Here is a 426,859-nt window from a genome sequence, read left to right as displayed (position 1 = left end):
GTACAACGTGGACGGCCACTCGGGGCCGCCTAAGTTCGCATCTGCACCCTCTGGGGCCTGGAACCCGGAGTTCATAATCTCGGCCAGCGCTTCTCCATCCAGAGCTCTCAGGTCTAGCTGCCTGTCCTATTTCTGACACCTCCTTCCAGGGCGTGGTGAAGACTCTGTAAGTGTTTTATAATTCAATTTACATTAGCGTCACCTTTTTTCTTCACGTTTTGAATACACACAGAATTTAACAAAATCAACAAGTCTAAAAAAGAGAGAGGATCACCATGCCTTTACAACCTTCCTGATTCCCTCTCAGTCCTTCACCGTTTATCTGTTATTTCAGTAGTTGTAATAATAGCTTAGATATGGTTTAGTAATTTGCCTCTTTTCACTTATTGTCACTCCAAAAGCGTTGCTATTGATACGGTGTTAAAATGCAGCATTGAGTCCTCACTCCAACCCCATACCGGGGTCCCTGGGGAACCCCAAGGGGCTGCTGTAGAAGCCCCTCCCCTGCCGGGCTTCTGGGAAGGGGTGAAGAGGAGGGAGTTCCCTGGCTGTAGCCGCACAACCATGGCCCTGAGAGATGTTTCTCTCTGCAGGATATATTCAAACAAAACGATGCTTCACTACTCTGGAGGGTCCCTCCTCCCCATCTCAGCAAAATCGACCCGGGCCCCGGGCCCCCGCAGAGCCCACCGAAGTGAGGTCGCCTTAGGCCACTTGCTCAGTACTCCTCTGCGGTGGGCTCAGGGCCTGGAGCAGGCCAGGCTGGCATTTGGGCCTCACTTCTGGATTACCACCATAGAATCTCCACTTCTCCTGGGAGGAAGGTTTACTTCTTTGCCCCCTCTCACATCCTAAGCTTATGCAGGGAGCCCCCAAATGAGCCTAGGGACTACCTCAAAGCATCCCCAACCCAGAGGAGCATGGGCTTTTGCCTGTGAAAACCAGGGGGGCGTGGCTTCTCCTTCCCCCACTGCTCCAGCTTGGGGCACTGCCGTAAGGATTCCCCCAGGCTGGCCAACTTCTGCGCTGACCCAGGGATTTAGGTAAAATGGGTTGAGCTGGAGGGAGGTGGAATGGAGCCCAGAGGCGGCTCACCGCAGCTGGGTCTGCTGGAAAGTTCCAGGCCGCACATTTTGCCTAAAGGGAGAGGAAGCCCTCTAGTGGCAGTAAGCTTTTTCTGCAGCATTTAGTGAACTTCATGTTTGGATTCCTGCTTCCTTGCTTTACTGGGCCTACCTCCCTTGGTCAGAAAAGAAATGCCTGGAGGTTATTTTCAGGCTTGGGACATTGCTGAAAGTCGCACCCAGACCTGAGGTTGTAAATAGCCCCGGTAGTTGATTTTAGTTGTATTTATTTATTTTTAATTTAGGCTCTCTTTTGGGAAGTAGAAGGAACGCAGGGCTTGAGGGGTCACACATCCCCAGGTTGGAATCCTTGCTCTTCTTTCTGGGCATTTGACCTTGGGAAAGTTACTTAGTCCATCTGAACCTTAGCTCTCCACAGAGCGTGGGGACCATAATATATTCTTTTAACCTTGCTGAGATAATTACATGAGGAAATACGTATAAAAAGGCATAGCACTCTACCTGACATATAGCATGTACTCAACAAATGTAGCTATTATTGTTCATTTATTCAGCAATAGTTGTTGAGCAGTGTGAGGGATATAAGAATATGACACTCCCATTATAACAGCCGCAAAAGGCAGTATGCTGTCACTTTTATTGTAAAGCTCCTATGACCAACTGAGGTGAAGTGGAATGTCAATTCAGACAAAAGAAAAATCAGTTCTGAACAGCTCATCAGAGAATGGAGGCACTGAATTTGGATTTCACCTGGATATTGATTTCCTGAAGGGTTCTAAGCAGAGGTCTGAGATTCCAGGATGAAGGAGTGAAAGTTTGTGGACAGAGAAGCTGAGGGGTGTTTGGAAGACAGCTGAAGATCCCACCATGGCTTGAAAGTCCAGACCATGAATGGGAGTGGTGGGAAGAGAAGGAGGACGGCAAGGTAGACTGGAGTCGGGGCCAGGCTTCACACAGCTCAGGGCTACTGGTTTTTATGAGAAAATGTGTTTGAGGTTCCAAATTGCCTTAACAGCAAGCTTCTGAATAATGGGCAAGTGAAGGGCTACCATAAAAGGGGTAGGAGAAAAGAGTAGTAGGTGTTTTTAGAACACATTTGACCCTTTCCCCTGCACATGGCAGGTAGCACTGCTCATCTCTTGCAGATGAGGAGATCCAGGTCCGGAGAGTCACGCCCTCTAAGTAGCGGAACTATGGTTCCCAGCCCCATCTGCCCGATGCAAAGCTGAACCCTTCCTGCTCCAGCACGCCCTCCCCTACAACCCACCAGAAGGTGACAGGCTGTGGTGACCATGAATGACCAGCTCTCAAGGGGAGGCAAGCCAAGTCATCGGCACCCAGATATTCCTCCTGCAGTTTCAACCTGTTCCTCCTCGAGGTGCTCTCTGAGAAGGGGTGTTCTCCAACATTCCTGAGGACCTTTGTGTTAAATTTCTTCCTTGGCCTTCTCTTTTCACCTCTTTTCCCCCTCACCTCTATGTTCAGGTCAGGGCCACGGGGCAGGGGCCAAAAAGGAGTCAGGAAGATAGACAAGTGGACACTGAGAGGGAGAGAGAGAGAGCGAACAGAGGAAGCATGAAGATGATTAGATACACAAACAGGAGCAAAGGGGAATGAGACTGGGAGAGTTTCAGACCCCAGAGCTGTGGCCACCCAGCCTGACACGGAGACACAGGAGAGGAGAACTGGGGAGGCTGGGGGTGGCGGTGCTTGAGCTGAAAACAGCAAAGTAAATTCCAGTGGCTTATCACTACCCTTGAAATGCTGATGAGCTCTTCAAAACTTTAAATCTTTCCTTCTGGCCTTGGAAACCTTTTATTTTCCTCTTTTATTTTTCAGTTTAGTTTTGAAATCAAAGTTTATCTTCTCTTGGAACCAGAAGGAATCACTGGATGATTCCAGCTGCCCTGGCCCCATTGTGGAAACCTACAATTTTAAACTTGCATTTTTTTCACACACATGTAGAGATTCTTCAAGCCTAAAGGAACCTAGAAATTGCATAGTCTCACAATGTCAACATTATACAGATAAGGATAAGGAGACTTTGTTTTAAGCCACTTTCTCCCTTAACAAATAAAATTCATCTGGGTATTAGCAAGAATAATAGGACAAGAAACACAACTCAGATATACACAATCACCTTCAGAGAACAAAAGAGTTACTCTAAGAGCCAGATCTTTAATCATCTTTTTGTTTCCTACCCATCACCCTCTACAACACAATGCTTGAACCCTTGACCAGGGCTGAGAAGCTGAGACTATTGGAAAGAATCCCCTCACTCAGGCCACCAAGTTGGGTTTTCATTTATAAAACGAGTCCAAAGAAATACAACAATAAAAAATTATACCCATTACTGCCTTTATCTGATTTTTTTCTGCGACTCTTTTATGAAGCCAGCCCTTCTGTTGAGCTGTTTTTTCCTCTGTAGTTGCATTAATCAGAACCTATCTCAATAGGAATTAAAGCAAATATTTATCTAGCATTTCCTGCATATTTTATGTATGTTATTCCCTTAATCCCCACAGCAGACCTGTGAGAAAGGTATCATATGACACCCACTTTACGAAAGAGGGAAACAGGATCTCAAAGACAAGTAACTAGCCCAAGGTCAAACAACTCAAAAGGGTAGAGCCGAGATCAAGAGCCAGGTCTGACTGCAGAATCCCTATTTGTCCCTTTAGACCCCACTGCCTGTTATTGAACATTATTCTGTTCACATTTGCCCTTTTATCAAACCTATAATGGTCATTTGGAATTCACATTGTAATTTTCAGGGTGGCAGCCATCCCATCCAGCTTGGAGGTTTTATTGAATTCGATTCGTTTCTTCTCCCCACTTTCAGGATAAGACTCCCCGGATAGGAGGATTAGAACGACAGCCATCAGCCCACCAGTGGGTTCTTTACCCCCTGGGTACCAGAACCAGAAGGTAGACAAACACATGATCCCCTTTAACGCACGCCAACCTTTTTCTCTTAGGTAGGAGCCTGTGCTCAGGCTGGCTACAGTTTAGGTATTCTTTGAGACATGTTAGCAAACCTTTGTTTGTGCTGGGAATGGGGCTCATCTGAATCCAGGTAAAGTGCCTGAGGATCAGACAATATGTTAGGACACTGATCGAGTGTATCTTTGTATAATTATTTCATTAAGGAAAACCTCATGGCTACACTGTTGGTTACTCATAAGTTAAAGAGTTTTAAAAGAAAATACTTGATTTTGTAGGGGAGGAAAAACTCTCCTCTATCTTGTTTGGGTCTTTGGTTGGGCCTGAGAATCAAACTGACATAAGACAGGTTAATAGGAGAGAAGCATACAAATTTGATTAAATCCTTACATGTCCATGCGACCCTTCACGAGAGATGGAAGACCTGAAGAAATGACCAGAGAAGGAGGTTTTTATACTTTTTAGACGAAGAAACAATACACTTGTGAAGAATTGACAAGACAAAAGAGTCTGGGCTATGGGTAGTAAACAGGGAAGAAGTAAGTAGGAGGATATGGGTTACTTTAACCAGTTTTTTTGTTACAGGCTTCTCAGCCCTAAATTCCCTGTCCCTGGTGATAAGGATGTCTTCTATCCTCCTGGTACAGGGAGGGTCCCTTCCTCATGGGAGATTGATCTCTTGCTTTCAGGAGGACAAAGGAGGGTCAGAGTGTCCTTCTTGTACCGTTTCTTAAAAGTACCTTTAATTCAAAACAATCAGTATGCCAAAGTGGCATATTTGGGGGTGACATATTCTGAACCCTTTCAATTCCATTCCCATCTGCAGTCTGCAAATGTGCCTGTCTCCCTACAGCATCTTTATTAGCCCAGACTGTGTCTTAATAAGGCTTATTTCTCTGTGTGTGTGTGTGTAGCTGGATGCCACCTCCAAGCCATCGTTCCTAGACCTGCAAATCAACTGTTGTTGAAGTAGAGTATTCTTCATTGTGTATTTTTGAGCTACTCCTGACTCAGATCCACTAAATCAACATAATTAAAGTGGAGCATGAAATGAACAAAATGAACAAAAATGAATAAAACCTCTGTAGGTCCCTGACCCAGAGGTGAGTCCTGTCCTGCTCTCAAGTCCAGGGAAGAGCTTTATTGATTGACCACAGTTACCAATAATGAATTCAGGTAAGCCCCCACTTCATTTTTATGTGACTTCAATTTCTGTGTGACTCCTGAATCCCTGGGAGTGTAGAAAAGAAAAAAAAACTTCAGGAAGCCTGATTCTCCATGAGTTAGGGCGGAGGGTTGGAGCCCCGGGAGCAGCATTGGGCTTGAGGAGGGGACTGATGCTGCTGTGGCTGGAGCTTGGACCTGGCACCAGGGCTGGAAGGTGGGGAGGGAAGGGAGCCGCAGGCCTGGCCAGTCCCTGAAAGCACCAGGGTGGAAAAGCATCAAGTTCCTCCTGTGGGAGGGGCTGCAGGGCTCATCCTGTGTATAAAGGGAGACGAAAGCCTGGGTTTGGCCCACTGTCATGTCCCTAGGGAGGAAGCAGCCCTTCTCTGCTGCTAGGATGAAGGCTTTGCTCCTTGTGCTGGTCCTGGCTGTCACCTGGGGGTGATACAGCTGCTCAGGCGAGTAATTCTCCATCTCCCCTTGGCAGTCAATGTGCTTTCACTGTTGTCAAATGTTCTCCCCTCACAGATGACTCCTGAGGGGGCATGTCCTTCCTGCGGCAGAGAGGTTTCCAAGGTGGTGTGGGGTGTGAGGAGGTGGGCGGATGTGGGTCTGGGGTGTATTTTGGTCTCCAGTAAAGAAATCAGTCACCACTTGTCGAGTAAGGTGCCAGGGGTATGCTGAGTGCTTTACAGACAGAACCCCATTTAGTCTTTCCAACAACTTGATTAAATTTCAGATGAGAGAATTGAAGCTCAGAGAGGTTAAGTTACCAACCTAACGGGCACAGCGCAAGTGAGTGGGAGAGCTAGGTTTCAGGCTGAGGTCTGTCTGACTTTGAACCCTGTGCCTCCTCTGCAGAGGGATTCAGTGGGGCATCACTGGGTGTGGTGTCCAGGTTGTGGAAGGGGAGTTATTTCAGGAGGTCAGGACTGAGGAGTGGAGTCCTTAACGACCCTCCACCCCAAGGAAGGCCCATCCCAGGGCACGTGCAGGAGACTTGAGGGGTTCAGGGCTGGGGTCTTACAGCGACAGGAAAGGCCAGCGGGAAGGTGGCAGTAGATCAGCCGTAAGGAGATGAGGTGAGGAAGGAGGCAATGAGTTTGAGAGGACCAGGGAGAAAGAATTGTGTGTTGGTGACTGGCTGGGAGGTGGAAAGGCCCGGCTTACAGAAAAGCCCAGGGTGACTGAGAATTGGAGCATGGTGGGCAGAAGCCCAGCCCCTGCAAGATGGAGGTTGCTTTGTGGAGTCTGGCTTTAGAAACTTCTGTTGCAAGCCCCCAGGATGTTGGGCAGCCAAGGGGATTTGGAGATATAGAACCCAAATCCGGAGAAGGCTGCAGCCAGAGGGTGGATCTGGGGGCCATCTGGAGAGAAGTCCCAGCTGAAGCCTGGGGAGAGTGCAGGAATGCCATGCAGAGGGACAGAGGAAGGACCTTGGGAAACTCATGGCCAGGAGGGCAGAAGAAGGGGAGCTGCTGGGGGGTTGGGTGGGTGATGAGGGCCTGCCCTGCACCAGGTACGTAAAGCAGCACAGCAAGAGGGATTGTGGAGAAGCAGGAGAGGCACTGGCTTTAGCATCAGGCTGCTATAAACTTGAACCAGATGCTGTGAGCCTCTGTTACCGCGTCTGTAACCTGAGCTAACAGTACCCATCTCTCGAGGTCATTTAAGGATGGATGGCGCAGCACCTGCAGCAGTAGACCCTCAATGTATGGTGGTTATTATTATTCAGGATATTGAGAACAGTGCCTGGTGAGCAGTTGCAATGTAAGGGGTGAAGGTGAAAGGCCGCCTGTGGGCTCAGGAGTATGTGGTAAAAAACAGAAGCAACCACGGTTGTTGGTCAGGGGAAACTTGCCAGGGAGAGGAAGGGCCAGAGCTGGGATGGCTAAGAGGAGGGGCAGCAGGGTACGGGGGAAGGTTTTTCCAGCTGCAGGTACGTAGCCATATGAAGCTCTGCACGGGAGATAGAGGTGTAGAAGGGTCGAAGAAGGTGAGTCCTGGGACAAAGAGAGAGGGGAAGGGATTGAGAACATAGGAGGAATTTGGGGGAGCCCTGGGAAGGAGAAAATAGCAAACATGACAATGCATGGAGGTACCAATGTGCAGCAGTGCATGATGGGAAAGTCCTCCGTTGGGAAAGGGACTCAGGCTCCCAGGGCTCCCATTTACCCATCTGTAAAATGGGGTCAACCCCACCTGTCAGTCTACTTCCCAGAGTGCCACTGAGGATAGGTGCAAAAACCTTTTGCTAGAACATACAGAATTATAAAGTCTCAGAGACTGACTGATGTCAAGCAGAGCTCATAGGTGAGATGTGCTTCTCCCCCACTGGCTTCTTGCTCGGAAAAGTTTAGAGGAAATTATTTTCAAGTGCTTTGATCTCCTTGGCAGAAAGACACCAAATAAATTCAAGATGTTATGGTACATTTCGTCCCTCTGCTTGGGAACTGAGGGTGACCAATTTTATTCAATAGCTAATGACAACCTTTCAGAATTGCTTAAAGCGCTTAAGCCCCCCACCAAGTCCTAGCGCCTGAGACCGCTGCCCTCTGAGCCCTCGTCATGCAACAGTCCTGAAATAGGGCTCCTGTGAAGGCGATTTGAGGGCCGACAGCCGGTTTATGTGGCCGTACTCCTTGCTGGGTACCAGGCTGTCCAAGCCTGTGAATTTGGCCCGAAGACTGTGTTCAAGCTTCTGCCACATGGATGCTCAGTCCCTGAAGCCACTGCTATGGAACCGTGATAACAGCTGCTTCCGCTTATGGGGAGGCAGGCGCTGCCAGAGCCCGCAACGGGGCTGATGGGGGATGAGCAGCTTGCCCGGGTTACAGAGCCACAGTCAGAGTCGGGCTTCAGACATGACGCTGCCCGTACCAGGCCCAGATTCCTTGCGACTCTCTGCTTGTTTCACTACCTCGTGTGGAAGGTGAGGTCCCAACAGTCCCCTCAGAGTTGTCAGGAAGGACAGGTGAGTCTCAGCCACGTGAAAGCCTCTGGAACAGGAAGGTTCTTTACCAATGTGTTCCATCTCTCTTTTTACAGTTATTTTCTAATTTAAATACCTGCACAGATGTTATGATCTAATCGGGTTTCTTTTCCTTCAGGTTTCTCCCTGGGCCTGTGGCCTGTGGTTCTTGCCCCATTGGAGGTTAGAGGTGAGCCTGGGGCCTGCAGAGCTCTCTTTCCACCGTGAGTTCCACAGTTCTCCTTCTGACTCAACATCCTCTGCCTCGGGGTGCCGGTGGAAAAGGCCCAGTGAGTCTGGGACTCCCTCCCAAGCACATAGGGACCGGCCTCTTCTGCTGGGCATGTTCACTTGCACAGACCCGAGCCCTGCTGCCCTGAACAGCCCACGCCCTGTGTCTACCAGGGTGACGTTTCACCTCCTCTTTCACCACCACACCCCGCTCTCTGTGATGGGCCCAGTGTCCACTTCCACCGTCACACAGCCTGTCGTCTTGTGGATGCCGCAGTAACAGTGAGATCTGGGTGATAGACAGCGGCTGTATTCATTTGCAGAAATAGAAAGTACCACGTGGGGCGGGGGAGGGGCTTAAACAACAGACACTTATTTTCTCATAGTTCTGGAGGCTGGAAGTCCAAGTTCAAGGTGCCAGTGGGGTTGTTTCTTCTGAGGTCTCTCTCCGTGGCTGATAGACGGCCATCTTCTCCCTGTTTCTCCACACGGTCTGCCCTCAATACACATCTGTGTCCAAATTTCCTCTTCTTATAAGGAGACCAGTCACACTGGATTGGGACCCACCCTAATGACCTTGTTCTACCCTAATTACTTCTCCAAAGACTCTCTTTCCAAGTACAGGCACATTCTGAGGTACTGGGCGTTAGGACTTCAACAAAGGAATTTGCAGGGGACACAATTCAGCCCATAACAAGGGCCAAGGGGATATTTTAGAGGGGTCTCCAAAGTCAGAATCCTGTACCAGTGAGGGCAGTGGCAGCAGGGAGGGAGGGGGACAGGAAGTGTCCCTGATGTCCTGCCACGTCTGTCGTACCTGGCCCTGGTGGTCACTAGGGCTCCCACCTTTTCTCTCCTGATGGAAAGGTGAGGGCTGGGGAGTTCCCTGGGGCCCCAGAGGAGCTGGACTCTGCTTTTTGTAGGAATGGGTCTGGGGAGAACAGAGATCCTGGGGCCCCTTGGGATCCTGGGGGGGACTCAGCTGACTGCTGTCACAGTCTAGTGCTGTGTCTCTTTTCTTTGTCCCTTCTCTCCCCATGGTGGTCTCCCTGGCTGATCGTCCGTCCCCATTTCTGCAGCAGGACTAAGAACCACCCTCCACTTCATGCCTGCAAAGTCCCCTCGACCTCAGTCAGGGGAGCTTCTTTGCTCAAGAATTCACTCAACCTCTCTGGGTTTCCATTTCCTTGGCTGTGGAAGGGGGAGGCTGGGAGGGACCCCAGGGAGAGAGCCCCGTGGGGCCCCAGGCCTATGCGAGCCCCTGGAAATATATATATATTTTTGCGGTACGTGGGCCTCTCGCTGTTGTGGCCTCTCCCGTTGCGGAGCACAGGCTCCGGACGCGCAGGCTCAGCGGCCATGGCTCACGGGCCCAGCCGCTCTGCGGCATGTGGGATCTTCCCGGACCGGGGCACGAACCCGTGTCCCCTGCATCGGCAGGCGGACTCTCAACCACTGCACCACCAGGGAAGCCCTGGAAATCTTTTGAGTGGTATTGCAGGACTGTCCTATCCTGATCTCTCTAGGCTCCAGGAGAGGACGAGAGGCGCCTGGTTACTGCTAATCCCTCGGGCTGAGTGTGCAGACCTGTCATCATAGCTGCTCCACTTCCCCCCAACACAGCTTCAGGGGTGGTGACCTTGGATTTGGTGTGCCATGATCTTGGTCCCAGTGACTATCGGTTAGCACGTACGGCCTTCTAATCACCACACCTAACTACCAGGCCATCTCCTTGCTGTCGTTCATATAGTAACGTGCCTGGTAAGTTTTAGTTGAATTGTTTTTCTATACTCAGTCTACCGAGTTTGTAGTTTACAGAGTACATTTATCTACTCAACTTTTTAAATTTTTGTAAAAAATACTGCTTCAGTTGCAGGAGAGAAAGGAGGACATCAGGCAGGGGGAGAGAGCCTGGTGCCCAGCACGGGAGGGTCAGAGACAAGATGAAGACACAGCAGTGCAGGAAATGAAGACACCGCCTCTCGGCTGGCCCATGCCTCTTCCTTGAGACCGTAAGCAGCCTGGCTTTAGACATAGATTGTGAACAGATGGGTGCACGTAACACTCCTTAGAGAATCAGGAAGCCCAGGGTGGTACTGGGAAGCCAGCCCCCTCCACCCCTACGATGCCCCTGTCCTACCTTCTCCCCCAGGAGACCTGAGAGTGAGCAACAAAGGCCTGGGGGCAAGAGGCTCCCCTAGGGGAGGGGGAGGTGCTCTGAGAGGGCCTTTGTCTGGGCCTGGAACCTTCCCTTTCCTCCTTGATTTGAATGGCAAAACCAAATTTTAATAACCTCCAAGCCAAGGAGCTGGAGTCTCTGATCTAATAGTCACGACAGTCAGCCCAGTGGTGACTTTGGAGCTGTCACTGGACTGGCTTATTGCAGGAAAGCCTGTCATGTTGGGGAGGAGTGAGGTATGACCTATATGGGCCCCAAGAAGGGGAACTGGAAATAGTAGGAGGAAATTACTGATTCTTCTGGAGTCAGAGTATCAGGGTATGGAATAGGCTGCCTAGGGAAGTAGTGAGCTCCCCGTCAGTAGAGGAGTCCAAGGAGAGAACAGCCAGCTGCTTTGCAGGGAGGTGTGGGGAGGACGTTGTTAGAGAGGAGATTCAGGCCTAAGTGTGTGTATACACTGGCTGGTTATTACCGTTATTCCCAAACCTACGAGTCTGATTCCACGAAAGTGCTTGAAAGAAACTAACTTTTTCTCATGTAGTAACTACGCTGTCTCTTGCGCCTTGTGGCGGAATCTGGGTCTAATCTGACGTTGGCTGCCTCCTGTTCTTTGCTGCTGTTTCTGTGGAAAAGCTGCAGGTGAGTCATGATTATTAACAGCAGAGTCAGGGTCTCAGCTCTCTGGGTGTCTGAGTGTGATCTGATAAAAGTGAGTAGAGCGAGCTTTGACCCTGTGTGCGCACTGGTAAGCCAAGGAAACCTAACACTGAAGAGGCTTGGAGAGACACTTGTTAGGCAAAGGGATGGTTTCATATTTTTTGGACAGAATGACAGTTCTCTTTCTCTCCACAGCCTTCGCTGGCATCTGGTATCTGGCCTTCTGCCATCTACTCTGAAGACCCTGTTCCGTGCAAGTTGATGGTCAGAGCAGAGAGGGCGTCCACACCGACTCGGTTGGCTGGGGTGGAGTGGGGACCATCCAGAACTTAGCAAGCGCCCAGAGAGACGCACCTTGCCAGTTCTCTTCAGCTCACTTAGAGACTCTGAAACGCAAGTCTCCTTTCTCTCCTGGACCAAGCTGCATTTGATACTCTCTGGGTGCCATTTCTTGGAATCCTCTACAAGCTGGGGATTTGGAACTAACTGTACATTCTCATCAGACAGTTTAGCCAATAATGAATATAGCTATTATCAACTGGGATTTAAACATAAACATTCAGGAATGAGTCTCATTTTCTTTTTCCCATTGGGAAGATACAATATTACAAAATTTGAAAAAAATGTTGTTGAATGTTTAGAGTTACAAAACTAACATTCTTGTTGCAACATATTCCTCTATTCAAGTCCTTTGCTCATTTTTTTAAAATAGATTTATTTATTTATTTTTGGCTGCGTTGGGTCTTTGCAGCTGCCCGCGGGCTTTCTCTAGTTGCAGAGAGCGGGGGCTGCTCTTCGTTGCGATGCGCGGGCTTCTCATTGCGGTGGCCTCTCTTGTTGCGGAAAACGGGCTCTAGGCGCACGGGCTTCAATAGTTGTGGTGTGTGGGCTCAGTAGTTGTGGCTTGTGGGCTCTAGAGAGCAGGTTAAGTAGTTGTGGCACACGGGCTTAGTTGCTCCGCGGCATGTGGGATCTTCCCGGACCAGGGCTCGAACCGATGTCCCCTGCATTGGCAGGCGGATTCTTAACCACTGTGCCACCAGGGAAGCCCCCTTTGCTCATTTTTGAATCAAGTTTTTGTTGTTTTTAGTTCTCTATATATTCTGATATTAACCCCTTAACAGATAGGATATGCAAATTTTTCTCATTCTGTGATATTTGTCTCATTATCTCATTATACATCATTATATGTTATGTATACATTATCATATATCATATATACCTCATTATATATGTCACAAATATTTGTCTCATTCTGCCTTTTCACTCTGTGGATAGTGTCCTTTGATGCACAGAAATTCTTAATTTTCATGAACTCAGACTTGTCTGTTTTTTTTTATTGCCTGTGCTTTTGGTGTCACATCCAAGAAATCGTTGCCAAATCCAATGTTGTGAAGTATTTGCCTTATGTTTTCTTCTAAGAGTTTTATAATTGTCATTCTTACATTTAGGCTTTTGGTCCATTTTGAGTTGATTTTTCTATACTGTATTAGGTAAGGTTCCAACTTCATTCTTTTGCATGGGGATATCTGGTTTTCCCAGAAACATTTGTTGGAAAGACTGTCTTTTCCCCATTGAATGGCCTTGGCACCCTTGTCAAAAATCATTTGACCATATATGCGAGGGTTTATTTCTAGGCTCCTTATTTGTTCTCTTCTGTTCTATTCCATTGGTCTATCTGTCTTTATGCCAGTAGTCATTTGAACCATTCTCCTACTGAAGACAACTAAAAAAAGTTGGACAACTATATTTTTTCTTCCTTAAAAGTGTTAAACTGCTAACAAGATAGTGACTACTTATTAGTAATTACTGATCCAAGATCAAAGAGAGGACAGAAATCTAGAGATGGGTTTAACAGATTAGGCCTAACACTTTCTTATGGGGATGTTTGCCAGTCCTAAAAAAGTAGCTGAGGGATGAGGTATGCTTTTGGTAACATTGTGGGGTTAGGGAGACAAAGGTTGAAGTGCAGGCCTGCCAAGGTAAGCATGATAAGCTGACCTTGGAGGGCAGGTTATACCTTAGGAATAAAGTGAATGAGAGACAATTCCAACCTGACACTGTACCTTGGCTTTGAAACATCTGGGTGGCTCAGAAAATCTCAAGCTCTAAAACTGAATTAAGGTGGTTCTGAATGTTTAGTGCCTCCAAGTACATGGCAGAGAAAATGCCAGTCCTCTCTAGAGGAAGGTACCATTCTAGGCCTCAAATTATTTCCTCATATAGATGTGTCGGGCATACTATCAAATGTAATCAACACCAAAGAGAAAAAAACATGAGTGAGAATCAACAGAAACCACAAATAGAAACAGATCCAGAGGGAGTCTAAATATGAGTTATCACACATAGTCTGTAAAGCAACTATGCTTGCTTACTACGTTAAAGGATATAAAAGCCAAGCTTGACATCTTAAGCAGGGAACTAGAAACTATAAAAAGTGACAGGACAGGGCTTCCCTGGTGGCGCAGTAGTTGGGAGTCCGCCTGCTGATGCAGGGGACACGGGTTCATGCCCTGGTCCGGGAGGATCCCACATGCCGCGGAGCGGCTGGGCCCGTGAGCCATGGCCGCTGAGCCTGCGTGTCCGGAGCCTGTGCTCCACAACGGGAGAGGCCACAACAGTGAGAGGCGTGTGTACTGCAAAAAAAAAAAAAAGTGACAGGACAATTTTGAAAAGAATCAAAAATTCTAGAACTAAAAATACAATAACTGAAATGAAGAAAATGGTCTGGTTTAAAACTAGATTAGACATAGATGAAAGAAAATCAATTAATTACAGGGTAGAACAGAAGAAAGAAGATACACAGCACCAATAGAGAAAAGATGGAAAATAGAAGAGGGGAAGAAACATTAAGGATACTGTGAGAAGAAGGCCCAGCAAACAGATAATTGGCGTCCCAGAACGAGGGGAGAGAGAATGCAAAGGGGCAGTGTCTGAGGAGAGAATTTTCCAAAATTGATAAAAAGACATCAATCCATATCCAAGAAGCCCTATGAATGCCAAGCAAGACAAATAAAAAGAAATGCACACTTAGACACATCAGAATGACATTGCAGAACACCAAAAACAAAGAAAAATCTTCTAAGAAGAGAAAGTCAGAGGTAACATTAGCTTCCAAGGAGCATCTGTTGGACTGAGAGCTGACTTCTCAACAGCAAGAACAGAACCCAGAAAATAGTGGAACAGCTTTCTCATGTAAAGAGAGAAAATAACTGCCAATCTACAATCCTATAGAGGATAGGAAGCTCAACATAAATTCATAAGGATGGGGAAGACAGGACAGGAAAAAACAGTAACAAAAATCCTGAAACTTAGAAAGCAGATGGATGAGTAGAAACTGACTTCACAGACCCGAGAGTGGAATCCTAAACTAGCAGTGGGGGAAGCTAAGAACCATCACAAGCTACAAGGCAAAATCCTTATAAGGCTCAGGAACAAAAGAGCATCAATTACTTCTGCAACTGGGTGTGAGTGAGGGTTGGCTAAAATAGAGGATTGGTTAGATGCTGCTTAGGAAACAAGTCCCTAAATGTTCCTCTCCTACCACTCAGTCACTGGTGACTCTCTTTCCCCCATCCCAGGAGAAGCTTGGAGGCTTATTCTCAAGAGAAGAGAAACTCGAGTCTCTGGACTTCAGGAGGCCAAAGCCAGGGAGATTAAGGAAGCTTATGCACGGTGAACTTTGCATAGGGATATCCTCAGCACTCTGCCACTCAGCTCCTAGAACCAGCTGGGCCTTTGCTGTCCAAGTGGTAAGGGTTGGATGACCCTCCCCTGGGGATCTGGCTGGCCTAAGAGAGCAGGGTGTCCCCAAGAAAATACCCACCTGACCATTCTACAGTAAAGCTCCAAGTCAACAAGCCCCACCAACATGCTCAGAACTACCTATTAGCTTTTCTGTCTCCCGCTTTTTTTATTTTTATTTTTATTTTTTTGCGGTACGCGGGCCTCTCACTGCTGTGGCCTCTCCCGTTGCGGAGCACAGGCTCTGGATGCGCAGGCTCAGCGGCCATGGCTCACGGGCCCAGCCGCTGCGCAGCATGTGGGATCTTCCCGGACCGGGGCACGAACCCGTGTCCCCTGCATCAGCAGGCGGCCTCTCAACCACTGCGCCACCAGGGAAGCCCCTGTCTCCCGCTTTTAAACGTAAAGACTGTTAAAACATTAAAGGAAAACCTTATAAGTGAAAGGGAAACTAGAACTAACAGGAAAAACAAAAACAACTTAGAGGAAACAGGATGATGCAGCAGAAAGAATTCAAAAACCAGTAGCAAAGTTATGATAAATATCCTTAAAATGGTACTGCATCCATGAAACAAGATTGGGATTGCGTGCTGAGAGCACACATCCTGCAGATCGTGTCTGTTGGCCCTCAAAGCTCCATTCTCACCCTTTCAAGGTCTCGTCCCTAACACAAGGGGGTTAGAAGGCAACAGTTGGGTTCTCAGTCTCCCTTGCAGCTGCTCTGGCTAGGTTCTGCCAATGGAAAATGCTGGTGGGGCCTGGCAGGTGGGAGTTGAGACATTTCTCTGTTGTTTGGTAGTGCCTTTGGCAGCAGAAGCAGCAGCGGATGACAGGAGCTTCCTCGGTGTCAGTGGTGGCTGCAGCAGCATTGGCTGGAGCGGGGGCTCCTTATTCCTGCTCAGTAGCATTGGTGTGGTTCTAACGCAGTAACGGCAGGGGCCATGCTTCCAGCCGAGCAGCAGTGAGTGTGGGCTTTGAGCATTGGAAGCTTCCTGATCCTGGAGTAGCGTCCTCTCTTCCCTTTAGCTCTTCCGGCCCTCTTGATATCATTTAACCAATCCCTTCCATTAAATTCCGCTTGGCTTGAAATATCTAGATTGGTTTTTTTTGTTTTTTTTTTTTGAGTAAATACTGATTGGGATGCTATAAAAAAGAAACATTCAAAAAATAAGAGAGTTCTTGGATATTAAAAAATGTGAAAGCAGAAATAAAAACTTAATGGAAAGGTTAGAACATAATGTTGGTGAAATCACCCAGAAAGTAGAGAAAAACAAAAACAAAACTCCAACAACATCAGCAGTGTAAGTGCTCAAAGTTTACAGTAAATTGTAATGATATCATATAACATTATCATGGTGTAAGTTACTTATTCTCACGTTACTGTACAAATACTCCGTGGTGCTGAGCACACATCCTGCCTGGCATCTGCATGTGACGTGTGACCATGTGTTACAGTGGGGTCCTGGTTAGTACAATTTTAAGAGAGCAGAGAAGTGTCAATTTAAAGAAAACTAGAGGAAGAGTATAATCTTCTGATTAGTAACATACTGACAAGAATTTTAAATATAGTCATAGGTAAGCTTTATTCCAATGTCTACATAAAAATGAGTTGATGTCGAACAGGAAACGGTTTTTCCAAAGGGTTAAAATCTATCACACAACAGAACTTTGTCCTTTTCCCTTTAGTTTGTCTCTCAGTTCAGTTGGCTGACACATCGTTATTAGTGTCCGCCCTCACTAATCATTTTCACCACACACAATATCTAAAAGTCTTCGGGTGGCACTTCCCATTTCTTTGGAAATCTCTTAAGCTGCTTTCAGTTACAAGAGATGGGCAAGGTTTTTATCTGCTCACGCTCTACTCCACTGGAGACAAAAACACATCCCTGAATTCTCTTGTTTAAATTGTGGCTGTTGGCCAAGTGTCCAAATGAAGAACTTAACGCTAACACACAAAGGACACAGTATAATCTCTGTACAATAGTGACTTCGCTTCAACTTTTTCTCATTAAAGAATTATTTTTATTATCTCTCCACAAGGGAGTTATAAAAAATACCTGTAAAAACATTGAAAAGGCTCTTAAAAGTCCTGGAATGAAAAATTCTGCAGTATAAATTACGATACATCGTCTATGACTTGCAAATAAGAATAAAATAAATTCTACAAGCTAGAATTTCTGAATGATTTTGATAGGAATTTACCAGAAGGAGCCAGGAGCCATCAAACCTTAACGATTTCCTGTTTTCATCCCAACTGAGTTTTTGAAAAGCTATATAATCTGTTGACAGGCACAGTCCACACAGGAACTTGCTGTAACCACTGATGATGAAATCAATCTGAAGGACAGAGATTTGTACGCTGGACGCGTCAGCCTCTTCCATGCAACTGGCTGAAGTGGTCTTCTCTTATTTTTTTCCCTTATGCTTTAAATAAAAGTAAATATACATATGGTAAAAAATTTAAATGGTACAGAAAGATCTAAAATAATCAGTAAATATCCTTTTCTCTCACAACCTAGAAAATCTGATGTCTTCCAAATCATCAGGTGTGTGAATAATTTGCAAAGTGAAGTCAAACTTGGAGTCTCTTCATCTGAAAATTATTGTCAGGACTTTTGGAATGTGTTGATTCTGTCATGTATTACCTCTGTTACAGAGGAAAGCCATGCAGTCTTCTCCTTCTTAAAAAAACCTAATTACAAAAGCAACACACACGCTCTGCTCAGAGACAGCAAGTCCAGGTACCACCTTGTACTCCGTGATCTGGTCCTAGTTACGGGCAGAGTCCCTGGTATCATCCCTGAAATACAGGAATCACAATTACTAACAAGGCATTTTCAAAAATAAGAACTTTGTTTTAATCAAAATGAGGTCATCTGGTCCTTGTAAACTGGAGAGGATTCACTCAGTCAGAGATTCAGGTTGTCTGGTCATTACTTAAAGGGCATGAGCCACAGAATCCCAAACATTCAAGTCAAAACTAGGTCAAACCTTTCCTAGAGAATAAAGGGAAGGCGAGGCAGCAAAGGACTTAAGGATGGAGAAGGAACATTCCTTCGCAGAAACTCCCACCACAGTGATGAGAAGCTAGGTGTTTTTCCCCCAAAGTGCACTCACTCTCTGGTGAGCAGGAAAAGCTTACAGAGTCACGGGCGGCAGGAGCTCAGCCGAGCCCTTCCTGAATGCCTCGGATCCTCCTGGCCAGCTGCACATCCTTCGGGAAGAGAGTGACACGGCCGGCATGTAAGGAGAGGAGATAGGCATCCTCGAAGAGATGAACTAGAAACGCTTCTGCTGCCTGCGGACAGAAAGAAAAGCAGAAAGACTGACACAGATGAGGGGGCATGAGCTGCTTTCTGCTGAGAGACCTGCTAACCTCAGTCTCTAAGGGCTCAAAGGACTGCGGGGAAGGATTATTCACAGAATGAGACTGAACTTTGCCTGGGAATTCCACTACCACCAAATGAGAACCTAGCCTCCAAACCCTGGATGTTCCTTGTTCTTTTCAAGGAGGTGAGATGTAGCCTTGCCTTTCTCCCATACTCACCCCTCACCCAACTGGACCTTGGTCCCCATCTTACCTCTTGTAGGGCCAACAGGGCCTGGGCTTGCCAATTGAAGTCCACACCACGAGTGAATACAGCACATATTTCTCTTGCCTGCGAAGGAGTGGGGATGGGGAGCAAGGGAGAAGGGGAGTGGGGAGGAGTAGAGAGTAAAAGGAGGTTCAAGAGAAGACAGACTCTCTCCTTGAGTCTCCATGAATCTTCATTTCCGTTATTCCTTCCTGGCCCTTAATCATAGAACCTAACTAGTAGCTGGTGTCAACTCCAGGGAGCTTAGAGATTGGCCCGTCTCTCCTCATTGGTGGTGGGGAGAGGAGGAGACAATCTCTCAGGGCAAGACAAGGGAGAGAAAGGGTGGTTGGATGACAGAGTTCCTTGTACGTAATCAAAGAACACAGTTCGAAGGTGGTAGGGGTTAGAAATTAATTCCATAAAGAATTAGAAGGTGCCCTTTGTGGGCCCATGTTTTCAGAAGATGAAGAGTCCCCGACCAGGCTAGGGAAGAGGTCCCTTGCCATTTGGGCAAGAGGCGATAGGGGCCCAATACCTGGGAAATTTAAAGAAAGGAGGCGGCATGGGGGTTGGCGGGAAGCTCCCTGGAGCTCACCAGGCGGCAGAAGGGGGTCTTCCTTAACAACAGGTTTGTGCTCTTCTGAAGAGTTCGGATCTCCTTCAGAACCCGGTATCTCCGGCGAGCAAGTGGACGGGAGGGAGCGCCTGAGCAAAAGAGTTGGGTCATGGAGCAAAATGCAGTGGAAAACGGGTGGTGCATTGCAACCTGGCTGTCAAACTACCAAATCGTAGACTGTATATAACAGGCTCCCCAAAAGCAGGGCTTTTTGTCTATTGTAGTCATTGTGGTTATCTTCAGCAACTGGAGAACAGTGGTTGGTGCTAAATAAATTTTTGTTAAATGAATGAATAAGTGATCCTTTGAGGGTCCTATTGACCCTCAGTGATGATCCTCTGAGGGTCTTATTTTAAATGCCGACTCTTCCATGCAGCCTTTCCTGACTCCCAATCCCTTCCAAACCAATGGGTCACTTCCCTCCTCTGGGCCCACAGTACTCTGTGCATCTCCTCTGTCTTTCCCACCTGGATTGGAAACCCAGTTTCCAATTTTGTTTTTAGGGTTTTTTTGGCCCCGCCGCGCAGCACGTGGGATCTTAGTTCCCCAACCAGGGATCGAACAGGCGCCCCCTGCATTGGAAGCACGGAGTCTTAACCACTGGACCACCAGGGAAGTCCAATTTTTAGGTATTTTTTAAGAGCTGGAAGGAATCTGAGAGATTATCTAGTACAATTCCCTTGTCTCTGTTATCCTGAGGCCCAGAGAGGTTAAGACAATTGGCCAGAGCACGTTAGCAGCCAAGGTGGGAGCTCAGAAGTGGCATAACTCAGTGCCAGTGTCGGGCCTTTCGGCTACGAAGTCAGAGCCTTTGGCTCAAAGCCTAGTTTCAACAACAACAAAAAAAGACAAAAAAATCTTAAAATCATTCCTAAAAGTAGAAATCAAAAAAGTCAAACTCTGATCAGAAATTAAAAACACAAGAATATAAAAAATAAAAATTCTTCTAACTCTCTTGTTAAAGAGGACAATTCACTGAAATTAGACTATTTAGAAGTGAATAAAAAGAAAAAGTCTACACCTTAAAACTTAAGCAATATAGCCAAATAGTCCTAAAGGAAAATGTACAGCCTCAAGATCTATCTACGAGAAAACAAGAACATTAAAAGATAATTCCGCTAAGTGTTCAACTCACGCATTAGGAAGAGAATTATTAAAGTAAATCAAAAGAAGGTAGAGTAAAAGAAATATTAAAGATAATAAACTAACTTAATGAAAAAGAGTGTAAAACAAAAACAGTACAGCTGGCTCCATAAATTAAACCAAGGACCAATAAAAACAAATGAACCTCTGAGAAGTTGAACAAATAAAAAACAGAAAAAAAAACCCCCACGAAAACTAACATTTTGAAGAAATGTTATTCATGGTCTAGCCAAGAAGAGACAATCCACACCAAGTAGTTGCATAGAAGGGATTTAATATGGTGAACTATTTGCCAGGTGTTAGACAAGCTGCCGAGAGCAAATGGGGACAGAGGGGCAATGCAGAGATGTGCTGGCAGTGGAGACTTTATCCCAGGGGCCAAAGAAACAGGGGACTTTTTAGAAAGAGGGAGGCCCTACACCCAGGAGATGAGCTACTGGCACCTGCCTCCCTCCTCACCACCAGTCCCCAATCCAGTTGCCGGAAGCAGCCTTTAATAATCAGACATGGCAGTCACAGAATGGAAAGATGAACACAACTAAAGATCACCAAGCAATGTAAAAAGGCCAACACCATGAAAAGAAGGGACCAAACTCAGCAAACAAAATAACCAATACCAGAGGGACTTGAGTTATTACAGAAAAGAGAGGAAGAAAAATACACATAATAACCTCCGAGGGGTAAGAGAAGATGTGAAGTCTATGACTCAGGAACAAGTGCTTGTGAAAAGTAACCAATTAGAGAGATCATGGGAAAGAACTGGGATTAAACATTCAATAGTTGGGTCTTAAAATCCGACGTAAGGAGTCGGGATTTAATCCTAAGGTAATGGGAAGCCACGGAAGAGCTTTAAGCAGGACGGAGAGATGATCCACTTACATTTAAAGATCATTCCAGTTGCTGTGTAAGGAAAGAACCGAAAAGGGACAAGAGTGGAAGGGAAGTCGTAGCCAGGTTAGGGTGCTGGGGGCTTGGACTAGGCTGGTGGGAGTGGAGAAGGCAACGACTGGCATGATTAGGATGCGACGTGGAGGTGGAAGTGCCTGAGCTTACATTTGGATTGGATGGACATGGGGGCAAGATGAAAAATCTCTCCCGGGTTTCTGGCTTAAACAATCCTGCGAGTGGCTATGCCATCTCCTGAAATGGGGGAAACCGGGGATGAAGCGGCAGGAGGGGAGTAACCAAAAGTGTGCTTTTAGATGTGTTTAGTGTGACATACCCCAGAGTCTTCGAGTAGAAAGGCCGTTGGATGTAGGTGTGCGGGGTCAGAGGAGAGATGTGGGCTGGAGCTATAAATGTGAGAGCTGTCAGTGTATGAATGGTACTGGAGCCACGGGGAGGGATGAGCCCACCTGGGGAAAGGGAAAGAAAGGAAAAGTAGACCATGGAAGTCCAACATCAACATGCTGAAGAGAGGTGGCACAGGCAGTAAAAACCACTGAGCAGAAACTGCAGAGCGTGTGTATCACGGAGCCAGGGGGGTGGAGTGTTTCGAAGAAGAAATGACCCACTGTGTTGAATGCTTCTGAGAGGATAAGAGAAGGACACAGGCATGTCTAATAAAGTTGGCAACATGAAAGTAGCTGGTGACCTTCACAACAGCAGTTCAAGGGTACTGGAAGTAAGGGTAGCGGTTGTGGGGAGTCAGATTGGAGTGGGTTGAAGGGTGTCTGGGTAGAGGGGAAACAGACACGTGGGTAGACTTAAGTCCGGCTGTTTTAAAAAGGGTAGCTGTGGGGCTTCCCTGGTGGTGCAGTGGTTGGGAGTCCGCCTGCCAATGCAGGGGACAGGGGTTCGGGCCCTGGTCTGGGAGGTTCCTACACGCCGCGGAGCAACGGAGCCCATGCGCCACAGCTACTGAGCCTGCGCTCTAGAGTCCGCGAACCACAACTACCGAGGCCCGCGTGCCTGGAGCCCAAGCTCCGCAACGGCAGAGGCCGCTGTGATGAGCAGCCCGCGCACCGCAACGAGGAGTAGCCCCCGCTCTCCGCGACTAGAGAGAGCACGCAGGCAGCGGGGAAGACCCAACACAGCCAAAAATAAATAAATAAAATAAATAAATTAATTAAATAAATAAATTAAAAAATAATAATAAAATAAAAAGGGTAGCTGTGAAGGGCAGAAGTGAGAAACAGGGAGTATGAGGGAGCCGGGGATGTGGGGTGCCCTTTTCTTTAGAACAGAAATAGCAGAGCACGTTTGCCAAATGCCAATGTAAGGAGCATGAATTTACTTCCAAGTGCAGGTGGTAAGGATAACAGAAAGCCCCTGGGATGGTGACAGAAGAATATGACCAAGAGCTCATGTAGGGGGAGGAGTGGCTTTTGATGGAAAGGGGTCACCTAGGTTCTCCGTTGTGAGAAGATAAAGGGGAATCCAGTCTGGAGGCTTCTATTTCCTCAGTGAAGCATGAGGCAAGGTCATCCTGAGCTGAGTGAATCGGGGGACTGGAGTTGTAAGGATGCTTCTACACCCGGAAGCAATAGCGAACCTCATACGTAACAATATTCCTGTTAAAATTACAAATGAGACAAAGATGACCAAAACATTGCTCTTATTTCAACACTAGTCTCAGGGCCTCACTAACAATAAAATAAGAAATAAAATGTATAAAAACGAAAAGAAGACTCAAAAGTCATTATTTGCAAACAGTATAATGGTCCACTTAAAAATTTCAATTAAAGCAGCTGAAAGGCTATTAGGATTAACAAGAGAATTCAGCAAGTTAGCTAGATGCAAAGGTTATTTATGTTAAGGAAAGAAAAATAAAAAACAACCCATTCACAACAGCAACATCTATAAATAACCAATAATACTTTCTTCACCCTGCTCTTAGCTATGGAGCAGAAGACAAGCAAAGCAGTTGCTGCCACAGTTCTTGTTTGTGGGTATCCCATCCACCAGACCACAGCACAGAAACTAAGGACCACAGACCAGCCTTCTTTCCGGGCATGCTACCTCTGGAAGGGAACAAGGTGAGAGCACCGGCTAAGTTAGGGCACTTTGGTTAAGGACAGCCACTCACTGAAGGGAAAAAACGAAACAAAACAAAAAAACCCCAAAAAACCTGGAACGGCACCTTCTAAAATTAGAACTGTTGTTTGAAATTGTCACAAAAAGCAGCCAATACTTTTGCATTTGAAAAAAGCACAAACACCGATTTTTTAGAATCCCGTGTCTGCGGGAACAAGCTGGGTGATCTTGTTCAAATTATCAGGTTTGTCTGCGCTTCAGTTGTCCCATCTGTAAAATGGGCACAATATAAAATTGAGTTAATTCATATAAAGAGTTTAACATGATGCCTAGTTAGTGGTAAGCACTCAATACACGTTAGTAGAATTAGGAATACTGTCTGGGCCAGTCCTTTCTCCTCCTCAGAACTGCCTTCCCCAGTCCCTCCCCGGTCTTGGACTTTGGGCCGTCCCGGAACGGATACTGGACGGCAGAACCGCTTTGCCCCCCTGCAGAGGAAGGCCAGCGGACCAGGGGTCGGGAGACTGGGCTGGACCCCAGGCTCGGCAAGCGAGCATAGATTTTTTCGTCTGTGAAATGGGCACGCGGACCCGGCCGTACCCACCTCACAGACAGGCTGCAGGGAGGCCGGCTCGGAGGAAAAGGGATCACGGCGGGTTACCTAAGGGTGGGCCCGGCCGTGGGGGGGCGGGAGCCGGGCTCGCGGGGCGCCTCCTTGGGGCTTCGGGCTTGCGGATCCGGCGGCGCGGGCCCATGGTTGGCGCTCAGGGTTGCGGACCGCGGCTCCTTCTCGGCCTTCCGGGTCCGGAGGCAGAGGCTGGGGTTCAGGGGAGGGCCAGCAGCGCCCCGGCCTCGTGCCCCGGCTGGGTGGCGTTCAAATTGCCCGCTCCGCCGCGGATTCACCGCCGGCGTTTTTTAAAAACCGAATCCAGCGACTCCCAGTGGCTGCCTCTGGAACGCTCCTGGCGCAGAGCGATTGCGGGGAGGACCAATGAGAGCACAGGATGAGAGGCTAACGGCGGCGGTGATAGGAGAAGACAGCGGGGACAAGGCGGATCGATGGTGGGAATCAGCCAATGGGGACTTGGAAAAGTGAAATGAGGCGGGAACTGCTCCAGTCCTCCGCTCCCTGGGGCATGACCGCATCTTTGATGGATCAGACCCAGGTCCTCCGATGCTCTCTGGTCGACAAATGAAAGCTCGATTATGAAGATGTAGCTGGTGCGTGTGTAGAACGCGTTTCTCCAGACGAATCACCTTGCGCATTTTATGTTTTGCTCTATCAATCTTGAAGTGGATTTTAAAGATGAGGAGACGGGCCCACGGAGAATGTGACCATCCCATGTCTCGCCTGAGACCAGGAGCAGCCCATGAACATGACTCAGAAGTCAGCTTCACTGCATGAACCGTATTGATGATTAGGGTCCTGGGACAGCCAGGATGGGGCCTCTCACCATGAGGTCAAGCAGGGCAGGCCTCAGCTCTATTTTTGGATCATGCTCTCCAGCATTTTCGTAACAGGGAAATGACCCCTTCCCTTCCTGTTGGGGATAATATGTATTGAGGTCAAATGTAGAACTAGGTAGTTAGAATAAAGGGGATTTTATATTCTACACTTTTGTTTTTTTACACTATCTAGATGTTCTACAGTTAACATGCACTGTAATCAGGAAATATGTTACAAAATCAGTGATTTTATGGAACCCTTGTTCGCTGCTGGTGGGAACGCAAAATGGTGCGGCTACAGTGGAAAACAGTATGGCAACTGGTCAAAAAATTAAACACAGAATTACCATATGATCCAGCAAGTCCACTTCTGGGTGTATATTTAATTAAAAGCAGGGGCTTGAACAGGTATTTGTACCCTAAGGCTCATAGCAGTGTTATTCACAATAGTCAAAAATGTCCAAGTGAATGAATAGATAAATAAAATGTAATATATACATACAATGGAATATTATTCAGCCTTATGAAGAAAGTAAATTTTGATACATATTACAACATGGATGAGTCTTGAAGATATTATGTTAAGCAAAATAAATGAGATACAAAAGGACCAATATTGTATGATTCCACTTACATGAGGTACCTAGAGTAGTCAAATTCATAGAGACAGAAAGGTAGGATGGTGGTTGCTAGGGGCTGGGGGAAGGGAGGAAAGGGGAATTATTGTTTAATGGGTACAGAGTTTCAGTTTGGGAAGATGAAAAAGTTCTGGAGATGGGTGATGATTGCACAACAAATGTGAACGTTCTTAATGCCACTGAATTGTGCACTTAATAATGGTCAATACGGTGAGTGTTATGCTGTGTATATTTCACCACAATAAGAAAGAAAGAGAAAGAAAGAAAGGGAGAAAGAAAGAGTAGAGGAGGGGGGAAGGGAAGGGGGGGGAAGGAAGGGAAAGGAATGTTTGGTTGAACCCATTGAGATGCAGTCAAATCACAGAAGGATAGTTGTTTTTCAGTGACACAGAGGCAAGAAGTCCTACTACACCAGTCCTCAGGACCCATTAATCAGACACAGCAAATCTTCACTCATTAATTCTGCTTTAGACCTAGAGTGCCTTCTTTGCTCCATTAGAAATAAGTAGAAAACAAGGGTAGAAAATAGAGGGGTGGTTTTTTGTTTTTTTTTTTTAAGATTCCACATGTAAGTGAGATCATACAGTATTGTCTTTCTCTGACTGACTTATTTCACTTAGCATAATGCCCTTGAGGTTCATCCATGTTGTTGCAGATGGCAACATTTCTTTCTTTTTATGCCCAAATAATATTCCATTGTGAATACATATATATATATATATATATATATATATATATATATATATATATACATACATATACATACCACAATTTCTTTATCCGTTCATCCATTGCTGAACACTTAGGTGTTTCCAAATCTTGGTTATTGTAAATAATGCTGCAATGAACACAAAGGTGCATATATCTTTTCAGCTTAGTGTTTTTGTTTCCTTTGAATACCCAGAAGTAGAATTGCTGAATCACATGGTCATTTTATTTTTAATTTTTCCGGGAACCTCCATACAATTTTCCACAGTGGCTGCACTAATTTACTCGCACCAATAGCGCACAAGTCGTCCCTTTTCTCCACATCCTCCCCAAAACTTATTTCTTGTCTTTTTGATAATAGCCATTCTAACAGATGTGAGGTGATATCTCACTGTGGTTTTGATTTGCACTTTCCTGATTAATGATGTTGAGCATCTTTTCATGTCCCTGTTGGGCATCTGTATGTCTTCTTCGGAACAATGCCTATTCAGATCATTTGACCATTTTTATTTTATTTTTGGCTGCACCGCAGGACATGTGGGATCTTAGTTTCCTGACCAGGGATCGAACCCGTGCCCTCTGAATGGAAGTGCGGAGTCTTAACCACTGGACCGCCAGGGAAGTCCCCATTTGCCCATTTATAAATCGAATTCTTTGTTCTCACCATTGAGTTGTATGCATTCTTTATATATTTTGGATATTAATCCATGATCAGATATATAATTTGCAAATATTTTCTCCCATTCAGTAGGTTGCCTTTTTATTTTGTTGATGGCTCCCTTTGCTGTGCTGAAGCTTTTTAGTTTGAAGTGGTCCTACTTATTTATTTTTGCTTTTGTTGCCTTTGCTTTTGCTGTCAGATTAAAAAAAACATTGTCAAGACCTATGTCAAGGAACTTGTTGTTTTCCTCTAGCAGTTAGATGCTTTCAGGCCTTATGTTCAAGTCTTTAGTCCATTTTGAGTTAATTTTTGTGTATAGTGTAAGACAGTGGTCCAGTTTTCCCAACACCATTTACTAAAGAGACGGTTCTTTTCCCCATTGTATAGTCTTGGCTCCTTTGTCATAAATTAATTGACCATGTATGTGCAGGTTTATTTCTGGGCTCTCTATTCCGTTCCATTAATCTATGTGTCTGTTTTTAGGCCAATACCATACTGTTTTAATTATTATAGCTTTGTAGTCTAGTTTGAAATCAGGGAATGTGATGCCTTCAGTGTTGTTCTTCTCTCTCAAGATTGCATTGGCTATTTGGGGTCTTTTGTGGTTCCTTACAAATTTTGGATTTTTTGTTCTATTTCTGTGAAGAATGCCATTGGAGTTTTGTAGAATTGAATCTGATAGGCATTGAATCTGTAGATTGCTTTGGATGGTATGAACATTTTAACAATATTAATTCTTCCAATCCATGAATGTGGAATATCTTTCATTTGTGTCTTCAATTTCTTTCATTAATGTCTTGTAGTTTTCAGTATACAGGTCTTTCGCCTCCTTGGTTAAATTCATTCCTGGGTATTTTATCTTTTTGATGCAATTGTAAATGGGATTGTTTTCTTAATTTCTCTTTCTGATAGTTTGTTAGTGTATATAAATGCAACGGGTTTTTGTGTATTGATTTTGTATCCTGCAACTTTACTGAATTTGTTTTTTAGTTCTAACAGTTTTTTGATGGTGTCTTTAAGGTTTTCTATATATAATATGTCATTTGCAAATCGTGACAGTTTTTCTTCCTCCTTTCCAACTTGGATCCTTTCCTTTCTTTCTCTTGCCTAATTGCTTTATCTAGGGCTTCCAATACTATGTTGAATAAAAGTGGCAAGAGTGGGAAAAACTGTCTCATTCCCAATCTTAAAGCTCTCAGCTTTTTTTCATCATTCAGTGTGATGTTAGCTGTGGGCTTGTAATATATGGCCTTTATTATGTTGAGATACATTCCCTCTATACCCACTTTGTTGAGAGTTCTTTAACATAAATGGATGTTGAATTTTGTCAAATGCTTTTTCTGCATCTATGAGATGATCATATGATTTTTATCCTTTATTTTGTAAATGTGGTGTATCATACTGACTGATTTGCAGATGTGGAAACATCCTTGCATCTCTGGAATAAATCCCACTTGATCATGGTGAGAGGTAACATCACTTGTCCAAAGCCACCCAGTGAAGGGAGAGATGGAGCTGAGGACACATATCTCTGCCTCCCCCTAAACCACATGGCTGTTTGCTCCAATCCTCCTACCGTCCTCTGATCTCCTTGAGTGCTGTTTGCTTGTTAAAGTACAGAGACCTTTGGACAGAACAAAGGCAAATGGAACCACCTGGCATGGCCCTAAACCTCTTGTGGCCAGCAAGCTTTGTGGCCAGCAAGCCTGGATGGCAGTCCTGGAGGACACCCCAGCCCCAGGGTCCCCCAGGACCACTATGAATGGGGCAGGAACTGGTCAGTTCACTACACTGCAGATGGTCTGAATTACACTGTATTTGAACTGATGTTTACAGAAGTCTGTTATCAGTCAATTCTAATTTGGGGTCCAGGGCCCCATTATTGCACTCAGGGCAGCAGGCCACAGCTAGACATTCCTCACAACCCTCTAGACTCAGCAGGAGTGGAGATTCTTTCTCCCTCCACCCCCATTACCAGCATGACACAGCATTGCCTCTCAAACTCATCCTCCGAAGCACCCCAGACACTAGGATAGAGAGGACACAACTCCAGGGTCTGGAAGGGTACTTAGGGTCAACATAAAAATTTTATGAGGCATCCTGTTTTATCTTATAATCGATGCGAAGTTTACACTCTACTCCACAATGGTATGTTCTAACAAAACATTTCCCCCCCTCCGAGCAAAACCAATGCTGCACACCATGGCTCTGCTGGGACTTCAGTGCCTGACAGACCACCCTAGTGGGCAGTGCCGCCTTACAAGACACCCCACTGTACGTTGGCATTTACAGCCACCTTCCATTTATATCGTAGGTAATACTCACAGCCATCCTGTGAGATGCAGGCTTCCCCATTTTAGAGATGTGAAGACCCAAAGCTCCAGGAGATGAAGCAAGTTGCCTGAGTGGGTGGCAGGCCTGACCATAAGTGCCCTCCCCATCCTCTGCCACCTCTCACCACTGAAGTCCCATTATAATCCCCCCCAACCCTTCAATGCTAAAATCCACATGTGATTTCTATGCTTTGGTACTTTACAGCTTTTCCATCCAACGTTCTAGACGTTACCTCCAGGAATGTCCTAACCCTTGTGCTCCTTCCCTCTCATTAAAGAAAAAAGTCCACACTGCCAACTCCCCTCTTCTTTTTAAAAATAAAAAGCCTGAAACAACACTGTAAGGCCCCAGTTTTTTGGACCCACCACCCCCGATCTCCATTTCCTTCTTCCTGTGACACACACCGCGGCCCAGAGGAGGTCAGGGCCCCCCGAGATTCGGAGCTGGTGGGATGGAGAGGCCTTTCTCTCCCGACGGTAAGAAACTGCTGGATTCCCACAGCCCGAGGGCTTTGCTTGTCAGAGATCCCTTCTCCCAGGATCTATTTTAAGGAAGGCATTCGGTATTTGTTTCACGATTGAGCTGCCCAGGAAAGTGATCTGCCACAGAGTGAGGACCACTGGAATAAAGGGCCGCTCAGCAACCTGGGGTCCCTGCTGCCAGCCCCCTCTCTTCAGGGGTTACTGGGAGGATAACGCACAGGATGCCTCTCTCCCAGCCACAGGAAGTACCCCCAAAGATCTCAGAGACTCTTATGGTAAGTGGGCCCACAGGTTTGGAATCAGGCAAACCCAGCTTGAAATACCGGCTCCAAGAGGAAGTCACTTGACCTTCTCTGGGCCACACTTTTCTCACCTGCATCCACCTGTGCAGGCTGTTAGCAAGAGAATGAAAGCTAAGCACTTAACATAACGCCTGGGATACCAGCATCACTCTCAACGGTAGACTCCCGGTAAACCCATCACCTTGGAGGGTTCTCCATGGTGTCTGTCGGGTTGCTGGGGGTGAGGCAGAACCCCAGACGTGGTCTACAACCCAGCCGACTGCCTGGTCGTGTGGCTGCACGGCCAGAGCCCGCGGCAGGAGAGCCCTTTTGCCAAACAACTTATAACTCTGGGACTCAAGTTTGCTCATCTTTAAAATGGAAGGTGAAGAGTTCATAAAAGCTATTATCCAGGGCTGCCCTGAAATCCCCCTGTAACTTCTCCCAGGTGGGGAGGACTTCAAGGTGTGAGCAAGGACGCCAGAGCAGGCGTGGGGAGGAGCTCCGTGGGCAGGGGGCATCTTCAATAAACGGGCTGTCACTCCTTCCCCAGGTTGGTCAAAACCACAGGCCTGCAGAATGGGCCCAGTTGGGCCCGAAGGCACGGAAGCCACACCGTGGACACCTTCTGCAGAGCAGGACGCCAAGGCCCGGAGTGACCAGGTACAGGGCTGGGGAGCACACACTGAGTTTGCGGCAAGGCCCTGGCTGAAACCTCCATTCCCAGACAGGGTTAGGGAGTACCTTACAAGTTTTAGAAACTGTGGTGCTTAGTTCTACTAGAATTTGCTCAGTGACCTCTCTTCTTGGGAGAACCATATTTAGCCTATGATTTAGGAGGAAACCCTAGGGCTGTTGGTTCCTGCAATTCTACTCCGTGATTTAGCTCTAGTGTTGCAGGAGGGGCTGGGGAAGCCTGCTGGGGGTCGGGCACTGCACTCAGGCCTGAATGGGGTGGTGACAAAGGAGGACCTGGGTGTTGTGTCATCTTCTGTGGCAGCAGCTGCCCTGGGTGGGTGGGGGGGGGTCTGTGGGGAGGGGGCAGGGCACTTGAGGTTCACCAGCCCACGTGGCCTCAGCCTCGGGGAGAACGAGGAGCGTCCAGGTGGCAGCAGAGCAGGAGGCTCAGCTGGCATCGTTGATGGCAGTCCGAGGGCCCCCCAGCAGTCTCTCATGCTCGCCCTCCTCTGCTGGGGGCCGGCCCCTGGACAGGCGGCTCAGTAGCAGGCGGTGCAGCCCATTGTACAGGGCTGTGCCCGTCAGGAGGATGAGGAAGCCAAGGATCTGCAGCGGGTGGAAGGCCTCCCAGCCCAGCGTCAGGCTCAGTGCCCAGATGACAATGGTACGCAGGCTGTCCAGCACCATTCGGGTGGTGGCGCTCAGTTCCTTGGTGACACTGATGCCTGCAAAGTTGAAGAAGGCGATGCTGCTGATGTTGCCCAGCAGCGCCAGCGCGATGAGTGGCTGTCGGCCCACCTGGCAGAAGGCGTCCAGCGCGTCCTCCAGCGTCCCGCGAGGGTTTCCACTGAAGGAACCGGCGGGGATGTAGTACATGGGCACCAGCAGCAGGAAGAGGATCACGAAGCCAAAGAGGCCTGCGGGAGTGGAGGGAGCACGTCACGCTCTCCGCTGGGCCCCCAGCCCCGGCAGCGTGCCCCGGCCCACCCAGCCGGGCTCCGCTGACCTCCCAGCCACCCCTCCGAGTCGCCCTCGCACCAGCTCCTTCCTTCCAGCTCCTGGAGCTCATTAGGAGCTACAACGGCCTACTGAATGGGCTCTGACGGCCCCATTTCCACTTAAATCCGCGTCTCCTGACCGGACCAAGAATAGGAAATACATTTTATATTGTGACCAGTCACAGACATGTACACACTTTCACAAAACGACAGCTACCCTTACAACGTACGATGCTCTCTGACACTTTTTTTTTTTTTTTTTGCGGTACGCGGGCCTCTCACTGTTGTGGCCTCTCCCATCGCGGAGCACAGGCTCCGGACGCGCAGGCTCAGCGGCCATGGCTCACGGGCCCAGCCGCTCCGCGGCATGTGGGATCCTCCCGGACCGGGACACGAACCCGTGTCCCCTGCATCGGCAGGCGGACTCTCAACCACTGCGCCACCAGGGAAGCCCTCTCTGACACTTTTTAAACTCAATTCTACTCATTGACAAGAGGATTGCTGGCTGCGAGCACGACACTGCTCTCTCAAGTGTGGAAAAACAGCTCTCTAACTCAGCGCTGCTGGTGTGTGACAAGGAGCTGGGCCAGAATGTAAATCAAGGCACTGCTTCACTCAGAAAGTCCTTCTAGGAAAAAAAAGTGAGTGGAAGCAATCAGTACACTTGATGACATAGTTGATTTAGGTGGGTAACGTTCTGCCGTAAGCCCTCAGCTCACGGTGGAACAGGCGCCAACAGCTCCCCGACAAGCCCGTAGGTCACACTTCGGTAGCACTGCTCTAATCCGCCCTGCTAGTTCCATAATTTTAAAGCATCATTTTGACTTACTTCCCTGCTCAAAAACCTTTGGTGGCTCTTCCCTGCCTGTCATTTAAAGTCTAAATCCACTTGCCTGATGTTCCAAGGTTCTCCAAGATATGACCCTCACATATTCAATTCCTGATCATTTCCCCTACATCAAACCTGTACCTCCTCCAACTATTCCTCACTGGTTTCCAAACTCACATCCAGCTCCCCATGTATCCACTCTGCCTGGAGTTCCCTCCTGTCCATTCTTGCTTCCTGAAATCCGTAGCGCAAATGCCACCTTCCCTGGGCCACGACACTCAGATATGCTTGGCAAGTGAAGCGTCACTTGAGTAAAAGCGGGCCGAGCTAAAACGCACTGCCTGCTCCTTTCTTGCTGGTCGGTTCCTCTAGAGCGGGGCTTGCGTCTCATTCATCTTCGTCCCTGCCCTCCCTTAGCTCCTGGCCGAGTGCACGGCAGCTGTCAGGGTATTTATCAACACGAACATGGTGAGGGGAGCGAGGAAGGAGGGCGGGAGGCTCGCCCTTCCCAGAGGCCCCCAGCACCTCGCCAGGAGCCCTCACTGCATCCCCTCGATGTGCCGCCCCGCAGGGCGCACTCCACCCGGCGCCCTCCTGCCAGCCTGTGTTCACACGCACCCTCAGTGCCGACTGCCCGCAGTGGGTGCACGCTGTGCTTGTAGACAAACTTCTCCTCCAGCACCATCTGGATGGAGATGATGATCTGGGCCATGATGATCAGCAGGTCCCCTGTGGGAAAGGAGGGGCCCAGAGTGAGGCCAGGCTGAGGCAGACATCTCAGCCCACGGAAACCTAAGAGCCCCTGCAGCCCCTGACTCCGCAGGGCACTGTACAGTCCACGAGGTCCAGCCACGACAGGCCCCGCGCCTGACCTCCTGGCCCCTGAGGGGTGAGGCAGGCCACCAGGGAAGGCACTGTCAGCCCCTCTGGGCTAAGGCTCCGGAAAGTCCAGGGGTCCACCTGGGCCTGAGGGCTGCACAACTGGGGTAAGCAGGTCTTTCGAGAAGCAACAGGCCCCGAGATGGACATTTCTGGTTTAATCCTGCCGTGCGTGAGCAGGGTGGCCACTTCACTGTAAAATGGGCTGCAGTGTGTCCTCTCCGGGGCCGTGAGGATGAGTGATGACGAGCACAGTGCGAAGCGCCGGCTGCGCGCTCGGTAAGTGCTCAGTCAACATTCATTCCTTTCCTCTTCCGGATCCTGCAGTCTGTGTGGCTGTAGGTACGTCACAGAACTAGCCCTCTCCTTCCTCGGACCTCCCTCACGCTGCTTGTCCCCTGCTGGTCTTCCCTACACTCTTCCCATCACCTGGGAAGCAGGTGCATGTCCACATCAGCTGGTGGCCCACGTGCCCTCCCCCAGGGCTTGGCGGACAGCAGAGCTTGTAAAATGCTTTGTCGAGTGGCTCTGTGCTGGGCAGCCCCGGGATGCCCACCCCGGCCACACCTGTGATCACTTCGCTGAGCTTGTGCTGACTGTCGTGCTTGCTCAGGAGGTCAGCCAGGCCCACGACCACCAGCCCTGCGATGGTCGCGAGGATACCCAGCCACTGGCTCAGTGCCAGCCTCCGTCCCAGGAAGGTCACCGAGAACAGGCCTGTGAATATGATCACTGCTCCCCGCAGCATCTGGAAGCTGGAAGCACTGGTCATGTTCAGGGCTAGGAGAGGAGAGACACATGACGTTAGCTCCTAAGGGCCCAGCCTGTCTGTTCACTGAGGTGTCCTCAGGGCTGACAGGGCTGGCACGTGGTAAGTACTCAGTAAACCTTGGTTGGGGGCGTGTGTGTAAAGGTCGGTGGGAGAGGGGCGGGGGGAGCTGAAGATGAGTTGGGGGTGGCTCTTTCCCAGCAGCTCCCTTGGGCCACAGGCTTCGCTGAGCCCTCGGCAGCCTGGCTTGGCTACTCACCCACATACATGATGCTGGTCCCGGTCATGTCGCAGAGGGCTGGGGGCAGGAAAAGAAGGGGGTTGAAGGGCTGCTGGGGATCCATGCTGGTGTCTGGGTGCCCTGCAGCTCTGCACCGGAGTAGGTAGAAGGCAGCCAGGCAGAAGCACTCCCCCAGGAACATGCCCACTGCCTGTAGGGACAGAAACAGGACTTCAGAGCTGGAAGGAAGACCACCTATAACAAGGTTTTTTTTTTTTTTTTTATTTTGGCCATGCTGCACAGCTTGTGGGATCTTAGTTTCCCGACCAGGGATGAAACCTGTGCCCCCGGCAGTGAAAGCCTGGAGTTCTAACCACTGGACTGCCGGGGGATTCTCTGTAACAAAAGTTTTTAAACATAACCTTTCTTCACACAAGAGTTTACCTATAACCCAAACATGTAAAAGAGACAAAAGCAGAACTGCTCTGTGCGGGAGGCCAGAGCCTGCCTCCTAGGTCTACCCCTAAGCTCTTCAAACACCTCGACGGAAACTCTAAGGCCATGTAGAGCCTGATCTGAAAACCCACCAATCTAGACCGATCCCTGGTCATGTTCCAGATGGAGAAACTGAGGCCCCGAGAGGCTTGAGATCATATATAGGGTCACAAAGCAAGTTGCTGGCAGAGCTGGACTAAACTTTAAGTCTCCTGCTTCCCAGTCTAGCAATAAGGTACCTTCCATTGATGGTGTCTGCCCTGGCCCAGTGGGGTCTGGGCTCCCCGTGGTTGGGGAGCAGGTTTTACGACAGGGCTGGATTGTTCCAAATGTGTCCTGACTTGGCCATGGTGAGGGCTGGCCTCAAGGAGTCCGGGGCATGAGTGCTCACCAGGACTTGTGCAGGCTTCCTACAGGGGACTGTGCCTTCTGCCCGCTTCCAGGGGCACCTCACACCCTGGCCTCTGTTCTGGGAGGGAGAGAGAAGCAACTGGCTCTCCTGAGAGCAAGGGAGGACTCCCCCAACCCAGGTTAGCAAACAGCATGGCCGCGTGGGGGCCCCTGACCTGAGGCCTGGGAGACGGAGATGGGCGAGGACAGGCACAGATACCTGGAGGAAGGGATGCTGGAAGCTGTGCTCCTGGCTCCCTCCGCAGCCTGGGGCCACGAAGTTGTCCGCCCACCTGCAGCAGACAGAGAGAAGGTCAAACCCTGCAGTGTGGCAGCGCGCTCTCCCACCCGGTCCTGGGGCCTGCCGAGAGCTCACGCCTCCTGAAGCCAAGAGACCAGACTTAGCAGACTCGGCCCAGAGCGGGGCTCCCTCTCGAAGGGACCAGTCTCCAAGGCAAGGAGTCTTCCTCTGGGATGGCAGACAGAACGCGGGGGCCTGGAACCCTTTAGCTGAAGTTTCATGAACCTCTACCAGAAATTTAGCATTTCCTCCATTTATGAGTGCAGTACTGCAGTACCTGCGACTTTGCCACACACGGAAATCACAGCTCTTCTCATTATCACATTCGAGCCACTGCAGAGATTGTGAAGTATTATTTACACTCATCACTGCTCCAAAATTACAGTAATCAGACGCACTGCTTACTATTTCATGTGTTAAGAGGTGCATGCACACATGTACGTTACTATTTCACAAACTGGCTTGTTTAGTGTCTTGATAACTTTATTTCAATACAATTAGCTTTTTCTGTAATCCTTGGTCTTTTATTTGCACGTTTTAAAACACTACTCTAGGCTTCACCAGACTATCAAAGGGACCCATATCAAGAGTCCCTGGTCTACAAGGTCACGTGGGCCCTGGGAAATGGCCACCTGACACAGACCACCCGGTCACCTTCCCATAACCTGAAGGATCTGGAGGGTTTTCTCTAGCACTGGCTCGGAAGCCGGTGGCAGGTACATGGCGCTTGTGGAGTGGGTGCCAGCCGGCACCCCGGCAGATGGGCCTCACTGATTATGGCATGCTCCCCGCCGAGCCCAGAGTCCGTCACGGCACAGCGCTCTGGGCAGCTACCGCCAACCATTTTGCACTGACCAACATCTGTCGCTAAAACTTCCGCCTCTGAATTTCACTTTCGCTGGCCTTAGTTATGTCCCTGGGAATCTAATCTCTCTTTCATTGGAAAGCCCTTCATACATGTGGAGCCTTCCCCACCTTCGGAATCTTCTCCCGGTCAAGCAGCCCCGGCCCTCGCTAACCTTTCACCGCCCTGGCTGCTGACTTCAGGAAGCACTCTGGTGGGCCCAGGCCCAGAGCCAAGGGCACGTGATCTGGCCCAGACCGAGTCGGGCAACAGGGCGGCCCCGCCCACGTGCTGGACACCCTGGTTAGCTGACCTGGCTAGGACTGCATGCGCCACATCACGCTGCTGACGCAAGTCAACGCAGACCCAGGGCCGCTTGCAGTGGGCCACCGACCTGCCCCCGCTGCAGCAACCCCACTCGTAGGCGGTGGCGGTCCCTAAAGGGTAAGACTCGGGACTTCTTCTTAAATGTCCTTCCTTACAATGTTTGTCCAGAGCAGCTACATGGTGGTCCCCACCCCATCTGCTGGCTCCTCTGTGTACAAGCCTCAGCTCCCGGAGCGCAGGGAAGCCTTCCGCTTCCTGTGCCCCAAGCAGGGGCCACTGGTCATGCCACGCGGTGCAGGTCTGGGTTTGACAAAGATCCTGTGCAGGCGGGGCTTCTCTGTGCCTGAGTCTGAGGAGGGGAACAGGGAGCTCTTTCCCACAGCCCGGGGCAAGTGGGCAGGCGGTGGGAAGGGCGGGCTGAGCGCTGGTGGGAGAGATCACGTCTACAAAGAGATCTGAACACATCCCAGGGCAAGTGAACAAAACAGGACTATGGCAAACTTATCTCAAGGTAGGAGACCCCACCCACTCCCACAGTGAGGAGGGAAGGTAGGAGGGCGTCTGGTGCTTGGGAATGGTGGAGGTCAAATGAGAGCTGATGGGCAGCTAGAAGTTCTGATATGCCTGGTTGGGAAGGCAGAGGAAATCTGGGTCAGGGGATCAGGCTGGAACCAGACCCAGCAGCAAAGGGGCAAAGATAATCCCCATCATCGACAGAAACCACCTGTTCTCTGGGGTCTCATTTCTGCCCGATGTGCTGTAGATTGCGACTCTGGGATCCCCAGGCAGGGCGGGACAGGACAGGACGTGGGATGTGGGTGTGGGACACATACCACCTGTATGGCTCACCCAGCTTGGCCTACTCTCCAGCCAGACTCACTTTCACAGACAGAGCCCTCTGGGAGGGGCTGGGTGAGGCAGCCGAGCAAAAGAGAGAAGCGAAGGAGAGCAGAGAGGTCAAGCTTTACCAAGGGCGCAGAAACACCTGCCCTGGAGCGAGTGAGCAGGTCAAAGAGAGAGTTCCCAGGGCTCCTCCAGGAGGGACAAGGGAGGTCCTGCCAAGTTCATGGTCAACCAGAAGCCTAGGGCAAGGGCTGGTATGGAAGCCCCTTCCCCATCCTGGGGCCACATCCAGAGCACAGACTGGCAGGCTCAAGACCCCCGATGCAGCAGTGCGGCCACCTCCTGAACTCCCCCTGGGCTACTGCCTGTGCACCTTACAGTCACGACAACTCATATCTGCATCACTTTCTGGTTCCATAGTCCTTGTCACTTGAGAGGCTGTGAGCTCAGCATCCAGCAACTTGCACAGCTTTCAATCCTCTGCTCCTCGCACGTTATTATACAGAAGTGCAAACATTTTTTGTTGTTGTTGAATGAGAGGGACTTCCAGACACCGCTAGACAAATAGGCAGGTACTATATAGTCCAAAGGCAATTATCCATGACTGCTAATTTGCCATCCAGTCTGAGGTGTCCCCTGCTGGGGGCACCAGCTGGGCCTGCCCTTCCCCAGGGAGGGGCACTGCACGGGGAGCAGGCTGTAGGGCTGGTGCTAAGCTTCCTCCTCTCCCCCTGCGCTGTCTGCTTCCTCCAAGGGGTGGGTCTGCCTGAACAGGCAGGGCTGGCAGGTTCCCAGCAGGGGAAATGGAATCTTTTTGTATCTGAGTGCCTGGGGCAGGTTTACATCCCAAGGGTTTGGGTGTCAGGACAGGCTGCCTGCCCTGCCCAGACTCTTGGCCAGGCAGGAGTTCAGGCCTGCAGTCACCTTGGGATAGAGTCAGGTTTCTCATCTTGGCCCTGGGAAAGGTCTGCCTCACTGTGCAGTCACAGCAGGACCCCACGTAGCACAGGACAAGAGCCAAAAGCCAGACCTGGTTCATCTGGGGGTGAAAGCAATCACTCCCCAGTGGGATAGCACTTATCTCTTTGCAAGCACTTATCTCTTTGCAACGCTTCACTAACATGTGTTTATGAATGCACCACTCACTGTGTACCGACCTTGTACCAGGCCTGTGCTTCTCCCTGAGGAGCCTGAACACTTCATGTGGGCTGTGTGGTTTAGGCCTCACAACAAGGGTCCTCATTTTACAGACAGGGACTTCAGACCTTGGGGTGGAGAGAGCCGTGTTCAGGCTCACACAGTTAACAATGGGCGGCTCTAGGGCCGAACCCATCTGCTTGAACTTATTTTCAGAAAAGGCAGCAGGATACACGGAAAGCCCAGACTTCTGACTCTCACAGGTTGGATGAGTTATAGATTTCTCACCTGTAAGTCGGGGATAATAATGCCAACACTGATGAATTGGCAAAAGTAATAAGACATATAAGACCTGGCATATGGCAGGGGGTCACTAAAAGTCCTTTACTGCCCCTCTTCTCCCTCTCTCTCCTCTGCTCTCCTCTTCCCCTTGTGTCGGGTGGGTGTGGCCCCAGCTCTGCTCCAGCCTGAAAGCTTCCGGGGAGAGTATCCATCCTCTGGGACCCAGCCTGCAGGCTGACACAGAGGCAACTGGAGGGCCACAAAGTGCTGAAAGAGGAGAACCAACTCAGCCATCTCTCGGGAAGCTCCTTGTTTGAGAGATGAGGAAACCCAGGGACCAGACAGGGCTTGAGGGACACAGGGAAGCGCTAGTACCCGGGAGCACCACCCCCTGTTCTGTGCTCCTTCCTCAACACCGATCACCTTCTTACTCAGGATTCTTCCCACCCCCCTGGCTGAGGCGGGGAAAAGGTCAGCCCTGCAGATGGGCCCTCCATTCTCTCTGGACACTATATCCTGGGGAAAGCTGTGGTCTCTAGGGCAGGAGGCCTTGGGGACCCACACGAGGAAGTGCCCTCCACTGGCAGAGGCAGGCTCCCTTTAGAGTTCCCTGGGCCTTGGAGGGCTCCGGGTGGGCTACCCTTACTAGGGGCGAGTCACTCTGGCGTGGCCTTGCTCAGTAAGCTCAAAGCTCAGCGTCCCAAGGGGTGTGCGCGTCTGTGTGGGACCAGGGGTGGCGGTCAGAAGCTGAGGAAGTGGTTGATGCGGCCGGCCGCCTCGGGCCGATTAGCTGTGTATCCATATTCCCCACAGAATCTATGCCATTTCCGCTCTCCTCCTGGGCCTGTTAAGCCCAGTGAGTCAGCTTCTTTCTCTGGCTTGGGATCTTCAGAAGGGCCCCAGGGCTCCTCCACTCTCTGGGGTGTCATAGCAGGTGGCCCCGGCTCACGTGGTGATAAATGATGACAGCCCTCCCTCTCTTAAGTATTAGATAACTCTCCTCAGTAGATCTCACAAGGAGTCTGGGAAGAAGGTGGGGCAGGGATTATCAGGCCCACTTTATAGATGAAACTGAGGCTTGGAGAGGCCCAGTGACTTATCTAATCTCATAGCTTCCAAGCCTCACCATGCTCTTTTCACTGCTACACTGCCCTGCTAATTTAAGGCTTTCTCCACCTGGCCTGAACCCCTCTGAAGCAATTATCCCGTGCCCACTTTTGGAACCTATGGGTGGGGGAGGGGCAGCTGCCAAGGCAAAAGTTAGAGCTGGCGCAGGAAGGACAGTGAGAGTCCTCCCCTAAAAGAGGCCCAGTGATTGCAGGCCTCCTGCCACCTTCCTGCAGGCTCCCCGGACCCAGTGGGCCTGACTGTTGGAGAAATGACCCCCATGGCCCCTTCGTGGCTGGGTGGGCTTCACAGCCTGCAGAAGTTTAGGAGGGGATGTGAGCCTTCCTGAGTGAGCGTCTACTTGACCCTGGCTCTTTACATGCAGAACCCCAGCTGCATTCAGGAGGGTGGGGCTCCGAAACACGCACTGGTTCAGGCAGACAGCCCCATGCGGTGCCAGAGGAAGGCAAATGTTTGGTCCCAGGAAGTGCATCAGCAGAAGCCTGGTGAGGGGGAGAAAGCAGCCACAGAAAGGAGAAGGGAGGGACCTTCTGCCCACACCCAGGGATGAGGCTACAGGGCCAGCCTGATCGGCGACTTTCCCTCCGGGGGGGTAGGCAATCCCCTGCCCCAGCCCAGGCCAGCCTGGCCAGGCCGGCTCCCTGCAGCACACCCAGTCCTGCTGAGTGGGCAGTGACCTCCCGCCGCGGACAGCTGACCTGTGATCCCAGTACAGGAGCAGCACGTGCTCCGCCCACTTCCTCATCCACTGTCTTCAGTCCTCCCAAGCAGCCGGGGAGGGAAACACCACGCTCATTTTACAGGCCAAGAAACTGCAAGAGCTGCTAGAGACTCTAACCCTGAACCCTGAGTGATCTCTGGGATGGAGGCTTCAGACGCTTGTCACCCAGTCCCAGAGGGAAGGCACCCCGATGGCAGGGAGAGGAGATGCCACTTATAGGATTACAACTTCCATGGGCACACGCTTGTCTGTTCTTGCCTGCAGAGGTATAAGAGGAAACCCCCAAGGAAGAGGGAGTTTCGGGTACTGTAGCTGTAGAAGACCAGCACTGGACCAAAATCCTGAGACCTAGGCTCTAGACACCAACCAGCTGGGTCACACACACACGAAACTTTTCTTGGGACCTTGACTGTAAACTGTGGGGATGAGAATGGATAATTTCTATGTTTCTAACAACTTTAAATGCCCCTAAGGATGACTAGAGAAGTCCCCAGCCTCATCCATAGTGGAGGTTAAGAGCATGGATTCTAGAGCCAGACTACTTAGGCTCAAATATAAACTTTGCCACTTAATAGCTGAGTTGAACTTGGGTAAGCAAGCCCCTCTTTCCAGAACCTCAGTTTCCTTATCCAGGGACAAGGAATTTATCTACCTCGTAGGGTGGTTATGAGAATTCATTAACTTAACTCATGAAAGGCAGCCAGGGCAGGACGTGGCACGCGGAGCTCTCTGTGTATTAACTGGTTAGCACTTGCTGTGGTCGCATTCTCGTCTGTCTGTCCCTGCCAGAAACTTCAGGTCAGAGTGTGATTTCAAATCAGTAATCTCTATCAGGATGTACACGGCTGCTCTCCCACGTTCTTCCTCTGAGAGCGTCCTTCTCACAGTCTGGTCTTAGAACACTGTTTAGGGTCCAATACTGGGGCCCATCACAGGTAGGGAGGCTCCTAAGAGGCCCCACATCAGGCCACAGGGCAGGGGACAGGACCAAAGGTTGGGATCACACGTGGGAACCTCTTTCTGGCCTCTCAGGCAGCCTCCCAGGGCAAGGCGTCCTGGGGCTGAGAATTCCCTGGCTTCTTACCTGACCGGTCTGGAGCTTTTTCTGGAAGGAGCTGAGTCAGCACAGTTTACCTCAGTAGGTAACTCAGCTCTCCTTGTGGACAGCGGCCCTGGCAGGCCACAGCCACCCTATAAGCACCAGACTGAGGCCTTGGCTTGTGGGACGGATGGACAGATGACCTGCTCTGCTGCAGTCAGATCCTGAGATGGGAGCCCTCAGGTTGAGTTTCCTTTATAGCTAAGGGCTCAGCAAAAGGAGTACCCTTCAGGAGGCCTCAGGGCCCAGGTGCCCAGCACAAGACACAGACACAGCCGGCCAGAGCCCAACCAGAGAGACAGGTGGGCCTTACCCAGAGGTCACCTCCTGTGGAGAAGGGAGGACACTGTGATTGCCAAGCGTGTACACATCTGTCTCCTCTGCTGCAGTTTCTAAGCATCTCAAAGCCTGGGACCTTCTCTCGGTCACTTCTGTCTCCTTCCCTAGGCTTCACTCACACACTGTAAGGACCTTATATATGCCTGATGAATCGAACAGGGTACTTCTCTCTCAGACCTCCCTTCTGGGGCATATCTCACGTCACTGATGGAGTACGCTGGGAAGAAACACCCTCAAAAACGAATAAGAGGGCTTCCCTGGTGGCGCAGTGGTTGGGAGTCCGCCTGCCGATGCAGGGGACACGGGTTCGGACCTTGGACCGGGAAGATCCCACATGCCGCGGAGCGGCTGGGCCCGTGAGCCATGGCCGCTGAGTCTGTGCGTCCGGAGCCTGTGCTCCGCAACCGGAGAGGCCACAAACAGTGAGAGGCCCATGTATGCAAAAAAAAAAAGGAAATACCCCATTCCCACTACAAAGCTGTTTTGCAAGATGCTTTGTCATTTTCCCAGATCTTTGAGCCTTATCTCAAGTGCTTAACAAAGTCTCAGCAGGGGACCAGATTGGTTGCAATACAAAAAAAAAAAACAAAAAAAAAAACACGAATAAGATACAACTATCCCCACCACCCTCAGGGGGCCTGGAGTGCAGCCCAGAGGGTGACTGGGGTGACTCCCCTTTGCTCTGGAGCCTGGCAGGGCTCAGGTGGAAGGGAGGTCTGACTGGGAGAGGGTCACTGTCTACTGTCCTCCACGTGCACCACACCCTCTTACATCAGAGCTGAACTGCCCCCCTGCCCACCCTGCCTGGGTTAATGCCACTTCTGTTCCCCCAGGCAGAAGCCCAGGAGTGATTATTGGATCCTGTGGGTCAGGCCCTGTGGCTTCACTCTGCACCTGGTCTCTCCCACCTGACCCTTCCCTTCCCACCTCACTGCTACCTCCCAGTTCCCCTTATCTGCCACGCAGCAGCCTTGGCGTGGTCTTCCCTGCAGCCAACTACTTTGCACCTTGACCACCAGGTTCATCGTATCACTTTTAACATGTCACTCCCCATCTCAAAAGCCCCTCTTTGATTATGGGATAAAATCCAGCCTGGGCATTTGGTGCTAGTTACAATCCACCTGGATCTGGCCTTGCTGTTCCTGCCTCGATGTCCCCACCACATGTAGAAATCCTACCAAAGCTTCGAGGCCCAGCTGTAACCCTTCCTCCATGGTGCATCCCCTTCTCTGTCGTCGCAGCCCTCCACGCTCACTGGTCACTCGGTCCGCATGACGTTTATGGTAGCCCTCCCTGGCCCACAGCTCCTGGAGGGCGGGGCCCCCGATGCCAGCTTAGAAGGGGCAGGGGAGAGAAACTCCCTCCCGTTTAAAGATGAGGAAACTGAGGCGCTGAGTTAGAAAGTGACTCGCTGGGATCAAGCACACAGCGAATCAAAGCCGGGGCTCGGATCCTCCAGCCGGCGACACGGCCCTGCCCCGCATTTCCCTGGGCCTCGTCCCCCTTGGGTGGTCCATAAACCGCATGAACGGATCACAGCAACTGAGCTGGCTGGTGAAGTCAGGAAAGGAGAGCCGCAAAGGGAGGGCGCGGAGTCCCCTCCCCTCCCGGCCAGGCCCGGACTCACTTTGCCGAGAGCGTGTTGATGGAGCCGGTGACGAGCATGAGCCCGGTCAGGAACAGCTGGTACTTGGTCCAGGCCATGGCGGCGGATGCCGGGAGCGCGAAACAGGAGCGCGACCTCCGCGCTCGCTGGAGGTAGTAGCCCCCAATTTGGTCACCCTGGGGTCTGGGGGCGAGTGCTTCCGGGCCGGGAGTCACATGACCTGAAAGATCCCGCCCCGTGCCTGCTCACTCCGCCCCCAGGGAGGGCAAGGGAGGCGGGGGTGCCGCACGTCTGCGCTCTCCAGAGCCGGAGCTGGGGGCGCTGGTCCTCACAGAGTGACAGTGTCAAGTCACGGGCCCAGGTCTCCCCACCTGCAAAAGGGGCTGATGGGACGAGGAAGTGAGAATGCATCGTGGATATTAGAGCGTTCTGTAAACCCTTTAGAGAGATTGAGCTGAACAATGTCAGAGGCAAACCACGAAGTAGAAACGTCCAGCGTGGGAATCTCCTCTCTACTGGATACCCAGGGAACTCCCAGGAGGCCTGAGACGTGTCCCTAGAGATCCCAACCCGCGGTGTTGCTCACATCTTACAGAAAAGTGGCATAAGAATCTAGTTCCTGCTCCTTGGGAGATTGTTTTGTAGCAAAAGAAACTAAATTAAGAAAAGCCGGGCTTCCCTGGTGGCGCAGTGGTTAAGAATCCGCCCGCCAATGCAGGAGACACGGGTTCGAGCCCTGGTCCGGGAAGATCCCACATGCCACGGAGCAACTAAGCTTGTGCACCACAACTACTGAGCCTGCCCTCTAGAGCCTGCGAGCCACAACTACTGAGCCAGTGTGCCACAACTACTGAAGCCCACGTGGCTAGAGCCCGTGCTCTGCAACAAGAGAAGCCACTACAGTGAGAAGCCTGTGCACCACAACAAAGAGTAGCCACTGCTCGCCGCATCCAGAGGAAAGCCCGCGTGCAGCAATGAAGACACAACACAGCCAAAAAAAAAAAAAAAAAAAAAAAAGCCAAGTGATTTGCTTGTGATCAACGCTGGTGAGTGACGGAGTGGGGGTTTGCTTGCACATTCTTCAGTCTCCGCCAAATCCGTGCCTTCCGCTCAGCGCCTCCACCAATCTCACCCCGTTGCTCCTTTCTGCATTCCCCGGATGCTGCTCAGAGGAAGGCAGGAAGACCTCAGTTTATGCGCAGAGGCTTCCAGCTTTTAAAATCCTGCTCCTAGTTTTCAGCCCCCAGCTGCCCTCTGTCCTCATCTCCAGGCCTGTGTCTGCACGCTGTGCCATGCGCGGTCACACCACAGGCTGGAGCACAAGGCCTTCAAGGACCTGCTTCAGACCCAGTGAGCACATTTCCCCGTTATTGCAGATCTTGCTGCTGGAGGTGCAGGGGGTAGGGCCTGCCTGCCACCTCCTCCTGCTTGCCCTAAGACCGCCTTGACCTTATGAAAATGACCAGTGTTGAATCACAAAAACTCTCAAGGGGCTGGACCAGGAAGACCTGACAGAGAAGGTGTAGAAGGGAGGTTCTGGACAAAAGTAAGATAGAAGGGGAAGGGCTATCCCAGAAGAGGCAATGGCAGTGCGATGGCACCGAGGTATGAGTGGGTGTGGAGTGCGTCTGGGAGCCGCAGACCATCCGGGAACTTTCCTACACTGTAGTCTGTTCTTTTCAGTCAGTGGGGGAGTTGAGAGACGCAGAAAGGTTTCTTCTGAGCTTCTTGTCTTCAACACTACTAGTTTCATGTAAAGGAATTACTTCAGTTATCCAAAAATATTGACTTAGACGTTGAGGCCTGTAGAGATGAATGAAACACAGCTTCTGTCCCAAGGGGTAGACCAGCTCGGTCCGCAGCAGCTGCATAGCCCCATCCCTGTCGGAGCCAGTTCCTACAGCACAGTGACACACCCAGCGGGGCTCTGAACTGTTTTCCCCACGTGTCCAAGCCAAGGACACTGTCTTGAAATAAACATTACTAATGATTAGTGGTGTCACCTGCCTGACATGATGTCACAGTCTTTGTGTGTCTCCATAGCCACATCATAAAATGAATTTTAGTTTATCATGATGTTCTGACCATTCATGCAACTGCTATCTTTGGAGCCCAGGAGACAGAAGGATTTATTGGCAAATACACATGGAGTCCACTAAGTGCCAGGCCTGGAGCCAGGTATGGACCCCCAAAGCCAAGCAGGACAAGGTCTCTGCCCTCAAGGAGTTCGGGATTTTATGGAGGAGAGGAGTGAGCTCACCGGTAACCATGCGGCAGCGTGAGGGTGTGTAAGAGGCAGAGGGAGTTGGGAAAGGGACAGATTCCTCAAGAGGGGTGGGAGTAAGGGCATGACAGTGACAATCAGAGCTGTCCTGGATCAGCCACCCCGTCTGTGCCCGCCTGGGGAGAGGGCGGTTGCTCCAGACAGAGGCAACCCTGCTGGACGCACGGGAGGTGGTGGCAGCCCCCGCATTGGGGAGTGACCTACACCGAGGTTCCAGGTGTCTGCCAGCCTGGCTAGACTACACTTTCCAGGTGAAAAGTAAGGTTGACATTAGTGTCCCCAGGTAGCAGCAAGGCATGGGGCCTCAGGAGATTGGAATTCTGAGAAAAGTCGAGAGGAATCAGGGTGGATATTGTAGACAAAGAATGTCACTTGCCATTTCAGTAAACAAAGGATGATGGTCATAAAGCCCTCAGCCACTGCAGCCCCTCAAACGGTGCGCCCTGAGGGGATTCAGGATGGAGAAAGCAGGATAGGTAGTTAAGGTGCATATCAAAGGAATAATTTTAATAAGTCCAGATTCTTGCATTGCCCCATACAAAGTAAAGCGCTAAAATCATTACCTTGAGATGTCTGTGTGTGTGTGTGTGTGTGTGTGTGTGTGTGTGTGTGTGTGTGTGATTAGCAGTAATCTTTTGATGTTCAACCACAGGGTTTTTTTTCCAGCAAAAACTCCTCTATATCCTGGCCCCTCCCGTACCTCTTCGGAACAATTCCTCAGAGCTATCTGAGAAGCTGATTCCCGGGCTATAGTCCTCAGATCATCGAATAAAACATAACTCAGTTTTTAGGTTTTGTGTGTTTTTTTCTTCAGTCGACAGTATGTTCATACGCTGGCTTTGCTTTTATTTTTGAAATTGTTATTTGATGAAATTCAGGGGTAGAGCTTAAGGTGTATTTTGGATACAAATTTGCCTCATAATTTTGGAAGTGCTGATTTCCTGGGCTAAATAACATGTTCCCAAACATATGTTGTTAATACGTTGTACTTGGCCTGGATCTCTGCCCTTCTAAATTTCTGGGGAGATCTGGTGTCGTTGAGGATGCTGCCCAGGGAAGCCACTGAAGACTTTGGTGGCTGGGGACAGCAGAGACAATGGGTAAGGTGAAGTGGGGCAGGGAGACTTGGGGGCCTCCGGGGCCTCCTCTCTTCCTCTCCGAACCTTTATGAAGTCAAAGGTGGGCCAGCCTTCTTTGGGTGGTGATCTTGTCCATCAGAGGAGCAGTTGTCTTCTAACTGCTCAGTTTTTATTGTCCTGACTAAAGCCTATAGCTTGCCCAAAGATCACTTGGAGTTATATGAAAGGGAGCAAATTTTCAGCAAAGGGAGGAAATTTACTGACCCTTAGGGGTGCCAGAGCCACAGAATCCTCATGTGTGGAGGGGGCGGTAGGTGGAGATAGGAATTTTTTCATGTACCCCTAAGAGGGCAGAATGTCCAGAAGTGGAATGACATCTGTGCAAGTTGTCCCAGGCTAGGGAGGAGAGGGAGGCTGGGTCTGCCACTTAGAGCAAAGTGACCGGGTTCAGTCACTCAACCATTCAGAGCCCTACTTTCCTATCTATAAAATGGGAACAATACAGTCTCAGCTTTTTGTGCAGAGGGAAGGATGGCAGGTGTGAAGTGCAGCGGAGGTGTGGGGGAAGTTAGTACAGCTGCTCTGAGGTCAGGGCAGGTCTAGCTAAGCAGTGCCAAGAAGGATCTCAGGCTGTGTGTTAAAAAGCACTTCTCAGGATTTTCATAAAAGCATGATATGGGCTTTGGGTCTTTTCTCTCAAAGTCTGGGACACTTTGAACAAAATTGTGTGCTACCTTCAAAGAGCCTCTAATTTCCAGAATCAAATAAAATGCGTCCCTGCAAACTCCTGCATTTGTACTCAAAGATTACTGCCTGCCTGTGGCTTGTCTGAAAAATTCTCCTAATCAATTTAATCACCTTTTGGATCAGAAGAGTTATTCTACCCTGGGAAGGACAGTGATTCATTGAGAGACAGGCCAGGTCAGACATGTTTTGGTTTGAACAAGCTTTTTGCTATACGTCCTTGGGCCATTTCCCTCCTGTGTAGACTGCTCCCCTGTTAGAAGGTGCCCTCCTGATGGGCAGGTAACCAAACCTTAGTCAGGCTCCTGAACCTTCTCCTAGGCCCATCTGTGCACTTTCTTATAAAATCCAGTTTTATCAAGAACCCTGCTAAGTTAGTTTAACCAGAACCTGCCCCTCCCCCTGCCCCGCCCGGCCCCCCCCCCTCCATATCTGAACATCTTTGTTATCTGATAGAGTTCCTCACCCTCCACCATCCCCCAGGGGATGTCTGATTACCCTGGCCTGTCTTCAGCAAGAATCCTATTATGTCGGTTTAGCCAAATGCCCCTTTACCCTGATGTGTCCTCTTAGTAACTTTCCATCCTCTGACTGTCTCCCACCCCCACCCCCACCCCCGACCTGTTACTAGGCTGTAAATTCCCACTTGCCCATGCTGTATTTGGAATTGAGCCTTGTTCTAGGCTGAGGTGCCTTTCCCCCTATTGTAATTCTCCTGAATGAAATCTGTTTTTATCACTCTAACTAGTGTCCGGCTCTGTTTTTTCTTTGACACAGGACTGGGTATCTAGTTGCCCATCTCTCTCGACAGGGTGGGCATTGCAGGGCAGCCATCTGAGACTGTGGCTGGAAAGAGGAGGGAGGGGTTTGGGAGGAGGAGGGCAGGGTCAAGATCCGGCTCCCTCCTGGGGGACACCCTGGAGACGACAGAACCGGGCCTGACAGGACCTAACAGGGAAGGGAATGTGAATGGTCCATGCCGGTGCAGATGGGGTAGATGTTGTTCATGAGCTCTTTCCGGCTGACTTTATGGCTGGTTTCTATGGCGACCAGAGATGATTAGATTAGGCAGCACCTGCTCCTTCCAGCTTCAGGCCCTCATAAGGTCATTCTCAAATCTTTCCTCTTTGCCTTTATTTTATAACATCATCTTTGGCCTGAAGTATTTAAGCTCTTATTATATTGGGTTTGCTGGTGTATGAGACCAAAATGAATCACAGCTGATAATTCCAGCAATGCCACTTCCAGGAATTTATTCTAAAGGATTTTCCGTATGAGTTTGTTAAAGCAGTGGATTGGGAACCACCTAAATGTCTATCGAAAGTATAGTAGTTAAATGGTACCTCCATATACCCCCACAGGGAGTGTAGGGTGGTTTTACAAAGGGACAAGGATGCTCTTTATATGCTGATGTACAGTGATCTCCAAGATGCCTTTTGTTTGTTTGTTTTGTCTTTGTTTTTTTTAATATTTATTTATTTGGCTGTGCCGGGTTAGTTACGGCACACAGGATGTTCGTTGCTGCCTGTGGGATCTTTGTTGTGGTGTGCAGATCTTTAGTTGCGGCATGGGGAGTCTTTTAGTTGCTGCATGCAGGTTCTTAGTTGCGGCATGTGTGATCTAGTTCCCTGACCAGGGATTGAACCCCCGGCCCCCTGCATTGGGAGTACGGTGTCTTAACCGCTGGACCACCAGGGAAGTCCCCAAGATGCCTTGTTAAGTGTCCTGTGCAGGAAAAGTTATCATTTGTGTAAAAAAGTTAAAAAAAATCTTTGTAAATTACAAAGATTACTCTGGACAGACATGTAGAAACTGATAATCCCAGAATTTGGCAGTAGAGGGCTAAAAGACTCACTTTTCATCACATACCCTTTTGCTACCTTTTGGATTTCATACCATATGTACCTTTACCTATTCAAAAATGATAAACAGAATAAACGATGCATTGCCAGGAAGATGGTGCACCTATGAACGGGACACTTCATTTTCACAACTACCAGAATTGAGACCTTCTCCCAGACACACAGCTTCCCTGAAACTGTGTGGGAAGTTTGGGAAGCACCGTCTTGCTGCCCAAGAGCTGGGTCATGGTCCTGAGGACTGGATACTGACTTGCTGTGTGCTTGCAGGCTGGTCACTTCCCCTCTCTGAACTTCAGTTGGACCACCTGACAACCTAAGGGCCTCCCAGATCCTGGGCTCTGCCCCTGCAGGTTGGCCAATACGAGGTTCACCACACAGCCACTAGGTGGTGTGCTGCCCCTACTGCTAAAGGAGAGATGCTGAGGCTGGGGCCCACCCAGCTTTTTTAAATGTTTGTGAGTCAACGTGAGGAAACTTTAACATCAAAAAGCATCTGCCCCAGGAGTATCTTGGGCATTGTAAGGTAAGTGATTCAGAGAGATGCAGAATAACAAAAAGAGGGGCTGAGGACTCAGCTTCTCTTGGGGTCAAATGGTGGAGGGTGCAGTCAAGTGTCCTCAATCATGATGAGAGAGTGGACTGCTTAAGAGGTTGGCAGGACCCCAGGCCTGGCACAAGGTTTCAGACTCCCTGTCAGTTTAGGGATTCCTTGGCTGGGGCAGACAGCCTTGAAGGGCATGGGCTGTGGAATCAATGGTGGGCAGGTCTGTTGACCTCCCTGAGCCTCTGTTTCCCATTTGCAAAGCAAGTATAATAGTCATAGTTACCCTATAGGGTTGATCTGGCAAATAAACAATTATATGTAGTTCCCTTAGTAGTCTCTGACCTTGACACATCAGAAGAGCTCAGTAAATGTAGCTTTCGTGCATATAAAGAGTGGAGACTCAGCTGCGTCTATGGAGGACACCCCTGGGGACTGATATCCATGACCGAGCCCAGATGGAAGGCAGGAAGGCTTCTTGGAGAAGGAGGTTCCCCATGTGAGGCAGCAGTATTCTGAACTATTTTGCAGATGGAGCTAATCACTGCTGGGCTCAGAAGGCCTTCCCTAGCCGTCCAATGTAGACGTTTCCCAGATTTTACTTTTTATGTGGACATTCGAGGAAAGTATTGCCTATCTTTGCTTGAAAGCGGTTCTGTTTAAATGTTATAAAATGTAAACGCTATGGAATAAGAAGGGAGGGTGGCCTTTTGAAGAAGTTTTTGGCCAAAGCCAGCATTTGAAATGGCTGGAAATCAGTAGGACTGTTAATGTGTAATTTTTAGCGACTCCAGGCAAACGACATTTTCTCCACAGCAGAGATGGGTTTTAGCCTGAGGGGGTAGGCAGGGCAAGTGTGTCAGGGGAGGACATGTTCTCCTGAGGGAGACGTGACCGTGTGGGCGGGGGCATTAGCACCTCCTAGCTCTCTTTCCCGCTGAGCAGCTCCCTCAGCCATGGAGGTGCCTGGAGGAAGGAGCGTCCTTTTTCCCCACACGATGGGGGTGTTTTTCACCACATGAGGCTGTGCCTCCCAGAAGGGGCTCCTTTGATTCCACCAAGGGGAATCGAAACCAGCTTGCTTTAGGCCTGAGAGAGTCGAGTGGAAATAGGTTTTCCTTTCTCCAACATAGAGAGACCTGCGGGAGATCTTTACTGCAAGCAGCAGATCCCATCCTTTCTCACTTTCTTTCTCCAAAACAGTGCTTCCAAAAGGTTCCTGTAAAAATGCAGATTCCCAAGTTGATCGATTGGAGATTCTCAAAGGGTGGGTCTGGTGAGTTGGTCCTGGCTGGCCTGGGCTGTCTCCACACCATCTGATGAGGGGACTCCTGTGTGAGGGGCCCTGGGGCGGGGGCCGGGGGTCAGCACTGAATGATTCCAGAAGCATGGGCTGGAGAGAGGCAGCCGAAGGACCGCAGAGGCCCCATCTCAGGGCTGCTGGCTGAGCAGATGGGCTTGGGCAATTCCTTCCAGAAGCAAAGAGCAGCGTGGTGCAGGCGGAGTGCAGTGAGGTGCGGTGGGAAGGACGCTGCATTTTCAGTCCGGGCTTTGCTCCTTCCCACCTGTGTGACCTTGAGCAGATCATCCAACCTCCCTGAATCTTGGCTCATCTGTAAAGTGGGGAGAGTGATTCCTGCCTTGTACAGTACTGGCATCTGGTAGGTATTCAACAGTCGTGGCTGTTCTTTTCCCTGTAGTAGAGAATTTTCACTTGGCCATGGACCCCTGGGGGACAGGCTTCAGGGTATCTGCGTGTGCTGTGGGAACAGGGGATGGGGTGAGCCTATGCCCCTCGTAACTCTGCCCAAGCACAGCCTCTCCCTGCCAAGGACCCCCTGCGCCAGCCGGTCCGGGCGTCTCCCTGATTCTTATCCTCTCAGTTCAGAGCTCCTGAAAGTACAGATCCCTGTGACCGCCTCCTTGGTCCTTCTCAGGCCTCAGTTTCCTGATGGGTGAAATGAGGCAGGTTGAGCCTTTGGGGTTCCTTCTAACTCTGGTCAAATCTTGTGCAGTGATTAATTCTGCCCTAGGCAGACTGAGGCAGGGAAAGTCAAGCCCCATGTGATGCTTTACAGCTCTGCTGAAGACGGGACCTGGGCCTGCGCTGACTCCCCAGCAGCTCCCAGTGCATCCTCGGTGACACGGGACATTGTCCGCATGCGAGAGTCAGATTTTCCCCCATGAACTGACAGGAAGGAAGGGAGAAGTGCTCTCCACAATTGTTAAAACCAGAGAGGCCTTTCAGGCCGAGACTGGCTCTGCCACTTTCCTTGTATGACTATGGACACGTTATTTCAGCAGTGAGTCTCCTCATTTACAAAATTGAAGGGCAGGATAAGGTGGTCCCTTTGGGGCCTCTCCGTAATGGCAGACCCATGAGGCTGGGACAGTTTGGTCCTACCCTGGGCTGTCTGTAAATTTCCTCGTAAAGATCCATCCTGTCCTCATGCTTTCTGGGCCCTTCTTGAGGTTGGCTTGGAAGCTGAAGCTCCCTCCTCCTAGAGGTTTTGGCTGTGGGACTTTAGACAAGTCCACAGGCCTAGCTGAAGCATGCAACCCTTATTTGTGGAGTTTGACCGCTTCACAGGTTCAGGGAGGAGATGAAGGGGTCAACTGTATAGTGATGCGCTGGGTATGGTAGATTACGAGGTTCATCTTAACACCCCAGGCAGCTGCTATTCATTTTTGATGCTTGAATTGAAAACAGGATGACAGCAGTCTGGTCCAGGCAGACAGCTGGCCCAACATCCTGGAAGCCCATTCATTTGCCCACCCCTACTCCCAGCCCAGAGCTGGCCCTGGGGGGGTGGTCTCTTGGGGGAGGGACTTGGGTCTTCTGAGTTTCCTCAGCTGCTGGGTTGTGGAAGAGCCAAGTGGACATGTGGTACCTGCCTGCCCCTCCTGGCCTCATACACTCCTACAGACCTGTGTTCCTCCTTCCTGCCCTGGAGGCAGGGCTGCTGGGGCTACTGCTGCCACTGGAGGATCTGATCTGTGGGTTGGAAGCACCTGTGAAACATGAGGCCGGGGAAAGCCAGGGAGATTCCATCACAGGGTTTTGAAAATCTTCCCCCTTCCTAGCTGTGCCACAGGCCCTCCTTGGCCTCCCTGGCAGGCAAGGAGAGTAAATTGTTCTCAGCTCTGGAAGCAGCAGCTGGGGCATCCCAGGCCCTCCCAGCTCTTGGAGAAGTGCCTGCTATGTGGCCCCTGCCACTCCCCTGTCCAGGCTGGTATAGAGATGGAGCAGTCCTTCCAGAGAGCAGTTGCATCCATCAGGACAGAGTGGAGGTCCCTGTACTTTGCTGCCAGGCATATTTTCTGAAACTCTAAATTACATGCATTGTTCCTTTGCCCTGGCTCCCTGCTGCCTGTGGAATAATATACCCACACACCCCAGCTTGGTGGATGCATCCAGGGTCCCTCTTCCACTCTCCTCCTCTTTCCCCTCTTCCTTCTCCCTCCACAGGTCCACAACCATCTTTTGATGCCTGTTAAGTGTAGGTACCTGTGAGGCTCCAGAGATATAACCACGAAGGAGATGGACACAGAGCTCCCCTCCTCAGCCCCACGCCCTCCCCATCCCAAGCAGCCCTGGGCTCTTCCCACTGTTCTGGATCCTTCTGAGAGCATTGCCTTGTCTGAGCCTTCATTCAAGCTCCTGCCTCTGTGGTGCCTTTGCCATTTGCTACATCCCAGCCTTCCTTCCAGGCTCCGTCAGGGCCAGCTCTACTCCATGTCCATCCCCTCCCCGGCCCGCATCAGCCCCCTCCCCTCCCCAGCATGTGTGCATACGTGCAAAACCAACAGCACAATCAAGACCGTGAATATACCCCTCACCCCAAATCTTTCCTGTGCCCCTTTTTAAAGTGCCCCTCCTGGCGCTGTAAACCATCGATTTGCTGTCTGTCCCTCTAGACCAGTTTACACTTCCCAGAGTTTTAAATGGATGGACTTCTACAGTGTGTCCTCTCCGTCTGACGTCTGTGATCTTTTGTGACTCATCCATGTTGCACGTATCACTGGTTCATCCCTTCCTGTTGCTGAGTGGTAACTAGTTCTCGGCGTGGAAATGCCCAGTTGGTTTATGCATTTACCTGCTGGTGGACGTCTGGGTTGTTCCTGTGTTTTGCTGTTACAAATAAAGCTCGGCAGCTTGTGCTGATAGGGAAGGAGCACTACTCGGGAGCTGGCAGCCCCCCCGGCTCTGTCACCCACTCCCTGTGTGCAGGACCCTCTCCTCGCCGAGCCTCAGCGTTCGCTTCTAGAACGTAAAGAGGACTCATGGGTCCTAAGGTGCCTCCAGCCCTGATAGCTGCTGTCTTTACGTGTCTGCATTGTCCCGGCTCCCAGTGCCAGCTCCATCCCACTGTGCTCATGGTGATGGGAGGGCCCGCGCAGAGTCTGGGCCTGGTTAGGACCAGGGTGCTCTGGGCACAGCGCTGCCCAAGCCTTGCTCCAGAGCCCCGAGGAGGAAGCTCAGGTTCCTCATCCGTTCCAGTGGCCTCAGGTGAAGGACTTTGGAATTAGAAAGGACTGCCTGACTTGTGCATGAATCCCCTGCAGTGTTCGTCCAGGCTCTGCTCCAGGGACCGGAGTCTTTGCCTCGTGTGGCAACCCCACTCACCGTTGGCAGCAGACAGCAGACCCTCAGGGTCTACCTGCCTTGGAAGCTGGGGGACCTGGGCAGGGGAGGTGGAGCTAGGTCTGCCCCTGTCCTCCCTGCCCGGCTCACTGGCTCCCTCCCTGCCTCCCAGCAGCCCCAGCAGTGCCCTACTTAGACCCCAGGGAGGGGTCAGCCCCTCTGTTCTGCCAGCGATGGGCTGGAGGGGGCGGGGCAGCAGCAGATTCCTATTGCGTCTGTGGCGCCAGATCTGGAAGATTAATCCCAAATCATTCAGGTCTTGGGAACACTGGACTCGTTTCCCTGCAGCCTGATTTCACCCTCTCCCCCTCTTCCCCCCTCCTCCTCCCTCCTCTTGCCCTCAACGTGCTACTCCCTCCCGGGGGCTCAGGGAGGGCTGTGCTCAGGCTTACCCTGTCTTCCAGAGGCTGCCGAAGCAGCAGCCGGTCCCTAACTGCCCAGGAGGGAATCTGGGAAGGTGAGAAAACAGAGCAGCACAGCTACCCAGAGGGTATGGTGGCCAGTTTGGAAGGTGGAACCACAGCCTCGGGGTCAGAAACTGGTTCTGCCACTTACTGGTTGGTTGGGTGTCTTTAGGCAAATGGTGTGGCCTCCCTCACCTCCTCTCCTCACCCAGGGGGTGGAGACAATTGATGTGATGAGGGTTGTGATGAGGTTCTGGTAACACATCTAGCCCAGCTCCTGGCGCTTGCTTAATACATATTCTGTGCTCCACCCACCCCAGCCCCAGCTGACCTCAGGGTCCTGGACGTCAGCAGCTTCCCGTGGCAGAGCTCAACACTTAAGGTCATCTGAGTACTCCAGTGACTGCCCTCCCGCCACCCTCCCCCCCCCGCCCCACACACACACCTCAGGGACAGACCAGTTGCCTGAGAGAGGAGCTGAGTCTGAGCCGGGAAGGGGATGAATGGGCGGTGCTCAGCTCTGGGGCTGGGGCTGGGGTGTGGCTGGGCAGAGCTGAACTAAATGATGATGCCCAAATGAGGCGGTGGAGGGAGGGGGGAAGAGGGTGAACGCTGAGCTGGGCGGGGAAGCACCTGCTATTTTCAGCAAGTCCAAATCCCCAGCCCAGGTCACTGACATCCCGGGAGACTGGAGAGCTCTGGACTGGAGCCTCATCACCTGTGAGCGTTGATTAAACAGACAGTTTTAGAGCACAGATAAAAGGAAGTGGTAAGTGGCTGGAGCCAGTAACAGTTCACCAAGAACATGCTGGAATAAATGTCATCCTAAATTAAGGATCCTCTATTCGGTCTTGTTCTCTTTGATATTTTCATCAAAGGCTTGAATAATGGCACAGAAAGCTGGATTATCAAATCTGTGGGTGACACAGAGCTGGGAGAGAGCGGGAGTAGATTTAACAGTGGAACCAGGCTTCAACACCCAGAACATCATCAAAAGCCTGGAACCAACCAGATGAGATTCTAGTAACGCTAAGTCAGCAAGATCTTGCACTGACATGAGGAAAAGCAGGGCTTCCCTGGTGGCGCAGTGGTTGAGAGTCCGCCTGCCCATGCGGGAGACACGGGTTCGTGCCCCGGTCTGGAAGGATCCCACGTGCCGCGGAGCGGCTGGGCCCGTGAGCCATGGCCGCTGAGCCTGCGCGTCCAGAGCACACGGGAGAGGCCACAACAGTGAGAGGCGCGCGTACCACAAAAAAAAAAAAAAAAAAGAAAAGCAGCTGCTCAGCTACCTCGCAGGAAAGATCTGGCTTGAAAGGTACATAACAGGCATTGACTTTTTCTCTTACCCTGGCATTTGCACACTCAAAGGCAAAGAGATGTCCTCAGTCTTCCCCGGCCTGGATAAATAAGCAGGACATCAGAGAGAGGAAGGAGAATCACTTTAGCTCTGAGTTGTCCATCTGGGGGAAGAGTGCTGTGGTTCCCTCCTCTCCAGCCTAGCCAGGTTGGGGCAGCGGGCTCCCAGGAATCCCTCACTGAAACTACCAGAAGGGGAGACAGCATCTTCTTCCCAGGTCGGATGAAACTTGCTGTTCCATCTTCCGCTTATTTGAACAAGGGTGAAGAGCACTGGGGAGGGGTGGCAGGGGTTCCTGGGGGCCGTCTGTACTCCCGCTGACTGGCATGGTCAGGACGCTCCATCCAAGGCTGCAGGGCCAGAGGAGGCTGCAGGGGGACCCCCACGGGCTAGAGCCTGTGGGGACATTGGGTTGCCCCTCTGTGGGACAGGGTGACAAAGAGGCTCCTGTGTGGGTTCTGAAAACCCCACACCGAGCCCTGGAGAGCCAGCACTGGGAGCCAGGCCACATGGAGGGCTTCCGTTGTCTTTTTTTTTTTTTTAAGTCTTTATTGAATTTGTTACAATATTGCTTCTGTTTTATGTTTTGGTCTTCTGGCCGTGAGGCATGTGGGATCTTAGCTCCCTTATGAGGAATGGAACCTGCACCCCCTTCACTGGAAGGCAAAATCTTAACCACTGGACCACCAGGGAAGTCCCTCCATTGTCTTTTTTTTTGCGGTACGTGGGCCTCTCACTGCTGTGGCCTCTCCCGCCACGGAGCACAGGCTCCGGACGCGCAGGCTCAGCGGCCACGGCCCACGGGCCCAGCCGCTCTGCGGCACGTGGGATCCTCCCGGACCAGGGCATGAACCCGTGTCCCCTGCATCGGCAGGCGGACCCCCAACCACTGCGCCACCAGCGAAGTCCCTCCATTGTCTTTTTAATTCCTCTACCCAGCCTGAGACTGTGGAAGGGCCAGAAATAGAAGGAGGGGGCTGGGGAGAAGAGCATGCCTCCTCCCCTTTCTAAGTCCCTTCGGCTGAAGGATGATCTATTCTGGGAACAGGGAGAATATGAGCATTAAAATGGATCTGAGATTAAAGTTTTAAACTGGACTAGGCTGGACTGGACTTCCTTATACCCAAGAGTGACCACAAAGCTCTGGGATCAGCCCCAGCTGATATTTAAGAGAAGGAATGGGAGACTCAAGCTAGTGTTGCTAAAGGCCGCGAAGGGAGGAAGAACAAAGCCATTTCTCCCTTGGGGTCCACCAGGTTCAGACAGTACAATAATCCTGTTGCGGGAGCCTGAGGGCCATGGGGCTTTAAGCTGCCAGTAATGGAAAACCTGATACGGGTCTTACACTTTTTGTCTCCTGTGACGAGATGGCCTGAGGTCAGGGGTTCCAGGGGCCGCTCACTGTCACAGTGACAAATAAACTCTCCACCTTCTCCTTCTGCCATCCCCACTGTGCCCATGATGTCTTCTCTCATGGCTGTCACTATTCCAGGCATCACACATAGACCTGGCAAGGTCCAGTCAAGGTAGAGTGGCATTTCCTCCCTTGTGATTTCTTTTAGGAAAGCCTCTCCTAGTAGCCCCCAGCAGACGTCTCTGAAGAACCCATTAACCAGAATGGAACACACTCTAATTCAGTCTTTGGAAAGCTGCTTGAGGTCACCGTGATCGGCTTATTTCCTGGAACAGGCGTTGAGGGAGGGTCAGCACCTGAGGAACGTCTCCCTCTGCCATCAAGGCAGAAGGGCGCAAGGATGGCTCTTGATTAGGTAACCAGTAGTGTCTGTCACAGCGGTTCACACGACAAGCTCCGGGAAAGTTTTGCTGGGCTGCAAGCTCAGCGTGAGGCGGCTGCCCATATGTCAGATGTGCTCTTAGGCGGCGTTAATAGAAAGATCCAGAGCAAGAGAGGGGATGCTCATCACCTCTGTGCAGCTGGACCACACATGTGGGATCAAACTCCTGGGGAAGAAGTAACCTGAAGCTCTTCCAGAGAAGGGCTGGTGAGAGGTCTAGATGTACTGTTTATGGAGGTGTGGCTGAAAGAATAGGACATTTAACCTGGAGAAGACTTAGAGGTACCTGTCCATGTGGGGAGCCATCTTGAATCCTTTAGAGCAATGCCTGAAACAGAGGGAATTACTTCCTGTGGCTCCAGAAGGCACAGCCAGAACTGGAAGCAGTTCTTGTCTCAATAGAAAGGATATGGTCAATGTCTCCAGGTGGTCATTAGAGCTGCTTTTCAGTGAATGAAGGGGTGGCCTCAGAGAGCAAGGGTCCTGTAAACCGAGGCTGTATGTTCTGGTAGGGAAGATGTTGAGGCAATTCTTATTTTGTGGGGAGGCTGGACTAGATGTATTCCAGGCACGGATGTGCACTGGAAAGTGCCTGAGCATTAGAGCCAGAGGGTCCTGGGTGCGGCTTTGCCACTTACTATCTGTGTGACCTTGGGCAAGTCACTTAACCTCTCTGAGTCTTACCTTTCTCATCTACCAAAATGAGGGTAACAACACCTGCCTCACAGGGTGGTTGTGAGATTTGTAAAGTCTGTGGCACATAGTAGGTGCTCAATAAGGAACATACCCTTGATTCTCGGGCATGTCTTTTACCTTTGGAGAGAGGCTGGCACAGTACTTCTGGCAGCCAAAAGTTTCCTTAGAAGTTTTGGTGGCCTGAAATAAGGGCAGAATGAGAGTTTTTACGACAAAGATGAGGCCAAAGCACAACACAGCCCAGGCCAGGCTCCCTGCCCCAGCGGCACCCTCAGTCTCCCCAGCTGGACCTGTGCAATCTGGAAGGACGGTATCTCTCAAACCCTGATGCTGGGTCCAGAACAAGCCCAGGGCTGTGGGCTTTCTTCCTACCACTCTGATCCGGTAGTCAGACCAGAATACTCTGTAGTCAGGGAGGACCTGTGCATGTGTTCCCTCTTCAGGGAGGAAGAGTGTTGACTTAGGGACTTGGCCTGGGTCAAAGTCATGACCTTCTCCCAGGGATCCTGTGGCCCTTCCAGCTGAACCGCGGGGACTGTTGTTAAGGGCATTGTGCTGCCCTTAATCCAAAGTCCGTGGCTCTGGACAAAGTTTGCTCAGGGCTCATGGTGAAGTGAGTAAAATGTTCATGACTCCCTGTCTCCTTCTGCTAATAGGTTCTGTGAGTCACATCCACCTGGGCCTCCCCAACCCATGGGAATCAGCCTGGCACACTGTGGGGGACACTTGGGGCCCCGAGGTACTGGGGCACACAGGGAGCCGTGGCCCGGCACAACCATCAACAATATGGAATTGAATGTGGAACAGTGCCGGCTCTCAGGACCTTAAGTCTTTCTTTAGTTCTGTCATCTGTAAAATGGGAGCGTTAATTCTCACCTAAATCACAGAGTTGTCCAACGAACCGACGAGAGAATGAAGTGAGAGGGCTTTGTAAATGGAAAACGCCCTTAGCGTGGATTTTCCGGGAGTTCACGGCCAGAGATCATGGAGTCAATTCCATCACAGCCCCCGTCCTAAGGGTGGCACTACCCACAAGGCCCTCCCCTGCAGCTGGGTGAGTGAGGGGCGGGGTTGTGCGTCTCCTGGTGTATGTCCAGATGTAGATGTGGGAAATTTCCAGCATGAGTGAGAGTGACTCAACCTCAGAGATTAGCAATTAGCAGCTTTCATCTGAAATCAGAGTCAGAGAAGGCTGGGCCCCTGCTTTGTGTGGGTGTGTGGGGAGGGAGTGTGGAAAGTGAGGCTATCGGATGCCAATCCTGGCTACACCACTATCTTGCCTCTTGACCTTGAGCATCTCACTTCCTCTCTCTGAACCAAAATCCCTTCCTCTGAGAAAGAGGAGCTGGACCAGAAATCTAGAGGAGTGTGTGTGTGATGCTTTGCAAACTTTGACCAAGGCGATGGCAGTGCCTGAGGCTGTTGTTCCAGCATCACTGGGCAAGAGGAGGGGACCGTGTCCACTACAGACTGGGCTGTTCAAAGGGCCCTAGGGAAATGAAGTCTCGGCCTTCTAGGCTGAACCCAGCTTCAGGAGTGACAGGGGGGCTTAAGCTTCATGCTACTCAGTGCGGACGGCGAGGTGTGCCCTGAGGTGGGGCTGTTGCTTCTTTCCTCTGACAGTGTGTCTTCTGAAGTTCTTCCTTGGCCCTAGGCATCCCTTCCCTGACCTTGGCTTCCTGAGATACGTTGTAGTGAAGCTAAAAGAAAGAGCGAGCTGAATGGTCCTATCTATGGGAGTGCGAGGACTGAAGATGGAACAGAATTTCTTGGCTGCATCAGGTTCTGTCATCTTTGAAGGGAGACATTTTTAGGTTATAGGCTCCCCACTCACCAAAATTCTGAATAAGAAATGACACGTCCTAAACAGCTCTGCGACTTCCACCAAACTTTTGCTGAAGACGTGGACCACCTGGGGACAGGACGCAGCAAGGTGGCTGAGAGCTTACGCCTCGGAGCCAGCGGGCCCGGGCTCAAATCCCAACTCTGCCACCAGCCCACCGCCTGATCTTGGCAAGTGAGCTACTCCGAGCCTTGGTTTGAGCTGACGTGTAATAGGGAATAAAATATGTATTTCATAATGTCACGGCCTTCAGTTATAGAAGGACTTATAAGCTAAGCTCCTTTTGGAGTTTTTTGAGGGGGTAGGATCAAACTTCTCTCTTCATCAGACAGGCTTCACTAGATCAGCATTTCCCGAAGCGTGCTCTGTGGGACCCGGGGTGTGAGGAGACGTCGTGCAAACAGAAGGGCTGGTGCTGGGAGTGATTTGGGGCAATGCTGTGAGTTTAAGCACAGGTAAACAGCTGGGTCTGCCGTTGGGCTTTTCAGAACCTTCACTGGGCTAAGATGTCTCGGGAAGCTCCACACTTGAGTGATGTGTGCAGTGTTGCCCCAGATTCATCTGACCAAGGAACTCTTTTCGCCACAAGGTATACCATGGGACACATTTTGGGAAGAGTTCCATTGCAGACCTTTTTCTCTCTCAGCTCCCAGGAAGCTTCTGTTTCCATTTGAGGCTGGCACAGAGGAACCACTTCAGTCAGAGTCTTGGTATATTTATACCCCACCCCGCTCTGGGGTGCTGGTTTTCTATTTTTGTTTTGCTGTACATATATTTTTTTAGTGCAGGGTGCCTCAGAGGCTGTGTGGAAGTGAGGAGGGTGGGGATGGCATCACCTGGAGATAAAGAGCCCACGGTAGGACTGAGGGCAATTCTGAGCCATTAGGAGCTGTGGGCAGGGGCTGGGGTTCGGGTCACTGCAGCCACGATTCTGATCACCCTTCGGAAGACTGGGATGACTGCAGCCCCTTGGGGAATTCCTTCGAATTCTGATTATTTCACCCTAGGCAATGAAGAAAGGAGGGCAAGCGTCAGCAAGTTTATGTCCTGTAGGAACTGCTTAGGAAAGTCAAAGCGATATTGGACTGGCCACTGCTGACCTCAAAAATGGCATCGTTTAACTTAGCTCTTCTAAGAAAGACAGAGGCAGATAGGCCGTGGGCAGGAAGCCCTGGCTTTTGATGAGGTGGTCTTGGGTGCGGTGAGCCAAGGGGAGCTCAGGGCCGGTTGTGCCGTGGCCACCCCAAGGGCCGAAGGCCAATCAGTGTGTCCCAGGGGCCTGCCTGCAGCTGCAAGGAGCAGCCAGGAGCGCCGTCACACAAGGCTTGGCCGTGTCCTGCCTTCTGCAGGTGCCACCACTTCTTTCTTTGATCCCTGGATCCCCAGTAAATAGGTCTCTCTCTGTATTTTTCAACTGACCTATGTGGGTGGGTGGGAGGACTGGGATAAAGCAGCCTTACCCACACTGCCTTTATTTCTCTAGTGTATTTCGATCTGCAGGGAGCAAACCATTAGTGGGGAGAGAAATCAATTTAGTGGGTTGTGACCAGCATTTTATAACATGAACTAGAATAGAAAGTATTAGAATGCATTGGCTGTAGTAGGGGTTAAGTATTGTTTCATGAAAGAAAGACAGACGGTGAGATAGGCATGGGTTGTGGTGTCAAAGGCCACTGTGGATTGTGCTCAGTGACATCTGGAAGCCACTGGCTAGCTGATTCCAGGCGCTGGCTCCTCTTCAGGATGCATCTGCTTCCGGGTCTATCCTGGGCTCTGGGGCCCAGTTCCAGGCTGTGTTGTCCCTCCACACCCAGAGGAAAATGTACCTGGAAGAGAGGTGCCCGCAATGTATCTCACCCCTGAGCTGCGTCTGCTGGGTGTGTCCTCAGACCCCAGAGGGGGAGTGGCCACTCCCTGGCAGTGCCAAGGGTACACGATGACAGAGGCAGCTGAGCCTGACCCTGGTCTCCATGGACAGCATTTATTAGGCGCCATTCTCAGTGTGAAGACAGATAGGCAGGAGGGGCTGAAGGGAGGCCGTGGCAGCTGCGGCCTGTGGGGTCCAGGGGCTGCCCGGGGTGAGGGTGTGGGCGCAGGGGCATGTCACCCACACGTATTGCATATTCTGTGGCAGTGTGCCCAGGCATAAGGCATTGGGGAAGCAGAAAGGCTGCCTTCAGTGGGAGGGGGTGAGGGAGAAGCAACACCGGTCTTCCAGTTCCCTAGGAAAGACCTGGCCGGAGACCGAGCAGTCTGCCGTGCTCTGCGAGGGCCATTCGGCCTCCCTCCCCACCATCTCCCTACAACTTTGGTCATGGCTCCCTTGGGACTGACGGGACAGGACCCCCCGAGGGCAGAGTCGCACACCGGACAGAGGCACCCCAACATAAACACAGAGGGCAGCCCCGGGTCCTGGGCCCTGCTCTCTGTGGCACCTGGGCAGCCAGGACGCTCCACACTGAGATGGCATTCACACACAGGCCAGGCCAGACTTCCCTCCCAGTGGTGCCCAGAGGCTGGAGCGCAGGGTCAGGGTGGGGCTGAGGCTGATCACCCTGGGGGCCTCCACTACAGCTTCCCTGAATGCCAGGGCTGGCCTCGCTCAGCAGTGTTAAGGAGCTGACACGGGAACAGTAAGAGGGGGCAGCTGGAGGGGGAGAGGCCCCTCACCCATCCCTTGATGCTGTCTGAGTCATGGTCCCAGCTCTAGCTCTGGGCCCTGACAGTGGAGCCCAGGGTCTCACCTCCAACTGCTGCTCTGTACCTGGGCTTCTGGGTTGCAGGTGGGGTAGGCAGGGGGTACACCTGGGAGGAGCGTTCCTTGCTGCAGCTATGGCTTATCTCTAGCTACTTGGGACACAGGCACCAACACTGGTTGTGGGGTCAGGGTTCACGTCCCAGGAGGATATGCCTGCCACGTCTCCAGGCTGCTCTGCCCAATTCCCCAACTCCTAGAGCTCCAGTTCCTGGCCTTTCTGCTGTCAGCCCCAGCTCTGCTTATCTGGCCCTAAGGACTCCCCTGTCTGTAAGTAGGAAGTTCATTGACTGACTGGTCCTACCCTGCTTCAGCAGCCCACTGAGAGCCCTGCCTCGTGGCCAAGCAGAGGAGCGGCTGAGCCCAGCACTGGCTCAGTCCTGGGCTCTGGTTCTGGTCTAAGGCCCAGTTGCCCACACAACGCCAGGGTGTGCAGGCTGGGAACTTTGCTTTCAAAGAGCGGGAAGAGGAGTCGAAAGAAAGAGCACTTAGGCTCAGAGCAAACAGCCTGGGCTCTTGCTCCACTCTGCCTTTTGCTATCTGTGTCACCTTGGGCAAGTCATGTCACCTGTCTGGGTCTCAGTGTCATCTGTAAAATGGGGATGACAACTCCTGCCCTGGTGACCTAACTGGGGTGTGGTGAGAATCAAACGAATGGGTAGTCAGGACAGGGTTTTCAAACTCATTTCACGGATCTAAGAGTAGGTTATTAGCAGCAGCGGCCAGTGATGGCAAGAAGGAAGTCTTCTGTTTGATTTCAAGGGCAGCGTCTGGAAGGCTGGACTCCCTCTGGCCCCACATGAGGATGTGACTGGAGGCCAGTTAGCTCTCACCTACCAAGGGGACCACCCTGCAGACTGTTGGAGCCCTGCCTCCCCCTTCCCTTCTCCACCCCTTCTGCAGCCTGCCTGTCCTTGCTTCCATCTGCCTGCCCTCTGGGGACTAGCTTTAGGGACTGCTGGGTTTCCATTTCTTCCATAACTGCAAAGCCATGCAAAACAACACAAAAGGTAGTGGGAGACTGGGAGACACAGCTGGGGATGAGGAAGGGGAGTGGGACTGAGTGGGGTGACCTCGACAAAGACACCCTGACTTTTGGAGCCAAGGGAACGTGGGAGACCTGGCAGGACAGAGGTATAAATAGAGATGCAAACTTACACGGAACACGAAGTTCCCTCCGTAAGGGACAGGGGGAGGGGTGATGGTCTGGTTACCAGCAGGGCCTCTGCGAACTGGGGAGCTCCTTATTTTTCCAAAGGGATGGGAGGCTCCCAGCTTCTGCCTTCCCTCCCCGACCCCCCCCCAAAGTTTCACATTTCTCGGAATTTGCAGGGCGCAGATGCGGGCTCCAGGGGTCCTCAGAGCCCCGGCTCCTGCCGGCTGGTGCAAGCAGGCACAGTCGGAGATGGGGGGCGGGGGGGAGGGTGGTAAGGGGTGTAGGGGCGCCAAAGGCGGCTGGGGCGGTCTCTTCGCCGACCCCGCTGCTCCTCCGGGCAGGAGCCCCCCGCCCCGCCCGCGCTCCCAGGTGCTCCAGGCCCCGCAAGGCGTTCACACGGAGCTCCTGCGTTTCATGAGGCTGCGGAAGGTGGACAGGCTGTGCAGGCCCGTGGACACGGAGCTGATGGCGGAGCGCTGCGCCCCGCTGCAGAGGCAGCGGTGCGAGGGCGTGTCGCTGTAGCGGCCGCCCCCTCCCGGGGACGAGTGGCTCTGCTCGACGCACGTGTCGGACGTGGAGAGGTCCCGCGGGATGATCATGGGGATGGAGTACTGCAGCTTCTCGCGGCTCTTGTACCAGAGGCACGAGCACATGGACTGGAAGTGCAGCACCTCGGCGTAGACGTTGCGGAAGCCGCCGCCGCCGCCGCCTGCCGCAGCCGTGGACGAGGCGGTGTCCGTGGTGTGCGCACTGCCGCCCGCGCCGCCGGCGCCGCCGCCCGCCTGCCCGTTGCGCGTGAGCAGCGCGCGGTGCTCGGCGTCACGCTTCTCGTCCTCGGCGTTCATGGTCATGAAGCGCAGCACCACGAGGTTGAGGAAGGCGCCGATGACCGTGAGGCCCGTGAGGATGTAGACGAAGCTGAAGGCCACGTACTGCGGCTGCGTCTGCAGCGCCTGGTCCTTCTGCAGCGCCACGTAGTCGCCGAAGCCGATAGTGGTGAGCGTGATGAAGCAGTAGTAGTAGGCCTGGAAGAAGGTCCAGTGCTCGTAGTAGGAGAAGGCCGCGGCGCCGATGCACAGCGTGCTTATGCACGAGAAGAAGCCGATGAGCACCATGTTGGCCATGGACACGTCCGCGCGCCGCATGCCCAGCCCCCTCTTGGCGCGGTGCAGCAGGTACTTGACGAAGGTGTTGATGCGCTCGCCCAGGCTCTGGAACATGACCAGCGTGAGCGGGATGCCCAGCAGCGCGTAGAACATGCAGAACACCTTGCCGCCGTCGGTGCTGGGTGCTGCGTGGCCGTAGCCTGGGGGAAGAAGGGGAAGAGGAGATCAAACACGTGCTACGGGGCTGCCCTTCCAGAAACCTGCCTCCCTTCCCCCTTCTCTCCCCTCTCCTTCCCCAACCTCGCAGAGTCTGGCCTCTTTTTCCTTTGGCCGAAGAGAAGACGACTCACAGTTATGGGTGCATCCTTGTCCCTAGGCACTGTGCTAGTTCCTTGCTGATGATTTCTCATTTACTATCATGACCACTCCAGGGGGTAGGTAGGAAGGAAAGAGGAAGCAGGGAGGGTTAAGTGACTTTTCCGGGGTCACACTGTTTGGAGGCAGAGCAACGTGCGTTTGAATCAGAGTCTGTTTGGCTTCAAAGACCCGACCATCTTCTCCACCCAGAACAGGAGCTGACTTGTGCCGCTATTGGGCACTTAGTCTAGAGGCAGCGTGGATAGCGTGAAACAGTACTGGCAAGTCAGTTGGGATACCTGCATTCTAGTTTAGTGTCTGTGGGCTTTGGACTTGTTCCTTGTCCTCTCTGGGCCTCGGTTTCCTTGACTATAAGGGGTGGAGGTTGGACTGAATGAGTCCTGTATCCTGTGATTCAGTGTGAAGGGAGGGACCCTGGGGGTCCTTGATGATTTCCTTGCTTTCAGCCAAAGCTTATGGGGGTAGTTCGCCCCTGGGGCCCACCAGTCTCCCAGAGGCAGCTGGCCCACCCGTGTCAGAGGAGGAGAAAGGAGACAGTGCCCTCCCCCCATGAATCAGTGCTCCAGAGTCCTCATCAAACCCTCTGTGGGGCCCTGGGATCATCCTCTATGCCTGGCCCCAATGTAGGGTCTCTCCTCACGGGGATGCGGCATTGCCTTTGTCAAAGCAAGGGCCCTGGTTGTCCTTCCAGGTGTTACTATCACCAGTCAGACAGTCTCAACCCTATCACGCCCTACCACGCCCCTCAGCCTTCACCCAGCCAGGAGCATGTTTCCTCATTTGTAAAATTATGTCTGCTGGTCCTGGCCCTGCTTCCTTCGCTGAGCTATTAAGATATTTATTACTTTTATTAACAGGATTATTATAATAACGTAATGCTTTCCATTTTCCCCACGTTTTTAAGCCCTATCAAAACTTAACCGAGTGCTTCCCCGGTGGCACAGTGGTTAAGAATCTGCCTGCCAATGCAGGGGCCACGGGTTTGAGCCCTGTTCCAGGAAGATACCACATGCCGCGGAGCAGCTAAGACTGTGCGCCGCCACTGCTGAGCCTGCGCTCTAGAGCCCACGAGCCACACTACTGAGCCCGCGTGCCACAACTACTGAAGCCCGCGCGCCTAGAGCCCGTGCTCCACAACAAGAGAAGCCACTGCAATGAGAAGCCCGAGCACTGCAACGAAGAGTAGCCCCTGCTCGCCGCAACTAGAGAAAGCCTGCGCCCAGCAACAGAGACCCAAGGCAGCCAAAAATAAAATAAATTTTAAAAAATTAAAAAAAACAAAAAACTTAAGAATGCTGCTGCTTCTCTGCAGCCATCCTGGGTTGCTCACAGCTGGAAGTGATCCCTGCTTTGAGTGGCGCTGAGAATGTTCAGCTTTGAAGTCCAGGGCCAGTACTACCATCATCCCCTACTCTGTCACTCAGGTCCCCCAACTGTAAATACATATGTACGCTAAATACTAGCTTGGGGTGCGTGGGGGTGGGCACTGCTGGACTTTGTCATGTTCCTCCCTACCCCCCACCTCACTGCCAGCCATGACCATGGGCTATGCCCAAAATATGTTTGTTGAATTGATGGCAAGGCAGGATACCGTCTGCTTTGGTATGGGACCTGAATTCAAATCCTGACTCTGCCATGGACTGTGTGTTTTCTAAAAAAGAAAACCTCTCTGAGCCTTAGTTTCCATATCTGTAAAATGGGGCTCATAAGTAGCACCTGCATCACAGGACTTTTGGGGAGAAATAAGTGAGATAATGTGCATAACACTTAGCAAGGAGTCTGGTACATATCAAGCGCTCAGTAACAGCTCACAATGAAGTGCCAGGTTTCCCTCACATTTCCAAGAGATCACCTAGGCTGGCAGACAGCTCATCTCCAGTAAACTTGGCATCTCTGTCAGCCTAAAGCCATGTGGATCTTAAAGCTCAGGGAGGTCGGGGGACTGCTGCCGGGGTGTGTGAGGCTGTGGGCCGCCCTTAGAATGGGCTCCCCTGCTCCCTGACCGTGGCATCTAGCTGGTGACTGTGTCACCCTTTGCCAGGGGCCTGGGTAGCTGAGCTCTTGAGCTGCCATGCCTGGCCCGTCTGCACCCCAGCAGGGTCAGAACAGATTGTGCCCGCCAGCTCGGCCACAGCAGCCAGACCACAGCTCACCTTGACAGCTGGGCAGGCTCCGAGTCAGAGCAGCTCGTCATCCTGCCCTTCCCTGTCCCCCAGGCCGGCACAGCGTAGTATGCGGGGGAGGGCACAGCACTGTGGCCACGGCTGAACAGGGAGAGGGAGGCGTGGACCAGCCCCGGCTTGACCACAGGCTGGCTGTGCGACATTGGGCAAATCCGTTCCCCTCTTTGGACCTCTCTTGTCTGCTCTGCACTCTGGGGGGTTGAGCTACAGCTGTTAATCCCCACCTTGGCCACCACTGCCAGAGCTGCTGTCAGAAGTAAAGGAGAGGGAATCCCCTGGCGGTCCAGTGGCTAGGACTCCACACTTCCACTGCCAGGGCCCCAGGTTTGATACCTGGTCAGGGAACTAAGATCCTGCAAGCCGCATGGCGCAGCCAAAAAAAAAAAGGAGTAAAGGAGAGACTGGACGTAAAAGTACTTTGGAACCTGTGGAGTTCACGACAGGAGCGGTGAGGGGACTCACAGGGGAAAGTCAGCCTGAAAGTGCAGTCCTGAGTGGCAGGCAGTCCCTGATGGGGTCAGGCAACTACATCCCAGCGTCAGGGAAAAGGACCCCCTCTCACCACCATTGCACCTCACCTGTGTCTGTTCATAAGCCGTAACTGCCCCCCGGTCCACCATCCTTTAGGAAAACCCAGTGCCTGCCGGCCTGGCAGCCTCACTACCCGCTGTGGGCTGCCCACAGAGCCCCCCAGCCCCAAGTCTCATGCTCTGCCACGGCCACTGTCCTGTGCAGTGTTGCCCCACCTTTGGGGTCCGGTGCCCTCCAGGGCCCACCCTCACTTCCTACCACACGCTGAGGCTGCAGATCTTATCCTTCAGATACAGTTTTAACTTTAATTCTCAAAAACTTGCTGCAAGGTCGTTATTATGACTATCTCCACTTTATAGTTGGAATAATGAAAGCTGGAGGAGCCTCGTGAGTTGGCCAAGGCCACTAGACTTTCTGACTCATCGCTCATTCTGATGCCTCAGAGCCAATTTATCACCCAGGAAGGCAATCAGGATGGGAAACTGAGACCCGAGAGGAGAGCAGTCCATTTGGAGCCTCGTCCTCAGCCACTGCCCCGAGCTGGATGGGGCAGAAATGGCAACAGGGGTGCAATGCCAAGGCATTCAGATGCTTCTCCAAGCATCGGGCCTAGGGTCAGCATGCCCCCGCCCCTTCGCCTGTTCTATTGTCACTGGGTGAAAGGGCGAGGGAGCTGGGAGGACCTGCTGACGTGGGCACCCAGCTTGGAGGGGTGCCAGCTGGGGTGGAGCCACTCCCAGGGGGCCCTGGAACTTCTGGGAAGTAACTGGGAGTTTGGCAAGGCCTGTCTGCCTGCCAGCAGGCCTGCCGCCTGCCCAGTGCTCAGGCTTGGTTTTTACCAGGGAGAGGGGGCAAAGGGAGTCCCCGTTTTCTCTTTCCTGTCCAGCCCTGCGCATCTCAGGATGAGGCGCTCCATCTGTCCTTGTGTGTTGCTGACATACACAGAGGCTACGCTCCGGAGCTGATTCTCTGAGGATCCTCCCTGCTAATACGTGATGGACTGACCAGCCAGAACTCACGCCCTGACCCTGAGACTCTCGACCCTGCCTCTCAGAGAGCTGACTGGGGCTGTTCCTGTCCCCTCTTCTCCCAGCTACCCTTCCTGAATCCACCATATGCTCAGAGCCAGAAAGGTCCTTACTGACCATATGGCCCAGTCCTTATATTGTACAGATGAGGCGATAGAGGCCCAGAGAGGGAGAGTGACCTGCTCAAGATCACACAGCTAGTGAATGGAAGAGCCAGGACTATAACCTGGGATATTTCATTCCAAACTCAATGCTCTGTCCTCTGCCCTATGGCTCAGTATAACCAAGGTTGACCTGTTCATTCAACCGGAGCCCAGCAGCCCCTGCTTGGGAGCAACCCAGCTAGGAGATGGCCTAGAAACCTGGCTGGAGCATAGAATTTACCTGAGGAAGCCAAGTAGCTAGATTTAAAAATTATATGACTGGACATAAATATTAATTATGAATATTTTGAGCCAGCAGGAAAAATTAGGTGGGATGGGAGCCCCGGGGCCTTAGTTCTATTTTCCTCCCAATATCACCAAGGGCCTCAGAAACTGGCCAAAGCTCTGTCTTCCAGGGAGATGCAGAGGGTTGGGGGCCATCCCTCCCTCTTACTGAACTTTTTCTCTCTGTGGACTATTTCCTTCTAGTCGAAGCACAAATAATCAGTCTGAGCCCTTGGTCGGGGCCTTGGCTGGATTAGACTCAGCTGTCTGTTCCCATTGACCTCACATACCCGCCAGCTTGAGTGCCTGACCTCTTACCCCTGGCCTAGCTGGCCGCAAAGTTAGAAAGCTGACCACAGCCTTGGGTGGAAGAAAGAGCTTGGGACTAGGAAGCGGGAGATCTGGGGGTCTGACCTGGCCCTAACCATAACCAGCTTGTGCCTTGGGCAAGTCCCTTTTCCTCTCTGGGGCTCAATTTTCCTCATCTGTGACATGGAAAGACAGGACAAGAGAAAGGGTTCCCACCTTTTCCCCCTGCTATGGATGCCTTTTTTGTTTTTTTTGTTCACCCACACCCATTCATACAGGCTAAATTTTTAAATATTTTACATATGAAGCATAATATGCTGATCAGTACAATGTAGCTACTACCTAGAATAGGCACTGCATAGATAATTGTGAAAAAATGAATTATTTTCCCGTCAAAATTAATTAGGAACTCATTTCCTGGTCCGAACTTCTGATTAGCATGGGATAACTGATTCTGAGACTGAACTGTTATTATTATGCTTTTGAAATACTGAAAATGGATATTTCTACTTTCCACGGGGATCTCTGCAGTTTAGTGGTATAGGTGAGAGCAGACTCTGGAGTCAGACAGCTTTCAGCTTTGGCCGGGTTACTTCATCTTCTAAGCGCCTCAGTTTCCTCATCTGTAAAATGGGAATAATGATGCACTTACCTCGTAGAGTGGCTCTGGGGATTTGATGAGTTAGTTGACTTAAAATGCTTAGGACGTTGGGATCAATAAATATGAATCATTAGTATGAATATTTTGGGGAACATCAAAATTAGATGGTCTTTAAAGTTCCTTTCCGCACTGACATTCTGAGATCAGTGTTTCCCAAAGGTAATTTCCTGGAATACCAATTTCATGGACTATTAATAACTGTTGGATGAGAAAAGTGTTGCTTGGTTAAATGAAATTGCAGGAATGCTGAATTCAACTGCATTTGTTGTCATTTGATTTAAGTGGAGGCTTTATCAGAGCCACAGACGTGTTCAAGAGCAAGGTCAGTTGAAGTTGGGAGAATGTGCTTAAATTTTCCTGCTAGTATGACCTTGGAACACTTCTCTCACAGTGCATATTGCTGGACAAGTGTTCCTTGGAGCACAGTTTGGGAAACGCTCCTCTGTAGCAACAAGAACTCTAAGGTCCTTCTTCCGGGTCTCTGACTTTGAGATTCTCTGGTGTCCCGTCTCTGGTTGGCCCAGTCCTTCTGTAGATTAGAAACACACAGCCCTTGGCAATACCTAGCTGCAACCTGTTTCTTGGTTTCCCCCGCAGACCTAGTTATCTAATGTAAATATGGCCCTGGCTGGGCTAATGTTTGCCCTGAGAGAAGATGGATGAGGTGACCCGTGGCCAGAGGTACCCAAAGGCTGTGCACTCTGGGCCAAGCTGGGCTGATGCAAAGCTTCACCTGGGGAGGGGGTGTGACCTCAGCATGCTGTCTGGGTCTGGTGGGGCAGCCGGAGAGGACTGGGGGCTTGAGGGAGATAGGGCAGCTCCAGGGGACTGGCTGTGAGACATAGGCACCCCCAAAGGAGGCTGAGCTCTCCTGCTGGGCCTGCAGAGGGCACCTCAGAAAGGTCCACGGAGGACCCTGAGGCACAGACAGGGAGCCGCCCCCTTGATCTGGAGGTGGCAGCAGTGAGAAGCCAGGAAGTAGGACCGGAGGCTCCGCAGGGACCTAATTGGTGTGTTAAAGGAGATGAGGCGGAAGGAAGCTGGCCCAGGCCCTGGGAGGGAGGGAAGAAAGAGGCTGCCCAGCTTGGTGGAGATGGGGAGGGGAGCGCAGGCCCTCTCCTTCCATCCTGCAGGATCCAGCTCAGACCTTGCCTTTTCCAAGAACCTTGGAGCGCCTCCCCAAAGCTGGAGGGACCTCTCCCTCTGCCTTGCTCGCAGGCCTGGACTTGTGCAGAGGAGCTCTGCAGGGCTCTGAGCCCCCGGAGGGCCTGCAAGTCCCCTGTGTCCGGCACAAGGCCGGGTGGGTGTAGCTGCTCAGATAACGCTGTTCAGCCCAGACAGCCCAGAAGTATGAGATGTGGATGAGAGAAACCTCCCCTAGACACCCAGCAGTCGGCGGCAGCAGGGGTGGGGTGGGGGGGTGGGGAATAAGAAGAGGGCCCTTTGTGACTCATAGCTCCTGCCCTCCCTGTGGCCCCCAGGACTCTGCAAAATGAAATCAGCCTTAGGGCCCAGGAGGAATCCCTTGCTGTCCCTGGCCCTGGCCAAGGCCTGAGCTAGGCCTGGGAAACCACTGGGGCCTCAAGGACCTGGGTTGGCAGGAGGGACCAGTGTGCAGAACTGGGTCTGGAGTTTGTCCCCCTCCAGGCCAGAGCGCCTGGGAAGGACAGCTCAGAGGCACAGCACTGCCCCCCCGGCCCTGCCCCTCTCCAGATCCTCTCTTCCCATCCTCCTGGCTCCTCTTCCAGCTCTTGTCCCCACTCCCCACCATGGTCGTCCCCCTCCCCCTGCCTTCCTCCCCAGCTTCCCACGTGGCGGCCCACTGCCCTCTCCTCTGTCTCTCTTTTAGCTCTCTTCCATCCGCAGGTGCCCCATGACTCTGGTTCAGGGTTCTCTGATGTAGGACAGCCCCCCTCCTCTGCCCTCCCCAGGCCCACATGGGATTAAGGGGAGCTGAGGGGGGTGGTGCTGGTGTCATGGAAAATCCCCGCGGCAGCCAAGGTCAGTGTTTGCAGACACAGCCTGGCCTGGAGCCAGGCCTGCCTCCCTGGCCAGCTCCCTCTGGCCTATCCCAGAGGCTGGCTTTGCACAGGGGCCCTCGCAGGCACCCCAGGGCTGCTCTGGGTGCCTGGGGCCAGGGGCCGCGGGAGCCATCTATCCTGGAGTATGGGAGACTATGTAGTTCAACTCGTTCATTTTATAGATGGGTAAACTGAAGCCCAGAGAGGGGCAGGGACAGAGCCAGGACTGAAAACCAGGGCGTTCTGATCTAGCTCAGTCCTCGCTGCAGAGCGGAGCCCTCTGAAGTCTGTTCTGGTAGGACTAGGAATAGTGAAGGCTGTCGTAAACTTCCAGTAAATTAAGGGCTAGCTTGAGGTTGGGCTAGACTTGAGGTGGGTGATGGGGCCAGGGGAAGTAGACCCAGATGATCAAACCACAGTCCTTGACCACAAAACACTTTCCATGTGAAAGGGAATCAGATGAAACATCTCAGTGGAAGCACTTTGAAAACTTCAATGCCCTGCCCAAAGAAGAGGTTGCTATTACACAAATTATTAAGATGCTAGGCAAAGGTAGGACATGTTTTAGGAAGAATTTAAGACAGCACCTGAGGGAGGGCTAGTGGTGGAGAACTTCAGTTTGGATATGTGGAGGAGGTGGTATTTGCCCTGAGCTCTAAAGGATGGGTGGGAAATGCAGGGTTCTGACGGAGGGGAGCTGTTGAAACAAAGACACAATGCTAGGAAGACACGTGGCATGTTAGGGGCAGAGAAAATTAACCCGAGGCCAACGGGCATGCTCACAAATGAGGGGCGGAGGGGGACGGGCAGACTCTCTCAGGAAGGCAGCTACACGATATGCCTTAAGAGCCTTGAAAATGTGTCTGCCCGTGACCCTGCAGTGCCACTTCTAGGAATCTCTCCTGGGAAAATAACCAGAGATCGGAACAAAGATTTATGAACAAGGATGTTTATAGCAGCATTTTCATTGTGAAAAATTGCAAACAGTCCAAATGTTCGCCAATAGGGTTTGGTTAAACATATTAAGGTATATTTATGTGGGGGAATATTGTGTAGCCATTAAAGTGCTGTTCTTATGAGTCTCTTAATTGCATAGAAAACCACCATCGAAGGTTAAATACAAATGGTAGGATACAACCCTTTATGTATAATGGAATCCCACAGTAAATATACAGATATGAAAAATGCAGCTATACACACACACATACACACACATAGAAAGAGAAGCTGGAAGGAAATAAACTAAAAACCTCCTACGAGTTTATCTTTGAAAAATGGGCTCATGATTACTTTTAATTTTCTTTTATAGATTCTATATTTTCTACAAAAATCTATTACTAAGTATAAAGAAATGAATTATAAATATTATAAACCTATTTATGAATAGGTTTAAACCTATAGGAATAGGAATAAACCTAATATGAATATTATAAACCTAACGACAAAAGTTCCGGGTTATTTGGAGCAGAAGGTAGTGAAGGTTGGTATGGTGAGCAAGGGCTAAAATGGGAAGAGCTTGGAAGGGGAGGTGCAGGAATCCAAATCTTAACTTGAAGACAGTGAGGAACCACTGACAGCTTCTGAGCAGGGGAGGTACACGCCAAAGAGGTATGGAGATGGATTTTCCTGGCATCCCTATGTGTAGGGGTGGGGATGGCAGTGGGAGATGCCAGGCAGGAGGATGCATCGGGAGGCCTCTGCATGGTCTCATTGTCAAGTGCTCAGGCCTAAAGTAGGTTCAGGAGGGGAGAGGGGAGGGGAGGAAGGGAGGAAAGAGGAGGAAAGGAAAGGAGAGGGGAGAAGGGAAAGTGTAGATACAGTGTGTGAGGTGCTCTCGTGTTTGTGGATTTAAACTGTAAGGCCCACGAGGGCAGAGATTTTTGTCTCTTTTGTTACTACCAGATTCCTCACTCTTAGGAGTGCTCAGCACGTAACTGGCACGTAATAAATCTCCGCTGAATGAGTGAATCAAGGAAAGGAGTCATCAAGGATGAGCCTGAGGGTTGAATGGGATGGAGCCAGGGAGGATGGACAGAGCACGAGGCCCAGAACGGGCAGTGTCTCACACAACACAGGGCAGCTTCACTGGGTGAACCCGGGAGGGTACTGACCTGGGGGCTGTGAGGTCTGTTGTAGCCCAGCCACTGCAGCAGGTGGCCATGGCCCAGGCCTGTGGCCTGTCTGTATCCTATGACTAGCTGGATAGAACATGTGTGAGCTTAGAACTTGTAACAGATTGGATCTGGTGGGGTTTTAATTAAATGAATCCACCAGGGACAGTCTGGCATTGAGAAAGGAATTCTACAGCACAATTGAAAGTGGACTTGGCCACCTCAGCAGATGGCTGGGATGCCAGTCCCCCCACCCCCACCCTTGTGCTTCTTGAAAGGCTGTGTCTGTAGGTCTGGCATCTGGCTGGCCTGAGTCCTACACTTACACTCTCTGGCTCTTCCTGTTTCGCCCACGGAGGAGAAGCAGGCACATGTTGGCATCTCCTTGTCAGACTCCCCCCAAAAGGGACTGAACTGCTCCCAACAGGAAGCCTTGTTGGGTCATGGGGGCAACAGTGGCCAGCCTGGGTGTTCCCTGTTGGCTGCACCGTGTGTCCTGGAGCTGAGCCTGCCCAGAGCCTGGCTGCCTGAAATCGCATCCTGCAGGCAGTGTTACATGCGGCGAGGTGGACCCCAGAGGGTAGGGTACGTACGCACGGAGTTAAAGAACACCCAACCAGGAGTCGGGGGCCTGGCTCCCATCCTCCTTCTGCCACTACCTTGCTGTAGGACAGGACTTGTTGAACTTTTTCCTGTAAATGGCCAGATAGCAAATATTTTAGGCTTGACAGACCTTATGGTCTCCTGCAACCACTGGGCTCTGCCATTGTCTCAAGAAAGCGGCCATAGACAATATGTAAATGAATGGGCGTGGCTATGTTCCAAAAAAACTTTATTTACAAAAGCAGGCGGTGGGCCAGTTCCGCTCGCTCACAGGCTCTAGTTTGCTGAGCCTGCTGTAGGGTCTTTGTTAAGGCATGTCAGCTCCTGAGCCTCTGTTTTCTTACCTATCAAATGGGAAGTTAGATTAGAAGGTTCTTTCTTCTCGGACACGTTACATTTTAGGATTTAATAAATTGCTAGCTCCCCCTGTTCCCCATACCACGCACAGGCCCTGAGGATAGGGGTGAGTTCTGAGCAGGGTCTGGAGCCCAAACCTGCGTGTGGAATTGGTATCCACAGCTCTTTGGAGGCATGGCTGCATTTTCCCATTTCTGAGCACTGTTCATGCTCTTTTTTTGTCCCTGATGGGCTTCTACTCCTCCATCAAATTCCATTTCACAAGTCACTGGCTCTGCGAAGCCTTCCTTGATCCCACCCACCTAAACAAATCAGTGTTCCTGGAGCCCTTCGTTCATCACTCACCGGTCCACAAACATTCATCCATTCAACCAGCAGACGTTTTTTGAGTCCTTAATATACGCAGTGCTCTAAGTTCTGGAATAATAACTATTCCTGTGTTGCACTTAAGCAGCCCTTTGTCATTTACAAAGCAGCTTCTATACATTCTATTGCTTGAGCTTGCACAGCAATCTCTAGAGGAGGTGTTTACTATTATTATTTTCTATTTTACGGGTGTGGAAACTGAGGCTCAGTGAGGTAAAGTGTTTTATCTCAGGCCATAAATGCTAGAATCAAACTTGAAATTCAAAGGCTCTTCTCTTTCCATTGTACTTGGTCGCCTCAGGACCCTCCAGGGCCGGATGGAAGTCAGAAGACGGGGGGTCTGCTTCCAGCTGTGCCGCTGTATGGTCACAGGTAAGATCCTGCCCTTCTCTGGGCTTGGGGTTCCTCTTCTGGGAGGTGGAGGAGATGTTCTTGAGGTCCTGTGACATTCTAGGATTCTGGGCTTACAGAGGGGTCACGTTCCCTCCCCTACAAACAATGAAGAAAGCAGTCATCTCGGTGGGACAGTTGGGTCCCCAAAGCAATGGTCCTGAGCCTCCAGGTGTGTGTTAGGCCCACAGATGCTGGGGCCCTTTGCAGAGCTGTCCTAGTCAGCACTGAGCAGAGGCTGTGCATAGGGTGAGAACCCTTGGGCTGTCATGGGAAGGGGGAGGGTTGGAGATGGGCTGGTCCCGCTGAAGTAGAGGGGCAGCCAGAGCTGACTCTTCAGAGACAAAATTGTCCTCCCACCTCACCCCCCACACAGCCTCCCAGCACGGGAGGCCACAGAGAGTCAAGCAGGAGATGGCCGCACGCCCCTGCCTGAAGTCTTGTTGGTCCCCAGGTTCTCCCTTCTGACTGCTGAGCGCTAAAGGGGCCCCTAGCCCCGCCCCCATCTAGCCCTAGGGACCAGTCTCTGGAGCCTTTGAACTTTTACTCCTTTTTGCTTCTTTAGCTGCTTCCTTCTTCCTTCTTTCTTCCTCTTTCTTTCTTCCTTCTTTCCTTTTCCTTCCCTCCTCTGCCTGTTCCTCTTCCACCTCCTCCTCCTTTTCGTCTAATTTTGTCCTCTCAGTCTCCTTCTGGACTCTGAGGACAGGGATGGCGTCTTGTATTTCTCAGGAGCTCAGTGCCCGTCACCCAGTAGAGCTAATGGTAATGGTGATAGTGGTAATGTAGTAGCAGCAGTAGTAATAGTAGTAGATCATAAAGCTCACATTTGTGGAGCATCTGTGCACCAGGGACTGTACTCAGTGCTTTACATTATTTCATTTAATCTTCACAAAAACTTTATGGGGTAGATATTATCCCCACGTTGCCTATGAGAAAACCGAGGCACAGAAAGTTTCCCTAACTCATTCAAGACCCCACAGCCAGTGAGTGGCTGAGTCAGGGTACAGATTCAGACCTGCTGCCTCGTTCAGCCTAACCCGTATTAGTTGATTAGATGCTGCATCTGGAAGGCAGGTGCCTTGGTTTTGAGCCGAGCTGAGTGGCTGGGTGACAAGGCCACACAGGTGTGTGGCAGAGCCAGGGCGAGTCCTGCTCTCTTTCTTCCACATCCCAGTGGCTTCCGGGGTCTCTGGGCTGGGGTCAGGGATCTGGGTCCATGGCCCATCTAAGTGGGACCTTCATGAATTGCTCTTCTTAAGGTCGTTCTGGAAAAGTAATGGCAGCTTGTCCCCTGTCAAGCACGTGCTTTCCCCAGCTGTGATGCTTCCTCTTTCCAGCCCTTCTCCCAAGAGGCCAGACCCAAGAGTGTGCTGGGTCTCCCCAGAAGACGCCCTCCACCGGCTCCAGCCAGGCAGGAGGTGGTGGGAGAGCTCAGAGCCAGCCCTGGAAACAGCTAACGGGGGGCATCTGGGGAGGCTGAGTGGGCAGGAGGGGCCCCAGGGAGGCTGCAGCACTTGGCTGGTCTCGAAAAATCAGCTGGAAAATCACCAAAGCAAAAATGGCTTTATTCCCTCTTAGCTGCCCTTGATTGATTAACTGAACAGATATTTCTTAAGCAGCTACTACTTTGTGCCAGGCACCAAGCTGAGCGCTGGGAGAGGATGCGAAGACGGGGCTGGCTCAGTCTTGCCCTCTGGGAACAGAGACAAGCCAGCGGGCAGGTGAGAGAAGACTGTCCCTGAAGTGAAGAGTTATCGCGGGATGTGGGGAGTCTATGTCAAAGGGGCCCTTCTGCGATGGTGGGACTGCAGGCACCCGGAAGCCAGGAGTCAGAAGGCGTGGCAATGTTGCCAGTGCTCCTGTGGCCGGGAGCAGGGCCTCTGAAGGTGCCCCTGGATATGGGGAAGCATTGCTCAGGGTGGTGTGAACCCCTGGCTGCTGCACAGAGCTGCCTGGCCCTGCTTGTCACTAGAAATTGGATCAAGGTCAGTGTCTGAGGCTGTACTCTCTCTCTCTTCCTCCTTCCTCCTTCTCCTCCTCTTTCATCTTCTTCTCCTCCTTCTCCTTCCTCTTCCTTTTCCATCGCCTCTTCTTTTCTTCCTCCTCCTCCTCCTCCTCCTTCATCTTCTACCATTTACTTTTTTTTTTTGTGGTACGCGGGCCTCTCACTGTTGTGGCCCCTCCCGCTGTGAAGCACAGGCTCCGGACGTGCAGGCTCTGCGGCCATGGCTCACGGGCCCAGCCGCTCCGCGGCATGTGGGATCTTCCCGGACCGGGGCACAAACTCGCGTCCCCTGCATCGGCAGACGGACTCTCAACAACTGTGCCACCAGGGAAGCCCCCCCGCCTTCCTTTTTAAAACACTCACAGCCTCTGGTGATGCGTTGCTGGCTGCTGTGTTCCCACCCCAACCCCATTGCTTTCTCCCAGCCTTCTTCCTGTTCTGGGCCACAAGCATCCCCTTCTCTCAGCTCTGCACACAGCATCCATCTCTGCCACTCACTTGGCCTCTTGGCAGACGCTGCCTGGCATATTTACCCACCTCCTTATGCACAGTGATGCCTCTGTGAGCAAACCTCCTTTTAGTCAAGTCTGCCTATGCAGAGTGAAGGTTGGGGGCGGCTGGCCCGGGGTGGGGCTGGGCCCTGGACAAGGCTTTTGAGAGACGGTCAGGGTCCAGGTCTGGTCCCCTGAGTGGGGACTCGCCTCCTGGCCTCCCCTCTGTGTAGCTGGGTCTGGGGTGGCAGGTGGGGACCGGGAAGGGATGGAGTGTAAGAGGAAGGAAGGGGAGAGAAAGAGGGGACAGTCACAGGCCAGAACAGAGCCTGTGCCTTCGCTGTTCCTAGTGCACCTACTAATAACTGGAACGGGATCAGGAACTCAGCCACCCTTGCAGCAATCTTCTCCAACTCTCACCCTGATTTTCAAGGTGGGCATTATTAACTCCATTTTGATGAGGAAACTAAGGCTCAGGTTAAATACTACTTGTCCAAGGTCATGCAGATAAAAATTGGAAAAGCTGGGATTCAGCCTAGATCTTTTGGCCTTCAAAGTCCAGGCACTTTCAGGTGTCCCTGGGACCCTTCACTTTGAGACTAGAACATGGAAAATGTGTCCCGCTGGTCATCATCCTAAGACCACCAGAAGCCCCTCAGGGTAGGATCTGCGTCTTAGAGGCTTAGGGCTCTGCATCCATCCTGATGGCATCCTGCCAAAGACCCTCTCTTCTGAGCCCCTCCCCTGCTTTCCGCCAGCCTAATGAACCCGGAAGTTGAAAGGCCAGTCCTTTCTGTCCCAGGGAACAGCTCCCTGGAGGTTCTCTTTAGAGATTCCTGGATGCGTCAGTCAGGTCCGGAGCCAGACAGAGCAGGAGGTGAGGAGAGGAGAGCTGGAGGGCAGGGGCCCAGGGCCCCCAGGGAGGCTGTCTGCGGTGGACATGTCTGGTGTGGCTACCCCTTTCCTGCCTCTTCGGAGCTGTCCTGCAACAACCCTAGTTAAGGATGGGCCCAGGTAGCACCTTTGTACCATGTGGCCCTGCACTACGGATTGGACTAGGGATCCATACCTGATCTAAGAGGACCCGAGCTATCAGCTGGGTGGACCAGTCAGGTTGTCTCTCCCAGGGTTTGTGAAGGGGGCTGAGTGGCTGGGTAGTTTTGGGGAGCTGAGCTGCAGGGTTACAAAGATTTGGGTCCTAACTGAGACCAGGGTGAACCAAAGCCACATGCAAGTCGGGGTTATTGGGGAAGAGAAGCCAGAGTGAACAGGAACAGCAGAGACAGGGATGGTGTGGCCTGAAAGAGATGGAGAGAGAGGCCTGGGCTTCTGACTGCGGGTCTTTGACACCAGCTAAGTGGTGCTGTTTCCTTTCAGAAGTCCCCTTTTACTCACACAGGTCCAAGGGGGCACGGTACGCTGGCTAAGCTCCAGCCGCTCCAGAAGGAGAAGCCAGGCTCCCAAGCACTGTCCCAGGTGTGTCTGGCAGAGTGAGCAGCGCAGCAGGAGGGCCCTGGATGAGTCTGGGGAGACCCATAAGGGCACTGCACACTATAGTGTTTAGGGGCATTCCTGTTGAATCCACACAGCAGCCCTGTGTGGCCCCTGGGCAGGGATGGTCTCCATCCGATGGCTGGGGACACTGAAACCTGGAAAGGTTGGTGTCTCACCCGGAGTTGGACCTGGTACCCAGGCCTCCTGACCGCAGGCCTGCTGCTTCTCCCATAACCCACACTGCCTCTCTGATCCCCTCTCTTATTAGGTAGCTGGGTGGCTTTGGGGTTAGAAATACAGTGTGCAAAGTACCTAGTACAAGGCCTGGCGTGTGGAAGGTCTCAGGAGGTGGGAGCTGTTGTTAACATTATGTTTTAAAGCACAGCTCTGAGCTGCTGCCTACCACTCGGAAGCCTTCCTTAGTTCCCCAAATGCACACAATACATTCTAGGGGTTTCCTGGCCCAGCACGTAGGCTGTGTACAACCTAATGCACCCCCAACCTGGCCTGCCCTCTCCTGGCTCCCCCAACACTTCCAGTCCCCTCCGCGCCTCGCCTCTGAGCACTTCCTCATGTTGCTGGGCTGCCTGGGGTTCCCCTCCTCTCTTCCGTCTCCAGGGCTGCCTCTTTTGGGGCACCCTCCCCTGTCTCCCTGTTGGAAGAACGGTACCTTCTTCTGCCCCTGCCATTCTCTGCCAGGTATTAGGTTTTGCGTGGAGGTGGGCGCCTCTCCCACTGGCCCACCTTGCCCGGTGTCTGTGGTGGATTCCCAGAGGATGCATGAAGCTGGTCTGGATGCATGGGTTGGGTTTGGCAGGGAGGCCTTGGGCTTTGGCAGCGTGGCCCCCGTGGGCTCTGTCTCCATCACCTGCTTCCCACTCTCCTTGCTGGTCATGGCTGGGGGCCCAGACAGCTCTGGCTGGCAGGGACTTTGGGAGTAGATGCCAGGAGATGTGAAGGAGGTTTTTCTTAGGCTCAATACCCTGCCCAGGGCTCAGGAGCTCAGATGGTGTAGGTTGGCACAGTGCCCAGGAGGAGAGGGACTCCAGGCAACAGGGACTTCAGCCTGAAGCCAGCTGCCAGGACCTTCTCTCCCTCTGAGCCAGCCTGTAGACATGGTGTCCTCACCCCTACCACTCACACATGCATGCGTGCGCACACACGCACGCACACACACACACACACACACACACATCCTCACTCCAATACCCCGCATGTCCCCCACCGTGGCCTCTTGGCATGACCCTGTCCACCATCCAGGGCAGAGAGTACAAGAACCAGGGGGGCTATAGGGTGGACACACCCAGGAAACACGAAAATCTGCCCTTCGATAAAAGGAGAGGAGCCCCCTACAGGACTTGGCCTCTGGGCCCCCCGCTGTTCCTTCAAGGTCCAGGCCCTCAGGGATCTAAAGAAGCCACCAAACACAGCTCTTCTTCCACACAGGCCTGGACCCAACCGAGAGGCTAAGATTCTGCCCCTCTCCGTGGAAGCACACTTCACTCAACCCTGGGCCCTGTCGGAAATGCTCCTTAGGTGGAATGAAATGAGGCTCAGGCCACTGCTTCTCAGCTGTCTTCAGTGGAGACACAAGCAGCTGTCCCCATCCCTGGGACACTGCCCTTTACACAGAGACATGGAAGCAGACACTCATCCCCCAAGCCTGCCTCCCGCTGCCTGACTCACCCCGGGCTTGTCACTTCTCCTCTGACCTCCGATTCCCCAACCTTTTCAATTAGCTCTGCCACTCCACCAGCCTTGCAAGTTCTCCATCAACACTGTTGTTCACAGCCCAGAATCGCAGGAGAGCCCGGCCGGGCTGCGGTATAATTGGAGAATGACTTCCTGGCTCCTACGGCCTATAGAGCATGCCTACTCATGCAGGGGTGTCCCGAGCTTGCTTTCTGCGGTGCCTAGAGCCGCAAGCTGCGCAGAGTCCCCTGGACCCAGCCCTCCCCAGCAGCTACAGTGCTGCTGTGCCTTCTCCTCCGTCCACCCGCATGTGGAACCTGGGCGAGCGGGCTTTCTCTGCCCTTGACTTTATTCAAATGATTCAATGACTGTCACTGCTCCCTCCTCCCCAATTCAAAACAGTCTTAGCTGAGCTTTATATAGTGCTTACTATGTGCCACTGCTCTAAGCGAGCTAATATATGTTCCTCTTTTATTCCTCTAACATCCCTATTCTGTAGGTACTACTATTATTCCTATTTAAAGATGCAGGAACTGAGCCACAGAGAAGTTAAGTGACTTGCTCAAGGTCACACAGCAAACACTTGGCAGAGCGAGGCTCTCCCCATACTGCTTCTCCTGCTCTCTCTGAGAGCTTTGCTCTTTTCCTCCAACTCCCATTTCAGAGGTGGTGAGGCATCCCCTCCCAAGGCTGAACCCCTAACTACATGCTGCCCCGGCCTTGGGCTTTTCTTCCTAAACTTTCTCCTGGAGGCCCCCCATTTGAGGGTATTTTTAAATTGTCCTCTGCTAACTTCTCACTATTTGCCTCAAGTCTTCAAAAAAGGGAAGGGAGGGAGACAGGGAAGGAGGAAGGGAGGCAGGCCCACCATGCCCCTGTTGCTTCTCCCCTTACCCATCAGGATGCCCCTGCTTCACCCACTAAGACTACTCTCCCCGACAGCATCAGGAATTGCCTGAGTACCAGACCCGGTGCCCTGTGGGCAGGGCTGCCTTAACTACATGGCACTCTGGGACCAATTAGAAAAGAAACGGGCCCCGTCTGGGTGGATGCAGCCCCTGGCAGAGTGCATGGCTTGGTAAGTAGGCCGGACTTCAGCAACCCACACCCATCAGCTGGATTCTTTTGGACAGTCCATAACCTGGACAGTCATACATGGCGGTCTTGGCTGTTGGCATCCTCATTTTCCTTCATATTCTGGCCATGCTCAGCCCTGATGGCCGGTCCTCTTCCTCACTGGATACCCGACCCTCCTGCTTCCCACGGGTCCTTTGCAGTCTCCCCTGCTGACTCTGCTTCCTTCTCCAGCACCCTGATTTTAAGAGTGGACCACGATTCTGCCTGGGCGATCTGATTCTGGTTCTAGGGAGGCCACCAAGGCCTCGCCTCCAGCTCTACTACACACTGTCACCTGGCTGGAGCGTGTGCACGCAAGCCTGGCTGGGCCACCGGAACCCATCCCTCCCACCATGTGGCCTCTCTGTACTGCCTGATTCCTAGTAGTTCCTCAGTCAACCAGGCTGAACACCTTGCCTTCCCCTCTTCTTCTCCCCCCGGACCTAGTCCCAGCCATTCCTCTTTTCCTAGTCCTGCCCTTTCTTTCTGTTCCTATAGCCACCACCTAGGCTCTCATCCTTTCCAGTCTGGACCTGGGGAGCTGATCCTCGGTAACTTCCTAATCTTCCTCACGCCTACTTCCAGATCACACTCCACTCTGCACTTGTCACTGCTCTGCTCTAAAGAAGATGTGACACATATATACTATGGAATATTACTCAGCCATAAAAAGAAACGAAATTGAGTCATTTGTAGTGAGGTGGATGGACCTGAGACTGTCATACAGAGTGAAATAAGTCAGAAAGAGAACGACAAATACCGTATGCTAACACATATATATGGAATTTAAGAAAAAACTGTCATGAAGAACCTAGGGGTAAGACAGGAATAAAGACACAGACCTACTAGAGAATGGACTTGAGGATATGGGGAGGAGGAAGGGTGAGCTGGGACAAAGCGAGAGAGAGGCATGGACATATATACACTACCAAACGTAAGGTAGATAGCTAGTGGGAAGCAGCCGCATAGCACAGGGATATCAGCTCGGTGCTTTGTGACCGCCTGGAGGGGTGCGATAGGGAGGGTGGGAGGGAGGGAGGCGCAAGAGGGAAGAGATACGGGAACATATGTATATATATAACTGATTCATTTTGTTGTGAAGCAGAAACTAACACACCATTGTAAAGCAATTATACCCCAATAAAGATGTTAAAATAAATAAATAAAATAAAAACCACAAGCAGGGAGGAAAAAAAACCAAAAAACAACAAACAAACAAACTTCCAGGACTCCCCATTGCCTACAGGGAAAGAAGCTCACACTTTGAACCTGCCTTTCAGCATCCTCCACCATGCGCCCCTGACGCTCTCCAGCCTGAGCTGCTGCACCGCACCCTAGGAGAGGGCTCCGGAGCTAACTTTTGGCAGTGCTTTTCCATAGCTAAGCTCTCTGGAAGGCTGCTGGGGGTGGGTGGGTGGTGGGTGGGGAGGGGCTGGGGGAGGGGTGGTTCTGCCCTTGTCGCACTTCCCACCATCCCCTGCCCCAGGCCAAGCCTTTTAATGGTCACCAGCAGCCTGACAGCTGCCCTTCACCCTGGGCGGCCTGGATTAGAGTCCAGCCAGACTGAAAATGTGGAGGCAGGTCTTAGGGGGTGGTCAAGGGATGAAAGGAAGAGGAGCCTCTCCCAGCCTGCGAGTCACTCACCCTGGGAGACAGGCATGGCTTGGAAGCGGTTAGTGGGACAGCGGGGGCAGCATGCTTGCAGGGGGCGTTAATCCCAATACTCCCTTAGACCTGTGCAACATTTCAGTTTATCGCTCACTTTCTGCGTGAGACGCAAGAATCACTATCACTCACCCCACTGAGAAATGAGGAAGCTGAGGCTCGTGCTGGTGAGGTGACTCGGTCAAGGTCACAAGATGTGGAATGTGTGCATCAGAGGCAGGATGGAGTTTCAGGGTGGCGGGGGGTGTCTTTCGTGCCAGCCCACCTGCTCACCCCAGGCGGCACCCAGGCTTTCTGTGCAGCAGGAACCTCCCTTGCCGTCCAGGGAGGGGCTGGTTAACTCCGGCACTTGGTGGGGAGCCCTGGGGGAGGGGCTCATCTTGCCCTGCTCCATTCCTGGCTCGAATTGGCACCAGCACCTGGGAAGGGCAGCCGGCCAGCCACGTGCCAGTGTTACTTTAAAAATAAACCAGGGAAGAACGTGGCTTAAAAATAACCCTGGGGATGTGTGAGGAGCTAATTACTGCCGCAGCCCCCGGTCAGGGCTTCGAGGAGCGCGCCTGGACCCGTGGCTCCGTGTGCTGTGTTCCCTCTGCCGACCTCTTCCAGTTGGGGGCTGCGTACCAGGCCCTCCTAGAGCAGCCGGGGGCAGACAGGGCCTCAGAATCCTGAGGGTGGAAGCTGGAGGCGGCTCTGGGCATCCTGGGCGGCCTCCCTCACCTCGGCCAGGACACGGGGAGGCGGGGGAGGGAGGGGAGTACCCAGGCCGGGAGGGAGCTCCGACAAGAGTCTCTGGGCCTCACCCCTGCCTTCCCACTGGAACCAGCCAGGCTCCAAAAGGCACTCTGAAGTCCTGAGCATCCCCTTCTTCTCTGCATGTGGTGTTGGCAGCCAGGTGGCTGGTTTTGCCGATTACATCTCCCTATTTAGGACTCCTGAACCGCACAAATCATTGTAACTGTCTCCTGAGAAGAACTCGGAGGCCCATCTCGGCCCGTCGGGGTAAGAATGCACGGCCCTCCTGACTGCCCCCTCCTAGTTGCTTCCACAGACATCCCTGGCCTGTGAGCTCGCGTCTCTGGACCCTTATTGCTGAGAGGGCTTGGTCTGCTGCCAGCCAGGCCCGAGGAGCCCCCGGGCTCTTTCCCCAATGGCGGTCAGGGAAGCAGGAGCCCGCTCTCAGCCCGCAGGCCAGGTTCCCACAAGGCTCTCAGAAACTCTTGCAGATCCCCTACCTTCAGCACATCCTGAAGTGACAGGGAGGAGGGGACACAGGGCCCAGCAGAGGACACAGCCGAGGACAGACGTGCAGGATGAAAGAGAAAAAGCAGAGCTTTCCCGGAGGAGGGAGGCAGAGGCCAAGACTGCTGGAAGCCGACAGAAATGATCAAAGGACAAGGACGGATGGGAGGGGCGGGGGAAAGGAGCAGCCGGGAGACGCAGGCAGGGCGGCAGCTGGGGGCAGGGGCTTTGGGGTCAGACAGGCCCGGACTCAGGGACCTGGCTGGGTGTCCTGAGCCAGTAATCTTGCTGGGCCTTGGGCCTCATTTGCATAATGGACATAATGATGACTACCTCATGGGCCTCTGCAGGAGGAGGTTTGTAAAGCATTTATGAAAAGGCCTGAAAATGGGGAGCTGGGATATTGTTTGTTCCCTCTCCTGCCTCTACTGGGATCTGGCCCCTCTGTTCCATGTCAGGCTGGTCAAATACAAAGGATGCCCTGCCACTCTCTCCTCCCCATGCTCCTGGAACAAGCTGTTCAAATGTTAGTTACACCATGTTTTCATGGTCAATGTCTCCAGTGGTCACCGCATTGCCAAACGCACTGGTTGCTTCTCTGCGGTCATCTGACTTGATCTCCCAGCAGCAGCTGGCCTGGCTGACAGCTCCCTCTCTCTTAAAACAACGCCTCCTGGCCTTGGGACACTGCACTCCCCAGGTTTCCCTCCAGTGTCCTGGCAGGTCCCCTTCCTTGCCTGACCTCCCAGTGCTGGAGGAAAGGCCTGGGCGCTTCTCTCCCATTCTCCCCTCGCCCTGGCTGGTCTCATCAAGTTGCATGACTCTAAATATTATTGCCATCTGATAACTCTTAAATTTATATCTCAGCTTTGACCTCTCCCTTGAGCTACAGACTTGTCTGTCTAGCTGCCTGCATGGATTTGTAATAAGCATCTCAAAATTAACCTGTATGTCTAAAACAAGAAGTCTGGAATCTCATCTCTTTAACAAACCTTTTACTCTCTGAATTTTAGTTCCCATCTCAGTAAATGCTTACCTTCCACCCAGTTGCTCAGGTCAAAGATTACCACTGATTATTCCCTTCCCCCTACTCCCATAGCCCTATGGCTCCCTCCTTTCCCCCAGCACATACATCCTATCCATCAATAGGTCGGGCCAACTCTGTCTTGAAAACACACCCCCAATCCACACAGCCTGACGGGTCTCCCAGCTTCCCTCTTCTACTACAACCAGCTGACCTCTAGCAGCCAGAGGGAACTGGTAAAAATTTAAGTTATATCACACCACAACCCTGCTTAAAACTTTCCAGTGGCTTCCATCACATGTAGAGTAAAATCCAAATTCTTGACCATGGCCTCCATGGCCCTGCAGGATCCAGTCCTCCCACGCTTCCACCCCTTCACTCAGCGTGCTGCAGGCACACTGCCCTTTCTGCTCCTGTCCCTCAAACATGTCAGCTCTGGCCTACCTGGGACTCCACGTTTGCTGTTCCCATGCTCCGCCCCCACCCTGGAAGGCTCCTCCTTGATCTTTGCATTTCACAGGCCCCCTCCCTGGAAGGCTTTCCCAGATGGCCCATCCCTCCTCTCCATCACTCTCTACCCCATTCTCTTGTTTTACTGCCTCCTGGCACTTGTCACCATTGGGATGATTTTTTTTTTTTTTTTTTGTGATCACATAATGTAGTTTATCAACTTCCTCTGGAATGTAGGCATGATGAGGACCGGGGCTGAGTCCCTAGGGCCCAGAACGGTGCCCAACACATGGAAGACGCTCAGAAAAAGAAAGAAAATGGAGGCATGACTGTGTGGGTGCTGGGGGAGTGGAAAGAGTCAGGAGGCCTGAGTTTGAGGACTGGCTCTGATATCGCACTGCTGGTGGCTGGGGCAGGCCATGCCCCATCTCCCCCTGCACCCTGCCCTGGTCTCAGTCTCCTCATCTGGAAGAGAGAAGGGTTGGGCTGAATTGGTGATTCTCGAAGAATCTGAAGGACGCCAGGAATTGCAGTAATGCCATCCACTGCCAAGCTGAGCCCTTATACTGCAAGAGCACGCTGGCGTCAGCACCCTGAACTGACCCCATTCCAGCCAAAGGTGGAGCAATGTGATCGTATGCTCTGCAACACACACATATCGCGTAATGGCCCAAGGACATTTTGAGATATCAAACCATTGTGAGGACCCATGCGGCTAACTCCAGCCGCTCAGAGGTCTAGCAGGTCACTGGTCTAGGTGGGATGTTGAAGGTTGGTCCACGAGCAGGACCTTAGCTCCCAGGACCCTGGAAGCCTCTGAGCTAGCCGAGGGCCTGGATTGTAGGAACAGCCACCAGTGCACTCATCCCAGGCCAGCTCAGGTCCAGGGGCAACCTGGGAAGAAAGACTGTCTGCAGCCTCTCTCCTGGCTACCCTCCTGCCTGCAAGTGCTGGCTGGGGTCAGCAGGCTCTCAGCACCACTGCTCCTCCCACACCCCATCCACAGACTACTGTGGGAGCTGCCAGCTGTTAGGGGGCCCCCCTTTCTGGGCGGGAGTCTCTCGCATTCCAGCTGTCCCAGGGGTTGGGGCAGTGGACTCGCTCTGCTGATAAGCAAGGCTGCGGCCACAGTCAGAAATGCTCTTTCCAGAAAGGGGTGACTTGGAGGTCCTGGACAAGGCTCTGTTCTTGGGACTGGACACAGAAGAAGTCCCTCCAGGGCTCAGACATCATGCGGTGAAGTGGAGAGATTGTAACCCTGGGTAGCGAGCATCTCAGGAGGGGCTGGAAGCAGAGGCCAGGATTAGGTCCTGGCTGAGTTGGAGTAGAGATGGTCCGAGCTGTAAGGGGCTCAGACAACACCAGCCCAGTCCCTTGCAGACAAGGCCAGCGTGGGATGTGACTTGCTGTGGGTCTCACAGCCAGGCAGGAGCAGAGAAACAGCAGAAGGGTCTGTGTCCCCCACTTTCCTTAGCTCAGCTGTGCTACAACACCAGTCACAGCTCTGAGAAATGACACGTAGCCCACTGACGATCCTAAGGGGAAGACAGGGGACGTCAGGGCCTCTTTGGTGCCCAGGGAAGACAAGTGCTTAGGAGTCTGGGGCACTGAGCTGGGCACCCAAGGGAAGGAGGTCTGCCACTGAGTTTACGTCCAGGTTTCTCTTCCTCTGGCCCCACTTGGAGGTAGACCAAGGACCAAGAGTAGCCCCGGAGGGTCTTCCTCTGTCTAGCCCTCATGGTGGAAAATCCACGATGCAAGGTCATGCTGAAGAGGGGCCACACTGGCTCAGCCAGGCTAGAGCCCCCCAATTTGTTCCCAGGTGAGTGATACTCACACAGCTAAAGGGGCTGACCCCCTTCCCTGGGGTCACTTGAGAGCTAAGCCATGGAGGAGCCACCTCCTGTCCCATGACCCCCACTGAGACCCTCTCGGTCCCCTTCTCCTCTGGGAAGAGTAGGACCTGCCCTTCTCCTGGGGTCACCCGCTGTCTCCTGGGGCCTCTGCTACCTGGCTCACCCCAGGAGCTTTGGCTTGTGAACTCCAAAGATTCTTCCTCAGCTGCCCCTTGACTGTTTCTCAAGTCCCAAGGAAACCCAGAAAGAAAATGCTAGCTGCTGGCTGGCAAGTGGCCCAGCCTCCCAAGTACAGAACGCTGATTCGAATAAGCTCTCTTCTTTCCTGTGCTTCCTGAACCTGGCTGCAGATTCCCCTCATCAGGGGAGTTTTTAAAACTCACAGACTCCTGGGCTTAGCTCAGGCCCGGACACCCATTGCTCTGGCTCCAAATAACTACTGCTATGGGGACCAGCGTCCGACTCAGCATGCAGGGGCCATCTTCCCTGCCCTCCCCGCTGCACGCCGGGGAGGAGGTGAGTTGCCAAGTCACCCCCAACCAGGCCCTTCTCTCACTCACTGGCTGTTCTTAAGAACCATCACTCTATTCTCATTTCTAGTCTCAGGTTTCCCTCCTGTTCAAATGCATGGAACTAAGGCCACTCCATGACGACTGCCACCCCCTGCCCCCCAGCACCATCCTCTTCACCCTCCATAGGCCAACACCCACTTCTACGATGCCCCAACATCCGGACCATCCAACCCACTTTCAGCTACGGGGTGCCAGAGCACCCCTCGGGGGAGAGCTTGGTCTTGGGGTTGGAAGGTCTGGACTTGACTCTTGCCTCCACATTCACTGGCTCTGTGTCACGGGAAGTGATCTTATGTTCTCAAGTCCAGTTTCTTCGTTGACACCTACACCTCTGGGTTGTTATGAGGTTCAGGAGAGATACTGTGTGACCAAGAGTTTTTTTTTTTTTTTTTTTGGCGCTACGCGGGCCTCTCACTGTTGTGGCCTCTCCCGCTGCGGAGCACAGGCTCCGGACGCGCAGGCTCAGCGGCCATGGCTCACGGGCCCAGCTGCTCCGCGGCATGTGGGATCTTCCCGGACCGGGGCACGGACCCGTGTCCCCTGCATCGGCAGGCGGACTCTCAACCACTGCGCCACCAGGGAAGCCCCCAAGCGTTTTATAAAGCGAGTGCTGGGCCTGCTTTACACACCCCTGCTCGGCTGATTGCCAGCAGCGCACCTGTGCGGGCCTGCCCTGGCCCCTCGGAGCCTCAGGGTCCCCCTCTGTAAAATGGGAATAGTAATAGTGTCGCCTTCATAGGGTGGCTCTGAAGATTAAATGAGGTAATACATGTAACGGGCTCAGCCCAGAGAAACCTCCCAGTGAATGGCAGCCTTGGTTCATGACCGTGGAAACTGAGGCAGGCTCTGTGGGGTGTGGCGGCTTCATGTCAGGTCTAAGATCTGGACAGAATAGGTCCAAGGGAGAACGGATCTGTTGTGTCGATCTGAGACTTGCTCCTGCCTGGAACCACCCAGCCCTGCCTGCCCCCAGGGCCCTGGGGAACTCCCCTGCCCTGGTGGGAGGACGGCACCGTCCTGGGGGAGACGGCTGCCTCCTGTCTGAAGCCTGGCATCACCCTCTTGGGGCTGTTCAACCAGGGCCTGACAGTTCGGGTCTCTGGAGAGAGCCTCCCAGATGGTCCTGTGGCCAGCGGGCTGGAATGCGCCTCTCCGGATGTTTCTGCGATGGTTATTTCTGCATCGGAGCTGTGGTCAGGAGAGGCCCTGCACATTCCTGAAGAGGGACACTGAGTCCATGCCAAGCCGTGCAGCAGGGGCCTGGCGTTGTCTATGCAGAAAATGTCCACACAACAGTGGGGGACAGTATCATCTCCTTCAGCTCAGTGCTGTCCCAGGGCCTCCTGAACACCATCCATAAGCCTGGGTTTGGTCTAGGCTCCAGAGTGGATCTTTGGTCCAGAAAAGGAATCGTGGAGAGGGGAGGAAGTGAAAGCACTTCCTGGGGGCTGGCTGAGGTCTGCTGGGTGACCAGGGTGGGGCTGAAGCTAGATAATCAGGATTCAGGTTGCCATTACCCTCTGGTTCAACTGGGGTCATGAGGCACCCACTAGTTCAACTGGGGAGACCCACTGGTTCAACTGGCATGATGGAGGCAGCTGGTGGTTCAATTGGGGTCATAGGGGCATTCCATCCTGATCCCTGGTCGGGATCCAGGCAAGAGAACACAGGTTGGAGTCTATCACTTCCCTCCTCCAGTTCTTGTCAAATCAAGTCCACCTGCCAGAGTCTAGCACTCAGCCCCCTCCAAGGTTGGCTCCGCCCACCTTTCCTTGGGCAGACTTATGGCCCCAGCCTAATTCATGCCGCTCCCTTACCCCAGAAAGCTCTCACTGCCAATCCTCACTTACTGGAGTTCTCATTCTTCATTTAAGCCTTCCTCAGGTACTACCTGCTCCAGGAAGCCTTCTCAGATCCTTATTCTGAGTTACTCCACTAGGATTTAGCATATATACCATTCAACTTGTGGTTTCAGGATTCCACCAGACCGGGGGCTCCTTGGGGAAGGATCTGGATCTTAGTTTTCTATTCTCTTGGTGCCTGGTAGAGTGTCTGGCACTCAGAAGATCTCAATGATTTTTAGTAAACTGAAAATGAAGTCTGGTAAACCTGAAATGAAGGCTAAAGCCAGTACTATTTGGAAGGTGACCCAGAGTGTCTGGGGGTCCCCAGGACGCAGATGAGTCCCACTCTGGGTACTCTAAGTCTCTAGGCTGCCTCTTTGAAGATCAAGAATCTAAGTATCTTAGGGTTGGTAAGAACCTTAAAAGTCACTTATTGAGGTCCCCAGTGTGATATATGGGTAGCGTGATCTTTTTGATGTGTCAACTTGGCTAGGCTAAAGCTCTGAGTTATCCAATTGAGCGCTGATCCAGGGGTTGCTATGAAGGCATTTTGTAGATGTGATTAAAGTCCGTAATCAGTTGACTTTAAGTAAGGGAGATTATCCTAGATCACTGGGTGGACCTGAATCAATCAGTTGAAAGACCTTAAGAGGTGAGCCAAGGCTTCCCTGAAGAAGAAACTCTGCCTGTGAACAGCAGCTTCAGCCCAAGCTGGAGAGAGTTTCAGACTGTCCTTCCCGATGTCCTGCCATATAGATTTCACTCACCTAGCCAGCAACTATCATCACGTAAGTCAAGACACATAAGTCTATATATATATCCAGCTGGTTGTGTTTCTCTGATTGAACACAGGTTACCTCTGCATCTACTTCCTCTGGGGCAAACCAAAGCCCTGCCCCAGCCTCAGAGGAGGGTCCACCAGCTCTGAGGCCATTGGCTCTGACACTCCATGACCAGATTCCTAAGGACCTTTCCAGCTCTACACAATCTTGTTCTTAAAACCACAGTCCCCACCTCAGGTCTGTTCTCGGAAGTCAGGTCTCCAGGTTATTTAGATCCTTGCTACTCAAAGTGTAAACCACAGATCAACAGCATCAGTGTCCCTTGGGGGCCTTGTGAGAATTATAGACTCTCAGGCCCCATCCCAGACCTACTGGTTCAGAATCTGCATTTAAACAAGATCAACCAAATCGTCAGAGGTGACCAAGGGAGAAGTACTAATGTAGAGAATTCCGTACTGCTGAGCTAGCCTTCTCTAGTTCCCCCTGGGGAACACCTCCTTTGTACAAATGGGGAGACTGAAGCCCAGCAGGGTATGCCTATGCCTCTCATGAGTAGGGGGAAAGCAGAGAGAGAGAGAGAGAGAGAGAGAGAGAGAGAATGATTTGTCTAAGGGGAGAGAAAGAACCCAGTTTCTAGCTCCCAGCCCAGGCTCCTGCCTTATATTCCCTGCATCCATACACTCTCTTCACAAAGGTGACCCTGTGTGTCACTGGAAGAGGCGGGAGTGGGAAGCAGGGTGGTAAGGAGCTGGCTTTGGTGAAGGGGGAGCGTGGGAAGTCGGCCCCGGCGTGGTGGGGATCCCAGGGGCCACAGAACCAGGAGGACCAAAGCTGTCGGCTCCAGGTAGTAGCTGAAGCCAGCTCTGGAAATGGGAAAGTGAAGGCGTGACTGCAGCAGTAGGGGCTCGGGGTGGCTCCAGGTGAGGGGCAGGTCTCCGGGAGCCACCTGGGAGCTGCCTGAGCGTGGGCAGTTTCTGGACAACGGGGAAGTGTGGACAGACTGGGAGGTGGCCGCATCAGCTGGGCCGGTGACTGCTTCACAATACGCATTTGTCACGTGCTGAGGACCAGAGCCTAACAAAGGGGTGAGGAGGGGGCCCCAGGCAAGCAGGACAGGCCGGCTGGCAGTCTGCTTTCTTCTCTATGAGCCTGGGGGTGGGGTGGTGAACAACACAGAAGGAGGCATCAGTAAACAAGGTTCCCTTCTTCTCCAATCAGAATTTTAGTTTCCACACTGTAAAATGAGAGAGGTGGAGCTAACTAATTTCTCTTTGGGCTAAATGCTCTACCCATAGTCCTGAGGATGCGATATCCTGAAGCTGAGGTCACAGCTGAGTGCCCTGCATGACCCTGATACCCATCCTCCATTGTCTGTGACATTCATACGAGAGGGACAGCAGAGCCTCCGTGGGGAGCAGGGAGCTGTACGACTCCATGAAAGGTACTTCCTACAGCCCTGGGTGTAAAGCCCTGTTACTGTCATTTTATATTTGTAGGGTCCTGGGCCAATGTTTGAACCTCTCTGAGCTTTTTTTCCCTTGACCATACAGGATGATAATGCCTGCCCTCCCAGGGCAGTTGTGGGAATGCAGGAGGTGAGAAGTGCCTCGGACAGAGCCTGACGTGTTATAGACACGTCCGTTCCCTGCATCCAAGGCAGGGGTGGGGTGGGAGGGAGGGAGTGCCCATCCTGGGTCTCTGCTGAGGTTTGCCTAAACTCATCGTGATCTCAGTCAGAGCTGGGTCTCTTCCCTTGCTGCTGGCTGACGGCAGGGAAATCGTTTTTACATTTTTTTATTACAAAATCAACTCACAGATTTACCGTTTGTGCTGCCAGCTGAAAGCTGTTTCTAGTGGTGATTTGCACTACATTCATCTGTGCTTGTTTATGTTTTCTTTGAAAATACTTATTGTGTTTGTCCTGTCCCCACTGTGGCCAGGCATGTGCCTGCTATTTCCGTCCTATTCTGGCCCCCATTCCCTCCATGTCTCTAGCCCCGAATCACGACGTGTGGGAGCTGGACGTGCAGGCAGGAGGCATGGCAGCCAGAAGGACCTCTGGTCGAATACGTCCACTCTGTAGATGAAGAAACTGGTGGTCATAGAGGACCAGCAGCTAAGCTAAGCGGAACTGGAACTTTTGTCCTCTTGCTCCAAGCCAGGATGGGTTCTACCACTGCACCTCACTCTCCCTGACTGGTTTGCTGCAGGGCCTGCCTGCTCAGAGGAGGGAGCATTGCCCCTGAGCCTGGGTGTCAGGCAGACTCTAGGCACGAGTGAGGATCTGGGAAGCCTGGGATGGGGGAGTGAGATTAGGAGGATAAAGGGAAGGGTGTGGCAGCCTCTGGCCCCCAGTCCTACTGTCCCCACCTGTTAGGAAGGAGTAGAGGTGCTGTGGTCATAGTAATCCTTGGGAAACAGACCAGTTCCCTTCTGTAGGGAAAGTGATAATACATGAGAAATGGTAACACTTAAAATTGTAGATACTGTTTATTAAGTACATACTCTGTACCAGGCACTTCTTTCACGTTATCCCATTTAATCCTAGGAGGAAGATATTATTCTCCCATATAGTAAATGACAAAGCAAGTTCAGAGAGACTAAGTAACTTGTCCAAAGTGACACAACTAGTAGCAGGCGGTGGAGGTGGCGAGCGGAGAGGGGGATTGAGTGATGAAGCCAGGCACTCGGGCTTCTAAGCCAGCACCCGTGTTCATATGCCACCCTCAGGAAAGGCTGTACAGTTGAAGCAGAGGGGTGGTCTGTGGGCAGCGAGGAAGGAAATACTGACTGAGAGTGGACAGTGGGACTGTCTCAGGCTGGACTGCCCCTCCATCCCCCGGGAAGTCGAGAGAGTACTGGGGACAGCTGAGTGATAAGCGGACGGAGGCCCTGGTGCTAAGAGCAAAGTGGGGGTCGTGAGGAAAACAGGCTGGGGTGATGGAGAGATCTTTAGTCTAGGCACCCAAAGGGTTGTACCTGCGACTTGCTGTGTGAATTTGGGCAAGTCATTCACCTCTCTGGATGTCTGGATGACTGCTACTGTCTCCTTTCACTTTTTTATTTGAGGACTCTTGGATTTTGGCGGGTGGCAGGTCACTCCTATACTTTCCTCCTTCTTAGAAAGATGTAAGAAGTACAGGTTCCCTCATGAGCTACCTGCTTGAATTCACAATCTAAGGATTCCCAGGCCATGTGGTGGGCGATGCGAGCCTGTGCTCTGCTGGAAGCTGGGGAGAAAGCAGAACAGAAGGTTTTCTGTCCCAGCTCAATCAGCTTAATCAATCACCTGGCCTCTTGTTGCCTTAGAGCCACAAGGAATCCAGGGACCTGCGGTGGGAGAACGGGCACCTGTGAGCCCATGGCAGTCTCCGGGAGGGCCTGGTGCTGGGCACAGTTGTGGCACGTGGTCTGGGTTGGTCAGGGGCCAGTGTGCAGGGGAGCCAGAGGCCCTCTCTTTCTGGGGAGGATTTCGCCAGAGGAAGAGACAAGCCTTGGCTACTTGGCGTCCCCAAAGTACAAGGGTCTGGGCTGGGTTCTTGAAGTAGAGAAAGAAATGGTAAAAAAATACAGGGCATGGGACTCAGAGAGGCTCCACTGAATCTATACTTTCAAGTCACAAGGCCATGGTGAGTCATTTACACTCAGAGCCTTAGGTTCCACCACTGAAAAATGGGAATAGTAATGCCCATCTTGAAGGGGTGGGGAGAGAACTGAACGGGAATATAAATGAAGCGTCTTGTGTACAGGCTGCCGAAGCGTAGTTAACAAATGGTGGCTGCCATTGGTATTGTTGTCGTTGCTGTTAATAATAATAATAAATAGAGAAGCAGTCTGCACAAGTGGAAGGAGCGGGGGCCTGCGAGTCAGGTTTGACTACCCTACTCCCATCACCTCTTTGCTTCCTTCTCGGTAAGAGGAGGGGGTGGCACCAGCTGATCTCAAGGCCCTTTCCTGCTCTGACAGCCTCCAGGCTATGAATAGATGTGGCTGGGGCCCCGGAGGAGCCTAATGACTCAACAGCTAGAGAGGTTAAACTTGCCCAAAAAAGAGTTTTCCTTCGCTTGATGAACTTAGGGCCCGACAAAGGAAGGGTTTCCTGTCTGGGAGACTAGGGACGAGGGAGCTGGAGGAATCCTCGCAGTCCGTGGTGACTGTGAGTAACCAGGTGAATGACTAGCTCAGACCCTGCTGACCCTCAACCAATCAGGGCTGCCCATGAGCGCCCTGCAAGCCGGCATGATTGAGCACGTCATGGCCATGCCGATCCTGGCTGGCTTTGGGCTTCACAGCATATGGAGGCAGAGGAAGCGGCCAAGAAACCAGCAGGGGAAGGAACACTGGGCTTAGAGTCAGGAGTCCCTGCTTCTCGCTCTAAGTAACTCCGCTGCTCAGCAGCTGCGTGACTTTGAGGGAGTCCCTTCCTCTTCCTGAGCCTCCATGCCTTCCTCTGTGCAAGGGAGCTAACGGTACCTGCCCTGGCAACTCCCCTGAGCTATGAAGGCTGAGACTCAAGAAATGAGATGAAAGTGCATTGTGATCACTAAGGCACCGAAGGAATGGGAAATTTTGTCATTATTCTATCCCAAAGGGACTCCCAGTCTCTCAGGAGACCCATTTGTGTCCCCAAAGGGGTCAGGTGGACACAGACAGCTGCCTTTGGGTTTTGGGTCAAGATCAGTCTAATATAGGGCCCTTTCCAACCATCTGATCACAGCCCAGAGAGCTGTTTCTTAGATCTGAGCCCATATGGACAGCTCCCAGCCAGGTATCATAGCCAGAGTGAGAGGTGACAAAAAGCCAGTGATGGTTGGGTGGGGCAGAGTGGGCAGTGCCAGTCTAGGGCCCCCACAGAACTAGGGTGGTTCTTTGATGCTCTCTTTCCTCTTGCCAAGCTCCTTATAAATAAAGAAAATCAGGGTTTCCCTGGTGGCGCAGTGGTTGAGAGTCCGCCTGCCGATGCAGAGGACGCGGGTTCGTGCCCGGGTCCGGGAAGATCCCACATGCCGCGGAGCGGCTGGGCCCGTGAGCCATGGCTGCTGAGCCTGTGCGTCCGGAGCCTGTGCTCCACAACGGGAGAGGCCACAACAGTGAGAGGCTCGCACACCGCAAAAACAAACAAACAAACAAAAATCATCAGAACCACACTCTGTCTTCCTCTACCCCCAGCTTTTAGCATCTCTCTTGGTGAGGACTACAAACACTTTGGGAAACGGCAGGGATGGAGGGGAAGGATGATGCCGTCTCACTTCTGCACACCTTAAACCCATCAGTAGCATTCTCTGAATGCTCCTGTGTCTTGCTGGGTACTGTGCCGGCACTGCGAGCACGGAGATGGGAACCACAGGGCCCTGCCCCCATGGAGGTTAATTACACCCCCTGTGGTTAAAGAGACCAAATACACCCCCTGACATGTAAACAGCTGTGCAAAACAGCCTACACTGTGTCACTCAGCTGGTCTTGACAGTAAGTCCTGCAGTCATCCAGAGCCAGTGGCCTGGGATGGTCTGGAAGACTTCAAGGAGGAGATGGGATTTGAACCGGACCTGGAAGGTTAGCTTGGACAAGATAAATAGAAGACAGAGAAAAAGGCATGCCAGATAGGCGCACTTCAGGTGTTCTCGAGGGACAGTTGGGCTGCAGTGGAGAGATCATGTCAGTAAGAAGTGAGAAATTAAGTTGGACATAGAGATTGCAGCCAGGTATGAGGTCCTGAAAATTTGGGATGAGGAGTATGGATTACATGGGCAGCAGGGGGGCATTGAGGGCTTCTGAGAAGGGTGTTGGTATGGTCAGAGCTGTGCTTTGGGGAGATTCTTTCTGGCAGCATTATCCTCGGGAACTTGCCCTAACGGGGAATGAGGCTGGAGGCAAGGAGGTCAGTTGGGTGGTTACTGTGGAGCTGGGGACCAGGGTACTGAGAAAGATGGGGCACACACCAAGGGTGAGATGTGTGGGGAGAGAGAGAGGGAAGGTCTAAGGACCTGCAGTGCTCCTGAAACCCTGGCAGGTGGCAGGGAGGTGGGAGAGGGGAGGAGACGCCAGACAAAACCCAGCCTGGTCCTTCCCAGGAAAGCAGGCTCCTCTTTGGGCAGACCTGAGTCTGACCATCCTGCACTAAACTCACAGCATCAGCAGGACCCAGAGGTGCCCCCACTTGGGCCACATCCACTCCTGGGGTCCTTTTCATCATCTTCCAGAAACCACATAGCATAGCTCCCTGCGGTCTCCAGAGAGCAGCGGAATCTCGGGACAGTCCTGCAGTGGACAAACGGCAGGGACGGCGTCCAGTACTGCCTTTTACCCCTCTCGGCTCCTGTTGACTCCCAGGAAAACACTGCCATCTTGTCATGGGCTATGCCAAATGGCAATGAGCCCGTGGGAGCTCAGCCAAGGCTAGGAGGAGGACCAGGGAGAGGAGAAGGAATGGGAAAGATGGAGGAAACAGCTCCTGGACGCATCCTAGTGAGCTCTGGGGGAAGGTGGGCTGGGAGCACATCAGGACCCGGAGGAGCCCTGGAGATCATTTCGGCCAAACCCTCATGGTCTGGAGGTGAACTTGAGACTCGGGCAGGGGAAGGGACTTGCCCAAGGTCATACAATGGGACAAGTAATGGAGCTGGGCTGGAATTATAGTCTTGGGAGTGGGTAAGGTGTTTATCCCTGTTTGGACACCTGAATAGCACATCAAGGGCCTCACTGGAGATTCTTTCTTGGATACCCAATTGTGCGCCTTGTGTGTGTGCCCGTGTATGTCCTGTGTGAGCTTGCGTGTGTGCCTGTGTGTGCACCTGTGCCTATACTGTGAGAGAGTCCGGGTGTGTGTGGCCTCCTACACTGAGGTCTGCCCTGGCTGGAAGAAGAGAACTGGGGCCATTCCTGTGAGGTGACTGTTTTCCTGGGACAGCAGTAAAGAAGGCAGACAGGGCTGGGTCTGGCTTCCAGCACCAGCTCTGCTGCCCTAAGAAAATTAAAGGCACTGGCTGGCAGAGCCTAAACTCCTGGCGCTGGGCACACACGTGCACGCAGACACGCACACACACACACACACACACACACACCCCAAGAAGTACTCATAGCCACAGTTATGGAGTGTTCCAGGCACCCAGAGCGGCCCCGTGTGCCTCAGAGTGCCAAGTACCTGCATCCACACGTCTCCCTGAAGCCCCAGTCGGTGTAGACACGCTGGGGTCCGGGAGCCGATCTGCAAGGACACGGAGGAGTCGAGCGTTCCCCACCACTTACACTCGGCGCCCTGCTCCAGGGCCTGGCGCGGCCACACCCCTCCTCCCCAGCCGCCGCCCGTCGTTCCTGCCCCTCTCACACACTTCAGAGTCCCCTGGGGCCCTCTCGCAGCCTGGCAGGGACAAGTTAGGGCTGGCCCTGCTGGAGAGTCAAGTCCGGAGCCAGGATTCGACGCCTCCCCCGAGCCCTGTCCCTACGGAGCAGACACGTCAGGCTGAACTCGGGTTTCTGGGAGCGCGGGGTTCGGCGCCTAGACCCTCTCCGGGGGAACCCCCCAGCCCCAGCCGGCTCCGGACTACCCCAGAACCCGGCGCCCAGCCCCCGGGTCCCCGCCCCCAGCCCGGCGAGTAGTTACCGATGGTGGTGATGACGGTGATGGCGAAGTAGAAGGAGCCGGCGAAGCGCCACTGCACGCCGGCCTTGTGCGGCTTGAGGCGCAGCACGACGCGCTCGAGCTCCTCGTAGCCGCCCTGGCTGAGGTTGTAGCGCGCCCGCAGCTCCTGCTGCCGCAGCTCCAGCCGCTGCCGCTCGATCATCTCTGGCTCCGACTCGAGCGCGTCGAAGACCGCGGCGCCCACCAGCAGGTAGGTGAATGTGCACACGATGAGCGCCAGCGTGCGCACGTTCTGCCGCTTCATCGTCCCGCCCGGGCCGCCGCCGGCCCCCCGGCGCCCCCGGCCCGCGCCCCGGCCCCGGCCGCCGCTGCTGCTGCCCCGGAGGCGGCCTGGGGCATGGCTGCGCTCGCTGCTCCCCGCTCCGGGCACCCACTCCGCGCCCCGGGGCCGCAGCCGCCAACGCCGCCGCCGCCGCCGCCGCCGCCGCCGCCGCCGCCGCGGAGCTGTCCCTTCAGCACCACCCACCGCCCTCCTCCGCCCGGCCCCGCTCCCGCCCCCCGCCCCCCGCCCGCAGGCCGCCTCCTCCCGCCAGCCCTCCCGCCCAGCCAAATAAGGACTGGGGAGACGCGCCGAGGGAGGGAGGAGGGGGGGGCTGCCGGCGGGGGAGGGGAGGGGAGCGACGGGAGAGCAGCGGAGAGACCGGGCAGGACAGAGAGCGAGAGAGAGGGAGAGACCCAGAGAAAGATAAGTAGGCAGAGAAACACATATAACTACAGAGGAAGAGAGAGAGAAGAGTCAGAAGGGGGTGTGACAGACAAGGAGATAAAACCAGAGGTAGACTCATAGACACAGAAAAAAGAAGAGGCAGGCAGAAAAATACAGAGCGAGAGAGGCACAGAGCGAAAGATGGAAACAGAAAGAGCCGCAGGCGAGAGACAGAGAGACCTGGATAGCTGGAGATAAACCGACGACACAGAAAAAGAGAAGCAAGGAAGGGGAAAGGAACTGGGCCAGTCAGGCCTCTGGGCCACCCCACCTTCACCCCTCCACCAAAATCACAACAGGCTCTAGCTGGACGGGACCTCGGGCCTTGCTGTCTTGCCCTTTACTACGTAGATGAGGAACCTGAGGCACAGAGAGGTCCAGTGCCGTGCAAGGGCACACAGTGAGTTAGTGTCAGCACTCGGACTCAGCCAAGCTTTCCCTCCTCCCAGGCCCTAGTCCCTCCCCTGTGCCAGTCTGCTGGCTGTCTCAGAAATAGGAGGGCACAGCTGTGGACCGGGCACACATGGGCCAACACCCAAGGGAAAGCCCTGCTCTCGTGAAATGTGTCCCTTCCTAGGTCAGCACAGCTCCTGGAACTGGCTGAGGAAGCACAGGCTGGTAGCCTAGGCCACTAGCACCCAGTCCTAGGGTCTCCTGCTCTGCTCCCCAGGGGCCTTCGAGGACAGGCCTGACACCTATGGCCCCTGTCCTGCACCAGTGGCCAGGCTGGGCTTGCGCCAGGCTGCCAGGGATAGTACTGGACACCACCACGGGGCATCCCAATAGAACTGGGATCTAACTGAAATAGGGTGGGGGGAGGAGGGGCCCAGATCAGGAGCCTCGCTGACAAACTGGGGGAGCCAGCAGACCTCCTCCTACACCTCAGTTTCTTCATTTGTCAACATGGCGCAGTGGTGGCGAGGACGGCAGGCTGTGGGACTTCAGGCGAGGCGTCATCGCCCCCTCGGAGCCTTGCTTCCTTATCTCCTCGATGAGGTGCCACGGCAGATGATCCCACAGGCCCTGCTTAGCTCCAGACAACTCCAGACTTGGATGGGCTGAGTGAGCAGAATGACTGGAATGCAAACCCCACTGCCAAGGAGGGTCAGAAAGTCTTTCACAGGACCCTGGCGTGGGCCACGAGGAGAGACATGCGAGAGGCCCCAAGACCTCTGAGGGTGGGCTCAGGAGGCAGCCAGCCAGAAGCGGGAGTACCACTGTCCACATCCTGGGCTGACCTGTCACTGCCGGTCACTACGCTGCTTCTCCCAGGAGTGCCCCCAACTCATCCCTTTCTTCCACCATCCATGCAACAAGTATGTATCAAACATCTGCCTTGTATCAGGCGAGGCACGTTACATTCATTATCTCTAGTCTTTACCATGATCCTGAAAGGAAGGGATGGTTATGTCCATTTTATAGATGTAGAAACTGAGGCTAAAGGCAATGCAGAGAATCCCCCAAGGGCATTCTGCTGGGAAGAGACTTCCATCTGCTTTCCAAGCCCGTCCTCTTTTCCGTAATGACTCCTCGAACCTTCATTTATTTTCACTGTAAATGGAATAGCTAATCACACTAGCTCTTGAACAGATTGTTGTAAGGGATCAAAGGGGATGATCTCCATGTAAATCAGACAATATGAGGTTCTATAACAACTTCTCCCCTAAGACTCAGGTCTTTGACCAGAGCCTGCTGGGAAGGCCTTGACTGGTGGCTCTTTGTCCCCTCCCCCACCCCTCAAAGGTCTTTGGGTTGTGTCAGACGCTTTGATCCGCCACAAACTTTTGGTCCTGCCCCTTTGGCCATGAACTCATCCTGTTGCAGGCTTTCCCTCTTGGCATCTTGCAGCTCTTTGGAAGAAAAGCACTGCCTTTCCTGGCTTCCCAGGGGTGCAGGCTCAAGTTAGGTTCTGTGTTCCAGGCCACAATCACCCCAGAAGCCAGTTCCCCCGAAGCCAGTCTAGGGGAGCAAGTGTCTCACTAGCCTGGTTTTCAGTGTGAAAGCCTATGTATGTGTCCAAGGTCTGTTCACCTCTGGCTACCAGACCAGACTGCTGTGCAGATGAAAGGTGATATTATGAGTGAAAGAGCTTTGGAAAAGGGAAAAAGCTCTCTTTAGGGGCAGGGCATTTATTATTAATAATGATAATGCTTGTTGTTCTCACAGCACTCCAGAACTGAAAGGACATTTAGAGATCATCCAGCCCAACCTTCTCACATTACAGATGAGGAAACTGAGGCCCAAAGAGTAAGAAGGGTGTTGCCCAAGGTCACAAAGCGAGTGGGAAGTCCAGGACTCACGTGCCATGGCTGGGGTCTTTCCTATTATCTCTCATTATGTCTGAGGTCAGGACACCCACCAGCAGGAGAGCACAGTGCCCTTGGAGCCCAGGAGGGCAGCCTGGGTCTCCTCCTCCTGCCCCTCCTCCTTCCCTTCTTTTAAGGAGGGGGGACCAGTGGGTGTAATTGCACTGGTGCCACTCACGTTTTCTGAGTGACCCCCAGGACCTATAGGCAGGAATCGCATTGGCCAGCCCTCGACCTGGGTGGGATGGTGCCAAAGGCCTGGAAGCCTATTCTGCTCCCTTCTGTCCAGGACTTCCAGGACCTGCCTGTACCTCACCACCACCCCCGCCCCACCATGGGGATGCCCCACCCTCTGCCCAAGGCCAAGTGTCAGAAAGCACCTCTGTCAACCCTGTCCGTTATAAATGATAAAAACTGCTCAGCTGTGGCTTCTCCAAATCTTGTATTTTTTTTAATCCATTGGTGACTCCAGGGGAGGAAGCTTTGGGCCAGTAAGAGAGAGATTTTTTTACATCCTTCAAATCATTATACTGGTCAGCATTCTGTGCGAGGATTTTCTGAAATCCTGTCCGGTACAGAGAACACAGGGTGGAGAGTTTGGAGGCCTGGGCTGGGGTCCTGGCTCTGCCACCGCTCTGCCACCTGCTTGCTGTGGGCCAGTCACTCCTCCCGGGACCTCGGTTTGCACAGCCATAAATGGAGGGGTTTGGATCAGGGCATGTCTGTTCCCTTCATTTATAACATCCCGTGACCTTCCCGGCCTGCTTCTGCTTCCCTAGTTCTTCCAAGAATCAGGTGAAAAGAGAGTATAGTCACTGCTTTTAAGACTTTAGTTTGTGAGGAAAAGGACACAGTCTGAGTCAGGATAAATGGTACAGAATTTAATTCTCATTAGTTACTGCATATTATCATGTACGAAGCATCATACACATAAGATTTTACAGGTTTTTTAAAATTGGAGTAGAGTTGATTTACAATGTTGTATTAGTTTCAGGTGTACGGCAAAGTGAATCAGTTATACATATACATATATCCACTCTTTTTTACATTTTTTTCCCATATAGGCCATTACGGAGTATTGAGCAGAGTTCCCTGTGCTTATTTTCCAGTTTTATATTCCACTCCATTCCTCTCTAAGCTCTAGACACATCCAAGTACTTTTGTGCTTCACTCCTGGCTCATGTGGCTCCCATCAGCTGGGATGCTGATACCTCCTCAACCTCTCCATTTTCTATCTATCGAACTCCTATTCAGGCTTCAAGACCCAACTCAAAGGCCACACCCTCAATGAAGCATTCCCCAGTTGCCTCCAGTCAGAATCACTGGCTCCTTTGGGCTTCCACAGCACCCTGTCCAAGCTTCAACTCAGTAGACACTCCCCCTGCCTCGCTGACCCTTTAATATTTGTCTTCCTCCCCGGCTCATTATTTTCTCCGGGCAGAGACCCTTCTTACTCATGGTACACCTCCCGCAGTGGGAGCACCGTGCTTTGCACATCAGAGTCGCCCCACATGTTTCCTTGGGTACTCAGTACACAGTGAAGACCTTAAAGCATCCTCACCTGCTGGGATAGAGACCAGCAGCGTCAGTGAGGCCAGGGACCCAGACAGCAAAGCCTGTGGGCAGAAAAACCCAGACAATCTTTTTCTGTGACACTTTGCAGATACTTCAAAGGCTGGAGCAAGCCCTGCCTCGTTTAGAAGAAGAGAATAAAGATAAATTTGAGAGTTTGAAGGCCTGAGAAAGTCAGTGGGGAGAGCACTGAACTGGGAGTCCAGGTCCAGGAGCTTTGGTCCCGGTGCAGCTGCCAACTACCAGCTAGCTGGTGGACTCAAGGAGTCACTTTGTCTTTCTGTGCCTCGATTTCCTTTTCTATAGGATGAAAGGGTGGATTATCTTGAAGAGTCTCTTCTCACTCTGACATTCCGTGATGTTAATGACAGGCCTAGCCCTGTGATTAGCAATGCTCATTCTACAACAGCCAAGAATATGGTCTGACAGATGAGGGGCACAGAGGCCTCTCTGTCCCTCACTTTCTAGCCCCCCTTTATTGGCCAGTTTGGCTGGAAGATGGTGGCAGGAGGTGGTGAGGTAGGGGGAGAAAGGGCTGACCCCTAGTCAGACAAGCTGGGGTTCAAATCCTGATTCTATCAATTACTAGTTGGACCAGAGCCTGCCGTGAAATTCTGGTCCATCCTGGCTGGATGAGGCCATAAGCTCCTGGAGGGCAGGGATAGGGCCTTAGTCACCTCCACACTCCACAACGCTTGATACAGCACCGGGCACAGAAGGTGCTCTGGAAACACTCCTCCATTCATTCCAGTAGCCCTGGCTGGGCTAGGTGGGTTGGCAGGGCCTGGAGCCCCTGGTTTGCTGTAGGAAGGAGTGTCCAGGGCCATCTCGACATCAAGCCAGGGGCAGGCCTGAGAAGGGGGAGGGTCCTGTGGGCCCAGGAGCTGCAGCAGAGAGGGAAGTGTTGCCCCAGGGATCCTGGCCTCCGAGGGCAGGTTGATTGGATTCAGGGCACTTAGGGTGTGACCGTGGTGTTTCTTGGTGTGCCTCTGCAGGGAGAGACATGGAGGATTAGTCTGGATTTACAGAGCATAACCAGTCCAGTGCAGCCGGCTTGCGTTTGTCAAGAGACACTATTTGTTTAACATCTCAAACCCAAACCAAACACAAAAGGCAGCTGTTCACAAAGGAGAGGCTCTGCGAGCTGTTGGGGGAAGAGCGCTACCCCTGGAGGTGGACACCTGGCTCTGTTCTCAGTCCTGCCCCGATGGGCTGGGTGACAAGCTCAGAACACAGACTTGGGTGTCCCGCTAGTGAGAGTGAGAACCAACCGGTCTTCATAGAGTTGCCATAGGGAACGGGCTTGCTCCCTTCGTTAGCAGAAAGCCTTAGTCCAAAGTCTGCACCTAGCTACCACATTGGACGGATCCCTTCCCATAGAGACGATCTCCTTGGTGGCCTCCCTTTCTGACTCTGAATACTGCGTGGAGATGAGCATCCTCGTGTGTGTCCTTAAGGACCTGCAGGGAATCTCCACTGGGACGCACACCCAGAAGCGTCACAGTACTTATGCCCACTGCATGGCACTAAACACCGCGGGGCTGTCCTCAGCGTGGCTGTCTTGGTTTTCACTCTCCTTGGCAGTGCATGAGTTGGTCTGCTTGCTCCTCACTGACACTGGTATGATCCACTTTTCTATTTTTGCCACTTGTATGTTTCACTATTTTCTACTAATTTCCCCCTTTCTCTCCCTTTCCCCTCTCCTACATTACTGGGGTCTTAGGCAGGCCAGCAGGTGATGACAAAGCGAGATCTGGGAGAAAACCAGCCGCTGTTCTCCAGCCCGGTGTGTGTGTGTGTGTGTGTGTGTGTGTGTGTGTGTGTGTGTGTGTGTGTCTAAAGGAGGCTGTGAGCCTGAAACTTTCAGTTTCAGGTCTGATCTTTTTTTCCCCCTCTCTATCCGCCAACCCTTGTCAGTTTCCCTTCCACTCACATTCTCCTCTGTGTTTGGCCAAGCTCACAGAATAATTAAAACTAGAGGAAACCTTAGACCAGGCAGTGCCGATGAGGAAACTGAGGCTTGGCAAGGGGAGTCCGCATCTCCAGGCCTCATGGCTTGCTGGGCCAGAGCTGGGATTTGAGCCTAGCTTTCCTGACCTCTAGGGCAAGGTAAGTGCCCTAGACTTTCCCCCCTCACATCACTAGAACTAAGTCCCTTAAGCCTGTCCTCAGTAGAGAGTCTGGAGCCGCCATGACCTGTATTCTCTGACAAACGTGTTGCTGCTAAGGAAAAAAATGAGCCTGGAGATCTAGTCAACAGCCTCACAAATCTTGAAATCCTTCTTTGCAGGTTTATGGCTTCTGAGAAGCGAGCAGAGGCAGCCAGTTCTCAGCAACAAACACAATAATTATAATAGCACTTGCAATGATTAATCAGGCAGGGAGTATTGAGTGGTGCCTGTGAGCATGCATGGCAGCGTGTGTGTGTGTGTGTGTGTGTGTGTGTGTGTGTGTGTGTGTGTCCATCCGGGTGGGGGAGAGGGCAAGAGGGGTGACTTTATTCCCAGTGAGCAGGTTTTAGGTGTCCTTCCCTCAGTTGAGGGGCTGGGTCACAACCGTGGCACTCCTTGGGTAGAGTTGTGATCTGGCTAGAGCTGCAGCTGTTTCTGCCGGGAGAGGAGTCCTATCCTGTCGTCCTGGACGTTGGGGTCCTGACCATATACTAGGAGAGAGGAACTGATGAACAGAAGCCAGTTCTAGGCCTGTCAACCAGATTAACATGGGACTTCACCAACGTGATGTACATGGCAAAACCAAGGAACTTGGCATATTCAGCCTGGAAAAAAGATGCAGAGGACATGTGAGCTGTCACATGGAGGAGGGATTCGCTTCGTTCTGGGTGGCCTAGGAGGGGCCAGTGATCTGTGTGGAAATGCTCCAGTAAAAGAGCTTTCAGCTTAAAATAGATGGAGCATTCTCTCTGCCTCTGCAGAAGCAATGGGCCCAGATGTAATGAGCTCCTGGTCAATGAAGTTATGCAAGCACAGCCTGATTGATCGCTTGGGTTCAAGCTGTCTTGTTTTTTTTTTTTTTCATCTTTTTTTCCTTCCGGTTTTATTGAGATATAATTGACATACCACCCTATATAAGTTTAAGGTGTACACCGTAATGATTCGACTTACATATATCATGAAATGATTACCACATTGAGTTTGGTCAACATTCATCATCTCGTATAGATACAAAATTCAAGGAAAAAAGATCTTTTTCCTTGTGATGAGAACTCTTAGGATTTATTCTCTTAACAATTTTCCTAGGCAACGTACAGCAGTGTTCACCGTGTTCGTCATGTCTCACGCTGCATCCCTAGTACTTATTTATCTTAGACCCAACTGGGAGTTTGCACCTTTGACTGCTTTCATCCGATACCCTCCCCCCCACCTCTGGTAACCACAAATCTGATCTCTTTTTCTATGGATTCGTCTGTTTGTTTGTGAAGTATAATTGACCTACAACACTTTGTTAGTTCCTGGTGTACAACAAAGTGATTTGATATTTCTGTGTGTTACAACATGATCACCACGATAAGTCTAGTTACCATCTGTCACCATACAAAGGTACTACATTATTATTGACTATGTTCCACACACTGTACATTTCATACCCATGACTCACTTATTTTGTAACTGGAAGTTTGTACCTCTTAATCTCCCTCGCCTATTTGGGGTTGAGGCTATTTTAGAAGGATCCAAAGAGCTAGTACAGTGCCTGGCACATAGCATCTGCAAGAAATGCCTTCTGACATGATTGGTAAAAGTACTGAGTTTGGGGGCTGGACTAGATGCGCTCTGTGGTTCATTCATGGAGCATTTCCTCTGTGCCAGGCCCTTTGACCCTCCTGGAAATGCTATAATTCCCCGGCCCCAGGAAGGGCTGTACCTGGAGTCCTTGCCGAGCCCTCACAGCACTGCTTTCTCCCAGCTCCCCCATCCCCACCCACCCAAGGTCCCCACAGTATACCCTACACCTCACTGCTTGCAGAAGCCCAACACTCACAGGTTAGAGTAAGGGCCTAGAGGCCCTAGGGCTCCAGCAAGGGAAATGAGCCTCCAGCAGGCTAATTACTGGGAGCTGATTCTATTAAGTGGATAGCTTGCTCTAGGCAAAGCAATTACAGCTAATCAGCCCCTTGCAGCAGTCCAAAGGGGCAGCCGTTTGAGTGAGACACATGCGTGACTAGGAGCATCAAAGCAGTCTGAGGCTCAGGCCTGGGCAGATTTGTCTCAGGCCAAAGGCTGCTCAGAAAGTGGTACCCCGGCCCCTTCTCTGGGCTGCCCAGATCTCAGGCCGCTGGGTGCTGCAGCTCCATGGAAGCAGCACTGAATGGAAACTCAAAGACCTGTGTTGAGACTTGGCTCTGCCACCAAGGAGCTGAATTTCACTGGGGAGAGTGCCTCTCTGACCTGAGCCTCAGTTTCCCTGTCTGTCAAGTGAATAGGATGGACTAGGGCAGAATCTAGTCCAAGCTTGAAACTGGAGTCTATCTCGATATTGTACTGTATACTTAGAAATGTCTAAGAGGGAAGATCTAACATTGTGTTCTTATAAAAAATAACAACAACAGGGGACTTCCCTGGTGGTCAAGTGGTAAAGAATCCACCTTCCAATGCAGGGGACTCGGGTTTGATCCCTGGTCGGGGAACTAAGATCCCACATGTTGCAGGGCAACTAAGCCCGCACGCCACAACTACTGAGCTCGCGTGCCTCAACTAGAGAGCCTGCGTGCTTCAAACTACAGATCCCACGCCCTCTGGAGCCCGCCTGCCACAACTAGAGAGAGAAAAACCTGCACGCCACAATGAAGGATCCCACATGCCTCAACTAAGACCCGACACAGCCAAAAATAAAAATAAATAAATAAAATAAAAATTAAAAAAATCTGTTAAAAATAATAATAGCAATAATAAATAAAGAGGTAGGAAGAAACTTTTGGAGGCGATGGATATGCTTACAACATAAATTGTCTTGATGGTTTCATAGGTGTATGTATACTTATCTCCAAATGCAACAAGTTTTATACATTAAATATGTACAGCTTTTTGTATGTCAATCATGTCTCAATGAAATGGTTTTAATTAAAAAAACACAAAAACAGAGATGTTGGTCTATCTAGTCCATCTGGTTTGGATTCTAGTCCAGGCTAAAATGACCTGACGAGCTAGAGAAGAACTTTTTGAAATCCTCAAACATGGAAATATATGCTGCAGGATCTAGTTATTCAGGCTCTTAAAAAAAACTGAAATAATGTATTTTTAAAAATTACGAATGCCCTCCTGGAACTTTTTTCCTCTAGAAATTTAATGAAATGTGTGTTCCCTAAAAAACAGACAAGATTTTTTTGACCATGATTTAGTGACTTACAGATTCTTTGAGGAAGTTGGGTCATGTTAGCGGGGGAAGGAACGGGAGAGGAGGTCCCTGGAAGTGAGAGGGTAATGAGCCAGATGGAGACGGGAGAGTCACTGGGCCATGGCAGTGTCTGTTCTGCCTGTGCTGGTTCCTTTCCCAGAGGAAGAACTCCCTGAAAGATCCCCGGGTGCTGTCAGAACGCTGAGGAGGAATTTATTTCTTTATTCATTTATTAAACAATTTTTAAATTTTATATTGGAGTATAGTTGATCAACAATGTTGTGTTAGTTTCAGGTGTACAGCAGAGTGATTCAGTGATACATATACATGTATCTATTCTTTTTCAAATTATTTCCCCATTTAGGTTATTACAGAATATCTAACAGAGTTCCCTGTGCTATATGCTAGGTCCTTGTTGGTTTTCTATTTTAAATATAGTAGTGTGTACATGTCAATCCCAAACTCCCAGTTTATCCCTCCCCCACCACCTTTCCCCTTTGGTAACCATAAGCTTGTTTTCTAAATCTGTGAATCTGTTTCTGTTTTGTAAATAAGTTCATTTGTAGCAATTTTTTTAGATTCTGCATATAAGTGATATCATATGATATTTGTCTTTGTCTGACTTACTTCACTTAGTATGATAATCTCCAGGTCCATCCATGTTGCTGCAAATGGCCTTATTTCATTCTTTTTTTTTTTTTAATAAATTTATTTATTTTTTTATATTTATTTTTGGCTGTGTTGGGTCTTCGTTTCTGTGTGAGGGCTTTCTCCAGTTGCAGAGAGCAGGGGCCACTCTTCATCACAGTGCGCTGGCCTCTCACTGTCGCGGCCTCTCCCATTGCGGAGCACAGGCTCCAGACGTGCAGGCTCAGTAGTTGTGGCTCATGGGCCTAGCCACTCCACGGCACGCGGGATCTTCCCGGACTGGGGCACGAACCCTGGTCCCCTGCATTGGCAGGCAGATTCCTAACCACTGCACCACCAGGGAAGCCCTATTTCATTCTTTTTAATGGCTAAGTAATATTCCATTGTGTATACGACCACATCTTCTTTATCCATTCGTCTGTCAATGGACATTTAGGTTGCTTCCATGTCTTAGCTATTGTCAATAGTGCTGCTATAAACATTAGGGGTGCATGTATCTTTTCAAACCATGGTTTTCCCTGGATATATGCCCAGGAGTGGGATTACTGGATCATATACTAGCTCTATTTTTAGTTTATAAAGGAGCCTCCATACTGGCCGTACCAATTTACATTTCCACCAACAGTGTAGGAGGGTTCCCTTTTCTCCACACCCTCTCCAAGACCACTGAAGAGGAATTTAAACATCAGTCCCTCCCAGCACTGAAATTCTAAGATTCTGGGTTGGTACGAAGCAAGTGACGTGACCCAAACTCACCATGTGGGCAGCCTAGTGGAGGAGACCAGAAGCCAGCAGACCTCAGCAGCAACCAGCTGTGAGAGCTGGGCAAGCCACGGCCCCTCTGTGAGCCTCAGCTTCCTCCTGTACAGCACAGAAGGATGAGAGCCATCTCCACTGTAGCCTCCCTCACACAGTGGTTGAGGGATTCCAAGTGAGATGATGAATGTGAAACTAAGACTAATTAATTAATTCTATTAAAAGGTGAGAATGTAAACTATTAAAAAGCTTCTGTACAGCAAAGGAAACCATCAATAAAATGAAAAGGCAACCTACAAAACAAGAGAAGATATTTGCAAATCATATATCTGATAAGGGGTCAATGCTCAAAATAGTTAAAGAACTCATACAACTCAATAAAAAAGACCAAACCATTTAATTAAAATATAGGCAGAGGATCTGAATAGACATTATTCCAAAGAAGACCTACAAAGGGTCAACAGGTACATGAAAAGATGCTCAACATCACTAATCACCAGGGAAATGCAAATCAAACCCACAGTGACCTATCACCTCACACCTGTTAGAACGACTATTATCAAAAAGACAAGCGATAATGAGTGTTGGTGAGGATGTAGAGAAAAGGGAACTCTTGTGCACTGTTGGCAGGAATGTAAATTGGTGCAACCACTATGGAAAAACTGTATGGAGCCTCCTCAAAAACATTAAAATAGAACTGCCATATGATCCAGCAATTCCACTTCTGGGTACTAATCTGGGGGAAATAGAATCACTATCTCAAAAGAGTACCTGCAAACCCATGTTCACTGCAGCCTTATTTACAATAGCCAAGATTTGGAAACCGACTAAGCGTCCATCGATGGATAAAGGGATAGAGAAAATGTGGTGTATGTACAATGCAATATTATTCAGATATTAAAAAGAAGGAAACCCTGCCATTTGTGGCAACATGGACAGACCTTGAGAGCATTATGCCAAGTGAAATAAGCCAGACAGTGAAAGACAAATACCGTATGACCTCACTTACATGTAGAATCTTACAAAAACTGAACCCATAGATACAGAGAACAGATTGGTGGTTGTCCAAGGCAGGGGGTGGGAGGTGGGTGAAATGGGTGAAGTGGTCAGAGGGTATAAACTTCCCGTTATGAGTCCTGCGGGTCTAATGTACCTCATGGTGACTATAGTTAACACTCTACTGTATATTTGAAAGTTGTTAAGAGAGTAGATATTAAAAGTTCTCATAACGAGGAAAAAAATTATAACTATGTATGGTGATGGGTGTCAACAAAACGTATTTAATAATATGTACACATATAAAATCATTATATGTAATACGTTATTACATGTCAATTATATCTCAATTTTTAAAAAAAAGAAAAAAAGTGTGTTCTTATTAACAACAGCTGGGACCCAGGTCTCCCTCTCTAATCCAGCCCTTCTCTCTTTTGATTTTCATGACTGTAGCTTTCAGAGCAGGGTGGCCTTGCTGGAGCAGAGTGTGGGGGCCACCTGACTGCCAGCTTTCCCTGACCTTGGTGATCTCAGATGGCTGGAGCCCATGTAATCAGACCAAAGCCTTGGTCTGTCCTCAAAGAGGAGCCCTGGCGCTGATTGGCAACCAGTGGCCTTGCTGGGCCACGCATAGCCTTTGGGCATTCGTTGGGGGGAGGAGAAGCAACCTTGATTCAGATGCTGGGCTTGAGGAGAGCCGATTCCCCCTGGATCATACTGGCAGGAAAGAGGAGGGAGGTGGGATGCAGGGGGAGGGGGCACCAAGCAGGCCCGGATTGCCCTGCTCATCAGCACCCCACATTAGTCACTTGCCAGAAGAGAGGGTATGAGGAAGACCATTTTATCCCCCATACTATTCTGAGAGTGGTGGGAGGGAGGGCTGTACTGGGAGGTTATTGGAAAGCCTGGAGTGCCAGCAGAAGAAATCTGCACGGTTGGATGGAGGCAGTGGGAGAACATGAAAGGTGCTCGGGCAGGGTTATTCCAAAGAGACCACGGCCCTCAAAGCCAAGCCCGCGTCCCTCGGCCTGGGCTCCTGTCTTGTATGATCTGCCCAGTCTGCCTCTCTAGCCTCATCCCCCTTGCTCCGCTTAGGGCTCTTTGCACCAGCCATTCTGTAATCTTCGCAGTCTCTCCGCATGTTCCAGGCTCCTTCTTGCTTTTCTGCCAGAAACGCACATTGTGCCAGGTACAAATATAATTACACTTAGTGCTGCCTTTGGAATGGCAGCATTCCCACTTTACAGATGAGAAAACTGAGGCTCACAGCGAAGCAAATGGGTTAAGCTCTTACAGGTAAATAGATGACAGTTCCAATATTCAACCCAGATCAGTTTGACTCCAAAGTCTGTGCTTTCACTCTTCTGCCACACTCCCTCGCTAGAAAATGATTGAGGGCAGAGCCAAGCTGCAACACGGGAATAGAAGAAAAGGTGCTGTCCACACAGAACCTGGCACATAGCTAGAGCTTCAAAAATACTGGTTGTGTGAATGAATGAGCAGCTCAGAGAGGAAGGCTGTAGGAAGGGCTAGGACACAGCCCCTGGGCTTGTCCCAGAAGGGACAGATGCTTGACTTTGACTAGGAAACAGGGCAGAACTGTGGGTGAAGCCAAGTGACTCCAGCTTGCAAAGGGACTGGGAGACAGGACTGTCATGAACAAGCTGGACTCAGTGACTGATCCGAGGTGGAGAGGAAAGAGGAGGCCAAGTTGTCCATGGCCCACCCTAGCATGGTGCCCCAGCATCCAGCCCAGGCAGGGACTCAGAAGGGTCTCCACAGCCGTGCATAGATTGCAGGATACCTTTGAGTCTCTGAGCTAGGTGTCTGGGAGAACTAGCACACCGAGCAATCTGAAGGGGAATGGACCAAACAACCACGTGGACAGGGGCTGGTCCTGGTGCTGGGTCACCACGGGAAGGCACAGGTGGGTACCTGGGCTCTGTGCTGCATGGATGTCCGATGACCCAGAGATGGTACAGTCCAGTGATCCACGGAATCCACAGTACATCGGGGAGATGGAGATCAGCTGGAAGGCAGTGCTCAGGCAGAAGGGCACTGAGCCGTCAGGGAGATGGAAAAAGTGATGTCGTTAAGGAACAATGTGGCCAAAGGAATGAGCTGTAACTTGCTGGATCCAAAAGGACAAACGGGAAAACGGCTGCCAGAGGCCCAGGGGTGTCTGATGATGGCCTGACACGGCCCTGGGGGAGGGATTGAGCCCCAGTCCAGAGGCCAGAAGGGAGTCACCCCATAGGCTCCGTGGACCTTTTCTGCCCCCCCGCCCCAACACCTTGTCAAACAAACCCTCTGGTCTCTTAATAAGGATTGATGAATTGAGTCAGGACAGAACTCCTGGCCAGAGAACTCTACCCTGTTTCAATGGAGTGGATCTAAGGTTGCAGTCGTGAGGCAGAGGAAAGAGCACAGGTTCTGGGGTCAGCATCCCTGGGTGGGTCCTGCGCTGCCCAGCTGTGTGACCCACCTTCTTAAAATGTGTTGGCAGGATTAGGTGAGATAGGGGAAGTACCAGTCCTTAAGTCAGGACTGGCATGTCTCAGTGCTTCTTTCCCTTCCCTCTGTTCCCTTCTTCCCGGGTAAGAGCTGGGGAAAACCAACCCTGCACCATAGCTTAGGGAAGAAGCCAGCCCTGAGGCTTAGGTGATCTGGTCAGGAAAAGGGGCTTCCTGGTCTAGCATGGGTTGCGTGGGCTGTGGATGGACTGAGCTGGTTAGAGGCAGGCAAGACACTCAGCAGATATTCAGGGGAAATTTAGAATCTTGAGATGAGTGTCACAGGAAATGTGTGTGTGTGTGTGTGTGTGTGTGTGTGTGTGTGTGCGCGCGCGCGTTGTGTGGAGTTGTGGTGGAAGTCATCTGGTTGAAATTCCCACTCTACAAGCGAGGAAACAGAGGCCCAGGGAAGGGAAGGGTCAAGGGCCTGTAACATGATGATGGTACTTGGTTCTTGATTGAGTTCTAGTCCCATTGCTGAGTTTCCTAGTAAGAAAGATCTCTGACTAGCAAAGAAATAATGGGGTTCCAGGCAATGGCCAGGGTACCAGACTTGAGCAGAGGTATTTGTGTTGACCTTGGGAATCTGGAGGAACTGGAACTTGCTTTTTATTGTAGTCAAAATTGTTGAGAACACGATTAGCCCTGGGTAGGGCTCTGGCTCACCTGCTACCTTGCGAGGCCCAGCCGTCTGCAGAGGGGTGTTCTCTCCTGGAAGTTTGGGACCAGGGAGCTTCAGGGTCTGATGGACTAGGATTCCTGGAGGTGGCTGATCTCCAAGGGTTTGGCTGGGGCACACAGATGGCCACGCCAAGGCTTCTGTCCACCCACCAATGGTGAACCCAGAAATATGTTGTCCTCTCTGCCCCAAAAACTCAGCTTTAAGAGCACATCCAGTGCATGTGTGGTCCCACTGTCATCTCCATTTTTCCAAGGAGGAAGGATGGCTCTAAGGTCCACCCAGACGGTAAGTGGGTGGGGGGGGGGACCTCTGTGTTGTCAAACACACTACGGTCTCTGCATCTGCCTCTTCTCTCCGCGCACACCTCCCTCAGGGCCTGTGATTCTCCTCAGCTGCCAGGTCAGTTCCCCTGAACACCTTCAACTGTTAAGTCTTGTTTCTCACCTCCTGTGTCTGAGCCCTTTCACTCTCAGGCTGGACCAGCCTTCTCCACCAGGTCGGGGGAGGGATGCAGAAAGGGAAGCCTGATGCCCCAGTACAGAGAGGGAAATGAGGCACAGGGCTGGCCTGAGCCAATGTCAGGATCCAAGCTTCCCTGTCCACAGGTCCAGTAAGGGAGGCCCAGAGCTGCAGGGAAAGGCAGAGAAACACCACTCTGTTTTCTTAAGCTCCCTGCTGGGTCTGAGAACACCAAATCCTCTTTGAAAAAATAGAAAAGGGATTTAAAAAAAATCAAGATATTAACCTTCTGAAACTGGACACTCCCCTCCATGTAGAGATTAACTTCTTTTCTAAGCATTTTTTTTTCATTTCTATAAACATCTTAATTCAGGCCGACATCATGGCCAGCCTGGATTATGGATGGATGGAGAGACGGATGGCCTCGTCTCAGCCACACAGGCATATGTGTGTGACCTGCGTGTGCACACACACACACATACACACACCTGGAACAGCAGAGAGAGCATTGGTCGAGGAGCCGAAGATCTGGGCTTTATTTTCAGCTCTGCTGCTGAACCCTGGACCTCAGTTTTCTCATCTATAAAAGGGGTGGCTGGACCAGCCAGGTTTCTAAGACTCCTCCCCCACCCCCACCACTTTCTGGCACTGCCCAGCAGTGTAGGTTGACCGCCTTGCTTCTCAAGGACCCTGCCTGTTTCTCCCGGAACTTCTCTGATAGTCTTCAGGCCTGAACAGCATGCAGGGGGAAGGAGGGGGGAGGGAAAGCGTGCATTCCAGTTCTGTGTGGGACCAGGGCTGCTTTTATGGTTATCTCAGCTCTGCTGTAAATGTAAAGTCACGTGTAAAACACCCAGCACACGATCTGAGCACACCATAGGTGCTTCCCAAAGTCTGTTCTTTCCCCTTTCACCTCCTTTTCTTATTTCACCTGGAAGCTCATCCCTATCTGAGGCCCGGTTCCCTTCATCAACCCCAGCCGATGGAGAAGCCACGTCATTTTTGTTTTCTAGCTTCAGGTTCCCCTCAGCCTGTGTCACATGGCTCCAGTATGAGCTCTTGAATGTTTCCCATCACTTTTAGGATGAAGACCTGGCCCCTCGGTGTGGCCTGCTGGGGGCTCTTGCGGATCCGCACCCCCTACTTCTCCAGCCTGGCCTGGCAGTCCACTTACCCTGCCCCTCTGGGCTTCTGGATCCTTCTTTCAGGTCCCCAATTTGTCATGCTCCTTCCATCTTGGCCTCCTCACGAACCCTACCTCTGCCCGGGCTCGCCCCTGTGTCTACCTGGCGCACACCTGCTCTTCTGACAGTCCCTTCCCCAGGAAGTCCTCCTTGACCCCAGGGAGGTTAGGCCCCTCATGCCGTGGTCCTCTCCTTCCCAATGACAAAACACCATCATAATGAAAAGACCAGCTGTACCTCAAGTATTTGATGTCTGTCTCCCCCACTGGACCGTAAACTCCAGGAGGGCAGGGGCAGGTCGGTGTGTCTGTTTGGTTCAACACTGTCTCCCCAGCACCTGCTCAGTGTCTGAATTCCATAGTAAATGAATGAGTCTAAATGAGTCTAAAAGTGTTCTCTTTAAACACACCTGAAACCCTGCTCAGCACCTTCCATGAAGTCCAGGCAGAACATTCCCTAAAACAGCTTCACTCTTCACTCACTCTGACCTCCCCTAAAGGTCCCCTCTTTTCCTTCCTGCTGCCACATACTCTCAAAACCTCAAGTTTCTTTTTAAACATACCACCAGCCCAATCAAGCAACACTTTTCGTATCCATATTTCAGTTCCTTCCACCTTCTGACAAGCCCAATCATTTCCAAACCTTGATTATGTTCTGGTTCTTGAGGCTGCAGCCAGCTGTGGTTATTCTCAACTCTCGTTGTCACGGGGGAGGAGGGTAGATGTGCGTAGCCCTGACTCATCGAGGACCGGGAGAGAGGCGCTGAGCGTCCTAGCCTTGGGTAGGGGTGGGCCACAGCAGTGGTCTGGTTCCGGCTAGAGCAGAGGTTATGTGAATCCCCATTCGACTGTCATTTTGGCCAGTGTTCCTCAAAGGATGCTTACAGAACAATGGTGTCTTGAGATGTTTTGCAAAAGAAAAAGTCCTGCGCTCCAATGCGTTTGGGAAATTCTAAGCATCACTCGGCGTTAGTTCTTGTTTGCAAGCATCAGAAGCCAGCTCTGCTAATTTAAGCTTAAAAGGGATTTATTCTAAGGATCGTGGGCAGCTCAAAGAATCTCCTGCAGGGTCAGAAAACCAAGGGCAGAGCAGCCAGGGACAATGCCCAAAGTCATATTGTATGCCTGGCCCCGGGAAGCCCCACTGCTGCCGCCACTGAACTAGTGCTTTATATTTGTGCCACTGGCTCCACCAGCACTGGAAGCCACTTCTAGAACTGCCACCACTGAAGCCTCTGAAAACAGATGGTGGCTGCTGCCACCACTCTCATCAGAGTAGAACCTACATATTCTCAGCTTCCTTGCATCACGGTCTAGGGGTAGAGTGAGGTCATATGCCCGCGCCCTAGCTCAAGAGAGGCGGGGACAATGTGAATTTCACATTTCACTTTCAGCTTCTGTACTGGGAGGCAGCCTCTGCTTCAGCAGACAGGGGAACCCCTTAAACATAGGAAAGGGGGTCAGGTGCTGATTGGCCCCAAATGACAACCATTCTCTGCACTGTGGACCCTGGACACCTGCCCTGGGAGTGTGCCGTGCTCTAGCACAGGGTCTGCCAGTCTTAGTACTGTTGACGTTTGGACCAGGCACTTCTTTGTGGTGGGCTATCCTGGGCATTGTGGGATGTTTAGCATCCAGGCCTCCATCCACCACATACCAGTAGCACCCCTCCAGTTGTGAAAGCTAAAAATGTCTCAGTACATTGCCACATGTGCGCTGGGGGTGAATTTGCCCCTGGCTGAGAACAACTGCTCTAGGAGATGTGTAGGAAATGTGTAATATGTCTGAGGAAGTAAGATTGATTTAACCCGGTTCCCCAAGCTTATTTGACCGTGGAGACATTTTTTTTTCTCTAACTCTCTTTGGCTCTATTTCACAGAACTTCTTCGGGAAATGCTGAGTTTATAACTGGGGCCCTCTTTCTTCGTGTTTCATGGAGGTAGGAGGTTGCACAAGCCAAATGGCACTCCAGGTCTCCCTGTCACCTCCTTCCCATCTGTCAACCTCCCTGGACAAGGCTGAGGCTCCTTGAGGTCCAGCTTTGGAAGAACCCACTCTCTGGGGAGTTAGTTGTGACTTTAGGAAACATTCCCAGGGTCCCAGGGAGGGGTCTGCAGAATGCCATTCAACGTGGAGAGTCAGTCTTTTCCCCTTGGCTGTGAACCTGCCCTGCAGGCAAAGCTATTGCTCTAACCACCAGGCACACTGCCCTGGGCATACACCTCTGCCTGTGGCGGCCCACTGGAGCCCCTGCACTGTTTGACAAAGATCCCACAAGATTCAGGCTCGGGACTTCCCTGGTGGTCCAGTGGTTAAGACTCCGTGCTCCCAAAGCAGGGGGCCTAGGTTCCATCCCTGGTCAGGGAACTAGATCCTGCATGCCGCAGCTAAGACCTGGTACAGCCAAATAAACAAATAAATAGTAAAAAAAAAAAAAAAAAAAGATTCAGGCTCAAGAACGGCTAGTCTCCAATATGTGGGCCCAGCCTCCCAGTCTGTATTCCCCACATGTCCACCACGTCAAGGCCCTAGGAGTGCCCTGGACACAAGGCCAAGTCTGCCCCAACCCAGGAAATACCCTCATCACCACGATGCTGGATGGGGTCACAGGCCCTAGAAGGGTGGGGCCGCTGCCCACTGGCCTTACCTCTGGGAAGGAGCTTTTGGAGCTGCTGCAGGCTGGGAAAAGGAGCGTGGGGAAGCAGGTGTCCTTGGCAGCTCAGCTGCCCGTTCTGGAGGCTTCTGTGATCCAGCAGTTTTCCCATACGGATGGCTCTGCATGCAGCTTCATGTTTGGAGCTCACTCACGTGGCTTAGAGTGTCTCTCGCTGACCTTGGCTCTTAACCTTGGGAAACCGGGACTATGGAAATATAATAGTGTCAGGGTAAGACAAACCTGTGTTTGATCTCGGTTGCACCACTTAACGGTGGATTGATCTTGGCCAGGTCACCCTTATTTCGGAACGTTAATTTCATCATCCATGTAGATTTTTAAAAAGCACTTTTCCTGCTCCTACATTTGATAATTCTAGATTTTAGGCACTAACAGGTGGCCCCTGGGTGAGTCTCACTGAAGCCTTCCTGAGAGTTTAGGGACTCATGTTCTGGACCACAGGGTGCATCTTCATGGGGCAGGGGAGACAACGGGAATGAAAAAACAAAGGCTGAAAAATGCCTTGGATCCCAACCAGCCAGAGGATGCGCGAATGGAAAATTCCTGCTGTGTGTCAGAGGCCCACCTGGCCCGGGTGACAGCCAGCGAGCCAGACACACAGGCCCCACTGCGTGTTTAGACAGCACTTTTCCTGCCCTGGCCAGAGTTCACCCTGCCCCCCACCAATGCTCATCCTGGGGAGTGGGGGAGGGGCGGGGGTCCTCACCCAGGCCCAGGAAGGCTTCCTGTGTATTAATATCTGAGCAGGGGCTGGGGAGTGGTAGCGTGAGCTGTAATGCAACAGGAAGCCCGGGTTTGGCCCCAGTCTGCCCTGAACCCATCTCTGTGACCTAGTCCAGGACGCAGGGTTCTCATCTGTGTGGTGTGTGGGTTGGACAGGGAGGTCTGCAGCATCTTCATCAGCCCTGACATTCCACTGGCGGAGGCTTACATTCTCTCAGAGATTCCGCATCTGCCTTGGGAGAGGCCAAGCCCCTTTCAGGGGCAGGATCTGGGGGCGACTCTTGGAAGCTTCCCTCAGCCTTATGCTCACCATCTGAGCTTAAGGAAGTCAGCCAAGCCATTGTCGGGAGCTGTGGGATCGCCAACTTTGCCAGCACTCTCAGTGCCCACCGAGGCTTGCAGGTGATCCCTGGGGGGCAGGCTCTGGGTGAGTGTAACGAAATGGACTCACTCCACCCAAAGATGGGGGCCAAAGGGGTGGGGGTGATGGACCCGGTGGGGGGGCCAAGAGGAGCCCTGAGCCAAGGGGGCAGTGCTTGTCCAACACCATGTTGGGGAGAGGCCCTGAATCTGGAAACGCTCCGGGGACCAGGCCCCATGCTCTAGTGTGGCCCAGGAAGGTCATTGGGCTGCACCATGGCTAGGATGTAGTGGCCTTCAGACTTTGCACACATCCCACGCTCGTAGCCTCAGCTGTATAGGGGTCCAGGGCCAAGCTGGGACAGCCAAGTGCAGGTGGGGGCATTCAGAGCCCACATTACGGTTGAACACATTGGCCAAGGCTGACCTGCGTGTTCCTGACTCTTGGGATTTTGATTGGCAAGTTGGGTCTATGGGTTGGATTAGTTCTGAGAGCCTGACAAGGCCTGGTCTGGGATAATGGCTAATTCATCAGGGTCATGCCACCTGGGAGGTCCCTTGGTCAATGCAACTTGGTCTACTGGACACCCTCCCTTGAATTATCTCTTCTTAGCTCAGGTTCCCACAGAGAGAAGATCCCTCTCATTGCCTTTTACCTCTCCCCTGGATGCCAAGAAAATGTGACACATTTCCACCCAAGGACACCACTGCTTCTGAACTCTGCCCATCCCTAGCCTGTCTCTGCCCAGTCCCCCCTTCAGGCAAATACTTAAAGGAAAGTACTGGAATGACACCACAGACAAGCCAGAGCAAGGACAACCCTGGCCCAGACAACGAGTCACTCTGCCTAGCTGCTTGTACCAGCCCACTGGAGAGGGCTTCCAGGCCTCATCCTGGCCTACCATTCCCCTCCTTCCCTCCATCCTTCTGTCTAAGGCCAGAGCTGAGCTCCCCCAGTCACTCAGAAGGAATGGTCTCTTTCTCAGATCCTAAGTCAGCCCCTCAGCACCAGGGCACACCTGCCCTCTCTGAAGCCCCAGCTGCCGGCGCTGCCAGAGACTTACTCCAGGGAAGCTGCCTGCACCTTACCCCCGCCCTACCCCAGGTCAGTTTCACGACCCCTTCCACTCAGGAAATTCCTTCTCCTATGTTTTGTTCCCTCCAGCCTGTGTTTTTTCCCCCTCTGATTCCTTATACGTGCTCCCAGCGATTTGGGTCACCCAGAAATCTCTTTCTTGCCTCTCGTGGGACCAGAGTCCACATCACAACGTGCATCTCTGAAATTCAAGGATGCTTCAGGGTGGGAATAGATGGGAGTGTGTACACACATGTGCGTGTGTGTGCGCGTGCGTGTGCGCGTGTGTGCGCGTGTGCGTGTGTGTGCGTGTGCGTGCGTGTGCGTGTGTGTGTGAATGCACATGATTTGGGCATAAGTTTGGTCTGCACAGAGTACAATGTCTTCCTCTTACAAAGGTGATGATAGACTGCTCCCTCCTTCCACGTCAGCCGGGCCAGGTGAGCGCAGGTTCTGAGAGGTCAGCTGACCTCCCTTCTGGGTCATGCCACAGAGCAGGGCATGGTTTCCAGGAGTCTGAGCCCCGCCTCAGACCTCTTTCCACCCCGCGCTGCTTGGGTGCTAAGAGAGGGAGGTGTGAGCCCAAATATCGTTCGTGAGGGGTGGCGTTGGAAAGCAGCTTGACCCTGGGGAGGGGTCTGGGCTCAGTGGGGTGTGGGATGATGTGTGGAAATGATCACCAGGGGCGTCACTCACTTTTCCAGATTGTTCCTTTGGTCCCACAGCTCAGGATGCATCCTGATTTATGAGGCGCAGGATTCCAGCAGCTCTGGGAAGGGTTCTGGTTTCTGCCCAGTCTAAGCTCTGAGGAGAGGCAGAAGGGAGGGCCTGGCACTGGAATGTTAGGAGTTAGGAAGCTGAGGGAGCGGAGCCTAGTAGGACTCAAGCAGGAGCCCGCCGAGGATGGAGGATGCTTCCACCTGCCTTTGGCTACAGACCCTCAAGCCAAAGGTGGAGGAGGTGAGCCCCTAGTCTGGGGGAAGCAGTGTCCTCAGAGCAGATAGGCTCCCTGGATGAGCAGCAACTCCCTGTCGGCTCCCTCGCGGGGCTGGTTGCTTCTGCTCTGAGACCGAGCGGTTCTGTCGCAAAGCACAGCAGTGTTTGTCCGAGCCACAGAGAAAAGGTGTGCACTGTGCCTTTGCTTCCATTTAACAGATGAGGAGACTGAGGCCTTAGGTTCAGAGAAGCTAAGTGCTGCCGGGTCTCACAGCTAGAAGGTGGTTGACAAGCCAGGCTGCAAACTGACACCTTCTAATTCTACGTCCAGTCTCTTTCCGTGAGCACAGACATCCCATAGCTGCGCAGAGCACTGGTGTGGCACAGGGGAAGGGGCAGTGAGTATGCAGGCAATCAAGCCCAGCTTCCAATCCCAACCCCTGCTAGTATTGAGTGTGTGAATTGGGGCATGTTGCCAAAGCTCAGCTTCCTCACAAATAAAGCGGATGTAATCGGGGATGCATGGAGCTGGCTCCTTCTAGCTCCCAAAAGCCAATTGTGTGTATTTCTTTTCAATTCCTCATCCAGCCATGTGAAGCTGGTTAGCTTGAAAAGGGCCACAACAGAGTATTTACACCAAAGAAATGAACAAATCTGCAGGTCAGGTTTTTGCTCCCCAGAGGGCCACTTGTCATCCCTGGGGACAAGTCTCACCCTACAGGACTAAGGAGTGAATCAGATAGTCTGTCAAGTTCTTACCACCATATCTGGATTGGAGCAAATACTCACAAATGATCAGCAAAGGTAAAGGTTTTATCTTTTCTTCATCCTTACCATGTTTTACCCCCTTTGTTCACCAGGAGTGTAATCTGGGCAAGAGGGATTTTCTTCCGTCATATCAGTGAAGGCACTGAGGCCCCGAGGGACCAGGTGACTGAGCGCCGAGGGGGTAAGAGGTAAGCCTGGATTTGAACCCAGGTATTTATGCTCCTCATTCTGGGCCCTGGCCACGACTCTTGGCTGCCTTCCTGCACCAGACAATTTAAAGTCTCAGAAACATGGGGATCCTAGAGCCAGAAAGAATGTTGGAGATCATCTGTTGACAGTTCGGGTCCCTCATGTCACAGATGAGGAAACGGAGGCCTAGAGAAGGAAGGACCTACCCAAGGTCACTCCACCAGTTATGGCCCACTTGGAATTAGGATCCCAGATCTCTGGATTCCCCATCCAGATCTCTCTCCACTGGACCAAGCTGCCTTGAGACCCCTGAACTGGGGTGGGATTATCCTACCCAGACAGCATGGCTGATGCCCAGTATGAAGGGAACAGGATGGCTGTTAGGGAGACTGCCATATTTCCATTCCGGGGAGAGGGGATGTAAAAATAATGTTATTTGTTCTGCCTACACCACCAGGTTATGTGAAACTGTCCTGTACATGCTGAAGGACTTACAAATATAGGTTAGTGACATTATATCAATCAGCAAACATTTATGAACCAGAGGCTCCCACAGGCAGACTTTGGGCCTCTGGGGGCAATAGAACACTGGCACTGACGGGTCAGGGCTGGACCCAGCTCTGTAATCCCCATGGCCCTGCTCATGTCCTCCTTTCCTCTCTCCCTCTCTCTCTCCCTCCCTTCCTTCCTTCCTCCCTGCCTCTCTCCCTTCCTTCCTTCCTTTCTCCCTTCCTCTCTCTCTTCTTTCCTTCCTCCCTCCCTCTCTTCCTTCTTTTCATTTAATAAATATTCACAGATTGCTAGCCTTCTGCCAGGGCCCCACTTGGTGCTAGGGAAGCAAAGATGAATAAGGCAAAGTCTTACCCTAAAGCATTTCACAGAAGAGAAAAAGGAAACAAATATGAGACAGAGCCACCAGGAACCCGTCCAGGGGCCAGAGGTACTCAAGGCGCATTGTGTTGGTCAGTTGTGTGTGTGTATGGGGGAGGGGTTGCTGGGAGAAAGGACATTTCTTTGCAAAAGAAGCACTGAGGAGGTGTGAAATAGCCTGGAAGTTTCTGGAAATGGCAAACATGGGCTTGGGTTTACAGTATAAGCTTTGGTCTGGAGTCACACAGGCAGAGTTTGGAAGCCTGGCTGTGCTGTGTGCTGTGTCACCTAGGCAAGTTTCCTCATTTGTAAAATGGGATGATAATTTTTACCTCACCGGGTCATTGTGAGGATTCACTGAGATCATTTGTTCAGCAAGATATATTTTGGGTGCCTACCACGTGCCAGGCACCTTTCTAGGCATGAGCGGGCGTAGGGAATAAAATAGGTCAGGTCCCTGCCCTCATGGAGCCTATATTCTAGTGGAAGGGGACGAACAGCGAACAAATACAAACATAGCACGATGTCAAGTTCCTGTAAGTGCCTGAAACTAGTAAAGAAGGTGTTTGGGGGCGGTCCTTGGGGTGCAGCCCCCAAGGTGAGGATTTGTGAATGGTGTGGTCTCAGGGGGAACAGTGGGGGAAGGGAGGACACAGACAAAGTCCCACACGGGCAGCCTCAGCCTGGCCTCTCTGGGGCTCTGGAGTGTAAGCTGTGCTGGGAGGGGTCCCAGCCTAGACGAGGGGGAGATGCTGTGAGCTAGTATGTGCTTAGGGTAGTGTCTGGTGCACTCCTTAGCCATGGAATGAATGCCCCTGAAGCCTAGTCAGTCTCCGTCTCTGGGCCACCTCGCACACCCTTTGCCACCGTGTGATCTAGAACAACCTGCAGTTTTCCAGAAGCCTCTGCGTCCTCTCACTGCTGGGTACCTCTGCCCCTGCTGTTCCTTCCTGGAATACAACGTCTCCACTGTTGCCCCTGGACAATTCTTAGTCACTCTTCAAGTCTCAGCTCAAATGCTGCCTCTATGTCTGGGAAGACTCTGCCGGGCCTTCCTGGGGACTTTCTTCTGCATAACCTCTCGATTGGTCTGGACCACCAGCAAGGCAATAACATTGCTTTAAAATTACCTGCTCATGAGCCGGTCTGCCCACTAGGCTGGGAACTCCTTGATGACTTGGACAGGTTCTTTTCAGCGCTGGGTCTCCAGAGTTTTGGACACACAGTAAGGCCTCAGGAAACATTTGCTGAGTAAATGAATGACTCTGTCACTGAGTAGCTTTGTGCCTTTTGGTGAGTCAGATAATCTCTCTGAGCCTCAGTTTTCCCATCAGTAATGATAGCTACACCTAAATCATAGTGTTTTTAGGAGGCCAAGTGTGATAATGAATATAAACTCTGAAGTACTATCCAGACGTGTTTTTTTTTTTTTTTTTTTTAATAAAAAGGTAGAAGAGAAAAGATCCATTCTGGAGCTCAGCAGTGGCTAAAGGGACCCAAGTGGCTACAGAAGACCTTGGGTCAGTCCAGAAGACCTCTGGAGAACATTTCAGTAGGAGAGCTCTGACATCTGCCTTCTCTGACATTTTCTCTGCCACCAGCCAGGACTTGAAGCTCTGGTTCTAGGAAGGAGATTATAAACCCCACGGACCCTCACTCTCCACTTGCAATAACTCAGCAATAACAATACACATCCAAGCCATTGGTATCGAGAGGAAAGGAAACTTCTTCCTGCAGGTGAAGAACTGATGAAGGGAATCTTGCTAGTTGGACACAGGACTCATCTGTGGTCACCATTGCAGGTGAATCTTGTATAGGGATGCCTCAACTCTGTAAACTTTGTTCCAGCCCACATCCAGTCTCTTCCAAGGCTGTTCTTCTTTTCCTGACTCTCCGAGAAGACTGTCTTCCCTTACTAGTCTGTTCTGTTCTTACATATCATCTGCCAAGCTTTCCCTCCGTTACCCTGGTCTCCAAGGAACCAGAAACAGGATATTTTCCTCCATTCTCCCCTGGCTCCAAGTTCTCTGGAGTCCTCAGTGTTGTTTCCTCTTTGGTCCCATCTTGATTCCACCCAGGATTTGGGGGCCTTTTTAGTTACATCAGCACATGGAGATGGCCTCCTCATGGAAGAGCTTATGATTCGAGAGTCCCTCCCTCAGCCACAGTACATGGCCTAAAGTACCCCCCCTTACATATAAGATGGTTATTTATCCTTCAGTGTATCATCATCAAACCACTCCTTAACTCCAGGTGGCCTGGCTTGCTTTCCCACATTCTGCAAAACTTTACTTGCTCTCTCTAAGACACCTATGAGCTACTCTTGACCAAGTTAACTAGCAGGTACAGCCCTGTGCCTTCAAGCTTCAAGCCCACTCCCAAGCCATTTAGCCAGTCCCTAGTATAAATGAGTCCTGGTGAAGATCCAATATTGTAGAGAAGTAAATTTTCCCCTAATTAATCTCTAAATTAAGTGAAATCCCAATAAAAATTTTAGTAAAAGTTTTAAAAAATAGAATTTTAAAAGCAAATTCTAAAACTCATCTAGAAGAAAAAAATGAATAAGAAGAGCCAGGCGAATTCTGACACAGTAAGAACAACGTATAAACATTTACTGTAAAGTGGTCAATACAGAGTGATATTGATGTATGAACAGATAATCCAAACAATGGAACAGAGTAAAGAAATAGATCCATGGAAATCTAGTGTATGTGAGAAGGAAAAGACTGACGAGTCAAGAATGATTTTGAGACAATAGATTACCCACTTTGGAAGAAATTAAATTAGATACTACATTGGTGATGGTTTTAATTTCTGAAAAGAGAATTCATTCTACTATTTTAATCAGAAAGGAATTTGTGGAAGTTATGTATAGCTGCCAGAACTGTGAAGAAAGAGGAAAAGGATTTAGATTGAGCTTTTACCAGAATGACTTCCAAAGCCACAGTGCAGAATTCAACCACTGAAGGAGATGCTGTTGCTACAGTCTGGAAGCTTCCAGATAGTAGGAAGCTTTTGCCATGGGTGCTATTCCAAAACTACAGCGCCTCTGCCAGGATCTGCCCCAGTAGAATGGAAGCTGTGCTGCCTTTTTCTCCAGGTAACTCAAAGCTTCATGTGAGTTGTGTCTGCTTAGGTCTTTTAAAAAGTAGACACCAAGATGGAGTTAGAAGGACAGGAGATTTGTTGGGACACTGCATGTAAAAGATAAAGGGGGGACTTCCCTGGTGACACAGTGGTTGGGAATCCACCTGCCAACGCAGGGGACATGGGTTTGATCCCTGGACCAGGAAGATCCCACATGCCGCAGAGCAACTAAGCCCGTGCGCCACAACTACTGAGCCTGCGCTCTAGAGCCCACAAGCCACAACTACTGAGCCCGCGTGCCACAACTACTGAAGCCTGTGCGCCTAGAGCCTGTGCTCTGCAACAAGAGAAGCCACCGCAATGAGAAGCCCGTGCACCACAACAAAGGGTAGTCCCCGCTCTCCGCAACTAGAGAAAGCCCATGCGCAGCAGAGAAGACCCAAGGCAGCCAAAAATAAATAAATAAAAAATAAAATTTTTTAAAAAAGATAAAGGGAAGAAGGAGCAGGAGCAGCAGGGAAAGCCTTCAGACTGTAATTTAGGTGTGACATCTGTGAAAAGAAAGGGAACAAGAAAGAAGATTGGGTAGAAAAAGCTTCAGACTGTGATGCAGCTTGGAGAAAGTCTTGGCTACTACAAGATTGCCCATGGAAGAGTTATTCTATGTGGGGAGAAGTGGCCACACCCTAGTTTCCTCTTCATGCTCAGTCATTGGCTTGGAGCTGTGGCAGATTCTGAAGGCATCCAATTGGGGGAATCTCCCTTACATCTGGAATCCTATCTTCAAGATAGTCTGCAATATAGGAAGACATACCAGAAGGGCATTGATATGAATGTTGATCCAGCTAATCTATAGAATCTATCTATAACAGACCCTTACCTCACACTCTATGCAAACTAAATGTCAGATGGATTAAAGAGGTGCAGGTAAAAAACAAACCTATACAATTACTGGAAGAACATAAAGAAAATATAGGGACATATTTCTATAACCTTGGAATAGAGAAGTTCTTTTAAAGCAAAACACAAAATCTAGAAAACATAGAGACGTATTTTAAATTTTATTTCCATGTTTTAAAAAGTAATAAACATTAACATACTTAATGATGACAAACTATATGCTTTTCCTCTAAGATTGGGAACAAGACAAGGATGTCCCTCTCACCAGTCTTATTCAATATTGTGCTGAAAGACCTAACTAATGCAAGAGGACAAGAAAAGGAAATAAGACATACGGAATGCAAAGGAAGAAATAAAACTGTCTTTGTTTGCACATAACATGATTGTCTATGTAGAAGGTCACAAAGAATTAATGAAAACTGGAAATAATATTGTGATTATAGCAAGGTTCAGGATACATGGTTAATATACAAAAATTAGTTACTTTCCTATATACCAGCAATGAATAATTAGAATTTGATATTAAAAAGACAACACAATTTACATTAGCACAAGAAAGAAAGAAAGAAAGATAGAAAGAAGGAAGAAAGAGAAAGAAAAAAAGACTTAGGTAGAAATCTACCAAAATATATGTAAGGATATATATGAAGAAAATTACAAAACTTTAATGAAAAAATCAAAGAATATCTAAATAAATGAAGAAATATTTCATGTTCATAAATAGGAAAACTCAAAATTGTTAACATATTGGTTCTTCCCAATTCGATCTCTAGATTCAATGCAAACACAATCAAAATCCCAGCAAGTTATTTTGTGGATATCAACAAACTCATTCTGGGGCTTCCCTGGTGGCGCAGTGGTTGAGAGTCCGCCTGCCAATGCAGGGGACACAGGTTCGTGCCCTGGTCCGGGAAGATCCCGCATGCCATGGAGCGGCTGGGCCCATGAGCCATGGCCGCTGAGCCTGCGCGTCCAGAGCCTGTGCTCCACAACGGGAGAGGCCACAACAGTGAGAGGCCCGCGTATCGCAAAAAAAAAAAAACAAAAAAATAAAACCAAACTCATTCTAAAGTTTATATTAGAATGAGTGACTTCCTTGGTGGTCCAATGGTTGGGATTTCGCCTTCCAATGCGGAGACTGCAGGTTTGATCTGCAGGTTTGAGCTGGGATTCCACATGCCTCAGGGCCAAAGAGCTGAAACATAGAACTTAGAAGCAATGTTGTAACAATTCAATAAAGACTTTAAAAATGGTCCACATTAAAAAAAGCAAATCTTAAAAAAAAAAGTTTATATGGGAAGGTAAAAACCCAGAATAGCCAACATAATACTGCAGAAGGACAAAGTTGGAGGACTGCTACTATATGACTTCAAGACTTACTGTAAAGCTATAGTGATCCAGACAGTATGATGCTGATGAAAGAATAAATAGATCAATGGAACAGATTAAAGAGACCACAAATAGACCCATACAAATGTAGTCAAATAGACTTTGACAAAGGAGCAAAGGCAATGCAATGGAGTGGGCTTTTCAACAAATGGTACTGAAACAATTGGACATATTCATGCAAAAACAGTGCATCTAGAGACAGACCTTACACTCTTCACAAAATTAACCAAAAATGTATCATAGATCTAAATGTAAAACAAAAATTATAAATTTTCTGGAACATAACATAGGAGAAAATCTAGGTGACCCTGGGTTTGGCCATGATTTTTTAGATACAACACCAATCTCTGAAGGAAAAAATTGCTAAGTTAGACTTCATTAAAATTAAAATCTTCTGCTCTGTGAAGGATATTGTTAAGAGAATGAAAAGACAAGCCACAGACTAGGAGAAAATCTTTCCAAAAGACATATTTCATAAAGGACTTGTAGCCAAAATATACAAGAACCCTTAAAACTCAATAATAAGAAAACAACCAACCCAATTAAAAATTGGGCAAAAAATCTGAACAGATACCTCAACGGAGAAGACATACAGATGGCAAATAAGCTTATGAGAAGATGTTTAACATCATATGTCATCAGGGAATTTCAGATTAAAACAACAATGAGATACCAGTACACATCTATTAGAACGGCTAAAATCCAAAACACTGACAACATCAAATGCTAGTGAGAATGTGGAGACACAGAACACTCTCATTCACTGCTGGTGGGAATGCAATGTGGTGCAGCCATTTTGGAAGAGTTTGGTAGTCTCTTGCAAAGCTAAACATAGGTTACTGTACAATTCATCTTCCCCAATCCTAGATATTTACCCAAATGAGTTGAAGATTTTGTGCAACAACCTGCACACAAATATTTATAGCAGCTTTGTTCATAACTCAATAACTGGAAACAACCATGTTATCTTTCAATAGGTGAGTGGATAAACAAACTATGGTACATCCTTACAATAGAATATTATTCAGTGATAAAAAGAAAGAAGCTATCAAGCCATGAAAGGACATGGAGGAATCTTAAATGTATATTGTTCACTGAAAGAAGATACATACTATATGACTCCAGTTTTATGATATTCTGAAAAGGGCAAAATTACCGAGACAGTAAAAAATCTGATTGCCAGAAGTTCTGGGGGAGGAAAGGAAGGATTAATAGATGGGGCGCAGAGCATTTTTAGGGCAGTGAAATTCTTCTGTATGATACTGTAATGTTGGATACATGACATTATGTATTTGTCAAAACCCATAGAACTGTACAACATAGAGCATCAACCTTAATGTAAACTATGACCTTTAGTCATTAAATGTATCAATATTGATTCATAAATTGTCACAAATTACCACACTAATGCAAAATGTTAATAATAGGGGAACTTTCTGCTCAAATTTTCTGTAAACTTAAAACTGCTCTAAAATTAAGTCTATTAAAAATTTTAAAGTAATTAGTATAGTTGGAGAAAAATATTGGCAGCAAATATAACAGACGTTAGTATGGTGGCCATATACCCTAGTTGTCTCAGAACAGTTTTGGTTTATATCTGTTGTCCTGGTGTCCCATTTTCATTCTCAAAGATGTTTGGTTTGAATGATAAATTATGTTGTCACCCTAGACAAAAGGTTATTATGTATATAAGTATGTATATATATATAATTAAAATGTTATTATATATATCATAAACTCCTATAAAGCATTAAGAAAGATATATTGCCCAAGAGAATAATGGATGATGTATATGAATATGTGTATAGTCTGCTAGTACTGCCATAAGAAAATACTACATATTGGGTGGCTTAAACAGCAGAAATTTATTTTCTCGTAGGTCAAGAGGCTAGAAGTCCAAGATCAAGGTGTTGGCAGGTTTGATTTCTTCTGAGACCTCCTTCCTTTGCTTGCAGATGGCTGCCTTCTCACTGTGTCCTCACGCAGTCTTTCTTCTGTGCACACACATCTGTGTCTTAATTTCCTCTTCTTATAACGACACAAGTCACATTGGACTTACGGCCCACCACATGACCTTATTTTACCTTAATTATTGCTTTAAAGGCCTATCTCCAAATATAGTCACATCTGAGATGCTAGGGGTTTGGACTTCAACATATGAATTTGCAGGGGGTTGGGGGTGGGCAGGGGACACAACTCAACCCATAACAATAGATAATTCACACAAGAAGTACAAATGGTCAATAAATATATGTCAATATGTTTAATATTATAAAAAACCAGAGACATGAAAATTTAAAACAATAATAACTGACAACCTCCCCCAGTAGAATGACAAAAAATAATAAAAGAAAATTCTACCTAGGGTTGGCAAGGATGTAGGGAACTGCTGTTTGTTGGTAGAACAAATTGATACAGCTTTTTTGGAGGGAAACTTGGCAGAATCCATCAAAATGAAAAAGTACATATCCTTTGACTTAGAAATTTCACTTCTGAGACTTGATTCTACAGAAATACTCAAGGCACAAAGAGACATGCATAAAAATGTTAATTGCAGTATTTTTTGTAATATTTAAAAATTGAAAAAATATTTAAATTTCTATTAGTAGTTAAATAAGCTGTGGTACACCTATACTATGGAATGCTATATTGGGGTTAGAAAGAATGAGGCAGACCTATGATAAAATAAATATCATATAATATCCTATGAATAAAGTAGACCTATGATAAAATGGCATCATAAAACACATAAAGTAACTCAATAAAGAGGAAATCAAGAACAAAGAACAGATGGGACACATAGAATGCAAATAGCAAAATGGTAGATTTAAGCTCAACAATATCAACAATCACATTAAATGTAAATCGTCTAAATACCCCAGTTAAAAGCATAGATTATGAGGTTGGGTTTTTCTTAAAGTATGATCCCACTATATACTGTTTATAAGAAACCCACTTTAAATATAGCCATAAATAGGTTAAAAGTGAAAGGCTAGATAAAGATATACCATGCTAATACTAATCAAAAAAAAGCTGGAGTGGCTATATTAATATCTTACAAAGCAGATTTCAGAGCAAACACTATTTCCAAGGATAAAGAAGGTTATTTCATAGTGATAAAGGGATTAATTCACCTAGAGAACATAGTAATTCTAAGTGTATATGCACCTCATAAATCTTCAAAATGTATGAAATGAAATAGAGCTACAAAGAGAAATATACAACCCACAATTTTAGTCAAAGATTGCAAATCCTCTTGTCTTTCATAATTTTCTACTCTTGTTATATAGGCCCTTCTTTATCTCTTTAAACTCTTAAGGCCCTTGTCAAATCATTTGTTAGTCTGTAGTTCCTCTGGCATGAATTATTTCATTTGTTGGGCCAGTGGAATATCTATCTTGGCATTGGACCTCCCCATATAGTTTATAATTTTCGTCTGTGAGCTCATCTTCAATAGGAGTTATTTTCCACAAGTGTCCTGTAAGGGCTCTGCATTATTAAGGCTTCTTTTGGGGTGATTTCACTATTGCCTTCTCCTACTCTTTTTGGGGTTTGTCCTTTCTGACCCTCTATAGCTATAGGTTTCTGTTTCATTTCTGGTGTCTAGAAATTTTCTTTTTTTGCTTTTGAGCTTAGCTATGTTTTAAAATAAAATTTAAAACAAATATGCAATGTTTCAGTGTTTGGAACAGGTTTGGGAAATTCCCATATCTGATAATTTTTTTGTTTTGATTGGATGTCTCAGTAGGGCTCCCATGACAAAACTTTGAAATCAGCCTTCACCCAATCTCTCTCTTTGTTATCCTTTGTCCTGGAAATATAAAATTACTTTATAATGAGTTTATAATAAGTTGGGTTTTTTTAAACTGGAAAAAAATGACATTTCAGGATTACAAGCTGTCTGCCTTTTAGGATGGAGACTAAAATTTGCTTCATGGAAGATGTTCCTTTGTTTTTGAATGTCCCACTTGAGTTGGCCCTTTTAGCTATGCTAATATAAAGCAACGACCCATCATCCTTGGTGAGAATGGGAAAGCACTGATGGGGTCCTAAAGGAGATTTCTTAGTCTAAAATGTTAATACCCTTTAGTAATATACATTGAATGATTTGTAGAAGTCTGCCTCTGAACATTGTTTTATTCAGAGCACCACCATCTCCTAATTTGGAATCAGACTACCCTATGCCTGAAACTGGTGTGTTCTTGCAAAGTGGTGTGTGTTACTCTGGGATCAGTTGTTTGTACAAGATAAGAAGCTGAGATGGAGAAGAATGTGGGAGAGAAGTGCTCACTTCTTCAGCTTAGACTGGAGAAAACAACTGTGCAAATAAACCCGACTGGGCCTGGCACAGCCCAATCTAGACTTGGGAGTGGGTGTCCCTCCCAAAGTGCTGTTTTAACCTGACCATTCTAACTTTTAGAAAATGTCCTGGCAGGTATTTTGTTTTGATATTCCTATTGTCAGTAATGCATAGAAGAGGCAGATTCTGGGGCAGGACAAGAGGGCTTGGGAGGCAGATCTCAGGGGGAGTAAGAGGGAAGAACTACTTCCAGGAGCTGGGTTGGGCATGGGGTCATTGCTTAGACCTGAACGCCAAGGAAGAGGGATACTTGGAAGATGCCTGATGGTGGGAGGAGGTTTATTCCTGGCCACCTGGAGGTAGTTGTGCGTGAGGTGGGGAGTGGGCTTGAAAAGAACATTGAAGTTAGCTCGGGACTGTGGGCTCTCAGCAGAGCCACTTCTGAGAACAATGATAGGATACTTTCTGGAGTGTACTTCCCTTTTCCTCCCTAAGATTTCAGGCAATGTTGTTAACTTGTCTTTTGCCGTGGTGTAGAGAATTAGGAGAGAGCTTGGCCCATGCGTTGGGCAGAGGGACTGAGGTCTGCCTGGCTCTGGGTGTAAAGGTACCTTGGGGAGAGATCTGGGCAGAGTGGTAGGAGGGGCAGCTGAGCAGGGAGCCAGGGGCAGAGCTCCCTGGAGGACTTTGTAAGTCATTTGAAGGAACTGGACTTTATCTTGTAGGTCCTGGTGAGCCACTGAAGGATATTAAGCTATAGAAAGAAAACCCAAATGAATATCTCATAAATTTGTAGACAGCTGGAGTGGACATCTACTGTCTTTGTCTGGCCAATACCTCTTCTGCCTTCCTGTGGTAACAGATCCCTTCTTTCCTGTGGGGAACCTATTCCATCTGAGTTGGGTAGAGCTGATTGCAATCTTCTCGAAAACAGAGAGTGTGCCATTCCTGAAGCCTACACAATCCTTCGTTTTATTCAATACATGAGCCAATATATATTTTTCCTCACTTAACCTGATTTGTCACATTTCTCTTGCTCATAAGAGAGAATGCTCACTGACAGTTGTGTGTTCTCCCTAACTTTCTCTTCCCTAGACTCAATATCCTCAATTCATTTGACATCTGAGATGGTTTCTAGACCCCTCCCTGCAAAGTCATCCTCCTCTAGATGGAGATGTACACACCAGTGTCCCTGGGGGACCTTCTCTCTCAGGGTTGTATTTCAGTCAAGGACATGATGGGGTCTTCTCTGGAGAAATTGAGATCAAAGGTTGATATCTGTGGATCAAGTGCTGGGGAAGACTTTTGGATGAGCCTGGTCATAGCAATGTATGATTTGAGGTATCTACACTTCTCTAAAGAATGAAGCAACTTGGGTCTACCTCAGGGAGTTCTCAGAGGCCAGCACCTTGAATACTTCAGTTTCTAAGTGGAAGGGAAGGTAGAAAGGAGTGTGTCCTCATGATTGGCCAAAAGGATCCCAGGGTTTCCCTGAAATATAGATGGAACCACTCAGTCATCTTAATTGGCCATTAATGAGCTGATCCATAATTTAAAAGAGGCTTCAAGAAACATCAAGGGGAAGGGGGCAGGGAGACACTCGGGCCAAACCTGTCCTTATCATTATCTGAGGGGATGTGAGTGTGTGTGTGTGTGTGTATGTGTGTGTAGAAGGGAATAGTGAGCCCACTTCCTTCAAGATCCTACAAGGGTTTCCATAACCCCCTTGGTTACAGTGATCCAAGGACCTGCCTTCAACAGAACAGGCTTGGACTTAAACTCCTAGTTGATGGATCTCCTCAATGCCCTTTATTTATTTTTTTTGTTTTTTGCGGTACGCGGGCCTCTCACTGTTGTGGCCTCTCCCGTTGTGGAGCACAGGCTCCGGACGCGCAGGCTCAGCGGCCATGGCTCACGGGCCCAGCCACTCCGCGGCATGTGGGATCTTCCCTGACCGGGGCACGAACCTGCGCCCCCTGCATCGGCAGGTGGACTCTCAAACACTGTGCCACCAGGGAAGCCCCTCAATGCCCTTTAGAGGCTGCTCAAACCCTCACCAGGTCCTGCTCAGTTTCTTCTTCCTCATTACTAAGTTACACATAAAATCAAAACCCTATGTCTACCGTGTTGGGTGTTTCCAAGTCCTATGGCCTTATGAGGGCCACCTTGCCTTTGAATATCCAAGGGAAAATGGATCAAACCCTCAACCCACAGTAGAGGGAAATCCGGGGTTTCCTGCAAGACTTTTGGGGGATTTGTTCCCAATTCCCTCTTACCTGTTTCTACTGAATTAATTCCCTTCCTTCTTTCCTCCCTTGCTTCCTTCCTTCTCTCCCTCCCTCCCTTTCTTTCTTCCTTTCTCTCCCCCTCTTTCTTTCTTCCTTTTTATGCTTTTGTCCCCTGAAGCTGTTTTCTTCTCTCTGCCCTGTGTCAAGACACATATAAAATATAGATCCTTTCCCTTGATTCTCCCCAAAGTAGCCCTAGCATAGGGCGTGTGTGACACATTTTCCTACATATAATTGGGAGAGCCATGTTGCATCTTCGTACGGAGAACACCTTAAAGGTGCATATCAGCGGAGCTTCCCAGGTGGCGCAGTGGTTGAGAGTCTGCCTGCCGATGCAGGGGACATGGGTTCGTGCCCCCGTCCGGGAAGATCCCACATGTTGCGGAGCAGCTAGGCCCGTGAGCCATGGCCGCTGAGCCTGCGCGTCTGGAGCCTGTGCTCCACAACGGGAGAGGACACAGCAGTGAGAGGCCCACGTACTGGGAAAAAAAAAAAAAATTGGTGCATATCAGCTATTCCCTTGCTCTTCCCCACCCCCACAGCATCCAGTACGTTTCCAGCCTCACTCCCCCTCCCCCCTGCCCCCCAGCCCGGACCGGAGCCCGCCTCCCACAGCATCATTTCCCCTGTGGAGCAGCTCATCCCCACCCTCTGCCCAGATGGCGTCCGGGCCAATCTCTGCCTGCCCAGAAAATGTTAAGGACCAGTTTTAAAATTACTTTTGCCCTTAACACAATCAAATTATTGGTCTTAACTCCTTCTCCTACCCGTCTCTGTAAGCATGTTGAGGATTCATCATCCCTTTGATATGAATTAGGCCGCCCCCTTGGAAGGCAGAAGTGCTAGAGTAATTTCGTTGGTGGTTTAAATCACAGCTTTTTCCTTCCTGCTGCTCAAGTTTAACTATAGCCCAGAGATGTTTCCATTGACCTCACCCACCTAGTTTGATATATCCTTCCCCCTCTGGCTGCACCCCTGCCTTATCAGCACCTCCAGAACCCTATTCTATGACCCCAATACACAAGCCTTCTCAAAATAACCCAAGCCCTTACTTCCCAGTGCTTGTTGTCCCCAAGCTGGAGAACCAGCCACGGGGACCATAGGAAGTCCCTCTTCTCCCTCCTCCAGCAAGGTCCTAGGAGCCCTGCTGCTTGCCTGGGGTCACTCTGTTTCTATGAGGCTGAGGGTCTCACAGTGTGTGACATGGTCAAAGAATGGTGAGCCCTGGCAAGTCCCCAGCACCCACTGGGGCACCCCGCTGATGCAAAGCCTCAGGAAGTGTTCATCTGTGTCTAAATCAGAGCTCCAGTGCCTTCCGGGCCCTGAAGGGAAGCAGTCCAGATGGATCTTGTTCTCCCCACTGTTGCAGCCTCATCCTGAGAGACTCTCCCTCTATCACTGTGCCCCAGCCACACTGGCCTCCCTCCAGCCCCTCAGAACCCCAGCATCCTGGACCCCCAGGGCCAGGAGCCAGGACAGCCTCTGCCCCCACAGGTGGAGAAACGAGCATGGATTCACGGTATGTCTGGAGGCAGAAATGGTCAGTTGTTGCAGTAAGTATGGTGGTGGTGAGCACGCTGGACCGCCTGGGTCCCTCAGCACCTAGTCTAGGGCCATCCTTACCAGCACTCAGGTACTTCTTTTCTGGCCATGTTTATGTCAGCGAGGCTCAGCCAGCCTCCAGGGGAAGGATGGTCAGGGGGACTGAGGGCTCAACAAACTTTGCTGCCAGCTTAGAAAGCTCCCTCACAATGACACCAGGAAGGGTAAGAACTGGTGGGAACAGAAGGTGGGGGAGCCTGGCAAGGGAGCGGCACTGGGCTTCCCCACTGGATCAGAATGGGGGCAGGACAACCCAAATGGCAGTGGTCTTCAATCCCTGGACTTCAGTCTCTCTGTAGCAGTGAGGAAGAGCTTCCAGCTGGCCAGCTGATCTAATTTCAGGAACCCTCTCTTCTGAAAGACAGTTCACACTCAGCTTGGTCAGCTCCAACTTCCAGAGGCCTTCGGGCTGACTTCCTGCTTTAGAGCTCCACCGACCAGATCTGGCAGGTGGGCGACTCAGTCAATTGGGTTTGCCTGGTAGGGGACTGAGGGCACACTTTGGGAGTGGAGAAGGAGGCAGGGTCACTTGGGATGGCGGAAGAGAGAGAACAGCAAGTAGGGGCTTGATGTGAGAGGGGTGGGCTATTTGCTAAATAAAACGTAAGCCTTTGCCAGGTTTCCTGCCAAGAAGAGAAGTGGCTGATGAAAACCATATGTCTCTAAGTAAGTGGAAGGGAGGAGCCCTGCTTTGCTGTATGTGTCGAGGATATGGCCGTTGGTCTCCCAAGCAATGGAAAAATCTCTATTTTAAAGAATACAATGTTTAAGAGGCGCTCTGAGACAAACCACATTTCGCAATTAAGTAGTTTACAAGGTCAGCAAAGGAAGGACAAAATAAACTAGCCAAGAAAGGTCTTGCTAAATGCCAAAATTTGTTTAAAAGTTCAATGCTACTGTCCGAAACTGTAATATAGGCTTGTTATGGAGTGTTACAAAAATAGCCCAGAAGATGAAACTCTTCCTGGATGGAGAAACAATTAAAAATGCTTTAAGTACTGGTGCAAATATTGAATTTCTTAATGCTTGAAAAAAGTAATTAAAAAAGAATGCAAACTATGTCATTTCCTTTTTTAACTTTTTCTACATTGATCCTGAGGCAAAGTAAACCTAGAGACACAGACAAACAGAACTACTGTTCACTCTTTGCAGAACGGAACTCTAATTTCTTCATCCAACGTTCAAATTCGAGCATAATGCAGTGCCAGCTGGCCTTCCCTGAATTTCCTGCACGGAATGCTGCCGCTGGCTCTGCCAGCCAAACACCCTGCCCTCCACCCTGTTTGCAGGCTGCTACCTGTGGGGTTTCACAGGGTACTTACCTGCCCCTGGGGTGCCCTTTCTCCTGGCTCAATGGAAGGTTGTTAGCTGTTCTTCAAGGATATTAATTGCCAAATTCTATCCACGCCACTGTAATTCCCATTTGATTCTTTTGCATACATAGATTCTAGTTCTCTGGTGAAAGTCTTCATCTTGTCGTCGATTTTCTTGACCATTTTCATCACAGTGATTTAAAAATCTGTACTGCATCAGATAACGCCACTATTTGGATCACCTGTGGGTCTGTTTCTATTATGGAGATACATTTTCGGCTCTGACTGATGTGACATTTCATCAGAGATGATTTATTTGGTTTTCTGGAAGGCAGTTCAAGCGTCGGAACGCCATCTTAATCCAACCTGGGGTTGAGCTGGCTTGAAGCTGGAGGTCAGACTTTGAAGGCTGCTCTGTTTCTGGCTCACCCAGGCTCCTAGCACCTCACCCTTCTGGGGTTCTCCCTGGGACCCTGGGTTCTTTTCTAGGGTCCTTCCTCTTGGGTGGGCCTTTGATTCCCAGTTTGCTTCCCCAGCCCCATCTTCCCGCCAAAACTCCGCTCAGCTCTCTAGTCTCTCGTCCGTGCTTTGCGCGGAGCCCTTCACTACTTGGGGGGATGCTGCTCGTGAATCAGCAAATGCCTTTGGGGAAGAGGACCTGGGAATTGTGAACTAACCTACCGTGCTTCTCTTCTCCTCTCTTTTCCCAGACATCTTGGCCCTCAGGCCCTACCTGTCCGGCTATTTTGAACTCCAAATTTGTTTCCTTACTCTATGAGATCGCCAGAATCTCTAACTCAAGTTCTCAGATTCTTCTCCACTGCTTTCTCCTTGGTTCTTAGCCTCTTGGCCCCATACTGCTCACGAGCCAGGGATACCTTAAGGGGAAAAGTAGCACCAAACGTCACCTCCATATGCTCCCATCTCTCTGGGATCCTGACCTTTCAAACAAATGGCTGCAGAAAAAAGGCTTTTCGATTTTGTCCAGCTTATTTTTGGTGAGAGAACTGGTCTCAAAAGAGCCACTCTGATATTACAAGAAGTGGAATCCTCTACCTGCTCCATTAGAAGGTAAGCTCCCTGGGCTTCCCTGGTGGCGCAGTGGTTGGGAGTCCGCCTGCTGATGCAGGGGACGTGGGTTCGTGCCCCGGTCCGGGAGGATCCCGCGTGCCGTGGAGCGGCTGGGCCCGTGAGCCATGGCGGCTGGGCCTGCGCGTCCGGAGCCTGTGCTCCGCAGCGGGAGAGGCCACAGTAGTGAGAGGCCCGCGTACCGCAAAAAAAAAAAAAAAAAAAAAGAAGGTAAGCTCCCTGAGGTCAAGGAGCTTGTCTCCATCCCCACTGCGGTCCCAGGCAGATCTAATTCATGACATCTGACTATGACCTATGCCTGGACATTTCCAAATGTCTGTGTCCAGCACGGAGCTCTTAGCCCCACGTACCTGACTGCCACTTGTCATCTCCAGGAGGCTGTTACACAGAAACTCAACATGTCCAAAATCGTTCTCCTCCCCAGTCTGTCCCTCCCCCAGGCTCCCAGCTCAGGAAGGGGCATGTCCTCCATCTACCCTGCTGCTTATGTCAGAAATCCAAGGGTCCCCATTAGCAATCCCCACTCCCTCCCCTCCCACTTCCAATCCCCAGTGCTGCTGATTCCACCTTAAAACGTCACACGAACTCACCTAGTTCTGTCTTTCTCGCCACCGCAGCCCTGTTCTGGCGCTGCTTCCCTCCCTCCTTCTTCAGGAGTCTCCTCACATTCCTCCCCAAAGCCGGGCTGGCCTCCTTCCAGCATGTTCGCCAGCCACTCTATGAGCAGAATGACCCCTTGAAAACAAAAATATGACTATGTCATTTCTCAGCATAACACCCTTCAATGACGTCCATTGCTTTTAGGAAAGTTTTGAAGATACACCCTCAAGGAGCCACCGGGCCCACAAGTTCTACCCCAACCCAACTTCCAGCCTCGCTTTGCCTGACTCGTGCCCTTGACACACATTCCACCCTTAGGCCCTTCTTGGCTCTGCCAGCACCTTGAGCTCCTTTCTCCCTGGGGGCTCCTCTGCCAGGAGACACTCTTCTCTCCTGTCTGCTTCTCTCCTGTCCACCCTTCAGGTCTCTGCTAAATGTCCCTTCCTCCAAGGAGCCTCTCTGACCGCTAGAATTGGTGGTGTTGTCATTGTGTCCTGCACTCTGTTCACAGCACCAGCACAGAAACAATTGAATAGTTAACCAAGTGATTACTGCCTACGTTTCTCCCCTATTAGATGCCAATCTCCTTAAGGCCAGGGCTATGTTTGTCTGGTCACCACCATGTCCTCAGCACCAGCAAGGTCCCTGAGACATCTTAGAGGAGTTGTAAATAGTTTTTTGAATCAGAGGATAAAAGATAGAGGTCAGCTGGCACTCCCCACCCAGCCAGCCAAACACAGTGCAGGGAGTGCCCAGCAGAGAGAGGGAGGCTGGGATGGGGTTGCTAGTTAGCAAGTGTCTCTGAGAGCGTGACTCTAAAAATAAGGAATTCTAAATTGCTGTCTAATGCAATTTCTTATTGCTGGGCTTAATGCACTGGCCGGAGAGCCAGCAGATCTGGGTTCCAGTCCTAGGTCTGGCACGAATCATGACAAATAGCATTTTTATAATGCTTTGCAGTTTACGAGACATTTCCACAGATCGGATCTCATTCAACCAGCTCAGTGACCTCCAGCAAGCAGCTTTTAGAGGGCTGTTGGGAGGGAAGAGACCAGGGAATGAGCTGGGTTCCAGACCCTGCTCTTCCCTGCTCCCCACGGGATCTCAGGAGACTTTCCTCCAGGCCCTGAGTCTACTGTAAAATGAAGGGGTCCAGCTAGGGGATCTTTGAGGTTAGTCTATTGGAATTTAGAACTAAAAATTCAGGACTGCTCCAATCAGAATGCAAAGTCTTTGGAGTGTCCTTTTTCTCTCACGTAGCAGGGCAGCGCCCCCCAGAGGCTCCCAACAATGCCATGGGTGCCCAACGAAGGCGTCCCTGAAAGGAGGAATGAAACCAGGACTTTTGTGCAGGTGGGTTACTTGAGAACCCATCCCAGGGAGCAGGAGTGAGGGGCTAGGGAGAGAGGTGGAGAAAGAGGAAAAGCCCAGCTGGGGTGTGTGTGTCCTGATCACTCTGTCTCAAGGGCTATAACCTCATCAGGCCCTGCTGAAAAGCCACAGAGCACCTCCCAGAGCTGTCGCTCAGAAGCACAGGCGTGGGAGCCTTTCTCCACCAGTTCCCAGCCTGACTGGTGGACAGTCACCCCAGGGAGTGTCACCCTGAACTTCTGGGCTGTGCTTACCCGCAGGCTGAGGAAGCTTCTTGATAGAGCAATCCTGGGACAGAAAACGCAAGGAGAATCCTTCAGGCAACACTCTGGGATGGACCAAGCTCTCTTAGACCTGTCCCCGCAGCACCCCCAGAAGTCAGAGTGGGACCTGGGTCACCAAGGCATCTGATACAAGTCGCAAAGAGGCAGGTGCACCACTGTCCAGCCCCATGCAAGAACGGGAGCTGGGGCTCCCATCCCCCCACCAGTCCTCCACCCTCTGAGTGTCCAGGCCCCCCACCCTCTTTTCTGCAGAGCTCTGTGGTATCCTGGGACATTGAAAATGCAGGTGGGGCTTCTGTCCACCTGGGCAGTTCAGATGGGGTTCAGCAGAGCCTTGGGAAACAAAATGTTCTGCTGGATCCTCCTTGAGTGACAGCTGGCTGGACCCGTGATGGAGCTCCGGCCCCACAGTGAGGAAGTGGGTCGCTCGTGTGCCCCTTCTCTTTGGGCAGAGTGGTGCTCCCTCAACAGTTAAATGGTTTGTCTGCAGGCTCTGAGCTCCCCAGGCCTGGCAGTGGCAGTGGTCTCAGTTGGGAGACCCTTGCCCTGCCTCTCTGGTGGCATAATACTTCTTCTCTGTCCTTCTTTTATAAACTCTGGTCTCTTGCTTCCCTCAGCTTTCCTTCTGGATTTTCAGAAGTCTGATTTGTTCATAAAACAAGGAACATTGGCTGGTTCTAGCTCTTTTCCTATACTATAACAATTTTACTTTTTCCCCAGGCAATGTGAATGGGAGACTAAAAAAAAAAAAAAAGTCTCTTATGAGAAGGTAGAAAAGAACACGAAGATTTAAATTTCAAGATATTCTCTGTCCACAATTCTTCCTCTGGGGAAATCTGTTTAACTCCCAAATAAATTTCACTCTTCTTTGGGGAGGAAGGGGTCTCTTTCTCTTCAGAAGATTGGATCTAGTTCTCCATTCCTCTGACTGTACCCCAACCCCACTCCAGATTTCCTAGTGTTGTGTAATAAAGAATTCAGATAGCTTATGTCCCTGGCCCATGGGAGGTAACCATTATAGCCTCAGGATTTCCCAAGTGAAAGGAATGTGTGTCTTCACTCTTCCTGGTGGGCTATTCAGACCATGTCTGAGCTCATGCTAATGAGATGACTCATCATGGGGGCTGGCTGTGCCAGAAAGACCGAACATGCAATTAGAGGGTTGGGTTTTGAGCGCTGCGGAGGAGTGGAGGGCTGGAGATGAAGCTCAGTCACATGACTGATGACTCAGTCAACCATGCCTGCATGATGAAACCCCAATAAAAACTCTGACCTCAGGCTTGGGTGAGCACTTCCTGGTTCATGTTACATATCAGTGGTCCAGGAGGGTGATGCGTCCTGAGGACACAGAAGCTTCACATTTGAGACTCTCTGAGACTTCACACTACGTGTCTCTTTTTTTGGCTGGTCCCGATTTGTACCCTTTATAATAAAACTGTAGCCATCAGTATGGCACTTTCCTAAGTTCTGTGAATTGTTCTAGCGAATTATCAGACCCGAGGGAATAGTGGCCACTTAGCAGAAGTGCAGGTGGCCTGGGAACCCCAGAACTTGCAGCTGGTGTCTGAAGTGAGGGGAGTCCTGTGGAGGACTGTGTCGTTCACCGGTGAGGGCTGCACTAACAACAGATAGCTAGTGTCAGACTTGCACTGTGCCCAGGTGTACCCACCTGCTTCCTACCTCACCTGGGGATCCCTACTCATCTGTAAGGAGGCTCTGTCTTCTCCAAGCATAGGCCCACGCCCCACCCTCATCCCAGAAGCCAGACACAGAGGCAGGAGAACTGCCCTTGAGATGAGCATGACCGGGAAGGTGACATGTGGCGTGGTGAGAGGCCGTCTCACTTGAAGGCACTGGGCAGTGTGGGGTGTGACCGGCTGGAATTCCCTACCCTTCCCCTCCTTTCCCCACTGTCAGTGTCCAGGCTCCAGCCTAGCTTGTCTGGCTGGTGAAGGTCACCAGGGCCCGTGGACCAGCCCTTCCAGGCCCGAGCTCCCCCTGGCTTCCCAGGCCCCCTCCAGCTGCTCTTAATTCAGTGTTCTCCTCCTGGCCTGGCCATCGAGACTTTCCTTGGTGTGTGCAAGGAAAAGAGAGTTTATTATCTAAAACTGCCCGGATTTTCCTCTCAAGCTTCCACTCCCTAGACTTACCGTTAATAATATTTCAGTGTCTTCCAAGTTGAATGACTATTTCCCACATAAATATCCTGTCTATTTGAAGAGTTACTCTTTCAAACTCCCTGCTCCCCACTCGCATTGCTATAAGGATCCTACTCTCCCTCCCCACCCCCATTGCTATAACGATCCTACTCTCCCCCAGACAATATAAGTGGGAAACTAAAGAACTGGTTTAAACAATCTCTTTGGATGAACCAGTCTCCCTGTGTAAATATTCAGTGTTTCAGGTTATTGTCACCCCTTCTTTCCCCTAAGTCGGTATCTGGGTACATGAAGCAGGCTCACCCGGCCATGGGGAGGCCTCCTTGGATCCGTGCTTGTTCTGTGCATCTTTGCCTGGGTCCAATGAGGCATGACAGTCACACCTGGCCTTCAGGGTAATGTGCTGACCTGCACTGTGAGGGGTCCATGGTGTCCCATTTGCCTCTGGAAAAGTGCCTTACTGGGCTCTGCATCCTGGCCAGGTCTTTGCTTGAGCTCTCAGCCCCTCTGATGTTCTCCCTGTGCCCCAGGGTCCCCTGCATGGCCAGGGAGGCCAGGAGCCCCACCGCGGTCACACCTCCCCTGCCACTGGGGCACCTTCGCTCTGCACTGTGCTGGAAATGGCTGAGACCATCAGGCAGACCTCTAGAGGTGTGCAGCCCCCCGACCCCTCCCCCAACCCCCCCCGTGACCTCGTAGTAGGGTGATTCGAGCACCAAGATTTTCAGCACCCCGGCGTCCTCACTACCTTCCTCATCCCCTCTGCCCCCAAGACGAGAAGGGCAGGACTTCCACCATTTTTCTTCCTGCCTGCCAGGATGCCCCTACAGAGACCAGGATCTGCAACCCCCAGACCTGCCTCTTGCCACACCAAAGGAATTTAGAAAATCCTTTCTCCAGACAGAGGATGGCTTTCCAGTCTGCTCAGTTGCAGGGAATTCAAAAAACAAGCCTAGGGCTTCCCTGGTGGCACAGTGGTTGAGAGTCTGCCTGCCGATGCAGGGGACACGGGTTCGTGCCCCGGTCAGGGAGATCCCACATGCCGCGGAGCGGCTGGTCCCGTGAGCCATGGCTGTTGAGCCTGCGCGTCCAGAGCCTGTGCTCCGCAGTGGGAGAGGCCACAGCAGTGAGAGGCCCCCGTACCGCAAAAAAACAAAAAACAGCCTAGCTGATATTCAGAGCTGGGCAGTGACTTGCTTGAGCAAGATGTCCCCTTGCCTCCAGCACTGAATAACTATAGTGAGTGGAGCCCCCCTGGGCTACAAGACCCACAGGCTGAGGAAATAGATCAGAAACGATTTCAAAACCCAATATCTCATTTACACATTCCTTTAATAATATTTATGGTGGGCCTACTATGTGTCAGGCACTAAGTTAGGACATAAACACTCCTTGAAATTGTTTGTAGTAAAAACATTATTAAGATATAATTGACCTACTGTACAATTCACTCAAAGTGTACAACTCGGTGTTTTTCAGTATATTTACACAGTTGTACAATTATCACCACCATCTAATTTTAGAGTATTTTCATCACCCCAAAAAGAGATCCCATATTCATTAGCAGTAACCCCTCCCACCCACACTACCCTCCCGCTAGCTCCTGGCAACCACTAATCTAACTTTCTCTCTCTATGGATTTGTCTATTCTGGACATTTCATATAAACAAAATCATACAATCTGTGGCCTTTTGCGAATAGCTTCCTTCATTTAGTATAACATTTTCAAGCTTCATCCACATCATACCATGTATCAATACTTCAGTTATTTTTATTGTCGAATAATGATCCATTGTACGGATATGTCACATTTTATCTATATGTTCATCGGTTGATGGGCACTTGGGCTGTCTCCACCTTTTGGCTGTTATGAATAATACTGCTATGAACATTCATGTACGAGTTTTTGATGTGGACAAATGTTTTCATTTCTTTTGGATATATACCCAGGAGTGGAATTGTTGAGTCATATGTGTTAAAAAAAAACACCAAAATTCATCTGAGTAAATTTTAAAGTTCTTATTGGCTTTATTCAAGGATTCATGAATCAGGTGGCATCCAATCTAGCAGACAGAAAGGAGCTCGGATGAGCTGTATGAAAGGAAAGATTTTTATAGGCAGAAGGAAGGGGGAACAAGGAAGGTATAGTGGCAAAAAGTAGATTGGAGTCACAAGGTCACTTCCTTTAACAGATGGCAGGGGTCTATCAGACTTCACTAGTGACAGGTTTAAGATTCCATTTCTGGGAGAGCTGAAACTGTAATTAAGTTTCAGTTTGGTGATGTGGGGCTTAGCATGAGTGACTCCATTTGGGGCCTGTTGTCTTGTTTTTAACATATGGTAATTTTGCTTAATATTTTGAGGAACTGCCAAACTCTCTTCTAAAGCGTCTGCACCATTTAACATTCCCACTAGCAGTGTAGGAGGGCTCCAATTTCTCTACGTCCTCACCATCCTAGTGGGTGTGCAATGATATCTCAGTGTGGTTTTGATTTGCATCTCCGTCATGGCTAATGATGGTGCTTTTCACGTGCTCCTTCATATATATCTTCTTTGGAGAAGCGTCTATTCAAATCCTTTGCCCATTTTTTTAGTTGGGCTATTTGTCTCTATTGTTGAATTCTTAGCATTCTTTGTGTATTCTGGATACAAGTTCCTTCTCAGTCCTTTTTGAATCTGAAGAGACATCTAAATCAAGGTCAGAGCAGGGGTTACAATTTTAACAGTTGGTGGAGTTCCTTGGCAGGTGAGAGAAACCTTGCAAAGAATGCATTTTGTCCCACGCAGAGGATTCCTGCAGGGATGGACCCTGGAGGGGAAGTGTGTAGAACTGTCAGGGCATGCCTGGGCCTGCTCTCTGTTCAATTACACCCCTTTCAGAACCCCTGCCAAAAGGGGAGTTTGAGAGATTTGACAGGCTGGAGGAGGGTAGGAACGCTTGCTGGTTAGTGCATTGAAGGCGGAATTGTATGGGGAATTTTTCTTTCTTTTTCTTTTTCTTTTTTTAAAGGAGCATAGGCTTTTATTTCTTGAGCAGATGAGATGGCACATAGAAAAGCATTTCGGAATTACAAAGCGATGCAAATGTAAGGTGATATTCTTATTGTTACTATTGTTATTTGTAGGAACGGATGAAAACCCTCTCTAGGATGAGAGCCTGTGTGTAGGGGTGGAGTGGGCAGAGATTGGGGAGTGGGAGTTGTGAGGGGATAAAAGCTAAAGGAGTGAGGAGGGTAGCAGAGTTTGCAAACCTTGGTTACCTGTGTGTGAGATGAGAGAGAAACACCTCTGTGATTTCTGGCATATTCCTTTACCACCTGTCTAATTATTTACTTAATATTTTTCTCTAGATGGGCTCCTATTTCTTTTCATCAAACAGATATATTTAGAAAGGAAACATATCACAGGTAGAAATGGCAAACCTGCATCAGTTTCAAAAAGGAATGGACAGGGGCTTCCCTGGTGGCGCAGTGGTTGAGAGTCCACCTGCCGATGCAGGGGACAGGGGTTCGTGCCCCGGTCCGGGAAGATCCCACATGCCGCGGAGCGGCTGGGCCCGTGAGCCATGGCCGCTGAGCCTGCGCGTCCGGAGCCTGTGCTCCGCAATGGGAGAGGCCACAACAGTGAGAGGCCCGCATACTGCAAAAAAAAAAAAAAAAAAAAGGAATAGACAATATAAGCAAATATAAGGAAAACTAAACAGTGTCCTTAAGTTCTAGCTGGATGCTGTTGCTTTCTGGGTCTGGAAAACTCTCCAGACTTAGCCTGGCTCACTCTCCTTGTCGCTCAGGTCTCTACTCAAATGGCCACTCTTCAGGAAACCTCCCCAGCCCCACCCCCTCTCCATCCTTGCTTTATTTCTTTTATAGCCCTTACCACAATCGAAGGGATGTTGGTTTTCCTATGGGCATCTGGTGCCACGAGGGCAGCGCCTTGTTTGGCTTAATCACTCTGTCTTCACTGCCGGGCTCAAGAAAGAGTTGAGGGGCTTCCCTGGTGGCACAGTGGTTAAGAATCCGCCTGCCAATGCAAGGGACACGTGTTCGAGCCCTGGTCTGGGAAGATCCCACATGCCGCGGAGCAACTAAGCCCGTGTGCCACAACTACTGAGCCTGCGCTCTAGAGCCCACAAGCCACAACTTCTGAAGCCCGCGCGCCTAGAGCCCTTGTTCCGCAACAAGAGAAGCTACTGCAGTGAGAAGCCCGTGCACCGCAACACAGAGTAGCCCTGCTCACCGCAACTAGAGAAAGCCTGCGTGCAGCAACGAAGACCCAACACAGCCAAAAATTAATTAATTAATTAATAATAATAAAAAAAGAGTTGATTAAGTAAGCCGCGTGGCTTACGGGATCTTAGTTCCCTGACCATCAGGGATCGAACCCGTGCCCCCTGCTGTGGAAGCCAGGAGTCCTAACCACTGGACCGCCAGAGAATTCCCGCTAGTTTGTTTTTGTTCTCCTTTTAGCAAGTGTCAACGAGGTGTTAAAGGCACATGCCAGCAGCGCTGCCACTGGCACCTCATGGGACAGGAGGGCTGAGCGAAACTTCAGAAGGAAACAGCCGTCTGGGGTGCGGCCCTGCAGCTCCCCTGGCTCCCACCCCGCACTGTGGGGATGCCCAGGCTTGCAACGACAATCCAGGCTTCGGATCCTCCCTTGGCCCTGGCCAGCTGAGTGACCCCACAGCATTCCTGAACCTCACCAGCTTCGGCCTTCCCCAGGACTCTTTGAGCACAGGAGACAGCTCCTATGGACACACCTGATGAGAGAAGCCGCTCAATAAGTGAGAATAGAAGATCAGATGGTTTGCCAGAAGATGGGATGTAATTACTGACTTTGCCTGCTAACATCCTATGCTTTCTTCCAGGCCCAACTTTAAAAAGTAATAATATTGTTTACCCTTTACGGAGAACTCATCACGTGCCAGCTACCTTGCTATATAAGAGGTTTATATACCTATCATTTAATTTTAGCCTTGCAATAATCCTATAAAGTAGGGATTTATTATTCCCGTTTTAAAGCTGAGGGAACTGAGGGCCAGAGTAGTTTTATGACTTGTCCAAGGGGATGCAGCAAGAAGTGATGCAGGCAGCCCACATTCTTAACCATGACATTATAACAACCACTTAAATGCCACCTCCTACACGAAGACTTTCCGTCCAGCGGTCTCCTCTTCTAAATACTCATAACTCGTATTACCTCTCTGATGACATCTCTACTCCATCTCCCATGGTGTGTGTGTGTGTGTGTGTGTGTGTGTGTGTGTGTGTGTGGCAAGTATCCATCCCTCGAGGGCTGAGACCACATTCACCTATCTCTCCCCAGGGTCAAGCCAAGCACCTGACATACTGTGGATACTCTACCTGTGTCTGTCCAGTAAATAAGGACTAAGCGCTCCTGGGTTTCTTCTGCAAGTCTCCATCTCTGTGGAGGGCAGATGAAGAAAAATGAGCAGCTGCATTTCCAGAGATGTAAACTAGCTCTATCAGGAAGCCCCTGGGATGTTTACCTAGGACAGCATGTGGAAGGACATGGGTACACGAACCAGGAAACCGACACTGGCACTGAGACTAGGGGAGGGGGTGGCTTCGGGAGGACCCTCCTGGCGGGCAACACTGACGTCTGTGCTGGACTTCTCCGTCTTTCCAGATTCTCTCTCCACTCTGCTCTCAGTCCCCACAGGAGATCAGAGGAAGAGGAGGGGGTGGCGTGTGGATATTGATTCCATGGGCATTGGTCCAGGACTGGTAACAGCTCTGTGGTTTCTGACCCGGATGCCATACTATCCCGGGTGATTTCCACACTCCCTGACCTTGTCTTTGAAGAGTCCCTTTATTAGACCCTCTTCATATGATCCTGATTTGACTGTGCCCTCTGCTCCTTCAGGGACCTGACGGATGGGTAAAATGCCATTTTCTGTGCTCTTTGGGCCACGTCTTGATGTCAAAGTCTATGCTTACTCATCCCACACCTGGCATAGTGCTTGGGGCGTGGTTCTAATAGCTAACACTTGTCAAGCATTTATTACGTACAAGGCACCGTTACCTGTATTGACTCAAATAATCCTCACAACAATCCCGTGATCCTCATCCCCATTTTACAGATGAGGAAACTAAGACCCAGAGAGGTTGGTTAACTTGCCCCAGATCACATGCCTTGTCAGCATGTGGCACGTGCCGACAGTGTGACTCTCAAACCTGCTATTGGGCTGACTTTCTGTTTGCTGTTTGGGGAGTGATGTCTATTAGCCTCGGGAACCAAAAGAATCTGTTTCTTCGCCCACTCAGGTGCTCAGGTAGAATGGGCAGAAGGCGGAATGTAGGTCACCAAGGCAACCGATCACTTGGTGCACAGCTGGTGAGCCCTTGGGGCTGAGGTTCCACTGCTGGCAGAGAAAAGGGTAGGGTTGGCATGGGGCAATGTTTGAGGTACCAGATGAACTGGGAGGACTTGGAAGAATACCAGGTGGGTAGATCAGGCAGGAGATTCTGGGCAGAGGTGGAAGCTTCCCGAAGCAGGTGGGAAAACTCTTGCGGTGGCCCTCGCCTTCACTAAACCTACATCCATCTGACCCGGACCAGCCTTCCGAGGCTTGTCTCTTGCTCCAGAGCCCAGGATTTTAGCCTTGTCTCCGATCCTTTCTGCAGGTCTGTGCCAACATGCTCCCTCCCAAGACCATCAGAGATGGGGGAGGAGGGTGGGGTACCATTACCTCCTCTGCACCACCCCAGGTATCCACTGCCCAGGGCTGGGAGCCTCCATTCCCTGGCTGTGCAATGAGAGCACGAGCTTTTTCTCATCAACCCCTGAAGCTCCCCGCTCCCCGGGGGGCCAGGGCAGGGCTGGACAGAGCGGGCAGGTCACTTCTCTGTGGTTTGTTGCAGGCCTTGACCTTCTTGACCAGAGATGAAATCCTGTGGTGAGTAGAGGGGGCCCCCTTTCCCTCCCCTTGAGCCGAAGTCTTGCCCTGGTACAGCCTCACTCAAATCCTCGAGTACGGTCCCTGCTCAGAACAGCAGAGTCCTGGAGATGAGGCTGGCAGTGGCCAGGCAGAGACGGACCCCAACCCCGAGGGTCCAAGGTCATGATTCCCAGGGCCTGACTACAGTTGAGTGAAAAGTCAGGCCTTAGGTTGCTATGGGATCCAAGGCAAGGTTTCTTCATAGAATCACAGAGGTGGACAGGGCCTCCCTGGGATGATGAGCCAAAGGAGGAAAGGACTTAGGAAACAGGTCTGAAGCCCGTTTGGCTGCAGAACCCAGTAGCTGGGTAAAGCTGATGTGCTGTTGAATCTCTCGTAGCCCTCCCTTCCCTCCCAAGCTTTGCTTCAGTGCCTCTCAGCACTGGGAGTGTGGGTGAGCAGTCCACAGCCCCTGTTCTCATGCAGGTGATGGCCAGTGGGGAAGGCTCCAGGCCAAGACAACCATCACGAGGATCCCTCATGGGACTGCGGAGGGAGTAGACGGCATGGAGATGTGTGAGCGCTCGGCCCCGGGCCAAGAGCTCAAACTTGTTAGAGGAATAAAGGAGCTTCACTAAGGCATTGGGGTGGGTGGGGTGAGGTTGGAGTGAGGAGACCATCCTTAGACCCACAGGGCTCTCTCCCCTCATTGTCTCAGCTTGGACTCACCCTCCCCAACATCACGCCCAGCCTGGAAGCCACACTTCCCACTCAGGGTGCCAGGCGGGGCAATGATTCTGCCACAAGCATGAGACTCCCCAGGCACAGATGGGGGCTGAGAGATGGCGGGGGCACAGGGAGTGACAGAGACCAGGGACAGTCACGGGGTTACATCACTTTCACTTTAAAATGAATAGTTGCTCACTTTTTGAAATATAGAAAAATAGGACAAAACTCCAAATAACCAATATCCTACTACCCATACATCCTTTTTGATATTTTCTAAAAAGGAACACTTGAATAAAAATGAAATGAAAATTTAAAAGTAATATGTGAGCATGGCTAGAAAATTCAAGTAGCCTAGAAACTTCTAAGTGAAAAGTAAATGTCAGGGGCTTCCCTGGTGGCGCAGTGCTTGAGAGTCTGCCTGCCAATGCAGGGGACACGGGTTCGTGCCCTGGTCCGGGAAGATCCCACATGCTGCGGAGCGGCTGGGCCCGTGAGCCATGGCCGCTGAGCCTGCACGTCCGGAGCCTGTGCTCCGCAAAGGGAGAGGCCGCAACAGTGAGGGGCCCGCATACCGGAAAAAAAAAAAAAAAAAAAAAGGAAATGTCTCCCTCCCCTTCCCAGGCCTTCTCCCTGAAGATAGCCACTGTTCACAGTTACTTTCACATCGAGGCTTCCAGAAAAAAATTTCATAGATCTACATAAGCATCCTTCAAAAATTTTATCCCATTCATACTGTAGCACTTACCCATTTATAGCGAAGCATCATACTGTCCTTGACCTTTTTTTTTAAGTTTTTACGTTGGCTAGTTTCACATACAGCACATAGAGACCTGCCTCATTCTTTTTAATGGCTAAGGAGCATTCTTTCCTATAAAAGATATATCATTTATTTTACTACCCACCCCATAATGTACACTTAAGTTGTTTATGGGTTTTAGTTCTACCAAGAATGCTATAGTAAACAAATATTTATGTATGAAGAGCTTATCCAACAGGTCAGATTAAATCCATAAGAGAGATTTCTAGCTATAGAAATGCTGGGCAAAGGGTGGCTATGTTTAAAATGTTGACAGGGATGATGGGATTGTGCTGTGCCAATTTATCTTCTCAGCACTTGAGCATGGATATGCCTGCTCCCCTCTCCATCCAGAAAGTTCAAAGACTCTCACATCATCTTTGGGTCGCTAGGGCTCCTCACATGTGCCTCATGCACCTTGCCTCAGGGAGCTTCCGGAGCCTCCATTAAAATTAATAAGTAAACTAAGTTCTCCATTAAAACTAGTAAGTAAACTAAAAAAAAAAAAAAAGGAAGACAAGGGCACCAGGAAACAGAGGATGTCAAACAATGGAATTACAAAGATGACAGTGAAGAAAAGCCCATGATACTGGTGCATGCAGCAGGCCAGCAATGAGTCCAGATTAGAATTAAAGAGTTAGGAGTTCCAAGAGTGATGCCCCCAAGAAAACAAAATGAACCTATAGGTGGTGTGATGTATATAACCCTATTAAGAGCAACTTTAGAGTTCTGCAGAAAGTTTTGGGATGAAATAATGATAGAAACACTGAAACCTAAGCAAAAGGAAGACAAAGTGATTATTAACTCTGGGAAAAACAAAGAGTCTTGCAAGAAAGAAAAATGTAATCACGTTGCACTAGGGAACTCAGCTGTGAGCAATGTTTGAATAATACATACATAATATGTAATAATATATACAAATGTAAAAATAATATGTATATAATAATAACATAAACACTGAATTTTGATTCAGGCAACTCGTCTTATATTGGGAAGTTAGGGGAAGGAGAAGTAGTATACAGAGAGAGAGAAATTCTCTCTTTTTTTTTAATAGTAAGAGGGCACAAAATAAAGTCTATAATGAAAAAAATACCAATAAACGGCAGTATCAGCAGTGTCTTTAGAAATACTATGCAAATATTAAGGAAAAACCAAGAGAAATAGCATATTTTTCTTTTAAATGCCGCCTCTGGAGAGCAGGGGTAAAAAGGTGGTATAGGACACTGGGTATTAGTGATATTAATTGTGAGCCTTATAGCGCTATTGGCTTTTTTAACCGATTTATCTGTCTTACTTTGGTAAACTAGACTGGTATATATAGGACGCTACAGTTTTTGTAAAATAAAGTGTTATACATCCATGCATACGCACACACACAGAGAATACCTTAGGAACGGGACACGCGCACGCGCTGCTCTTAGGTCAGCTCCTCGGAGGGGACCTGGGCACTGACTACATTAGCGTTCGTGTGGACGCACTGTCTGTAACGTGAAGGGGCAGCTTCGATATGGGTGCCCAGCAGCACTTGCCGTGGCTCCGGGAGCAGATGGTACGTGATGCTCAGGGGAGAAAGCAGCCGTCATGGGCTGCCACGGCCAAGTTGAGCCTGACTAAGCTCCGATCGCTTTTGAACAATTTTCCGACGTCACCTCTGACAACGTGCTGTGATTTTCCTACAAACGTGACAAAGGAACGTGGCTTGGTTGACTACACTTGGATGGAGTTAGCCAGTTGAAAAACAGTGACCCAGAGACTGATAAACAGGTCATCTTTGCAGGAGAGTGCCTCTGCCCTCGTCTAAATGCTTTCCCACCTGTGGCTTGCATAGGGCATAAAGGCCTGGTCACTGGATCTGCAGACGACACATACTGGGAGAGGCAGACCACATGTCACAGCTTCTTCCCCGTCCAGGGCTGCCTTGGCTCAGCTCTCCAAGAAGGGGTCTGTCCACCCTAAATTTCTAGCCTGTGGGAATCTCCTTTCACATCCCGTTGCTCTCTGAAAAGAGCTGGGTCCCTTTCATCCTCAGCTTTCAGGTCAGCCTTCTATGACTTCTGGTTAAATGTGCTGCCCTAGAAACTCCTGCCTTCCGGATGTCTCTTTGGGCTCCGTGCACTGGCCCTCCAGGGCCCTCATCTTCAGCTGTGGCTCTAGACCCCGGGTCTGGGACCTGACTCAAAAAGGGCACGTGTGGCTTCCTTTAGACCTCTGTGGCTGGGCCTGGGTCCACCCAACTCAGTTTGAGCAATTTAGATTATGCTGTATCACTCAGGGATGGCTCCTGACACGATCTAGGGCTCGGGGTGGATCTGACGTGGGAGCCTGAAGCCTTGCCCCTAGCTCCTGCTCAGGCTGACCTGGCCATAAGGCCCCTCTATCCTCTTAGCAACCTTGAGGTCCCCCAAATTTTCAGTCTCCAGGCCCCGTCCTGGCCGTTAGCCCCTGGTCCTCCTGGAGCACCAGGAGGTCAGCAGGCAGAGTGGTTACACGCTCGCTTCCTGGAAGCCAAAGCCTGGAGTTCGAGGCTCAGCTTTGCCATTTACTTGCCGTGTGATCTTGAGCGAGTTTCTTACCCTCAGGGAGCCTCAGTTTCCACACTCACAAAAAGTGTCATATGTATCAACCTCACATGATTGTTACTAGGACAATAAGATGATCAAATCTGTGTCAGGAGTTAGAGCAGTGCCTGGCACAGGGATCGGCGCGGAGACTGTGGTAGCTGTTATTTTCATGGTATTATCACTTCCTTTTTGCAAATGAGGAAACTGGCGCAGAGAAATGAAGTGATTCGCCCAAAGTCACACAGCTTGGAAGAAGCAGATCATAGGACTAAAAGCCACATTTTTCAAGCTAAAGATAGGGCCATTTATTTATAAAATACCTGCAGGCCATTCCATGGGGCAAAGAAAAATTGACCCCATGGGATGGGAGTGAAGCCCAGGTCGTGGAGCCCAGGCTGGGGTGGAAGGTGTGGAATTGGAGGCTTTCACTGGAGCCGGGTTCTCAGTGCTACCTGTATAATACAAATACAGAAGCATGTAGAACCTATAGGGGCCTGGGCCCCATGCTAGCCTTGAATGAGAATCTCTAGAGCTGAGTACGGATACTTTCACAAGCTCCTCACATGATTGTAATGTGGGACCCAGTAGAAAAAGGCTAAATTGGAGGGCCTCAGAGGCAAGGATTTGGACAGGATGCCAGAGAGGGGCCCAGAGTGCCTGCACTGGAGGATGGAGGGGGGTGACTGAGACTCATCGGACAGAGGGCAAACGGAGGCCCAGAGTGGACACGGCAGGTCCAAGTCCCGCAGAGCCCGCGGACAGCCCCTCCCCTTGTCTGGCCAGGTGTGGCCGGAGATGCAGCTTGGGTTGCTTGTTTTCTGGCAGGCGGGATGTGTGAGTTTTTCAAATGGCTTTGACTTTTGAGTCTATTAGTGATTAATTCAGAGCTCCATTTAGAGCTAGCTGATCCATATTTGGAGGAGCAGAACATTTTGTGGCAGCCAAGGCGCAGCCACGATTCATCTGCGGGCAGCCCACCCACATGGCAGCCTGAGAAGGCACGAAGTCTGGGCAGGGCCCTCTCACAGCACCCCCTAACCCAGAAGGCTCTTCGGGGTGGGGGGTTGGGCCTGAGAGTCTTTCACCTGGGTGGGAGGTGGATCCTTTAGAGGTGGGCAGTACAGCCCAAAGAGCCTGGCTTAGGGTTCAGACCCCACTCTACCTCTTCCAAGCTGCATGACCTTGGGCAGACCCCTTCAACTCTCTGAGCCCCGGTTTACGCATCTACGGAAATGATCGCCCCTATACCTCTCACGCAGGGTTGCTGGGAAGATTCAATGAGCTGATATGCTTGGATGCACTCAGCACACAGAGCTTGGGACACAAGAAGGGGGGTGGTAACGGCAGTGGAGGTTCCTTCCTTTCCCCCTGCAGTCCTTCTGAGACCTCCCTCTCTGGGCTCCTGGGGAAGGAGCTTTGGCGTCTGCAGCTCTGGCTTCACGCTTACCCCTGTGTGACCTTAGACAAGGCCAGTTAGTTTACCTCCTTGAGCCTCAGTTTCCTCGTTTGTAAAAGTGAGATAATGGTCCCTACCTTTCAAGATTGTTCTGCAGGTTCCACGAAAAACGTCCATGCGAGCTGGCAGTGTGCAGCAGTCACTCCCAGTGGAGGAACAGGGTGGGGGACAGCGGGAGTAGCCCACCCTGGGCAACGGCCATACAGGTGCCTGGCCTCAGAGAAGTCTTAAAAATTAATATAATGTACTGAAAGTCAGTCTGCTTTTTATCTCCCCACAACAGCAATTCTGACAATGACAGTGATCAAATGCTCCTTTGGACTGGGGCAGACTACTGCCAGCGCCCCTTCCCCTTGTAGGCCACTGGACCCTCCAGGGGCGATGGCTTCCCTCTCCTCCTTGCTGTCCTTCAGTGTCCCTCCTCCCACCCATACTCTCCTGGAGACTGTCTCTCCTCCCCCATTTCACACCCCACTTCTTGGCTCTCTCCCCAACTTGTCGGTGTAAAGTCTCTGGCAACAGTTGGGGCCCCATACAAGGCTGACAGAGTTCATTCTCCAGAATGTGGACTGGGGTGGGGGGCCACAGGATGAGGGCTTCCCCTCCTGGCCGGGGGCAGAGTTCTCTCCTGCCTGCTTCCTCTTTGTGATCACACAGCCATTTCCCCCTCTACCTGCCTGTGCCTTGTAAACAAAATCCCTTGGAGCGGTGAGGAGGCCTGCAGACAGACATTGATTATTGGATCGATGGGGACAGTTGTTCAGTCCCACAGTCTGGAACCAGCGCACTGGCCTCGGGTGGCTGTGTGATTTGCTGGCTGCAGGCAGCTGGGTTCTAATCCTGGCTCGGCCACACCGACGGAGCGACCTCTTTTCTCTGAGCTGAGTCAAGGGTGGGGCTGGACAGATGGCCTGGGGTGGCATGCCGACATCCCCAAGGCCCTGCTGGTTTCTCCATCGTAAATGAGGGGCTGGAGCGCGAGAGGACAGAAGTCCTTCCGGTGCACTTGCAGGTTGTTCAGGTTACAGAGCACACATTCACATACCTTTCCTCGAGCCTGGCGTATCTTTGCATCCACCACGGTGCGCTGGGCACACTGGAGCACCAGGGATGTTTCTGGAAGGGTGGAATGATCTATAACTGTTTTCTCTGTGTCAGTTAATTCTGAGTCCCCTTCCTCCAAAGAGAGCCCGTGGGAGAGGGGGCCTGCTGGTCCCCACTCCCAGCCCACCACGCCTCTCTTCTTAGCATCCACGACTCCTTCCTGAAGCTCTGTCCCCACGGGAAGTACTACAAGGAGGCCACCTTGACCATGGACCAGGTCAGCTCCCTGCCAGCTCTGAGGGTGAGTCCACGGGGTGGGGTGGAGGGGGTGGGGGCGGCCTCATTGGGATCTGCTGAGGCGTGGAAAGCACTGGTCTCAGTGTCCTCACCTGTGAAATGGGTGGAGTGGTGGGCCGGCTCAGATTCCATGTGCTCCCTGAGGCCCTGTGCACTCCAACAGGCTGTGTTTGCACGAGCTGCCAATCTTTTAGGGACCGTCCTTGAGCTTTTGTCCCTGTTGTGAAAAGACCCTGCCCTTCCCCCAGGGTGCCTGGAAGAGCCCAGAGGTGCACGATAAAAGGGCTCCCCAATCACTCCTGAGATTTTAATTAAACTTTGTGCAAAGCATAGAGAGGCAATGCCAGGTTAACAAATAACAGCAGTGTCAGGCTTCCTGATTTTTCATTCGGATCTTGGCAGAATAATGGTTTGAAGGTGTCATTGTGCAATGAGAGCCCATCTTCATTTCTGTCTGGAGCAAGACAGGCTCAGAGAGCTGTGGGTGCCTCTTTAAAGAGGGCCGGGGGCGGGTGGCAGAAGGGGTTCTGAGGGAGAGATGGTGGGTGGGGGAGGGGCGGCCCCTCCGAAGTGACAGACCTGTTCTAGGGCAAAGACAGAGAAGGAACACATAGCCCGGGACTTGCAGTAGAGGCTGGAACTGAGAAGACAAGGGAACCAGAAGGGGTGTGGGATCTCGGGGGGAGCTGGGAGCAGAATCCTCAAAAAGGTGACATCATTGGAGAACGTGTCTATCCCAGATGCAAAATGGGGAGCCTGTCCTCCAGGGACCCCCTCCTCACACACACAGCCCTGCACACCCTCACACCCGCAAACACTCAAACACAAGGTGGGGGACTTCTCCCAGACCTAGACTGAGAGGCAAGGCTGAATGGGGAGCTTCTGCCCTCCCCTCCCTGGACAGGCGGTGGTGTCACTGTTCAGTCCCAGAATATCTGAATGCTAAGCTTGGAAAGAAACTTAGAAACCACCAGTCTAGTCACTTTCCAGTATTCTCCATTCTGGTTTTATCCATCGGAAAACTGAATCCCCAAGAGGGAAACAGCTTACCCAGGGCCACATGACACAGCAGAGCCTGGAAGTCAGGCAGGACTCTGACCCCACAGCCGGGCCTGCACTTCCAATCAGGGCTTGGCTCGGTGCTGACATGTGTCTGGGGCTGCCAGGCGCCTTGGGGAGCAGCGGGCAAAGACCCGCCCTAGAGGGCTGGTACGGAGGGTGCGGCATGACCAGTGGCCCCAGCGCTCTGGATGGACCCAGCACACCCTAGTCACGCGTGGGGGCTCTGATCTGAGCCCCAGAGGAGAAATCACTGGACTAGGTCAGAGGGCTGGGTCCGGACCCAGCTCCATCACACTCCACGGATGACACATCTCCCCTCTAAGTTTAATCTCCGGTCTGTAAAACAACATGCACGCCCTGCGCTGTGTAACAGACCTTGCAGGGATGAGCCATGGTCCTCTGCACCCTCCATTTTGCTCACCTTCCTCTCCCTTTTCTTGGGGTCTGGGGTGGGGCTGCCAAGGCTGGAGAAGAATGGAGGAGGGGCAGATGGGCACTTGGGCAACAACCCCGGGTGGTCTGGGGTCTGCTTGGCCGCGGGCTCATCATCTGGCAGACAAGGGCTGGGGGCCGATGCAGCAGAAATGTCAGGCTACTGTAAAGTGCTGTGATGTGTGAGGGGCTGTGGGCGGACCACCGCCCCAGGGTGAGGCCACAATCTGGGTCATCTCTGGAGCCCTAGAGCCCCAGGAGTTTGTTCACTGGACAGTGGCTGGGGACTGAGACGGGGTCTTGGGACGAGAGTAATTTTACATTTCTTATTTCATCCTTTTAAACGGTCATTATTTTATTCTATCCTACAAATAAAAACCACATCATCGCAGAAAAACTGGAAAACACAGACAGAAAAGCAAAAATATGGTAAAAATCATCACGTAGCCTACCTCAGGGTATGACTGTCATGATCATCTTGCCTTATTTCTTTCCACACTTTTTTTTTAATGTGGATATATAAGTGTTTATTGGGATCACACTGACTTTTTTGCTTGTTGCTTTTTTTTTTTCTTCCCTTTTTTAGTTTCTTTGTTGCTTTTCCAACTGGTTCTGAACAACCAGTACCATCTCATGAATTGAGGACACGGAGCCTTTGCCACATCTAGAGAACTAGGGGGCAGGGCATAGGGCCAGGACCGGAAGAGCTGGCTTTGAACTCACTTGCTAGGCAAGTGATCTCAAGCAAGTCACTTCACAAAAGGAATGATTGAGGGTGAGGGGGAAGCAAATAGACCCCAGCAAAAGACTAGGAGGGAGGGGTGCAGCGTGGAGCTGTTTTCCTGCAAGTGAAAGGCCTGGCTCTAGGTGCTCCCAGGCATAGGCATGGGTCCAAGGACGTAGGTTTCTCCACAGTAGAAGGAAGCACGTTTTAATCATCAGAGCTGCATGCAGAGGGAATGAGCTCCCTGTCCCTGACGGGCACCAAGCGGGAGGCTGGCCAAGCATTCAGCTGGGGTGTTCTAGCACACACCTAGGTATCAGAGGAGACTGGACTGCGTGCACTGGTGCCCTCCTCACCCTCCGGGTCTGAAGTTCTGATTCTACCCTGGAGCTTGGTCTTACTCTCCTTCGTGTCATCTACCACAGTGTGTCCCAGACTTTGGACTTCATAGTCCGATAAAATCCACCACCCCCCAACTCAAAAAATTATTATTTTGAGGAAGGACTAGTTAGAAATGCCAACTTTCCAATTTTGCCAAGTAAAGACTTAAAACATGTCTCCACAATCATCATTCATTTTTAAAAGATGTTCATTTTAGAACAAAAACGTAAGAAGGATCTAATCCCAGAAGCAATAACAGTTCTTTCCACACACATCCCCTTTTGTTCTTATTTTTCTCCCTCTGTTACTGGTTGTCAGGAACTTTGTCCCTGATCGTGCCTGGTCCTCAGACTAGCATTTGGGGTTTTAGATCCAGGACTCAAGTTTCCGTCTGTGCCTTTCCTATCTCGGTCGAAGCAGAAAGCTGACTTCCCAAAAGGAGCAAGGAGAGGGTTGATGGGAGGTGGGGCCCCAAGTGTCCCCGTGTCCTCTGCAGCCCCAAGGACGGGAGCTGGGTGACTCACCCTGCCCAGAACACATCTCTGGAAAAGCATTGAGAACGGGGCCCCAGGGAGCTCTGCGTACTGGTATTACTTGGCTCAGGGTCCTGAGTGATCTGGGAAGAAAGTTCTGTTTTCTTAACTTGGATTCACTCGTGGAAAAAGTAGGTTGGTTAATATTGGGAAGCATCTGTCTGTCAGCGGAGGGCAAGGCAACAGCGGCCTGGGCAGCAGAGGCTAGCGGAAAAGCCTGACCACAGGAAGGCCCTGCTGGGCCAGGACGCACTGCCCCTTTTTGCCGAGAAGTTTCTGTTTTCTTTTTGTCTGTCGCTCTGTTTGGTGTATTTAGAAGTGAATTAGCTCAGTGTTTCTGTTCTTGTAAATAATGATCTTGCTTTCTGTAAACATGAATGAGGAGTGGCATGGTGTGACCCGCCTGGGTTTCTAGTTTCTGGGACCAGGACAGCCAGCAGCAAGACCTGGGGGGAAGGTACTGGGGTCTCACAGGGGGTCTGGTGGAAGCTCCCACACTGAACAGGGCCACCGCGCACCTCCAGCCTCTTCCCACCTCCCTTTCTGGGGTTCCTGCAGGCAGGTGGTCTGTGCACAGCCTGGTGCCTACTACGTTTTATCCCAGCATCAACTCTGTAAAAGCACTGAGAGGCTTGGAAACCCGTCCGAGGTGTCAGGAGACGTTCCAGGTATGGCTCCTAAGGTTTCAGCTCCAGCGTGGTTTCCATCCATCCCCAGTTTTTCTGGGCCTTTCGGAGGCCTGCCTATAGGCTACCTAGAATAGCTTGCAATAAACTCACTGCCGTCTCTTCTCGTGTATATTTCATCTTCCTCCCTTTGCTCTTTCTCCTGGGAGTTTTCCTCAACTTTATCTTCATGTCCAATTTAGTTTTTCACTTCTGCCATCATGATTTTCGTTTCCAAGGGCTCATTTTTATTCTCTGTTTATTTCTCTTTCTTTTAATAGTATGCTCTCATTTTTACTGGATGTAATGTCTTCTCTGATTTGTAATCCAAGGTGCTTTTTTCCACTAGCTTGTTTGGGTCACCATCTCTCATGTCAGAAGCGTTCCTTGGGTACTTGGTAACTGTCTGCTCATAATTAAGAGTGGGAGGTGGCTGCTAAAAAGCTGTTTCAGAACTCCAGTCTCTGGGTGGGGTTCGTCAACTGGGAGCTTCCCTGAAGGGTGAACTGAAGGGACCATTTCTTGAGGACAGTCAAGAACAGGAGGAAAGTTCTGGCTGTCAGGATCCTGGAGCTCAGCTGGGGAAGAATCACTGAGTAACCGCTGCTGTTCCCCTGTGTCCTCTCTGTCTTTGTAGGTCACGCCTCTAAAGACTGCTTTACTATAATTTTAGTGGGTATCGGAAGGGAATGAAAAGAGATGCAAGGGTTCAACCTGCTATCTTTATCCAGGATTGACACCTGATTTCCTGATGTTTAGTAATACGTTTCAAAAATGTTTCCAAAACACCCACTCCTCATTGCTGCTGGGATCTTGAGGGTCTCAGAATCTTCCACGCAGACAGCAGCTGCCCCCAAACTTTTCTCCTGGAGAGCTCTCCACGTCCGACCTCCCAGATGCTCCGCTTGGCTGGTATCCTCAGAGCCTTGCTCCCTGCTCTCCCCTCCCATCCCCACACCACCCTGCAGCCCGGCCAGGCTGCTCGGGGAGCCCCCTCCCTCCCCACGGACCCCTGGGAAAGGTCACTCTTTGTCCTGTTGATTATCAGAGGGCAATTCCCACGGAGAAGAGACATTTTTTGGAGTCTGATGAACAGGGCTTCCCACACCCGGTCCTTATCCATTCACCCCAGAAGTAGTTATTAGGCATTTACTATATGTTGTATATGGAGTGAGGTCTTGGGGGCCTAGAAGGCCTTTTCTCAGCAAATTCAGGGATAAGAACAAACAGGAGAATCGCAAACCTTGGGGGCTTTGCAGAGCTCAGATTCTCGACTCCAGTGCCCAATGCTGGGGCCCAGAGAGGCTCACAAAGTCTACACGGCGGGCACAGTCCCTCCCAGAGAGACCCAGCCCAAGACACCTTGGTCATGCTGCTGGTGCCCCTTCCACCTTCTTAGGGTGCTGAGCGGCTTCTGGGGCAGTCAGGCGAGTCTGGGCACAGCACCCCTCCCCAGGGGCCGGGGAAGGACCTCCCTAGTACTGTCCTGTGGCTGGGCCAGGGTCAGGGCTCAGCACTTGGGCGCTGCACTCAACTCTCCCGGCAGCCCTCGGCTCGCTGAGTCATTATCTGCCTTGACAGCTGAGGAAGCAGAGGGTCAAAGGGGGTAAGCAATTGGTCCAGTGAAAACTCTGTTATTATAAACGACCATCCTGCTTCGTCTGGCGGAGTCCCTGGCTGGAAGGGGTCTGAAAGGCCTTTGGGTTCTCTTCTTCCATGGGTGATGGCACACCCAGGAAGAACTGGAATCCACCTGTCCATCTGAGAAGCGGTTGGGGCGGAGGGATGGCAGTGACTGACTCTGGGGGTCTTCCTAGTGCAGTTGTGGATCAGCTTTGTCAGAGCCTTTTCATGGCCGCCTCGACAGATGAAAAATCTAAGGCCCACAGATGGGACATGACTGTTCAAGGTCAAGGGCCCATCAGAGCCTGCGCCGAGGTTGGAACCCACGCCTCCCGCTCCAGCCAGGCTATTTCCACGCGGCACGTTCTGAACTCCCACCACATCCTCGGGAAGCTCCGACTGAGGTTTGATCCCTGTGAGGAGCTGGCCTGCCTGCCCCTAACATTCACCTCTTGGCTCCCATGAGCTCAGGGCTGTCCTCCGAGTGTACCACGTTCAGCCAGAGAGCAGAGAACTGGACAAGGAGGGAAGGCAGCAGGCCAGGAGCGGGTGGGGCTGTGTTGCTCACCCACGGCCCGAGCCAGGACAGCTGGACCCAGTGATAATCCCCATGCTGTATTTAGGCCACTGCCCCGAACCCCTCCCTCCCCCGTCGATATTCTCCCTGGCTTGCTGAAAAAACAAAGAAGCAGATTGGATGGTTATAGCAATTCTGCTTTCCAGCCCCAAACGTCCACTGCCATTAGCCGAGTGCCTCTTGGTTACAAGTCCTGTTCATACTCTGCCTTGTTTGCTTCTCACCACGTCTGTGAAGCACGGCGTACCTCCCTACACTACAGGCGAGGAAGCCGAGTCTAAGTTAAAAGCTCTATCCACAGCCCCACAATTGGAAAAATGCATTTGCATCTAAGACCTGTTTGTTCCCCATACCTCTTCGTCTACTAGGGAGGATGAAATCAAGGTTTCCAAGCAGGCAACACGTGTGGGTGTGTGTATGTATGTCTACATGTGTGTACATGTAGCAGGGGGAGGAAGGAGCATGGGGAGGAGCTGGCGGGCTGGACAGTTGGTGATTGAGGGGGGAATGGCTTTCCCATCTCTGGCTGGGCGACCTGCCGAGCCCACCCTTGGGTAGCAGATGACACATGTGTGCCTCGTGTACTAGGGAGGTCTGCACTTAGGTCCAACTCGTTTCGGGAGGGCACCTCCCAGAGCCCAGCCTCTCAGGCTCCTGAGGCAGTCCTGGGAATTGTCGGATTCCCTAGTCCCCAAGCCAGGCCCCACCCCTAGTGCCCGGACTCCCGCGTGAACAAATGTTCCACTGAGAAAGGAGAGAGAACAAAGGGCCGGGCCTGGCCTGCCAAGCACCCCAGCCCAGCCTCCCAGGCTCCCACCCCAGGCCCACCCCCACTCACAGGGCCTGAGGTCACTCTGAGCCTTTCATCTCATCAGCTGGCTCTCCCAGCCCTCCCTCCCAAGATAAACACTGGGGGTGACCTGGGGCCTCCCCACATGGAGCTGGCCACTGCAGCTCTCATCCACCCAGGGCTGTGGGCAGGGCCACTTCTGTCCATTCAGCAGACTTAAGACAGCAGCCTCCCTGCCCCATCCCTTGCCAGCCCAGCCTGCCCTGAAATCTGTGCTGTGGACTCGCACACACATCATCTCATTTAATCCTCAAAGTTATCCTCACTTACAGCCCGCAAGCAGAGGATCAAAGGGGTCACACAGTTGATGAAAGGCAGTGTAGTCTCAACCTCCAGCACTCACTGCCCCCCCCGCCCCCCGCTGCGCCCTGAGAGGGAGGGTCCTAATTCCCTGATGCGGAGTCAGAGGTGGGAGGGCAATCTGGCAGCTGGCTCACTCCCCGCATTTTCAAGCATCATTAGATCTTTTTCTGACAACTTCATCAGTTAGCAGGGCTCAGAATTGGCAAAAATCCTTATTTAGACATTCAGCCAAAGAATTAAGAAGTGGTTCGTTTCAGAAAAAGCTCAGTGATGTAGGCCGCAGTCTCTGCTCCGGCCTGAGCAGCCAGCGGCAGACCGATGGGATCTGGCCTCCAGCCTTGGGTGCAGCACAGACACCAGCAGCCTTGGGCGCGTCACTGCTCTTCTCAGGGCCTCAGTTTCCTCACCTTCCAAACGGATGCGTAATGCCTCCCTCACAGGTGGTTAGGAAAGCCTGGACGGTAGGGGAGAGCCCTGCGTGCTGGTTTTAGCTTTTCCCTCCTCTGGCTGACTGGCCGTGGGCCAACTCCCTCCTCCTTGGCCTCAACTTTCCATCTAGACTCCAGGGCAAGTCACAGGAGTGCCCCTAAGCTGGGGGCCACGGGGCTGGAGGGAGCCTGTGGGATGGCCAAGGGCAGCCCTTCCCCCAGTGCACCCCAATGGATGATTCTGTACTTGCAGAGGCCTCTGGTTCGTACCTCTAGAAGGAGGCAATGAGTAGCCCTCTCCCTGCTTGCCTGGGTGCAATTTGCTCGACCCACGTTTCACATCGTGGCAGGGGGCAAGGGGCGGGGAGCGGAACTGGAGAGTGTTTGATGTTCATTTGTACGGAGCTTGACCATCCCCTACCGACTCACATGTCGCATCTTATTGGACCTTGTCGCTGACCCTGGGAGGTAGCTATGGTGACTGTCTGCAGTTCGAAGCAGAATCAAACCAGGACCGTTGACCTCAATCCTACTCGCTTTGCTTCTTATCACATCTCTTCTGAGAGGTATTTCTCATCCAGCCACACCCACCTAGGCCTTTAATTCATTCTGTCGATGATCCATGTTTCTCCCAAATTTCAAATCTCCTAAGAGCACTGGCGAGGCAGTTGCCCCGTGGAGGGAGAGTGAACTCCAGAACGAGGCGGGCCTGAGTCTGAAGGCTTCAGGGCGAGTCACTCAACTCCTCAGAGCCTCGACTTCCTAACCTTTGAGATGCGAAGGCCGAGCCCCCTTTTAGGGCATCGGGATCCGCTGAGACGCGTGCCCGGCCCTCTCCAGGTACATACACCATCCCCTCGCTCTCCCCGTGCGCGCTACCTGGGAGTCAAGACGATGTTGACCAGCGCGTTGCTGGAGGAGAAAGCAGAGGCCGTGGCAGGTGGAGAGCCTGTTGGTGGCAGAGCCAGCAGTGGCCGGGCAGGGACCAGGTGCCCCGAGTGCACCGACCGGCTCCGCTGGGCTCTGCCCACTGGGAAAGGCATTCACGCGGCTGAGGTGAGAAGCGAACCCGGTCTTCCTTCCAGAGGTGGTGCCTCCTCCCTCCCCACAGCAGGTGACACTGACGGGATCATTTTGAAAGTAGAGCTCACACCCGAATTCCCCAGTGGCCCAGAGGGAACAGGCTGAAGTGGGCTTGGGGACATGCTTGTCCAGCACCTTGGTCCCAGTCCTGCGCTCTCAGAGCACAAGATAAACAAACCCCATCTCAGCTTTTCAAGAGTCCTGGTCCCCAGGGCCCTTCTCAGCCTGCTGGCTTGAGGCTTTATTCCACTCATGTCTTTTCTGATAACTTCATTTGTGGCCCCAGAGACCTCAGGCTTGTTTAAAAATAGAAAAATAAACAACATTGTTCCTGAAGTGCCCCCACCCCGCTTTGGGCCTCCTAATGAGGTGCTGGCTGGGCTGGCTGGGGCTCTGTTCCCAGGATTTTCAACCCCCTGCAGGCCTTGGGCCCCTGCTGCCTCTGCTTCCCAGCTGCACGGGTGTGGGGGAGGGCTGGTGCCGCCTGCCTGGAGCTCTAGGCCAGCATGGCTGCGCACAGCTGGACCCATTCACCCAGGCAGAAGGCCAGGTCGGGCCCCTTGCAGGGCCAGCCACAGAAGGCCCTGCGAGGGAGCTTCCCCTCTTCTTAGCTCTGGCCTTAACTCCTAACAGAACACAGGCCCCTTCTGTGTGCTGGGCACTGGATGAGGCCCCCAGGATGCAGCCCCTCAAGTCTCCCAGGCACATCAGGCTTGTTGTTCAAAGTCCTGGACTGGAGTTTTCCTTTTCTGTGTGACCTCAGTTTTCCCCACATGAAAAATGGACCTAATGACAGCAGCCCTGCCTACCTCGGAGGGTTTTATGCAGCCTGCGTGAGAAGATGGCTGTGAAAATGCTAAAATGCAACAGGCAGGTGGATGGGATTTCAGGCAGCTTCAGAGAGGAATAGCAGCACCTGGAGGCAGGGAGCGTCTGTGCCCCTCTGAGTGGTGGGACCCCTCTGAGTCTTTTCTTTCTTTAATTTTTAATTAATGTAGAGTTGATTTACAGTGTTGCGTTAGTTTCTGCTGTACAGCAAAGTGATTCAGTTATACATATATATGTGTATATATATATATATTCTTGTTCATATTTTTTTCCATTATGGTGTATTACAGGATAGTGAATATAGTTCCCTCTGCAATACAGGAGGACCTTGTTATTTATCCATCCTATATATAAGAGTTTGGGGCTTCCCTGGTGGCGCAGTGGCTGAGAGTCCGCCTGCCCATGCAGGGGACGCAAGTTCGTGCCCCGGTCCGGGAAGATCCCACATGCCGCGGAGCGGCTGGGCCCGTGAGCCATGGCCGCTCCGCAACGGGAGAGGCCACAGCAGTGAGAGGCCCGCGTACCACAAAAAAAAAAAAAAAAAGAGTTTGCATCTGCTAATCCCAAACTCCCAGTCCCTCCCTCTCCCACCTCCATCCCTTGACAATCACAGGTCAGTTCTCTATGTGTGTGAGTCTGTTTCTGTTTCACAGATATGTTCGTGTGTCTTCAATTTTAGATCCCACATATAAGTGATACCATATGGTATTTGTCTTTCTCTTTCTGACTTAACTTCATCTGGCATGATAATCTCTAGGTCCACCTGTGTTGCTGCAAATGGCTTTAATTCAGTCTTTTTTATGGCTGAGTAGTATTCCTTTATATATATATATATATATATATATATATATATATATATATATATATATATATATACATATATATACCCCACATCTTTATGCATTCATCTGTCAACATTTAGGTTACTTCCATGTCTTGGCTATTGTCAACTGGGATTGCTGAGTGGCATTGCTGGTTCATATGGTAGTTCTATTTTTAGTTTTTTGAGGAACCTCTGTACTGTTCTCCATAGTGACTGCACCACTTTACATTCCCACCAACATGGGGAGTCTTTAAACACGAGCATCAACCTCACACCAGGGTTTAGATGGACGGGAGCAGTGTCCCTGGATAGCCACCAGGCTGGTGGAGGGACCCAAAGCCACACCACTGGGTAGGTGGCTAAGAAATGGGGGTGTTTCCCTTGAAGAAAGACTCGGGAGGACGTAACCCTCTTCACGAATTTGCTGGAGGGTGAAGGAGGAATTAGATGGGCTCCGAGGGTAACCCTAAGGTGCGAGGGGAAAGTGACCCTGGGGCTAAATTTCCTAAACAGATCGCACTCTTGGAAACAAGACTAGGCTCATCCCGGGATGAAGTGCCGGGGGACCAGGCTTCAGCTGTGGGTGGGCCGCTTGCCCAGGAAGTTGACGCAGAGACAGTGTCCTTCCATCGGCTGAAAGTCTCTGCATTCTGAGCCCCGGCCAGGCTCTGTGAGAGGAGTCACCCACCTCCCTCTTTCTCCCTGAGGCCAAATGCCAGAGGAAGCGCTCCCAGCAGGCTGACCCAGCGCTGAGGGGAACTGAAGAAGCTGCCGTGACCCAGACGCCACTTCTCAGGCAGCAGAAAAGTAGAACGTCAGAAACAGGTTCTCTTCGGAGATGGCTGGAGGCACCACCTTCATCCTGCCCCCCGGCTGCTCTGGATCCAGAGCCTCTCCCTTGTCCCGCCCCACGAGTACCCCCAGGACTCAAGCAGCCCCCCTCCAGGAGGGTAGTCAGCAAAACAGCTGGCGGGGCAGCTCTGGGTCAGGGCCCAGCTCCCGCGTTGCACAAGCTGTGCCCTGCCTGGCCAGATGCTTCTGCTGTTCTCCTGGGTAAAGGGCCTCCCAGGATAGGGAGACTCACCTGGGAGACGGGACCGAAGTGGCTCCGCCTCTGTCCTCAGATGCCATCCTGCTTAGAGAGGCCTCAGGACCAGCAGGCAGAAAGAGAAGCCGGGGACCACGGTGCTTTCCCAGGCATACCAGCAAAGAGGGTAGGACGGCAGCGCGAGAGGGCCGACAGTGCTCTTCAAGCCTGGTACAGTTATCAGGAAAAGTGAAGATTGCTCACTACTTGCTAGTTACCAACCTATGGCTGCATTTTTCGGGATGTATCTGGAAAGGGACAGGCAGAGACCATGAGATGACCTGGGGCCTCCTTCCACCGAACTTCCATTCTCGGGAACATTCCCTGCCGGGCCTTGAGAAGAGCAGCCCACTGCGCTCTGGGTCTGGGAGACAAGAGTGTAGATCTGCCTGGAGTCCAGCCCTTGCCCCATAGAAAGCAAAGCAGAAAAGAGAAGCAAAGCTCTTGCTTCCAACCTCTTAGGAGGAAAAGCTTGTTTACTTGCTTAGCAAATTGTCTCTGGAACTTACGTTCTTTTTAAATTTACTTTTTATTTATTGTTCAAATCATACGTTGACATTAAAATACATTTTCTAAAAATGAATTCCTTAGCACCCAACCATCCTAACAGAAGTTGTCATTTTTCTATTTTCTTTTGCCACTTTTCCCCCAAGCACACTTTATTTTACATCACTGCAGACAAACAGATATGATTTTATTTTGTGCTCTTTCTCCATTAGGCCTAAGTGTTTCTTCGTGTTGCTATGTGGTCTGTGTTGGCATCATTTTAATGGTTGCATAATTGCATTGAGTTCTGATTTACTAAACCATCCCCTCGTTGCAGGCCATTAACATTGTTTCCAGGTTTGGATATATATTTTTTGATGCTATAAATACTTTTTCAATAAACATCCTCATGTATAACTTTCCTTATTTTTTAAAAAATATTTTCCTATTTAGATTTCCAGGTTCTCCTTGGAGGCATGAGATAGATAGGGCTGTCCACTCTGGGAATCTGAACTCTGCAACCATTAAAATGATAATTATATTGACTATGTAGCAGCACGGAAAAACATTGACGTCTCATTGGGGGGGGCACAAAATAAAAAACTGGGCTGTTAGATATCCTTAACCCAAGTCAGTGATAAAAGAGCCCTGTGACGCATCGTTAGAGACCACTCTCCAAGTTGACATAGATGCATAAATGTCATTTTGCATGCGGTTTTTCAGTAGGCACTTGTGTGTGTCGTCCAGTCCGTGTCCTCCATGCTCCATGAGGGTATTGTGTGAGCACTTCCCCAGATGTGCCGTGCGGCGGGGGCTGCAGAACTCCCAGTGGCTCCTGTGAGCCAGCATCAGCCCATCCTGTCACACCCCCTCAAATGCCAGGATTCGCAGGACACTTTTTATCCTTCCTCTTGGTCATCCTTGAGCCGCATCAGCACCAACCATAAGCATGCTCTTGGCTCTCAGCCTGGACCCCTGTGGTGACCCAGGAGCTTGACATATCTGTGTGCATTTTTTTGGTTTGTTTTCATTTTGATCCAGCGTCTTCCTGGAACACACTCTACGCAAAGAGCTCAGGTCTGAGGGTCAGACAGACCTGAGATCACATTCTTGTTCTTCCTCTTACTTGGTGAAGTTATAAAAGCTTTCTGCTCCTTGGTTTTCTTCATCTATACAATGAACTTAACAATATCTGCTGCTCGGGTTGATTTAAAGGATAAATGGGACAACTTACGTGCATGTGGCTGACATAGCACCCGATATACAGTAAATGTCTAACAAGCACCAGTTTCTCTCCTTCCTGCTTCTCTCCTCGGGACCAAGGGAAAGTATGGATAAGGTGTAGTGCCCAGACGTCTGGCCAACAGTAGGTGCTCAGTGAACGCCTGGGTGATGATGAATCATGGCTGGCTGGCTGGGCCCTTAGCAGTCAAGGGCAGGCTGCTGGGGGTGGGCCGATGTTCCCAGGATACAGGGGGAAGAGCAGAAGAGGAAGTTGGGGGTTTCAAAACTCCAATAATCCAAAATATCAGGGACTGAAATAACACAGGACCTTTGAGCTGCTTTGGTTTGGATTTTCAAAGAGTCACTGGGCATCACAGGGAGAGAGAGTAGCAGCTGCGGGTGACAGAGGGGCTGTGGTGCGAGCCCATTTCAGTTTATATCAGTTGATTCAAAGTGAGGGGCAAAATAGATCAACTGTTGTCGCTTAGATGTTTAACAAAAGAGAAATTGTCATCCTGACGCAAAGATACACATTTTACAGAGTTCACAGGGGAATATGTTCCCAGGGTGCCTGGGGTGAGTGTCCCCAAACAGCTGCAAAGCAGCCCCGACACCATCTGAGGAGCCCTCCTGCTTATAGACAGGAAGGCAGCTTATAAACAGCGGGCCAGCACCAGGAGGGCTGGGGCCAGGGCAGCCCTGCGGCCCCATTCCCGCTCCCATGAGAAGCAGAGTGGCTCCTGATCCGGGCTCTTTTCTGAACTGCCTGCTGCCTAGTCTGCCCTGGGGTGACATCATCGCCTTAGTCACCGCTTCCCGCTCCACACAACCTGCCTTTAAAGTACAGGTACAGCTTGTGTTTTAACGGGTTTTCATATTGGCTGTTGGGAACTCTGTTTGCTTTTTCCACAGAAAAATAGCAATTTTTTTCTTGTTATCCTAGTAATTCCATAAAACAGCAAAGCTAGAGGACTGAACCAGGGAGTCGTTCATTCAACAATAGCACTTTATTTGGTGCTCTGGTAGAAGTGGTTTCCATCAGAAGGGCTAAGGTGGTAAATGGAAACATTTCCTAAATAAATCTGGCAGAAATTGGACGAGGGAAGTTAGAGGGAAAACTGTTAAAGGACATGCTTGTAGCGGAGACAGTTTGTCACAGGTGGAGGTGACTGTGAGCAATGAGCGAGCAGGAGAGGGAGGCCCACGTGGGTTGGGGTGATGTAACTTGCCCGCCTCTGCAGGGCCCGGCCACAGCCTGTTGGCTGTGGGGAGGGGCGGGTGGAGGGAAGTTAGAGGGAGCAGAAGGGAGCTTTGTGAGGTGTCTCTGCAAAACATGTGTTTTCAGGCTGGGTGTTTGCCCTGGAGCGAGGCTAGAGGTTGCCCGTGCTGTACACCCCTACCCCGGTCTTTGCTGGGTGGGAAGCTGTGTCCTGGAAGGGACAGTACGGGGCAGGGGAGTGGGGTAGACAGCATCTGATGTCATGTCTCTGCCATCTATTAGCACTGTGACTTTGACCAGGTCACTTAGTGTAGTACGTGGGTAGCTTACTAAGGCACAGATCCTTGGGCCCTGCCCCTAGAGGTACCGACTCAAAGCCACTGGTGGGTTAAGGAAGGTGAATTTCGATTAAAGCTCCCTGTGGGACTCAGCCGCACAGCCGGTGTGTGTTAGCTTCTCTGTGATTCCTTATCGTCAACTGCAAAATGAGGTTATGCCGAGGTCAGCACTCAACACGTTAGCCCCCTTCTTGCCCTTCTTCTCACCAAAGCTGCTCTCCTTTGAGTTCCCTGGAGATTTCACTTGGAGGTGATGCCTCTGGCTGTAGTCAGCAGTTGTCCCTATAGGCACCCATGGGAGCCAAAACTAACATTTCTGTGCCCATCGGCAGGCAGGGTCAGCAACTGGCAACACTTGGGAGCTTTAAATCGATAGCCCTGCCAGTCCCTGGGGGTGCTGGTGATGCAGAGTGGGGGACAGTGAAGTTGGGTGGAGAGAATTACTGATGATAAAGTTTATTGGGGGCCTGCCAGCACAAGGTGTCTGGCAAATATGATTTCATTTGATCCCCATAAAACCCCATGAGCAAAGATATGATTCTGCCCATTTTACAGATGGGGAAAAGGGGAGGCTCAACGATCTGCCCAAGTTCACACAGCTTGTCTTGTCATTCTTGTTACCCAAGAACTTGAATATTGTTTAATGTGTTGTAAGACACTGTAGAGTTGATCTCAAGCTGTTAAAATGCTAATGTACAGATGTGAAGAGACACTTCTCTGTAATGTAAGTTTTGTGTCTCCTGTAATAGGTTTGATAAATAAGTGAGGGGACAATTGGTCTTTTGCTTCTCTTTTTTTTTTCTTTTCTTCTTTTTCTTTTTTTGCTTGGACAAGTTACACTATTGAAAAATTGAGATCATATTAACCTCTAAATCTGCAAGATACCAGAATCTTGTAGATGTCAAATAAAAAGTTATAACTTTATTTAGAGTCAGTCTGACTCCAGAGCCTCTGCCCCTTCCATTCCCCACCTCAAGCCTCTACAGCACAATGCCAGGCCCCTGGGCCACCCCCAAAAACTCAGGCCTGCAGTCCCCTGAGCTCCTCCAAGCTAGCAGATGGCTCTTCCGGAAGGATCCTCGGGGCATTGGCAGGTACCTGTGGGCCTAGAATCTGGGGAGAGATAGGTGTGGTGGGTCTGAGTTCAGGCCACGTGGTCCCATGGATGTTTAATAATATTTAACATTTTACTGCATTTCCCCCTGATTTGTTTCATTAGCGACCCACCTCCATCTGCCAGCAGGACACATCCTCAGCCTGTCCCTGCCAACCCATCTGTCACCGGGAGACAGCTCCCTTACAGGCCTCTCTGTTTTTAGACGTCAGGAAAGTTGAACATCTGAAACACAGAGCCTGTCCCTTTCTTATAAACAACTAGCGGGAAGGATGCCTCCGGGGCTTGGCCAACAGAGAGAGTACATTCACCTAAGTGAATTTCTCATGCCCTGTGCTCCCTACCCCTAGCTTCCCTGAAATGAAAATGCCAGGCTTCTCTCCACCTGGTGAAGATCACACAGGCCAACCTGGGCCTTTGAGGATTCAGGGTCTAGGTTAAGTCCCACTGTTGCCCTCCCCTACTTAACATTTTTATCCAACTAGGTGACCCCCGGGCAGCCTGGAAGAGGAGGAGACAGCTGGGGGGCATGTGGAGAAGGAAGGGGAGGCCCTGCTGCCTTGCCTGGTTCCCTGCCCACCCACCCATCCACCCCCAGCCCACAGCACCTCCCACTGTCGCACCACATCACTCCCTACCTGGTCTGGCCTTGACTCCTGCTCTGTCTCTGTCTCCTGGCTGGCTTCTCCTCCCTGCCCTTTGTTGGTCCTACCGCCCAGCAACGTTAGCTTGTCCCAGTTCTTGTCCTTTCACCCTGCTTGGACTTGATTCAGACCTTCTCCTACCCTGTCTGTGTCTGCAGAGGTTTCTTTAAGTGCCTAGCCTGTGTCCCGTGGAAGACAGAGGTGGCGTCTCCAGCACTTTGGGGGCCCCAGGACCTGGGTCAGTACCTGGCACACAGTAACTCACCTATGCATTTGCTACAGTGGCTTAAAATTCAGGCCACGAGCCTGTGTCTCATCCCTAGCTGAGGAAGCCACATCCTGCATTTCTGCTGGTTTGTCCTCTGAGTAACTGCCAACTGGCATGGGCGTGGGACTCAGGGTAATGCCTCAAACCCTGCCTGCTCTGCATGTGTAAGAATGCGATTTTGAGAACTTTTCTGGGAAAAAAAAATGCATACCCAGGGCAGTTAAGAGTAGTACTGTAGACAAAGCACTGACTTAGGAGCTTGAGTCCTCCTTCTCTGGGCTTTAGTGTCCTCTCTTTGTGAAACGTAATGGTAATATCTATCCTGCCACCTGTCTGTGAGACAGTCACAGCCTAACTCAACACCTTGCACACAGTAGGCGCTCACTCACGTTGGGTTTGGGAACTGACTGCATGACTCCAACTCAATACTGCCACCTTCTGGTAGAGTTACTCTAGTGCTGAAGGGTGACTCGGTTCAGACCCAGAACTAGGAATTCCTCCTGGGCAACAGGGTTGAAGGAAGAGAAGCCCTCCAGTTCAGCCCAGAAGCTCCATCCACCTGTGGCTTCCAATGCTCCAGGTGACAAGCTCATCCATTTCCCAAGGGGCAGCCACTTCCCAGGTAGCACAGGATTACAACGGGCTCCATCATCCACCAGATGATAGACCTGGAATTCCTGACCCTCTCTCTTTTCCCCCAGTGACCAACGCCCACTATTGGATAAGGGCCTTTTTTTTTTTTTTTTAAAATAAACATTTAAGTCCTTTCTTTTTTTTTGAAACTTATCTGTTTTTTTTTTTTTTTTTAATTTATTTATTCATTTATTTATTTTTGGCTGTGTTGGGTCTTCGTTTCTGTGCGAGGGCTTTCTCTAGTTGTGGCAAGCGGGGGCCACTCTTCATCGCGGTGCGCGGGCCTCTCACTGTCGCGGCCTCTCTTGCTGCGGAGCACAGGCTCCAGACGCGCAGAGCTCAGTATTTGTAGCTCACGGGCCCAGCTGCTCCGTGGCACGTGGGATCTTCCCAGACCAGGGCTTGAACCCGTGTCCCCTGCATTGGCAGGCAGACTCTCAACCACTGCGCCACCAGGGAAGCCCAAGTCCTTTCTTTTTTAATAGAAGCACTTAATGCTGTTCATTTTCCTATACACACTGCTTTCACTGAATACCACAAATTTTGATAGGTTGTGTTTTCATTTTTATTTAGTTCAAATTATTTTCTAATTTCCCTTGTAATCTATTTGACTTTGAGTGTTTCCAAGATATCTTTCTAATTTATTGATTTTCTAATTTATTGATATTGATTTCTAATTTAATGTTGTGGTCAGAGCATATTTTGTGTGATTTAAATCCTCTTAACTTTATTGAGACTTGCTGTAAGACCCAGAGTATGGTCTATCTTGGTAAATGTTCCAAGTGCATTTGAAAAAAATGTGTGTACCACTGTGCTGGGTGAAGTGTTCTATCAAATGTCAAGTAAGTCAAGTTGGTTGATAGTCTTTTCAAGTGTTTTATATTCTTAATGACTTTTTTCTCTATTGTTCTGTCAATTACTGACAGAGGAATGTTGAAACTTCCAGCTATGTAATTGGATTTGTCTCTTTGAAAAGAGTTTAAAATGAGAAAAAGATCTTTTATATTTACTTAGATATTTATCACTTCTGGTGTCCTTCATTCCTTTGTGTAGATCCAAGTTTCTTCTGGTATTTTCTTCTCCCTGAAGGACTTCTTTTAATATTTTTTGTAGCTCTGGTCTTCTGCTGATGAATTCTCTAAGCTTTTGTTTGTCTGGGGGAAGAAGAAAGTCCTTTGCCCTTAGGTTTGAAAGATATTTTTGCTGGGTATAGAATAATTGGATGAGAGCCTTTTTTCTTTCTCTCTGAGAGTATCACTCCATGTCTTTTGACTTGCTTAGTTTCTGACAACAAATCTAGAGTCTTTTTTTTTTTTTTGGCTGCGTTGGCTCTTTGCTGCTGCGCGGGGGCTTTCTCTAGTTGCAGCTAGTGGGGGCTACTCTTTGTTGTGGTGCACGGGCTTCTCATTGTGGTGGCTTCTCTTGTTGCGGAGCACGACTCTAGGCACGTGGGCTCAGTAGTTGTGGCACAACGGGCTTCAGTAGTTGTGGCTCGCGGGCTCTAGAGCACAGGCCAGTAGTTGTGGCGCACGGGCTTCATTGCTCCGCGGCATGTGGGATCTTCCTGGACCAGAGATCGAACTCGTGTCCCCTGCATTGACAGGCGGATTCTTAACCACTGAGCCACCAGGGAAGCCCGAGTCATTTTTATCTTTGTTCCTCTATATGTATGTGTCCTCCCACACCACCCCCCAATATATTTCTCTTTATTGCCGGTTTTGGGCAATTTGATCACGTTGTGCTGTGGTGTGGTTTTCTTCAAGTTTCTTCTGCTTGGGTTCTGTTGAGCTTCTTGGATCTATGGATTTATCGTTTTTCCTCACCATACTTTCCTCTACCTTCTGGAATATGTGTAGCATATTTATGATTGTTGTTTTAATATTTGCACCTGCCTATTCTGTCATTAGTGTCATTTCTGGGTCTGTTTTTATTCATTGATTTTTCTACAGGTTGTGGATCTTATTTTTCTACTTTTTTGCATGACTGGTCATTTTTTATTGGAATCTGAACATTGTAAATTTCACATTGAGGTGTTTAATGTTGTATCCACTTAACTGTTATCCAGTTTTGTTCTTGGATGCAGTCTTGTTACTTGAAATGAGTTTAATCCTTTCAAGGCTTGCTTTCAAGATTTATTAAGGCAAATACTGTATACCTTTCTTATGTAACCATGGGACACTTATCAAAACTAATAACAGGGGCTTCCCTGGTGGCGCAGTGGTTGAGAATCTGCCTGCCAATGCAGGGGACACGGGTTCGAGCCCTGGTCTGGGAAGATCCCACATGCTGCGGAGCAGCTAGGCCCGTGAGCCACAACTACTGAGCCTGCGCGTCTGGAGCCTGTGCTCCTCAACAAGAGAGGCTGCGATAGTGAGAGGCCCGCGCACTTCGATGAAGAGTGGCCCCTGCTTGCCGCAACTAGAGAAAGCCCTCGCACAGAAACGAAGACCCAACACAGCCAAAAAAAAAAAAAATATATATATATATATATATATATAAATTTTTTTAAAAAACTAAAATTAAAATTGGTGGAACACTACTAAGTTACAAACTTTAGTTGGATTTCACCAGTTTTCTTACCTTTATCTTTTATCTGCTCCAGTATCCACTCCAGGATCCTACATTACATTCAGTCTTCCTATCTTCTTAGTCTCTTCTGATCTGTGACAGTTCCTCCATCTTGTCTCTCATGATTTTTTGGAGAGTACTGGCCAGGTATTTTTGTAGAACCTCCCTCAATTTGTGTCTTTCAGATGTGTTCTCTTGCTTAGTCTGGGGTTATGGATTTATGCAACCAATACCACAGAAGTCAAGTACCCTTCTCATCACATCGTATCAGGGGACACATAATATCAATACAATTAATTACCAGGGGTGTTAACTTTCGTCACTTAGTTACGGTGATGTTTCCAGGTTTCACCACTGTAAAGTCCCTTAGTGCACAGAGCTAGAAAATATATGTGTATACAGTAACCCATGTATGCTAAGCACCAATGTTTATTTCTATATCTCTCCTTCTATCCATCTATCTAGATACCCATGAGTTCCTACTCATTAGTCTCTGACTAATCTAGCACTCCCTCTCTTGCTTATTTGTAACTTATTTGCAGCTGTAAAGAGCCCTTTTTGACTATGCACTTGCTGGAGAAATGGTGAGGAGATGTTTTTAAGCTAAGTCCAAATATTTTCCCTCTGACTTTCATCTTCAGATCAAATTTCTTGTTCAATAACTTTGAGAAGACCTTTTTGAAAAAACTTAGTTTTTTTGGCAGGGACTGAAATCTTTTTATTTACAAACTGTAGTTTGTGTTTCCAAAAACATCCCCAGCATTTGGGGTTTATTTTCGCCTTCTTTAGTTTTGTCATGCCTAGATGGGGATTGCACTACCGTTACCTGTATACATTTCTATACTGACATGTTTCTATTCCTTTGTTCAGAACACCTTCATGCTAGGGTATATGTTATTCTTGAAACGGGAAGCGTTAATTTGTCAATTGTCATCATTTTCCTCTGGAGGATTGAAGACTTCTAAATGAGTGTGAAATTTTATGCAGACTATAACTCTCTGGATGGGTCCCAAATTTTATCGGTTCAGATTTCAGATTATTAAAGTAATAGCAACAAAACTCTGGTATACCGTAAACTGGAACTGTGCTTTTTTTTTTTTTTTTTTTTGGCGGTACGCGGGCCTCTCACCGCTGTGGCCTCTCCCATCGCAGAGCACAGGCTCCGGATGCGCAGGCTCAGCAGCCATGGCTCGCGGGCCCAGCCGCTTCGTGGCATGTAGAATCTTCCCGGACCGGGGCACGAACCCGTGTCCCGTGCATCGGCAGGCGGACTCCCAACCACTGCACCACCAGGGAAGCCCGGAACTGTGCTCTTTAATGAGCCTTGCTCCCGTTCCTGCCTCTTTCCAGCTGTTCTTCTGTCTGCTGGTGGCTGGGCTGGACCGGAGGATTCTGGCCGAGCTGGCGCTTGGCTCCGGGTGGAGAGATGGGAGAGGCACAGAGGCAGCCTCCCCTGGGCCCTTAGAAACTCTCCCTGCAACACCATCAGCAGCCCTCTGCAGGGAGCTGCATGTGTGCCAGGGACGCCTGGTCACAGGGGCAGTCAGCGCCTCGGGATCTCCCTCTGGGAAGCGAGCCGCCGGAAACCTGGGGGAAGGGAACTTGCCGTTGTTGGACCAGAGACAGGCTTGGGACACTCTCCTGGCAGGTGCCCGCCGGGCCTCACAGAGAACTCTACCGGTCACCGCAGCCTCCAGGGCGCGGACACAGCTCTGGCCCTCGCGCTGCAGTCAATACCTGCCCTGCTCCTCACTCTGTTCCTCCAGCATTCCCCAGCCTGATGGCCCCATGCTGCCTTCCCCTTCCCCTCTGGGCTTCTCCCTCCTTCAGCATTTGCTCCTGTCACCCTAGAGCTCTCAGAGGCCAGGGGCCACTTCTTTGACTTCAATCTGGGCTCTATTTTTGCACTTCTTGTCAAAAAAGGTTTTTCGGGTCATAACGCTTGGCCTCATCACCACCTGTCTCTTTTGAGAGTTACGTGGCGCAAGGCACTGAGGTGGGAACCGTACCAGGCAGGTTCAGAAGACCTGGGTCCTGGGCTCCCACTCGCTTGCTGAATGACCTTGGGCAAGTCAACCCCCCACCCAGGTCCTCATTCCCACATCTGTGACACGAGGGGTTAGTCTAGATCAGAAACCTCCAGACATTTCTGATCACGCATTCCCACATCTGTGACACGAGGGGTTAGTCTAGATCAGAAACCTCCAGACATTTCTGATCACGCATTCCCACATCTGTGACACGAGGGGTTAGTCTAGATCAGAAACCTCCAGACATTTCTGATCACGCATTCCCACATCTGTGGCACGAGGGGTTAGTCTAGATCAGAAACCTCCAGACATTTCTGATCACGCATTCCCACATCTGTGGCACGAGGGGTTAGTCTAGATCAGAAACCTCCAGACATTTCTGATCACGCATTCCCACATCTGTGACACGAGGGGTTAGTCTAGATCAGAAACCTCCAGACATTTCTGATCACGCATTCCCACATCTGTGGCACGAGGGGTTAGTCTAGATCAGAAACCTCCAGACATTTCTGATCACGCATTCCCACATCTGTGGCACGAGGGGTTAGTCTAGATCAGAAACCTCCAGACATTTCTGATCACGCATTCCCACATCTGTGGCACGAGGGGTTAGTCTAGATCAGAAACCTCCAGACATTTCTGATCACGCATTCCCACATCTGTGACACGAGGGGTTAGTCTAGATCAGAAACCTCCAGACATTTCTGATCACGCATTCCCACATCTGTGACACGAGGGGTTGGTTAGTCTAGATCAGAAACCTCCAGACATTTCTGATCACGCATTCCCACATCTGTGACACGAGGGGTTGGTTAGTCTAGATCAGAAACCTCCAGACATTTCTGATCACGCATCCCACATCTGTGACACGAGGGGTTGGTTAGTCTAGATCAGAAACCTCCAGACATTTCTGATCACGCATTCCCACATCTGTGACACGAGGGGTTAGTCTAGATCAGAAACCTCCAGACATTTCTGATCACGCATTCCCACATCTGTGACACGAGGGGATAGTCTAGATCAGAAACCTCCAGACATTTCTGATCACGCATTCCCACATCTGTGACACGAGGGGTTAGTCTAGATCAGAAACCTCCAGACATTTCTGATCACGCATTCCCACATCTGTGACACGAGGAGTTAGTCTAGATCAGAAACCTCCAGACATTTCTGATCACGCATTCCCACATCTGTGACACGAGGGGTTAGTCTAGATCAGAAACCTCCAGACATTTCTGATCACGCATTCCCACATCTGTGACACGAGGGGTTAGTCTAGATCAGAAACCTCCAGACATTTCTGATCACGCATTCCCACATCTGTGACACGAGGGGTTAGTCTAGATCAGAAACCTCCAGACATTTCTGATCACGCATTCCCACATCTGTGACACGAGGGGTTGGTTAGTCTAGATCAGAAACCTCCAGACATTTCTGATCACGCATTCCCACATCTGTGACACGAGGGGTTGGTTAGTCTAGATCAGAAACCTCCAGACATTTCTGATCACGCATCCCACATCTGTGACACGAGGGGTTGGTTAGTCTAGATCAGAAACCTCCAGACATTTCTGATCACGCATTCCCACATCTGTGACACGAGGGGTTAGTCTAGATCAGAAACCTCCAGACATTTCTGATCACGCATTCCCACATCTGTGACACGAGGGGATAGTCTAGATCAGAAACCTCCAGACATTTCTGATCACGCATTCCCACATCTGTGACACGAGGGGTTAGTCTAGATCAGAAACCTCCAGACATTTGTGATCACGCATTCCCACATCTGTGACACGAGGGGTTAGTCTAGATCAGAAACCTCCAGACATTTCTGATCACGCATTCCCACATCTGTGACACGAGGGGTTGGTTAGTCTAGATCAGAAAACTCCAGACATTTCTGATCACGCATTCCCACATCTGTGACACGAGGGGTTGGTTAGTCTAGATCAGAAACCTCCAGACATTTCTGATCACGCATTCCCACATCTGTGACACGAGGGGTTGGTTAGTCTTGATCAGAAACCTCCAGACATTTCTGATCACGCATTCCCACATCTGTGACACGAGGGGTTAGTCTAGATCAGAAACCTCCAGACATTTCTGATCACGCATTCCCACATCTGTGACACGAGGGGTTAGTCTAGATCAGAAACCTCCAGACATTTCTGATCACGCATTCCCACATCTGTGACACGAGGGGTTAGTCTAGATCAGAAACCTCCAGACATTTCTGATCACGCATTCCCACATCTGTGACACGAGGGGTTGGTTAGTCTAGATCAGAAACCTCCAGACATTTCTGATCACGCATTCCCACATCTGTGACACGAGGGGTTAGTCTAGATCAGAAACCTCCAGACATTTCTGATCACGCATTCCCACATCTGTGGCACGAGGGGTTAGTCTAGATCAGAAACCTCCAGACATTTCTGATCACGCATTCCCACATCTGTGGCACGAGGGGTTAGTCTAGATCAGAAACCTCCAGACATTTCTGATCACGCATTCCCACATCTGTGGCACGAGGGGTTAGTCTAGATCAGAAACCTCCAGACATTTCTGATCACGCATTCCCACATCTGTGGCACGAGGGGTTAGTCTAGATCAGAAACCTCCAGACATTTCTGATCACGCATTCCCACATCTGTGGCACGAGGGGTTAGTCTAGATCAGAAACCTCCAGACATTTCTGATCACGCATTCCCACATCTGTGACACGAGGGGTTAGTCTAGACCAGAAACCTCCAGACATTTCTGATCACGCATTCCCACATCTGTGACACGAGGGGTTGGTTAGTCTAGATCAGAAACCTCCAGACATTTCTGATCACGCATTCCCACATCTGTGACACGAGGGGTTGGTTAGTCTAGATCAGAAACCTCCAGACATTTCTGATCACGCATTCCCACATCTGTGACACGAGGGGTTAGTCTAGATCAGAAACCTCCAGACATTTCTGATCACGCATTCCCACATCTGTGACACGAGGGGTTAGTCTAGATCAGAAACCTCCAGACATTTCTGATTACGCATTCCCAGCAATAAAAAAATACGGAGCATGCACCCATAATATGCATATATTAACTTATAAACTCTATACCCTTACTACAACACTACTATGTTATGAAATAAACATGCAAAATAAAACGTTAAAATTAAAGATTACGTAAAATATTTTTTACATAAATTCTCCTTCGTTTTATATAACAAAATTTCCTCCTTTCACAATTTTGTTGTTTGCTTATAATTAATAACAACAGTGTCAGGGAAAGCAATGTGATTGGATATGCTTCATTTCTCTTTGAAATCTTGCTTTAACCCTTTGAGATAGAGCCGTTTAGAAATCTGGTCTAGCTGAGTTTGTTTTCAATGGCTCTTGTAGTTGATCCAAAGAGAAGAGATATATCATTTGCTATATTAAATTACGGTACTTATTTTCAATCCCATCCACCAATTAAAGGCTTTTGATTGAAATTAAGCTAGCAGATGTCCATCCTCCATTACATTAGTCAGCGGCTCTTACAAGATAATTGGAAAGCGTTGTGTTTTTATATTTTTAACAAATGGACTCAAACTCCACTCTTCATCTGGATCATTTTCAAACAGATTAGAAAAATCTGTTTCTAATATTTTTCATGTGTGCAGACAGAAGCATCTTTATAGGTGAGATCACATGTTTTCAGCAACAAAAATCTCATTTTCGAAACATTCTCTCCAAAGCATGAGTTTCTTTGGAAAAGCAAATACTTTCTCACTCACTGTTAAAATGAGTCACCTTTACCTTGAAGAGTCAGAAGAATTTGAATTCATATTTTGGTGGATATCTCTGAAGTAGCAAACTGTCAACAGCCACTTAACATAAAAAGCTCAGCAAATTTAGAACTCTTGTCTTTTTGTACAAGAATAAATCCTCTTCATGTTCGATGGCTATTTTAAGTGCTCTGCCAATAGATAGGCAGCAAACCTCCGTGTGGTTCAAAAGATTTTCATAGTCTCTTTCTGAATACAAATCATTTTAGAAGTTTTACTATATTTTAAACTCCTTAAAAAAAAAAAAACCAATCACATCAATGCATCCTACAGCACTCGTGCACTTCTGGATCTAAGCTCTTCACTACAGTAGCCTGAAGGGAATGCTGCAGGGAGTAGCTACACATGTATCAACATCATTGCACCCTTACCCAGAATCCATTTTCATCAGGAAGCAGCCACTCCATCAGTGATTACACTCAGACAAATCTTCCCATAAATGGTGTCTTTATTAAGGAAGTAATGTACTGTTCAGTCCACATTGCCTCTTTCCTTTAGTGACTCACAGAAATGTGGTTCTTCATGTGTTTCATTATTGAGACAGAATCTAGGGAAACCATGTTAGAAACAGCTGTACTTTTCTTCAACTATTTAGCCAATTTTCCACAGTGTGAATTTTGCTCTAATGCATATTTCTGTACACCTTCAGCAGGATTTTCTCTGCATCTTCCAACAGAATCTGTGGTCACCGTGTTCTGTTCATGTACTGTTCTTGCTACCAGCAGGTGCCACACCAACAGCTGGCTTCCCAATCTCTGTGAAACAAGGTGTGTGTGTGTGTGTGTGTGTGTGTGTGTGTGCGCGCGCGCGCGCAGGTGGATAACAGTTACGTGACATGGGTCTAAGGGGGAGTGAATTGATTTCCTGGTAATTATTCTCCCCTCCCCCATCACTCCCAGCAAAGCCAAGTAGTGGGGCTGCCCCGAGGGAAGGGGAGATTGGTACATCGTTCAGTAGTTGGATAGACGCTTAGGCAGTGAGCTTGTTGACCCACCTTGCACCTGTCTGAGTGCAGGAAAAGAGAACTGGAGCTGGGACTTCTCATTATGTCTGATTGAATTCTCCTTGTTTCTACCTCATAGAGAAGAGCTCACATTTTAAGTAGGAGAGGTATCTGCCCATTTTCTGGTTCACTTGGCGTTTGTATTATGAACATTATCTTCAATTGTGGTTTCCTTGCAGGAATCTTGTTAAGCCGCCTATCCATTTGCGAGCGTTAATTTAGTTAAAATTTGGCCAAGTTATCTGTAGAGGCACTTAGCTAGGTGGAACACATCACAGAAGACTGCCCTTAGCAGGATTCGTCTGAAGCAGGCAAGCCAACTTTTCTAGGGGAGGTGGAGGTTAAAAGATGGGGGAGATAGGAGCTGGTCTGGAAGATCTAACAGGGCAGCCTGGATTCTCCTGGACCCTGGCCACTCCTCCAACATATATGTGTATATATAGATATATATGGGATTAATCCTGTCACCTGAGAATCTTATCTACAGTGAAGATTCCTGGGTGTACTGGTTTACTAAGGCTGCCATAACAAAGTATCACAACTATGTAGATTGAACAACAGAAATTTACTGTCTCACAGTTCTGGAGGCTGGAAGCCTGAGATCATGGTGTCTGCAGGGTTGGTTCCTTCTGAGGGCTGTGGGGAAGAATCTTTTCCGTGCCTCTCTCCTGGCTTCTGGTAGTTTTCTGGCAATCGTTGGCATTCCTTGGCTTGTACACATGTCACCCCGATCTCTGCCTTCACCTTCACGTGGTGTTCTCCCTGACTGCATGTCTCTGAACCTAAATTTCCCCTTTTATAAGGACACCATTCATATTGGATGCAGGGCCCACCCTACTTCATATACACTCATCTTAACTAATCACGTCTACAACGACCCTATTTCCAAATGAGGTCACATTCTGAGGTACTGGGGATCAGAGCTCCAACATATAAAGTTGGGGGGAGCCACAATTCAATCCATACCACTGGGCTACACCCCAGACCTTCTAGATCAGGATCTCTGAGGGTGGGAGTTACAATTCATGGTTTTAAGAAGGACCTCAGATAACTTGTATGCTCACTAAGGTTTGAGAACTGCACAGCCACGTGGGGTGATTCAGAATGTCCCCTCTCCCTTCTCAAATATATAGGAATACCAAATAAAATTAAACCATAGATTTTAACATTGTAGCTGAGTTCAAAAGAAATGAAAGAGAAATTCTCATGACCCCAAAATGGAGACATCAAAACCAGAGAACGAAGTGTTGGCTGAAGCTAGGGCAGCCCTAAGGAGTGACAGACAAGGACAGGGGCTCAGAGAGGCTGGGGACGGGGTTTAGTGAGGGAGATGATAGGGCCGTGTGTGCAGTGGAACTAATCCTTTTGCATGAAGCCTGGAGCCTTGAAGAAATACCTTGTCAGTGAAAGGGGACTAGAAAAATCAACTAAAGATTTGTTTCAACTAACTAAAAATTTGGAATACTGAGGAACTGCTGTGTGAATTCGCAGAATCAAATAGCTTCCTTAGCTGAGATGCATCTAAGGAAAAGGAATTTTGGTTGGTGAGAAGGGAGGGATCAGAGGTCATTTTGGAACACCAGAACAGAGCTGGGATCTGGTAAGGCCTGCCAACAGGCAGGGTGAGTTTAGAGCAGGCACCGGCTGGGCCCCTGAGCAATTGCGGGCCGAGGAATCTTAGCAGGTGGGGGTGGATTAGAGACACAGAAAGCAGGAAGACGAGGATGCCAAAGATGGACCTGCTACTTTTAAATATTTCCAAGCTTGTTCTGTGACTTTAACTCTCATTAGATCTGTCCATCCCTTCTAACCCACAGCCCACCCCACCTGCCCATTCCTGGGGCCTGGATGGAGAGTAGCAAGGTGACCTTAGTGAGCTGCCTCTGAACGGGTTGAGAAGTGGCTGGGGTGTTTGCTTAGAACCTTGTAGTACCAGCTCAGAAGGGACCGCTCATGAATGACCCTGGCCAGGCCCAATTTAGGGGAATCAGAGCTTCTAAACTCACATGACCCTTACCCATTTGGGACTCGAATTTGACAACGAGCTGGTTTAAAAATGAAAATTGCTGTACCAATTATACTATCTGTAGACGTTATATAACAACTTACAGCTACCATCTGTTGAGTGTTATTTATTAGTCATTGTGCAATTTTAAACCTATCCTATTTAATCCTCACAGCAAACCTGTTAAGTAGGTACAGTATTATCCCACCCTATCTTGTAGATGAGAAATCTTAGGCCCTGGAGATTATGTAAAATAATCACTAGTAAATAGTGAAGCCAGGACTGAAACCTGGGTCTGTCTGACTTCTACATCAATATGTTGATAGTAGGTTACTCTGGAGAGTGAATCATAAACAATTTTTATCCCATTTTTAACAACCAAACAATGAGCCTGTGGAATGTACGTGCAGGAGATGACAGTGGGGAGAGTGATGTTAAGCGTGGTCCTTCAGCCCAGGTACCCTCCGTCGTGTCCGCGGTCCTGGCTTATTGACCCAACATCTACTCCAATATTTAGGTTGCTGTTATTGTTTTCTTCTCAAACCCAGGACACTGCGCTTCTGATAGATTAACAAGACCCAGGGAGGCATGAACCTGACATGGATAAGCCTCCCTCCTCTTTTTCCTCCTCCCCACCCACAGGTCAACCCTTTCAGAGACCGAATCTGCAGAGTGTTCTCCCACAACGATGCGTCCTCCTTCGAGGATGTGCTGGGCATGGCATCTGTGTTTAGCGAGCAGGCCTGCCCCAGCTTGAAGATCGAGTACGCCTTCCGCATTTACGGTGGGTGCTGTGGGGATTGAGTGATGGGCCAATTGCCATGGAATAAATACCGCAACTGGAACCCGTCGACGTCAATGCATTGGTGTGATGAGGTTAGTTGGGGTTTACTTGAGTACTCATGGGCACTATGCTTCTCAAGTGCTGTAGACTTTTTTTTAACGGTTGAGGAGTACTACTCTCACGGATTGATGACTTCCCCTCCATGCCATCAGAGGCAAATGGAGTCATCGGTGTTGATATTTCATGACCGTAGTGTGGGCAGGCCAGAGAGAGAGAGAGAGAGAAAGACAGGACTATATATGGGTATGAAGGAGTTATGTTTATTTTGAAGAAGTTAAGAGATTTAAACACTGAAACTAGTTCAGCCATTGATAGCTAAGAAACCTTGGACACATCATTTTAATTTTTAGGGCCTCAGTTTCCTCATCTTAAAAATGAGGGGCTTGAGATCATCTCTGAGGCCCTATGACATTTTTTGTTTCTGATCTTGTCTGGGAGCCACAAGGCTCCGCTAAAGTTCTGCTCTGCAGCAGTTTCACGAACACTTAGCACATCCAGGATCCCTGAAATTCTCAAAAGGGACCAAAAGGAAAGAAACAAAGCCTTCAAACAGACCACATGCAAGGCTTCAGGCTCATCATGAGAAATCCTTGGCCCAAAAGACTTGTACATTTAGGTTTGTATAGTTTGGCATCTCACCTGCCTTCTTTTTCTGTCAGCCCCCGCTCTGTCTCCACAGGGTGGACACCATCTTATTCCTGCCTCACCCAAGTGGAGTTGGATAGAATGGGGTGGAGGACTTTTAAACCAGATGCACCTATGAGAGCTCAGTGTTCCCATCTGTAAAAAGGGCTTAATGATATTTTTGTATCTGATATGTTCTCAAGCTTAGTAGAAAAAGCAGAAAAAGAGAAACTCAAATGAAATCACAGGTTCCCCTGCTGAGAATAGCTGAGTAAGCTCCTATCATACTGTCACTTCTGCAGATAGCTACTATAAACTCTAAATGAAATATAAATATCAACTACCTGATGACACTAGAAAGCTACCAGAAGCAGAGCTGACACTTGAAAAAAGGAAATGGTACGAATGGTTCTCCCCCTTTTAGTTTTTTACTTTTTTAGCCTGAAGGTGAGCTTCAGTAAGTGGCATCATGGACTGATAGAAACCCTGATCTCTTTCTGACTTGAAGAATCGGAGAGTTTGGGGCACTTTTCCCCTCAAAAGTGTAAAGAGGGGAGAGTCCATGAAAGAAATCCAGAAGAAAGGAGGCAAATTTTGTGTAAAAACTATGAACAAATCTCATTCTGACCTCTAAACCATATATACCAGGGCAGACTCAAAGCAACTCAGGTAAGGATAAAAGAATGCTGGCCCAGGCTACGTGCTCACTTCAGGTTGTAAGTAACAGGAATTTACCTGTGTAAAAGGCATCAGATGGGGGCTTCCTTGGTGACACAGTGGATAAGAATCTGCCTGCCAATGCAGGGGACACGGGTTCGAGCCATGGTCCGGGAAGATCCCACATGCTGTGGAGTAACTAAGCCCATGCACCACAACTACTGAGCCTGCGTTCTAGAGCCTGCAAGCCACAACTACTGAAGCCCGTGTGCCTAGAGCCCGTGCTCTGCAACAAGAGAAGCCACCGCAGTGAGAAGCCTGTGCACCGCAATGAAGAGTAGCCCCTGCTCGCCGCAACTAGAGAAAGCCCGCGTGCAGCAACGAAGACCCAACACAGCCAAAAATAAATAAATTAATTAATTAAATAAATTTTTTTAAAGATAACAGATGAAGAGCAGCAGTACATTAGTTTTCCATCGCTGTGTAATAAGCCACCACAAACTTAGTGGCTTCAGATGACACATATTTATAATCTCACAGTTTCTGTGGGTTAAGAGTCTGGACACAACTTAGTCGGTTCCTCGCCTTAGCGTTTCACAAGGCTGCAGTGAAGGCTTTGGCTGGCCTGCATGCTTGCCTAGAGAATGCTTGACGGGGAGATGAATCTACTTACAAGCTCACTCCAGTTGTTGGCAGAATTCATCTCCTTGTGTCTACAGAGCTTAGAGCCCGGGCTTCTCTCTTGCTATTGACTGGAGGCTGCCCTCAGTTTCCAGAGGCTGACCTGTGCTTCTCGTCACATGGGCCTTCCAACATGGCCACTTGCTTCTTGAAAGACAGCTAGGGAGTCTCTGGAGCCAGTCTGCTGGCAATATAACATATTGTAATCAGGAAATGACATCTCTGTTGCCAAATTCCACTGCTTAGAAGTAAGTGCCCACCCACACAAGAGGGGTATGTGGATTATACAAAAGCGTGAATGCCAAGAGGTGCAGATCATGGGGGGAGGAGGGCACTGGAGCTTGTTCACTATAAGCAGTGTGGAACCCATGGTAGAAGTGAAGCAGGACTCGCGAGAGCCTAGGCTGCAGCTGGAAAGTGGCCAGGAAGCGAGGTCGCTACTTTCTCCTTTTCTCTCTGTTGCTGCCTGGTCTCTCATCTCTGCTTCTCTCCGTGTGCCTCCTCTTTCTGCTGATCTGATTTTTAAGCCTCTGTGCCTATGGGCCAAAGATGACCACCCTGGCCTCCACATGGCCTTCGGGCTTCACTATGACTGACCAGCCACAAGCATCTCTGTTTCTCACTTCTGTTTTCTCAAGAGATGCTGATTGGCTCAGCCAAACCAGGGATCCAGCTGCCCCTAGGTTAGGGGACCAACCTTGCCCAATAAACCACAACCAAGAAGAAGCAGAGCCACATAAATAAACATGGCTCCAGATGCCAACCACTGGGGGTGGAGATGCTGCTCAGGAACGGCAAAGAGTAGGCTGGGCAGATGCTCCAAAAGATGTCTGCCTCAGCTGTCTTTCCGTGGTTTCTAGAGCTAAACAAACAAAAACACCCAAGCCTTCAGGGAACTTAGAAGAGTAGCAGGTTCTCTTGCTGTTCAAGCCTCAGGAGCTCAATTGTGTTCAGCTCAGGAATGGGGAGAATACCCTTCCTCCTGAGAAGTCAGACAGGGTCCTCAGGTCACATAAGGAGGAGACACTCCCTGTCCCCCACACTGTCCCTGTATCTTCCCCCCCCCCGCCCCCCCCACCCCCGCCCTCTCTCCAGGGCCCCCTCGGGCAGTTTCCTTCCTCCTTGAGCTCAAGTACAGAAACAAAAAGCACAGAGCCTTCATGCAAATCAGCAGTGCAAATAGATGCCTAGGGACTCATAAACTCCAAGGCTTCATCAGCTAGACTCAGGCAAATCTGAATTCTCTTCGGGCTCAGAAGATTTGTTACCTCACAGAGCCGTCAGCAAGATTAAAGACGGGATGTGTGAATCTCTGAGCCTGGTGCCTGGCCTGTGATGGCTGCTCTATCAATTGAGGTGGTAGTGGTAGCAGTGAAGGAAGAAGAGGAGGAATAAAAAGAAGGGTCAGGAGAAGGAGGAAGAAAGGAGAGGATGGTGTTGGGGTCGTTCTTAGCCAAAGTCTGAAGACCTAACTCAGTGTTCTAACCCCTCGGTGCACCAAGTGTGGCCTATGTCCCAGCAGCATCAACGTTGCCAGAGGGCTTGCTAGAAATGCAGAATTTCAGGTCTCACCTTCCACTTACTGAATCAGAATCTGCCTTTTAACAAGACCCCCAGGTGGTTCCCCTGCACCGTAAAGTTTCCGAAGCACGGCTCTAACCCACTGGTTCTCCCACATGGCTGTTCACTGGGATTAGCCCTGGAGTTTTTAAGGCCTATGGTTGCTTGGGTCCCAGCTACAGAGATTTGATGTAATGGTGTTGGGTATGCCCTGGTTGGTGGGCTTTTCTAAAACTCTCTGGGCGATTCTTTTTTATATATATATATTTATTTATTTTATTTATTTACTTCTGGCTGTGTTGGGTCTCCGTTGCTGCACGCGGGCTTCCTCTAGTTGCAGAGAGCGGGGGCTACTCTTCGTTGCGGCGCGCAGGCTTCTCATCGCGGTGGCTTCTCTTGTTGCAGAGCACGGGCTCTAGGCACACAGGCTTCAGTAGTTGTGGCACATGGGCTCAGTAATTGTGGCTTGCGGGCTCTAGAGCACAGGCTCAGTAGTTGTGGCGCACGGGCTTCGTTGCTCCGCGGCATGTGGGATCTTCCCGGACAAGGGCTTGAACCCGTATCCCCTGCATTGGCAGGCGGATTCGTAACCACTGCACCACCAGGGAAGTCCTCCCTGGGTGGTTGTAAGGTGCAGCAGAGCTTGGGAACTACTGCTCTGACCTACTGTATCAGTTAGGATTGCACTTGGTTATGTGTAAGAACATACCTGTTTAAAAAAAAAAAAAATCCTGGATTCAGGCAGTCCAGAGCTGAGGTAATGGCTCCAGGAAGCAACCAAGGGCCTGGCTCCTTCAAGCCTCCTAATCTCCCATCTTTAATGGGACTGTTGTCCTCAGAGTCACAAGATATTTTCTGTGCCTACAGGCATCTCGTCATTCCAGGCAGGAAGAAAAAGGGACGTGAGAAGGGATAAGGACAAAATGGACGTTCAAGGGCACAGACGAAGTCTACTCTTCTTTCGCAAACTTTCTTGGAAGCTCCACCCAGCAACTTTGGCTATAACTTCATCGGCTGGAACTGTGTTACATGGTCACACATAGCCACAAAGCATACTGGAGGGTGGAGTATTTTAAGCTGGACATGGTGTCATCGTGAACAAGAATTGCAATTCTGTTAGGAAGAAGGAAGGGGTGAATGGCTCTCAGTCAAGTCCAGCAGGCCAGCCACACCTACCAGGACATACCCACTGGGCTCCAGTTTCTGCTTTGAGGGACCCTCCTGGCCTCCAACTGATCGATCCCCCTCTCTCAGCACCTCTGGGGAGACTTTCTACCTGTCAGAGACCAGCATCCCAGCACTGCTTTCCTGCTCCAGTCAGCACGGCTTCCACCAGTTGTAAATTACCCTCAGCCAGAGCACCTGCAGCGGATCCTCCCAAACCTTCCCAGGATCTGACACAGGGATGCTAGCGGCTGGGAGAGGCGAAGAGGCAACCTCAGTTCCGTGGGAATAGTGGTGAAAGCCTGCCTTGCCTCACTCAATCAAATGAGCTAATTTTTGTGAAAGTACTTTGTAAATTGCAAGGAATAACATGACAGAGAGATTGGAATGATGACGGCCAGAGGCTTTTGGGGGGACATGAAGGCTGAGCCCACCAGCTCTCTAATCTCCCTCGTTGCTGGGAAACAGCAAGAAGAAGACACTCCTCTCCCCAGAGTGGCCGGACGCAGGTCATGAGGCTGCTGAGGCCACATGGGCTGGCCAGTAGCCTAGAGCTCCCTGCCCCCAGCCCTTTCCCAGGCTGTTCTGCCCTTGCGCCACCAAAGAAGGGGAACTGTCCGGGACTACCTTTTACTCCAGCAAATTATTCTGTTTTCAGGTGGCTTGGGACCAAAGCCATGTCGCTTTGCTGTAGTCTCTGCATATGGGAGCTGGGCCAGCAGGACTCCTGGGGACAATGCGGGGCCTCAGGGAGAGGCTGCAGAGCTTCTCGTCAGCAGTGCAATGTCACTGCGGGGACCCACTCCCTCCAGTCCAGTGCTGGCCCCTCTGCACCTCCCCCCACCAGATCTGATCCATTACCCGTGGCGTGTCATAGCAGAGTTGTGCAGGGAGAGCTCAGATGAACATCTTGGGCCTTAGCCTCCGGCCCCTGGGGCTGATCAACATTCAGCCAGGGGAGAGCCCCCTGCTTAATGGGTTAGGTGCTCAGTTGTACCTTCCACATCCATACCCTTCCTTGGGAAACAGAGACAAAAGTCTAGGCTCTACCACAGAAGGATCCTATGACATCAGCAAAGGCATTCCTCCACTCTGGGCCCAGCTAAAAATTGGACATTTTAGAGTTATGAGTGATTGAGAGCATAGACTGACCATAGAGTCAGACTTCCTGGGTTTCCTCTTGTTTCCATCGCTTACCAATGTGTGACCTTGGGTGGTTCATTCATTCACTCACTCAACAAATATTCATTGAGCACCTGCTCTGTTCCAGGCACTATTGTAGGAGTCAGGAATACAGTAGTGACCAAAAGATAAAACTTGCTGCCCTCGTGGAATTTATGTTCTGGTGGAGGGAAATAAACAAGCTGACAAGTGAAACGTATAGTGTGTTAGGTAGTCTTCGGTGTTGGGAGAAAATGAAGCAGAGAAAGGGACAGGAAGTGTAATTTTAGACAGGTTCTGAGCAGTGCCCTGGGGGAAGCTGGCATTTGAATAAAGACCCAAAGGAACTCTGGGGTGAGTGTGTTCCAGGAAGGGGGAACCACAGTGCAAAGGTCCTGAGGCAGGAGCGTGCCTGGCCCGATGGAGGAAGGGCAAAGAGGCAGAGTGAGGGCAGGGTGGACCTCGGGGATCACTGTTGGGACCGGGCTGTCCTCTGGCTGAGATGGGAGGCTGTGAAGGATGAACAGGACCACTCTGGCTGCCGAGTGGAGAAGAGACTGAAGGGGGCAGACTGAGAACAGGGAAACTGGTTAGGAGGCTGCTGCGGGGTCTTAGAGAGCTGGGATGGTGGCTGGACCAGGGTGGAGGCAGTGCAGTGAGGAGGAGACCTCAGGCTGGGTTTACTGCCTCTGGGGCTAGAGCTGGGAGGGGAGAAGACAGTCAAGGATGACTCCAACCTGACTGGCCAAGAGACTGGAAGGGTAGAGTTACCCATTCGCCAAGGGGCAGCTCTGAGTGCTGCAGGTTAGGGGCCAGGGCGGACGGGGGCGTATCAGGAGTTGGGTTTGGACAGGTTGAGTTTAAGAGAACTGTTAGTCCTCCAGGTAGAGAGGACAGGAACGCAGGTGGATATATGAGCCTGGAGTTCAGGGAGAAGCCCAGGCTGAAGACACAAATTTGGGATTCATCAGCGTATTGATGAGGTAATAGGCTGAAATGAGATTAAGGAAGTAAACATGGTTATTTAATCTCTGTGTGTCTCAGTTTCTGCATCTGTGTTATGAGAATTAAATGCAGTGAAATACAAAGCACTTAGACCATAGCCTGGCACCTCTGTTTGTCATGGTGGTAATTATTGTACCTGCCTAAGTTGACTGCCTAAGTTGACTGCCTAAGTTACTACATGGCTGGTGAGCGGTTCAGGGACTGCGTTGGGTGTCCCAGGGGAGGGCTGTCAAGAATGTCAGTACAATTGTCTCATCCTGGCATTCAAGGCCCTTTGCAGTTTGGCTCACCTTCCAGACAACCCCTGACCTTCTCCCAAGCCTCCACTCCCCTCAAAACTAACTGATCTCTGCCACTGTCCCCAGCGACCCTGACCCTGACACCTCCTCCAATTGCCATCTTTGCAGTCCCAAGCCATTTAGTGCTTCTCTGATGCCTCTTCTTCCAAGAAGTCTTCCTCATTCACACCCCCAACCCCAACCAGACAAGAACACGCCCATCTGGAAACGCTTGGGGTCCTTGGGACGCCTGTTCCTCTCTTCCTGGAGCCAAGCCACTCGGGCACCTGACAGTCTCCCCTGCACCCCAACCCAGCCTGGGAGCTCCTTGTCGGCAGGACCCAGCCTGGTGTATCTCTGAGCCTGATGCAGGGAGACAGGAGCAGGGACTTGTGCCCAGGTCCTCTGGCTCCAAAGCCAGGCTGCTTCCTACTCCTCCTTGCTGCCCAACTCCTAGCCACCAAAAGATATACTGACCTGTAAGTTCCAGGGTTGGACTTTCCACAGCATGATGGTAGATGTGGGACCCGGGGACCAGCCTAGCCAGGTCTGAATGCCAGCCCTTTCACTTCCTGGCTGTGTGGACAAACCAGAAAACCCTCTGTGCCTCAGTTTCCCTTTGGTAAAGTGAGATTCATAAAAAGTTAATTGTGAAGATTCAGTGAGTTAAAACAGGTGAAGACCTCAGGAGAAGTCTGAGCAGGTAGTACAGACCCAACCAATGCCTATTATTATTATTATTAAGCACCACCTTTGCCTGCAGCCTGCCCTGCCGTTGCTGAGCCCCACCCCTCAGGCCCGCCCAGGTCTCCCTGAGTCCCAGGTTCAGGCCCACCTGGTATAGTTGGGCTCTGCGGGGCCTCCCAGGGGTTGGTGGGAGTCTGTAGGTCCTGGCTGGTGCCGTGGCTCCAGGACTCTTGGAGGCCGAGGAAGCCCCTTTCCTCTCACCCTTCCTCTCAGGCCCCGCCCCCTCTTTGCAGATTTTAATGAGAACGGCTCCATCCACGAGGAGGACCTACAGAGGATCATCCTTCAACGGCTCAACAGAGACGACGTGTCAGAGGACCTGCTGACCGACCTCACCGGCCACGTGTGTGCCCTGGGCTGTGGGACGGTGGCTGGTGTGGGCCCCGCTATCACCTGAAGCCTCTTGATGGCAGGCAGGGTGAGGGGCACTGAGGGATGGGTGCTCACTGGAAGCAACTACCCCCAATTTTCTGTCCTTCCTCCAGGATCATGACTCCCTTCCTGGGTCTCCAGATCAGTAGCCCACCCCAAGGGGCCCTCCCAGCAACACTGCAGCCACTGCAGGCAGGTGGGCCAACAGCAGGTCAGCCTCAGGTGTACACTTCACAACATCCCCTCTCCTACATAATTCCAGCACAACGCCCAGGTGTCCTAGAGTGACAGTCCAAAGTACGGCAGGACATGAAGACAACCATGGACCCATTTGTCCTAAGACCATGAGAACATTTTGGTCTGGGTGGGAAGTAGGAGCAGATAAAACCATGAGGGCTCATCGCTGCCTCCCCACCCTGACTGAGCCCCTTGCAGTGCAGAGCCCCTGCCTGTGACTGGGTGACAACAGCGGGTGGGGGATGTCACCCTGTCCATCACCCCACACCCGTTCTCACTGCCAAGTTTGTCCTGGAGGCACCAAGAGGACTCTTCCCATGATGAGACCAGCCCACAAGGTCCCAGACAGCCACGCACATGACCTCATCTCTCTGCACCTCCGTGTCCTTGTCTGGGGCAGGGATAGAGCACCTGCTTCCCAGGGGACTCCAGGGACGCTAAGCACCCAGCGAGAGCTTGGCTTATGGTAGCACTCAGCGTGTGGAGCTCGCCCCCCACGCCTGCGCCCCCATCTCCCTTTCTGATTCTCTGGCTGCTTCTGCACCCCTGTCCAGGTCCTGAATGAGTCAGATCTGGACAATGACAACATGCTGTCTTTCTCAGAGTTTGAACACGCGATGGCCAGATCTCCGGACTTCATGAAGTAAGGTGTTCTGGAGTGAGGGGGGGATGCCCAGCATAGTGGGGGACAAGAAGCCCCCCACCAAGTCTCCCTCGGCCAATGGGACACCTTGGTCTTCCCAGTGAGGTCATGAGTTTCCAGGGCAATTCGCAGATTCTTTCAGCATCAGCAAAACTGGAGCTTCTGAGAAATGAGGTAACCTGGAAAGAGACAGGGAGTGGGGTTCAAAAGACAAAGGTGAGATTGCATTCCAGGCTTTGCAAACGACGTGGGTGGTCCAGACTTCAGGCGCCGTCCCTCTACAGCCAACACAAAGCCCGCTGGGCTCCAGGACTGACCTGGGGAGTTGCCCTTGCCACTGTTGGTCCTGCTGCCGTGCCACCACAACCTCCTGTGGTCACTGGGAGCTGGGGATTGGCATGGAAATGTCGGGGGGAGCGGCAGGGATGAAGATGCTGGTGATAGAGCTCAGAGAAGAGCTCAAGCCATTTCCAAACCTTCCATCAGGCAGAAAGGGGCCTTAATGGTCGTTAGCTGTCCAAACTCCTTTGAGACAATCGGCCATCTCCATACTGGCTGTATTTAACAGTCTTATTTGGGTCCTTACAGTTGTGGGAAACATACCACCACTGAAGGCAGCCCGTTTCATGAGGAACAGCCCTTTTAGGGCAATCTTCTCGCACTGAGCTGCATCTGTTTGCCTGTGTCTGCCACTCCTGGGCCCTTTCTGCCCTTGGTCTTCAGTCTAGGTGATTTTGGTAGCAAGGAAGAGTGCCCACTCAAAATGGTTTAACCAACCACTCAAAAAAGAACAAAAACAGATAGACCTCAGAGAGCACCTGGTCGGGGGCCCAGAGTCTCTGCCTCTGTCCTCAACAGCTCTGCACTTTGCTTTACGTGCAAACAGCAATCTCTGCTTTGTCAGACGTGAGGCCAAATGTGGCCTCCCACAGCGGCCAAGTTTATGTCTATTCGGCTCAGTGAATGTCCCTCAGCTCTGGCTCTAAATTCTCAGAGAATCTGATTGGCCAGCTCCAGGCAGGTGTCCAGCCCTCTTCCAACTGCCTGGCTGGAGCAGAGGGCCCTCCATTTCAACATGGTTGCCAGAGGGCTTAGCCTGGGCAGACTCTCTAAAAGAGGATCCACACTTGGACCACCCCCCACCCCCAACCGAGGTAATTCCTCTTCCTCCATAACAGCCCAGCACATGACTGGAGCTGGAATCCTGTCTGCCTTGAGTTTTTTCTTTGAATCTCTCCCGTTTCTTTCCACTGTTTCCAGCACCACAAGGTTCGGACAGCCTTTGCATTCTAGAGCTGCTCAAAGGAGGCTTTGAATTGGCTTGGGAGAGCTGCAAACTGGCCATCACTCAGAGAAAGGGACACAAGAGGTGTGAACCCAGAAATCAGAGGGGGCTTTACAACTGCAGGCTCGAGGTGGCTAATGGAATTCTTTCTTTCAGCTCCTTTCGGATTCACTTCTGGGGGTGCTGATGTGACCCCAAATACCTGCTCTGGCGGCCTTGAGGGGGACCCCTGGAACTAGGAATTCAACCCCCTGCGGGCGGGGCGCTGGGGGAGATCTGATTAGAAGGATGACTTTGTCCCCATCCCTCCCTCACTTCTAGAATATTGTTTATTCAATAAAGCAGAAGAAAAGCCTTTCCCTTTTTCCATCAGTTCATCATTTTTTGAGTGCAGGGTCATATAGAAGTACTTTTTATTAAGAACTGTTCATTCTAGGGCTTAAGTTCGCCAGTGATGCCAAGACTGGGATGGCCAGTCCTTTTGAGGTCAATACATGTCACAGCAGGGACCAGGCCAAATGGGATGAAATTCACCAGGAAAATACACGTCCTGCCCTCCCTTCCCTGGAGCCTCCCTCGGCACCCCTGCACCCTCGGGACGCGACAGTGTGTGACCAGCGATCAGGGTTTATTTGCTTTGCCATTCAGCCAAGCCCTGGAATGAATTTGGCCACCACAGGGGCTCTTTGGGGCCCAGCTGGTCTGGCACTCAGGAGAGGCCCCTTAGGGGGTCTCTGAAAGCTGTCAGATGCCTACCTGATGGGCACATGTTTTTTTCTTGTTTACACTGTCCTCAGAGGAGGAGGTGTCTAAATGCTGGCTCACAGGGGAAGCTCTATTTCACCCTCCGCGTACTTGAACCTGCTGTGGTCGCCTGGCCTTTAGGGGAAGTAAGAGCCCTTTCTTGATGGAGTCCCTTGATCAAATCCAGGAGGTGCTGGAATGTTGGAGAATTCCTATGGTGTGGGTACACACCTGACCCAAGGTTCCTATTCTAGATCCTGTCTCCAGAGGGGCTGTCCCCTGCATTCTGTGCCCTGTCCCGCAGACAGGAGGCCTCCCAGGAGGTAGTAAGCAGCGGCCTCCAGACCCCGAACCTCCCAGGCCACGTCCAGATGTGACCTAGGAACCCAGTGTCCACTCTGGCGTAAAGGTCCCTGATGCACAGCGATGCCTTGAAGAGTGTCTTAGTCTCGGGTCCCTTACCTCCTGTCCCCTTCTAGAAACAGTCCCAGGGGTAGGTCCCAAATCAGACTGTCCCTGCCAGCCTGGGAAGAATGCAGAAAGTGGTTTCTTCTCTCAGGCACCACAGGGCCCTCCGGGATCTGCGTCATCCCCACCCACATGGACCACAAGCAGAGTGTGTAGTGGAAATAGCAGAGCTTGGGAGTCAGAAAGGCCTAGGTTCGAATCCTGTCTGTGCCACTTCTCAGCTGCACGAGTTTGGACAATTCTTTCCACCTCTGAGCCTTGGTGCCTTTATCAGTAAAGTGGGGGCAACACCCCCTCTCTCACAGGCTATTGTGTGAATGAAATGCCGCTGAGCCGAGGCTCAAGTGGGAATTCTTTTGCATCTGACACCAGCGCAGGCATTCCAGGGCCACTGCACCCTCATTCTCAGACATGGCATAATGGGACTTCCTTGATTATCCCATTGGAAGCAGCTGGGAGGTATCTCTGTGCCTGAGTGACCTGCCACCAAGACTCAGGAGCCCTACAGGCCTCAGGGGAGAGGTGTGTGGGTCCAGCAGGGTGCTGACACCGCCTTTTCTTGGCTCTAACACCTGGGGTGAGCATTCCACAGGCCCCTCAGACACCGTGCTGTGTGACCCTCAGTGCTGTCCTGCTGTGGCCAAGTGGTCCTGGGGCTCAGAGGAGAGGAGCGTGGGATGGTCACGGATAAAGATTTTATCCCAAAAAGCCAACCTGGTGATGCCGTGGCTCTCAGGCATCGGGCTCTGCACTCAAGGTAGCAGTCCCGCATCTGCCGTTCCTGTGGGGCAACCCTCTTCCCCGACGGGAATGTCTGGTAGGTCCTCAGGTTCTCAGGGGATACTCTTTTTTTTTTTTTTTGGTACGCGGGCCTCTCACTGTCATGGCCTCTCCCATTGCGGAGCACAGGTTCCGGATGCGCAGCTTCAGCGGCCATGGCTCACGGGCCCAGCCGCTCCGCGGCACGTGGGATCTTCCCGGACCAGGGCACGAACCTGTGTCCCCTGCATTGGCAGGCGGACTCTCAACCACTGCGCCACCAGGGAAGCCCAGGGAATACTCTTAAAAGGTGCCACTTCTTCTTCAGCCCCAGAGGAGGCCTGGGGGTGAGGATGGAGCTAGTGTCATGCAGTGAACCAGGTAGGGAGGGTGAAAAAGGCCCGCTTCCCAGCCCGTGCTGCCGATGACCCTGCCGGCTGCTCGTCAGCTTGACCCTCGGAATGACTTGTGTTTGCACGGCGGTACAGTGGTTAAGAGCAAGGACATAGGTGTCAAGAAGCTGGGATGGATTCTGGCCCAATTCCTGCTAGAAGTGTACACATGTAAAAATGGACTAATGTCGGTACCTCCCTCCTAGCTCTGTTCTGAGGAGTAGATGAAGTAATGCGTACAAAGCACTTAACACAATGCTGAGCAAGGAGCAAACACTCAACAAGTGTTACAAGGAATGTGCTGCTGCTACTGGCGATGATGGTGATGGCGGCGGTGACAATGGTGATGGTGGCGGTGACAGTGACGGCAGTGGACCTCAGGGAAGGACAGGGACTTTCCCCAGGCCACAGAGATGATCGGGGTAAAGCCTGAGTGCAGACACCGACCCTCTTACTCCCAACCACCTAGTTGGTCCCCTGTGTTAGATGTGAAACTGCCAGGCAGTTTGGAGAAGGAACAGAGCTGGGCGTCCTGGGGTCCCACAGCTGCAGGAGAAGCAGATCCTGCCTGGAGAGGTCTCAAGGGGAGACTTGTCCCCAGACAAGGCCCTGCACTGTCTCCAGGGATGGACTGACTCAGAGCCACCCCAAGGGTGGAGATGGCCAACCTAGAATCCTAGAGTTGGCGTTGGGAGGTCCGGGTTCCCTCCAGTTCTGCCTTCAACCAGACTCGCCATGGCACAAGTTCCCGAGGCCGTTGTAGGGTCTCAGTTTCCATATTTAGAAAATGCGCCCATCTGTCCTGTACAGAAGAACCTATAGAGGATGTTAAATTGTATCTTTAAAAACCATTCAACTCTATGGAAAGGGTTGCTGCCTTATCAATAACAATGGCAAGGCTCAGGGCTCTTGAGGCGAGCAATGGGTCAGCATGGAGTTGGAAACCCAAGATCTGCCCACTGACCTCCCGATGGCCCCTACTCCACAGGACACCTCACAGCATAGACTTCTGATCCCCCTGCCTGAGTGGCAGGAGGGAGAGTGAGGAAACCACATGCCTGATTATCTCACAGGGCAGAGCCGGCCTTCCCCGGGAGAAGAAGCTCTCCCAGATAAAAGCAGCAAAGGGTGGACAGGGAGGAACTTTCACATTTGTTAGAGGGACGGTTGGACTTTGAAAAATGTGTTCACTCCCTTAAAGGAACATTTTCTGAGTCTGGGCTGGGGCTGGGGAGACAGCCCTGCTTTGTGTAGTACCCTCTGGGTCCACCAGAGGGCAGACGCTCCTTGCTGCACCGAGGGGCTGTGCTGGCGTTTGGACGAGTGTAGCTGCAAGGCTGCCATTGCAGGGGGAGAAGCCTGCAGACTCAGGCCAGCAAGGCTTATGGGGTTTGCTCCCAAACTCCCAGGGCAACTGAAAATGCTCTTCCTGATTCCACCCATTCAGGTTCCTGGCATCCCTCCTGAGGCTGCTGAAACCTTGACCCCCTCGCTCTGTAACTGTCACCCTGTGTATTGTGGGGTAAAGTCTTAACACATCACCCTCTGCGACCAAGGGGGCTAGTGGGAGGGACAAGAGCAGGGTGAGCAAAGACGCTTGGGACACAGAGAGCACAGCAGACACGGCTCAAGACCCCTGGTTAACAGAGAGAACCAAGACTTGTTTGGGGAAATGGAGGGGAGAGGAGGGGCGAGTTGGTGACATCAGAGAGCATGGGAATCAGACTTCGGGCAAATAAGAGATCAAAGCTCCCCAGTCAGCACAGCCTCCCCTGGGCTCCCCGCCCTCTGAAACCTGGACCTGCCCCCACGTCGCCACTGAGGTCACTCTTGCCGAGGTCACCAGTGGCCCTCCTGCAGCACTGGACACTGTGGACCGCTCTCTTCTTGAAATATCGCTGGTGGTTTCTGTTACTCTGCTCTCTTGTTCACTGTTGGTTTTCACCAACACCTCTGTCCTTTCCTTCTCAGTCGCCTTCTCATCATGTTCCCTCTCTGCCCACTTCCTCCGGGGTCTGTCCAGGGCCCACCCAGTCTTCCTGGTGATGGCCTCCATGCCGTGGCTTAACCTTCACCTGTGTGTGCAGGACCCCTGGTCTCCAGCTCCAGCTCAGAAGTTCCCTCCAAGTTTCAGACTCCTGTGTACGGTTGCATGCATCTCCCTGGGATGTCCCCCAGGCCTCACCTCCCACCTCCACCTTCCCTAACAGTCTAGTCCCACCTCCGTGAAGAGCACTCCGCGACGTCCAAGACAGAACGGGCATCCATCTCCCCCAGCTTCATCCCTCACATCCGGTCAGCCACCAAGCCCTGCAGCTGCATCCCCGCCACCTGAGCTCAAGCTGCATCGCCTTTCACCCGGACGGCGGCGGCAGCCTCCTCCCTGCTCTCCTGCCTGCACTCACACCTCCAGCCCATTTTCCTTGCCACCTCTTCTAAGTCTAGGTGGGTCCCACTCTCTGTTCTCTCTGTGTCCTCAACCCCTTCCACCAGCTGCATCTCACCCTGTCCTGCTACTGTCCGCTTACATCTTGTCTCCCTGCTAGACGGGGAGCTTCTCAAGGGCAGAGTTTGATCACATCTTACTCACGTTTGATCCCCAGTTCTCGAACCAGGTCAGGCACGTGGTCTGTGGGCAGGAAATGTCTATTAAACAAACGACAAGGTCGGTAGCTGACATGCCAACAGTACCAGTGATGTTACGGTGGGACCTACAGACACAGACACTGAAAGCCAGTGGCCATGCTCCAGGGCCCTCCAGTGCATCTCCTGAGACCACCCCACTGCAATGCTTGACGTCTTACTTCCTCTTGGTTGAGCTCCCTCCCCGACACGAAAACATTCCCAGGGAAGCCCTGGAAAGTGCAGGGAGCTGGCGAGGCCACTGCCAGTCGAGGGCTTCTCCATTTCAGGAACTCTTCCTGCACCAGAGCCCAAAGCACAGTGAGGCCTTTGAAGACGTGCTTCAGTATTACCTCTGAGGTCTGCCCTGGGCCTCAGCCTCCTCACAGGTGGAATGGGTGTTGGCCTAGAGTTAGAAAGAAATGCATGATTTCGTCTTTGGATGAAAGGCAAGAGAGTTAAGCACCGTGGTTACTGATGCACCTTCCAATGGCTTTGCACTGTAGGCAGAACAGAAGGAGTCCTGCCCCGGTTCCTGGTCCCACCCTCCCTCCGCAGCTCTACCTCCCTGCGATCCTGCAGTGTTCGAGGCTAGCCCGGGGCCAGAGCAGTGAGCGACGGGGCTGCAGAGCGGAGAGACCCTCCACTGGACTCAGGCCTTTCTCCAGCCTCACCTCTCTTGTCCCTTGCCTTCTTTCTGCCCTGGGTGCCTTGACCATGGTGGTCCTAACCCTCTCCCTCCTGCCTCAGTGACCCTTCCTGTTGGCCCCTTCTGAGTTCCTTGCTGGCGGCCACGTCTCCTGTCCTCGAAAGATGGTGGGCTTGGTGAGTGCCTGTGAGCCTGTGGGGTCGCCTTGGCCACTTTCAGGACGGAGTCCTCCTCTTTGCCATGGCCTTCCCCCTCCTGGGCTGCAGCGCCCTCTCCTGCCTCACCAAGGCCTCACTCCCCCATCTGTCCATCCCTGTCTCTCGGCCTCTGTCCCCCCTCCCAGCCATCCAGGATCTCTCCTGCTCCCCTAGTGTCTTCTCCTCAGCCCACAGACATTCAAAGCTTTTCCTAGATTGCAAAATTCCACACTTGGCCTTGCTGCTTTCTACAACCCTTTCTCTTCCTTTATTTCCAAATTTCTCCAAGGAATCCTCTTTACTACTTTCTGCCTTCATTTCTTCTACTCCTATGCTTTCCTCCTGACCCGTCACTTGAATGTGTGCTTGTGCTTTTTCATGAAGGTCATACAAGATCATCCAGTCGCCACATCCAACATCCTAGGCCCCCACTCCCTCTCTGCAACATTCGCACTGATGAAGAAACTCATTTGGAAGAAGCATCACCTAAGATAAAGAGGCAGAGCCCCTGAAAGTTCTTTGTGCTGTGTGTGAAATGTCATAAAAAGAACAGTGCCATCATCTAGAAGTCAAAGACAAGGGGTTGGGAGGTGCTTCCTCCTTCATGGCGATGAGTCGCTCGGTGTGGAGGGAACTGTCCACCAGCCATCTCCAGCCCCCACTTGCTCTTCCACATTAGAAGTGGAGGAACATCTACCTGAGGGGGTGAAGCCCACTCTCCCTCCCTCTTTTGCTTGGAAGCAAGGAAGCCCACCCTGCTCCTCCACGCCCTTTGGGGGACCCACTCTGCCCTTCAGGAGGAAAGCCTGTCCCAGCCCAGCCTGGCCATCTCATCCAGGCTCAGCGTCAGCCCCACTCTCCAACGCGAGCTTCCCCTCTTTTATCTTTTCTTTCTCAAGTGGTTCAGAACGCAGGGGATGAAAGAGGTGCTGGTCACCAGCTGCTGCCAAACTCCAACACAGAGAAAATGAAGCAACAGAATGAAAACTAAAGAAACAACCGTCTACAGCACTCTGCAGAGAAAAGAGCATGCCCCGAGAATATCGAACTGGCCAGTCACCCAGGTATAAAGGCAGCTGCATGAAAGGACTCAGGAAATAAAGCACCCAAAGCTCTTCTTGAAAGCGGTGCTCACTGATGAAATCCTGCCAACTAAGAGATGATTCAAAAGAAAAAACTACTCAGGAATGCAGAACCTCTGTAAGAATGACTGGTGGTTACTTCACATCTATTTAAGTGCAGAGAACCAAGAATAGCTACTAGGTGAAGGCTGGCTGCAGCAAAGAACGTAAATGTTATAAAACCTGTCAAAGGAAAAATAATTTAAGCAACAAAAGTTGGGGGTGGGTGGGTGGAGGGGAGATGGGCGTGCCCTTAGAATTTCTAAAGCATAGTTCAACCCGTGGCATCTAAAATCGAAACCCGTTGGTGAAAATAACGCAATGTAATTACTCTAACCCCTTAACAGCGCTTATTTTCTCTCCCTCTCTCCCTCAGAGGGAACTTTTAGAAACGGAGATCTCTTATGATGAATTAGCATTTATCTGAAATCTGTTCTTCCACTTTACTTCAGTATCTTTCTCTTCAGTTAAGTTTGAGTAACATTAAGTTTCATGCTTTTCATTTTAAAATAGTAAGTATGGAAAGATCATATTTTTATAAAATTGCTCGCTTATCTTTCTGTCCATGGACCCCTCCACCCATCCATTTAGCCTTTTATCTGACTATACACATAAAAAGAAAGCTAAAGTGATTTTTAGGTTAATTCTAGGTGTTTGGATTTGGGGTGATTTGTTGCGTTCTTCTTTACCTGCACAGGTAATACTTTTTAAGAGAGTCAGATGGCATTAAGAGTCACTTTATTGGGAACCCGCTGTGTGCCGGTGCGATGCTAGGTGTTGAGAATACAAAAGCCTGCATTGCTCAGCCCCCTTCCTCCCACCTCCCCCCCATTCGGTATTTATTGAGTTCTGGCGTGTGTGTGTGCAAAAATGGTGCTGGCAGTCAAGGCTCGATTCAACACGAGGAGGGAAGGCCCATTCCCCTGAAGGTCGGGTGGGGAGAGTACTGGTGGAGCTCCATGAAGGGGTCTCCATGGGGGGAGGCTTTGAGGATAACCTCAGCAAGGAGGAGGACAGACTGGAGTCTGGCTCTCTTCCCCTGCTCATCTCCTAGGTGCTGGTGTTGCCCCAGGGTCCTCTTCTCTCTTCAGGGACCCACTCCCTCTGGGAGAGCTCGTCCACGTTAGACTTCCAGCACCGGGGACACCCAGAGCGGTGTCTCCAGCTCCGACCCTCCTCCCGGCTACAGATCCACACACCCAGCTGTCCAGCGAGGGCTTGCCCGGGGCCCCCAGACTCAGCACAAGTGAAGAGAGCCTGCTTCTCCTCCTGGCCGTCTCCGTCCTGGCTAACACCGCCTCACCTACCAGAAGCCGGGCATCACCCTGCCAACTGTCACATCCAGTCTCTCCCTAAGTCCTGCTTTTGCTCCCTCCTTAGTGACTTTCCCACTGCCCTCCTCCATCCCATGGCTACCAGTCCTCCTCTTGCTTAGCTGGACAGCCTCAGATCTCCTAGCTAGTCCCCTAGACCAAGTGTCACCCCTGCAGCCTGTCGTCCACACTGATGCCAGAGTGACCTTTCATCATCTGATCACCATGGCTCACCTCTCTTTTCACTTCCCCTCGGGCGCCCTATGCCCCGGAAGTGTTACTCACATCCCTGGGGCCCCACGTGCTCTCCAAGCCTTCACACACGTTTCCTCCACCTGCATCTCCTCCTGCCTCCTGGGGCATCTCGCCCTCACTCACAGAGCCAGGCTCCCTGTCGCCTCCCCTGGCCACCCACCCTCTGCCCAGCATCTCTGCCTCACAGCAGGATTGCGATCCTTCATCACCAAGATCCACATGAGCTCAGCTCCTCTGCTAATAGAGTGTTCTCGTCTATCCTCAAAACCTACACAGCCCCTGACACATGACAAGAGCTCAGTAATGTTCACTGAAGGAGGCCGAAGTCCAGAAGCCGGGGGCACCATTTCCTGGAACGCTGGGCTCCAGCGAGTCCCACCCACAGGGGCGTCTGCACACCTCAAAGAAAGGAGCTACAGAAAAGTGACATGTCATCGTGATTCTTGTCTTTGCCACCCCCAGGCTCTCCGCCACACTCCTCCTCTGCTCCCTGCTTTCCCACCTTCTCTGAAAGCCAAGATATTTGCATCCCAATAGAAGAGAAGCCCTCTCCTCCACAATCTTCCTAAGGTTCTGCGTGGGTTCTGGATTCCATTCAGCCCCTCTTGCTGTGGGCGGGGACCCGTGCACGCACGCGTGTGTGTGCGCGCACACGCGCGTGCCCATGCACGTGGTCATATTTATTTAGCCCTCGGAGGGCACACCTTGACTAGTAGGTCTACGCCCCTGTACGCACCTGCCTGTGCGAGCTGTGCGCATGACAGTGTGGTTCCGTGGTAGAGGCCCGTTTTTGTTGGGCTTGTGGCACGCCATGGTGGAGAGGACAGAGGGGAACGGCATGTTTCACAATGGGGCATCGAATGGTCCCTACGGACCCTCACACCTCCTCCTCGACCCCTTCGTCCAACCCTGCCCCTCACCCACCTGCGCGCCACACAAGCTTGGAGAAGGTGCTCATCCCGGTCCACAGTCAAAGCCCCCTGTGGTTACCGTGCATGCAGGGAGCCATCCCTCCCCGCCTCTTAATAGCACTGCTTGGTCCCCCAGCTAACATTCAAATTAATTACCGTTCACCATCAGGGATCCCACGAGCAGCTTATTAACTAATTAACTTGTTACTGTTCAGCCTGTTCTCATTCCAAGAGCACCCTCATCTCCACACACTTCCTGCTGAGTACGGTTCTGGTCAGATCCCTCCCTTGGGCAACAACCTTCAAGGGCTCCCCATCACCTGGGAAATTGAGAACAAACTGGGTCAGGTGCTCAAGGCCCTGCTTGACGTGGGCCCCTGTGAGAGGTCTTTCCAGTCTCATCATCCACTTCTGTGTCCCAGTGTAACTGAGCAGGACCCTATGGGGCTTTCCAGGGACAGAATCCCCAACCATGTCCTCCGACTGCTTCTTGTCTGTAGCAAAACTTCAGCCTCCTAGGCCTTCCCAGAGTTCCAAAGAATAAATTTAATCAGAGACGTGAGAAAATGCAGAAAGAAAGGAAAACAGTCAAGCAAGACAAAATAATAATAGTTCAGCCATTAAACAGAGTCAAGGACCTCCAGTTCCTCCGCAAGGACCACAGATAATATTCTGAGCCGTGTCCTTTGAGCCATTTTACAGATACTGATGCCACCAGGCGGAAGAAGTTAATTGTATGCTGCCCACAAGGACGTAGAACCCAGACTGGTTGGAACCAGAAGGTTGATGATGGTGACTCCTGATAACCTCACCACCAACCAATCAGAAGAATGTCCACGAGCTGACCACACACCCCACAAACCCCCTCCCTCACCCTATCTTTAAAAACCTTTGCCTGAAAGCCTTTGGGGAGTTGGGGGCTTTTGAGCACTAGCTACTTGGATTCCTTTCTTGGTGCCCTGCGATAAACGCGGCACTTTCCTTCACAGCAACCCAGGTCAACGGATTGGTTTTACTGTGTGCAGGCAAGCAGACCCAAGCTTGGTTCGGTAACACCAGCTTTGCCACTCCAAGCAAATAGGCCATTTGTTGCTTTCAAAGCATATTCTGCTGGTACCTCCTCCCCATGCCATCCCCTCCGCCCAGAAGATGTTTCCTCCTCTCCCCAAATTGTGATCTTATCCATCCTTCAAGGTACGTTTCATACACCCCCTTTCCCATCGAGCCTCTTCCGACCCACCCATAGACCACGCCTGTCCCTGCCACTGAACTGTCTTCGATCCTCGTGCCTCTCTTATGTCTCAATTCACATTCTGCTGTGTTGTAATTACCTGGGCCCTAGTATATTCTTCCTATCTGAACTGTCAACTCCATGGGGAGAGAGGGCTGGGTTCTACTCATACTTGCATCCCTGGCACCCAGTAGATGCTCTGTAAGTATTTGCTGAATTGAACTGACAAATGGGAGCACATCTCTATGGGCTTATGGGTTCTTCTGCAGAGAAGGAGGGTCCCTGTTACAAAGCCCAGGTTGCTGGAGCCCCCCATCCCCCATTCTTAGGAAGGCTCCCCAGGTCCTCAGGGCTGTGTGAGTGGCATCAGGTAGCTATGTGGGCACTTGGGCCTCCTACATCCTCCTGCACAGACGGCCTTTGCTTTGTCCCCCAGGATGCACGGGCAGGTCAAGTGTTCGGACTGGGAGCCCGGTGAGGTGTGGTGGGAGGCAGAGCGCAAAGGGATGGGTCCCACCTAGATCTGACCTGCCGGCGGGAAGCACAGAGTCTCACCGAGCCAGTCTCTTCCCTCCAAAAGCCTTACAACACCAGGATCTCTGACCCGAGAGCTCCCTGCTCACTGCGGGGAGGGCACACGGGCCAGAAAGTGGCACAATGTCTGAGGGCTGTACTGCCCAGAGCGGCAAGGGAGCGGGTGGGGCATCCTTGTCTGAGGACCAGCACCCTGTTCCCCTCAGTACCCAGAATCAGGCCTTGAACGCTGTAGAGATCTAACTGCTGACAACTGCTAGCAGTTGGGGAGAGCAGGGTGTTGAAGTCACACAGACCTGGCTGGGCAACCTGATGAAAGACCTCGGGCAGTTTTGCATCTGGGTTGACAACTGGGTTGTTGTGAAGATTTTTTTTTTTTTTAAGTTTGTAGAAAGCCTGGCATATAATAGGTGCTTATACATGGGGGTTCACAGTGCCACTACAGGGCATCGGGGACCTGGTTCCAGCCCAGCTCTTCCATCACCAGCCTGGGGCTCAGGCAAGTCCCCATCCCCCAGACCTCGGTGACCACGTCTGGAACGGGAGGTGGTGGTGGGGCTGGACTGCCTGGTTTCCGAGGTCCTCACGACTGCAAGTATTTCTGCCCCTATGAGTAAAACTGGTAAGGAGGACGATCTGAGTGTCCGAAGAGACTGGTTGCACTTAAAATCCTGTGATTCATCTTTGAAAAGACACACAAAATAATAATTACCCAAGTGTGGCAGGGAAATCTTGGATTCTTTCATTACGTTAACAAAGTTGCCAATAAGGTAGCATTTAGACACATAAGACAACTCAATTCATTCCTTGTTGATGAGAATCTTTAGGGAGAGCAGATCCCTCCCAGAAAGATCCAGCCAAGAAAGTAACACATAGAGGCTCAGCTGCTCAAACTAGCCCATCCACGCTTGGAACCTTATTTATGATTCACTTGTGATCACAATTGCTAGATCAGTCAGAGGACAGGGCACTCAAGGGAACTGCAGACGAGTGGCGTGGATAGAGAAGTATCCTGGGATTGCCTCTGAAACATGCAGCTTCCCTCCCCGCAACCTGGGACCGAGTTGGGGAGCCGTGGGGGAGGGTTAGGTTCCAATGGAGACTGTGGTGGGCTTAAGACAAAACTATAGCAATGTATGAAATCAAATTTCATGATAAACACCCAGAGTGTGGTGTAAACACCACTACCCAAGGCTGCAGAGATGGTTTTGAACTAAACCTTATGTATTTACACCAGACTGGGAACCCCTCCAGGGCAGCCCCCCACTTGTTTGTCTTAACCCAACACCTGGTCTATCCCAAGCACTCAACACATCTTTGTCAAAGGAATGCCTGAACGATTGAAAGAATTAAGAGGAAAATCCTTAGTCATCTTCTCTAACACACCTGGCTTGACTTCAGGAAACAACTGTGACCTGGTAAATCAGCTTTGTCTGATGGGAACCGAAGCAGCTTTTGAGCTCTCTAAGGCCCAGGAAAGGCCCTGTCCACCAAGGGGCTGGATTAAAGCTACAGAACCTGCCCCTACTTACTGTACTACCTCTGTGTGCAGAAATTATTTGAATATCACAGCTCCTCTATGTCAGCCTTATTCTGCTTCAAGAAAACCCAAACGTCACACAAAATATACACTGAGACCTTTTCTTTGTTTTGCAGCCTGTTTAGTTTGCAGAAGAGAGCACGTGTTTTTCCACCCACGTGGAGATCCTGCCTGCAAAACTCTCAAGACATTAATTTCATTCATTCGTTCAATACAGATGTGCAGGCGGCTTCTCAGAATCCAGCCCCCATCCTCAATGGCCATGTTGACTGGTAGAAGAGAGGAGACAATCTCACAACCTGGAAGAGGAGGTTGGGAGTGGAAATCTCAGACACTTTGAGAAAAAGGACCAAAGAATGGAAGGGAGCGGTCAGACTCGCACCTTAGCTGTCTGGAGTGTGAACACATCCAGAGAAAGGAAAAGTAGGTTCTGCCCTGCATCCTAAAATGCTACAGGTAGGGCAGGTCTGGGGGCTGGGAAGCTTTCAAAGGCAGCATTCTGTGAGGATTAAGTGAGGTCAGTGGGAGAACCGAGGAGGCGATCCGGTGGGTAGCGCACACCACTAAACGTTACTGCCGGTCCTGCCATGTCAGATTCTTCGAGCCCCGCTCCCAGATGCCCACCCGGTCGCCTTCGCTCCTTCAACCAACAAGTAATTCATGTTGCGGGAATCCTGCGTGCACGCAATGTAGTGGGGGCCGAAGAACCCGCTCCCTCCTCGGGGACTCCTCACCCTCTTGCTCCTGCCCGGCGTCTCCGAACACCAACCCCACACGTCGTCTCCCCCACCTCCCCCTGACCCGGACCCCAACCACGGTTATCCCGGCCCGGCGGGCTCCGCGCTCGCTAGGTACCGACTTCCTACCGAAGGGGACCTGGAGAGCCCCCACCGCGCCCAGCCACTGCCTGCCCTGAGAGCGCAGACCCCTGGGGAGGCCACCCCGCCAGGTGAAAGCTTGGCGCCCCGGGTTCCTTCGGCCCCCAAAGGGCGGAGTTTCGAGGCCGGTGGAGGGGTTTGTGGAGAGAGGAGGGGAGAGACCGCCCGCAGGGGCTCTGAGCCCCAGATTCAGGCGGGGCCTGGTGTGCGGCGGTCTTACCCGGGCATGAGGCCGGGGGCCACGTAGGCGGCGTTGAACTCGGTCAGTAGGGCGCCCGCGCCGCGGGAGGCCATGATGGGGGCGGCGAGCGCGCAGCGAGCCCGGGCGCTCCGGCCACGTGGTCGACAGCACGGGTTACCCGGCAACCGTGCGCCTGGCAACGCCAGGGGGGCTGCGCCGCCGCCGCCGCGGCGTTCCGGGGCTCCGCACCCCGCTCGCCGTCCTCTTCTAGGAGCAGCCAGGCGGGGCGCCCCCGCGAGATGTTCCCGCATCTCCACGTGCTCTCCTGTGTGACACCGCAAATCGCCGCTCTCACCCAAGCCTCCGTTTTCGCATCCTTGCATCTTTCAGCTTCCCCGCCAGGCCAGATGGGTGATGCTCCGAGGCGGGTCGGAGGTGGAAACGGTGCACAAAGCGGCAGCCCAAGCTCGGCTCAGCCCCAGGGCCCGAGTGGCCACAGGGACGTCAAGAGCCATTGCTCCCCAGGGTTTTCCACCGGGCCCCCGTTTCGCGGGGCCTCCAGGAGGGGGCCTCAGACGTGTGTCCCGCTTGGCGTGTTTGCCCAGGACACTGTAATTTAAGTGTGTGTGTGTGTGTGTGTGTGTGTGTGTGCACGGACGTCGGGAGCGAAGGACATTTTTCTCCTCAATCTCTCCTCTCTCCCTAGGAACTTCCTTCTCACCTCCGCTTGCCTCTCAAACTACTCCACAAGAGAGGTTTATAAGTAAGGAGCAAAAGCCAGTCGTGAAAAGGTCTAGTGTGTGATTTACACTTGCCCCAGTTCTGCAGCACAGTCCCTCCAGTGAATCCAGGGTTGGGCCTTTGCCCCAGAGAGCAAAGCTTCAGCAGGCCCAGGTGAGGTTTCTGGGTCATAGTGCCTCCCTCCTGTAAGTGTTCGGTGCCCGCACCCAGATTTCTCCAGTGACCCTCACCCAGCCCTGGGCCACATGTAAGGCAGGGTGGGACCTAAGGTCTTTAATTGGCAGGGGTGGCGGAGGGGTGATGACAGACAGCCTCCAAGGCACCAGGCTCTTTGTGTCTTGCCCCCCACCTGCTCCCCTGCTCCTCCTACAGCAGTCCTGGTGTCAGCGAGCACCTCTGAGTTTAGCCTCCTCCGTCACAATCTCACTTCATCTGTCAGATGAGAGGTGTTATCTTCACAGTTTGACCCTGTCAATGGCAGCTGATGAAGACCTCAGCTTCCAGAATCCTCAGAAGACTCTCTCGGACAGATGACAATGGAACCGGCGGGGGCACAGGCTTCCAAGAGGTGCAAGAGCAGGAAAACTGAGGCCCGGGGGGGGAAAAGGAGCTGAAAGGGAATGAATGGTTGCAAATGGGATGGAAGACCCTCCACCCATCCTTCAAAATGCAGCCACTTCTATAGATGTCTAAATTCTCCACGCAAAACGTGGGCTACGATAAGAACAACATTCATAAAAGTTGTAAAAGAACAACCTTTAGTTCTTTAGAACAACTCCAGGAAGGTGGTCCTAAAGACCCCCATCCCCAGACAAGGTCCGGTGCCCACTCCCTCTCCCCATTCATGGATTCCAAGCTGATCCACCCATGGACCCTTCGTCCTGGGTTCTATGCGTCTGTGTTCTAGTCCATTTGCCCCTTCTGCCTGAGGGCTAGCACTTATCATGTTCATCTCTGAGTCCCCAGCACCTGGTACTAGAAGGAGTTCAGTGCACATTCAGTGAATAAATGTTGTACTAAGAGTTACCCAAATGGGTAATAGTCAGGAGAGTGGAAATTAAAAAGTGGGATCTGGCTTAGGTTTCAGAAGGGTCAGTGGCTAAGCCAAGGGGTGCTGTGTGCTGACCGGATGGAATTGCTACCATTTCACAGATATGGAAACTGAGGTTCAGCGAAGTTCCAGGCCTTACCGAGGGCAAGTTCAGGGGCTTTCTCCTAAAGATGCACAGGTCCCTAGGAGGCCTCACGAAGCTGCCCCCCTTCACGAGAGAGCCTGGGGAGGAGATAGATTTTTTTCCCTGTAAAGCGCCACCAGGCTTTACAAAGATCACCTGACGGCCTTAGGGTTGGAACACGCTGGTGAATTTAGTTTTTTTAAAAAGAGACATTAAACATCTGTTGTTGTTTTTTTTTTTTAAAAATTAGACTTTCACTTTTACTGCATAAATACAATATTCTAAAATATTCTTTAATTCAGTATGGCTAGATAAATGTGAGAAAGGAGAAGGAATTGAGGAAGGAAAGAGAGAGAAGGAATTAGAACATAAAGAGAGAAAGAAAAATAGGGTAGAGTAGGAGGAGACATCTAGAAGGAAGGAAGGATGCTCTGTGATACCCTGCAGGTCGCTTGGACTATAGAATTCAAAGGGAGTGACCTCTTGCCAGCACGTTGTAAAAATTTAATATTTCCTTTTTTTTTTTTTTAACCTTTAGACTGTTCAGATAGGTCACCACGCTCACTCTTTTATCCTGTCAACATTCATGGGATATTCTACTATCCACAGGAGACCATGCGAGGCTCTGGGGACACAAAGGTGCAGGGCTCCAGGGTCTCCCAGTCGGGGGTCGGGGGAGGTAAGTGGAGGAGCCCAAGGAAGCAGTGGATGAGAGGGGACAGGGGCAGCACAGACAAGGACCTGACCCAGCCTGAGTGCCGTGCGGGTGCAGAGGCATTTCCGAGGATAGGCACCAGTCGGGCTGAGCCGAGAGGCTAGGGATGGGGTAGGGGCATTCCATGCAGGGCAAACAGCAAGAACAAGGGTGCAGATGGCCCTGCAAAGGCTCCAGGCTCGGGGACCCCAGCCCCCAGGGTCCCCTTCCCACTGAGCCCCTCCAGGGGTGTGCTGCTGGAAGAAAGGAGGGGCACATCTCCTTTGGTCCTTGGAAATTCTGCCACAGAAACCCCTTCCCCAACCACTCGCAGCTGACAGTTCTCCTGCAGCACATCTCGCCACGCCCGGGCCCTAGGACGGGGCTGGGTTAGTGCCCTGGACCTGAAGCACTGCCCTTAGTAAGACATAAGCCTCTGAGGCCTTCGCAGTCAGGCATCTCCAATCATGCTTAGCCCGGCTCCTGAGCGCCCCCCAGACAGCACCCCCATCCTCCCAGATCCCAGGGAGTCAGGACCCGGCCTCTTGGGGTCCTAATCTCCATGAGAGCAGGTGGGAAAGTACATTCCCTGTCCTCTTAGGGCTCCCATTTCTGAGGGACCGGCCACCAGGCACAGCCTTGATGCTCTCCAGTAGGTGCTGATTTTCCAGCTGAAGGGCCCTGGGCTAGGATTTCTACATAGCACAGTGTGACCCTTCCAGAGCATCCAGGCCCCCTGAGCCTGGTGGGCACCAGCAGCCCTGCTGGCCAGCTTGACTGGGGGGGAGGCGCCCTGAAACATCAGTGCAACGGCTCAGCCTCCGGTGCACACAGATCGTAAAGTTCCTTCTCCCCCCTGGGAGGGGCGCCGCCCCACACCCAGCCCACCGCGCTCACGCACGCTCCCATCTTCCCACTCCTGGTGGCAGAAGAGCTGGCCTGGCAGGCCCTGTGGAGGGGAGGGCAGGCAGCTCTGCCCCAGGAGCTGCGAGAAGACACCTGAAGCTGGGCCGTCCTCTATCTGGGAGCGGGCGGATGCTGAATAATGAATCGAGAGCGTCTGCGCCGCTAGGCTGCGCACGGGCGCACAACACACGCGCAGATACACACACGCTGGGCTGACAGCTCGGAGGGGTGGAGGTTGGCCGGGCTGTGAGTCTCTGGAAGGAGCGGCTCGGCTTGGTTGCCTTAGTCTCTGTGGGCAGCATCGGAGGGGAGAGGAGGCGGTGTGGGAGAGGAGGGAGGCACGTGTGCGGAGCGCCTTCCATCCACAGAGCTCGCTCCTTGCCCGGCTGCTCCCGCCTGGCAGTACCCAGGCTCCCGCACCAGCATGGCTCTGCTTGTCCACCTCAAGACGGTCTCCGAGCTGCGGGGCAGGGGCGACCGGATCGCCAAAGTGACTTTCCGAGGTAGGGACTCTCCTGTCTTATGGGGACCCCAGCTCCGGGCTGACGGGATAGGGCAGGGAGGGGAGGATGGATTGGAAAAGTTCTAGCAGGGTTGGTGCGATGAGGCTTCTCACGGGCAGCCATCTGCCCCTGGCCTGACTAACCATTGTGATTTCTTGAAAATCAGGGTCCCCCACGTTTCCATGTCTGAATGTGTGTCTCTCCCTGCACTTGCCAATGTGCCAACCAGAGGGTTGTGGAGTCCTCTGCCTGCAGGAGGTCCTGGGGAAGCAAAAGTGAGGACCCCACCCCAGGGCTCAGGGGAACCCAGGGCTGAGGGACCCAGCGCTGCGGAGTCTCCCTGGGCCCTCTCCCTCCTGCAGGTTGATTTCCTTGGGCACAGAGTGGGGGTGGGGTGTACAGTCTGGAAGACCTGGGGGGCTCCTAGAAACCAGCATGATGGGGATACTGTTGGCTTCTCGCAGGTCTATCTGTGGTCAGGGATCCTATAAGCCCCACAAGCCTCCCTCTCTGTCGGTTCTCTTCCTAGCCTCCTTCCCTCTCACACATCCAGTGACTATTTACTATGATCTCTGTGCCAAGGCCAGGGGCTGGGCATGACCCAGGCCCTGCCCTCAATGAGCCCACATCCACTGGGACAGGAGGACCAGCGGGCAGACAATAGGGACAAGTGTGTGATACGATGAAGATGGGGACGAGTGTAGGGTGCAAGCTACAGAAGCAGCACCCTGACCCAGGCTGGAGGCAGGGTGGTCAGGGAAGGCTTCCAGGAGGAGGTGACACCTCAGCTGAAACCCAAGGGAACAGCAGAAAGGAGCAATGTGTAGAGGTAAGAACAGAGCAGACAGAGGGGACAGGATGCCCAAGATCAGGAGAGGAGCTGGGACACGGGAACAGAGAGATGCTCCATAAGCCTAGATCCCAGGGTAGGTGCGAGCTGAGGCAGGAGAGACAGATAGAGCCGAGGAGGTAAGACCGCCTTCACCCCGGGGAAAGTGGGCAGCCCCTGAAGGTTTTGAGCAGGGAAAGACAAGGCCAGGCTTCCCTCTGCTTTTTACCCACGCACCTCTGCCTCTGCCTCTGCCTGGCCACAGCCCAGCCCCCTGGGCCAGGGGCATGTCTGGCAGTCTTTGACCAAAGGCCAGGGTGCTCCTCACTAGACACGGCCCTTTCTCCCCAGAGAAGGGTCTGAGGGTGGGGGCGGGGTGGGAGAGTAGGGGAGGAGCTGAGAGAACCCACCAGATTAAAGAGCAAAGTGAGCATCAGGGCCCAGGCTGGACACACATCTGCACCCGCGTCAGGAGGGAGAGGTGAGACCGTGGGGCAGCCCTCTCAGGACCTCTCCAGCAGCCACCGGGGCACCCACGTCACCCCCTCCGTCAGGCCAGCTCTGGGCACAAGGCCCTGGGTTATCCACACTGTGGCCTGTTGTGCGTAGGGACAGGCAGAGGTGGAGGGGATCGCAGTGTGCGTGCAGGCAGGAGGGAGAGGAATGGGGGCCCGGCGGCCTGTTGCTTCCCACACCTGCCCAGACTGCTTTCTCTGCAGCACCCTGGACCTCCGCGTGCCACCTGCCAGCTTGTGCTGCCTTTAGAAAAAGCAAGTGTGTCGTTTCATCTGTGACACGTGTCCCCGTGGTGGGAAGAGAGCACAGCATTTGGGTCTTTAGCTACAGGTCGCCGTGTTGTTGCTGCCATGACAGAACAGTCCCAGGCTGCACAAACCAGTCCCATTTGCAGGCAGAAAAACCAAGGTGTAAAGAGATCTGTATGGCCTTAGTGGAGGGACAGAAGCACAGTGGCCCCAGTTCACAAGACCTCATCCCAGCCCTGGTTGCTCCACCCTGAAAGCCTCTTTATCCCCTCCTGGTGAACTGGGGTTGAGCACCTTGTCTATCGGATGCCCACCTTTTTCCTTGGGCAGTGGGGCTAGTCCTCTAGCCCCAGTGGACCACACAGGAATTAGCCTATTTGCAACGCGTGCCCTCTGGACTGAGTGGAGAAATCCACTTCCAAGCTCTGCATGTGCAGCACGCGACCGTAGGCAGAGCCCCTGGGGAGGGGGTTGGGCAGCAGGAACAGGCAGGTGCCAAGCAGGTTTCCAGAAAGAGTCCTTTGCAAGAACCAGAGATGCCCCAGCCACTCACCTGCTGCTGCCAGCAGTTGACAACTAGAGATGCCCCAAAAGACCAACACTAACTACAATTCAGAGGGAACGGACTCACCCTAGAATGTTCCACAGTGTCTCCTGCACACACAACCACTGGTGTCCAAGCAAGTACCCTGCAGGGAGAAACGAGAAGCCAGTGGACGGTCAGAGGGAGATGCTGGCCCTGAGCTCCCCAGATCCCTTGAGTGAAGCTCAGTGCCAGGTGGGGTGAGGGAGCACCAGGTGAGTTACTCGTGGCCCAGGTAGACCAGATCAACTGGTTGAAATAAAGCTTGACTTTCTGTGCTGCACGACACAGGACACTTAGGAAAGAGCCCTATGGGGTTGTGGTAGAGAAATCTGTAGATATGGGGTCAAAAGCCCTGGGTCCTACCTGGGTTCTTCCACTTACTTCACCTCTCTGACCCTCAGTTTACTCACCAGTAAAATGGGTACAATGATAACATTCACTTCATCAGGTTGCTTCAGTGAAAAGAATAGGTATGAAAGAGTTTTAAGGAAAGAGCATTTAAATGACCGATGTGTTTGTGAGACAACTGTTTCACTTCTACTTGGGGCAACTGCTGGATTCTGAGTCATCATCTCTCCAGCCCAGCTTCCTTCTGTCAGCCAGGAGTGAGAAGAGAGGGCAGCGTGCGAGATATAAAGCGGGGAGGAGGGCACGCCTGAGGGGTTCCCGACCTGTGCCAGGAGCAGGCAAATTGGCCTGGCCTCTGCTCTGTAGGGACCCCCCGCTAAGATGTTCCACAGGAACCCAGGCCTGGGGCAGACCACCCCTGAGGCCCCTGTTCCCATGTGGGCTGGGCATGCTCCAGCTTTGTCCCCGGCCACCCCTCTTTTCCCTGCCATCCCAGGTCAGCCGGCCACCTGCCCTTCGGCTCAGCGCACACCAGCCAGCTCCAACTGTAGCTCTTGGGTCTTACTGCGCCAGCAGCCACTCTTAACCTGGTCCTGCCCTCATTCGTTTGTTCACTGAATGTGCTGATATCTGTGGACAGGGCTGGAACCCTCAGGGGGAAGAAGACACAGCCCCTAACCTGCAGGAGTCACAGTCCATTGAGTCAGACAGGAGACACCAGAAGTCCAGGACCCCAGTCCCCGTCATGCAAGCGGACCACAGGGCCTCGGGGCCTCCGCTTCCCATAAGCAAGATGGAGACCGTAAGCAAGTCCTCATTTAACGCAGAGGGCCGCAGCCAGAATCAGGAGTGGGCTGTCTGGGAAGGAGCCACCTTGCCTGCAGGTCACCACTCAGAGGGAGGAAGTGTTAGCTTAAGCTGTCCTTTTTCAACTCCTGAAATAATTCCCAACATCCATCATAGAGCCACGGAAGGCAGAGTGGGAAGGGCCTCTAAGATCTTCTAGCCCAAACTTCTGCCCAGTTCTCAGCCCCCATCCAAGCCCCCAGGCATGGGTTCCTGGGCTGTCAGGGAACCAAGTGACCGACTGTCTGGGGCCAGCCTCCTGATCTTCCTTTACTCTCCATCCCTGAGTTTTCTTGCCAAAATACCAGCTTTGGGGACTCGATGGGTGAGATGGGTGATCTCTGGAGGCTGGCTCTGATCTCCACATAATTCACCTGACCTGGTAATTGGCAAAGAGGTTTGCTTTATGAAGGTTCCCCCCTTGGCCCAGCTGACTTTTCCTCTTTGTTCCCTCCCCACACCACCCACTGGGTTCCCACTACACTGAACTTCCTGCCATTCCCCAAAGATGCCAAGTCTTCTATACCTCCAAGCCTCGAGCCGTCATATTTCTTCTGCCGTCTCCGCCTTGAGAACTCCCGTTAATTCTGTGCACCCTTCAAGGCCCAGCGCAGCCGTCACCTCCTCTGTGGAGCCCTCGGCCTCCCTTGCAGTACTGTGTACACGCTCCTTCCACCCCTCAGCTAGGGCACTTTGTAGTTCAGAAACTGCCCCGGTTTGTATCCTGTACTAACCTCCAAGCACCTTCAAGACAGGGATCTGATCTTAGCTCTCCTGAGCCCCATGCTAAGCCCCGGGCCAAGTCATCCAAATGAACACGAAACGGCACGTCTTTGAGGTACTCACTTGTTAGTGGGTTTAAATCCTTCTTCCTCTGTGACACTGTCACTCTTCGGCTCAGTGTTCTCAACTGTGAATGTCCCCGCCCCCAGCTGTCTATCCAAAGGGGATCAGGAAGTGGCGGAATCAAGAATCCTGGCCCCAGCTCCCTCCGTTGACCTCCCAACCCGGGGGATCTTTCAGGGCCCCAGAGGGAGGCTGACTTCACCTTCTAGCAAATGTTGGGGAGTCCAGCTGTGGTCCTCAGGTCGGAAGCAAGAAAGGCTACACAGCTCCCCCGCCCCTCCCGCTCCACGCCCATGCTCTTTCTGAGCATTGCTGCCTAGAGCACAAGGTACAGGGTGGGGCTTAAAGGAGCCGGGCTCACACAGTCTGACGGGGGAGAGGAAATGTGCGCAGACCTCGTGGAGAAACACTGCCAGACACAGAGGGCCAGGGCGCACTTAGGGGCGGGGCGGAAACTGCAACACGTTCAGAGGATGGCGGCTTGCTCCCAGCTGCAGAGGTCAGGGAAGGCTTCGTGAGAAGGCAGAGGAGGGGGTAGAGGAGACGGGGAGGAAGCCCTTAAGCTGGGTCTTGAATAGCTGCTCGCACACGTGGAGATGCAGAACAAGGGGCGAGGAAGGGTTGCTGGCGGAGGCAAGGCCATTCTGGGTGAGGGACTGACGGGACCAGAGGCCAGAGGAGGGGAATGCCACTGAAATACGATGGCCGGGAAGCCACTAGGTTTGGCTACAGCAGAGGCTGCAGGTAGTAAATGGAGGTTAGAGAGCCTGGAAAGGAGCGCACGGCCGGGTGGGTGACTGCGTGCTGGGAAGGGGTTGGGGCCCCCGCCTGGGCACTGAGGACAAGATTCCCCTACTCCTGGCTGCTGCAGGGACCACCTCAGCCTCCAAATTAGATTTATTTTCCCATTAAAATGGGGGAACTCTCCGCCTTGGTGAGAAATAGGATTTCTATCCGGAGACTTCTCTACCACCCCTGGTGAAGGAGGCAGAGTACCCCTGTGTCCCAGCCCTGAGATGCTTCTGGGACGCCTGGACCTGCGTGTGCACTCCAGCCCCGCCCAGCACCTCCTCTCTGGGAGGATGTGGGGCGGGTGTTGCCCCAGTGAAGGCGGCAGATAGAGGGAACCCTTAGGACAGTTTCTGCGGTGCACAGCTGGCAGTGGACACAGCTCTGCGCTTTTGACGGGCCCGAGGGATTTATGCCACATCCTCCACTCTTCCAAGCACTCCCTGGCCCCTCATCACAGGGGGAGTGGATCTTCTGTGCCTAAAGCCCTAGGAGGTAAATATCCTCTTCCCCGGGGCCAGAGCAAACCGCTGCAGACCTCGGAGAGCAGCAGAGTGCTGAATGTTCCCTAAGCTTCTCCTGCTTTGATGAGACAGATGTGTTTTCATGATACGGAAGTGACCATATAACTGTCTTCTGCTACAAACGGCCCTCAGCAAAAATGCTGCTGGAAGGCATTGTGCTCAAGGACAGACTTGCAAATAATTTCCCTGAATTGCAGAGTCCTGGTTATCTTACCCACCTTTACTGATAACATAAAAGCTATATCCCTTCCACCTACTCCCATCCCTGGGTTTGATCTTTTTTTTTATTACTAATTTTTTAGAATGGAAAATCTAAACTATATACTAGAGTAGGGAGACCAGTATAAACGCCCCCAAGTTCTCCCCATGCAGTCTTAACAGCTGTCAACTCATGGCCAATCTTGTTTCATTTGTACCCCTTCCTACTCCCACCCCCCAAATAATTTGGAAGTAAATCCCAAACACCACACCATTTCCTCTGTAAATATTTAGTACATAGCTGTAAAAATCAAGGACTCAAAAAACAAAAAACCCCACATATTATATCACTCCTAAAAAGGAAATAAATCCTTAATACTATCAAGTATTCCGTGATCAAGTTTCTGATTACCTCATTAATGTCATAAACTCTTTCCCAATTCATTAAAAGCTATATTTTAATATGTTTTGTAAGTCAAGTATTTAATCATTCATTCACTCCTTCATTCATCCAGGTAATAATACACATCAAGGACCAGTTATGAGCTAAGTGCTATTCCAGGCAATGGGGTGACAGCAGTCAATGAGACAGACAAGGTCCCTGCCCTCAAGGGGAAGACAGTCATTGCACAGGTCACTGTGAGTGGGATGAGTGTTCTGGAAAGAGAGGTACAGGTGCAAGGCGGCCTGAGGCAAGAGAAGCCCGCTCAGACCAGGAGCTCCAGAAGCTGCCCTGAGCGGGTGAGTCAACGAGATGAAGTTGGAAAAGTGCACAGGCCCAGAGAGGAGATCTTACTGAGCAGGGGATGGGCTGATATTTAAACACCCTTGAGAGAGGATAGCATTTTGGCAGAGACAAAACTCATGAAAGGCCCCGTTCTAGGCAGAGGGGCTACTATCGGTACAGATGTGATGGTGTGGAGCCGTGTCAAGGGCTTGGGCAACAGGGAGCGCTGGCAGGGCCTGGGGTAGGAATGGGGTGGAGGGGAGGCTGGGCTCAAACACAGAGGGTCTTCAGTGTCACACTCTGGAGTTTGAACTTTGCCTTGTAATTGAGTGGGAGTCACCAAAGCTCTTGGCAAGAAGATGGCGTGGGAAGAGCCGATTTGGGGATGTGGAGGTCAGGGCCTCAGGCCAGGAGCCCAGGGAGGGGCAGTGGTACAGGCAGAGGGTTGTGCCTCAAAAGGGGGGCTGTGGGTTTGAAGAAAAGGGGTGACATCCGTTCAGAGGAGGAGGCAGCCCTGGGATTGGGAGTCAGCAAGAAGGCAGGACGAGGGTGCCGCTGGATTTCCTACTTGAGTACCTGGGTGGACAGTGAGACCACCAGTGACGCCGGGGAGCATGCAAGGAAGAGCAGGTTTGGGGGGCGCAAAGAGGATGGGCCTGACTACAGCTCATTCTAGTGAGAGTGTCCCCCAGGAAGCCCGAAACTTGCCTCAGTACCCTGAGTACCCAGGAAAGTGGTTGGAATCCAGTGGTTTGGGAGTCCTGGTGGCAAGTGAAGACCTAGGAGAAGGCGAGGTATGCCTGGTTCTTACGGGGCTGCTTTGGGATCAAATGAAAAAGTTGATATACGTGAAAGGCTCTACAAACTGTAAAGTCCTGTAAAATGTAAGGATTATTCTAATTAGGGCCCCTCATGCTGCAGCCTTCTAGAGAGACAGAAAGAGAGTAGATTGTGACCCTGGGAATCCCATGGACCCAGGGATCTGGGGGTGGGGCAGGAGTTCTCCTTTGGACTCCTGCCAGTTGCTGACACTCCACATTCTGCCAGATGTGGAGATGATAGGGTGAAAATCACCTGGAGCCATCACCATCCAGGTGGGCTCCTCTAGGGCAGGCACCTCACCAGGTTCCCTGGGAGGCACAGAACAGATCTGAAACAGAAGCAACAGGAAGCAGTACGGCCTGCAGGTGTGGCAGGAGCGGCCATGCAGTTAGCAGCGGGGGACCCTGCAGCCCCTGAGCCCGGCAGCACCCGGCAGTGATCTGTTTCTTCCACTGAGAGCTCCAGGAAGGTCTCCTGAGACAGAGAGTATCACATGATCATTTTTACCTTTGGCCTCTTGTCTGCTTCCTACCTGGACTGATCTACCCCTGAGAGGCTGGCTCCACAGTCTTTGCTTCTGTTTTATTTTTCAAAACAGCAGGGCTCATCAGCTTAGCTGGAAGTCAGTTTTCACTCGCTGGATTTTTCTGAAAAGCCAAGGTTTAAGATAAAGTCAGGACTGCAGTTTTAACAATATTTTTTTACCCCATTTAAGGATGTAAAAAGAGTCACACTCCCATCATGCTTCATTATATTCCCAGTGCCTGACATGGAGGAGGTGCTCTGCACAGCTCATGGATCACTGAGACCACAAGCTCCTCCGTCCGTCACAGGGGGGGAGAACCTAAGATGCAACAGCTGCTGAGGGTGTGGCTCGTGCTGTCCTAGGCTGGAGGGGAAAGATCACACTCTCTCTCTGCCTCAGTGCCTGGTTCTGAAAGATGAGAAACAGAGTCATCAGTTAGTTACATGGCAAAATCATTTTGAGGCAGCACCTGGAAGGGAGTACAGGTTTGAGCTGAGCCAGAGAGATGGAGTTCATAATCCCTGCCCTGTCCCTGCCTCTCAGAAGAATCCCTCACCTAAGCCTGAGTTTCTGCTGTGTCCCTGGGTGTTAACAGGGTGAGGGAAGGGGAAATAAGTGAGTGGAGGTAAGAAATGATATTTGAATAGGATTTGTGGAAAACAACAGATGAGAGATAGATGGGGCCTCCATGTAGCTGAGAAGTGGGGGAAAAGGAAGGGATAGCCTCCCCTGTGGGATGCCCAGTGACTCTACAGAGCCCAAATCTGGATCTCTGAGTTGCTGGTGATCTTTGGAGAGCACACTGTTTAAGGAACTTAAGGAATAGCTGTTTTCCTGGACAACTTTTTTTTAATTGAATTTCTTCATTCTACTGTCCCATCAACTGTCATTATAAAATTGAAGAGTATGTGTTCCTCACAGGGGGAAAAAGTGTTATTACAAGACAGAATCACAAACAACTAAACAAAATCATTAGGGACATAGAAGATTTGACAACATCATCAACCACATTGTCCTAATTGGCATTTCTAGAACATTTCACCCCAAAACTGAAAAATACACATTCTTCTCATATGCACATGGAACACTTATCAAGACAGACCATATGCTGGGTAATTAAACAAGTGTCAATACATTTCAAAAGACTGACATCTTACAGAGTATATTCTCTCACCCCACTGGAATTCAATTAGAAATGAATAACAATAAGAGATCTTTAAAAGCTCCAAATATGGGCTTCCCTGGTGGCACAGTGGTTGAGAGTCCGCCTGCCGATGCAGGGGACGCGGGTTCGTGCCCCGGTCCGGGAAGATCCCACATGCCGCGGAGCGGCTGGGCCCGTGAGCCATGGCCGCTGAGCCTGCATTTCCGGAGCCTGTGCTCCGCAACGGGAGAGGCCACAGCAGTGAGAGGCCTGCGTACCGCAAAAAAAAAAAAAAAAAAAAAGCTCCAAATATTTGGAAATTAAACAATACTCTTCTAAATAACCTAAGGTCAAAGTGAAAACAAAAGCAAAATTATAAAACATTTCTAACTGAATGTTAATGAAAATACTACATATCAACATTTAGTTTTAAATACTTATAGCAGAAAAGAAAAATGCCTACAATCAATGATCTAGGTTTCTGCCTTAAGAAGCTGCTAAAAGAAAAGCAAAGTAGGGACTTCCCTGGTGGCACAGTGGTTAAGAATCCGCCTGCCACGCAGGGAACACAGGTTCGAGCCCTGGTCCGGGAAGATCCCACATGCCATGGAGCAACTAAGCCTGTACACCACAACTACTGAGCCTGCGCTCTAGAGCCCACAAGCCACAACTACTGATCCCGTGTGCACAGCTACTGAAGCCTGCACGCCTAGAGCCCGTGCTTTGCCATGAGAGAAGCCACCGTGATGAGAAGCCTGTGCACTGCAACAAAGTAGCACTTGCTCACCGCAACTAGAGAAAGCCCTTGCACAGCAACGAAGACCCAACGCAGCCAAAGAAAAAAAAAAAGAAAAGAAAATTAAACCCAAATCCTAAAAACATTATGCGAAGTGTAATAAGCCAGGCACAAAAACCACATATCATATGATTCCATTTGTATGAAAAGGCCAGAATAGAAAAATCTATAGAGACAGAAAATGGATTAGTTGTTGCCAGGGGCTGGAAGGAGAGAACAGGGAGTGACTGCTAATGAGTATGGGGTTTCATTTGAGGTGATGAAAATATTCTGGAATTAGTGATGATGGTTGCACAACCTTGTGAATATACTAAAACTCACTGAATCATACACTTTAAGTGGGTGAACTTTATGGTTTGTGAATTATGTTTCAATAAATAAAAATAAATACAATCTAAAATATTAAATCCAAGGATAATAAAAGGAAAGAAATAGAAAACAAGCAACAGAGAAAACTAACAAAGCCAAAAGTTTTTTCTTTAAAAAAAAATTAATAAAATAGGTAAAGTGTAGCTAGACTGAACAAGGAAAAACAAGAAAACACAAATTACCAATATCAGGACTGAAAGAGGGGATATCGTTACATTAAAAGGAAACTGAGGGAATATTGTGAATAATTTTATATTTCTACAGCACAGATGAAAGGAACGAATCCCTTGAAAAACAACTGACCAAAACTGACACAAAAAGAAATGGAAAACCTAAAGAACCCAGTATCTATTAAAGAAATCAAGTCTGTAATAACAATGATAATGATGATGATGATGGCGGTGGTGGTGGTGATAAACTGCTTTTCTGTAAAGAAAACTTCAGGTCTAGACAGCTTCACTGGTAAATTCTAGAAAATACTTAAGGGAGAGATAATGCTATCTTACACAAACTCTCAGAAAATGGAGAAGGAAGAACACTTCATAGTTCATTTTATGATACCATAATCTGATAAAGACCTTATACAAAAAGAAAATTAGAGCCCAATATCCCTCGTGAACAAAGATGTAAAAATCCTTACCAAAATATTAGTTGAGTAGCAATATATGAAAGGGGTAACACATCATGACAAGTGAGTTTTATCCCAGGAATGCAAGGTTAGTTTAAAATTGGAAAAATACTGACTGGCTAGAACTCCAGTGCAATGTTGTATAAAACATGAGGTGGGGGCTTCACTGGTGGAACAGTGGTTGAGAGTCCGCCTGCCGATGCAGGGGACATGGGTTCGTGCCCCGGTCCGGGAAGATCCCACAGGCCGCGGAGCGGCTGCGCCCGTGAGCCATGGCCGCTGAGCCTGCGCGTCTGGAGTCTGTTGCTCCGCAACGGGAGAGGCCACAACAGTGAGAGGCCCGCGTACCGCAAAAAAAAAAAAAAAAAAAAATGAGGTGGGAGTGGACAACCTTGCCTTGCTCATGATATAGATATAGAAGTGGCCAATAAACACATGAAAATGTGACCAACATCATTAGTCATCAGAGAAATGAAACTCAAAAACCAAAATGAAATACATCACATGCACTGAAACGTAAAAGTCTGACAATAACCAAATGTTGGTGAGGATATAGAACATTTCTTTTACATTGTGGATGGGATTGTAAAATAGTATAATCACTTTGGAAAAGTGTTTGACAGTTTCTTCTAAAGTTAAACATACACCTATGCTATGAGCCAGTGATTCTGCTTTTAGGTATTTCCCCCAAAGAAATGAAATGATAGGTCGACAAAAAAACTTTTGCAAGAATGTTCACAGCATCTTTACTTGCAACAGCCTGACAATGAAAGCAATCCCAAAAGTATGAACAAGAAAATGGATCAACAAGTTGCAGTCTATTCATACAACAGAAATTGCTCAACAATGCAATAAATGAATTACTGATATATACAACCATGTAGATGAATCACAAAAGCATTACATTGATTTCAAGAAGCCAGATACACAAAAGTACATTCTGTATGATACCACCATTTACACAAAGTTTAAAATCAAGAGTCAGAAATCAGGGCTTCCCTGGTGGCGCAGTGGTTGAGAGCCCGCCTGCCGATGCAGGGGACACGGGTTCGTGCCCCGGTCCGGGGAGATCCTACATGCTGCGGAGCGACTAGGCCCGTGAGCCATGGCCGCTGAGCCTGTGCATCCCGCAACGGGAGAGGCCACAACAGTGAGAGGCCCGCGTACCGCAAAAAAAAAAAAGAGTTAGAAATCAGAGCAGTGGTTTACCTATGAGGGGTAGAGACTTATGGAAAGTGAGGGATGAGGGAACATCTTGAGGAATAGGAATGTTCTTTTTTTAAAGTTTTATTTATTTATTTATTTTTGGCTGCGTTGGGCCTTCTTTGCTGTGCGGGCTTTCTCTAGTTGCGGCTAGCAGGGGCTACTCTTCAACGCAGTGCATGTGCTTCTCATTGCAGTGGCTTCTCTTGCCGCAGAGCACAGGCTCTAGGTGCGGGGGCTTCAGTAGTTGTGACACATGGGCTCAGTAGTTGTGGCTCACAGGCTCTAGAGCGCAGGCTCAGTAGTTGTGGTGCATGGGCTTAGTTGCTCCGTGGCATGTGGGATCTTCCCCGACCAGGGCTTGAACCCATGTCCCTTGCATTGGCAGGTGGATTCTTAACCACTGCACCACCAGGGAAGCCCAGGAATGTTCTTGATTGACGTGTCCTGATAGTATGGTGATTACACAAGTACAGTATATGCATTTATCAAAACTCACTGAGTTGTGCACTTAAGATCTGTGAATGTAGATTTTACCTGGTTAAAAAAAGAGCTAGGGCTTCCCTGGTGGCGCAGTGGTTGAGAGTCCGCCTGCCGATGCAGGGGACACGGGTTCGTGCCCCGGTCTGGGAGGATCCCACATGCCGCGGAGCGGCTGGGCCCGTGGGCCATGGCCGCTGAGCCTGCGCGTCCGGAGCCTGTCCTCCGCAACGGGAGAGGCCACAACAGTGAGAGGCCCGCGTAACGCATAAAAAAAAAAAAAAAAAAAAAAAAAAAAAAAAAAAAAAAGAGCTAATCGTACGTAAAATAACTAAACTTTGAAAAATCTTATACAAGATGAGGTAGAAAATTGTTCCTGATTATATACTACTAAAAATAAGCTACAAAATGTGATCCGTAATAGAGGAAACCATTTTTATATTTAAGACACAACTTAAATGTCAAAAGAAAACACAGGACTCTTTAGTAGAATAATAGGCATCTTTCAGTTGGGTAATGAGCTATGTACCAGGTGTATAAACACTATCATATTCTCCATTTTATGGATGAGGAAACCAACACAAAGACCAGTTAACTTCTTCAAGAGCACAAGGCCAGCAAGTGATAGAGCTGGGCTTTGAACTCAGGCAGCCGGGCCCACAAGGCTTAACCACTGTCCCGTGGCCCCTTGTGCTTGTAAGGGGCTTGATGCTTTACTCAGACTTTCACAGAAACTGTCTCTTGCTGACCCTCACAGTGGTTCCAGGATGTAGGCCCGTCCAGGATAATTGCCGCCAGTTTAGAGATGATGACTCTGAGACCCGGGACACTGAATAGCCATCTCCAGGCCTCCCAGCCTCAGCCGCAGCATCAGGCCCCAGACCTGAGTAAGCCAGGCTTTTTTTCTGCACACAGGGATGCCTGGGCCCTGCTCCCCCACACTTGTGGGAGTAACTGGCCTTCGAAAAGGAACAGGCTGATTGGAACTGGGGGGGAATGAAAACTGCAGGGCCACCCTCTTGAGGTGCTGGGAGGAACAGGGGCAGAGCAGATGCTGGGGACGTCACAGCATTGCAGCAGGGAACGGGTGATTACCAGGCCACCCTCCATACAGGCCACCCCAGGCACTGCAGACAGTGACGTCTGGCTAATGGTAAATAACACAAAGATATAATAGTGACAGGTCTGAGTCACAGGCAGGGTGCTCTGTGGTAGTTCTCAGCTCACACTAGAAAAAGAGTCATGTCAGGTAATGATACAGCCCAGAGGGCTAGGTCCTGGGCAAAGCCATCATGTCCCTGAAGCTTGTCCTCAGGACACTGTCTTTCCCCTTAATGGTCCACTCCCCCCACCCTGTGCCCTCTTAGGACCCCCCAGTCCAGGTCTTCCTTCGGGGGGGCTGCTCCCCGAGGGGAGGCACTTTTCATTCTTCCCTTCACCATCAGAACACACTTGTCCTGTGTCCCACTCCTTCCGGGCTCCATTCTCTGCTTCATCCTTTCAAACCTTTGCTCACGCCTTTCTCTGCCTGATGTCCCGTCATCTCTCTCTCTTCTCCCCCAGTGTCTCTGCATTTCTAGATTCCATCCAAACTGCCAGTGTAAATGCCCATGGCTCTAAACACCTTCTTTGATCTGCTAAGTTGAGGTCACTTCTCTTTTTCCTGTGTTTTCAATTTATTTATACTTGTCTTGCATGCCAACGACCAAATTTTGCCTTATGTACTAGCCTTTTGCATGCCTGAACTGTCCCCCTTCTGGATCGTAATAAGATTCTTCGGGCAGCATCCCAATTCTAGTTATCTTTGTACAACTGCTGGCCCACCATCCTCCACGGCCAAATGGCTGTGCTGACCCAGCAGGAATAGAAGACCCTCGTGTGTGTGGGAATGAACGAATGCACACCGGCTCACAGCCCAGTCCCTATACGCCTGCCAGTTCTCAAGGTCTGGCTCTAGCAAGGTAAACCGTCTGGAAGAGAGAGCTGTTTGGTGCAGATGGGGACGTTTTGTACCCTTAAGTCACATCACATGAAAGCTAGCACTCCATCCTGCCTTATGAGACGAGAACATCGTTTAGGGGAGTAGTAGCCGTATGGATACTGTAAAATGACAAACAACATGCAACTGACTTCGATTAAGCTTTGGACTTGTGGACCCCTCCATTTGGGTATATCTGATGTCATGGCACTTATTACAGAGTCTGCTATTCAAACTTCATTTATCGACTCAAGGAGGACTTTATTTCAGACCAAAGAGCTCAGCTATCCCATGAGCCTCCGAAGGAACTAAGGATGCTGTTCAATTTTCCCCACTTAATCTCCTGCTCAGTCTATCCACAAAAGCCTCTCCACAGCAGGAAACAGGCTATTTCCTTTCTCTCAAGACTTATTCTCAATCTCAGTGGCAACAAAGGTGATTGGATATTGGGATTTTAAATGGTTTTGTCTGAAAGTCATTTAATATAGAACTGAAATGTCAACAAGACTGGTATTGAGTAGAGTAGATGTTAAGTGGAAACGAACTTGAAATGAGTGATGGGGTGAGTAATCCCCACTGATAACTTGGAAGGGGTGACAGAGGTCCCCTGGCTCTGCCCTAATGAATAGAAAAGGACCACTGGAATTATCCCTGTCACTGTTTGTACAAATCCTCCTAAAAAGTGGCTGTCCAAAAATGCTTAAGGACATTCTGTTTTCTTAATAAGTTGTCCTTTCCACTGTTCTGTGCCATTGATTTGATTTTTTTTTTCAGCAAGCCTTTTTTTTTTAATATCTAGAGGTAAAATTTAGCTCATCCTGTCTGACAATATTCACCACATTTAAATCCCCGGGGCCTGAGGCAATTAGGTTTTACTGCTTTCCAGAACAGAGCCCTGATGTATAAATTTTGCAATGGCTGATTTCACAGTATTTTACATCTTTTCCAACAAGGCTATAGGAAATACACAAGCAGGGGAAGGTTTGAGCTCCAGTGGCTTCATGCATATTTGAACCCTGTAATACCATCTTGGACTGTCCCTCCCTCCCTCCCCTCCGGCTGGGTTGCTCAGTTTCACTCCGGGAAACGCTTGAACACAGCCATATCCAGGCTCATTACCGTTTTCCAGGATGAAAGGGCCTTTGATTATGCAGGCTTTCCTTGGGGAAGCCCCAGTGCACAGACATGCTCACCTGAGTCTCAATTTGTATCGCATGCTGCCTGTGGGGAAAATTAGAAGAGGCTCAGGCACCATCCCTCACGCTTTCCTCTCCTCCCCTGGCTGCCTCGGGATTTGTCGTTGAGATTTTTCTTTTTAGTTTTTTGTTTTGTTTTGTTTTGTTTTGTCCCTGGCTAGTGCTAAAGAATCTTTCTTTCCCATCTGTCTACTCCACATCTGTTTTCTGTGTCTCTAGCTTTCGCTTTATAGCTTCTTCCTCATTATCTTGGTTGCAACCCCTCCCCATGTGCCCCCATCCTCCAAATACACACACACACACACACACACACACACACACACACACACACACACACTCACACACACCCTTCCCCAGACCATCCACCTGACTCTGGCATCAAACCCCTGGCCGCCTCCTTGTCAGCTTCATACTGAACTAGGACTTGCTTCTAAATTCTAAAACCCAGGCAAGCCCTGGATATCCCTGCACCAACCCTCTTATTATACAGGTGAGGCCACCAAGGCCAGAGGAGTGAAGTGGTTCCCAGGGGGATGGAGCCCCATCACCAAGGAGCATCAGAGGGGACTCACTCCAATGCCTCCCTGGCCAGGCGCTGGTCCTGACAGATCTCCCGGTGTTTCCAGGGGGAGAAGAGCACATCGTACTCCCCCACCCCTCTCCTGGGTCCCCAGCCTGCCCTCCGGTGACAACCCAAACTAACCCTCAGAATGAGACTGAGTTCAACCTGGAGGTAGCCCTTCAGTGAATGGTCCATTGGTTTAGGCTGGTGGGGATTTTTAAAAGCATTCTTTTTTCAATTACAAAAGTGAAGCACAGTCATTGAAAAATGTCAAACTCAAGTGTATACAATAAAAAAATCAAAGCATGCTGCTTTCAATATCTTCTCACTCGCCCTGTCCACTGATAACCACTCTTCTAAATGGTTTGAGACCTTTGTCCATTCACATATAAAATAATTGAATTGGGAGCTATTAAATAAACAGCTTACTGTCCAGGGAGTTCTGACTATAATTTCCTCTTTTCCCCACCAGGGCAATCCTTCTACTCCCGGGTCCTGGAGAACTGTGAGGATGTGGCTGACTTCTCAGAGGTAGGATGCCCTTGGGGTAGCACAAGCCCAGAGGGGAACCAGCAACTCCCCGCCTGCTGGGGGTGTGCTGCTCCCACACCCTGGGGGGAAGCCTGCCCAGAGCTCCTTGCTTCCTGGGAGGAGGCAGTGGTGGGAGCTGGGGAGGAGCCTTCCTGTCCCCTCCACCCAGGACCCCTCTCAGGGACCTCTGTAGAGGATAGCCCCGTGCAGAGCGTCTGGCACAGAGAAGGGCCAGCTGGGCCCATCCAACACGCCTGGAGGGGCTTCCCTGTTCCCTGGGCACATGGAGGGCCAGGCTAACCCACCTTCCAACAAATACAGTCACACACGGACCTCACCCCTTCCTCTCCAAGAGATAGTGGGCTACCTCTTCCACTGTGGCTCCGCAGGAAGCTTTTCTGTTCTTTCGAACCTCAGGCTCAGAGGGTTGAGAAAATCATTTGCCTCCGTTTATGGCACGTTGTCTCATTGGTCCCTAAAAGGTCCCCTCTTGTTTTTCAGTGTGTAGGTAGGGATAGATGGATGCACGCATTCTCTTTTATCTCCATATTCTTTCCCTCCATATACAACCATTCTAATGTGTTTAACCTGTGTATCTTTTGATTTCCCGTGTGTTCTTACAAAATTGGTATTGTTATCTCGTAAGCATATAATTTATGTTTACCTGCATGGTGTCATGTTAAATATTTCCTTTTGTTTCAGTGAGCACCATTTTTAAATTCCATCCATTGCTATGCTAATCTGTTGTTTCTACAGTACTCCATGGGACACATCCAACACACATTAGGTTGACCAACCATCCTGGGACTTGCCTGAGATTTAGGGGGTTCCTGGGACACAGATTTTCAGGGCTAAAAGCAGAAAAGTCATGGTCAACCCAGGGTGAGTTAATCACCCTACTCATCTCGCCTGTGTACTCACGCCCCATGAGGAACTCCTAGCTTGCCTCCAACTCCCCACCCCCAGAGATGCTATGGATATTCTCATGCATATGCCCCTTGGGCTTGTGTAAGTATTTCTCTGGGATATACACCAGGGCCAGGAATTGCTAGCTCATAGGCTATACATACACTTAATTTGACCCAGGACTGTCATGGTTGACACTAGCAGTGCCTGTTTTCCACATCCTCACGTACCCCTGGTGTTATACAGCTCTCTGATTCTCATCAGGCTAACAATAATACCTCACTGTTGTTTTAAAGATACATTTAAAGGTTCCTCTTCTTTAAATTACCTGTCCATATTCTTGGCCCTTTTTTCCTATTGTTATAGCTGTCTTTTCTTATTGATTTGCAAGAGCTCTTTGTATGTTCTAGATACCCACTCCTTGTTGGTTTAAGATATTGAAATATCCTCTCCCAGTCTACCATCTATCTATTAACTTTGTCCCTGGTGCCCCTCATTGACTAGAAATTCTTAATCCTGGCGTGTTTCCAAGTTTTGTTGAAGAAGTCTATATACTCTTCTTGGTTACAAATATATTTTCCTACATTTTCTGATTTTATAGTTGTATCTTTTATCTTGTATGTGATTTTTGATAGGGGTCCAGTTTTATTTTTCTCTATAAAGGGAACCATTTTTCCTAACATCAGCTTGCAAAGCAAGCAATCATCTCTTCCATTTATTGTATGTTAAAGTCTATGTGAGTCTTCTATTCTATTCCTTTAGTCTATCTGTCTGTTCTTGAACTTTACCACACTGTGTTAATTAATATGGCTTTTTAAAATGTCTTAATATCTGATGAGGCAAGTTCTTCACTCTTTTTTTTTTGAAGTTGGCCTATTTGTGGATCTTTCTTCTCCCAGATAAATTTTAAAGTAAGTTTATTAAGTCCTTCCAAAAACCAAATAAATTTTGATTGAATTTTATTGAATTTAAAAATTAACTTAGGGGCTTCCCTGGTGGCACAGTGGTTGAGCGTCCACCTGCTGATGCAGGGGACACAGGTTCGTGCCCTGGTCCGGGAAGATCCCACATGCCACGGAGTGGCTGGGCCCGTGAGTCATGGCCACTGAGCCTGTGCGTCCGGAGCCTGTGCTCCGCAACGGGAGAGGCCACAACAGTGAGAGGCCCACGTACCGCAAAAAAAAAAAAAAAAATTAACTTAGGAAGATGTCATTTTCTTCATAATATTAAATCATCTATTCCATCCTTTACTAGGATTTTAAAGTTTTCTACATAGAAGTCTTATGTATTCTTGATTATTTCCTAGATGCTTTATGGTTTTGTTACTATCATGAATGGTATCTTATTACATTTTTTAGTTGATTATTGCTGGCATAGAGAAATGCTTTCCCTTCCTTTTTAAGTCCCTCTTTTATCTGGCAAACTTGCTGAACTTGATATTGATCCTCTTATTCATTTTAATAGTTTATCTATTGATTCTATGTTTTTATGTATATGATAATATTATCTACAAAAAGAAATGTTTTATCTCTTCCTTTCCAATCCTATCTCCTTACTTCATTATCTTTCCATAGGGTATTGGCTGTGATCTCTAGTTCTATGTTAAACAGCAATGGTTTTGGTGGGTGTCCTTTCTGCATTCTCCATATTAAAGAGAATAAATGCATCTAAAGTTTTGTCATCAAAAATAATTGCTGGAATAGGATTTTACTATGTAACTGTGTTTACTAGTTTACTAAGAGTTTTTATTATAAAAGGTTGTTGAACTCTATCAAAAACTTTTTCTGCACCAATTGAGACAATTATAACATATTCCTTTAGTGTATTTCATAGCGTATTATTTTTAATACACAGATTCAATTGGCAAATAATTTTAAGATTTTTGCCGCTATGTTCATAAAATTTTCATAATTCAATAATACATAAAATTTTCTGGAATTATATGCATAAGATAGAAATTTACCTTGACATTTTGGAAGAATCAAATGTAAAAACATGTAAGTCTGGGCAGTTTGGGGAGGGGAGTTCTTTGACTCCCTTTTCACTTTCTGTATGTCTTCTTGAACCAATTTTGGATTTTTACATTTTTCTAGGCATTTTTACATTTCATCTGGGTTTTCAAATTTATTAGTGCACATTTGATCATACTGTTTTAAGATTGTTTTAAAATCTTTTCTGTGCCTAAAGTTATTTCCCCCTTTTTATTCCATATTTCATTTATTTATTTATTTATTTATTTATTTCATATTTCATTTATTTGTATCTTCTCTCTGTTTTTCTTGGTCAGTCTTGTTAAAGATTTGTTTATCTTATTAGTCTTTGTAAAGAACCAGCTTTTGGCTTCATTAATCTCCCCTGTTGCGGCTCTCCATTTCATTGATTTCCGCCCTTTTCTTAATTATTTCCATTCTGTCTATTTATTTTATTCTACTTTATGGTTCTTTTCCTAACTTCTTGAGTGCTAAGCCTATTATTATTTATTTATTTATTTATTTATTTTGCGATACGCGGGCCTCTCACTGTTGTGGCCTCTCCCGTTGTGGAGCACAGGCTCCGGACGCGCAGGCTCAGCGGCCATGGCTCGCGGGCCCAGCCGCTCTGCGTAAGCGTATTATTTTTAACTTTTCTTGTTTCTTAATAAATGTATTTGAAGCTGTAAATTTTGCTCTATATGCAGTTTTAACTGTATCCTATAAATATTTATATATAATGTTTTCACTATTATTCAGGTTTAAACTTTTCTTACATTCCTTTATGATTTTCTTTTAAACCCAAGAGTTATACAATAATGTTATTAAGTTTCCAAATAAATACATGTATGAAATTATAGCTCCTTATTTTATTCATTTCTAGTTTTATTGCATTATGATCAAAGAACAAAGTCTGTATGGTACTGATCCTTTGGAATTTACTGATACTTCTCTTATGACACAATTCATGGTCATAAATGCTCCCTCTGCTTAAAAGGAATTTGTTTACTGTGGGGTTCTATCTGTAGCTCTATATAAGCTTGATATTGCGTAAGGTCAAGCTTATTATTTATTTTATTTCATTCTTCAAATGTTCTGTTTATTTTTCTCTGCTTGATCTATCAGTTTCAATAATGACTGTAATAAAATCTACTGCTACAATTGTTGATTTATATATTTCTCCCTGCCCTTCTGTCAGTTGTTGCTGGATGTGTTTTGAAACTGTTGCTAGTTGCCTTTATGTTCATTACAGCTATATCATCTTGCTTATTTTTCCCTCAACGGCACTTGATATCCTTCTTTGTCTCTTATGTTGTTGTTTTTTTTTTTTTTTTTTTTTTTTTTATGCGTTACGCGGGCCTCTCACTGCTGTGGCCTCTGCCGTTGCGGAGGACAGGCTCCGGACGCGCAGGCTCAGCGGCCATGGCTCACGGGCCCAGCCGCTCCGCGGCATGTGGGATCCTCCCAGACCGGGGCACGAACCCGTGTCCCCTGCATCGGCAGGCGGACTCCCAACCACTGCGCCACCAGGGAAGCCCTCTTATGTTGTTTTTTGCATCAGTTTCCATTTTGTCAGATATTAAGATTGCTATCGCAGCCAATTTTAGTTCGTTTGCCTGGTATATCTGTTTCGATCCTTTTAATTTCTTGGTATATCTTTTTTCGTGTTCTTATCTTCAATAATTCCGTTTTTAAAATCAAGTGTGTCTTCTTAGGGCATGGATTATTAGGTCTTGTTTTCTTACCCAATGTGAGAGTCTCTCTGTTTTCATTGATTAGTTTTACCCATTTACCTCTACTGTAATTGCTATTATTATAAGGCTTATTTCTACCACCATCTTATTTTATATTTTCCATTTACTGTACTTTCTGCTTCTTTCTCTTTTTTTTTTTTTCCTATTTTCCAGCTTTCAGTTGGATAGATTGAGTTTCTTTTGTTAGTTGAAAAGCTATGTATTCTGTTTTTGTTTTCAAGGTAGGTAGTCAGCCTTCCATACTTATGTTTATGTTCTCCTGTTGAGAGCTCAAATAAATATAATTTCTCCTAACGTGACAAGTACTTTAATACTCTCTTGTGCCTCTTTGATTTCCCCACCTCAGCCCACATCCTCATGCTGATATTAACTAGATTAGAATTTTAATTCTAGGTTCTTATGAAGGTGTGTTCCCTTTTTCCTTTATTTGTCCTAGCCTTCTTTGTTCTTTTTAAAGGCAACAATAGTCTTTTCCAAGATACTTAATCACCTTTATTTCTCATATCTCTTGAAGCATCTCTTGGAATTGTTTTTCTTCTTATTTGAGTACCTCCTCCAAAAGTATTTTTCACTTGAATTTTTATGTAGCAATCCTTCTAAAGCTCTGTAAATCTGAGAATGTGTTTCTTATTTCTTCAAGTTTGAATGAGAGTTTCATCAGTTATAAAATTCTAAGCTCGAAGTTCTTTCCTTCACAGCTTCAAATATAAGTCCTTTATCTTTGATATTCTTAAATTTTATTATAATGTGTCTAATTGTGGGTTTCCTGATCTTTCCTTTTTTGCACTATTTTGTGAGCTCTTTCAAATCTAAGGCCTTTCATCTTTCATTTATTATAAAAAATTCTATCACCATTATTTTTAATTTTTTTTCGGTACGCAGGCCTCTCATTGTTGTGGCCTCTCCCGTTGCGGAGCACAGGCTCCGGACGCGCAGGCTCAGCAGCCATGGCTCATGGGCCCAGCCGCTCCGCGGCATGTGGGATCTTCCCAGACCGGGGCACAAACCCATGTCCCCTGCATCGGCAGGCGGACTCTCAACCACTGCGCCGCCAGGGAAGCCCCACCATTATTTTTTTCAAACATTCAGTTTTTATATTGTTCTTGCCTCTGCAACTCCTATGATCAGATGTCAGTACTACTTCTAGCTGCCATTTCTTAGCTTTTCTGGTTTTTGTTGATTAATCCTTTGCTGCTGTCTTCTGAGGGAGCTCTTCAAATTGATCTTCCAGTTTACTAATTTGTTCTTTTTTCTTATGATTCCTTGAACTTGTTTTATATTTTGCTGACACAGAGTTTTATGGTCCATTCGTTCTAATGATCCTGTTCCAGTTGGTGTATACAGTTCAGTCTGTTGTCTTTTTTTTATAGGAGAGATACTCTCCCAGTCTCTTTACTTTGCCCTGTTTGAGCTCCCCTGGTATCAGCTACTCTGTCTGGTAATGAGTACTGAGCAACCATCAAAGGCTGCTGTGTCAGCCTCTAGGGGCTGAAGGGTGGGCATGAGTACCAGGGGGGCCCAGTCACCACAGAAACAGAGTCAGGGTCTCATCTCTAAGCCTTAAAGGCGAGACATGGTTGACAGAAAGCAGTCGAGAATTTTAACAAGCTAGCTCTGGGGGTTCAATGAGAGAAAGTATGAGGCAGCTGTTTTATCAGCATCTATTTTTATTAAACCTCATCCCAGTAGGGTTTTTGTCACAGTTTTATCAGTAAAGGAGCAGGCAACCATTGCCCCAAGGTAGTGCCAGGGAGTGATGAGAGCAGAACTTGCAAAGATTTCCTCCAACCTGTTCTCCCACTGCTGCTTCCATTCACCCCTCCCCCACAAGCTGAGCAGCCTCCATACTCCCCAGCTCATGTCAGTTCACACAGCCTTTGGTCCCCCTGGGTTTCTCATACCTGCTTGCATGTTTGTTTGTTACTTCCTAGAATCCATATTCCCCTCTTGCTTCTGTAGTTCCTACGGGGTTGACTTTGGGGTGGGAGGCAGCAGAGTCCTAAGTCACCATCTTGGCACAAAGCCGCAGCTCTGCTTGACCCCAGAAGAGCTTATCCCAACTTTCCTGGGCCTTGCCCCTCATGTCTGGCTCTGTCTGGGCTGGAAAGGGCCTCATGACCGCCTGTTCCCTTTGAGGCTAGCATTTAGCTGACCAGCCTCCAGCGGCCACTGAGAACTGCTGTCTTCTCATTCTGGGCCCATCCCACACGGTACAGCTGTGTCCGTAGGACCAGAGCTGTAGGCACAGGGGAGCAAGGCCTCAACCTTCTCACCTGGGCTCAGGCCACCACTGACCATCACAGCCCCCAACCTGTACCCTCCCCGGTGAGAGTTCTGTTCTTGCCTTCTCCGCCTCCTGGCTGTATGACTTTCAGCCTCAGTTTCTAAGCCTCAGCTACCACACTTGTCAAATGGGGCAGGCGATGGGTATGAAGTCTCTTTGTAAAACCATGAACAAAATGAGAGATTGTCGTGACGATGGAACCATTGCCGGTACTAAGCCTGGTGTCTCAGCCTCAGATGAGCCCCACCGCACAACCTGCTTGTTCTTTCCCCTCCGCACCACCTCCTCAGTCAGGGCCCCGAGCTGGAGGGCCTGCCTGGGTGACAATGCAGGCCGCCTGGCTCAATCGCTCAGCCCTGCCTCCCTGGGCGGCTGCCCCCAGTCAGCCAGGCGCAGCATCGACTCCCTGCTTCTCACCAAGTATCCCAGGGGACACGTCCACCCAGACCTCCAGCCCGTCAGCAACCTGATGCCCCTTATAAGGGCACTGTCACTCTTTTCCATTAACTGCACCCTGGGACACCTGAGCCATGGGTATACATGACATTCCAGGTTAATCACCGTGTCCTTCCTCTTCCCAGGGCCTCCCAGCACGGGGCAGGGGGAGAGTCAGTCCTGCCGCCCCGAGCACGGGACCACGTTCTGAGCACCTGATGTGTGCCAGGCCCAGGTAGAGATGCCCCAGAGGGAGAGGCAGGTGCAACAATACACAAGGATCCCTGCAGGAACCTGGGCACAGGGAGCCTCCGGGTCAGTGCAGAGAGACCAGGAAGGGGTGGAAGCCAGGGAGTTATGGGCAAAAGCACATGCCAGGATCGGAGAGCAGCCGTGAGGCGGGGAGAAGTAGCTCCCACCTGGGGAAATTTATACGCACACGGGCACTTGGTGGAACGCGGCAAGGATGCTAAGTGACCTGCAGTGCTCAGGCCCTCCCACGGGACACGGACTTGCCCGTCACTTGCCCTCTGGGCAGCCCCGTGGGAAGATAATGGCAGCAGATTCCCACAGTAGCACCTTGCTGTGTCCTGAGCAAGGCCTCCTCCATCCAGTCTCCACAGCAACTACAGCGATGAAACTCAGGCTCAGAGACTACGTGTCCTTCCCAAGGTGACAGCTGTAAGTGGCAAAGCCAGGGTTCTTAGATACTAAGCCCCCTCTGGATGCAGCAGTAGAAAGCTGCTTGGCCTGACCCCCACCATTCCTGCAAGGCCTTGCCGGGGTCTCTCCACACCCCTGTCTCCATTTCTCCTTCTAAGCAGCAGCTTGCAGCCTGGCTGCCACTGGTCAGCAGGGTACACCCCACAAAGCAGTGGAGGCAACCGTCCCACCTCCTGCTCAGGAAGGGCCCGGGGAACTCTCCAAAGACAGCCTGGAACTGCACCCGTACTTATACCTGTCTCCCCAGCCTCGGGTGGACAAGTCCTAAACTTTCCCGGCTGGCTCCTGAAAGAACCAGCCTGTCAGTGTTTCCAGAATAAGCTTGGAAAAGAAATCTCAGCTGCCCCTTACAAAACCTCCAGAGGTCTCCTAGCTTCCCAGCAAGTCTCTTTTCTCACCCTTACTGTGCCCAGGGCCTTTGGGAACCAGCTCAGTGAGGTACAAAGCACATTGGCCTGGGAGTCATGAGACCTGGGCTACAGTCCCCACTGAGCTGTTAATGAGCTCTGCGCCCTTGGGTTGGCCACTCAACCTCTCCAGGCCTCAGATTCCCCTTCTGAAAAATGGGGTCAGACTCCTTGCTCTGTCTGCCTCACAGAAATGTTGCATGGGTGAAAATGAAATAAAAGACAAGAAAACAAACATCTCTCCCTCCTCTACTCAGACAAGGATGGGAGGGGCCGCTGCAGGCACAGCGGAGGAACCTGAGGCGGTGGGGGGTGGACATGGCAGAAAGACAGCACTCTGCACAACAATGGTGGAAACAGAGCCTGGACTTGGTATCTCCTTTCCCAGAGGCTGGAACCTGAGATCCTGCATTTAACCTACAACTATGGAGAAGCTAAAGAGAGAGAGAGACAGAGACGAGAGAGACAGCCTTCGTGCCAGGCCAGCAGCCAGCCGAGGCCCCTGGTGGTGGGGTGGGGGCATGGCCACACCCAGCCTACTCCAAGCCAGCTTGGTTTGGCCTTAACCAGGCTCTTGTGGACCAGACCTCCCAGCAGAGGCCGGAATAACAATAGTAATTGTAGGAATAAGGGCAGCTGCGAGGTACTGAGTGCTTGGTACACGGCAGGACGGGCTGAGAGCTTACGCAAGCCTCATAACTCACTGCAACGCACTGGGTGGGCAACACCCCAGGCAATGAGTAGCGCATCAGGGTTTGAACCCTAGTCTAATTCCAGAGCCTATGGCCACTTGCAAAGTGGACAAGGCTCAGTCCTGCCCTCGAGGGGCTCAGTCTAGTGGGGAGATGGACCCAGAACAGGAAAGATGGACTATGGGCCTTCTGAGCCCAGAGGAGGGAGAGGTCATCAGCCTGGGCGGTAGAGGGTCAGAGCTCATCTTCCCACTTCACTTGTACCTGGAAGACATGGGCTGTGAGCAACGTGGGTCAGGAACATACCTGTGTGGTTCTTGAATGGCCTGGCACCCAGCACAGGGCTCAGGGGAACATTGCTGAGTGAAAGAATGAACAAAGGAAAAAACCCAGTTTGAGTCTTGGGTCTCTAACTTCCCAAGACAGTCTCTTTCCATTGCACCCTAAAGCTTTGCAACACATCCTAAAATTTTCCCCCCCAAATTTAGAGGGCTGTCTCTTTAAGGACATTGCCTTGCTGATTTAGGATGGTTTCAAACCCAGCTGATGAAGCCCAGGATAACCCAGGTCATTCTCCAGCCTGCATCAGGGAAACCTTTCCGTGGAGTCTTAGATAGCTGGGGCTGATAGGATGCAGAACTCCGCCACCCTGGCCAGCACCTGCCAGGTCACGGGAAAGCCTAGAGCTGGTGAACTGGGTCACAGCTCCACACTCCCGGTGCTCCTGAGACCCACTTCGGACAGAGGTCCTCTTCCCTCCCTCTGCCCCTAATGCTTGCCACCTTACTCTGTCAATGTTCCTCTCCCGGGCTGCAATTTCAGGTCTGTGCCTGTCTTCAGTACTACCCAGAGAGTAGCTCCTGAGACACACCCCTGCCTCCCCACGCAGAGCCCGGCACACAGGAAGTGCCCAGCAAACATAGGAGGTGCTCAGCAAACGTGTGCTCCTGCGTGGGGCTTGCTGGCTCATGACAACTTGAGTAGCTATCTTTGGCTCAGCTACTGCCTGAGTCCCCTGGCATGTTTGGAGGCCGACACGGGGTGGGATCCTAGACGATGTGCGGGCTCCCTTGGCCCGATCGCTAGGCCACTGATTTCAGGGCATCTCCAGAGGCAGAAGACACGATCCTCAGCTGCTGTGGCTGCAGGGAGAGAATCATTCTGGTGCTGCCTCAGGCCGGAGAGAGGCTCTCTGTCCCCAGGAGCCCCCTGCAATCCCTGCAGTGTCCATCCCCAAGGATGCCAGACCTTGCCCCGGCTCCTGGAAATAACAGCAACGCAGTAGAATTCACTGTAATAAAGCGCCATGTCGATCAGGCTCTTACCAGCACCGGGCTCTGCGCTAGTGCTTCACCAGCCTCGCGATAACCCCAAGAAGCGGTACTGTGACGTCACCCTCGCTTTGCAGAGGAGGAGGAGCTTGTGGAGAGGGCAGTTAGCTCGGCCTCACCCCCAGGCCAGCAAGGAGCAGCACTGCAGGCGAGGCAACCATCTGAGGCCGATTTGCCGAGTGCCTACCATGCGGCAGGCCCCGTGCTGGGTGCAGGGTGACCCAAGTAAACGAGACAAGACTGGGCCTGTCGGCTCTGCTCAGGCTCTGAACTGCTGAGTGGGACAGGCAAGCTATCCCAGGAGTTCGGGGGACAGCGGGAAGGGAGGGGGCTGGTATGTGGAGAGGCAAGGGCCGGGCAGGGAGCCAGCTCTGCCCCTGATGACAGGCCTCCCTGACATGCGGCTGACTCCTAGAGAGAGGCACAGCCAGCACGGGGGACTGTCACAGTCATCCAGGGCTGCGTAACAAACCACCCCAAAGCTCACTGACAAATTAGCAACATTTTCGTGTTTATCATGCTTCTGTGGGTTGGCTGGGCTCGACTGAGGCTTCTTCTTGGAAATGCTAAATGTGCTCCCTCAGCTGAAAACTTTCTGAAAGGGCGCCCCTGGGTGGGCTTCCTCTGGAGTCTCATCCCCAGTCAGGGACCCCCAGGTGCCCCTCCCAGCCCTTGATGACTCCCCTCCTCTCTGCTCAGCAAACTGGTCCACGACGGTGGCCTTCTTAGCCTGTCAGCCCCGGTGACCCAGTAAACTGCACCCCGACCACCGGGCAAGTCAGGGCCTGGCGATGGGCAAGAAGAGACCACAAGCCACTTCCCTCTCTGGGCCCCTTTTCCTCCAAAGGACTTCATGTTTCCCGGTTCCTTTGTGTTCACCTAATTGTGTCACTCTTCAACACCACCCTCCTCTAACTGTGCCATTTCCACAGCTCCTTTTTCTCCTACTCCTTCCCTCCTTCAAGTGCCAAAATCCCATGCACACACCCTCATGTGCCTCAAACACCCCCTTCCCCTTGGTTCTAAGAAAACCAAAATCTTGGTGCCCCCCCAGACCCGCCTCCCTCTGCATGGTGGCTAATGAGTTCGCCCTTCGCACACTAGTTTATTTCCCTTCAGCCCGATGACGGCAACTTCATTAAGGAAACCATACCCTTGCTGAGCTGGAGATCTCCAGATGGCAGGAACAGAGCAGCTTAATGGGGCCTGTGGGCGGCCAGGCTGCCTCCCAGGCTCCCCTCCCCGCCTTCTTCCTTCTGTGTCTGAGGCCTCCAAAGTCCCCCCCCACCATGCCCCTCTCAAAGCCCTCTCCCTCCCCACCCCAGGCCCCCCTCCCTCCTCTGCTTCTTCCTCCCTCACCTGCCCGCTCCAGCTGACCGTGGAGGTGTCATGTCAGGGTCCTCCCTGGCCCTTGGCCAGCCCCAGAGAGAGGGGACATGAAGGCCATGACAGGCCCTGCCCACACTCGGCCGTGATCTGCCAGGCTGGCTCGGTGCTCCCCCAGCCCCCAAGTCCTCCCTGGAGAATGAAGAACTGCTCTGAAGCAGCACGCTTGCCGGGTGGGCCCTCAGAAGCCTGCCCAGCACCTGCTGGGCCACTAAAAACAGTGTCCTGTTACTTCCCCGAACCCTGGTTCCTCTGTCTCTAGAACGGAGACCACGTTACCAGCCTCTTGGGTGGTTGTAAAGACTAAAGGAATTAATGCATCTAAAGCATTCAGACCCACATAATGGAAAGTTCAGACCCACAAATGGCAGCTAGTATCACTATTACTATTGTTACTATGTATGACTGGCCTCTTGTGCGTGCTGAATTTGGTGACAGAAATGAAACAAAAGGTCATTGCCTCCCTCCTGCTCTGTCAAATCCCCCTTGTTGAACGTCTCTCAGCGGCATCTTGAGCAGGCCCCAGAGCTTTCCGGTTATTTTCAGTTATTCAAAGTCAGGTCCAGCAGGGTTTATTGCTCCACCCCGGCACCCAGTTTCCATCTGGTCTTCCAATTCCTGTGAAACATTGGGCTGATGTGAGGGGCTATCTTACCAGGCGTCCCCCTCCCTCTCCCCACACCCCTCCCTGTCATTTCCACCCAAGGCCACAGCTGTTCCTCTCTCCCCAGACCTTCCGGTGGCAGGTGGCCAGCAGCATCGACAGCAATGAGATGCTCGAGATTCAGATCTTCAACTACAGCAAAGTCTTCAGCAACAAGTAAGTGAGGGGCGGGGTGTGAGGGGCGGGGCACGAGAGGCGGGGCTCCGAGGGGCGGGGCTCCTGCCCTGCTCCTTGGGCTGCCCCCTCCTTTGAGTTTAAAAGGGGACCCGCACTGGGGCCTGGATTGACCTTCAAAGACCCGCCCCCACCCACCCCCCAAACCCCCGCTCCCTCCTGTCCTCAGAGTCTCCCAGCCCTCCCAGTCCTTGTTGGCCAAGTTCACTCTCTCTGTCCCCAGTCCTGGCACAGCTTCCTGTTCCCTTCCTCAAGTTTTCCCCCTTTACACCATGCTGGGCAACAGTTACCCATCAGAGAAGGTGATAATACCTTCCAACAGACCACCTATCTGTAGCCTTGAGAGTGAACTTGTCACACCTGTGGAGGACTGGAAGCTCCGAGGCAGTTTGGTTCAGTGGTTTAGGAGTCAGGAAAGCCTGCTCTCAGATCCCAGCTCAGTCATCTACTGTGTGACCCTGGGCAGGTTGCATGACCTCTCTGAGTTCAATGTTTGCATGTGTAAAGAGGATAAGTACTTACCTCAAAGGGAAGCTGTGAGAATTAAATGAGACAGATGTTCATTCATTCATTCAATCCCCATGTTTACTAAGTGCCTACTGTGATGGCAAGGTGCCCACCTTCATGGAGCTTACATTCTGCAATGGAGCCCATCTACCTCCTTTTGCTGAACCACTACCGGGGGTTCAGCAAAAGTAGTTCCCATCCTTCTCTCTGGGCGACAAGCAAAATTAGAATCATTTGAACCGTCTGTAATGGTGGCTAAATGTAGTACATGTAAGTTCCTGTCTTGGATTCGAAAGCCAGTTTTCTTATACAAGCTAGAGGGGGTCATGGCCGAACCATGACACATCTGAAATGGTGCGGGGGTTTTATTCACTGAGAGCTCAGTATGACTCAACAGTGGGAGAAGACCTCAAATGAATGAAAAGCTGACCTAACCCTAGGCCATGTTAGTAGGAGAGCCAGCAGAGCAGGAGAGGTGAGGGGCAAGGGTTCCACTGTCCCCACGCTGCTTGGACAGAGCACGAGTAGGCACTGCCTTGTGGTTGCCAGGGGGAAGGGTCTTTAAATCTTGCCTCATGACAAGGGGATGAGAGCCTAGAGGAGAAAATCACAGAAGACATGTTCATCCATCCATCCATCCTTGGTCCATCCTTTCAGTCACTCATCAAACATTCACTGAGAAACACTCTGTACCAGGCAGACACTGTGCTAGTCATTGGAGATACTAAGATGAGGGGTTAGGGCACCATGTCTGCCCCCTAAGAAGGTTTTCTGCCATGTGAAAGAGGAAAGATGTGTGCCTAGAAGCAGGATCAGGGCAGGGCTGCATTGCTGGTGGACAGCAGACAGATGAAAGATGGCCAGAGCTCTCCAACCAATGAGCTGTCACGGGGAGAGGGTTAGCAGGGAGTGGACCATGATGCCGTAGAGGGGATTTCTGAGTCAGGAAGGGCCAAACCACGTGACCTCCAAGGATTCTGTGGCTTTTATCGGGAGCCGGAGAGATCTCAACTGGGTATGGGATGTGGGCATTCCAGGCCCACCAGCAGAGAGGCCTATCGGGGCATCCCATCATTCAGGCAGCTGCCTCTGGCACCCACAAGAAAGATTGGTGAGACACCCCACCAGGGGCCCCCAAGATGAAGCAGGACCTTCTTCCCTGGGATGAGAGACGGGGTAACCTGTGAGAACAGGAGAAACAGGCACATACACAGCAAGGTGGATGTGGAGGAAGAAGCAGAATCGGAAGCTGAGGGCTGGGAGGAGCTCCAGGCATCCCAACAGGACCCACGGTAGACAGCAGAGCACCAGGGAGCCTCGGAGCTCAGCCAGGGCAACCCTCGCTGTGCAGATGGGGAAAGTGAGCCTCGGAGAGGTTGCTGAGGCCACAGGGGTAGACGGCCGTAGGGGGGTGGCTAGGATGCTGGTCTCCTTCCTCCCCTTCCTAATCCTCAAACTCCCAGAAACCAGGGTATGTGAACAGTGATGGTGGAAACCCAGGATGTGGAAGAGATTGCTAAACCATTTAAATGAAAGCTGCTGGACCAATCCCTAAAATGCTTGAAAACATCAAAACTCTTGCTATAAACAAATCAGAAGTATCTGGTAAATTGTTTAGGGAATCAACTACTGTAACAGTGAGTATGCTGGAATATAAGGCTTCGATGAGTCGTTCTAAAACACCAGCAAGAGGGAGACAGAAGTGGGGAGTCCCTACTCTGATTCTCCTTTCTCTCTCCCGGCCCTCCATGCCCCCACCCAGGAAAAGGCAGGAAACCCCACAAGGGGAGGCCTGGACCTGGTGGAAGTGGGTCCTGCTGTTTCCTTGGAAGCCTGGAGAAGGTCCAGGGCACTGTTGGCTGCAGAGCTGGGGTGGGGAGGACTGGTGGTCTCGTGTACAGCGCAGGGCCCACCTGACACAGGCCAGCTCGGGGGGTGGGAAAGGGAGGGCAGGTGCTTGGAGTCAGGTGGGCCTCAGTCTCCCACCCTGGAGTCTGGGCTCTATTTCCCAGAGCCAAAGAAAAGGGCCACCTAGTGCTTGCCCTCTGTCACCACCGTGGCCCAGCTCAGTGACCAGGCTCCTTCTGATGGGGCAGCTGAGCCTCTGGGGAGCCTCTGGTGGTTGCACCAGGCACGGCAACCAGTAAAGCCTCACCCGCTGCTCGGAACAGTGGCCGGCACCCAGCAGGCCCCCCTTACTTTGTGGAATGAGTGAATGAGTAAATGTCAGGAGGAGAGAGCGTACAGGGTAGGAGCATCTGGGCACAGGAATTCGAGTGGCCCTTCTTCTCTGAAGAGCTCAGGGCTCTCCAGGAACCCAGTCACATGACTGGTACATTTGGGGAAACTGAGGTAAAGGAGGCTGGCGTGAGATTTAGAACCTGTGGGCCTGATCCCACCACCACCCACCACAGAGAAAGGGACTTATTCTAGAAGCAGAGGGCAGCATAGAAGCTGACCCCTCACCCAGGCCAGGAGACTCCAGGTCTGCTCCGCCCACCTTGAATGAGGTCCTTTTACAAGAGCCTTGGGCTTCCCTGTGAGGACGTGGTGTTGGGTCCAGAGGATCTTGTGCCACCCCCCTCTGCCTGTCCAGAACCCTGGAGGGGGGCTGGTCTGACCCAGGCACCAGTCTCCTGGGGCTCCTGAATAATTCAGGAGCCAGGAGAGCAGTGGAGGCCTGGTGAGGCCTCAGGCACTTGACACCAGCTCCCAGGGGAAAGCAATGAATTATTGACAGACCCTGGTGCCTGGTTGCAACTGTGGTCAGTCTGTGGGCCCCCCTCGCTGCTGGCTAACTACCCGAGAATCCTGCCCCTGCTCGGCCTTCCCAGCCGCTCCGTGGGGGCCAGCCCAGCCTCCAGAATCGGGGGTTGCCATCCGGAGGGCCCGTCTCCCAGGCAGCTCCTCCACGCTGACCCACTGAGCTTCCAGCCAGGCTGGACAAAGGGCAGCTGGGATCGGGGCAGGAGGTGGTCTCCGGGGTCACCAGGCAGGCCAGACCCAAGGCTTTCCTTCCTGCACCAGCTCCTTCCCCAGAGAACATCTATGGAAGGGAGTTGAGGGGCAACGCTCTGTTGGAAGCAGCATACGGGCACTTGTTTTGAAGTTGTGTTCTCATAGCAAGCACCCTGTGTTCTCATAGCAAGCACCCTGTAACATACCTGGATGGTACGTTACAGATGTGCAAAAAGGGTGAAGTTTTATAAAAAATGGTTTTCTTTATTTTTTTAAAGTTTTTATTGGAGTGCAATTGATTTACAATGTTGTGTTAGTTTCAGGTGTACAGCAAAGTGAGTCAGTTTTATATATATACATATAGCCACTCTTTTTTTTTTTCTTAGATTCTTTTCCCGTATAGGCCACTACAGAGTACTGAGTAGTTCCCTGTGCCATACAGTAGGTTCTTATTCATTATATACTTTATACATAATAGTGTGTATATGTCAGTCTCAATCTGCCAATTTATCCCTCCCCCCACCTTATCCCCTGGTAAGCATGTTTGTTTTCTACATCCATGACTCTACTTCTCTTTTGTAAATAAGTTCATTTGTACCCTTTTTTTTTTAGATTCCACACGTAAGCAATATCATGGGATATCTGTCCTTCTGTGTCTGACTTACTTCACTCAGTATGACAATCTCTAGGTCCATCCATGTTGCTGCAAATGGCATTATTTTGTCCTTTTGATGGCTGAGTAATATTCCACTGTATAGATGCACCACATCTTTTTTATCCACTCCTCTGGTGGTGGATGCTTTTCTTTATCCTTAACATAAGACTGAGATCACATCTGTTGTCCATTTCAAAGACCACTATTTTTTATTTTTGTTTGGGGGAAGCAGCAGGTAACTATTAAGAGTTAAAGCCCCACAAGCCACCCTCTGTGGGTATGGTGAATTCAGTCCTCTGCCCTTGCTAGCTCCCAGGATCCCAGCCCCATCTTCTGGGCCGCAGGCTTGCTCTGGCTCTGTGAGGCTGCACATCTGCCCCCAGAGGCCACCCTGTGCAGGAGACCAGTGTGCATGGGCCCTCCAGACGGCAAACACCGCCCCACCCCATGCCCCACTGTGACATGTGACATCTGAGTGTGGCGGTATTAGAGGACTTTCACTTGAGTGTACTCACCACCACCCAGTATCACCTCCTTTGGGGAGGTGGGAAAAAAAGCAAGGCTCAGAGAGGTTGGAGAACCAGCCCAAGTCACACAGCTGCCAGGTGGTAGAAACCCTCTTAGACGCTGCTGGGCAAACCCCCCTCTGTCTGACTCCAGAGCCCAGGCTCTTTCTGCTGTCTACATTGCCTCCCATTAGGGATGGCATTTAGTCTATGTGTGAACAGGGCTTGGACCAGGGCATGAGGAGAGGGGAATTTGCCAGAAGGCGGAGCTCAGCTTACTGTGTGATTGAAGCAGAGGTGGATGGGTGAGCAGTGAGAGCAGCCGGGGTGTAGTGAGGTCCCCGTCACCGGGCGTCTAGCAGGATCTGGGAGTGTGTGTCAGGGAGGAGGTTTAAGGGACTTCTCCTTTTTTTTTTTTTTTTTATTTAACATCTTTATTGCAGTATAATTGCTTTACAATGGTGTGTTAGTTTCTGCTTTATAACAAAGTGAATCAGCTATACTAAGGGACTTCTCCTTGACGGAATGCTGGACAAGCTTTCCTCTTAGGTCCCTCGCAAGTCTAAAGGTCTGAGAACTTGTTTAAGCCTGGAAGGTGCCAGAGCCTTCTCTGAGCACTTGTGGGGGAATAGCTCCATCCTGCCCCCTGGGGGTGTCTTGTCACACTGCAGCATCTCTACTGATCCCTGGGTATCTTCTAGGGAAAGTTGTGCCTGCGTACCCAGTGCTCAGCAGGTGCTCAACAGGCCCTAGTGGAGCTAAAAGGGCCTGAAGTTCCAGTCAGCAAGGGGCAGTGGTAGAACAGGGATTCTCAAAGTGTGCTCCCCAAGCACCATCGTAAGCATCACCTGGACACTTGTCAGAAATAGCCATTCTGGGGCCCCACCTCGCCTGCTGAGTCAGAGCCCCTGGGGCGGGGCCGGCTCCCAAGAGCAGATGGTACACATCTCTCCCAACTCGGTGCTCAGTGGCTTCACATTGGAAGCTTGAAACTGGCCTTGGTGGAGGTATTTACACCATGGAAATGAGCAAAAGCTGCAGGTCAGGACTGCCCTTCCCCTCCCCCAGCCAGTTGTTAACAGTTACCAGCACAGTGGTGGGGGGGGGGGTCCCAGTCGTCTGTGATTTAGCAGGTCCTCCCAATGATTCTGTTCATGCTGAAGTTTAGAACCACAGATTTAGACCCTAAAGAGATGAGGCTGCAAAAAACCCAGTATATACGTTCATGCCTAGAGTCTACTGTTAGAAGGGCTACACAGAAGCTAAGAGCCCACCACCCTCATTTTATAAAGACAAAGTTGAGACCCAGGGGCAGCGGCTCTAGGTCTCCTGACCCCAGCCCGGCACTTCAGCCCAAGCTGGGGAGAGGGCAGGATGCAGCGGGGGAGGCAGCTTCCAAGGGGCTTGTCTGAGAAGAGCCTGGAAGCCAAGGTAGGCTTTAGAGTGGAGGGATGGTATGAACAGTTTCACCCATAGGGAGGATGGGGCGAGCTGACAGATGGAGCTCTGAACCCCGGAGAGAAGCATTCATTCACTGTGGCTGCTCCCAGCACTTTCTCCCCTCACACAGACGGAAGGCTTTTTTAAAACAGTGTCTCCCTCCATGGCCCTCAGGAGGATGCAGACATCAGACATGTCCGGTAAAGTCAGAATCCACCGATACCTCACCTCATCCGGAGTGGCCATTAACTTAACTGCGTCCCTTCCTGCTTTCTATAAGCCAAGGGCAGCACCAGATGATCCCAAGGTCCCCTCCTGTCTCACACCCTGTGAATGCCCCCCTCTGCTTTTGTCCCTTCAACCAGAAGTGGTGTGTATGTTTTAATCTACCCCATGTGGAATCACCGTGTGAGAACATCTCTCTGAGTACCCTGTTCTCTCCTAGAGCAATAACCTTCAAACCATGGGATGAAGTGGCAGGTCAACTCAGTCAGCATTTATGGGGCCCCCACTGTTGTTCATTAATTCAGCCAGTAGATTTTGAGATCTCCTGTGAGCCAGCAATATCAAATAGAGTCTGGAAATAGGAAACATCTGCTTCCCTGGAAAGGCTCACACTATAACATCACCCCCTTGATAGCGACCAGACAGCTCCTGGAGTGCTGGCTATGTACTAGGCGCTCTGCTAAGAACTTGGCACAGAGGATCTCTGTTAGTCCTCTAAACAGCAACTCTGTGAAGCAGGGGTCATTAGCTCATCTTAGGAGAAATCTGGGACTGAGAGCCCAGGTCAGCTACCCAGGAAGCAGGTAACCCTCTAGTAAGTGTCCGAGCTGGGCTTCCGATCCCGTCTCTCCAACTCCAGGTCTGTGCTCATCGCAACGCTGCCCTGCTGATCCCCTCCAGGCAGCTGGGTGGATGGGGATCCCACAGTCAGATGGGTTCTTGCCCCAAGGAGCTTGCAGAATGCAGGTGTGTGTGGGCATCACTATTGACTCAACAGAGGACGAATGAGCCAGTGGTGCCGGTGAGGGGTAGAGACCTTGGTAGTGATTAGGGAGGTGGAAGGGGGAAGAACTCTCTGTGTGTCCAGGAGCCTCTGGTCCTTCCCCACAGCCTCCATGCTGGGCACCTGGAAGCTGCTCCGCAGGGGCTCGGCAACCCCAATCGCCTGTACCCAAGGGGCACGAGGCTCTGCCAGCACACACTGACCCGTCTGTGGACATCCCCCCAGGTACTCGCTGCCCTCAAGCTCTCCCAGGGGAATGGCCGTCATACGTACACCCACACACGGTTGTTGGGGGTCACAGACCCTCCTGGACGTGCCGCCCTGGCCAGCCCCAGCTCCTGGGCCACCTTCTCCAACCCCAGCCTGGAGCCTGAGCCAGCCCTCTCGTCCCCTTGCCAGCTAGTCACAGCCTCTCGGGATGTCAGCCTTGCTCCTCGTTCTGGCCTCTTCATGTGAAACCATGAAGACCGCGCCCCCTCTGCCGTTCACAGGCTGATCGGGACCTTCCGCATGGTGCTGCAGGAGGTGGTGGAGGAGAAGCAGGTGGAGGTGACCGACATGCTGATTGACGACAACAATGCGATCATCCAGGTGAGGACGCCCAGAGAGTCCCTGGACCTGCCTATTACGGGTCACCTGGGGGCCTGCTGGCCTCCCTGCCCCTGCACATAGCGTGGCCTGGGGAGCACTCCTTATGGGCAGGGAGGTGAGGTGGGAGGAGGAGACTCAGGTCAGACTCTGCCGGAGCCCCTCAGCCTGGCAGCCATGGCCAGAGCCCTTGGGGCGTGACAGGGCCCCAAGGTGGACACTGCAGTCCTTCCTGCCGTGAGAGTACAAGAGAAGGCGACGGGGGGGATGCCCTCCCTTCTCTCCCCAGGGGCCCTTCCATCTGGACCCAGCTCAGGAATCACTAAAGACGTGTCTCTCGTCATCTGAAAGCCAGTCTGAGCCCTGCTGGCCACTCCTGGGCATGACCTTCGCTCTGCATGCCTGCCTTGGCGTCTCAGACTAGCCTTTCTGTGAGGGCAGGGACCTTCTTTCTATTTCATCTGTCACATCCCATCCCAGCACTTCCAACAGGAACACACGTGTGCTAATGACGCACAGTCTGTAGGCACTTAATACATGTTCAAGCAAAGGAAGGAAATAAACCATTCTGGACGCCCAGACCCCAGGCCCTGCTCTGGCGCGTCTGCCCCCATGAGCTCATTGATGCCCACCACTGGGCAGCTGAGCCTCGTGGTAAGGAACACAGCCCTTGGGTAGAAACATTCAGTAAGCCACTCACTTACTGTGGGCTGGCTGCATACCATCTGCAAAGTGAGCAAAGTTACAGTATCGACTTCACAGGACTGCTCTGAGGATTAAACAGGAATGCACAGAAAGTGCTCGGAACAGTTAAGCATATAGTAAGTGCTCAATAAATATATAAAGTAAGATCAGTAGCTATTATTTCCTGGCCTCGGTTTATCCATATGTAAAATGGGGCTGTACCATGGCTCTCCAACCCTGGTCTCGCATATGACCCTATGTGGTAGCCAGCAGAATAGCTTCAGAAGCAGGACTGCAGCCACAGAGAGCCAGGATGGAAGGAACCCTCTCTGAGGAGTGCCAAGGGTGGGGGAGAAACTCCCACCGTGCCTTGGTGGCTCAAGACACTTATTCCCTGGGGAAATCGAAGCCTGGGCATTCAGAGGACCACATGCCTAGTGTAGGCTGCCTGTGGGGGTTGCTGGAGCCAGCCAGCTCCTGACCTGGAGGAAGGGAAAGCATGTCTAGAAGATTTCCTAGCACCCACATGGGCTGAGGAAGGAACTAGGCTGACTCTTCCCTGTGCACTGGGGAGAAGCTAGAGCTAAGAGGAGGCTTCTTGCTCTGTGGCCCAAGGGCACAGAGAAAACCCCATGGTGACCTCGAGCTCCCATCCTCTCCAGATTAGGAGGGTGGGTGTCAGGTGAGCAGGAAGAAGTGCTGACCTCACGCCTTTGAGGGTGTCCAGGGCCTGGGCTCCTCTCCTGAAGGACGTTCTCAGCTCATGTCATCAAATCCCCAGAGAGCATCAGGAGCGAGGGGAAGTCAGCTGATTTCAGACAGACCAGCCCTGGTCCCCGCAGGCAGCCCTCCACCATGGGGACACTGGAGGATGCTCTTGATTATGTGTCCAGTGGACTCGGCCCACCCCCAGCCCAGGCTCAGCTGCCCGGCATGGGCCCCCCACCTCGGGCACCCGGGAGGAGGAGAGCCACATGCAGCAGGATCTGGAGCCACAGCCCATTCAGTTGTCAGTCTTTCTGAGCCTCTGTTTTTCTCATCTGCAAAACGGGAAAGTAGGGGGAGGATAGTACCCAGCTTGCCTTAAGGGCGTGAGAGCACCTTGTAAAAATCACAGAGCAGCGGAGGACACGGGATTGTGATTGTTATTGCCGTCCCAGCCGCTCACCACCCATCTCTCCCTCCAGACCAGCCTGTGCGTGGAGGTCCGGTATCAGGCCACAGATGGCATGGTGGGCTCCTGGGATGATGAGGACTTCCTGGGGGATGAGCCCCTTCACGAGGAAGAGAAGGACAGCCAGGAGACAGATGGGCTGCTCCCTGCTTCCCGCCCCAGTTCTCGGCCACCGGGCGAGAAGAGCTTCCGGAGGTAACAGGCTGGGCCCTCTGCCCCCAAAGACACAGGGAGGAGGCCTGGGGCCTGCTCCCCTGGAAGGCCCCTCTAGGCCTGGGCTCAGAGTACAGACATGAGTTGCTGGAGAGACATACAAGAGGAGGGAAAGTGTTTCTGCAGCATCCCCTGCACCCCGACTCCAGAACTCACTGGGGAGGCAGCAGGGTATCTGCGATCAGGCTGAGGGGCCAGGCCTGCCCGCTACCCTGAGGGAGGCAAAGTTCTGGGAGGGTGGACTCTAACATGGGTGGAAGAGGCTAGACCTCCTGCCTCCTCAAAGAATGCGAAAAGCAGACAGGAGAAGGCCCTGATCTCTCTGGCCCAAGACCCAGCAGTGCCAGACCAGCCCCAGGCAGCCTGGCCTCTGCCCTGGCCCGGTGAAGGCCCAAGAGAGGGAGGCTTCTTGCTGCCGGAGTGAAGCCAACGGTTGTGGTTGGGACCTGGCCTCTATTCTGTTGAGAAGACCGCATCCCAACACCCTAGGTGTCCAGGATTCACACCTTCAAATGTCCAGTCACACACAGAGGACAGGATGCTGTGTCCAGGCCTACTCGTTCCAAATGCACTAGTTTTACAAAAAAAAGAAAACGCAACTGTATTACTCTCAGAGCCCAGAGAGACAGACTCAGGTTAAACACTGTCTGCAGGTTCCTAGGTCACTGGGAATAATGTGTAAAACACAGGTAAGTCAGCGGTGCATCTGAAGGATGGGGGTGGGTTTGGAGAGGGGGGTATGCTCCCCTCCCATTGGAAACATCTCCCTCCCATCTCCTTCCACCCTGTCCTCTCCAAGTAAAATTGATTCAGTACTTGTTCTGAAAAAACACAGATGCTAAATTAGGGTAATTGAATTTTATACTTTTATTGTATGAATATATTTTCCTTCTTTGCCCTTGAACCACTCCCCACCCCACCCCCTTCACACACACCCCAAGACATATACAAGCTTCAGACCCCGGGAGCCAGGTGGGGAGTAATCATAGTAAGTCCAAAGGAACCATGCCTGTGGCAAATGTTGCTGGACCTGTGTGACTCCAGGTCAGCCATGAGGTGGTGGCATCGCCCAGGCCAGCTCGGAGACCGTTCTCCTCAGACTCCAGGCTGGGTAGCGTAGAGGGAGCGTGTAATCTGGCCTCAGAAGACACAGGTCTGAGTCCCAGTTCTGCCTCTTACCAGCCTCGTGACCCTTGGCCAGTCACTCCTACCCTGTACCAGGGGGCTCAGGGCAATGGGAACCCTCACCCTGCTGCTGGGAGAGCTGAGGGATGATGGAGGGTCAGGCTGTAACTGGAGTGCCAGGTACTACCCCACGTAAGGGCTGGTGATGAACAGGTTCTTGGACGATGCAGAGGGTTAGGAATCGGGCTGGAAATGGTGAAAAGAGGAGCAGGGACGCAGTGGGGAATGTGGGGATGCTGACACCTACGGTACCATCTGGTCCTCATCCTCTGTCCCCATGGAGAAAAGAGCTTGTCTGTGGCTACACGTGGGCTTTAAGAAAGGGCTTTCTGGGGACAGACTGGATGCCACGTGAGAGCCATCAGTTGCAGGGAAAGGAACGCTGGCTCCAGATCAGGAGAGCTGAGTCCCATTAAGTCGCATCCTGACTGCCACTAACTAACTGACTTTGGAAAAGTCATTAGCCCCTCCAGGTTAGTAACAGGAATGGGTTGAGCATCCTGGCTGCCCTCCAACTCTGACATCCTGAGGGACCCAGGGATTCCCCAGGTCCCGTGGGTAGCGCGCGTGGAGAACAACCCCCTGGAGCTATGGAAGCCAAGAGGGCAGCCCTGTCGCTACAGCTCCGGCAACGCCGAGCCGGGTCCTCTCTCATCCCACACAAGTGGGCCAGGGTGTTGATGGAGGGAACAGTGAGATGATGCAGTCAAGCATGAGGGGCTTTGGTCCTGGACCTGCAGACCGTCCTGGGCCCCAGGAGTACAGAGATGGAGAGGGTGCCTCTATCCTCCCTCATGTTATAGCCTGGCTTTCCCATCTCCCCAGCAGCAGCAGGAAGCAGGAACGGGAGGAGAAGTTTTGTCCCAGAGTTTGGGAATGGGGAGAGGGCGACGACCGCACTCAGAGCTCCTTGTCTCCTGGGGGCCACGGCCCGCTTTGGAGGGGCTGGGTGTGTGCGCAGATTCCCGGCTGCACTGGGGCTGCCAACCCAGACCCTGAGAGCACCTCAGGGTGGTGCCACTGCCACATGTTCTCTGGCCAGGCCTGGCCGTGCAGCCAGCAGGCTGGGGGCAGGGGGAGGGCAGAGGGGTGAGGAGAAGGTAGAGCTGGTTTAGAGAATCTATGCTTCTCCTGTGGTTTAATTCTAGCTGCCTGCATGGGCCAATGAGTTCTGGGTCAAGGAGTGCACGGTTCCAAGGGGAACCCGGATTTGGCCTCGCAGCCATAGGTGTTATGTCTCACCCTCCTCACGTAAGTGCCAGCCAGCCAGCCCTGTCAGCTCTGGGGTCTGGGAGAACGAAGGAATAGGGAGAAGGAAGGGATGTATGTGCCCAGGCTCTGACTCCAAGTCAAGTCCTCCTTTGCCCACATCTGCTCCCTGTCCTGCAGCCCCTCCTGGGAAGGCACATTGCTTTGTAGGTCAAGGTGCCCAATCTACAGGGTGCCTCTCTGTTGTTTTCCCAACAAGAAAACTTCATTGCTGGTAAGCAACGGTCTCTCACCTGGTTGTCTGGATCCACAGGGGTCTGGTGTGGGAATCTATTCCTCCCTGTCTGATGTGGCTGCGTGGGGTGCTTGCTGGAGGGGTCGGGGGGCTGGTGGAGTGAGTGGCAGGAAGCAACCGCAGGCCCAGGACTGGTGGCATCCATTCCATGGGGGGCAGAGGAGGCTGATGTGGGGAGGTCTCCCTGCAGGGCCTAGGTCCCCAGGGCTGGGCTCCTGCCATCTGCCCTCACCACCCCCTGGAAGGGGCTCTGCAGACATTCCGCTATACTCCCAAGGCCTTAAGTATCTTCCCAGAAGCTCCTCCCATTGGACCTCAGGGAATGTCCACTGGCAGCCCTGCCTGAGCAGTCCCCCAGCCCCCAACCCACCACCACCCGCCCTCCCACTAACCCTCTCCTCCCATGGTTCCATCAGGCCCAGGCCCTGGTCGGTCTCCTCCCATGGTTCCATCAGGCCCAGGCCCTGGTCGGTCTCCTCCCATGGTTCCATCAGGCCCAGGCCCTGGTCGGTCTCCTCCCATGGTTCCATCAGGCCCAGGCCCTGGTTGGTCTCCTCCCATGGTTCCATCAGGCCCAGGCCCTGGTTGGTCTCCTCCCATGGTTCCATCAGGCCCAGGCCCTAGTCAGGCCCTCTGAGCCACTCTGGCTGCTTCTGTAGGCCCTGCCTCCAAGTCAGCAGCCTCTGATTTCAGCAGGCTCTTTGCACAATATGCCCGGGAATGTCCCAGGAGGCAGTGCGGTGCCATGGAGAGCACAGGGCTCAAATCCCAGCTCTGCCCTTTGGAGCCCCACTTTACCACCTGTAAGATGGGGGATGCTGTTGCCTCACAGGAGTGTTAGGGTCCAATGAGATAATACATGTGAGCTGCCCACTGTAGTGCTGGCCCGTGGCTGGTGCTCAGCCAGTATCCCCTTCCTTCCTTCTTCCTTTCCGTAGTCTCCATGTTACCCCACCACAGCTTGTTCTACCCTGAGCGGCATCGGACCTTTTGGCCCAAGATCCTTCTCGGCTCTGGCCGTCCCCACCCTACTCCGAGGGCTCTGCCAACAAAGCCGCCCACAGCCGGAGCTTCACCGCCGCTTGGGCCCAGGCCAGGGTCTCAATCGCTCACAGGACTCCCTCGCCACCCCCAGCTGTCGGTGTTGCAGAGAAGGAATGAACTACTAACCCTGTGCGCACTTTGCTCTCAGAAGCACAAAATCAGGGTTCTGGGCCCCTGCGTGTCAGTGTACATCTGCCCTGTTGGCTGAAGAGAGAGGAGACTTTGGCCCTGAACACACACACATGCCCGGGTGTTTTCTCACGCTTACCTGCACATATGTTCTCTCTCTCCATGACACCAGGGAGCTGCACACACCACCAGGTTCTGGGCAAAGGACCCCTGTTAGAAAGGACAAAGAAGGGAACCCAGGCTTAATCTCACAACTGCACTTCAGAGACTTGGGGCTTTCGCGGATTCCCTGTATCCCATGACTCTCATCCTCACTTTCTCCACCTGCCTGGCCCTCCGGCCCTCCTTCTGCCCAGCCCCGCTTCCTGGTGTCCCTGCTGGGCTTCTCTCTGCGGGGTCTCATCCTGGGGGAAGGGAGGGAGCGGGCCACATTTCTTGTTCTCCTTCTGGATCATTCTTCTACTCCAGTGGAGACCCATAGAAGAAGGTACCTCCCTCCTATGCCTGGGGCCAGGGGCCAGCTGGGCAGGTGTGCATGCCTGGGGGCTCTGACAGAGATGTGCATGGGGCATGTGCCATGGGGTATGCATAGACGTGCGTGTATGGGGTCTACACACGCAGCCTCACCCCCAGAGTGCAGGGTTCCCACAGCCCCTCCCCCACCTCCCTCCAACAGGCTGAGCCCCAGAGCTTCAGCCGCTTCCAAGCAGCCTGGAGGAGCCGGGTCAAGGCCATGCTGAGATCTGGGGTGAAGCAGTGCTCAGGAGACTCCCCCCAGACTTAGCCGCCTCACCTGAGGTAGGGGTCCTCTTCACCCCCTGCCTGGGTCTGAGCGCTCAAGTGAGACCTCACACCGTGCAGCACTAAGATCCCAGAAAACCCTCAATCCCCCAGAGGCCGCCATATTGATTCCCCCCCCCAGCCTCCATGGCTCCTTCTAACTGTGCACACAGAGTGATGGGGGTGGGAGCTTGAGGAAGAGGTGAGTGAAACTGAGACAGAGAGAGAGAGAGAAAGAGAGAGAGAGAGTGTGTGTGTGTGTGTGTGTGTGTCTGTGTGTCTGTGTGTGTTTGTGTGTGTGTGTTGGTTGAGGAACAGAACTTACCTGGCCAGGCTGGGACACTTAAAAATACAATGTAGACTCTAGGAGGAAAGTCAGGCCCAACCAGGGCTTCACGGAGAGGTCCCCTAGCAACAAGGATGACCGTGAGGTCAAACCTCTCACCCCACCCCTTGCGGCTGAGTGACTAAGGGCAGGCAGAGCCTCAGCTCCCCTGTTTGGAAAATAGGATAATGATACCACCTTGTGAGACAGCTGGCATTAATATGTCAGGGCATGTCTAAGTTCTCCCGCAGGGCCGTGCAGTTATTAATGTTAGTTGTAGTCATAACAGTGCTTGTAGTAAAATCACAGAGTATTTTTTTTTCACAGAAAGAGGGTCTTTTCCCTTCTGCATTTCCACACTGAGAGTGTGGACCTGTGTGCAGCCTCTTAGCCGGCCCAGGGGCCTGGAGCGCGTGAGGAGGGGTAGGGCATGCGTGTGCCAGGTGCTGACTACCAGGTTGCAAGTACACACTGTTCTCTGGCCTGCTGTGTGCCCGAGGGGGCCGCCGCTGGGCCAGCCTGACACCTATCTGCCATTTCAGAGCAAACCCCCAAACGGAAAGAGAAAAAGCATCAGATGTTATCATTTAGGTACACAAATTCCACCTTCCTGACCCACCCTTGCCCACTCTCAGGTGATACACTTCCGCTTCCAGTTCCTCTACTGCAAAGATTTTCAAACTTTTCAGGGTCACCCAGTTCTTTAAAAAAATCATAGACAAAAAAACAAATTTCCCTCGAAACCTGGATCAATAATTCAGAGAACGGCAGCCCCACTTGGATTCATGTGGGGTTGGGGCCAGTAAATCTCCCGTTCGGCCCTCATTCTCAAAAGCTCATTGGAGCCCACACAGCTCTCAGCGGGTCCCAGTGGGGGCCCAGGCCTGGCCAGACCCCCAACCAGGCCCGGGGCCAGAGCAGGGCTGCTGAGACAGTCTCCCCTTCTCTGTTCTCTGCTCGGTGGTCTCAGCTGACTGCGGTAGCCAGAGACATCGCTGATGTTAACTCCTTCGAAAGGAAGTACAAACTGGCCAGCTGTGATCCACTGGTCAGGACCTGAGCTGTGAGGGATTGGAGGCATGCCTACCCGGGCAGGGTCTGTGCCAGGACAGGGTGTGAGGAGAGGAAAAAACTGCTAATTGTTATTCACTTCTTTTCCCTCATCCTCATTGCCACAGCATCAGGGAAGCACTGAGAGAACATTCCAGAAGGGCTTTCTGGAAGCCTCCCTAAGGAGGAGGAGGAGCCCTGCTCTGAGCCCTGGAGCAGTAGCTCACTTACAACTGCAGGCCCAGAACCTTCCTGGCCCACCTTTCTTCTCCGAGGCCCTCAGAGCTGGGGGGGCCCCCACTCTATTGGAGGGGATCAGGCATGGCAAGGAGAGGAGGGTGGCCCAGGCCTGGACGGTAGCCAGGCTCATCTAAACTTGTGTTCCCTGTGGAACCTGCAACACACATTCAGAAATCACCAGACCCTGACCTGGGGGAGGAGATCAATGGGGACCTTGAGGCCGCCTCCCTCCCCAGGGCCCCAGGTTCTCCTAGGCTTGGGGTCAGTGGGACAGTGGCCACCAGCCCCACTCCTGTGAGCTCCTCCCCAAGAATCAGAACCACAGTTCCCCTCCTCCCCAGGGCAGAGCCTGGGCCATGGGGCCCCTACCCAGCAGGCTTAGGCTTGCTTAAGTGAGAGGCTGTGGGGTGAGGGCTCTCTGGGACAAGGAGGCCCCTGGGGAGCGTGGGGGTCAGCAGGGCCAGGGGCTAAGTCTGCGAGTGTCTCTGGTTCACACCCTCTCACACACATCCCCTTGTCTCCTCATTTCTTCCCCCTACTCAGCAGACAGAAGACCAAGGGAGGCAGAGATGGCGAGCACAAGTAGGTGGCCGAGGCCAGGGTGGAGCCTGTGCGGCTCGTGAGAGGGAAGGGTCCTCAGCACAGGGTACAGATGGCGGGGGGCCCAGATCAGTGGTGGAACCAGCAACGGGTGATGGCAGGGCGAGGGAGGTCTCTCCATCTGGCCATGGGGGCGAGGCACAGGGTGGTGTCAGGGTGGGTGCAGGCCTTCTGGTTTCCGCTCCCTCCTCCCTCCTTTCAGTGTCTCGATTCCTCCTCCACTTCCCTGTTCAGTCCCCCATGCCTGTGGGCAGGCCCCGAGCTATCCCTGTGAGGGAGGGAGTGGGGACGGCCCAAGATGCCAATGGCTCTCCAGCAGAGCCAAGGCAGGGCTGGGCTGGTGGACATGCAGTGCTGGAGGCCCAAGAAGGACAAACTGTGGGCACCGAGTGGCCACAGGGGCTGGCCGGAGCATGAAGCCCAGAAAGCTAAGGAGAGATGACCCCTCTCTGGTGGTCTTCACCATCTCCATTCCCCAGAGGACTCCAGATGGGAGGGGCCGCCACAAGGTCAGGGGGAGACAAGTGGGTCTTTCAGCCTCCCCAGAGCTTGCATCATCTCAAGGATCTTCTAGCATCACAGGGAATTCACAAGGGCGGTGGCAGTCAGGGCTGACCACACTGGAGCTCTGCTCCAACACCCATTCTTACAGATGACAAAGCTGAGCCCCAGAGAGGGGAAGCAAGCGACTCTGGAAGAGGGGAACACAGCTGGGACTAAAACCCAGAGAATTTAACTCCCAACCCAGAGTTCCCAATAGGCCCAGTAAGTTTAGAGCACCTGACTATATTCTAAATTTAATTCTCCGAGCACATCAACAAGAGCTGAAAAGCCAGGAATGTGGTCTTTAGTTTCCAGATAGGGAAACTGAGCCCCAGAGATGTTAAGAGATTTGCTGAAAACTGTGGTCTCAATAAGTTAAAAATTAGTCGACAAGACAATATCATGGCGACAGCAGGATTATTTGTATAGGGATCTGAAGTGATGAGCACTGGTGTGGGCTTGGGGGATCTGCTTACATTAAGATCCCGGGGACTCCCAGTCTCGTTTAACAAAAGCATATTGAGTTCCAACTCCCGCTTGTTATACATGAGCAAAAAGCATGACAACAAGGCAATGGCACCGTGAGGGGAAATTCGGGCCCAGAGACTTGAAGGATTGGAGAGTTTCCCAGGTTACAAGCAAGGGAAGAAGGCTCAGGCAGACAGCATGTGCCAGACTTGGAGAGGAAGCCAGGGAACAGGATCTTGAGGGGTGTGGGAGATGACATCAGACTGCTGGGCTGGGGGTCCCACTTAGGGAGAGGGCTCAGGGTCAGGTTTTTGCACGGACAGTTAGACATAAAAGGCCCGTATGAGACACAAACAACCTGCCGGTCTCCCAGGCTTTCTGTCTGAGATCGGTGATGCTCTAAGACCCTTCTTGACTTCCAGCTCCCCAGTCTGTCCTGGGCCGGAACCCCAAGGGATTCAGGCTGGCCTGATCCCTTTGGACACAACGGTACTAAGGGGTGCCTCACAGTGCGAGCATGTAGTAGGCCCATGTAAATGCTGGTTCCCTCGCACAGCCCCATCCTTATGTCCTGACATTTCCCGTTCACAGACGAGATGAGTAAACTGGCTTTCATTCTTATTTTAATGTGTAAGGCCTCAGGATGATTGAAAGGGCAGGAAAATGGGATTTCTAAGAAGAGATTAAACAAGCTGAAATTCTTTAGCCTGAAGAAGAAGGGCTGTGGGAGCAGTTTTAAATCTCTGAAGGGTTATTGTGTGGCAAAACTGGTTAGTTTCTAGCTCTCCTGAGGAGAAACAAGAGGAAACAGAGAACCGTAAACCCTGTGTCTCTTAGGTAGGAGTTTGTTTCTCCCAAATACCTGAGGCCTGAGCTAATGAGCCTTGACAGTTTCCACTGCAGGCAGTCGGGAGGGCAGAAGCCCCAGGCAGCCATGGCCTGCGGTTCATTTCCAGTCCCACCCCTTTAAGTCACAACCTCCACGATAGCACAGAGACCTGACTGAGACCCAGCTCACTAAATTTAATTTGGCGAATGTTTCCAAGTCATCACTGGATAGTTCCAAGCTCTCCCCTAGGACCCCAGGTGCTTTACCCAACCACAAAGACATTCTTAGCCATGGAACCAGCAAAGAAATCATTAGGTCCATAAATGAAAAAAGAGTTTAAAATGAGTGAACTGACTAGACTTCTCTCTAGAGAGAAATAGCTATCTAAATTATGTGTGCATATCATTCTGACTGTCATGAATCCAGCAATGGGGAAGCCCAAATGTGATCATAAACCCTCAGAGGGTCCTGGGAGGCCCACCTCCCCAGCTCCTGCTTCTCAGGCTTTCAGGCAGCCACGAATAAAGGAGCCACTTGGTTGCAAAGTGGTTTTTCACCAGGTTGATTATTGGCTTGTTTTCTTTGTCTGTTTCTGTCCATATTATACCTTTAGTAATTGGAGAACCATCTAGACCAAATGCAGAATTTAAAACAAAGAAACATCAGTACATCAGTAACCTAATCAACAATTTACCTTTTTTGAAATCTAAGTCTTTAATACAAGTGGAAAATCTTCAAAATTCCCTGATTAAGTTAACATTTATTTCAAAAATAACCTTTACCCTTTGCCAAGAGAAGCAGGCACGATGGGCAACTGATGGGCAGTGAATTCTGATGTGTCATCAATTAGAAAATTACAAAGGGCAGTGATAGCTGATGACATCATGCTCTGCTACCCACCACATGAATGAAGAGCTAGTCACAGAAGAGAAATGAATATGTGCAGAGCCTACAGTAAGAATTCTGGGAATTACACTTGCCCTACATAGTATGCATTTGTTTGTAAAGGGATGTCACCATTTTGAGATAATCCCAGGTACACAGGAATCCCACCAATGAACTTATCCACTTGATATGGTTAAAATCATGCAGGGTCTGGGGAGAGAGGTTTCTCCTTTGAATTGCTTCAGGGTGTGGTAGACAGTGGTCTGATAAGTATAGATTTTTTAGTCTCAATCTTTGCTTCCAAATTATGTTTGTTTTAAGGCCTAGAGTGACTTTCAAATTCAAGGGCCATAACTGCCCAAGGGAAGCCCCAGGCCATTTTCCACTTGGATGGGTCCTTGGGACCAGCATCAGAAATCCGCAATTCCCTGCTACCCAAACCCCGTCTGGGCCTCAGGCAGCAGGACCAGATCCAGTATCAGAATGCAGAGTGGATGGCTTCTGCAGGCAGGGGCCTGCTCTGACTCCATACATGGCTTTGACCTACCATCTCAGAGCACTTTCCTGGGGGACATTAGGGCAGGGTCGGGGGTGGGGGGATGAGACTGGGGTTGTGTGGCTGGAACAGACTGTGTGATGGCAGCGTGTAAGTCACACACGGACTGGGGCTGGGGACTCTAAGGATGACACAGCCCAGGAATGGCCAAGAAGTGATTGTACACAGTCAGCACAGGGCCCTCCTGGGTAAGGCAGGAGAGCAGCAAGGCTGGGAGGAAAGGAAACCCAAACGCTGGGACAGGAAGCAGAGAGAGGGCCCACACTAGGCTCACTTCCTGTTGCAAGAGTCAGAGTATGGCCGGCACCCCTGCCCTCAAGGCCACCAAGCAGGGAGAAATTGCACAGGATGGTTCGTTGTAAGCCAGGTGGGATGGTTCCTTTCTCGCCGCCATACGACTGTTTTTAATGGGCTCACTGATTGGTGCAGTGTTAGGTCACCAGTAATTTAATATTTATAGCCTTCTCTTCCCAAAATGTCTTGATGCTTATATTACTTTGAATGAGCCCCCCTCTCTGTAAACATGGGCCCGGTCCGTGGAACTCTTCACAGATAATGTCCCCATCTGCAAGTCGTGCTGGCCCCATGGAGACTTTCTGCCAAAGTTCCAAATGGTCAGGACGGGATTCACACCCCCAGAGAAGTGCAATCCCACAGCAGCCAGGATGCAGTGGAAGTATTGCTGGCCTGGGAGGTGGTAGCTTCAATCCCAGCTCTCTGAACCTCAGGTTTTTCATGGGTTGAACGAGGAGAAGCATATGTCCCTCCCAGGACTGCTATGAAGATGAAATGAGCAAACATCTGGAAAAGCCTTTGGCCCAGATTAGTGGCTCAAGAAAGGTTATATAATCTCTTGTTGGGGAGAAACTTTTAAAGATAACTCCAAAGGCATCAGTTTTCTTTTTTTAGAGTGCTTTCTTTCCCTTTCCTCCTGTTGATATGTCCTGGAAAACGTGATGCCGGATAGTGTGAAGAGATCAGTGCTACCCCAGCCTTCTTTCACCCACCTCGTGCCTTTTTAGGAAATCATGAAGATGCCACTGTTTCTTAAACTGTGAGCTGGTGCCACACGAAAGAGGTGGTCCTCAGTTGCTCTCTCACTGGGACACAGACACATTCCTCTTCATGTCTTGCCAGGCGTATGAAGAGTATAGAAAAGGCCTGGAGCTAGGATAGGGCCAGGTTGAGGGGAGGAGAGGCTTGAGATTTCTAGGCCATCTCTACAAGGACAGAAAGGTTTTCCCCAATCTCACATGACCCAGCATAAAGAACAGGGGTTCTTCATTACAGATAACAAGATGTGGTCAATGGAATAAAGCTTTTCTAACTGCTTCAAACCTCAACTGTAAACTGTGGTCAATAGTATCCTCCTCAAAGCTTGCTGTGGAGATTAAATTATTTTTTAAATATGTTTAAAAAAAAAAAAAAGAACAGGGGTTCTCGGGGAACCATAACCAAACCTCCACAAGGAGATGCCTGACCCAAAGATGGGTGGGCCCTGCTGCTGTAGGTGAGCTCAGGGTTGGAATCTGCACCCCACCCCACCTAGGGATGGGGCCCAGGATGACAGGGGCACAGCCAGGAGGAGGGAGAATGGGAAGTGGACGGAGTCAGGTGTCCAGCTCATGCAATATTGATGGGGTAATGGAATACTGCACTTTACTGCCTGTTGATCCTACTCCTGGCCCCTCCTGGACCAGGGATCACAAGCTCAGCTGCGGGGACATCACTGAGGGGACAGTGAGGACCCCCTGCCCCCTTCCCTCAGCCCCCCTGACTGCAAGGCCCTTCTCCTGGGGGCACAAGGCCACACCAACCAGAGGAAGAGGTAGGAACTATGGAATCTGCCATACGTTCCTGGGGGTTGGTTGGGGGTGGGGGGGTGGAGGTTCTGTAGTGAGAGGGAACAGGCAGAAGGGGCAAAGCCAGGACCAAAGATAGAGACGGGAAAGGGCCCATCTCCTTCTTTTCACTGGGGACCCAGGGGAATCCAAAGGCACAGAGAGGTTGGGAAAGACAAGGCAGGCTTCGAGCACCAGAGCCATCTGAGAACTAAGCAGCTAGTTTCAACCACACTTCCATCAGTCTCTGTGCCTCTGAGTCCCGTTTCTGCCCTTCTGTTCTGATGCTTTATCTCTGGTTGTCTGGTTTTCTTTCCACTCAGCCGAGGTGGGGTGCACGGTCGGGGAGGATGAACTTGGCGGCACTGGCGGAGCTCAGAGCTCCAAGACTGGACTGAGGGGGCTGGGATCAGGACCCCAAGGGGCTCCAGTTGAAACGGTTCTTTCCACCTGAAGGCCGCCTTTACTGGTCGCCGTTCCCGACCTGCTCCTGAGTGGTGTGAAGACATGGGGAAGGAGGAAGTGGTGGGGTTTCCTCTGCCCTAATTCCCCCTCACGGCTCCCAACTTGGGAAATTTGGCCCCAAATATATCTTGGGACCAGTAGGTGAGGGGCTGGAGCTTGGATCTCCCCTTCCCTTACGTGTTCTTTCGGGTTTTGCTCTTCTATGTCTGGGTGTCTTCCTCCCGGCGTCTATCTCCTTCCACCTCATTCTGGCGGCCCCCTCTCACAGAGCCGGGAGGAGCGTGTTTTCCGCCATGAAGCTCGGCAAGAACCGGCCTCACAAAGAGGAACACCAAAGACAAGGTATGGACGCGCGCCCCCGCCCACGGTCCAGGCGGCCCCTCTCTCCCCTCCGGTGACCAAACCCCTCCTCTCCGCGGGCAGCGCCCCAACGGGCTCTCCTGCTATTGGCCGGCGGATCCACCTGGGTGGGGCCTGGCCTCTCATTGGCTGGAAGAGAAGCCGGGTCCTGAGAGTGGTCCTCCGGAAGGAGGCGCCCCGAGGGCTGAAGGTGGGTAGCGCGTTTCCTCCGGTCTAGAGCTGAGCAGCAGAGCCCCTCAGTCCGTTGGGCTCATCCTGCCCTCTTTGCTCTCATTCTTTCTTCTCTACACAGAAGCCTAGAGATTTTTAATTAGAGGAGGGAATAACAAAAAAAAAAAAAAAAAAAAAGGAAGTTATTTGGCCAATTCCCTATTTCTGGGGGAAAATCAGAGTCCTGAGAATGCTTGCTCTGTGGCAGGACTCGCTCTCCTGCCTTTTCCCCGTGACCTTTCACGAGGCTGCAGGGACGGCCCTGGGGGAGACAGGCAGGGTGGGTCCTGGAAGACCGGAGTGGCCTGTGGCACTGGTGCCACCGTAGCAGCAGGCTGGGGAGGGCGCAAGACAGCTATTTAAGAGGAGTCTTTCTAACCCAGGTCTGTAGATCACACACCCATCCTCAGGGCTCCTGGCTTCCCTCCCCAGCATCCCCTGTGTGGCCCACTGGCCCCGGAATCTCTCTCTTTGTCTTTTGCCCCTTGCGAATTCCAGCTGTGCCTTTTGCCTTCCTAGATTGGAGAGGGTAAAGCTGCCGGTTGAGACTCAAACCCACCATCCTTGGGTGGCTTCTCAGAACCGTCATTCCTTCATCTAATTGGATTAATACACATCAGTACAGGGTTAGGTTCTGAATTCCATCAGCTGTTTTACATGGATAAGTTCCTTCATAAGCCTCAGTTTCTTCATCTGGTTACATGAGAATAGTGCCTATCTTGCCAGGCTGTGGCTATGAGGACTAAAGACATATGTATAACGTGCTTGACATTGTGCCTGGCACGTAATAGCCGCTCAGTAAATGGTAGCTACTGGTACAGGAGGTACATAAGTATGTATTATTTTATTCCTGACCCTCTTCCACGAAGGATATTCAGTGCTTGCATAAGTGAGTTACATTCAATTAAAATTAAAAAGCAAGACCAGGTGCAATTTCAGTTAAAATCAGAGATCACGAGTAGGCCAGAAACACGACAGATATGCAGACCATAACATTCTCAGCAGATGCTACCAAGTAAACCTGGAATTTGACTCAGCTTCCTGGATGGCAAAGCAAAAAGGGAAATACAGTCACTATCCCACCATCCAGCCCACCTAACTGGCCCTCCCTCTTCCCCAGATGAACCGGCAGTACTGGAGATGGAGGACCTTGACCGCCTGGCCATTCGGCTGGCAGATGGGCTGGATCCTGACTCCGTGTCACTAGCTTCCGTCACAGCTCTCACCACCAACGTCTCCAACAAGCGGTGAGTGGGCAGGAACCCCACAGCCCCAGTTGCCTTCCCCAGGTCAGGCAGGACCCAGCTTGCTATGTTTGGAATTTGGGTGGGGAGGAATCAGGGCACATGGACAGCTCCTTCCTAACCCTGCCCCTTTCCTCTTTTCCTGGATGTCTCCCTCACCTCTCCCCCTGCAAAGGCAGGAGCCTGTTCCCAGGTCATTCAACACCTCCGGGCAAAGGGAAATCACGGAGCTGCCCAGCCCACGCTTGAACCTGTTGACCTAATGTCTGTCTACCTATCACTTCTGCCATTGGTTAGTCCTCTGTATTGGAGCCTCTGAGAACAACTGATCCCCATTCTGTTTGGCAGTCCTGGAGCGTTTGAAGATCATGATTCTGTGCTTCTGCCCTTCTCCAAGGTCTAACCACTGCCAGTGCCCTCCTCCCCTGAAAGCAGTCCCCTTACACCCAGCCTGACAGTACATTCTCCTCCTCAGATCCAAGCCAGACATTAAGATGGAGCCAAGTGCCGGACGGCCCATGGATTACCAGGTAGGTGGGGCAGCTAGAGGCCTCATGCCTTTCCGACTCTGTCTAGTGAGGGGTTCTGGCCAGATCTGCGTTATAGACTCTGTGAAGGCATGGATCTGAGGGTCGTAGAGAACCACAAGCTGAATATATGTTACCAAAGTAAGCTTGTTCCTGGAAAGCACTCACAGCAGTGTCATAAGTAGAGAAGTACAAACCCAAAGAGCAGCTTGAGAACTCTGCTTATGCTGGTCAAAGCCCTCCTAGGATTTTGTAACGGTCTTTATAAAGTGAGAGGGGCCTGGAAAAACCATAAAAAGACCAAAGAGCATCCAAAAAAATTTTTTTTAATAAGTGTCTCTGAAGAAAGATATTTTGGTGTTTTGTTTTGTTTTGTTTTGTTGCGGTACGTGGGCCTCTCACTGTTGCGGCCTCTCCCGTTGCGGAGCACAGGCTCTGGACGCGCAGGCTCAGCGGCCATGGCTCACGGGCCCAGCCACACCGCGGCATGTGGGATCTTCCCGCTCCGCGGCATGTGGGGCACGAACCTGTGTCCCCTGCATCGGCCGGCGGACTCTCAACCACTGCGCCACCAGGGAAGCCCCTGGTGTGTTTTTTTAAGTTGTTGCTTTGTATTATTTTGATGCTGGAAGTAGTGTCAATCCTGGCTATCTATAGATGCTGAGAATGTGGATGTTTTTTTCTTCTTTTTGCTTCTCAGTATTTTCTGAAATTAACAATTTTTTTATTTGTATGTTTCTAAAATGGCTGAGATAGGGAGAGATTTGCTGCTATAAGATTGCTAATGTGGCCACAGTGCAGGCAGGATGGATGGGGCATGAGCATGGCTGGGAACTGCGGGGAGAGGGCCATGTAAACAGCAGGACCCAGTGCAGCCCTCCCAGCCTGGGGCCTCATCCTCAGCTTTGCAGGACCACACCCTCAATTTTGTCTCTTTTCCCAGAGTTGATCGGAGCCTGAGTTACACTAACATAACTCACGATAGGCTAATGTACAAGCCGGAAGTACCTAGTACTTATTTATAAACTGCAAACAGGAAGGGCCCAAGGACCACGAATTCCTCTGGACCCTTCATTAGGAAGTATCAAGACCCAGTTGTAGGTGAAAAGACTGCTGGGCGTTCCTAGGATTGAGGGAGTTTGCTGGCTGGTTGGGAGGGCAGAGCCTTCAGGAGACCTCACCTGACTGCCACTGCACCTCCTGCCTAGGGCCAGCGCCAGGCCCCAGAATCAGAGCAAACCCTTCTCCCGGGTTAGGGCTTTAGCTTTGATGCCCATTTCCCAGGCCCCATGCTCCCTTCTTTAAGGACAGCCCACCTCACCTCAGTCAGGTGACAATATTGAGGACTTGGCACCAGCTTTCTTTGTATCAGGTGCATCTGGTCATATTTCCTCAAGGATGCACCCTGTCTCTCTGAATCCTTGCTTCGGTTTGTTTTCATCCAGTCGGTGACCATCTTCCCAGGGGCTTGAAAAATAGCCCCAGGCAGTGTCAAGCGGACCTGCCCCTGGGGATTCAGACAACCTCACACCACTGGGCTCCTTGGAGGTTTGGGAATGTCACCTCCTCACCTCTCTGCCCAAACCCAAGCACAGAATGTCCTAACACTTCTGAGGGCTTTTCCAGGAAGCTCAGCTCAGGGCTTTGCTCCTCTGTGTTCTGAGAAGAGAAAAACTTCTAAAGAACAAAGACCCCATAGTCAGATACCGTTCAATCTACAGTGTCACGAGCCCGCCATGTAAAGGCACATAGAAAATGGTGCCATCGTTATTGTTGCTGCTAATGTAACTTATTTATTTGAAGGTTTACTATGTACCAGGCACTAGGCTAGGTAGGTATGTTTTCCATTTAAGTTAATGTAATCTTAACAACCACCCAAGTATAGGTATTACTGTATTTCATAGGCGAGAAACTGAGGCCCAGGGTGGGTAAGGAGCTTGTCCCAGGTCACACAGTTATTCAAAGCTAGAAGCAAGGTTCAAACTTGAGGATGTCCTACCCCATAGTCAGAGCAACTAATTTCTCTCTAATTAAGCCTTTTGAACAGTCTCTCCCTCTGGTTCCTGTTCATTTAGCTTACTACCTACTGCATGTTTTCAAAAGCTCTTTCAGACCACTTCCTAACAGAGACTTTTATTAAGTGGACCAGACAGTCAGCCTCCAAAGACTTTGTAAATATTCTGAACTGAACAAAACAGTTGTATTGGACCTGGTAACACAGTATTCCCTGACAGGTTGATTCACATCTCAACTGGGTTAACACACTTGGATAGAGAGCTGAGGATGCAATGTGAGGATTGCAAATGTGGAATTATTCTTGCTTTCAGTAGGTACAATGTATAAAGCAAGAAAAACCTATCAGAAGGACTTCACTCTCTTGGAGAACTGGCTTTGCTGAGTTAGAAAGACCTCAGCCAGAGGCACTTAGCTGTACTCAGATTCAGGAAGGATCCTCAGGGCTCAGAACCATCCTAAAGATTGGGTAGCACTGAAAGGAGGTCCCGAGGTGAAAAGACCGTGGTGTACTCAGGCCCTTTGTTTCTTCTGTTTAGAATGCATGTAATGCGAAAACCCTTTCCTGATTATTGGCATCTCAAAAGCAAGAAGCTGCAGCTTCCTCCCTGTGAATATGCAGTTTCCCCATCAGAGTGGGCAAAGCTTGGTGCTTGGCACTTGGCAGGGATGTACTTGGCGGGTCACAGAGTCTTGAGTCTCTTCACTACCCTCTCTTCCCGCCACCAAGACCATATACATTTTCACCTCCAAACATCTCTCCGGTTTTCACCTCCACGTCATTTATCCAGCTCAAGTGCCATATGGCAGCCACTTCCTATCTGATCTCCCCGCTCTCATATTGCCCCCTCCACTCCATGCTCTATGCCACCACTGGAGTGATCTTCTCAAAATGCACAACTGGTCATGTCACATCTCTGTCACCTGGAGATGAGGGAACATAAAGGATGTTTCAGAAGAGCAGTACTAAAGGGTCCACCACCTCTCACCTCCAGCTCCCAGCGATGTTTTGCAGCCCTATCAGAGCCCTCAGAAGCAGGTCACAAAGCACCATGACTCTTAGGTTCTCCCAGGACAGAGGTATAGATTTACACTCAGCAGTGTTCCTTGTGATGAGTTTCATGGAGTCACCTGAGGATTATGTCCCTTATCTTGGAAGGAGAGGATGGAATAGTCAGTCACCAAAAGAGTTACCCTGGTCAGCTGGTCAGTTGGTCCCTTAGTGGCTCTATTTGCCTCCCCCTCTTCCATCATGGAAAGATGGAGTCCTCTGCTGATGACTGAAATCCCCTTCTTCAGAGTTTAATGTTTTTTTTTTTTTAATTTCAAATCCAAATGATACATTCCCCTCCATAGAGCACGGGGGGGGCGGGGGGAACCCGGACTGGCATTCTCCTCCCCCACCAACGCCAGGCCGCGACCTCCTTTGCGCACTCTCAGGGTACCCCTCAGGCCACCCTTCAGCCTGCAAAGAGCACGCACTGGAGCCTCCTCCCCCTGCCCCACCCTTTTCTCCTTTCAGCCCTGTGCCCTCCCCTCCCTACCTGCTTCCCGCCTGGTGTCAGAGCTTCCAGCTAGGGTCGTCCACCATTACTGGCTCTGCTCAGTGGAAGAAGGTGGGAACTCTGGGTCCTGAAAAGGAGCAGGGGGCAAAAAGGCTATCATTACAGCTGAGTCCCTGGGTGAAAAACATAAAAACCAGCCAACCTCTCACACTGCAAAAGTTAATCTCCTGATGGCATATCTTTACTACCTTATTATACCAAAACTGTGTTTGTCTACTTCCCAGTCTTGAGTTACAGAAAATCTTTTTTTTTTTTTTTTTAATGGAGGAATAGGGATGGGTTAGTTTTGGGAAAAAAATGAGCTCTTAAAAAAATCTTTGGTATAAGGTTTCATAGAGCTTAAAACTCTATAAACTACTACGCAAAGAATGTTCTGGAAGGACTTCTAGTGTCTGTTTACTCTCTTCACAGTAAACTTCTCAGAACTGGCTCTATTTCCCTTTTAGCTCCCTGAAGAAACAATGATTATTGAACTCCTTCAGAGCTCCAGATTCTCAGTTCCATTCCCTGTGGAACCTCATTCCACATAGAAATGCTTGTTTTCATAGTTCAAGTATTACTTCAATTAGTAAATGTTCAGTTTCCAGTTCTACATACTTGCTTGGTAACGTTCTCGTTGTCATCAGGGTTTTTATTTTGTTAACATCGTTACTTTTGTTGTGTGGATTTTTCTTGTCCTTCCGGATATTTATAAGATATATAAATATCTGATGGACGCAGTGGATGATAATTTTCATGGCTATTCTTTTTCGTGAAAAGGGAGACTGATTCTCTTGAGTAAAATCATATTTAGTAGTTGCATCAAAGCACAGCAATTAAAATACCAACTCTCCAAGATGAGGATCGTAAAAAGCAACTCATACAGTTTCATTAGAAGAGTACCAGCTCAACATAAGCTATTTGTTAAAATGCAAGTTCAAGAGACTTAAATGAAACAATATTAAGCGTCATACACGACCCTATCTGTTTGGGACACCAGCCACTTAACTGAAAGTAAATTCTATTTGAGAAGCCATTTATAACGAGAGCTCACATTTCCTACACCTGTCTACTGTTTATGAAGCGCTTTGATGCACATTATCTCATTCAGCCCTCACACAAACTTATAGATAGGTAGTGTCTTCCACTCATAGCTGAGAAAACTGAGGCTCAATGCCATTCCAGCAACCCCGAGTCTGTGTCTCTTCCTGTTTATCATGGCCCACCCATGGCCACTGACACCTCCAGATCCAAAGCAGTGAGAGTTCGGGAAGAGTATGTGCACAGACACATACACGCACGTCTCTACCTCCCTCTGTCTCTCTCCCTCTGTCTCTCTCTCTCTCTCTCTCTCTCTCTCTCTCTCTATATATATATATATATATATATATATATATATGCAAATATTTGTTGAATGGATGAAAAAGTGCTTCCCAGAATAGAAATAAGATTCTAGAGAGGTGGATGCCACTGAAAAAGATACAGAATGCACACAACATACAAGTCTCAAGGCAAAAAAAGGTGTGTTCAGGTGGGCACCAAAGCCTCACTGGGCATTCAAAGAAATTAAACAGAAGAAGGGGAGCCAGGAATGTAGAAAGGGAGCCAAATTCCAGAAATAAAAAAGATGTCAGGGCTTCCCTGGTGGTGCAGTGGTTGAGAGTCCGCCTGCCGATGCAGGGGACACGGGTTCGTGGCCCGGTCCGGGAAGATCCCACATGCCGTGGAGCGGCTGGGCCCGTGAGCCATGGCCGCTGAGCCTGCGCGTCCGGAGCCTGTGCTCCGCAACGGGAGCGGCCACGGCAGTGAGAGGCCCGCGTACCACAAAAAAAAAAAAAAAAAAAAGATGTCAGAGTCCTGCAGGCTTAAAATGAGAAATGCTGGAGCAGAAAATCAAATGCATGTTAATGGAGACTTAGAAAGCTTAATCCCGGAGTACACAAAACCTGGGAGGTAGGTTTGCAGCCCTCGGTGAGGCAGAGCCATTGATGCCGGGGAGAACTTGAAGCACATGGAATCACCCGGGAGCTTTAAAAATATGGCTGCTGGACGCCACTCCTTCCACCCCTGCCCCAAGACTGGACTGGGTTGGTCTGGAGTATGGCCAGGGGCCTCAGGGTCTTTACCCACCATCCTTCCCCTCCCACCTGGTAATTCTGCTGCACACCTACTTGGAGGTGATCTAGCCACGCCCTTTCTTTATAAATGAGGACAGTGAGGCTTAGTGGGGGAAAGAGCCCAGGATCACCAGCGGATGTACAGCAGGCCGACTGGCCCCCAAATCCGGTGCTGGCTCCTGGCACCTTCCAGCCTGCTGCCCGGGCCCCGACTCCTGCAGGACCAGATCCAACCTCACCCGCTTTCCTTCTCGGTCCCCCTCTTGCCCGCCCGCAGGTCAGCATCACGGTGATCGAGGCCCGGCAGCTGGTGGGCTTGAACGTGGACCCCGTGGTGTGCGTGGAGGTGGGCGACGACAAGAAGTACACCTCCATGAAGGAGTCCACTAACTGCCCCTACTACAACGAGGTCAGAGCCTGGGGCCCCGGGTGGGGAAGGGGCCTCCAAACCATGGCAGAGTCTGGGCCCTGGCCCCATGGGGCCCAACGGGAGAAGCTGGGAGTCAAGGGACACAGAGGGCCACCAGCCGGCATGACCTTGGCCCGCCCGTTACAACCCGCAGCCTGCTGACGTGCAGTGCTGCCCCCTCTGAAGCCCCAGTCCACATCCCAGCCAGACACAGGTCTGGCCAGGGGCCACCCTGTGAAAGGAATAGCACCCCAGGTCCTCCTGTGCTGCTCCCAGCAGCACCTGTGAGTGAACCGTGCACTCCCTGAGGCCTGGTCCTAGATGTTTCCTAGGCCAGAGCCCTGGGGCGGGGCCACCTCCTTCCAGCCCCAGCCCGTGGTGGCACTGGCACCATTAATGAGCACTTGCTGAGTGCCAGGCACTCTCGTAAACGTTTTTGGTGCATCATCTCTTCTGACTCTCACACTGTCAGAAGTTGTCACCATCAATCCCATCCTACCCAAGGGACATTGAAGCTCCTGGAGAAAGACCTGGCCTGGGTGCTACGTGCCAGAGTTGGGTTCTGTGTGCGCACGCTCCCTGCTCAGCTGCCATCAACCTCTTTGGGGTCCTTCCAGACCACTGGCCGTGATGCTTGGGGAGTGAGGGGTAAAAGGCCCAGTACCGGGCTTCCCTGGTGGCGCAGTGGTTGAGAGTCCGCCTGCCGATGCAGGGGACGCGGGTTCGTGCCCCGCTCCGGGAGGATCCCACATGCCGCGGAGCGGCTGGGCCCGTGAGCCATGGCCGCTGAGCCTGCGCGTCTGGAGCCTGTTCTCTGAGGCGGGGGAGGCCACGGCAGTGAGAGGCCCACGTACCGCAAAAAAAAAAAAAAAAAAAAAAAAAGGCCCAGTACCCACTGCTGTTCATTGCCACTGTCTGAGGCCACATCGAAGTTAAAGGACCTCAGAGACCTAGTTCAATCTTTCCATCTTACAGAGGAGGAGACTGAGGCCACAATATGAAAAGGGCCAAGATCACAGAGAGTACGGTAGACAGAACAGGGCCCAGACTGCCCTGCCTCTGCCCAGCGCCCTGTCTGCCACCTTGGACGCTCACCCCAGACACAGCATCGTGACTCTGGGCTCCAGGGAGGGACCCATCTTAATCAGCTGTGGGGAGGGATGCCCCTCAGATGGCTGAGCACACATCAGACTAAGCCAGAAGTCAGCTGGCACCCTGGCCAAACGAGGCACCTGCGTCCTGTGTTTTGGTGTCCGTCCTGGGGGCGGTGAGGGCTGAGGGTGCCGTCTGCTGCTTGGGGGAGGGCATCGCTTGGGAAACTGTGGGCAGCCCCAGTCGTGGGCCTTCAGGAGGAAAACCCAGGCACAGCTCTGCCCTTCACGGGGACCCAGGCTAAAGCCAGAGCCTGGCCGAGGTCTCCTCAATGACCACAAATGGACCCCATTCTCACAGCTGGTTTCCTGCAGGGCCACAGGGCTGGGACACTGCTGTTTCAGGACCCCCCTCAGCCCCATGCGGCAACCTTCCCAGGAGTCAGGAAATTCAGGCTCGACATCTCTGACCTTATGTCAGGACACATCCCTGACTGGAAAAACCTCCGGCCTAGATAACATCTATTTTTCCCTAACAGATGTGGAGACAGGGCCCCATGGCCTTCCACAGTTATTTGATAGTGGTGAAGCCATGTTTGCCTGAGGGGAGGGCTCACCTTGCGGCAGGCCCACGTGCCTCATGTTTCATTCAAATGGTTTCCTCCTTCCCAAGGAAACAGAGCTGTTCTCCCCACTCTGTGGCTCCTCAGCAAACTCCTACTCACCCTGCAGAGCCCAGCTCAAATGTCCTTGCACTGAGTAGCCTTCCCTGCACTCTCTAGGTCAGAGGTCAGGGCATTCCTCTATCTCTGACAACAACATCCCCAAGTTGCAGTTGGTTCTTCATGTCTAACCCGGGAGGCTCCCAGTCTCCTGCATCGCTGTAGCCCAGCCCAGGGCCTGCCATGTACCTAGAGGGCTTTGGTAACACTTTGCTGAATGGATACTTACCCAGACGAAGAAATAGACATCCGCTGGGCATCTGCTCTGCACCAAGCTCATGCCTGGCCACAGAGTGGGTGCAAACAGCACACTTCCTCGTTCCATTTTCCAAACTCTACATTTATATCCGCTGAAACTATTTATTCCACTCATCTTTGGATCATCTTAAATTTACACCTGATCATATTTTTGTTCTTTTTCACAAACCCAAGTAACTCTGACTTATTCAATTTCTGTTTCCTCTAAACCAGAGTTTCTCAAACTCAGCACTGTGGCTACTTTGGACCAGGTAATTCTTTGTTGTAGGGGACTGTCCTGTGCATTGTCGGATACTGAGCAGCGTCCCTGGCTTCTACGCACTAGATAGAAGCAATCCTCCGATAGCAATCCTCCACTCAGATGTAGCAACCAAGAAGGTTTCTAGACATTGTCAAATGCCTCCCGGGGGTTAAAATCGGCCCCAGTTGAGAACCAGTGTGCTAAACTATCTTCCCATGATTCCTCCCAGCCCCAAAGCTAGAATTTTCTTTCCCTTTTCTTCTCTTCCTTTTATACTGTCCCCCTGGTCCCAGGGGTGTGCTGCTTCCCGCTAATTCTCTGAGTTGATGGGAACCTACCTTTGGTTCCACTAAACACAATAGAGGGAGGTGGGAACAATCAACATCACTTAGATTTCTAAGTAATCACAAAAGGGAAATATGTTCAGGAAATACAAGGAATACGACCACAGACAGCGCAGAGTCCTAGCTTAGTTAGCTCGCTCTCCTAGGGCTGACACAGCTCTGCGGCACCTGGCCTGGCCTTGACCCTCCCGCCTGGCTCTGGACCTGTCTTCCTGTGAAGGGGGGCTCATAACCATCACCCCCCTCCCCAGAACAAGCTGACAATCCACAGCCCAGGCCAAGACCTCTTCTCGGTGCGTCCGGCCCCAGACACTGTCATCTTCCTTCTGCCTAAAACCACCTCCCCCCATTGCCTTGAATCCTTCTCTTTCTACATCCCAAAGAATCTACCACTATATCGTCCACTCAACATCACCAACTCTGCCTTTGCTTTTCTTTTGACTCCCCTTTTGTCTATAAGGCCTTTCACTCTAGCATATTCTAAGCACAACTATGAAGAACCATTATGATCAAGGACAGGAGCTAGAAGCCTATCATCTATCCATCCATCTACCTATCCATGCATCCATCTATCTGTCTATCTACCTAGCTGTGCCTTTCCTCAGTCCCACATACCTCCTAGTGACCACCACTTCCTCACCTTAATCCCTGCACTCATTTCTGTGCCCCATCTTTCCTGAAACTGCCCTTTTCCAGACATCAAGGACCTCACTGTCCCTAAGTTCAACATCCACCATTTCTCCCTCTCCCTCGACCGCCCCGGCCCTTCCATCCTCTCGCCGCCCCCTGCCCTGGGGACCTCTCCCGCCACTCTCCTGCCTTCCCCTCTCTCCAGCTCCTCTCCTCACTGCCTTTCTTGGCATCACTCCCTGTGCCCACTGCTGAAGTGCTGCTGCTTCTTGGAGCCCTGTCCTGGGCCTGCTTCTTTCCTACTGTCCTTCCTTCTCTCCCCGGGTATCTCCCCAGCCTCAAGGCATCGGTTACCATCTGCGTGTCTAGATGCCTGTACCACCCACCTCTCCAGAGCTTCAGTCCCCCGTGACCAGCATCATCTGGGCATAGTGCTTCGTAGCAGTTGGTATTTATTGTGCAGTGGCCGTGTGCATGCCTGGGTTGAATGCTTGACCCAGGTCATCTCATTTAGATTCCGAACCACGCCTCCCAGCAACCCCGTGAATGCTGCCCCGGAGCAGTCCCACATGGCGGCCCTGGCTCGTTATCCCCACGTCACAGAGGTGTAAACTGAGGCTCAGGAAGGGAGGTGACTGGAGCAACAGTGAAAGCTCAGTCTTTCTGGCTCTAAAGCTGGCGCTGTTACCCACAATGCTCTAGTGTGAGCCTCCAACAGCCAGGAGCAGAGTCTCATTTACTCCAAGCTCTTCGGCAACCTTTCTTCCATCTCCCTGCCCACAAGTTCACCAAAACAGTGGGCCTTCTGCTCGCTGTCCGCACCCTCGCTCCCAGCGCCTGCACACCGAGGCCGGGACAGATGGGTGGGCACTGCAACTGTGAGTGGCAGCTCCCAGCCGAGAGGACAGGTCGCACCCACAGCACTTACATTTATAGCAGATTAAGTGCATCGGTTCTAAATTCTAAGGCTCAGCTTAGTTTACATTTAAACACCTCCAAACTTGGGGTGCATCTTCTAGGCAGCACTGTGGTTTAATGGTGATGTCTGTGGGACCCATATAACCACAGCGTATCTTACAGTATCTTACATGTATCTCATCAAGCCTCATAACAAGACTCTGAGGGGGGGCATCATTACCCCCGTCTGACAGCTCAGGAAGCTGAGGTTCAGAAGATGTGTTGCTCAAGACCACACGACTCCCAGCTCCCCCGGGGTCAGGGGGGACCAGTGGTTGCCCCTCCTGCTCATCCAAACTTTGGGGCTCAAGGGAAATGGCCGAGGTGCAGACAGGCACTGTCAGGAGGGAGGGCCCGGCATTTAGCCCCTGCCCTCCAAGTGACAGCAAGTCTGGGTCCTTCCCCCTCCAGTACTTCGTCTTCGACTTCCATGTCCCTCCTGACGTCATGTTCGACAAGATCATCAAGATCTCGGTGAGTGGGGAGCAGTCCCTGGTAGGCGGGGCTCTTAGCTCAAACTGCACCTCTGTGCAGACTTGAAAAGGGCACCCCTCTGGGCGGGCCAACCATAAAAAGGCAGACCCGCACCCAGACACACAGCCGGGCAAGTGGGGCACAGGCTGGATGTGGGCCCCTCTCGCCCCATTAGCTAGATCCTTCAGTAGAGTGTACAACCTGCTCACGCATACCTGGCAGCCAGCAGAGCACAGGTGAGGCACAAGAGGCTGATACTAAGCCTCAGAGAGCGGCCCCTGCCCTGCCAGACGCCCTCCTGCTTCACCTGAAGCTCACATCCCCAGAAAGAGTGACATGGCACCACTATCAGTCAGCCCTTCCCCGCCCCACGGAAAGCCTCAGCCCCATCCACCTGACTGGTGACTGGTGGTTCTGCCCGGAAGGTGATTCACTCCAAGAACCTGCTGCGCAGTGGCACCCTGGTGGGCTCCTTCAAAATGGACGTGGGGACCGTGTACTCCCAGCCGGGTGAGTAGCTGCACAGCCGGTCAGCTCCGGGAGCCCGGGACACGCAGTCCCTCCCACCCTGGCGGGCGCTGGGCTCAGGTGAGGCCGTGAGTGCACACGGTCTTCAGGTATGCAGAGCGATGGGGTGCCCAGCCTGCATACAGTCGCAGTGACCACCTGCGCCCAGTCGGCGGGGCTCACGGGAGGCCTGCAGAGTCGGCAGCATGGCCCCCTTTTACAGCTGAGGGGCCTGGGCGCCAGAGAAGTGCCAGGGCTTCCCTGGTCACCCAGCTGGTCTACAGTGAGGTCAGGCCGTGTGACTCCCTCAGAGTCCCTACTGAGCCACAATGTCCTCAACACCCAATGCAGGGGGCGGGGGCAGTCTCTGAGGGATACTGTGCCCTGAAAACACCTTCACTGACCATCCGTCCAGTGACCCAGGCTGCCTGAGAACAGCCGCGTGGGCTATCTGCTTAGCAGCTCTGGGGGAACCCATACGCCAACACCGCATGGGGTTAGTGAGGGAACCCCAAGCCCTGGCCCAGAGGGCTGGTGAGGCTTGGACCAGACAGAGAAGGTGCCTCAGCATGACAGACAGCACTCACCACACGGCCAGCTTGGGAACCACGGGCAGACAAGCTGGCACTGGGCCCCACCCATGTCCCTGAAGTGAACCCGCCACTTGGGTGCAGTAAGGACCCCATTAGGCCCTCTGACAGTGACAATACAATTTCACCCTCACAAAACAGTGAGGGAGACATCAGCATTCCTTCCCATTCTACAGACGAGATAAATGAGGCTAAAAGAAGTTGTGTCTCAGAGGTGCCACTAAACTATTAGGTTGAACAAATTGGCGATTCCTTATGTTCAACCTAGTAGACACTTGGCTGGTGCACATTATAACTATGACTCAGACCAGGAAATCTAAGCTGAAAACCGAAGATTATACACATAAAAATCACAAAATCATAGAACATTCAAGCTTGAAGAGACCTTAAAAACATCAGTCCAATCTCTCTCTGAAGGAACAGAAAGAAAAAAATCCACTCCCTCTTCAAATAACCTTCAACTCTGAAGACAAATTTTATGTCCCTCCTGAGTCTTATTCTCTTTCCTTGCTAAATTTCCCCAGTTCATCTAACTATTCATTCACACATCTGTCCATCCACCCATATAGTCTTTCACCCACCCACATATCTACCTACTCACCTGTCCGTATGTTAATCCATCCTTCTATCCATTTATCCATCTGCCATCTATCCATCCCTCTATCCATCTACCTTTTAGGCCAGCCAGGCACCCTACCGCCCATCTTCTACTATCCATCTCCCCATCCAGCCGTCTGGCTATCTATCTGTTCATGTATCCATCCCACAAACATCCACTCTGGCAAGAGTGGAAGCTCTGGGGCAGCCTAGGACACGGCCCCCTCCTCCTGAGGTGTGCCAGTTCAGCTGACGGCCTCCAGTGACCCCTCACATACATGGCTTACTCCGCTCTCACCATCCCGGTCTGTCTCTTCGGACTCTGCAATGGCATTATCTCTCCGGAGACACAGTTGGCCTGGCCTGTCGCCAAACAGGCTGATTTCTGCACACAGTCCTGAACACATCTCACAGAACCGAATGGAGACAGAGGCTTGCTGGCAACAGGTCTGAACTATAGGAGAAGTTGAAAGAGGAGGGAGGGGAAGAGGAAACTTCTGAGTCCCTGGAGATTCTAGTGCCCACACAAAATCAAGGAAGAAGATGTGCCCTTCGTACAGGCTATGCCTGCAAACAGCTTTAAAGTCAACCTGAAGGGGCAGATTCGTCCTAGAGCGGGCTCCTCTCCTGACATCTGTCCTTTCCTCCACACCGTCTTAACTCCTGGGAGTATTGGGGTGACAGGAGGCTTTCAGTCTGAAATTGGAGACAGACAATAAGTAGCTAATCACAGTGACAGTGAGATAAGAGATGTGCATATGGAAAGGGGCCAGGATCAGCTCTTCTGAGGAAGTCAGGGAAGGCTGCATGGAAGAGGAGACACATGAACAAAATGATTAGAAGTGTGAATAGGGAGGTGGAGGGTTGTGGGGGGGCAGAAGGGATGGGGGCATTCCAAGCTCAAAGAACAGCAGCCACAAAGACATGGGGGTATGAAACAGCAATATGAATTATTCACAGAGGGGTAAACAGCTTTGCTTGCAGGAGCACGGCGTGGGGAGGGGTGGGCGGGCGGAGGGTGAACACTGAGAGCTGGGGAGAGCTGTATCAGGAGACCCCACAGGGGATGCTGAGGTCTGTGGTCTTTCCCCCAAGTACTGGGGAGCCTCAAGTGGGTTTGAAATGGGGAGTGAGAGAGGGAGGGCCTCTTTGAGGGCTCTGTCTGGCAGCTGCATAGTGGTTGACTGCATGGGTTGGGGGCAGGAGGGCTGCAGGCAGAGAAACCAATTACAAGACTCCTCTGTTTGAAGCCACGCCACACGCCTGGGTGCATGACCAGGGGCGGGGCCTTGCCTCGGCCACCCTTGCTCGGGGACCTCTGTCTCCATGGCCGAGAGGCAGGCAGAGCTGTGGCCCCAGGGCTCCAAGACCTGGTGACCTGGGCTCCGAGGCCTGCCCCGAGGACAGGTGCCGCCCTGGGTAGGCCAGCAGGTGCAGCCCTTTCTCCTCGCCACTGCAGAGCACCAGTTCCACCACAAGTGGGCCATCCTGTCGGACCCCGACGACATCTCCGCGGGGCTGAAGGGCTACGTGAAGTGTGACATCGCCGTGGTGGGCAAGGGGGACAACATCAAGACGCCCCACAAGGCCAACGAGACGGAAGAGGAAGACATTGAGGGGTGAGGCTCCCATCCTCCCCCAGCCCCTGGAGACCCGGCCCAGCCCTTCCTGGAACACCAAGGGAACCCCCAGGGTGGACTTTGCCCAGAGATCTCACCCTCCATCTCCCTACCCCCATGCCCAGATGGCCCATCTCTCCCTGGAAGGACTGAGGCCAGGCCAGCCTCGGTGTCCGGTGACTCTCCTCATGGGGCAGAAAGGACTGAGGAAGGGCAGGCAGGGGTTCACAGAGGACAGTCACGAGTGACAGTCATTTGACATCCAGGCTTCTGACTGTGAGAAACTTGGAAAAAAGAAAGCAAAGTCCCAGAGCTGCTGGGTCTTGAGTCTACACGCAGGAGAGCAAAGAGGTTTTATTTTCTGTACCAATTCCAGGCAGCTGACAGTGGTTGTTGAGGAATATTCTGGGACCTCATCTGGATTCAGTGAGGAAAAGTGAAGGATCCAATGACTCATGCCTTCCATGGGCCGGGGAGGGAGAGTGGGGGCCAGTTGTGAGGTTTTTGTATAGGAGACGAAAGATGTGACACACAGCTGAGAAAACTGGATAATACTATTAAGAGTGGTCTCCCATGCTACAGTTTACAAAGTACTCATATATTTTAACCTATTTGAGCCTTATCATATTCTGAGAGGGGATATCATATTATTCCCATCTTAAAGGTGAGTAAACTGAGGCTTAGAGAGATGGGGAGATTTGCCCAGGATCACAAGACAGCAGGTGCCCTAAACTCCAGTGTTTTTAGTCCCAGTGTGGGCCTTCTCAGCCGTCCTTCACCTGTTGTCCCAGCCCCCAGGGGTATGTAGATGCTGAGGCAGGAGTCGGGGTGCCCAGGGCTGGCTACCACAGCCCTAGCTGTATGTGCCGGCAGGAACTTGCTGCTCCCCGAGGGGGTGCCCTCTGAACGCCAGTGGGCCCGGTTCTACGTGAAGATTTACCGAGCAGAGGGGCTGCCCCGCATGAACACAAGCCTCATGGCCAACATGAAGAAGGCTTTCATCGGTGAGAACAAGGACCTGGTCGACCCCTACGTGCAAGTCTTCTTTGCCGGCCAGAAGGTATTGGGGTGCAGGAGGCTGGGGCTTGGGGTGACAGGCACCAGAGGTGCAAGGGGTTGGGTGTGAGGTCCTGGGGACGGACGTGAGGCAAAATCAGAAGCCGCGAGACTGGCCTTTGATCACCTTGGTGAGTCACCTCTAGAAGTGAGGAGAGAGAGATGAGGGGAGCTCTAGCTCAGAGGGGCTGGGGGGGCGAGGCCAGGCTGGGCCGTAGGGATTCCTCACTGCCCCCAGGTCACCGAGAGCTGAGGGGAGGGGGGCACTGAGAGGGAGAAGAGCCAGAGAGGCTGGGGTGGGGAAGGGTGAGGAGGTAAGTACACACACACACAGCACATGCATACACGTAACGCACATATACACACTCACACACAGACGCACACGCACACTTATGCACGTGCACCAGCCCTAACCCTCGCTCCCTCCCACCAGGGCAAGACCTCAGTGCAGAAAAGCAGCTATGAGCCACTGTGGAATGAGCAGGTGGTCTTTACAGACCTGTTCCCCCCGCTCTGCAAGCGCATGAAGGTACAGATCCGGGACTCAGACAAGGTCAACGACGTGGCCATCGGCACCCACTTCATCGACCTGCGCAAGGTTTCCAACGACGGAGACAAAGGTCAGCAGCAGGAGACCGGGGGCGGGACGTGGGGCAAAGGGGTAGCGTAAATGAGACCCCCCATACACCACCACCATCCCGCGCCTCTACCTGAAAGGTGCCAGGCATGGTCAGGGCATTGCCAACAGCCCCTGCCTCCAGGGAAGGGTGGAAACTCATGGTTCATGTCTGCACAGAGGTGCCTGGGCCCTCCTGAGCCAGGCTGCCTGGATTTGAACCCCAGCTCTGACAGTTAGAAGCTGCGTGACCTTCATGCCTGTTTTCCCATCTGTAAAATGAAAATAATAGTAATTGTATACATGTGTATATATACATATGTAGTACATATATGCGTGTACTGCTGCCACAGTACCTATCTACAGACTTGTAGGACCAGAGCACTGAGCTGAGTACCAGGGATACAGAACAAGGAGGAATCCGTCCGGTCTTCACGGTGCTCCCCTGGGGATGAGGGAGACAGGTGTGCTACCAAATGCTCAAAACCTGAGACAGAAGACACAAAAGACTACAGATTGCATGATTCCATTTGTATGAAATGTCCGGAACAGGCAAATGCATAGAAACAGGAAGTAGACGAGTGGTTGCCAGGAGCTGGGGGGAGGGGAACTGGGACGAGCCACTGAAAGGTACGGGGTTTCTTCTGAGGAGGATGGAAATGTCCTGGACGGTAGCACAACACAGTGAATGCACGAAAAACCGCTGAAATGCATACTTTAAAATGGTGAATGTTATGCTATAGGAAGAATATCTCAGTTTTTTAAATACTATAGTGTTTTTGATGAACTAGGCAGAACAGAAACCAAACAAAACTCTTAAGGCAGAATTGAATCCGTGCTACACACGAGACATAACAAATCCTAAAGGGAGAAAAATAGTCGGGCCTAGGAAATGGGGGTACTTCGTGGAGGAAGAGCGTTTAACACGCACAGGCGGAGAGTAAGGGCCTTCAGGGAGGACGGGAGGGGTCTGCAGAAGCAGGTGAGACCCTCGTGGCACGCACAGACGGCAAAGGCCTTGCTGAGGAGCTGGGGAGGTGCTGGCATCTGTCCTTCAAGTAGATCACAGACGGCCCCTGCAACAGGCACCAGGAAGCAGGGGGCATGATTTTGCTCCACAGAAATGGACGTGTGTGTATGTGGAGAGGCACGGGCAGCTCAGGCTCCCGCAGAGAATAAGCAGACACACAAAAGTGCCCCATGCAAGTGACAAGGTCACCCCACAGCCAGCCCCGCGCAGCAGACACCGCTCTCCCCGCAGCCCCTGTGAGCCTCGCTGCCCGCAGGCCCTCTTCTGCCTCAGACATTTCCCCGAGCGAGACATGAGGTCCTCAGCTCAGCAACCAGGAGGTACAGGCCAGGAGCCCCCCAAACAGGTCCCTCCACCCGAGTGAGCCCCTCGACCCTCTGCCCCCGGCCCACAGGCTTCCTGCCCACGCTGGGCCCCGCCTGGGTGAACATGTATGGCTCCACGCGCAACTACACGCTGCTGGACGAGCACCAGGACCTGAATGAGGGCCTGGGGGAGGGCGTGTCTTTCCGCGCCCGCCTCATGCTGGGCCTGGCGGTGGAGATCCTGGACACTTCCAACCCTGAGCTCACCAGCTCCACGGAGGTGCAGGTGGAACCGGCCACACCCGTCTCCGAGGTGAGGCCCCAGGGCGCTGTGCTGTCCTCCAGAGCCCCCCGCTCAACCCCCTTCCCACCACGGCAGCCTGTGCCTGGCCTCTGCCAGTGTCCCTCCTGCCTGCCTCAGGGGGCCAGACCCCAGGATGGGGCCTCCCTCCCCAGAAAGCAGGAGGACCTCTGTCCCCTTCCACTGCCTGTGCCTGTGCTCTCCCCGGAGGCCCCAAGGTGGAGCCTTGTCTCTGCCTTGTTCCTGGCCATGGCTGTCCTTGTGCGGAACATAGCAGCCCTTCCTCCGGGGACAGGCTGGAGGGCCGAAGGAATTGGGCCTTCAGTGTCGGGGCTGGTAGCTCCACAGCTGGGTAGGATGTCCCCACCATTAGCCCCAAGGGCCTGTCTGTAAGACGTAGGAGGAGGCCTGGCCCCAGACCCAACCCCCCACACCGTTAAGCTTTCCGGAGGGTTTGAACCACCTTTTCCACAGAGCTGCGTGGGGAAAATGGAAGAATTCTTTCTATTTGGAGCCCTCCTGGAGGCCTCAATGATCGACCGGAAAAATGGAGACAAGCCCATCACCTTTGAGGTCACTATAGGTGAGAGCTGGGCTCGCAGGGCTGGTGGCTGCCAAGCCCTGCTCCACAACCCGGGGGTGGCGGGGAACTTTGACCACTTCCCTCATGTGTCCTCAGGCACCCACACCACATACAGCGACTGCACCTGAGAACACACGCCCCAGAGGGTCGGCCTCAGCTCCACCTAAGGGCTAGGCTGTGTTAGGGACACGAGGAGGGAAGAAGCCCTCCCTGTAGAAGGGAGCAAGGCCCTCATGGGACTGGAGAGGAGAGAGTGGGAATACGGGCCACGTCCTGGGCTGGACCTTGAGCTCAGTGGTCATCAGGGCTCCTAGTGAGACCTCTGCAGGAGTGCAGGACATGGCCCCTTCCTCCGGCGAGTGTTCTATCGTGTCTGAGCTGACACAGACCTGTGAGCACCAGCCCCATTCCCTGACTCTCCCTCTTCCCTCCCACAGACCCCTGGACTGGAGGGCAGGGTGGGGCCTGGTGGGAAAAGGACTCTAGGCCCTCGGGTGCCCCCTTCTGCCTCCAGGCAACTATGGGAACGAAGTCGATGGCCTGTCTCGGCCCCAGCGGCCTCGGCCTCGGCCTCAGAAGGAGCCTGGGGACGAGGAGGAAGTGGATCTGATCCAGAAGTCGAGTGACGACGAGACTGACGACGGTGGGGACCTGGCCTCAGTCTCCTCCAGCCCACCCATGCGGCCCCAGATCACCGACAGGTGAGCCGGCCAGGACAGAGGGTCCTGGGAGCCCTGCCTGCTGCCTCCCATCCTCTCATGGCCTGGCCCCGCCCCACCCCCACCTGCCTGGGTGCCCAGTCCTCAACCTCCCACCTGCTCCCACCCCAGGAACTACTTCTATCTGCCCTACTTGGAGCGCAAGCCCTGCATCTACATCAAGAGCTGGTGGCCGGACCAGCGCCGCCGCCTCTACAATGCCAACATCATAGACCACATCGCAGACAAGCTGGTCAGGGCCAGGCCACAGCGGGGAGGGGAAAGGCGGAGGGCGTATGCTTCAGAGGGCCTCGCCCAGCTTGGACAGCTCCCCTGCAACACACAAGTCCTGTCTGCCTGGCAGCATGCCATGGGGTTGGGGGAGGAACTGCAGAATGGCCCCAGTAGAACCTGTGTTCCTGTCCCCGCCCCAGTCCCAAGAGCGGTGGAGAGCCTGAGGGCTGCCCGGAGTGGAGTCTGGGAACCCTGGCCCATCCAGCCCCGGGTTTCCCTGGAGGTGACTGGCCAACCCCTCTGTCTCTGGCCTGCACTCCCCCACCCCCTGCATCTAGCCCTGAGTTCTGTCCGACCCCTGTGGGTCCACCAGGACCACAGACTCACGGCCCAGAGGTGGCTTCTTCCTTCAGGTTCTGAAAACAGAATGTGGAAAATTTGTGTTTCCTTGTGATGGCGAGACAGTCCAGAGATGGCGCTCGTGGGAGGTCCTAGGGCGCTAGCCCCTCATCCCCCTGATGAATGGGGGAGACATTTGGGGAGGCTGAGGGGGCTGTGGCTCACACTCCTGGTTCACAGGAAGAAGGCCTGAATGATGTGCAGGAGATGATCAAAACGGAAAAGTCCTACCCTGAGCGTCGACTGCGGGGCGTCCTGGAGGAGCTGAGCTGTGGCTGCTAGTAAGTGGCAGGGCTGCCAATGGCGGGTCAGAAGTGGGGGGTTGGCAGAGAAGGAGGCATCTGCACGCCTCCTGCTGGCGGGTGGGCTCTGCTAAGCCCTGCTTCTTCTCCTCCCAGCCGTTTCCTCTCCCTCGCGGACAAGGACCAGGGCCACTGGTCCTGCACCAGGCTGGACCGGGAGCGCCTCAAATCCTGCATGCGGGAGCTGGTGAGGATGCGGCTGGACCACACCGGGGATGGAGGGAGGGTCTGGAGGTGAAAAGGGAACCCGAGGTGGGGGACATTTGTCTCTGAGGTCACAGCCCCCAGGGCCAGACCCTCCATCGTGCGTCATGACCTGAGCCCCACTTACACCCCCGACGCCGGCAGGAGAGCATGGGGCAGCAGGCCAAGACCCTGCGGGCACAGGTGAAGCGGCACACGGTGCGGGACAAGCTGAGGCTGTGCCAGAACTTCCTGCACAAGCTGCGCTTCCTGGCAGACGAGGTGCGCCTGCCAGCCCCAAACCAGAGTGATCCGAGGTGGCAGAAGCGGGGCTGCCCGGGAAGGGCTGGGCCAGACCATCCAGGAGGCCCCTCCGGCTCTGACAGCCGTTGGGAGACAGGAGAGACCAAGCCTTTCACCCCGTCCCGTGTTCTTCCCGCTGATCTGTGGGAGGAGAAGGAAGGCCCAGCGCCGGGGTCCTTTCCTCTGTGGGCTCAGGCCTGAGGAGGCAGGACCTCTCCCTTACTGGGCGCCCACCCCGCCCCCACCCCAGCCTCAGCACAGCATCCCCGACGTCTTCATCTGGATGATGAGCAACAACAAGCGCATCGCCTACGCCCGGGTGCCCTCCAAGGACCTGCTCTTCTCCATGGTGGAGGACGAGCTGGGCAAGGACTGCGCCAAGGTCAAGACGCTCTTCCTCAAGGTGCCGGAAGGGGAGCAAGACTGGGGGCGGAGGGGCTGGGGTCTGTGCTTTTTCAAGGGGTCAACCTCCCCTTGGAGGGGGCAGCACCCCCACCCCTGGGTCCGGCTGGCCTGAGCTGACGGGGTGCTCAGAGAAGAGCTGGAGAGAATAGGAAAGGGGTGGGGGGTCCCCCCCTGCCCGTGCCCCTCTGCCCTGTGTTCCGCACCACACAGCCCAGCGGGATGGCTGCAGAGGGCAGGGCCCCCCTGCCCATAGCCTCCTCCAGCCTCCTGCCCCTTCCTCACCCCGTGGGCTCCGGCAGCTGACCCTGCGCACCCCCGCCAGCTGCCAGGGAAGCGGGGATTCGGCTCGGCCGGCTGGACAGTGCAGGCCAAGCTGGAGCTCTACCTGTGGCTGGGCCTCAGCAAGCAGCGCAAGGACTTTCTGTGCGGCCTGCCCTGCGGCTTCGAGGAGGTCAAGGCGGCCCAGGGCTCGGGCCTGCACGCCGTCCCACCCATCAGCCTGGTCTACACCAGTGAGCGAGGGCTCCCGGGCCCGGGCGGGAGGGCACCGGCGGGGTGGCCTGCTCCCCGAGCCTCAGCCTGCTCCCCCCACAGAGAAGCAGGCCTTCCAGCTCCGCGCCCACATGTACCAGGCGCGCAGCCTCTTTGCCGCCGACAGCAGCGGTCTCTCGGACCCCTTCGCCCGTGTCTTCTTCATCAACCAGAGTCAGTGCACAGAGGTGAGGGCCCCGGGGAGGAGGGCGCGGCTCTGGCTTTGAGAGCGCTGGAGGGGGCCTGTGAGCCTCTGGGACCTGGCGAAACAGACCAGCCAGTACCCCAGATCCTTAGAGGGAAGGAAGCCTGGCAGATAACTGCAGGTCCAGGCCACACAGGAGACAGGGAAGACGTTGGCGGGGGCTGGGAGAGAGGGTCAGGAGCAGACCTCACACCAGCCTTCATTTTAAGATTCCCAGAAGAGTCAGGGGACGGCACTCGTGCTCCCACGTCCCCTTGAAACCACAGTGGCTGGGGGCGGCTCCTCCTCAGGTGCTGCCCATCCACCATCGCTTACCTGCCCCCTCCACGCTGCAGGTGCTGAATGAGACCCTGTGCCCCACCTGGGACCAGATGCTGGTGTTCGACAACCTGGAGCTCTATGGCGAAGCTCATGAGTTGCGGGACGACCCCCCCATCATTGTCATCGAAATCTACGACCAGGACAGCATGGTATGGGTGGGCTCTGGCACCAGGGACCACGCCTCCTCCCCCGCACTCCACCTGCGTTAGCGGTCACCTCCACAGCCCACCCCCAGAGCCCCTTGGCCAGGGTGCTTGCTGGGGAAGCCGGGAGTCTGGGCTGCTGACCAGCCCCTCCAGGAGACCCCGGGTGTCTCCTGCCCTGTCACTGCAGCCTGACCCTTCCCGATGCTGTGGGCCTCTGGGGCCTCAGGGAGGAGACAGGCCAGGGCGTCCCACCTCCCGGCACAGACAGACAAAGCTCAGACCCAGATGTGCCCCGAAAGCCTGCTGTCCCCAGCCTTCCCCCATTTGAGGGCCCCCCCCAGCCCTGCCCACACCTACCACAGTCAATAACAGCCTCATAGCTCTCCATGGGAGCTCTGGAGTAAGGGAGTGGAGGATTAGGGTGACCCCTCCAGAGCTGGGGAGCCACTTACTACAAGCCGCCTCAGCTACTGGGGTGCCCTGAGTGAGCTCTGGACTAGAGGTAGTCCTGAGTCCTGCATCTGCCATTCATTGCCAGCATGGCCTGGAGCTAGCCCGAGACTTGGTTTCCCCCATCTGTAAAATGGGGTGATCACACCTGCAACTACATGGGGCCGTGGTGAGGACTGAATGAGATCCCAGGTGTGAACATGTTTGGTCAGTTCAAGCACCAAGAGGCCACCTTGGCTGTTTGTCGCATCAGGGCAAAACCGACTTCATAGGCCGGACCTTTGCCAAGCCACTGGTGAAGATGGCCGACGAGGCATACTGCCCGCCCCGCTTCCCGCCCCAGCTCGAGTACTACCAGATCTACCGCGGCAACGCCACGGCCGGGGACCTGCTGGCCGCCTTCGAGCTGCTACAGGTGGGGCTGCTGGAAAGAGGGGGCTGGGCCAGGGGCCTTTCTCCTGTTCAGCCTTCCCTGTCTCCCCAGATCACATACCAGATAACTCATGGGGAGAGAGAGTCCTCTCCCCGGGCTCCCCAGGGTGTGACACTATGTCCCCCACTCCCCAGATTGGACCAGCAGGGAAGGCCGACCTGCCGCCCATCAATGGCCCAGTGGACATGGACCGAGGTCCCATCATGCCTGTGCCTATGGGCATCCGGCCCGTGCTCAGCAAGTACCGGATAGAGGTGTGTGAGGACTCCATCCGGCCCCTCCCAGCCCTGCCCTGAACAGGCCCTGCTGTGCTCTGCTCCCTGGCCCCCCTCACTCTCTCTCCATGAGGGTCGTAGGCATGCATTACACTGTTGGCATCAAACTCCAGGGGTCTTCAGCAACCTCAGGCCATGCTCCGTTTTTCAAATAAGGACACTGAAGGCCCAGGAGGAGAAGTGACTGGCCCAAGGTCACACCCAGGGGCCAGTAGCAGACCCAGGCTCGCGACCGTCCGGCGCCTGCCGCTTTTGCACTGAGTCACACTGCCACGGTCCAGGACCCTTCCCGGCCCTCCCATCTGCCCCCAACACCCACCCTCACCCCACAGCGCCTTCAGGACACCCGCCCCTCCTCGGCTCTCCCAGCCCTGCCCCTCCTGATGCACGGTCCACCCACATCCCGGTTCCTCCTCAGGTGGCCCTGCCCGCCCGCAGCTGATGCCCTTGACTGAGGGGCTGTCCTCTGCCCCCACCGCCCCCCCACGCAGGTGCTGTTCTGGGGTCTGCGGGACCTGAAGCGGGTGAACCTGGCCCAGGTGGACCGGCCGCGGGTAGACATCGAGTGCGCGGGGAAGGGGGTGCAGTCGTCCCTGATCCACAATTACAAGAAGAACCCCAACTTCAGCACCCTCGTCAAGTGCTTTGAAGTGGTGAGTGTGGGCCGGGACCTGCCTGGGCAGAGCTGGGTGCCTCTGCCCCTTCTCTGAGCTCAGAGTCCCTGCCCCACCCCCAGGACCTCCCGGAGAACGAGCTCCTGCACCCGCCCTTGAACATCCGCGTGGTGGACTGCCGGGCCTTCGGCCGCTACACCCTGGTCGGCTCCCACACCGTCAGCTCCCTGCGGCGCTTCATCTACCGGCCCCCGGACCACTCAGCCCCCACCTGGAACACCTCGGGTATGGCGCTCCTGAGGCCCAGGGCAGGGCCTCCGGCTCACAGGGCAGCCCACCTGGTTTCCTCCTCCTGGGGCCATCTCTAAGTGGGCCGGGGAGGCCAGGAGGGAGGTCCCGCCCTGGGGGCCAAGGAAGGCTGCCCAGGGTGGCCCCAAGCTCTAGTGCCAGAAAGGTCAGAGCCCAGGGGTCCTTAGAGGGCCTGAGGGCAGATGGCTTCCTCAGCCGGTTCCTGGAGAAGACCCAGGACACCCCGTCCCAACCCCCCGAATCCCCCACCCCCGGCCTCCACTGTGTCACCCAGCACACCTCACCCTCCTCTCTGGCTCACCTCCTCCCTCTCCCCTGGAAAGCTCTAGAATCAGCTTTAGGCCTCTGGCCCTTCCAAGCACCCCTGACTCTCACGGTTCCGCCTGCTCCTCCTCGTCTGTGTGTCCATCTCTCTGTCCAGGCGGGCTCCTCCAGGGCCGCCGTGTGCTGTACAGTGGGGGCCCCTCTTCTCACCCCACAGGGGAGGTCGTGGTGAACATGGAGCCGGAGGTGCCTGTCAAGAAGCTGGAGACCGTGGTGAAGCTGGATGCGGTAAGGCGCCTGGGGTCAGCCCCACGCTGGCTGGGGACGTGCAACTGCGGGTGGCACTTTTCCAGAGCCGGGCCACCCCGCACACAAGACGACACATTACGTCACTCCTCCTTTGGCGTGCGATGGGCCAGGGCTAACCCTGACTGCACGTGCACACAGCCCCGTCCTATACTGTCCTGGAAGGCGAGACTCTCAGTTCTGCGTGTACGCACGTGTGCATGAACACGTGGTACACACGTGTGAGAGACAGAGAGAGCAGTCACCGTGTGAAGTAATGGCCTGCAATTATTTTATTCCAACAAACGACACCATAGGCAATGGATTCCTGCGCAAACACCAGTGTTCTTTCCAGAGGGTCCCCGGTTTTCCTTCCCAGCCATTTACAAACAACTCTCCCAAGGTGTGGGTCGGGGCAGGATTTCCAGGTGGAAGCTCGTTATTCCTCCTGGCTTTGGGACTGGGGCTCTTCGTCTGCCAGAGGGAGACCCGTCACCTCGGTGTTTGGATGCGGACATGGCATCAGCAGGGGACGGTGGAATGGAGGCTGGCCTGGAGCAGGCCATCCTGAATCCAGACAGGACAGAGGGGCGGGAAGCAGGCTTCCTTCCCACCACATTCTCCAAATCCCGTTCCTGACTGCATGTGCTTCACACAGCACAGGGGCGTCTCCTAGCCTCTGAGATCTGAGTCCGGTCTGAAAGGATCCTTCCTTACCTCATCATCCTGGTCCCCATAGAGTCCCAGCCAGCAGGCTGAGTTAGCACGGGGCGTGGCTCATGGAAAAGGGGAGGAGTCAAGGCCCGGGGCCTGGCCTGCAGGCCTGGGATGGCACTGCCAGGGGCTCTGGGGCTACACCTGGAGATGCCACATCCCCCTCGGCTTCCAGCTTCCTGAGCTCCTCCCTGAGAAGCCTGTTCCTCCTGGAGGCAGGGCCGGGGTGGGGAAGCCCCCTGGTTTCAGGCCATCAGTGAACCAAGAGGACGGCACAGACCTGAGCTGCCCCATCGTCCCACAGGCCCTGGACTCTGGTGGGGCCCTTTTTACCAGGTTCCTCTTCAGCTGTGTAATTTTGTGTCCACTTACTTTTTAAGGCACTTGTCCTTCATCCAGCCAACATTACTGACCTCCAGCCTCATGCCGTGTCCGCCTCCCCTCTTGACTCTGACTGCCCACTGCAGTCATCTGGTGCCCAGTACCCTCATTTGGACTCAGTGGAGCCCTGCAACTGATGATTTTTAAAAGCCCCCAGTAATTCTAACATGCAACCAAGTTTGCAAACCACCGCCCTGGAAGGTCTGAGGAAACGACTTCGAGGCAGACCTTCCACAGACCCAGAATTGGCCATGTGAGCATGGCGCTCACGACACAGGGAACATCCCTGCCTGGGCTCCCTCTCCTCCACCCTCCCTGGCCAGCCGCTACCTACCACTTCCAGCCCCAGTGGCTAAGTCTGTCCCTGTCTCCTTGGTTCCTTTCTGCAGGCTTCTGATGCCGTCATCAAGGTGGATGTGGTGAGTGTGGGGACCAGCCGGGGGGCTCTGGGGAGAGAAGACCCTGTACTACATAGGGTATCAGGCCAAGGAAGACAGCGTCAGGGACCGAGCCACCCCATACCCCCTGATGCCCCGGCCATCTCACCCCTCCAATGAGGCAGAGGGAGAGAGCTGTTTGGACTGCAGGGCCCATGAGAGGCAGTCCTGCCTTGGCTGGGGGCTCATGCTGGGAGGTCATGACCCTCTCTGGGCCGTGACATCCACTTCCATAAAACAAGGCCCTGACCTTGATGTCGGTAGCCCCACAGAGCCTCCTGGAGCCCAGGGCTTTCCTGGAGCAGATGGTCGGAATGAGTGGGGGAACCCTGGATTGTTCAGGTCTCCGGGAATGGCCAGGGTGCGGGGATGTATGCAGGACTCTAGACCTAGCCAACCCTGCAGGCTGATGAGGAGAAAGAGAGGAAGAAGAAGAAGAAGAAGGGCAGTTCGGAAGAACCAGAGGAGGAGGAGCCTGACGAGAGCATGCTGGACTGGTGGTCCAAGTACTTTGCCTCCATCGATACCATGAAAGAGGTGACGCCTTGGCCTGGGCAGGGGGCCGAGGAGGGACTGGGCTGGGAGGGGTAACCCCAGCTCCACATCAGACCCTCCTATCCAGCTTCTTCCCCGCCCGCACCAGAGCTGGCTCCCCCACTCCAACGACATGAGCTTGGAGCAGGCTGTCTCAGAGCCTCGAAGTTCCAGCTCACCTTTTTCCAGGATGGAGGTCCAGTCTACCTTCCCTGCCTTGGTTTTCTCTAGTCCTCATTTATTTCTTCCACAAATACCTCGAGTATATATGATGAGTCAGACACCAACCTAGGGGCTACAGGAGCCGAAAGATAAGATTGGCTACCTGCCCTGAGTATTTACTGGACATGCGAAATGGACATGCAAGCAGATACACTACCACGTGATAACAAAGGCAATTCAGTGCCTGGGGGCATCAGGAAAGGCTTCACAGAGGAGGTGACCTTTGAGGAAGAGGAGAAACACACGCTCAGAGGCCAAAGGGAGCAACAACTTCTCAGTAGTATTTGCACAGCTATTATTATTTTACATAATAATACCCAGCTGTTTTATTTTACATGCCTCCGTCACTGTGGCTGTGAAATGTTCTTCCCCTATTGTGTGCACACGGGTTCTGTCTGCTGAGCCAGATTGCAAGTTCCAGAAAGCTCATGCCTCCTCTTCCTTGTTTGTCTCTCTCCACACTGCCAACCTAGCTCAGGGCACTCCTTGACTGACCAACTGACCAGGATGGACATGTGCTCATGGTTGTGTTTCCTCAACCAAGCTGATCCAGCCACATTCTCTCCCCCAGGCCCTTTCTGTGACCCGAGTTGTGTGTGATGTTTACTATCCATGTTAGAGCACAGGTTAAACTGCTGTAGTGAGTTAGATTGATGTGAACAAGAAGAAGGTTGGTATAGTGATTCAGTGGGGTCAGGGACCAAGACACTGCCATCTTGTTACTGGCATCTGCGTGGTTAGAGATGGCTTGCCGTCACGTCCTAATACTAGTCCACGGGAAGGGTAAAGAGAAGAAGGGGACACATACTCCTTTCCCTTTAAGGGCCCAGCCTAGAAGCTGCACATATCACTTCAGCTCACACTGGCTAGCATCTAGTCCCATAGCCACACTTAGCTGCAAGGGGGGCTGGGAAATGTAATCTTTAGCTAGGTAGCTGTGTGCCAAAAACTTTTAGAGAGAGTTAGGAGAGCAGATAACTGGGGGACACCTAGTAGTATCTTCTCCCACCAACACCTCCTCGATTCAAGTTGGCCAGCCTGGAGCTCCAAGAGGCTGCCCATTGTCTCGAGTCTATTCCTGTAATTTGCACAGGCTGTCACCAGGTGGCGGTGACACCTTGGGTGAAACGATGATTTAGTGTCCAGTGTGTACTGACTGAAGAAAATAAGGCACATTTTCTTATTCAGTTATACTTTTCTACATTAAAATAATAATACCACTAAGAAGCAACATTAAAGAGCACATATTTTTCAATCATACACAATTAAAGAATCATAACCCCTAAGTACAGTTAAGTCACATTGTACACATCATAAACTTTTTTTTAACCCACTTAAGCACAGCATGGGTTTGAAACCCAATGGAAAAGAGTTTCTGCCTCTAAGCATTTAAGACTGGTCTGACACCACAGTGTGGGTTCAACAAACACCTCCCTAGGAAACCCACCTTCCCTCCTCCTCACCTCATCTTTTGGCAGCAACTTCAACAGCAAGAGGCCTCAGGAATTGATTTGGAGGAGAAGGAGGAGATGGACAACACTGAGGGTGAGCCCTGGAGCCCTGGATCTCTGCCTCTCCCTCCCAGCCCCCCAGATGGGTGGCTCCCCTGCTTGTCACACCAGCTGCTTCTCTTTCCCCTTCCCCAGCCCCTCACAGCTGCAGCAGCCAACAGCAGATATCACCAGGCATCCCTGGGCACCAGAGAGCAGGCTGAGGCCCTTATCTAGAGTGGCTTTTACTCTGACCAGTTCAGCAGCCACAGTGAGGGACAGACTTTTAGAGTCACAGAACATCAGAGCTGGAAGGGATCTCAGAGCTCACTCCATTCAGTATTTTCCAGACCTTTTCCATGGAACACTATTAATGGGTCTTCTGAAGGGAAAAGAGGGTTCTGGGTTCAAATGGGTTAAACAGGTCCCTTGGTGCAGGACTTCTCAGTGCCTTTAATATACAAATGCTATTATAAATCTCTAAAAGGAAGACATAATAAAATATTTTCCCAGCTTATTTTACACACACACACACATATATATCTTTTCTTTTAAAGCATTCCAAGAACACCTACACCTAGTGTTCCGCTGAATACTGTTTGGGAAATGCTGATACAGAACAATCCTCTTAATGTTAAAGACAAGTAGACTGAGGCCAGAGAGCACAGTGAGCTGGCACCAGACCCAAGCTCCTTCCATGCCCCTCTCTGTCAGAGGGAACACAACAGTCTCTGCACGTTTCCGGCATGCTGGTGCCCTGCTCCCACGTGAGGCGGGCACACAACAGTCTCTGCACGTTTCCGGCATGCTGGTGCCCTGCTCCCACGTGAGGCGGGCATATGCCAGGCAGCATTGTCTGCGTTTTCTACAGATGAGCACACAGAGACCTGCAAGTTAAATTAGAAAAGTGACAGAGCTGGGTCTCCAACCCAGGCCTTCCTGCCACATCATTTCTGCCCCCTTGTCTGTTTCTGGCCAGGCCTGAAGGGGCTGATGAAGGGCAAGGAGAAGGCAAGGGCTGCAAAGGAGGAGAAGAAGAAGAGAACCCAGAGCCCAGGCCCAGGCCAAGGGTCTGAGGCCCCTGAGAAGAAGAAACCCAAGATTAATGAACTCAAGGTGAGGGTCTGGGAGCAGACCTAGCCAGAAAGTAGGGTCACACCGGGGGGCAAGACGGAGGCCAGTGGACCGGCCTCACCCCCTGACAGCCCGGCCTGGCTCAGGTGTACCCCAAGGAGCTGGAGTCAGAGTTCGACAGCTTCGAGGACTGGCTGCACACGTTCAACCTGCTTCGGGGCAAGACAGGGGACAACGAGGACGGCGCAACTGAGGAGGAGCGCATCGTGGGGCGCTTCAAGGTCAGGCAGGGAGCACAAGTAGGCCCTAAGTCCTGAGCCCCCCACCAGCTCTTCTCCCCAGCCCAAGCCCGGGGCTGACAGCCAGGTGGAACTGTCAGCCAACCCGGTTGGTAAAGTATAAAAATACTTCCACGCTGATTGATGAAGATCATCTGCCCTAAACCCACCTCCCCACTCCACCCCCCTCAGAGTTGCCCCCCAACTCCAGCCACTCCTTCCAGAACCCCTGACTCTCCGTACCCCAGCAACTAAAGGGTTAAGGCCCCACCGCAGCTAAAGGGTTAAGGCCCCACCGCAGCAGGGCGCAGACCCTCAGTGCTCTTGGCTATCTTGCATGCCACCCCTGCCTGTGCCATGGGAAGCTGCACCCTGACCCACTCTTGCCTCACCCCAGGGCTCCCTCTGCGTGTACAAAGTGCCACTCCCAGAGGACGTGTCCCGGGAAGCCGGCTATGACCCCACCTATGGCATGTTCCAGGGCATCCCCAGCAACGACCCCATCAACGTGCTGGTCCGGGTCTATGTGGTCCGGGTGAGAGTCCCCTCACATCCTTTCCCCAGGCTCCCGGTCCTCCTGCCCAGGAAGGGCTGAAGCAGCTACAGACTGACAGCCCCCAACTGGAAGACACTAGGGAGGTCGGCTGGTCTAGCACCATCCTTTATAGAGGAGGAAGCCGAGGCCCAGAGAGGGTCAGGGACTTGCCCAGGGTCACACAGCAAGTCCCTGGTCCATGCTTCTGCCCCTCACTGTCATGGGACCGTCAGGGAGAGGGGCAGGGACACTGGAAGATGAAGGTGCCCGGGCCCTGCTCAGGACCACCCCTCCCATCCCAGGCCACGGACCTGCACCCCGCAGACATCAATGGCAAAGCCGACCCCTACATCGCCATCCGGCTAGGCAAGACGGACATCCGTGACAAGGAGAACTACATCTCCAAGCAGCTCAACCCCATCTTCGGGAAGTAAGGCCTCCTGGTGCCCCTCCACCTGCCCCGACTTCCCCAGAGCAGACCGCCTCCTACCCCACCCTACCCAGCCCAGCCCTCAACCCTTCTCCCAACCCTGTCCCACAAGGTCCTTTGACATTGAGGCCTCCTTCCCCATGGAATCCTTGCTGACGGTAGCCGTATATGACTGGGATCTGGTAGGCACCGATGACCTCATTGGGGAAACCAAGATCGACCTGGAGAACCGCTTCTACAGCAAGCACCGCGCCACCTGTGGCATCGCCCAGACCTACTCCACGTGCGTGGGGCAGGGCGGGGCAGGGCGCACCTACTACACCTTGACTCCAAAACCAAGATGCAGACCGTGGGATTTGGGAAGGTGGACATATTATGGTTTCTGTCCCAGCCAGGACTCCACCCCGACAGGTTCTGGGCTCAGCCTTCAGCGGCCAGGACTGCAGATTCCAAGACAAGGAGAGAGACAGGGGATTCCAGGACAGAGGAAGCAAGATGAGGAGAGAAAAGCGGGCTGGGAGGAGAGGCAGAAGCGCGCTAGGAAGAGTGCACTGAGGATCTGGCCGCCCTGTGCCACTGCCAGGCTGCGTGACCCTGGGCAAGGCCCTTAACCTCTTGTGTTATCAGTTTCCTCAGGGAGTTTTTCAAGTTCCGTTAGAGGGGACACAGTGGGGGGATGGTGCGGGCTGCCCTGGGGGAGACTGGATACTCATCCTTGGGACACTGAGCATGTGGGCCGGAGCCCAGGGCAGGAGGGACCAGCCTGCAGCAGCCCTGGTGCGTCAGCTGATCCTGGAACGCAGGGCAGGGCTCACTTGCTGACACGGAGCAACGGCCAACCTAAGGAAACCGGCCGGGACCATCCACCACCTGGGGATGGCCCAGCCGCACCCTGAGCCCCACCCAGCCCATGTGTCTCCTCCGACAGACACGGCTACAATATCTGGCGGGACCCCATGAAGCCCAGCCAGATCCTGACCCGCCTCTGCAAGGAGGGCAAAGTGGACGGCCCCCACTTCGGGCCCCCTGGGAGAGTGAAGGTGTCCAACCGCGTCTTCACAGGGCCCTCCGAGATCGAGGACGAGAACGGTAACAGGATGCTGGACAAAGCTACGGGGGTGTCAGAGGCCAAGGAAGGACCCACACTTCCCTGTGGTGGGACCACCCATCCGCTCATCACCCCAGTGTCCCCCTCCTGTCCGCCCAGCCTCCACCCTTTCTCCCCATCCCACACAGCGCTTGCTCACTTGTCCCCTTCACTCTCTCTCCCGGCATCCCTGTAGGGTAGGGAGGTTCTCCCCATTCTGCAGATGAGGAAACTGAGACCCAAAGGGTTTCAGTGACTTGCCCAAGGCCACTCAGTTCTTACAAGGCAGAGTGAGGGCATAGACCCAGGTCGGTCTGGCTGTCCCCACGCTTTTGCCCCCCGGCGCCTCCCAGAGGATCAGCAGGTATCTCTGCCAGGAAACCAGTGCCAGCCATCTTCAGGGTGCTGGGACAGGATGTGGGTTTTTCTCTTCCCTGACCTCATAGCCCAGAATTCTCTGGTCAGGTTGTCCCAAGCAGAGGAAACCCAAGGACACAGACTTTTCTGGGCCCATGAGGCAGCTGAGAGCTTGGGCAATCCACAGCTCCCTCTGTGCCTCAGTCTCCCAGCAGTAAACTGGAGATGGGGCTTCTTTGTGCCCCTGAGTCGCTGGCCCAGCACAGGTCTCTTGTTTTGCCGGGCCCCCACAGGGCAGAGGAAGCCCACGGAGGAGCACGTAGCACTGTTGGCCCTGAGGTGCTGGGAGGACATCCCCCGCGTGGGCTGCCGCCTGGTGCCGGAACACGTGGAGACGCGGCCGCTGCTCAACCCTGACAAGCCGGGCATCGAGCAGGTGACCGGCCTGGCCGAGATCTGAGGTTCTTTGGTATTTGGGATCAGGGAGTCCCAACCTGGGTCCGTAGAAACAGATCCTCCTGCTATGCACTGCGTAGGGTTTGAGCCTTAACTCAACTTCAGGGTTTGAGCCTTAACTTCGTGTGAGAATTACATCAGCTCAGATGGAGACCTAGGGTATCTCCCTCAGAAGCTGCTACTGGCTATTGGTGACGTCATAGGAACTGCTGGCATCCAAGGATGAAAACTGATGAAATGGGTCCTGACAGAACAAAGGTTGGGAGGGAGAGGAGAGCTGGCCTTGCCGGGCAGAGGGAGGAGTCCGTGAGACCTGCCACACCTCCTTCCTCAGGGCCGCCTGGAGCTGTGGGTGGACATGTTTCCCATGAACATGCCGGCCCCTGGAACGCCTCTGGACATCTCCCCCCGGAAGCCCAAAAAGTGAGCTGCTCGGCCCAGCACCCCTCCCTCCATGCTCGCCAAAGGCGTCCTTCCTGTAGGAGGCTCCAGGCCCAGGTCTCCCTAGTCAGTCCCCTGTGGCCTCGTTGGGGGAACAGGGCAACCCATCAGGAGGGCTGTGGGGCCTGCCCTGGGCGGGTCCCTTTTGCTGCAGCAGGGGCCACACCTCCGTGGCGAGGTCAGCGAGGGCTGTGAGTTCACACCGGCACGCTCCGGCAGACTTTGTCATCACAGACCCACTCCTCCACGTGCGTGCACACACACAGCATCCCCGTGGGTTCCCATACACACACCCACAAGACACAGAAGCCCTGAGAGCCTGCTCTGCTCCCTGACAGTCCCCACTCCAGGCCGTCATTCAGCTCTACCAAGTTTTATTTAAGGCATCTGCTGATGAGATGCACAGGGCGAGTGCCCAGAAGAGGCGGGAGGCTGGGAGAGTGGGGCGTACTGGGTCAGGAGCTACGCCATCTGTCTCTCCTAGTTGACACTGGCCAGGTCGCTTTGCCTGCCTGGGCCTCAGTTTTCCCATCTGTAAAGTGGCAGGATCGAGTCGCTGCCAGCACTGGCCTCAGCGCCTGCGATCAGGGCCAAGTGCGTAGGCCTGTGAAGTCGCACAGGGCCGCACGCTTATTTCAAGATGGCAGTCTTAAAATTCTTAATGATTTTTAACAAAGGGGCCCGCGTTTCCACTTTGCACTGGACCCCGCAAATTATACAGCCCGTTCTACCTGGCATAGTCTCCAGGTGGGACCCTGAGTCTGCTGTTCCAGGGCCCGCCACCAGGAGACACCCCAACCCGTTATGTCTCCAGGACTTGCAGTCCAGGACAGAGCTCCAAGAGCCACAATCCAGTGAATTTTTAGTAGCTGACTCAACCTCCCTCCTAAAGGTTGAGACGTAACTACCTCATTTATCATGACGATTACACTTCAAGGGGAAAATCCCCTTTGGGGACAAGGATGTAAAGGAAATCAGATTCCATGGTGGTCCACAGCCAGCTGCTGGGCTTAAGTGTGAACTTTTATTAGAGCTGGAGTGGAGCTTCCGGCCTCTGGAGATGGGGGAATCTTGCTGCCGACTCTCCAAGCCTCGCTTCAGCCACGCCCACACCCCCCTGCACCCCCCACGCCCTCCCCTGCAGCCTGGGCAGCCTTTCCGAGGCCTGAGTCAGCCTCCCTGTCCAGAGTGTGCTCTGGGTCCTGGCATTCCAACCCAACTGGCTCTCCCCCAACCCGGCTCTCCTCATAAGAGCCATGCTGGCTGGGGGACCCTCTTCTCTCAGCCGGGTACCCCCACGTCTCCCCATCCCCTCAGCTTCTCCCCACATCTGCTCCCTCAGCCCCAGCCTGACCCAGGCCCCACGCCCACCCCCAAGTCCCCAGGACGTGTCCCGGTCGTCTCATCTCCAGCCCCATCCTAGCCCCAAGACCCTGGAGAAACCCCCCCGCAGACTGCTAATCAGCCCCTCCCCCTGCCCAGGTACGAGCTGCGGGTCATCGTGTGGAACACAGATGAGGTGGTCCTGGAGGATGATGACTTTTTCACCGGGGAGAAGTCCAGTGACATTTTCGTGCGGGGGTGGGTGAGAGTCTCCCTGGCCGGGAGGGGGCTGAGCTGGGTGGGCCCATCTCCCTGCGAGGCAGGAGAGGAGGGAGAGGACAGGGGGGCTGTGGGTGGAGAGAGCCCCCACAGGTGTGGCCGCAAGTCTGGAGCAGGTGACGATGCTCCACAGGTGGCTGAAGGGCCAGCAGGAGGACAAGCAGGACACGGACGTCCACTACCACTCCCTCACGGGCGAGGGCAACTTCAACTGGCGCTACCTGTTCCCCTTCGACTACCTGGCTGCCGAGGAAAAGATCGTCATCTCCAAGAAGGAGTCCATGTTCTCCTGGGACGAGACGGAATACAAAATCCCCGCGCGGCTCACCCTGCAGATCTGGGACGCCGACCACTTCTCCGCCGACGACTTCCTGGGTGCAAGGCTGGGACCGGGGCAGAGCGGGCAGGGGAGGGGGAGGCAGGGGCAGGGGGAGCCCAGCCCAGGTTTGGGGGTGCAGTCAATAGTACCAGATGTCAGAACTGACTCTGAGGTTGCCACAGGGGCCATCGAGCTGGACCTGAACCGGTTCCCGCGGGGCGCGAAGACGGCCAAGCAGTGCAGCATGGAGATGGCCACGGGGGAGGTGGACGTGCCCCTGGCTTCCATCTTCAAGCAGAAGCGCATCAAAGGCTGGTGGCCCCTCCTGGCCCGCAATGAGAATGATGAGTTTGAGCTCACGGTGGGTACCACTGCTGCTGGGCAGGGGGCAGGGCTGGGCCAGGCCAGGGCGCTGAGGGCCTGGCACCTAACCCGGGCACCGGGACCATTCTGTTCCTCTCTGCAGGGCAAGGTAGAGGCAGAGTTGCATCTACTCACTGCCGAGGAGGCGGAGAAGAATCCAGTGGGCCTGGCCCGCAATGAACCTGACCCCCTGGAGAAGCCCAAGTGAGTGCTCTGCCGGCCAGGCCCCTGCCATGCTAGTCCCTGGGGGCGCTGGAACAGGAAGGAGGGGTCAGAAACTTCTGGTCTCCTTGCCCTCCACTCTGTAGGCACCTCTGCCTTCTCTGTCCCTTCCTAGGCCACAGCCTCATTGCAAGGGAGCCTCCTCCCTCCTCCCCTTCTCCCCAAAATCCACACCTCCCTCTGAGCCAGAGCACGGGCCCCCGGTACAGGAGAGCTGCACCTCTCCCAGGGAAGGCCCCACCTAGCTGAGTCAAATGCTCTTCCTGGTGTTTGCCAAAGACAAACAGCTGCAGTGGTGGACTCTGGGGCCCCAGGCAGCCTTCATGGCTGCGGGGTGCCTGGGACCATGAACTCAGCCCAGGGTCGGCCCCCGTCCTGGCCCCCACCTTGGCTGGGGCCCTCCCCACGCCCCAGCCCTCAGCTTCTGTGGCCTTTCTCTGTGCTCCCTCTGCTCCTCCTGCGGCTCCAGCCGGCCCGACACAAGCTTCATCTGGTTCTTGAACCCTCTCGAGTCTGCCCACTACTTGCTGTGGCGCACGTGTCGCCGGCTGCCCCTCCAGCTGCTGCTGCTCCTGCACTGCTGCCCCTCCCGCCCTCCTCCTCTGCCCTGTGCCTGGCTACCCGGTCAAGAAGATCCTTGGGGCCTGAGCCCAGCACCCTCCTGGGTCTGGTACTCCTCCCTCCCTCCTGGACCGAGGGCTTATGAGCTGGGCAGCATGTGGAACACACACACACACACACACACACACGCACACACGCAAGTGCACACACAAGTATGCCCACAAGGGCACACATAAGGATACAAACAGCAACTTTTAAGCTTTCGAACAGTATCATAGACTCAGAACTGCAAATAACTGTCTTGCATGTTCACGTATCAGGCCAGAGAGGAGGAGTAAATTGCCCAAGGTCACCTAGCCATCAGGGTAGAGCTAGGATTCAGCCTCAGTTTTCAAACTGCCAATCCAGTGTCCTTCGCACTACACCACTCCCCGTCCCAGCAACGATCCGGACAGACTCTAACCCAGTTCCACTGGCAGAAAGAAGTTGAGCGATGGACGGGAAAGGGGAAAGGCTTTGGCTGGGATTAGCCTCCAAGTCCTGAATAGTTTCCACCAGTATCTTCCTCCCAACCCCGAGCCCTTTCCTGCCCTGCAGTACAGTGAGTATCTCCATCCCGCTCAACCATCTTAGTAACGAGCATACGAGGAGCACAGCTCGGTGCCAGGCGCCGGGCTGAGAGCTTCCCATGCACTTTCTCCTGTCACCCTTTTACCAACCCCGGAGGTGGGGATCTACTATTAACCCCGTGGTGCAAGTGAGGAATCTGAGGCTCGAAGAGGTGCCTAACTTGCCTGTCACCGCCGGGACTAGAGACCAGGTGCCCTGCGCCCACATCCCTGTTCTGCAGCCCCATCTGTGCTGCAAGGTTCTGGAGGGTGTGGTCCACGTCCCCCAGGAGCTGGAGGAATTTGAAGAAGCGTATTCAATACTTTGATTTTCCACCTTGACATTTCATAGAACCTGTTGTTTTCGTAACACAGTCAACAGAATGTCAGCTCAGCAAGCCCTTCTGGGCTAGGCGGCCCTGCAGACGATAGAATAGCGATCCAGCCCTGACGGTGGGCAGGTCGGGGTGAGGGTGGCGTATGCCCCCCCGGGGCCCCTCACACCCCTGGCAGGACCTGGTGGGGACAGAAGCAGAAAGGGGGAGAGGTTGAGGAACACCAATCTCATTGAGAACACGGGGGAGCACCGGACCATATACAAGGAACCACTCAATAGGGGAGCTTCCTAATGATCGGAACTGCCTGCAGTGCTGAGGCTGCCTCTTCAGGCATTGACCCGCCATCACTGCAAGGGTGCAGGAGGTGTGATGCCTGCCCAGCTGCCAGAAATACCGTCTAGGCCGCGGGAGGAGATGGGGCACCAGAGGGTCCTGCAAAGAGGACAGGGAATGCAGGCAGCAAACCTGGTGCTAGAGATGGGCTCAAACCCTCCCTCCAGCACTCAGTACTTTGGGGACTCAGTCCTCTTGGGGTCTAGTAGGGCTGAGGGGATGGGGTGCCTTGGACGTGCCACCAGCTGACCAAGACTCTCCCTCCCCTAGCCGGCCCGACACGGCCTTTGTCTGGTTCCTCAACCCCCTCAAGTCCATCAAGTACCTCATCTGCACGCGGTACAAGTGGCTCATCATCAAGATCGTGCTGGCACTGCTGGCGCTGCTCATGCTGGCCCTCTTCTTCTACAGCCTCCCCGGCTACATGGTCAAGAAGCTCCTAGGGGCATGAAGGCCCCGGGGCCTCCCTGCACTCCCCTCCTGGGCCTGGGCATTTGCCCCTCCTCTGGCATGGAGGCCTCAGGTCCCAGGGGCCTTCGTCCTGCTGGCTGGGCTGGTGACACCCTCCTCCCTGCCTGTCCTCACCACCTCAAGTCTGCTGCTGGCCTGGTCCCTCCCCTCGGGTCCCTGCCTGCAGGGTGGGGAGTGTGGGAATGGATGGGGGCTCCAGAGGAAGCCACCCCACATCCTCCGCAGGCCTCCCCGTAGAGCTCGAAAGCGTTAACAAAATTAACTGAGAATCGAGAATCATGTCATGGGCCAGTGCCCAGGGCTTTCCAAAGAGTTAATGAGCAAAAAGTATCACCCTCCCCTCCCCCAGACATAATCTTGCAAGGGCAGCCGACACTAGCAGTCTTGGCTCTGCGGAAGTGCGCCAGATCCTTCCCACTAATCCTGCGGGGTGACTGCTCCCCCGGGCCGGCTCCACTCGGCCCAGGCAGCCACAGCCCTGGGTGCACAAGCCCAGTCCCTGCCCAGCCTGTGGGTCCTGATGGCCTTCCAGAGCTTCCTCAGCCCAGGCTAGCTCTCGCAAGCCTGGATGTCCACGCCTGGACGCCCGTGCCCCGCTACCCGCCTGGCCCCTTCAGGGCTCACCCTTCCGGCCCTCCAGGGGCTTCCCGGAGTTTGCTTGAAGTGCTGCCCCCCTGCCTGTGTGAGCTGGGTTTCTCCTGGCTGTTTTTGCTTTCTCGAGTGGTGATTTTTCTCTTAATAAAAGAAATCAAACACTGAGCTGACAAGTCTGCAGTTGTCCAAGTCGGGGGACTGATGGGGGGCAGGGTGCAGGGTTGGCTGGCAAACTCAGTACAGGATGGGCCCCTAACCCTTTGGGGGGCCTTGTGGCCCAGGGTTCAAGGTGGGCCTAAGGTACAGGACTGTCTGCCCAGGCTGCCCACAGGAAGAGCCTCACAGCACAGCCCAGGGGGCACCGCAGGCTGGACCCAGGGGCCCCAGAAGCTCACTAAAGGGTCCTGCAGGCCCAAGGACAGTCTGCAGGCACAGACCCTGAAATGGCCCAAAGCTCCCGCCGCCACCTGCAGACACCAACTTCTCCCAAAAGCAAGGAGGGAGCCCCGTGCCATGGGCCCTGTCCCCCAGCCACAAGCCTGTTGTCAAACCACAGCCCGAGGCTGGGGACAAAGTCCCCTCATGACACAGAGGTGGGGATAGGGGCCCGTGTCTCACCTGACCTCTTTAAAGAGATTCAGACACAACCCTTTGAAGACTTTAATCAAGCCTGCAGGATACAAGTAACTCCTCTTGTCACCTTATCTTGACAGGCCCGACAAGAGCAGCTCTGGAAAACCCAGGGAGTGGGCCCAGGCAGCTCCCCAGGAGATGCCACCTGTGGCACCAACGCTGATATCAGTGTCGGCCCTAACATGACAGCCTTTCGAGGTCTGGCTCTATTTTGTGGGGACCCGGAACACCTGAGTCGGAGGAACTTGCAGTTCAGAGTTTATCTGGAAAAGAGTAAAGGTCATGACACTTCCCCCAGGGTCCCCCTGCCACAGGCCTCCAAATCCCTGGGAGCGCTTCCTCCCCCAAACACTTCCGGCTGCCTGGGAAAGCCCGCAGCCTGCCTTCCTCTGAAGCCAAGACCTGGGCTCCTCGTCTGGCTTCTGCTCCAGCTCGTCAGGCTCTGGTCACGTTCTTAACCTTCCCCTCTGATCCATTCTCTTGAGCCCTCCCCTCCGCTCTTGACCTGCCCACCCTATAGCCCCAGTGTGGCCCTGTGCTTCCCCCCCGCCCCCAGCCTCCTGTCCACAGCGGCCTCGAAGGAAGTATGGGCCATACGGTTCCCAAACGTCTGAGTCCTGTCTCGGGCCAAGAGGCCAGCGTGACCCCCCGGCTCACCACATCCCCCCCTCAGGTGTAGCAGGGGGCCTGAGCCCTCACGGGTCACACATCCCCAGTGCGTGGGCGTGTGACTGGCCTCAGCTGATGACGGAGGACCTACGCTCAGCCCCGTGTTACAACCTTAAGCACCACGTGGAGGATCCCACAGGAGCAGAGCAGAGCATAGCCAGCAACTGTGTTGCCAGTGGACTCTTCCCTGCGGAGAGGATGGGGAGATCCTTCCTCCTGCCAAGCCATGGGGACGTTGCCCCAACTGTCACTGGAGCAGGCACGAGTGGGGGCCAGGGAATATCTGCCCCAGTTGGAACCTCCTCTCCCTCCCCATGTCACATCCTAGGCCAGACACCCAGGGCTGGCAGAGAGGGAAGAGTCTGCCCTCTGGGCAAGTTACAGAGGCGCTGAGTTTCGATTCTCCTTTTTGTGAAAGGGGGAGAATCACTTCTGCCCTGTCTGCCTCACAGACTGGTTGTTAGGGACCAAAGAAGGAAGTTCGTGTGGAAGGGCTCCGTAAGCTGGGAGGCCAGCACTGGCTTCGTCACTGCCTCTGAGAGCCCTCCAACAAGCAGCCGGTGCTGAAAACGATGGGCATCAAAGGGACACTATGACAGCCTGCATCTCAAAGCTCCCACGCCTCGCGGCAGGGTGGGGGCAGGGGTGACACCTCACTTCCTAGTATCTCCTCCTGTCCCACGGGCTCTCCCAGCATCCCGCCTCCCCTCCCCGGAGGGTCTCATCACCCACCTTGGCGTCTAGATACTGCTGCAGCAGCTGCTGGAGCTCTGTGTTCTGCCGCTCCAGAGAACGGTTTTCCATCAGCAGCTTGGCCCTCTGGGTCAGGACGAGGCTTTGGGCAGAAAAATCGGTTAGAGGCCCATTGAATCCTCCAACCTCTAACAAGTAAGGGCCAGGGGCTCTGTATTTCTATCTGGTTGGAGGTGGAAGAGGACTCCGGAAGGCTCGCCCACCAGAGCAGCCCTCCCGCCCTGAACGAGCCAGGCCAGCGGGAACAGAACAGGGAGGGCGGGGCCAGAGGGGCCTCCCCAACACTACAGCCCCCCAACAGGAGTTGCCCTTTGGCAGCTTTTCTCTCCAAGAGTTCACGGGACAGGGAGGCGCCAAATGTGGCCGTTCCAAGCAGCATCCTTCTCCTACCTGTCTGCCCGGCTCCCTCCTCCCCCTGGACCATAACAGACACACGTACTGGTATTTCTCCAAGGCTGTGTAGAGAGCGTCCCAGAGGTTCAGTGTGGTGGCAGGGATAACCGTGGCCAGGGCCTTCCAGTACTCGGAGTCCTTTGAGTCGTCTCGCACAACCTCCAGCAGCTTCACTGGTGCCCGAAAGTCCCTGAAGGTTGAGAGCACTGGTACCATCCTCTCCACCTGGTGTCATCCAGGCCCCCGAGCAGGGCCCATCACAGTGCCTGCACCTCACAGACTTACTGCCTTTCCACCTGTCACCTTCCCACCCAGCTATACAAGTTCATCAGATCGTGGAAGATTCTCAGAAAGAACACCCGCTTGTCATCAACGTTCCTGATTCCTGGTGCCATTGTCACCTTTGTGAAAGCATCACTGGCGTTTCATCCACCAGCTTTCCCTCAATCAGTTTACTTCACTGGCTTTATAGTGTATTACTCTGCCTATTTCTTCCACAAATGTAGCAAAGCAGCTCTCAAAATTTATCTCCTCTCCATCCCCTCTAGGATAGGCTTCATCCAGGCTGTTCCCTCCCACCTGGACAAATCTTCCTACCACTGTCCTTGCATCCAGCAGCAGCCCCCTCCCTGCCGCCAACGTGATCTTTCTCAAATGCAAGTCTACTCAGGGCTCCCCCATGACTTAAGATCCTTTCCCGGCTCCAGTCCACTACAGGGTAAAGACCAAGACCTTGGGCAATTTGGGTAAGGCTCTCAAGATCTGGCCTGGCTCCTCTACCCAAGCCGGTCCCACTCCTCAGATCCTTGACACTCCAGCCATACCTCTTTGTCGTGATTCTTGAACCAGGCCTTTCCCTGTGCTGTGACATCCTAAAATGCCCTTTGCCCCCCACTTCGTCCACCGAGGAAAACCCAGTTCTGGTCCCATTTCCTCCTAAAGCCCTCTCTGATATGCCAGATGGAGGTGACCACTTCCCCTGAGCAACATGACACCTCCATATGCTTTGACCATTGTTCTGATCACAAAGTGTTCTCCCCACGGGGCCTTCACACACAGCAGATCCCAACAGTTGTTCGTTGAATGAATGATGAATGAAAACATGCAAATCGCTTCTACACCCATTTCTTTCATTGTAATGTCCGTGGATTCCTCTCATCCTCCTTCCAGACATCCTTCTACTCACTCCCCCCAAGTTCTGGCTCAGCAGCTTCTTCTCCCATCCCTGGCATCTGTTGGGCCCCCATCCCATCCAGCTTCCCCAGTTCTCAGGCAAGCCCTCCAGCAACACAGCCCACCTGGGTTTCCTCAGACCCGTGACAAAGGCCTCCAGAATCTTGAGAACATCGTTTGGATGGATGAGCCTGGGAGAAGGCGGGGGCTGCTTCTCCTGTGGTTCCCGGTCCACAAGGCTTCCCTCCTTCTCTCCCTGGAGGTCCAGCTTCTCCAATGGTGATACGAGGCTTGTTCGCTCCTGTAGGGGAGACACAGATGCCAGGGGTTGATCTGGACAAAGGCGCAAGGGTAACCATGGCTGGAGGTATGCAAGCATGAGTGTATGAGGACAGAAAGAGGAAAAACGGAGAAAAGTTTACAGAAAGTTACAGAAGTTAAGGAGCTTCAAAACTGTGATAATTGTGAGAATTCCCTGGCGGTCCAGTGGTTAGGAATCAGTGCTTTCACTGCGGGGGCCCTGGTTCGATCCCTGGTCAGGAACTAAGATCCCGCATGCCGTGTGGTGCAGCAGAATTAAAAAAAAAAAAAAACCACAAGAGTGATAATGTTCTATTTCTAACCAGTTCACAGGTGTTCATTTTATTGATATTCATAAAGCTTATGTGATATAAATATCCTCGTGACTCATAATACAAATAAAATTTTAACTTTTTAATTTTAAAAAGTCCTCCTACTCCTGCCTTGCAGTTCATTCATTTTACTTCCCATGGGCCAACCAATTTTATCAGTTTCTTATGTATCCTCCCAAAGACATATATATACATATAAGCACACACACACTTTCACTTTTTCTTCCATTTTTACATGAATGATACTCTACGACATACATAGTAGAGTTTCACATACCAATAAACCTTAGAGAGCTTTTCACATAAATACATAAGTGTAGATGCACCATATATTAATCAATTCCTTAATGATGAAAATTTAGGTCATTTCCAATCTTTTGTCATTTCAAACAGTGCTGCGATGAATAAGCTATGATAAACACATCGTTTCAACTGTACCGAGTATATCAATAGACTAAAATCTAGAAGAGGAATCACAGGGTGAAGTGTACTACACGGTTTCGTAATCAATCCTGCCGAGCTGTCCTCCACAGAGGCTGCGACAATTTACACTCACACCAGCAAGTTATGAGCATGACTGTTTCCCAAATCTCAGCCATCACTACGTGTTATCAAACTTGCAGATGTTTGCCAACCTGACAGATGAAAATGGAATTTGAGCCCTTTTAATTTGCATTTCTCTTAATACAACAAAGCCTGATTATATTTTCATATGTTTAAAAGTGTTTTTTTCTTCAAAGACCAGGTAATCATTTTATTTTTCTATTCCTGACACTCAAATTCGTAGGGGGTGAAAAGACAATAGAACATAATCAAAATAACACACAAACACAATTCAAGAACACTTAACCAACCATTACACCTGTTCTTTGTAAAATACATAAAAGTAAACAGAAACATCTGTATATAAATTAATGCTTAACAATCTGTATACACTGTAAAACAATTGTTAAAATTCACACTAAGATACTAGTGCAAGCAGTGGTGTACAAAAGTGTAAACAAGGTTAGTGATGAAAAACTTATCACCGACTTACCACTTCAACATACCCTGCATTCACTCAAATACTGAAGGCCTCACCACGGAAAACACTGATCACTTTTTGCGGTACGCGGGCCTCTCACTGTTGTGGCCTCTCCCGTTGCGGAGCACAGGCTCCGGACGCACAGGCTCAGCGGCCATGGCTCACGGGCCCAGCCGCTCCGCGGCATGTGGGATCTTCCCGGACCGGGGCACGAACCCGTGTCTCCTGCATCGGGGGACACTTTTAAAGTTATGTGACTATATTCACCCTGAGTGCTCTTGCCTCAATATGGCAACTGATTATGAGTCCAGGTTAGGAGCAGCACCAGGGAATCCAGAAACCCATGTGAAGTTGGCCGTTCTGACGTGAATCTTTATACTTGATAATGAAAACAACTTCAAGGACAACTTGTATGTCAAAAACTGTAGAACTGTCATCTCCCTTTTCCCCCGAATATTTAAAACTAAAATTAAATCTAATTCCCCCGCTTCATTTAAAATACACCCTGAAGAAGAATTCATCCACTCCAGTGCGGCTTTTCCACAGATAATAATTCTGCATGAAATAACTCAAAAACCATTCCCATTTCTGTCCTAAAATCTATTTGGGGTGGGGGCGCTCCTGAAACAAAGTTTACTTTGAATAAATTTGCTTACTTTACTGTGATTACTTTGGGTTCTGTTTGAAAGTGTGGTTAAAGCCCAGAACAATCAATCAGAGGTATTAAATATATTAGCTATTTAATATTCTAAATTATGAGGACAAAAATTAGCTAGTTCAAAACTGCATCTTCCGTAGACTCTGTAGATTCCCTTTATACTCAGGGATATTTTTATCCAGGTGTGGGCTGGGGGTACGTGAGGGGGAATGGTTACAGGGTTCAAGAGTAGAAACATGGTTTTAACAAAATCCCAGTCACTTTACATAGAGGCACAGTCCTATATTTTTAAGAGCTTGTTCTCTTTCTTTTCTTTTTTCTCTTTTTCTTTCATTCTTTCTTTTTTTTTTTTTGTTAAAAAGCACTAATTTGCATTTCAAAAGGACAATGATGGAAATGACCAGAAACATCAATATGGAGCTTTGGGAACTTAGCCCTTAATTGAAGATATACTGTTTTCTGAACTCTTAACTATTATCAAAAAAAAAAAAAAATTTAAAGGTTTATAGAAAACCTTTAATTCCCTATTAATTTTGCATCCAGAAATTTGTATTTGCTAATCTCTATTTTTCTCATGCTCTCTTGGAGACTTTTTGAAGCTTCACCAACTTTTACATATGTTTAAAAAGATCCAAACAGGGACTTCCCTGGCAGTTTCCACGATTCCAATGCAGGGGACATGGTGATTCCTGGTCGGGGAACTAAGATCTCGCATGGCACGGCCAGAAAAAAAAAAATCCAAACAATATACTCTAAATAAAATCAACACTAGATTTTCTGAGAGACTTCCTTTTATATTAGCTATTTTCAATGTACTCTGGTCAAAATTTATTTGGCAATAGAAGCCTTGCAAACTTCAGTCATGTAAGTGACTAAATAAGACTGAAATGCCACGTTGAGCCACATACCAAGTAGAGTTTCAGAAAATGTAAACCCGTCTCCTGAAACTCTCAAATCATGTCAACTAGAGGTATTCTGTTTTTAACGATGGAACTTGTGAAAATGTTGGGTTAATCAAATCATTTTGCAGAAGATAAGAAACACTATTATCACAGCTATTACTCTATTTTAATGATTTATAAGTAGCTTGTGTGCTGGAAAGCACTACACAGAAGTGTGAGCCAGTTGAAAACTAAAGAAAAGAAACAACGTTCTGTGTATACATTGTAAACCACAGTAAATGTGTATACGTACACAGGCACACAAAACGAAAATTTAGATCTATGCAGGCAATATCTGAATTCATACTTCTTTGGCACTCAAGGATACTGGGTCAACTAAGCCAATGGCGAAGAATATTTTTTCCTACGCTGTAGGAAATATCTGTGCCCCAATTTTAAAAAAATATGATCTTCGATCTAAAAATTCACCAAGATAAACTGGAATCCATCAATTGAAACAGTTACACAAAACTATAATTAACAGCAGTCATTGAAACAGGTGTGAGGTTAAGAATCTCTTCTTTAAAAATATAAAAGCCAGCTGAGGCCCTCTATTTTTAGAGTTTTGGGCTTAAGATTTTAAAACATCTTTTGAACACTTCCTGATTTATATGGAATCCAATCTTAGCTTGTATACAATAGTGTTAATTACATTTTCACACTTTACAGTGGGAGGAACAAAGTTAACCTGTGTCCTCAATCTACCATTTACCCAGAAACTACTCCGCAAATGTGCACGCTTGCACAGGCACATACAGAGTATATGTTTTCCCCATGTGCTTTTACTGCTTCTCGGCATTCTCTTAACTTGCTTCTTCTGAAGGAAGCAGTGACTCAGTGTATACGCTCTGAGGAGATCTCAGAGCTAGATGGTAAGCCCAATGTCTGGGGAACTCTGAGGCCCATCTCCCTCAAGCTGGCAGGAAAGTACAGCTTCGTTTCCAGAGGTTCAGGCCATAAGACTCTTACATCATTGGGAAAATATCCAGTTTAGCTGTGGTTCACAAGGTGACTTTGTTCCTTTGATGCCAGTGACAGACCTAGAATGAGAGTTCTGGAACAAGATATTTTGTACCAGAAAGCAAATCCCCTCTAGAGAAACCAGTAAGCTTTTTCCTTTATACCAATTTATAACACAAATAATTAACTTCTCAATGATCACAATAGATACCAGGAAATACTTGAAGAAAGGCATGTCCCTGTAAATACTGAAAAGATACCAACGACAAGAAGCAGTTACTTTTAATAAGGCTTAATTCTGTTTAGTCAAGACATTAAAAATGAGTACGTTAGACATATCTGGCAGAAAAAACCAAGAGGCTGAAATATCATTTGCTACTTTTCCCGTGGTGCTACTGATGTTTCTAGGCAGGGAGAAAGCTTTTGTATTTTCGTTTAGAAGGAAGCTGAAAGTGAAATAGAATAGGTGAATTCCTCAAACCAAATGTCACGGTGAAATGACCTTGTTGGTTTAGCTAACTGGTAATTCCTTCCAGGCATGTCCTTCAATCCTTATTTGCTTCATATATTACATTATTGATGAGAGAAGGGACTACAGTAACTGTGATTTGGACAATAGCTAGAGAAAACACTGATTCTGATATTAAAATCACTCTTGATGGAATTGGAGCAATCTATTCTCGATGGAATTGGTTAAATATACTATAAAACCTTGGTTTATGACAAAGAGAGGAAATCTTAAGCTTGACAGTCTTTAAAAATAAACATTTGGCACTTGTCTTTCAGCTAATTATGGGACTGTCCGACATATGGAAAAAAAGAACTCAATTTCTTAGGAAATTAAAATGCTTTAAAAAAGCTAACTAAAATCTTATTAGAAAGTCTATCAATGAGGCTTGCAGACATATCACGTGGCGAGCACTGTATCTGAAAACAAAAGCCTTTTGTGCTATAAAAGAGAGCTAACTGAGAATAACTTAAAAAAATCAAATTAAACATATGGATTCATTTTCTTTCCACCAAGAAATACAATATGCCAAAAATGCAAAAGAGCTGGAGGATAGGAGCAAAATCCCCAAACATCTCAGTGACAAATGAAGCAGAATAGGCTATTTTTCCTCAGATACAGGTCTCCACGATGAAACCGCGCACAAGACCCTACATGTCGTTTGCCCTGGAGAGTACCATTAAGTATAAAGAGACTGGGGAGTACCTCTAAATGTGGGGAGACTGCTGCCTGTCACTACTTTTGGTGAAGAGGCACAGAACACCAAACCGGGCGCCAGTAAGACAGAGCACTTCAGAATCAGACAAGGGGAATGGGCCTTTCAAACCAAAAATTAACCTAGGGTTGTACCAGAAGCTGTGTTTTTCTGCAGAAGGCCGATCCCACAGGGACTAGGACATGGACCCCATCAGCACCGGTAATGGTAGTGTTACAGATAAAAATACACATGATTCAGAGATAAATGTGGTATAAGGTGCCACCAAACACAGCTTGTCTCCTGGAAAATGCAAAAGCCTCTAGGAACTTAGGCATTATTCTAAATATTCTGAAGCAATCTCCTTTCCCAGTAACCCCCTCATATAGATAATAGTAAACATGCAAAACTTCAGAGCATACTAGCCAGATAAGGCACATTAAAATGAAACATTTGCCCAAGAAGGATGCCAAATATTAGGGTTTGCTTTATTGTATGACGTTTGCATAAGAAAAAATAATGAAAACTGTAAGGCATCATGCAATCATCAATAAGCTAATTATTAACTGTTCACTTAAGATAGATGGACACATAATCTAAAATTTTAAAACTAGTTCCACAAAAGTACATAAAAAATGTAACATGGTGAACTTTTAAATATGGTTTACATTTGTAGTTTCATATTGTTAAAAAGTGCTTCAAATGTAGTCTGGAAAGTTGCTCTTTAAAAATGGTGCTGGGGGTAATGTCAGATTATAAACTGTAGAAGCTGATTCTTTTTATGGAATTAGAAAGCTGACATTGTGATATTCAAGCTTACTAGAATCAGCTTTCAATTCTAACTCAAATTAGGTTGATAAAATATTAATAATCTAAAAAACATCTGTTTTCTAACCAACAAAAGTCTATCGAATTCACGTTATACGTGTTGAGTGATCAAATCTCTGAGCAGGCCTGAATGGTGAGACCCTGAACCGATGCGGGCTGGTGTTGATCAAGGTGCCGCGTCATCCAGCGCAAGCTTTCTCCATAGCCTCGTCTTTTGAGCACACTGCACATGAAAACTTCTAAGGGCTGGGCATTCAGTTCTTTCAGAGATACACTGCCCTTTCCTGTCGCCTGACCGTATAAACCAAACATCTCTCACGACCTCTCTTCACTGATGGCTTCAGGCCTGTCAGTCTTATTCCCAAGAATCAGTATAGGCACATGACCAACAGTTTCATCCGTCATTAGTGAATCAAGTTCTTCTTTTGATTCTAACAGCCTTTCGTGGTCTACACAATCTACCAGAAATACAATGCCGTTGATAGCAGGAAGGTAGTTCTTCCACACTCTTCGAGCTCGAACATGTCCACCCAGATCAAAAGCTGTAAAGGTCATGCCAGCAATGGTTAGTTCTTCTGAAGTGGGATGTAACATTGGGACATGTTGCCCAAGTCCGTCATCTTTTAGCATGTGTAGCAATGTTGTTTTTCCCACGTTATCCAATCCAAGAAATACCAATTTACCGGTTTTCTTATATAATCCTAAAAACTGTAGCACACTGCTGAAACCACTGTAAATCCAGTCAAATATGAAGGACACAGCCAAATCTTATAGGGTCTGCAATTGGAGAGAACACAATTCCTTGCTTGGCGTCGGCCCTACTCACTCCGACACCAAACTGCAAAGAGCGATGGCTGCCACGGCCCTAGTCCCTAAAAGTTACCTTATTGCCTCTTCTGGGAGGTGTTTGTTCATATCCCTTGTCTGTTCCATTGACTTGTGGGTCTTTATCTTTTTTTTTCTTTTTTCTTTTTTTTTGCCGTATGTGGGCCTCTCACTGCTGTGGCCCCTCCTGCCGCGGAGCACAGGCTCCGGACGCGCAGGCCCAGCGGCTCATGGCTCACGGGCCCAGCTGCTCCCGCGGCACATGGGATCCTCCCGGACCGTGTGGGTCTTTTTCTTATCGGTTTATGAGAGTTCTTTATATAGTAAGGAAATTAGCCCTTAACTGTGATATGAATTAAAAATATTTCCCCCCTCCTGTCATCTGTATCTTAACTTTGCTTATAGCGATTTTTGCTCTACAGAATTTTTTTAATGCAGTCAAATATGTCCTTTTTTTTGTTTAGCGTCTGTGTTTTGTCCACTCGGCCAACTCTTTTCGGAAGCATAACAGGATACTCACCCTGGGGCTAACAATACTAAAAACATTTTTTAATTCAAGTTTTAATTTTTATATTAAAATTTTATAATATTTTTAACATGATGACTTCCTCAAAATAGCGAATTACGATCAAGATAGGTATTAAAAATGGGCCCTGCTTTGCGGGGAAGTGCTACGGATCAAAATATTCAGAACTTGGGGAGCCCAGGTCTCATGTGGCTGAGGCCTGGCTTTGAGAGAAGGCCCTGGAAAAGACTCCTTGGGCCTTAGTATAAGAACAGCATCTCATCGCCAGCCAGACTTCCCTCTACAAAGACAAAAAGTAATAATAACAAAGGAAATGCTGGGTTAGCTATCCTTGACACAAAACCCTCACTATTTCTCCAGAAGTATTATTCAAAGGCAGCAATGCTCTCTGGGGGCTTCCAGGAGAATTTTAAATGCTCTCTTTTTTATTACATGTCACTTTACCTGGCTGGGAGGTGAATGATGAGCTTGGTATTTGAGGAAGAAGTTTACCAGTTTATACAAGTCATCCTCATTTTCGATTCCAAGGGCCTGAGGGAAAAATAGAATGACTGCTCAAATACCACACATCAAGAAGCGCCCCTCTCCACATGGCTCCGGGAGTCAACAGGCCCTCAGCTCCCGAGAGCAAGGGGCTCGCTCCCCTCAGCAGCCCCAGCGCCTGCCATGGCCCAGAGTACAGGCCATTTAAGCCCGGAAAGCTCAGTGAATCTGGACACGCACATCAGAACAGAGGAACGACGCTCAGGTCAGGAACGGCTCCATATAGGCCTGGTGGGCACGAGAACGCTAACGGGGCTGAACCCACATCTCAGTTTAGGGGCGGAGGGGAGAACCTACAGCTGAGAGCTGGACCATGAGAGAGGAACTGGCAGAGGAAGGGGCGGGATGGGAGACATCGATGCGACTCTGAGGCCAATTCGTACATGGAAAACAGGGGAAGGGAAGGATGCGACAGGGAGCCGGGGAAGCCCCGGGAGCCCCGCATCTACTCCTGGGCTGAGGCAATGCTGGAAACCCCAGGGGGCTGTCTCTACCCCAGGACCCTCACCCACTCAGCCCTGGGGGGACTCACTGAGAAGATGGCGTCCAACTTCAGCAGGTAACACTCGTTCTTGTCCAGGGGCAGGAGAAGGCTCAGCAGCTTGCTCTCTATGAGGAAACCCTGAGGAGAAGGAAGATGACATCTCCAGTCAGAGACAGGGTTCAGGATGAGTCCCAGGCCCCGCATCCCCCCTCTGGATAACTAGCCAGAGCAGAAGCCCAGGGCTGACACATCGGGCAGCAGGGCCCTCGGAGGGAGGCCTTCCCGGGATGCCTAAAAGCCCTTCCCAGAGACAAAGCCAATCCTCACGATGGACTGAGTTCCCCGCACTTCGCCCACAAGCCATGGGGCGAACACCTGAGCTCCCCGCCGCAGTCCAGACGTGATCCAGTCCCATTCCCACCCGCCCATGTCACTTCACTCAAACGCTACTCCCCAGACATCTATCGGACACAGCGGTAGGCAGTGAGCTGGAGGAGAGGAGGGCTGGGGGGAGCTGGAGACACCAGAGCAGAACACGGTGCACATCAAGTGCGGGGGGGAGGGGGGGAGAAGACTGGGTGCCCGCTCGGAGTGGGAACAACGCGTGGGGGAGGGCTCCTTGGAGGGGTGGCCACCGGCAGCAAGCCTGCGGACAGAGGGGGGCACCCGCCGGCCGCCTCCTTCAGCTGGAGCTGCCCTCGGTGGCAGGAGCCCCCCCCTCGTGCCCAAGAACTGTCCCAAGTGGACTGGAGGCTGCCAGTCTTTGTGCCACCCGCTCCCCATCTCAGAAATGAAAATCTGCATAAACACCAAATCTGTTTGGGTACAATAAGACTTTTAGCTGGACCGGCTCCAGCGAGGCCTTTACACCAATTAGTTTTGCTAATATACAGTGAAGATATCCAAGGCCTAACACCCCCAGAGTAATTGCAGGCTCAGCTCCCAGAGAAAGGCCACCGTCGGGTGTGGCCACGCACTCGTCAGGTGGATGCACGGCGGCGAGACGGGTGCCCTTTCTCTCGCAGAGGAGCAGTTGTTTAGCATTTCTTTTTTAATTAGCAGGAGCCCGTTGGCCGGCCTGGGCCAGGCTTGCTGACCACTAAGGTAGGTCCTGGTGACCAGCCAGGTCAGCTCTGGAGCACGACAGCCTCTCCACGACCCCACGAAGCCCAGGGGCCGCCCCCAGCACCACCCTGAGGGCCGGTCCACTCCTGCCTCCAGACCACCTCTGGCCCGTCCAGTGTCATCGAAAGCAGCCCTCGAGAAGGGCAGGAAGTCGGCCAAGCCACCCGCCAGGAGCCCAGCCTCACCGACTCGTCACACAGGAGCATCAGGATCTCCCTGGTAGTTTTCGCTGACACTTGCTTTGGCAGGTCCAGGTACGACCCTGGTTCTGAGGTGGCCTCCTCTGCCCCCTCCTCTTCTGCAGAGGGGCCATAGCGAGGAGAGAGAGAGGAAGAAAGAGAAGGTGACTCCTTGGGCTGCTTCCCTTTGAGGAACAGTCAAACGGCTTTCCTTGAGGAAACGTAGGCCTTAAAAGGCCTCTTTAAGGCACTAGCAAGTTTCTTTAGCTGAAGAAAAGTCTATCACGTGGGGAGAACAAAAAGGGAGGTTGGGGGTCGAAATAAGAGACTATCCGGAAAATTCTGCCACCCTTGGCCAGCCTAGAAAGCCTCACTCTTCCCAGTTTCATCTACCCTGGAAACACCATACTCAAAACCCAGCCTTGACCAGGAAGTGGTACGGAGACCGTGAACCTGTTTGTTATTTGAGAGAGAACTCTAACACATCCACCGTGTGGTTTCTAAACCTGCAGAAGATTAGAAGCGGCCCATGAAAATGCAGGAAAAGTAGCTGCCTCACAGAAGAATAGTGTCAGCACGAACTGGCAGCGGGTAGCAGAGCAAAATTTTCCTTAATGAAAATTTTAAGTGTTTTATGCTATACATCCCTCAACTGAAAAGAGTAATAGAAATCATTGTACTGCCCAGGTTTTACTACTTGCTCAAAAGGTAAAACAAGATAATATATATGAAAAGATTTTGAAAAGGACAAGAGCCAATTGCTGGTGGAATGCAAAAATGGTACCATCCCTATGGAGCAATACCCAGAAAAATTACAGAGGCATTTACCCTTTGATCCCAACAATTCACAGGCAAAAACATGAAAACACAAATGCACAAAGCTGTGTATTACAGTAATATTCTAATAGCAAAAACGCAAAGGAAACTGGAGATATCCCAGATGACCACCAACGGAGGACTATTTGAATAATTATAGCCCAGTCACACAATAGAGCACCAGATAAAAAAGGAATGAAGAGTATTTCTTCTTCCTACTATAGGCTCATCTCCAGGATATATTGTACGTGAAGAAAGCAAGGTGGAGAAAAGCATATGTTCTCATTTACCTAAAAATTGGTTTATATAAAGACATACACAGTTGTTTATAATTTTAAAAAGTAACAGAAGGATAAACCATAAATTATTAAATAGTTACCCATAGGAGAGGGACGAAAGAGGATAAAAGCTATACTTTATTGAGTATAACTTTTTTGCACATTTGACTTTGGAAACGTAAATATTTTACATAATTATAAAAGAAAATTCAATTGTAAAAGAGCAAAATCACTAACAATCAACACTAACATGAAACAAAAAGACCTAAGCGTGTATACAGTTGGTGACATAACCACATAGAAAGCATTCCAAGTGATTTTAAAAGACAGTATCTGCCTGTACATCCCTAGCAGGTTGTATCCTAAGAACAAAAAGAACTGCAAAAAAAGTTTAAACTCTTTTTAGTAATCATGTGTTAGTGGCAGGGTTGCTCTTTTATTCTGAGACTATTTTGTGGTACCGTAAAAACGTGTATGAGTAATTATTTTGAAGGCACTGAGTATGAAGATTTTCAAGTTAGGAGAAAGGAGATACACTTTGATAAGGTTAAGTAAAAAATTCTGGCATCCTGATGATTAGGAAGCATTAGGATTATGTTTTAAAGATAAAATAAATCATGTATCATAAATACATGATTTATTTTATGTTTATCTTTAAAACGTAATCCTATACCCTCGGCTCACCCACTGAGAAGGCCTGGAAACAATGACCAATCAAAACAGTGAGCCCTCCAGCACCCAGACTATGGTTTCAAAATGCCATTCCCTATTTAAAAGGACAAAGTCTTCTTGGAGGAACAGCTGATTCCAGACTTGAAGCAGGAAAAACATCATGTGAGCCTGGAACATCTGGTCATTCTGGAAAGCCATGAAGCTATCAAAGACTGCTGGGGTTGTGTCGAAAGGACCCAGAAGCCGACATGGCCAAAGATGGAATAAGTAGAGCATTAGTAAGGATGATAACTGTAGTAAACCGAAACATCACATTTATTTAAACCCATGTGTTCATAAGGAAAAATTTAAATAAAACCTCATTGGTCACCTTTAGAAGATGCTAGAGCCCCCGTCTATTTATTCTGAAGGCTAGCAAACAGAAGAAAAACTAAACACTCTCCTGCTTTTCCTGTGCAAACTGTATCTCAGGGTAGCAAATAGCTGACGGGGACAAGATTCTCTTTTCAGAAGGGTTCCAGCTAATAAATGAAGGCGGAATGATGGAACTGAGAACACCATTTTGCTGCAATCCCTAATGCAGTTAATGGATCTTAGACAATGGTTATCAATGGTTGCTAACATCACAAAGGGAGACAACTTGGCATCAGTTTACCCCAATGGAGGCAGGCAACAGTGTATATAGGAAAACTAAAGTGAACTTGAATCTGATCAAGCTTCTAGATCTAACTACCAGTTTATAATACAGGGGAGAAGGTAAAGCTATAAATTAGAGGAAACTTAAAAGTCAACCAATCATGCTCTCTGGACCTCTTAAGCTATGAAACCTTACCCCCCAGATAAGGGAACTGCTTTCAGTTCCCTTATCTGTAAAAGGAGTGGGTTGACCCGATGTTCTCAGAGGGCCCCTCCACTCCGGCTCGAAGATGCTATGACTCTGTTCCAGTCACCTGCTTCCATCAGCACTTCCTCTAAGATTTGTGTGGCCGACTTCCGCTGCTGCTGAGAAATTGGTCCCACATTCTTCAGGAACCAGAAGTCAGGTGCTGTCCAGGGGAGCCCCAGGTGATGGGTATGGATGACCCTGTCTACATCAAAGGCTCTGCTTATCAGATCTTTTGCCTCCTCTTCATTCATCAGCCAAATCTCCCGAAACTGCTTGTCATCAATGAGAGCGAAATGCCTGTGAAGGAGAGTTATTGACCAGGGCCAGCTGATTCCAGTGCCAGGCCAGCCCCCGTCCCCACCCCCAATTAGCAGCAGGGCAAGGACCAAGGCAGAGCTGTGGGAAATCCTGAGCCTGGCCCAATCCCTGAGCCCCTGATTCTCACCTGTGAGAACAAGGCAGGTGACATGCAAGTAAAGGGACAGGAAAGACAGCACAAAGGATTCTCTGGTGCCCTGGTCCAGCTCCCAAGAAGCAGGTGATATCAAAGTCTGATGAAATCACCACCGCTACCAGCTCTACCCCTGCAACCTCTATCCTAGGGCCCATGCCTTGGGACCCACGTCCCTGAAATACCTCATGGCTTTCTGCATCTCCTTGAATTGCATCACAAGGCGTTTGTAGTCTGAGGTTAGGGACTGGTTCTCCTCCTGAAACTGCTTTACCTGCTTGTTATATTTTGATCTCAGATTGTTAAGTGCATCATGAAGGCTGGGTTGAAGAGGAAAAAAACCGTTAGCCTGCAGCTGAACAGAAGCTACAGTGCATGTTCCTCTTATCTGCTATCTAAATCTAGGCTCCGACTTGTGGAAGGTTGGGGTGGTGGGGGAACCCTCCCAGATATTTCCCCAAACACAGCTCCAGCTGTGATCAAGGAAACACAAGCAACAGGAGGAGATGGGATCATCCGGAACGAAATGCATTTAAAACAATCCATGAGCCCAAACCCACCAAGAGGCAGCCTCTTATTCAACACTGTGACTAAATCTTCCTCAGCACAGCACTTGTCAGGGTCCACACCTCGTGCTGACTCACAGATTTAAACAACCTACCTCAACTTCTGAAACGAGGAAAACAGAAAGGAAAGAAGTAAAACTGCATCACAAGCCCATGATATATGAGTCCCCCATCCCGAAAGAGCTGATACTGTTAACGAGTCCAATAACTCATTCATTCATTCACTCACTCATTCATCAAACAGGAAAGGTCTCTTTTGTGCCAAGGATATGTTTGAATACCAAGATGAATACAAGGATATGTCTGAGTACAAAACACTATCAGTCCAGCCAGAGACAAAGACAAACGTTAATTACAGAACTGTGTGAAGAGTGCTACAGAAGAGTTCCACACAGGGTGCCAGGGGAACCTGGCTTGCAGGAGAGGGGAGTGGTCAAAGGTTCCAGCACCAGGAGACAGAGCTATGACCTGCCCAGAGCACCATGAACACAGTCGGGCCACCGATGCCCAGCTCCCTGCTAATAGCTCTGTATATAGAAACTTGTCAGATGAAATACAGAGGCATGGCTTCTAGACCCAAGACCAGACTTCAGACTTTGCGTTCCTGAACAGACATCTTATGTCAATGCCTCACTTACACAGGCACAGGAAGGTTTGAGGACTGACATAGTTCCAGTTTAAAAATTCTAGGGACTTCCCTGGTGACACGATGGTTAAGAACCCGCCTGCCAGTTCAGGGGACACGGGTTTGATCCTGGTCCGGGAAGATCCCACATGCTGTGGGACAAGTAAGCCCGTGCACCACGACTACTAAGCCAGCACTTTAGAGCCCACGAGCCACAATTACTGCAGCCTGTGCTCTCTAGGGCTCACGTGCCACACTACTGAGCCCATATGCTGCAACTACTGAAGCCCGTGTGCCTACAGCCCGTGCTCCGCAGCAAGAGAAGCCACTGCGATGAGAAGCTCGCGCACCGCAATGAAGAGTAGCCCCCGCTCGCCGCAACTAGAGAAAGCCTGCGTGCAGCAACGAAGACCCAATGCAGCCAAAAAAAAAAACAGAAATAGAAATTTCCCTCTTAGGCATTATTCTGAAATAATAAGAAGGTCTCTAAAACACACTGATCATCCCTATTTTCATATCCAGAAAATGAGACATTCTGTAAGATAACTGGCTCAGACTTTTGAGCAAATAACTGGCTCCACCCCCCACACACACATACATCAAGAGAAGAGGATACGATAAGTATATAAGTATCATGTAAAAAGGAGGTTGGCAGGTGGAGGGATCCGGGGGTCTCATAGATCAGAGAGACTTAAGGAACTTAGTTTAACAGCCTGATGCAATGCCTGGACCTAGATGAGGTGCTAATTTGGATAAACCTACTCTAAAGGATATGTTTGGACAACTAGGGAAACATGAATGTGATCCAGATATTTAGATGAAATGAAATTTACTGAAATGGAAAGGCAGAGGTTACTGACTTTAAAAAAAGGCAGATTGCAAAACAATAGTTGCAGTATGATGTCATATCTATATCTATCTGTATACCTAGAGAGAGGGAGAGAAAGAGATACACTTAGGGCTTCCCTGGTGGTGCAGTGGTTGAGAGTCCGCCTGCCGAAAAGAGGACACGGTTTCGTGCCCTGGCCCGGGAAGATCCCACATGCCACGGAGCGGCTGGGCCCGTGAGCCATGGCCGCTGAGCCTGCGCGTCCAGAGCCTGTGCTCCGCAACGGGAGAGGCCACAACAGTGAGATGCCCGCGTACTGCGCAAAAAAAAAGAAAAAAAAAAAAAAGAGATACACTTAATCTCTGGTAGGAGGAATATGGCATTTTTATGTTTTTTGTTTTGTTTTTTTTTCTTTTTTTGTGGTACGCGGGCCTCTCACTGTTGTGGCCTCTCCCGTTGCGGAGCACAGGCTCCGGACGCGCAAGCTCAGCGGCCATGGCTCACGGGCCCAGCCGCTCCGCGGCATGTGGGATCCTCCCGGGCCGGGGCACGAACCCGTGTCCCCTGCATCGGCAGGGGGACTCTCAACCACTGCGCCACCAGGGCAGCCCTATTTTTATGTTTTTATCTCACTTTCATTTGTGGTATTTTCTAATTTTCTATAATGCACATGTACTGCTTCTGTAATTACAAGTTGAGCATTACCCAGATAGCCGGGCGCACATGAGAAGGACACATTGACATAAGTACTCATGTTGGCATTATTTGCAACAGCAAGAGATTAGAAGCCATCGAAATGTGCATCAGTGTGGGACTGGGCAAGTAAATCCTAGCATGTCTATACAGTGGAATACGAGGCAGCTTAAGAAATAATGTGAACCTTCTCTACGAACTGGTATGGAAACATCTTCAAGACATAGAACAGTGTGTATAGAATGCTATCGTTTGTGTAAAAGCAGAAGGGGATGAGACTGTCTATTTGTGTTTGCTTGTACGTGCATGAGGAAATTCTGGACAAAACAAAAGAAATGAATAATGGTCACAGAGGTGGGACAGAGGACCCGGATAAAGGAGGGATGGGAGACAGACTTTTTGCTGTAAACTCTTTTCGGGGTGTGGGGAGGGTAGAACCAGTTGAATGTTTCCCCCCCACAAAAAAAAATATTTTAATAAGAATTGGTTATATTTTTAACAGTTTCTACTCCTACAAAAGAGTACATACCCATCCCTCTTTTCAGCACAGAAAGGCCCAGAACAAAGACGCTCTGCACACTAGCTTACCAGTTGATCTTCCTCTTTTGCTGGGATTTAATCACTGTGTTTTCTTCATCTCTCTTCTTCAGCACCTGGAAGCTGTACTCTAACTTCTCTTGATTCAGCTGATAAGTTGCTTTCATTTGCTGAAGCTGTTGCTCAAGAATCTAAAGTTAAAGTTTAAAAAAATAATCCTAATTGGCCCTGGTACAATTTATCATGCATGAGGGTCCCTGGTTGTTTGTTCTGGAGTCGTATCAGAGGAACCTTAGGACAAGTCAACACCTGAATTCTTAGAAAATGTATCATTAGAGGCAAACTAAAGGTCAACTAGAAAAAATACAAATCATTCAAGTGCAAGCTAAAGCCTACGTACTTAAAGTCTAAGAGAGATCAGAGTTAGACCACAGTTCAAGTACAGCTACCTCTCATGCTCTGCTCCAGACCCTTCAGAGAACAAGCAGCCCCACTAGAAAAACCATAAGAGTTAACATGGCCACAAAAAACCTGCAAGGTCCCCACTCTGACCTTCCGGTTGTCAATGTCAGTGTTTAGCAAACCGTGTTCATTTTAAAGGAGGATACAGGCAACCATCCTTACTATTGGGATCATCATTAGTTGTGTTCATTCATTCAGCAAATATTTATCGAGTGCCTATTGTATGTCTGATGCTTTTCGAGGTGCTGCTGGGAAAACACAGGTGAAAAAGGCCCAGTCCTTCCCTGTCTAGGAGAGGGACAGATGAACAAGCACTGGTGACAAGAAGCAAGATCAGGGTAAGCACAGGTATGGGACCAACGAGAGGAGGGCTCTCCCGGGCCCTGAGGGCAGGGCAGGCGTCCCTGAAAAGATGGCATTCGCATGTCTGAGGCCTGGAGAATGAGTAGGAGTTACTCAGGTGGAGGGGAGAGAGGTCTAGAGAGGCAAGGGAAAGCCAGGTGCTTTGGGGAAACCACGAGCAGTTTAGGACGTGAGGTATGAAGCAGGGAGGGAATGATAGAGATGAGGCTGACAGAGCAGCAGGGCCTGACGGAGCTAGGAGTCTAACGCTTTATCCTTGAAGGCAAAGGAGGGCCACTAAGACGTTAGGGGGAAGAGTGGAATTACTGGTCCACGCAGGGTAGAAAGATCCTTCTGCAGCTGGTGAAAAGGATTAGGGAGGGGCAAGGCTGGAACAGGGCAAATACTGGCTCGCTCCTGCCTTTCTTGAATGGAGGTGCAGCAATGGAGGATGCAATTACGTACAATCAGATCTGGATAAGGAAGCCATGTGACATGCCACATACCACACTCTTTCAAGCCTCCTTCCCATCTCCCTCCACTCGACTACAGACCCTTGCCAAGGAGTCAACAGAGGAAGGAAGAGCTTCCAGACTGCTCTGGGTCATCCTCAAGGAGCAGAACTGGCCAGGAGGTGATAAACAGGAGAACAAAGGCGATCACCCATCATCAGAGGGTTAGTCATTCCCACCTTCCCTGTGGAGTCGGTGATCCCCACACTGTAACTGAGGGAATTAGTCACCTCAGGATCTGTTTAGCTACCCCCGAGATTTTAAATTTTCCATTATGGGACGAGAATTGAACATCTCCTTCAGAACAGAAGGCCTGTTCTATCTCTTCTTTAACAGGTGGTCAGTGAAGAACCATCTTGGTCACCAGGATGATAACTAATAGTACCTCTCAATTTCTCCACTTTCAGTCAAATTTTTATTTACTTTTTTCTAGTTATATGCTTTTCTTTGCAAAAACTTTTCCTCATTGTGAAAGTAATATTTGCTCATTGTAGAAAACACAGAAAGTACAGTAAAGGATAAAGAAGGAGACATAGGAGAAGGAGGAAGAAAAACTACCCATAATTCTACCTCCCAAAGGCAACTTCTGTTGACATATTGGCCTGTTCCTTTCCAGTGTTCCTTACATAATTGAGATCCAACTATACCTACAATTTTATATCCCACTTTTCTCCTTTACTATTACAACTTAAGAATTTTCCATGCCAATCAAGTTTTATTAATATAATTTTAATGGTGCATATTTTTATATTATAATTTACCCTATAGGAAATATTTATGTTTACCATATACCATAATGTTTTACCATTTCCCTACAGTATATACATTAACAAATGTATAAATACATTACATTGTTTTGATAATCTTCAATATTATAAAATAATGGTGGGAAGAATTACATTTAAAACTTTGGGGGTATTTTGTTTATTTCCTTAAGGTAGGTTCTCAGAAGTGAAGTTCAAAGTCTCTCCACAAAGCCATTTACAGTTCACACCCCACTGGCCGTGTGCAAGTACCCGCTTCCCCGCCCCGCGTCAGCTCTCAGCACTGCGCAGGGCAGGCCCAGCCCTTGGGTGGGGAGCTGTCGGGAGCCGCACCGCACTCCTCCTGAGCAGGATTAAAGTTTAATTTAGAAATTCCTGACTTGCATATTATCCCAAAGAGCCTATGGAAGGTTCTGAAGGCATAGCCTCAGCTCAAGTGCAATTATCTGGGGTGGTCCCAGCCTGAGCCACTGCTCCGGGCCCTGGTCCCTTCTAGGGATGACTGTGAGTGCCGAGTGGGGAAAGGGACTCTCAGCAATTCTTCCTACAAAGTCACGATGATTTATGCCGCCGTGCTCCAAACGAAACCAGCCCACTACTTCAAGTGTGACCAGCCCTGGACACCGGGGAGGCCATTCGTCAACGTGGCTTGGCACAGAAGCTCAATAGAAAAGCTCCTTGTTGGATGGCGACAACCTGAGAAAGGGTGAACACTCACAGGGAAGGAGGGTCTCCAGAGCTGCTCTGGATTTGGAATGACAATGAATGAGTACCAGGCTTTGCTGGGACGGAGGCGCCCAGGAGCCCCATGACCCTGAGTGCCGGGGTGTCTGCTCTGACCATGTCCGGTGACCTCCTTCTTCCCAGAGCTTTGCAATGAGCCCCTGTCACTGAAACAGAATTTCCCAAACTTACTTGGCCATAGAACAGTTTTTATACTTATTTATACTTATAACACAGCAGGAGCACATGAGTTATAAATGTGAGAGCCCTACCATATGAATTCTCTTGTGAATTTCATTCAAAAGGCAGATTATTACATAATAATAATCATGAAAATGGACTCTATTTTTCCTACATAACACATCTTGAAAGAAAAAAATATCACTGGCTTCACTTTTTTGGTTGGTCTTGTGAAACCACCACCAATATTTCACCTAGCTGAACACAGTTTACAAAACTCTGAACAAAAGTAATTAGGCCATGTCTTTTTCTTTGTGACCTGAAGGAACTTATTAGCACCACACTCTAACCAACTGAGCTAAGCAGCCACCCGATGGGGCCTGAAAGACCTTAAATCTGAGCTGATTTTATAGACAAATATATATATATATATATATAATAATTATAATCCGTCACCTGACTGTTTTAATTTACAATTTTCCGCTTGGGCACGCAGTTGAATTGTATTCGCCGATTTTATTTCCTCTTGTTGGAAACATTTGCCCCTGCTCTTTGCTAATGCTCTTAGGGAACTGACGCCTGGAGGAACGAGCGCTGCAGCACACACACAGATCAGATCAGCCCTCCCTTCACCTCCGCTCTGTCCCAAGACCACCACAGGGCGCTTCACGTTCGTGATGCCACTTAGGAGTGGCTGGCAGCGCTGTTGATGAATTTACAGAGCTAATCACGGTCTCCTGCCTCGTGCAGTTCCGCGTCTACAGCAGGCAATTACGTGAATTCTGTTACTCACTATTTGTTTGCAACACCTTCTGCTCGTGATAATTTTAGTACCGGTGACTCTATTGTTAATTATCACAGGTTTTAGTCTCAATATATAGCTGTCCTTGATTGTCATACATTGAGTATAGTTTCATATTAAAAAATTGTAATCTGAAGCGAAAGAGTGGCATGGACATATATACACTACCAAACGTAAAATAGATAGCTAGTGGGAAGCAGCTGCATGGCACAGGGAGATCAGCTCGGTGCTTTGTGACCTCCTAGAGGGGTGGGAGGGAGGGAGACGCAAGAGGGAGGAGATATGGGGATGTATGTATACGTACAGCTGATTCTCTTTGTTATAAAGCAGAAACTAACACACCGTTGTAAAGCAATTATACTCCAATAAAGATGCTAAATAAAATAAAGTTTAGATATTTTTAATACCAAAAAAATTATAATCGATCTTGTTAAATGCTTGTGCTTATTATTCAATTATCCAAAGGTATTTTGCAAAGTTGTACTCCGTGTTCCCAAGACTAATGGCAAAACATCATGGTTAGTTTGAGGGAATAATTTATAAAGATTACAATCTAACCTGCCACAAAAATCCTTCAATGTTGCACGTACTCCAGGTGTTGATCGCACCTCCCTTTTCCCCTCTTTTTCCTGGGGCAGTAGGAGCAAGGAAGCTGCTTTCTGGAGCCATCTCCTACCTTGGGCTGATGCCGCCGGTTGCCAATACTGCCCCAGCAGAATGGAAATTTAGAACAGCCTTTCCCTCTGGCCTTCTCAGCTGATTCTAAAGACCCCACTGAGCCTCTTTATCACCGATCTCAACCCTGTGGGGATGGGAGGGAACTCCTGGATTCCATTTGGAACTGCAGACTCTCCATCCCACACTCTTGCTTACCCTTTTCTTCCCTGTTGCTCACTCTTTTATACTATTTATGTAGCTTGCTTTCTCGCTCAAAAGATTGTAAATTCCTTAAGGACAGAAATTGTATCTTATTTATTTTTATGCTTTGCACCCTGTAAGTTCACAATACTTGTTAAATAAATAACTTGTATTTAACTTTTTGTGATGAATATCCTGGTATTAAAGTTGAACTAAACCATTTCACAATTTTAAATGAGCAGGTAAGGCCTAAAAATAAAAAGCATTTGCTTCCTGCATCAAGAACTAAGTGTTTCTAGCAGTTTTATTTTGGGGTGGTGGGCAGCAGTGGTAAAATCTTCATTCATTGCTAGTGTGACCTTGCTAGCAGTAAGCACTTGAAAAATGCATCTTCTTATTTTTACTTCTTATGCTTCACCTATCAAACCATATCTATGTGTATTGGATCCTTTGTATTTTTGTGGTTTGCAAAAATTTTAGTTCCATATTTTAGACCTGACACAGTGCTATGAATTAGTGTTAGGAATTGAGCTGCAGGCCGTTATCTTTTTGACAAAAATCGACACTATTTAACTTTACTATCTAGTGAATACAGCTCAGAGGCACTATGATAAAGTTCAGTCTACTAAAATATTCCATATATTGCAATATGGGTAATCCCTGATTTGATTACCTTTTCCCAGCTAAAGGGTGGAGTGTGATACAGTATACTCAACTCTAACACAGGAGGGAACTGTTACACAGAGGAACTGCACACACTTTCCCACTCTGAGAATCTCCATCTGCCTGCCGCCTGCATACCCACACTCCACTGTTAGTCCATCCAGACAGAGGGAGCCAGGAAAGGCAGGTCTCCCAGGCTACCTGCCTCTCTGCCCCTCACCTCCGTAGTCTTACCCCCTAACCTCTATAATCTCCCCATGTCCCAGAATTTTTTGGCTTTGTTCAAGCATTTGAACATTGGATTAAGAACATGAGGTTCCGCTCCTACAGCTCAATATCAAAAAAGTACTCAGTTAGAAAATGGGGGACTTCCCTGGTGGTGCAGTGGTTGAGAGTCCGCCTGCAGATGCAGGGGACACGGGTTCGTGCCCTGGTCCGGGAAGATCCCACATGCTGCAGAGCGGCTGGGCGCATCCGGAGCCTGTGCTCCACAACAGGAGAGGCCACAACAGTGAGAGGCCCGCGTACCGCAAAAAAAAAAAAGAAAATGGGCAAAGGACCTGAAGAGCCATTTCTCCAAAGAAGATATGCAGATGGCCAACAGGCATATGAAAAGATGCTCATCACTAATCATCAGGGAAATGCAAATCAAAACCACAATGAGATATCATCTCACACCTATTAGCATGGCTGTTTATCAAAAAACAAAGGACGGCAAGTGTTGGCAAGGATGTGGAGAAAAGAGAATCCTTCTGCGCTGCTGGTGGGAATGCAAATTGGTGCAGCCGCTAAGGAAACAATACGGAGGTTCCTCAAAAAATTAAAAATAGAACTACCATTTGATCCAGTAATCCCACTTCTGGGTATATACCCAAAAAAATTGATCTCGAAGAGCTACCTGCACTCCCACATTCACTGTAGCATTATTCCCAATAGCCACGGTAGAGAAACAACCTAAATGTCTGATGAAGGACTAATGGATTTTTAAAAAGTGGTATATATACAATGACATATTATTCAGCCTTAAAAAGAAAAAGGAAATCCTGCCATTTGTAGCAACATAAATGGACGTGCAGGACGTTATGTTAAGTGAAATAAGCCAGACACAGAAAGACAATGATCTTTGTAAGTGCAGGATCTCACTTACATGTAGGATCTAAAATAATCAAACTCCTAAAAGCAGAGAGTAGAATTTGCTAGGAGGGACTGCCGGGGGCTGGAGGAGGGGAAGATGAGGAGGTACTGGTCAAAGGGTGCAAAGTTTCAGTTATGTAAGATGAATAAATTCTGGAAATGTACAACAGAGGGCTTATGATTAACAATACTGTACTGTATATTTAAAAATTTGCTAAGAGGGTAGATCTTATATTAAAGGTCTTTACCACAAAAGGAAAAACAAAACAAAAGAACAACAAAAAAGAACATGAGTTTCCATGATTTCACTGTTTGAGGCCAACAGTATGTACTTTTGTCATATAAATGATCGTAGAATCAAGATAACTTGAGAAAGCTTAACAATAGCCATTTTCATTAAAAGTGTAATGTGTACAGCCCGCAGAAGCAGTGCGGCTTTCTTACAGACTTCTACTGTCCTTTGTCTAACGCTCAGTTCCGTGACATTAATATAAGAAAGGCTTAAGAAAATTCTCAACTGGAAAAATATTTGTAATCTAATAGGGTTTGGGGGCGGGGGTTGCTTTTGTTTAGGCCTTGTCTTGTGGCTTTCGGGATCCTAGTTCCTGACCAGGGACTGAACCCAAGGCCATGGCAGTGAGAGCGCCGAGTCCTAAGCACTGGACAGCCAGGGAATTCGCTAACAGGGTTTTTTAATTTAACCTCGTTATATAAAGCTACAGGAGGAGTTAAGACGTGAAATTCTACCAAAGACTGTGTGGAAAAGCTTTAATCTAACACGTTTTTCTAGATAAAGCCTGAAATGAATAGAACATGAACATGCTTGAATATTAAGACACAATTACATTACATCATCTAAATATAATTAGGGATGATTTTTTTTTTTTTAACTGATGTTGAAATACAGAATCCTAGGTTTGGAAACAACTTTAGAAACCAGAAAAATCTAACCTCCTTCCCACGGCAGGAATCCTTCTTCTACACTGAAGACAGACATAGTCATTCAGCCTGCGAATACTTTATGAGATAAGGGACTCTTTGTTTTGTGGGCTGACCCTTTTCTGTATTAGACAGTTCTAAGTATGAGGAGGTTCTTTCTGATGGTGAGTCAGAACCTGCCTTACTGCTATGTTCACCCATCAGTCAGGGGGCTGTTTGGCACGTTGGGAAGGATACAGGCTACTGAGGCACACAGAACTGGGTTTCAATACAGGGCTTACCACTTACCAGATAAGTAGCCTTGTCTCTGAGCCTCAGTTTCCTCGTGTATAAAATGCCATTAGTGATTTCTCCCCTTCACGTGACTGTGAGGGTTAGAGATACTGTGTATTAAGTGTCTGGGATACGGTAGACACACATTGGGCGGTGGCTGTCCTAGCACTGGCCGTGTGACACAGCTAGCTACCTGACCCTAGGGCCATTTTCCCTTCACCCTGCGAAAATACACAATTCTCTCAACGGTCCCGCACGTGCCATGGTGTCCAGACCCCTTCAGCATCTTGGCAGTTTTCCACTGGTTTATTAAAGAAAGCATTCCTCCACGTGTATCCTGTACATGAGCTCCTTCAAAGACGATCATTTAAAAGAGAGCAGATAACAAGTAGGTACTGGTTGAATGGACTAGCTCTAGAATATTATGGGTGGTTGCTAAGGAAGAGACATTCACAGGTGCTCTCCGCCTGCTGAGCCGCCCAGACGCAAGTCACACCTGCACGTCCTGCTCCAGCTTGATCTTGATCGTGTTGTACTCTTCGCAGTCCCAGATCCTCTGTTTGTTGAGCTGCTTCTCGTGGTCCTCCACTTTCTTGATGCGGTTCATAAGATACTCCAGCTGAAGGCACAGGGAGACAAGGGGAAGGGCAGGTCCCGTCCCTGTTCCGACTGTGGAGGGAGTGTGTCTGCCCTCAGAACCCCTGTGCCCCAAGGCTTTGAACTCCCAGGTTATGGCTTGTATTGCCTAATGGGGTTCTACTCCAGAAACTCTAAGAGGAAGGCAGACCCTGCAGTCAGACATTTGTATTTCTAAAAAAAAAAAAAAAAAAAAAAAAACCCAGTGGATCTTGGTCATATTATTTCTTTGTTCTTTACGTCTCTGAAATAAAGCGAAAACCCCACACCCTTTAAAATGTGTCTTAAAACATCATCGTGGGCGGCAAATAGCCATGGTTGAGGGAGATACCCAGGAAATAAAGTAGAGGGTGGGAGGACTGTGGAAACCACAGCGGGCTACACGGGTGGTACTGACCACCACCACGAGAGGGCGCCATCCGCAGTCCCCGCTGGTTAACTAACTGGCAGGTGCAGTCAGGGACGTTGGCCACGGCACTCCTCCCCAAGGTCCAAGAAGGCTAGCAAATTCAGCCCCAAGAGGAGTCACCCCAGACCCCCTGGACCACCCTTGACACCCCTGCCCCTCCCCCATCGGCCACCCCTTGACCTCTTTGGCACTGTGAGCCTGCAGGGCCTGCTCCCATTTCTTCTTATTGCTGGTCAGCAGCTCCTGTCGCTCCACCTCAAATGCTTTCTGCGACCCAGAAGGAAAAGGGCTCTTGTGTCTGTTTTAATTAGGCAGGTCCCACAGCATCAAAGAGATCTCAGACAACAGCACCAGTGCCACATTGCCACCCACAAAGTCAAATCGACTTGCCAAGTTTCATGCAACCAAAAGACTGTGGAATGTGTTGCGTGGAAAGTGTTACGAAATCTATGCTTCACGCAGACTGTGAGAGGAAACATGCCAGCTTCCCTGTGTCAACTGGATAAGCGAGGCAGGAAGCCAGCGCCTTGCAGTCACAGGGCCAACCCTGGCATGTCTTCAGCCGGGACTCGGGTTCGAGCATTGCTATGGCTGGGGTTCCCATGAAGCAAAGGCAGCATGGAGCTCACACAACAGGGGATGGGGTAGACTCAGGAATGCAGAAATGAGTCTGTAATAATCCAAAGAGACAGGCCCCCACCTCTGGGCTCTCTTCCATTTTGGAAAGGTCTGTCTCGATCTCAATCCTTAACATTTCATGCGAATCCAGAATATTGGATCCTGGATCCTGTTTGGCACACCCCTTTCCTCTCCCTCCATCCCTGACTGTCATAAACACATCAAATAAATGGCTCACAAATGCCTGTTGCTTCTGGAGCACTAATCTCCCTCCTCCACGCCTCTTACCCCTCTTTTATTTTCTTTCCAAGTGCCTATCACACCTGTCAACTTATATACTTAGTAATTTATCTCTATTGTCTAGCTGTCTCCTGCTAGAATACAGGCTTCATCCAGGACTTTGTCCGTGGTTGTATCTCCAGCCCCTGGCACAGTGCTTGCCATTTAGTAGACACTTGCATATTTGTCGGAGGAGTGAATGTATCAATAAGTAAGTAAATGAAACGCTAGAGTAGAGACAGCAATGAGAGGACCAAGACATCTGGGGGCCCTCCCTGGGTGGTTAGGCCACAGGCAGCCACCTCCCAGGGGCCTCCTCCCAGGGGCCTCCCAGGGGCAGAGGGCAGCTCTCTCGCATGCCACCACCTCACCTCGATGTATTGGAGCTCCTGGCGAAAGGTTTTCATCACACTTTTCACCTGTTCTTCCATCCTCTCCAGGAGCAGGCAGATGTCACCCGACTGTCTCTTCCAATCCTTCACGTACTGATCATGCTTTGTTTCTAACTCCTAGAGAAGAGCACGTCAAAGGCTGGTCATCAACTGAGACAGAAGCCAGAAGTTGCCAGCCACGCCTCACCCCGGGGCGGTGGCGGGGTGGGTGGGGGGTGGGGGACTCCTCCCATCAGCATCACGCACTAGGAATTATAACTGCACAACGGGAAGGTGCTCGGGAAAGGCTGGGGTGTCTGGAGGCCACGGGCTCAGCTCGGGGCAAAGCCTCGACGAGCAGCACAGGATCAGACCCCTCAATGACTACTTGCTGCAAATCTCCCTGCAGCCTCCCAGAAAGCCCAGGGTGCTCCAGCTAAGCAATGAATAATATCCTGTGACAAGCCATGATGGAAAAGAACATGAAAGAGAGTGTATATATACGTATAAGTGAGTCACTTTGCTGTACAGCAGTAATGAACACAACCATACTTCAATAAAAAGTAAATTAAAAAAAAGTGTATTGCCTGAGCTATATCGCATTCTGGGTAACGAAGTAAAGCCTCGGCCTTTCTCCATTCAGGAGAAGCTAACATCCCCCAGCTCCATCCCTGGCAGCCAGGACCGAGGGCCAGGCTCTTGCCTGCTGTAACTCGCTGATCAGCTTGTTCTTATCTTCTACCAGCCCAGCGCAGTGCACCTGCTGGGCGTTGAGCATTTCCCACAGCTCCTGGGGGATCCTCTTCTGTTTGCTCTCCTCCCACTTCATGGCGATCTCATCAAATTTGTCCTGACTGGTCTTGACCTCATTCTCCAGCTTTTCAAGTCTGCAAATACAAACAGCCCAGCTCCTGAGGCTGCCTTCCAAGAAAGCAGGCTGGTTCTCTAGGGTCTGTAAAACAGGCCCGGGTACCCAGCTCTGCCTGAAAACCAAACCGGGCTCTGAGAAATCTTCTTTTAGTTTAATGCTTGACTCCAAGTAACTGAGACCAAATAAACAAAGTGACACATAACAAAAATGGATCAACATTAAGGCTGTACACACACACACACACACACACACAGAGATCAAGAGTCAATTTGTCACATACTTCTAAGATGGTGACACACAGCAGTTAACCACTTGGTCACAAGTCCCATAGCTTGTGTTCAAATACTGATTTTGCTACTTGGCTCTCAACATTAGAGAAATTGCTTAACTTCTGCAGGCCCCATTTTTCTCATCTGTAGAATAGAGAGGATGAAAGGATCGACTGTTGACAAAAAATGCACAACGTGAGAGTTGCGAGTTAAGTTTTATCTGGGGCCAAATGAGGACTGCAGCCCGAAAGACAGAGTTTCAGATAACTCTGAGAAATCGCTCCTGGGAGGCGCTGGGAGGAGCCTGGATAAATAGGAGTTTTGCAGGTAGTTGGGAACGTCAAAAGATTATTGTTAAAGGAGACCAGGTATCCCAAGCTAAGGAATTTAGCGCTTTTCTATGTATAGGAAGATGCAAGAGTCTGGGCTCACTCAAATCATTCCCTTGATATGCATCTCAGCTATCTGGGGCCAGCATCGTGACACATCCTGAGTTTCCTCAGGGCTCACTGCAGGGAGTGGCTGCAGTCTGATGGCTGCTAGATGACAGGTATTCTTTTCAACCCTGAGTCTCCTCAGGGCTCACTGGCTCACGCTGGAGGGCCGCAATCGTCGATGACTGTGACATCCTTTGTTTATTAATATGGCAGGAAATATTCCATTTATAAATATTCCACTTATCACTACCTTCCTATGGCTGTTGTCAGGATTAAATACAATTATTCCCAGCACAGTAGTCACTTAACAGATGGCACTCATTATTTTTTACTATTGACATGACCTCAACTGTCTGGCCATTCCTCTCCCAAATTACCAATAAATGACCAGTGGAACATACAAAAAAGAAAACTCCACCATTAGTAATGGAAAATAGAGATGATCTCCCAGAATTCCAGAAATTCCAAAGAAACCATGTGATGGAGAACACTGAGGACGGACGGGGCTGGATAGAAAGAGGTATTAGGGCTGAGATGTGAGGCCCCTTCTGAGGACATATGCCTGCGACCCTCTCCCAAATTTAACAGACTGTCCTTCTATGAGACTGTCTCCAAACGAGGGTTCAAACTCCCTTAAGGACAAGAATCACAACATAATTATCTTATGATCCCCTTCTCCTTCCCACCTTCCAAGCTAGGGTACATAGTACATCTTATAATTCAATTAACTTTTTTTTCTAAAAAACGAGAAACAGCTGTCAGATTATCTTTCCAGAACCCACATTTATCTTGTAACTCTGCCACTAGCAACCTTCCTTTTTCCTCAGAGGACCTTCCATTTTTCCTCAGGAGAAGCCTAACTCCTCAACGGGACCCTCAGGGACTTTCTGCAGCTGTCCCTGCCAATTCGGTCCCTGGTACAAGCCACGACAGGCAGTGGGAAGTTTCAAGAATAAATTATATCTTGGTGACACTGGCAAAGTTGCTGGTGGGGAGAATGACTTACGTTAAACAACTGAAAATATTGTTGTTAAAATTGTACTGTGTTAAAATTGTACTGTGGGGACTTCTCTGATGGTGCAGTGGTTAAGAATCCACCTGCCAATGCAGGGGACATGGGTTCGAGCCCTGGTCCGGGAAGATCCCACATGCTGTGGAGCAACTAAGCCCATGCACCACAACTACTGAGCCCTCGTGCCACAACTACTGAAGCCCATGCGCCTAGAGCCCGCACTTCACGACAAGAGAAGCCACCTCAGTGAGAAGCCTGCGCACGGCAACGAACACCCAAGGCAGCCAAAAATACATAAATAAAAATCAATCAATCAAAAAAAAACTGTACTGTGTATGTACCTACTGAGATGAGCAAAATGGCCCCGTGGGCTGTTCTTGTAATTGAACTATAGGTAGGAAATTAATTGAAGAACAAGCCAAAGGAAGAGATTACGTGAGAACCTCTGTTCCTGCTGCTATCGGTCTTCTGTGGGCAAACAAAACTTAGAAGCTAACTCCTAAGCAGCCTATGCCTGCCTCCATCGGGCAAGCTGAGCCCTGGAAGATGGGTGCGCCCACAGCCTGCCTGCCAAGGCCTGGAGCTGAGGGTCAGCCACGGGACCCCATCGTCCCTCTGACCCTCTGTCCTTCCAGGCATGGAGTCTTTACCATACTTTAATACGCTGTTACATTTGCACGTGGTGCTTCTGGATCTGGTTGTTATGATTAATTTAAACCCAGAACAGCCTAATGTACCTTCTCAGCCTCGTCTCTTTTCTTCCACCACCCCCCGTACATCCCTCACTCTCATGCCATTCCCAAACATCATGCAATCTCACGCCTCTGCCCAAGTTGCTCCTAAAATGCCCATTCCTTGACTCCAACTCCTCTTCATCCCTTATGGCCCGACTCAAATATCACTTTGCCTGGAAAGTTTTCTCTAATCGCTCCAGAGAGAATTAAAGGCCTCCTCATATGTGTTTCCACGACTCTTATACATACCTTTAACACAAATCATGGTTGGGCGTTTGCACATCTGGCTCTACTAGACTGTGAACATCAAGAGCAGAGGCCATGTCCACTCCTCTTTGTATCCAAAGGGCTTGGTACACATTAGGAAGGTAATACTTAGGAGGAGGGAAGCAACGAGGGAGGGAGGGAGGGAAGGAAAGAAAGAAGGAGGGAGGATTCGTAAGGGGCAAGAAGTGGATTCTACTAGACTAGGTTTGACAAAGACAGGGAGAATTTGAGGACCCAGAGAGGAGATACTTCACTGCAGAGCCGGGCGGCTGTGGGGGGGGGGGGGGGGGCGGGCGCAGGGCTCACCCTCACCTCTGACGCTTTATCTCCTCTTCCTCGGCTCTCCTGTGGACCTCCCTGATATCTGCAGCTACCTGGATATTTGTCACCAACTCAGTGCCACAGAGCAGCAGTTTAGCCAACTTCTGAAAACAAATAAGAATGTATAAAGTTAGAAACATTTGCACAACTGTCTGTAGGTGTTCAATCCAACCAAGCAGGAATTAAAAGCTACCTTAAGGGACTGCCCTGGCGGTCCAGTGGTAAAGAATCTGCCTTCCAATGCTGGGGATGCGGGTTCGATCCCTGATCGGGGAACTGAGATCCCACGTGCGGTGGAGAAACTAAGCCCGTGTGCCTCAACTAGAGAGCCCGTGTGCTGCAAACTACAGAGCCCATGCGCTCTGGAGCCCGCGCCACAGCTAGAGAGAGAAAACCCACACGCCACAACTAGAGAGAAGCCCACATGCCGCAACTAAGACCCGACACAGGCAAAAATAAATAAAAATAAAAATAAAAAATAAATATTAAAAAAATTCTACCTTAAGACTTTAAAGCGTAGCATCTACTTAGCAACCTGTTTCCATCAGGACACTTGTGATGTGATGTTACAGCTTACAATTTAATAGCACTCTGCAATTCTGGAGGTACTTTAGTTTATTCTCATTAAAGGAGGGACCAGCCTATCAGTACGCGGGCATCCACTCTGGGTACATCTCAGCACCTTCCCCAGCAGGCCTCCAAGTGACTGACACTGCCAGGGTCCTTTCTAAGAAGCTCAGCTGGGGATGTGAGACACATAATAATAATTGTCCTCCAATGTCCATTTCCCCCTCTTCTTTTAATAACAGCACACCCAAATTTTAGCTAGGCATTTGACCTCCTAAAATAGATACATCTCCCAACCTCCCTTGCAGCTAGATTGCAATCTGACCAATAACACATGAGCAGAAGTGTATGTGCCACTTCTGAATTGTGCCTTGAAGGGGAAAGGTGTGCCCTCTGCTGCCCCCTTCTTCTCTGTCTCCCAGGCTGGCATGTGATGCTAAAGTATGACGTGGTGAGCAGACGAAGGCAACCCAAGCAAGGGTGGAAGGAGGTGAGGTTCCCAACCTCAAAGAAACCCCCATATCAGCCCTGGACTATTTCTGCTCTGAACTGTTTATTACGTGAACCAGAGAAATAAGCTTCTACCTTGTTTAAGCTAATATTACGTGGAACCTCTTGCTATAGGTGTTCTAATACAGGAGAGAATTGTAGCCGACTGCACTGACCCCTCCCTCAAAGGCCCAGGAATTTTGCTACTGGTACCCCCCTTCTAAATTCCTCTTGGTAAATTTCACATGCAGTACCTTCCCTCCTGAACTTTTGGTGATGTCGTGATTTCAAGACGATAAATCCTCTCAAAAAAAGTTCAAGTAAAAAAAAAAAAAAAAAAAAAAGTTCAAGTATCCTTAGGTTATGCCTGAGTTTTTCCAAGTCTGTTTTGGAATTTACAAATTTTTCAACTCTCGAATCATTTCTGAACTAGGAACTTATAAATATCTCTGCTCCAGGGATTCACTGAAATGATCAGAGGCTGTATTGCACCTCATTCTTCTAAGGAAATTTTGAAATACAGTTTTAATGAATACAGAACTGAACCTCCACCCAGCTATCCAGGGTACTCCAGGCTTTTGTTAAACAGCTGCAGCTTTATCACTTGTGCCAAACGGTCTTACATGCATAAGGAAGCAATGGCTTTCCTGTAGTTTTGAGCTATTTTCTACTCAGACAATGCGAACATCAGAAATTTCTGAATCAAGTATTTAAGTCTCAAAGTAAAATAGAAAATGTTACGTCTGCCCTGAGCAGGACAGACCCTGGGAAGAGGCCCATACAGGCCTTGAAAGTGGGTTCAGAACCATTTGGGCAGGGAATCTGGAGTTCTGTGACACTCAGAGAGTGATCTAATGGGGACACTTGGGCTCTGAGTAGACTTGAGGCAAGTCCACTTGAGGGGGTGCATCCAGAGGAGGGCCAGAACAATACACAGGACCCTCCTCATTACCACTTTTATTCAATGGGCTAGAGGGCCTATCTAGTGCAATAAGGCAAGAAGAAAAATTTTAAGGTATCAAAATTGAACAGAAGAAGATAAAACTGTCATTTTCAGATGATTATATATGTAAAAAAAAAAAAACCAAAAAGAACCTACAGGTAATCTATTAGAATTAACAAATGAATTTGACCAGGTTGCTGGATATCAGATCAATATATAAAAACCAATTGTGGAAAAAAAAAAACCAATCGTGGGCTTCCCTGGTGGCGCAGTGCTTGAGAGTCCGCCTGCCGATGCAGGGGACACGGGTCCGTGCCCCGGTCCGGGAAGATCCCACATGCTGCTGAGCGGCTGGGCCCATGATCCATGGCCGCTGAGCCTGCGCGTCTGGAGCCTGTGCTCCGCAACGGGAGAGACCACAACAGTGAGAGGCCCGCGTACCGCAAAAAAAAAAACCAAACAAACAAACAAAAAAAAACAACCATTGTACTTTTACATAATCAACAATGAACAATTATAACTTCAAGAAGAAGTATAGGGACTTCCCTGGTGGTGCAGTGGTTAAGAATCTGCCTGCCAACACAGGAACATGGGTTTGATCCCTGGTCCGGGAAGATCCCACATACCACAGAGCAACTAAGCCCATGCGCCACAACTACTGAGCCCTCGTGCCACAACTACTGAAGCCCACGCTCCCTAGGGCCTGTACTCCACAGCAAGAGAAGCCACTGCAACGAGAAGCCCAGGCACCACAAGGAAGAGTAGACCCCGCTCGCTGCAACTAGAGAAAGCCCGCTCACAGCAGTGAAGACCCAATGCAGCCAAAAATAAATAATAATTAAAAACAGAAAAAGTATAAAACATTGCTGAGTGAAATTAAAGAATACTTAAATAAAAGGAGGGATAATTTATCCTCACAGATTATAAATCTCTATATTGGTAAGATATTAATTTTTTCCCAAATTGATCTATAGATTCAATCTAATCTCAATTAAAATCCCAGCTGCTTTTTTTTGGTGGAAATTGAGAAGCTAATTCTAAAATTTATATGGAAATGCAAAGGGTCAAGAACAGCCAAGGCCATCTTGAAGAACCACAAAGTTGGAGGACTTACCCTACCAGATATCAAGGCCTGTCATGCAGCTACAGTAATTAAAATAGTGTGGAATTGGCATAAAGACAATTGACCAATGGAACAGAATAGAGAATCTAGAAACAAACAAGTAGGCTCACCTGATTTGCAACAAAGGTGCATTGCAATGCAGAGGGGAAAGGATGATCTCTTTAAATGGTGCTGGGTTAATTAAAGATCCATTTAGAAAACAATGAACCTTGAGCCCTACTTTTACACCACACACAAAAATGGATTCCAGATCCATTTTGGTCTAGATTATAGACCAAAATGTAAACAGTAGAACGATGAGGCTTCTAGAAGAAAACATGGAAGAATATCTTTATAAAGTTGGAGCAGACCAAGATTAAACAGGAAACAAAAAGAACTATCATTTAAAAAAAATGATTGATAAGGTGCAGGACAGGGGCCCCTCCTGCCCAGGTCTTAGGACAGAACTGGTTGTTAATACCTTGATATTAAGAAAGGTAGCATTTTCTTTATACATTTCTCTTCAATGGCAACACTCTTCGTGATTTAAGTCCTAAGCAAAAGGAACCTGGGAAAGCTACTGATGAAAACAACATTATCTCTCTGGTTTTACACTCTAAAATTGAAAATATACTGAACTCTATATCAGTATTTGCAGGATTATAGCAGTATCTACTACAACAGTATTTTTCAAGATTATATGTAATACCCTTTTTATCCTACACAGAAACACTCAGAGATCACCAACCTTTAGATGAAGTACCCTAAGTATAAAGAGGTGATCTGGAACAAGAACCCATAATAGTTCAATATTCTTTCCACTACAATAAAATATTTTATCCTTGATCCAGTACAGCACAGGTTGTCAATTATTGCTAGATACCTCTATGCTCTATAATAATATTTCAGTAATTTGAATATTTTTTTCTCCCAGTAAATACACTTCAATTTCTTTTTTTTTTTTTTTTTTTTTTTTTGCGGTACGCGGGCCTCTCACTGTTGTGGCCTCTCCCGTTGCGGAGCACAGACTCCAGACGCGCAGGCTCAGCGGCCATGGCTCACGGGCACAGCCGCTCCGCGGCATGTGGGATCGTCCCGGACCGGGGCACGAACCCGTGTCCCCTGCATCGGCAGGCGGACTCTCAACCACTGCGCCACCAGGGAAGCCCCCTACACTTCAATTTCTGCTAGCAGTGATCTCTCTTCTCCACTTTTATAAATCCCATTTAACTTTTCTAAGACCCAGCTCAAACCCCACTTTCTCCGTGGAACCTTCCCTGACCAGGCCGTCTGGGTGAGCTCTTTCCCACATCTCAACGCCCACGGTGTCACTGTGCATGCAATTAATTAAGTAAACGCGGCAGTGTGCCAGTTCCGGCGCGCTGCTTTGAACTACTGTTTATCCCTCCTGCGCCTCTCGCTCCAAGTCCTTTACTCATGTCTCAGGAGCCCTTGTCATCGCCACGGGAGAGCGATCAAAGACTTCCTTTTAGAGTTTATTGGGTACAAGCTCTGCCCTACTCCACAGCTACACCAAGAGGCCCTTGCTCTCCTAGAACGTACGGTTCCACTGGGGACACCGCACGCACACACATCTTCGAAAAGTCATACAAGGCAGAAAAGTATCTAAAATGAAACGAATGGTGCAGACGGGAAGTCAAAGGGTTCAACCTGCGCCGCGGAGGAACTAGTGGAAGAGTTGGGAAGTGAGATGGTCTTGAAGTCTGCGAAAGTAGCCTGAGGAAAGGAGAGGGGAAAGGGGGCGGGGAGAGGACAGGTGGGAAAAAGAAGCGAGGAGCGGGGCTTGGCATTGCAGCCCACCAAAGGCACAGCACAGGAAGAGCAAAGCCCCAGTCCTACAGGACAGTCGCGACCCAGTAACTCCCCAGTTCTTACCAGTCTGCTTTCTTCTTTCTGTTTGTAGCTCTTGCTTTGATCTTCTTCACTCTCCTTCCCGTCTAAATGTTCTCCAAGCGCTTCCCTGTGATGGAAAAAAGTAGAGAAACGCAAGTTACTTTTAGTATTTAGAATCTATATTTTAAAATTTCATAGTACATCACAGTATATACAAAAATATATTCTATATGGATAAAAATTTGAATACTAAAAAAACACAATCGTAAAAACACTAGAATACAGGAGAATTAGAGTAAGATCAAAGTTAGAAAAAAAGAAGAGTGAAAGGTTTTACTTCCTAAAACTTAAACATTTTGAGAGTTCCCTGGTGGTCCAATGGTTAGGACTCAGCCCTTTCACTGCCTTGGACTGGGGTTCAATCCCTGGTGGGGGAACTAAGATCCCACAAGCCACGTGTTGTGGCCAAAAAAAAAAATTAAACATTTTATCCTTGAAAGTCAAGGGATAAACTGGCAAAAGATATTTGACAAACTTCTGCTCTAAAATAGAATGGGATCCTTCAAAACCATACAGAAAAGACAAAATACCATTAACACAACATTGTAAATCAACTATACTTAAATTTTAAAAAGTTAAATTAATTTTCTTAAAAGACCAAATAGGAAAATTGGCAAAGGATGTGAACAAGCAGTTTACAGAAGAAGTACAAATGGCAAGTAGACATTTGAAGATATGTTCAACTTCACATATAACCAGAAAAATGAAATTGAAAACCCTGTGAGGTATCCTCATTCTCCTATCAAGAGAAAAGATTTAGAAGTTGATGGTATCTGGTGGGGCAGAGGGTGTGAGTGACCATTGATTCATACTCCATGGGTGGGAACGTGAAGGGTCACAACCCATCCAAAAGGCAATTTGGCAAGACTTTTCCAAATCTTACACCGGCCTCCTGTCTGACTGAACCTTTACGAACTTTCCACAGAAAGCTTTCACAAGTTCAAAAAGAAATATGCACAAGAATGATTACTGCAGCACTCTCTCTACTAGCAGGAATGTGGAAACATTCTACATCATGTTAATAGTTGCCTGTTTAAATAACTTGCGAGGCAACAATACAAGAAAATATATTGTAGCCTATTAAAAAAAAAAAAGATGTGTTATCTAGCAGCACAGAAAGATGTCCACCATATGTAAGTAAAAAGAGCCAGCTGTAGAACAATATGTAAAGTATAATATAGATTTTCTTCTTAAAATAGGCTTATATACATATGCACAGGAAAAATCTTGGAAGGATTTATGACAAACAGATGACAGGAATTATTTAAGGAAAGAGAACTTTACTGAGGACTTATAGTTTCTACATTTTTCTATTGCATGAATTTTATAAATAGTGCATGTGTGTGTGTGTGTTAATCAGAAAATAAGACCAAAGATGACGGGGGAAAGATAAGGTTCCAGACTCTGGGCTTTTTTGGGGGAGGCATGGAGGAATGACCCCACCAATTCCCACCCCACTTACATGGTGGAGGTCAACTGTCTCCTCTGGCACACAGCGGCCATGAGGATTCCCAGTTCTGCCTTAAGAAAAATGAAACCATCATCTTATGACTTCAACCATGGTGAAAGAAGCAGATGCCTTTCTTGACACTTCACTCTTTCTTGACTTTTTCTCTCCCTGACTTCCACCTCCCTTCCCTTTGTTCAAAGGTCAGCACAGCCCTACATCGTGCTACACCATTTTTGAGAGCTGGAATTGAGTTAGCACCCCTCACCCCACTCCCAAGCCAACTGAAACTCTTTTTTCTTGTCATTTCATCCACTTCCATACCCTTATTGAACCTACTCATTGCCCTTACCGAGAAAACGATTTGTTTCATTCTACTCAGGGCTTCAGATATTGCCAGGCTAGTGGTGTTCTCATTACCATCCCAAACACACTCATTCACCTGACTTTCTACTTTGACCACCAATTAATCACCACCTCTGTCTAAATAATCCTTCCAACTACTTCCTGGAGCAAAGACCTGTGCTTCAGAAAGAAAAATAACTATGCTACTCATTCTTATCCTCCAGTTTCAGCTTTAATCCCATTGCTGCCTGGTACTTAGCATTTCTGACTGCCTAGCACCACACTGTCCAGTATGATAGCCACTAACCACATGTGGCTATTGAGCGCTTGAAATGATCTAAACTGAAATGTGCTATGAGTGTAAAATATGGACTAGATGGATTTTGAGGACTTTCAATAAAAAAACGCAAAATATCTCAATATGGTTTATACTGATTACATGTTAAAATAATATTTTTATATAGTGAGTTCAACAAGATAAATTACAAAATTTAATTTCACCTGTTCTATTTTTTTAATGTGGATGCTAATTTACGTATTGTGTTTCTCTTGGTCGGTGCTGACCTATCATATTCCCTAACGTTGCCATCCCAGACTTCTCTCTCCTCAGGTTTGAGCTGGATCCCTCTTTTGCGAAACTGCTTCCCCACCACTGCCACCCATATGGTCTCAATGGGAGCTGCCATCTTGAATAACCATACCTCCAGGCAAGTCAAAGTCCTTTCTCGGGACTTAAAAAATTGAAACGTAATTGATTGTTCGGCTGGGTTTAGAGCTCCAGGTCGAAAACCGTTTTCTTTAGAACTTTGAGGGCATTGCTCATTGTCTTCTGGTGTCCACTGTTGCTATTTACGAAACCAGACGTCACCCTGTTTCTTAATCCTTTCTTTGTATGTGAGAGTTGTCATCACTGTTGTCATCGCTGTTCACTCTGGAAGCTCGCAGGACCCTTCTTTTGGGTCTCGGTGTTCTGAACATGCTCAGTGGTGTGCCTGGGGTGGATCTACTTTCATTCATTCTGCTGTCAGGTGGCCCCTTTCAACCAGGGAACTCAGGATCTTCAGTTCTGAGAAATGTTCTTGAATTCTTTTATTGATCATTTCCACCCTTCTGTTTACTCTCTCTTTCTGGATCTAGAAAGCAGATACTAGATCTCCTGGACTAGTTCTCTAATTTTTTTTTTTTTTTTTTTTTTTTTTTTGCGGTATGCAGGCCTCTCACTGTTGTGGCCTCTCCCGTTGCGGAGCACAGGCTCCGGACGCGCAGGCTCAGCGGCCATGGCTCACGGGCCCAGCCGCTCCGCTGCATGTGGGATCTTCCCGGACCGGGGCACAAACCTGTGTCCCCTGCATCGGCAGGTGGACTCTCAACCATTGCGCCACCAGGGAAGCCCTAGTCCTCTAATTTTTAAAAAATCTTTTTCTCTACTAGTTTCTATCTTTTTTCCTTTTCGTTCTATCTCCCAGGCAATTCCATTACCTTTACTTCCCAACCCTTCTACTGTTTCCCATTTCGACCTTATTTTTAATTTCCAAGAGCTCTGTTTTGATCTCTAGATTATTTTAGTAGCATCCTATTCCTGTTTCATGTTTGCAATTATCTTTTCTTTTTTCTCTGAGGATCCTTTTTTTAAAAAATTTTATTTATTTTTGGCTGCGTTGGGTCTTCATTGTGGTGTGCAGGCTTCTCATTGCGGTGGCTTATCTTGTTGCGGAGTACAGGCTCTAGGTGCGCGGGCTTCAGTAGTCGTGGTGCATGGGCTCTAGAGCACAGGCTCAGTAGTTGTGGCGCACAGGCTTAGTTGCTCCACGGCATGTGGGATCTTCCTGGACCAGGGATCAAACCCGTGTCTATGCATTAACAGGAAGATTCTTTTTTTATTTTTAACATCTTTATTGGAGTATAATTGCTTTACATTGTTGTGTTAGTTTCTGCTGTATAACAAAGTGAATCAGCTATACATATACATATCCCCTTCCTCTTGCGTCTCCCTCCCACCCTCCCTGTCCCACCCCTCTAAGTGGTCACAAAGCACCAAGCTGATCTCCCCGTGCTATGCAGCTGCTTCCCACTAGCTATCTATTTTGCATTTGGCAGTGTATATATGTCAATGTCACTCTCTTACTGTGTTCCAGCTTGCCCTTTCCCCTCCCCGTGTCCTCAAGTCCATTCTCTAGTAGGTCTGCGTCTTTATTCTCGTCCTGCCCCTAGGTTCTTCATGACCTTTTTTTTTTTTTAGATTCCATATATATGTGTTAGCATACAGTACTTGTTTTTCTCTTTCTGACTTACTTCACTCTGTATGACAGACTCTAGGTCCATCCACTTCACTACAAATAACTCAATTTCATTTCTTTTTATGGCTGAGTAATATTCCATTGTATCTATGTGCCACATCTTCTTTATCCATTCATCTGTGGATGGACGCTTAGGTTGCTTCCATGTCCTGGCTACTGTAAATAGAGCTGCAATGAACATTGTGGTACATGACTCTTTTTGAATTATGGTTTTCTCAGGGTGTATGCCCAGTAGTGGGATTGCTGGGTCGTATGGTAGTTCTATTTTTAGTTTTTTAAGGAACCTCCATACTGTTCTCCATAGTGGTTGTATCAATTTACATTGCCACCAACGGTGCAAGAAGGTTCCCCGTTCTCCACACCATTTATTTCTCCAGCATTTATTGTTTGTAGATTTTTTTGATGACGGCCATTCTGACTGGTGTGAGGTGATACCTCATTGTAGTTGTGATTTGCATTTCTCTAATGATTAGCGATGTTGAGCATTCTTTCATGTGTTTGTTGGCGATCTGTATATCTTCTTCTGAGGATTAATGACAGTCATTTTTTCCTTTGCTCTCTCTTTTCTTTTTTATTTTTTGGCCGTGCTGCACGGCATGCGAGATCTTAGTTCCCCAACCAGGGATCGAACCCTGCATTGGAAGCATGGAGTCTTAACCACTGGACTGCCACAGAAGTCCCTGTCTTTCTTTTATAACTGAAGTAAAATTGGTATATAACATTATCTAAGTTTCAAGTGTACTTAAAGACAGTGTTTTCATTGTGTTTTGTTGTTTTCTTCCTACATGGTCTCAATTTCCTCTAAGTTGCTTTTTTCTGTTTATTCATTTTGGTGTCTACCTTTCACGTTGAAGACTTTCTTCAGACGTCTCGAAATCCTTGGCTACCTTTCCATGCTAAGGCGAAAAAGCTCATGAAAGTGCTGAGTGCAAGGGTGTGGTATAACAGTTGTGAACTTCAGTGCAGGACAATCTACCCGAACCATTTCCCGGGCAAACCTGATTTCAGTGTCTTCAAGTCCCTCCTTCTGGGCTGGTCAGATTCTGCAGAGAGATTTCTCCAGTCTCCTGCCTGCAAGGGGCAGGTCCTGCCAGCATTCCAGGAACGGGGAGGGGGAGGCGCTCAGCTCCAGTGTGCACGTGTCCGTGGAATCCCCTTGCTTTTAGTACCATGTCCTTGCCTCCTCTCTGCCCAGCATCCCCCAAACCATGCATCCTCCATTTTACTTTCTCCAAACCTGTGGTCAAGTGTGCAAAGTGGGAGAAAGGTTCTTGACATCTACTAATTTTCCAGTCAATTCTCCTTATTTTAGTTCCTTCTTCACCCCTATCCAGATAAACCTGACGCTGCCTTTTGGAGATTTATTGCAGAGGAAATGAAGGGGGCTCTCAGCTTTCCTCACTACTAGTTTATATTTCCATACTCTTCAATCTGCTAAGCCATTTACCATCTGTCTATATACGTCCCAGCTTCCAAAATGTTGTTGCTGTTGAGTCCCCCTGTTTTGCTTGACTTTGTAGGTTTATATCGTTTTTACTTAATCCCTTTAAATCTCATTTTTGATAGAGATCCTAGGTGCATGTGTTCTATCCACCATCTTGACTCAGAAGTGACATCTCTCAGGAATTTGAAATGTCAACTGAAAAACTAGAGATTGAGAGTTTTGGGTGCTTTAGCCATTAATCTTATTCTTTATCTTCATATGACATTTAATTCTGTTAACAGCTTCCCCTCTAAAACTACACCTCAGTGACCCACCAAGATCCAGGCAGTTAGGGCAGTGGGCACCATAGGCAATCAAGGAGCCCCAGGCTAATTTTAAAGCAACACAACTGACTAAAGTCAGTCTGTTTTTTATTATCACCCTGTGCCAGCAACAAAACAATTCATAAAACACTTCTTTCTGAAAAATCTTTTGTTAATCTAAGTTCCAAAAAATTGCTGCAGTACTGTTGATTTTTAAATTTTTTTTTTTAATTTATGTGGGTTTAAAATTTTTTTTAATTTATTTTTGGCTGTGTTGGGTCTTAGTTGCTGCACTCGGGCTTTCTCTAGTTGCGGCGAGCAGTAGCTTCTCTTGTTGCAGGGCACGGGCTTTAGGAGTGCGGGCTTCAGTAGTTGTGGCATGTGGGCTCAGTAGTTGCAGCACGTGGGCTCTAGAGTACAGGCCCAGTAGTTGTGGCGCACGGGCTTAGTTGCTCTGCCACATGTGGGATCTTCGCGGACCAGGGATTGAACCCGTGTCCCCTGCCTTGGCAGGCGGATTCTTTAACCACTGTGCCACCAGGGAAGTCCCTACTATTGTTCTTTAATAATATATATGTAAGCGTCAATACAGCACCTTTCTATTTCTTATCCTTGAAGAAGGAAGTTAATTTGTAGAACTTGCAATTATACAGTTGGTCTCTGACACACAGACTCAGCTACGCGCATGTGTTTTGAGAGCACATTTGAAATAGCTCAGAACTGTCCCAGCTCACTTCAGCACAGGGCATGTCCACAACCTCCCAGGTACTATATATCCCAGCAGATTAGGGATTTGACATAAACAACACTAGCCCAGTTATTAGAAACATGAAGAAACTGAACCTGAGTTACTTCTATTCTGTCATTCTATACACAACTCATTCTCTAAGTCTTACGAATTCACTCCTTTGGGAACATTTCTTCATATGCTTTTTTCTTCCTTTTTTTCCCCAAAACACATGTAATTTTTCTTTTGGCCACGCTGTGGGAGCTTAGTTCCCCAACCAGGGATCGAACCCAGGCCCTCGGCAGTAAAAGCGCAGAGTCCTAACCACTAGACCACCAGGGAATTCCCTACATGTAATTTAAAAGTATTCATTGGGACTTCCCTGGTGGCGCAGTGGTTAAGAATCCACCTGCCAATGCAGGGGACACGGGTTCGAGCCCTAGTCCGGGAAGATCCCACGTGCCACGGAGCAACTAAGCCCGTGCGCCACAACTACTGAGCCTGCGCTCTAGAGCCCGTGAGCCACAACTACTGAAGGCCCCGCGCCTAGAGCCCGAGCTCTGCAGCAAGAGAAGTCACCACAATGAGAAGCCTGCGCACCGCAATGAAGACCCAACGCAGCCAGAAATAAATAATTTTTAGAAACATATATAAAAGTATTCATCCATTACTTCTTTCTCATTTTGTATTGTAAATTTTATTTTTATTTTTAAAAAATTACCGGCATGGTAATATAACAAAGTTCAACAAAAGAAAATGTTCATTGTCTGCTTTTCTTTTCAGGCTATTGTTATTATCTGTGTTTTAGAAATTACCGGCTCCAGGCGTCAAATTCTTTAGGTACGCTACTGCACCTCACTTATTTGTTTTTCTACCAGCCTCAACTGGCCATTCTATCTTATTCTCCTTGTCAGCGTTTCCTCTTCCATCAACTTCTGAATGCTGGGCTTTCTTAAGACTTAGCCATGAACACTTTTCTCATCCCTTTTTAATCCTCTTTCCCAGTGTAATTTAATTCATTCCTATGGTTTAAAATACAATCATAACGCTGCTGACTCTTTGCACTGGTCCCTGTAATCCAGATCTCTTCCAACTGCCTAGTGGACATCTCAATTTTAATGTCTTACAAAATTCGACTTCCCTTAATACGGACAAAACCAAACCTTTGATTTTCAACTCCTGCCTTACTGCCCCCATTACTGTCTTTACCGTCTCAATAAAAGGTACTGCCATCTATCTACCCAGCTGTTCAAGCCATTCTAGCTTTCCCCCTGCGTTTCATCAGCATGTCCAATCAATCAGTAAATCCAGTCAATTTCAATTCCAAAATATGTCTGGAGTGCATCTGCTTTATCTCCAAACCACTGCCACTAATTAGTTCAGACCAACTGCATCTCTCACCTGGACAAATACAACTGCTCCCTAACTGGACTCCTTACTTTCACTTCTGGCTCCTCCAAACCATTCCCCAAAGAGCAACCAGAGTGATCTTAACATACTTAGAAATTTGAGAAATTCTCACACTAGGTCCTTGGCCTGTGGGTAAGAGCTATCACCATGTGGAAGGTCAAATGGACACTCCGAAACTTCACCCAAGTGCATAAAAAAGCACTATTGTCAACCGGGGGAGATGGTGGGGATTAGTGTCACCCTTAGGGATCTCAAGGATTTGGGAGTGGTGGTGCCTATCAAATCTCCATTTAATTCACTGGTCTGGTCCCTGCAAAAACTGGATGGATCCAAGATAATAACTGTCAATTACTGCAAGCTCAACCAAGCAGCAGTCCTACTCGCAGCTGACATGTAGGTCGGGTGTCTTTGCTAGAGCAGGTTACTGTGGCCTTAGGGACATGGAATGTAGCCACTGATTGGGCCAAATGCATTATTTTCTACCTCAATCAGGAAAAAGGATCAGGAAGTTCACATTTACGTGGATCAGATAATGTATACTCACATAGGCCTCTCACTCACAGAGCCGTGTTAACTCTCCTGATCTGTCAAACTATAGTCTGAATAGGTCAGGACCATCTGAATATCCCACAGAACATCACATTGACCTATACATCAGGGTTGGCAAACACTGGCCTATGGGTCAAATCTGACCCATCTGCTTTTGTATGGCTCACAAGTGAAGAATGATTTTTACATTTTCAATTTTTTTTTTTTTAAGATCAAGATGAATAGGCAGAGCGCAGAGGATTTTTAAGGCACTGAAACTATTCTGTACAATACTGTAATGGTGGAAACATGTCATTATATATCTATCGAGATCCATCAATTGTAGCAAATGTACCACTCTGGTGGGGAAGGTTGATAGTGGAGGAGGTTATACATGTGTAGCGCTAGGGGGTATATGGGAAATCTCTGTACTTTCCACTCAATTTTTCTGTGAACCTAAAACTGCTCTAAAGTATGAAATTTATTAATTTAGAAAAAAAGATCTAAATATGAGGGACATTTTGTGACACATGAACATTATATGAAATTCAGATTTCAGTGTTCTTTAGTAAAGTTTTATTGGAACCCAGCCACATCACTTTAGGGCCCTTGTGTCCAAAGGCCAGCAGACAAGAAGAGAAGCACCATCTTGGCAGGGCAGCTGACCGTGACCAGCAGGACAAGGTATGAGTGCTGTCACACTGAGAGGGTGTTCAGGGGGTCACGCAGGTTCACCTTTGTACCCCCTTAAGACAAGGCCACTCCGTCTGTGCATGGACAGGTGGGGCAACCCCAGCCTGAGAACGGCGTGGTTATCAGCCTCAGAGCCTGCAGGAAAAGGGGTTTGTGTCACACACCCAGATAAGCCACTGAGACCAGCAGAAGTGATAGCCGAAGTCCACTCCATAACTACTTGTGGAAGGAAGGCGGGCTGGGAGGCAAGGAGGAAAGAAAGACCTCGGCGGGCGGCAGGTCATGGAGCCCGCCTCTTCAGCGTATGGCCCACAGTGCCTGGCGCAGCAGGCTCTCAATGAACATGCTGGAGGGATTATGATTTCCGTCTTTGACTTTACTAGCGTGTTCAATGTTTTAATATCCCATGCTTTGTTTGAACCTTCTGGTAGAAATGTTTTCTATCTTACCAAGAAACAAGGCCGGCTCACACGTAGGGCACGCCGCCCCCTCACCGCAGGGGCTCCGGCCCGGAGAAGCCACCCCCTCATCCCTGCACCGCGTCAACGCACCCTGGGCGCTCCTTGGCGGGACCCGCCCAAACCCAGCTCACCGCCTCCGAGCTTCCAGGCGCGCCGCGATGCGGAGGCGCCGGGCCTGGATCCGCTCCTGAGGGTTATCAGAATGTATCGAGGGCCCGACAATCGGAGTGGCTAAATGTTCCTTCTCCTTCTCCTCCAGGACCCTCAGGGATCCCGGCGGATTCATGGCAGGTGCCTCCCGCCCCCAGGCAGCTCTGCCTGGACCACCGCCGGACTACCGCCTTGCTGCTAACAACAAGCCGTTGCTAACAACAAGCCGTTGCCAGGGAAAAAGTCACCTAATCCGCAGCTGGCGTGGTTGCGCGCGCATCCCCTCAGGCTCTGCCCACCGGTGTTCCGAAAGCTATATCCCAGCTTGGGACTTCATTCCCTTCTCCTGCAATTCGGGTAATCCCCACGAAGGCCCGGGGGTATTAACGGAGGCTGGAAGATTTAAGAGCTGCACCAATTGTGATTCGTCACTTACTGACCCTGATGACTGATTCTTCATTCATCAAATAAATATTCCTCAAAATCATATTCATCAAATATAATCGAGTGCCTACTCTATGCCAATCACTGTGCTAGCGCTGAGGATACAAGCGTTGTCCTTTCCTCATGGAGCGGATAGAATAGTACGATCGCTCGGAAAGCTCGAACTAAAGTATACTGTATCCATCTACTCGTCGTCCATTCATTTTTGAGTTCCTATTGATACTTTGTGCATTCGGCCCCTATGTTCTCTAGAATATATCCATCAAGGAATTGTCTTCTGTAGCGGTTTTCAGTAGGGCTGAAGCCTAGGACAATCCCACCATCACCACGTGCAATCACATACTTAGGAAAAGGAGAGCAGAGGAAAACGGTACGGAAGGCGGGGGGGGGGGGGGGGGGGGGAGTGAAAGTTAAGAGCACAGAAGCACAATTAAACTTTTGAGGAGTCCCTTAAGAGGCACTATTTTTTGTGTGTGTGTCGCATTGCCAACGAAAAATTCATAGTGTTCTTACTGAGAATTAACATCCTTTCGAAAACAAGCTGGATCACATTTGGCAGAATCTTATCCCACTGGCCTGAGGTTAACTCGGGAAAGGGCCCTGGAGTAGTAAGAAAATGCAGGTCCTAATCCTAGACCGGCCCTGAAACCTTAGGTATGCCACACCTTCTTGACCGTTTTCTCAGCTGTACTGCCTGCCTACTCAAATCACAAGCAATTGTGAGGCCAAAGGAGATAATCGCGTGGTGTATAAGACCTACCCAGAGGCAAATGGAGTTTTCTTTCTTCTTTTTTGCTTTCTTCATGAGCCTTTACTGGGTGTTCTGGGTGCAAGGGAGAGGTCCAGCCGCATAGAAATGAGAGGGGGTGGGTCTCAGGATGAACTGCTGGACTCCGTGATGCTCTTGGAATAAGTCACATCTTTACGTAGCCGCTGGGGGGGGGGGGTCCTCTCTGGGTCTCTGGGGGTTCTGATTCCTCTCCCCACTTCAAGGGACCCTCTTGGCCTTGGCTGCCCAGAGGAGCCTGGTCCAGGAGGGACGCCAACTGCAGGGATGGGGTGACTGGGCCTGGGGCTGGGGCAAGATTGGGGAGCCAGATGCCGCTTGGGGGTGGGGGGCCGGGGGAAAGAGATCGAATAGAAGCTTTGGCCCTTCTGATTCTTGCTGGGGATGTCCAGCACCTTCCCCTCCACAGGCCATGCCTCACTCTTCCTTAGGGCCCTCCGGGGCTGGTATAGGGGATTGCTGTAGAGTGGATTCCCTGCGTCTCTGTTCCGGCAGCGGCGGCGGCCTCAGATCCGGGCGCCCGGAGGAAAAGCAGCCACGGCCACAGCCCCCGGTCACCAGCAGCGCGGAGAGTCCTGGGGGGGCTGTGGTGGTTTGTGGGCGGTCTGACTGGGGGCGGGGCACGGTGCGGGGAGAGCGGGGCTGGAGGTGGGATCGGAGTTTTCTTTTTTAAATTAACTTTTCCAAGTGTACAAGTGGTAGGGAGATTTAGGAGTGCCAAAATCTTGGAGCAGTCAAGAGTCCAACACCTGCCTGGATCCTTGTCCCATATCTAGCTGGGGTGAGGAGTCTGGAGGGCGGGGGAGGGGAACGAGTTTTCTTCGGGCCTCAGTCTGTCTCTCCTTTAGTTGTGACCTCCAGCTTTAACCTTCCCTAGGGGCTGAGGAATCAGAGGCAAGATACAGTTCTGACCCCTAACTCCTCTAGGTCCTGGTTCATGTCTCCACCACCTGTGAGAAGAGACACAAGTACAAGCGTGTGTGCCTGTCTACGGCTGGGAGTAGGATGCCACGAGAAAGTCACTGGGAATCGGCTGTCACACGAGAGATGGGAGAGAGAGCAAAGGTACCATAAAGACTCATAAAGAGCGATCAATAAGCTGCTTGGCCTAAAGCCAGACATTTTTTGTGATAAAGGAATCTGACTCCCTTTTTTGCTGTTTGAGCTTTTAAGCCTCATGCCTTTTTTCCCCTTTGCTCCACATCTGGGCAGCTGACTTAAAAAAAAACAAAAACAAAAAACCCTGGGTGCTCTCTCCTTTGGTGGGAGGTTCTTACTGTGTGTGCTGGGTACCCTCATCCTGGCCCTACCTCCCAACCATAACAATACCCCAGGCCAGCCTCCTTTCCTGGCTCTCTCCAGACATTTCCCAGCCAGCTGGGAGGTCTTTGCTGCTGTCACAGACAGCCTCAATTATATAAATAACAAACCTTTTTCATAGGTGTGGGAAAAAAGACACTCTCATTCACTGCTGGAAAGACACCCTTTAGGAAGACAGTGTGCCAGTAGCAACAGTTTAAATAAGCATATGCACTGAGTAGGCAATTCCACTTAAAAGAATTATCCTTGAGAGATAACAGGTCTAGGCTATAGCCCCATGGGGCCAAAATTACATGAGTAATTTTTTAAAGTTTATCAGTAGCTAAACCCAAGCTGGTTGCCCCTGCTGAGTGTCAGGCCGGTGCTAGGTGTTTGAGGTTTGCATTTAGAAAGGAGGGGATAACTGCTACTGCGATCGATCGAACGGAGGGCAGGGGATTAAGAGCACATTAAGCCAGAGAATTAGCCTGGGTTAAAATATGGGCCATTTCCTCCCTCATCTTCTTTAAACCTGTTACTGAAAAAACTTTTAAATGCCCACTGCCAGAACTGGGAGATCAATTCTTATGTTAAAAAAATAGGAAATATTCTCCTCAGAAGCCATGTTAGAAAATATGAGTTTTTATAAGAGCTTATGGTTTGTTCATATACTAAAGTTTAGGTGTATTAAGTGTGGGTTATTAAGTTCTTGTGGAATTAGCCTGGGAAATTAACAGCATACATTAACACTCTTTCTATGGGAAGATGTTTTTGAGTATGAAACCACCACCTTACAAGCTAATATAAGTGTGATCCAATTATGAGAACAATAAATATTACGCAGTACCCAGTTCTGGGAGAGTCAAGAGGAGTATATTATGAAAAGCTGGTACTGCCACGTTCCTAGTACTCTGCTCTCTGAAACAAGTCACAGGACTATAGAACACCCAGGAGCTGATCAAACAAAACAAAACCTTTTAATGTTTTGCTCTAAATTAACCAATGATTCTCTGAGACAAGTGACTGGACATTATTTTGCTCCCCTCCCCTTTTGCACCTGCCAAGGAAAAACAAAGAAGACAATCTGAAAACAATTAAAAGTATTGAAAAGTCATTTTCTCTTTTCTTTTATTACAATAAATATTTATCAGTAACAGAATTAAACAATTTTAAGTTAAAACCTACTGCATTACTTTTGTGTTTCACAGCAGCAGAAATAAAACACAAATCCAGTTGAAAGGGCGAGGCTTCCAGAATCCAGTGGCAAGAAACAGTCAAGGTCTTGATTATCTGGGCTAGCAACAGGATCACCGATGACACAATACTAATGGTGAAATGCACAGCTGTACTCTATTTGCACATCGAATTATCTAAGACTTCACAACATTCCAGCTAAGGAATTTAAGCAAACTGTGAAGCCCCAGTTCCCATAAGAGCTAGATTTTCCCCCCCATCAAGCCCAAGAGCACAACTGCTCCAAGGGCTGCCCTCTGGCCAGGATTGGGCCCATCATCATTCAGACCCAGAAGCCTCAACTCTGGTGGAAGCAACCATCTTTCTCAAAAGCTTTCTGGCTCACACAGTCCCTGGTGAAAGGGAAGGGGAAAGTGACGTATGTCAAGGGCCTTTCTTGGGGACTTAGATGAATGGAAAGTAGGAAAGACTATGGCTCCAGATAAGGAAGAGGCTTCACAGAGTTATGGGCTACATGCAGATTTAGTCAACATGAAGAAACAGTCTAGTGAAGGCTTACCATCTTGCTGATAATCGAGAGTAGACTGCATGTATATACGAATATATCATACATATATGTGCACAGAGAATATGTGTACATATTAAATATGCATATATACACACACCACACATAACCAGATAAAATAAATGCTACATTATTTGCTATGAACACAGCAAGTGCTAGACAGACCAGTTACTAACATGTTCAATTAAACTACTTGAAAGGGAAAATAAGACTTTGCGCTCCTTTCATCTTCTCTAATATATTCCACTTGTAGCAAACACATTCCAGTTACTTAAGTGGTATTGTTTCTAGGTACCTGAGAAGGGATGGAATCAGAATACTACAGAAAGCAACCTGCAACAGGACCAAGCTAAACAAATCAATAATTGATTCTGCCAGGATTCCTGCCGCCTATTCTTAGTCACAGGGCATGAAACCTTACTCAGAAAAGTATCGATTTCATTTCCTACAACTGGCTACAAACTTAATCTATTCTGTTAGATGGGAAGGGAAAGGGAGAAGGCAGACAGCAGGGAGTTTACACCTCAGCAGTTGCTCGCTGCCTTCCCCTTTACCCACAGGAAATGCTACTTTAAAAAACAAAACTGAAATTTGGAGTTTAATACTGAATTCTGCTTTCTTGGCACATTCCAGAAAGAGGAAATGATTACACGTAGCTGCGTCTTTGTCTCCTGAATGGCTGCTCTAATGGGATAAGTTATATAAACAAAACAACCTACGAAAAATATTCATCTTGTGGGCAGTCTTGATTAGTACTTATTGAACTAAGTCTGATACTGAATGATACCGGTAATTCAAACAGATTCATAATGCAGCATTCATAGATCTCGTAAAATAAAACAGGATCCTCCTACAACCTGATCAGTAACATCAAGTACTAAACTAAACATGCTTCTGGCCAAGAACTTACTCTTCAGGGATTAAAAAGTGCTTCTCAAGAATATCAGAATCTAGAATTCATGGTAAATTGTCTGTTTCAATAAAAAGCCAGAATCAATTCCTATTCTAATTATTACCCATAAAAACTTCTCAAGAGAAGCCCTTAGCCTAAGAGCCATAAGGCACCCACAGCATTTAGCCACTCCTCCCATCTTCACCACTGTCTCTAATTACAACGTAGCACTAGGTACACCATGGCCATGGTCCAATTCACATGCTTTCAAAATAACACTCCCCTGATTGAACCTAGCTTTCTAAGAATGATTCTATGGAGAGCAAGACAATGTTAACGGCCTGTGGGAGACAATACTTCTGTTGTGTCCAAATGGACTCTCCTCAAGACAAGGCTTTGTTAAATTATTCTAGAATCACTCCATGTGCCATTTGCCAATTCTGGGGACCGGGCCTTTCTGACCAAATGCAACACAACCCCCTCACTCAGGCCACCCGTGAAAAAGGCTACAAACGGCAAAACTTCTTTTGCTACCCAAAATATTAGCTCATTTAAGATCTGTCTGTAAGAAGAGCAGGTCTCTGCTTAAAAACAATCGATCAGCTAGATTACTATCTCTTGCATTTTTCTTAAAAAGGAAAGCATTACTAGCATGTTTAAAAGGTTACGTTTATCTTGCACTGTAGAAACTCTGGAAATAAATTAGCCAGTAAATCCGATTCCCATGGCTTCACACAAAGGAAGAAGTAAACACATTGCCACTTTCTCTGGAAAAGTTAGACAACCACAATTTACCATATACCCTAAAGTAACTGCCTGCCAATAAGTCAGTCATTTGCACCACTGTCAAAGATGAAAAGTAAAATATACAAATCACATGGGTTACAGAATTAATAAAGGAAAATCAGAAATTTACTTAAGCTTCCTAAAATGTACAGGGCATCACGCTTTCAAGTTTCACAGTGATTAATTTAACACCATTTTACTGTTAAAACTGTCACTTAAAATGTACATGTCGAAGTGCTTCAAATGCAGCATACTAGTTAAAATTCTTCCTGGAAGGTTCAACTACTGGCAGCTCACTTAAGGTTATTCACCCACAGGGTGTTCAAGAATGGGCATGCTGCCTTACAAGGACACCTCATAGGACAAAGAAAATTCTAGTCTGACTTCACAAATTTCCTACAGAGTGCTCAGGCAAGTCCAGAACTGAGGTCAAGATAAAGGCCACTCTGAACGTAAGAATCAACACAATCAAAGATTTCTGTATCTGTTTTTGGCTTATTTGGGGACCCGACATCAAATGTTCTAGTCCATCAGGTTTACTTTGTTCCCTCTGGCATGTTCCCAGTCCTTGACTAGTCAAGAAAGATAAGGCAATCGAGGAGACGTGAATGTGGCGAGATCTAGGGGCGACAGAGCAAGTGGGCGTCTCTGTCCTAGACAGTGGCTAGTTAAAAACCCAGGCGAAGAATGAACAGGACGAGTTACAAATAGGCTTCTTGTTAAAATATAAAGGGGAAAAGTAGCCTTTGATTCAAACACCTTCAGATTTTCTTCTTATCCTCCATAACTTAGAGAATCAAAGTCTGCTTTGGAAAGCAAGGTACATTCCAAATGTTTTTAGACTGACTACGAAATAAAATAATTCTTTGAAAACTGAACACTTAGGAGTCTTTCAAATTCACATTTGAACTTGAAGTTAGTAATGACTAAGTTGTGACACTTTTAAACTGTGCACTGCAGTAGGATCACTGGGCACTAAAGTGATCTCTTCTTCCCCTTAAAGTGGATACTATGCCTGCTTTCTCCTTTGCATGTTCCCCCAATGCCCAGGCTCTAGGTCATGACCAATATTCTTCTGGTAACTATTTAGAATTTGGGCAACCCTAGACATACATTCCTCTTCCCAACAGCTCTATATTTAAAAAAATTAAATGCTGGTAATAGTACTATAACATTCTAGGCCATAATCGGCATTGAACCTTCTTTTAAAAATTACAATTAGAAGTAATTTAACCATGATATTATTAAAATGCCAGGGGAGACTATTTAGTTCTTTATGTGGAAGTTATTCACTCTATTACCCTTAAGACTAGAACCCATAAACTATGTCTATTACACATTAAGGGAGGAATGTTGGTTAAATTGTGGCAATTTTAAACCGTACGTTACACTAGGATCATGAGTGCTGTTGAAGGATCATAAAAGGCAGCATTAACATACTCAGGTATTTTTTAAGATTTTTCTAATCCATGCCCCCCTCAAATACAGGGGAATTACTTTCTGACAAGCATAAAGGACATTTTTCATACCATAACCTGAAAAGAAACTTCTTACAGGTCTAGGTAATTTTGGTCAGAAGAAACACAAAGCAAACCTCTGGCCTGGCTAAGGCACTCTATTCTGAAAAGTACAGAAAACATGCATGTATGACCAATCATGCCACTGCTCCCCAAGAGGCAGCTCAGCGTATGCTGGGAGAAAGGCTGGGGTGTGAACGCACTCCAAAATATCATGCATAAGCCTAAAAGATACTTTATACTTCGGAAATGTTATGATAATTGGCAATGATGTAAATTCACAAGAGCTCTTTGTAATGAAGTCCTGCTTCGGCTGCTGTATCACTACGTAACAAATGGGGGCTTTCATGACGCACTTCAAGACAGCAGACTAAACCAAGAAAAAGGGTCAACAGTACACTAAAGATTCACAAGTCCACAGTATTCTGTAACAGTTCATTACTCACTTTTCGTCTTTTATCTTCCTGACAGCCATCTTTCATCAAACGATGCCAATAAAACTGACTATAGCATAATTCTTAACCACCATTGGGAAATATGTTATAACGTATAGGCACAAAACAATTTTCAAATAAACCTGATGCAACAGAAGAAGAGCAGAAACACACTTTGAGGTAAAACAGCCCCAAAATTACAGGACATGACCCTATGCCAGAAGTAAAGGGTTTCTGTTGTTGTTGTTGTTGTTTTTACTATACTGTACCTGGTAAAGAAAGCCTGTGGTCCACATCTGTCATTTTATAAATATTTATCAGTTCTTTTATAATACGGATTAACCTCATTTTTGTATACAAGGTCAACAAAACAATAAAATGATTAGCTCAGAACCTTAAAACAAAGCTTTGTTCCAGGCCCAAATTAACACTTTATCCAGTTCAATTTTACAGATGACACAGAACAAGGTATACAAAAAATAGTTACTTTTACTTAATTAGTTCATTCTCTGACCTCCATGATGGCAATTTATTAGCAAACATGAAATCACTACCCATATTTCCCTTCATCAATTTCTCACCTATGTTCAGAGTTCATTTTTGTCTCAGAGAAAGTCACCAAATATACCTCAACCTTTACAATTTTTTAAAATGAGTACAGAACCATGTGTTAGCTCCTTGATGCCTCATTTCTAATGTCCTGAATGACAATGATTAGACTTTACACATTTAAAAACTGAAATATCAATTACATAGTTATTTTTACAAAGCAGCAGACTAAAATCCAACAGAGGAATACACTATAATTAAATTTGACGATGGTCACATTCACAGATAAATAATGATTATGGATTTAATTACATATCAACACAGTGGTGCCTATTTTATCCAAGTGCAATCCATCCAAAAAAAAGGGTTTAAGATACACTCTTCATTCAAGCACAAACTCCATTCAGTGGAAAATAAAAGAAAATCAGCCAGTAAACTTCATCACCACCAAATTAAATGGAGACAAAATAAAAAAAGAATATCCACATTCATGAAAAGGTGCAATCATAAAACAACCATATTAAAGTCAAAGAGATTTTTATGTTTGTCAGTAAACCTAAAAAATTACTCCAAGTCACATAAAGGGAGCACATACTCAGTAAGGCATATATATCAAAAATTTTCTTCAAGTGGGGAAGTGAGCAAGTTGGGGAAGAGAGAATTTCTATTTCCTTATCCTGTATGAAATAAAAAACACAGCACTCTCTTCCACAGAAAAAGACAGGGAGAGAGGAAGGACAAATTAAATCAGAAAACTAATTTCATAGTGAGGTTCACAGTAGTAATTTCATAGTGAGGTTCATGAGATTCCTAACTCCTAAGAAAATTTTTCTTATAAGGAAGTTTATCTGTGTTCTTCACAAGTAATTACTGTAAGACTGGGACTGTCACATGCATTCATATGATCATAGTTCATAGGCACCAAATCTCAGCAACTTGCAGCTGAGGGGGAAAAAATGCCACATTTAAGCAATGAGCCATGCCAATGAGTGAGCTGTAATTACAATCCATTCTCTACTAAGTCCCAAGAGAATATTTTTCTTTAAAAGAAAATTAAACCATTTATCAAGATCCATTCCATAACAAAGAGAGTCAGAATACTAGAGAATCTAAATATATATATATATACATATACATATATATATATGTTTTTTTCTTTTCTAGCTCTCTTAGCACATGAGGACAAAAGGCATTTCCATGGGAAAGAGAAACCAGTATTTGGCAATTGTATATTGTTTTGTAATCATTTGGCATCTCTTGCTGAAGGTGACTTGCTCTTATCTTTTCCCTATGTTGGATTTGGGCTATTGATAGCTTCCATAGCTAAAGACCTACTCCTAGGTACCAAATATAAAAACATATTGGGTCTTCTGAATGTTATCAGTGTTCCTAAACAAATTTGGGGGTTTTAAAAATAAAAACCAAGGCATCTTTAACTCTGTAAAAACCAAAACATTATGGACTCCTGAAGCTAAAATTACTAGGAACATTTTGCTGGTCTAATGTATATTATGTTTAACCAAAACATCACATATCTTTATAAAAAACAAAATAAAAGAAGCTGGGAGTTAGTAGGTCAAAATTCCACAAGTTCAGATCATATGTATCACCCCTGCTGTCCACGTACCACACACACTGAGTTCCCATGTCTGTTAAGCAGATCAATTTAGTTCAATGGTGATGGATGAAATATTTACAAGCATCTTATTTACAGTACTTCTTTCTGTAGATTACAGGCCAATATTCTTTTCTTCCATTCCTAGTCAATCCGAGTTTGGTTTCCTCAATGAGAAGGGGTAAATCTGAAAATGGTTGCTCAGCTGCTTTACCTAACAGAAAACCAGAACATGAGGCAATGACAAATACATATGTAATTTTTTTAAAAAAGCATATAGAATTCACCCTCTGGAGACAACAATTTACTGGCATGACAAAAATCATCAGAAACGAAGAGGTTTTTCTGGACTAGGATAGCTGCAGAGCCAGCTGGCTGAATGAGTACTAGAACTACCCTGGGAGAGTTAGGACTTAAACTTGGGTCTGCCCAACTCCAAAATCTAGTCTTTCCAGAACCCTCCAGACCACACAGCCTTACATTCAAATCTACTGAAAAATTGTAGGGTTAGTTGACTTATAGTATCTATCAGATCAAATATTTACATATATGGTTAGAGTCAATGTTCACCTTCTTGTAACACTTGTAGGTAATCATTCCTAATCTGATGAAACAGTATAAAACTAGATCTGCAATTTTTGACAGTTTAAGCCATATTAGTTAGGGTATCCCTAGTGGGTAGGCAAAAGCAAGGTAATGTGCCAGTTAGCAAATATGGTTTATTTAATCCTTCTTATTTCCATTTTTCTTCTTAATATTTACATTTCAATAGTTCAAGTGAATGTTTTTGTGTAGTCTAACAAGTTTTATCTTCTGGTCAGAAGTTGTAGAAGTGTTAAGAGAGCAGAAAGACAGACCAAAAAAAGACGCTCCTGGAATTTTTTTCAGTTAGCTTGAGCTTATATTTATTTTCCAGATTTTTAACAATGAAAATGTACTGCTTTGTAATTTAAATGTGTTTTGGTTTGGTTGGGAGTGTGTATGTGGTTTTCTAAAGATATGCTTCTGAGGGTTATAAAAAGTTAAAACAATTATGAAAGACACTGGTTACTGTGCTCTACTTCATGCATATGACTGACGAAATATCAGAATAAAGGCCTCAGAGCGTTGATATAAAGCATATAATGTTAAATTTGCACAAACAAAAACATAAATGATTATGTCTTCATGTCACAATTCATAGACTTATCATGGTTTCTTTCACCTATTTTGTTCCAACAAATGTGGGCTACTTTGGGGAGAAACACTAAGGGAAGAAACATATGCAAGGTATAAGAAGTTGTGATCAAGCATGACAGGTGCCCCCGTTTTAAAAATACGTCTGACAATACAGAAGTAAAGACATTTTGTTTCTCAAACTGATTCACAGCAGGGCTCCTTTCAAAACAAACATACCAAATAGAAGCATTTTTAAAGCCACAGAAATATGAATATCCTATCACATGACCCGATTGCTATGAAATTATCCTCAGGAAAAAAGCAAATGAAGGAAAAAAATATTATTCCAGATAGTTCACTTCAACTTTATTTATAGTAGTGAAAATCTGGAAACAACCTAAATGATTAAAATAACTGAGTCATGGTTAAGTAAACTGATAATTATTAAGTAATCTCCTCAATGGAATATTGTACAGCAATTCAAAATCATAGTTATGAGACCACGCTAAGATATGTAAAATAATTAGCAAAGAATGTCACAGTGTGAGGAAAAGGAAACTAAACTGCATGGTTCTGATTTTCATTTTATTATACCTATCTTAGTCCATTTGTCCTGAAACCCGTTTCTTATTTTAGAAGAGAATATTAAGGTTTGCAGAATACTTCTTAAATCTACTCTCTTCTATATTTTCCCTTATAAAAATGCCCCTGAAGCTAAAGAAGCAAGCATAGAAATAGATAAACAACAAATAAGATGATTTTGTCCTGTATATAATTAAAAGCACAAAAGAGTTTATAATTCTTTACCAAGAAAATGGTTTACATTTCTTCTCACTTATAAACAAGAACTAATTCCTCACAATAATTATCTAGCTTTGAAATTATTTGTAGTTACTACGACATATTAATTACAGAAATGATATATGGCATCACACACCTGGATATTATCCAAAATTTAGAGAATATCCCAAAATTCTTGCAGCTACTATATTAAGCAAGTTTCTTCTGAAATTCTCCCTCACCTCACTATTTAAGAATCAAATGGAGGGCTTCCCTGGTGGCGCAGTGGTTGGGAGTCCACCTGCCAATGCGGGGGACACGGGTTCAAGCCCTGGTCTGGGAAGATCCCACATGCCACGGAGCAAAAAACCCGTGAGCCACAACTACTGAGCCTGCAATCTAGAGCCCGTGAGCCACAACTACTGAGGCCGTGTGCCACAGCTACTGAAGCCTGCACACCTAGAGCCAAAAATAAATTAAAAAAAAAAAGAATCAAATGGAACCAATTTTGCTCTAGATTACTACTCACCACTCGTACTCCATAATGGATGTGGGCCAGAGTGAAAGCAGTTGTTAATGTAAACAGGAGAATGCTCTCAATGTAAGAGGCCACTCCTACATTTACCACTATGACAACCAAGAAGAGAGGAACCAGAAACCAATTCAAAGTTGGGCACCGGGTACTGCTCATTTGACAAACAATCAGCTGACACTTGAAGGTATTAAAAAAAAAAAAGAGAGAATGAAAATTTAATTAGCAAAGCACGAGTCACTCCAACATTTAAAAAGCATTCAAGTACCTGTACATTACATTATTATCAAATTCAGTAATTCTCAACTGCTCAGGAGCCCAACTGGACCTCTACCCCAACCTCCAAACCCGTGGACCCTCAGACTGTGTGTCAGAAGAGACTGGAAGATAATTTAGTAAGGATGCTACAGAAGGCATTCTTCTACCGGGTAACAGTTTGGATAAAAGAAATTTCTCCCAATTTTAAGATTCTATGATATACGACAACAATTTTCTCAGAACACCCTCCCACAGCACCACACAACTAAATTTCTTCATGGCGATGAGGAGATGCTACCTCCAATCCAGACATGTTATCATACAACACCTCAAAGCCTCTTTGGCTCTCTTTACTTTCAACACCTTACTCAAATATAGTTTTATTCCTTCAGAGATACATTTTATATAATGCATTAACGTTTTCAGATCTTTAAACCCTATGAAATCAGTATGACTTGGGGCAGTAAACACAAGTTACACACATGGAAACATAAACTCAGTTGCTAAGTTAAAAAATAAAAACTTATTAAGGACCTGGCCTGAGCTAGAGCACAGGCTTCCTGGCTGTCAGGACTAACAGGGTCTTTTCTCAAGTCCTCCTGATTTTTCCTCCCTGTCTGCCCTCTTGCTGGGCCAGAGCAGAGAAGGATTTTTTAACGTATGCAGTATTTATTACAAAGTTTTTTATTCTATGTTATTAATTTAAAAATCAGTTGATTAAAAAACATGTGTGTGTGTGTGTGTGTGTGTGTGTGTGTGTGTCTGTTTCCTCCCTCAAAAACCCCTTCCAAGCTCCCTAAATTAAGCATTAGATCTGCTGCCATTTCAACCACACTATAAATAATATTTAGAGTCTGAAGGGAATTATTCCATGAATTCTTCAGCAGGCAACCAAAACAAAAAATTTAAATTATGTCATGGTTCCAAAATACTACAGCAGTCCCCAAATCCTACTGGTTTCAAACAAAAAAATAAAATAACTTTCAGCATGTCTTTGAGGTTATTCATTATTCTTTCAAATTTCTGATATAAGATCTTTAAATTAAAATCTGCTTATTCTAATACTATATAAGGTTTCTCAAACTATTGAATTCTGTCAAATATTTCTTATATGTATTACGATTTTTAAAAGAAAAAATCTTACTGTGATATTGGCAAAGGCTGTTCCAACCATTAAGTAGAATACTCTAGGATGTAACTCTAAAATATCTGAAGGTGACCGGAGGATCCATGCTGTAGACAAAATGAATAGCAAACATGGAGAAAAGAAGGGAACCATAGCTTCATAGACTGAATTGTGTTTCAAGGTGTTATTTTTATAGCTTCTGAAAAAAAATCAAGTAATACAAAGAACATTATTACATATAAAAACACTGTACTTGTAGTTCATAGTTTTCAAAGTACTTTCACACTTATTCTCTTATTTTTATTCACAATAACCCCATGGCACAGGTAGAACCAACATTATTAATCCCATTTTAGAGACAGGTTAAGTAAGGATGTGAGAATTTAAATTTACATAACTTGCTACCAAGTGGCAGGGCCAGGACTAGAATGCAAGTCTTCTGACCCTTAGTCTCACTTTTCCCTCTGGAATGTAAAGCTGAATAAAACTTGGACTGTGTCCTATGAGATTATACTCTAATAGGAAAAATAAAATGAACACAAAACAATACTAGCAGAGTACCTCATGGTGCTACTATGATACACAACTTAAGAGTGAAAGACTCTGAAATGAGACGGTCCACAGCTTATCTTACTGGCTCTGGGCACACAGGTGGTACTCTCATACATGTGTGCTCATCAGAACTGAACCCTCAATCCTCATCCCGGTTCTGCCACTAATTACATAACCTTAGGCAAAATACTGCCCAATCAGGAAAGGACCTCAACTTTAGAAAAAGAGGAAGACATGACTCAAATCATCTCTAAGGCCTTCAGAGCTTTCAATTTTATGGCTTCTATGAATGACTGCCAGTGGCTGTAAAGAGGGAAGATTCATAGAGCTTGGCTTGACATGGATAGGACTGTGCAAGACAGATCTGAGCACTGAAGGATGAAGTGGCAAGTACAAGAAAGTGTTCCAAGTAGAGGAGTAGAGGAAAGAGTGGGAGCAAAAGTACTGAGGAATGAAGAACAAAATACATTCAGGTCACATAAATGGACTCAGTGTGGCTGAGCCACAGTGGAGAAGTGCATACATAGATCACAGAGATGCAACTCCACCAGGGCAACTCCCCTCCCAACCCCTACACACTCCTCAGGCCGGAATTTCCATACGGCGCTCTTTGAGAAGAGACGGCATAGGTCCAGGATTTGGTCCTCAACTACACAAGCTGAGAAGTTTTATTGTATGATCATGCTAACTAAACTTACACATAATCAATTTATAAAAACTTATAATCAATTTATAAAAAGAACGTAAACCTATCAATATCTGACAGGAACATACTCCCTCCTGATTCACTCACAAAAAAATGACAAATTAGAAGACTGTCTGGTGAGCCCAAAACTTTTACAAAAAAACTAGTAGTTCTGGGCTACGGTTGAATTGACTACGCAAGCCACCACAGACAAATTATCCTAACCTCATTCTAGATTCAAAATACAGGTTTCATGACCTTTTCAAAATGCCCAGGTTCCAAAAGAAAGAAATCCTAAAATTCACCTAAATAACAATTTCTAAAGATGTTCATATTTCTTGCCCAATTAAAAAATTAAATACTTACCTGAAAAAGTTTAATAAACTCATTGGAAGAGTCACGCATAATGCACAACCTAAAAGGAAGAGTATTTAAATTATCATGAATTATTATTCAAGAGTCATTTTTATAATAATCAAATACATACAAACTATGTAACATTCTTAGACCCAATAATTTTCAGGTTCAGGTTTACTTCTGTAATGAAATTAAACACATTTTTAAACAGCATTTACAACCGGAAAAGTGGCAGTACGGTTTGATGATTCAGAGCAGAGACTCAAGGAGCCAGAGTGGGTTGAATCTCAGTTGTGCTACCAACTGGTCATGTGACTTCAGGCAACTTTTCAGTGCCTCAGTTTCCTCTTTTATAAAATAGAGACAACAGTAGTATCAACCCCGTAGGGTTTTGAGGATTAAATGAGTTATTACATGCAAAGACACCTGGAACAGTACCTGGTATATAGTAAATCGCACAGCCAGTATAAGTTATTTATTGGAAGAGGGGACAGTTAATAAATCCTGCTGCTTCCTTTACACTTATCTTTACCTCCCTAGCATTCTTAATTTCTCCCCCTACCCTACACACTAATTCTTTTCCCTGAAACCTTAAAAGCACAGCCTTCCCAAGAAGCCTTACCATTGCTCCTGCTGCCCTCACTACCTACTTATCTTACTCTGCTATTTCCTATCACTCACCAGACTTTCCTGTTGTCTTCATTTCCTCAGCACTCATTCATTCTGCCTCCCCTCTGCAGAAACTGTACTCTTGAAATTTATCAAGCTCTCCTAATAGTCAAATTCAGTAACCTTTCTTCATTCCTGACTTCTAAGTAAGATGACTCCGCTGACTATCCACTAACTGAAATTCTTTCCTCCCTTGGCCTTCGTGATTCCATTCACCCAATGTTCCTGTTAGCCATCCAACCATTACATTTGGTGTCCTTTTTTGGTAATCTACCTCCTGCATATTCCTAACTGGATGTTTGACTGTGCATCTACACTCCCTGAGAGAATCTTCTCTTCAGCTTTAACCATAAGCTACCTGCAGATGACTCCAAAATCTAATTATGTACTCTTGGGCAAATCAGACAATCTCTCTGATCTTCAGATTCCACAAGTGTACCATGAGGATGGTTTAAATGATTTTCTAGTGACCCCTGAATCTGATTCTGTGACCTATAGAGATGTAAAGTTCTAATCTTTCTGTTTCAAACTCCAAATCAATATATGTGGCAACTTTCTGGACACTTCATTTGGATATTTCCTTGTCACTCAACATATTAGTCTATTCTGGACTCCTGGTGACTAAACTTGGCTTGGGGGGGCAGGGGCAGTGGTCAATGCAGCTGTGACCTTAAGGATCAAAGACAGAAGAACATTCCTTCAAAACAATTCCTAAGGCATCTTGCTAAAAACAGATGAAAAGGGGCTTCCCTGCTGGCATAGTCATTAAGAATCTGCCTGGCAACGCAGGGGACATGGGTTCCATCCCTGCTCCGGGAAGGTCCCACATACCACAGAGCAACTAAACCCATGCGCCACAACTACTGAGCCTGCGCTCTAGAGCCCGCGAGCCACAACTACGGAAGCCCACGCGCCTGGAGCCCATGCACCGCAACAAGAGAAGCCACCCAATGAGAAGCCCATGTACCGCAACAAAGAGTAGCCCCCGCTCGCCGCAACTAGAGAAAGCCTGTGCACAGCAACGAAGACCCAATGCAGCCAAAAATAAATAATAAATAAATTTATTTTAAAAAAGATGAAAAAACTAGAATTCACCGAACAGAAATCTCATCTCAAAAGATGAACTACTCTACTACTTTCAAGCCCAAATGGAACAAAGTTCCCTGAGTTAAAAGATCTTAGAGGGAGTGGAAGAGAAGACAAGATGTCCTCAATGTCCTCAGAAATTTTTAGCAGCTCATTCCATGTCAAGCTGGGGAGCACACTGTTAGGGAGTCAGGGCTAAATGAATTAAGCCAGAATCATTTGTAGCTTTCAAGTGCTGAAAATAGGCTGAGAGAAACCTGCAAAAGATTTGGGACCAAGAGTTTTTTAGTTTAAAACATCCTAAAATAGCTTTAGCTTAATTAAGTGCAGTAAGCGTGTAGAAAGCCTGAGCTCTATGTAGGCTGCCAAAGAGAAACACTGTATCTTCTATTTCTTCTCTAAATAACACTCGATGTACTTTCTATAAAGAATATTTAATTGTTAAATACTTGTCTATTAAACTCTATATAATGATAGTGATAGAACCCATACATATGTAGACCTGCTTTTCTTATTACCATAGGAAGGCCTAGACTTCATAATATAGGAAACAATAGCTATAGAAAAATCAGAATAGAATTTATAAAAAAGGATTGATTAGAATGAGATGAACACCAAGGATAACATGGTCACAACAAATATTTTGGTTCCTCATATTTCCAGGCTTAAGTAAAAACTTCAATAAAAACCAAGACAAAAAATACTTCAACGAAAGTAAAAAAGACAAACAACAAACAAGGGGGAAAATGTCATTTATATCAAAACAAAGATTAATATATCTAATAGATAAAGAGCTTCTAAAAATAAAGGAAGTGGTTAACAATCGTAATGCAAAAATTGACTAGCGATATAAAGAAAAAAGAAATATAAATGGCTCGCAAATACTAGAAAAGTTCATCCATAATAAGAGAAATGCGAATTAAAACTATACAGATATACCATTTCTTACCTAACAGACTGGCAAAAGTCCAAAAGTTTGACAACATACTACATTGGTAAAACTAAATAAACAAGTACTTTCATTCATGGCTGATGGGAATTCAAAAATCAGATAACCCATATGGAAGGGAATATGGGAATATTTAGTGAAAATGCATACATATGTCCTTACTAACAATTCTACTTCTAGAGAGCTCTTCCAAAGTACCCTGGGAAAAATATGAACAGACATATATATGTACAAGACGATTTATTGCAGCAATTTGTACAACAGCAAAAGACCGGAAATAACACAAATGTCCATCAGTAGAAGGTTGTTTGAACAAACGATGGTACATCCACACAATGAAGTATTGTACCAGGCGGCTGTAAGAAGAAATGAGGAAGATCCCTAAACATCACTCTGCAGTGATCTCTAAGATATACTATTATGTGGAGGGGGAAAAAAAAAGAAGCACATGTAGTAAAATATGTATGGTATGCTACCATTTATCTATGAAAGGGGGGTGATAACCCCCCCCACACACACTTACTTATATTAAGAAAGAAACAATGAAAAGATAAACCAAAAAATTTAAAACTAAGAATAGTTAACTATGAGGGAGGAAAAGGCTAGGGTAGTGATAGAGACTAGACTTCTTTGAATATGTCTTGCTTTATATATAGATTTGACTCTGTAATCATGTGAATACATTACACAATTATAAAGGAAAAATAAATTTTAAAAGAAAAAGTAATCCATAAATATCAAAAGTAAAATGAAACTAACTTAAATGTACATATCCACAGATGGTGGCATAACCACAGAATGAGGACTTTAGACTATAATAACCTGACTGGGCATTCTCTAGTGGGATAAACCATAGGGCAAATGAAACTGCAAAAAACCAAAATCTTCGACAATTTCCAGTAATCATATGTCACTGATTTTGGAACTACATTCTCAGACTGTTGTGGGTATTTTATGGAATAACACAAATGTATAATTATTTTGTGTCGTTGAAAGCAAAGACTTTTGTCAGAGTTTAAAGGACACACAAATATAAGATCAACTAGGTTAAGTAAAAGAAGATGTGTATCATCAAATATGATTTGGAATTATCAGTATGAATTTATGAGGTACTTTATCAAAAAACAAACTTTATTCCCCTGGCTATCCACTGAATGAATGGATTCCTAAGCAATGATCACCAGCGACTGTTAGTACCACTGGGTGAAGAGTTGAGGCAGAACTTGGGAAGAGATGGAACAGATGTACAATACCTCATCCCTCTAGTCATTACTGATACCACAGACAGAAAGACAACCAGCTATCGTGTGCGCCCTAATGTGATGCAATAGAAGTACCATTACCTAATAAGTATTGCTGCCAAAAATTATAAATTACAAAGAAATTTATATGCCTATTAAAGTACCCACTTAACATTCAAAAATATATCTCCTATGTCGGAGATTCCATTTTATCTTTAAATAAATATTTAAATGTAAAATGCAGCACACCCGCCACAGGACAAGCTGCATAAATCAAAAGATTCACTCATGAACGACAGCTGGAAATGAAAAATAGCTCGCCTTTTCAAGGTAAAGAAATCAGTTTATAGAGGCACCCAAAAATGAACATTTGTTAGATTACAGCAGGGTTCCTAAAACATCTGCAGTCCAGAGCCACAGAAAATCCCCAAACTACTCCTTTTCTGAAAGCCAGTGCTTAAGGCACCATCTTCTCAGCTGTTTCTAAGCCTTCAATTCCCATTCTGTAACCAAGGTTCACAGACACACGGAGGGAAGATTAATTTTTAGATAAGAGAACAGAGGAACAGCCAACAAGTTTTTTTCTTTTACTCTACAAAGGTCTTAGTGTCACTCCTGGTGCCCCAAATAACAATCCAGATTCCTCTTCCTCTCTGCCTCTCTCCATAAAAACACTCTCCCTCCACTCAATCATCCTGTACATATCCCCTTTGGCTAAAATCAAAAAGGAAACATTACCATGATCAGTACCATGATCAAAACCTTTACCTAGCATTCAGAGGCTTATGAAAAAGGGTATCTGAGAGGAACAGAAGCTCAATTTTTGGAGTGGATGTATTATAAAGTAAACTCTGTGTTTCGTCATTCTATTTCCTCAAACTAACAATCTTCAATTTTGAGATAAGTACTGAAATCAATACCTAACGTCCAACTAAATGTGGATCCTCCAATACAGTCTAGATTAATTTGAATAGTTAGTTTATGGGGTTTGTGTGATCTATTTCGGTATTGCCTTCTGATTAGAAATAACTTGGTGCTGAACAAAAACAAAACAAAGCAAAACAAAGCAACCTTATTTTCCTTAAGGGTTTGGCTGAAACCCTACAGGGTTGCGGGGTTCTGCTTTTGCTGCAGGGCATGAGGGTAGGCGGGGAAGTGCTGCTGGTTATAATCAAACACTGGCTTTGATAACAAAGCGATGTTACAACAGGCTTCAACATGGAGCTTCTTACCAATGATCATTGCAGTGAATAGGTCTCTATATAAGAAATTAAACAGGAAAGGTTCATACCAGGCCTCAACTCCCACAATCGCAGTCACTATGTAGACAAAGGAAATAGTCTGGAAGGAAAATGCAGACAAAAATATACAGAGCATTAACAGCTGGAAAGATCAGGGAGTCAATAACGCTTTATGTAGCAGAAGTCTTGTAAACAGCTTTAGTAAAAGCAAGAAGTATGCTTAATTTGATATGGTGGCAAGTCTTGCCTTTAAAAATAGTTTTTTCAGCCAACAACACCATAAAATAACTAACTTCAAGACAATGCAAACAACCGGCCTCATAAGGCACCTCGTAGATTGGTTTAGCCACACGACGTTCCAATTTGCCCACCCAATCATTTTCTTCAAACACACTCCAACTTCTGATTCTTTACTGGAGCCTTAGGTGTAGACGGGCAAAATGGCAACACAAAAAGCTGGGATTCTAAGGCAGGGAGAGTTCATAGCAAGTCTATAAAGTAAGAGGAAAACAAATCTCTCTGCTCACTGAAAAGTTGGCAATGAAGACAAAAAGCCAACAATTTAATTATAAGCGCCTTTCTTTATAAAATCAGTTTCAATGAATGTTTGTTAAGAAACCGTTCATTTTTGGGTGTAATAATGGCATTGTAATTATGTTTTTTAAAAAGAACTCTTACCACTTAGAGATATATAGTAAAATATTTATCACATAATGCCAGGATTTTCCTTTAAAATAACTGGAAGGAGGGTGAGGAAGAGTACATGTGAAACTAGACTGGCCAAGTGTTAACTGCTCAAGCTAAGTAACAGGTACATAAGGGTTCACTATACTATTCTCTCTACTTTTGTACATATTGGAAATTTTCCATAAATAAGTAAAAATAATATAAAATAAAAAGGAAAAAAATGTCAAAGCACCCATCAGTTCTAACCAGAAAAGCAAAAGGTCAATAAAGAAGGAATAACAAAAACTTTCCCCAAAATTCATGGCAATGTTGAAAATTTAAGGAAGAACCCATACTTACCACCTGGCTAACGTCATATCCCCATGGCAGGAAAAGAATCCCTGTGTTATACTTTTCCCAGTGGGACAGGATGAAAGAAAATAAAACTACCCATAGCAGGAGATAAAGAACAAAAACAGTGACACCCGATGATCCTCGTCCAAAAATGGAATACACAGTTACAACAAAGTAAACACATGACCAACTATCCAGGCCATGGTCAAAAAGCTCCCCTAACGGGGTGCTGGAATTGGTTCTACGGGCTTGCTTTCCATCCACACCATCTGCAACAAAAAACACATTACCACAGGAATAGGTCAACAACTGCACCAGTCTGGAGAAAGTCTTCTTTAATAAAATGGAGAGAAACAAAACAAAACAGACGAGCATATCATAGGAATGTTAATTAACTAAATTATAACTATCAGACAGTACTGTAAAAATCCAACCTTTAATTGCTACAATGCAAAGATTTCAGAAATAAAACCTGTAATTTCTCAAAGCTTAATCTAAAAATGAAAATGTTAAATCACATTGAATGGTGTCTATTTCAGATCTAAGGAAGAAGCATTCTAGTTGGACTCTGAATTCCTCCAAATCTGCGTAACAACTAACTGAGTTGTTCCACTAGCCGCAAATTCTTAACCCTCCAGAGAATATTCAATAGTTGTTCATTATAATTTATCTAACCATTCCTCGATCTAAGATCCAAAAACACTGTTACTTCAGTCATAACACCTGTTTCATCTTGTTTGATATCACAGTTACTTCTTTACAGATTGACCACCTCCATAATTTTAAGTGCTTTCCAAAAAGGCTTTGTTTGCAACACAGTAGGTGTTGAGTAAATATAAGAATAAATGTATTGGGCTTCCCTGGTGGCGCAGTGGTTGAGAGTCCACCTGCCGATGCAGGGGACACGGGTTCGTGCCCCAGTCCGGGAAGATCCCACATGCCGCAGAGCGGCTGGGCCCGTCAGCCACGGCCGCTGAGCCTGCGTGGCCGGAGCCTGTGCCCCGCAACGGGAGAGGCCACAACAGTGAGAGGCCCGCATACCGCAAAAAAAAAGAAAGAAAAAACGAATAAATTTATTGAATAAATTGAACTTATTGAATAAATTGTGAGACTGGGATTGACAGATATATACTAATATGTATAAAATGGATAATTAATAAGAACCTGCTGTATAAATAAATAAAATAAAATTCAAAAAAAATTTATTGAAACTGTACAATGCACTATTTTTTAAATTAATTTTTATTGGGGTATAGTTGATTTACAACGTTGTGTTAGTCTGCTGTATAGCAAAGTGAATCAGTTACATATGTCCACTCTTTCTTAGATTCTTTTCCCATATAGGTCATTACAGGGTATTGAGTAGAGTTCCCTGCGAAGCACTATTCTTGATGCTCTGAAGACTATAAAAAATCTTAGAATAAACTAAGTCTGTGCCCTCAAAGGGTTTACAATTGAGAACGGAGACAAAACATGACAGTTACAGATATGATGTATCACAAACCAGAGAAGAGTACAGAAAAGGGACGAGTTCTCTTCAGGCTAAGATAAGCTAGACTGGCTTTCCAGACAAGATGAAATCTGAGTGGGGACATAAAGAATGAGTTGGATTTCGGTAGATAGGAGATAAAGGAGTGTGTCATTTCAAGAGGAGGGAGTGTTATCGGCAAAAACACCGAGATGGAAAAGCACATGTGTGTGCAGAGAATGCCAAGTACTTTAATCTGACCAGAAACTAGTATGTGAAGATGGCAGTCTAAAGAGGCTAGAAGGAAGGTCCGAGCCAGTTTAAAGGTATCAGAGAGTCTGAGGAGCTACTACAATTATCTGAGTAGAGGATTACAAAGAGAAAGCAATGCAGTGCTTCAGGAAGACCCACTTGATATTGGTGGGAAGGACAGGCTGGGAGAGGAACCCTACTTAGTAGGCCTAAATTGAGATGGAATGCAGTGGGCATAAAAAGCTGGAGGAAGGCGAGACATTAAGAAAATAAAAATGACAGTGCAACCAAAGAGGAGAGGTGAGGCCAAAGGACAAGAAGACCATCTCCAAAATCTCCCGTCTGTGTAACTAAGAGAGTGGTAGTATTAACAGAAATAAGAAAATCTGAAGGAGCAAGACTGATAGAAAAGAGCTGAGTACAGTTTTAGATGCTGAAATTGAAGTGTTAGCAGGACATCCATATGGTAATGTCGAACAACTCAACCTAAGGATACTTACTAGCAACTCAGAAGATAGATAAGGGCTAGATACTAACACGGGAGTCAACTCAGTAGTGTTAAGGATCAGGATTACCAAGGGAATAAGGAAGGAGAAAGAGAAAGAGAAAGCACGCTGGAACACTTTCACACAGGGGCGAAAACAGAGGAGTCGGAGGGGTGGGGGGGGGAGAGGAAGAGAGAATGGTACAACCTAGTTAAAAAGGAAGAAGAGTCTGAACTATAAAAATTCCTCCTCCAAAGAAACAGTTTTGCATCAGAATTAGACTAATTGTAAAGATTCAGATTCAAGGAATTAAAAATTCCTTATCATTACTGTGTTTATCTTGCTCACCACAGTGTTATCCCCAGTGCCTAGCTCAGTTTGTGGCAAAGAGGGCCTTTAAAAATGTTTTTGAAGGAATATATGAAAGGATGAATCTCAGACTCTGGCCCAAACACTGTAGATCTCTGTTATACAGGATTGGGAACTTTTCTGCCCCCAGGTAGTTAAAATATATCCTAAGAGTCTTTTCTTATTATTTGCTGGCTTAATTTCCTATTCTCAGTGCAACTTCTGTGCAGTTATTACAAATATTATATTCATGAACTACATATTAATTAGGTTTTGTACGTCTTCTCACTGAACCCGTTCTAGCCCCATAAGTCTGGGGTCTAGATAAGTCTCACAATGTTTTTTCATAAGAAAGGCAATTCAGCGCATAACCTATATATTATGAAAAAGCCACCAGCAGAACCTACAGCAGCACCCTGTGATCAAACACACTGATATTTCTGCAGCAAAGCATAAGGATAGTCACACTAGTAGTATAAATGAAGGCTATAAATTGTTGTTTCAAGGCAGGTTTTGCAACCAACAGTTCATGTTAGATCAGGATTTTTGCCAGAATTGTGGAGACCTGAAACAGGTAGATGGTACAGTACTTCAAAAGACTCTTACGGGGACTTCCCTGGTGGTACAGTGGTTAAGAATCCGCCTGCCAAGCAGGGGACACGGGTTTGAGCCCTGGTTCGGGAACATCCCACATGCCGCGGAGCAACTAAGCCCATGCGCCACAACTACTGAGCCCGTGAGCCACAACGACTGAGCCTGCGTGCCACAACTACTGAAGCCCGCACACCTAGAGCCTGTGCTCCGCAACAAGAGAAGCCACCTCGGGACTTCCCTGGTGGTGCAATGGTTAGGAATCCGCCTGCCAGTGCAGGGGACACAGGTTCGAGCCCTGGTCCCGGAGGATCCCACATGCCATGGAGCAACTAAGCCCGTGCGCCTCAACTAATGAGTCCATGTGCCATAAGTGCTGAAGCCCACGCGCTTAGGGACTGTGCTCCGCAACAAGAGAAGCCACCGCTATGAGAAGCCCGCGCACCACAACGTAGAGTAGCCCCCGCTCACCGCAACTAGAGAAAGCCCGCGCGCAGCAACAAAGACCCAATGCAGCCAAAGATTTAAAAAATAAATTAATTTAAAAAAAAAAGAGGGGCTTCCCTGATGGCGCAGTGGTTGAGAGTCCACCTGCCGATGCAGGGGACACGGGTTTGTGCCCCGGTCTGGGAAGATCCCACATGCCGCAGAGCGGCTGGGCCCATGAGCCATGGCCGCTGAGCCTGCGCTCCGCAACGGGAGAGGCCACAACAGTGAGAGGCCCGCGTACCGCAAAAAAAAAAGAGAGAAGCCACCTCAGTGAGAAGCCCACGCACCGCAACAAAGACCAACACAGCCAATAAATTAATTAATTAAAAAAAAAAGACTCTTATGACATGCTGTTAAAAGCCAGAGCACACAGGCCTCTCCTTTTCCCTATTCCTCTTGCAGTCCTTGGCAACCAAATCCTATAGCAAAAAAAAAATTTTGTTTTTTTGGCCACACCGCACGGCATGTGGCATCTTAGTTCCCGTGCCCGCTGCAGTGGAAGTGCGGAGTCTCAACCACTGGACCTCCAGGGAAGTCCCATTAAAACCAACTCATCTTTAATAACAAATGCACAAAAGTCTCTGTCTAAATGTAGATCTTTTAGCTAAGTTTTTGCCTAATTCTTCTTGATTTCATTCTCTTCCTTCCCCAAACTCTTGCAGCTCTGGTCATCCACCACATCAGCATTTAATCCTGTACCAAATTACCCTGGTTTTATGAATACAAGTCATTTTTATCTGAAGAGACCTAAGCAACTTTAAGTCAGGGTCTGCTACTTCACATTCATTTAAAAACCACATACTGAGTACCTCCTATGGAGCAGGCACTGTTCTTATAACACTGGGTACACAGCGAGCAAGATAAAGTACCCACCCTCAAGGAACTTACATTTTAGAGCAGACAACATACAAGGGGGTCATATGGTTTTAAGTGCTATGGAGAAAAATAAAGCAGGGAAGAATAGGAGAATGCAGGACAAGTCACACAGATGATCCCAACGAAACGCACCCTTGGCAGAATACATGGTGTAGCCTGGCCCAGTGGACTTCCCTGACCACGCCCCCTCCACCAAATGAGAATTGATCACTTCTATATTTGTTCTCCCACTATGCTCTATTACAGCATCTCTCTCAGTATTCTGCAGTTATTTGATATGTCAGTACTGCTTCCCAAACTCATGGCAAAAATGCTGTCTTATTCCAGGGTTGGGAAATATTTCTTGTAAAGGGCCAAACAGTAAATATTTTAGGCACTGTGGGCCAAATGGCCTCTGTTACAACTACTCAACTATGTCTCTGCTGCAGGAAAGCAGCCACAGACACGTAAAGGAATGAGCATAGCTGTGTTCCAGTAAAACTTCACTTACAAAAACAGACAACAGGCGCTTCCCTGGTGGCGCAGTGGTTGAGAGTCCACCTGCCGATGCAGGGGACAAGGGTTCATGCCCCAGACCGGGAAGCTCCCATGTGCCACGGAGCGGCTGGGCCCATGAGCCATGGCCGCTGGGCCTGTGCGTCCAGAGCCTGTGCTCCGCAACGGGAGAGGCCACAACAGTGAGAGGCCTGCGTAACGCAAAAAAAAAAAAAAACACAACAAAACAGACAACAGGCCAAATTTGGCGTACAAGTGGTAGTTTGCCAACTCCTATCTTATTCTTTGAATTCCCAGCAAATGACAATATTTTTCACAGAGGAACTCAAGAACGTATTTATCAAATTGAACAGGATATTAATAAACCCTAGTTAAAATGAATTAAGCACAGGAGAAAACGTTTGGTGCTATCCTTGCTGACAGTTTCACCAGCCACTGACTATTTGCCAATTTCTTACCTAGAGTGTAGGCTACGAAGTTGAGGATGCCCACTACAATCCAAACCCAATCAGGTACATGCTTGTGACCTGGTGCTGTAAAGGAAAGCAACTCAGATTTTAACACAGTCTAAGTACAATTGTTCTTACCATAGCCCATACTGCCAATGAAAAATGTTTCTATTTATTAAACAGAAGCTGAAGTACTTTACAATATATTTCGAATGCAGAACTAGGTAAATATTAGAATGTATCAGCAAACTCTGACAAAACAAAAGTAACTGCCCAACCCCTCATAAACAACAGGCATTTATTTTGAGCTTTAATCATAACTCAAGACTGACTATCTTCACTTGAAAATTACTTATGTGCCTAGAATGAAAAATAATGTTTTTGGAATTCAAAAAATGCTTATGTTTAATCTGATCCTTGTTGTTTATGATTATACTACAAACATGTATTAAGCTTTCAACCTATACTCTCTCACTAAATTATTAATTAGCTGAACAAAAGACCTTTTGATTTGTGTCTAGGTAAATTACCTCAACTGGATGATTCTGGCAACAAAATCGTTCTGAAATGTCTGGACCTCACTTTCCCCCCCGCCAAGATAAAACAAGTGAGATTCAGCTCTGGGTTCTAGTCCTGGCTCTGTGACCAACGAGCAGTGTGGCCCTGAATATACCATTTAACCTTCCTGTCTTCCACTTCCCAAATATACTGGGACTAGATGGTTAATCTGGCCCTTCAAGTTGTATGACTTGGAGAAATACATATATTTACGTATTTTTAGTTCTCTTAGTAACTAAGTAAATAGTCTTATTTAGTCAGAGAAAATACTATTTCTAGTTTCAAAGATAAACTTTTGAGGCTGTTCTGAGGATTAAAATACAATTTAAAAAAACCCCACAATATCAAAGCCATGCTTAATGAAATTTAAGCATGGTAATGGTAATGATCTTGAATTACCATTTTATTACACATACAGAAGCTGTGGCTAAAATTTTCAGTTGATAAAGTCAGGCCTAGGCAGAGTTTCAATATTCATAATTCCTATAATATCAAAAGTCATTAAGTGTTTGAAACTCCAAATTCTCCTACAAAAACAATGTTGTCAGTGATTGTTAATTTCTCTAGGTCAGTGCACAAACGTCTGCTGAACCCACAACACAGACGAATTATAGCAGCGGTCCCCAACCTTTTTGGCACCAGGGACCAGTTTCATGGAAGACAATCCTTCCATGGATGGTGGGGGGGGCGGTGCTGGTGTTTCAGGTGGTTAATGCGAGCGAGGGCGAGCGGCAGATGAAGCTTCGCTTGCCCGACCCTTGCTCACCTCCTGCCGTGCAGCCCGGTGGCTAACAGGCCGAGGACCGGTACCGGTCCGCAGCCCAGGGGTTGGGGACCCCGGAATTATAGTACTATAACTCCTGACTACATCATTTATAAGTATTCTTATTGGAAAATATCTTCTAACTTAGAATACAAAAAATACTCATCTACCTCCATCTTTCTGTTCCTCTCAACTCCATCCACCAGCTGAGCAATAAGAATAAACTGTTTCCCACATATCCCCCCTCATCCCAGATGTGCTCCAGATTCTCTTGTCCAGCCGGGGCAGAAGCTGGGGTGTGGGAGGAAGTAAGATAGCAGTGGGTCTGAAGGAAGCCATTGGGAATAAGCTGAAAACTGCCTCCAAAGGTTCATTTTGCCTCCCATCCTCAGTAAGGGGCCAGACTTCTGTCAGTAAATATCTAAGGTCTAACAACCATTCTCAGAAGAAACTGGGAGTTATTAAAGGTACGTACAAGTGCGAGCAGAGGAAAGAGAGACCACATTGCCGTTAGAAAAAGGGGATTTTTATTCCATACCTAGAAAAGGGAAAGGGATATTTCTGGAACTGGTAGGTATGCTGGGCCTTGCTTATACTCATTTTCAGGCAAAACTTCAGAGTCCTACTTTTCCATCTTCTTATAAATCCCATTACTCTTTATTTACAAAAACCTCATTGCTTTTTAGACAGCATATCTAAATTCAATAGCCAAATCGGTTTCTAGAACTTATTAGAAACATACATAACATTGTGAAAACACAACTTAGCCTTTACACCCAATTCTAACATTTTACAACCCTTCTAATATTCAAAACTTTTCAGAAATGCAAGCATCTTAATAGAATCAGAAAATAACCATATCTCATTTTTTGCTATTTAGACATTTAAGATTTTATATTAAGGTAATAATCTTACCTGAAGCATAAAAGTCAGGATCAAAGTATGCCATAAGCAGAAAATTGAACACAACCAGCAGAAAGCCAGAAAAGGTTATCAGATTTGGAGCCAGCCAAGTAGGAAATACCTATTTGTTTCAAAATAATTACAGAATAATTAAAGTAGAGAAATCTCTCTGTCTACTACATACCACAACATGCAAATGTGTCAAAACAAAAACTATCAATTTGAAAGACCATATATACAGGAATTATATATATATATCAAATTATAAACCGTAATCAGTTAATAGAAATAAGTCTATTTTCTATATGTTAAATAATTCTGTAATCAACAAACTTTTATAATCATAACATTATATTTATTTTAGAAAAATTTAAGAAGCATTTTATAAATATGATAGATCTAGAGTATAAGCTTATACTTCAATGATGAGATAAATCAAAAGGTATGTGACTAAAGGAAAGGAGGACGGGAGAGGCGGTTTCTCTAAACGTCTTACTGAACTGACAGTTGGTCTGTAATACTCCATAAAATAGTTTAAAATATTTAAAACTTACTGAAACCTAAGTACATGCTTCTTAATCATCTTACCTTCACTACGGTGTTCCAAAATGGATGCATGACATACAGAGAGAGCGGATTGGTATCCACAGCACTGTACTGTTAAGAAATGAAAAGAAATATTCAGAGCTAACCCTTGCATACCAGCGAGTATTTAGAACAACATTTCTCAAATGAAAATAATAGTACAGGGACTTCCCTGGTGGCGCAGTGGTTAAGAACCCGCCTGCCAATGCAGGCGACACGGGTTCGATCCCTGGTCCGGGAAGATCCCACATGCCGCGGAGCAACTAAGCCCGTGCGCCACAACTACTGAGCCTGCGTTCTAGAGCCCGTGCACGCCAACTACTGAAGCCCGCGCACCTGGAGCCCGTGCTCCACAACAAGAGAAGCCACCGCAGTGAGAAGCCCGCGCACCGCGACCAAGAGTAGCCCCCGCTCACTGCAACTAGAGAAAGCCCGCGTGCAGCAACGAAGACCCGACACAGCCAAAAATATATAAATTTTTTTTAAAAAGAAAATAATAGTAAAAAAAAAAAATCTAGAGAATGTATCTAGTTACACAATGTCCTCTTCTAAATAACAGAACTGGAGAAACAATTTGAATGGGGCAAAGATGGCCAAGCACATCTTTGTATAATATTTATAATATTTATAATATTATAATGTTGCAGCAGAAAATTTTATATTGCTTTCAAGTGCTCACCTATTTGCAGGATAATGAGCACACTGTGTGCATTCACACACTGACTTTCTCAACCTCCTTCATCCCTCTCAACTAACGGGAATCTAGCTGTTTTACCCTTGACACCATTACTAATGCACTTATTAATGGTACAACCTTGGGTAAGTTACTTAACCTCTCTGTCTTAGTTGCTTCACCTGTAAAATGAGGATCACAGCCTTTACCTTAAAGGACTGCCATAAGGATTAGATAAACTGATAACACACAGGAAGTGCTTAGAGCAGTACCTAGCCCACAGTTAGTGCTATATAAGCATTAGGTACCATTACTGTGTTTTGAGCACCAAAGAAATGACAGATCCCTTTACAGCTGGAAAATGGATTGCTTAAATAAGCAAAGGAAGAAAACAACAGGTTAGGGTGTTCAAATGTATTCCCCAATCGTTGAGCTGTTTAGTAAAACTTCAAAGAAAATTTTAACAAAATATATGTATGTAATTATGTAATACTTTAAGAGTCATGTTGATGACTTATTCATCAGAGACACAAACACACAAACACATACACACTGGAGTGCCAGGCATGTAGGAAGCATCCACTAGGTGTGGGGAAGAAGGGATACAAAATAGGTAAGGGACAACTTAATTCTCACCCTCAGGGAGTGGGAATACTACCTAATTCAACAAGCTGTCATTTAAAAGATGTCATACTAGTCAAATGCCTGAAAAAAGTTTCAACTGTGCTTTGCATTTGTTTAGTATGAATATATTGGGTTGGCTAAAAAGTTCGTTCAGGTTTTTCTGTTAAGGCCAACCCAAAAATAAGTAGTAAGCATCTGAGCAACTGATTTTTTAAAAAATCATAATTAAAGATCAATATTTCTTCCTGAATGTTTTATGGATATGCAGGAAATATTTCTCATCAGTGCTTCAAGATTTAAAAGTGTGATGGAGCAAAAAAGTAAATAAATAGAAATAATTTAAAATACTACTAGCAAAGAGAGTTAGCTAGTAAGTCAAATGTTTACTCAACAGAATCCATGGCTGAGTGCCTCCATTTCTCCAACTCATTCTGATGAAATGCGATATCCTGGACAAAAGATCTGAGACAGACAGTGGAAAGAAAATGGTGAAGGAGAACACTGGCCGGAGAAGCTCTGCAGCTGCATCCAGACTCTTAGCTGGAGCCTCCTTAAATGAGTATTACTGTTCTTGCTAAAATCAACTTCTACGTGCATGGTTCTCTACAGCCTGCAAAGCTTTTCCACATGACAGATACCATGACACCTGAACCTCTGTAGAATGAATGAGTCCCCAGTTGATAGGACTGCCTGAATTTAAGTTTTCAGACCTGAGGCCATGCAACCAATATGAACCCTGAAAAGCTGCCAATGACAAGGCGGGAGGGCCACGGCCTCCTCCATTTCACCAAAGTCCGAACCCAGACCCACATGACGTAGCCAGCAGGTCAGATAAACTGGAAAACCACACATTTCAAGTCCACCATCTACTGCAAAGTACAAAAGTTGTAAAGAGTCCAAATCAGAAGAAAACAATTTGACATCACACGAATAGTTAATACGATGTACAAAGTACAATGCTCTTAATTCAAATGTTTGCTGAATGACTCTCATTCAACAGCTTTCCATAATTTGAATTTACGTCTAAAAGAAGGTCATTTACTCGTGGTATTTTGACTTGAAAAGCTCCTCTTTTTAAATTCTGAAGTTTTTTCTCTTTTTAAAATCTCTTTATTTCCACTATTATAACATTTCACCTTTTTTTTTTTTTGGCCGTGTTGGGTCTTCGTTGCTGCATGCGGGCTTTCTCTAGTTGCGGCAAGCTGGGGCTACTCTTTGTTGTGGTGCACAGGCTTCTCATTGCGGTGGCTTCTCTTGTTGCAAAGCACAGGCTCTAGGCGCGTGGGCTTCAGTAGTTGTGGCTTGCAGGCTCTAAAGCACAGGCTTAGTAGTTGTGGTGCATGGGCTTAGTTGCTCCACGGCATGTGGGATCTTCCTGGACCAGGGATCGAACCTGTGTCCCCTGCATTGGCAGGCAGATTCTTAACCCCTGCGCCACCAGGGAAGTCCCCAAATTCTCAAGTTTTAACTCTAAATTTCTATTTCAGGAGACCAGTAGAAGTATGAAAAGATTATATAACTCAGTACAAATAGGTCAGTTTGCCTAACTGCATTTTTTACCTTTAATAATAATAGCAGATAAGCTTAAGTATAACAAGGAAATCTAATATGAGATTACAAAAGGTAGCAAACAGTAAACCTAAAGAGCACTCTGTGCTCTAGCCTTACACACTTGAGTATTTTTCAAGGTCACATATCACTTGGTATAAACAAAGAAACTTGAAACTGTCTTGTGAATCAATAGGAGGAAAGAAGAATGAGTCACACCTTCCACATGCCTGAAAAAATAAGTAAAATTTTAAAGGAGCTAAACTAAATTTAGTTAATGCCTGTTAAATATATTATTTTCTATTGGAATGATGCTTTGGTATACACCAGAATATCTGAACAAGGTAATAATCACCTGTTTAAGGCCTGCAGGACTTGCTTGATCTACAATCTGTTGGGCCAGACTAATCCAGTGCCCTGGAGGAAGGCTTGAGAACCACAACCTGAGTTTGAGAATCATTCCAAGGCAGAATCTCAGAACCACAAGAGTTCAGGAGATACCTAGTTCTCACGTGCCTGCCCCTCACCTATGTGAATAGGTAAAACAGTCATCTGGCCTCTTTATTTTTTTCTTTAATTTATTTTATTTATTTATTTTTGGTTGCGTTGGGTCTTCGTTGCTATGCGCAGGGCTATCTCTAGTTGCGGCGAGCGGGGGCTACTCTTTGTTGTGGTGCGTGGGCTTCTCATTGCGGTGGCTTCTCTTGTTGCAGAGCACAGGCTCTAGGCGCGTGGGCTCAGTAGCTGTGGCACACGGGCTTCAGTAGTTGTGGCTCGCGGGCTCTAGAGCGCAGGCCAGCAGTTGTGGCGCATGGGCTTAGTTGCTCTGCGGCATGTGGGATCTTCCCGGACCAGGGCTCGAACCCATGTCGCCTGCATTGGCAGGCGGATTCTTAACCAGTGCGCCACCAGGGAAGCCCCTGGCCTCTTTATTTATTTTTTAATTTTTGGCTGCACTGCGCAGCATGCGGATCTTAGTTCCCCAACCAGGGATCAAACCAGCGTGGCCTGCAGTGGAAGCGTGGAGTCCCAACCACTGGACCGCCACGGAAGTCCCTGGCCTCTTTTTAAATGCCTCTGGTTACCAAAAAGCTCATTACTTCTAGAAATAGCCCAATCCAATGTTAAAACAACTTTTCTATATGCTAACAAAATCCTCCCCTCGCCCCCTATTTCCTATCGTGTTTTCAATTTCCCTAACAAAGCTAAGCAGACAAGGGTCCAATTTTTTTCCAAACAATAATGCTTCAAACATTTGAAGATGGCTCTGCCTGTCACACCTAAATCTTCTCTTCACCTGGTTAAAAAATCTCATGTTCCTTTTGCTGTTACTCTCTTGCCAAAGTTTCACTCTCTTCATCATCTAGGTCTAATTCTCTAGACCAGAGGTTGGAAAGCTTTTTCTGGAAAAGGCCAGAGAGCAAATATTTTAGGCTTTGCAGGCCAAATGGTCTCTGTAACAATACCCAAAACTGCCACTGAAGCAGAAAGAAGTCACAGAAAATAAGAAAACAAAGAGGCATGCTGTGTTCCAATAAAACTTTATTCACAAAACAGGTGTCCGGGGGCTTCAGTTTGACAACCAGTGCTCCAGACAATCCATTTTGTTGTTAAACCAAAATAAAAGTGTGATCCAGGGCAAAAGGAATATTTCAAGTGGTGCATGAGCACAAAGGAGAACATGACTATAAGGTCTTCTTCCTCAACAACTTATTTCTGTAACAGATGCTCAACACAGTATTAATTTCCTGAGGCAACAAAGTCATACTGCAGACTTACACACACCTTCACAGCCACCCTACCCCCTCAGGCCTTTCTTATACAGACTACAAAGCCACCTTTCTCTGCGTTAATATGACGCTGACTGTTGGAAACTAAGTGTAAGACCCTATATTTACCATTTTAACATTTCGTCTTGCTAGAGTCCACTCATCTTTCTATCTCCTCCGATCTCCTCAGGGTCAGACTCAGTTATCCAAGGTACCAGCTCTGCCCCCCAAACTCTCAGCATGTAAAGCTGTCATGCTAGCAATGCCTTCACATAAGTCTCTGTAAAAATGCTGATCAAGGTAGAACTTCTAAACATTCCCCTCAAGATTGCTATTAATACATTTAGTCATTTTTATTTGGGTGCAGGATTCCATACTGGCATCTATGGCAATTAGTCTATGTCACCCACGAGAAAAGATTTTCATAAAGTCTTAGTGAAATCCAGAATTATCTTAGATAATATTCTGTCAGATATTAGAAAGTTTCAAGACTTTTTTATTTTTAACTTCAGTACAAGTCAGGATATAAAGCAGAGTTCATTCTTCATTCATTCATTCAGTAAAGTCAACAGATAATTGTGACTGAGTGCCTATGATTGTGCCAGGCACTGTGCTAGGCCACCAGAAAGAGAATGGTGAACAAGACCAAAAAGCTTCCTATGTTCACCAAGTCCAGTCTAGGGTGAGACGGATGCTAAGCAAGAAAACAAGTCGTAATCACAAGATGTGACCAATACTGTGAAGACAATAAACAAGGTGTTTGTATCAGAGGACGAGGGGGCTGGGAATGTGCCTGGTCAGGGTGCTCAGAGAAAGCTTTTCAGGGGAGGGGACACTTAAGCTGAGTCCTAGAAGATGAGAAGACAGGTAGAGCATGTACAAGACAGAACAGTGAGTCAAACAAGGGAGATCCTGAAGAGAACACGCTGCTGGAGATTCCATTTACATGAAGTTCAAAATCAGACAAAATTAATTTACGGCAAAAAGAGGTCATAATAGCAGTCTGGCGAGAGGGACTGAATGGGGGCCCTCCGAGATGCTAAAAATAATTCTTTATCATGGTGGTGGTTACATACATATACAAAATTCATCAAATTGTGTACTTAAGATCTGCGCGTTTGGATATAATTTATACCTTAAAAAGGAGAAAGAAAATAAAGAATATATGTGTGGCAGTGTGTGTGTGTGTGTGTGTGTGTGTGTGTGTGGTGTGTGTGTGGTTTATAGGTGTTGGGAGGGGGGCGTGCATGCCAAGATGCCTTCTAAGCAGAGGACAAAATGTAGAAGGACCACAAAGTGGAGGGAGGCCGATGGAGCTACAGCGTAGTGAGTGAGCAAGGAAGGGTGGTATGAAATGACACTGGAGCCGTGGGCAGACACCACCCAAAGGTCCACAGTGAGTTTTATTTTACCATAAGCCCAGTGCATATCCTGATTTATATTATTAAAGGATCCCACTGTCTACAGTGTAGAAAATGCACTCGGGGGGCAGGGGCAAAGGTGCAAAATAGTTATGAGACTGTTACAGTATACCAGGCAAGAGACGATTACGGGTTAGGCCAGGAGCAGTACAATGACTCTAAATTACTTCCAAAATATGCTATAAAGTGCCCGTTTTTGAGAAGGGCATTAGAAATGTGCCTCCTCTTAATTTAAGAAGGAAATTGGCTCTAACAAAAAGAAAACTATGGAAGCACTTCCCTGGACCTAAAAGTGTTTCCCTTATACATGTACTTGAAATCCTTTCTATATACTGATAAGAAAACTGACTGAACTGACACACCCTTGCACTAAATACAGAGTTTTGGACAACTTATTAATTAGACTGAGGCTAGTATCCCATGTAATACTAATACAGATGGTAATACTCTAACATCTATAAACAGATGCAGGTTTCCCTTGCTTTGTCTTCTAATCAATGTAAGGAGGATAAGTCTCCAACTATCAAATGATTTTTAATTCAAAGCCTGTCTTTACCCATTTGAAATATAAACTTTACACTTATAAAACATATTTTAGTTAACCACGGAAATCCATAAAGTATGGATTGAGTACAAGCTAATAATAGTTTATGAACAGCACTTACCGTTAATCATTTCAGATGTAAGCAAACTCAAAATGATGTTTCTGACTTTTTCAAATGATTCCCCAAATTCTTGAGTTCCAAATCATCCATGTTTTTAGGAATGAAAGGCAGGATAGTCACAAAGAACCAATTTTAGTTCACAACTGGGTTCACAGTATGAAGTTACTTATTGCTCATACCAACTTTGCAGACATAATGAAAGAAACACATTATCAACCTTTCTTAAGAACTCAGGAGAGAGAAAAGAAATGTCAGCTCTCTTCTCTCCCCCTGCACAGTGAAGCTCAGTGTCTGGTGTGGTACTGGTATGGTATGGAGGCCAGTCCCTTGCTGACAGGTCTCATGACTCAGTCATGTTTAGGCTTAAGTCTTTACAGGGGCAGGATCCATTGTGGCCAACATGTGCTCTACCACTCCTGGAGCAGAGTTCTTTAGCAATGGCATTCCAAGTCTCTGGGCCAGTCACTTAAGCAAAAAACATAAAACAAAAGATCCCAATTATTAAAAATTGTTATTTACGCAACAAATATCAAGGCAGTCAGAAGAGCTACCTTCACATACAAACGTGGGACTCACTGAGCACTGGTATTTAAAGAAGCAGTTAAGAGAACGGAGAAAGCTTCCCGACCTGATCCTTTCTGCATCTGGAACATAGTAGGAGTTCAGTAAACATATCTGAGTGTTTGCACATATGAATGAATAAATGCATGAACTACTCTGCATGTTTAATGGCAGTATAGAGTGACTCCCTCAGTGATGACAGGAACTCTTTTCCCCCGGGAACTAGTCTACAGCAACTTTTCACTTCACAAGGGGAAGCTGCTCTTACTCTCCCCCTACTAATAACACCATGTCTACATGTGTATGTTTTATAGTTTCCAAAGTACAATTACATTTGTTCTCTTATTTGATATTGTAAAATAGATAAGGTAGATTATTCCTCCCCATTTTACAGATGAAGAAACTATAAAATTCAGGGATTAACAGCTAATAAGCAGGAAGGTCTAAACTGTAAATCCTTTATGAATCATCTTGGAACATTTCTGCGAAATGGATCACTTTGCTTTAATCCAGACTACCCGCTCCTGGCTCAAGTACAATCATGAGCTACCCAGATCCACTACACTGAAACTGTTATTAACACAGTATCCTCCAATACACATTCTTCGGTCTTCCAATTTGTGGCGGACACATCCTAAGGTAATCCTGAGAGAGTCAAGCCCTTTTATAATCAACCCCCTCCTATTGATGGTTCAGTCGTTCCCCTGAGGGTGGAACCTGTAACTTGCTTCTAACGAACAGAATATAGTGAAGGTGATCGATGTCACTGCCTTGATTGAGAGAACATTATAGGGCAAAGGTGATGAGGTGTCCCTTCCAGGATATAGTTCATTACCTAAGACTCCATCTTAACAGTTTGGAGAAGAGTCTCCCATTGACCTTGAAGAAGCAAACAGCAATGTTATGAACCGCCTATGGTGAAGGCCATGTGGCCAGAAAAGTGGGCAACTACTAGGAGCCGAGAGCCTCAGCCCTACAACTGGAAAGAACTGAATCTGCCAACAACCACATGAGCCTGGAGGAGGACCCCAAACTCCAGATGGGAGCACAGCCCAGCTGACACCTTCACTGCAGGCTGGCGAGACCTCAAGCAGAGGAGCCAGGTAACTGGTGCCCTGACTCACAGAAACTGTGAGACAAAAGTCTGTGGTAATTTGTTATCCAGTGATAGAAAACTAATATCCAATACTGAAAGCACTGCAACATCCTCTTTTCTAGTAAGAGATACCTCGAGGCTCCTATCCACAAAATCAAGACTACCTGATACTTGAGGGTTAATATATGAACATTACGGTAATATAGCTTCTTACTCCTTTACATTCGTTTCTTGGTTTTATTAACTGCTCTTCAATATAATGGAATATTTCTCTGATGAGGTGCTTCTCAAAATGTAGTTGCCAAACGGAGTGCAAATTCTTGGGCCCTACCCTAAATACACAGAATCAGACAGCCTGGGGGTAGGGCCCAGCAATCTGTCTCTTAACAAACGCCCCAGTTGATTCTGAGGCACCCTCAAGTCTGAGGGCCACTGCTCTGGTGAAAACAAATGTGAATGACACTCCTGCAAACTCCTCAGCTGAAGGAAAAGCCACACCACCAGCTTAGTGGTCAACACCTAAACCTCCTGATGGCAACTTCAACTACTGCACTGCGAGCAAGAGACCAGGTGTAATAAAATTCAGCAGGTACTCACTAAATGCAAGGCACTGTGCTTGTAATAATCTACCAAGAAAGAAAAACACCAAATCGAACTGAAAATGAAAAAAGGGGGGGGCATTATATTAACCCTAAGACAGAAACTGAAAGTTTCTTAAAGTACTTTTTAATCAATACAAGACTTTAAGAACTACACCCACAGAGGACATGACTCAGTGGACAATGAGATCCCACTTCCGTGAATACTGTCATTTATATCTGCTAACGAATCAGAGGAGAGAAGGTGGTGAGAGACGACTGGAGAAGAACTAGAGCAGTAAGACAAGAACAAGCATGTCCTGATGACAAACGTTTGCTTGCTAGACTTAAACAACATATAATAAACTAACAAGAGATGAGAAGATAAGACAAAAGGAGGGGTCGTTTAGTGAAGGGACTTGAAATCCTTGCTGAGGAATCTCGACATCAAACACATGATAAATATGTGGGAGGTACTGCAGATTCATAAATAGGAAAGTGGTATTTGAAAAAATTTACTTACTCTTCCTTTGCTGAAACATCCTTTCTCTTGGTATAACGTCTTTGGGTGTGAGTATGTGTGTATATGTTATATGACAGTTAAACGTTCACAAGCAGGGAAGCACAAATGTCAAGTTTTATTTTTTATTTACTTAACACTAACACAGCACTAAGTGCCAGGCACTTTACAAATATTAACACATTCAATTTTGACAATGATCCTATGAGGCAGGTGCTACCCCATTTCACAGATGAGGAAACCCGGTTAGAGAGACTAAGTTATGCTCAAGACTGCAAAGCTCGGATGCGGGTTCTATTTAACTCAGTATCAGTCCCAAAGCTAATTAGTTAATCAAAAGCCATTTACCGCAATTAGAGCTAATAGTGAATGAAATGTTCTTAATAGTCAACTAAATATAAGACTAGCAAATACAAGCCCACTTGTCCCTACGAATAATTTAAAACTGGGGGAAGAGAAAACAAAGTCAGTTCTTCCTTTTTCACTGTACATTTTCCCCATCTGTAAACATTAGACACAAACCCAATTAAGCACGTCACTGAAGGTCTTTATTCTAATGTTTATATCTTTTGCACAAAACACCCAGTAACTACAAAGCAGAGTTTATACGTCATTCTTAGAATTGAGAGGCAACATAGCATGAAGAACATGGACTCCGGACACAGAATGCCTGGGTTCAAATCTCAGCTGTGGGACCTTGAGCAAGTTACTTAAACACTGTGTCTCAGTAAAATGGGGTAAATAATAGTACCTCTACCTCACAAAGCACTTGTGAATATTAAATGAGACAATATATGTAAAGCCCTTAAAGAACGCCTGGCATATAGTAAGTGCTATATGAATGTTTGCCATCATTATCATTATCACTATTGGGTATTTACAATGACGTTGCTCTTGCCATTGCAACCTCCCCTCACTGAGCTCATTAGGCTCGGCCTGGTGCCTCACACACCTTCCACTTCCTTGTGCCTCTAATTTAGCATGATCCGCCCAGGCTCTGTGCCTTGGTTCCCATCAGACTCTGACTGAAACATCTTTCCCCTCTCTCCCTTATGTGCCGGGCAAATTCTCATTCAGCAGAGAAGTTCTTGACATTTAAGCATTTCAGCAGTTACAAAAGCAAGCCATCAGCAGTGAACTGATGTTTCAGAAAGTAGTTTAAGAACCAATTCGTTTCTTCCAAATAGCACCTAGAAATGGAGTAACCTTCTACCTAACAATCTCTCTCTCTCTCACTCTGCAGAAGTTTCCCATCCATTTTTCTCTCACTTCTTCTGAAAGATTCCTGTCTCTGCCAACTGCAAAAATAATTCTTTCTATGAGACATTTGTAAATCTATATCTAAGACAACTAAAATACTTTTCAAGCCTTACTAACGTACTTACAAGTGGGAGAGGCCAGTTTCCCACATCTACTCAAGGAGACCAAGGCACAGCTAAAGATAAGTTATGCTTAACTGTAACATATCTAGCTAATGCCATAATTAACACATTATATCGTAGTCGGCCTGCAGTCATAACAAGTGAAAATCAAAAGATCAGGAATTTCTCATGTTTCCCCTGTGACTCTGGAGGAAAAGTGTTCTAGTCTTTGAAATCATTACAGAAACAGTCCTCTAATGGGGGACATTTCATCCACAAATGATATTTCTCTAGAACATGAAATTTTCTTTGTTTTAATTCCAAGTCCAAAAACCACACCTTCCAAGAGAAGTCTACCCCATGGTCCTGTCCAAGAGAAGTGCCCTGTGCAAAAGATTGCTGTTATTCTGCCAGATTCAGCATCATTCATCATTTAAATTATAACTTTGCTTCTGTTCTGTAAGGACCAATCCCGTATGAGTTAGGTTACTGATGAGATATTAATAAAATACCTCCTCACTGAAATATCAAGAGGATTAACTCTTAGACTCAACAAATGCTGGGTGCCATTATTACCAATGAGTTAATGCTTCACAAAACCCCTATCTCAGTGACTCCACCCAATCATCCTACTAGAACCTGAGTCATCCCAGACTCCTCCGCATCTTTTACCTTCACCCCTTCCAGCTAGTCAGTTACTGCGTTCTGTCAATTTAAAATCTTAAATCAAGCATCACAATCAAATGTACATAGGGGGAAAAAAATGTACATAGGGATCAGGCAGGTAAACTGAACAAAGCAGACCTGCGTGGAGCACAGGGACTGGTAGGGAAATGGCACACTAGAGAGCAAATACCCTGTTTTTGTTTTTTAACATCTTTATTGGAGTATAATTGCTTTACAATGGTGTGTTAGCTTCTGCTGTATAACAAAGTGAATCAGCTATACGTATACATATATCCCCATATCTCCTCCCTCTTCTGTCTCCCTCCCACCCTCCCTATCCCACTCCTCTAGGTGGTCACAGACCACCGAGCTGATCTCCCTGTGCTATGTGGCTGCTTCCCACTAGCTATCTATTTTACGTTTGGTAGTGTATATATGTCCACGCCACTCTCTCACTTTGTCACAGCTTACCCTTCCCCCTCCCCATATCCTCAAGTCCATTCTCTAGTAGGTCTGTGTCTTTATTCCCGTCTTACCCCTAGGTTCTTCATGACCTTTTTTTTTTTTCTTAGATTCCATACATATGTGTTAGCATACGGTATTTGTTTTTCTCTTTCTGACTTACTTCACTCTGTATGACAGATTCTAGGTCCATCCACCTCACTACAAATAACTCAATTTCGTTTCTTTTTATGGCTGAGTAATATTCCATTGTATATATGTGCCACATCTTCTTTATCCATTCATCCGATGATGGACACTTAGGTTGCTTCCATGTCCTGACTATTGTAAATAGAGCTGCAGTGAACATTTTGGTACATGACTCTTTTTGAATTATAGTTTTCTCAGGGTATATGCCCAGTAGTGGGATTGCTGGGTCGTATGGTAGTTCTATCTGTAGTTTTTTAAGGAAGCTCCACACTGTTCTCCATAGTGGCTGTATCACAAATACCCTTTTTGAAGAGGGCAAGCACTATTCAGCTTCAGGAGATTCTTGTCAGGAAGAAGTTCAGGGCCTATGTTATCCACTATTTTAGTTTTTCAAGAGAATCCAGAAATCTGGGCTTTTATGGGGAAGATACTAATTTTTGAAACAAAGTAGGTGTGAGCCAAATTAAGTATATCTGCTGGCCAAATTCAGTGGGCAGGTTAACCAGTTCTGACCTCCTTTAGATTCCCATCTACCCTTCTATCCCCACTGCTTTGATTCAAGCCTTCCTCATTTCTGACCCAATTTTATCTGGGAGGATCCTAAAAGGTCTCCAGATCACCCCTACCTCCCCTGCTCTCCATTCATTTTCTAGTTGCCAGGGTGAGCTTCCTAAAATTAAAATCTGATCCTGTTTAAAATTTGTAAGTGGCTCCCCAAACCTATAGCATTACCATGTACCTAAGAACCACCTGAGGTATGTGTCTAACATGAATATCACAGCAACCTACCCGATCTGAACCTCCCAAAATGGACCTAGAAATTGGCTAAACACTTTCCCCAGGTGATTCTAAAGCCAATAGTCCTTGGACCACAGAAACAATGATCTATAGGGTAAAATCCAGAAATCCTTTACATCAAATCATCCCCCTCTGAGGGGGCCCCACCTCCCTCTCCAGTCTCTTCTCTGGACACTCCACCACTAAGTCCCAACACCTAACATCTTACGGTTCCCAGAAAATACTCTCAGGCCTCAACCCCTGTGCACTCACCCCACTGCTCTCCAGTTCTGGGATGCCTTTTCTCCCCTCTTCACCTGGTAAGAACTGGGGCCTACTCAGCTTCATCCTCTAGACTGAGCTCTGCCTTCCCCTCCATCCCCTCTCTGAAGCCTTTCTCAGCTTTAACCCTTACTCCCTGGAGCTGTTTCCTTCCCTCCCACAGCACCCAACACTTACCTAATTGTATTTATTAATTATTTATATCTGTTTATTTCCTTGCCCATATGCCACCAAACTGAGTTCCTTGAAGTCAGGAATTCTAGCTCAGCTTAATTTTGCAGCCCCAGTGCCACGTCTGACCCAGAGCAGGCCCTGAATAAATGCTTACTGAATAAACAAAATCAAACTGCATGAACCAGTAAGGGTGCAGGCCAGATTCCAGTTCTTTAGCGTTACCTTCAAGATGTATGCTGCCTCTCCTTCCCACCTAAATTCACAATTATCACAATTCCTGTAATCAGGCTATTGTTGACAGTCAAGTTAATTAACTCCCATAATAGCAGAAACCAATTCATCATAAAATTATATTCTTGAAACCAAACAAGATATTGCACAGAACACTTCCTCTCCGAAGCAAAATGATATGATACAATTTGAAACTAGCTGTTACACTATCAATTAAAGCTAAGCCTTCCTTAGGTCAGATTAGGTATACCACAATAGAAGTTTCACCCTTAGATAAGTGGGGAAATCCTTCAACTAAAGATAGGGTAAGAAGAGAGAAGGAATGATAAGCCTCATGAGAGTGAAATCCCTCAACATAACCGTCTGAAGGTACATTAATAAGCAACAGAGAACAATGGTGGTTAAACTTTCTACATCTTCACATTCAAAATACAAAAGTATCCTTCCAATTCCCAGGAGATGCACAGCTCCATTTTACCATACTTCCAAAATGGTTTTTATTCTTTTACACTTGCATTCCTTCAACAAATATTTGTCAAATGCCTACTCTGTTCATGTGCCAGACCTTGGTCACACTGAACAAGAGAGCTGTAGGATGTGCCCTCCCAGAGCTCATATCCTAACAGAGAGGGCAGACACTCAACTAATTATTCAACTGTTTGATGAGGCTGGGGTAACACAATGAAGAACACAAGTGTTTAGAGAGCATATAACACAGAATCCATCCCATGCTTTCTTCTATACTCAAAATCAATTGTCTTAACAGTTTCTTACTACAGAAACCTAATTACTACTGTATGTGTGCGCTCCTTTCAGGAGTTATTCTGAATAACCGCCAGGTTTCCAACTGTAGCTCCTCAGATGTACCTCTAGGGAAGATAAAGAAATTAAACTGGTTCAAAAGTAATTTTTCCACCAGCTGCTTTTATAGTACCAATTTTTCTCTACAACTCTTTGTTTTAATACACAGGGTCACATCAGGGAATAAAAATCTCTTTTGAGTGTTTTGGGTCTTTACCCATTTATGGGATGATCTTCCAAAGCTGTTTTAATGCGATCAGCATTTACAAAGCACTCACTGTCGAAGCCCACATAATGGGAATGGGTGATCTTCAGGAAGCAAAGGTCTCTAGGTGCAATTCATGTTGCAGTTAAACTGACCACACAGACTTTTTTCCTTTGGACCTTTGGATTCATATTTTTTTAATATGAACGCAGTACTGAGTAAAGAACCTTCTACTAGAAGACGTTTAGGTTATAATTTTGTGCCACACACCCCCACCCCCAGTTTTTTAAAGGAAGCCTCAATAAACTACGTTTTAGTGAACATTGGATGCTGGCTAAATTGACCTTTGTTTTCCAAGATGATAGGAAATCTGCTCTCAGACACAGGAAGTGAGTCAGATAACAGAAGAGGGAAAAATAGAAATGGAAAAATCACACTAAAATTTTCTGTAAATTAGGACACCTATCTAGTCGGAAATACAAATCTAGGAACGACAGCTTATAAAAAAAAAAAAAGAAGATTCCCTATTACAGACAATGCTGCAAATGAAACAGCTGTCTACTGGCACCTACTAGAAAGCCAGATCCTAGTAAGGAAGAAAAAGTTTTATATTTATATAAAAAGTCAATATTTACAGTGCAGAAGAGGTAACAGAAAGGTGGTAGAGCTTAAGGGAAAACAAGAGGTATCTAGGTTAACAACCTTCTTTAGTGAAAGCCCTGCACTGGGTTAAATTTCGACTTAAAACTTTCAGACAAGTCAGCACCTCAGTTCAAACTGGTATGGTACCACATTGCTTGAAAGCAGAGGAACTGTACTACGTGACCTTGTAAGGTCTCTTACAGTTATCCCAATTCCAGTTTGACAAGATCCACTATGACTCTTCTCAGTTATCCATTCATTCCACAGATGTTTACTGGATGCCTACGCACAGAAGCACTGTGCTCAGGTCATGGCGATCCATAAGACAAGTCTAACCACTTGGGTACTGCATTCTAACGGGGAGACACCTAAAGAACTATTCCATAAAGGAGCAGAGGGTACTGTGAGAGCACACTTAAGGGAAATGAGATACTTAGAGAATGCTTCTCTGAGGAATATTTAAGATGTGAAGATGAACATAAATGGGCAGCTACATTCCTGGCAAACGTAACAACATTACTTGAAGATCTGAAAAAAAGGGGACGAGGGAGATGGCTGCTAATGTTGGGAGGGGTAGACAGTGAGTGGCATGACATGAAGCTGATGACACAGACAGACAAGGGCCAGGTCATTCAGAGCCATGCAGATCATGTTCTGGATTTTCGGACTTCATTCCAAGAGCAAAGGGAAGACAATGGAGGATTTTAAGCAAAGGAGTGATGTGACCAGATGTACATTTTTTTGAAAAGATCACTACGAAGCATAGAGAAAGAACTGGAAGGGCAAAAGTGGAGGTGCGCAAGCAACCATATCAAGTAGTATCGGATTATAACCCAAAGTGTAAAAGAAATATCCATGAATTCATACTGATATAAATAAATCATTGAATAAATATACATTGGGAAGAAAAGATAAATCTTCCACGCAGAAATCCAAATAAATTATGTCAACACTCTGCCCTCAAGGAGGCGCACCATAACTCTCCTCTCCTTAAGTGAGGGCTGCGCATACTGACTTCCTTTCAAAGAGAAACCTGACAAACACTACCTCAGCAAGGTGATCAAAGTCAACATCAACAGTGATAAGTCATGCCGATGGCATGATGACATGTACTCTTCTCACAACGAGAAAGGCACTTCAACCCTGTGGTCTTCCCCCCCAAACCCCATGACCCTTGTCTAATCATGAGAAAAACATCAGACAAATCCCAATTGAGGGACATTCTACACAATACCTGACCAGAACTCCTCAAAACTGTCAAGGTTATCAAAAACAAGAAAAGTCTGAGAAATTGTCATAGCCAAGAGGAGCCTTGAGACATGATGAGTAAATGTGATGTGGTACTCTGGATGAGATCCCAGAACAGAGAAAGAATGTCAGGTGAAAACTAAGGAGATCTGAATAAAGTATGTGCATACGTTAATAATAATGTGTAAATATCGGTTCATTAATTGTGACAAATGTACCATAAGATGTTAATAACAGGGAAAACCGGGTGTGGAGTATATGGGAACTCTGTATGCACGATCTTCACAATTTTTCTGTAAATCTATTCTAAAATATTCTAGAACCATTCTAAAATTAAAAGATTAAAGTATATCTGGGGAGAGTGGTAATGGAACCATCTTCCTACCTTAGGCTAAAAATGACAGAACATACAGGACCCGGTGATTCACCGGCTGGTGGGTGGGGTAGAGGACTCAGTAGTGAAAGCGACTCAGGTAGCAAGGACGAAAGGTTACTGCCCAGATGTGGGGCTTGGGCAACTGACTGGACGGATAGTGGAGTCATTCACTGATAAGGGAGTCGTGGAGGAGAACCGTACGTGAAGGAAAGTGAACAACCAGCATTTACTGGAGGCCCATTCTGTACTAGGCGCTTCTCCAATTCCCATAATCATTCTGCATCGTAGAGACTATTATTTGGCCCAAAGCCAAATAAAGAAATTAGATTCTGGTATCAGGTTCGGTATCGGGTTTATATGTACTCCAAAGCCCGCGCTCTTTCCACTACACAGTTCCAGTTCCTGCCTGTGCACACGTACTTCACTGGCCGCCCAGGCGCCTCTTTGCTGGGAGTGGAAGCGAGCGCATCAGCAGTTTGGCCCCAGCAGTCACTCTCCCTCCCCGGGCCTCATGTGCCAAATGATTCTCTCCATCTCCGAAGTTGAACGCAAGAGAGCCGAGTAGAAACTTCTTCATTAAAATGAAGACAATTAAGACACCACAGAAGGGAACTGCATCACCTCTCAGGGGACTAAAAATAATAATAATAACGAAGTAAAGAAGCGAAGGGAATTCTCTCGCTCCACTCTCGTCGACCGGTCTCCTAAGGAAAAGGCAATCCCCCGGGAGGGTACCGAGTTGGAGCGGCGGGCCTAGGATGCTCCCACGCTCCCCGACCCCAAAGCCCCAGCACTCGGCAGGACCCACGGAGAAACTCCCGCCAGCCTGCCCGGAGCCACGCGGCACAAGGTGACACGGACCGCGCCGGCCCCTTAGGCGCCTAGGAGAGGCCGGGACCAGCAGGGAGAGTGGCGTCCGCGGGGCCCGCGCTACCTTGTACTTATCAAAGCCGGCCAGCTGCTCCGGGCTCACGTATTCGTAACCAGCCATGACGACGCGAACACTAGCGCCCACTCGGCAGCGACGCTCCACGACGAGATGGGGAAACACGAGCACCACACCAGCTGGGCAAGACTGGGAAGACCTGGGCTGGCAAAGGAGCTGGAAAAGCCGTGCTCCGCCCACCGCGCACGCGTAACCACCCCAGCCACTTCCGCCGCCTCCCAGAGCGCAAGCGCAGCCCCCACTTCTCCCCGCCCACCGAGGGGGTGTAGCTAGCAGGCTCACGCGGCTACCCCTTCGCGCAGTCGCAGTCCAATCAGCGTAGATCGGGAGCCACTAAGTTCCGCCTTCTAGGCTTCCTCGTCGCTTTATTAGCTAGCGTCAAAATTGGTGAGTTGAGGTAAGGCAAGAGGGGAGGTGAAAGATCAGTTTCCCAGGAGGCCTTGCTCTTCGTCTTTGGGGTGTGCTGGCTGTGATGTGGCATCTGTGCCTGGGTAGAGATTTGGGGTTACCTTTTTAGTCTTGGGGGGTGGGGTAGGGTGATTGCGTGCGAATCAGTTCAGCAGTACCTCAGGAAAGAGGGCTTAGTTCCCCCAAGCCGTGAAGTAAAAGCAGACAAAGCGTCTGTGCCCAGCCCGCTTACAGCTCCTGGCACAGTGCGCTGCACGCAGTAGCTGAGTGAACGTAATTTGCTGTAGAGAAGCCAGTGAGAGGCTTTTTGCAGTCGGTAAAGGGGCGTGAAAGAGCTTTGGAGACAAGCCCCTAGGGACAGCGTTGTTTGTGAACCTTGGGCACACTCCGCTCTATTTATTGCTCTGTTCCAAATGAAGATTTTCAGTGTCTCCCGACCAGATAAAAACACTGATCCCTGAGTCTCTAGGGGTCCTTAAATGCGTTTGCAAGAAGTGCGTTTACATAACTGGAGACAATTATGGAAAGAACACTAGATCTATGGCTAGTGTGTATCAGACTAATAATAAAATTGAATAATGGTAATAGTTGCTACCATTTATTGATCGCCTTATAGGTGGGGAAATTTACATAGCTTATCACCAACCCCTGTAACAACACGGTGAGAAACGGAAGGCATTTTACCCACTTTGCAGATTAGGAAATCAAAATTCAGACTACCTAACCTGACCAGGATCACTTAATTACACAGCTCGGAAATGGTCAACCCAAACTTGGTCTCTGGTATGGAAAGCCACCACATAAGGGAGCCTCTCAATCTCTCTGGGACTCTGAAACAAGGGCAATTATTTTGAGATCTCTTATGTTCTTTGCATTCATTCATTCAACAAATACTAATTGAGGACTCAATATATGTCAAGTATATTGTTTCTGCATATGTCTTACCTTCTAAACTTTAAGATTCTCACGAGATAGGGACTTCCCTGGTGGCGCAGTGGTTAAGAATCCACCTGCCAATGCAGGGGACACGGGTTCGAGCCCTGGTCCGGGAAGATCCCACATGCCACGGAGCAACTAAGCCCGTGCACCACAACTACTGAGCCTGCATTCTAGAGCCTGAGAGCCACAACTACTGAGCCCACGTGCCACAACTACTGAAGCCCACGCACCTAGAGCTCATGCTCCGCAACAAGAGAAGCCACCGCCATGAGAAGCCCGCACACCACAACAAAGAGCAGCCCCCACTCGCTGCAACTAGAGAAAACCCGTGCAGCAACGAAGACCCAACACAGCCAAAAATAAATAAATAAATAAAGATTCTTACGAGGTAATAGATATAAAACATCTATCATCATACTTGGGGCATGGTAGATGAGCAATAAATTTGGGTATTATTTTCCCTCACTTGCTCTAAGGGGAGGATTTGTATCTTATACAACCTAATTTTCCCCATGTCCCATAGCTTAGCAGCTTGCAAATGGTACATGGTCAACACATTCTGTTGAATGAGTGAGCAAAGATCTCTGATACACTGTGAGGTGCCCAGCTTTGAAAAGGACATTGGAAATGTGAACCTCCCTTTAAGAAGGAAGTTGGCTCTAATGAAAGGAAAACTATGAAACCACCTCCTTATAAAAGTATTTTCTTTGTGCAGGTACTGTATTTAAATCCTCTCTGTGTATTAATAAGAAAACTGAATTGGAATTTTAGACAAATCTGTTAATCAGACTGAAGCTATTCTCCCAAGTAATACACTATAGATTTCCTCTATTATGTGTTTCTTTTAATCGATATGGAGAGAAAAAATACTTGTATGATTTTTAATTTTTTTATAGAAATCCACTTTATTTTATTTTTGGCTGCGTTGGGTCTTCGTTGCTGCACACAGGCGTCCTCTAGATGTGGGGAGCGGGGGGTACTCTTCATTGCAGTGCGCGGGCCTCTCATCGTGGTGGCCTCTCGCGGAACACAAGCTCTAGGCATGCGGGCTCTAGAGCGCAGGCTCAGTAGTTGTGGCGCACGAGCTCTAGAGCGCAGGCTCAGTAGTTGTGGCGCCCAGGCTTAGTTGCTATGCAGCATGTGGGATCTTCCCGGACCAGGGCTCAAACCCCTGTCGCCTGCAGTGGCAGGCGAATTCTTAACCACTGCGCCACCAGGGAAGCCCTAAATGATTTTTAATATAAGACCTGTGGTTACGGATCTGGCATATAAACTTCATACTTGTAAAAGATATTTAGTTAATTGTGAAAAGCCATAAAATGTGACTTGAGTACATGCACCTAATAGTAGCTCATAAACTGCAGTTATTGTTAATCACTTCAGATGAAGCAAATTCAAAGTGACACTTCTGATTTTGTAAAATTTTTTCCTACCTCTCTAACATTTTCTTCAAAAGCAGTGTTTTAAAAAGAGCAGCTTTTAATTTTGTGAAAGCAGTTACAATTTGCTGCCTCTCTTCTGCAGAAGATTGTAACAAGTTTGAATCAATTATGAGTCAGTCTGAGAATTTCTGAACTAAAACATAACACAGAACTTTGTTTATACTTTGACATCTGTTACATACTGGCTGTGTGATCCTAGACAGCTTACTTCACCTAAACGTGTTCTTTCTCTCTTTTTTTTTAAATCACATTGAGTATTTATTTATTTATTTATTGGCTGCGTTGGGTCTTTGTTGTTGCGCGCGGGCTTTCTCTAGTTGCGGTGAGTGGGGGCTATTCTTTGTCACGGTGCGCGGGCTTCTCATTGTGGTGGCTTCTCTTGTTGCGGAGCACGGGCTCTAGGCGCACGGGCTTCAGTGGTTGTGGCTTGTGGGCTCTAGAGTGCAGGCTCAGTAGTTGTGGTGCATGGGCTTAGTTGCTCTGCGACATGTGGGATCTTCCCGGACCAGGGCTGGAACCCGTGTCCCCTGCATTGGCAGGTGGATTCTTGACCACTGTGCCATCAGGGAAGTCACATAACATGTTCTCTTTTTTAAAGAGTGGGCATTAGACTAAATCTCTAAGATCCTATTTATCTCTGAAATTTAATTAAACTATATCATTTAACTTCTCTAAGACGAAATCAATTGATCTGTAAAGTGATCATAATTCTTGTCCTACCTTACAGTTATTTCATAGAGCACGTGAAGTGGTATGGCATAAGCCTGTTAAATTAAGCCCATACAAATATAAGATATTATTTTTTCCAAAACCCCATGAATTCTGGACCTGGGTGAGTTTTACCAGGTACTCTCACCCAGGAAGAGAAAATTGTCGAGTAAACAAGTTTGCCTTTGCAAGTGAATCACCTTCCCATCTCCTCTTTCCTGAATTCCATTCGAGGGCGCATTTATCCCTAAGGCAGCCCAGAGCTGCCAGGGACCACTTCATATTGGCCTGGCCAGTCCCTTCTTCTATACCCCATGCTGTCTCTTCCTTCTGCACCACAGTACTGAGCACAGTTTGCTATTGCTTGCTTCCTTGGTCTGCCTCCTCATCCACTGAAGTTCCTCTCTTCTTTATCTCATACACTCAGGGTCAGGCTTTTTGCCTTCCAGAATAATGATCATAAAAGATATTTGTGCTAGAACAATGTTATCAATTTCCTAATATAACCTGGGTTGGGGTGTGGGGGAAATGGTATAATTCCTACAATTCCTGTTTAACTTAGTCAGGAGTAAGACGGAGTCAGATAAATGGAGATATCTAGAAAATTGGGAGTTAGTTAAGGACTAATACAGTTAGTAACTCCAATATAAGTTATTAAAGACATAAAAATAGTCAAGACTTCCCAAGGAAGCTTGTAAAAAGATACTGATTGGGTTTTTATTTTTAAACAATGATAAAGCCTTATATTCATAAACTCAAAGCAGTTTGACATCTCACTAGATCATCCTAACAACCCTGCACCGTGGCTGGGTGGTTGTTCTAATTGTACAGAACAGAACAACAGAAGAATTACATTTGGGCAAGTTTTGGGGAAAACTTGCCCAAAAGTTTATGGTAAAACTGGAATAAGAGAACAGGTCATCAAACTTCTAGTTGAATAACTTTTCCACTGCACCATGCTTCTACGAGTTACCATGGTAAGATGTTTTAAAAAAGAAAATTCACAGGTTAGTTTTTAATCAAGTCTGGAGGGGGGGTGGAACTAGGAAAGAACCGAACAGAGTCATTATGTTGCTCGTTGTTTCTTAAAAATGATATTCCCTGGCTAGCGTAAACCTTCTCAGGTTGGGTTTTGTCTGCCCGGTTTTTGCTGTGTTTTACATTTTTCAAAAATAATCCTACTAGGTAAGAATGTACTGAGTACTGTATTTGAGTGGGACAATCAAATGCTTTATCACAGAAAAGGGCTGTGCAGTATACTGAGTTTCAGCATAAAGTAGGGCTGCTCTGTACCTTCTACTTCCCATGTCAGTGGAGGAGGGTATTATCTCCATGATTCCGTGACTCATCATCCCACCCACCTCCATTGGTTCTCCAATGGTTCTCTGGCCATTTTTGTGCTCTTAACCTTTGAACACCACCAAGTCAGTGGTGTCAATAGTCATTCAAAACCAAAAGAAGCAGTGTAAAGATTCAGGGGGACCTGGAGGCCCAGTGTGATATGAGGTGAGAATAAAATCCAGACCCTCTATATACTTGCCATTCTTGTTTTGAAGATGAGTGATTATTTCTCTTGTAAATCCATTATTCATGAGCATGACTATTAAATAAAAGGAGAATTATTTTAAAAAACTGATCTCAGCAAAGTTTTACAGTGGGCAGAGTCTTATAGTCAGCATTCTCTGAAGTTCTGATAGTGACCCAACATCTGTATTTTCTGAGTAGAGAGACAATTGATACCTCTCCTACACACACATCCTCCTTCCCATTATTGCTACACTAAAATGGAAGTAAGAAATAAATAAATATTTTTTAAAAATAAAATAAAATGGAAGCAGAACTCTAGGTAAACCAAGTAGTAATCATTCAGATGGGCAGCCATAATGGTTTCACCCCTGTCATGCCTCTCTCCTTATTCCTGTTTGCCTCATCTAAGGTCGGGCCTGTAAATATAACCAAATGTAACCACTATTCATTTTTTTTTTCTTTCTTTCTTTCTTTCTATCTTTCTTTCTTCAATTTGAACATACAGCCAAGCAAGGGACTCCATTTTTGGGTAGGGATCATTTTTGTCTTCATGAAACTTTGAGATAATTGGAGTTGAGATGGATGGTTACTTAGTTTGGGTGGAAGAGAAAGATACTAGCAAAAACAAAACAAAACAAACAAACAAAAAACCCTAAGAGGAGCAAGCGAGTAGGAAAGTTTGCTGTGATCCATTTTCCTGTAAGAATCCTCAAAAACCTGGGGCAGGGATTGAGGTAATAGTTGCCAACATAGATATCTACTACCGTAAAGCTTTGAAATCTTTCGTGATATACCCAAGGCTGTGCAGCCTGCTTGACTAGAACTCTAGCAGAAGTTAGGGAACAAGACTTACAAATATGAAACAATGTATAAAAATAGCAACTTCATTATCTCTTCATGTGTCCTTGTTGAACATTAGCTGTGCACAAAATCCAGATACCATGACATACCTTGGAGATACAAAGTTGGATAAAACATGGACCCCAGGCAAGGAGTATATTACTACACTCTGTGAATGGCTGGTCTTATCCAATGCCCTGGCTCTTCACAGATGCCCCCTTTCTTCCTTCCTTCTCTCACCCCTCCTCTCCTTTTTAAAAATTCGCTTTTAAAGTCTCGGACAGAGAATTGACTTGAAGACAGGAAACAAATGGTTGGAATCAAAAGAAAATTAAGTAAAGACTTTGAGATTTCGTAGGAATTGACTTTGTATTTTGATGGAGTGCAGAAAAAACTCTGAGTATACTAATGACACGTAGCCTTTCATAAGGAAATGTTGTATTGGTAGGCATAAGCTGCAAGAAAACACACTTTAAAAAATTGAGGAAAAAAAAAAAAAATTGAGCAGGGAAATTCCCTGGCCGTCCAGTGGTTAGGACTCTGTGCTTTCACTGCCGAGGGCCCGGGTTCAATCCCTGGTCGGGGAACTAAGATCCCACAAGCCGCACAGCCCAGCCAAAAAAATTTTTTAATTAAAAATTTTTTTTGATTGAAAAAATTTGAGCAGATGCCAAAGTGATTTATTGCCACATAACAAATTGCTCAAAACTTAGTAGCCTATAATAACAACCATTTTATTTACTGATAATTCTGTGGGTGAGCAGTTTAGGCTGGGCTTAGCTGGGCAGTTCTGCTGGTCTTGCTGGACTTATTATTCCAAGAGGTTAGAAGTAGAAGCTACAAGATTTTCAAGGCTGAGGCTCAGATGTCACACAGTGTTACTTCTGTCTCATTGTACCGGACAAAGCAAATCACAAGGCCAACCCATATTCACTGTAAGGGAAATAGATTCCACCTCTTAATGGATGGAACGGCAAAGTTACCTGGTCCTGGGGCCTGCGCGGAAGGATGGGAGGAGTTATTGCAACCCTCTTTGCAAACAATCTACCGCTTCAGATTAGCTGCTAAAAGACAAGACAGTAAATTTCATTAGGAAGAGATTTGGAAACCACTGAATGATGCTTGAATTATTTTAAGATACTCAGAAAAAGAATGACAAAAGAAATTAAATCAGTAGAACTCCTCATCACAAGGCTTAGTCAAGCTGTCCCTTACTTCCAAACCTCCACTCATGGTTCAACCCTCTCCAGTCTGGTTTCCAAGCCCACCAGCTCCACTGAAATGGCTACTTCCAGGCTCCTCCACTTACTTGGTAAATCAAATGGGCACTTTCAGTCTTATTTGATTTTTCATCAGCTTACATTGCCTACTGTTATTTCCTTGAAACTTCCTCCTCCTTTGATTGCTTTGAGTTACTCTTGTCCTTATTCTTTCTTTCTGACCCCTGACCCCTCCTCCCAACACACACACACACACACACACACACACACACACACACACACACACTTGATCTCCCAGGAGTACAGGATTATTCATAAATCCTCAACCACTTCAGGCTGTACTTTTAAAGCTTCTGTTCCTTTGTTGATGCCTGGCTAACTCCCTGTCAGTCTTCAAGATTCACCTTAAGTTTCATTGCTTCCTTCCAGCCTACTCCTCCCTCCCCTCACTAGAGACAATGCTGTTCCTCTGTGCTCCTACAGCATCCTGTGCATACCTCTTCCTTCATACTTACATGTTATGAAATTATCTGTTTTCTTATCTGTTTTACTGGACTATAAGTGCCTGGTGGGTAAGGACCACATCCGTATACTCCTGAACCAAGCATAATGCCTAGTCCTCAATAAGCCCTCAGTAAGCTTTTGTTGAATTAAATTGATGGAAGGAAATAAAGACATATTACGTTGCTTTTTTTATATCGTATAATTCCATTTATATGAAATGTCCAGAGTAGGCCAATCTCTACAGACAGAAGAAAATAAATTAGTGATAGCCAGGGAATGGGGGTGAGGAGGATTGGGAATAAGTATTAACAGGTATGGGGTTGCTTTCTGGGGTGATGAAAGTGTCCTGGACTTAGGTCATGGTGATGGCTGAATAACACTGTGAATGTATATGAGAAACCATTGAAATGTACCCTTTAGATGGTGAATTTTATGTTAAGTGAATTTCATCTCAAAAAAAAAGGCAAAGTGGATTATTGGTGTTATAATAAAAAGAAAAGCACAAAATAACACGTACATACTTCTTTTACAACCAAGGGAAAGACAAAGGAATATCGTGGATTCGGGGTTTTTAATTATTGGGTTTTTATCATTTTAGGTAAAGCTCTTTCAAATTTAGTACGTTAAAAGGCATATCAGGGCTTCCCTGGTGGCGCAGTGGTTGAGAGTCCGCCTGCCGATGCAGGGGACGCGGGTTCGTGCCCCGCTCCGGGAGGATCCCACATGCCGCGGAGCGGCTGGGCCCGTGAGCCATGGCCGCTGAGCCTGCGCGTCTGGAGCCTGTCCTCTGAGGCGGGGGAGGCCACGGCAGTGAGAGGCCCACGTACCGCAAAAAAAAAAAAAAAAAAAAAAAAAAAGGCATATCAGCCAGCACATTATAGCAAGTTGTACAAAGATAAAACTGTATAACTATAAAGTTCTAAAATATAGTATAAAACTATAAATTTCTACCATTTTATAAAGTAGGAGGGAACAGGTCGTTGTGTTACCAGCGTGGCTATTAAGGATAAGCCGTGCTTTGTTGGTGGGGAGATAATCATAAGGGTTTGATGTAAGCATCAGCGCATTACTCATATGGGATTTCTCTTCCTAGTTTGGCATGAGAATAGGAATAGGAAAGGCTAAAGGGATAATTTGAGAAGCAAGTGCTTGAAGTAGCTGCCAGCAAGTTCCCTCTTGAAAGCAGTAGGCAGATAATCAGGAAAAAGTGAATTAACAGCTTCTCTAGAGAAATTGAGATAAAGAATGGTGGCATTAAGATGGACTCGAGAGCCCAAATTGCTGTGAAGGAATAAGCCTTGCAAATAAGAAAATAGGTAAAAACCAAAGGGAGGATTAAGTAGGATAAAACACTTCTTATAGGTAATTTTTAAAAATCCCATCTTTGTACAGGCACTGCCCTTTAAATTTTATAAATTGCTAGAAGTAAAGCCTTTTCTTTTAGAAATGAAAGCCTAGGTGTGTATTAGAAGACATACTTTTCTCATAAGAGAAGGCATCTGTGGCTGGGGTCCCTGAGGTGGCTGTCGCACTGTCCCCTCCCTGGAGAGGAATTGCTCTGGAAAGGTGCCTGAGAAGCTGAGGCGGAGCTGGACAGGGACAAGACAGGAGCGAGGTGAGGCCACATGGGAGACCATGGCTGACAGAGATGTTCCCCGAGAGGCTCCAGTCCAAGGCAGGAGCCTCTTTTCATTTCTCTTTCCTTGTGGCTCCAATAAAGTACAGGTTTTGCAGAACAGCCTTGTGGGTTGAGGCCACTTCCTTCCTGATCTGGGCTTTTCCTGTTGTCTTCCAGACTGGAAAGATGCTTCTAGGGCCCATCACAGGGCTGTCAGGAGGAATGCCTGGAGCTCTACCTTCACTTCCTGGAAAGGTCTAGATTGTTACTGCGATATCTGAGGAGTCTTGGTAGGAAACATTTGAAATTCATTAGTGTTCAAATTGCTGATCATTTGGATTACTTTTATTTCTATTTTATATGTTGACACCTTGATCTCTCTAAACCTGGTGAGGAGAATTCTCCCTACTTTATCTCACTGAGCGCGTCCCAAGCTCATCTGTGCTCTCCACGCTGTTCTGACCAGTATCTTCTGTCCTCACTCTGACAACAGAGTGCAGAGTGCAGACCAGTACTCCAGCCCTGGCCACCCACTCCTTTCACGGAATTGCTCCTAACCTGAAGATGTAGGGTAGGAGCTGGTACCAGCGGGAGGGATGTACTCTGCCCTTAATGACTCTTGGGTTTTTATTTTAGAATGGAGATGCTGGGGAGAGACATGCACACATTACGAAACAGACCAGATGCATTAGAGTTTAGCATAAATCAGCCACTGTGAACGGAGAGGAGGGTGGGCTGGCAGCAGCGTCGAACAGGATGGGACTGTGGGGGACAGAGCAGGAGCTCATTTCCTACGTGCATTTTGGCTGTTAGACCTCTGTGCATGTGTTTTTTAAAAAAAGTAGAAAAAAATAGTCAGCACTCACTTTTTGTCTTTAAATATTAAAATGATTCAAACTGGAAGAAAAAAAGACATCTATGTGGGTTTTTTTTTTTGACACCTATGTGTTTTTAAAGACATATCGTATATTGCATCATATATTTATATATAATATATATATACATATATTTTAGCAGAAAAAGCGTAAGGATGAATCAAATGCTGTCTTAACAGTCAAGGTCAAGACCAGGAAAGGTTCCTCATCCCTCTATCTAGCATCATCATCTTCATCATTATCCATCTTAACTATCACATATAGAAGGGAATATACTTGATATCCATATACCCACCACCAGTAATTAACAGATGTTAATCTTTTGCCATATGTGCTTCATAGCTTTTTAAAAAATGTTTCAGCTAAAGCTCCAGCTCTGCACCATCTCTTTCCCATTTGTTCCCAGAGTTAGCCACTATCTTGTTGTTGTTTATTATTCCTATTCCTGTTTTATACTTCTATTACAGATGTTCATATCCAGATTCAATATAGTACTGTTTTGTGCTTGTATGTGTGTGTGTGTGTGTGTGTGTGTATGTATGTATGTACTTAAATAGTATCCCACTGTTCCTAACCTCTTACAATATTTTTCATACTCAATATTGTTTTGAGGTTGATCTATATCAATACATATAGATCTAGTTCATTTTAATTTCTGTGTGGTTTTAAAGTATGGAAGTAAAGCTATCTACAGTTTGTTTATCCATTCTACTACTGACGGATATGAGGTTGTTTTCACTTCTTGGGCCATTCTTTAATACATTTCCTGTCTAAAATTTTGTTTGAATTCACAGACTCTCAAGAAAAACAATCTGAGAACCACGTTCAAGTAAAAAACAACTTCTTTGCATATTTCTTTTTGTCTGTATATTTGAGAGCAACATGAAAAGTTGAGGTCATTTCATTATTTTAAAAAAAAGGAAATCTAACACTTTTTCGGTAAACAACTCAAAAGCAAGGTATATAGTTTGGTTCACTTTATGACCAGAAAGGGAGCCATAAGTACTTTCAGTCTCTAAATTACACATTTCTCAATTGTTTTAGGTTTTTTTTGACAAGCCAGCATTGCTCTGATAATCCAAAATCAGAGCCACTTTAATTTTCTTACGTTGTTCGTTTGCTTACTTTCATATACATATATATTATATATATAATTTTTTTTTTTGGCCGCGCTGTGCTGCTTGCAGGATCTTAGTACCCTGACCAGGGATCGAACCTGGGTCCACGGCAGTGAAAGCGTAGAGCCCTAACCACTGGACTGCCAGGGAATTCCCTTACTTTCATATATATTTTTACATTTTATTTTTATTTATTTACTTTTGGCTGCGTTGGGTCTTTGTTGCTGTGCGCAGCCTTTCTCTAGTTGGGGCGAGCAGGGGGCTACTCTTCGTTGTGGTGCGTGGGCTTCTCATTGTGGTGTCTCGTCTTTGTTGCAGAGCACGGGCTCTAGGCCCGTGGGCTTCAGTAGTTTTGGCATGCAGGCTCAGTAGTTGTGGCTCGTAGGCTCTAGAGCGCAGGCTCAGTAGCTGTGGTGCATGGTCTTAGTTGCTCCATGGCATGTGAGATCTTCCTGGACCAGGGCTCGACCCCGTGTCTCCTGCATTGGCAGGTTGATTCTTAACCACTACGCCACCAGGGAAGCCCTACTTTCATATTTTTAATGTAGATATTCTGCTGTTGCCCAAACACAGTAAGCTCTTAATTGAATACAGAATCCTATTTGGTAGGATTTTTCTTGAGCTCTGAGATAAAGGTCCAAACTAATTCTACCCAAGATACAAGTAGAGAGAGTGGTACCCAACCTCACTTTTATTTGACTTGGGTATTGTGTGATTAATTTACTTCCCACTGGCAATTGGGACCCATGAAATGGCCTCCACCTAGCTCATTAAACCAATTAGACTTGAGGAGGCTGGATTTTATCCTGTAAAGACTATTTTAAAAGGGAATAACTTGGGGGCTCCCCTGGTGGTGCAGTGGTTGAGAGTCCGCCTGCCCATGCAGGGGACGCGGGTTTGTGCCCCGGTCCGGGAAGATCCCACATGCCGCGGAGCGGCTGGGCCCGTGAGCCATGGCCGCTGAGCCTGCGCTCCGCAACGGGAGAGGCCACAACAGTGAGAGGCCCGCGTACCACTAAAAGGGAATAACTTGAGTGTTCTAAGAATACTTGAGAATATTCTTAAACTTCTCTGTAATGCATTTAGAGAAGTGCTTTTTAAAACTGTAATAATAATGGTTATGAGTGCTACCCACATGCTACAAAGAGAACAGTGTTTTGTTTTTGTTTTGTTTTTTTTAACATCTTTATTGGAGTATAATTGCTTTACAATGGTGTGTTAGTTTCTGCTTTATAACAAAGTGAATCAGTTATACATATACATATGTTCCCATATCTCTTCCCTCTTGCGTCTCCCTCCCTCCCACCCTCCCTATCCCACCCCTCTAGGTGGTCACAGACCACGGAGCTGATCTCCCTGTGCTATGCGGCTGCTTCCCACTAGCTATCTATTTTACGTTTGGTAGTGTATATATGTCCATGCCACTCTCTCACTTTGTCACAGCTTACCCTTCCCCCTCCCCATATCCTCAAGTCCATTCTCTAGTAGGTCTGTGTCTTTATTCCCATCTTACCCCTAGGTTCGAGAACAGTGTTTTTTTGAAGGAATGGATGTGGTTGCCATTCTCTAATTCATTTAAAGAAATGTTTAAAAACACATGTAATAAAGATGGATATAAGTGTGTTATGTGCATGCTACTTTGACAAGAGGATTATTTCAAGGGAACTGGAGTAACTTCAGAGAGAAGGAATTCAGGAAGATGACTCATAGAGTTTTATGAAGTCCTGGGAGCTCTCCCAGTTGTATGTGCACAGATTTGACCTTAAACAGCATACCGTAAACTTTGAGAACTGCCCTAAGACGTAGACCATCACCCAGGTCCCAGACTGGCCACTGGGTGGCACATATATGCAGTAGATATGAATAGCATCACAAGCCTTTGAAAAAAGAACTGGTATTGAAAATACAATCCACAGTAGATTGGTCAGAACTTGTGACCTGAACCAAACTAGGTCAATTACCTGCTAAAACAAGAATATCAGTATTTTTCATAGGATTTAAACAAGATCCAGAGTCTCATAACATAATATTCAAATATTATGTTCAAATATTATATTCAAATATTATGTCAAATTATCCTATTTGGTAGGATACAATCCAAAATTACATGGCATATGAAGAACCAGGAAATCTCAATTCACATGGGAAAAAACAATCAACAGACATCAATGCTGAAATGACATAGATGTTGGAATTATCAGAAAAAGACATTGAAGCCACTCTTATAAAAATGTCATGAGGGGGACTTCCCTGGCGGTCCAGTCGTTAAGACTCTGTGCTTCCAATGCAGGGGGTGTGGGTTTGATCCCTGGCCAGGGAACTAAAATCCCACATGCCAAAAAAAAAGTCATGAATAAGTAGGAACACTCTTGAAATGAATGAAAAGATGAAAAGTCTCAGTGAAGAAACAGAAAGTTTAAAGAACCAAATGGAAATTTTAGAACTGAAAAATACAATAACCAAAATTTTTTTAAATGACTGGGCTTTGTATTTGTTTCTTATTGCTGCTGTAACAAATTACTACAACTGTAGTGGCTTAAAACAAAACAAACATAGTAACTTACAGTTCTGAGGGTCAGAAGTCTGAAATGAATCTTATAAAGTTACAATCAAGGTGTCAGCAGGGCTGCAATTCTTCTGGGGACTCCAGGGAAAAATGCATATTTTTATTTTTTTGCCTTTTCTACCTTCTAGAGGCTGCCTACATTTCTTGGTTTATGGCAGCCTTCATCTTCAAAGTGCATCCCTCCAACTTCTGCTTCTGCTGTAGATTTCCTGTTTTTTGTCTCTCACATTCCCGTTTCTGTTTTGTAAGGACCCTATGATTACATTGGTCCCACTCAGATAATTCAGAATAATCTCCCTCTCTTAAGACCTTTAATTTAATTAACATTTGCAAAATCCCTTTTTGCTGTTAAGGCTACATATTCACAGGTTCTTGGGATTAGGAAGTAGACATCTTTGGGTGGTCATTCTGTCTACCACAGGCTCAGTAGCAGAATAGAGATGACAGACGAAAGAGTCAGTAAACTTGAAGATAGATCAATAAAAAATTATCCAATCTAAACAACAGAGAGAAAAACAATTGAAAAGATGGGGGCAGGGGGAGTCTGTGGGAAAATCCAAAAAAAAAGTCTAACATTTGTGTCATTAGAGTCCAAGAAAGAGAGGAGAAAGAATGTGATGCAGAAAAATATATATATTTGAAGAAATAATGGTTGAAATGCTCAAATTTGATGGAAGATATAAAAGGCTCAGTGAATCCAAAACAGGAGAAAGTTAAAGAAATCCCAGTCTAGACACATGATAACAGCTAAAACCTAAAACAATGAAAAACATCTTGAAAGCAGCTACAGAGAATATGATATATTACTTACAAGGGAACAATGATCAAATGACTGTGGATTTTGCATTAGAAACCATGAAAGCCAGATGGAAGCGGAACAACATTTTTTGAGTACTACAAAGATCATCTAATTTACCTCCTTCGTTTTGTTGATGTGAAAACTGAGGTCTGGAAAGATGAAGTGGTTGTCTTGAATCTCAAGACTCTTTGACCCCATATCTTAATATAATGACCATTTTTCCACTGTCACAGTTTTCCTGGCTTTTCTCATGTGTTAATCACAAAATTTAAAAACTTGCCTTAACTAGTTCAAGCAAAAAGAGAAATAATTAAAAGAAGTTGTGGTCTCTCAAGATCAGGAGTGCAAATAAGCATCAAGAATAAATTAAAGGCTTCCCTGGTGGCGCAGTGGTTGATAATCTGCCTGCTAATGCAGGGGACACGGGTTCGAGCCCTGGTCTGGGAAGATCCCATATGCCGCGGAGCGACTGGGCCCGTGAGCCACAACTACTGAGCCTGCGCGTCTGGAGCCTGTGCTCCTCAACAAGAGAGGCCGCGACAGTGAGAGGCCCGCGCACCGCGATGAAGAGTGGTCCCCGCTCGCCGCAACTGGAGAAAGCCCTCGCACAGAAACGAAGACCCAAGACAGCCTAAAATAAATAAACAAACAAACAAAAAAAAAGAATAAATTAAAGTTGAAACGATGGACCCGCTTCATGTTTGTCTTTGTTTTTATCTGCACGTTAGCTTCATTGTTCCTTTGAGCTCAGATCATTTTCCCAGTTCACATGACAGAAAACCAATAGCTGCTGAGTTTACATGTTTGGAGGTCCAACCTCAGACTCTCCCTAGGTCCAACTTCCCAAACTACACTGGAAGAGAAAAGTTGTTGGTGTTAGATGTGCACCAAGGACTGTCCTGGTGGGGTGGGGTTTGGGGGGCTGGACACCTTGACCTTGTATAAAATGACTACTTCCATAGTAAACCTGTGAATCAGGGTGGAGGACAGTTTCTAGGAATTGGTTCAGAAGAAAAGTGGAATATAGCAGAAACAATAGGTTTCCAGTACAAGTACTGGCTAATTTTTGTTCTTGGCACACAGTTCTCTAGGGCTTCTAACACAGTGTTCAAAAGTATTTTCTGGGTTTACTGACTTTATAAAATCTACTTATGCATATATTTTGACATTAGTTAAATGAAGTTTTTCAGTTTTCTCTCACTAGATTATTGAAATAAATCTTCTTAATATCAGTACTGCATGGTGTTGGTGAGGAATGCTATTCCTTTCTTATCACATTTCCACAGAAAGGGAGGGAACTTCCATTCCCCTTAAGGATATATAGTCTCTGTTTCCTCTCCCATTTCCCCAAGCAAAAAGTGACCTATCCGATGGGTAAGATGTGGAGAATAAGCTCTGAGTCCTCCCTCTTTTGGAGTGGCCAGTCCTCCAGACTCATTCTCAGCTCCCCCATCCCCACAAGGGAGACCTGGAGATGCCCGGCTGTGTCAGTGACTGGGTAAGTAAATTCTGTTCAAGGAGGATGTATTGGGAAGTGCATCTGGCTCACATCCAAACCACCATCTCCTACTCAGCTTTTCCAGTAATGAAGCTAATTTTGATCTCTAGCTGTCTGACTCCTATGTCTGCTTTTCCATTAGTTACCTCTTTGCAAATCTTAACATGTAGTTGTTCACTCCGAGAAAATTGTTCTTCTTTCACGGAGTAATATTACCACCTTGGAGCCTTTTGTGATTTATATAAGACACCTAGTATTTTTCACATTCAAATTGGACATCTTGTCCTATATGGTTTTAGGATTTCATTTCATGCTTAGGAAGGCCATCTATACCTCCAAGTTATAAAATGATGCTCATAGATGGGTCTAAATAGATAGGGCATGTGCTTAATAGATACTTAAATTTATTAACATTTTGATATCCTGAATTATACATTAAAATCAGCAGGCTCATGACTTAGAGGATTTGAAATTTTTTTATCTTTAGAAGAAAAAATTCTGTTCCACTCCAATGTCATAGTCCTCCCCATAGGTTTCTTCACACACACACACACACACACACACACACGTCAGCATAAAACTTCTCAGAAGCCTTGTAGGGCTCAAAGGTAGCATCGGAAATGCCACGAGTTTCTTCAGCTTCTTTAAGTTGTGCCCTTGAGCAAATACTATAACACAAATGCTGTAGCAGGGTTTTCTGAACTATCTCAGACAGCAAGTATGGGATCTCATTCTAGGATCTAAAGTTAGATGCTTAAATCATAGGAGATCTGAAATTATCACTACTCTTTCTGAATCACTTTATACCAACCACTTCTTAAAATTTTTTGATGTCAGAAATATCCTTTGTTTTTATGAAGACATATATAGCGCCTGGATTTTTGTTAAAATACTTCTTATTGTCATATATTTCACAGGTCATACATTTTATGGCATCAAACAATTTTAAACATACAGTTTCTGTATTAGAGCTTTCTGCCTCAGCCAAGAATTAGCTGATTAGCTCTTACTGAAACGGTACTGCGTCAAGATTTCCAACTGGGTAAATAGCTGTACGTTTTCCCCTCCTCTCTGCACACTGTCCCATGACATGCCCTGACACTGACCAAGGCTTGGTGGCAACCAGAAAAAATACTATATTCCATAATAACTGTCATAGTCTTTGTGCCCAAATCTTATTTTGGCAAATGCACCAAGACACGTGTAGTCCACACCACCACTGAATCTCTAGGAACTAGCATAGCGTCTGACACCAGTGCTTAATAAGTATTCATTTAATGGATATATGAGCGAATGGATTCACAACAGAATTTCTTTAAATTTTCTGTACTCCTATGACATTGAAAATATAGTTCGATTTATTAAATGGGAGTTATACTATTTGTAAGGAACATATCCACAGACCCATAACCATGGCAGTTTCCCAAACTTAATTTCTGGGCTACAAATTTGCCTCCAGACTAAGGTTTCAAATTCTTAATTGTGGTCTTCATGGCCCTTCACAATCTGACACATTCCTGCCTTTCCAGCCTCATTGATCATTATATTCCTTCAAGAGACCTTCCCAGAAAAACCAAGTTTAAATGTCCCTCTTGGTGCTTTGTATCACCATGTTGTATATCCCTTATATTAATAATGTAAAATTTGACTTTTTTGTGTATAGTTTGAGACGGGGCCAAACAGGTATTTTTTGCATGTGGATATCCGGTTGTGCTATTCTCCCATTAAATTGTCTTGGCACCGTTGTCAAAAATCAATTGACCATAAATGTTAGAGTTTATGTCTGGACTCTCAGTTCTATTATATTGATCTACATTTCTATCCTTATGCAAACACTGTCTTCATTATTATAGCTTTGTAGTAAGTTTTGAAATTGGAAAGTCTAATTCCTCCAACTTCTTTCTTCATTTTCAATATTATTTTGGCTATTCTGAGTTCTTTGCATTTCCATATGAATTTTAGAATCAGCTTATCAATTTCTGTGAAAAAAGCCAGCTGGGATTTTGATATGGAGATTGTGTTGAGTCCATAGCTAATTTGGGGAGTATTGCCGTCTTAACAGTATTAAGTCTTCTGTTCCACCAACATGGAATGTCTTCCCACATATTTAAATTTTCTTTAATGTCTTTCAACAATATTTTCTTTTTTAGTTTTCAGTGTACAAATCTTGCACTTTTGTGTAATTTATTCCTAAATATTTTATTCTTTTCGATGCTATTGTCAATTGAATTGTTTTCTTAATTTCACTTTCAGATTGTTCACTGCTTGTGTATAGAAATACAATGGATTTTTGTATGTTGATCTTGTATCCTGCGACTTTGCCGAACTTGTTTAATTAGCTCTAATAGTTTTTTAGTGGATTCCTTAGGATTTTCTAGATATAAGATCACGCCCTCTGTGAATAAAGATAATTTTACTTTTCCTTTCCAATCTGGATGTCTTTTAGTTCTTCTCTCGCTAATGGCCCCAGCTAGAGCCAACAGTACAATATGTCTGTGATCTCTTTTGGCTGCTCACAGGTCTTCTTTAGTTCCTTGTAAATCTCAGCTGTGTTCCAAATGGTCACATTTGCTGAATTAAGGACTTCTAGATAAGTAAGGTATTCATGAGCTGGCTTTCCAAAGGACTGCTTGATTCTTATGCACGTACTTTCCACAAACACCTATTTTCATGTTATATGCATTTCCCCTCCTCCTCAGGAAAAGAAATATCCTTGAAGAACTGTCTTCCTTGTGGAATCAAATTCTATCTTATATTATTTTAAATTTATTTTTTTAGCCAGAAGGTCCGATTATTCTATATTTAAATTGACCTATCTTTTCCTCTCTATCTAGATTCTCTAGATTCAGAGTCAGAAGACCTGGCTCTAAGCTTCAGCTCTGCCATCAACGAGCTGTGTGACCTTTGGCAAGTCATTTCCCCCTTTGGCTCCTTTTCCTCTTCTGTAAAGTGAGAGTTGAAGTGGATGATATATAAATTCAGGTCCCTTCCCATTCTAATAAACTATCATTTAATAGTTCTAATAATTTAGTGCCATGTCAGGTGGAAAGAGAACAAGAAATGAGGATTCAATTACTCAGCCATGAAAAGAAACTAAATTGAGCTATTTATAGTGAGGTGGATGGACCTAGAGTCTGTCATACAGAGTGAAGTAAGTCAGAAAGAGAAAAACATATACCGTATGCTAACATATATATATGGAATCTAAGGGGAAAAAAAGGTTCTGATGAACCTAGGGGCAGGACAGGAATAAAGACACATGTAGAGAATGGACTTGAGGACACGGGGAGGGGAAAGGGTAAACTGGGATGAAGTGAAAGAGTAGGATTTACATATATACACTACTGAATGTAAAAAAGATAGCTAGTGGGAAGCAGCTGCATCACACAGGAGATCAGCCAGAGCAGCTCGGTGCTTTGTGACCACCTAGAGGGGTGGGATAGAGAGGGTGGGAGGGAGACTCAAGAGGGAGGGGATATGGGGATATATGTATACATATAGCTGATTCACTTTGTCATACAGCAGAAACTAACACAACCTTGTAAAGCAATTATACTCCAATAAAGATTTTTAAAAGGGCTACCCTAAGACCTAAATAGACATTTCTCCAAAGAAGACATACAGATGGCCAAGAAGCACATGAAAAGCTACTCAACATCACTAATTATTAGAGAAATGCAAATCAAAACTACAATGAGGTATCACCTCACACCAGTCAGAATGGGCATCATCAGAAAATCTACAAACAACAAATGCTGGAGAGGGTGTGGAGAAAAGGGAACCCCCTTGCACTGTTGCTGGGAATGTAAATTGATACAGCCACTATGGAGAACAATATGGAGGTTCCTTAAAAAACTAAAAATAGAATTACCATATGACCCAGCAATCCCACTACTGGGCATACACCCAGAGAAAACTGTAATTCAAAAAGACACATGCACCCCAATGTTCATTGCAGCCCTATTTACAATAACCAGGTCATGGAAGCAAACTAAATGCCCATCGACAGACAAATGGATAAAGAAGATGTGATACATATATACAATGGAATATTACTCAGCCATGAAAAGGAATGAAATTGGGTCATTTGTAGAGATGTGGATGGATCTAGAGACTGTAATACAGAGTGAAGTAAGTCAGAAAGAGAAAAGCAAATATCGTATATTAACGCATATATGTGGAACCTACAAAAATGGTACAGATGAACCAGTTTTCAGGGCAGAAATAGAGACACAGATGTAGAGAACAAACGTATGAACACCAAGGG

At 49.2% G+C, this 426,859-nt stretch overlaps 8 protein-coding genes across 14 annotated transcripts; 2 read left to right on the top strand and 6 right to left on the bottom strand.

Annotated features, from left to right (window-relative positions):
• Positions 1 to 16,338: 16,338 nt before the first annotated feature.
• On the bottom strand, positions 16,339 to 24,179 carry CENPA (centromere protein A). Of its 2 annotated transcripts, XR_004353014.1 has the most exons (6): positions 23,949 to 24,179; positions 19,148 to 19,257; positions 18,556 to 18,633; positions 18,117 to 18,272; positions 17,723 to 17,774; positions 16,339 to 17,398 (listed from the first exon to the last, which is right to left on the bottom strand). XR_004353014.1 is itself a non-coding variant. In XM_032653774.1 (5 exons), the coding sequence occupies exons 1-4, from the start codon at positions 24,040 to 24,042 to the stop codon at positions 18,138 to 18,140; spliced, it is 417 nt and encodes a 138-aa protein (XP_032509665.1). In that variant the 5' UTR covers positions 24,043 to 24,179; the 3' UTR covers positions 16,339 to 17,774; positions 18,117 to 18,137. The 2 variants fall into 2 exon arrangements, 1 of the variants encoding a protein (XP_032509665.1); XM_032653774.1 differs by having other exon boundaries at positions 16,339 to 17,774.
• Positions 24,180 to 28,794: 4,615 nt separating this feature from the next.
• SLC35F6 (solute carrier family 35 member F6) lies at positions 28,795 to 43,938 on the bottom strand. The gene is made up of 6 exons (XM_032653429.1): positions 43,744 to 43,938; positions 35,316 to 35,388; positions 34,250 to 34,421; positions 33,789 to 34,001; positions 32,961 to 33,071; positions 28,795 to 31,432 (listed from the first exon to the last, which is right to left on the bottom strand). The coding sequence occupies exons 1-6, from the start codon at positions 43,818 to 43,820 to the stop codon at positions 30,963 to 30,965; spliced, it is 1,116 nt and encodes a 371-aa protein (XP_032509320.1). The 5' UTR covers positions 43,821 to 43,938; the 3' UTR covers positions 28,795 to 30,962.
• Positions 43,939 to 64,981: 21,043 nt separating this feature from the next.
• KCNK3 (potassium two pore domain channel subfamily K member 3) lies at positions 64,982 to 101,531 on the bottom strand. The gene is made up of 2 exons (XM_032653021.1): positions 101,190 to 101,531; positions 64,982 to 66,190 (listed from the first exon to the last, which is right to left on the bottom strand). Exons 1-2 carry the CDS (start codon positions 101,470 to 101,472, stop codon positions 65,277 to 65,279), a joined length of 1,197 nt encoding a protein of 398 aa, XP_032508912.1. The 5' UTR covers positions 101,473 to 101,531; the 3' UTR covers positions 64,982 to 65,276.
• Positions 101,532 to 152,731: 51,200 nt separating this feature from the next.
• CIB4 (calcium and integrin binding family member 4) lies at positions 152,732 to 200,517 on the top strand. Its single transcript, XM_032653213.1, has 7 exons — positions 152,732 to 152,840; positions 153,260 to 153,294; positions 160,067 to 160,163; positions 189,547 to 189,688; positions 197,859 to 197,968; positions 198,789 to 198,877; positions 200,319 to 200,517. The coding sequence occupies exons 1-7, from the start codon at positions 152,787 to 152,789 to the stop codon at positions 200,347 to 200,349; spliced, it is 558 nt and encodes a 185-aa protein (XP_032509104.1). The 5' UTR covers positions 152,732 to 152,786; the 3' UTR covers positions 200,350 to 200,517.
• A 1,477-nt stretch (positions 200,518 to 201,994) lies between these two features.
• FAM166C (family with sequence similarity 166 member C) lies at positions 201,995 to 214,070 on the bottom strand. Its single transcript, XM_032652231.1, has 3 exons — positions 213,997 to 214,070; positions 202,089 to 202,219; positions 201,995 to 202,005 (listed from the first exon to the last, which is right to left on the bottom strand). Exons 1-3 carry the CDS (start codon positions 214,068 to 214,070, stop codon positions 201,995 to 201,997), a joined length of 216 nt encoding a protein of 71 aa, XP_032508122.1.
• A 3,649-nt stretch (positions 214,071 to 217,719) lies between these two features.
• Positions 217,720 to 309,582, top strand: OTOF (otoferlin). Of its 2 annotated transcripts, none has more exons than XM_032652674.1 (46): positions 217,720 to 217,976; positions 234,610 to 234,668; positions 247,288 to 247,376; positions 254,961 to 255,060; positions 256,929 to 257,110; positions 269,841 to 269,914; positions 271,263 to 271,389; positions 271,862 to 271,916; positions 277,865 to 277,996; positions 282,651 to 282,713; positions 283,139 to 283,223; positions 285,867 to 286,026; positions 286,900 to 287,086; positions 287,516 to 287,702; positions 289,123 to 289,346; positions 289,809 to 289,917; positions 290,432 to 290,618; positions 290,748 to 290,868; positions 291,429 to 291,529; positions 291,647 to 291,737; positions 291,899 to 292,015; positions 292,287 to 292,439; positions 292,764 to 292,953; positions 293,036 to 293,160; positions 293,513 to 293,647; positions 294,348 to 294,509; positions 294,662 to 294,781; positions 295,294 to 295,455; positions 295,539 to 295,701; positions 296,147 to 296,277; positions 297,759 to 297,788; positions 298,212 to 298,343; positions 300,041 to 300,107; positions 301,032 to 301,168; positions 301,273 to 301,407; positions 301,802 to 301,939; positions 302,242 to 302,369; positions 302,482 to 302,652; positions 303,298 to 303,458; positions 304,107 to 304,249; positions 304,604 to 304,692; positions 306,193 to 306,291; positions 306,446 to 306,687; positions 306,814 to 306,992; positions 307,098 to 307,198; positions 309,327 to 309,582. In XM_032652674.1, exons 1-46 carry the CDS (start codon positions 217,898 to 217,900, stop codon positions 309,505 to 309,507), a joined length of 6,003 nt encoding a protein of 2,000 aa, XP_032508565.1. In that variant the 5' UTR covers positions 217,720 to 217,897; the 3' UTR covers positions 309,508 to 309,582. The 2 variants fall into 2 exon arrangements, with proteins under 2 accessions (XP_032508565.1, XP_032508566.1); XM_032652675.1 differs by having other exon boundaries at positions 217,898 to 217,976; positions 296,207 to 296,277; positions 309,327 to 309,507.
• Positions 309,583 to 310,767: 1,185 nt separating this feature from the next.
• DRC1 (dynein regulatory complex subunit 1) lies at positions 310,768 to 358,853 on the bottom strand. Its single transcript, XM_032652921.1, has 17 exons — positions 358,699 to 358,853; positions 348,896 to 348,980; positions 343,890 to 344,002; positions 340,748 to 340,874; positions 339,988 to 340,125; positions 338,900 to 338,986; positions 338,171 to 338,293; positions 330,074 to 330,213; positions 326,958 to 327,092; positions 326,386 to 326,618; positions 323,676 to 323,788; positions 322,414 to 322,503; positions 321,783 to 321,869; positions 313,868 to 314,043; positions 312,616 to 312,759; positions 312,156 to 312,258; positions 310,768 to 311,017 (listed from the first exon to the last, which is right to left on the bottom strand). The coding sequence occupies exons 1-17, from the start codon at positions 358,851 to 358,853 to the stop codon at positions 310,961 to 310,963; spliced, it is 2,106 nt and encodes a 701-aa protein (XP_032508812.1). The 3' UTR covers positions 310,768 to 310,960.
• Positions 358,854 to 362,341: 3,488 nt separating this feature from the next.
• Positions 362,342 to 406,692, bottom strand: SELENOI (selenoprotein I). Of its 5 annotated transcripts, XM_032652834.1 has the most exons (10): positions 406,519 to 406,692; positions 388,719 to 388,787; positions 388,143 to 388,251; positions 385,916 to 385,990; positions 380,460 to 380,722; positions 379,425 to 379,533; positions 374,257 to 374,305; positions 372,672 to 372,852; positions 371,267 to 371,449; positions 362,342 to 369,013 (listed from the first exon to the last, which is right to left on the bottom strand). In XM_032652834.1, the coding sequence occupies exons 1-10, from the start codon at positions 406,573 to 406,575 to the stop codon at positions 368,948 to 368,950; spliced, it is 1,161 nt and encodes a 386-aa protein (XP_032508725.1). In that variant the 5' UTR covers positions 406,576 to 406,692; the 3' UTR covers positions 362,342 to 368,947. The 5 variants fall into 5 exon arrangements, with proteins under 5 accessions (XP_032508725.1, XP_032508727.1, XP_032508726.1 ...); XM_032652836.1 differs by lacking the exon at positions 371,267 to 371,449 and having other exon boundaries at positions 372,672 to 372,760; XM_032652835.1 differs by lacking the exon at positions 362,342 to 369,013 and having other exon boundaries at positions 371,310 to 371,449; positions 372,672 to 372,760.
• Between the last annotated feature and the right edge of the window lie 20,167 nt (positions 406,693 to 426,859).

This window comes from Phocoena sinus, chromosome 13, assembly GCF_008692025.1.
Source record: "Phocoena sinus isolate mPhoSin1 chromosome 13, mPhoSin1.pri, whole genome shotgun sequence".
In the NCBI taxonomy this organism is placed as follows: domain Eukaryota; kingdom Metazoa; phylum Chordata; class Mammalia; order Artiodactyla; family Phocoenidae; genus Phocoena; species Phocoena sinus.
The sequence above is the reverse complement of the archived record's forward strand: the minus strand, read 5'-3'. Positions and strand labels throughout refer to the sequence as shown.

Bases quoted from the DNA above. Each gene is read 5' to 3' on its own strand.
- CENPA (XM_032653774.1), bottom strand. From the start codon at position 24,042: ATGGGCCCGCGCCGCCGGATCCGCAAGCCCGAAGCCCCAAGGAGGCGC. The intron at 19,258-23,948 runs GTAACCCGCCGT...TCTTTTGCTCAG, and splicing joins ACGGCCGGGCCCACCCTTAG to GCGCTCCCTCCCGTCCACTT. The intron at 18,634-19,147 runs GTGAGCTCCAGG...ACTCCTTCGCAG, and splicing joins AGACCCCCTTCTGCCGCCTG to GCAAGAGAAATATGTGCTGT.
- SLC35F6 (XM_032653429.1), bottom strand. From the start codon at position 43,820: ATGGCCTGGACCAAGTACCAGCTGTTCCTGACCGGGCTCATGCTCGTC. The intron at 33,072-33,788 runs GTGTGGCCGGGG...CCTTTCCCACAG, and splicing joins GCTCAGCGAAGTGATCACAG to GGGACCTGCTGATCATCATG. The intron at 31,433-32,960 runs GTGCGTGTGAAC...CCACTCCCGCAG, and splicing joins GCGGGCAGTCGGCACTGAGG to GCCTCTTTGGCTTCGTGATC.
- KCNK3 (XM_032653021.1), bottom strand. From the start codon at position 101,472: ATGAAGCGGCAGAACGTGCGCACGCTGGCGCTCATCGTGTGCACATTC. The intron at 66,191-101,189 runs GTAACTACTCGC...TTCTTCCCCCAG, and splicing joins CACCGTCATCACCACCATCG to GCTACGGCCACGCAGCACCC.
- CIB4 (XM_032653213.1), top strand. From the start codon at position 152,787: ATGGGGCAATGTTTGAGGTACCAGATGAACTGGGAGGACTTGGAAGAA. The intron at 152,841-153,259 runs GTGGGTAGATCA...GGTTTGTTGCAG, and splicing joins AGGACTTGGAAGAATACCAG to GCCTTGACCTTCTTGACCAG. The intron at 189,689-197,858 runs GTGGGTGCTGTG...CCCTCTTTGCAG, and splicing joins GTACGCCTTCCGCATTTACG to ATTTTAATGAGAACGGCTCC.
- FAM166C (XM_032652231.1), bottom strand. From the start codon at position 214,070: ATGGCCTCCCGCGGCGCGGGCGCCCTACTGACCGAGTTCAACGCCGCC. The intron at 202,220-213,996 runs GTAAGACCGCCG...AAAAAAAAAAAG, and splicing joins GCCCCCGGCCTCATGCCCGG to AGTATCCCCTGAGAACCTGA.
- OTOF (XM_032652674.1), top strand. From the start codon at position 217,898: ATGGCTCTGCTTGTCCACCTCAAGACGGTCTCCGAGCTGCGGGGCAGG. The intron at 255,061-256,928 runs GTGAGGACGCCC...CTCTCCCTCCAG, and splicing joins ACAACAATGCGATCATCCAG to ACCAGCCTGTGCGTGGAGGT. The intron at 303,459-304,106 runs GTAACAGGATGC...GGGCCCCCACAG, and splicing joins CGAGATCGAGGACGAGAACG to GGCAGAGGAAGCCCACGGAG.
- DRC1 (XM_032652921.1), bottom strand. From the start codon at position 358,853: ATGAATCCGCCGGGATCCCTGAGGGTCCTGGAGGAGAAGGAGAAGGAA. The intron at 340,126-340,747 runs GTGCACTGCGCT...GCTCTTCTCTAG, and splicing joins AAATGCTCAACGCCCAGCAG to GAGTTAGAAACAAAGCATGA. The intron at 338,987-339,987 runs GTGAGGTGGTGG...TCTGGGTCGCAG, and splicing joins AGGAGCTCCAATACATCGAG to AAAGCATTTGAGGTGGAGCG.
- SELENOI (XM_032652834.1), bottom strand. From the start codon at position 406,575: ATGGCTGGTTACGAATACGTGAGCCCGGAGCAGCTGGCCGGCTTTGAT. The intron at 388,252-388,718 runs GTAAGATGATTA...TGAAACAAATAG, and splicing joins TTTGGAACACCGTAGTGAAG to GTATTTCCTACTTGGCTGGC. The intron at 380,723-385,915 runs GTAAGAAATTGG...TTTTTGTTGCAG, and splicing joins CTTCGTAGCCTACACTCTAG to ATGGTGTGGATGGAAAGCAA.